The sequence below is a fragment of the Dreissena polymorpha genome, chromosome 1 (genome assembly GCF_020536995.1).
Source record: "Dreissena polymorpha isolate Duluth1 chromosome 1, UMN_Dpol_1.0, whole genome shotgun sequence".
Lineage (NCBI taxonomy): Eukaryota > Metazoa > Mollusca > Bivalvia > Myida > Dreissenidae > Dreissena > Dreissena polymorpha.
The window spans coordinates 22131571-22536570 of record NC_068355.1 but is presented as its reverse complement, the minus strand read 5'-3'; the positions used below and the strand labels follow the sequence as shown (position 1 = coordinate 22536570).

The 405000-nt window shown below is 35.6% G+C and overlaps 7 protein-coding genes and 1 long non-coding RNA gene across 16 annotated transcripts in view; 5 read left to right on the top strand and 3 right to left on the bottom strand.

Moving 5' to 3' along the window:
• Positions 1-12628: 12628 nt before the first annotated feature.
• Positions 12629-236916, top strand: LOC127874043 (uncharacterized). The gene is made up of 9 exons (XM_052418158.1): positions 12629-12703; positions 27624-27686; positions 28944-29751; positions 40482-41476; positions 229623-229984; positions 230601-230666; positions 232859-233085; positions 234025-234921; positions 236528-236916. The coding sequence occupies exons 3-5, from the start codon at positions 29411-29413 to the stop codon at positions 229973-229975; spliced, it is 1689 nt and encodes a 562-aa protein (XP_052274118.1). The 5' UTR covers positions 12629-12703; positions 27624-27686; positions 28944-29410; the 3' UTR covers positions 229976-229984; positions 230601-230666; positions 232859-233085; positions 234025-234921; positions 236528-236916.
• Positions 42333-52565, top strand: LOC127874115 (uncharacterized). Of its 4 annotated transcripts, none has more exons than XR_008046639.1 (5): positions 42333-42674; positions 43290-43355; positions 48808-48921; positions 50979-51137; positions 52030-52565. XR_008046639.1 is itself a non-coding variant. In XM_052418261.1 (5 exons), the coding sequence occupies exons 3-5, from the start codon at positions 48649-48651 to the stop codon at positions 52120-52122; spliced, it is 369 nt and encodes a 122-aa protein (XP_052274221.1). In that variant the 5' UTR covers positions 42334-42674; positions 43290-43355; positions 48619-48648; the 3' UTR covers positions 52123-52565. The 4 variants fall into 4 exon arrangements, 2 of the variants coding, with proteins under 2 accessions (XP_052274221.1, XP_052274215.1); XM_052418261.1 differs by lacking the exon at positions 48808-48921 and adding an exon at positions 48619-48768 and having other exon boundaries at positions 42334-42674; positions 52033-52565; XM_052418255.1 differs by lacking the exon at positions 48808-48921 and adding an exon at positions 48619-48768 and having other exon boundaries at positions 42344-42674.
• Positions 52576-66220, top strand: LOC127874103 (uncharacterized). 2 transcript variants are annotated; one of them, XR_008046631.1, is made up of 5 exons: positions 52576-54197; positions 56764-57280; positions 58437-58645; positions 60535-60666; positions 61227-66220. XR_008046631.1 is itself a non-coding variant. In XM_052418247.1 (2 exons), the coding sequence occupies exon 1, from the start codon at positions 53354-53356 to the stop codon at positions 53873-53875; it is 522 nt and encodes a 173-aa protein (XP_052274207.1). In that variant the 5' UTR covers positions 52576-53353; the 3' UTR covers positions 53876-54197; positions 56764-58372. The 2 variants fall into 2 exon arrangements, 1 of the variants encoding a protein (XP_052274207.1); XM_052418247.1 differs by lacking the exons at positions 58437-58645; positions 60535-60666; positions 61227-66220 and having other exon boundaries at positions 56764-58372.
• On the bottom strand, positions 144785-155247 carry LOC127874037 (uncharacterized). The gene is made up of 2 exons (XM_052418145.1): positions 154863-155247; positions 144785-147856 (listed from the first exon to the last, which is right to left on the bottom strand). Exon 2 carries the CDS (start codon positions 147853-147855, stop codon positions 145312-145314), a length of 2544 nt encoding a protein of 847 aa, XP_052274105.1. The 5' UTR covers position 147856; positions 154863-155247; the 3' UTR covers positions 144785-145311.
• Positions 236917-241553: 4637 nt separating the features above from the next.
• Positions 241554-256158, top strand: LOC127874138 (uncharacterized). Of its 3 annotated transcripts, none has more exons than XR_008046647.1 (6): positions 241554-241881; positions 247129-247202; positions 250897-251029; positions 251573-251674; positions 252375-252513; positions 253144-256158. It is a non-coding gene; the product is annotated as an uncharacterized LOC127874138 (long non-coding RNA). The 3 variants fall into 3 exon arrangements; XR_008046646.1 differs by having other exon boundaries at positions 250897-251066; XR_008046648.1 differs by lacking the exons at positions 241554-241881; positions 247129-247202 and adding an exon at positions 250036-250064 and having other exon boundaries at positions 250897-251066.
• A 28903-nt stretch (positions 256159-285061) lies between these two features.
• LOC127874091 (uncharacterized) overlaps positions 285062-405000 on the bottom strand; it is a 331818-nt gene continuing 211879 nt past the window's right edge. The window contains exons 1-5 of one of the 3 annotated variants that reach the window (XM_052418224.1): positions 291944-292078; positions 290826-290945; positions 289280-289410; positions 287535-287916; positions 285062-285863 (exon numbers count right to left, since the gene is read on the bottom strand). In XM_052418224.1, coding sequence (XP_052274184.1) covers positions 285525-285863; positions 287535-287870 — 675 coding nt within the window. In that variant the 5' untranslated portion in view covers positions 287871-287916; positions 289280-289410; positions 290826-290945; positions 291944-292078 and the 3' untranslated portion in view covers positions 285062-285524. Of the gene's footprint in view, positions 285864-287534; positions 287917-289279; positions 289411-290825; positions 290946-291943; positions 292079-405000 lie in introns of those variants that run through there. The other 2 variants (XM_052418233.1, XM_052418214.1) reach the window with 2 other exon arrangements.
• Positions 296328-300498, bottom strand: LOC127874028 (uncharacterized). The gene has a single exon (XM_052418134.1). It carries the CDS (start codon positions 299685-299687, stop codon positions 296811-296813), a length of 2877 nt encoding a protein of 958 aa, XP_052274094.1. The 5' UTR covers positions 299688-300498; the 3' UTR covers positions 296328-296810.
• The window catches only part of LOC127874053 (uncharacterized), a 44757-nt gene continuing 38787 nt past the window's right edge, over positions 399031-405000 (top strand). Inside the window, exon 1 of the mRNA XM_052418167.1 lies at positions 399031-399557. Coding sequence (XP_052274127.1) covers positions 399220-399557 — 338 coding nt within the window. The 5' untranslated portion in view covers positions 399031-399219. The remainder of the gene's footprint in view (positions 399558-405000) is intronic.

Genomic DNA, 405000 nt, shown 5'->3' with positions numbered 1-405000 from the left:
TAGTTTTAAGTTTTAAAATACGTTTGCAAAATTTAAGGTGAATTCTCTCTAGTTCTTTTGATTGTTTGAATCCCCATACCTCTGCTGAATAGTTAAGTATAGAACCAACAAATGAATCAAAGAGTTGGCACAATATCTTTGGCATCAGTTCGTACTTTTTACATTGTTGCAGTAGTATACTCAATGCCTTGATAGCTTTACCTGCTAGATATTCTTGATTCAGCTTAAAATTCCCAGTGTAGTTGAAAACAGTACCAAGATAATTAAAATCGTCTACAACCATCAATTCTTCTTGACATAATTCGTCGCTCATTGTGCACGTATTTGTAAAGCGTCTGTACTTTCAGTTTCTATTAGGAACAGAACAGAACAGAACATATGTTTTATTTTGACTTGCACAATGTACATCGTCAGTATAACAAAAACCAAATCATGATTTAGATTCATGTCACGTTACTCATATAATACATAGTTTTAGAACATACGGTATACAATAAAGTACATAACTTCATATAATATATTATTTCAGCACATACGGTGTGTAGCAAAGTACATACGGTATACCTGGTCTTTACTATAAAAATATAACATTTGAATATTTTAATCAAATAAATTGTGTTAGTTCAGAATTTTTAAGTTTCATTATTTAAGAGGATGAACTTACATTTAACAATGTGTTTCTTTTATTTAATGCGTATTTAATAAAAATATAAATTTTAATTAATTTGGTCTTGTATCAATGCCCAACATTTCCGAAAATTTAAACATCGATGGGCGTTGGTAATAGTACTTTGGTACATATTTTTTGCGAATCTCATCTAAGAATGGACATATAAGCATGAAATGATATTCATCTTCAATATCTTGTGAATTACAAAATAAACAGTAACGCTGATCCCTATCAATTCTATTTCTACCATATCTACCCGTTTGAATTCTTAGGGGGTGGACCGACAGTCTTAGTCTACAAAAGAACATTCTAAGGCTGCTTGGTAGTAAATCTAGGTATGATTCGTAGTTGAAAATGTTTTTAAAGAGGACATAATTAGTAAGAACATGGTTTGTCTGCATGCTCTGGGACCATTCCTGAATGAAATTGTCTATGACACGTTGTTTGAAAATGATGATAAAAGATTTAAAATTGACATTGTCAGTATCTTCGAAGAATCTAAGAGAAACCATAATTATTCAGCAATAACTTTACATTAGAAACCCAATTTCTAAAACCATTGTTACAATCTTCCTTGGCTTGCTCATAAACCTTTTTAATAATAATATTATTCGTATGTATAATTTTACTCCAGTATTTAATAATTTTTAGATACCTAGAAATGAACAGAGGGTACCGACCAAATTCCCCATATACGCCCGCATTAGATGTATTAGTTTTAAGTTTTAAAATACGTTTGCAAAATTTAAGGTGAATTCTCTCTAGTTCTTTTGATTGTTTAAATCCCCATACCTCTGCTGAATAGTTAAGTATAGAACCAACAAATGAATCAAAGAGTTGGCACAATATCGTTGGCATCAGTTCGTACTTTTTACAATGTTGCAGTAGTATATTCAATGCCTTAATAGCTTTACCTGCTAGATATTCTTGATTCAGCTTAAAATTCCCAGTGTAGTTGAAAACAGTACCAAGATAATTAAAATCGTCTACAACCATTAGTTTCTTCCCCATCGAAGCTCCATTTTTCATTTGCTAACAGTCTGCCCCTCTTTCTGAAAACCATAATTTTTGTTTTGTCTGTGTTTACAATAAGTCCCCATGTTTTACAATATGAGTGCAAAATATTTATATTGGTTTGTAATTCCTCAGGCGATTTCGCAAAAATTGCCATATCATCTGCAAAAAGTAAAAGCATTAACACAATATCGTCTATTAATACACCAGAATAAGGTTCATTTTGTAAATAAAGTTCAAGGTCATTAAGGTTCATGTAGAGGCGTCATTTTGAAAAATGTGGGACCCCTAGCATTGAACTCAAATTTGACTAAAGGAAGAATGCCACATTGAAAATGTATACATATATGCTTTAAAGGATGTTTTTCCTTCAAACTGCTGCCAATTTTGTACATCAACGTATCATAACATCCACAAAATCAATCAAAATACAAAGCGATTTTAACAATAAAATATACATTATTTTCAAAAATCTTAATCATGTTTATTCCACGTATTTCGGCGGAAAATTATATAACTAGTGATTAATATCGACATTGACGAGGGCAAGTTACGCTTAAATAGTAAAAAAAGTTTACATATCTAGAAATATCAAAACTTGAACACATGTCATTTCATCACCATGTGGGCAGCCATTTTTAAATTAATAAAATAGAAAGAAACATGCTAAAAACTCACTCATCGCCTAATTGACATTCCAAACTTATTGGATTGTAATCTTTCCGTTGATGTTTGCAAACTGCACGATCAGATCTCATAAACACTCAAAAGAATAACTATGTAAGAAGCATTTCACCAATGTTTACAATCGTTGTCGAATCACCTGTACTATATTATTGCGCATAAAATAGTACGCTTACAGACTGACAGAAAGATCGATACGTAACTCCGTTCAATTCATCACTCTTCTATTGATAATATATCATAATACATCGCTTTAACAATCTAAAAGTAGAAAAAAATCTTTTAAACGGAGTTTTTAATAACGAAAGTGAAAACAACGGAAGTTGGATGGATATTCTGTGAGATTCACTCCGGCTCCAGAAAAACAATACAAATAAACCAAAAAAGACGTGTGGGGACAATTTTCAGCTGGAAAATATTTGAAATAGGGTAAGTGATGATATCTCTACGTGGTTATTTCTGTTATTTAGTGCGATCTCTTGCTGATTAATGTTAATAGTTGTTTTACTTGTTGCCACCCAACTGTCAAAATAAGTATGTGTTTTCTCAGGTATGTGTATACACATACACGATTTTCTCACCACTGCACGTGGTTTCGACCGATTTGTTTTGCACGTTTTTCTACGGAGCACAGCGATGGCCACGCTTTCAAAATGGGTAGAAGGAATCGAAATATAAAATCAATCGGTTTGCCAATTTCTTTATATTCCTTTACAATTTTATATGTCGTCTGCAATCTATTTCAATTTCAGATGGTTTAAAATTTGCAATTTGGTTGAGAGGTAAATAACAAAATTGTTAAGCCTTTGAAATAGAATTGTGACTTATTATCCACCATACCTGGATTTTTTAAAAGTAGTTACGTTTTAGTTATTTTTGGAACTTTGTTTAGGAAATTTATCCAAAAAAGGCAGTTGAATAAAAACTCATTTGTTGTTTTATGACAATAATTTTCTGTGAAATGTTGCTAACTTGACCTTGTATATGTATATAGCTTTGTATTTATTCAACTTAAGGTAGTGCATATCCTTCCTAACTTTAGATTGAGATTTTGTAAATTAGTGTAAAAATGTATGGGTTTTAAACCAAAATATAAATAAAGTCACACAAATATTGAATGTCAAAAACGTGTTTATGTTATTCTATCCGTCTTAAGCTTTACAATGATATATAGTTTGACCATATTGTACCACATTGAATGAAGAAAAACCAAAGCGAAGTTTTAATGAATTTTATCCCCCCCCCATGAACCTTAACAAAGAATGAAAACAAAATCGACGAGAGTACCTCACCTTGCCTCAGGCCAACTGCATATTCAAAAAAACTCGGAATAGGTGCTACATGATTTTACACAAGATTTTACTTTCTGATACATATCTCGTATGATTCTTAACAATTTACCTTGAATTCCGGATTTGTACATTTTTAACCAAACGGCATTCCGGTAGATTGAGTCAAAGCATTTAAACATATCGACAAAAATAACATAAAGACGTTTATTTTGGTTAAGATATTTTTGAATGACCGACAAGAGTATAAAAACGGCATCAACTGTTGATCTTCCCTTCCGAAATCCGAACTGAGCGTCCGAAATACTATTATTTTCGTTACAAAAAGATTCAACGCGCTTGTTTATTACAGATGTAAATAATTTAGCCAAACAGCTTACAAGTGTTACCCCTCGGTAGTTACTAGCATTTTCCGTATCCCCCTTTTTTATGTATAGGTACAATTATCCCCTCGGTCCACTTATCGGGAAAATACCCAGAGTTTAAAATAGCATTAAATATATCACACAAATGTGATCCTATGATATCAACGCTTTCCATGAAATACTCGTTAAGCAAATTATCATATCCACATGATTTGCGCGATTTCAAAAACATAACGGCATTTACAATTTCGTCAGTGGTGATTTCAATTTCATGGTAAATACCAAGCAACCTGAAAATTTTGAATCGGTGTTAAAATTGACGCAAGTACTCAAACGGAGAGCACCGGGATTGAATTTGATTTTGAAACACTTTTTTGTTTGATTCAAACAATTCAAAAGTCTGTAAGTGATATGCGCAAAGATGTATGTGAGCACATCTTAAACACCAATCGCGGATTCAATGAGATGAAAGACATTATCCATAGTGTAAAAGTAAATAGTACAACGAATTCCCGAGGTACGGACGACACATGCGATTGTTTACAGGAAAACGTTCAAGACCTGAAGCAAACACTCGACCAATTAAATATATCTGTACAGAAAAAAATTCAATCGCTAGGAGATATACTTAAGGCAAACTCCCTACCAAGTGTTCTTTCCAAAGGTTATATGAATGGCTCTGTAGAAGCAACAAGTAAACGGATGTCCGATGATCCCGTTGAAAATGACGAATTACTAGAAACCGCACAAGTGACACTTGAGCCTAGCCCACAAGCGATCTCCGATATACAAGAAAGTACTGTGCATTTTGAAGAAGAAACCAATAAAGGCGAGCATAGATCGAACTTTACGCCACAAACGTCGAAACCGTTACCGATTGGAGATTCGATTTTGAGAGGCATAAATAAGCGAGGATTATGCAAATATGTGGACATATGCACTTTGCCAGGGAAGACAATGCTGGATATCTGTGAAAAGCTGCGAAAAATGAATATCTCTGACTTATCAAAAATAATAATATTTGCTGGTGGAAATGATGTCTCGAATGGCCAGCCAATTTCAATAATCAAAGATGTAATCTTGCAGACTTCGCAATGCATTCAAGATCAAACAAATTGTGAAATATTTATTTGTAAAATAAGTCCTCGACGTGATGTTTATGTACGCGATTTCAACTCAATGCTAGAAGATGTATCAAGCGAACTTCCGGTAAAGCTGATCGATTGTTATAATTGTTTTGTGTACGGAAACGGACACTTGGCGAATCGACTATTCAGACCTGATGGAATTCACCCAAGTAATTATGGATCAAGTTCACGTGTGGCAGCAATCAATGAAGTAGTGCATATAACTAAGAAAAGAATGCAGCAGCAACAACAACAACATCGTCAACTTGATCAAAATCAGCGGAGGCGTACTTCTAACGGTGACTTCAAAAACGGGCATCGTGAATACCGGAGCGCTAAACCGAACTTCCAATACGGGCTTCATGGCTTTAGGAACGGGCATCGTGACTTCCGGAACGGTTATCATGACTTCCGGAAAGGGAATCATGACTTCCGTAATGGGCACCATAACTTCTTCAGGCAGCATGATCTAAGGAACGCACACCTGGAAACTCGGAGTGAATATCAGGATTGTCATAATGAAAATCGTGACTTCCGGTACGTTCGTCGACACGTCAATCATGAAATCAGTCGACACTGCACGAACTGTGGACGTCAAAACCATGTTACACGTGACTGCAGACTACCCAAAAGACAATAGGTTACTGATGACAGACGTACTACATCGTTATATAGCACAAATAAATTTGACATTCTTTCGTCGGTATGTAACCAATGTGACTCGCACAAATGTAAGTGTAGTTTAATTATTGCTAATGATGATACTAATAAACATAAAACACATTGCTTAAGATTGAATAATGTTAAATGTAGCACAATTAATAATTTAGACACTGATATATCATCCCTGGATAGTGACGTTCTTATGGAATCTCACATACAATCTACTTTAAAATGTAACATAAATAATGATCATTATATTCCATTTACATATAAAGGTTTGCATATTATGCATTTGAATATCCAACATTTATTGCCTAAATTGGATGAAATTCGTGTTAACTTACACGAAAATAGTTCTTTAGATATAGTAGGCTTTTGTGAAACATTTTTAAATGATAAAACAGAGATTAATACAATATCCATTTCCGGTTACAGCATTGTAAGACGTGATAGGGCTATTTCTGCTGGAGGCGGTATAATAGTTTTTATAAAAGATAGCATCTCTTTTGTACGTAGACATGATTTAGAAAGTGACGATATTAAATCTATTTGGCTACAAATCAACATTGTAAAGTACAAACCATATCTAATTAACTGTGTTAATCGCCCACCAAATAGCCCTCAATCTTGGATTTACTCATTTGAATTACAGATAAATAAGGCAGACATGGAAGATTGTAATATGTATTTAACCGGGGATTTTAATTTTCACTGTTTAAGCCAAAACATATTTAACAATAAGAAATGGGAAAAACTTATCACTGATTTTAATTTCAAACAACACGTGTCTTTTCCAACAAGGGTTACGGAACGTTCATCATCAATATTAGACCATTTGTATTCAAAATATGACAACATTTCTGAGGTAATCATACCAAAAATAGGCATAAGTGACCATTACCCAGTAGTTTTTACATTAAGCGTCAAAGGTAAAATTGTTAAAACAGATGATCATAAAATTATTAAGTACAGATGTTTTAACAAATTTAATGAAATCAATTTTCAAAATGACTTAGCAAATGCTTATTTTGATATGGTTGAAACAATAGAGGATGCTAATGAGGCATTTGAAGTATTTTATAACATATTAAACTCAGTCCTTAATAAGAATGCCCCTATCAAATATAAAAAAGTGAAGAGATTACAACAACCTGGTTGGTACAACGAAAACGTAAAACAAGCAAGGTCTTTAAGGGATAAATATAAACGTGAATCTAATTGGCCACAATATAAGTTGTGGTGTAATAAATGTAACAGTGCAATCAAAATGGCTAAAAAATAATATTTTTCGAATGCGGTACAAAACAAAACAAGTGCGAAATCGCTCTGGAAAACTATTAAATTAGCATCAAATGAACACATAGAATCCTCTATTTTGCCAAATGTAATAAGGAAGGATGATCAGATAATATCTGGTAAAACAAATGTAGCTAATGCACTTAATGACCACTTTGTTGACATCTCGAAACTTATTAAAAAGACTAAATTTGCTGAACACGATTTCCACTCACTGAAAACATATCTAGATGCTAAGCTAGAATCTAAGCATTTCTCTGTTCAGTTTATTACTACATCAGAAGTTAGTACTTCAATTAATCAACTTCATTCAAACAAATCTGCTGGGGCTGATGGTATAGGGCCCAGCATTATTAAACTTTGCAAAGAGTTCATTATACAACCAATCACTGCTCTTATAAATAACTGTATATCACATGGAACCTTTCCCGACATGCTTAAAATTGCAAACGTAATACCTTTATACAAGGGTGGATCGGTAGAAGATCCCAATAATTATAGACCAATATCACTTTTACCTACTATATCTAAAATATTTGAAAAGCATATAGCTAAACAATTGCATATATATAACTAGAATCTACAGGTCTATTAAACAAAACTCAGTCGGGTTTTCGCAAATATCATTCTTGTCAAACAGCATTGATTAATATAGTTGATTCATGGCTTAAACAAATTGATAATGGAAATCTGGTAGGTACAATTTTCTTGGATTTTAAAAAAGCATTTGATCTTGTGGACCATAGGGTTCTTTTACACAAATTAAAACTTTATCATTTTAATGATAGGTCATGCGACCTATTTTCTTCATATCTCCGCAATCGATTTCAGTTTATCAAAGCAGAAAACACTACCTCTACTTGTAAAAGCATCATTGCTGGTGTTCCCCAAGGATCTATTTTAGGACCTCTTCTATTTCTTATTTACGTTAATGATCTTTCGCTAGATCTTACATGTGATTCTGCAATGTATGCTGATGATACAACATTGCACACTGTGGGAACAACTATTCAAACACTTCAAAATAAGCTACAAACAAATCTTTCAAGTGTTAATGATTGGTGCCAAACTAATAACATGATTATTAATCCACTAAAAACTACTTGTATGGTATTAGGGTCAAAACGGAAAGCTCAAAACATAACAGATCTAAAACTTAAAATTTCAGATACGGTGATCAAAACAGTAAATTGTCAAAAACTTCTAAGCCTTAATATTGACAATACTCTATCTTGGAAACTACACATTAACAGCGTTTGTTCAAAAATGTCATCACGAATGTTTCTTTTGCAAAAAATAAAACCATATTTAACCCTTGAAATGCGTAAGCTCTTTTATAATGGTTATATCTCACCTATATCCGACTACGCATGCGTTACCTGGAGTTCAGCGGCCAAAACGGAAATTAATAGAATAGTCAAAATACAAAAGCGTTGTGGTGCACATATTTTAAATAAAAAGTACAACACTAATTCAAAACAACTATTTAAAGATCTAAAATGGTTGACTTTCGAACAGCGTAATCACTATTTCACGTCATTTTGTATTTAAAGCATTTCACAATCAAACCCCAACATACATACGTGACCTTTTGACACCTTCACAAAATAATCACTATAACTTGCGATCTTGCGAAAAGGGGGATTTAAAGCTAGTGCGAATACCCAAAACAAACTATTTCAAACAATCGTTTGAATTTTCTAGCAAAACAATTTGGAATTCGTTACCCCAATCTATACGTCAAACAAACAATTTAATTACATTTAACAAAAAATTAAAAGCTTAACTTTCTTCCACACTTAATGAAATAAACTGAACATGCTTTATGTTGTTTTGGTAAATAACATTAGTTTAATGTTTAAATACTGTTCTTGCATAAATGGTTATTGTAGTTTTATGTCTGTCATTTGTTTTTAATTATAATATATATCATTATATGTGCATGCATATATGATTCTTTATGTTTTGTTCTTATTGCTCAAGATGAAATGTGATGTATTTGTTGTAAATTGTATCTTGTTAGATGACCTTGTTGAAAATAAGAAATGTATTATATAAATTGCATATTATGTAATTTCATCTGATGTATTTCTTAACAAGTCTATCTTCTTTAAATAAAGATTTTATTATTATTATTATTATTATTGGTTTATCAAGTTCCGGAAACGGGACATCACAGTTATTAAAATCATTTGTGCGACAAAATTGCTCAGCCTCGTCATTTGAGCATTGCGAAATATCATTACTTATTGTAGAGAAATATTGAAAGAAATCATCATTAGAAATGTTGTTACTCTTTCTACTCTTATTGTTTTTAAAATGCTTCCAAAACTCTCGAGGTTTAGCGTGCTTTAATTTCTCTAACTCGCAAAGCTTATTATTTTCAAACAACCGTTTCTTTTTATTTATTAAAGATTTATAATTTGCTTTTTGTGCGCAAAGTAAATGCCTACTCTCTGTTGTTTTGCAGAAATTAAAATTTCGCAGCGCTTGTAAATATATATTTTTAGCTTGAACACATTCATTATCGAACCAGTCAGCATGCTTAACATGTGCTGCATCATTATAAGAAACATTCTTATGCGAGGAATGGTTTAGAAACAACGGATCGGCTACTTCACGTATAATTATTGTAAAAGAGTTATGCAGGGTATTTATATACTCCCTGTTTTGTAGATTACTACTATGACTACATGTCAAGTTATTAAGTTCGGTTAGTCGACTAATAATAGCACTTCTGAATTTATCCCGTTTAGATACATCCCATTGTATTTTCACATAATTTTCACTTATCCCTTCCGGATAATCAAAATTGGCATGTAGCGAAAAACTAATTGGTGTATGGTCGCTATAAACGTTAAAGGGGCCTTTTCACAGATTTTGGCATTTTTTAACTTATTCATTAAATGCTTTATATCGATAAATGTAAACATTGGATCGTAAAAGCTCCAGTAAAAAATCAAGAATAAAATTAAAAAAAGGAAAAGAACATTGCCCGGACCAGGTTTCGAACCAGTGACCCCTGGAGTCCTGCCAGAGTCCTGAAGTAAAAACGCTTTAGCCTACTGAGCTATTCCGCCGAGTACATTTACATCAAATATTTTATACCTTATATAAGCAATCTTCGTAATTTCACAAAATTTAACGACAAAAACAGAACTCTCCAAATTATTCAATCGTTTCGCGTTGCAACGCTTTATAATTTTTAGGTTTTAAAATCGTCAAAAGATGCATATAATGGCTATATTAGACCATGGTAAATGTTCAGTATTACTGTTTCCTCACAAATATCATAACTAAAACGAAAATTTGCGAATCTGAAACAACTTTTTTCAATTTTGTCAATTTACCAAAGCGTGAAAAGATCCCTTTAAGATCTTCAACCGTAAAACTATTGATTCATGAAAAATTGCTTTCTTTTGTGAGCCGATAATCAATTAGCGACGCGCCTTGTTGCGTTATAAATGTAAACTTGTCAGTGTCGGGCAATCTACCGTTAAGAATGCGTAAATTGACAAAGATCAATAAGTTTAACACCATGACTGTTTACAATATTTTATCGGGTGAGCCCCGGTACAGTGGTTCATCTGGAATATAATCGTAATCATCAATGCAATCAGTCATTCTATCATGCATAATATAATCACATTTAGAGCCTACACGACTATTAAAATCTCCAACTATATAAACATATCCCAATGAGTCGTATAAATTAATATCTGATTCTAAAACGTCAAATATATCAACATTAAAAATATTGTACGCTGGGGAATCTTCACCCCATACGTAAACACCACAAACATAAGCATCTTTGTCCATATGAAAAACATTTTTATCCAATTTAATCCATATAACAGTGTCCAAATAGTTACGAATAATTTCCACACCATTAGAAATAGAATCTTTTATATAGATAACAGTTCCACCACTCGCGCGCTTCGCGTTTCGATGCTAGAATTTTCTGTAGAAATTAAAAGATTTATAGCCGGGTATATCAACGACACTAGAGTCGGAAGTCCACGTTTCGTATAGAAAAATTATGTCATGTTTAGCAACAATATTAATAAAATCAACGCTGTCTCGTTTCAAAGCAGTAAGTCCATGTACGTTCCATGATAGTACGCGCAGCTCATCCCCGACGCACTCCTAGTCCCGAACTGGTTTCCCGTCGACAAACAGTGTGAGGTACGCAATCCATGCTGTTTTACCTTGGCTGCGGGCTTCCTTCATTCGTGGCACCAACTTTCTGCGTTTGTCGGACACTTCCTTTGAGACTGCTCGTTCACGTAGAACGGGGTACCCTTGAGCTCGCTCCCCTGGTGTCGTACAAGCTCTCTCTCCTTAAACAGAGTAAACTTTGCCACAATACTCCTGGGTCTACTTTCACCTTCACGCTTAGGCCCCATTCTGTGCACTCTCTCCAATATTTGGTCACAGTGACCAATTTCTGGTCACAAGTGGAACGCCGCGGCTATATATAGTGACCAAATTTTGGTCTAAAAAGGTAAGATTAACATTAACAATAGTAACTTTGGTATTGAACCATTGAATTTTGAGTCATAAATAATAGCTTATACTAAGTTCTTTTAAATATGGAGTAATTGAACTATTAAATCTAACGTTAATTACCGTATTACGTTTAGAGGAGCATCATTGAATTTTTAACATCCATTGTTTTCTATTATTTGACTACGCTACTTTGTCAAGACTGTTAAATCCGATGAATATTAAGTTTTATTTAATGTATCGGAAGTATGCATTTTGTTTATCAGTACCCAGTTATAACCGTTTATTGTGAATAAACCCGTTGAACATTTCGTATCGGAATTGCGTTGTGAATTTATAGTACCCCGGAACGCACAATACTACAAAAACGAAAGAAGAGCTATATGTCTAAAAAAAACTAAATTAATTAATTGCGGAAATTATTTTTGGATGCGGTGCCGTTTGATAAAAAATACACGGTTGACTAGAAGCCGATTCGTATCATCCAGGGATGACTAGAATCCGATTCATGTCACCCTGGGTGACATAAACTTGATAAAGCCGATTCTAGTCACAAAGGGTGACTACCGTCGGCTTGAAGTCACCGCAGGGTGACATGAATCGGCTTTTAGTCACCCCCGGTTGACTTGTGGGCCTTTTCAGGTCGACAATGACACAATGAGCTCTAATAACATACATTCAATAACTGTTACATGGGTTTCGCTGTTTTGATATATTCTGTTCTAAAATTTTGATACCTCACTGTCAATGGAAAACATCTTTTTGTGTACATCATTGATTGGTTGTGAAATCATCAATTTTTTCTTCCTTTTTTACCAGTAAACAATCTAGTTTATATCAATGTGGTACGTCGGCATTATTATTTATAAATCCGCAGTGAAATCTTTGTTTGGTATATGATACATATGCCATTATTATTTGTGACCGGGTCGACTTTCTCCCGATTTGTTTAGTGCTTTATAACCCGTACTTATTATTTTAACATGATATTTTTGTGAGTGTAGTCACATGATTAAATCGGAGGATAAAGCTGGCAGCCATTTGCGTGCCTGTTCTCTAAAAAAAAACGAGTCCAAGTTCACTCTAGTGGTCAGTATTGGTTCTTGTGTTTGGATTTTATTGTATGTAATTGAAAATGGTTGCAATGCATTGTCTTCTTTGTATTTCGTTTGAGGTTTGAACCATAGGCGCTCGATGTCAATGAATGACAATGTTTTGTTAAGGTTCATGTAAACAGTAAAAGTAAAAGTTCATATAAAAGTGTAAAAAGGCTAATTTTTCACATAGGAATAGTTCAATAAATATTATGGCAAATACTTCAATTTATATGTCAATAGGCTTGTAAATACTTGTAGAACAGATCAGTAAATGTTAATAAAAAAATATGCAAAATGTTGCTTTTGAAGAAATATACAGCGCATGCATGAAATTGTCAAAATAACAAACAGAGTTAAATTGAACAAATTTCTTTGGTCAAAATATTGTATACACTTAATGTTAGGTACTACAAATGAAAAGTCCACACAACACACACCAACAATCCTAAAATATCCCAAAGAAAAACATCAAAGAATGTCAAACGTTAATAAAATAATTGGGAAACTACTTTTAGTATGGTGGACTTTCCAGTGAACCTTTATTGTCAAATTTACTTATTTACTCGCAAAACAGTACTCATTATAGTCACAAAATGACACTAATACAAAAAATAAACTATATTACCAAAAGGCATAAATGTGTATTGTTAATTTGAAATATATAAGACTCGGAAAGACGACTAATTTGCTACCTTAAAACAAATTACAACATGTTTATGTCACTGCTCGAACACCATACCTGTTCGTCAAACACGTGGGGTGTAAATCATCCGGTTTAAAGGAAGCCGACATAATAATATTTTAATAAACGATCTAGGCATAATATTTATGGGATCGAAAAATTAATTATACAAATATTGGGCACACGTTACTCCTATAAATATGAGGTCGATTTACATCGACCTCATATCGTTTAACGTTATTTTGCAATAGCATCGTTCCGACATGAATTCATGTCGGAAGCTTTAACGGCATCAAATTCATATAACAGCACAGAATAATCATGCAATAAATTATTAAACATAAAATATAAACATTATTTTACTAATTGCATTAGAAGAATGTTTATACAAACTTACAAGTAATGATAGTCCAGACCTTAAAACACTATCACTGTTCAAATTCCATATTGTTGCCATATAGCACTGTGTAAATTGAAAGTTGCATAATGTTACATGTACCTCATTGGTCGGTTATAAATATATTGTTTCTCTATATATAGTATTCGATTTAGACGAAAATAATAATTTACGTGGAATGTCATATTAGTTTACCATTAAAACTTTGATCTTGCTGTGTGAGTTTATGGACGTTATTAATTATGTTATACTTATTTTTGTATTTCATTAAGAATTAGAACGTATAGCCCTTTTTGTTAACTGTTTTTAGCAAACGATTCGCGGCTTATTAAGTTAAGACACGGAAAATAGTTAAAGCGACACTTTCATTTAAAGGTCAGAGCTCCAGATAAGGTTTTGTGAAATTCTTAAATTACTACCAGATTTTCAAAAAGAATTCTTAACTCTGTAATTTTCTTCTTAACATTACTACTAAGTTTTGGAAAATAATTCTTATTTTTTATAAATGACCATAAAAAAAAAATGGTTATTTTCATTCAAAAAAAAAATCAAAATTAACATACTAGCAACTTTATTTATACGAGTTTCAGTATAATACAATTTTATTTTTCATATACCTTCATATGTCAAAACTATTCTTGATTGCATGCCTTAGATGAATTTTTTCATATTTCACAATTAAAACGGGTCTCCCCTTCAATCGTTTCAACGATTAGACACGGGACTTGTCCCTTTCAATCGTTCAATGTTTTCTTTTTTGTGTGTTTAAGTTTGGACCCGTCGTGTCGCGTTTTTGTTTAGCTTTTCCGACTGTGTCGGAAACTGAACATACAACATCGTATAAGATCTTTTCTATTATGTCTTTCTAAATATTAAACTTCGGCTCACTTTGCGTACAATATGTTAAAAGCGTGTTTTTGGACGGTTTGCAGTTTTTTTTGGACTTTCTGGGCGCCGCCATTGTTTTTTAACAGATAGACTGTATACGCCGCTTTTATTGGAAAAAATGCGCTTTGTTAAACAAACCCGATAACCATTCTATATAAGCATCGCAAAGATCTTTAATACGCGAAAAGAACTCAATAAAAATCGATACGAACCGATGTAAAAATAATGTTCGTAACTTGATTTTGTAATTCTTAATGGTACGACAAGATTTTAAAATAAATACGTAACGGACTTAAAAATAATTCGTAATTACGAAAAAACGACCCTTATCTGGAGCTCTGAAGGTTTAATGTGAACAATATTACATGTAAATGAAACCTTTTTTGGTATTAATGTATTTTATTGACATGTTAAATTCGATACTTTAAAAAGTGTTTAGTCTTTAAAAAGATGTCGCTGATATTGTTAATTTCAATAACTGTTAATATTCTCAATGTTGTATAAGAAATTGAATAGTTTCACTGAGTTGTATTCCCGCCTAAAATCCGATATCGTAAAACGCGCAACGGTTAAGAATAAGGTCTGAATAAGTTTAAGTATTCAGATCCGAATATCAGCAGCTGTGCCAGCGGGAAGCCCTGTATGGATTTAACAACCGCAAGCGAAACAACATCCTTTTTTATGTCCCCCACTACTATATTGTTTTTGCCCTGTCTGTTGGTCTGTTTGCGCCAACTTTAACATTTTGCAATAACTTTTGCTATTTTGAAGATAGCAACTTCATATTTGGCATGCATATGTACAATGTATCTCATGAAGCTGCACATTTTGAGTGGTGAAAGGTCAAGGTCATCCTTCAAGGTCAAAGGTCAAATATATGTGGCCAAAATCACTCATTTTATGCATACTTTTGCAATATTGAAGATAGCAACTTGATATTTGGCATGCATGTGTATCTCGTGGAGCTGCACATTTTGAGTGGTGAAAGGTCAATATCATCCTTCAAGGTCAGAGGTCAAATATATGTGGCCCAAATCGCTTATTTTATAAATACTTTTGCAATATTGAAGATAGCAACTTGATATTTGGCATGCATGTGCATCTCATGGAGCTGCACATTTTGAGTGGTGAAAGGTCAAGGTCAAGGTCATCCTTCAAGGTCAGAGGTCAAATATATGTGGCCCAAATCGCTTATTTTATGAATACTTTTGCAATATTGAAGATATCAACTTGATATTTGGCATGCATGTGTATCTCATAGAGCTGCACATTTTGAGTGGTGAAAGGTCAAGGTCATTCTTCACAAGGTCAAGGTCATCCTTCAAGGTCAAACATCATATAGGGGGACATTGTGTTTCACAAACACATCTTGTTAAGTCTTGCACTTCGACTCCATGAACCTCAAAAATAACATTGAAATCCCCAAACCAAGATAATATTTGCATTTAGAGTAAGAAGTATGCACAAGAGTTAAATTGGGCGGTAGAACGAGAAAGGGTAAGTTATCTAAGGGATTTAAGTATAGTGTATGTCCATTAATACAGTGTCAGAGACTTTTTTCGCTTTTAATGAACTATTCGATTATCAGTATTATGTTTCGATGATTATTATGTCTCACTCATAATGAGCTTCTCCACCTTTATTCATGATTTAAATTTTGTTCATGTACATTAATGTATGTTTTGTTTACTTGTGAGTGTGTGCGTGTGAGCATAGGGCTGGTGCGTATTTGTGCATTTTTGTTTTCTTTTTGTTGACTTCTTATGAAAATATGTTGTTCTCGTGGGCCCCATATGGCGTATTAGATCGAAATAAACACCTATCATATATTCTTTAAAAAAATGTTTTATTAAAGGGGCATTTTCACAGATTTTTGGCGTGTTTTGAAGTTTGTCATTAAATCCTTTATATTGATAAATATAAACATTGGATCTAAAAAGCTCCAGTAAACAATCAAGAATAAAATTTTTAAAAAGGGAAAAAAAAGTAGCCCGCATCAGGGCTGAAACCAGTGACCCCCGGAGTCCTGGAGTAAAAACCAATTAGACAGCTCCGCCATCCTGCCAAGTATGTATAAGCGACCTATTTTAAACTTTATATAAGCAATCTTCGTAGTTTCACAAAATTAAACGACAAAAAAAGAATTCTCCAAATTATTCAATCAGGGTTTTTTTTCCACTTTTTGGGAAGATAGCCCATGGCTTTGGAATTGGGAATTTTATCGGCATTTTCATGAAATTGGCAAAATAAATTCATTAGCCTTTTTATCCACATGAAAAGTCCACTGATTAGGGAAATATTAAATTTGATATAACTCTTTATAATCATTCAAATTAAAAGAACAAAATCATATAATAATTTGTTAGATGTAATTGAATTGAAATTGAGATAAAATACACATTAGACTTCTTTCTAAAAAAAAAAAAAAAAAAAAAGTTTTTTTTTTTTTTTTTTTTTGGAAATTGGGAATTTTTTGCCGCATTTTGGGAAAAAAGTATACTTTTTGTGATTGGGAACATAGCCGAATTTCGGCTATAAAATCGGACCAAAAAAAACCCTGTCAATCGTTTCGCGTTGCAACGCTTTATAATTTTCAGGTTTTTAAATCGCCAAAATATGCATATAATGGCTATATTAGACCATGGTAAATGTTCAGTATAACTGTTTCCTCACAAAAAATCATAACTAAAACGAAAATTTGCGAATCTGAAACAACTTTTTTCAATTTTGTGAATTTACCAAAACGTGAAAAGATCCCTTTAAGTATTATTCCGTGTTTGCTGTCAAACACATTTTTATTAAAGAATACATTTCATAACGTTGCTCAACAATTAATGATGCATACAACTGGTAGTTTTAACACACACATATAGGTTTCATTTAATTAAAGAGTACAGAAAGCTAAAAAGTGATGTGGTTTGTTGTACAACAACAACTGGTTATGTGTAACCTATTCAAAAAATAATTTCGTTCAAGATAATTCAATGTACTTCTATAAATGACAAACACACTTCGTGTGTTGTGTATGTTTATTTTTTAAATGTACAAAAGTGGTTTAGAAGCACAATTTTTACACATTTAAGAGGTAATCGCTCACATTTATGTCTAATTAATGATAATTTTATGCATTAGCAAAGATTTTAACGAGAAAAATTGCAGTTTAAGTTGAAATCAATTTGCTATAGGAAAACGACGTTAGGCGTTTAGACTAAATCGGTAGATTACATCTAATTACAGTACACTCCACGCGTTTCCCCCAAAAAACGCGCTCCCTCTACGTTTTTTTTCTGCTAGCGAGTGTCCACGCGGCGTTGAGAGAGCGAGGTGAACTCGATAAAACGCTTGGTGTTACGCCGCGTTCGCTAATTCACGCGGCATGTATTACTTAAGCCTAGTAGGTAAATGCAGACAATTTCCGTTCTTATCAGTGACCGCTTTAGCAGTGTGCTACTAGGCATGCCAAAAAATAAAAACATTGTTATAATAAATTGTTTAAATACTGTAGTACATGTATAAAAAAGATAATTGTATAGAAAATTATTCCGTATAAAAATTATGATTTTTAATTCACAGGTACATCTACAATATGAATGAATATAAGACGTTTGACAAATTAATATTTAAATCATAACACATATAAGACAAGAATAAATGTTCCTTAAAATTTCCAAATGAGAATAATAATTAGTAATCCGAAACACACTACGATTTTTAATGTTAACACGACGTTTACAAATGCTTCCAATATACAGTCATCATGTATATTTCCCGACAAAAGCGCGCGAAAATTATGCTGCAATGTACACTGTATACTCCTGCAAAGCCTGCGTGTATTGAATTTTTTTATACAAACTTTATAGCGCAGAGAATATTGAATTTTGTTGATTTCGGTTAAAAGTTTCTTTGGTATTTTTTAACAAAATTATATCGCGAATAAGTTGATATTTCCTCCAAAATAATTTCAAATCATACACGCCGAATCTTCACCGTTACGGTATTTATACGGTAGAGTAATTATTTTAACAGTAATTGTATTGTAAACTGATTAAAGAAGACATCTGGGCGGAACTGGATTTTAAGTGTTTGACGTTTTGAAAACACGCAAAGCTTGTCTACTAACCTATTGTGTAGACTGCTGTCTGCGGTGTTTTGAACAAAGGGATTAACATGCGTGAATGTCACTCTGCCGATTTGGTCCAAGACTGGTAAACATTGTTTTGAATGTCGACGCAACAAGAATACAACTGTGAATATTAAATGCAACTATCAACTCAATAGTAACCACCTTCTTTTAGAAATCGATGGAATAACCTTACTTCAAAGAGAAAATAAATGCATTAGCGAGCAGAGAATTGACTTTGTTCCGACAATTAAAACCATTCCTTATGCATTCGTTGAACGTGTTTACTTGAGTAAGTTATGCCTTTAGACAGGAAGCGGCTTTTCTTTGATTACGTCAAACTGTCAATTCACACAGATTTGCGAGATTTTTAGGGTCCTTGGTCATTTGTTTACATGTTCAGTATAGAAAATCACCTGCTAACATGAAAACTTTGGATTAAATTATCAAAATAAAAACAATGTTGCAAACTGTGTTTATATTAATTGGTAAGTATTAATTAAAAGACGACGTTTTGTTTGTCGTAAATCAACGAGTTTTCTATACAACAACAACTACTTCTACAACCACGTTGGGATCGATCTATCTTGGTTGTTTGTTTTATTGTAAATATTATACAAAATGTCAGGGCCCTCACACTACTTTGGGGGAAGGGGTCCGCAGCCCTTAAGAGGGGGAATTTTCGCGGTGTTTCCCTTTTTGGGGGATTTTTTTACTTACTCTCTCATTATTTCATTTGTACATGTTTGCACTATATTCATTGCATTTTTCATAATTTAGTATGTTTGAAAAAAAAAATTGAAATACAGTCTTCGAAATTAGCTTTGAAAAGTTACATGCCAGTCGGGCCAGTTACTTAAGAATTTTTACATGCCAAACATATTTTGTACATGCCCGAACTTTTAAACCAAAAATATAACGAATCACAACATTTTAGCACTTAAACGCTACACATAGTAAAGCAGAACATTTGTTTCAATAGTAGTGAATACAATGACATCTAATAAGTCACTAGAATAAGGTCGGTCGTTCGTTACACCGGTTCTCTGGTGTCCTCGTACTGTTTCTTGGCAGCAATGGCTTCCTTTTTCTCTAAATCATTGTCAATTTTCTATTTTGGAAGTGCTTTACTAGGCATAGCCCTATGAACATACCTTAGATACTGCATAGCCTCTTTGTCGACTCAACAATGACATTTGTTGACATTGACGAAAACAGAAGCGTATTACTTGATTGAAATAATAAATTCAAAAAGCATCTACTCAATTAATTTCTAGAGAAACTATCAATAAGAACTGAATGTGACAGAAATGCATCGGTCAAATACAATAATGATGACAAGCGCAAGCAGGTGCGTGTTTGCATGTTAAACCAATCAAATTTCATTGTTTTACAACTTCCGGCAAGGTGTTTAATCGCAAAATTGAAAAATATATATGCAAATATTAAGAACTTACAATATTTTTTTTAGGGCTGCAACAATATACCGGTATATCGGTATATATCGCAATACGCAATCCGCATATTGTATTGCGATATGATTTTCATCATACCGGTACGAAAATTTTACAAAAATTCATTCACATTTCGTCCAGAAAAGCCATCCGAAATAATGATAAAAAGGTAAACAAAACAAAGCAGAGTAAATTATTTTTTTACGTAAAAAAAGCATTCTAAAAAGTGTATTATACGGAGTAGCGTTGTTACATGGGAGCATTCATTCGATGCTTTTGAACAGATTATCGTTGAATTAATTGCGCACAGCTGTAAATGTTTCTTCGATTCTGATTTGAGCGTTATTTGTAATCGGAATTTCGGAAACACGCTTCCAAATTTGAATGCTAACGCGACAATAAAAAATTATAGCGTCAAATAAAAAGTGCTTTATCCTTTGTCTCAATAAAAAGCGCGCGAAAATTATACAGACATGTAGAACGTCGCATGGAAAGTATGGGTGTATTTTGTGTTGTATAAAAACGGGAACATCACGTCAGCTGAATTACGCGTGTTCAGTGGGAAAAACGCCCCGGTTGGACGTTATTTCATCACATCTTTAAATAGTAACAATTGCAAAAATGTATTTGATACTTAAGAAAATTTGCGAATGTTTGTGTTTCTTATTATTCTTGAGCACATTTATAGTAAATATTTACCAGAATTTGCTTTAAAATTGGAATTTATGGGATTATTGGGTAATTGGCAAGTTATAATTTTGGTACAAGTTAGGCCACGACTTTTTTTTTTATTGGTTTACAAAAATTATTTTGAAAATGGTCCATCGGGCGGTCGAAAAAAAAAAAAAAACATTAGAAAAAAAAGTTAATGCTTATAACATCAGTACAAAGACAACATATCTTTTATAACCTTAACACAGAGACAAAAAATCAAATTATGCAATGAAACACATCTATATCTTCAAATGAAATGAGTCCTAACAGCACCTTATGTAACATCAGGCAATTTTAAACACTCCATTACATGACATGCGTTCTTCTCCCATTAAAACGAAAAACTGCGCTTCATTTCCATAATTGGATGCGCACCATTACGCAATGCGATGCCCGTTGCATAAATCTTATATAAGATAAACTACTCATACACAAATTACCCGGTATGTGTTTGCTCTTACTCGACTTATGAGATCGTACATGAAAAAAAAAATCGAGGTAGATCGATCCATGCGTCGTCGCGGTAATGTTTGTCAAAGTTGTTGTTGTCATGAAAACTCGTTGATTTACAACGCAAAACGTCTTATTTGAACTGACGCGAATTAATTTAATCATATTTGTCAACTTCGCTTTTGCTTTATTTTGATAATTTAATCCAAAGTTTAATGTTAGCAAGTGTTTTTTTTACTGGAATTGTAAACAAGGAGTCAGTTAAAGTCTTCCGAAAATGTGCAGTCTGTGTGAATTGACAGTTTGACGTCATCAAAGGAAAGCCGCTTTCTGTCGGAAGCAATAAAGCGACAAATTTCGCGCCGAAAAAATTGGCTTCCTTTGTCTAGCAATCAACATGCCGAACCAATCGTGTGTTTGGTTCTCAATTGCAATCCTCCAATTTAATAAAAGCACGTGCATAGCTCCGCCTTCGAATCTTTTGCAGAGAACGGAGGCGGAGTTTAACGGTTAATTGAGCTAGTGTTTTACACAAGTTGAGTTCCGATTTGCCGAAATTACTCGGCCCTAAGCATTGAAACGACAAATACATTTATCAATGATTTTCCGAGATATACCGATTTGTTCCGATTTCCAAACTTTCTGTACAGTTCCTATAAACTATGGCGGACGTGTTTACAAAATTCCTAAACACATATATCGTAAATAATGGCAGTGTTTTATTGGATTATTTATACTTATTATCAAATACTATCAGGTTTGTTTAATATAATTAACATGTTAAACAATATAGTTGCGTCACAGACACGGAAATAAATTTTGATGGGGTCGACATTTGACTGACGCTGATTTTCTTATTGTCTGTAATTTTTACCCGAAATAAATTTTGAGAAGTGCCCATAAAAGGACTGGTACATAATGTGTCACATTGAAAAATATCCCGATCTCTGCAATATATGTGAACCAATCGTTGATTGTACTTACTTGATTTTATTCGCAACCGTACTCAAACCGGATCGTTTTTTTCTCATTTCGCTCATTTTGAAGTGCGGTCGGGAATAAAATATTTAAAAAAAAGACGATTTTCTGATTTTATTTTTTTTCCCATTTTCCAAAAATTAGGGTCGGCGGTTTTGTAAACCAAGAAATATAAAAGTCGTGGCCTTAGCAATATATTGCGATATATTGCAATGCGGGTTTTTGAACTGACAATATATTGCAATACGGTTTTTGGCGTATTGTTGCAGCACTATTTTTTTTATAAACTGTCAATTGGCTTCAATAATTTACATGCCTGGCGGGCTACAAACGTGAATTTTTTATGTGCCCAGCAGTAATTTTACTCGCCACAGGCGATCGGGCGTGTGCTAATTTCGAAGACTGGAAATAGAATTGAGAAATAATAATCATGAGACACATCTTTCTATTAAAAAAAAAAAAAATTTTTTTTTTTTTTTTTTTAGGGGGAATTTTTCCCCCAAAAGGGGAAAAAAGTATACTTTTCAGGTGGGGGACTGCCGCCAAAATTCGGCGGCAGATTTGATAGATTGAGGGCCCTGAATGTACATGTATGTACTTGCAATAAATGTAATTTTATTTGAAAATCAGGAAGTCAAACAAAATTAAATTGATCGTTATCTCGTAAAACGCGGAGTTTCCCCCGCGTTGCCAATGCCGAGGGCCGCTGCATCGGTTTATCAGTTTTGCCGATCGTTAACCGCCGCGTCCAAAATCATGCAACGCCGCGTCTGGCGGGATTTTCTTAATCTCCCTCCAGGTCAATCACCGTGGAGTATGGAGGGAAATTGGGGGAAACGCGTGGAGTGTACTGTATTTGGACTAGGCACACGTACATATTAAACCAAGTGAACATTTACCTTTCTATAAAAGTCTTGTCATCGATAAAAAATGCATTTGTTATTGTCTTGTCATGTTTACTTGTTCAGCTAGCCATTATTTGCCGGAAGTATATTCGAAAAATATTTCTTTTCAATTCGACAATTTATAAAATATTACCGATTCATTAATTTGTTCTTAAGTTTTTATAATTTGTTTATGAGGTATTTTCAAGTTATTTAATCAAATAAACAAAATATGTAAGCAATATTTAATAAATTCGTAAATGCGGATCAATACAATTTGCTGACAGAGATGAACGACAGATGAAATTAAATCGGGAGGAGACTTAAATGTATCAAGATTCTATTGAATAAGTGAATTTCACATAAGCGTCATTGTTATGGAGATAATAGGAAAATGATATAGTTTCATGAAATATATTTCATAACATCATAACTCCTCTTGATCGCATGCTATGCAATTGGAAACTTAGACTTTTTCAAAAATCTATAAATAGCAACTCATGGTATAAACATGTTCATTTTGAAATTCGCATAGTGTCGTTGTGGGGCTTTATATAATTGACGCATTTCAATGGTAGTAGTAAGTTCCAGTGCTCCAGCTAGGCCTAAATCGAAGGGCGCCACGCCCTGCCCTCCCGAACCTCCGCCCTGCCCCCCCGAACCTCCGCCCTGCCCCCCCCCCCCCTCAAAAAAAAAAAATTTTTTTTTTTTTTTTTTTTTTTACATATGATAATTCATAAATCTCTTATTACATTGTAATTAGTTTAATCCTCATTGTAGACATTATATTTGAATGGTTTGATAATAATGGGAATAATACAATTATTTATAACATATAAATTAACATGCAATAGAAAGCATTCCAGAAACACTCGCGCGCTCGAACGTGCCCTTTTCACAAAATACTGCGCGTCAAAAGTGCCCTTTTCACAAAATACTGCGCGTCGAAAGTGCCCTTTTGACAAAAAAGCCGCCCTGCCCTTTTCAAATTCTAGCTGGAGCACTGAGTAACTTAAATATAACTGGCCAATACTGTTGGTGGTTTTATTTGGTTCATGTGTGTTCTTTTTAATGGATTTGAGAATTTGCCATATACTGGATAATTTTTGCTAATAATGACATTATTACTAAGATTTGTGATTTTTTTTCTTGAAAATGTATACATATGTAGAAATAATATATAATTTTTTAAACCATATGTAAATTTCATTTATTTATTTTGGGTATTACTGATCATTTTTATATTTTTAAATTTCTTCAATGTGGGGTCATTTTGTCACTTAACATGAACCTTAATTTATTGGTTTTTTTAGTTATAATGCATACACATGCTAAATTAATAAAATCTTGCGACAAAACGTCTTGTTAAAAAAAATATAGCTCGACTATGTATCTATAGATATTGACAAGGTAAATCACTCGCCATTTTCTAAAGCAACGGAAGTGTGTCATTATTAATAATTAAATCGCTGTCAACCTCGCTCTTTATACACAATAACAGCCACTTAACACTGGGCGCCAGATTTGATTTTTGACGTGCTGATTTTTTTTCTGGAAATCACCATGGCAAACGAATAGGTAAGGAATGATTCATGTGTATGCAGTTTACAATATATTTTGTTGATTGCCCCATTAATTATGAGAAACAATAGTTACAAGGATTTATCACTTCCTCTGTGGATGTTTCTGTTGAAACTGAAAGTAGATAAAGAAAGAGCGAGGTTCCCGGCCTGCTCGCGCATTTCAATAAGTGAGCGGGATGACAGCGATTTAATAATGCATAATGACGCACTTCCGTTGCTTTAGAAAATGGCGAGTGATTTACCTCGTCAATATCTATGTACATTTTTTAGTCAAACTGTCTTTTTTTTTAAGAAGACGTTTGTTGGAAGATTTTTATTAATTTAGTATGTGTATGCATTATAATAAACAATGGGTAATTAAAAAAAAAAAAAAACATTGTCCAGGGTTTGCCAAAACTTAAAAAATTTGTCAGTCATTCGGACTGACAGACTTGAAATTTTTGTCAGTCCGAATCAGTTTCTGTCAGTCCCACTGTCTGACTAAACTATAACAGCTAAACACAACAAAAGAGAGTACCTTTTAGATGTTTATGGGTTTTTATCACATTAAAATACAATAAAAACATGTTCAAAGTCGATATAATTAAACAATTATTCTATTAATAATAAACCAATGGCATACTTTTTAGACTTTTTTTTTGTCAAACAGTTTTTTAGCCTGCACAGCCTTACAAATCCATGTTCTTGAAAAGTTAGGGTGACCAGGGCCCTCAATCCATTTTAGGGAAAGCGGGTCGCTACCCTCACGAGGGGGAATTTTCGCTACGTTTCCCTTTTTGGGAGATTTTTTACTTACTCTCTCATTTGTACATGTTTGCACTATGTTAATTTCTTTTTTCATAATTAAGTATGTTTATCAAGATTAAATTGAAATAGAATTATGATATAATAATCATGAGAATTATCTTTAATTTTTTTTTTTTTATGCCCCCCTTCGAAGAAGAGGGGGTATATTGCTTTGCTCATGTCGGTCTGTTGGTCGGTCTGTCGGTCCGTCCACCAGGTGGTTGTCAGACGATAACTCAAGAACGCTTGGGCCTAGGATCATGAAACTTCATAGGTACATTGATCATGACTCGCAGATGACCCATATTGATTTTGAGGTCACTAGGTCAAAGGTCATGGTGACCTGTAATAGTAAAATGGATTTTGAATGATTACTCAAGAACGCATACGCCTAGGATCATGAAACTTCATGGGTAGATTGATCATGACTTGCAGATGACCCCTGTTGATTTTTAGGTCAAAGGTCAAGGTCACGGTGACCCGAAATAGTAAAATGGTTTCCGGATGATAACTCAAGAACGCATACGCCTAGGATCATGAAACTTCATGGGTAGATTGATCATGACTCGCAGATGACCTCTATTGATTTTGAGGTCACTAGGTCAAAGGTCAAGGTCACGGTAACCCGAAATAGTAAAATGGTTTTCGGATGATAACTCAAGAACGCATACGCCTAGGATCATGAAACTTCATAGGTACATTGATCATGACTTGCAGATGACCCCTATTGATTTTGAGGTCACAATATCAAAGGTCAAGGTCACGGTGACCCGAAATAGTAAAATGATTTTCGGATGATAACTCAAGAACGCTTTTGCCTAGGATCATGACACTTCATAGGTACATTGATCGTGACCCGCAGATGACCCTATTTAATTTCAGGTCACTAGGTCAAAGGTCAAGGTCACAGTGACAAAAATCGTATTCACACAATGGCTGCCACTGCAACGGACAGCCCATATGGGGGGCATGCATGTTTTACAAACAGCCCTTGTTTTTTTTTAAATTCTACAGGGAATTTTTCTCCCAAAAAGGGGAAAAAATTATACTTTTCAGGTGGGGAACGGGCCGAATTTAGGCTGCAGATTTGATAGATTTAGGGCCCTGGTGACATCCAATCAAGTTTGACTTAATTGCACACACCCATTCACACTTTGGATTACTTCAATTTCTGTTTATTAGCCAATTTCACAAGTTCTAAAACAACACCTAGCTATTGTAAAAATATTTTGTCTTAGCTGAGGTGGTTGATTTCCAGATTCAATTAAATGAATGTCTTGCACACCTATTTCTTGATAGAAAGGCCCATGATAATTACCACCATCCATTCTTGTTGTCTGAAATAACACAAAACATTTTGCTACATACTATCAACAACAAATCAACACCTAAATAACCCTATGTCCGAATTTTAAAATATCCGAAATATTGTACATCGGGTGAAAAATCTAATATTGATTTCAGAAATTGTTGGTATGTACATTAAAATATATCCTTCCCAGAACAATATAATAATGAAACTATTTAACAAAAAGCTCACAAATGCCTGTTGAAACAAGATTTCTAATCCAACTATAAACATCAAAACATCAAAATGAAGGTAAGAAAAAAAGGATTTTGACAGAAGTTGAACAAAAAGCATGTACTTTCTATTAATCCAATAGCATATTAATGATATTATACACTTTGAGTGATCTTTTTGAAATCATTTTTCATCTGATTGTGTCGGTCAGTCGGACCGATTATCTTAATTCACTTGTCGGTCCCGAGAAAAAATTGCCGGTCTGGACTGGCAGACCGATGGTTTTGGCGAACCCTGATTGTCATTGACATCCAGAGCCTATGGTTTGAACATTTTTAATGTTCAACTCACATGATTTCGCGAATGACAGCAAATTAATAAATTCACTTTTAGAAAGCTACTTATACACTGAGTTGAAACACCATAATATCTGTTTGCATGCTCGAATTTACAGCACCAGCAGGTTAAAAGAGGAGAGACTGAAGTGAAAGAGAAAGGGACTCAATTCCATAAATTGGTAAGAATTGTAGAAATTGTATCAATGTGTTGAATGATGTATTTTTAACTCATTATATACCCCCCCCTTTGAAGAAGAGGGGGTATATTGTTTTGCACATGTCAGTCCGTCTGTATGTCCGTCTGTCCACCAGATGGTTTCCGGATGATAACTCAAGAATGCTTAGGCCTAGGATCATGAAACTTCATAGGTACATTGATCATGACTCGCAGATTACCTATATTGATTTCGAGGTTATTAGGTCAAAGGTCAAGGTCACGGTGACCCGAAATAGTAAAATGGTTTCCGGATGATAACTCAAGAACGCTTACATTATGTAGCCTAGGATCATGAAACTTCATAGGTACATTGATCATGACTTGCAGATGACCCCTATTGATTTTCAGGTCACTAGGTCAAAGGTCAAGGTTACAGTGACATAACTTAGAAAAATGGTTTGCGGTGGATAACTCAAGAAAGCTTATGCCTATGATCATGAAACTTCATAGGTACATTGATCAATGATCAATGTACCTATGAAGTTTCATGATCATAGGCATGATTCATGACTCGCAGATGACCCCTATTGATTTTCAGGTCACTAGGTCAAGGTCACAGTGACCCGAAATGGTTTCTGGATGATTACTCAAGAACGCTTATGCCTAGGATCATGAAACTTCAAAGGTACATTGATCATGACTCGCAGATGATCCCTATTGATTTTCAGGTCAAAGGTCAAGGTCACAGTGACTCGACTTAGAAAAATGGTTTCCGGATGATAACTCAAGAACGCCTACGCCTAGGATCATGAAACTTCATAGGTACATTGACCATGACTCGCAGATGACCCCTATTGACTTTCAGGTCACTAGGTAAAAGGTCATGGTGACTTGACACAGTAAAATGGTTTCCGCATGATAACTCAAGAAAGCCTACGACTAGGATCATGAAACTTCATAGGTACATTGATCATGACTCGCAGATGACCCCTATTGATTTTCAGGTCACTAGGTCAAAGGTCAAGGTCACAGTGCCAAAGAACGTATGCACACAATGGCTGCCACTACAACTGACAGCCCATATGGGGGGCATGCATGTTTTACAAACATCCCTTGTTTTTAAGGTTTTTGATGCTGCGTTTGTGTATTTATGATTATTTTTGTCATTGTTGTACCTAAATCTTATATGAGTAGTTGAGTCATATAAAATAAATGTTAAGGCCACTAGAACAGAACAATTGTTTTATTGTTAAGCATTCTATTGTTTTATATATTTCAGATCCTGATTTATACTGTAGGATTAACTGCTATTTCAATTTTCGTCTGCATGTATTTCATAAAGGACTGAAAAGCATTTCTACATTATTAAAAGAAGTGAACTGTGAACTATCTTATTTATGATTTCTTGTTTATTGGGATACAACACAGCCGTAACCATATGGGTTACAGTATTATAGACTATTTTAACAGAATTATACTTCAACTACATGTACTTTAACATGTAAAACTTCATACACTTGAGTATCAAAATTGGCGACAGGTTCATTTCTAATGTTTTGAAACGTTGGCCTATGGTTGAAAAGTTTTATCGCACATCTTGTGTTTGAATTTATTTGTGTTTCAGTGTTAATTTTAACTTCTAAGGTTGATAAACTTTTGGATCTAGCTTTATTTCTTTCATATTTCACAAGAAATATACTTGAACGATTTGAACAAAAAGGTTTTAACATTATAAACAGTAACATAATGGCAACAGGTTCATTGTCTTCGGTTCCAAAACGTTTGCGTATGGTTGAAGACTTTTCTTGCACGCGTTGTTTAGAGCAGAATCTTACGGAATCTGCAGACATTTATTGTGAAAAATGTTTAAGGTTTTATTGTAAAAAATGTGTTATCCTGCATAGTCAGTTTTTTACAAAACATATGACATGTGGAAGGGAGGATATTAAGAAATGGCCAGTTTCTAAGGCGGTGGAAGATTTTCTCAGGAAGTGTGAGGTGCATGAGGATGAAACACTGACACTGACACAGTTTTGCCATGACCACAGTCAGCTGTGCTGCTCTGCATGTGTTGGAACAATTCACAGGTATCTCACACATTTATATTCCTTTAGTTATTAATAATTAACAGCGCTTTCGCTAGCTTTTAAAAGTTGGAAGTCCTGACTTCCAAACCATAAATCTTGGACGTCCCAAACATAAATTTTGAAGTCCCACTTTTATTTCATAATTTTAATAGACCCCACCGATTGTGATTTCGATGGATACAAACATGTTCCTTAAATCTGTAAATAAACATATAATATTGATAGATCTTTGCATGTTCCAACTCTATCGATTACCGGATAATCCAGTATTATTACGATTTATATTTTCAAAACCAAACTATAGCCAATGACTATGTCAAAATATTTCATAAACTCAAATGTCCGCCATTTTACACGAGTGCATTTACAAATTTATTTACGGGATGGGGGAATTCCCATTGAACATGTGTGAATCAGGTGACGCAATTTGAGAGCATCGAGGACAGTGAATTTTTTTAACCGTGAGTCCTGCGTCCTGGACTCACAAAAATATCTGGGGATGCAAAGTTTTGAGTTGTGAGTCCCAAAAATGCATAGAAGTTTAATACTTGGACTCGCAGTAGCAGCGGTTTTCAGCCTTATATATCAGGAGCCTATTAAAGGCCCCTTCCCAATTGAGAATAAAATTGTGCAGTTTTCCGAAGATCCTTACTAATACCAGCTTTTTCATTTCCCAAAGCAGTAACTTTAGGGAGAATTCTTCCCAAAATCCATAGGCTAGGGCCTCTTTCCAATGAAGCGAGGAAAACCCCTGACTCGTTTTTTCGATTCAGGGAGTCGTAGATTTGCAGGATATGGAGTCCCAGGACTCGGATAAGAAAAATTGTAAAAAATCACTTCGAGGACCGATCATGAGGGATTTCAATAGATTTTAAAAACTGGAAGTCAATGACACCTGGGCTGAAATTTTGAGGAATCAAATTGAAAAATACTAGGGGTCAATTTTGAAGCGCGTTTATTGTGTTTTTGTCTGTATTATTCATTTTTTTAAATAAAAATATGCTCTAAGAGCAACACAATATCTTAAAAAGTTACGCTGCTTTATTAAATAAAAATACCATGATAAATAACACAACATATTTTAATGAATTGGTACACAAAGATAAGGACACAATATCAATAATTTGTGGGAACAATATCGACTTTAAGTTTTTCAAAAACAAAACATGTTCATTTTACAACTTTTTAACCAGGTTTTCCTAAGGAAAAAACTGGTTATTAGAATGCGGGCGGGCTGGCTGGCGGGTGGGCGGAACAAGCTTGTCCGGGCCATAACTATGCAGCGCTTTTCCTCCTTGTTTATAAAGTACCGGTAAACGGCACTTTCCGAATGACGAAAAAAATACAAATTTCCCAATTGCTGTCCTTAAATTCCCAATTTAAGTTAAAAAGAAAAAATTTTTTTTTTTTTTTTTTTTAAAGCAACATTTAGTTAGTTTCCCTTTGCAGCTCTATAGCTTGAACCTAGGTTTATATAATATTGACAGCTTAAAAACACTTGTTTATCAATTTTAAAGTATTTGGGAGCAAAAAATCAAATACACCAATTTCCCAATTTGAGGTTTTCACGACTCGAATTTTCCCAATTTTGAGGTTTTCACGACTCGATTTTTCCCAATTGGACCGGTACGGGTACTTTTCCCAATTGGACAAGGAAAATCGCTGCTATGTCGTTCATTGTCAGATTTTAAAATCATTTGGCACATTTGTTCACCATCATTGGACGGTGTGTCGCGCAAAATAATTACGTCGATATCTCCAAGGTCAAGGTCACACTTTGAGTTCAAAGTCAAAAATGGCCTTTAATGAGCTTGTCCTGGCCATAACTATGTCATTCATTGTGAGATTTTAAAATCATTTGGCACATTTGTTCACCATCATGGGACGGTGTGTCGCACGAAAGAATCACGTCAATATCTCTAATGTCAAGGTCGCCACGACTAAAAATAGATTTTTTTTAAAAACAAACTTACAAAGGGGGTTAATTTTGTTTGTTCATTTCAAAAGTTCAGTTTGAGTTTTCTCCCTTTATCAGATTTTTTTTCACAATGAAAACCTGGTTTTGTGACAATTTTGTCCCTTGTTATTATTTCTATCACTATACTATGTTATTTGTAAAAACAATAAATGCTCATTAAAATTACTTCATCATAACTTATTAAGTCTTTAACACATTTAAGTAATTTAAGATATGTACCGGTAGCACCGTTCCATCATATATTTATCCTCATTATATTGTCATCATCCCTATGATAGCTTTTGTACAAAAACATAATCTTAATGCATGGAACATCTTGTATATCTATTACTGTTTAGCCGATTACTATACATGTCCGAAATATATACGCCTTACCAGTAGTAGTTTAACTTTAATTATCCAAATTTTCCTCGTTATCTGGTTTAACAAACCTTATCAAATGTTTGTTACATCCAGTTAATGCTTTCTCCATCATTGAATCACCATTACTTGTAATTTGAATCGCCATTTTTTAATTGAACGCGGGTTCAATGTTAATTTACAATACGTCCGCCATTTACAATGTCGAAGGTCATGACGTAGCAATTTAATTCTACTCGGATAATTTATGTATCTCGTCGAGGAAATGTGTTTTCTTAATGTTTATGTGTAGTATTATGACTTGTTAGTATAAAAAATGAACTGTGATTCCAGTTTATATAATATGGGCGTTACTCGTAATTATCGGTGGATTAGCAACTTTCAGGTCAAGGTCACGGTGACCCGAAATAGTAAAATGGTTTCTGGATGAGAACTCAAGAACGCTTATGCCTAGGATCATAGGTACATTGATTATGACAGATGGCAGATGACCCTTTTTGATTTTCAGGTCACTAGGTCAAAGGTCAAGTCAAAGTGACCTGAAGCAGTAAAATGGTTTCTAACATAATCACACAATGGCTACCACTGCAACTGACAGCCAATTTGGGGGAATGTGTGTTTTACAAACAGCCCTTGTTAGGATTTTATCAGTCAATAGTGTGTATGCCCAGCCTTGATTGATGTGTGAGGTGTATATTGATTGACCAAACCGTCCATTTGTACTTTACTTGACATTTGCCTTAGTTGGCAATTATATTTTTCACTAATGCTTATTTCTGGATTTATCGTTATTGTCATTATTCAAGCTCTTGGCATTGCATTTAAACCACTTCTGGGACATTCATCAACAATCTTTGACTAATACAACATGGTAAAATTTTAAGACATTAGTACCAAAAAAAAAAAGAACAAAGAGGCAAACATGATCAAAGTTTTAAAAAAAATAGAATAGATTAATTACAGTACAGCCAACGTGGAACAAACATATTTTGCGAACGGCGGCGGCAATGCGAAACAAGTCGATGCCGAGTCAGCCGTTGAAGCATATCAAAGCGAAGCTTCGCATCTTTCCGCCGAGACATGCCGAGGCAAGCCGCGATCTGCGACATGACGCCGAGTCCATGCGCATCTTCAAATCAAAATCTTTTTTAAATGATTAGTTACATGTAGTCAAAGAAATTTAAAAGAACAATTATAATTATATTTAAAATCATAATTAATTTAATGCGCACAGATTCAAAATAGATAAATTAGTTAATAAAAAAACATGCTGTTGTTTTGTTTTTAGTGATTGCATTCCCATTTCTAAAAAAATTGCTATCATCCGGATATAAATAATAATTATTTTAAAAGAATGCAAATAAAAAAAATCGAATTAATTAAAACAAAATACGATTATCACAGGCACGTATTAATAAGATTCCAATAATCATTTGCCATCGTCATTTATAGAATCGGCTTAAGTACTTTAAGTTACTTTGTGTGCGTTTATTGCACTGTATGATTATTGTCTTTATATTAAAACGATCAACAGACATATTTGTTTTGGGTTTAATTTTTACGACAAAGTGTATTAGCATATAAGCATATTTAATGTGGCTGGCCCCAAGTTAGTTTGTTTCCTGCCCGTAGTGTATGTATTTCACACATAAATGTCACGTAATTATGTGTAGGCTCATACGAGTGGTCAAGAATCCAGCAGTTGGTTGATTTATAATTGCTTGTTGTTTTTGCAATTATATTTTAGCTGAGACAATTAGCAGTTGAAGCCACATCAATAACCAACACTTAATTGTTGTTTTGTTAATTATCAGCTTATTATAACTATTGTTTGACTATGTGTATATAAATTAGTTTCATTTTGTTTACATTATGCAGTTGATATCGCTAATCATTACCCGATAATCCGGTATATTCCAGTTTTAAAGGAAATTCCGGTAAATTTACGATAAAAGTGCTCAAGACACACACACATTCGCAATTATTCTCAAGTATCAAGTACATTTTGGCGTTTGTTACCATTTAAAGATGTGATGAAATAACGCCCAATCGGGGCGGTTTTTTCCCAATTGAACACGCATAAATCATCTGACATGATGAATGTTTTTATACAACACAAAATACACGCAAACTTTCCATGCAACGTTGTACATGTCTGCATAATTTTCGCGTGCTTTTTATGGAGACAAAGGATATTTTAGCACTGTTTATTTGACGCTAGAATTTGTTAATGTAACATTAGCATTAAAATTCGGAAGTGTGTTGCGGATTACAAATTTAAGAAAGCTCATTTCAGAATCAAATGAAACATTAACATTGTGCGTAATTTATTCAACGATAATTTGTTAAAGCGCACTTAGTGCCATATCGCTTATTAAAATGTGAAAATAATTAATATGAAAGTAGCATAAATCTAGGTTTCTATGCTACACAAATGTACATGTAGGTGTATATCTTATCACTCAATCTGCAGCGTATGTATGCGGCGGATTTACTCCGTGAAAGTAGGCGAGGTTAAAACAGACTGCGTCGTTGCGCAGATCGATGCCAAGTGCCTCAGCAATACGCCCGTGAACACTCGACACGCCCGCCGCAAACTAAATTTTGGGCCGTGGCGTACATGTAGCCGCAGATTATGTTTGTTCCGCGTTGGCTGTAATGTAGATCAAGCATCTAAAAAAAATGAAACCACTTCTGTCATATTAACATAGTATAATTTAAAAACTGTAATTTGGAGTAGACAGATAATACTATACACAAATTGGTTTCATACATTAAAACAATTGTTTCACAAAGTACATAGCATAAAGGGATATGCTATATGGTTTTCAACACATGTCAATTGTTTAAGGATAATATTTTTTCAGGTCAGGTAAAAAAAAGCCTTCAAAGTGCTAACTGTAAAAGTTGTATGGCCATAATTGGTATATAAGTTGCGATTTAAATTTTGCTGATGACAAGTGTTATTGTGTATAATGTTTGAATGCTTTTACAAACATATTACACTACGCGTCCCGCGATTTTTGCCAAAATCACCAACACTCGGTGGTCATTATTTATTTTGGGTTAAAAATTATCGCGATCTCGCGCGTTTCATCACGCTAGGTCGAGCATGATCACCGTGTATGCATAACTATCTCCGCGGTGATTCACCGCGATTCACCCTGTTCACGGTCAACGCAGTGAAGAACGATTTTCCTACGTTACATGTACATGTCTAATCTTCACAAAGATTATAGCAATATGGGATTATTAGCATTGTTGGCAGATACAAGAGAGTAGCCTTTTAAAAATTTCAACATGTATTTCACACCCATGTCCCTGACAGGTTATTTTTTACTTTTTAAATGCTGCGTATAAAACAAAACAGTGTTCATACCTAGCTGTATGATGCCGCAACTGGAGGAGTGATAATTGCGTTATTGGTTATGCAATTAACAGTTTGAAGCCATGGAGAACTCATAACTGATTGTAATGTAATCGTCGTATTTTCTCCGAGTCTCTCGATTCCCCGATACATACGTTTCAACTGTCTCAATCACATTCATGCAACTTCTTCCGTCTTTATCCATTGCTTGATAATCCCGCATATGCTCGATTTCCATTTTAAAAGCGAATTCTGGTTAATATTGATGATAAGAGTCCTAAAGAATGTCATACACACTGTATTGTAACCGTTGCGCTGTTTCAGTTCCTTCATTATTGAAACAATTATTGTATTGTATACTGACTACACACTTAGTGTCATGTTCAGTTCATGATCTTCTTCAACGACCAATAAACAACTTAATTTATATTTGGATTAAATGCAACATGTACACATCATTTTCTGGGAATCAAGAAAGCGAGTTTATTTTGTGAAAATAAACCAATATCTGTTTATTGAATTTGTCATTTATATATATATATATATTAGCAATTCTAATGAAAATAAATATCGTTATTTTAAATGTTTTAAGCAATTTAAGTCTTTTTCTGAGAGCATATATGGGAATTAACTGTGTTAGCTACTTCAAAATGTTAACAGCTATACAATCATTGTTTTGACAGACAACGCGTGCTTATCTTAAGTTTGTTTCTGGTAATACACAGGATATTGGATGTTTGGGGCTTGATTGGATAATAAAACAAAGATGCAGTCGGCGGTTTTCAGTAGAACTTTTGTACAAACCAACTTAATCAACAGTGCACATGCTTATCTAACATTTAAGGATCATTCAACACGGGTCCAAGCAACTTGCATGGACCATAATACACAGTCCTATGGTTACATTTAGTAGCACTCGTGGTCAGAAACTAACAAGTTCGAGTAAGAAAGCAAAGAGATTATGATCTGAAAAATTGCATGGGGTCCGAAATGTAACAGAATGCCACCAAACCAAACGATTCACCGCCTAATTTTAAGTGTAACAAAATATGTTTGAAACATTTAAAATAACGATAATTCCGAATGATCACAGCCTCCATTTTCAAAAGTATAGACTGTTCAACATTGCTCGAGAAATTGTAAAGACAAATGTTTAGTAATGTTCCATTAAATGAATTTTACACGCTTCTATTTTATTAAATAGATCTAGCAGCCCAATGGCGATTGGAGAAGAGTACATCACCTGAAGCAATGTGTAAATTTAAATTTAGATGCATATGTAAGTCATTTTCTGAAAATCAGGACAAAGTGAAAGTATTAATTTTACAAATAAACCAACATTTGATTTTATTCAAATCGTCGACATTATTTATATTTGTGTCGTCTGTGTATTTGAGCAACTCTTAAGCAAATAGATATTGTTTATTTCGACGTTTAAAGCAAGTCTCGTTTCCGATATTAAACTATAAAAATTTCTTCGGTATGGTTACTGACCTACACAATCATTGACAGATGACATCCGATGGTAATTGTATGAAGTATGCAGAGAAGCTGATGAAATGTTAAAACAATCGCGTAGAAGTAAAAATATCAGGTTATTATCTGTACCTGTTTCTTTCGAAGTGAATACTCGTTGTGGCTGCGGAGAAACTTCAAGAACAAAAGAATCTGTAGCCGCGAACTTTGTTGGTTTTGCGTGAGCCGTACTGTACCATTGTTATTTCAACAAATAAAGATATTGTTTGTAAATCAGGATTCGACATTCAGCAAGTACGGTGTTTACTTTCATATTGGAATACATTTTCGCGATTTAATGTGATCGTCAATAGTGATGACATTAGTTAATAAGTAGAAATTTAAATCTAGTAGTCACTGCGAATCACAGCGATTTGCAGTGTTTTCGCAATGATTCTACAGCTGATCTTTATCGCCAGATGGTCGCAGTGAAATCACGGCGGAATCACCGTGAATCAACCACAGAGTGGATTCACCGCAATTTGCGGCGAATCACTGCGATTTGCCACGTTGGCCTAAACGCGGTGGTCTGTTATTTAGACAAAAATCGCGGGGCGCGTAGTGTACGCTTATATCTTGCTTATTTTGTGAAAACTTTCAAAATATTCTTGTCCTTAACTCTAGGACCTAGGGCTACCACATTTGGTATGTAGTGAGATACAGTAGTCCTCTACAAAGTTTGCTCAAATTATGCCCCTGGGGTTAAATTTGACCTAGCCCAGGGGGTCAAAAAAGTGTACATTTGCTTAAATAGGGCCTATATTTAAGTATTTGCACACACCGAGAATATTTTCAGCCTTTTTCAGCAGTGGAGCGATACAGGGCCATCATGGCCCTCTTGTACTTGTTTGATAACTTGCAGAAAATGCACTTTTTGGAAAAAAAAAAGAATGAATTTGCCTTTTTTCTTGGAAATTTTCAGACAGCAATTTGGAATTTCGTAGTTTTTCTTCAATTGGGAAAGTATACCTTTTACAGGTACTTTATAAAGAAGAAAAAAAATCGCTGTGTTACATGTCATAAGCCGCTTATCACAGGCTAGAGTGTTAATACTTAGACTATATTTAGAAATAGAGGACCCTTTTGTAAGAAGCAGGGTTATTTTGCTTTGCATCTGTTCTTTAGTTCGTTGGTCCGTAGACCAATTGTGTTCCACAATATATCTAGGGAAAGCTTTGACCTACAGCCAGGCAACATGTTTTATGTTAACATCGAGGAAAATTAAGAGGTCAATCCATTTTAAGGTCAATAGGTCAAAGGTCACAGAAGATTATAACATGAAATTATAAAGATTTAGTAGTCAGTTTTAGTTCCTGTTATACCCATAATAATATGATAAGCAGATTTTCAATTATGATAAAAGTTATATTACAGTACTGCCATTATTAAATGCATTTAATCATTAAATTTTAATCCATTTAAGACAACTGCATTAATGTAAAAAAATTATGAAAAAACATATGGAGTTGCACGAGTTTACCTGACAATTAAAATGTCACGGTGAATCAACTTAGAAAAATGGTTTTCGGATGATAACTCAATAACGCTTACGCCTAGGATCATGAAACTTCATGGGTACATTGATCATCACTGGCAGATGACCCCTATTGATTTTCAGGTAACTAGGTCAAAGGTCAAGGTCACAGTGACTCGAAACAGTAAAATGGTTTTCTGATGATAACTCAAGAATAATTAGGAACATTTTGAACAAACATGGAGTTGCACACGCTAACCTGACCATTCAAACATTTAACAATGGCGTCTTTACTTTTCCACAAATAGATCACAGGGGTTTCACTGGCCCAAAGAAGTTGTCGCCACTTTTTTGCGGCGTGAAAACTGTCGGTTATTCCAATCTTATTAGTAAGAACAATCATTCAAAGAAAGCTCTTTACTACATTCATGTCATTGACTATATTATCACTTTAAAAAGTATGTTATTACATAAAAGTTCCTTCATAAATCATACCTTCATAAGTCTTAATTAGCTTTTTTTGTATATAAATAACATTTTTTTCAACTTGATAAACAACACAGGTAACCAAAACAATATAATAACGTTAACATCAATGTATTTAACAGTATGCTGCATGAATATTTCAAAATTAAATATTTAAACATAGAATCACACCAATGTACATCATTTGAAAGGGAAAAAGACATATCAGCTTCTGGTGTTAAAACGTTTTCTGTAAGTGGTGGATGATTTCCAGGTTCAATTAAATGAATGTTTTTCATGCCTATTTCCTGACAATATTTAAAACTGACAGACGCTGGCTGCTAATGCTCGGTCGCTTGCTTTCGACGCGCAGTACATTTTCGGATAGGATTTTACCGATTTTTTTTTATTCGCCACTTTAAAAAAATTGGAGCCACTTTAAAAAAATTAGCGCCATTTGGCGCCAATGGCGATCGACAGCGGAACACCTGTATCACATGACAACAACAAAAGCAAAATAATCACAAGAAGTCAAATAACAACAACAAATATTGGGAGATAGTAGACCAGGTTGCATGTCATAAGTCGCTCATCACAGGCTAGACTGGACATACTGAGTTTGGGAATAGACATTAAGTATACGTCATGCTAGTTTTTTTGTGGGATGGAAGAGCATTAATGATCTTTTCTTGCATGTGTTATTATGGATAGTGTGGTCAAGGTGTACAATTACACTAAAACTGAAAACAATATAAACTACTAGAAATGTATTCTTAGTACATGGATACCTCTACAATCCAATTTGTCCCACAACTGCACAAATGTCTTTAAATTATGAACAAACATGGAGTTGCACAAGTTAACCTGACAATTACTATGTTACTGTAGAAGTATCCCTCTATTTGAGTAACGCTTCTCGCAATTGAACAAATATTATCATTTGGTTAAAGGGATTGTCACATAACTCTTCTTATGTAAAAAAAAAACTTCAAAAAAATATCAAGGTGCATAATTTCACATGGTGGGTTATACTTTAAGAATAGTTCATCCCTCTATCAGCTGTACTCTTTGAGTTACTCACAACACAATTTTAAATGTGATTTCTTTGCTAAACTGGGCCATAACTCTGGGTATGTTGAAAAAGACATATGAAACTATGCATGTGGGTAAAATTACACAATGATAAATATTTATGTAAAGTGTTAGTCCTCTTGTAGCAAGCAATACTGTTTATTTTACACTGCACATATTTTAAAATGTCATTTTTATATAAATATGAGACATTACTACAATTATGATGAAAACAACATATAGAAGTGCGCATTAGCTCACATGCCTGGTTACTGTACTTGTTAAGTTGCAGGAATACGTGTTGAGTTATATACAACAGAAAAGTCACTCAGATGGATGGAAAAGTGCATGTCTATGAACCCCCATATTAAGCCCAAGAAGTGTTAATTTATTGTCCATGTATGTTTTTATTTGACACTTTATACTTGTTTGAAGCATAACATAATATCACTGACTATTCCTTGGTACATGTATGTACATGTATTAATTGTTTATTTCAGCCAGTGCAGAGAAGTGACCCAGATTTCGGAGCTGACCAACTCGCAGCCCTCAGGCCTGGAGGGGCTGTCAGTGGAGCTGGAAACTGTCCTGGGGGAAATTAAAACCCTGCAGATCAGTCAGGAGGCCAGCATTCAGTCATTGCAGGGAACATACAAGGAACATAGGGAAATTATGATAGAGCAAATGTTTGGCAATTTAAATACTTATATAGATGAATGTGATAATAATTCTGTGGGAACATCAGGCGGAAATGAGCAATATTTAAAAGAAGAGATGTGTAAAAATGTTGTTTCTATCGTGAATGAATTCGATAATATTACTGCGAAGGAACTTAACGAGATGAAAGCTGAGGTTATAAGCATTAAAGGGTCAGTTACAAGTTCTATTCATAAATGCACCAGTGTTCACAATGACTTGTCACAATTCCATGAAATTGTTCAGAAAATTGGAGATCATAAGCAGCTCTGCCTTATAGCCAGCATAAAATGTAAGCATATAATACAGCAGGCATTAACTCTGCTAGGAAAGTCAGGCAAGGTGTTTAACGTCCAGCGGAAGTCTGTGCACAATGTGAGAATACCAAGTGATTCATATTCATGTGATATCACAGGCATATGTGCTCTCCCAGATGGACAAATCCTGGTTGCAGACAACTATAATAAGAGAGTCAAGCTTCTAGACCAGCAGTACCAGGTGGTGAGTCACTGGGTAGTAGTAGTGGATGCTAGTCCACAGGCCATATGTTTGATCACACCCAGTGAGGTTGCAGTGGCTGTGAATGACCATGATAGCAACATACAGGAGGTCCAGTTTATCACTGTCAACCAGGGAAAGCTTGTTTCTGGCAGGAAGTTTCAGTTACAACATGAATGTACATGTATTACCCATCACCAAGGAGACCTTTTTGTCACCTCTGGTCAGGAACTGTACAAATATACGCTGAATGGCAAACTGATCTGCAGACTCTACCAAGATAGATCAGCTAATTATACAGGTAAGAATCATTGTGAATCCATCCTGATAACATGTGTATTATGTACAGGGATTTGTCTAGCCATTGTGGACAAAGGAGTCTAGTCAAATTGTGTTATTTTAAATCCATACAATGACAAATTTGGGAATTTTTATTGACTAAATGAACCGAGTTGGGATTTATTTTTTTAATCAACAAATATTGACCCATTAGGCCTTTATCTTGTTATTTTGAAAAAAAAATAATATAAATTATAGTTACATACTTTGTGAGATGATAATAAAATAAAATTCAGATGTAATAGCAGAAAACCTGCTGATGTATTATAAAATATTTGTTCTATAATTCATATGTGCCCTTTGAATGCTACAGTGCATTGTAGCCAAAACAAGATTCAGAAATATTGATTTATAAACATGAGTAATGAAGTATTTTGACTGTCACTACATGGCATGTCTATAAATAGAAACTGAGTTCCTGGGAAAGAGACACTTTCTGACCCTGTCTTAATTTTGTGGTTGTTAAATGATTGTACATGTACAATATGTTTACCTGTTGATAGAACTGTGCAATTGTTTCAGTATGTGTAATTGTTTCCATCTGTGTAATTGTTTTGCTTCAATTCATATCTAACTCACCAGTCGCATTTCAACATGTCAAACGTTAACACAATAGCTCTGCTACTGAAGTTTATTGTCACGCTTAACTATTGAATTATTGAAATGTATGCATATATTTTAGATGTGTAAAGGCCTCTTTATAGCAACATATGCGTAATACAATATCACTGCATATGTTTAATAAGATTATTTAACATTTACAGTAATTCAATATCTTGATGTTACTCTGTTTTGCAGTAGACACGTGTGCTGTGAGTCCCACAGGAGACAGACTGTACATCACCAGCTACTGGCACAACAAGCTTCTCACCCTGGCCAGGGATGGCACACTCCTGGCTACATTCACAGACCCAGCACTACTGCGCCCACTTGGTCTACATGTGACCCCTGCAGGCCAGGTGCTGGTCTGTGGATACTGGCCCGACACTGTACTACAGGTGGGCTGGGAGGGAGAGAGTAAGCTTGCTAATCTTGCTACTCAGAAGGATGGAGTGTGGGGCCCACAGTCAGTCTGCTACAGCAGCACCACATCATCCATCATTGTGGGACTGTACGGGAAAGACAACATCCTGGTGTTGAGAGTGGAATAGTGTGTACATGTATGTATTAGTTGTTGTAATTAGTGATTAGTATTTCAATGACAATGTGTTGTTTAGCATACGAACATAGTAGTGTGTGATGTTACAATACAACATTAAGTGTGTAGTTAAAGATACAAATAATTTATGTGAACATATTGTTATCTAATTACACAATGTGAGGGTTTTTGTTGGAACATAAGATACAATGCATATTATGTTATGTTGTCATATCATTTGTGTCATTATGGTCCTAACATTTAGTTCTTGTAAACTGCGCATGAAAAAACAAAGCATTTCAACTGAAAATTTCATATTTGTAAATAGATGCACTTGTACATAGCAACTGAGGCTATTTTTAGACTTTCATTTCTATAAACACCATGCCATGTAAGAAATGTATATGGATGAATATTTTTTAAATAAAATATGAAATTGTTTAAGTAATCTTTTGAGGAGTATATATTGATATTTTACGCAATGTTTACAGAAAGGTAACACTTGATGTGAGATTTATTAATTTGCCATATTTTATGCTGTTGAACATTTGTTATTGATTTTCATTACATTTATATAAATTTGTGTGAGTCCTAAATATACATACAAGAAAAACATCAAGCTATTTTGCTGCTACAGTCGCTGCTGAGTCAGGACAAGGATGCTGAGGATGTGGTGGACAAGGATGACCTGAATACACAGAAGGTAACAAAGACGTTTGAATTATCAGGCCTCTTCATGGCCAATTTGGGAAAAAATGCAATTTTGGGATTTTTATTTTTTCGTGCGAAAAGTCCATTGATTTCAGAAAAACAAATTTAATATAACTATTTCTAATACTTAAAATTAAAAGAATAAAATCATATTATGCTAGTAATATACTTTTTTTTTAGATCTTATTGAAATATAATTGAGACATATTAATCATAAGGCACTTATTATGCCCCCCTTTTGAAGAAGAGGGGGTATATTGTTTTGCACATGTCGGCCTGTCAGTCTGTCGGTCCTTCTGTCCTTCAACCAGATAGTGTCCTGATGATAACTAAAGAACGCTAAGGCCTAGGATCATGAAACTTCATAGGTACATTGATCACGACTGGCAAATGACCCCTATTGATTTTCAGGTCACTAGGTCAAAGGTCAAGGTCACAGTGACTCGAAATAGTCAAATGGTTTCCGGATGATAACTACAGAATGCTTAAGCCTAGTAGGATCATGAAACTTGATAGGTATATTGATCATGACTGGCAGATGACCCCTATTGATTTTCAGGTCACTAGGTCAAAGGTCAAGGTCACAGTGACTCGAAATAGTAAAATGGTTTCCGGATGTTCACTCAAGCATGCTTACACCTAAGATTATGAAACTTCATAGGTACATTGATTATGACTGGCAGATGACTCCTTTAAATTTTCAGGTCACTAGGTGAAAGGTCAAGGTCTCAGTGACTTGAAACAGTAAAATGGTTTCCTGATGTTAACTCAAGAATAATTTGGCCTAGGATCTTGAAACTTCATAGGTATATTGATCATGACTGGCAGATGACCCCTAATGATTTTCAGGTCACTAGGTCAAAGGTCAAGGTCAAAGTGACTCGAAATAGTAAAATGGTTTTTGGATGATAACTCAAGAACACTTATGCCTAGGATCATGAAACTTCATAGGTACATTGACTTTCAGCTCACTAGGTTAAAGGTCAAGGTCATGGTGACTTGGACACAGTAAAATGGTTTCCGGATGATAACTCAAGACTGCTTACTCCTAGGATCATGAAACTTCATAGGTACATTGATCATGACTGGCAAATGATCCCTATTGATTTTCAGGTCACTAGGTCAAAGGTCAAGGTCACAGTGACAAAAAACGTATTAACACCATGGCTGCCACTACAACTGACAGCCCATATTTGGGGCATGCATGTTTTACAAACAGCCCTTGTTAAGGAAAGAAAAACGCTTTGCGTATGGGTCCGTTTCACATACCCATAAATACGCCGGGAAAAGACCTGCTTATGTATTCCCTATGTATTAAGAATGCAAAAAAGATGAGGTGGAAAAGAAAAGTATGAATTTACTTAAGATAAAATATCCTCTTTACTTGTTTGTAAAGTGTAAAATCATATATATATTCATCCGAAATTTCGTGGTCAAAAAAGACTTTTAATGACACATTAGTTTATTTTGTGGATTTCTCAGTTCAGAAAAATAGATGATGAATTTGTGTCAGTTACTTTTCTGTGTGTGATAAACTTGTGGATCAGTGAACCCTTAAAATCAACCAAAATAATGTCCCTCAAATAATAATGGTTTACAGTGTAACCTGTGTATTAAGAATGTTAAAGATGAAATTGACAAGAATGATATGATTTAACAAAACATAAAATGGCGTCTTTTATTGTGTATATCATGTTTACAGCAGGACTTGTTTTACTTGAGGATCAATAACTCAAACCCTTCTTCAGCTCGATGCTTTCCAACTTATCAAACAGGAACCTCAGTTACACAACACCCGGAGAATTTCTGTCATCCTCATAAGGCCTTGAGTTTTTATAAAGTTGTGAGATATTTAATAAAGCTTATAAATATGATTCCATGGAATGTATTTGTTCTCAATAAGAAGGACCCTGGCCTTATTCCCAGAACAGTGTAATAAGGCTTTAGAGTTAGTTTTCATGCATGCAATGGCAACAATGTAAGGTTGCATGGGAAAACAAGACTTAATGCATGTGTGTAAAGTGTTGTCCCAGATTAGCCTGTGCAGTTTGCATATTCCATATTGGTTCGCTCAACGTAACAGCTACTGCACAGCAAAGAAGACAACTGTCTGGTGAAAGGCTGGCCATATTACAGTCCAGTGATGTCGGGGGACACGGCATTCCATGGCTGGGGATTGCATTTTAGCATTTTAATTTTAAAGCGGCGCAATAGGGGGCATTCTGTTTCTGACAAACACATCTCTTGTTTAGATCTTATCGAAATATGATTGAGATATAATTATCCTGAGGATATATTTTTTTTTAAATAAACGCTTTGGGTGTGGGTCCGTTGAACAGACCCATAACTTGGCAAGGAAAATGTATGCATGTGTATTTCCTGTTTATTTCGAATGCAAAAAAAGATGAGGTGGAAAAGAACAGTATGTAGTTTCATTAATGTCATCCATGCATTTAGGGAATTTTTTTAATATAGGAAGTCTCTTCTAAACGAAATTCCGTCTAGCGGAGTAGCCTGTGTGGCTGTATGGGCTCATCTGGGAAGACACTTTACGCAATATTAATAATAAATTACTGTTTTCTCAAAAGGAGGCTCAAAGCAATTCCACCTACAGTCTGTCACAGAGTTTAACAAGATGAGCCTCGTTCTGAGAAACGAGTGCTTAATGCATTCAAAGTGTCATCCACACATTAGCCTGTTTATTGAACACACAGACTAATCATAGAGGATACTTTCTAATTGTGATGATTTTTTTTTGAAAGGGACTTTCTTCAAAACAAAAATCAAGTATTGATGGAAAGTGTTGTCTCATGTTAGCCTGTGAGGAGTAGCACAGGCTACTGTGGGACACCACTATACACATTCATTAAGCCCGGGTTTTCAGTCTGTTTAAGGGTGGTATTTATACATTCTGATGAGAAGAAATAGGGTATACAAACAATATGATTAAAATTTGGTTAATGAGACAATGACGTACATATACATGCAAATTCACAATAATTGTTAAGCAATAGTTATGTAAGCAATGGATAATGTAAATTACAGTGCTAAAATTTAATTGTTTTTGTGATATTCCTTTTCTCAAAGATTTGAAATCTCAATATATTTATAAATTACTGTAAATGGGTATTCAAAGTAAAAAACTTATTCTTATTAAATTATGGAAGCTTAATTCATTTAAATAAATAAATAATGAAAACAATTCAAAAATACAATAACAAATGTATTGATAGTACCTATTGGTGTATTTGGACTTGTTCACAGATTAGCATAATGGCAATTTTCTTAAAATTGTAATATACAATCGAAACCCGATGGCTCAAAGTCGCTTTGCATCAAAGCACGTTTGTATTGCTATATATTCATATACATTTCTGCCTGATGACTCGAATTTGCAGGGGTCGAATTATCGGATGACTCAAGCTGTTTCTGCAGTCCCAGTCACAATTTTCACACGTTCTTTTGTTCGTTTTATTTTAAAGCGGCAAGGGTCGCACAAAGCTGTTACTTGATTATAAGCATGTTATAATTTCAAACATGTCATCCAATCAATGTTTAATTGATTCGAGTAAAATATGACCTTTTGTATACAATCTGGAGTTTTTCTTTGATGCTGTAATATAATTGCTGGAACGGCTGCATCACAACATGTTCTATGTCATCTTGAAGGAATAAATTATTTTGTATCTTTACATCATGTCATTCTTAAAAAAACAACAAAAATGAATTAATACATATCGTGCTGTTTAATTTTTCGATGATGTGTATAAAATGCTTATGATTGCTTTGATTCTTAGCGTTATTCCTTACATATGATAATTTTTTTATTGTATATATAACTATTTAAAATATTGATGACTTAAAAATATGAAGTATATATTGTCTGTTCTTACTAATTCAAACAATTATTGCAAAGTTATGTTAGTAAACATACATCTATTTGAAATCAGTTTGATCGAATTCCAGATGGGTCGAACTTTTGTTGTCGGTCCCGGCGAGGTTTAGTTATTAGTTTTCGCCTGTATTGAGCAATTTATGTTTTTATCGTTATTAAACTAAGGAATACACCTCTCTAAACAAGATTTAAAATTATTGTTCTGAACAATTGTGTATCAAAATTAAAAAATAAATACAATAAAGCTTTTAAAACACTTTACTAAAAAAATGTTGAAAAAAACTCTAAATTCATTATTATTTGTTGGAAATTAATTAATGTTCATTTGGTGGGTTTACTAATCCACGAAATAAACTCAAACACATAACAAAATGACCCGGGGCTAATTCCTGTTATTACAAAATCAGGAATCCACAAATTTACGTGTCCATGTCCATCTGGAGGTGCCAACAAATATAAATCATTATCCAGTGTCAGGGGGGTAACATTCCAGTCTCCAGCTTGAATTGGTGACTAATATTTTGCTTTGTTTTATCTGTCAGGGCCTTTTTTGAAATAATAGTCTGTCAGAAAGGAGCCATGACTCAGGGTTATTTTTTCCTTCTTAGGGAATGGCATTTTTTCACGAATTTCAGAATTTTGTGACTCAAATTTTCACAATTAAAGAGGTTTGCAACTGAAATTTTCACAATGTACTCTTTTTCGCAATTTTGAAAAATTCAAGACCGAAGGATGACACAAAAATGACTCAAAACAAGTCCTGTGATTTGATTTGTGTTTGTGGACTTTTGGGTATATTTGTTCTGAAACTTTAATTTTTCCCTAAACATATCAAACAAAGTTAATGTTGCAATTTACTTTCAAAAAAAGATCGTGTCTTGGTATTGGTGAATGTGAAATTTTCTATGTTTGGGCGTCATCAAAGTACGAACGAACTAGTTTTGTCAGCATGTAGTCATTTAGGGCAAGTAGTCTGTTACATAATTTTACTCCCAGGTGTATATGAACAGCCATGTATTTTCCTATTTTTAAAGCACTCATAATAGACACTTCTGTATTTGCAAGTGGAATATTAAAATGAGCACTAACACTTAACATTGCCACAAAAACGCATGTAAAATAATATTTTGATGGCTTTTTACAATTAAGTTCCGTGCAATTAAAAAGACCCATCATTCTCATTTGAAGATTTTATGCTAGGAATTTTCCCAATAGTATTTATTATGATGCAAATTTTCCTTATTTGTGTGGTACAGATGCTTTTTTTACAAAAAATGCTGGTGTATTACTAACTTACATGTACCAGTTCAAAATACTGACTGGGCCAAAATATTTCATATTGGTCCCCTTAATGTTACAGCAATTGCTGAGCACAGCGGAAGACTGTTTAATGAAAGGCTCAGCGGTATCAAAGTCCAGCAATGTGCGGGGACGCGGCCTATCCATATCCGTATATTACATCATTTTAGCTGTCACTAACATGGGAGATAACTGTAGATCTGCGCCAGCAGTGAGTTCTTCCTCTTAAGTTGCTTTTTAATTATTTTAGCCGACACTAACAAGGAAGATAATTAAAAATCTGCACCAGCAGTGGGGTTTGCCTTTAAGTTGCTGTTTAATCAATGACACTAACAAGGGAGAGAATTGAAGATCTGTATCAGCAGTGAGTTGTAGCCCTTTAAGTTGTTTGTTTGAATATGTCTAACAACTTTATTACATGTTGATTTACTTTGGAACTGTTTTCTAGTGTGAATTTTAACAGATTTTAACAATCAAATATCTGTAAAGGCATGGTGAAATATTGTGTGTGTGTGTTTTTTGCAACTTTGCAAAGACATTAATATTTGATTATTTCCTCCCGTTTATTGAAAAATATATTAACAGTAAAACATCTGTAAAGACATTATAAAAGTAAAGAGATTAATATAATGACTACAATTAGAAAAAATCATGCTATAAAGATAAATAAACTGTGCTGTGGGGAAATGGGGCTTAATGCATGTGCTTAACTTGTTGTCACATATTAGCCTGTGCAGTCAGTACAGGCTAATGAGGGACATCAATTTGCTCTTTAATGTGGTTTTGCTGGAAAGAAGTATCTTCTTTATAATAATCCAAAGTGTCCTCCCTGATTTGCTTACTGTGAAACCATTTATTTTCGTCAGCACGAAATTTCGACCTTTTTAAAAAAATGACTATTTTGTCAGCACTTAAATTCGTCCATTTCTGGTTTTGAAAAAAAAGCGTCCGATTTGTTTGTAATGTTTGTAATACATGTAATACGCGGTTTCGAAAAATTCGTGCTGGGGAAAGAGGGGTGACACTTGGTAGTCACTTGCAGGAGGTAGGCCTTGTTTGGCATATGCCAATTAACAAGTCTGTTATTTCAGGTGATAGTAACTGCCCCTTATTATTTTATGTCATTGACACGTTCTTTGTTATGATTAGCGGATAAGTGGGACTGAATAACCGTTAACGAGTGTTTTAAACAACGAAGGTACGGGTTTTTATGTAAATGTACAAAAATAGTAGATGCAGTTAAAACCAAACAACCAAACACAAATCAATATGTTCTTTATTAATTTGTAATAAAAGCGCAGAATATATTTCAGTCTGGTGTTGATCACACATAGTCATATTTTAATTGCATTTAATAGTATTGTCTTTAATCCGGATTCACCGCGTGTTGTTGGTATAATCTGCAACACCCCTGAAAAACACAATACACACAATGGGTAATAAAGTTGTTAACAATAAGCGCAAATGAACACTATTATACCTAAACGAAGTCGACGCATTCGATACAGCCTTTTTGCATTCGCGTCTTACAGGAAATGTCAGTTGTCAGTACACTGGGTGATGTACACCCCTTTGTGTCAAAACCGGATTTAAATTTAGTGTGAATGGTCGACTGTTTCATGTTCTTTTTATCAATACCATCCGGGTATCTGTACTATAAGTATACCAGTCTACAAACAAGGTGCGCGCTTCCGCATATGGGTATTCGGACGTTCAAAAAATTGACGTACAGTGTAGCGTTCACGCCGTCGAACGCATTTAGCAATATAACTCGTTTTTTCACTATTTCTTTACTTGCAAAAAATACTAGTGGCTTATAACTTACCTTGCAATCTTTTTTTATCGCATTTTGCGAGTGTGCGAGTGTTAATTTCGAGCCCTGTGTATATGCGTGGATAACGCTGGATTTAAATGCCTCATGCCTACGGTAATTCAGTCTTATTTGTTTCAAATATGGAAAATGATTGTTCGTTAGGATCTTGAATTCGTCCATCAGTCAAAGGACGAAAAAGACAAAAATTAATATCTGACGAATAATAATGGTTTCACAGTAATTTTTACTCCAAGGGGTATGTAAAAAAAAAGCCTTTTCTTTCCATCTTTATAAAGTACACATAATAGGCACTTCCTTACCGGTATATGCAAGTGGACTAATAAAATGAGCACTGAAACTGAACATTTCAACAAAAACGCATGTCAACGAATATATTTTGATTGGATTTGTGCAATTAAGTTCCATGCAATTAAAAAGACCTATAATTCCCAAATTAAAAGATAGAATTTTCCCGATGTTTGATATTATTACGCCAATTTTCCTCATTGGTGTGGTACAAATACTTTTTTCTATTTGGCAAAAAATTGCTGGTGTATTACTAATTTACTAGTTCAAAAGACTTCATATTGGTTTTCTCAATGTTACAGCAACTGCTAAGCACAGAAGACAAAGGAGTAGTGAAAGGCTCAGCCAAATCAAAGTCCAGCGATGTGAGGGTGACACAGCCTTTCAAGTCCTCGTATTGCAACATGAAGGACATTTTAGCTGAAACTAACAAGGGAGAAAACTGTAGATCTGCACCAGCAGTGAGTTGTTGCCCTTTAGTTGTTTAATGTTTTATTTATTTTTATAATGTCTTACAACTTACATGTAAATTGACTTTAAAACTGTTTTCTAGTGTGAATTTAAACAGATTTTAACCATCAAAGATCAGTAAAGGCAAGGTAAAATAATATGTGTGTGTGTTTTTTTGCAACGTTGGTGAGACATTAATATTATTATTAAATATTAATATTGTTGCCTCCCATTTATTGAAACATATAATAACAATAAAACATATCTAATGGCATTTTAAAAGTAATGTGATTCATAGAATAAGTACAATAAAAAAATATTAAATTTTTAACCAGATGGTTTTCCTTCTTTGTGTTATGCAGCAAAAAATTGGCTAATAGATAAATAAGCTGTGATGTGGAAAAATGGGGCCTAATGCATGTGCTTAAATTGTTGTCACAGATTAGCCTGTGCAGTTCGCACAGGCTATTCACGGACAACACTTTCCTCTTAAAGGTATTTTTCATTAAACAAATAATCCTCTTTATGAAAATCCAGTCTAGTCAGAAATGACCCGCCCTTATTAGCTTATGTGAATTTCACATGCTAATCTGGGAGGACACTTTCTAACATTAGTGATCTGCATATTGGCTTATGAAAATACATTTCTGGAAACGGAGTAAAGATTATAGATATAAATTTACAGATAAGTATAGCATTAGCCAACACTTTGCTTGTTTTAATACAAAATGACTTAATTGTATTTATGTTTATGCTATTAAGGACAAGGAACCAATAAAATGCCAGATTAGAAATTCATGTTTTCGAAAACCTTCACAGCCAGTCAAGAGGCATAGTTTGTTATAGATTGTAATATACTTTGTTACAAGTTCCTATCACATACTGTGTTGTTGTTGTTTTCAGCAGAGCACCAGCATTGATATCGAGTTGGCCCAGCAACCACACCAGTCCTGCCTGCAGAAGCCCCAGTCCAGATTGACCCTCCCCCTCCATTGACTTCTAACTCCTCCCCCTTGACCTCCTGCCTCAAAAAGTCAGCATCGTTGAACAACTCTGTTCTGCAGGAAATTCTTAGGGTGATTCTGTTCTGACAAACGCAATGCCCACGTCACGTTTTCCAAACATAAGCCTGGGTAGTTTTGTTAAGCTAGAGTTCCGCGTGAGCCTGAAAGGGACGAGTGTTACAGACACGAAAAGTTATAGCAGTAGTTATGGTAACGCTAACAGTCAGTTGTTGCTGTTGGACATCACAACAAATATCATGAAGAATAAAAAGTTCAATCACTTGTTCCAATCTTTATGGGACAAACAGAAATTGAACAGGAGAGAATCAAGGAACAATAAAAGCGTGAGCTTTCCTAGTGGCATACGTCTGCTGTTGATAGTTTGGACAACAGTAGGGTTACGGACTGCCCCAGATTGTCCTCTCAGCGGCCAAAATATCACCAAGAGCGCGATACATCCATGCTGACACAGAAAGGCGGTAATAACTTGGTTTTGAAAACCCAGAGCACAATACATCCATGCAGACACAGAAAGGAAGTAATGACTTGGTTGTGAACACCCAGAGCACGATACATCCATGCTGACACAGAAAATAAGTAATGACTTGGTTGTGAACACCCAGAGCAAGATATATCCATGCTGTTACAGAAAGGCAGTAATGACTATGCTGTGAACACCCAGAGCACAATACATCCATGCTGACACAGAAAGGCAGTAATGACTTGGTTGGGAACACCCAGAGCACAATACATCCATGCTGACACAGAAAGGCAGTAATGACTTGGCTGTGAACACAGAACACGATACACCCATGCTGACACAGAAAGGCAGTAATGACTTGGCTGTGAACACAGAGCACAATACATCCATGCTGAAACAGAAAGGCAGTCATGACTATGCTGTGAACACCCAGAGCACGATATATCCATGCTGACACAGAAAGGCAGTAATGACTATGCTGTGAACACCCAGAGCAAGATATATCCATGCTGACACAGAAAGGCAGAAATGACTATGCAGTGAACACCCAGATAAAGAATTATCCATGCTGACACAGAAAGGCAGTAATGACTATGCAGTGAACACCCAGAGCAAGATATATCCATGCTGACACAGAAAGGCAGTAATGACTATTCTGTGAACACCCAAAACACAATACATCCATGCTGACACAGAAAGGAAGTAATGACTTGGTTGTGAACACCAGGAGCAAGATATATCCATGCTGACACAGAAAGGCAGTAATGACTTGGCTGTAAACACAGAACACAATACACCCATGCTGACACAGAAAGGCAGTAATGACTTGGCTGTGAACACAGAACACATTACACCCATGCTGACACAGAAAGGCAGTAATGACTTGGCTGTGAACACAGAGCTTAATACATCCATGCTGACACAGAAAGGCAGTAATGACTTGGCTGTAAACACAGAGCACAATACATCCATGCTGACACAGAAAGGTAGTTATGACTTGGCTGTAAACACAGAGCACAATACATTCATGCTGACACAGAAAGGCAGTAATGACTTGGCTGTAAACACAGAGCACAATACATCCATGCTGACACAGAAAGGCAGTTATGACTTGGTTGTGAACACAGAGCACAATACATCCTTGTTGACACAGAAGGGCAGTAGTGACTTTGCTGTGAACTCAGAGCACGATACATCCATGCTGACACAGAAAGGCAGTAAAGACTTGGTTGTAAACACCCAGAGCACAATACATCCATGCTGACACAGACAGGCAGTAAAGACTTTGTTGTAAACACTAAGAGATCCATACATCCATGGGGTGTGCCACAGCCGCAAATTACGCCCACTATTGTGAACAAGGTTCTTAAAGTGAACACGTCTGGTTTTGTTATGAGCACATAGCACTCCAAGCCCAAAAGGCCTCGCATTAAATTGATGCAAGAGAAGGCTTTGGAAAATAACAGCAGTTTTGTTGTGTGGTCCAGTACGCCCTTCGACTCGCAACCTGAAGAAAGCAGAAGTCAAACTCGTCTCTTAGCAATATCAGCAAGGCTAGCATGTCATCTCAGCTTCTGGAACTTCAGGTGAGACCTTACAGTGTTAATTATTTTGTTGAAATTTTGGGGCCGAAATTCAGCCCCATTCTTATCTCATAAAGTCTATATCCATGATTGCTGGCTAAAGTTCTCAATTCAAGATTTGACCCCAATGTTTTAATAGGTTACAAATTGAGTTTGTTTCCTTATGCAGCTCTATAAGTTGAACCTTAGCACAATTTATCTTGATAACACTTATTCTCAATTTTTAAATTATGTTTAGCAATAACTACAACCATTCTCCCAATTAAATTCAAAACACTATGATTTTTTACGAAGTGTCCCAATCCAAAAATGGTTAAAATAAACTCTGCACAGAGCTAGCCCCTAGTTATAGCACATTTTAAAGTTTTTTAACCAAAATAACTGGCTTAAATATACCCCCACAAACGTAGTTTAGGGGGGTATATAGGAGTGAACATGTCGGTCAGGCGGTCTGTCGGTCAGGCGGTCTGTCGGTCTGTCTGTCGGTCCGTATTAAGTGTCCGCTCTCTAATTCAAGTAGTTTTCATCCAATCTTCACCAAACTTGGTTAGAAGTTGTATGTACATGATGTCTAGGCCAAGTTTGAACATGGGCCTTGCCGGGTCAAAAACTAGGTCACGGGGTCACTTAGTGCGTTTTAAACATTCAGCATGTTGTCCGCTCTCTATTTCAAGTAGTTTTCGTCTGATCTTCACCAAACTTGGTCAGAAGATGTATCTAGATAATCTTAAGGCCAGGTTCGAACATGGGCCGGCCTGCTGGGTCAAAAACTAGATCACCGGGTCACTTAGTGCGTTTTTTAACATTCAGCATGGTGTACTCTTTCTTATTCAAGTAGTTTTCATCCGGTCTTCACCAAACTTGGTCAGAAGTTTTATATAGATGATCTAAAGGTCATGTTCGAACATGGGCCATGCCAGATCAAAAACTAGGTCATGGGGTCACATTGTGCGTTTTTTAACATTCAGCATGGTGTCCTCTCTCTTATTCAAATAGTTTTCATCCGATCTTCACCAAACTTGGTCAGAAGTTTTATCTAGATGATCTGAATGCCAAGTTCGAACATGGGCCATGCCAGATCAAACAATAGGTCACAGGGTCACTTCGTACGTTTTACACATTGAGCATGGTGTCGGCTCTCTATTTCAAATAGTTTAAATCCGATCTTCACCACACTTGGTCAGAAGTTGTAACTAGATGATGTGTAGGTCAAGTTCGAACATGGGCTATGCTGGGTCAAAAACTAGGTCACGGGGTCACTTAGTGTGTTTTAAACCTCACCATGTTGTCTGCTGTCTAATTCAAGTAGTTTTTATCCAATCTTTACCAAAATTTGTCAGAAGTTGTATCTTGATAATGTCTAGGTCAAGGTTGAATATGGGTTATGCCGGGTCAAAAACAAGGTCATGGGGTCACTTAGTGCGTTTTAAAGATCACAATGTTGTCTGCTCTCTAATTCAAGTAGTTTTCATCACATCTTCACCAAAATTGGTCAGAAGTTGTATCTAGATGATGTCTAGGTCAAGTTGGAATATGGGTCATGCTGGGTCAAAAACTAGGTCATGGGGTATCATAGTGCGTTTTAAACCTCACCATGTTGTCCGCTCTCTAATTGAAGTAGTTTTCATCCAATCCTCACCAAACTTGGTCACAATTTTTATCTAAATGATCTCTTGGACAAGTTTGAACATGGGCCATTCCGGGCCTAAAACTAGGTCACCAGGTCACTTTGTGCAATTTTTAACATTCAGCATGGTGTCCGCTCTCTAATTCAATTAGTTTACATCCGATCTTCACCAAACTTGGTCAGAAGTTTTATGGAGATGATCTTAAGGCAAAGTTAGAACATGGGCTTTTCTGGGTCAAAAACTAGGTCAAGAGGTCACTTAGTGCGTTTTAAAAATTGAGCATGGTGTCCGCTGTTTTTTGTTAAGACGACATGCAAAATATTATGTTTCAATGCGTAATGTGGGGGTATTTGTCACGTCTGTGACACAGCTCCAGTTTTCTTATTTAACTAAGTTTAATTACTATTTTGAACTCACGTCTATTGTTTCTTATTAAATGCCATGCAGTTGTATTGTCTCACATTTAAAGTTGTTATGTCTCAGGTATAAGTCATAAACTTTCACATTTAAAGGTGTGCAGACTCACACTTAAATATGTAGATTGTAACATTTATAGTTGTGTTGTCTCACATTTTAAGCTGCTGAGTATCACATTTAAAATTATGTAGCCTCACATTTAAAGTTCTATAGTCACACAATTAAAGGTGTGCAGTCTCACATTCTTAATTGCTCAAGTAATGCCTGTTTTTGATTTACAAAAAATAAATATAACACCTTGCTACAAACCCAAAAATTCCAATATCAAGTTGGTGCATGTAAAACATTGATACTACGTTATTCTGAGTTCTAATTGGTGAAAAATTAATTGCAATATTCTAAATATCAATTAAAGGCACGATGTTTGGCATTTAAAACACAGGTCTGTAAAGTAAGGTGTTGCAAGGCTTATTCATGTGTCACTAAACAATCCGGTTTTGGTTTACTTTCCATTTCCTTTTCAGTGAACTTTACTTGCAAACATGACTAATGTCATTGAAGTGAAAGTCGATGACAACCCCCTTCTTGCACAAATACTACAATTGCTTAAGAAATTCAGCACGGAGACGTCTTGCGTCAGACTACCAAGCCTCCTATCAATATCTTCTCCCATGTTGGCTACATCAACACTTCCAACAGCAGAGCCTTGGTGAGTTCGACTTCCGTCTCGGCATCGATGTCGCTTAGCAACAATTGGATGATTGCGTCGACAAATTAGGCCGGACAAGTTGCTCGAACTGAAACAATCTGATTCAACAGGTAGAGCAGGCGTTGCCTGACACGTCCGTTAATGTGACTGACCACGATATGTTGTTCTCGAAAAATGTGAACCTTAGGCCTGGAGAGCAGTATGCGATTGACGCCATTCAACAACAGTTGTTGTCGGCAATTCTTGGGTTTGGGGTGGCGACTTCGGCGTCGGGACTCACTCCATCTCTGTCTATGGCCCAGTCGCAGCAGCAGCAGTAACAAGAACAATAAGTAGTATCTTAGCGGTGTTCTGCGATTTGGGGATTCATGTATGTGCTTAAATTGTCATCCCAGATTAGCCTATGCAGACTGCACATACATTAAGCCCTATTAAAGTGTCATCCCAGATTAGCCTGTGCAGACTGCACATACATTAAGCCCTATTAAAGTGTCATCCCATATTAGTCTGTGCAGACTGCACATACATTAAGTCCTATTAAAGTGTCATCCCTGATTAGCCTGTGCAGACTGCACATGCATTAAGCCCTATTAAAGTGTCATCTCAGATTAGCCTGTGCAGATTGCACATACATTAAGCCCTATTAAAGTGTCATATCAGATTAGCCTGTGCAGACTGCACATACATTAAGTCCTATTAAAGTGTCATCCCAGATTAGCCCGTGCAGACTTCACATACATTAAGTCATATTAAAGTGTCATCCCTGATTAGCCTGTGCAGACTGCACATACATTAAGTCCTATTAAAGTGTCATCCCAGATTAGCCCGTGCAGACTTCACATACATTAAGTCATATTAAAGTGACATCCCAGATTAGCCTGTGCAGACTGCACCTACATTAAGTCCTATTAAAGTGTCATCCCAGATAAGCCTGTGCAGACTGCACCTACATCAAGTCCTATTAAAGTGTCATATCAGATTAGCCTGTGCAGACTGCTCATACATTAAGTCATATTAAAGTGTCATCTCAGATTAGCCTGTGCAGACTGCACATACATTAAGTCCTATAAAAGTGTCATCCCAGATTAGCCTGTGCAGACTGCACATTCATTTAGCCCTATTTTCCCAGAATGAGGCTTATATACTACACTTAACATCAGTATTTTATGTGCCTGAAAAGTTCCTAGCATCAAATGGGAATAATGTGCTTTTACATTGATCACACTTAGTAAATACAATGCAAATAGCACTTGATCTGATATCAATTTTAATCATAGAAGGTCAGGGCATTAAGTTTTGTATATTTTCGACCGACATTCAGCCCCTGAACCAAAAGTTAATCCTTGCATACAAATCTGCTTAAATATAATTTTTAAATTATATTTAATTTTAGTAAAATAATTACGTAAAAGCCTTCAGCTCATTTTAAAATTATTTTCTTCATGTATTTTCAATATTTATTTAAATTCTTGGATTTTGTTTAAATAGCCTGTTCCTACAGGAACCCATGCAATCATAGATCGGTACCTAGCTGAACAACAGGCTGCCTGGTCAGCTGGGCCCAGACGCCCAGTGACACTTCCTGGCCCAGGACCTTGGGGAAAATGCTCAACTAGTCCTACCTGCAGGGTGGAGCCACTCTGAACCTGGGGCTCCATACTTTCTTGGCCAGCGGCCAAGATTACCTTGTCAATAAGGTAGGTTGGTAATGTACATGTAATTAACCATTTATAATGTGCAGTTATTAACTCCAAATTTTAATTTAAACAGTTTGTGTTAAATATTGATAAAACTCTATCCTGGCTGCTAACTTAAACAAATCATTTATGTAAGTGTTAAATATTTATAATAGCCGCCATTTGTATTGCCTTGAAAGGGCTCAGTTGGGGGGGCGTACACATGTGTCCTTGTTTGTAATTCTTCCCGTCCTTACTTTCATCCTTATGTCCGACCCACCTTTTAGTGTTGCATGTAATTTAATAAATATTGGTTCCTGAGGGACACAAAATGTTTATATCAAGTGTACAATATATGGAAGGCTATGTTTGTATCAAGTGTTTAATGTATATCCCATTTGTATCAAGATCCTTCAAACATAATTTATTTCTTAAATATTTGTTTACTCAAACAACATTGATTGACTTCTTATATAACTGATGCCATTTCAGAATGCATTAAATAATTTTGTTTACAGGGACACATTCCTGGGATGCCCTAAGGTCTTTCTGTCTGTTCACAGAGGTCTTATACTCATAAGTTCAAGCCCAGTGAGCGATGTTCACATTATCAAACTCTGCATCTCAATAGTTAAGTCACCTTGCCGTTGCAAACGTGTTCACTGTGACAAAGCATTCAGGAGACCCAGTCGTAATAGCCTAAACCGTTTGATGCAATTAAGCTTTCACAAATACCCAATAGGTAAAACCCACTACAAACTGGGGTTTCTGCTCTTCAATTAATTGACCAGTTTATCTAATCTAAGTTTAAGGGTTCAGCCACAAACTACTGTATCTAATATAGAAATGTGAAGAAAATGCAAAACTTGCAAGCTAAACCCTCAAATTTGCATTTTAAATTTAACATCTTTAGTTACATTAAAACTCAAAACCACAACAACAATAACATGAAACAATTTATGAGCAGGTACCAACATATTTGACTCTTTAAATCTTGACAAAATCAGGTTCCATATTAACTGTATGTATGGTTTTTAAACTAACATTGAATTACGAAGAGGGATCAGTGATGTTCGTAGCTTTTAGTTTAGGGGGGGTATATAGGAGTGAACTTGTCTGTCGGTCTGTCTGTCTGTCTGTCGGTCGGTCCGTATTAAGTGTTTAAATATGGGTCATGCTGGGTCAAAACATAGGTCGCGGTGCCACTTAGTGCGTTTTAAACATTCAGCATGTTGTCAGCTCTTTAATTCAAGTAATTTTCATCCAATCTTCACCAAACTTAGGTTGACGTTTTATCTAGATGATCTCTAGACCTAGTTTGAACATGGGCCATGCCGGGCCAAAACCTAGGTCACGGGGTCACTTAGTGCATTTAATGCATTGAGCATGGTGTCTGCTCTCTGTCTCTTATTGACGAAGTTTACTTCCGATCTTCATCAAACTTGGTCAGAAGTTTAATATAGATGATATCTAGGCCATGATTGAACACTGGCCATTCTGGGGAAAACAAACTAGGTCAAGGGGTCACTTAATGCGTTTTACACATTCAGTATGGTGTCCGCTCTCTTTTTCAAGTACTTATCATCCCCTTCTCAACAAACTTGGTCGAAAACTTAATCTAGATGACCTTTAGGCCATGTTCGAACATGGGCCATTCCGGGCCATAAACTAGGTCAAGGGGTCACGGGTGCGTTTTACACATTTAGCAAGGTTTTCCCTATTTCAAGTACCTTTCATCCCCTCTTCATGTGGGGGTATTCGTCACGTCTGTGACAAAGCTCTAGTTTGTTTGTTATTAAGTTAATGAATGGCTTTTTGAGAGAGTATCAAGTGTGTTGCCAGGCTAATGAAATGCTTATAAAGTCTTAAAAAATGTTGTCTTAATTTATACATGACATACTTAATTGCAGAAACCCGGATAGCAAGGCGTTGAGTTTGTTCTTGAAGCATTTGCACCAGAAGCAGTCATCATCTTGATATTCTGGAATCTCCATGGTGAAGGACGACCTCAGTCTGTGAACAAAATGCAGAGCTAACCTCAGGTGAGTGTTCAAGTCATGTGCATGTTTTTTTTACGCCCCCAAGTTCATAGATGTGTGGGTTAATGTAGATTTACCTTTGTCCCTCCATACGTGCATCCTGCTGTTGGATTTTTATGCATAGTCTTAACTCAAAAAGTATTGTTTCTAGTGTGATTAAACTTAACATATTTTCCAAACCATACTGTGAACTTGCCTACTTGTGTATTTTGATTTCGTTTTCTTTGACATATGTGGAATTTTGAGACAAAAGCAAAATGTAGGTGAATGGTGGCAAACCCTTTCACTACTTCAAAACAAAACGTTTGATTCCGACGGCAACATGTATATTCATCAAATCACAATCCAAATGGTTTGGTAATAAAAAGAATACACTTTAATTTAATCACTTATTATTAATTATTATTTTATGAGTAGTCTCAGGACCATTATTTTCTCGATGGATTCAAATCAGATTAGTTGTATCATTCTGAAATACCAAGTGCTCCGCGTGGTCTTTTTTTCCATCGGTATCAAAGATAAAATGAAAAACTGACATTTACAGTAACAAGTCTTTTTTTCAGATGCCTTTTGACGAAATCAAACCATCCGATCATAAACACAGACTGTTGCAGCAGTTGTTACCATATTGACCGCAGTCAAACCTAAGAAGCTCAGAGATAAATACTGATTTAGTTCTGCTAGTCTCTGCATACGGCCTGGTTTGGTCAGCACTTACTCTGACTCTTTGAATATTATGACGGATGGAAATGAATGACCTTGTTCAGATCGAAATGGCAGAATGACACATCACAACAATTCAAGTGGAAAGCCAGAAAGTCATGTCAACAGCCACATTTTGTATGTCACCAGCCAAGTTGTATTCAAAGACAAACAATAGTTTATGCTCTATTGTGTATGTGACCAGCCAAGTTGTATTCAACGAAAAACAATAGTTTACGTTTTATTTTTTATGTGACCTACCAAGTTGTTTGTATAGGTCCCTGGTTTAGCAAAGCATTTAAAGTATTTTTAAAAGCACACATATTGCATGTCAATTCAATGTCTTTGCCTGTATTATGAAACTTTCACTACAGATGTTGATCCTCATGATGGTAAATAAATGGGAAATACAATGTTATCAAAGATTTGTTAAGATTGCCAAAGCTGTTTAAATGATGCTGGTAACTTGAACAAGATTGAAAAAAACATCGGAGTGTTTTCATGTTATAAGACATGTTTCAGTTGTCTGTTTTTAACCCGTTAATATAGATTAGCTAATGAAAAGTATTTGTTCAGAAAGGTGTAAAATGTTTACGCTTCAGATTTTTGTCAATCAACCTTATGAAAACAATACTAGTCAATTGGCTCATTCGGGTCGGTATTCTATCATGAATCTTTTTTAGTAGCATACTATGTATTTCATGGGAATATAAATAAATTCTGGGCAAAATTATTTAATCTACCTGAAATAATCGATTCTGTATTTACTACTAGTACTTTGTTGATTTCAATGGATAGTGTTTGTTAAATGATTAGAGTATGACTCTTGTTGAAAAGCTTTAAATGAAACTGTGAATTAAAAAATAAATATTAAATTTGTTTTACAGTTTTATGAAAAATGGCAAAATATTGTTAAGTTGTGTTGTTTTATCATATACTAACATGGTCATAAGTGTTAAAATTTGTTTTCGGACATAATAGTTTATTATGCTTTATATTTGTATATGTACATAACGATGACAAGATTGTATCCTCTTTAATCAGTGAGCAACTTAATCAAGATTTCTTGATCACTGTAGCAAGTGTATATTTTGCCATTTATACATAGAGCAACTGTAAAACAATTGTATTTTAAATGTAATGTATCCAAGTATTGTTGCCATTTTTATTAGATAAACTCACTGTTAACATTAATTTGTACAAACTATTGTTATAAAAAACATTTCTTGTTTCAATGCTAAAATATGTATTAAACTGTTAAAATAATGCACAGTAACAACTTCTGAAGAGAAAAATATACTTAAAGGCAATAGAAACACATTGTTATATGAAATGCTTTTTATTAAGAACACCTACTTAAAATTTGTTTAATTTTGTTTAACATTATCTGAAGAAAAAATAGTACCTTGTAATTTGAAATCAGTCAATGAAAAAAAAGGGAGTGTTGCCATATGCTAACAATAGTCAAGAAATGCAAATGCCTTTATGGGTAATACAACAGAGCAATACAATTTGCTTAAACTAGAGCACCGCATAAAGGGTGCCATGCTCGGCTACGGGTGCAGTTTTGAATAAATGAAAGCTTGACATAATTTATTTGAGAGGTCACAGTGACTTGACCATTGACCTAGTGACCCCAAAATGGGTGTGGTGTGTAGAACTCATCAATGTGCATCTACATATGAAGTTTGAAAGTTGTAGTTGGAAGCACTTTGATTTTAGAGCTAATGTTAAGGTTTAAGCACGACGCGGACGGTGGACGACACAACGAACTGGCTATGACAATACCTCAGGTTTTCTCCGAAAATACATGTACCCAGCTAAAAATAAAAACAAAGATGTCTGTTTTGCAAAAATTTTTAACACTTATGAATGTGCTTATATTAAACGTGAACAGTATTGAAATATTGATTACGATAAAGTTTGACATTTTATTAGTTTTGTAACAGCGTGTTTGACCTTTCAAATTGACCCTCCCACAATCCCTTATTCGCTTTCAGTGGGGCCAGTTTCTGTAAATCTTCCACTACAAGTTCAGCAAATGTTTTAGGACCAGATTTCCTCATATTTGGAAATGTTTATATTTAACTTTTATTGAATGCATGAAACATGTTTGTTTTGTTTTTGAATAGCTGAAAATAGCTTGATGTTTGTAAATTGTGTGACATGTTAGATCAAATTGATATATTGAAAAAAACAAATTTTGCATTAACTTGTATTGGTAGCTAAACAACACATGTTTCCAAATACAAATTTAAGTATTTGGTATAAATATAATTGTGCTATATTTGTCATATCGGATGAAATACAATTTTAATTATAATGTGTTTAGATGTTCGTATACTCCAAATAATCATTTTAAATAAGTTAATATAGGGTAATAATGTCTATGGAAAGTACCCTTAGGCACGTTTCAATTGCTTGTGTACCTCATATGGATCAGGGTCTTTCTAAATTATTGCATGATTGTTAATGCCTTTGTCTGATTGTGTAAATATCTTCAAAGATACTTGTTAAGAGGATTTTAATATTAAAAGATAAACTAGCATCTTAACTATAACCGGGCATCTTTTGCATTTATTTTAACGTGTTTATATTGTTTGGCTTACCGAGTTTAATATTGTCTATATTCGTGCGTATTTTTATTGTGGTTGTTTTGTTAAGACAAAGCGCATATCACTAATGCTGTTGTTTTTGTTTTATGATATATGTAAATAATTAAACATGTTTATTTTGGTGATATGTATTTCCCAATCTAAGTGTAATGTTGCATTCTCAATAAAGTACATTGTTATACACGTGGAATTATAGTATTGCTAAGTGACAATTTGTTGTCTTTACAAATAAAAACCGCAAGGATTGTCGTAGCAATTTTATTGCTTTCCCCTATTGAACTGGTGTAAAAACGTGACCGTGAGCTCATTTTGTTTAATGCTAACTGCCAATATATATATATATATATATATATATATATATATATATATATATATATATATATATAGAAAGAAATTGTTCAAACAGTGTAAAAAATGTGTATCTTATACCCTAGCGCTTTCGACTACACGTCTTCTTCAGGGGTGTATACGGATATGAGTTAACGATTCCCCAGTGCGAATGCACAATAGAGGTTAACTTATTGGCTTTCAGTCTTGTTTTTTTAGTTATATGTCGTTTTATATTTTTATCTATTTATTTATGCATATTAAAATTGTGTTATAGACTGACGCCCGTAATATAATTTATATCGATGTTATAATGAAAAATATTATAATTTGCAGTGAATGTTTTGCATTCAGTATTGTGTCATATTTATGCCCCCTTTCGAAGAAGAGGTTGTATATTGCTTTGCACATGTCGGTCTGTGGGTCCATCCACCAGGTGGTTTCGGGATGATAACTCAAGAACGCTTGTGCCTAGGATCATGAAACTTCATAGGTTCATTGATCATGACTCGCAGATGACCCCTATTGATTTTGATGTCACTAGGTCAAATGTCAAGTTCACGGTGACCCGAAATAGTAAAATGGTTTCCGGATGATAACTCAAGAACGCTTAGGCCTAGGATCATGAAACTTGATAGCTAGATTGATCATGACTCGCAGATGACCCATATTGATTTTCAGGTCTCTAGGTAAAAGGGCAAGGTCACAGTGACCCGAAATAGTAAAATGGTTTCCGGATGATAACTCAAGAACGCTTAGGCTTAGGATCATGCAACTTTATAGGTAGATTGATCATGACTCGCAAATGACCCTTATCGATTTTCAGGTCACTAGGACAAAGGTCAAGGTCACAGTGACCCGAAATAGTAAAATGGTTTCCGGATGATAACTCAAGAACGCTTATGCCTAGGATCATGAAACTTCATAGTACATTGATCATGACTCGCAGATGACCCCTATTGATTTTAAGGTCAAAGGTCAAGGTCACGGTGACTCGAAATAGTAAAATGGTTTCTAGATGATTACTCAAGAATGCGTATGCCTAGGATCATGAAATTTCATAGGTACATTGATCATGACTTGCAGATGACCCCTATTGATTTTAAGTCACAAGGTCAAAGGTCAAGGTAACGGTGACCCGAAATTGTAAAATGGTTTCCGGATCATAACTCAAGAACGCTTATGCCTAGGATCATTGAACTTGATAGGTAGATTGATCAGGACTCGCATTTGACCCCTATTGATTTTAAGGTCACTATATCAAAGGTCAAGGTCACGGTGACCGGAAATAGTAAAATGGTTTCCGGATGATTACTCAAGAATGCTAATTGCTATGATCATAAAACTTCAGAGGTACATTGATCATGACTCGCAGATGACCCCTATCGATATTGAGGTCACTTGGTCAAAGGTCAAGTTCACGGTGACCCGAAATAGTAAAATGGTTTCCAGATGATCACTGAAGAACGCTTATTCCTAGGATCATGAAAGTTGATAGGTAGATTGACCATGACTCGCAGATGACCCCTATTGATTTTCAGGTCACTAGGTTAAAGGTCAAGGTCACGTTGACCCGAAATAGTAAAATGGTTTCCGGATGATTACTCAAGAACGCTTATGGCTAGGATCATGAAACTTCAAAGGTACATTGATCATGACTGGCAGATGAGCCCTATTGATTTTCAGGTCGCTAGGTCAAAGGTCAAGGTCACAGTGACAAAACATATTCACACAATGGCTGTCACTACAACGGAGATCCCATATGGGGGTCATGCATGTTTTACAAACAGCCCTTGTTAATTTTTGTTTTATGATTATGTACATACACTTATTATAATTGTGTGTTATAAAATGGCGCTTAAAATGTTTATTATATCGATATAACATTTAAATGATTAAAATGGAGGTTAGAATTTGGCGTGAAGTTGTTTTATTTTTTATATGTCGTTTTTATTTATTCGATGGCACTGAAGAGTATTGAGTCGCCTTATATATATATATATATATATATATATATATATATATATATATATATATATATATATATATATATATATATATATATATATATATACATATATATACATACATACATATATACCCATACACAAACATGTATATAAATATATACTATAATATAATGGTCGTCGGACCATTGTGTTTTTGCTTCTATACAAAACAAAATGATATTGTCAAACGAGTGGCCAGATTCGCTGAAGTGTGCGGCAACGGGAGACTTATTGAATTTGCGAGTTTTCCAGTCGGACCTATGTAGATTAATGCGCTTGTTCAATGCCAGTTTTGTTTCGCCAACATATTGTTTCTTACATATACTGCTCGTCATCAGGTATAGGACATTTGCAGTTTTACAGTTGTGGTTACCTTTATTGGACGAAATGGCACCAGATGTGGCTTTTAATGTATTTGATGGACGCATCATATTGCATATTTGGCAACGCATGGTTTTGATTCTCCAAGAACAGCTTCTTCTGAAGTTGGTGTACTTTTGGCATGTACCAGAATGGGTCTTCTATATGCCAAAATGGGCTTTTCAGGAAATATACGTTTAACTTGCTTGATTTTTCGATTGTGGTCCAGTGGCGGTCAATGATGTCTTTTATTTTAGACAGCCCTGGATGGTAAGTGACCTCAAACGGTATACGAGTGTTTGGCGTTTTGCTTTTGTATTTGAGTAAGTTTATAAATATATATATATATATATATATATATATAAAGCCGCGCTCTTGGGAAAAGTGGTTAATGCACGTGCGTAAAGCGTCGTCCAAGATTAGCCAGTGCAGTCCACATAGGCTTATCAGGGACGACACTTTCTGCCTAAACAGGATTTTTGCTAAGAAGATACTTTATTTTAACGAAAAATATAATAAAAGCGGAAAGTGTCATCCATGATTAGCCTGTGCGGACTACACAGGCCATCTGGAACGACATTTTATTGACATGCATTAAACCCGTTTTCATAGAGCAAGGCCCATATATATTTATGATATGGGTAACAAACAAACAAGTACTTCTTCGACTGTAACAGGAAAACGAACACCGTTGACGTTATGTTGTTCATTGATTAAAGAGATATTTTTTATGTCATACCATTGTCTTCTTATTGTATAAACTTTAAAAATTACGCGATTGTTCTGCTCAATAATTAATCAAAACACAATGCGCATTCGATCCCGATCTGTCGGCTGCTAACATTCTCTCAGGTGCGCACGTGCAGAAAATGTACGACAGTTAGTCTCACACACTTTTTTTACTTCAAATACTTCCGGTCCGCGTAAAACATCTCGAAGGACGCGTGGTTTGTGTGTTTTCAAATAGGCGCTTAATTGGCGTGAATCAAGCGCCTCTAATGCAGTGACCAGAGCGACGCGCTTAATTTGTAATCCAGATTTGCAAGGCTTAATTGATTCCAAAATAAACAAACACGCGGACGGACAAAACATGGAACGCCATTGATAGTCTGTTTACGCGTGCCTCGTATGGCTTTCAAATGGAGGAATTTAAATCTGAAAATAATTTAGCAGTGATCTTTGAAAACGTGGCTTAATGCATGTGTGTAAAGTGTCGTCCCTGATAAGCCTGTGCAGTCCACCTAGGATAACAAGGACGATACTTTCCGCATTTATTGCATTTTACATTTCAAGGAAGACTACTTCACGAAATCTAATCAAGGTGTAAAGTGTCGTCCCTGATAAGCCTGTGCAGTCAGCACATGCAACGACATTCTCCTCATTAACGAAATTTTTCGTTCACAGGAAGTATTTTTTCAGCGAAAATCCAGTTCTGGCTAAAAGTGGCGTAACGTAATTATTAATGGACCTAAAGGCTAATCGGGACGACACTTTACACACATGCATTAGGCCCCGTTTTCCAAGTGCGCGGCTCAAGAGTTTTGTACCTCTTGCCGACGTCATATTTTGCAGCGGTTATTTCTGAAGTATGCTTTAAAGTATACAAGTTATTTCTGTGCTGTAATGACTTTGATTTAGAAGATGAATACCATTTAAATATGTATATGCTACTGAGTTAAGAAAAACATATATAAGCCGTTCATTTTGTATAAGCCCATATGTATATAAATTCCACAACTTACTAGTTTCATGTGACAAATCAATAATTTATAATGTTTGTAGATTTATTAAAGAAGCTTTTGTTAAAAGAAATACAATACTTAATAATACTGTTCATTAAACTTCAGTACCGCCTTGATAGAACCTAGGTGTTCTTACCATCGATTGTATTTATTGGTATTTTTATTTTCAGTAATGTTATCTTGTTATGCCTTGTTTCGAGACAGAGAATAGTATGTGTATTTAAAGCGGGTATATACGATTTTGTCAAATATGGAATGAGTGATGTATTGGACGTCATCATTGATGACGTTCAATCGAACGAATGATAAAGGGGGCTAAGTTTCGTTAAGCTGAGGCAAATCACTGCGATTTGAGTTTCTTGAAAACTGGCCGAACACGTTTGCTAAAATTTGACATGTATATGGACCAGAATGCGATCTACCTGTTGGCGTAGGCGTTATACCTGGGAAAAATCTAGTTTTCGAGTATTTTGTGTTTAAATACTTTTATGGGAAAGGGCACGCGCACAGATAAACATTGTGACGTCACTTCACAAACAGCGTTAGACATCCGCCATCTTGTAACGCGACAAAGAAACTCAGTGTTATTAATTCAATAAACACAGAAAATATGATTGTGTTTAATTATCATTAATACAAATGTCTATATTTTGTGCAGCGGATGTTTATTCAGACGGATACGACAGAATTACGTAAGTATCATTGTGTACTTTACAGTAGATTTTACTACGGAAGAAATGTATTATATCTCACTCAGTCACTGACAAAATGAGCTTGACACATAAACAACAACCGGATCGGATTTACATCCACATAATATTGTGCGAATCCGATGCAATTCAAATTACTAATGTTTGATAACGTTTGATGAATTCGTTATATCAATATGCATTAACTTTCAAGGGGAATAATTATAATTGAAATGTGCGATTCAATGACAGTGTTATATTGGGATAATTAGTCGTTTAGCCGTAACAGATAAGTATTTAGTTTGTTGTGTTTCATTTTCAACATAGTTTTACCGTTTTTTCCTTAAAGTAAAACAGTTCAGTCGTCATTATATCTTGAATTTTAAATATTGAAATACATGTCGGATATTTCATATTTTCGGACGTTGCTACGTAAGCTAGTTGTCAACAGAATTATTAAGATACATATTTACCTTTTACCATACAGTTGTGCAGCTGTTGTCTACTTAATGACGCGCTGTTTAATGTCTATAATGTTGTTCTGCCCGTGATGATAATAAGTCTTTAAATCAACAAACCCCAGCAATGTCAATGGTCTGTCAACATTAGAAAAATATTAGCTAAAGAAACTTCAGCGTACAATTTATATGGTATTGGCATACCTGTACTCTGAAGCCAACTCTGTATCGAAAGTCAACCAGAGTCGTAACATATTTATGTCACGCTATAAATCAAAGAATACTCATTTTCTTGGATACATTTCTACATATATTGGTGAATGAATATAAATTACTGCATCGAGGAATATTTTAAGGTTTAAATGTTTCAAATGCATCTAACAATAGATGAAAATAACTCTCATCAGTCTGAAATTCATAATTTTGAAGCCATTGTCGCTTTGTCCAAGACTAGTTTTCATTTGGATACTGTCGGATCATCCTTGACATCTTTTGCTGATATTGTAAACACAGGGCTCGACATTAAAGGTAGTCCGACTGTCAGGGACAACCAAATTGTTAGTCCGGACAAGTAAATAAAAAATTGTGCTAGACCGACAGGACAAGTGGTCATTATAATTGTATAACTTAGAAAAAAATGCCTTTAAAGCCATTATTTCTGTGGAGATATCAATCTACTTTTCCGAGTATATTTTGTAAACGTTTAATCTTCGAAGCCCGAGATATTCCGATATTCCGATAGAAGAATATTCTCCCTTGTAAAGAATATGCATTTTACGACACCGTTACACACCGATCTTACAGACAATAAATGTAGTGACGTCCTCCCTTTGTAAAGAATGTTTTTTTTTAAATATTAGTTAAGTACTGTATATACATCACTTTTAACATTTTCTGTTTGATGTTGGCAACACACAAGTTTTTGTCGGGTATTATGGCTTTGTATAATGTTTAAAAATCAATAATCTCGAGTTTTCCTGTTATTCTAGTCAGTTCTTTTTGTATTGAAATTGCCTACAATTATGTTTACATGTAATTTGAACGATTCAAGTCTTTATGATTTGAGCATTTTGTATTATTTCATTATTTTGCAAAGTACTGAGCAGAATAAAGATATAATGGTCAGGACAAGTTGCTTTTTGGTCAGGACAAGTGAAATATGGTCTACTTGTCCAACTGGACAAGTGGCTTCAAAAGTTAATGTCGAGCCCTGAAACATAACCTTTGTTTTCTGAAATATGTTATTTGTGACTAACAACATACGTCTGGTGGATTATAAAACTGATTTCAGTGTGAATCGGGTAGTTTTAAATATTTACTTTGAGTTTGTATTTACACTACAATTTGTTAAAAAAACAAGCCAGAATATTCTAAAATACCGGGAAATGTCATTCTGAATTTGAAAACACTTGAGCACATGGTATACAAATACAAATTTTAAGTCAGTTTGTACATAACAAGTATAACATTAACATCTACATTTTCACAACAATAACACGTATACTGAAAGCGCTTGGACAAAGCGGAAAGAATCCGGGTATTTCGGACCAGGGTATTTCCGGGACAGATTTACTCGTTATGCAAAGGAAAAATATGATATGCGTAATCGACAATTTCTATTGGGTTTCGGAACGCATGGTTTTATTTTTCTATGCGTAATCGGCAATTTTACATTGGGTATTTACACAAATGCGCACCATAATCTGTAGCTCTGTTACAGTAATCTGTGAAACAACGGCATTTATAAAACAAAAAAATATTTTTGACCACAACGGTGGCTAATAATGTTTAGGAAAAATACAAACAATATAGATTTATCTATAACATAACATGTTAGAATTTTATCATGCATTTATAATCACTCATAATGAGATTTCAATATACAGTTACATGCATAGACAGTTTTTTTTAAGCCAGTGCCTTTTGAATTCAGAAAATAAACAAGATAAACCATAAAATTGGGAAAAATAGATAGTAAACCATAAAATGGAGAAAAATGAGGCATTATTAATATGATTATAAATAACAGAATCACAATAATATTGTTTTTAAGTGCATGATTTAGTGCATTTTTAAATTTATATTATAAAATGCTGCTTGAATTTCTTTTTACCTTTCATATGTAAAAAAAAGAAATATCATCTGCTAGTGCAAAATATGACTGGTCATTTCGTAGCAAAAGAGAAGAAAATAAGTGCATTAAATAAATGAATTAATATTTTTGTATCTGGAATAGTTGTATTTTAAATCGATCCTCCACCCTATTATGGCCGAATAAGGGCTAAATTGCTTTCCAACTTGAAATGAAAAGGCATATTGGTTGATCGTGTAGCGTTTATGTGCAAAATTTGAGGGCCAATTGATAAAGCTTGTTGATGCCAAAACAGGTAATAATAATAATTTATTATCAGGTACATGTACACAAGCAAATAAGTATATTTAACCCTTTCAGTGCGGGAACCAAATTTTAAAGGCCTTTGAAAACAGTTTGGATCCAGATGAGACGCCACACAACGTGGCGTCTCATCAGGATCCAAACTGTTTGCTATTCTGATAGTATTCTTTGAAAAAAAATCGAAGAAAATGCTAATTTTAGAAATTCAGCAGACGACATTTTAGCAGACGACAAATTTCCCAGCATGCAAAGGGTTAAAGGGATCTTTTCATGCTTTGGTAAATTGACAAAATTGAAAAAAGTTGTTTCAGATTCGCAAATTTTCGTTTTAGTTATGATATTTGTGAGGACACAGTAATACTGAACATTTACCATGGTCTAATAAAGCCATTATATGCATCTTTTGACGATTTTAAAACCTAAAAATTATAAAGCGTTGCAACGCGAAACGATTGAATAATTTGGAAAGTTCTGTTTTTGTCGTTAAATTTTGTGAAACTACGAAGATTGCTTATATAAGGTATAAAATACGTAACGTGAGTGTTCTCGGCGCAATAGCTCAGTAGGCTAAAGCGTTTTGACTTAAGAACTCTGGCAGGACTCCAGGGGTCACTGGTTCGAAACCTGCTCCGGGCAATGTTCTTTTCCTTTTTTTAATTTTATTCTTGATTTTTTACTGGAGCTTTTACGATCCAATGTTTACATTTATCAATATAAAGCATTTAATGAATAAGTTAAAAAAATGCCAAAATCTGTGAAAAGGCCCCTTTAAGAAGCTTAAGGTGTGGAAGACTCATAACCAGGTTTGGTGTCCCTCAAACCCTAAGCGTCTTGTTATTTCTTATGCAGTTTGTATAGATAGTGCCACATCCTGACACGTAAAGCTTGTGCTTTGTTGGCAGCGTTAGTTGGCTGTTAACAGGTTCATTGTGGTTATCTCCACCATCAGTCTGTCCATCTGTCCTAGCCACTATCTCTTACACCATAAGCACTAGAACCTTGAAACTTAAACACATGGTAGCTATGAGCATTATGTGCGACCCTGCACTATTTGGAATTTTGATCTGACCCCTGGGTCAAAAGTTATAGGGGTTGGGGTGGGGACTGGTCAGAGATTTTCACTCATTTTTAGCTCGACTATTATATATGAAATATATATAATGGAGCTATCCTGATCACGTCGGCGTTACCGTTAGCGTGCACATGTTAACGCTTGTGTACATGTACTACCCCAAATATTTTCTTTTTACTTTACAAATTATTTATATATTTTTTTATGCCCCCCCCCCCCCCCTTCGAAGAAGAGAGGGTATATTGCTTTGCACATGTCGGTCTGTCGGTTGGTCGGTCCGTCCACCAGGTGGTTTCCGGATGATAACTCAAGAACGCTTAGGCCTAGGATCATGAAACTTCATAGGTACATTGATCATGACTCGCAGATGACCCCTATTGATTTATAGGTCACTAGGTCGAAGGTCAAGATCACTGTGTCCCGAAATAGTAAAATGGTTTCCGGATGATAATTCAAGAACGTTTATGCCTAGGTCATGAAACTTGAAAGGTAGATTGATCATGACTCGCAGATGACCCCTATAGATTTTCAGGTCACTAGGACAAAGATTAAGGTCACGGTAGCCCGAAATAGTAAAATGGTTTCCGGATGATAATTCAATAACGCTTATGCCTAGGATCATGAAACTTGATAGGTACATTGATCATGACTCGCAGATGACCCCGATTGATTTTGAGGTCACTTGTTCATACATGTTCTTCTTTACCAACATGACCCTAATCTATAAACAAGAGCAGACAACTGTATCAATCATTTTGACGGAATTATTGCCCCTTTTATACTTAGAATATGCATATTATTGATAAATCTATGTTAAAGTTTGCATACCACCTCAAATATTTTCTTTGTCCTTTGACATATTGCTTTCATATTTTGCATACTTCATAACCAACATGATCCCAATCTTTAAACAAGAGCAGACAACTGTATCAAGCATTTTGACAGAATTATTGCCCTTTTATACTTAGAATATGCATATATAATTGATAAATCTATGTTTAAATTTGCATACCACCTCAAATATGTTCTATGTCCTTTGACAAATTGCTTTCATATTTTGCATACTTCTTGACCAACATGATCCCAATCTATAAACAAGAACAGACAACTGTATCAAGCATTTGACAGAATTATTGCCCCTTTTATACTTAGATAATTTAACATTTTGCTTAAATTGCCATAACTTCTTTATTTATGATCACATTTGATTCATACTTTGACAAAGCAACACTTACCTGACATACCACAATGCACTGCACCCAAACTATCCCCCATGCCCCCCGCCCAATTTTTTTTTTATAATTATTTTTGAAAGTTCATCTTTTAAATTACCACCAACCCACATAAACCCCCCGCTCTCCATGATGGCTTACAGTAACCTGTCAAGCACTCAAAATCTCTTATGACAATACAGTCAATCTCAACCATGCATGGCCGCATTACCAACCCTTGGGGCGCCCCCTGGGTCAAACATGCGGCGTGGGAATACGCGTCGGCCTCTGCCGCACCATTTTTCACCAATTGACTTCAAATTAATACTTAAGATTTCTTATGACAACACAGTCTATCTTGACCATCCATGTTCACATTACCCACGCCAGGGCCCCGCCCACTTTGGTGGTAAAGATCCCAAGCTATTTCAGCATAATTAAAATCCAAGCCATTTTTGTGGTCAAAGACAACTCACCATAATTAAAATCCAGGCCAGTTTGGTGGCAGAGACCCCGAGCTATTTCAGCATAATTAAAATCCAAGTCAGTTTAGTGGTCAAGATCCTGGACTATTTCGGTATAATTAAAATCCAAGCCAGTTTGGTGGTAAAGACCCAGAGCTTTTTTAGCATAATAAAAATCCAAGTCAGTTTAGTGTTCAAGATCCTGAACTTTTTCGGTATAATTAAAATCCAGGCCAGTTTGGTGGTCAAGACCCCAAGCTTTTTCAGCATAATTAAAATCCTAGCCAGTTTCGTGGGGGAGACCCTGAGCTATTTCAGCATATTTAAAATCAAAGTCAGGTATACTTTGGTATAATTAATATCAAGGCCAGTTTGGTGGTCAAGAACCCGAGCTTTTTCAGCATAATTTAAACCATAGCCAGTTTCATCGCCGATACCTCGAGCTATTTCCGCATATTTAAAATCCAAGTCAGTTTAATGGTCAAGATCCTGGACTATTTCGGTATAATTAAAATCCAAGCCAGTTTGGTGGTCAAGACCCCGAGCTTTTTTAGCATAATAAAAATCCAAGTCAGTTTAGTGTTCAAGATCCTGAACTTTTTTGGTATAATTAAAATCCAGGCCAGTTTGGTGGTCATGACCCCAAGCTTTTTCAGCATAATTAAAATCCTAGCCAGTTTCGTGGGGGAGACCCTGAGCTAGTTCAGCATATTTAAAATTAAAGTCAGGTATAATTCGGTATAATTAAAATCAAGGCCAGTTTGGTGGTCAAGAACCCGAGCTTTTTCAGCATAATTGAAACCATAGCCAGTTTCATCGCCGAGACCTCGAGCTATTTCCGCATATTTAAAATCCAAGCCAGTTTGGTGGTAAAGATCCTGAACTATTTTGGCATAATTAAAATCCAAGCCAGTTTGGTGGTCAAGATCCTGAGCTATTTCAGCATAATTAAAATGCAAGCCAGTGTGGTGGTCAAGAACCCAAACTATGAGCATAATTCAAATCCAAGCCAGTTTGGTGGTAAAGATCCGGAGTTATTTCAGCATAATTAAAATCCAAGCCAGTTTGGTGATCAAGACCCCTAGCTTTTTCAGCATAATAAAAATGCAAGCCAGGTTGGTGGTCAAGATCCTGAGCTATTTCAGCATAATTTAATTCTAAGCCAGTTTGGTGGTCATGACCCCGAGTTATTTCAGCATAATTAAAATCCAAGCCGTTTTGGTGGTCAAGACCCCAAGCTATTGTAGCATATATTGTTTTCGGCATAATTTTTTCTTTCCCAATTGTTTTCGTACACACATTTTTTCTTACCCATTTTTTTCTGTTTTTTTGCCCCCTTTTATAGTTAGAAAATTGAAAATTTGGGTAAATTTTGTGTTCAGGTCTACTCTTATCCTATTTGTGTTAAGGTCTACTCTTATCCTTAAGTATCAAAGCTATATCGTCTACTTAATGTTATAAGTCATGTAAATGACATTTTTATACATTTTATTTCTTTCCCATTTTTGTGTTTTTTATATAGGTGACATACATCAACTGTTTAATAATATTAAGTCTACCTTTTTGGTAAAAATAATGTTTTTACCAAATTTTCAAAATTGACATTACTGACACATGTCATTTGCTGAATGTAAAAAGTAGCATAACTGACATTTAGTTAAATTTTCAGGAGAAGGAAAAACTGCTTTATTGAAATAAAATAGGGATACTTACACACTAAAACAAACACATGGGATATTTTCAGATTTGAAAACTGGTATTTTACGCATCTTTAGGCAGTTCTGTGTACTAAGGATAAATACAATACTTAAACATTCATGTACAATGCACAATACTAAAAACCTGAATTGTAACTGTAATGTATTTCAGATTCAGAGATGTCTGTTTTGTTTCTAAGGTCATGTGAAAAATTAAGTTTATATGTTTATAGGTTTAAAATTGCAAATTGTCCTCTTACTTGCCCTTGTATTTCAAGATAGAATACTTTCCTTCCCAGAGGAAAGAGGTCTGGGTTTGAATCCCAGTGGGGGCTTCAGAGGATGATTCATTTTAAGAAAAATGAATATATTTGCTTTACTTTGTCTCTAACTTAACCAATTAATTCTGACAATGCCTTTAAAAGTATGCAGTTTTTGATAATTCAATTATGCAAAAAAACATGTATAATTTTAGGGTAGACTAAGACAGCAAACTAAGAATGGGCATCCATTTTAGTTTTTTAAGTCAATACAACACAGGGGTTTTTCAGCACTGTCTGCGCCTCCGGACAACGGAGGCACTCCCAAAGCAAACGGACCCGATCCCAAACCGAAATTATAAAAAAAAATCCCAATTTCCAAAAAAAAAAAAAAAAAATTTTTTTTTTTTTTTTTTTTTTTTTTTAAGAATGAAATGTCTTATAACTTGTGTGACTAACCAGTGTTTGTTTTGGTCAAAAATATTTGCTATAAGGTTTTGACTGTTCAGTTCTTATCACAGAGTGTAACTGTAACTGAAAAACAAAACTGCAGTACTTGAATTAACATTGAACATGCCCAATATTGCATCTGTTTACATAAAGAAGACAAAATAACCAAATAAAAACAAATTTATTTTTTAAACCACTGAATTATTTAAGCATGATTAATTCACAGTTTGTTCCCAAATGAGCCGTTTCATCGAAGCAAAAATTCCCAAAATGACCAATTTTGTCGATAAAAAATTCCCAATTTGGTCAGACTCCTTTTCCCAAAATAGGCAGAAAAACCCCTGCAACAATAAATGCATATGGAATGAGTGCTGTATTGGACGTCATCATTGATGACGTTCAATCGAACGAATGATAAAGGGGGCTAAAATTCTTTAAGCTCCAGCGTATAGCAGCGATTTGGGAGTCTTGAAAACTGGTCTGTAACTTTTGCTGAAATTTGACATGTATATGGACCAGAACTCGATCTACACGATGGCGTATTCGTCATATCTGGGAAAAGTCCAGTTTTTGATAAAATTACGAAAAAGTGGTGTTTTTTATTGCGCAATCGCTATAAAATGAGTTCTCGCCGGAAGCGTTAATAGCGTTAATAGCAACCCAAACACAATTCAACCCAAGGAGACAATTCACGCGATAGACACTTCAAATTTGATTTTAATTAATACATATTGCGATTTTATTCCCAAATTAATAAATAAATTCATATTGCGTTTAACATACATAGCTGAACCCGTTTAGAAAATATTAACAAAACAAACAAAAACAAACAACAGTTAAATTCCATTAATGTAAATATGGTAACCTGATTACATATCCACTAGCGTACACATGAAAAATAGTTCGCAAGTAAACAACAAACAATCAAATTTAAACGCAAATAAGTTAACAAAATATATAAAATAAATCCGAGAAATTGATACTTAAAAATACAATTTCTGCACTAAAAACATTTTTGAGAGTCATTAAAACACATAATTTCGGAAGTATACAACCAACATTCAATATGGCTGCCAATGAACGTTCGAAAAGAACGCGAGAAAGTATTTACAAAATAACATCATCAAAATAATTAAAGTGAACGCTACTTCGCCGTTTTTTAGATAAGTATACGATCTATTGAAAAACACTAGCATTTGACATAAACACACCCGTGGATATGGAAATAGACATCACGCGGCTCCCGCATTTTGCGCTGTGTACGGTTGTTCAGAAAACTTGGTAAGTGTCATTGTGTTCTTGAATTTGTCCGATGAGTTGAATTTTATATACCATTACCATGCGAGAAAGTTTTCAAACACATTTATTTCTCACGAAACTTACCTTTAAAAATAAACAACACAAATATTAGTGGCACGAACTGGTATTGGCACGAAACGACAATCAACCGTTAAAGTTCAAGGGCATAATTTGAATGGAAATACATGTGTTGAATATTGGATAAATTAATCGTTTTGCCGTTAAAAGGGTAATTTTTTTTGGTTTGCTTTGCTTATTTTTTTTATCAAAACACAAGTTTTATAGTTTGATTTCTGTATAACAGTTCAGTTAACGTTATATCTTGAATTTATAAATATCGAAATAGATGTCGGAGTTTGCACATTTCGGACGTTGCTATGCAAATTGCAAGTTAGTTCTCGATAGAATATACTGTTTTACCTTTCGCATACAGTTGTGCAGCTGTTTTCCATGTAATGATGCAATGTTTTACGTCTGGAATACCCCCCTCGATGATTATAAATCATTAACTTCTCAAATTATAAGCATCGTCAACTTGACAAGGTTCTGTTTAATTAATAAATGGTAGAATATGTAAAGCTGAGTAACATTAATTCAGCACACATGACTTGATATGAAATACATATATATCTCGTGTGGCGTATTTTCATTTAAACTCTGGGTTTAATGACTACAAGTCGGCCGTGCAGTTAAATATTTTTTAAAGCATAGAAATATTCCAAAATTATTTTGGATTTTGTGTTTGTCATGCATAATTTAAATTTTCATAGGAATAAAATAACTTACAGCGACAGGATTACGGCTTTGTTATGGTAAGCATTTGATACAAATGTTATTAAGAATGAGTGTGGTTGTAAATAAATTTTGACAAAATGGAACGAAAAAAAAACACACAAAATGGAAGTGCGTGCATGTTACTGTATCTTGCAACTTTATTGTTTTAAGAATTGGATTAAAGTTTAAATTTAGGTAAGCGTGTCGCTTATACTAAATTAAGTTCTTAATATCTCCTTTGCTCTTATATGGTATGAAATGCGTATCTCGTGTAACGTAATTTCATTCAAACTCTGGATTTTAATGACGACAAGTCAGACGTGTTATTTTATTTAACAGTAAAATATTTTTAAAGCATCAAGAGATTGTAAAAAATATTTCCGATTGTATTTTTGTCATGCATAATTTAATCTTCCATAAGAATAAAATAACTCGCTGTGTCAATATTTCGGTTTCCTTAATCATGTTTTAGGTAAGAATGGTTAGCATTTGATACACAAGTTTTAAAAAAAATAGTGTGGTTTTTAATAAATTTTGAGAAAGAGACGGATGATCAGAATTGGAGGTTCAAATCTTTGTCAAGTATAAAATGTTAACCATTCTGACCTAAAACACAATACAGGAAACCATACATCCAACTTGTCGTCATTAAAGTCCAGAGTTTACATGAAATTATGTTACACGAGATATGTATTTCATACTATACAGAAGCGAAGGAGTCATAAAAAAACTCAATTTAGTATTAACAACATGCTTACATGTACATCAATTTTAACTTTAATTCTTTGCTTTGAACAATAAAGTTACAAAGATTTGAACCTCCAATTCTGGTCATATTACATTAATATTTGCATATTTTAATACCATATAAATATTGTTTAAATCTATTTGTTGATAAATTTAAAATAGCTGACTTTCCTCTTACATGCCCTTGTATTTCAAGATAGAATACTTTCCTTCACAGAGGAGAGAGGTCTGAGTTTGAATCTCAGTGGGGGCTTCAGAGGATGATTTATTTTTAGAAAAATGATTATATTTGCTCATCTTTTTAAATGACTTTGAGCCACACACCTTAAAATTAACTGCATGGCATAGTAAATTTAAGTATAAATAAGAAACATATCTTTATCTTTGCCATTTAGAATATATCTGGTGATTACAAGGTAGAAATCCGTCTTTTTTGCGCTTTAAAACTTAAAAATAATCGCGTTTGTAGAAATAGACGTAAATGTCTACAAATCCTACTTTCAGTTTAAAAGCGGTACCGTTTGAACAATAATATATTACTTTGTAACTAGGCTATAGATTTAATTTTATCTATGCCAATTAGAATATACAATGTATCTGGTGGTTACAAGGTAGAAATCCGTCTATTTTGCGCTTTAAAACTAAAAAATAATTGCCTTGGTCAAAATATGAGAATACGTATATAGAAATCCTACTTACTGTTTTTAAATAAAAAAATAATAAATTACTTTCTACCTAGGCTATAGATTAAATGACAATTTTGCACACTTTAAATTGCATCTTTATGTATTGATTAACATGTATTTCATTTCAAAGTGTGTGGCTTTAACCAAATAACTTTGAAAATTTATTTTAAAGAATATGGTTTCTGAAAATTCAATTATTGAAGAAACATTTATAATTTGAGGGTACAATAAGACAGCAAACTAAGAATAGACATCCATTTGAGTTTTTTTTTATCAATTGAATATGCTAAGAAAAATTAAATATCAGTCCGCCATTTGCAAAAAATGTAAACAGAACAATGGAAAATACCCTTTTTGCCTGAACGAACTACAGTGTGAAAGAACGTTCTATCATGTCATTTCATGCGATCTTTATAAACACGACTCAACATGAACCCACGACTCAATCAGAAACAACCTAGTCCAATTAAACGGACTCCCAGAGCCTTTGATCATTTCTGAAATCTTCAGCGTACGAAATTGCAGGTATTTAACAATATGAATGGAAATGCACAAACTCAGTAACTGGCAAACATATACATAAGTTGGTTGTTTCGTGATTTCTTAGAAAGGACTACATTATTCTTGTGGTTCAGCCAATGCAACTCAACAGAAATAAGTATTTAAAGTGTCTACACCGGACAACAAAGTGCCAACTTAATACAAGGTAAGTGGTTTACATCATTTACAATATTGCAAGCTTAGGATTCATTTGGACTTTATACAGTATTATACATTATATGAACCATAACAAACGGCAAAGGAACCAGACGTCTGAAAATAGCATTAATTGAAAAAGTGTATATTAGAATCTCTGCGATCACTTTCGTTACCATCATCAGCTGGTAATTATAATCGATTAATGTCATTGTTTTAATATTATTGTTTTCATTAATTTGAACACTCTTCCTTTCAGCATTGTACGCCTGGTTTTTAATCACCCATTTTAATCTTATGGTTGAATCAATGCACCTCTAACACGTTGAATTGACTTATTCATGAAAAATTATACACACTACATGTAGCACACTCACACCTTTGATAACTTAAATTACGGTTATAAGTATTAAAACCACATTTATTTTCATGCTAATGGTTAATTAGTATTTTTATATAAACGATGATTTTTTTTATTATAACTAACACAGGGGTGTAAAATTACGGTTGCCCGCTCGCATTTGCGACTTCATATAAGCCTCGGGCAAATTCAATTTCCAAATTACTAGCCCGATCTGGCAACTGCATTTTCATTGACATAAAAATCGCTTTCTAAACGCCCATGAATGAATCCAGTTTAATCCAGTTGTTCACCCCGTCATGGTGTCTACACCCTAATAGAGCGACAAACAAGTCGGCCGAATGCTCAACACCCTTGCATTGTAACAGTTTCATGTCATCAGCACAAAAAAAGCGTGCCACACATTAGCACCTGAGTTACATGCAGTGCTCGTGGAAGGTGTGAATACAGTGAATAATTTTGATTCAATACTGATCTTACAAATTAAACACTGTTTGCGATATAGTAGGCACTGAAATTTAGTTAACACAAGCTACGATTTTTTATACCAAAAGTAAAGATCTCAAGGTTCTCTACACTACAAAGTTTTAAAAATTATAGCAATCAATAAGCCCATGCGTTTCACGCAGACAACATGTAATTTATGGAATCAAGTTTTGTTCTTTGTTTCTTACACACAAAATATATGCATTGTTGTAACGTTCACACCAGCTTATTTTATGTAATCATGTGCCTTGTGTGTATAAAAAGTCAGAAACGCTTTTGGGACTAAAAATAGCTACATGTTTGTATATGTCATAATTAACATTCAAAATTGATTTAACTAAATAAATTTTGATAATTTAAGTTAATAACATTCATTTAATCCAGTGAGTCAATAGAGTATTTTAAATAAATTATACATGTATTCAACAAATGAGAGCTATACAAGTTACATGTATATCTATGTACATTGCAAGCTTTATCATGATCATGATCCATGGATCAGAAGTATAGTTAAGTAAACAATTGATAGCTTAAAACAAAGAATCATTATACAGAACTCATTTAATTTTTAAGAATCAAGCCAACCACAAAATCAGTATGGGCGACTTCATTTTGTACTCAGGTGGACCTGCAGGGCCACTTGTTTTTAGCAAAATTTTAAATCCCTTTTACACTGTTAGAAAGTGATGGTGTATACACCCCTCAGTGCATGTTATTTCATGGTATGAAATTACTGAGGGTGTATATTCCATACACCATCACTCACTTACTAAGGCTAGATTGGTCATTGTCAGCTCGGGTACTACTTACATGTACCCCGGGTACTCTTAAGTATACTTACATGTACCCCGGATACGGTTAATATACTTAAACGTACACGGTGATATTTGACTGGACATGAGTTGTATATCCGCCCAAAATCCCATGTCGTAAAACGCGCTACCAATTACCGTAAAATGATCACCTTAAACAAACTTATCTTTTAAAAAATCTGCATCAAAATGCTTTTTGAGAATGAGTTTCGATAATATAAAGGCCATTTAGCAGAAAATTGACATATATGTGAACAAAATGAATTTTTATAGCTGACAACAACAGATTTAGCGTTAAAATTCCCCGGTAAGTTTTAGTATATTTACCATACTCAGGATACATGTAAGTATACTTAAGAGTACCTGGGAAACATGTAAGTAGTACCCGAGCTGACAATGACCAATCGAGCCTTACTAACTGTATAATGATTATATCTCATCGACTTCCTTTACCTTGTTGTGTTTATCAACCTGAAATTTATGTAAAATCCAGCTTTCTTTACTTTTATTTTTCATTCAATTGATAACGCAATTTTTGGTGTATCTCGTGGGAAATTATTTGACTCTTTGGATTTTAATGACGACAAGCTCATGGAAGTGTCATTTTATTTTACAAATGAATCTAAAATGTATTTTAGTATTGTGTGTTTGTCATGCATAATTCAGTGTTTTCCAGAAAAATTTGCGTAGCCAGTTATATGGCTGGCAACTATGGAGTGAAACGAAAGCATTTGTGACATTTTACTTTATTTATTTGGGGATTAGCCGGCATCTAGAGTAAATGTAACCGGCAATTTCGCCGGCTGCCGGTACTTACAGAGAACACTAAATAAAATAACTCGCTGCGACAGGATTATGGCTTTGTAAACGTTTTTTGGGTTGAAATGGTTAGCATTCAATACAAATGTTATTAAAAAATATTGTGGTTTAAAATAAATGTTGAGAAAGGGATGGAAGGACAGAAAATGAAAGTGCATACCATTGTAACTGTATTGTTATAAGCATTGCATTTAAAGGGGCCTTTTCAAAGATTTTGGCATGTTTTGAAGTTTGTAATTAAATGCTTTATATTGATAAATGTAAACATTGGATTTCAAAAGCTCCAGTTAAATTTAAAGAATAAAATTTCAAAAATAAAAAAGGTAACCCTCAGCACCTGGGCTTGAACCTCTGACCCCTGGAGTTCTGGAGAAAAAAGTCTAACACTTAGACCACTTGGACATCCTTCCTAATACAAATTAAGATGTATTTTATACTTTATATAAGCAATCCTCGTAGTTTCACAAAATATAACGACAACAACAGAACTCTTATAATTATTAATTCATTTCACCTTGCAACGCTTTATAATTTTCAACTTTTTAAATTGTAAAAATATGCATATACTGCCTATTTTACAGCATGGTAAATGTTCAGTATTGCTGTTCCTCACACATATCATAAATAACGAAAATTTGCGAATCTGAAACAACTTTTTTCAATTTTGTCAATTTACCCGAAGGTGAAAAGGCCCATTTAAGTTGTGATTGGAGTAAGCTTGTTGTTTACACTATATATATACATATATATGTTTTTGACTCCTATTATAAAGCTGAAATCAGCAATTTGTTTCTTTCTTTGTAAAGTACAGGAAATTGGCACTTTCCCATTTGGGGAAAAAAAACAATTTCCCAATGGCTGTCAACAAATTCCCAACTGAAGGTTTTATAAATAAATTGCAACATTTAGTTAGTTTGTCTATGCAGCAGTACGGCTTGAACATAAGTCAATATAATATTGTCAACTTGGCAACACTAAATTATCAGTTACAAGTATTTGTGAGCAAAACAAATTGTCCCAGCGTGAAGACTACACGACACAAATTTTTTTATTTAAGGTAGCGCACACATAATGGGCACCTATCCAAATATAATTAATGTATTATTTTCTTAATCAGCATCATTCCACTGAACTACATGCACATTTTTAGGTAGGCTTTGCATGCTTTTAAAAAATTCTACTGATTTTTAGCTTGGCTGTTTTCGGAGAAAATCTGAGGTATTGTCATAGCCAGCTCGTCGTCCGCCTTCCGCGTCGTGCTAAAACCTTTACATTTTGTTAAGGTTTTGAACATTGGCTCTTAAATCAAAGTGCTTCAACCTACAACTTTGAAACTTCACATGTAGCTGCACCTTGATGAGTTATACATGCAACACCCATTTTTGGGTCACTGGGTCAAAAGTCAAGGTCACTATGACCTCTAAAAAAATAATAATCTGACAAACTTTAATTTATTAAAAACTACATCCGCAGCCGAGCGTGGCACCTGTTATGCGGTGCTCTAGTTTTTTTAAACCACCCCCACGCTCGGCTTTTATCTAGTTTATTTGCACCACTAGAGTATATTAAAGTTCCAATAATTCATGCAGATTTCCAAATATGGGCATGCTGTTGGTGTGTACAGATGCAGTAAAGGTGTTAACAGTTTAAACAAGATGAAATAAGTATCCTTTTAAAGACAATTATCTTTTTAAGTCACCGGATTGAAAGATCGGGGGTATATTGTTTATGGCCTGTCTGTCACTCAGTGTCATTCAGTCAGTCAGTCATTCATTGTGTGTGTCCCAAAACTTTAACCTTGGTCATAACTTTTGCAATATTGAAGATAGCAACTTGATATTTGGCATGCATGTATATCTCATGGAGCTGCACATTGTGAGTGGTGAAAGGTCAAGGTCATCCTTCAAGGTCAAAGGTCAAAATATGGCTTCAAAGTGGCGCAATAGGGGTTATTGTGTTTCTGACAAACTCATCTCTTCTTATAACTTGTTATCTAGGGCATAGCGCCATGAAATGTAAGTAGTTTCAGCCAAGTAGAACTTGGGTTGGTTAAAAACAAAGTTTTATAAAATTCAACATAGTATTATTTTAAGTAATATTTTGAACTTAGTTTTTAAAGATACACTATATACAGCAAAAATACCAAGAAATAGAGACATTTACCGTTTACTTTTTTAAATAAAAATGCACCATGCATGATTCGTATTTTCAGCAGTAAATCACCCAATTTAGCCATAACGGTGTTTTAATTTAAAAAAATGGAAGAATGTGCAGAACATATTTAACAATAAACTTAGCTTATATGCTATATTAAATCAAATTAGGTTAGAAAAGAAATAAAACGCGTTGCAAAAAAGTACAAAAAAACATGTTTATACCATAGAATTCACTTTGTTTGTTCTAATATTCATGAACATCGGTATGAACATTTAACTTCAAAATTAATATTGGGTATATAAATTAAGCATTTATATTTCATAAAGAACTTTCATTTTTGATGCCAATAGTTTAGTTTCTTAGGGTCTCAGGTGAGCGCCTGGGCCCTATGGCCCTCTTGTTACTAACAGAGTAAAACAAAAATATGGCATATTTTTAGATTTGAATACTGTTCGGTGTACCACTAACAAGTAAAAAAATACTTGAACATTCATACCAAACGACACAAACCATACAGCCCAGATTAGCGAAATATACTGCCCAGATTTGCAGACCATAAGGAACGCTGAATGGGTCAAGGTCCCCCTTGATACTACTTACTCATACCCCGGGTATACTAATTTTTTCATGCCCAAAATATTCGAACCCACATTTTTTTTGTACCCTAATTTTGTTCGTACCCAAAATTTGATTTCACACATTTTTTTGGTAAACAAAATTTTAGTACCAACATTTTTTTTTCTTACCCAAAATTTTCGTACCTAAATTTTTCACATATGGGTACAAAATAAAAAAAAATGGTTGCAAATTTCTTTTAATTTTGGTAAGAAAAATATGGGTACGAAAAAAATGTGGGTACTAAAATTTTGGTTACAAAAACAAAACAATTGGGGTACAAAAACAAATTTGGGTACGTAAACAAAATGGGTACGAATATTGTGAGCAAGAAAAAAATGTGGGTACAAAAAAAATTAGGTACCAAACAAAATTGGGTACAAATTTTTCTGGGTACTTCTTGCCCGTACCCCTGGTACTTTGAAGTATACTTCCCCGTACCCTGGGTGCTTTGAAGTATACTTCAAAGTACCTGGAGTAGAGAGGAGTAGTACCCAGGGGGACCTTGTACCATTCAACTTAAGTATGTCGTCGATTAATTATTCAACCAAATGACTGCTTTATACTTACTACCAGAAAGTGAAGACATGGTGGCATCATCAATTGTGTTTAATGGCCAGACTGCCACCCAGTGTGTTTTATGACACCATGTTGTTAATTAAGTCTGGACAATATCTGATTAAAAAGAGATAATCGAATTATGCAGAACAAAGGGGCAATTAAACACCGAAATACAAAGGCTTACACAATTTTATGATGCAAACAATGAAATTGCATTTAATTTAATGTTTATTTAATGTGTCAACGTGTTAGTTTTCTAGGACAAATACCATTATGGTTATTTTTTTATGTTGTTTATTTGGAATTGATGTATTTCTGGCTTGTTTTTTAATGTATTTGTTTGAGTAGAACAGCTTGCTGGCACGTTGAAAAATAAAGTCTAAATATAATCGTTCAAATATAAATGATCACGCTCTATTTGTCCCCATGTGTCTTTTTTTTTGCCTACCAATGCCATTGTGTACAATGCACAATACTAAAAACCTGAATTGTAACTGTAATGTATTTCAGATTCGGAGATGTCTGTGTTGTTTCTAAGGTCATGTGAAAAATTAAGTTTATATGTTTATAGGTTTAAAATTGCAAATTGTCCTCTTACTTGCCCTTGTATTTCAAGATAGAATACTTTCCTTCCCAGAGGAAAGAGATCTGGGTTTGAATCCCAGTGGGGGCTTCAGAGGATGATTCATTTTAAGAAAAATAAATATATTTGCTTTACTTTGTCTCTAACCTAACCAAATAACTCTGACAATGCCTTTACAAGTATGCAGTTTTTGATAATTCAATTATGCAAGAAACATGTATAATTTTAGGGTAGACTAAGACAGCAAACTAAGAATGGGCATCCATTTTAGTTTTTTAAGTCAAAACAACAATAAATGCATATAGGAACACATATTTAAATTAAAATGCAACAATCAGAGGACATAATCAATTAAATAGTAAATGACTACTTTAAATATTTTTGAGCACTGTTTGTTTTCCAGAGATTTGTGAATATGCCGTTTTATGTTCTTCTCCTTGAACTAATGCAATATGTGCTTTGGAACTGGAATCATATAGTGTTGGAAAGCTGGTGTTTCACGTCCAGAGGGTCCTTGCGTCCGGAAGCTGAAAATTGTAACATATGATCTCCCCACTCATTCCATCCCGCGAAACCCTTAAGGTGTCGCAAGTCTAGTATAGGAACACATATTTAAATTAAAAATGCAACAATCAGAGGACATAATCAATTAAATAGTAAATGACTACTTAAAATATTTTTTAGCACTGTTTGTTTTCCAGAGATTTGTGAATATGCCGTTTTATGTTCTTCTCCTTAAACTAATGCAATATGTGCTTTGGAACTGGAATCATATAGTGTTGGAAAGCTGGTGTTTCACGTCCAGAGGGTCCTTGCGTCCGGAAGCTGAAAATTGTAAAATATGATCTCCCCACTCATTCCATCCCGCGAAACCCTTAAGGTGTCGCAAGTCTAGTATTTATGGAATGAGTGATGTATTGGACGTCATCATTGATGACGTTCAATCGAACGAATGATAAGGGGGGCTAAGTTTCGTTAAGCTGAGGCAAATCACTGCGATTTGAGTTTCTTGAAAACTGGCCGAACACGTTTGCTAAAATTTGACATGTATATGGACCAGAATGCGATCTACCTGTTGGCGTAGGCGTTATACCTGGGAAAAATCAAGTTTTCGAGTATTTTGCGTTTAAATATTTTTATGGGAAAGGGCACGCGCGCGTGACGTCATGAAAAGCGCTTAGGCTAGCTTCCATCTTGCTACGAAACAAAGAAACTGACGTTACGCGTTATTAATTCAGTTAGGCGTTTAATCGATAAAAAAAGGCGTAATAATTGTGTTTGAATATCAATCGGTAGTACACATGCATGTCTTTTGTGCACATTGTGGTTTTTTAATGAACATGACATAAATCTATGTGTTATTCAACGTATTGAGTGCGACGAGTTAAAGAAAGGTTTACACGGCTAGGCTTTCCGAGATAAATGTAAGTACACACTGGTATTAGAATGGTATTCTGTTTATCCGATAATATCTTGAATATAAATGATATTCAGACAATTACATTATTAGGGTTTAATAAGTTATTATTTAATCAATAAAAAACGCAAGCAGCAAATCAATTAATTTCGTTTGTAGTGGAAACCGAAAGTAAACAAAGCAACCGTCAAAATGGCTGACGACATAGCAACGTAGGAATTAACGCTCAGAAATTATTTACAAAATAAGATCATCAGAAATGATGTAAAGTGAATGCTCATTCGCTGTTTTGTAGATAAGTATACGATCTATTGAAAAACCATAACATTTGACATAAAAACACCCGCGGATATGAAAATCTTCAGTGTAACGAAATAGCAGACATCACACGGCGTCTCTGATTCTACGCTGTTTGCCAAGGCCGATAATGAATGGAAATGCACAAACTCAGTAACTGGCAAGCATATATGCATTAGTAGGTTGTTTCGTGATTATTTAGAAACGACTACATAATTCTTTTGGTTCAGCCAGTGCAACTAAACAGAAATAAGTATAAAAAGTTTCTACACCTGACAACAATGTGCCAACTTAATACAAGGTAAGTTGTTTACATTATTTAAAATATTGCAAGCTTACAGTATACAACAATAAACAGCCGGTACAATGTAATGTCATCAGTTTAATTTTAATAAGCCCGTGGTTAATTACCCTTTTAAATCTTATGGATCAATGCATCTCTAACACCTTCAATTGACTTGTTCGTGAAAAATATACACCCTCAGTGCATGTTATCCCATACACCATCACTCACTTACTAAGGCTCGATTGATCATTCTCGGCTCGGGTACTACTTACCGGTACATGTACCCCGGGTACTCTTAATTTTACTTACATGTACCCTGGGTACGGTAAATAAACTTAAACATACCCGCAAATATTAGATTGTATCCGAGTTGTATATCCGCCAAAAATCCGATGTCGTTAAACATGCTACCGATTAACGTAAAACAATATTGTTTACCTTAAACAAACTTCTCTTTTAAAAAATCTGCATCAACATGCTTTTTAGTATGAGTGTTGAGAGGACGCCGTAGGAATAAGCAAGTAATCAAGAATACGTCTCTGTTTCTGCTTTTATTTCCTTCATGTATAATGACAATAAGGATTGACGACTAACATCGACGACAATGATCACAAGCATTTAAGACTAACACTGACAACAAGCATTGGCGACTAGATGTAACATTGACGATTCTCTACAATAAATGAAATTAACAGTAATAAATGAATAATAAGATTATAGTACAACAGATATGCTTTTCAAAGTATAATATAATAGCATACACTCATTAGAATAAGATGTTTCATAAATAACATTTTGAAACATTTTCAATAAATATAGAAATATCTTAAACAATATTTATTACACAGCATTAATTAATTGTTAAAACATAATATAAATACCGAATATGGTGTTCCCCATTTAACGGACCTTGGTAACCAAATAATGTTTCTTTAAAAAAATCTATGACGGTAAAAAGTGAACGTGCGATGTCGCGGAAAATATTATACTTGACGACGTCATACAATGACGCGACTTTAAACAATTTAAGATTTAAAATTAAATCACATTATTGATTTTAACAATGAGTTTTGATAATATAAATGCCATTTAACAGAAAATTGACATAAATGTGACCATATATTAATATTTGTACAAAATAGCCGACAACAACCGATTAAGTGTTAAAATTCCCGGGTACATTTTAGTATATTTACCGTACCCAGGGTACGAGCCTTACTAACTGTATTATTATTATATCTCACCGACTACAAGGTACCTTTACCTTGTTGTGTTTATCAACCTGGAATTTATGTAAAATCCGGCTTTGTTTACTTTTATTTTTCATTCATTTGATTAAGCAATTGTTGACGTATCTCGTGGAACATTATTTGAATCTTGGGATTTTAATGACGACAAGCTGTAAGTGTCAATTTATTTTAAAAACAAATCTAAGATTTTAAGTTTTGTGTGTTTGTCATGCATAATTCAGTGTTTTCCAAAAAAAATTGAGTAGCCAGTTATATGGCCAGCAACAATGCAGTAAAACTAAAGCATTTGTGACATTTTACTTGATATACTTGGGGAAAGTAGTTGGCGTCTAGAGTAAATGTAACCGGCGAAATGGCCCGCTGCCGGTCTTACAGAGAACACTGATAATGGTAAACTAAATAAAAAAAACTCGCTGCGACTGGATTACGGGTTTGTAAAATTGTTTTTTGGGTCATAATATGGTTAGCATTCAATACAAATGTTATTATAAAGTATTGTGGTTTAAAATTCATTTTGAGAATAGGATGGAAGAACAGAAAATGAAAGGGTATACAGGGATGACAATTAGTGGTTTCCCGTGAGCCCAGGACAAGTAGTTTTGGCCTGGGCAACTCAATTTCCAAAGTTGATAGTCCGGCCGGGCAACTTGTTTTTTTTTTAAAGCTTAAAACAATTCAGTGCAATAAAAATTGAATAACAATTGACCACCATGGATCAATACTAGTTAAATAACATTCATTATTTAGGAATAGGAAATAATTAAATTCAGGCTCATAATAAAACATCAAACATTGAGTAGTGCAATGTCAGCAAATTTATTTAATTATCTATTATTTTATTAAAAGAAAGTATAATATACACATGTACATATTTCTGGGCTCGTTATTCTTTATCTGGGCAACCAAAATACTAAAGATGGTTGCCAGTGCAGGCAACCAATAGTAATAAGTTAGTTTTAATCAATGAAATATCATTGTAACTTTATTGTTATAAGCATTGCATTAAAGTTGTGATTGAGGTAAGCTTGTTGTTAATAATATAGTATATTTACTTTTTAGCTCGACTATTATATATGAAATATATAAAGTGGAGCTATCCTACTCACCCCGGCATTGGCGTTAGCGTGCAAATGTTATAGTTTGCGTACCACCCCAAATATTTCCTATGTCCCTTGACATATTGCTTCCATATTTTGCATATTTCTTAACCAACATGACCCCAACCTAAATACAAGAGCAGACAACTGTATCACTTGCATTTTATAAGAATTATGACACTTTTTCCATGTAGAATATGCATATTATTGATAACTCTACAATGTTCGAAATTCGCACTAGCCCGAAGCTAGTTGATCTTGTTTCGGGCTACTGAATTTCAATGGGTACTAGCCCGATTGGGCTATTGATTTTTCGAACTTTTGAAATTAAAAATGCTCAAAAATATTATTTTCATCCATCGTTTGAACCATACCTTAGAGGGTTTATTTAGCTTCGTATCGCGTTTCCTCACCCTTCCGATTATGTTGACATGACGAGAGTTTGAATGACAATTTTTTTTTGATACCGTGCAAATAAAATGCGGATCTACCCAGGTTGTTAAATTTGCTGTACTTTCAGAAAACCATACAAGTCTACAAATGTTTTAAATGTCCGCCATCTTGGATTTGTAATGATCTATTGACGAATTAACGCATTGCAATATCATATTTTAATAGAATATGTCAACCAAATTATATATTGATAGCGTAGTTGCTTGGTTACTTTTTACTGGTTTTCAGTTTTGGCAGTCAAACGTTATGCATATTTTATTTCACGTGCAAGGACTTACATTGATTGTTTTTGGACAGTTGTTTCCGGATACGGTATTATCTGTCGATTTTAATTTATTTTCGACATTCTTGATAAAAAAATATCTAGAATGATGAATACACATGCGATGTTACGGATGGTCTGGTTGATAATTTTTCACATTGTACTCACCAGAATTGGACCTAGAAAGACTATAAAAAAAAACAGTAAGCTAGGGGGAGGAGACACTGCCCTCTATTCGCTTTATCATACGGCCTAAGACTTTCGGCTAAATGTTTCGGATTTCAAATTTGGGACAATTGACATCTAAAATTATTTACAGACTGGATATAAACCTTTGCATCTTGACTGCATGTAAGGTATTGATTGACGAATATCGTCATACATAAATATTATAATCGTATTGTGTCATTGAAAATGAAATATTATAATAACATTTCCAGTTAATTGGGATCAACTGTTAGTTGCAATCCTCATCAATTACACCCTACCTGCAATAAAATCTACCCAGAACCGCAAAAATATAAACTTATTTTAAAAACTTGTGATAAACAGTTCGGGTTAGTAAACTTTGGTTCGGGCTAGTGAAAAATTCCATCTGGTAGCCCGAACGGGCTAGTGGTTTCAAATGTGAAATTCGCACACTGACTCTTTGTTAAAGTGTGCGTACCACCCCAAATATTTCCTATATCCCTTGATATATTGCTTTCATATCTTGAATAATGTTAACGTGCATATTTTGTATTAACGTCTTGTTATTGTAGTGTACATATTTTTCGGATTTCGGACAGCCCATTCATTGAGTATTATTGTTGTGGTTTTGTGAGTACTCTTCATGTAAAATACTGCTGTTTAGATGTTCATTTTTAGTCGTATATATATCAGGATTCAATACCTATACCTTAGTGAAAATGGCATCGGAAGAACATTTGTTCATTGTACTAGATAAAAGTAAACATTATATCTATCCATCTTATTGTTTATTGCAGTTTCAGTAATATTCTGTCTAAAAATGATTTCAACATGATATAATTATAAATCATGGCTAGGAAATGTGTATATATGAAGCAAAAATTAAAAATAGATGGTTCATTTTTTCCCATTTACATGTATGTATATTTATCTATGTATACATCTTTTGTTGTAAACAGTTATGCGACATGTCGGGAAACGCCCAGGACAAATATATCGACGTAATGATTTTTTCACTTATGTGGGTGTATGTTGGCTCCACTTCACACGATACAGTCATTGTAGTTTAATTGAAAAATGCATCTTACAATGTGAGATGAGTTCTGGGTTCAAGCCCCAGCAGTGGCCTATCAAGTGTGAAATACGGAGCCATTATGATTAAATATACACAGTTATCTTTTTAAACAATACAATTAAATATAAGGAATAATGTTAAAGGGGAATTGCTGCTTAGCTATTTTTGACATTGAATAACAGGGTTTATATACACCCCAAGGATAAATGCTTCTAAATTTGTAAAAAAAACAAAAAACAAGTCGAAGTGTGCAGAATATTAAACATTTGCAACTTTCTGATGTCTAAAAGTCATCAAATGCCACTTAAAGTTTACTTTTTTTTTTGTACAAAATAACCCATTTTGTGCTGTCCATTATCGGTTAATGTTTTACGCTGTCAGGTCCAGAAGCGCTCATTCTGTAGCATGTTTGGACCATAATGTATAATGCGACCAAGTTTCAGCAGATTCAGCCCAGTGGTTCTGATTTTATACGCTGTGCCTAGCTTTTATTGAGTATAAGTACTATTACTCACTGATTTATGCATATGAGCTTGGCTGTTTTCGAACAAAACCTGAGGTTTTGTCATAGCAAGCTCATTGTGTCATGAAGTGTCTTTTCGCCATCCAGCGTCCGCCATGCTAAAACCTTAACATGAACCCATTGTACCCACATATTTTTTCGTACCCATTTTTTTCGTACCCAAATATTTTTCGTAATCAAATGTTTTTCGTACCCAAATTTTTTTTGTACCCATTTTTTTACTACCAAATTTTTTTTTCGTACCCATTTTTTTCGTACCCAAATTTTTTCGTACCCAATTTTTTTTTTCGTACCCATTTATTTCGTACCCAAATTTTTTTCGTACCCAATTTTTTTTCGTACCCACATGTTTTCGTACCCAAATTTTTTTTCATACCCTTTTTTTTGTACCCAAACTTTTTCGTACCCACTCTTTTTCGTACCCACTCTTTTTTTTTAACCCAAAATTTTTCGTACCCAATTTTTTTCGTACCCAAATTTTTTTCGTTCCCATTTTTTTACTACCCAAATTTTTCGTACCCAAATTTTTTCATACCCAATTATTTTTTGGTTCCCATTTTTTTCGTACCCAATTTTTTTTCGTATCCAAACGTTTTCGTACCCACATTTGTATATTCTTACCCATTTATTTTTTTCGTACCCAAATGTTTTTCGTACCCAATTTTTTGGTCGAAATAATCGGTTTTCAATTTGATTTGATCTCCCCACTCATTCCATCCCGCGAAACCCTTAAGGTGTCGCAACTCTGGTATGGAATGAGTGATGTATTGGACGTCATCATTGATGACGTTCATTCGAACGAATGATAAAGGGGGCTAAGTTTCATTAAGTTGAGGCATATAGTCGCGATTTGTGGCGCTTGAAAACTAGTCGGTTACTTTTGCTGAAATTTGACATGTATATGGAGAAGAATGCGATCTACCTGTTGGCGTAGGCGTTATACCTGGGAAAAATCAAGTTTTCGAGTATTTTGCGTTTAAATATTTTTATGGGAAAGGGCACGCGCGCGTGACGTCATGAAAAGCGCTTAGGCTAGCTTCCATCTTGCTACGAAACAAAGAAACTGACGTTACGCGTTATTAATTCAGTTAGGCGTTTAATCGATACACAAAGGCGTAATAATTGTGTTTGAATATCAATCGGTAGTACACATGCATGTCTTTTGTGCACATTGTGGTTTTTTAATGAACATGACATAAATCTATGTGTTATTCAACGTATTGAGTGCGACGAGTTAAAGAAAGGTTTACACGGCTAGGCTTTCCGAGATAAATGTAAGTACACACTGGTATTAGAATGGTATTCTATTTATCCGATAATATCTTGAATATAAATGATATTCAGACAATTACATTATTAGGGTTTAATAATTTATTATTTAATCAATAAAAAACGCAAGCAGCAAATCAATTAATTTCGTTTGTAGTGGAAACCGAAAGTAAACAAAGCAACCGTCAAAATGGCTGACGACATAGCAACGTAGGAATTAACGCTCAGAAATTATTTACAAACTAAGATCATCAGAAATGATGTAAAGTGAATGCTCATTCGCTGTTTTGTAGATAAGTATACGATCTATTGAAAAACCATAACATTTGACATAAAAACACCCGCGGATATGAAAATCTTCAGTGTAACGAAATAGCAGACATCACACGGCGTCTCTGATTCTACGCTGTTTGCCAAGGCCGATAATGAATGGAAATGCACAAACTCAGTAACTGGCAAGCATATATGCATTAGTAGGTTGTTTCGTGATTATTTAGAAACGACTACATAATTCTTTTGGTTCAGCCAGTGCAACTAAACAGAAATAAGTATAAAAAGTTTCTACACCTGACAACAATGTGCCAACTTAATACAAGGTAAGTTGTTTACATTATTTAAAATATTGCAAGCTTACAGTATACAACAATAAACAGCCGGTACAATGTAATGTCATCATTTTAATTTTAATAAGCCCGTGGTTAATTACCCTTTTAAATCTTATGGATCAATGCATCTCTAACACCTTCAATTGACTTGTTCGTGAAAAATATACACCCTCAGTGCATGTTATCCCATACACCATCACTCACTTACTAAGGCTCGATTGATCATTCTCGGCTCGGGTACTACTTACCGGTACATGTACCCCGGGTACTCTTAATTTTACTTACATGTACCCTGGGTACGGTAAATAAACTTAAACATACCCGCAAATATTAGATTGTATCCGAGTTGTATATCCGCCAAAAATCCGATGTCGTTAAACATGCTACCGATTAACGTAAAACAATATTGTTTACCTTAAACAAACTTCTCTTTTAAAAAATCTGCATCAACATGCTTTTTAGTATGAGTGTTGAGAGGACGCCGTAGGAATAAGCAAGTAATCAAGAATACGTCTCTGTTTCTGCTTTTATTTCCTTCATGTATAATGACGATAAGGATTGACGACTAACATCGACGACAATGATCACAAGCATTTAAGACTAACACTGACAACAAGCATTGGCGACTAGATGTAACATTGACGATTCTCTACAATAAATGAAATTAACAGTAATAAATGAATAATAAGATTATAGTACAACAGATATGCTTTTCAAATGAATAATATAATAGCATACACTCATTAGAATAAGATGTTTCATAAATAACATTTTGAAACATTTTCAATAAATATAGAAATATCTTAAACAATATTTATTACACAGCATTAATTAATTGTTAAAACATAATATAAATACCGAATATGGTGTTCCCCATTTAACGGACCTTGGTAACCAAATAATGTTTCTTTAAAAAAATCTATGACGGTAAAAAGTGAACGTGCGATGTCGCGGAAAATATTATACTTGACGACGTCATACAATGACGCGACTTTAAACAATTTAAGATTTAAAATTAAATCACATTATTGATTTTAACAATGAGTTTTGATAATATAAATGCCATTTAACAGAAAATTGACATAAATGTAAACATAATTAATTTTTACAAAATAGCCGACAACAACCGATTTAGTGTTAAAATTTCCGCGTACGTTTTAGTATATTTACCGTACCCAGGGTACGAGCCTTACTAACTGTATTATTATTATATCTCACCGACTACAAGGTACCTTTACCTTGTTGTGTTTATCAACCTGGAATTTATGTAAAATCCGGCTAATTAGTAACAGATGTGATACACTGAGATAAAGATATTGCCTTAGTCCTTATGTATTTGAGGCTGTTTCCATAAATAATTAAGAAGTAACTTTTAACAGCTTTAAAGATTTTTTTAAAAATAAATAACTCAGAAAAAAGTTTATCAATTACAGAATAATTATTGATTTTATATAAAATGGCTCCTTTGTAATGTTTAAATGCTACAATTTTCAATCGACCAGTAATGACCAGTATTGACCGGTTTTAACCAGGTATTGACCGCCGGCCCGGTCAATACTCAATTGACCGGTCAATATGCCAACCCTGCATTGAAGCCTAATATGCATTTATCTATTATTATTTGGGCACAAATAATTTTACTGTGTGAAGACCCTACATAAAAATGCTGATTTTTTTCTTACTTGGTACCTGGCGACACACATTTTCAAGTCTTTTTCATTAAATTTGGCATAGATATTTTAAAAAATGGCATCGTATGAACAAGTAGTCATAGTATAAGCAACATTGAAGCCTAATATGCATTCATCTACATGTATTATTATTTGGGCACAAACAATTTTACCGTGTGAAGATCCTACATAAAAATGCTGATTTTTTTCTTATTTGGTACCTGGCGACACACATTTTCAAGTCTATTTCATTAAATTTGGCATAGATATTTATAAAACTGGCATCGTATGAACCAGTAGTCATAGTATAAGCAACATTGAAGCCTAATATGCATTCATCTATTATTATTTGGGCACAAATAATTTTACCGTGTGATGACCCTACATAAAAATGCTGATTTTTTCTTACTTGGTACCTGGCGACACACATTTTCAAGTCTATTTCATTAAATTTGGCATAGATATTTGTAAAAATGGTATTGTATGAACCAGTAGTCATAGTATAAGCAACATTGAAGCCTAATATGCATTCATCTGTTAATATTTTTGGCACAAATAATTTTACCATGTGAAACCCTACATATAAATGCTGATTTTTTTCTTACTTGGTACCTGGCGACACACATTTTTAATTCTATTTCATTAAATTTGGCATAGATATTTTTAAAAATGGCATTGTATGAACATATCGTCATAGTATAAGCAACATTGAAGCCTAATATGCATTCATCTATTATTATTTGGGAACAAATAATTTTACCGTATGAAGACCCTACATAAAAATGCGTTTTTTTTTCTTACTTGGTACCTGGCGAATCACATTTTCAAGTCTATTTCATTAAATTTGGCATAGATATTTATAAAAATGGTATCGTATGAACCATAAGTCATAGTATAAGCAACATTGAAGCCTAATATGCATTTATCTATCCTTATTTGGGCACAAATAATTTTACTGTGTGAAGACCCTACATAAAAATGCTAATTTTTTTCTGACTTGGTACCTTGCGACACACATTTTCAATTCTATTTCATTAAATTTGGCATAGATATTTATGAAATTGGCATCGTATGAACCAGTAGTCATAGTATAAGCAACATTGAAGCCTAATATGCATTCATCTATTATTACTTGGGCACAAATAATTCTACTGTGTGAAGACCCTATATAAAAATGCTGATTTTTTTCTTATTTGGTACCTGGTGACACACATTTTCAAGTCTATTTCATTAGATTTGGCATAGATATTGATAAAAATGGTATCGTATGAACCAGAAGTCATACTATAAGCAACATTGAAGCCTATAATATGCATTCATCTATTATTATTTTGGGCACAAATAATTTTACTGTGTGAAGACCCTACATAAAAATGCTGATTTTTTCTTACTTCAATGGCGACACACATTTTCAAGTCTATTTCATTAAATTTGGCATAGATATTTATAAAATTGGCATCGTATGAACCAGTAGTCATAGTATAAGCAACATTGAAGCCTAATATGCATTCATCTATTATTACTTGGGCACAAATAATTTTACTGTGTGAAGACCCTACATAAAAATGCTGATTTTTTTCTTACTTGGTACCTGGCGACACACATTTTCAAGTCTTTTTCATTAAATTTGGCATAGATATTTTAAAAAATGGCATCGTATGAACCAGTAGTCATAGTATAAGCAACATTGAAGCCTAATATGCATTCATCTACATGTATTATTATTTGGGCACAAACAATTTTACCGTGTGAAGATCCTACATAAAATTGCTGATTTTTTTCTTATTTGGTACCTGGCGACACACATTTTCAAGTCGATTTCATTAAATTTGGCATAGATATTTATAAAAATGGCATCGTATGAACCATTAGTCATAGTATAAGCAACATTGAAGCCTAATATGCATTAATCTATTATTATTTGGGCACAAATAATTTTACTTTGTGAAGACCCTACATAAAATGCAGATTTTTTTCTTACTTGGTACCTGGCAACACACATTTTCAAGTCTATTTCATTAAATTTGGCATAGATATTTATAAAATTGGCATTGTATGGACCAGTAGTCATAGAATAAGCAACATTGAAGCCTAATATGCACTCATCTATTATTATTTGGGCACAAATAATTTTACTGTGTGAAGACCGTACATAAAAATGCTGATTTTTTTCTTAATTGGTACCTGGCGACACACATTTTCAAGTCTATTTCATTAAATTTGGCATAGATATTTATAAAATTGGCATCGTATGAACCAGTAGTCATAGTATAAGCAACATTGAAGCCTAATATGCATTCATCTATTTTTATTTGGCCACAAATAATTTTACAGTGTGAAGACCCTACATAAAAATGCTGATTTCATCTATTATTATTTGGCCACAAATAATTTTACAGTGTGAAGACCCTACATAAAAATGCTGATTTTTTTTCTTACTTGGTATCTGGCGACACACATTTTCAAGTCTATTTCATTAAATTTGGCATATATATTAATAAAAATGGTATCGTATGAACTAGTCGTCATAGTATATTAGCAACATTGAAGCCTAATATACATTCATCTATTATTATTTGGGCACAAATAATTTTACCGTATGAAGACCCTACATAAAAATGCTGATTTTTTCTTACTTGGTACCTGGCGACACACAATGTCATATTCATCTACACAAATGTATCACATGTGTCAGAAAACACCCAGGACAAATATATGGACGGAATGATTTTTTCACTTATGTGGGTGTCTGTTGGCTCCACTTCACACGATACAGTCATTGTAGTTTAATTGAAAAACGCATCTTACAATGTGAGATGAGTTCTGGGTTCAGGCCCCAGCAGTGGCCTATCATGTGTGATATACAGAGCCATTATGATTAAATATACACAGTTATCTTTTTAAACAATACAATTAAATATAAGGAATAATGTTAAAGGGCATTGCTGCTTAGCCATTTTTGGGATTGTATTGTGATTTTTGGCCAAAGTTGGCACTGAATAACAGGGTTTATATACATCCCAAGCATAAATGCTTCTAAATTTGTAAAAAAAAAAACAAGTCGAAGTGTGCAGAATATTAAAAATTTGCAACTTTCTGATGTCTAAAGGTCATTAAATGCCACTTAAAGTTTACATTTTTTTGTACAAAATGACCCATTTTGTGCTGTCCATTATTGGTTAATGTTTTACGCCGTCAGGTCCAAAAACGCTCATTCTGTAGCTTGTTTGGACTATAATCTATAATGTGGCCAAGTTTCAGCAGATTCGGCCCAGTGGTTCTGATTTTATACGCAGTGACTAGCTTTTATTAGTCCACTACCGGTTTCACCGGAGGGGACTTATGGTTTGTGCTCTGTGTGTCCGTCAGTCAGTCAGTTAGTCTGTCACACTTTTCTGAATCCTGCGATAACTTTAAAAGTTCTTAATATTTTTTCATGAAACTTGAAACATGGATAGATGGCAATAAGGGCATTATGCACGTAATTTCATTTTGTTCCTACGTCAAAAATTCTGGTTTCTATGGCAATAAATAAAATAAATTCTGACAATGGTGGAGCCGGTAGGGGACAAATTTGCTTGACAATAGTATTGTTGAGTATTACTCACTGACTTATGCATATGCGCTCGGCTGTTTTCGGAGAATACCTGAGGTATTGTCATAGCCAGCTCATGGTGTCGTGTCGTGTCTTTTCGCCGTCCGGCGTCCGCCATGCTAAAACCTTAACATTGACCCATTGTATCCACAATTTTCGTACCCACATTTTTTTTCGTAACCAAAATGTTCGTACCCACATTTGTTTAGTACCCAAAATTTGTGTTCCCACATTTTCTTACCCAAATTTTCGAACCCACATTTTTTTAGTTCCCACTCATTCCATCCCGCGAAACCCTTAAGGTGTCGCAACTCTAGTATTAATTTATATATGGAATGAGTGATGTATTGGACGTCATCATTGATGACGTTCATTCGAACGAATGATAAAGGGGGCTAAGTTTCGTTAAGCTGGCGCATATAGCCGCGATTTGAGTCAATTGAAAACTGGCCCAACACGTTTGCTGAAATTTGACATGTATATGAACCAGAATGCGATCTACCTGTTGGCGTTGTCGTCATATCTGGGAAAAAACAACTTTTCGAGTATTTTGTGTTTAAATATTTTTTATGGGAAACGGCACGCGCACAGATAAACATTGTGACGTCACTTCACAAACAGCGTTAGACATCCGCCATCTTGTAACGCGACAAAGAAACTCAGTGTTATTAATTCAATAAACACAGAAAATATGATTGTGTTTAATTATCATTAATACAAATGTCTATATTTTGTGCAGCGGATGTTTATTCAGACGGATACGACAGAATTACGTAAGTATCATTGTGTACTTTACAGTAGATTTTACTACGGAAGAAATTTATTATATCTCACTCAGTCACTGACAAAATGAGCTTGACACATAAACAACAACCGGATCGGATTTACATCCACATAATATTGTGCGAATCCGATGCAATTTAAATTACTAATGTTTGATAACGTTTGATGAATTCGTTATATCAATATGCATTAACTTTCAAGGGGAATAATTATAATTGAAATGTGCGATTCAATGACAGTGTAATATTGGGATAATTAGTCGTTTAGCCGTAACAGATAAGTATTTAGTTTGTTGTGTTTCATTTTCAACATAGTTTTACCGTTTTTTCCTTAAAGTAAAACAGTTCAGTCGTCATTATATCTTGAATTTTAAATATTGAAATACATGTCGGATATTTCATATTTTCGGACGTTGCTACGTAAGCTAGTTGTCAACATAATTATTAAGATACATATTTACCTTTTACCATACAGTTGTGCAGCTGTTGTCTACTTAATGACGCGCTGTTTAATGTCTATAATGTTTTTCTGCCCGTGATGATAATAAGTCTTTAAATCAACAAACCCCAGCAATGTCAATGGTCTGTCAACATTATGAAAAATATTAGCTAAACAGCGATTTTCCTTGTCCAATTGGGAAAAGTACCCGTACCGGTCCGATTGGGAAAAATTGAGTCGTGAAAACCTCAAAATTGGGAAAAATCGAGTCGTGAAATCCTGAAATTGGGAAAATCACGTCGTGAAGTTTGGGTCTTATTGAATACATCATACAGTTCATACTTAATTGAACATACCCATTTAAATAATCATTTGCAGGCATGCCTTAATGACCATTAAGTTATAAAGTTTATATAAATAACAAAATATTATAAAGAACACACCAAATCAATTACTAATTGTTTTAATCTCTTTTAAAGCAATGTCTCTCTCTTTCATTTTTGTGAAAATTTCAACAATATTTGATGTTTGATCATCACTCAGTTGCTTGCATCCCTCCCTGCACAGCATCATTATTGCTGTCAATGTGTCCTGTGATAGATGGTTCCGATTGGTTTTTTGGCATAATATTTGCTATTATGACTCATTTCAAACTACGATAAGGTTACAAACCGACGTAAAACAGTACGCTGGCTGCCTGGCAAAAGAACCGGAAACAGTAACAACTCTATTGATTGAATGCGCTGAATAATAAAACCCGAAATTAATCGAGCGCGTGGTTACACACAACTATACGATTTTCTTTGTTCGCTCGCCGAAAGTTGTTTTTTTACGAAACTTTCTATCGTTTTGAGAAAAAATTCGGACGCTGATTGGGATTTTTCCAGATGCCGATTGGGAATTTGGGAATTTTCGCTCGATTGGGAAAGTAACGTTTTGGGAATTTGGGAATTTTCGTTCGATTGGGAAAGTACCGTTTACCGGTACTTTATAAAGAAGGAGGAAAATCGCTGGCTAAAGAAACTTCAGCGTACAATTTATATGGTATTGACATACCTGTACTCTGAAGCCAACTCTGTATCGAAAGTCAACCAGAGTCGTAACATATTTATGTCACGCTATAAATCAAAGAATACTCATTTTCTTGGATACATTTCTACATATATTGGTGAATGAATATAAATTACTGCATCGAGGAATATTTTAAGGTGTCACGTAATCGGATGTACTTTAGTGAAGATAAAACAAGTCTCTGATGTCTAAAATATTTCTTTTATTTTACTCTATTCCCTAACACCAAAATTGTACTATAATAATTTCAAAGTCAAAGTAAATATCATAACGTGAATAATTCCTAAGAGAAAGCGATGTCCCGTCTGCCTATTTTGAGGGTTATTTATACTGATCCCGTTGTGTATTCGCTTAATTCGTGACCCACGCCTGTCAACAAGTAATGGACGTCAACGTGTGTATCTTGACGTATATAGACAGATGATGTATGATCCCTACAGATTTTACACCGCCTGTACTCGCGGGCCCCTATGTAATTTGACAAGCCAATTTGTATTCACAGGTGTATTCACACCTGGAACACGTATCGGAATGTCAGTCCTCCCCGCTTAATGTATTTACTAATTGTTTATATGCATTTTACGAGTCACGAATCTTATGTTTTCTGGTCCTCCCCGCTTAATGTATTTACTAATTGTTTATATGCATTTTGCGAGTCACGATTCTTATGTTTTCTGTTAGTTACATCTCGCTGAAATATTTCTATTGACTTTTCATAAAGTAATATATTCATTATAACCCATTACCTTACACATCTACATAATCAATTTTCAAATTTCATTACACCCTACCCGAAGGTTCTATTTCCTAAATTAGTTTGTTTATACAACAATAACACGACAATAACAACACAATAATGTACAATGAGGTAAACAACACAATAATGTACAATGAGATAAATTCTATTATTATATGTATTATATGTACACCCTACCCCAAATTCTATTATTATATATATTATATGTACATTACGTTACAAAGGTTTAAATGTTTCAAATGCATCTAACAATAGATGAAAATAACTCTCATCAGTCTGAAATTCACAATTTTGAAGCCATTGTCGCTTTGTCCAAGACTAGTTTTCATTTGGATACTGTCGGATCATCCTTGACATCTTTTGCTGATATTGTAAACATTACCTTTGTTTTCTGAAATCTATTATTTGTGATTAACAACATACGTCTGGTGGATTATAAAACTGATTTCAGTGTGAATCGGGTAGTTTTAAATATTTACTTTGAGTTTGTATTTACACTACAATTTGTTAACAACACAAGCCAGAATATTCTAAAATACCGGGAAATGTCATTCTGAATTTGAAAACACTTGAGCACATGGTATACAAATATACAAATACAAATTTTATTTTAAGTCAGTTTGTACATAACAAGTATGTTTACATTGGGTATTTACACAAATGCGCACCTAATCTGTAGCTCTGTTACAGTAATCTGTGAAACAACGTCATTAATAAAACAAAAAAATATGTTTGACCACAACGGTGGCTAATAATGTTTAGGAAAAATTACCAACCATATAGATTTATCTATAACATAACATGTTAGAATTTTATCATGCATTTATAATCACTCATAATGAGATTTCAATATACAGTTACATGCATAGACAGTTTTTTTAAGCCAGTGCCTTTTGAATTCAGAAAATAAGCAAGATAAACCATAAAATTGGGAAAAATAGATAGTAAACCATAAAATGGAGAAAAATGAGGCATTATTAAAGGGGCCTTTTCACAGATTTTGGCATTTTTTAACTTATTCATTAAATGCTTTATATCGATAAATGTAAACATTGGATCGTAAAAGCTCCAGTAAAAAATCAAGAATAAAATTTAAAAAAGGAAAAGAACATTGCCCGGACCAGGTTTCGAACCAGTGACCCCTGGAGTCCTGCCAGTGTCCTGAAGTAAAAACGCTTTACCCTACTGAGCTATTCCGCCGTGTACACATCTTGTATGTATTTTATACCTTATATAAGCAATCTTCGTAGTTTCACAAAATTTAACGACAAAAACAGAACTCTCCAAATTATTCAATCGTTTCGCGTTGCAACGCTTTATAATTTTTAGGTTTTAAAATCGTCAAAAGATGCATATAATGGCTATATTAGACCATGGTTAATGTTCAGTATTACTGTTTCCTCACAAATATCATATCTAAAACGAAAATTTGCGAATCTGAAACAACTTTTTTCAATTTTGTCAATTTACCAAAGCGTGAAAAGATCCCTTTAATATGTTTATAAATAACAGAATCACAATAATATTGTTTTTAAGTGCATGATTTAGTGCATTTTTAAATTTATATTATAAAATGCTGCTTGAATTTCTTTTTACCTTTCATATGTAAAAAAAAGAAATATCATCTGCTAGTGCAAAACATGACTGGTCATTTCGTAGCAAAAGAGAAGAAAATAAGTGCATTAAATAAATGAATTAATATTTTTGTATCTGGAATAGTTGTATTTTAAATCGATCCTCCACCCTATTATGGCCGAATAAGGGCTAAATTGCTTTCCAACTTGAAATGAAAAGGCATATTGGTTGATCGTGTAGCGTTTATGTGCAAAATTTGAGGGCCAATTGATAAAGCTTGTTGATGCCAAAACAGGTAATAATAATAATTTATTATCAGGTACATGTACACAAGCAAATAAGTATATTTAACCCTTTCAGTGCGGGAACCGAATTTTAAAGGCCTTTGAAAACAGTTTGGATCCAGATGAGACGCCACACAACGTGGCGTCTCATCAGGATCCAAACTGTTTGCTATTCTGATAGTATTCTTTGAAAAAAAATCGAAGAAAATGCTAATTTTAGAAATTCAGCAGACGACATTTTAGCAGACGACAAATTTCCCAGCATGCAAAGGGTTAAGATGCTTAAGGTGTGGAAGACTCATAATCAGGTTTGGTGTCCCTCAAACCCTAAGGGTCTTGTTATTTCTGATGCAGTTTGTATAGATAGTGCCACATCCTGACACGTAAAGCTTGTGCTTTGTTGGCAGCGTTAGTTGGCTGTTAACAGGTTCATTGTGGTTATCTCCACCATCAGTCTGTCCGTCTGTCCTAGCCACTATCTCTTACACCATAAGCACTAGAACCTTGAAACTTAAACACATGGTAGCTATGAGCATTATGTGCGACCCTGCACTATTTGGAATTTTGATCTGACCCCTGGGTCAAAAGTTATAGGGGTTGGGGTGGGGACGGGTCAGAGATTTTCACTCATTTTTAGCTCGACTATTATATATGAAATATATATAATGGAGCCATCCTGATCACGTCGGCGTTACCGTTAGCGTGCACATGTTAACGTTTGTGTACTACGCCAAATATTTTCTTTTTACTTTAACAAATTATTTATATATTTTTTTTATCCCCCCCCCCTTCGAAGAAGAGGGGGTATATTGCTTTGCACATGTCGGTCTGTCGGTTGGTCGGTCCGTCCACCAGGTGGTTTCCGGATGATAACTCAAGAACGCTTAGGCCTAGGGTCATGAAACTTCATAGGTACATTGATCATGACTCGCAGATGACCCCGATTGATTTTGAGGTCACTTGTTCATACATGTACTTCTTTACCAACATGACCCTAATCTATAAACAAGAGCAGACAACTGTATCAAGCATTTTGACGGAATTATTGCCCCTTTTATACTTAGAATATGCATATTATTGATAAATCTATGTTAAAGTTTGCATACCACCTCAAATATTTTCTTTGTCCTTTGACATATTGCTTTCATATTTTGCATACTTCATAACCAACATGATCCCAATCTATAAACAAGAGCAGACAACTGTATCAAGCATTTTGACAGAATTATTGCCCTTTTATACTTAGAATATGCATATATAATTGATAAATCTTTGTTTAAATTTGCATACCACCTCAAATATGATCTATGTCCTTTGACATATTGCTTTCATATTTTGCATACTTCTTGACCAACATGATCCCAATCTATAAACAAGAACAGACAACTGTATCAAGCATTTGACAGAATTATTGCCCCTTTTATACTTAGATAATTGAAAATTTTGCTTAAATTGCCATAACTTCTTTATTTATGATCACATTTGATTCATACTTTGACAAAGCAACACTTACCTGACATACCACAATGCACTGCACCCAAACTATCCCCCATGCCCCCCCCCCCCAATTTTTTTTTTATAATTATTTTTGAAAGTTCATCTTTTAAATTACCACCAACCCACATAAACCCCCCGCTCTCCATGATGGCTTACAGTAACCTGTCAAGCACTCAAAATCTCTTATGACAATACGGTCAATCTCAACCATGCATGGCCGCATTACCAACCCTTGGGGCACCCCCTGGGTCAAACATGCGGCGTGGGAATAAGTCGGCCTCTACCGCACCATTTTTCACCAATTGACTTCAAATTAATACTTAAGATTTCTTATGACAACACAGTCTATCTTGACCATCCATGTTCACATTACCCACCCCAGGGCCCCGCCCACTTTGGTGGTAAAGATCCCAAGCTATTTCAGCATAATTAAAATCCAAGCCATTTTTGTGGTCAAGACCCGAGCTTTCTCACCATAATTAAAATCCAGGCCAGTTTGGTGGCAGAGACCCCGAGCTTTTTCAGCATAATTAAAATCCAAGTCAGTTTAGTGGTCAAGATCCAGGACTATTTCGGTATAATTAAAATCCAAGCCAGTTTGGTGGTCAAGACCCCGAGCTTTTTTAGCATAATAAAAATCCAAGTCAGTTTAGTGTTCAAGATCCTGAACTTTTTCGGTATAATTAAAATCCAGGCCAGTTTGGTGGTCAAGACCCCAAGCTTTTTCAGCATAATTAAAATCCTAGCCAGTTTCGTGGGGGAGACCCTGAGCTATTTCAGCATATTTAAAATCAAAGTCAGGTATAATTCGGTATAATTAAAATCAAGGCCAGTTTGGTGGTCAAGAACCCGAGCTTTTTCAGCATAATTTAAACCATAGCCAGTTTCATCGCCGAGACCTCGAGCTATTTCCGCATATTTAAAATCCAAGTCAGTTTAATGGTCAAGATCCTGGACTATTTCGGTATAATTAAAATCCAAGCCAGTTTGGTGGTCAAGACCCCGAGCTCTTTTAGCATTATAAAAATCCAAGTCAGTTTAGTGTTCAAGATCCTGAACTTTTTCGGTATAATTAAAATCCAGGCCAGTTTGGTGGTCAAGACCCCAAGCTTTTTCAGCATAATTAAAATCCTAGCCAGTTTCGTGGGGGAGACCCTGAGCTATTTCAGCATATTTAAAATCAAAGTCAGGTATAATTCGGTATAATTAAAATCAAGGCCAGTTTGGTGGTCAAGAACCCGAGCTTTTTCAGCATAATTTAAACCATAGCCAGTTTCATCGCCGAGACCTCGAGCTATTTCCGCATATTTAAAATCCAAGCCAGTTTGGTGGTAAAGATCCTGAACTATTTTGGCATAATTAAAATCCAAGCCAGTTTGGTGGTCAAGATCCTGAGCTATTTCAGCATACTTAAAATGCAAGCCAGTGTGGTGGTCAAGAATCCAAACTATGAGCATAATTCAAATCCAAGCCAGTTTTGTGGTAAAGATCCCGAGCTATTTCAGCATAATTAAAATCCAAGCCAGTTTGGTGATCAAGACCCCTAGCTTTTTCAGCATAATAAAAATCCAAGCCAGGTTGGTGGTCAAGATCCTGAGCTATTTCAGCATAATTTAATTCTAAGCCAGTTGGGTGGTCATGACCCCGAGTTATTTCAGCATAATTAAAATCCAAGCCGTTTTGGTGGTCAAGACCCCAAGCTATTGTAGCATATATTGTTTTCGGCATAATTTTTTCTTTCCCAATTGTTTTCGTACACACATTTTTTCTTACCCATTTTTTTCTGTTTTTTGCCCCCTTTTATAGTTAGAAAATTGAAAATTTGGGTAAATTTTGTGTTCAGGTCTACTCTTATCCTATTTGTGTTAAGGTCTACTCTTATCCTTAAGTATCAAAGCTATATCGTCTACTTTATGTTATAAGTCATGTAAATGACATTTTTATACATTTTATTTCTTTCCCATTTTTGTGTTTTTTATATAGATGACATACATCAACTGTTTAATAATATTAAGTCTACCTTTTTGGTAAAAATAATGTTTTTACCAAATTTTCAAATTTGACATTACTGACACATGTCATTTGCTGAATGTAAAAAGTAGCATAACTGACATTTAGTTAAATTTTCAGGAGAAGGAAAAACTGCTTTATTGAAATAAAATAGGGATACTTACAGACTAAAACAAACACATGGGATATTTTCAGATTTGAAAACTGGTATTTTACGCATCTTTAGGCAGTTCTGTGTAGCAAGGATAAATACAATACTTAAACATTCATGTACAACGCACAATACTAAAAACCTGAATTGTAACTGTAATGTATTTCAGATTCAGAGATGTCTGTTTTGTTTCTAAGGTCATGTGAAAAATTAAGTTTATATGTTTATAGGTTTAAAATTGCAAATTGTCCTCTTACTTGCCCTTGTATTTCAAGATAGAATACTTTCCTTCCCAGAGGAAAGAGATCTGGGTTTGAATCCCAGTGGGGGCTTCAGAGGATGATTCATTTTAAGAAAAATGAATATATTTGCTTTACTTTGTCTCTAACTTAACCAATTAATTCTGACAATGCCTTTAAAAGTATGCAGTTTTTGATAATTCAATTATGCAAAAAAACATGTATAATTTTAGGGTAGACTAAGACAGCAAACTAAGAATGGGCATCCATTTTAGTTTTTTAAGTCAATACAACAATAAATGCATATAGGAACACATATTTAAATTAAAAATGCAACAATCAGAGGACATAATCAATTAAATAGTAAATGACTACTTAAAATATTTTTTAGCACTGTTTGTTTTCCAGAGATTTGTGAATATGCCGTTTTATGTTCTTCTTGAACTAATGCAATATGTGCTTTGGAACTGGAATCATATAGTGTTGGAAAGCTGGTGTTTCACGTCCAGAGGGTCCTTGCGTCCGGAAGCTGAAAATTGTAAAATGTGATCTCCCCACTCATTCCATCCCGCGAAACCCTTAAGGTGTCGCAAGTCTAGTAAACTATATAAAAAACTTATAATATATATATTTCAATATAAATTAAAATAAAAGTTAAGAAGAACATGTGCCGAAAAATGCGAAATAAGCCAGATATTTAATTCTGAAATTGAAAACGGCTGTACAGCCGAATTCGCCAGCATGTATACCATACATGTACGATGTGCATCTAAACTTAGTTTAACGGTTTATTTGAATTCCTGCAACGATATCTATTCATACGACACACGAACACTATCTCCGATCCTAATACAAAGACGAATGCTTCGGTTATTGTAGGAAAATATGTACGTCACTATCGGCTCGGGGCGCTAATTTGTCTTTGCTGCATTTTATGAAATTCGGCTTTAACGTATATTTGTTCTTGCCTATTTTGTTTTATTGTAACATATTTTATCAATATATTACAATTAAACACATATAAAAAATCGTATATACCCGCTTTAAGCATGAAGACAATGTACAATTGTATAAATCTGAATAAACTATCTTTCTGTCTATTTGTCTGTCTGCTTTCTTCAAGCCTCAATTCCTATTGGATTTTAAGGGTTTAGATGGAAATATGTTGCTTTGCTTAATTGTTTGCAACACTCTTTTAGTGCACAAACGTGTGTTAACGTTGTTGTTGTTGTCTTTTACAGCAAACAAACTCACCTTCAAGGCATCAGAGAAACGTTAAGTGCACTGGTAATCTTAAAGTCTACTGCTCTAATGAGAATTCGGCATTCGCTTTGTCATGATCATGAGAAGTACCAAATCAAGGTGTTATCATTATTAAGTCTCGTGGTATAAAGATGTATCATTATGTAAATTATATAACCTTACAGCTATAGACCTTTTTGCACACTAAGCAAAAACTGATAAGAGCGCGAAGTAACGTTACTCGCAGAATTCCAGAACGAGGCTGAACGTGTATCCATTCATAATAGGGAACTAAATAAGTTTGATAAATTTCGTTTTCTGCAACTGTTTTTTACCTCGATAGCATTTTATGACATTTTATATTAACTTTGTTGGATGTCCCTATCTTGTCGTTGGTATTGTTTAAGTGTAAAACACAAAATTGTTGAAAACTGCCAATTTTCGTTGTATGTTAAAATACGTCCTTTAAAGGGGCCTTTTCATAGATTTTGGCATGTTTTGAAGATTGTCATTAAATGCTTTATATTGAAAATTTTAACATTGTATATAAAAGCTTCACTAAAAAAATCAAGAATAAATTTTTTAAAAAGAAAAAAAGGTAACCCTTAGCAGGGCTCGAACCACTGGCCCCTGGTGTAAAAAAAATCTCCCACTTAGACCACTCGGCCATCCTTCCGAAATGACAGGTGTATTTTATACCATATATTATATAACCAATCCTCGTAGTTTCACAAAATGTAACGATAACAACAGAACTCTCCAAATTATTAATTCGTTTCGCGTTGCAACGCTTTATAATTTTCAGGTTTTTTCAACCGTCAAAGGATGCATATGATGGTTATTTTAGAGCATGGTAAATGTTCAGTATAACTGTTTCCTCACAAATACATGTGTATCATAACTAAAACGAAGATTTGCGAATCTGAAACAACTTTTTTCAATTTTGTCAATTTACCCAAACGTGAAAAGACCCCTTTAAAGTTAGGAACGTTTTTCGTGGTAAACAATATTATCATGTTCATATATTTTCATGACGCAAAAGTGAATACAAATATTTCACACCATATGATGAGGGGAAGAACATATCCCCCACGGAGGATTGTCGCCGTTTATTAAGTGAATTCGCGCAACAGACTGACCAGAGAGTACGCCAAGCCGCCAGAGGGCATTGGACCCGCAGAAAAAATATGAACGTATCAAATATGTGTGAAAATCCCATTAGCCCGTCACCGCGGTCCCCATATGAGATATGTCCTCGACGCCATGCCAATATTTACCGCTGTGAGAAACATCTATAGACGTAAATACGTCGATATTTTGTTGATAAAACCCGCCGTTTATGTAAACCTACATTAACATGACATGTTAAATAAATTCTGCGGCACATGCATATATAGCTTTGGCAATGGTGACCTTAACAAAACCGCATATCGCATAATTACTTCGTCTTTAGATAAGTTACTTTTGCAATAAACATATGCAATGTTATATTTAACAAAATCTCACAAATAACAAGTAACGACCGCATGTTGGTAAAAAATGTAAATGATATGTGTTTGTCTCATGTTAACACACATAGTATTGCTGACTGGAATATTGGGTTCAGGAGTATGTGGTTTTAACTAGTTCATTGCAGTCTTTATTTCAAATTGCAGTTATATTGTATTTCAAAGAAGATAGTCGTAACAGTTTTTAACTATTAAAATTACAAACTTTGTCTGAAATAAAAATCGGGGCTTTTACTTCGGCATAGTTAATATGAGGAGCGACATGCGAAAATGGGTCTTAACCGTATGCGGCCAGTTTATCTCAAGACCAGCCTGCGCATCCGAGCAGTCTGGTAAGGAGCTACCTTATCCGCTTACTAGGCCACGAAACCTCTCGTGGAATTAAAGGGACCTTTTCACGTTTTGGTTAATTGAAAACAAATGAAAAAATTGTTTGAGATTCGATTTTTTTGTTGTAGTGATGATATTTGTGAGGAAACAGTAATTCTGTACTTTTAACATGCTCTAAATTATCCATATTATGCATTCTTTGACAATTTTAAAACCTGAAAATTAAAAAGCGTTGCAACGCGAAACGCGTGAATAATTTGAAGAGTTCATGTTGTTGTCGTTATATTTTGTGACACTACGAGGATTGTTTATATGAAGTATAAAATACGCTTGTCATTGTATTAAATCAGCACTCATGGTATGAGCACGGATGGCCGTGTGGTCTAAGCGTTAGACTTTTACTCCAGGGATCAGTGGTTCGAGCCCAGTTATGGGTTACTTGTTTTTCTTTTTGTAATTTTATTCTTGTTTTTTTTTACAAGAGCTTTTTTAGATCCAATGTTTACATTTATCAATATAAAGCATTTAATGACAGACTTCAATGCATGCCAAAATTTGTGAACATGTCCCTTTAAGATTTTGATTACACGGCGCGAATGCTAACGCTGGTCTTGGGCTACGCTTGGCACATATCACATAATGCACAGTTTCGCATGACTCGGCTCCAATCGTAGATGATGCACATAATTTGGCCATTTAGTACGTTATTTCAAGCAAAACACAAATTGTATAACTTCATTGTCGGATTTCGAAGTTTTCTACGATGCTTTCGTTTGCAACCAGGTAGCATCACTGTTTTTTCGTGCACTTTTGTTTAGTGAAACTATATCTACTGCGATTCAGGAGGTGTCTTTATGCAAACTGTATCTTAGTATTCACTATTGAGCATCCATATCATACTTACTCATCAAATAACATCGTAATATCTTTTTAAACATCTGAATTTAGGCATTTTCATAGCTAAAAAGGGATACAAACCCAAACAAGTAAATAGTATTGCCCGGGATAGCGACGTGTCATACATATCAAGCGACGAATCTTGTGTATCTAATAAGCATTTAGGTGTCATATACATAAACAAAATCATGAAAGAAGCGAGGGTTTCATTATGAAAATAATTATCATAGTTCTTGCGGTCACTTGAATGCATCAGAACACAAGAGGAAGTCAGCAACACAGCGCCTCTGGCTTCGGCTACGCGATCGCTCGACTGATGCGATCGTATTTGCAATTTTTAATCATACCCTATGTCTCTTTTATTCTTCTGTTTTTCTTCTATAGTATGTTGGCAATTTGAACTTTTCATGGCAGCAACTGAGCGATAATTATCTGATCTCTGACATAAGCATTAACTTTTTATGAAAAAAAAGTCAAATTACACTGAAAAAACCCTGAAAGATTAAACTTGCCTGTTATTAAAATAAAATGTAAAGCATAAAGCTATGGGACATCAATCCAGCGACCTTTCGCGAATGATAGATATGCGTGATTACAAGCGCTCGAGTAAAGATTCAGTTTTCACGCGCATAGGTAGTTAACTAAAAGTTGCAAATGTGATTCTAAAGTTCAAAACTTGTTACAGAAGTGAACATATTTAGCTGAAAAGCAAATGTGACGATAATCGTGTTTACATAATTTAAAGTGGAAATGTGTGACACACAGAACACTTAAGTATTAAGCCTATAAAGGTATCCGAAACAACGGCAGCCGGACAATCGGCGCAATGCGATTTTTTGCATTACTTAACGATCGGCACCTCATAAATTTGCCGACCATACAAATGTGCAATGTAATCGTGTGCCAATGTCCTGTCTGACCCATTTGCGGGGTGCCGAATGTCCGGGAATGCCAAAAACCGGGTCACCCACTGGTCATGTTTATTATGCCATAAGTTCAATTAAGCCTGTTTCTGATAAAACAGGCTTTAATGCATGTGCGTAAAGTGCCGTCACAGATTTACCATTGCAGTCCGCGCTGGCTAATCAGGGACGACACTTTCAGCTCTGATTTTATTTTTTAGTTTAAAGGAAGTCTCTTTTTAGCGAAAATCTACTTTACATGGTAAGTGTCGTATCTGATACGTCTGTGCGGACTGCACGGCTAGACGGGAACGACACTGTACACGCACTTATTTAGCCCCGTATTTATGAATGCAGCTTGTCATATCTGCATATGAATAATGGAATGTTAATGCAACAATTCGGAAGCGATACAATCAATCGTCACGCTCGCAATTTAAACACGGGAAGTCAAGTAGTAAGTAAACAACATCACGCTTACATGTCAATGTCAGAATATGTTTATGGCGGGAAATAATATCAGACAGATGCTTTAATCTACTTTAATAAATACCGCGCAATTGATAAAGTAAGAGTAATCATTATCAGACCCGTTTACTCCGCTCGTCCTCTCTTCATCGCATTAACGTATGTACTTAAGTCTGTCGGAAACGGATAGCTAAAGTAGCAATGACATGTAAATGTATATGATATTCGTCTGATTTGTCGTTGAAATAAAAGTTGGTTTGTTTTCGTTGTCGTGTGCACACGCTTGCTCGTCATTCCTATAATGTGAAACCTATGCGACATCTCTTGGTTAATGTTGACAATTAAAACTAAGACTTCGACACTTAGTCTGTTATCAAGTATTATGCAAAATAGATGGAAATCGGTTGTTTTAAAAAAAACATGGTAAGTGTCTTAGTAATTTTGCGTTTTTATAATTGCGGAATTCAGTAATAGGTCAATAACCACATGTAAAACTTTAATGATCTACAGCCGAACACGTGTCTCGATACGTAAACTATGATTAGATCGCCATCAACTCTTTCGAAACTAGTAAATACATCATTATAACAGACAGTAAATCTTTCCCACTTTTTAAGCGTGCAATTACATAAGTTCTTATTGTCAAGTAAATAGTGAAACATATTAAACTGTCGCATGCATCAAAGATCATCATGACGCAGTTACGCTTGTATTTTCTGAACAAGCGAATCATGGAAATAAATAGTTTTTGAAAGTTGTAAGAAATCAACGTAATTTCATTGCCAACATTTCAGTGAAAAGTGACATGTTTTATTATTTTTATTGTTGAAATCAAAAGCAGTGGATGTTTAATCTAGAACGTCAGTGTGATACATCGATTTCTGTTTAATCTAGAACGTCAACGTGATACATCGATTTCAAAGAAACCAAGAAAGCAACTACCCGCAGCCAAACTTGCTAGTAAACCCTAAACATTTAACACAGCAGGGAAATAAAATACTTGAATGCAAAAGACCAATTCATGCCTCAGCCAAATGGTAGCAGTATAAACTCTTATCCGGGGCAGTCCGGTTTGCCGCAAAGTGAGCCCAAAATGTCTTGCACCCCAGCAACATCACGAGGTTACGTTAAATATTTGGATCGTTCAAGAACAAAACATGAACCCACCTTTTTGAGCATGAAATCTTAGCAAGGAACGATTATGGTGATTATCAAATCTACCCAGACAAAATAAACAACCTCAGGTACATCAACAGTTTTCAACGCCTTAACCTAAAGCTAGTGTAGCAGAAGAGAAGAAATGCTTACTAGAAGTTTGTTGAGGATGGACAGTGAGGAAAGTAGATAGAATTTAGCTATTAGACAAGTTAGGAAAAACACGGTGAAAGAAATCATGTCATACCTGTATCAGCTAGAGTTGAAGTCATTTATAGTGGATGTTGTTGCACTTAGGGAGTGTACAGAAGAAATGCAGGATGGTGCTTTTTGTATTTCAATGAAGGGTTTGGAGTTACGTGTATCAAGCCAAACCTCTATTTGTATAATGCCAAGAGCCTGTCTGTGGGAAAGAGTGGCTAAATGCATGTGTGTTAAGTGGCAGCCCACAAAGACTAATCAGGGACGATATTTTTGCCCAAACTAGATTTCTCGTTTGGAAAAGACTACATTTAAACAAAATTTCCATAAAAGCAGAGAGTTTGTTACTGATAAGGACTGCATTTTCTACCCGGCACTTTATTTTACTCACATGAATTCAGCACGGTTTTCCCAGTGACAGGCTCGTCCAATATTGAACATTTAACATTGCCATTTGAATCATTCATGCAAAGTGGCTGCTTGATCAAGCTAGCACAAAATCTTAATATTATTCATTGAGACCTTGACATATTACTGCCCGCCAGTACAAAGATGGATTGAATAGACAATAACCGGTTCAGGGCATTTGGATTGTACTACAGTAACATGTTGTTAAGTTTTTAGGTGAAAACACCTGACTTAGTATCCACTATTAAATAATTGTTGCAAACATTGTGCTACACTCATCAAAGTATTTTTTGGGGGATGTAATATAAACTGTTATAATACTAAAATGGCCAAGATGCAAATAAGATACGTCAAATTATGTTGCAAACATGCATTATTCAGAGCAAGTGTTAGAAATCATCATGTTTTACGAGGGTTTTTTTACGAATTCAATGCTTTCCACAGGCCATATAACAGTAATTTGTGAAGGGAGGGGGCTTGAATACGGAAATCAGAGTCTCCCTGATGTTTGAAATTTATGTATCCGATTAATGTCTTTTTTCAGTAACTGAAACTTGACCTTTTGGCAATCATGCACAGTTTGCAAATCCTTGCCGTCTCATGTATACATTTGTTGCTAGATTACGTAGTTTCGGATCTATATAAATAATTGTACATATAGAGTATTTTATAGAGTAATCTTTTTTAAATTCTTAGATGATACAAAAAGTTCACGTTAATGAACATTTTGTTTGAAGTTTGTTTACTTTTTTAAGGATAATGGCATATTTATTGAGGATACAACTCTGCCAAAATGTCCTTTTGTTATGTTCAGCGTTGTTTATAAATATACTTGCTAATGTGCAATGCATTGTGTACAGTAAAGTTGGCAGAAAAAGTGTTGAAATGTCTCAAATTGCAGACTTTGTAACAATATTAAATAGTAAATTTGTTCCCCAGATGTCAGAGGAATATTCTGTTAAGTTTGAAAGATAGGATACAGTCATAAGAAAGTGTATTCATTTCATGAGTAGTAGTAGTTTTATGTTTTGATGTTATGTGTAGTTGATATTAAACTTGTGTTCAATGTATTATTTCACTCATTTTGAATAATCATAGCAATAACACATACTTATAGGCGCTATACTATTTAATGATGTTACTACGCTGGTGGCTCAAGTAAGACTGTATCAGTCTCGTGGCTTGTGCTATTTCGCGTCACACTCGAGGCTCGCATCTCGTGTGATACGTCATTACACAAGTCACTCGATTGACTAGCGTAATATTCCGCATATAAATCTGTTTTGTAAATGTCAACAACTAAAGTACTTCAGCTTAGGTTTTAAATAAAAAATAAACGACACATTGTTAACTAAAATGCTATCAATTGTTTCGTCGGAAAAATACTGCATGATATTTATGTCAGGAGTACCAACACAGAAAAACAAAATCTTAACATCCTTTTTCTTGAAATGAAAAGTAACATATTTAGATTTGGAAAATAAGATGTTATTCTAATCTAAAAAGGTATTTTAAATAGGTAAGGTCTTCTCACGATGAAATATATACTTAATTTGAAATACTGGAAATAGAATTAACGTTGTGAAACATATATAGTACAATAAAGCATAGTAATTTTTAACGAAACCCATATCATAAGATTTGTATATACTCACTTCATGTTGAAGAAATGCTTATTTTTTTAGAAAAAATACCGTGTACAGTCAAATTAGTTTCTGTTGATTTTCTTTACAATTTAGTCAATGTATATACGTACTTATGTATAATACTGTAAATTTTGTATAACATTCAAAGTATCATGCTTTAACACTTAATACCACTTCTTTATGTCGGTCATTCAGCCCATCGAGCCGCATTCTGGGAAAATGTGACTTAATGCATGTTGGTTAAGTGTCGTCCCAGATTGGCAGTCCGCACATGCTAATTTAGGACGACAGTTATTGCTTTAATGTAGTTTTCATTACCAAGAAGTATCTTTTTAGCGAAATCAAGTTTCGGAAAGTGTCGTCGATGATGACCGGTAGAATGATATGATTGCACGGGCTTATCTGGGACGAGACTTTACGCACATGCATTACGTCCCTTTTTCCGACAGCACGGCTCATTTAAAAGTTGATAAAATTCAGAATGACGACAGTTCCCTTAGATATATCCTCATTAGAGATTGTATGTGGAACCAAATTATGTTAAGGCGATAAATAAATTCGGAACCCTTTTTTTCTGAGTTGTATTTACTTTGTCCAAATCTCCTTTTTCAATTATCAACGCAAAGACCAATAGCACTCTGCTGTTTTAAGTTTATTTATTGTGTCCTTGAGAGAGATATGACGAACGCTAGGCCGACACCATTCCCACTGAGTCACTGCGAAATATAAGATCATGTTTAAGGACAGTCGGACAGTACAACAAGCAGACGGACGAACAAAGATACAGACATTTAAGACAGACCGGCTAGATACATATAAATTTAGACATACGCATAGTTACTTCTGTTCTTATGTACTGATGTGTCAGTATCATATCAACAGTATTTTAAAACACATGTACACCGATCAAAAGCTCCATGCGAAAACAACATAATTTCCGATTGATGGATATGACACTTAGTCACTGAAAATTCTTTCATTTTTAAGTAGTACATTTAGTTATGTTCGTGTTTATAAGCGCTTGGTGCGAAACGAATATATATCCATTTATACGCAGGGTACGAACTCCGTGTACTTACTCGATCTACTCCAGAAGGGTCATCAACTGTCGCATGAATAGAAACAAGAAATATCAATAAACATCAGAAAAATGCTTATCGAGAGATCTTTACTCGAAACTTTGCAATTGGTAATTGTCTAGCCTTTTTTAGCTCACCTGAGCACAATGTGCTTATGATGAGCTTTTGCGATCGTCTTTAGTCCGGCGTGCGTTGTGCAGCGTCAACATTTGCCTTGTTAACACTCTAAATGGTTCCGGTTGGTTAAAAAACATGACCGCAAGGGTCCGGCGCTTTTTCCTTAGATGGTAAAAACTTGTTAGCACTCTAAAAAATACATTTATAGTTCACTTTTCATGATACTTGGTCACAACACTTGTTCTAATGCTATCTTGGGCTGCAAAGAACAGGTCAGTTCCTTTATGTCTTTGTGAGGTGAGCCAATTTGTGTCTTTCACGCCATCTTGTTATTTGATCAGCACGTGTTTTAATGTTTTGAAAACGGTATCATGTCATTAGAAGCGATTTCTGTAAAGTTTGTTTGAAGTCTGAATGGGCAGGGACTTTAACCTATTTATGGACTATTCCATCCTTCTAAATTGGATCAATTGATTTCCAAAATTAGGGATGTCTAGTATATTTATTTCCATATTTGCTTACATAAATTCCTTTAAGCAAACAGCGCAGACCGTGATGAGGCGGCGTTTCATCTGGGTCTACGCTGTTTGTCTAGCCTTTTTTCTAGAAGCCAGGCATAAATGGGTTAATATATGAGTCTCGCTCCGGGTAAACAGGGCTTAAAGGGACCTGTTCACGTGTCGGAAAATTAACAAAATTAAAACAAAATATTCAGATTCACAAATTTTCATTGTAGTTACCATATTGTGAGGGAACAGTAATACTGAACATTTACCATGCTCTAAAATATCCGTTACATGCATCTTTTGACGATTTAAAAATCTGCAAAATTATAAAGCGTTGCATTGCGAAACGATTAAATGATTTGGAGAGATCTGTTGTCGTTAGTTTTGGGACACTACGAGGGTTGCTTATATAAAGCATAAAATAAATCACTTATTGTATCAGCACGGATGGCCGAGTGGTCTAAGCAATTTAACGTCCCAGATTAGCCCGTTAGAGAGTTTCCCGCTTCTTGTGCGGAACATTCCTCAAAACGTATTGAATGGATTCACATAACTTAGAAAGTATTGACTGGATTCAAATAACTCAGAAAGTATTGAGTGGATTCACATAACAGAGAAAATATTGACTGGATTCACATAACTCAGAAAGTATTGACTGGATTCACATAACTCAGAAGTATTGACTGGATTCAAATAACTCAGAAAGTATTAACTGGATTCACATAACTCAGAGAGTATTGACTGGATTCACATAACAGAGAAAATATTGACTGGATTCACATAACTCAGAAAGTATTGACTGGATTCACATAACTCAGAAAATATTGACTGGATTCACATAACTCAGAAAGTACTGACTGGATTCACATATCTCAGAAAGTATTGAGTGGATTCACATAACTCAGAAAGTATTGAGTGGATTCACATAACTCAGAAAGTATTGACTGGATTCACATAACTCAGATAGTATTGACTGAATTCACATAACTAAGAAAGTATTGACTGGATTCACATAACTCAGAAAGTATTGACTAGATTCACATTACTCAGAAAGTATTGACTGGATTCACATAAATCAAAAGCATGAACTGGATTCAAATAACTCAGAAAGTTTTGACTGGATTCACATAACTCAGAACGTATTGACTGGATTCACATAACTCAGAAAGTATTGAGTGGATTCACATAACTCAGAAAGTATTGAGTGGATTCACATCACTCAGAAAGTATTGAGTGGATTCACATAACTCAGAACATATTGACTGGATTCACATAACTCAGAAAATATTGAGTGGATTCACATAACTCAGAAAGTATTGAGTGGATTCACATAACTCAGACAGTACTGACTGGATTCACATAACTCAGAAAGTATTGACAGGATTCACATAACTCAGAAAGCATTGACTGGATTCACATAACTCAGAAAGTATTGAGTGGATTCACATAACTCAGAAAGTATTGAGTGGATTCACATAACTCAGAAAGTATTGACTGGATTCACATAACTCAGAAAATATTGAGTGGATTCACATAACTCAGAAAGTATTGAGTGGATTCACATAACTCAGAAAGTATTGAGTGGATTCACATAACTCAGACAGTATTGACTGGATTCACATAAATCAAAAGCATGACCTGGATTCAAATAACTCAGAAAGTTTTGACTGGATTCACATAACTCAGAACGTATTGACTGGATTCACATAACTCAGAAAGTATTGAGTGGATTCACATAACTCAGAAAGTATTGACTGGATTCACATAACTCAGAAAGTATTGACTGGATTCACATAACTCAGAAAGTATTGACAGGATTCACATAACTCAGAAAGTATTGACTGGATTCACATAACTCAGAAAGCATTGACTGGATTCACATAACTCAGAAAGTTTTGACTGGATTCACATAACTCAGAACGTATTGACTGGATTCACATTACTCAGAAAGTATTGACTGGATTCACATATCTCAGAAAGTATTGACTGGATTCACATATCTCAGAAAGTATTGACTGGATTCACATATCTCAGAAAGTATTGACTGGATTCAAATAAAATTACATGATGAGCCTCTCTCTGTGAAAACTGGGTTTAATGCATGTCCGTTCAGTCCGCCTTTATGGATTCTGGGTTTAATGCATGTCCGTTAAATCCGCCTTTATGGATTTTTTCCTTTAAAGGAACTATCTTCTAAACGAAAATCCAGAAAGGCCGTCTGTGGTTCAATTGTGCAGACTGCACAGACTTATCTTGGACGACAATTTACGCACATGCACTAAACGCCGTTTTCCCAGAGTGTCATTAGACAAGCACTAATTGTTCCAAATTTGGACCGTTTCTCCCGGCGTACATCCGGTCAAATCGGTCCAAGTCAAATCGGTCCAACATTGGTGAATGTAGTTTCCGATACGAATTGTATAAATTAATTCACGTTGTATTAATTTGTTTGCATTTGTTAGTCCATGTTCAGTGCAAACGTATTATCTCTTATATTTGTTATAATTTTTGTGAAATCAAAGTTCGTCTTTTTGTTTTGACAAAAGATAGGAGACGTATAAAACTATCACTGGGTCTTTATGTCTGGGTGATGGTCGGTGGTTTGAATGAGCATGCCGTACCAGAAGTAAACTTTCTTTTTTTCTGTGCGTGATTGTATATGTTTGTTTTACTGTTTTTTTTTTTACTCGACGCTCAACGCTTGTCCGCCATTGTCTGCGGGAATTTGGTTATGAGGTTCCGACACAAACATTCAATTTTGCGAACATTTTTCTTTTTAAGCGTAATATAATTGATCACAAACATAATTTACAAAACATATTAATATATAGTGCATGCTTGTACACAAATGTCTCGTTTTCCTGTGTTGCGCGCAATTATGCAGATTTCAAACTTATACATGATAACATGGGAAAGCACTTCGCATTAATGATTTCGTAAGCGCACAACGATAGCCTCTCTTACATCAAATGTTCGCTTTTTACAAACATAAATTAATCACGAAAAACCTGACAGAGGCCAATCTATGCAAAACATCGTTGTAACTTCTTTAGATTATATAAATTGTTAAATGTTATTTTTTTTACAAAATGTTTTGAAAAAAAAATTACACAACCAGATAAAACATCAATAACACACACTGAAAACTCGACCCCAACTCGTCTTAAGCCCTTTTAACACCGTGATCTGAACGCATTCTTGGGGCATTGACTCAACCATCACAACCACCATCACTAAAACAGCCGCTAACTACGACTCCAACACCAGTTGCCACCACAACTAGCCCCATCACGTCCACCGACTCAACCACACCACCAACACACCGCAACTTCACCACCACCACAACTATAGCATCACCACTATAACCACAACAACCATCACCTACCCCACCCCTACCCGCCCAAAGCTAGAACCGCCACAAACTCAATTACCTCCCCCGCTTCTGATATCACCACAACAACTTCCACACTCCCACAACCACCACCGCATCTCAACAGCAACCACAACAACGTCCACCGCTATCGCCAAAAACCACCTCCACCATTATCACTATCACTACCACCACCCTCCCAACCACCAGCACAACCATCACCCCCCTGTTCTTATTCAAACCACCTCCAGCATCAATTTTACCACCATAGCAAAAACCACCACGACCGCACCCCGCCCCTCCCCACCTTAACGAACACCCACACCAACAACTACTTCGCGCTTTCGAGCATTGCCATAATAAAATGCATTTCTTACGAAATAAATAGTGTCCCCTTGGATTAAAACTGATGCTCTTTTCAAACGAGTTTATGTAATCTCTGAAACATTGGCCTTTTCACAGATTTTGGCATGGTACGAAGTTTGTCATTAAATGCTTTATATTGATAAAAGTAAACATTTGATATAAAATGCTCCAGTAAAAAAAATCAATAATAAAATTTAAAAAAGGTAACCGTTAGCAGGGCTCGAACCACTGACCCCTGGACTCCTGTAGTAAAAAGTCTGTGACTTAGACCATTCGGCCATCCTTCCGTATATACCATCAGATGTATTTTATACTTTATATAAGCAATCCTTAAAGTTTCCCAAAATATAACGGCAACAACAGAACTCTCCAAATTATAAATTCGTTTCGCATTGCAACGCTTTATAATTTTCGGCGCTTTAAATATTCAAAAGAAGCATATAATAGCTATTTTAGAGCATGGTAAATGTTCAGTATTACTGTTTCCTTACAAGTATCATAACTAAAACAAAACTTTGCGAATCTGAAACACCCAGGACAGAGGTTGACAAAGGTTTCCATGGAAACTGATAGCAACACCATAATAAGTGGTTCATGATGACATGTGTCAATGTGCCCTCTTTCACATAATCATCGACTTTGCGTCAACCAGAAACTGTAAAAAATCTCTGACAATTATTACGGAAAAGCGTGATTGAGAACTGTCATTGTTTTGTCAAAATTCAAACCCGATCGTCTTGATAAAGTTAAGATCGATTCTCCAGAAATTAAATTGGTGGTGGATGTACTTGCCGGAAACTCATGGCTGCAGCCTAAGCAGCGAATTGGAAACCCGTCACGTTAATTAGGGCTCCCGTCACGTTTATTAGGGCACCCGTCACGTTAATTAGGGTTCCCGTCACGTTAATAAGGGCTCCCGTCACGTTAATAAGGGCTCCCGTCAAGTGAGCGGAAGCGAATTTTTATTTATTCGAGAAAACGAAACAATGTGTGTCCACAAAAAAAGACAAAGAATAATTTCCACGAGTAAAAAACTGTCACCCGATCGAAAGTAAATGTTGAATTGGCAAATATTGTTCCTGATGGTACGATATAAATGTAGAATAAAATCATGTTGTTATTGGTCAGTAAACTAGAATATCACTTACCTTATTTTTTATTCATCAGACATATTTAAAAATGTTTCTTTTAGTCGTGTGTTTGTAAGCATTCAAACATATTTTAACATCTAATTTTAGAGGGGCCGTCCAACAGAATTTGGCATGTGTTGAATCTTGTCATTAAATGTTTTAAATGCTTTATATTGATAAATTTAAACATTTGAACTTAAAATATCCAGTAAAAAAATGCAATTTAAAACGGAAAAAAGTTATCATCAACAGGGGTCGAACCACTGACATCTGAAGTCCTGGAGTAAAAAAACTCCCGCCTAGACCACTCGACCATTAATACTCGTGCTTAAAACGGGTGAATCTTGTAGCTTCATAAGCAATCCTCGTAGATTCCACAAATATTGTTTCGCGTCGCACGACGCTTTATCTGTTGGACGGCCCCTATAAGGGCACTTGTTCACGGTTTTGTAAAATGAAGAAATTTTTGTCATGATTAAAAAAAGAACACATACAAATATATTTAAACAAGCGAAAGAATACTGATGTCTTAGAAAACTGTTTAATATAGTGTTTCATTATACTCGTGATTCGAAATCGGCAAAATAATAAAATAATAAATCGCTTGTAACGCTTTACTCGATTATTTAAAGAATGCGTGTAGTCCTAAAATACGGTTTATAATTCGGTAATGAATATAAAAGCCAGCGTATCTCAGTGGTAGCGTATTATCTTTTACTTACACTGGGTTGGGATTAGAATGCCGGGACAGAAATATTTTATGTAATCTTTGTACTAGCTGTTGTAATAAGTTATGACTATTAAAAACAGTATACACATGTAGTTTTCTAAGTACATGTTTAGTTATTGTAAACATATTACATGCCAATTTTCTAAAAGTTGTACTGTGTAACTCAAAACATTTTACCAACTGAACACGAACCAACCATATTCATTCAATTGAAAAATATGTCTCTGGCGGTCATTCTCCCATGTGTCGACGTAAAAATCCCTCAACGGAATTCGCTGTTTGCTGCATCAATTATTCTAGACTCGTTCCGTACGTAATACCGAATAATTCTCAGAATTAAATCGCTGTCTTCAGGTCGACTGGACAGCTGACATATATATAATATCCGTTATACACTAATTTAACCTTGGGACGGTTTTTTGTTAGGCTCTTTCGCAGAGACTTAAGTCCGGCGATTGTATTCAATCACGATGCAATTGAGCCTCTTTCTGGAAAAAACGGGGCTTTCTGCATGGACTTAAAGTTTTGTTGCAGTTTAATCTGTGCAGTTCGCACTTTCTTCCTATACTGGATTTTCGTTTAGAAGAGATTCCTTTCAACTAAAGTTTCCATAAAAGCGTAAAGTGGCATCCTTGGTTTGCTTGTACGAACTAAACAGGCTAATCTGGGACGAAACTTTGCGCACATGCATTAAGCCCCATTTTCTCAGATCGCGGCTCAATTGTACTTGTATAATAAACAGAACTGCTAACATGATACATAAAGTATGCATTTCATGCTGGTATATTTTCGGAAAATGTCAAACCTTGCATATAACTTACAATCGCACTTGTCCGACTACCGGGTATATATTTTAGACAACATGGGATAATGAATTCGCGAACAGAATCAATATACTTTATATCAGTAAAACAAATATATTCGCAAACATTAAAATATTGCTATAAAAGCCAAATTTTAATTATAAAACAGTTAACACAATTAAACTATAACTTCGTATGCGTGTATATTTGTATTGTAAAATAAACAAGTTATGATTGAGCCGCATTCAGTGAAAACGGAATTTAATGAATGTGCGTAAAGTGTCGTCACAGAAAAGCCTGTGTTATCCGAAACGGCTTATCAGAGGCGACACTTTGCGCTTTAAAGTATTTTGCATTTAAAGTAAGTCTCCTGCTAGTGAAAATCCAATTTATGCGGAATATTAATACGAGTCTGCTTCCAGCATTTTTCTCTTGCGCGTTTCAACCGGATATGTCAACGTCTGGCTTGTGTCATTCAAATAGAAAACGAACTTATTTCGGTTTATTATTTTAAAGCAAAGTGGTTACAACTGAGTGGCTATAATTTATGACGACACTTGTGCCAATTGAGATTTATTAAAATGTAGTTATGCTTAAAACGCTACGTTATTTTGCGAAAATTACCACACTTTTTGTATGTACTTTAACTGTTGGGGCAATTGCACTTTACCGGTACGTATAAAAGAACGGAAAAGTGTACCCTAATTCTTACCCGCAACACCTAACACATAACACCAAACGCAACAGCTAATAATCCTTTTTATCCTATATATTTCCTAACAGTAGTGTCGGGGGCTACCGCCCCCAAACTCTCGCTTTGTCGATAATGGTAAACAACTGCGTACCGGTAAAGTGCAATCTAGCCTTAACTGTTATATACTACCATACCATAATCAGAATATGCTTCACATAAATTAAATGCAAATAGATAAATTGTCGCTCATCCTAATGTTTGAAGAAAAAAAGTAATTCGTAAAACAAGTAAAACGTCGGATTTTCCGTATTTTATTTGGTTACATGCAACTATACTATGATGCAATCTTGTTCAAAGCAACTTGATATTGTCCCTGAAGGTTACCTTTAATGCAATTGCGTGAAATATCGTCCTAGATTTCTTATTTAATAGAATGTTTCGTTTAGAGGAAGTCTCTTATTATCTAAAAGCAGTTTAGGCGGAAAGTTCCGGCTTCACTGGCTCTACTGCGGACTGCACAGGCTAATCTGGAACGACACTATACGCCCACGCATTAAGCCCGGTTTTCCCAGAACGAGGATCATTCCTTAATCGATATGTAATTACAACCTCTAATATTCTTGGTAGGAGGCAGTATGGTGCCAACATTAGTATTTAACAAACAGATATTGACTGTGTATGTATTTTCTGCGCGCGATTTTGTCAGTGAGCACATTAATCAAAGGGGCAAACGTGAATATTAATTAATTAACTCGCCTTTTCCTATGATTTTCTAGATAAATCGATTCTAGCGTTTAGATAATTATTGACGCGATACGTAATGCTTAAAGAACCCGATTAAGGAATCTTATAGTATGAGTGAAATCAATAGATGTCGTGGGATATTAAATTGAATTAAACTTTGCGTTATAATATATATGGACCGTGATCAGTGAAAAGGGAGTTTAATGAAAGTGCTTAAAGTGTCGTCCCAGATCAGCCCGTGCAGACCGCACAGGCTAATCAGGAACGACACTTTCCGCTTTTATAACATGTTTCGTTTACAGGGCAAAACTTTCCGCCTAAACTGGATTTTCGCTCACAAGAGACTTTCTTTAAACGAGAAATACAATTACAGTGGAACACGTTGTCTCCTTTCAACCTGTGCGGACTATACAGGCTTATCTGGGACGGTACGTTAAGCACATCTTCTATCAGCCTGTGCGGACTTCACTGATTTATCTGGGACGGTACGTTAAGCACATGCATTAAAATCGTTTGCTCAGAGCGTGGATCAAATGTGTCTTTTTTGTAAAAACTGGGAATAATGCATGTGCGTAAAGTGTCGTCCCAGATTAGCCTGTGCAGTCCGCACAGACTAATCAGGGACGACACTTTCCGCTTAAACTAGATATTCGGTCAAAAGAGACTTCCTTTAAACAAAAAATGCCATTAAAGCGGAAAGTGTCGTCCCTGATTAGTCTGTGCGGACTGCACAGGCTAATCTGGGACGACACTTTACGCACATGCATTATGCCCATTTTTTTTTTCATATCCTTTTGAACATTGGTGGTCGTTATTATTTCTTTCTTTGGGAAAGTTGTAAACATTTGTGGTTGCTCTCATTAAGTACATGTAATTGTCCGTGAACATGTTTCGGTCGCTCTCACATTTGCGGTTTGTCGCAGGTTGGCTAGAAAAGCTTGCGACCAATATCCACGAGCCGTACGTCACTGACAGCGGCCCCAGCGTCAAGACGTACTACATAACGGCGCTGTACTTTACGTTCACCTCCCTCACCAGTATAGGGACCGGCAACGTCTCCCCAAACACCAACGCCGAGAAGATATTCTCCATTTTTGCTATGTTGCTTGGCTGTAAGATTCTATTTGATCCATATTTACCTTTGAGCCTCGTTCTGGGAATATGGGGCTTAATGGAATTTGACTGCACAGGCTGATCTGGTTACTTTTAACGCTTTCATGGCATTTTCCCTTTTAAAGGAACTGTCTTGTTTGCGAACACCCAGTTAAGTAGGACAGCGTGAATTCACTAAACCCCGTTTACGTAGAGCCTACCTCATGTTTAATACAGAGCTATTTTATTCGCATTATATCTGTAAAAAATATCATATTTTGTCACAGAATGATTCATACATATAGAGATCATTTTATTCTTATATGATATACAGTAGAACATTACATTAACTAATGTTACGTCATCTTTGTATATTGCTTTAATTCAAACCGGCTAACGTATGTGTTAGGATACAAACTCGTTGAATCACATATTTGTTACATGCCATCAACAATAGTATTGTGTAATTAACAAGTCATAAATCATACACATATTGTGTCATAATTGTCTTCAATTTTACCATTTTTTCAAAATCAACAGAATGCTAAAACTTTAAGCGTGCGTTCCGCGGCGGCCAAATTTACTTAATGACTACATCATTTTCAGTTTTAGTGCTTTTTGTAATTTATTTAGATTTAAAAAAAAAGTTCTTTTGTTAGGCACGTGTTAATCTTATTTTTATACTTTGCCCAATACGATGCCTATCTGAATCAGAACCTGCAAAAATATTAAGTGGCTTAGCTCCTTAGAAACACTATTTCTCGGAACACTATTTCCAAAAAAAAAATCTTTGAAATACTATATTTGGAAACGATATTTTTTATAAACACTATTTTTGCCTCTCATAACAGCTCTTCTAAGCGCCGCTATCTTTGGCAACGGTAGCTCGATTATGATGAGAGTGTATCTGGGATCGGACGAATACCATTATAAAACCCATAGCATCAAAGAGTTTATCAATTTTCACCATCTGCCCAAAAACCTCGCTTCGCGTCTACAAGAGAGCTTCAAGCATACGTCGGCGTATACCAATGAAATCAAAGACTTATCAATATACATATATATGTATATTGATAAGTATTTGATGAAATCGACATGAACACAGTATGTGGAGCCTACTTTTTTATTAAAAGAAATGATTTATAAGTGCAGAGAGGTCGTTTAGTTGTGTGGGGATTAGAGGGCGGAGTATTTACAATTTACCTCCGCCCACTCCGAAAAAGATGTCTTAACGTGCGAATTTTAAAACCGCCCACCCCATAATGTTAATTTAAAACTTCGAGTAAGCGGTGGTGATGTTCCTTTAAATGTCCTCATATAGGATGTCCAACCCTATTAGCCGGACGTGGTATTAACCCCTCTAAATTTGCCTCATATGTATTCTTTAGATCTTAGTGGCCCGTTTCGGCGCATTTATCTCTAAAATTGTTAAATATTTTTTGAGGATCAGAAAAATAAATGAGAATTTTAAAATTGCACTTGCAGATTGTTAAATCCTATTAACTTAAATCTTAATTGGTTGATAAGCAACGTTATGTCTATAATTTATTGTAAAATATATCTTTACTTACAGAAAGCGTGTTAAAATTCTAAACATATGGGTTTTTTTTTATAAAATATTAATTTTCGAATAACAAACAGGCAAACATATGGTTCTGTTCATACAGGTTTCAAAGAGTTTTCCGGAGTGTCTGCAGGTGGATATCTGCCTTCATCTCAATCGGAATCTGCTTAACAACTGCCCCGCCTTCCAGAGAGTCTCGGCAGGTATACATGGCGTTCTTATTCCAAGAATCTAGCCAACTTTACATTCACAAGGGTTTGCGGTTACATACCATATTGGTTACAAACTTTCCGCAGCGGTTACACCCTTTAACGCTTTAAAATTTCCTCTATTGGTTTATTCCTCCTAATTGTTTCCGGACATGTATTGAAAACTCACTTAATGTGTTAGCCACTCCTCTCAAAGCTTTCTTATCACAATTTGAATCCTTGCGTGATGATGGTGATGATGATGATGGTGGTGATGATGGTGATGATGATGATGATGATCATGATGATCATGATGATGATCATGATGATGATCATGATGATGATGATGATGATGATGATGATGATGATGATGATGATGATGATGATATTGATGATGATGCATTACATGTTTAAGCATTTTCACTTTAGAGAAAAAGTATGGACTCTCCACGAATACCATTCTAGGATCTTCGCAACATTCCGCGTCACAGCAAAATTTGGAACAAACCACAAAAGAACCAACCACATCAGCATCCGGTATGAGCTCTTTAAGCGGCAACGGGCTCTCATCATCCGGGAGCGGTCACGGCGCAAGTGCTGGAAGAGAATCTTGGGGATCTGGTTCAGGAACCGGAAGCAGTGGCGGGGGTGGTGGTCCCTGAAATGCAGCGTCGGTTGGAGACAGTGACGGGGTTCGCTTCAGTTGGCGGGATGGACGCATGAGGAGCTATTAACGTCTTCTAGTTGTTTCGGGCCGATGTGTTCGGGAAGCGGAGGTACTGTTATTTCGTTTTTTCATTTCACCTCATCAAAAAAATATGAGGCTCGTTCTTGTAAAACGGAGTTTAATGCATAAATGATATTAAAAGGAATTCGCGCATGCTAATCAGGGACGACAGTTTCCGCTTTTAAGGAATTTACTGTTTAAAAGAAGTGTCTTCTAGACGAAATTACCAGTCTTGGCGGGAAGTGTCGTCCCTGTCTTGGCGGGAAGTGTCGTCCCTGTCTTGGCGGGAAGTGTCGTCCCTGATAAGCCTATGCGGACTGCACATACTAATTTGAGACGTTTATAAAGCATATGTATTAAACCCAATATTCCAAGAACGCGGCTAATATAGTGTTCATCTTTTGGTCGAGGGGTTCCGAGTTTTATCACCGCTTTCATAATTTCCAACCATAAAGAAATAGGTTTAGCATTCAATTAATTCAATAGTGTCTTAATGCGGCAAATTTTAAAATACACTCATACGGTGTTTAAATAAAAAGACAAATAACAAATTTCCCCGTTGATGGTATTCTTATCAACGACCTCAATATGCGTTGATGGCATTTTGTACTTTATGTTATGGTATAACACATAGAAGACATTTTATACTTCATGTTATGGTATAACACATAGAAGAAATTGTGTAATTCATGTTATGGTAAACCACAAAGAGAACGCCCTTGCTTCTATTTCTATATAAGTTTTGACCTGTTAACATGTCCACGCGTAATGGGAAACATGTCCTTCCGTCCGACCACCCGTGGTTAACCGATTGAATAACATTAATGTGTAAATGAATGTAAAGAAAGGACTTACTAAGGTCTGTGTGCGACGACTTTTTGAAGAATAATCTCAATTAGTGTTTTGTAATATGTATATTAAAGCGGGACTGCACGAATTTTATATGTGTTAAATTGTAATAAATTGATACAAAATATGTTACAATAACACAAAATAGGCAAGACAAAAATTATACATTGAAGACCAATTTCATAAATTGAAGCAAAGACAGATTAGCGCCCCGAGCCGATTGGGACGAAGATATTTCGTACATATGTTCCTACAATATACAAAGCATTCGTCTTTTTATAAGAATCGGAGTTAGTGTCTGTGTGTCGTATGAATAGATATCGTTGCCGAAAATTAAAATGATCCGTAAAAATAAATTTAGATTCACATCGTACATGCATTATATGCATGCTGTCGAATTCGACTATAATACAGACATTTTCGATTTCAGAATAAAATATCTGGCTTATTTCGCATTTTTCGACACATGTTCTTCTTAACTTTATTTATATTGAAATATATGTCTTATACGTTTCTGTACACATTTTATATAAATTCACAAAGATTTGACAAAATCGTGCAGTCTCGCTTTAAGAATCACAAAACACGCACATTTAATAAATACATGTACGTAAATTATATATGCACTATTTAAAGAAAATATTACGCATCCGCAAATCGACGTAATTAAACCTTGAGTTAATCTCTTAAACTTCTATATTGCATGACCTATGTATGTTTAATTGAACATGTATTTCACTATAATAATGACTTAAACTGTGTCTATGCAGTGGCCTTATGTGGGGAAATTGATGAATTGAGGTCATTTTCGAGCGTGCGATGCCTACGAAGTGAGTTCGGATCATAAATTTCGCTTGTATCGTTTGTCCGTCCAGCTTCTTGGCGGAAAATAAATCGAAACGTGATATAGGGGTCCAAATTATACTTCATGCTATGAAAGAAGGAGCTGGATGGAGTTGCATGGAAGAATGACTCTTAATGGATAAATCCGATTTTTTAAAATGTCTCCAGGATAATGAAGATGTTGTTTTTTTTTCCATATTTTACAACAAATTTTGTTTTAAGATGCCACATGGCGCGTATATACACGAGCACTGCATTCTTCATTACAGGCGGCATCAACCCGATGTTTCCGGTAGTCAGTGGAAGCGGTAATGGCGGCTGCACGGGCCCGTTCTGTATCGGCGCCGGAAATGGCGGCAGTGGAGGAGCCAGAAGTGGCGGTGGGATGATGGGCGGACCCAGGGGAGTGAGCGGTAAATAGTGGCGTCCGTTCCTGCTGGCCGGACACGAAATTCGCCATAGGTTGTCAAACTGTGACGTCATCGAGCCACGCATTGCAGCTGGGAGAGGCATCACCGGGGAACTAATATACACATGTCCGGTTTGCTCTTCGGATAGAGGGATGTCCTCTGTTTTTTTCCGGATCTCCGCCCAACAGCACACCAAAAGTACATATACAGTGACAATAACTTAATTTCTGTAAATTGCTGCTATAATTCAGTATTCGACCAAACGTCCTTGTTTGTAGAAAGTAAATGCAGTCACGGACGCGTAAGGACCTCATACACTTTGAAATACAAATTAACTCATAAATGAACATTGGGACATTGATCCACAAACATCAACTTGATCTCCTTCACAATGCGAGTTTTTGTCGTTTCAGTTGTTGTTAAATATTTTCATATTTTTTTTGTTATACTGGCACATTTTCCGTTTTATTGTTATAAAATTTTCAACATAAAAAATTGATTCAACACAGTTCAAAAATACGACTCAACGAAAAAAGTTATACAAAATTGATTCAACACAGTTCAAAAATACGAATCAATGAAAAAGTAATTTAAAAAAAAAAAAATAATTGTCAAAAGTGTAATGTGTAAAAAGTATAATTTCTGAAACGTGTAATTTGTATAATGCATGATTTCTGAAACGTATAATCTGTGACTACTACTACTACTACTTCTTCTTCTACTACTACTTCTACTACTACTACTACTACTACTACTACTACTACTACTACTACTACTACTACTACTACTACTACTACTACTACTACTAATACTACTACTACTACTTCTTCTACTACTACTACTACTACTACTACTACTACTTCTTCTTCTACTACTACTTCTTCTTATTCTACTACTACTACTACTACTACTACTACTACTACTACTACTACTACTACTACTACTACTACTGCTGCTGCTGCTGCTGCTGCTGCTACTGCTGCTACTACTACTACTTCTACTACTACTACTACTACTTCTTCTACTACTACTACTACTACTACTACTACTACTACTACATCTACTACTACTACTACTACTACTACTACTACTACTACTACTACTACTACTACTACTACTACTACTACTACAACTACTACTACTACTACTACTACTACTACTACTACTACTACTACTACTACTGCTGCTGCTGCTGCTGCTGCTGCTGCTGCTGCTGCTGCTTCTGCTGCTACTACTACTACTTCTACTACTACTACTACTACTTCTTCTACTACTACTACTACTACTACTACTACTACTACTACTACTACTACTACTACTACTACTACTACTACTACTACTACTACTACTACAACGACTACTACTACTACTACTACTACTACTACTACTACTACTACTACTACTACTACTACTACTACTACTACTACGATCACTATTTTTCAATCTTACAACTGACGCATACTTTACAATTCAGAGATTCATTTTAAGGAATAGAAGGTTATAGTTCTTCGAAAATACCGTATGTATTGAAATACAACATGCCATGTATTCTTTGTATATGTTTATTAAGTGAATAACAAATTGTGAGTCAAATGCTGATATTTGCCTAAGTAGCTTATTTAGGTCCTTATGTTTATCACAAAATCTATTTTTAAATCATCGTAGAACAAAAGTAAGGCGCCTTACCCCTGCGTGGGGTTACAGTGATTATACATACTTCAATATAAAAATGAGTCACATAATTTTCTCTGAAACTACATGACCCCGTGGTTTTACAAGCTGAGCTGTTTATTTTCTGCCAATCGAAGGTTATGATATTAGTTTTGAAATTTAAATCCTATCTTTCTTGTGAAATTTGACAATGTTCATATTAACTACACTTCGAAACAACCTGCATGTGCATAGTGTTCATTGTTCAGGTTACAACAACAAGTGCGTGGGACCGGAGTGCTCGGTAAAAGTGGGACAAAGTATGTCGCCTGAATTTGATGTCTTCCCGAGAGTTTTGTCGCGTTTGGGCGGATTTGGGCGATTACTTCTAAAAAAGACCAACACTCGTGTGTTTGTGTTTAATCCGAAATATATCTTGACCATTAGACACTTGACAGCAAATTGTTGGTGGTCTCTTTATTTTCTTTATATTTTGAACTCATCGCAACCACTCGAACCCAACATCCTGTAAACCCGCCTCATCCTGCAAATGCGCTAATTTTAGAATTATGAAATACACGCAACCATGTTTTTGTAAATGTATACATTAATATTTATCACACATTGATTCGTTTTACTGGCTCTGTTTTGAAAATTTACTTAGTGTTGTTAATATCTTGTTTTTGTGATTTTCAGGATTTAACTGACCCTGAAGCAAAACGGGTTTGATTCAGAATAAGTGTTTGGATTGTAGTGAATTGCATAACCAGGCCAGCCAAGTTTTATTCACTGTTCAGCATTCCCATGATGTTTTATAAACTCGCATGTAAGAATTCGAAAGTCGTTAATATACTGTTATTAAACAGTTATTACCATGTATACTTCTAATAGCTGTACATTTTTACCATATTTATTTCGAACAGTTGGGTTATGTAACCCATAACCCTTTGTAAGACCCGTCCATTCTTGCATTTGTGATTTTTTTATATGTCATCACTCTTCTGAACAATTGAAAAGTACTGGGGCTTTTGGTGGTTTAATTTTAATTTGAACTATTGATATGAAATCGACATTTGACTTATATGTAATATAATTATCTGTTGAAATGTATATTATTACCTCATTGTACCCAAAAACGAATATAATGATGAAACGATACACAAATGCTTTTGTTGTTTTTAAAAAAGGAAAATAAACGAACAGAAACGACGTGTTGTGCAAAAAGATTAAATAGAGGATATTTGTTCATGTCAGTGTAAGATCGTTTGTTATTTCACGAGAGATCATATAAGATATATTTTCACGAATGGCGCAGCCATAAGTGAAAATATTATTGTTCTATGATCACGAGTGAAATTACAAACGATCTTACACTTACATGAACAGATTTTATGTTTCTTTTATGCCCCCTTTTTCAAGAAAATAATCAACAGCTGTTTCCCTTTCGCTGAAAAGTAACCTTTCTCCCGTGGCATGCATCACTACATTTCAAAACACAAAATGACGTCATAAGTGTGACGAAATGACTTTGAAACATGTGAAGAAAATTATGAATTAATTACGTTTTTATAACATGCGATACAAATTTAGACTCCAATGTACAAACACGTATACTGTACCTATACTGACTTTATCTTTATTAAATTATATGTTTATTTATCATGATTATCGATTATTGTCCGATACAGTATACTAGCAATTTGACATGTGGCCCTTAATTAACACCACGGAAAGGGACATTATACTTTTTAAGGAAAATGACAGAATTACATTTCCGTTGTGTTCGACCCTTTCCGTATCTTTTTATTGTTTAACCAGAAAAACCTTCGCACATTCATCAATAAATCATGAAGTTGGTGAAAATGTTCAGTATGAACATAATTTAAATGATTTTTTTTCTATTTTAATATTCGTTACATTTTTGTAATAGTTTATTATAAAACCCAATTGGGAATCCTCGGACAATTCCGCCATACCGGCGATGTGTAGCACACTGTCCGAAGTGTTCAGATTGTTATAAAACCCATACGTTCAATAAAAGCTCTTTCCGCGGATATGAGCGTTTTTCGTTTTTCAGTCATAACCCTAACATAAATGAAGGGAGCAAATTTTTCCTCTAATTGTGTAGATCTACATTTATGATAATATTCGGCAACTGATATTGTTAGGCACAGTTATTTTCAATGATTTGTTTTCAATACAATTTTTGATTAATCGCAACTAGACATAGCAACGACGCTGTTACTGACTTGGAGAAAGGACTTTGTTAAAAAATAACATTTTGGTTCCAAATGCGGAGGAACGAATTGTTATAAACGCTATTTTCACGACTACATAAAACATTGACACAGTAAACATCGCGGGAATATTTCGTTTGTTTATTTCCGAGGAACACACACACAACTCCATTCTGCGTGGAATGCTCGGTAAGGCCTTCAAATAATTAATTGATATTGTTTGTTTACGATATATTTCCTTATATGCCATTACCTTTTACCACAGCACGACACTATGATAATTCGTGCCACTACCAGTTCGTGCCTCTGATATTTGTGTAGGGAGGCATTGGACGTTTCGTCCCACTGATAATATATAGACTGATAGGTGTGTATAATACCGTATTAATTATTAATATGATAATAGGTGCTACCTAATTTACGGGCAAAAGCTTTTTTGATAACCATGTATATAAAATAAATGTATGGACATTATTGTGTTCAAAATATTAAAGTTGTTTCAATAATAAAGTAGTGCATCCAAATACAGTCAATCTTGTGCTTGCGACCACTTGAATTAAGCGACTTTTGTCTTATGCGACCACTTTAAATCCCGCCCGAGCGTTTTAACTATATTTTCATATTGTATTAAGCGACTTTTGTCTTACGCGACCAGCGCCCGCTGATTTTAGTGTTTTTTGATGCTCAAGTCTTGAATTAAGGACAAATCAGTGCCAATTGTTTATATAAGCAGATAACATGAATTATTACAACATTGTTTTGATTTCACACCAGCCATTTTCCTTTGTCTCGATGACCGGTCCTGACCGGTGTAAATGCTGACTGCATTTCAATTTTTGGTGTCGAATAATACAGTGAGGCATTGCTAACAGTCTACAGGTTAATGTTATAAAGAGTTTACTTTCTGGGACGTTAAGTGGCAAATTTTATCGCCGATTTTATTGCAGAAACAATGCGCCGACGCGACAGACATTTTCACAGTGTTCTCAAGAGGTGTAAAAAATAAACTATTAATCGGTAACATGTAGCAAAATCTGGTCATTAAAAAATGTAACTGTGATTATGCTAATTAGTGTGTGTTAGCAAATTTCCAATCAGGCGTGTTTATTGAGTTTTCAATCAAGGTGTTTTATTTATTTCCCTATGACCCATATTCGAGTCAGATATATATAAGCTTACATGCAGAAATTAAAATTTAAAAACGGAAAGTATTAACGTTAAATGAGAAAATTCGGGTATTGGAAGTGTCGAACAGTAAAGGTGCACGTAAATTTAATGGCGAATGAGTTTGGAATCGGAAAAACCCATTCTCCGTGCAAACCATTTACTTTGTATTTAGAATTAGAGAGAACAAATACAACTTATTTAAAGTAACAAGTTGTTTTATTCATTTTATTTACATTTAGATTCATTTTATTACAAAAGCTGAAATCGCTGTGTCAAAAGGAGATAATCCTATATCTGGATTTAAAATCAAAGGTCCGCATTCATCCCAAATGGTCTTTTTTTTAATTTTAAGACCATTTTATTAAGAGACCACTTTTGGTTACTCCCTTTAGTGGTCTCTAAATACAAGATTGGCTGTAATTCAATCTTCAAACGAGTAACATGTTCCTAGCTTTGAGTCTGAGATCTACCATCTTATAATTTTGTGTGTTGTTTAGCCGCAGGAATTTAAAGCTGGTTCGATGGCTGCGGTAAAGTGGATATGGTGTCTGCTAAGTCACTGGGAGGTCTCTGTATTGATCCCTTATGTGGGAGCGTTCTTTAGATCACCCTAAAGACACTTAAAATAAGTACTGGTCCTACCCAGGAAACAGTTTGTTTAAAAAAATGTCTCAATTAAACTTAAGCTTGCTAAAGCAGTTGATTTAAGCACACACTGATTTAACATAATCCCAATAATGTGATGTGTCAAATCAATTTTGATTGACAGAAAGTTTTTTATTATCAATGTATAAGTATGTGGAACAGAAAGACAGCATACTTGTTTTGCAATTAAAATAGTGCATTAATACAGGTATCTTGCAGGGCCCTAAGTTTCTTTTGCAAAATATTGTCGAAAAGTTTAAATTTTGTCGCCATTAAAAAAACTAGCCATTTTGTAGCAATTCATAAATCACAGTCAAAACTGCATATACTAAGTTTGTAGCTGTATAGTTACAATTTGAATGCAAATAAACATAATGTTATATCATCCTTATTTTTTTATTTAAACATTCAAATAACACATACAATAAATCATAGATTATCAATAATCATATGAGCTTATTTATTCGTCAGTCATTGTCTTTCTTGGCTTAACCGCTAGCAGAAGCATGTAAATGATGTTAGTATATATATATATATATATATTCGGTACATATATAAAAAGGTATGTAGTATTGTGTGGAGATACAAAACACTTTACATCATTTATTTGCACATAAAATAATAGTTACACAATAAGTAATACTAAAACACTGTCATCAACTTACAAGAATATTTACGTTTATGAAATTACAAAGTGATGTTATCTTTTAAAAAACTGTGGAATCAATGAAGTAACATTTTATTACCTTAGACAAAATTAACAATACTGGTTTTTAACTAGCGCACAAACATTTATCATGGAACAACAAGTAACAACAAATGTATTAATTACACAATAGAAAGGAAATCATATTAATGTCAGTATGCATTATCTAAACAAGCTATTTTCTACTGTTTAGAATAACACTATCCAGGGCTTCCCCTGGCTCAAAAATTTCTTTAGCCAACATTTTAGCCAATTGGTTTTTTTTGTAGCCAAATTTTAGAAACTGTAGCCAAAGTTTTAGCCAAGCATTTGGGATCGCCTCCTGAAAGTCTAGGGGTGTAAGAACACAAATAACTACAATATGAAGCTTAAATATATTTATTACTATAATCATCCTTTTAAAATATTGTACATAACAGAATATCAGTTTATAAAAAAAACATTTATAGATATGCATACATCTAGATATACATACATCAATGTAATAATCATACTTTTATTCTACATAACAGAATATCAGTTTATTCATACATCATAAGCACATGTTCAGTTCACATTGTTTACAAAATAAGCACATTTTCATTATATTAAAGATATTCATTCTTGAGCACATATTTTAATATTTGCAAAACATAACAGTTGATCAAGACTAAAGATGCTTTATTTTCAAAGCCTTTCACTTCATATTGTTAAACAGTTATATTTGGTCATTTGGATATGATATACATCAGCTTTGACAGCTTCTGTTGTTAAAACATTTTCTGTAGGTGGTGGATGATTTCTAGGCTCAAATAAATGAATGTTTTTAACGCATATTTCTTGACAGAAAGGCCCAGATAATTGCTACCATCCATTCTAGTTGCCTGAAATATGATAGAACATAGTTTAACAAACTATCAACAACAAACCAACACATAAATGTCCGTATCTTTAAATGTCCGAATTTTTAACATATCCGCAATATATTACTACGAGTGAATGGTATACTTTTTATTTCCGAAATTGTTGGTTTCTTAATCAAACTATACCTTTCCCAAAATATTATAATAATGAAACTATTAAACAGAAATGCTCTCAAATTCCTGTTGAAACAAGATTTCATGTGTTTTTGTGAAGAAATAGTTTTTTGTTAAATGCTTTTGCCAGGCCCGTGGTATTGACATAATGTTCGATAACACCTTTTGTTTTCACACCAGCAAGCGTTCTATACATAGATGGTGACGTCACTACCAGTACACAATGCACCAGCAAGTTTCCTTTGTTTCGATGACCGGTTCTGACCGGTGTTGCTGCAGACTGCGTATCAAATTTTCTGGTTAATAACACGATGATGTATTAATGCACAGTCGACGGTTTAAAGAGTTTACTATCTGGGATGGTACTTGACAGGCAAAAAACGTTTCGCCGAGCATTTTCGCCAACCGAGAATTTTATTCGCCGAATTTTAAAAACGTTTCGCCGAGCATCTTCGCCAACCGAGAATTTTATTCGCCGAATTTGCGAAATTTTCGCCAACAAATTAAGGTAGCGCACCTCTAATGGGCACATATCCAAATATAATCTAAATAATTATTTTCTTAATCAGCATCATTTCACTGAACTACATGCAAATTTGTAGGTAGGCTTTCCATGCTTTTTAAAAAAATATACCGATTTTTTCAAAACCACCCCCACGCTCGGCTTTTGTCCAGTTTATTTTCACCCCTGGGGTATATAAAAGTTCCATAATTCATTCAAATTTCCAAATATGGGCATGCAGTTGGTGTGTACAGATGCTGTAAAGGTGTTTAAAGTTTAAACAAGATGAAATAAGTATTCTTTTACAGACATTTATTTTTTACAAATTTTTATCTATGGAAGAGCGCCATGAAATGTAAGTGATTTCAGCCAAGTAAAAATGGGTCGGTTAAAAACAAAGTGTCATAAAATTCAAAATAGTATCATTTTAGTCATATTTTAAACTTAGTTTTTATAGAAACACTATATACAGCAAAAATACAGAGAAATAGACAGATTAACCATTTACTTTTTGAAATAAAAATAAAAATGCAACATGCATGGTTTGTATTTACAACAGTAAATCACCCAATTTCGCCATAACGTTGTTTTAATTTTAATAATTGAAGAATGTGCATAAAAATTGCAACATATTTAACCATAAATATAGCTTATAATTATGCCATATTAAATCAAATTACGTTAGAAAATAAATAAATCGCGTCGCAAAAAAGTATACGTCGTCGACAGGATTCGAACCTGCGCGGGAATATCCCAAAAGATTTCTAGTCTATCGCCTTAACCACTAGGCTACGGCACCTAATAGTAGGCTATTCAACCTTCGAAGAAATCGCGGGAAATCATTAGAGGTGCGCTACCTTAAGAAATGCAATGAAAAAAACTTCATAAACAAATTAATTTTACCTGAATTGCGGCCTACGTACATTGTCCTTTGCATGCAACCTAAAAAACACGTCGATGTTTCAACACACTACTTGCTGACATTTTCATTTTTAAATCTTGAACAGTGAAATTTTTAATATTGTTATCGACTTTAGGTGACATCACACTTAGTTCTTGTAACGACCAACGAAGCTCACTATATGTAAATATTCTTGGCTTGAGTTCTACATCACGAAATGAGGCTAATAAAATATTTCACGATATAATGTTTTTAGTTCACATTTTTATTGATAATACAAGCACACTACAAGAGCGCCAGAGCGTTGTACTTTAAGGCGGTGTTCTCATATTAAGTTATTACTACCGCATTTATAGCATTTTTAGTGTATTTTATATCATCTAAGTATTGTTGTTTCCTATTATGATATACTCTTTGGCGAAAATACTTTTGTTTTCAATTTTGACCGTTAAGCATGTAAATGTATAAAGCTTTAATCAAGCCGTCGTTCAGCAGTGGAATAGTTACCTCACTTTAATGCATTCCATTCAAAGCCGCCAGGTATCAAGGTCAGTTTGCGGTTAGTACCAGAAATGGTATGAAAACACTATCACTATTAATGATCTCATTGGTATAAAGCTTTTAATCTGCCTCAACACCTAGCTACCATTATCAACGCCGTATATATATATTTTAAAAGATAATTGTTGTTTGTAATTCCATTGTTTATTTGTATTGTATATAAAACATGATATACTTTGCATATAAAATAGTATTTTAAAAATATACAAAAAAGAGTATTTATGTTTAATATTTTCCCGATATAAGGTATGGTACATATAATCTAAAAAGACTGTGGTAAGTGTGAGTAAAATATGTTTACAATATTGTCAATATTTTTTATCACATTGTGTATGTCCATAATTAACCGTTATATATTTTGCATATAACATATTAGTTTTAAAGTACATGAAAGAGTATATCTGTTTAATTTTCCGACATTTGTTATGGTAATGACATTGACAATATGTTCATTTGTACTTAAAGGCCTCCGGCGCAAAATACAAACATATATGCAGTAATCATAACTAGTGACATTGTTTACAACACAAAGAATAGTGAGACTTGTAAAGATTAAGTAAAACAAAGAAAAACGAAACAAACAAAAGAAACATGCATAACGATATACACATGTGTATACAACATATAAGCGTAAGTCAAATGTATGTGAACAAATATCGCCGGCGGATGTTATCAAATGCTTGAGTAGAACATTAACGAATGGAACAGTTTCGCATGAAATATACACAATGTGCGAGTTTTACTTCAGTTACAGTTGAAGTAAATACTGGTAGTACTTACCTGAAATAAGCTGTATCTGTTCCCGGATCCCTCAGGCCAGGAACGTAGACACACCAACACACAAGATTAACACAGATACAAAAGTAGACGTTCGTCCAGATGTAAAGCTACAGTATGACTGACGATTATTTGCATTCGTTTCCGGTCAATCGATTAGTCTCTGCCGTACTGTTCCGGTTACACACCAGTAAATTTACCACACTCCTCCCCATTTTATCCAACGGGAAAGAGACATAGAGTCCTTTTTCAGCCTTGGTAACTTATTAATCAAAAATTTGGCCTACACTAAAGTTCCGGGCCCTAGTGATACTTTATTTTGTATTCAATTCTGCAATGCTCCATTAATTGTTCACTAGAACAGACTAGAGGAGTAAATGGTGCCCAGCATATAGTTTTTCTTTAAACTTATGATTAACAACGGAGTTTTTCCAATCTATCACTTCCATTCATTGTCTATACACTTCAGTTGTGTTTCCTTTCTGTTACAATTAGTGTCCTAAACATTAAAACTCCATATTCAAAATTCAATAATTGGCCACAAACTTTCACTTCCATTCATTGTCTATACACTTCAGTTGTGTTTCCTTTCTGTTACAATTAGTGTCCTAAACATTAAAACTCCATATTCAAAATTCAATAATTGGCCACACGAATGTCATATTACATTATGCTATTTATAGCCCAAACAGTTGCGTGGAATTCCTCAAAGTGAGCTGACACACATCCCGAACCTCACTATCCCGATATGATGCAATCACGTTGGCGACATCCCCTAAAAAGGATGGAGTGCACATCCGCGCCCCAGCTGGTCGAAAGTATGGCGAGTCAGTTTCGATCAACAGCCTGTTCGCCGGGACCCTCCGGACTGCTTGTTTCTGCGCCTCCGTGAAAAGCCGGGCTTGTCCTGAATAACTAAAGAAGCAGTTAGGGAATGCCTTGCACCAGCTGATCACAACCTCTTGCGCGCCGGTGAAACAATGCAGCACCACTTTCTGCGTCCGAGCAACATTGGGCTTTAATAATTCCAGACACTCCAGATAGAGCACTCCGGACTGCCGATCCTCCCCATCCCGGATATGAAGGATGATTGGTTGACAAGGGGATGACAATTCTAATATCCTTGTGAGAACCTCCTCCTGTAGCCCCCAAGTATCTGCTGGCTCGGTTCGATCCAACCCAACTTCTCCCAATGCCACTACTCGTTCATTCCTCAGGAGTTGTTTTAAATGACGGTAGAGCTCAGAGTTGAATCTTGCCGCTTTCCGGGGATGTAATCCCACCGCGACACCAAACCCAGCCTGAGCCGGGAAAGATGTCGGGTAGGTCTCGGGGTCACAATAAATCAGGACACCTCCTACCACATCCACTTCGACTTGGGGTCTGATCCCCACATCTGCATCCAGAAGGGTCCGGATTTCTGAGTAATACGGCATACCCAACTTCACTAGAGACCGGTCCAGGTGAAAATGAGAATCAAAGGCCGCAATCCCGGTCGTTACTGGTCGTCCTGACGCTTGGGATGTGCTCCCCCTAGCCAACGAAAGGTTTGCCTGTCCGGACACTGCCAAATACTCCCTAACAGACATGTTTAGTATGTTAGAAACAGCATGAGCCGTTCCACGTCCTACAGGGTCCGTCACTGCCACAACCGGGGGTGTCAGGGTACTTGGATGCTCCACTTCAGGGATTTGAACATGTAATCCAGCCGCAGCATGAGTCGTTCCCCGTCTCACAGGTTCCGTCACTGCCACAACCGGGGGTGTCGGGGTACTTGGACGCTCCACTTCAGGGACTTGAACATGTAACCCAGCCGTAGCCGGGACGGTACTAGAGGTACGCTGACTGTCCAGGTTGAAGAAGTACACTTGCCGATCCCTTGGAATATGTTTCAGTAGACCGACAAGGACACGCCAATGAGCAAGAAGAGCCTGCGAGTTTAGACGTTGGATGTCAAAATCCACTTCCGGCCATCCGGATTGACGAGCGAACTCGGATAACCACTGTCTATCCCCATCCGATAGAGACACCTCCGCGTTGATGCCTAAGTCATTCTTCTGGGCAAAATCTAGCAGGGTACCAAGCCGATCATCTCCGACGAGTTGTAGAGCGAGCCATCTAAGTCCTCGCAACCGAGCTACCTGCCAGGCCGGATTCGCCAAATTGCCTAGCTGGAATCGCTCAGGAAGATGCCTCTGGTAGACGTGTCTGCTTAGATGGCGGGAATCTGACGTACATCCCATTAACGGACAACGGGACGTACGTTTCTTTTTCATGGGCTCTTCCATGCGGCTACCGAGTCTAGTCCAGACTGAGGGTTTCAGGATTTTCCTCACCGGCACACACTCTGGCACGACTGGTGTCGATTCAGCTGGTGGTAGTACAGCTGGTTCCTCCCTCATCGGATAACTCCTTTTCCGTGGCTCCCTCACACCATAGGAACTATTGGTAAACACCTGGGTAGGAATTACCAATGGTGCCAAGTTCCCAGCCTCGACCGGGACCCTAGCTACCCCAGCATTAGAGACTCCAACCGAAATCGGAGTCCCCTCCACCGGAGCACGTCCTTCCTTGATCAGTGGGGTATCTTCGCACTGCCCCACATCCTCAACGACGTAGAACTCTCCCACTTCATCCAACGCCGCGAAGAAAGAAGAAGTTGATGGATCTTCTTCTGGCGCTATAACCGAAAGCACTTCGGTCTCCATGGGCAGCTCTTCGTCGTCTTCCACCTTGATTGCTCCCAGCGACACAGTTGCCGGGACCCTCAAAGCTGTGGCCGGTAGAGCCGGAAATCCGGACTGTAATCCCGAAAAAGTCTTCGGTCGTCCAGTTGTCTTCCGTACCGTACCTCCTCTTTGACGAGCATTCAGCGACACTCCTAGGCAAGTTTTCTTGGCCGCAGGTTTGCCGAACGCCTTCGTCACAAATTCTTTCGAGCAGATGACATCTGCATGGTACCGGAGCTCAGAAACAAAACGATTCTTGCGCTGCTTAACCGCAATATCATATTGCCCCTTGATGAGCTCTTGAATCTTCTCCTGTGGCAACCTTGAGGAGTGAACCTGTCCCAGGGCATGCACTAGCTCCCTTGCCGTGCCATACAGGAGTTGGCCTTCAGAGTTGGCTACCTCCACCTCCTGTATCACCCGGGCCTTCTTCTCCAAAACCTCCCTCCACCCTCGTTTGGGACTATCTGTTGCCGAGCCGGAGTCAGACATGCTAAAACAAACAACTCCATTTTACAACTAAATTTTTAATTATATCATTCACTATCGAGAGTAAGCCTTCAACAATTTGGACACTTATATTTCCTTATCCTCACACCTTCTTCCTCACTCACATTCACACATCTACCATGAAACCACTCATCACACCAATCGCACTGGATCATGAACGAACCGTCATCTGGCTGTCTACACAAACAATATATGGTCTCGTCGCTATCAACACCTAACAGTCCAGTCAGTCGGTCAATTTCTTGATTGGCCCATTTAGGAAGATTTGTTTCCTTGCATATTTTCAACCGGTCATGATTAACTGTCTTGACCACATTTTTGTGTCTTATTCGGTACAGATAAGGAGATATCTGCTGTGTCACTATTCCTGGTCCGTCCCATTTGAATGACAATTTGTAACATGTCCCTTTCTTGTGTGCGGTATCCAGCATATATACCGGATCACCCACCTTGTAAGTCTTGCTGTTAAGCCGGAGATCATAATCTCTTTTCCTTGTTTTCTGCACGGCCTTCAGTGTTTCTCTGGCTTGGTCATGCGCGTCTTTTATAGAATTCTCCAGTCGGGACACGTACTCCGATTCAGTTGTAAATTTAATCTTCTGGGAAGGGAAAACCAAATCAGCCGGGCTATACACTTCTCTCCCTAACATCATTTTATTAGGAGTAAACCCAGTACTTCGATTTACAGATGAGCGTAACGCACCTGCTATCTGCGGTAAGTTGACATCCCACGAGTCTTGACGGTTTGCTGTAAAACACCGTACTGCCTCCATTAACGTACGGTTATATCGCTCCACTTGACCGTTTGCGGAAGGGCGGTAAGGGGTCGTCCGCTTTTTATCTATTCCCAGAAGACAGCACACTTCCTTGAACAGTTTGCTTTCAAAATTTGTGCCCCTATCTGTGAATATCTCGAATGGAATGCCAAACCGGGAAAAGAATTGATTCACCATTGCTTCAGCTGTAACTTCGGCAGTAAGTGACGGTAACGGGATACACTCAACCCATTTTGTAAATTGATCTACCATCATTAAAATATATTCATTGCCGCCTTTGGTTTTCGGCAAAGGTCCCAGAAAATCCAAGTGAACTCTTTCCATCGGAACACCAGAGTGAAAAATTTGCATCTCCCATTTGGCTGTTCGATTTGGTTTCTTACTACGAGCGCATTCCGGACATTTTTCAATGTAACGTTCGATGTCCTTCACCATTCCCTTCCAGTAGTATTTCTCTTGGATCTTCCATTTTGTCCGGTCTATTCCCTGATGACCAGCTAAAGGTATATCATGATGGTAACTTAAAACCGGTGCCCGTAGATTCTTTGGCACCAGCAGCTGTTCCAGACCGCTCTCCGGATCAAGCCGATAGATTAACCCCTCTTTCATTATGAAGCATGTACGGTTAATCCAATAAAACTTTTCTGTGGCACCAGCTAAAAATAATTCCCCCTCTGATGGAGTAACATGGTACATAAGCCAGCCGTGCAACAACTTAAATTCGTATTCTTCTGCTTGAGCTTCGCAGAACTCCGTCTCCGATATTCTGCTCAATTTCTCTACCCGAACAGTGTTGATAACCTCATTCATATTGCCTATTCCTGGATCCCATACTTCCCGGGTCTTCTCCTGTTCATTCGCTAGCGATTTTGCTAATGGGATCGCGTCATCTACATCCTCCACAAAATGCCCCCAGTTTCTTTCTGCCCGTTTACAGTAGTCACACCCCCCACAAGGCAAGTGTTCCAAGCCATGACCTAGAACATACCCCTCACAATCATCCACGATGGGTCCCCTGGACAAAGCATCAGCATTGCCGTGCTTTGCCCCTGACCTATGTTGAACTTCCATGTTATACTGGCTAAGTTCCTCCAGCCATCGTGCAATCTGTCCTTGTGGTTCTTTAAAACGGAGTAACCATGTTAAGCTGCTATGATCCGTGCGCAGAGTGAAATGACGACCCAGAAGATAATGACGATATTGCCGGGTAAAGCGAACCACAGCTAAAAGTTCTTTTCGGGTCGTGCAGTACCGTTTCTGTTCTTTGGTTAAGGCATACGACCCATATGAAATAACCCTTGGTTGTCCTTCTTGTACCTGGTATAGCACCCCTCCAATGGCTACCTCGGAGGCGTCTGTGTCCAAGATGTAAGGATCCTTGTCATTTGGCAATCCCAATACCGGGGGAGTAGTTAAAGCAGACTTCAAATCCACAAAAGATAGTTCTTGCTCTGGACCCCAGCTAAAATTCTTCTTTCCGGTGATAGCATACAATGCCCTTGACCGGTCTGCATAGCCCTTGATGAACATTCGGTGATAGTTCACCAAACCTAAAAATCTTTCCACTTCTTTAGACGTCTTGGGTGTCGGCCAGTCCATCACTACTTGAATATCACTCTCTGACATAGTCAATCCATCCGGGCCTACCCATCGGCCCAGGAACTCAACTTTCCTTTGAAATAATACGCATTTCTTGGGTTTTAACTTCAATTGGTATTTTCGGAACCTTTCAAATATTGTGCGTAGTGTACCAAGGTGGTCTGTGAAGCTTTTTCCCATGGCCAAAATATCATCTAAAAAAGCCAAGATTTCGTTCCACGTCAGCCCTTGCAGCACTAGGTTTACTACCCTGGAGTATGTCGCCGGGGCATTGCATAAGCCGAATGACATTTTTGCAAACTGGAATAAGCCATACTTGGTGCTAAAAGCTGTCTTTTTCCTGTCTGTCTCTTTGATCGAAATTTGCCAGTAAGCGGAGTTAGCGTCCAGTTTCGAAAACCATTTCTGTCCGGACAGCATATCTGTACAATCCTCAATGAGGGGTAATGGATATACATCCTTCTTAGTGACATCATTCAGCCCCCTATAGTCCACACACCACCGCACTGACCCATCACGCTTACGGATCAGGACTGGACTCGCGCTCCAATCAGAGTACGATGGTTCAATAACACCAGCTTCCAGCATTTTGTTCAAGTGCCCTTCTTCCTCCGATACAAATGCCATTGGAGTTCTCCGGGGTTTTTGCTTCACTGGCCTGGCATCACCGGTGTCAATTTCATGTTCCATGGCTGTAAAATTGCCCAGGTCATATTCATCTTTAGCGAAGACATCTTGAAATTCAAGCAGCAAAGAACGCAACTGTTCCCTCTCGTCGCCGCTCAAATGTTCGCTAGATCTTTGCCAAACATCTGTCAAATGTTCCGGTAACTCCCGTGCGTTTTCCTGTTCCACCGTGTTAATCTCTCCTACACACAGATATTCTTCAGGCAACGCAGACATAACCTCCACTGTCTCCGCTGTCCCCACACACATTTTCCTCTTCAACCTAACATTGTGGTCACTTAGGTTAAAAACAGTCACATTTATTTGTGTCCCAGTATGCAACGACCGGGATATCAGTAGGTCTTTAATGTCGGTCCCTTCAAGTATGTATGTTCCAGGTTGGTCTTTAACAGTACAAGATACAGTCATTACGCATCGGGGAGGGATTTTAGTCAATCTAGAGACCGTAACCTTAGATACCCGTGGAGTATGTGTTTCCTTACAAGTCATGTAAAGAGTCTGTCCCCCTATACTAATATACATATCCGGGATATTAATGTATGCACTATACTTGGTCATAAGGTCCTTTCCCAGAAGCATGTCATTGTCAATAGGGGCCACATACACATTCTCACAAATCTCCCTAACACCCATCTTAATCAATATAGGACCAGCTACAAAACCGGTCATTTTCATGTCTTTTCCCGCTGTCCTTAAGGTCACGTGCTTTAAAATGGGTATGTCGGTACCAATTTTATCAAAAACAGTCTGCGAAATAATGGTTACTTGTGCCGCCGTGTCAATCACAGCATCAATTTCCAAATGTTGTATTGTTATTGGAATTCTGAACAGAGTGCTGGTAGTCTGAACCTCATGGACTTGTACTTCCTCTAAGGTATTCGTCTGGCCATCCACTTGTTGGATCGAAGTTAGGCCTCTGACTCCGACCCACTGCTGTTTAAATCACTGTGACTGTCTACAAAGGAAACTTGCTTGTCCTTCTTCGCAGCACGTTGCAGTTCCGGGCAATCTTTCCGCCAGTGCCCAGTGTTTTGACAGTTATAGCATCTTCTTTCACTTTCCGGAGAACGTGACCTGTATTCTCCAGCTGAAGACTGCTTGATTGGACATTCCCTTTGCAAATGACCCTTTTTATTACATTTATAACAAATCATCTCCGATGGACTTCGAGAAGGCGATGGAGAATTTCTTCGTCTGGGTATTGAGGATAATTTTTCCAGTTTCTCCGCAATCATATTAACTTTCTCTTCAAGACGACAGAATCTCTTTTCAAAGTCCTCCATTCTATCCTCTTCCCTTTTTCTGGTTATTCCTGGCGGTGACTTCGGTGCCGTGACTGCTGCAACCTGCACTTCCGCCACCACTCCTTTAGTAATTGTCTCTTGTTTGTTATATATTAGTCCGCGGGTGTATTTCGCCCACTTTACTTTGTCTATAGCCTCCTCCATGGTGGTAGGTCTCATATTCGCCACTCCTTCCCCAACATGTTTATCGACTAGGCCATGACAAAACCGTAGTATGGTTTGGCGATTCATGTGTTCATCCGGAAGATCCCGGAAAGCATGGGTCGCCAAGGTCATCACTCTATCCGCCCAATCATCCAGCAACTCGTCTTTTTGCTGACAAGCATTAGAAAACTTAATCATAGCTGTTTCAGGGAGTTCCTGACAACCAAACCGCCTTTCCATCTTCTCCATGATGGCATTGTAACTGATACCCGGTATCTTATCAGTTATCAGAGTATGGTAATCACTTGCCGTGTCAGTAAGACACAAGCACAAATAATCCTTCTTCTCCCTTTCACTCCAATCATTCACCACCACATAGCGGTTAAACTTGCTTTTAAACGACTTCCAACTACCCTTCCCACTATACACCAATGCCTTTGGTTGTTGGGTCAGCCTTTGTCGTCTGTCATCCTGTCGGTGAGTTCGACCAGCATGATTCTCTCGTTCGGGCACGATGACGCCCGTAATTGCCGGTTGAACATTGGGTTGTACAGTTGTCGCTGCAGGTAAAACATTAAGTTGTGCGCTTGTACCCGACAGTTGCACATTTGTTTGAACATTCGAGCCTGCTGGTTGAACATTTATACCTGCCGGTGCGAATCCGTGATTGGCTGCACCAGCTTGTAATCCCATCCCCTGGTACCCATCTCCATTAGTGAAAGGCTGGAACTGCATTTGAGCCGGATACCAATGTGGATAAGGATACCCCATGTATGGATATGCATTTTGTGGCGGTCCTTGCATCCATGGTGGGAACTGCATTGGTTGCCCCGGGTGTAGCTGTTGGATTTGGTAAGGTTGTGGATACGGACCCATTGGTTGCACCGGGTACTGATATGGCAAAGGTTGTTGTGGTTGAGTCTGTACAGGAGGTTGTTGCATAGCTGAAGACTGGTATGGCAGTGGTTGTTGCGGTTCCGCAACAGGTTTACTTTGTTCTTGACCCGCTTGCAATGAATATTGCCTCTGCCGATCCCTTGACTGTCGCGGAGAACCAGATGCTACAACCTTGTATCGACTATCGGGGCTTTCCTCTCGTTTGATAGCCTTCGGGCGAGTTCCCTGCATATTTGATACAGAAAGAGGAGGTCCAGATAGTTTATTAACAGCTGGTTCAATGTTTCTGATAGTAGATTGTACCCACTGCTGTTCTGTCAGTTTTCTGTCTTCAGGAGTCTGTGACCTACCCCATCGTTGCCAATACTGGTTACTTTCCAGATTTTTGTCTTCCGGAGTCTGTGTCCTCATATCGTGACTGTAAGCCTCCAGATTTTCCTTCGCCTTTCCCTCATCATACCATCTTCCATGTGCCTTTTCACTAGGTACCCCTTCGTCTTCCTCTGCATCCTTTTCTTCTGTTTCGGAGAAATCCTTCAATTGGTTCACTTTTTGCCTGGGTTGAGCGACCAGAGTTTTTTCCGGTTGCTCTGCAGATGTTTCAGAGGGTGTTTGCTCTGCCTGGGAGTCCTCATTCTCTTCCGGAGGTTGCTTTGAGAATGTTACATACCTCCAGAATTCTGTCGTTGGTCGAAAACCACTTAACGAAGACAAACGCTCTTTCGGTACATAACCAAATTCCTCCCTTAAGTTGATTATTGACTGCGCTGTTTTATCTCCAACATTAGGAAGCGTTTTCAGTTCCACAAAAGACGCAGTATCAACATCAATAATTCTACTAGCCATGATTTCCAATAGAAGCACAAGATATTAATGAAAAGAAATGATTAATACGTCTTAAATTGGTAGGTCAATGTCAAGTTGAAAATTAGGATGTCAATAATACTGTCCAGGTCAAGTCTAAATTAAAGTAAATTCAGTTATAATTGAACTGTGACACACACACACAACTTGCAATCTAAATGCAATGATCAGAAAAACTGATATTAAAAACAACAATTTATCTTAATTTTCCTTGCTCACCAAAAACTCTTACTACAATGAGCACAATCACACTCCACAATATGATCAAATAAATCTCTTTCTCCACCCAATCAAAAATGAAAGCAAATGAGCATAATAAAACAATTAAAGGCCATCACACATCAAATAATATACACTAGAAAATTTAGCACCCAGTATTTGGTACCGGGTAATTGTTCTTTAGTGATTGTGATTAATGATAGTGTCAAGTATAAATATTGTTCAATAGTTTAGCTTTAAATCACGTACAATACTAAATAGCAAATCTATTTCTCCTAAAAATGGAATTAAACGGACAAAAATGTAATAAAACAAATGGCCATAAATACCAAAAATTCATGTATCCAAAATATAACACCCAGTATTTAATGCCGGGTATTATAACCGTATATTATAGTATTGATCAAGACACAGTACGAATAGTATTTAATGATATGCAATTGTGTTAATGACTCCAGGATAATAGGCAACTATTAAAGGAAATGGATTGGGTTTATACCTATAACCTCCACTCAACCAGACACTGCCGGTAAAGTATGATGCAGGTTATGCACGATCCCCAGCGATGCCGGAGAACCGATGATCCCTCTGCTCACTAAGACTGCACGATCCCCAGCGATGCCGGAGAACCGAAAGTCCTTCTGATAACTGCTACTGCCCGACCGCACGTCTCCTCTTTACCCTCAAGGCCAGATACCTCCGGGTGCAGGAACTCGTGCACTGGCTAGGCTAGAACACAACTAATGTAAAAACAAAGACATTAAATTATTATTCTCCAAAAACAATTCATGACAAAATCTTAAATCGCAATGATAGCACTAGCTTGAAAATAAACTGAAATATTTTCAGTGTATTTGGTTTACTATACTTAATTATTTATTAATTGCTTTAGAGTAAATACGGTAGTGCTACAGGTGCGCTCTTTAGGAAGTGGAAAAGCTTTACGGTAAACCAAAATATTCTTGTAATATATCCTGTCGCTCAGAAAATTAACAGTTTCAACTATGCATACACCAGTAATGATACTATTATGTGATGAAGCACTAACGCAAGTTGAAAATAATTGTAATATTCTTACAATGAAATGAAAATGACACTATTTCCTAAGTATTTTTTTTTTCAAAAAAAATAATAAAATAAACAATACAGGTTGAAATAAACTGCAATTGCTATTGCACTCTAATATCAAATAGCGCAACTAATTACAATTATTAGTTACACTAAATATCAGTGAACACTAGATTCAATTGCTAGAATTCCAATCACCGGAAAGTAAACAATGGAACGATTTCCGTTTCCGGTTAGCTCATGGCAACAACCAATGAAAAATGGGGTATCCCGAGCTATTTATAGATGGTTGTTAAATCCGGGAAATTTAAAAACTCCCAGTGAAATACCAATTATTCTAATGAAATAACTTCTCAAAAGAATAAATCTACAAACTTTCAGATTAACCAAAGATGACTTTCACTATTGCATGAAAGTACACGTACGTTTACTGTTTAATCCTGAGTTTAGTCCAGAAACTATTCTGAAACCATGCAACTATTCCAGAATAATGAACTAAAAGTTTAATTCACAAAATTAATAGAATAAATGAACAAATGTACAATGCAATCGTCAATAATGACTGACGACATGTGCAAAAACAAGATGGCGGACAATTTTTCCGCGAAAGCCTCAATCGCAAAAAATATCACAAATATCAAAATATTGTTGCACTTTCATAAAATGCAAAATTAAATGTCCCTATTGTGCAGTTTCTGCACAATCTTGACAACAAAATGAGTCATACTACAGCAGAAAAAACAAACCACAATGGCGGGTATGTTCCCGCAAAGGTTCAATTTTTGGAACTGCGAAAGTTGCAAAAATTATTGCTCGCAGCGCCAGTGAAGTAAATACTGGTAGTACTTACCTGAAATAAGCTGTATCTGTTCCCGGATCCCTCAGGCCAGGAACGTAGACACACCAACACACAAGATTAACACAGATACAAAAGTAGACGTTCGTCCAGATGTAAAGCTACAGTATGACTGACGATTATTTGCATTCGTTTCCGGTCAATCGATTAGTCTCTGCCGTACTGTTCCGGTTACACACCAGTAAATTTACCACACAGTACAGTACACTCCACGCGTTTCCCCAAAAAACGCGCTCCCTCCGCGGGTTTTTTTCTGCTAGGGAGTGTTCACGCAGCGTTGAGAGAGCGAGGTGAACTTGATAAAACGCTCGGCGTTACGCCGCGTTCGCTAATTCCCGCGGCGTGTATTACTTTAGCCTAGTCGGTAAATGCAGACAATTTCCGTTCTTATCAGTGACCGCCGCGCAACGCCGCGTTAGCAGCGTGCTACTGGGCATGCCAAAAAATAAAAACATTGTTATAATAAATTGTTTAAATACTGTAGTACATGTATAAAAAAAGATAATTGTATAGAAAATTAATATGTATAAAAATTATGTTTTTTAATTCACAGGTACGTCTACAATATGAATGAATATAAGACATTTGACAAATTAATATTTAAATCATAACACATATAAGACAATAATAAATGTTCCGTAAAATTTCCAAATGAGAATAATAATTAGTAATCCGAAACACACTACGATTTTTAAAGTTAACACGACGTTTACAAATGCTTCCAATATACAGTCATCATGTATATTTCCCGACAAAAGCGCGCGAAAATTATGCTGCAATGTACAAGGTATACTCCTGCAAAGCGTGTGTGTGTTGATTTTTTTATACAAACTTTATAGCGCAGAGAACATTGAATTTTGTTGATTTCGGTTAAAAGTTTCTTTGGTATTTTTTAACAAAATTATATCGTGAATAAGTTGATATTTCCTCCAAAATAATTTCAAATCATACACGCCGAATCTTTATCGTTACGGTATTTTAGTAGAGTAATTATTTTAACAGTAATTGTACTGTAAACTAAGACATCTGGGCGGAACTGGATTTTAAGTGTTTGACGTTATGAAAACACGCAAAGCTTGTCTACTGACCTATTGTGTAGACTGCTGTCTGCGGTGTTTTGACAAAAGGGATTAACATGTGTGAATGTCACTCTGCCGATTTGGTCCATAATTACTGGTAAATATTGTTTTGAATGTCGACGCAACAAGAATACAACTGTGAATATTAAATGCAATTATCAACTCAATAGTTACCACCTTCTTTTAGCAATCAATGGAATAACCTAACTTCAAAGAGAAAATAAATGCATTAGCGAGCAGAGAATTGACTTTGTTCCGACAATTAAAACAATTCCTTTTGCATTCGTTGAATGTGTTTACTTGAGTAAGTTATGCCTTCAGACAGGAAGCGGCTTTTCTTTGATTACGTCAATCTCTCAATCCACACAGATTTGCGAGATTTTTAGGGTCCTTGGTCATTTGTTTACATGTTCAGTATAGAAAATCACCTGCTTACATAAAAACTTTGGATTAAATTATCAAAATAAAAACAATGTTGCAAACTGTGTTTATATTAATTGGTAAGTATTAATTAAAAGATGACGTTTTGTTTGTCGTAAATCAAGGAGTTTTCTATACAACAACAACTACTTCTACAACCACGTCGGGATCGATCTATCTTGGTTGTTTTTTTTTAATTGTAAATAATATGCTACATGTACATGTATGTACTTGTAATAAATGTAATTTTATTTGATAATCAGGAAGTCAAACAAAATTAAATTGATTGTTATCTCGTAAAACGCGGAGTTTCCCCCTGCGTTGCCTACGCCAAGGGCCGCCGCGTCGGCTTATCAGTTTTGCCGATCGTTAACCACTGCGTACAAAAATCATGCAAACGCCGCGTCTGGCGGGATTTTTTAATCTCCCTCCAGGTCAATCACCGCGGAGTATGGAGGGAAATTGGGGAAAACGCGTGGAGTGTACTGTTTGTAGAACAGCATATGTAATGTAATACATGGATTAAAACAGGTCAACCTTTACGACGTACATGTATATTTCAAATGTAAAACATTGTTTTATAATATACTTCATATGTAATGACAGTTTTGCATGATGAAATGGAACCTAGATCATTGTTATATAACATACTTCAATGGTAAGACAATTTTGCATAATGAAATTGAACTCCATTCTCGGAATCTCAAATATCAGACATAACAGCGGTCAACAACACAAAGTTGACCCATCCATTGCATCTTAACATGTTAATATATTGTAGGCCATATACATGATGGACATGTGTGTAGTACCTTCTAGATCCATAGGACATCATTTATAGTAAACATAGAGAATCAGATTTTGTATTGGACAGATTCGGCAAGCGTAGACATCGGAATCATTTGAATTATTGATCGCGGGACATAAAAGTATGGCCCGCCGTATTTTTAATTATTGGACTTCAATATAATATTATAATTATAATATATATAATTATAACCATGTAATATGTAACAAACTATAAAGCCAAAAAGGGACTCGCGCCCCTTGCCTCTAGAGCTAGCATTTGCCTCCTGTTACACCGTATGTCTCCCAGACTAACAGCATGGCGTCACAAGAGGAAAATTGCCTATTGTCTCTGCATACAAAAATTAAATCACGATGATAACACATAAAATAACAACTTTTTTATATGTAATAATATCACTTATTAATTACTTAACAATATGTTCCAATTATTGTTGCAAAACAAACATGTTTATTTAATGCTGAAATAAAGTAACAACAAGGACAGATTTTTACCCTGTCAATTTTGTTAAGATTTTTTTATTCATGTTAATCCTAAGAAACAAACATGCAGATTATAAAGTTAAGTTCAAGTTTAAACACTTCCATGTTTGTTTCTTAGAATTTAAATGAATAACAAATCTTAACAAAATTGAGCAGGTAAAAATGTGTCCTTGTGATATTGTGATATTGATCAATATTTGTCCAAATAAAGCTTATCTTCTGAGGGGAATAAAATGTCATTTCAGGATAATTTTGTAGTGTCTTTTGAGCAGAGACAGGCTTAATCATCACTGGATATTTTTGTTGGGGCTATAAGATTTAGACCTGGACATGTATCAAAAGTTGTTAGTCCTGCTGGGCAACTAGCTTTTAATTGGTGAGTTTCTCTTCTAGCAATTTGCTGTTTACAAATTGACGCGCTAACAAAGCAGGTACTAGACAATCTTGAAAGTTACGTTATGCAGAAAAGTTAAAAAAACAAGATGGCATGTCAAAGTTGAAACACAAACAGAAGATGATTTATTTCCTTAATGGCCCACAACATGATTGCCAACAATACCATGATCATTCTTTTAAAATAAAATGCAACATTAAGTAAGTTTCCCTATTCAGCTGTATGGTTTGAACCTTAATTTTCACAGTTAAAGGGTTTTTAGCACACATTTTCCCCAATTGGGCTGGTACCGTACTTTTCCCAATTGGGCAAACAAATTGCTGTGTTTATTCATGCGTTAATAAGGATTAACATAACCTTTCAATGTGGGTGTGATGCTTTGTATAAAATCTGTACGATAAATTTATATCATATAAAATTTAAATTTAAGCTTGTAATTGCTAGGAAATAGCGAATAAAAGTTGATTCTTAAAAAAAGAAAAGAAATGGCTTTGTCTACTGGGTGTTGTTAGTTTCATATGAAATCTGTGCTCTGTTTGGTCAGATAAATTGCAACAAAATATTTAACATGTTCTTATTTTGGCCTCCAATCTCAATTTGCTTTTAAGCTGCAAGAAAAACACCACTGAAATCTATTTTTAAAGAAACTTCAACGAGATTTTATGAAATATTAATTCTAAATGGATAAGGGGCATGTGTATATGGGAGCTGACTACATTTAAGAGAGGTTAATTGTTAATTGAAACTGACTGAAAAAATGACACTGTTTTCATGTTTTTCTTAAAGGAGTAGGTTTTTTTTTACCTGTTAAGCCGCTTTGCATTTATATTTCTTTTAATTGAATACTCACTTTGACCGTGTTTTTGCTTACCTTGTTTTTTTGGTTTTCAAGATCAAAGAGGTAGGACAAAAGTTATTGTGTATATCATGACCAGACTGAGAGATGCGCAGGCTGGGTGGTGTATAACTATGATGGGCGCATATTGCATAAGACTCCTTTTTGCATGATGTGGGTCTTTTTAAATCTCATTGTGAGTTGGAAATGACATATTTTAGCGCAATGCATTTCAATATAAAATTGAATTAAAAAAAACAAATACAGTAAACAGGCAAATAAGAGGAGCCTTATCAGCCTATAAAATATTCCAATGTATTCATGCATGCCTGCTTGCATTATGTAGATGTCATTAAAGGCGTAAAGCTGGGTAAAACAGCTGACACCGTGTGAGCTACTAGGGTAACAAGTAATGCATCGGCAACAAATTAAGGGTAAACAGCGCTGTCTTTATGAGTAACTAATTTGTAAGTAAAAAATACTGCTGGCAGATTTATTTTTTATTTTCTTATTCAATGTATATATATTTGAATTGGATATGGTGTCCAAAAAAGTTTTGTAAAGGGAATTTTAATCATAAAATTATATTCTTAGTGTGATACATGTAGGTATTTGATAGTTCAACAGTATTCAGTTTATATGATGGTGATTGCAAATTTTATTTTATGTTAACTGGTTTACATGATACCATTTTCATCATATTTTAATGCTTTATGAACGTAAAAAAGAGACATATTGTTGGTATTTTGCCTAAGTTCTTTATAACATAAATATGAGGATAAACAGTGCAAACACATCTCGACCTGTGTGTCAAGACACACTCTTTATAAATTTGAATTGGTTTTGTGCATGGCAAACTTGCAATATAAAAAGCATAATACCATAATTTTGAAAACTGAGTTGTGTCTAAGATTATGCAATAGCTGACAACTTCCGTGCCTTCAGGGCTTTGATAATCAATGCTTTGACCAGCTCCTATTTATGAATTCCTTTACATGTCATGGATCTGGTAGTCTCGATTTACGTATACTAATAATACAACAACACTAACAGGTTTTACTCTTTATACCGTACTGAAGGAATTATTATAACAGTAAAAGAACATTTACAGTATGTTATATTTATGTGTTTACAAATTAAAAAGTATTCAACTAAAAGTGACTTTTATTCAGAAGAAATATCTAGCAATAATGCCCCGTCTTTACTTAGTCACAAGCAAAAAACATTTGTTGTATGAAATGTTATAACTCAAATAATCAAACAAGCTGAATAACAAATCAGTAACACATAATTACATAAACCAGCCCATCGCCTGCAATTCCACCATTTATGGTATCATAAGAAAGCTCACTCGTAATTTTGGCTGGCATGTACTAATTAAGTATGAATATTTTGGGAAAATTACAATTTGTATGCCCCCGAAGAGGGCATATAGTGATCGCACTGTCCGTCTGTCTGTCTGTCTGTCTGTCCGTCCGTCCGTCATTCCGTCCGTCCATCCGTCCGTCATTCTTTTGCGTTTAGGTTTTGAAAAATGCTCATAACTTATATGTCGCTTCAGATAGCAACTTGATATTAGGGATGCATGTGTATCTCATGGAGCTGCACACTTTGAGTGGTAAAAGGTGAAGGTCAATGTCATCCTTAAAGGTCATAGGTAAAAAAAACAAATCCAAGGGAAGTAATAAGCTTTTAAGGGAGATAATTATCTGTACCTGCCAAATGACAATTTTGTATACCCCCACAAACAAAGTTTAGGGGGATATATAGGAGTGAACTTGTCGGTCGGTGTTGTATCTAGATGATGTCTAGGTCAAGTTTGAATACAGGTCGTGCGGGGTCAAAAACTGGGTAACGGGGTCACTTAGTGTGTTTTAAACATTGAGCATGGTGTCCGCTCTCTTATTCAAGTAGTTTTCATCCGATCTACACCACACTTAGTCGGAAGTTGTATCTAGATGATGTGTAGGTCAAGTTTGAACATGGGCCATGCCGGGTCAAAAACTAGGTCACCGGGTCACTTAGTGCGTTTTTAACATTGAGCATGGTGTCCGCTGTTTTCTGTGAAGACAACATGCGAAATATTCTGTGTCACTGCGGCATTTGGGGGTATTGGTCACGTCTGTGTCACTGCGGCATTTGGGAATATTGGTCACGTCTGTGTCACTGCGGCATATTGGTATGGGGTATTGGTCACGTCTGTGACAAAGGCTTAAGCTCTAGTGATTTTTAAATCAAAGTGGCGCAGTAGGGGGCATTGTGTTTTTGACAAACACATCTCTTGTTTTGTTGTTGTAATAACCAGAACTCTAGAGGTATGTCTGTATGCTGTTTTAGAAATATTTTTTTTTCTGCGGTACCATTCTTATTTTCATGTAGCACTTTAAAATGTGTTTAAACCTTTGTACTTTACCACCTCAAAACAGTGTATGTATCTGTATTGAAATAATCAGCTCCTTGTTGGTCAATACTCAGTTATTATTCCCAGTAAAAGGTGAAGGGATATAGAATTGGCATTGTGCCTCAGTCTGTCAGTCCGTCCGTCTGTCACTCACTTTTCAGGGCTAAATCTCAGAAACTAAATAAGATATCAACATGAAACTTAATGTGTGTATATATATCAATGACATGAAGTGCCATACACAAGAACCATAACCCTACACTTTCTCAAATAAGAGTAATTGCCCCTTTTTATGATGTATTTGTTCAGGGCTATATCTAACATACCATACAAGATTCCAACATGAATTTTCATGGGTGTATATATATCAATAAGGAGAAAGCCTTGTACAAGAATCATAACCCTCTTTTTATAAACAAGAGTTATTGCCCTTGTTTTTTTTGTATGATGTAACTTTGCAGGACTATATCTCGGATATGGTACAATATTTTAACATGAAACTTCATGTGTGTGTAGATATAAATGAGAAGTGCTATGCACAAGAACCATAACCCCACACTTTCTCAAATAAGATTTATTGACTTCTGCTGTTTTGGTATCATGTAACTTTTCATGGCTATATTTTAGATATGTTACAATATTTCAGCATGAAACTTCAAGGGTGTGTAGAAATGAATAAGGAGAATGGTCTTGCACGAGAACCATATTAACCTTACGTTTTCTCAAATAAGAGTTGTTGCCCTTTGTTGTTTTTGTATGATGTAACTTTTCAGGGCTTTATTTTAAACTACAAGATTTCAACATGAAACTTCATGGGTTTATATATATCAATGAGGACTATGGCAATGCATACAAACAATTACCCTACACTTCATCAGTGTGTTTAAGGATAATACTGTTCATCTATTAATTAGCACCCACCCATAAAAAAACTGTGATTTTGCGGGGATATCAATTTAACAATTTTATGTCCTTGATTGGTGCCCATTGTTAGGAGGCCGCATACGATAAAATTGATAACTTTCAACATGAAAAATACACTTAACAATAAATCAGTGCAGTTAATGGTTTATTTATCATTATGTGAAGTATGAATATAAACTGTAGAAATTTAGTTGCATAAGATAATGTATCACTTGTGACCAACTCAATAGCTTTAAATAATTTTGCAGAACAGAAATGTCCATAGAGTATATTCATTTAACTGAAGTCTGTTGGAATGTGAAAGAAATTTGTAAAAGCTGAATAACAGATCTATAATTAACATATTTCTCTTTACTATACTAATGGCAGTACACTGACATTGCTTATTTGACCTTTTGAATTGATAACACACTTGAATAATTATAATCAAAATATTATACCTTAAAATGTTCTATGGTCTAATTATGACTTTTGAAGATTATTCAGTACCCATGCTTCAATAGCTCTCACAATCAGATTACCCTACCCAGTGAATACCTGTATATTGTAATATAATAATAAGATATAACTGCTCTGCAAATCTCTTTGTGTGAATGTAGTGTGAGGCACTATGAAATAGAGCAAAAATCCATTGAAGTGCTTTCATACCATACATGTACATGCCACTATGATTTTAAAACAGGAGTCATTGGACTCATAACTTGTGAAAAGTCTATTTTACATGTTCAGTCTACATCTACTTTACCCATTGAAGAATTTTTATCAAGTTTTGCAACAAGGATTAGGTGATTGGAATAATGTACAAAAGGCAATGAGTCAGTCTTACTTTCTCAAAATTAAGGTCACCACTTAAAGGTCATAACAATCTTGGTTGACACTATTGCTGTCTTTTGGGTTGCTTTTTTATAAATATACTGTTTTCATTAGAGTTCAAGCGTGTTGTCAATGCTTACAAAAACAGAAAATGAAATCTGAATACTGTTCAGTTAATAGGAGTTATAACTTGTAAGATGTCCCATATTACGTACAATTGTTTCAATGCATTTTATATTGAAAATGACATGATGTTTTAATGGTAAAACTATCAATTTGTATTTAAATTACTTAAAATTGAAATTACAAACAGTTCTTTGTTTAAGCAAAATTGACTTAAATTTGTGATAAATAGACAATTGGTGTCCCTTCACTTACAACATGCTTTTTACATTGTTAAATTTCTGTCTATTTGTCATTATGCATTCAAACTCACCGCAATTGGTTTTAACTATTAATCTGTTTATCTGATCTTAACATGATCTACTTTTCAATTAACATGATCATCTTCTTTGCCACAATTTGAAATATAATATATTCTATACCCACGTGACTCAATACTCCCATTACAGTTTACCTATAGTTACACTGTTTACTGCTTTATATCATTTGACAGTTTATTTGGTTTCTGTTCAGTTCAAAATACTTGATTGCTTAACCATTTGAGGTTTAACTTGATTTTTGTTCTGTACAAATTTCGTGATTGCTTGACTTTTTATTAGCTCACCTGATTGCTCAGGTGAGCTTTTCTGACCGGTCTCTGTCCGTCGTATGTCCGTCCGTCCGTTAATATTTGCTCGTAAACACTTTAGAGGCCACATTTGTTGTCCCATCTTTATGAAACTTGGTTAGAAGCTTTGCCCCAATAAACTCTCGGCCGAGTTCGAAACTGGGTTGTGCCGGGTCAAAAACTAGGTCACTAGGTCAAAAAAAGGAAAACCTTGTAAACACTGTAGAATTCACATTTTATGTTCAATCTTCATGTAACTTTGTCAAAATGTTTGTCTTAATGATATCTGGATTGAGTTCAAAAGTGGTTCCGGTCTGTTGAAAAACATGGCCGCCAGTGGGCGGGGCAGTTTTCCTTATTTGGCTATAGAGAAACCTTGTAAACACTATAGAAGTCACAATTTTTGCCCATTCATCAAGAAAGGTGATCAAAACATTGATTTTATTGATATCTCGGACGAGTTCAAAAATGGTCCAGATCGGTGAAAAAACATGGCCGCCAGTGGGCGGGGCATTTTTCTCTATATGTTTATAGTGGCAGTTTTCCCTATTTGGCTATAGAGAAACCTTGTAAACACTATAGAAGTCACAATGTTTGTCCAATCATCATGAAAGTTGGTCAAAACATTGGTTTTATTGATATCTCGGACGAGTTCGAAAATGGTCCAGATCGGTGAAAAAACATGACTGCCAGTGGGCGGGGCATTTTTCTTTATATGTTTTTAGTGAAAACATGTTAACACTCTAGAAGTCACATTTTTGGCCCAAGTGTCATGAAATTTGGTCAGAACATTTGTTTCTTTTATACGAGAGTTGAGTTCAAAATTGGTTTCGGTCAAACCTTGTGATCGAACACTATGGAAATCACATTTTTATGCCCCCTTTCGAAGAAGAGGGGTATATTGTTTTGCTCATGTCGGTCCGTATGTCTGTCCACCAGATGGTTTCCGAATGATAAGTCAAGAACGCTTAGGCCTAGGATCATGAAACCTCATAGGTACATTGATCATGACTCACAGATGACCCCTATCGATTTTGAGGTCACTAGGTCAAAGGTCAAGGTCACGGTGACCTGAAATAGTAAAATGGTTTCCGGATGATAACTCAAGAACGCTTATAATAGCTAGGATCATGAAACTTCATGGGTACATTGATCATGACTGGCAGATGACTCCTATTGATTTTCAGGTCACTAGATCAAAGGTCAAGGTCACGGTGACCCGAAACATTAAAATAGGTTCAGGATGAAAGCTCAAGAACGCTTATTCCTAAGATCATGAAAGTTCATATACATTGATCATGACTTGCAGATGACCCCTATTGATTTTCAGGTCACTAGGTCATAGGTTAATGTCAAGATGACCGGAAATAGTAAAATGGTTTCCGGATGATTACTCAAGAACGCTTATGCTTAGGATCATAAAACTTCATAGGTACATTGATCATGACTTGCAGATGACCCCTATTGATTTTCAGGTCACTAGGTCAAAGGTCAAGGTCATGGTGACTCAACTTAGAAAAATGGTTTCTGGATGATAAGTCAAGTACGCTTACACCTAGGATAATGAAACTTCATAGCTACATTGAGTTGACCTAAAATAGCAAAATTGTTTTACTCAAAAACGCTTATGCCTAGGATGATGACACTTCATAGGTACATTGATCATGACTCGCAGATAACCCCTATTGATTTTCAGGTCAATAGGTCAAAGGTCAAAGTCACGGTGTGTCAACTTAGAAAAATGGTTTCCAGATGATAACTCAAGAAGGCCTATGCCTAGAATCATGAAACTTCATAGTTTCTTTGATCATGACTTGCAGATGACATGTATTGACTTTCAGGTCACTAGGTCAAGGTCACGGTTACTTGACAGAGTAAAATGTTTTTGGATGATAACTCAAGAAAGCTAACGCCTAGGATCATGAAACAATAAAATGGTCAAGTTGATAGATTTTTTTATTAAATCAATCAAAAATGGAATTTATCATGTAGATGTTTTGAACACCTTATAACTTTGTTATCCATCTGACATGTGTGCATTATAATCATTGCATCTTTTTCGCTCACCTGATTGCTCACGTGAGCTGACCGGTCTTTGTCCGTAGTCTGTCTGTCCGTCCGACCACATTTGTTCGTAAACACTCTAGAGGCCACATTAATTGTCCGACCTTCATGAAACTTGGTCAGAAGCTTTGTCCCTATGAAATCTCGGTCACTAGGTCAAAACAAAAAGAAAAAACTTGTAAACACTGTAGAAGTCACATTTCATGCCCAATCTTAATGTAACTTTGTCAAAATGTTTGTCTTAATAATATATTGGTTGAGTTCAAACGTGGTTCAGGTCCGTTGAAAAACATGGCTGCCAGTGGGCGAGGCAGTTTTCTTTATTTGGCTACAGAGAAACTTTGTAAACACTCTAGAAGTCACACTTTTTGCCCAATCATCATGAAAATTGGTCAAAACATTTGTTTTATTGATTTTTCGGACCAGTTCGAAAATGGTCCAGATCAGTGAAAAAACATGGCCGCCAGTGGGCCGGGCATTTTTCTTTATATGTATATAGTGAAAACATGTTACACTCTAAAAGTCACATTGTTGGCCCAATGTTCATGAAATTTGTTCAGAACATTTGTTTTCTTGATATGAGAGTAGAGTTGGAAATTTTTTCTTGTCAGTTCAATAACATGGCTGCCGGGGGTGGAGGCAGTTTTCCTTATTTGGCTATAGAGAAACCTTGTCAGCGATTTTTTTCTTTCTTTATAAAGTACCGGTAAACGGCACTTTCCCAATTACGAAGAAAACTAAAAAATTCCCGATTGCTGTCTAAAACATTCCAGATTTAAGGTAAAAAAATATTTATTTTTTTTGAAAATGTAACATTTAATTAGTTTCCCTATGCAGCTCTATGGCTTGAACCTAGGTAAATATAATATTGACAGCTTGAAAACTGTTATCAAAAACACCAATTTCCCATTTGACTCTATTTTTCCCAATTTTCATGTTTTCACGACTCAATTTTTCCCAATTGGACCGGTACGGGTACTTTTCCCAATTGAACAAAAAAAATCACTGCTTGTAAACACTCTAGAAGTCACATTTTTTGCCCAATCATCATGAAAGTCGGTCAAAACATTGATTTTATTGATATCTCGTACAAGTTCGAAAATGGTCTAGATCGGTGAAAAAACATGGCCGCCAGTGGGCGGGGCATTTTTCTCTATATGTATATAGTGAAAACATGTGAACACTCTAGAAGTCACATTTTTGGCCCAATTTTCATGAAATTTGGTCAAAACATTTGTTTCCTTGATATGAGAGTTGAGTTCGAAAATGGTTCCGGCTAGTTCAATAACATGGCTGCCAGAGGGGGGGGGCAGTTTTCCTTATTTGGCTGTAGAGAAACCTTGTAAACACTCTAGAAGTCACAATTTTTGCCCAATCATCATAAAAGTTGATCAAAACATTGGTTTAATTGATATCTCGGAAGAGTTTGCAAATGGTCCAGATCGGTGAAAAAACATGGCCGCCAGTGGGCGGGGAATTTTTCTCTATATGTATATAGTGAAAACATGTGAACACTCTACAAGTCACATTTTTGGCCCAATTTTCATGCAATTTGGTCAGATCATTTAATTTTTCCTTGATTTGAGAGTTGAGTTCGAAAATGGTTCCGGTCAGTTGAATAACATGGCTGCCGGGGGGGGGGGCAGTTTTCCTTATTTGGCTATAGAGAAACTTTGTAAATACTCTAGAAGTCACAATTTTTGCCCAATAATCATGAAAGTTGGTCAAAACATTGGTTTAATTGATATCTCGGAAGAGTTTGCAAATGGTCCAGATCGGTGAAAAAAACATGGCCGCCAGTGGGCGGGGTATTTTTCTCTATATGTATTTAGTGAAAACATGTGAACACTCTAGAAGTCACATTTTTGCCCAAATTTCATGAAATTTGGTAAGAAAATTTGATTCTTTGATATGAGAGTTGAGTTTGAAAATGGTTCCGGTCAGTTGAATAACATGGCCGGCGGGGGGGGGGGGGCAGTTTTCTTATATTTATATAAAAGCTTCTGAACACTCTAGAAGTCACATTTTTTGCCCAATCATCATGAAACTTGGTGAAAAGATTGGTTTTAAATATATCACATAATTAATAATGCCATAATTATTGCCCTTAGATTGTCCACATTTTCATAATATTATACAAAATCCTTGTAAACAATCTAGAGGTCACAATTTTGTTTCAGATTTTATGAATCTTGGTCATAATATTTATTTTTGTAAGCAAAGTTTGATGTTTGGTAAGGGGGTCATCTCAAAATATAGGCCACCAGGTCAAATCTTACAAAAACATAATCACTCCATATGCCAGAGTTTTGGTTCAATAATGATGAAACTTGACCAGGATGTTTGTCTGGACAATATCTAGGTCAAGTTTAACATTTCGTAAATATTAAATAAACTGACTCCTCTCAGGTGAGCGAACTAGGGCTATCTTGGCTTTCTTTTTACACAAAGATTTAATTGTGTCTTTTCTGGACTAGTTATTTGTATTCACAGAGATACTGTGAAATTAAAAATATTCCTGAACGTAAGTTGTTACGTTTTGTTTGCTTAAAAAGTCAATTATTAAAATAGCTGACTTTTCTATGTCTTCTCTTGCCATAGGCGCTGATGAAGTTAAGGATTTTATTTGTTCGTTATGCAAAGAGCAAGCAAATGCAGAATTATACTGCAAAACATGTTTGAAACTTTATTGTGGGAAATGTATTCAGTTGCATGTTAAGTGGTTTAAAAAAACATTCAGCTTATGGAAGGAATGACATGAAAGAATGGCCAGTTTAGAAACAGGTGGAGGAATTTCTATTTAAGTGTGAAGCGCACAAGAACGAACGAATTGAAAAGTTATGTGATGACCACAGTCAGCTGTTCTGCACAAAGTGTGCCTTCAATGATCAAAGGTATTTCTGAAATACTTTGCACATATAAGAGTTTTGATATCAATGTACATGTATTATGCCACAATTTTTATGAGAATTAAGACTTGTCAAGTTGTCAATTTTGATTTATTGTAATTTAAAAAAACACATTTTTTCCTGTAATTTTTGTGATAAGTTTGAAATACTACCGGTATGTAATTTTAAGACTGCACTTTCTTTCAAATTTTTGGAAATGACTTAATTAAATTAATTTGAAATTGTGTCTTTTCTGGACTAGTTATTTGTATTCACAGAAATACTGTATAATTAAATTTTTTATAAACTTCTTATTCATGGGAGTTTAATATTTCCTGTGATGGCATTAACCTGTGTCCTTAATATCCATGCATCAGAAAAACAAGAAGTTTGAAGGTGGGTTTCAATTCAAACAGTACATAACTTAATTTTAGTATCTAAGGCCAGAGTTTTTTAATTAAAAGATTTTCGGATTTTTTTCCAAAACATGTCCAGTAGGAGGACGGAAAAAAAAAAAAAAAAGATGGTGACCAAAAATGCACTATGCTAAAAATGTTATAGTATGAAGTTCTTTGTATATTTCATGACCAAAATAATAAATGTCAATGAAATTTATTATGTTCTAAACATTCTCATACAAATCTTTAGCAATAAACACATTTATTAAAGGACCTGCATTTCATTCATACGAATATAATTATAGTTGCATAATTTTCTTTTATCCGAAACAGTTTCTGTTACAAATGAAAATGCACAAACACGCAAATATGTCTTTTGCAAGTAATTCCTTTTAAGACAAAATGAACATCTGAATTAAAAAAAACTTTGGCAAAGTCAATCTTCAAATTAAAAAAATCTTAATCTGTCGTCCAATCCCCCATGTCACTGCCTAGGCACTTTAATATTCCTCTATTAAAACAACATCTTTTATATGTAATTCAAAAATGAAACACGCCAAGTGTTGCTCGAGTATTAAAAGAAAATACAAACCAAAATCTATTAGTTACAAAATTAACAAGATTAAGCTTGTGATGGTTTAATATTTAAAATTGTAAAACACAAAGCTGTACAAGTTTCCCACTACAATCTTATAGCAAAGAGGAATTATGTAGAGATAGAATAACACATTTTTAATACATTGCACCTTGAAAAAAGTGGCTACAGTATGTCCTTCAATGTTACATTTTGATGAAAAACAGATCTTTTAAAAGTCACTATAAAAGTCACATATACCACCTTGCCAAGACTATCAAAACAGATTTGTATTTTATCAATTATAAAGCAATTAACCCTTTGCATGCTTGGAAATTTGTGGTCTGCTAAAATGGCGTCTGCTGAATTGCTACAATTTATTAGCATTTTCTTTGATTTTTTTCAAAGAATACTATCAGAATAGCAAACAGTTTTGATCCTGATAAGACGCAACGTTCTGTGGCGTCTCATCTGGATCCAAACTGTTTGCAAAGGCCTTCAAAATTCGGTTCTCACACTGAAAGGGTTAATATAAAAAATAAATAAAATCATTATTTTTGGTCAGCCTGCTAATTGCAATGACAGGTTTGCCAAATAATGAATATATTGCATATATTAAATTGTAAAATTTCTTAAATAATTTACAAATGGTTTACCTGGCAGATGGAAGGTAGCAGTAATTCCTCCTCATAGCCATTAGGATATCAAATGCATTTTCTTTTATAATACTACGATCCTGTGGGGTTTGGTACTTTAAAATAGCATGTATGCATTTCAATTCGCTCTCGACCAAAACATTCACTGGCATAGATGGGTCACACTTAACCTTATCTGTGTCAATCATTGTCTTAGACGCTTCAAGTGAAGCGATTTCGTCGTGTTCATTAACATGTTTGCGCACAACATCGCCAATTGATTGGTCACTAGTGGCTTTGATAAATTGTTTTGTTGTTTTAGCATCCTGGTAAATAATAAGTCCAAACCAGTATAAAGTCATCGTGGTCTCGCCACCATTTTGCATGTTTTCAGTAAAAATGATCGATGTAACAGAAGCGCTTATGATACATTTACACGCGATATCGGTAAACGCTTTAAATAAATTACTTCTCTAAAACCCGACACGCGTTTTGTGTCTAAAACCCGGCTTTTGGCACCCGAAAAAAAAATCCGAGATTGAAATTATATAATTTTTTTTTTTTGGTTTCGTCAAAAATAAGAGTCGGCGGGTCCGAAAATCTATTTATTAAAAAACTCTGGCCTAATGCTCAGGTACGGGAGGCCTTTTAGCTTGGAGTAATCATACAATAGATTTACATTAAACCGTGGGTTCTTTGTCCAAAGTAGATCTCATGTTTGATTTCTGATTGTATTGTTTTAACTTTTAAAAGACAGTACATTCAACACAAATAATTAGCTCTGTAATCACTGTAAAACCTGTCACACTGCATAGATAATTACCCACAAGCCTTTTACAAAGGACTGCATTTAGGTGAACTAGATTTATTTTCTAGTTTTTTTTTTCAATATTCAAGACATCTCTATCCAGCTGCAATGCGAAATTAATGCTGTCAAGAAACTACGATAATCTAGATTACCTTGAAAATCGGACTGGCTGGTTTAAGGGCCCTATGAATTGTTATAAAGAATAGTACAGGTGATTGATTTAAGGGCCTGAAGGATTGTCAGTAATTTTTTTTGTTCAAAATTACCGCCGACTTTCGGCTGCTTCCCAATCGCAAAATTCCCAAACAATCTGACCAAAATTTCCCAAAGAAGCCCAATTTTTTTAAGAAAGATGTCTCTTATGACTTAGTTATGATTTCTTAACTCAAGATCTCACTCAACTTTATTTTTTAAACATCCTACAAATTATATAACTTTAATTTAGTCCTTTTTGTTGATAAATAATTCCCAAATTTGCCACTTTTATTGATAAAAAAAAAATCCCAATTTGACCAGACTCCTTTTCCCAAAATGGATAGAAAACCCCCTGAACATGCAATTAAAAACAATATTAAATACATGTTACTTATAATCATATTTATAATGCTTAAATTTTCCCAATCTCATGGTTTATCGCGCTATTTTTCCCAATTTCACTGTTAATCGCGCTAATTTTCCCAATTTAAATGGCACTGGCTGTAACAAATAAAAGCAAAAAAAATCACTGATTGTAATAAAGAGTAGTGCAGGTGATTGGTTTAAGGGCCCTATAGATTGTTATAAAGAATAGTACAGGTGATTGATTTAAGGGCCTGAAGGATTGTAATAAAGAGTAGTGCAGGTGATTGGTTTAAGGGCCCTATAGATTGTTATAAAGAATAGTGCAGGTGATTGATTTAAGGGCTCTATGGAGGGTTATAAAGAGTAATGCAGGTGATTGGTTTAGGGGCCCTATAGATTGTTATAAAGAATAGTGCAGGTGATTGATTTAAGGGCTCTATGGAGGGTTATAAAGAGTAATGCAGGTGATTGGTTTAGGGGACCTATAGATTGTTATAAAGAGTAGTGCAGGTGATTGGTTTAAGGGCTCTATGGAGGGTTATAAAGAGTAGTGCAGGTGATTGGTTTAAGGGCTCTATGGAGGGTTATAAAGAGTAATGCAGGTGATTGGTTTAGGGGACCTATAGATTGTTATAAAGAGTAGTGCAGGTGATTGATTTAAGGGCTCTATGGAGGGTTATAAAGAGTAATGCAGGTGATTGGTTTAGGGGACCTATAGATTGTTATAAAGAGTAGTGCAGGTGATTGATTTAAGGGCTCTATGGAGGGTTATAAAGAGTAATGCAGGTGATTGGTTTAGGGGACCTATAGATTGTTATAAAGAGTAGTGCAGGTGATTGATTTAAGGGCTCTATGGAGGGTTATAAAGAGTAATGCAGGTGATTGGTTTAGGGGACCTATAGATTGTTATAAAGAGTAGTGCAGGTGATTGGTTTAAGGGCTCTATGGAGGGTTATAAAGAGTAATGCAGGTGATTGGTTTAGGGGACCTATAGATTGTTATAAAGAGTAGTGCAGGTGATTGGTTTAAGGGCTCTATGGAGGGTTATAAAGAGTAGTGCAGGTGATTGGTTTAGGGGCCCTATAGATTGTTATAAAGAGTAGTGCAGGTGATTGGTTTAAGGGCTCTATGGAGGGTTATAAAGAGTAATGCAGGTGATTGGTTTAGGGGACCTATAGATTGTTATAAAGAGTAGTGCAGGTGATTGGTTTAAGGGCTCTATGGAGGGTTATAAAGAGTAATGCAGGTGATTGGTTTAGGGGACCTATAGATTGTTATAAAGAGTAGTGCAGGTGATTGATTTAAGGGCTCTATGGAGGGTTATAAAGAGTAATGCAGGTGATTGGTTTAGGGGCCCTATAGATTGTTATAAAGAGTAGTGCAGGTGATTGGTTTAAGGGCTCTATGGAGGGTTATAAAGAGTAATGCAGGTGATTGGTTTAGGGGACCTATAGATTGTTATAAAGAGTAGTGCAGGTGATTGATTTAAGGGCTCTATGGAGGGTTATAAAGAGTAATGCAGGTGATTGGTTTAGGGGACCTATAGATTGTTATAAAGAGTAGTGCAGGTGATTGGTTTAAGGGCTCTATGGAGGGTTATAAAGAGTAATGCAGGTGATTGGTTTAGGGGACCTATAGATTGTTATAAAGAGTAGTGCAGGTGATTGGTTTAAGGGCTCTATGGAGGGTTATAAAGAGTAGTGCAGGTGATTGGTTTAGGGGCCCTATAGATTGTTATAAAGAGTAGTGCAGGTGATTGGTTTAAGGGCTCTATGGAGGGTTATAAAGAGTAATGCAGGTGATTGGTTTAGGGGACCTATAGATTGTTATAAAGAGTAGTGCAGGTGATTGGTTTAAGGGCTCTATGGAGGGTTATAAAGAGTAATGCAGGTGATTGGTTTAGGGGACCTATAGATTGTTATAAAGAGTAGTGCAGGTGATTGGTTTAAGGGCTCTATGGAGGGTTATAAAGAGTAATGCAGGTGATTGGTTTAGGGGCCCTATAGATTGTTATAAAGAATAGTGCAGGTGATTGGTTTAAGGGCTCTATGGAGGGTTATAAAGAGTAATGCAGGTGATTGGTTTAGGGGACCTATAGATTGTTATAAAGAGTAGTGCAGGTGATTGATTTAAGGGCTCTATGGAGGGTTATAAAGAGTAATGCAGGTGATTGGTTTAGGGGACCTATAGATTGTTATAAAGAGTAGTGCAGGTGATTGGTTTAAGGGCTCTATGGAGGGTTATAAAGAGTAGTGCAGGTGATTGGTTTAGGGGCCCTATAGATTGTTATAAAGAGTAGTGCAGGTGATTGGTTTAAGGGCTCTATGGAGGGTTATAAAGAGTAATGCAGGTGATTGGTTTAGGGGACCTATAGATTGTTATAAAGAGTAGTGCAGGTGATTGGTTTAAGGGCTCTATGGAGGGTTATAAAGAGTAATGCAGGTGATTGGTTTAGGGGACCTATAGATTGTTATAAAGAGTAGTGCAGGTGATTGGTTTAATGGCTCTATGGAGGGTTATAAAGAGTAGTGCAGGTGATTGGTTTAGGGGCCCTATAGATTGTTATAAAGAGTAGTGCAGGTGATTGGTTTAAGGGCTCTATGGAGGGTTATAAAGAGTAATGCAGGTGATTGGTTTAGGGGACCTATAGATTGTTATAAAGAGTAGTGCAGGTGATTGGTTTAAGGGCTCTATGGAGGGTTATAAAGAGTAATGCAGGTGATTGGTTTAAGGGCCCTATAGATTGTTATAAAGAGTAGTGCAGGTGATTGGTTTAAGGGCTCTATGGAGGGTTATAAAGAGTAGTGCAGGTGATTGGTTTAGGGGACCTATAGATTGTTATAAAGAGTAGTGCAGGTGATTGGTTTAAGGGCTCTATGGAGGGTTATAAAGAGTAATGCAGGTGATTGGTTTAGGGGACCTATAGATTGTTATAAAGAGTAGTGCAGGTGATTGGTTTAAGGGCTCTATGGAGGGTTATAAAGAGTAGTGCAGGTGATTGGTTTAGGGGCCCTATAGATTGTTATATAGGGTTAGTTTTGTGTTTTGGTACACATTACTCTTTAAATTGCATAGCTATTGCTTTCACACTTGGAAAAGTCGCTTACTATCATGAGTGGACTGTACATGACAAGTTGCATAACTCTAGTTGGCATTTTGATGGAATTATGGCCCTTTTTGATTTTGAATATTTTTTTGGTCTAGATACACTGTATTTCTGAAGTATCATGGCTATTGCTTTCAAACTTTAAATATTTTCTTAATATCATAGGGTACTGTACCTGGCAAGTTGAATTTGACCTTGACCTTTGAACGACCTTGACTCCTAAGATCAAATTATTAAATTTTGCTAAAATTGCCAATACTTGTTTATTTATTATCAGATTTTATTGATACTTTGACAAACCAACACTTACCTGATATACCACAACGGACTCCACCCAAACAATCCCCCACGCCCCACCCCAGAATCCCCCCGCAATGTTTTTTTTCATTTTTATCTTACTTTGAAAATCGATTGGAATAGCAAGTCTATACTAAGGGTCTAGTCGCAGTAAATTTCTTAGGTTTTGCATTTCAACAAAATTAAGATCCCCAGTAATAAAATGACCAACTCGACTATTATTATAATTTGAACTAGAACAATTACACGATATAAGATGTGTTTTTTCTGGCTATTTGGAGAGATTTTTATTGCCTAAATTGAAAACATATATAAAAAATTATTGACACATTTATTTTAATTTTTTGTTTGCAGCCTTCAAGCAATTGTTTTATCATTCATTTAACAAAGTATATTCGCTCAGGCAGTATGAAGTATGTATTTTGCCAAAAGACCATTTTATGCATTAACAACGACATAAATACTGAATGTGTTTTTTTACCAACGATCATTTTACAACAGAAATGTCCACTGATTAATGTGAATGGACAAACCCAGGAGCATGCCTACATTTGGTTTGACTTTACACACCATGGGAGCAAAGGGCACAGTTTTGAAAACATGCGAATAAAACATGTTTAATTGGAACGTTGTATGGGCATGTTTGAGAGAATTAAATTAACAATCTATCTAAAATTTATTGTTTAAGACGTACGGCAATACACATGTATGAATTTTATTACAATGTGTTTGGTTATTTAATGTGCTTCTTTATAAATCAACTGTATAGATGAGTTTGTAACTTAATTCAATACGAATCTTAATATGGTATATATATATACATGTGAAACAAGACTATAAGAGTGAATGATTGTTTTCTTCATTCATGGAAAACAATGCTATTAATGAGATAAGGGACAAGTCTATTACCGGTTTGAAACCATTTTCGATATCCATGCGACAGCCTGTTCTTAAAACTTAAAAACTTAAAACTCTTAAATCAGCACTCATTCCTCCAAATCAGCTGTTAAGTACTGAATGATTCCATATTTATGATCTGTTTACATGAGGGAACACGAGTTTACATTGATGTTGACTATGAAACAGCAAAACAGAGCAACATTTATAATCATCTTAAAAGAAGTTTATGTAAATATTGCCAAGTATATTTTGTTTATTTATGACAAGATTTATATGCTCTTGTACATTTGTTTGGGCTCTGGAGGCCAGTTTATTGATGTTTCAAGTGTCTAAAGCAAATATTTTGGAGATTTTTTGAGTGTTTTCAAAGACATTAATGTGTTCATTTATAGCATTGATTTATTGCGTTTGTGTGATGTTATGCGAAACTCCCTTTTATCAAACATGTGGCAGGTTGTAAAAAAGTTTTATTTAAGTCACATGAAGTGCTTGCAATATATTATTAAATTCAAATGTTCAAGATTATAATATTCGTGTTTGATAAACTGATGTCTCGAATGCCAATATAATTCTCTCGGCTAGATAATTTATATGCGCCCAACGATAAACGTATGTAGTAATTTAACGAAACAATCTCCTGCATGACTCTAATCATTAAACGTGACTTATAGTGTTACATGTTCTTGATATATTTTGTGAAAATACACAATTAAGCAGACCAATGATTCACAACAAATGCCTATAGTGCATGAATTCTTTTGGAAGAATGCTTTTTTCAGAATAAGGAAAATATTAAAGTTTAAAGTTGATGAAGAATTGTTGTGAAAGCAATTGTTAGACAAGTAAATATTTATCTTATTTTGTAACTTAAAATGTATTAAACAAGTATATACCCCCAAGATTGAAGAACAAAGTCCTATATAAAGTTAAAGTCTGAGACCTTCTCAAAGATGTGTGCATGTATTGAAATTTGTCATTAAATGCTTTATATTGATAAATGTAAACATTTGATCTAAAAAGCTTTAGTAAAAAAAATGTTTTTTTTTTAAAGAATTAAAGAAGTAACGCCCAACTCCAGGGCTCGAATCACTGACCCCTGGAGTAAAAGTTTATCGCTAAGCCCACTCTGCCATCCATTCTCATAATATGGTTGTTATATTTTAAACTTCATATAAGCAATCCTCGTAGTTTTACAAAATATAACGAAAGCAGCAGAACTCTGCAAATTATTCAATTGTTTTGCGTTGCAACACTTGATAATTTCACATTTTTAAATTGTCAAAAGATGCATATAATGGATGTTTTCGAGCTCAGTAAATGTTCAGTATTACTATTTCCTCATACATATTATAACTACAATGAAAATATTGCAAAACTGAAACACTTTTTTTATTTTTGTCAATTTACCGAAACATGAAAATGTCCCTTTAAGGAAGTTTGGCTAGCATATTAGGCACAATTTTACATTCTGTATAAGTTAAGTGACTATATTGTATTGTTAAAAAGTATTCTTTACAAAGACCCATGTCAAAGTCACAATTCAAGTCAAATATTTGACCTTTGACCTTGAAGGATGACCTTGACCTTGACTTTTCACCACTCAAAATGTGCAGCTCCATGAGATACATATGCATGCCAAAAATTCAATATTGCAAAAGTTATTGCAAATGTTAAAGTTGGCGCAAACCAACCAACAGACCAACCAACCAACAGACTAACAGACAGGGCAAAAACAATATGTCCCCCACTACTATAGTGGGAGACATAAAAATCAATAAATTAAAAAAACATTGTCATTCACATCGAGCGCCTATGGTTCAAACCTCTAACGAAATACAAAGAAAACAATGCATTGCAACCGTTTTTAATTACATACTAATGTGTTTCTACACATAAAACTGAGACAATTCAAAGTCAAAATACCAATTAATTTACACGATGTACAAGATAAAAGCAATCAATGTTTCTAGCTTCGTCTCAGTCCCTCGAATGCCAATAAATATATGACACAAATTGCCCACCATAGATTTGTAAGTCTTAATATTACATCAATAGCCCACCATAGATTTGAAAAATCTTATAATGACAACAATAACCCACCTTAGATTTGTTAAGTCTCACTATGACTTTAATTGCCCACCATAGAGTTGTAAAGTCTTATGATGACATCAATAGCCCACCATAGATTTGTAAAGTCTCACTATGACTTTAATTGCCCACCATAGACTTGTAAAGTCTTATGATGAAGTCAATAGCCCACCATAGATTTGTAGTCTTGTATGGTCTCAATGGTCCACCATAAAGATTTTAAGTATCAATATGGCATAAATTGCCCACCATAAATTTGCAAAGTCTTACTATGGTATCAATGGCCCACCATAGATTTGTCAAGTCTTATATGGTTTCAATGGCCCACCATAGAGATGTTAAGTATCAATATGGCTTTAATTGCCCACCATGATTTGCAAAGTCTTACTATGGTATCAATGGCCCACCATAGATTTGTCAAGTTTTATATGGTCTCAATGGCCCACCATAGATTTGTAAACGCACAATGTACGACAGACGACGTACGACGGACAAAATGCAATCACACAGGGATTTGGAAATGCACATGGTACGACGGACGACGTACGACGGACAAAATGCGATCACACAAATATCAACAATTGCCTGTAATGGAATTGTGGCCTCTTTATGTCAATAATGGCTCGATTAAGATTCTTTCTTAATGCTTACAAAAATTAAATAAACAAGATGTGTTTGTGAAACACTATGTCCCCCTATATGATGTCTGACATTGTAGGATGACCTTGACCTTGTGAAGGATGACCTTGACCTTTCACCTCTCAAAATGTGCAGCTCCATGAGATACACATGCATGCCAAATATCAAGTTGCTATCTTCAATATTGCAAAAGTATTCATAAAATAAGCGATTTGGGCCACATATATTTGACCTCTGACCTTGAAGGATGACCTTGACCTTGACCTTTCACCACTCAAAATGTGCAGCTCCATGAGATGCACATGCATGCCAAATATCAAATTGCTATCTTCAATATTGCAAAAGTATTTATAAAATGAGCGATTTTGGCCACATATAATTGACCTCTGACCTTGAAGGATGACCTTGACCTTGACCTTTCACCACTCAAAATGTGCAGCTCCATGAGATACACATGCATGCCAAATATCAAGTTGCTATCTTCAATATTGCAAAAGTATTCATAAAATGAGCGATTTTGGCCACATATATTTGACCTCTGACCTTGAAGGATGACCTTGACCTTGACTTTTCACCACTCAAAATGTGCAGCTTCATGAGATACACATGCATGCCAAATATGAAGTTGCTATCTTCAATATAGCAAAAGTAATTGCAAAATGTTAAAGTTGGCGCAAACAGACCAACAGACCAACAGACAGACCAACAGACCAACAGACAGACAGACAGGGCAAAAACAATATGTCCCCCACTACTATAGTGGGGGACATAAAAATATTACTATATACACAGTTTGTGTCCTAACTCAGACGAAAAAACTGTCAGTAAACCAGAGAAGCCAAATTAATATTCTTAATATGGCAAAATTAACCCACAATGGAATTCAGGGGTTATAAACTAGGATGCGAAATAATCAGCTGTTTATATTCCATAAAACAATTCAATCTGATTATTTCCAACAGCAATTTACCCAAATACAGTCTGTTTAATACACCTAAATGTGTGACTGACTATTTTAAACAGAATACTCTTGTCTTATTCTATTAAAATATCATAAAGCAGGACTTTTTCAATCAAATATTACCAAAACATTGCGAATTGTCCAGACCGTAAAACTGTAATGGTAACTTGGCTGTCTGTCTGTTCGTCAACTGACAAGTACATCAATCCATAATTAAACCAAACAAAGAATTGAAATAATTACTTAAACAGAGTTTTGGTGCTACAGTACACTCCACGCGTTTCCCCCAATTTCCCTCCATACTCCGCGGGGATTGACCTGGAGGGAGATTGAGAAAATCCCGCTATACGCGGCGTTTGCATGATTTTGGACGTGGCGGGTAGCGATCGGCAAAACTGATAAGCCGACGCTGCGGCCCTCGGCGTTGGCAACGCGGGGGAAACTCCGCGTTTTACGAGATAACGATCAATTTAATTTTGTTTGACTTCCTAATTTTCAAATAAAATTACATTTATTACAAGTACATACATGTACATGTAGTATAATATTTACAATAAAAAAAAACAACCAAGATAGATCGATCCCAACGTGGTTGTAGAAGTAGTTGTTGTTGTATAGAAAACTCGTTGATTTACGACACACAAAACGTCGTCTTTTAACTAATACTTACCAATATAAACACAGTTTGCAACATTGTTTTTATTTTGATAATTTAATCCAAAGTTTTCATGTTAGCAGGTGATTTTCTATACTGAACATGTCAACAAATTACCAAGGACCCTAAAATCTTGCAAATCTGTGTGAATTGACAGTTTGACGTAATCAAAGAAAAGCCGCTTCCTGTCTTAAGGCATAACTTACTCAAGTAAACACATTCAACGAATGCATAAGGGATGGTTTTAATTGTCGGAACAAAGTCAATTCTCTGCTCGCTAATGCATTTATTTTCCCTTTGTAGGTAGGTTATTCCATTGATTGCTTAAAGAAGGTGGTAACTATTGAGTTGATAGTTGCATTTAATATTCACAGTTGTATTCTTGTTGCGTCGACATTCAAAACAATGTTTACCAGTAATTATGGACCAAATCGGCAGAGTGACATTCACACATGTTAATCCCTTTTGTCAAAACACCGCAGACAGCAGTCTACACAATAGGTCAGTAGACAGGCTTTGCGTGTTTTCATAACGTAAAACTTTTAAAATCCAGTTCCGCCCAGATGATCAGTTTACAGTACAATTACTGTTAAAATAATTACTCTACTAAAATACCGTAACAATAAAGATTCTTCGTGTTCGATTTGAAATTATTCTAGAGGAAATATCAACTTATTCGCGATATAATTTCGTTAAAAAATACCTTAGAAACTTTTAACCGAAATCAACAAAATTCAATGTTCTCTGCGCTACAAAGTTTGTATACAAAATTAAATACACGCACGCTTTGCAGGAGTATACATTGTACCTTGACCTTGTACATTGCAGCATAATTTTCGCGCGCTTTTGTCGGGAAATATACATGATGACTGTATATTGGAAGCATTTGTAAACGTCGTGTTTACAATTAAAATCGAAGTGTGTTTCGGATAACTAATTATTATTCTCATTTGCAAATTTTACGGAACATTTATTCTTGTGTTATATGTGTTATGATTTAAATATTAATTTGTCAAATGAATTATATTCATTCATATTGTAGACATACCTGTGAATTAAAAAACATAATTTTTATACGTATTAATTTTCTGTACAATTATCTTTTTTTAAACATGTACTACAGTATTTAAACAATTTATTATAACAATGTTTTTATTTTTTGGCATGTCCAGTAGCACACTGCTAACGCGGCGTTGCACGGCGGTCACTGATAAGAACGGAAATTGTCTGCATTTACCAACTAGCCTAAAGTAATACACGCCGCGGGAATTAGAGAACGCGGCGCAACGCCAAGCGTTTTATCGAGTTCACCTCCCTCTTCCAACGCCGCGTGAACACTTGCTCGCAGAAAAAGACCCGCGGAAGGAGCGCGGGTTTCTGGGGGAAAACGCGTGGAGTGTACTGTAGATCTTCCTTTATCTTTACCAATTACTGCCTTCAATCATTCAAATTGAATGAATACATGTACAGTAACGCCCGAAAGAATATTTACTTGTAAAAATCCAGGGTTTTTTTTTACTAAGAAAGTGACGCTGATATTCGGCGTCTTTACTCATAAAGTGTGATAGATATCGCTTTCATACTTGGAACACTCGCAAACTATCATGAGGGTACAGGACAAGTGTCATAACTCTGGTTGTCATTTTGATGGAATTATGGCCCTGTTTTGACTTAGTAACTTTGAATATATGGTTAAATTTTGTGTTTAGATCCACTTTACTTCTAAAGTATCAAGGCTATTGCTTTCATACTTGAAATACTTACATGCTATCATGAGGTTACTGTACCTGGCAAGTTGAATTTTACCTTTACCTTTGAATGATCTTGACTATCAAGGTCAAATTATTAAATTTTGCTAAAATTGCCATAACTTCTTTATTTATGATTAGATTTGATTGATACTTTGACATAACAACTCTTACCTGACATACCACAATAGTCTCCACCCAAACCATCCCACACGCCCCCCCACCCCAGAATCCCCCCATTTTTTTCATTTTGAGTGGTGAAAGGTGAAGATCAAGGTAATCCTTCAAGGTCAAATGTCTAGTATATGACGTCTGTCAGTCAGTCCAAAAACTTTAACATTGGCAATAACTTTTTCACTATTGAAGATAGCAACTTGATATGTGGCATGCATGTGTATTTCATGGAGCTGAACATTTTTAGTGGCAAAAGGTGAAGGTCAAGGTCATCCTTCAAGGTCAAATGTAAAACATATGGCGTCTGTCCGTCCGAAAACTTTAACATTGGCCATAACTTTTTTCAATATTGAATATAGCAACTTGATATCTGGCATGCATGTGCATCTCACAAAGCTGCACATTTTGAGTGGTGAAAGGTCAAGGTCATCCTTCAAGGTCAAATGTCTAATATATGGCGTATGTCAGTCCGTCCAAAAACTTTAACATTGGCCATAATTTTTTCACTATTGAAGATAGCAACGTGATATTTGGCATGCAAGTGTATCTCATAGAGCTGAACATTTTGAGTGGTGAAAGGTGAAGGTCAAGGTCATCCTTCAAGGTCAAATGTCAAATATATGGCGTCTATCCATCCGAAAACTTTAACATTGGCCATAGCTTTTTCAATATTGAAGATAGAAATTTGATATTTGGCATGCTTGTGTATCGCTTTTCATAGGTGCCTAAACTAAACCAATTCATGCAAATAACAAAAATATTCCCAAGAGGTACTCTGCTAAAAAAGATGACTAAATAACTAATACATGACGTATAGGGCACAGGGTAAAATTAAAGCCCTGCAAATTACACCGCCTTAATATGTGACCATGCATAGAAATTTTAAGTCAATTATAACCTTAAAGTTAATGACTACAAAGAACTTGACCTGAATACACATGCATATCGATTGATATAATGCTCACACAGTCCTCTCAAAACTTAAAGCCTTTATTTTTAAGTGAAAGTTTTGGCAAAATAATCTCTAGCAGGGCTTGCCATTAACAGTTGTTGTATTGCCCCTGACAAGTAAAAATTGGATCTGGGCAAGTTATTTTAAAATCCAACTTCCAGGTCGGGCAAATGGGAAAAAAGGGACAAATTAAGCAAAATTGTGGTTCAGTGTTAATATAGTAAATAAATCTTGATTAAATTGCTAAATGCACAACTATACGTTGGCAATTGTTGTTCATAGAATACTTACTATGCATGATGGGCATGTAGGCCTCATCTTGATTTCAAAATTCATTTTAGAAACACCATACAAAATAAAACTGAAAAATAGTTTGGGATTCCAGAGAAAGGTGTTCAAATTCTATTTTTTCAACCTTTTCAATACATTTAAGTTCGAAATAGCATTGTTAGTGTTTATAGACATAGCTTTGGTCTAAATATTTGATATTTTATCACAATCATTGTGATAATTGTCCAAAATTGAATATGCACAACCATAGTTAAAATTTCAAGCAAATTTAAAAACAAAGCCAAATACTGACATCAAATTTAATACATATTTTGATGGAAGAAAAAGCAAATTTTAACATACCTCTGGTTATGATAATTGTTCCCTCATAGTCTTCTGCGCCCCATTTCATGGAGCATTTTGATTTTTGCTTGAAAACTTCAAATGTCAAGTCTCTGAGATTTTGTCGCACACTTACAGTGTATTATCCTTTTCACAGTAAACTAGACCAAGCATCTTTAAACCATATATATTACAACGCTTTTATAATGTGATGTCTTAATTTCATAATTGTTCCAATTTATAATTTTTTGTCACAAATTTTGTGTGGTTATTGGCCTGCCTTTGTGCTGTCTTCAATCAGCTTCAAATCTTCACTTCAACCACTGGGCAGATTCAAACAAACCTTCACATAAATGATCATGTGTGATCCTCTATCAAAGTAGTCAAAACGTTCCAGTAAGATGCATGTATTGGTCTTCAGTAAGGCTGCATAGAGGAACATTCACTCTTTTTAAGAAAAAAACACACACAATTAAACAAAAGAGCAGAGCATATTAGATAACTCAAGGGAACGACTTACTAACTCGTTAGTTAGCTATTTCGTGGGAACGTCTTACTTAGTCGAGGGAACGATCGAAATAGAACAAAGAGGAGTGCACAACTAAATAAAAGAGGAGTGCAATGAAAAAAATTGATTTATGCACCCCTCCTTTATTTAATGCACTGCTCATTTTTTCATTTCACTCTACATTTATTTAGTTTTTTTTTATCTCGTTCAATCAAGTTAGTATGTCATGAGAACACGATTGAACAAAGAGGATTGCATTTAGATCGAGATATGGATATTCTTTAAATTAAACCTCAATCAAGTGTCTTAATGTCATGCCACTTGAAATAAAAGAGACCCTAGTGAACACAGTTTTGTATATGGTTTATTAAGAAAATATATTTATATGTGCTGAAACAGCAAAGTTTAAAGTCAATATGTCATTGATGTTTTACGACCTGATATATCACTTATCTATATTATACTTATTATAGCACTGATGCCACAGGGGTAAAGAAAATCTAGCCTTACCACTGTGGTCACATTGTCAATGACATCTGGTATAATAATTGCAAAATTAACTTGTTCTGTAATTATATAATTTCTGATAGGTTATGTATTTGTAATTTTCTTGGCATTACTAAAATATGTCCAGCAGCAATCATCTATGGTACTATTTAATGTATATTTTATTTGACAAAATTCAAAATGGCTGACTGACATGGAAATTAGATTCAAGTATATTAATATTTTAATCAAAAGTGATTTGGCATAATACAGGAATACAAAATTATAAAGTTAACATTGACTCGCCATTTACAATGCCAATTTAAAGTTAAAAAAACGGAATTGCAAAATATATTCAAACTTTATTTTTGAATTTGCTATGATACCATTACAATTGTATGCATTGTGCACAAACCATATACATTTACATGTACCATGTGATAACTGTACTCATGTCATGTTAATGTTTAAAGCATTCTTAAAAAATGTGTTTTTATTCGATTAAAAGCTAAAAACATTCCATACCGATTTGTTTTGATTAATCCCAAAGTGAGCGTGGTACTTTATACATGTACGTTCATGTACATCAATACGTGACATTTGCCATATAGGCGAGTGAGTCGTGTTCGAGTTCGCCATAAATAGCTCTGAATTAATTAAAAACAAATTTGATAACTAACGACACAAATACGATTGTTGTGGACACACGATTTATTATTCAAGACATAACATATTTCACAAAACATACACACACAAAAAGCAGCGTCATAAAATTATTTTCAAGACATAAATGATCTCAGAAGGTATTGTCAAAACCTACACATGCACGAAGTTCACGATTTCTTGAAGAAGTCCGAGATCACTCTTTGCTTCAGTGCATATTTCTGCTTTACAATCTTAATGCTGAAGATGCATTTAAAATTAAGCAAAGGCAATGAATGAATTTGCAGACAGATGGATTGATATTTAACGGTCATATTTCTCACAGTTTTATTTGACAAACAAACAAACAACCTCGCGAACATTTAACGAACATTGGTCCAAAATATCAATTGGTCAATTACAAAAATGGATCCACAAGCTAGAGTGCTAACTCAAATGATATGTTTCTGAACATTCTAGAAGTTATATTTTTTACCCAATCCTCATAAACACTTTACTAAAGGTATATCTGCTGAGTTTAAAAACGGTTCAGGTCTACTGAAAAATATGAGTGCCAGTGGGCTATGATGTTTTCCATATGCGTGTATTATGAAACTTTGTGAATTATATACAAGCCACATTTTATTCTATATCATCATGAAACATTTTTCAGAACAATTGCAATAATGATACTTCAGCTGAATTCAAACTTGCTTCGGTCCATTACAAAATACGACTCGTTTAGGTGAAAGTACTATAGGGAGGAAGTATAATGGTTAAGTGCTCTACACGATGCTCTGATATTGAACACGTGATTCACGCATGTTCAGTCCCAATTATTTGCAAGCGTCATCACTTGGCATAAGCTTTGATTTCCATTTCATTAAACAGCTCACACCAACTTTCTGAATCGTGTTTTTACCAATATCACAGCTTAAGTCCTTGGTAAATTATTAACCGACTTATTAATTCTGATTTAAATACAGTGGAAATAGAGTGATGTTCTTCCTTCGTCTCGTGGTCGTTTTATGCTCATCCTAGTCTGCGCAGCTATCAAGAACACTTTCGGTTTAGTCTAGTTCACGTCAGGTATCGGATCGATCGTCTAACAACGTTTCACAATATGGATTATTTTATATTATTTAACTGCTTAACAATATAGTTGCGTCATAGAATCGGTCTATGAATTTGAAACTGACGATGATTTTACTTTTTCAGGAATGATCTTTTTTAAAGACCATTTATTAAGAAAATACTAATTGCATCTAAACATAATACGGATTACAGTTATAAGCACTCATGGATTCAACTTGCATTCTTTGATCCCACACTTGAACATATGGGCCCCCATTGACCAACTGATTGTTCGACTTAAGTCTAATCAAGTAAAGAATTTTCTTAACCCTTTCCCACTAAGAAGCAAAGTTAAAATGGCTATGTGCAAACAGCATAAAACCAGAACAGACTGCGAGTAACTCACAGTCTGTTCAGGTTTTATGCTGTTTGCTGCTCATCAGTATCTAAGGTTTGGAGATGAAGCCTTTACAAGTTCAATCAAGTAAGAAAGGTCTTCAATTAAAATGTACTTTCTAAGGGACTACAAATGCGTCAAAATACGTATCTAAGGGTAAAAACAAGAATGTGCTAAAACTACATGACAGTCCCACATCTAGCATCAAATATTGTAAATTGTTGTAAATAAGAACAATATGTTTATAAAACAAGCAAATTCGTTGAATTTATATCCCCTGCAAAATAAATGTTGTTTATAGATGGGTTTAGATTACTAAAATAAAAGGTATAAGTAAAGAATGAATAAAGCGAATCACATGATTTTACATGAAGTGTGTGACGTTGACCTTAACCATAGACGTGAACCTTGACCTTAGTACCCTAGACATGAATCTTACATAAGACACACAGCAAGGAAGAAGATGCAGAAGAATTTTGGAAGGTTATTACAGACTCCACTGATGCATATTAAAACAATTGCTAAATAATAAATATTTCTACAAATGTGTGACCTTTGATGTGTGACCTTGCATTTGGTTAAAACGCATAGGTATTGCACTGCCGGATAAATGAGAACAATTACATCAGCTCAGTTTGAGAATCCATTAATTATGGTATAATCCTTACCAAATAAGGCATATTTAATCAAAATGAGTTTTTGACCTTAGAGTGTGACTTTGACCATTACCCTAGCAACCTGGATCTTTTATTTGACACTCAGATAGATAATGGAGAACGTTTGTAGACAGTTTTACAGAAACACTTAATGCAAAGTAAAGGAATGACTAAATAATGAATAATTCATCAAATGTGTGACCTTTGACCTCAATGTGTGACCTTGACCTTAGCTCCAAGGATTATTGGTGTTGTATGTGAGTAGCGGATCCGTGGTCTAGTGGTAACACACTGGCTTCACAATCCAGAGATCGCTGGTTCGATCCCCTGCTGCACCTAACCTACTAACTCGTCTTCGCATGAGACGCTAAACCGAGGTGCAGTGTACTAGGTGCTATACACCGGGCACTAAAAGACCCAGGGTCACCTCTGGAACGGGGTGTCTCCTCTATCTTGCACTATCCCCCGTTACCAACTAACACGTCTTTCTGGGGGCGATGGCCATATGGGAGACAATCCCGGTGCTATCGATAAAAAAATAATGAAGAAAGGTGTTGTATGTGAAGCATCCCCAGATAATTGAGAAGAACTATGGCATAATTTCAATTTTCACTATTTAAATCTAATAAGTCAATATGTATAATCATATGAAGTAGTTTCATGGCTCTTGCTCATGTGTTAATAGAGATAAAGCTCTAACCTAATATTAAAAGCATTTTTTTCAAAATACAAAAGGGCCATAACTCCGTTATTAACAGATGATGTACAATGCCATTTGGCCCACATCATCCTCATATCCATACATATATTCATACCAAGTTTCAATGAAATTCGCCAAAGCACTTTTAAGAAATGGCTCCAGACACAAAAGTGCCGGACTGACGGAAAGATGGACGGACAGACAACGCCAAAACAATATCCCTCCGCCTATGGCCTGTGATAATAAGCATACAAGTTAAGCTTGTATATATCTACGCTCTCGGATAATTATGTGGAGTCTAAGTCCAATTGTTTATAATTTTACTTCCTGGTTTTAACATACATGTATATTGAACCGCTTTTATTCAATTTAAGCCAATGCAAAATTTGCAAATCAATATTCTTATCTATCAGTATCATTATCATTTGTATTAATGTCTGCGTTCAACATAACGTGACATGCGATTAAATCCCAATTAGGGATATCTAAGAAGTATCTGATTGAAGTACCAATCATGTAAGAATCTTAACATTTATTGCTCACATCACATTATTAGCGGTACAACTTAATTACCAACAATAATCAAAAACTCATAAACTCTATGAGCATACATTTGAGCAGTAATTTACATGCCTAATTTTTTTCCGAGGGCAAGGAAAGTTCAGTTTTAAGTAATTATTACCAACAATTTAATCTTCCTACCGACTAAGTCTCGTTTTGATACCTCAAATTAGAGTCGCGATATTCCCTGTTTACATTTCTGCCAGATAATTCACAAGGGCAATAACTTACACATTTTTTAAAGATTTTTAGCTCCACTGGCCAAAGGCCAGTCTGGCTTATGTCATGGTCCTGTGTCCGTCGTGTGTGCGTGCGTGTGTCCGTGTGTGCGTGCGTCCGTAAACTTTAAAAATCTTCTTGTCCATAACCATTGTGCCTAGGGCTACCAAAATTTGCCATGTAGTGACATCTTATAGTCCTCTACCAAGTTTGTTCAAATTATGCCCCTGGAGTCAAATTTGACCCTGCCCCAGGGGGTCAAAAAAATGAAAATTTGCTGATATAAGGCCTATTTTGTGCAAACTTTAAAAATCTTCTTGTCCATAACCATTGGGCGTAGGGGTACCAAATTTAGTATGTAGTGACATCTTATAGTCCTCTACCAAGTTTGTTCAAATAATGCCCCTTGGGTCAAATTTGACCTTGCCCGGGGGGTTAAAAAATGGAAAATTTGCTTATAGAAGGCCTATTTTGTGCAAACTTTAAAAATTTTCTTGTCCATAACCATTGGGCCTAGGGCTACCAAATTTGCTATGTAGTGTCATCTTATAGTCCTCTACCAAGTTTGTTCAAATTATGCCCCTGGGGTCAAATTTGACCCTGCCCCTGGGGGTGAAAAAATTGAAAATTTGCTTATATAAGGCCTATTTTGTGCAAACTTTAAAAAATCTTCTTGTCCATAACCATTGGGCCTAGGGCTACCAAATTTGCTATGTAGTGACATCTTATAGTCCTCTACCAAGTTTGTTCAAATTATGCCCTTGGGGTCAAATTTGACCCTGCTCCAGGGGGTTAAACAATTGAAAATTTGCTTATATAAGGCATATTTTGTGCAAACTTTAAAAATATTCTTGTCCATACCCATTGTGCCTAGGGCTACCAAATTTGCTATGTAGTGACTTCTGATAGTCCTCTACCAAGTTTGTTCAAATTATGCCCCTGGGGTCAAATTTAACCCTGCCCCGGGGGGTCAAAAAATTGAACATTTGCTTATATAAGGCCTATTTTGTGAAAACTTTAAAAATCTAACTGTCCATAACAATTGGGCCAAGGGCTACCAAATTTGGGATGTAGTGACATCTTATAGTCCTCTACCAAGTTTGTTCAAAATATGCCCCTGGGATCAAATTTTACCCTGCCTCGGGGGGTCACAAAATTGATAATTTGCTTATATAAGGCCTGTTTTGTGAAAATTTAAAAAATCTTTACATCCATAACCATTGGGCCTAGGGCTACCAAATTTGGTATGTAGTGACATCTAATAGTCCTCTACCAAGTTTGTTCAAATTATGCCCCTGGGGTCAAATTTGACCTTGCCCTGCATAGCGCATCCTACATGTAAATACATATGAATACATTTTCGGAAAGGAAATCACTTTTTTTTTAAGATGACGCGATGTCTTTCTGAACACCGGCGTTAGCAGTACTAAACTGGACGCGTGTAACATATTTCTCCAATTTGTCAAGGAAATTTAAGAACTGGCTTCCGCCTGTGTTTTGCTCCCAGAACTGCCTTACGTCGTTAATGCATGTGGTCACACGTTGATTAGATATCATGTTCATTTATGTGTTGTCGGCCTCATCGTCGGCTTTTGACGACATTATAAAATTAACATGCTACGCGCAGGCGACAAAGGTGTAATTATCGGCTTTGACGCACAACGCGCAGACGACATAGGTGTGAAATTACGCCCAGTGTTTTGCAGTTTTGACTTCGGATTAAAGATTGATAATAAGGTGCGAGTTAGAGTGTTGGGACCGACATAATCACTTCGAATTAACGATTTCTTTGGATTAACGAAGTTCCGATTAACAATGAAATTTTACAATGAACAAAGAAGAACCACAATCGGGACCCGAAAAATACTTCGAAATAACGGTGACTTCGGATTATCGGTGTTCGAAATAACGGTGTTGAAGTGTATATATATTGTGTCACCCTGTGACATTTTATAAATTACAGCTTAAATTGTATACAATTTTAAATTTCCATTATTTTCACTTAATGAACCAATACATGTGTATTAACAAGTAATGATAAATAAATATATAATGGTTATGTTCATCAATTATTAATAATGTAACTGAAAACTGTGCAAATAGTGTGCATGAACTGGTATGTGAATGCACTCTATTCTGTACAACTTAAGTTTTGTTGCAAATGTTACATACTCCCCTGTGAGAGTTTAATGAATTGTTCATGAACCATTCACGAATCATTCTTGCATCATTCATGAACAACATTCATGAACTATTCATGCGCAATTCATGAAGGTGAAATGGCCACTTTCTGAATTAGTTCTTGAAATATAAGTTCATGAACCATTCATGAATTAATTTGTTATTGAATCATTCATGAAAAAATTTGTCCATGAATCATTCATGAACCTTAATGAACTCACATAATAATGAATATTTCATAATCACTTTATGAAGCGGCCATTTAACCTTCATGAATAGGGCATGAACAATTCATGAATTGAAACTGCATAAATTCATGAATTATTCTTGCTCTATTTATGCAATTTCAATTCATGAATTATTCTTGCTCTATTCATAAAGTTTTAATTTTGAATTATAAACTTGCTCTATTCAATGTTCTAGAACTAATAATGAACAAAGTGATGTCATGAATACTTCAAGAACAATGAATGTTAAAAGTAAATGCATACCATTAAATGTATTTGAAAGATAAGAAAAGGGAAAAGACAGAAACATATCAAGACGCACTAACCCAAAAGTGATCTAGTTTGTAAGGACCTATAAAATAATATCACATTAAATCAGCCTCTATTTCAGGAAAATAGTATTGAAGAGTATTGTTTGAAATTTACGGTTTTAAATATAATTTATTAAGTGTTATGACTCCCAAAGTAGTGTGCTATTAGTTTTCTCATCATTTATATTGAATTTGTTGCCTACAAATCACATGCTCATAGACCATCAATTTTCAAGGTTTCAAGTTTAAATGTTTTGAATATTCATGTACACTCCATAACTTGTATTCTGTAACTGATATAACATACATTTACTTTTATGACAATCATATTCTTTGGCAGCGTAATATGTAGCCTACTGTGACAAGCCTTGTTTCTTGCTGTACATTTGAACACAATATCTGCTATTTTCTCCTGGGTATCTCATAATTTACGCAAGAACACAATCTTTTTTTTAAACTTATTTTTTTTATTCAGATTATAGCCATCCACTGGTAATGTAAAATATACTTGCTTTGAGAGATCTATCCGACAGTAGATTTTAAATAGTTGGTTTAACTGAATATAAAACAAAGGCTAATATTTTTAGCTCATCTATTTTTTGAAAAAAAATTATGAGCTATTGTCATCACCTTGGCGTCGGCGTCGGCGTTGGCGTTGGCGTTGGCGTCGGCGTCCGGTTAAGTTTTGCGTTTAGGTCCACTTTTCTCAGAAAGTATCAATGCTATTGCATTCAAACTTGGTACACTTACTTACTATCATGAGGGGACTGGGCAGGCAAAGTTAGATAACTCTGGCGTGCATTTTGACAGAATTATGTGCCCTTTTTATACTTAAAAAATTGAAAATTTTGGTTAAGTTTTGCGTTTAGTTCCACTTTTCTCAGTAAGTATCAATGCTATTGCATTCAAACTTGGTACACTTACTTACTATCATGAGGGGACTGGGCAGGCAAAGTTAGATAACTCTGGCATGCATTTTGACAGAATTATGTGCCCTTTTTATACTTAGAAAATTGACAATTTTGGTTAAGTTTTGTGTTTAGGTCCATTTTATTCCTTAAGCATCAAAGCTATTGCTTTCATACTTGCAACACTTACTAACTATCATAAGGGGACTGTGCAGGCAAAGTAATGTAACTCTGACTGGCATTTTGACAGAATTATGTGCCCTTTTTATACTTAGAAAATTGAAAATTTGATTAAGTTTTGTGTTTAGGTCCACTTTATTCCTACAGTATCAAAGCTATTGCTTTCATACTTGCAAGATTTATGAACTATCATAAGGGGACGGTGCAGGCAAAGTTATGTAACTCTGACTGGCATTTGGACGGAATTATGGGCCCTTTATACTTAGAAAATTGAAAATTTGGTTAAGATTTATGTTTTGGTCCACTTTACCCCTAAAGTATCATAGATATTGCTTTCATACTTGGAACACTCACAAACTATCATAAGGGTACAGTAAAAGGACAAGTTGCATAACTCTGGTTGTCATTGTTACGGAATTATGGCCCTTTTTTGACTTAGTAACTTTTAATATATGGTTAAATTTTGTGTTTCGATCACTCGAAGTATCAAGGCTATTGCTTTCAAACTTCAAATACTTACATGCTATCATGAGGTTACTGTACCTGGCAACTTGAATTTTACTTTGACCTTTGAATGACCTTGACTCTCAAGGTCAAATTATTAAATTTTGCTAAAATTGCCATAACTTCTTTATTTATGATTAGATTTGATTGATACTTTGATGAAACTACTCTTACCTGACATACCACAATAGACTTCACCCAAACCATCCCCCGTGCCCTTCCCCCCTCCCCCCCCTCCCCCCCTCCCCCCCCTAATTTTTTTTTTTTTTTTTTTTTTTTTTAAGATCATCTCACAAATGACCACCACACCCTCACACAATACCCCCACCCCACCCCCCCCCACCCCACCCCCCCCCCCAATTTTTTTTTTGATTTTTTTTTTTTTTTTTTTTTTTTTAAGATCATCTCACAAATTATCACCACACCCCTCACACTATACCCCCCCCCATTTTTTTTTTTAAAACGGTTATGTTTGAAATACCGTCCAACCATCGCACCCAAACCCCCCCTACCTCCCCCCTACCCCCCCCCCGATTTTTTTTTTTTTTTCGCTTTTTTGGAAGATAATGTAATAAATGTCCACAACCCCACACTATACACCCCTCTTCACTCCACTCCTCCCTCCTTTGTGGTTGAAAATGAGAGTCCCTTCACCTTTAAAAAGAAAATAGATGAGCGGTCTGCACCCGCAAGGCGGTGCTCTTGTTTTTATTTTTTTTATGCTCCCCGAAATTTTTTAAAGAACATAATTATAGTTACCAGTTTGTCCTTCCTTACTTCATTACTTCCTTCTGTCACACTTTTGTTACAGTTTTTCATAGCGCCTTCACTATTTTACCGATCTCTTAAATATTTGGCATGCAGGTACTTAATGCATGGACCTCTACCTTTTGATGAGGTTTGAGGTCACTCAGCTCAAAGTCAATGTCACCGAGGTTAAAAATAGACTTTCTCAATGTCAAACAAGGGGAGCATCATTTTCAACGAATTTATTTAAACTTGATTGCATCAAAAGCCTAAGGCTTATTACTAAAGCTCTCTAGTCTTTTTCCAGAATACAATCACCACTTGTTGCCTTTATGGCTGATCGTAAGAACACTCCCACTATAGGGATCACACTCAGGACCTCCAGCTTACTAAGCAGACACAATATCCTCTGTCAACTTTCAGTGTCCAATAATATACAATCAGCACTTGTTGCCTTTGTGGCTGATCGTAAGAACACCCCAACAATAGGGATCACACTCAGGACCTCCAGCTTGCTAAGCAGACACAATATCCTCTGTCAACTTTCAGTGTCCAATTATATACAATCAGTACTTTTTGCCTTTGTGGCTGATCGTAAGAACACCCCAACAATAGGGATCACACTCAGGACCTCCAGCTTACTAAGCAGACACAATATCCTCTGTCAACTTTCAGTGTACAATTATATACAATCAGTACTTGTTACCTTTGTGGCTGATCGTAAGAACACCCCAACGATAGGGATCACACTCAGGACCTCCAGCCTGCTAAGCAGGCACCATATCCTCTGCCAACTTTCAGTTTCCAATTAAATAGACATCTTGTATTTCAACCAAATGCTCTTTATTTAATTATGTTTATATGTTTGATTCTAAAATATTTAATAAACATAGCTGGTTTTATTGGCAATTCAATTTTACAGTACTGCCCTTTTAATATTTTTATTTTTTTATTTTACAGTACTGTCCCTTTAATTATATTGGATTTTTTGACATCATTGTGTCATCTCTTCTAAATTACATCATCACACAAACTTTCACTGTTTTGGGCTACATACATAGGCCATCGGGTTTATAGTATTAAACCTTATTAATATTTTCTCTCTGACCGGCGTTTCTAGTTTGATTTGTTTTTTAGCATTCACATAAACAACCATTATATATGCAATATGGATTTTTTTCACCCATTTTTGCTGCACATTTCTGTATTTGCACCATGATGATCTGAAATGTCATCTGTATGAGGCTAAATATTTTAATATATTTCTAAAAAGAAGGGATATATTAGTAGACATGTGTTCGTAACTTCATTTCATTGTTTGTCAAAAGTTGTAACTCTGTCGCTCTGGTCTCCTTCCTACCATTGAGTAATTAAATGGTAATTAAATTGAATAGGTTTTAATTCCCTTTTATTATTGTTTAATTTGATTGCAATGCTATGAGGTTAAACTTTAATTACACGTATATAAATCATGAATATTGCCGGGCCAAGTGTGAGGTTGAGGGCTATAAAACCGGTTTCAACCCCTAATGCTTTGCATTGACCGTTCTAAGGTGGTGACCCCAGCTTTATTCTTCTATGTTGTGTATGTTGTTTCGTATTGTGCTGTTTCGTACTGTTTGGGCAATTGGTCATGTGCACTTTCCTTAAATAAAGGACCAACTAATTGTTTATAATGAGAATGTACATGTAAGTGGAGTGAGCATTGTTATCATAATATTTCGGAAGACTTTCTTAAGAAGATACCTATATGTACTGTATGACTGGAACTTTGAAGGAGAGACCTTTGATACACAAAGTTTGTTGAATATCATGATTAAGAATATGAGCATGAAATAGAATGGTGTAGTTTTTTAATAATTACTAAAGTTCTGTTGCAATTAAACATATAAAACGTGTTACTATTAGTTGTCGCATTGGTATCAAGCAATTTATTAATATATATAGTATAATATTACTACCTCAAAGTAGAAAACAGACAAATGCTGACAGGTTTTTTTACATTTAAATTTCCTCAAATCTTAAATTGTATTGTTCACTACGAACAAGTAGGCTGTGTTTAATGTGTACCTTTAAGAGCTGTTAATGATAATGGAATACAATTGACTGACTTCATCTCATTCAAGTCCCTTTATTATTCAACTTTCAAGATTCAATATCACATTAATGTAAACGTTTAGGAATTCGTTGGTATGAAATTTCGTGGTTTAATGAAAAACAACTAATTCGTTGACACGTTATTTCGTGGATTTCAAATTTTCGGGGAAGACTGACCGTCATAATAATTATACTTTTATTAAAACAACCAGAGTAATAACGAAGCATAATCTGCTAATCTGTGTTGACAGCAAGACTTGAGGTTATAATGTGCACTGAAGCATGAAAGTTGCCGATAATTGTCGATAAGAGCGATAAAGCGGCGCACTTAATGCGGGTCCCAGCTCGCTAATTGCCATCGATGTTGTTTTGACAATATTTGCACTTCTCAGCGCAATCGTTCCCCTAGTAGAAACACTTGAGTTATAAGGTCCCCAAAATACATGTGTGAAAACCGTTATGTCTCTTTTAAATTTAATTTAATATTGACATATATCATAAATCTGCAAACTGTTTATTTTAAGACGTCACGTTAAAGAAATTTGTTTTTCTTCACATTGGTAATGCTATTTATTATATTTATTTACCATGATTAATAAAACGTACATTAACGATGATGAATAAAAAAAACTGATAGATATAGTGTAATGTGACCTATTGAAGTGAAGTAACTATTACAAAAACAAATATCTCAGATAACTGACAACACAAGAAAATATCGGAAATGACATTCGGAAAAAACTAATTTTAGACAAGTTTTTCTTTAAATCAAAAGTCTACCTGATACACAGACAAGTCTGAATACATCGCTTTAAACCTTAATGACTCTCCATATTGACCAATCATTGTGTCATGTGATACAGCAGGTATAAAGATTTCAGAGCCTATCTAGAGGCAGTTTAATGTTGGAAGACATTTGTAGATTGTGCATGTTACATTGAGGTTAAAATACTTCTGTTGTTGCACTGTGGACACTAAGGCTATGAAAGTGACAACACATCTATGTTATATCATTTAGGGAGTATAGATTTATATTTAAGTCAAATACCTGTGCTCTATATTACTTTATTGAAAGTTTGTAAACAAAATGGCGACACAGTCTGATAGAGTTTTCTTCTTCGGTTGTGTATCATGCAAGAAAAACAAGAATATCGAAGAATATGCAGTGTATTACTGTGAAAAATGTCAACAGTGTTTTTGTAGTCAGTGCTGTGAGCTACATCATGACTATTTGTTTAGTGAACATGTAAAGTACGACCGACTAAATATGAGGAACTGGCCAGTCTCAAAGGAGTTGGAGGCTGTTATACTTATGTGTGAAATACACACTCATAAACAACTAGAGACGTTCTGCAAAGATCACAGTCAGCTGTGCTGCTCAAAATGTGTTTCCTTAAGTCACAGGTATTTTAACATTAAAAATCCTTAAAACAACATACTTTGAGGTATTTCTTATTTGTCAGATTAGTTATCTTTTGCTCGGGTCCATTTATTCGTCAGGAATTAATCAAAGCGCTGAAGGCACTAAAGATGTTCGCTATTGCATTATTTAACACGCAATTCATTTTTCAAAATCAATCGCAAGTTTGAAATGAACACACGTCATTCAACTTTATAAAGTGTGTGTCATAGCGCAGTGGTCAAGTTTTGTGTGCACTTTTTAGCATCCTTATTATTTCATAGAAATAACTTGGACAAAATAAAAACAACATGCTTTTTGGACGTTCTGAAAGAATAGAAAGTATGATGAAAATGGTAATGAGAACTTAATATAAAGAAAATTTGCAGTCACCATCATATTAAAGGAATATATTTTCTAATATCAAATAACTATCTCACCAAGAATATAAATTCATAATGAAAGTTCCGTGTACAAAACTTTTGATTTTTGACACCATATACAAATTCAAAATACACAATAATCTTCGTATCTTGTATATGGAGAAATAAAAGTATACAGTCAATCTTGTGGATGCGACCACTTGTATTAAGCGGCCTTTGTCTTATGCGACCATTTTGAAATCCCACAGAGCTTTTTCGCTATATAATGATATTGTATTCAGCGACTTTTGTCTTACGAACCAGCGACCGCTGATTTCTATGTATTTTGATGTCCAAATCTTGAATTAAGCGACCACTAGGAGGTAAAAGTGGTTAATGTATTGATCTTTCAGGGACTCATCCGTGTTAATTGTTTATCTAAGCTGATAAGATGTACTGTTACACCGCTGCTTTGTTTTCACACCAACCATTATGATTATGCTTTGTCTCGTTGACCGGTTCTGACCGGTATTGTTGTAGACTGCATATCAATTTATTGAGTTCAATAATAGAGGAACGTTTTACGCACAGTTTACAGCTTAAAAAGTTTACTATGTGGAACGTTAAGAGACAACGCCGATTTTTCTCGAGTATAGATAACAGGTGCAGAAACAATGCACTGTATGCGACAAACATTTCCTGAGAAGTGCGGAAAATAAACTATTAATCGGCAACATCTGTCGAAATCCGTACATTACCAATTTGTAATTATGCTAATTAGTAGATATTTGTTAGCCAATCACATTGTTATTTACTTAATGAATTTTCCAATCAGGTCTGTTTGTTTGTTTTCAATTGACGTGTTTTAATTTTTTCAGCTCATTATGTATCATAATCGAGTCAGATTTCCTTAAGCGTACATGCAGAAATTAAAATGTCAAGACGAAAAGTTTTAACGTCGAACGAGAAAATTCCGGTTTTGGAATTGTCAAAGAGTAAAAGTGCACGTAAAATTGCAGATGAGTTTGGAGTCGGTAAAACTCAAATTCAGAACATTCTTAAGCGTAAAGCCGAGGTGCTTGAAAACGTGGAAAATTATGTGTCAGGTGAGAAAAAACGCGAAAAATATTTCCTTGTCTATGTTGTTTTTGCAAATAAATATGTACACACAATTCATTTATAATATATGATAATTTATAATAAGTGAAAAAATAAAACACATTATAAGTAAAATATTGTTTATGTATTGTGTTTATATTCATTTTATTATAAAAGTTAAAATCATTGTGGACAAAAGAGATTATCCTTTATATTGATTGAAATTGAGGGTAAGCATTCTTCCAGAATGGCCTTTTTTATTTAAAGACCATTTTATTAAGAGACCACTTTTGATTACTCCCTTGAGTGGCCTCTTTATACAAGATTGACTGTATAAACATTGCTGTTTATGCTTTACTTGCTACCCGAGCAGTTCACACAGTGTCAACAACGCTGACATAAACATAGGTATAGAGCACTAATGCTCTTTTAGGTGTAGCTGTTTTACTCAGTTTTCATCTTAGTGACTTTTAAATAACGCCAACAGACACGCATGAATATTTTCGAATATTTAATAAGCTGATTCGAGATACAACCTCTAAATTTTTGTAACATCACTGCGTATGTGCTCAATTCAGTGTAAGGATTTCCGGACTACTCTCAGTATGCTCAAACGACACAAATTGTTGCCCTGTTACAATTACGCGTAACAATCCATCTTGCAGAATTTCACTTTCGCCTCCAAGATATGAAAACAATCATTAGCGAAATAGTATAGTGTCATGATAAGAGAAAATCGTTTATTTATCATACCACAATGTTTAACGTACTTGGTCAGCACGTCTGGAAATCATTCCTTAATGTGTGGATAGGCTGCCATTATTAACAAGTTTGCTATTTTGAATTCAATTTTGTATTAGAAAGCATTGTTCTTTAATGTGGCATTTTCAATTCGCAATTAGATTTGTAATGACCCTCGTCATGCGAAAATGGGTCTTATTCCATATGCGCCCATCATATAAATAGCCCACTCAGCTATCTCTCCTTCTGGTAAGGAGAAACATAACATATTGAGTGATTTTATAGTGAACAGCATCGCCTATGGCCTGCCTGTGCAAAAGCACATGTTGGGTTTAACAAACGCTTGCCGAAACGCATAAGACCCATTTTCGCATGATGGCGCTATTGACATGTGATTTAAATGTTTCGAATGAAAACTGCATTTAAATCAAATATCAACATACGATATATTTCGAAAGTGAAGAAAGATACTCATAACAAGGCGTATGAGGACACATATGAAGTGCTCTCTCGTAGTATATATATAAACCCCCTTCTAAGAAGAGGGGGTAGATTGCTTTGCACATGTCGGTCTGTCGGTCGGTCTGTCAGTCGGTCCGTCCACCAGGTGGTTTCCAGAAGATAACTCAAGAACGCTTGGGCCTAGGATCATGAAACTTCATAGGTACATTGATCATAACTCGCAGATGACCCCTATGGATTTTGAGGTCACTAGGTCAAAGGTCAAGGTCACCGTGACCCGAAATATTAAAATTGTTTTTGGATGATAACTTAAGAACGCATACGCAACCAACAGGGCGAACTCTGAACAATATAACTGAAGCAACTGGTCTGTAATCCTAAATCTATAATTATCAGTCCAATGAAACATAATCATTTGAGTAAAATAAAGTGGATCAGTAAAAATATTATCAGAATATGAGATTTTTTTTGTATATTTTGTATATTAAATATTGTGTTAATGTTTAATTTTGTTGATTAATATAAATATAAGCAGGACAGGGGAGGTAATACACTTTTATATCTTTCTTATATACAGGGGAAACAAATGTAATAAGTTTAAATTTCATGTTTAATAAATAGAGGATATTTGTTAATGTCAGTGTGAGATTATTTGTTATTTTTTCATTGTCCCTTGACATATTGCTTTTATATTTTGCATACTTGTTCACCCCCAACCTCACCCCCCATTTTTTTTTAAACGTCATTTAATAAATTACCACACCCCACATTATACCCCCTCTCACCCCCCACCCCCCTACCTCCCACCCCCCAAATTTGTTTTTTTTTAACATCTAATAAATCAATAAACCCCACATTATACCTCCCTCTCACCCCCCACCCCCCTACCCCCCACCCATCAAAAGAAAATAAACAATTTAAACATCTTATAAATTACCACACCCCCCATTTTACCCCCGCTCACCCCCAACGCCGCCTACATACACCCCCACCCCATTTTTTTTAAACATCTAATAAATTAACACACCCCACATTATACCCCCCTCTCACCCCACCCTCCTACCCTCTCATCCCCCCCCATTTTTTTTAAACATCTTATAAATAACCACACCCCACATTATACCCCCCTCTCACCCCCACCCCCCCTACCCCCACCCACCACCCCAATTTTTTTAAACATCTAATTAATTACCACAGCCCACATTATACCCCCCTCTAACTCCCCCTACCCCCCCCACCCCCTAAAATATTTTTTATAAACATCTTATAAATTACCACACCCCACATTATACCCCCCTCACTCCCCCCTACCCCCAAACACCCCCATCCCCCCCATTTTTTTTTTAAACATCTAATAAATTACTACACCCCACATTATACCCCTCTCCCCCCCCCCCCCTACACCCCCATCCCCCCCCCCCCCCAATTTTTTGTTTTTGTTTTTCGAACGTCTTATAAATTACCAAATCCCACATTATACCCCCTCTCACCCCCCTAGCCCCCCCCCCAATTTTTTTTAAACATCTAAAATTACCCCACCCCACATTATACCCCCCTCTCACTCCCCCCTACCCACCCCAGCCCCCCCAATATCTAATTAATTGCCCCACCCCACATAATATCCCCCCTCCCACCCCTATACCCCCCTACCCCCCCAATTTTTTTTTATCTTTATATTTTTTTTATTTTTGAAAGATCGTCTAATAAATTATTGAATATGAACAATTTCCCCATGATGGCTTACGTTATACTGTCAAGCACTCGAATAGTCGAGCGCGCTGTCCTCTGACAGCTCTTGTTAGGTCACAAGGTTAAAGGTCAAGGTCACAGCGATTCAAAATAGTTAAATAGTTTCCGGATGATAACTCAAGAATGCTTACGCCTAGGATCATGAAACTTCATAGGTACATTGATCATGACTGGCAGACAGGTTTTTTTTTTGGCCCGATTTTATAGCCGAAATTCGGCTATGTTCCCAATCCCAAAAAGTATACTTTTTTCCCCAAAATGTGGCAAAAAATTCCCAATTTTCAAAAAAAAAAGAAAAAAAAATTATTTTATTTTTTTTTAGAAAGAAGTCTAATGTGTATTTAATCTCAAATTCAATTACATCTAACAAAGTATTATATGATTTTGTTCTTTTAATTTGAATGATTATAAAGTGTTATATCAAATTTAGTATTTCCCTAATCAGTGGACTTTTCATGTGGAAAAAAAGGCTAATAAATTTATTTTCCCAATTTCATGAAAATGCCCAGGGGTTCCACGGGCCCAAAAAAAGTTGTCGCCTTTTTTTTTAGCGGCGCGAAAGTGTCAGTCATTCCGACCTTATTAATTATGACAATCGTCTAAGAAACCTTACAACATCAATGTCATTGACTATATTATTACTTTTAAAAGTATGTAAATACATAAATAATAATAAGTAACTTCATACGTCTTAATAAGCTTTATTTATACATAAAAACATTGGTTTGCACATGATAAACAATCACATATAACCAAACTTATCTAATAATGTTAACATCAATGGAACAGAATGCTGCATACATTTTTTATAAAAATTTATTAAAACATACAATCACACAAATGTACATCATCTGGAAGGGAAAAAAATTCAAACATCAGTAAATAAAGCCTCTCAATTAAATTGTTTAACACTTACATTTCAGAATATAAAACATCTAAATTTAATTGTTTAACAGTTACATTTGGTCATTTGGCTTATATGATGCACATAAACTGAAAGGGAAAAAAATGATACACATCTGAACGACAAACATCTCAATTTAAATTAACACCGCCTTATATATCGTTATAATCATTGATCTTTGTGCCAGTTTGTCCTAAGTGTTACATAATTGAGTGTTCTTTATCATAAAAGAACCGTTAATCCGATAATAACCCCCATAAAACTTGACAATAGCAGTAAAAACACTGACTGTAACACTTTCACGCTTCCGTGATTTCAGTGCACTCTACACTGTAGGTCGCTTACATCGTCGTAAATCAATATTTACAACTTACAAACGCTGGCCGCTTATGCTCGGTCGCGTGCTTTTTGACTCGCAGTACATTTTCGGATAGGATTTTACCGATTTTTTTAAATTCGCCACTTTAAAAAAATTGGAGCCACTTAAAAAAAATTAGCGCCTTTTGGTGCCAATGGCGATCGACAGCAGAACCCCTGAATGCCGATAAAATTCCCAATTCCAAAGCCATGGGCTATCTTCCCAAAAAGTGGGGAAAAAACCCTGCAGATGACCCCTTTTGATTTTCAGGTCACAAGGTAAAAGGTCAAGGTCACAGTGACTCGAAATAGTACAATGGTTTCCGGATGATATCTTACATTAGGTCAAAGGTCAAGGTCACAGTTACAAAAAAACGTATTCACACAATGGCTGCCACTACAACTGACAGCCCATATGGGGGGCATCCATGTTTTACAAACAGCCCTTGTTTTTATCTACTCACACTCATGTGTGATTTGACAATGCTAACACATATTCCATGCGGTGAATATGCAACTTACAAATGAAAAACACAACACAATAGTTAAACTTTTGTTGAATTGTATTTATTTATTTAGAAAAGTAAATTGCAAACTTTATTTCAAAGTCAGCATATACGCCGACTACATTTTTAAAAGATAATTATGCCCCCCTTCGAAAAAGCGAGGGTATATTGCTTTGCACATGTCGGTCTGTCGGTCCGTCCAGCAGGTGGTTTCAGGATGATAACTCAAGAAAGCTTGGGCCTAGGATCATGAAACTTCATAGGTACATTGATCATGACTCGCAGATGACCCCTATTGATTGTGAGGTATCTAGGTCAAAGGTCAAGGTCATGGTGACCCGAAATATTAAAATGGTTTCCGGAAGATAAGTCAAGAACACTTATGCCTAGGATCATGAAACCTTATAGGTACATTGATCATGACTCGCCTATGACCCGTATCGATTTTGAGGTCACTAGATCAAAGGTCAAGTTCACGGTGACCCGAAATAGTAAAATGGTTTCCGGATGATAACTGAAGAACGCTTATTCCTAGGATCATAAAACTTGATAGGTAGATTGATCTTGACTCGCAGATGACCCCTATTGATTTTCAGGTCACTAGGTCAAAGGTCAAGGTCACAGTGACCCAAAATAGTAAAATGGTTTCCGGATGATAACTCATGAACGCTTATTGCTAGGATCATGAAACTTCATAGGTACATTTATCATGACTGGCAGATGACCGCTATTATTTTTCAGGTCAAAAGGTCAAAGGTCAAGGTCACAATGACAAAAAACATATTCCCACAATGGCTGTCACTACAACTTTGAGCCCATATGGGGGGCATGCATGTTTTACAAACAGCCCTTGTTATTGTTTTAAATATATTTAATATAATATATTTAGTTGTTTTCCGTTTTAGCAATTATAAAGCATTTTCGAGGTTGCCTGTAGTAATTGATGAATTCATATCCTTGTCTATGTATTGAGAACTGTGAAAATAACAAGCTAAACCTTCTACTAACCTTCTACTATTGCGTCGCTAGCACCCGTAAATACAAAAGATCGCCGCTATCTGTTGAGAACCAAATAACGTTTTCCAGAAATACCCGTTGTAGTAGCATGAACGAGGTTACGAAACAGGTCATTCGTATTATTATTATAAATTGTTTATGATATTCGGGTTTAGCGATTATGAAACATTTTTTGTTTTTGTCTATCGTATCGCTTAAGTTATTGTTGAACTTATGTTCAAAGTTTTATTAATTGAGAATGTAAATAAGCGTTCACTTTTCCCGAATCTATTTATAGCCTCAATTAACGACCTGTACTACGTCATTGAGGTGTATGTGAGAGCGTTACCTATTGTGTTGTTATCGCCCGTGGACGTTCCTTTGTTTATCGACTATTAATAGCCTCATATTATGAATGGACTGAGCAAAAATACTACGTCATGAAGACGCTGCAGAAACTGGACAATTTTATTCATTCATAAACAATCTCCTCCGCGACATGTACAATACGATCATTGTTTATTGATTCTTTTCTATAAAAGCACTGTTCTAAACTATTGCATTGAACACGATATTAATATCATGTTTCCATTTGTGAATGAATATAATTGGAGAACTCATACCTCTTGCATAAATGAAACAACTCTTTCTTGCGCGGATACGCGTAGTAAGCGGGTATTGGGCTCCTAATAGCTAAGACGTATCGACCTGAATTTTAGACTAACCACCTTAGACGGTCGCTTAGCGACCATCAAAAAATGGTCCTATGGTTTATACAGGCGTTAATAGTTAAATAACTAACAATGTAGGGTATGTTGTATTGTGTTTACATAAACTCTGCTAATGACGCTTCTTGGTTTAAATTTGCTATGTACAGTAGTCTTATGGTTTTTATAATAGTAATAGATTTGTGGCCAGGCTTCAAATTATGACAATCAGTTCATACAACGTAGGTAGTATGGCACATTGTAGGGTGACTCTGTAGGATTATTAAAATAAAGAAGACTGAGTGTTTTTTCCAGGCCCTCATTGCGTGGCTCTTCGCCATTCCGCAATTTTGAAGGGCCACTTTGCCCTTTTTAAAGGCAAACGCCACCATGCATCCTAATAGATAACATCTTAATTGCCTCAGAGTTCAACTATGACGCTCCGACTGTGATTGATTTTATTCATAGGTGTGCACGTCTAATCGAGTATTTCAATTGAGTTAATCCATTTTTGTCTGGATTTTCTGTTTTATCTTTGTAAAGTAAAATAACTGGTTCATTAGTGACTTATCTAAAGGATCGTTATTATAGTCTATAAGAGCCAGTGGGTGAGTTGAACTTAATGAAGGAAATGTCAATTTTCAAATCATTCGTGATATAATTTTTTATTTAAATGCACACAAAAACAACATGTTTCCCATGCTCAAGACAAGACTTTATAAATGACCAACATATAAATTTTTGCTTTTTATCTTGACAAAGGACACACAAAGTAGCTTCAAAATTTAAGCTACAATTAACTTGTTACCATGGCGTTAACATATATCGCGTGTTTCCGATTACAAATTTTAGTATGCTCATTTGAGAACTCATAACAAAATACAGTTTTGTGCAATGGATTCAATTATACTTTTTATTTGCTAAATCACTTTTCGTGTCAAAATATTTGTTTTTTATGATATTATGCACAATTTTCACGAGGATAACACCCGTTGGCAATCATCAGTCTCTGAAGTAAGGGGCTGTCCATAAAGTATGTCACGCTTTTCTTTACCATTTTTAATCCCCCCCCTCACCCCATGTCACAAACTGTCACAAAATCTTGAACCCCTTCTAAAGTACGTCACATACTCACACTTTCGAATTTTTTTTAATTAATAACTTTTACAGATTTTATCTTAAACACAATTCACTATTAAACAATATTAAAATTTCACTTGGGGACTTTCACATTATTAAAATGACTTCATTACTAGAATAGTTGATTGTCAACAGTTGTCACAGTTTTTCATTGAATAACATATTAAATTCAAATATGTTCACTTTGGACATCATCCATGCATGGTGAAGTGAAGTGTTCATCCATAGTTATGACTGGCATCTATTCAATGAATATTATTTACTTATAAAATCTGTGTGGATGTTGTGCTAAGGTGCCTTTCAAAATTCGAACAACACATTCAGAAGATACACAATTCGTCTTATTTTGACAAAAAGCTAATTCAAATTCAAATTATTTTTTTTGAAAATTATTTTAAAATTCTACTTAAGAAATAATAAATATATTTTTTTAAGAAATGTGTGACATCACACATTGGCCTGACCCACCCCCTCCCCATGTCACAAACTGTCACACTTTCTAACACCCCCTCCCTCCACCTGGAGCGTGACATACTTTATGGACGACCCAAACTGGTCACGATTTTATCATGGACGATACATACCATATACATGTAGCATAGCCAACAAACCTCCACAAAATCCCTGAAATTATTGATTTTCTTTCAGAAAATGCAAAAAAGTAACACTTAACTCAGCCAAGAAGCAGGCAGCAGAAGTACAAGAACTGTTTGAGAAGCTCCTGATCAATATGAAAAAACTGAGGAAACTGCAGAGTTGCTGTGAGTCTGGAATCCAGGATCTGAAGAGTTCATACCAGGGGCAAGAACTCATGGTACACAAAATGAACGACAAAATTAAATCCACTATGGCCAAAATTGTGAGGAGAACTTTAAAGAAAATACCTAAAGTTGAGCGAAACAAAATCCATGAATTAATGCATTCCACTTTGTTTCATATAGAAAAAATTACTTTAAATGAAGCAAAAATTACACTATCAAGTCTTGAAGATTCTCTCAAGACTGGCGTTGAAACCTGCATCCGTCATCATCATGAATTAAAAGCACTCCATGAACTCCTTCTATACAGCAGGGACAACAACAACAAGAAACTCTGTATTATAGCTAGTCGAAAATGCATTGACAAAATACAACAAGTTGAATCATACCTGGATGAGAACAGTGTTAAACTTGAATGTTCGGTATTACAACAGACTATACAAGGCACTGAGCAGTACATTGTCAGATTGTCAGGTCTGGGGAGGCTGAAAGAGAGTATGAAAGCTCACACTGACATTGAACAGTACTTGTCTAAACTGACAGGTCTTGTGAGAGTTTTAGGTCCTAACTATGTGTTTACTGTCCAGGGAAAGTCTGAGCACACTGTGAGAATACCAAGTGATTCAGAATCATGCTCTATCACAGCCATCTGTGTTCTCCCAGATGGGCAAGTGCTTCTTGCAGACAGAAATAATAAGACGGTCAAGCTGCTGAACCAGCAGTACCGTGTGGTGAGCCACTTGGATGTGAGGGCTGAGTCACAGGACATTTGTCAGATCACACCCAGTGGGGTTGCAGTGGCTGTGACTTATAGAAACATACATGAGGTCCAGTTTATCACAGTCATCCAGGGCCAACTCGCTCTTGGCAAGATGTTTCAGTTACAACATGACTGTTATGGTATTGCCCACAACCAGGGTGACCTATATATCAGCTCTAAATCTGCTCTGTACAAGTACACATTGAGTGGCAAACAGGTCTGCAGACTTTATAAACATACATCAGCTTTTTATACAGGTAAGAATCATGGTGGATTCATCCTAATAACATTAGGCCAGCATTATTTTTTTTACGGGAAATTTTCAAAAAAATTGAGAGGGGGGATAAATAAATAAAATAAAAATAAAATCATGAAAAGTAAGCAGTCTACCAAAAAAATAAAAATAAAACTGTCTAAACTGATTTTTTTTTTTTTTGAAAATTTAAAATTAAGCCAATTTTTACCTCATGTATACTTGCATTAACCTTTAAGTGTTTTATATATCTTATTACACTGTTGTAGAAGCTTTTTATAATAATAGTAAACATATTTATATATATATATTTATATGTAAAAGCACCTTTCGCATGTATTATACTATATTGCTTCAATAGAGACCATTAACCACGCCAGGTGTGTAGTGTATTATTGTGATCGTTAAACTTTTGTTGAGTGTTAATTATGTATGTTTATAACAAATATAGCATGCATTTGACTTAAATAAAAAAGAATTGAAAACTTTTTAAATTGTTTAATAGCTTTAAATAACAACCAACTTTGTAACTTTCGTCCATGGGTGGAATATGCACACTAAAAATTACTATTTAATATACAACAGACTTGCTTTACATCATAATAATTTGTATCAATCATGAGAAAAAATGAGCCACATAACAGGAAATTGGACCTTAGGGTGATTGCGACTATTTTGGCTCCAAAAGAGCAGTCCAATCAGGATCCAAACTGTTCAATATAGTTGTCATTCAGTCAGTACTTCTTTTTGAAAAATTTCCGGTAAAAAAAAATAATGCTGGCCTAATGTTATCAGGATGTGTAAATCAGGGATCATATTTTCCCGCAACATCAATCGGTCCGGATATAAATGGGGATGAGTATCCGAAATCATGACAAATTACTATAAAATATATACCATTGATTTTGCTATTCATGAAGGTTGTATAATACCTGTACAAGTAAAATTCCCTTAGGCATTTTTTTAAATGGAACGAGTTTTCTCAACTGGTTTTATCATTTGGTATTTCATTGTTGTTTCGTGTGCTGTTTTATCAGACTTTTTTATCGTTGTCAATATTATTAATCTGTGTAAGTCTATACCGATGATTTAAATTGTTGTCGACTCGATAATAGCTTACAAACATGCACTGAACCAAACAAATGTCTGTGCGTAGGTTGGCTACTGACAACAACAAACCAAATAATTAAGAAATAATTTGTTGTCAAATAACCCACGGCCGATAGTTTAGATGCGTAGGGATTTAATCACGAGAGCGAAGCATTTGAAACCACGCATCTAATTTTCCGGTCGTGAGTTATTCAACAACAAAGTATAAAGTACACGAATTATTTCGATTCTAACACGGTTTTACTAAAGATTTATTCAATGTATATTATTTTTCTTGTGTACTATTTTATGTGAAGTTCCGCGCATAAAAATAACTTTCGGCTGTTCTGTCGATCAGATCCGCAACTTTCATTCATAATTATATTACCCGATTATTACGCTGGTGGAAAATGTATCAGCATGTTTTGTTTAGTTACAGCGCGTGCATTCAGACACGTCTTTTTGGATGCGTCTTTAATCCGCTGTTCACAAGATTTTGATTCTTGGCCTGACGTGCAATAAACAGGTCCTGACCGGTTTAGAGACTGCAGCAAATGGTTTATCACACCTAATCGAGATAAGAATGTCATTAGGGTGTGTTAGCATGACTACACTGTGTAATCGATTTCATGACATGGGAATTTTAATAGCAAACAGAATCGGACCGACTGTTTGGGATTTTCAATCGGTCTTTCATGACCCCAATCAGTCTAGGACCGACAAAACCGAAAATAATATGATCTCTGGTGTAAATAATGTTTTCATACTGCAAGATTTGTACTGCAAGGAATGCAAATAAATTTATTACACCTCAGGCTCTGTTGATAAATGTGCTCAGGGCCCTTGTTTGGCCGTTTTTGGGGCCGAAATTCGGCCCCATTCCAACCTTAAAATAGTATGAATAAAGCTGGGGTCAACGCCTTGGAACGGTCAATGCGAAGTATTTGACAATTGTTAATAGTTTTATTTGATCGTTTGTCAAAAAGTTGTAACTCTGTTACTCTTGTATCTTCAATGCAATTGAGTAATTAAATAGTAATTAAATTTAATGCGTTTTAATTCCCTTTTATTATTGTTTAATTTGAGTTACAATGCCATGACGTTAAATTTTATTAACACTTAAATGTATTATGAATATTGCTGGGCCAAGTGTGAGGTTGCTTTGCATTGACCGTTCCAAGGCGGTGTCCCCAGCTTTATTCATATTTTGTGTTTATGTTGGTTTGTATTGTGCTGTTTTGTACTGTTTGGGCAATCGGTCACTTGCCTTAAATAAAGGACCAACTAATTGTTTTAATGAAAATTCAATACTGCTCCAGCAGCTGGAGTTTCACTTCTTTATGTTGACGTTGAAGTGGTTTTATTATATACAAATCGAATGCAGGTCGTTAGAACATGTATGCGGCCATTTGCAATGTTCAAAAAGTGTTATCTAATGCGTGATTGGCTGTTGCTATACACATGTGTGCTGGTTTCTCTATTAAAATTGTTTTCTTATGCGTGATTGGCTGTTGCTATATATACTCATGGACTGGTTTACTACATTTAATAATTATTATCGGAAAATAACCTACCTCCAGTTGAAAAAGTGTGCCAGTCCGCAGATTAATCATAAGCTATTTATATAAACTTTCGTTTTTGATTTTCGGAAAATAGAGTAGTTTCGTTTTTTAAAAAAAATACCACGGAAATTTTACTTGTCCCCGGACAAGTCAGCTTTCAAAAACTGCTTGTCCGGAAGGGGAAATAGACGACTCAGACAACCCGGACAGCATATTTCAGAACCCTGATAAATATAAATAATATAATCATTCTCCGAAACTGCAAGGCTCTTTGGTTTGTTGCGTTGCATGCCAACCATATAGTGGTTCTTTGCTAAGTTTCCTCAAAGCATGTCTCCCTGGTCAAAACTGTTTGCGCTTCATGGGTCAACTGATTTATATAGATTAATGTCTTTGATAATCCCTAACAACACAGACACGCAAGGCTCAGGGGTTCAATATTTGGTGTGTAACATGTTAGTGTTTTCTTCTTCTAGGTGTGATCAAATCATACATTTGGAGTTAAAAATAACCGGTCCTTGTTTCACATGCTTAATATTTACTTATATAATAAAGAGTTAAACAATATTATTCTCTCAAAACGCATGGGTTAGGTGATAATTATTTTGTATGTGACATTGTATGGTGGTAATCTTCGTAGATTTTGTATCATGTCCATTAATGGCTTCACATTAGCCCTAACAAAATATTGAGGTAAAAGACACAATATACCTAGAAACCTAGATTTATTTCATTGAACATTTTCTTAAGTGAAAGCCGTATAAAGAATTAAATAGCACATGTAGCAAGGATTTAAATTGTTGTAGTAGAATTACTCTGCTGACTGTATATAACTAACTAGCAAGATTAATTATATATAGAACACAACTTTTGAACTACTGTATGTAATTGTATACTTTAAAATAGTATTTTACTTTAAAAATTTCATAAAAGACTCACAGTATTGTCAAATAAAAAGGTGTGAACTTTTGCACATATTATTTTGTTCCTCTCTTATTCACAGTTTAAGTTCAAATGAAAATTTCTATGGAATGTGTTGTCTGTATTATTTTAAGGAGAAACAGCAATAACATGTTTTGGATATATAAAAAACAGAGAGAGCTATATAAATGTGAAGATAATAATAACCCTTGGAACAAATACATAGAGCCGATTGAGCACCAGGGCCCTTGCTACACTTTGGGGGATTGGGGCCGGGGCCCTTAGAGGGGGGAATTTCACGTCGTTTTCGGCGAAAAGGGGAATTTTACAAGATCTTTTCACCAATCATTCAACACTTAATATTGCCCTATTTTAATGCAATTTACATAAATATACATTTAATCAAAGGTTTTTAGCAAGATACCAGCTGGCAACATAGGTATAAAAGTAAAAAAAATAAAAAAAAATGTTTTGGAGGGTGAAATTTTTAGGTGAAATAGGGGAAACAAGTATACTATTTTAAGGTGGGAATGGGGCCGAATTTCGGCCCCAAAAACAGCCAAACGAGGGCCCTGAGCACATTTATCAACAGAGCCTGAGGTGTGATAAATTTATTTGCATTCCTTGCAGTACAAATCTTGCAGTATGAAAACATTATTTACAGTTGATAGATCATCATATTTCGGCTAAATAATAACTCATTTTCGAAAAATAATATCAAGAAAAATAAATTAAACTTTCTTGTGACTTTGACGGACATACAAACATCGGGAGCCAATGTTATTTTCTTCAGAAGCTGTGTTGCATACTTTTTATTATAAATAAAGAAAATATATGAGTGGGTGGGGAATGGGATTATTCATGCACGTACCTGTGGTTTAGTCCTAATGTTTCTTATAAAGAAACATAAAGTACCGGTAGTACTTTTTGGACATTTTCGGGATGTTGATTTTTATCTATAAAAATATTACAGGATATGCATTTTAATAAATATGCATATTTATTAAACCTACCCAAATTGTTTAAACACACCGAAAGTAATCAATGGTGACACCTCTGAAAAAACTCTAATTATTTTTAATTTCATATCACATAATATGAGCATGATATCAACAATGGTGTTCTGAAGATTAACTTTCATAATTGAAATTGTTTCTGCTCCGTTTTTAATTAATTTGATTTTAAAATATGCTACATTTGTCTCGTTGTTAATGTCCGTCATTTCAGAAATTCAATATGAAAATCATTTGTTAATACTCACCAATTGGCTAATAGCGTGTGGTCTTGGCTGCAATAGCCAATGAAAATCGCTGACGCTTTACAAGTCAACTTGGCACAACGAAACAACCCGTAATATAAACAAATTTTGAACAACACTTTCGGTAATCTCCGCAATTTTTTTTCTAGTTTTGGATAAAATACCAGGTCGGCGGGTGAAATGTAAATAAAAAAAGAAATGACTTTTATTTGTATTTGTATTTGTCGATAAATAGGGGTCGGGCGCTCCCATAAAACAAATAATTAAAAAAATGCTGGCTTTGAAAAGGCACATAGTAGTATATCTATCTATCTATCTATCTATCTATCTATCTATCTATCTATCTATCTATCTATCTATCTATCTATCTATCTATCTATCTATCTATCTATCTATCTATCTATCTATCTATCTATCTATCTATCTATCTATCTATCTCTCTATCTCTCTCTGTCTGTCTGTCTGTCTATCTATCTATCTATCTATCTATCTATCTATCTATCTATCTATCTATCTATCTATCTATCTATCTATCTATCTATCTATCTATCTATCTATCTATCTATCTATCTATCTATCTATCTATCTATCTATCTATCTATCTATATATATATATATATATATATATATATATGAGGTAGAGCAATAACCAAGACCAGCCTTGCCAAATAAGCAACACAAAGCAAAAGATAAAGCAAAATGATAAACAACTAATAGTAATAAATAATAACTGAGAGATTTGCGCTAATCTAAACCGTAAGCTTACAAATTAATGAAGACAATTAAAGTCATAAAATAAGCATGGCAAAGAGGTTATTAAGCACATGGGAGTATACAAATATATGACAGAGCAATAACCAAGACCAGCCTAGCCAAATAAGCAGAACAAAACAAAACAAAAACATTGATCTTCATACAATGATACACTATTAATTATCAAAAATAGTTATTATTTATCTATCCAAATTGCAAACTTACGATATGTTCCCATAATAAGCTATTTCATTTGATTACACATTTAACATAAACATACACGAAACGTTCAATGTGTTTGTAGATTAACACTTGCTTTTCATCACCATTTCGGCCTTTGTTTACATTTTAGCGGAGTGATGCTATCTGCGTAAATGGGCATGAAAATTGTTCTCATAATTGTTATTAAATATCGCGATAAATTAACAATAAATGCAGTTTTTAAAGGTAATTTCTTCAAATATTATGCTTGGTGTCCTAGATATTTCCATGAAAGAGCGTAAAATAACTTCGATGTGTTTCGCCAAGATTTCTGGAATTTATTGAGCCCGCTGCAGAGATGTTGTATGTTGAGGCACGAACAAACACTCTGCTAGGAGAATATCTTTCTAGATAAAATGTTTTGTGCCTGCTAAAAAGAGTTAATTTATTAAGTGCCTTATTCGTCTGCTTGCTTTAAGATTCTGATTTCATTTCCAGTCGGTTAATATTAATGCTTTTTACTGATAATGATTTAATCACGTGAAATTAAATTGCTTGGATTATGAATAGTTTCGATGAGTGTCTCCTTTATTTTTGTTCTTCATATATATAGTTAAACCATCAATAGAGATACAATTAAAATTAGGAATAATTGTGGTAAAAGTGGAAAATTCTAAAAATGAGCAATATCTCTGTATCCCATATTTTTTAGAAATGTCTGCAAAATTATGTAATTAGATATATGCTCATTTATAATGAATCAAAAAAGTTTCCAACAGTTTTTACAGATGCCTGAAGTGTTTCATTTTGATATCAAAGAAATATATTATAAATTCATATGGGCACAGTAACAATAAAAACTACTTTCATATTATTCTTCAAGTCTTTGCTGGTTCATTATATAAACACATGGCCAATTGTTTAGTTTTATATGGCATGTGATATATGTTTTTTGAAAGTATATGTAACTGTCACATGTGACTGTACATACATGTAGCACTCAAAGAACAACAATACAATGACAAGATAAAACTCATTAAAAATTAACAAATGTTTTATTTATCAATACAGTACTTGCAATGAAGAGGTTTTTTTCATTTTGTTGCATCACAATTCAAATAATTTGTATATTATGTCATTGAAACTCATCAACAGGTCCACTTTTTTTTACGCCCTTCTCAATCTTAACAGTTTTCAGTTTTTCAGAACATAACTCATAGGCACCAAATTCAATCGATGTCAAAAACAAAGAATTAAAAATAACTAAAGTTGGGAAGTCCAATTCTGATGAAATTTCTCAGGAATGTTCCTGGGGTAAACCTCTTTCAAATTTGTTCAAAATATGCCCCTGGGGTAAAATTTGACCCTGCCCAGGGGGTCACAAAATAAAAAAAATTCTTATATAAGGCCTATTTTGTAAAAACTGTCAAAATCTACTCGTCCATAACTAGTGGGCATAGGGCTATCAAATTCAGTATGTAGAGACATATAATAGTCCTCTACCAAATTTGTTCAAATTATGCCCCTGGGGACAAAGGCAGCAGCTTTATATGCGCTATGAAATTGTAAAAAAATAAGTTTCGAAAATCATCATAAATTTAGTATATTTGTGGAGCTTAACATCTTATCTGTCTCATTCAAAAGCACTTTTGCCTTACAAATTGCGTTAAACATCTCTACAATTGACCACAAACATGTATAGTTCAGCAGAATAACCTAAATTTTGACAATTTTTGGACATTTAATGACATAATAGAATATGAAGGCAAGTTTCCCACACTTTCATATTTTAAGTTTTGATTCATATTTCGGAGTTAAATGCAATCAAAAAAAATTTTTGTGTCGGAAATATGCCTTCATATTTAATTTTGAACTTTTGTGCATTTTAATATTGGTAGATGTAAGTTACAGTGTAACCCAAATTCCTTGTTGTTTTGCACATTAAAACACAAAGTAAATTATATGTGTTTTGTTGTTGATTCATAATGTGGTTATATTTAGAACACGTTTTCCATGCACAGTGTAATGTGTCTTTTAATAAATGCGAAGATAAAATATTTGTTTGTAAATATACGAATTTTGTTAACTACTGTTAGTAAGGGCATCAACTCTTGCATGATTGTTTACATCGCTCCATGACAACATGTAGTCAACACTCAGATCGATAATTTTAAAGGAACACTAGCATTCACGTAAGTTTTAATCTTTATTTTACTTTCATAAATTTAAAATTACCATTTTAAACGTTTTATTATCGTAAAAATGGTGTTCCTTCTGTTGAAATAGTCAATAAATTGTTGACAGATCGATTCGATTATTTATGTGTATTGCGACTGCAGACGACTCCAGCAAAATTGTTGTGAAAACCGTTGTTTTCTATCGCAATTTATATATAGTTGTATAAAATTGATTGAAACAATGTTCAAGCTTTTGTAAACATGCAAGTTGGGAGAAATTACGATTTAAACAATTAAAACCAGTGAGCGTCATATTGCTCAATAATATACATCATTATCGACATGTTTAAACAATTGTCTGTGTGGTGTAATGGATGTAGTGTCATTTTTTTTTTGTTACAATAACTGCAAAAATAAAAACGTAACTTTGTAAAAAAATATTGTACCTAATTTTTTAACGTTATTTTAGTATTATATTTGTGTTAAAGAGAAACACCTAATATGATTTTTCTTTTTCTTGCAGAATGCCTCTCAAAACGTGTATTTTATGAGAAAAACGGCTCAAAATACACCAACGCCGTCCTGTAAATAAACATGTCGCAAAATATTTAAAAAAGAATTTCCTTATAGAAACAACACAAGATCAATTTATTTGTGGCAAGTGTAGTCGGCCAGCGTATTACGCTGCATCACAACAACCTTCTTGTGGAAAAAACAACCTTCTTGTGCCTCTACCAGCTCATTGCCGCCGCACAATGTTCTCCCAAACAGTCCTCCTTCAATCAAATTGAATATTAAAACATCATCAAAAAGCCATGCTTATTGTTTCATTTGCAAGAAACCTGGACCGAAATTGATTGTCGTTCCTACTTCTACAAGGACGGAAACCTTCATTCAACATAATATTTAAATAACAGCGGAAAGTAGGTGTTGTCCCGGTCATTTCAAGCAAAATGGTACATCCTTTGAAGAAAATGTAATTTCAAAATTGTCTACAATAGACAATGTTTTTTTAAACAGATCATCTCTTCTTAATCTTCTTACTGCTGTTCGAGAGTACTGCGTATGTTCAAAAAGTAAGAGGCTGTCGTTTGATGACTTAACAACTTTCAGTGAAGAAGACATGTTAAATCTTACCGGCATTTCGGTGTCAAACTTTTTAGCATTCTTGAAAGCCGTCAAATTATCAATAAGAAACACGCCTGCTAGAACTGTAGCAACTACTATTGGAATTTTCTTGTTTAAGTTAAAGTCAGGTCTATCAAATAAGGTCCTGTCAACTTTATTTGACGTTTCAAAATCAAGCGTCAGAAGAGCCATACAAACATCCAGAAAAGTACTTATGACCGACTTTGTGCCTTTTAATCTTGGCTTTTCACACATTTCACGCTAAGATGTAATAAATAAACATACGCGCAATTTGGCACAACTTCTTTTCACGGAAAATAAGGAACAAGTCATCCTCGTTCTCGACGGAACCTACATCTGCATTCAAAAAAGTGGAAACTTTCAATTTCAACGGCAAACATATAGTATGCACAAGGGAAGACCATTAGTTAAACCCATGATAATTGTAACAACATCAGGATATTTTATTTCCGTAATCGGTCCATATTTGGCCAACAGCAAAAATAACGACGCATCAATTCTGCATCATATAATTAAAAACAACATTGAAGAAATTAAAAACTGGGTCAAGGAAAACGACATATTTGTTGTCATCAGAGGCTTCCGTGATGCCACCTCTCTGCTTGAAGAGCTCGGGATCCACGCGCAGATGCCGTCATTTTTGCCGCGAGGAAGAAAACAACTACCAACTGATTTGGCAAACTCTAGTTACTAAGGTATGTTTGCTTTATTTGCACAATACACCGTCAGATAATAACGCTAAAACATGAACAGCACAATGTGGAATAACTATGTGCCATTTATAGGACCCGTGTAAGACGATTTAATAGGTACTGAAAGGGTTATACCGTGTAATGCAGATGTAACAGGTGTGTAATACTATTTGTTCGGAGAAGAAACAAAAAATCGCCTTTGTTTAACCACCAAATAAACATTGATGATGCAAATTGAAATCTCTACTTTGTATTTTTGTCTTATTATTATAATTAATTGTATTGTTATGTTGAAACGGAAATGAATATATAGTTTTATTGTTTTATCTACAAATGAGCCCATGCATGAAAGTCTTATGTCAGCATACCGATCTTAACTTAATTTCTATGCATCGGATCAATTAACTAATGTTTATAGGGGAAAACATCGAACGCTGTACGGTAGTGAGCTAATTTAAAACAAATATAAGCTGTAAAGTTGAGTTATTGACTTTAAAATATTTTACAATACCTTTTTAGGTAAGATGGGTAGTTGAAGCGGCTAACACTAGAATCAAGCGGTGGAAGTATTTGGACCACATCTTGCCAACGAATCAAGTGCCATACATAGGCGACTATATTAAAATTATTTGTTGTTTATGTAACAAGTTTCTTCCACATTTGAGTGCCAACTGTGAATCGTCTGAAGATTTTTTATGTGCGGAAAGGATGATGGCCAAACTAAAAGAAGAAAATAAATTGCAAAAATTTGTAGAAGATAATAACCTCCATCGCCGTAGTATCAGTAAATGGTCGTCTGTTAACGAATCTGTTTCCAACTTTCCTCAACTTGACGAAACTATGCTTAAACTCCTGACGCTAGGCACCTACCAGTTGAAGCTCTGTCCGTCTTACATTCAAGAATATATGGGCTCTGAATGCACAATTGATGTGTTCAGAGAAACTTGTGATCTCATTCGTGTCCGTCTTTAAAGCCGTCATATTTCATCAAAGACTTATCAGGTCTGGATTCAATATGACTCAGACCATGTTAAAGCATGGTATTGTCAATGCCGGGCAGGTGCGCGTACTGTTGGCACGTGTTCGCACGTTGCATCTGTCATTTGGTATTTGTCTGGTTTATCCGGGCCAATAAATGATTGCGGCATTCAGAACTGGGGCAAATATATTGATGACGCGTCTCATGTGCCACAAACTGTGGACACTTCCGACTCCGAGTCAGATGTCAGTACTGTTGAGGAGTAAATAAGTCTTAAGTCTTTGGAATATTTTTGACGGAATATATCGACGACTAAGGTCTTATTTACTCCTCAATATGTCGGTATTTTCTACTGGTAAAACTATCTGAATTAGCTAAAGGCGTATTTCGACTTTTAACCTGTAATTGTTTCAACAGTCGGACACATTGCATTATGCTTTTATATATTATGTAGCGGAAAGATACGTAGTAGAAGTTCTATGGTTATAAAAATGTTTAAACCTGGCAAAATATACATTTTTACAAACAGATCAGCCTTAAGTACGGAATCCGGATAGTGCCAGCCATAATATCGATCTTTCATCAAGGGCGACACATGACACACGAAGCGATACCCGATATTTTGCGCGACAGTCGCGGCGACGCAGGGTAATTTGCGCGACAGTCGCGGCGACGCAGGGTAATTTGCGCGACAGTCGCGGCGTCGCACGATTTATTCAACGCGATATATCGCATGATGGGCTACCTTCACAAGGGCTATGTATCGTGTTAAATAATATGGTGCGTCACCGCGATTGTCGCGCAAAAATTCGTGCGTCGCTTCGTGTGTCACCCTTGATGAAAAAAGGGCGAGATTATAGATGGAACTATCCGGATTCCGTACTTAATAGATACATATGTGCGTGTCACTTATAAGATTTATGTGAAACACCTGGTACATTCGCTTTTATAGTCCCTTGCCAGCTGTTGTTAAAAGCTTTCGGCTGATAAAACACGTTAATCTTTTTGGGATGATAGGAATATTTAAATGTAATATTGTATCATTTTGTTACATAACTAAAATCCGTTGTCTGTGAAGTGAAAAGTATACACTCATAGATTAGACATTTGTACGTTATTTGACGTAATTAAGGTATATGCAGGACTGCTTGTGTCAGTAACATTTTGATACGTTGATGCGTTTGTAACGCTGAAGACGTCAATTCTGGTATAAAATACTGTTGTTTATGATATGTAATACCATGAAGTGTTGTGCATTATAACAAATTGTTATAATGTGCAGGACTACTTATGTCAGTAACATTTTGATACGTTGATGCGTTTGTAACGCTGAAGACGTCAAATCTTGTATAAAATACTGTTGTTTATGATATGTTATACCATGAGGTATTGTGCATTATAACACATTGTTATCATATGCAGGACTGCTTATGTCAGTAACATTTTGATACGTTGATGCGTTTGTAACGCTGAAGACGTCAAATCTTGTATAAAATACTGTTGTTTATGATATGTAATACCATGAAGTATTGTGCATTATAACAAATTGTTATCATAATGTAATACTGGGTAACTGGTTTATTATTTTAAATTTCCAACCGGATGCTTGATATTAAGCTTGTATTTAGTATGTACATTATTTGTTTGCATTCTAATTAAAAATCCGCTACCATAGTAACATCTTAATCATCAAAGATTCTTTTTTAATTGCAGTAATTGAAAAATTGAATAATACAATAATTAAGATATATTTTTAAGTTGTTCGGTTTATGTTGTTTGCCGATCGATATTTACTTTAAAAAGTGACATATATCATATACATTTAAATTGTTTCCATGGAAACGGCAATTGTAGTTTCAGAAATTATTAATTAAAACTTACCTGCATATATTCCGATCAATTGGGTATGCATTAGGCAAAGTATCCTGTGCATGTTAAATTATACTATATATTCTTTGATTTCTTTGACAAAATATGTAGAAAAATGTCAATGTCTTACTCGTTACCATGACAACCAACAACTATTTGTTGCTTTTTTACAACATGCTGTGTGTATTCAATACTCATGTACAATTTTATAATTTTCATGATGACGTATAATGCATATATATACGTTTGCAATTGATTTTTATATACCATAACAAATATTCTCACGTATTTATCATGTTGCCATAGCAACCATAATAAAGCGATACTAATTATAAATATGTTGTTTTCCTATATACAATAGTTTGCCCTATAAGAAAAAAGTAAATTCATTTAATTCTGAAACAGGGCATATTTCAACCCTTCGTGAACCTAGCCCTTTGACCCTTCCCCAGGGGTCGCAACATTGAACATATGCTTATATAGGGTCTATTTTGTGAAAACTTTACAAATCTTCTCGTCCATAACCATTGGGCCTATAGGGCTACCAAATTCGGTATGTAGTGGCATCTTATAGTACTCAACCAAGTTTGTTCAAATTATGCCCCTGGGATCAAGTTTGACCATGCTCTGAGGGTCACAACATTGAACAAATGCTTATATAAGGCCTATTGTGGGATTTTTTTTTAATCTTCTTGTCCATAACCGTATGGCATAGGGCTACCAAATTTGGTATGTAGTGACATGTAATAGTTCTCTTCTTAGTTTGTTCCAAATGCCCCTGGGGTCAAATTTAAAACTGCCCCGGGGGTCACAAATTTGAATATATATGCTTTTAAAGGGCTTGTCCATAACCATTGGGCCTAGGGCTACCAAATTTGGTATGTAGTAACATCTTATAGTCCTCTACCAAGTTTGTTTATATTATGCCCCTCGGGTCAAATTTGACCCTGCCCTAGGGGTCACAAAATTGAACATACCCTTATATGGAGCCTATTTTGTGAAAACTTTAAAAATATTCTTGTCCATAAACACCGGGCCTAGGGCTATCAAATTTGGTATGTAGTGACATCTTATAGTTGTCTACCAAGTTTGTATAAATTTAATCCCTTGGGTCAAATTTGACCATGCCCTGGGGTCACAACGTTGAACATATGCTTATATCAGGTCTATTTTGTGAAAACTTAAAAAATCTTTATGTCCATAACCATCCGATCTAGGGCTGTCAAATTTGGTATGTAGTGACATCTAATAGTCCTCTACCAAATCTGTTCAAATCTTATCCCTGGGGCCAAATTTGATCCTGCCCCGGGGGTCACAAAATTGAACATATGCTTATATAATGCCTATTTTGTGAAAACTTATAAAAAAAAATTGTCCATAACCATTAGGCCTAGGGCTACACAATTTGGTATGTAGTGACATTGTATAGTCCTCTATTTAGCTTGTTGAAATTATGCCCCAGGGGTCAAATTTGACCCTGCCCTGGGGGCCACAAAATTGATATTATGCTTATAAAGTGCCTATTTTGTGAACACTTTGAAAATCTTCTTGTCCTTTAACCATAAGGCTGTGGCACTTCTAACTTTATGTGAATATATTAGTGTTCAAAGGTTCGTTTAAGTTGTGTTGTGTAATTTTTTGTTTTCACTTAAATGTTCCAGGTTCGTTTAACTACTCATCAGCTTGCGAAAGAAAGCAACAAGTCTTTATAAAACATATATAGTCTTTAATTCTTGTTTAAAATGTTTGTATATGTTGTTTTGTAAATGTATATTATTCTTATTTGTATTGTAAATGTATGTACTTCTTATTAAGAAATTGAACAAGATCAAAACAAGAAAGTAACACGATACTCCAACACAAATATAATCCATCCAGAAAGTAAATGTCCGTCTCTCCTGCACTTACTGTAAAGCCATTATTATAATGTTTACTGTGCGAGTTGCTATCAATAATGGCTTGATTTGTTTTAAAAATACTCTTCTTTTATACTCATGCTTATATAAATGCTTATATAAACGGTCATGTTCCAGAAAACGTGATCTCAGCAAGTAAACAAAACTTTCCATCACCCTGTCAAATTGGAGTATTTTTTCCTAACCCCAGTAAACAAGCAGTTTGTGACTGTTTTAACATCGGTCTGACCGCCAAATAACCAAGGCTTAAGAGCATCCCTACATGTATGATAGTTCGAATTGAGCTTACTAGGACAAAAGTGTTACAAGGCATAGGGCTACCAAATTCGGTATGTAGTGACATATAATAGTTCTCTACCAAGTTTGTTCAAATTATGCACCTTGGGTCAAATTTGACCCTGTGCGGGGGTCACAAAACTGACCATACACTAATGGGGCCTATTTTGTGAAACCTTTAAAAATCTTCTTGTCCATAACCATTGGGCCTAGGGCTACCAAATTTGGTATGTATAGACAATAAACTTCTACCACATTTGTTCAAATAATGCCTCTGGGTCAACTTTGACCCTGCACCTGGGGGTTTAAAAATTGAATAAATGCGTATAAAGCTCCTATTTTGTAAAATCTTTAAAAAAAATCTTCTTGTCAAAAACCATTCGGACTATTGCTACCAAATTTGGTATGCAGTAATATCATTCTTATAGTCCTCTTATACCAAGTTTGTTCAAATTATGCCCTTTGGGTCAAATTTGACCCGCCGGTTACAAAATTAAACATTTTATACGCTCATATCTTGCTTATTTTGTGAAAACTTTTAAAATATTCTTGTCCTTAACTCTAGGACCTAGGGCTACCACATTTTGTATGTAGTGAGATATAGTAGTCCTCTACAAAGTTTGCTCAAATAATGCCCCTGAGGTTAAATTTGACCCAGCCCAGGGGGTCACAAAAGTGTACATGTGCTTAAATAGGGCCTATATTTAAGTATTTGCACATGCCAAGAATATTTTTTTTCAGCCTTTTCTTCAGCAGTGGAGTGATACAGGGCTATCATGGCCCTCTTGTTTGTTATTTGTGGAGATTTCATGCTCGTCAGGAGATGCCTGCCCACCGACACTTCCAGAGCTGCCATCACCAACACTGGTGTCATCAGCATGTAACCTGGCATAAATGAAATACATAAATCTTATATACATGTATACAGTATTTATTTATATATTGTATTGTTTAATAATCTTGTTGTGGCATTGTAGATATGGTGCCTGCCTTGCCATTGGGTTTGATCCCTACTTGGGGAGAGTTCTCATGATCTTTACAAAAACACTATGTACTGGTTCTTCCCAGAAAACATACTTGAGAGTATCTCAATATGCCTAAGGCTTTGGATGCAGTCTAGCTAAAATGAGTAATTTTATTATTATACATACATTAATCTTAATGTTTATTTGAATGGTTTTCAATAAAGTTAATATTAATTGCCTAGTCCTACCACATAAAGTATGTTATGTTTTGTTCTCACAAAAACAATTCACGTCCATATTAAAAAAGTGGTTGTTAATCTTAAGAATCTTTGAACTAGAGGCATGTTACTGTTGAGTTAAAATTATATCTACATAAATATATACATGAATGCCAAACCCTATAAAGAATAAATAGCCATTTTTGGAGATGATATATATTGATATTATTACCCATGAAATTATTCAATCTGATCCCTGGAATTACTCTACCTCGGTGGACTTGAAGAGTCATCATGACTGATAAGCACTTTCAAACACCTATAAAAAAGTAATAGCAAGATATAAATGCATGTTTCTTTTATATAAATACAACTACAAACAAATATACTGATTAAATGCAAATAACAATACAATTTATATTCAAAGGAGGTACTTCATACTCCAATTCAAATAACCAAGTGCCTATAAGTGATAAGCTAGAAATAAAGGTTAGATGTTTTGAAATGTTATTGAATAATATTGCTACATACATGTATGAATATGCATGATCTGAGTGTCATATAACATACATGTTTTAACTGTTGTTGTTTTTTGCACTATTTTGTAATGAAAAGTTTTAGTTAAAATGCATGGTCTATAATTAATTAACTTTGATTGCATATATGATTATGCCCCCCTTCGAAGAAGAGGGGGTATATTGTTTTGCACATGTTGGTCTGTCTGTCTGTCCACCAGATGGTTTCCGGATGATAACTCAAGAACGCTTAGGCCTAGGATCATGAAACTTCATAGGTACATTGATCATAACTGGCAGATGACCGGTATTGATTTTTAGGTCAAAGGTCAAGGTCACAGTGACTTGAAATAGTAAAATGGTTTCCGGATGATAACTCAAGAATGCTTAGGCCTAGGATCATTACACTTCATAGGTACATCAATCATGACTGGCAGATGACCCCTATTGATTTTCAGGTCACTAGGTCAAAGGTCAAGGTCACAGTGACTTGTAATAGTAAAATGGTTTTCGGGTAAAAATTTAAGAATGCTTATGCCTAGGATCATGAAACTTCATAGGTACATCGATCATGATTGGTAGATGACCACTATTGATTTTCAGGTCACTAGGTCAAAGATCAAGGTCACAGTTACTCGAAATAGTAAAATGGTTTCCGGATGATAACTCAAGAATGCATATGCCTAGGATCATGAAACTTCATAGGTACATCGATCATGACTGGTAGATGACCAATTGTGATTTTCAGGCCACTAGGTCAAAGGTCACAGTTACTCGAAATAGTAAAATGGTTTCCGGATGATAACTCAAGAATGCTTAGGCCTATGATCATTACACTTCATAGGTACATTGAACATAACTGGCAGATGACCCGTATTGATTTTCAAGTCACTAAGTCAAAGGTTAAGGTCACAGTGACTCAGAATAGTAAAATGGTTTTTGGATGATAATCCAAGAATACTTACGCCTATGATCATGAAACTTCATGGGAACATTGATCATGGCTGGCAGATGAGCCCTATTGATTTTCAGGTCACTAGGTCAAAGGTCAAGGTCACAGTGCAGTGACTCGAAACAGTAAAATAGTGTCAGGATGATAACTCAAGAATGCTTATGCCTAGGATCATGAAACTTCACAGGTACAATGATAATGACCGGCAGATACAATCTTTGGATTTTCAGCTCACTAGGTCAAAGGTCAAGGTCACAGTGACTTGAAATAGTAAAATGGTTTCCGGATAATAACTCAAGAACACTTACCCCTAGGATCATTACACTTCATAGGTACATTGATAATGACAGGCAGATGACCCCTATTAATTTTCAGGTTACTAGGTCAAAGATCAAGGTCACAGTGACTCAGTAAAATGGTTTCCTGATGATAACTCAAGAATAATTAGGCCTAGGATCATGAAACTTCATAGGTACATTGATCATGACTGGCAGATAACCCCTATTTATTTTCAGGTCACTTAGCTCAAAGGTCAATGTCACAGCTACAAAAAACGTATTCACACAATGGCTGCCACTACAATTGACAGCCCATATGGGGGGTATGCATTTTTTTCCAAACAGCCCCTGTTTATATTATATTCACATACTGTGAACAGCATGAGATGTATAAATAATTTAAAACGGGTTGATAGGCTGAAATGGCAATTCATCACCTTTATTAGAGATTTACATGTCTTTACTTTCTAGATTGAAATGATTTTTTGCCCGTGGTATTTTGTTGGCACCTTGTTCCTGTTCTTGGAGTTTGGACTATTTCTATCCGCCAATGATTAGAGCATACCCTGGTGTATCTGTAACATCAATATACGCACAAGGGTTTAAATAAATACCTAAAAAAATAAAAAAAAATTATTAAAAGCCAGCACACCTTAAATTCACCATAGTGATAAATGAAAAATGCTAGTTTGTGTGTAACATGGCCACAAATTTAATATGTAACAGTGGGGCCGGGCATTGGTGTTGTATCTACTGTAAGTAAACCAAGCAATATAGATTGAAAAAAATAGTTCAATGTTGTATTAATAAGAACACGTTTTCATTATAAATGGCATTTAATTTTATTATAATACAATTTTGGGCATTCATGGAATAGAAGAAATGATTGGTGGTATTTACATTGGTCTGTTCTGGTAACATAAATATGCAATGACAGTCTGCTCAAATTAATCATTCAAGTTTGAGATTAGCAAAGCATGATGTAAAATGTCAACACATTAGGCCATATTAAATTTTTTTTTTTTACCGATTAATACTAAATAAAATGTTAATAATAATAATGCTTGCCATCTACATGGTGTAATATATCCTACAAATACGATATTTATGTACATTAACAAATAAGATATCAATACACTAATGATACCTACCCGTTTGGCGTCGCATCTTGCCTGCTTATAGCTCTAATTCATGCGGTTTTCGTGGCATGATTTCTAGGCATTTTGTGCAGCGTTACATGCTTGCCATATATGCCAAATTGTCCCACATCAGGCCTTTACCTTGCCAGTTTGGAAAAAAATCATATAATTTATAGTTATATACTTTGTAAGGTTATTATAAAATACAATTCATATATAATAAGCATAATTAAGACACTTCTTTCTTTAAAAAAAAAAAGACATCAATGGAAATTGGGATTTTTTTTTGTTCAATATTGGTTTGGAATCGGGTACCTTTTAGGGCAATTTTTACATAGCAAAAACCCCCTGATATAATATAAAGTAATTGTTCAATAATGTATATGTGCCATTTTATTGCTACAGTAGACAAAATAATACATATTTTCAGAATTATTGATTTATAAACATGAGAAATGAAGTATTTTGACTGTCACTACATGACATGTCTATAAATAGAAACTGAGTTCCTGGGAAAGAGACACTTTCTGACCTTGTCTTAATTTTGTGGTTGTTTAATGATTGTACATGAACACTATGTTTACCTGTTGATTGAACTGTGCAATTGTTTCAGTATATGTAATTGTTTTCATCTGTGTAATTGTTTTACTTCAATTCATATCTTACTCAACAGTCGCATTTCAACATGTCAAACGTTAACTAAATAGCTCTGCTACTGAAGTTTATTGTCATGTTTTACTATTGAATCATTGAAATGTATGCATATATTTTAGATGTGTAAAGGCCTCTTTATAGCAACATATGCGTAATACAATATCACTGCAGTATGTTTAATAAGATTATTTAGCATTTACAGTAATTCAATATCTTGATGTTACTCTGTTTTGCAGTATACAAGTGTGCTGTGAGTCCCACAGGAGACAGGCTGTACATCACCAGCTACTGGCAGCACAAGCTTCTCACCCTGGCCAGGGATGGCACACTCCTGGCTACATACACAGACCCAGCACTAGATAGCCCACGTGGTCTACATGTGACCCCTGCAGGCCAGGTGCTGGTCTGTGTAGGCTGGCCCACCACTGTACTACAGGTGGGCTGGGAGGGAAAGAGTAAGCTGGCTACTCTTACTACACGGGAAGATGGAGTGAGGAGCCCATGGTCAGTCTGCTACAGCAGCACAACATCATCAATCATTGTGGGACAGTGGCAGGACGACATCATCCTGGTGTTCAGAGTGGAATAGTGTGTACATGTATGTATTAGTTGTTGTAATAAGTGATAAGTATTTTAATTACAATGTGTTGTTTAGCATACAAACATAGTAGTGTGTGATGTTACAATACACAATTAAGTGTGTAGTGAAAGATACAAATAATTTATGTACACATATTGTTATCTGATTATACAATGTGAGGGTTTTTGTTAGAACATTAGATCTAATGTATATTATGTTATTGTTGTCATAACATTTGTGTAATTATGGTCCTAAAATTTAATTCTTGTAAACTTGACATGAAAAAAACAAAGCATTTCAACTGAAAATTTAATATTTGTACATAGATGCACATGTACATAGCAACTGAGGCTATTTTTAGACTTTCATTTCTATAAACACCATGCCATGTAAGAAATGTATATGGATGAATTTTTTTTAAATAAAATATGAAATTGTTAAGTAATCTTTGGAGGAGTATATATTGATATTTTACGCAATGTTAACAGAAAGGTAACACTTGATGTGAGATTTATTAATTTGCCATATTTAGTGCTGTTGAACATCTGTTATTGACTTTCATTACATTTATATAAATTTGTGTGAGTCCTAAATATACATACAAGAAAAACATCAAGCTATTTTGCTGCTCCAGTCGCTGCTGAGACAGGACAAGGATGCTGAGGATGTGGTGGACAAGGATGACCTGAATACACAGAAGGTAACAAAGACGTTTTAATTATCAGGCCTTTTCATGGCCAATTTGGGTAAAAATGCAATTTTAGGATTTTTATTTTTTTCGTGCGCAAAGTCCATTGATTTCAGAAAAACAAATTTAATATATCTATTTCTAATACTTAAAATTAAAAGAATAAAATCATATTATGCTAGTAATATACTTTTTTTTAGATCTAATTGAAATATAATTGAGACATATTAATCATAAGGCACTTATTATGCCCCCTTTTCGAAGAAGAGGGGGTATATTGTTTTGCACATGTCGGCCTGTCAGTCTGTCGGTCCTTCTGTCCGTCCACCAGATAGTGTCCTGATGATAACTAAAGAACGCTTAGGCCTAGGATCATGAAACTTCATAGGTACATTGATCATGACTCGCAGATAACCCCTATTAATTTTGAGGTCACTAGGTAAAAGGTCAAGGTCACAGTGACCGGAAACAGTAAAATGGATTCTGGATGATAACTCAAGATCACTTACGCCTAAGATCATGAAACTTCATAGGTACATAGATCATGACTTGCAGATGACCCCTATTTATTTTTAGGTCACTAGGCAGGCCTTGACACTAACAGTGGCCCGAGAGCCCCAAATTTTGGTGAGGTACACCAGTTTTACCCAGGTTTTTGCTGTAATTTTAATAGGCAGGGTTCCCTGTGGACACCAATCTGTAGAAGTTAGTGTCAAGCCCCGCTAGGTCAAAGGTCAAGGTCACGGTGACTCGAAACAGTAAAATGGTTTCCGGATGATAACTCAAGAACGCTTATGTCTAGGATCATGAAACTTCATAGGTACATTGATCATGACTCACAGATGACCCCTATTGACTTTCAGGTCACTAGGTTAAAGGTTAAGGTCACGGTGACTCGGACACAGTAAAATGGTTTCCGGATAATAGCTCAAGACTGCATTCTCCTAGGATCATGAAACTTCATAGGTACATTGATCATGACTCGAAGATGACCCCTACTGATTTTCAGGTCACTATGTCAAAGGTCAAAGTTACGGTGACTCGACACAGTAAAATTGTTTCCAAATGATGTCTCAAGAATACTCATAGGCCTAGGATCATCAAACTTCATAGATACATTGATCATGACTGGCAGATGACCCCTATTGATTTTCAGGTCACTAGGTCAAAGGTCAAGGTCACAGTGACAAAAAACGTATTCACACCATGGCTGCCACTACAACTGACAGCCCATATGGGGGGATTGCATGTTTTACAAACAGCCCTTGTTTTAATAGTTTCCTGTCTGGAAGGGACATGATCATTTAGAGCTTTTTTTCTTTCTTACATAATGGCTGTTTTTCACAAATTTGAGAATTTGACGACTCAAATGTTCACAATTTAAAAAAGTTTGTTACTCAAATTAATTTTTTTGACAATTTTGAAGAATTCATGACTCATTTGTTCATAATTTAAAAAAGTTTGCGACTCATTTTTTGACAATTTTGAACAGTTTGTGACTCATTTGTTCACAATTTTGAAAAGTTTGAGACTCATTTTTTCACATACTGAGGGGGCCACAGCCCCTTCACAAGGATGAGACAAAACAAGCCCTGTGATTTGATTTGTGTTTGTGGGAGTTTGGTTATTTTTTAACTGAAACATTTATTTTTCCTCAACTGAACATATCAAACCAAATTAATGTTTGCAAATTACTTGGAAAAACCGGTGCCATGGGATTAGTTACTGTGAAAATGTGGAGTTTTGGGTATCTTCACAGTATTGGGCAAACTAGTTGTGTTAGCTGGTAGTTGTTCATGTTAAGTGGCCTTTTACATAGAATTTTACTCCCAGGTGTATGTGAACAGTCATGTGTTTTCTTCCTTTTAAAGTACACGTAAAAGGCACCTTCTTATATGCTATTGGACTAATAAAATGAGCACTGAAATTGAACATTTCACTAAAAACACATGTAAAAGAATATGTTGATGGATTTGTGAAATTAAGTTCCATGAAATTAAAAAGACCCATAATTCCCAATTTGAAGATTATTTCACACTGCAAATTGTCCAATTGTCAGGTATTATCACGCTTATTATTCGCAATTGGTGTGGTTCAGGTACTTTTAGCAATTGGGAAAAAATATTGCTGGTGTATTGCTAACGCTCTAGTTCAAAAGACTAACTGGGCTTCCATATTCCATATTGGTTTGCTCAATGTTACAGCTACTGCTCAGCAAAGAATACAACTGTCTGGTGAAATGCTCGACCGTATCAAAGTCCAGTGATGTCGGGGTACGCGGCCGTTCCATGTCTGGGGATTGCATTTTAGCAGACACTAACAAGGGAGAGAAATAAAGATCTGCACCTGCAGTGAGTTGTTCCCCTTTAATTGCTGTTTAATTAATTTAACGGACAATAAAAAGGAAGAAAACTGAAGATTTGCACCAGCAGTGAGTTGTTTCCTTAAGTTGCTTTTTATTTATTTAGCCTACAATAACAAAGGAAGTAACTGAAGATTTGCATCAGCAGTGAGTTGTTTCTCTTTAGTTGCGGTCTAATTTTGTTTTCAACTTTCGTTACATATTAATTTACTTTTGAATGTTTTTTTTTGTGAATTTAATCAGACTTTAACAATCAAGGATCTGGCATGGTACAATTTTGTTTGTGTTTTTTTAACTTTGGGAAGACATTAATGTTAACTTTTTGCCTCCAATTTATTGAAACATAAATGTACAGTAAAACAGCAGTGAGGGCATTATAAAAGAAAACTTCTTACTAGAACGAGTACCATTTAAAGATATTAGAGTTTTAACAAGTTGATGTTCCCTGATATTTTTATTGTTATGCAGGAAAGAAGTGGCTAAAAAGCTAAATAAGCGGCGCTCTGAGAAAATAGGGCTAAACACATGTGCTTAAATTGTTGTCCCAGATTAGCCTGTGCAGTCTGCTCAGGATAATCAGGGACAAAACTTTCCTCTTTAAAGTTATCTTTCTTTGAAAGGAAGTCTCCTCTTTATGAAAATCCAGTCTAGTCGGACGTTGTCCTCCCTGATTATGTGGACTTGCTAATCTGGGAAAACACTATATAATATTAATGAGATGCATATTGGTTTTTAAAATTACATCTGCAATCTGCAAGTTAAAAATATTAATTATGAATTGACAGGTTAATATAGTATTGACCAACAATTTAGATGTTTGAGTACGAAATGGTTTGACTGAATAAAATGTCATGCTATTTCGGACAAAGAACCAGTGAAATGCCAGATTCAAAACTCATGAGTCTGAAGTTTTGCCGCTGAAATCCTTCACATGCTATCAAGAGGCATAGTTTGTTATAGATTGTAATATAAACCTGTTTTACTAGTCCATATTACCCATGTTTTCAGAAGAGCACCAGCCTTGATATAGAGTTGATACGGCAACGACACAAGTCGGGCCCGCTGGAGCCCCAGTCCAGCACGACCCCTCCCCTGACCCCTAGCTCCTCCCATTTGACCTCCGGCATCAAAGAGTCAGCATTGTTAAACAATTCCATCCCATAGCAATTTCTGAGAACATAGAGTGTTCACACATTTTTCTCAACAACCGCAATGTCCGTGTTGAGTGATCCGCACTTGAGCCCTGATTGGTTTGATAGACTCAAGTGCCGGAGGTGGTAGAAGTGTTACAGACATAAGAAGTTATTGCAGCAGTTATGGAAACACTAACAGTCAGCTCTCGCTGTTGGACATTACAATGGATATTACGAAAAAATACAAAGCTGGATAACTCATTCCATTCTTTTTGGGACAAACAGAACTGCAGCAAGGAACAGGAGAAAATCACGGAATGATTGAAGAGTTTAAGTCAGAAGTGTAAGCTTCCCACCGGGGATACTCCTGGATGGTCTTAACTTAAGGGACAGTCCAGGTTTGTCCTCTCAGGTGTCCAAACTGTCCAAAGAGAATGCATTTATTTTTGACGCAGTTGCTAACAAAGAAAGGCAGTACCGACTTCGTTGTGAACAGTCAAGCATAGTGCATCCCTGGGGCATGCCTCAGGCGGGAATTCCATCTGCAACAAGGTGCTAAAGGTGAACCCAATAGGGTGTGTTACTAACCACTTCAAGACCAAACAGCGTCACATTGATTTAACACTAAAAAAAAGTGTTGAAAAATGACAGCAGTTTTGATGTGTCATCTAGTTTGCTCTTCGACTCTCAATCCAACGTTAGTTAGAACGCAAATTCAGCATTAAGCGTTATCAGCGAGGCTCGAAGGTCATCTCTGCTTCTTAAGCTTCAGGTGAGACCTTACAGTGTTATTTACTTTGTAAAAGTTGGGGCCCAAATTCAGCACCATTCATAATCTCATAAAGTCTATTCCATATTTTTCTCATTATTACTGTCTTAAGTTCCCAATTGAAGATTTGCCTGAAAAAATTATTTATATTTAATAGGTTCCAACACGTTTAAGTTTAACATTGTCATAAGTGAAATTAATATTAATAGCACTTATTATAAATTAGTAAGTATTTGTTAAAAAACAGTTGTATTGTGTCACAGTGACATTTAAAGTGGTATAGTCTCACATTTAAATTTCTGAAGTTATGCCGGTTTAAAAAAAAATATATATATAATTATGACACCTTGCTACATACTGTGCTTTTCCATGTATTCCAGGTTGTTTTTTTACTAAGAAAGTGACGCCGATATTCGGCGTCTTTCCCTACCAGAATTTTTCCCCTAAAACTACCATTTCCCCTCCAAAAATATAATTTTTCACCAAAATATTATATTTTATCCTCAAAAAAATGTTTTTTTTTCTTTTGGGAAGTCGACACTTATCCAATTTGTACCATGTACAACAATCTCGCTCTCTCTCTCTCTCTTGTAGAACACTCAAATCTGGGAATCCCAGTGATTCTATATATAGCTCTTAAATTACGTCATGGAAACCGGGCAACTAATCGTATTAATCATGTGACTATTTTACTGGATTCCGGTCTTGCGCGAGAAGGGTGTTTCGTCAATTAATTACCGGAATCAAGTTGAATTTTCATCCAGGTTATGTGAAAGCCAAGATATAAACGTTAAAACAGAAAAAAGTCTCACAATTGGCGTTCATACACGAACAAAATAAAACGTTCGGACTCGGAAAATATTAATTGCGTTGACACATTTTTTAAGAATGAATCATCAAAAACCGTTGAAACCCAGCAGGATTCGGAGGTACATGTAATCAACATCGATTAATACTGTCGGATTATTGTGAAAATGAAAGTAGACAATCGGCAGCTGCCGCACCTTTCCCTTCCAATACTGTAGCAGGTCTAGATCGTCACACCATTCATCATGAAATTGAAATCACAATATTGACATCGTTCCCCGGCCCCAGTTGAAAACATTTCCCATTATTAGATCTACCCCTGCAACTTTATTTAGGACTTTGACTTTAATATCATACTTGTTCATGTGTTTAAGAACAAAAAGGTCAGAGACATGCCTCTTTTTCTAAAAAAATACCCTAAAGTCTGTAGGCGAGTTATAGACATTGAAATGAACAGTTTTTATTTCTTCCCCAAATATGTCTCTTTCGCGCTCGATTTTCCCCTTTTACCCAGCGTCCAGCGTCTTCCCCTTTTTCTAAAAAAAAACCCTGTATTCCTTGCTGTTTAAAGCCCCAAACATTTCAATTTAACAAGTGTGTGCATGTTATTCATTATTACAATGCTATTGTGAGTGCTAATTTGCATAAAAAAACACATTGCGCTATCCTAAATATCAATTATAGACGCAATTTTCAGCATTAAACAAGCAGATGTTAAGAAAGGTGTAGCAGTATTCATATTCAAGGCTTATTCATTTGTCACTAGAAACACTTTATGGTTAACGTTCCATTTTCTTTTCAGATAAAATTATAAACCAACAAGACGAACATCGTTGAATCATTTCGCACATATACTAAAACTCGCTCAAGAAATTCAGCACGTCACTTATGAACATCTCGCAAGGCGGCTACATCAACACTTCCAACAGCTGAGCCTTTGTGAGTTCCACTCCTGTCCCGATGAGTCGCTCGAGGTGAAACAATCTAATCCACAGATAGAGCAGACGCTGAGTGACTCGTCTGTTAACGTGACTGACCTCCATATGTTGCTCTCTAATAATGTGAACCTGGCGCCTGAGGAGCAGTGTTGTCCTACATTCTCTGTTCTGGGTGGTGACTTTGGCGTCGAGACTCACACAATCTCTGTCTATGGCCCTGTCGCAGCAGCAACAGCAACAAAAACAGGAAGTATTTCAGCTGCACTCTGAGAAAACAGGGCTTAATGCATGTGCCTCAAGTGTTTTACCCACAAAAGCGTGTAAAGTCTGCTCAAGCTAATTAGTGACCACACTTTCCGAAATATATCTTAACCCTTTACCACTCAGAAACGCACTTTGAGAAAATCAAATTGAATTTAAGTCATTTCTGAATATATTCAAGCTGTAAAGCTTCATTTCCAACCCTAACATATCGATGACCAGCAAACAGCATATAACCTGAACAGACTGCCAGTAAATGGCAGGAAGTTCTGGTTTTATGCTGTTTGCACATAGCCATTTCCACTTTGCTTCTGAGTGGGAAAGGGTTAAAACAAAGAATTCCATTAAAGCTGAAAGTGTCGTGGCTGATTAGTTTGTGCAGACTGCACAGGCTAATCTTGAACGACTTTACGCTTATGCATTTAGCCCAGTTTTTAAAGAGTTTAGTGTTGCTTATTAAGTTTACGTTACATCAGTTCTTTTCATACCTTTCTGAAGAAAAGTTCCTATTACCAATTAGGAATTTTGTGTTTTTAAATTAGTCAAACTGAGTAAATAAATACATATATAAGATATTTGATATCAGTTTTAATCATGAAGGGTCAGGGCATATTTTCATTCATTTTTGTTCCAAAATTCAGCCTCTAAACCAAAAGTTTTTTGTGTGTTTTCACTTGTATATTAACAAAATTCCCCTTGCATAAATTAAACAAAATACTTATTAAATGATGTTTAATTTAAATTTAATTATTATGCCCCCCTTCGAAGAAGAGGGGGTATATTGCTTTGCTCATGTCGGTCTGTCAATCGGTCCGTCCACCAGGTGGTTGTCAGACGATAACTCAAAAACGCTTTTGCCTAGGATCATAAAACTTCATAGGTACATTAATAATGACTCGCAGATTACCCCTATTGATTTTGAGGTCACTAGGTCAAAGGACAAGGTCACGGTGACCCGAAATAGTGAAATGGTTTTTGAATGATAACTCAAGAACGCATACGCCTAGGATTATGAAACTTCATGGGTAGATTGATCATGACTTGCAGATGACCCCTATTGATTTTTAGGTCACTAGGTCAAAGGTCAAGGTCACGGTGACCCGAAATAGTAAAATGGTTTCCGGATGATAACTCAAGAACGTATATCCCTAGGATCATGAAACTAAATGGGTAGATTTATCATGACTCGCAGATGATCCCTATTGATTTTGAGGTCACTAGGTCAAGGTCACGGTGACCCGAAATAGTAAAATAGTTTTTGGATGATAACTCAAGAACGCATACGCCTAGGATCATGAAACTTCATAGGTAGATTGATCATGACTCGCAGATGACCCCTATTGATTTTGAGGTCCAAAGGTCAAGGTCACGGTGACCCGAAATAATAAAATGATTTTCGGATGATAACTCAAGAACACTTTTGCCTAGGATCATGACATTTCATTGGTACATTGATCATGACTCGCAGATGACCCCTATTGATTTTCAGGTCACTTGGTCAAAGGTCAAGGTCACAGTGACAAAAATCGTATTCACACAATGGCTGCCACTACAACGGACAGCCATACATGCCATAATTATTCAGACCAATTCCGGGACATTGAGTTAAATTGTTCGGGACTTTTGCCGATTTTCCGGGACATGTATAAAATGTAGCGATATTTATAGACATATGCAATTTTGGTACGTTTTTTTTTTGTTTCGCATCGTTAATTGCAAAAGTTCGAAAGCCTATCTGAAAGACACTTGATCTTTTAACGTCAAATTAAACATTACTACTTCCGTTACTAGATACAAGCCACGTGTTTTCAGTGTAAGCGTTCTGAACATAGAGGTGACGTCACTGCGTTATTGTTATTAAGACCGGTGTGTAACGCGTAGTTGTTGTTTCGCCTTTATTCATTTATTACATTTATATAATAAAAAATACAACAATACAGTACCGTTAGATCGTCAACTCATATCAATTCACAATACATACAACCAATCAAAAACTTTGTCGGTTAAACTTGCGAACATAAACTGCTTTTAATTTTTTACTCCGCGATGTTGGACTTCAGATGTGTGAACAACTATCCTTTGCCCTTACGCAGCGGGAAATAATGACGTAGTAGATTAAAATCAATTAACAACCACATTAAACAAGCAAATTCGTAGAATTGATATCCCCCGCAACATATGCTTTGTTTGAGGATGGGTGCAAATCGGACAGATGAACATACTGACAGATGGACAGACGAAGGAGGCGGGGGATATATACTCATACCAAGTTTCAATGAAATTCACCAAAGCACTTCCAAGATATGGCTCCGGACACAAAAGTGCCTATAGTAAAAAGCATTTTTTCAAGATACAAAGGGTCATAACTCTGTTTTTAACAGATGGTGTACAATGCCATTAATGGCGTGCATCATCCTCTTATGCATATATATACTCATACCAAGTTTCAATGAAATCCGCCAAAGCACTTCCAAGATATGGCTCCGGACACAATAGTGCCTATAGTAAAAAGCATTTTTTCCAAATACAAAGGGCCATAACTCTGTTTTTAACAGATGGTATACAATGCCATTTGGCGTGCATCATCCTCTTATGCATATATATACTCATAGCAAGTTTCAATGAAATCCGCCAAAGCACTTCCAAGATATGGCTCAGGACACAAAAGTGCCTATAGTAAAAAGCATTTTTTCAAGATACAAAGGGTCATAACTCTGTTTTTAACAGATGGTGTACAATGCCATTTGGCGTGCATCATCCTCTTATGCATATATTTACTCATACCAAGTTTCAATGAAATCCACCAAAGCATTTCCAAGATATGGCTCCGGACACAAAAGTGCCTATGGTAAAAAGCATTTTTTCAAGATACAAAGGGCCATTACTCTGTTTTTAACAAATGGTGTCCAATGCCATTTGGCGTGCATCATCCTCTTATGCATATATATACTCATACGAAGTTTCAATGAAATCCGCCAAAGCTGTTCCAAGATATGGCTCCGGACACAAAAGTGCCGGACGGACAGCCGAACGGACGGACAACGCCAAAACAATATCCCTCCGCCTCTGGCGGGGGATAACAATTCCGCCTTTTCGGTTTGACCGCGAACGTGAGACAATCGATATGATAACAGAACCCCTGTTAATTGATCGATTTTGACACGTAGCGTAGTCTGCCTATTCGGGTAGGCATTGTCATGGAGACGCTGCAGATATACACAGATTCGAGGTGCTGTTAAGCCTAAGATAAGGTACATGTATATATGGATTTTGTAAATTCCGGGACATTTGACAGATTTCCGGGACAGCGGGACAAGTTCTTCATTTCCGGGACTGTCCCGGACAATCCGGGACATATGGCATGTATGGGACAGCCCATATGGGGGGCATGCATGTTTTACAAACAGCCCTTGTTTCTATGTACATTGTCATATTGCTTTTATATTTTGCATACATCTTTACCAACATGACCATAATCTATTAACAAGAGCAGACAACTATATCAAGCATTTTTTAAGAATTATGTTCCCTTTTTTTACTTAGAAAATTGAAACGTTGGTTAAGTTTTGTGTTTAGGTTCACTGTATTCCTAAAGTATCAAAGCTATTGCTTTCATACTTGCAACACTTACTACCTATCGTAAGGGGACTGTGCAGGCAAAGTTATGTAACTCTTAATGGCATTTTGACAGAATTATGGCCCCATTTATACCTAGATAATTTAACATTTGGTTAAGTTTTATGTTTTGGTCCATTTTACTCCTTAAGTATCATAGCTATTGCTTTTGGACTTGGAAAACCATCGTAAGGGGACTGTACAGGGCAAGTTGCATAATTCTGGTTGGCATTTTAACGGAATTATGGCCTTTTTTGTCTTTGTAACTTTGAATATTTTGTTAAATTTTGTATCTAGATCCACTTTACTTCTTAAGTATCAAGGCTATTGCTTTCAAACTTCAAATACTTTCTTACTAGCATGAGGGTTCTGTACCTGGCAAGTTGAATTTGACATTTACCTTTGAATGACCTTGACTCTCAAGGTCAAATTAATAAATTTTAATTAAATTGCCATAACTACTTTATTAAGAATCAGATTTGATTCATACTTTGACATAACAACACTTACCTGACATACAACAATGACTCCACCAAAACCATCCCCCACGCCCCACCCCAGAATCCACCCCCCCCCTCTAAAAAATAAATAAAAATAATATTTTTTCCTTTTTTTTATTTTTGAAAGATCATCTAATAAATGACCACACACCCACATTATACCCTCCTCTCTACCCCCACCCAACCCACCCCCACCCAAAAAGATTTTTTTTTCTTTGAAACATAGTAAAAAAAATCCACAAATATGTATTTACTTTATTTTGGAAGGATTGTCCTACCATCCCACCCAAGCTATTGCTATCAGACTTAAAATAAAATCTTATTAGTTTGTTTTATGTCTTTACAAATGTTCAAGAGATTGTGGAAAATATACCTGAACTCAGAATTGTCTATAAAGTACAACTTCTTTAAAACATAAGGGATCAATATGTTTCAATTATGGTCCGCTTCCACTTAGAATATGACTATATTACCTTGACCTTATTGAATATGAACAATTTCCCCATGATACGTTATACTGTCAAGTATTCGAATAGCCGAGCGTGCTGTCCTCTGACAGCTCTTGTTTGTGTAGAGGTCTATTGAAAACTGATAAAATTCCGGGATTTTTTAGATTTTCCGGTTCCTACAGGACCCCATACAATCACACATCTGTACACATCTGAACAACAACAGGCTCTCTGGCCAGTTGGGCCCCCACATCCAAAAACAATTCCTGGGTATAGGCGTCGAGCTTTTGGGTCAGGAATTTTGGGCAAAGCTCATACCCCTAGGGTACAGCCAGTCTAACCATGGGACTCCAAACTTCCCTGCTCAGGGGCCAAGACTACCTCATCTACAAGGTAGGTTGTTATGCGAACAGTTTCACAGTCATTCAAATAATTTTTGGTAGAGTATGGATATTAATGTCCCCACTAAATGAGGTAAGGGGGGGGGGTATAAATATTTGCCCTCATCTGTGATTTTGTCTGTCCTTCCATCCTTTCTTCCATCTCTTTCCCTTGTGTGGCCGCCCTAGCTAAAAAAAGTATTGTGCAAGAGGGATGGAAACTTTGCATTTATTTAAAAAGCATGTGACCTTGTGAACCTCCATATTTTGATTTGATATCTTTGACATAATTGAAGTGATGCATTTTGTCATATTTTTTGCTACTAGAGGCCTGAAACTGTGGATGCATTTTGGATACCATGGTATCTGCTGTCCATCCTTTTTCGATGTATTTCTGTTTGTCAACCTTTTGTCAAGGGACATTTTCTCCTGAAGCACATGAAAGAATTAAATGAAACCTCACAGGAATGTTCCTTGGGTGTTCATTTATTTCTTCGTTTTTGAAACCCATATCCAAGAGGTTTAATGTTTGGTGTGCAACAGTGTAAACACCCCCTGTATGTCGATAATCCAAACTAAGATGGATAATTCAAACTGAAGAAAAAACTGTCGGCTGAAACTGAAAGTTAGGTGATTATTTTATCATTTCTGCTAATTTAGAAACTATAAGGATGTAATTGTTCTACACATGTGATAATGAATGTCTGACACACACATAAGTTTTGAGTTGTGCAATGATTTAATAGTTTTCTAGTAAAAGACGATAAATTTGTCTTGGGAAAATGCTAATTTTCACAAAATGCGACCTATGTGTTAAATTATTTACTCGTCAATTGGCAAAAGAGCGAACGAAACTGTAACAAAGATATGCCAAATTATATCATGAATGTCCAATAAAAATTTACTTTTTAACACCTAGTGTGTTTCTGTGTTAAAATCATGTGTTTGCAGGGCGGGCATAACAGTTCATGGATAAATCCAAACTAATATGAAAATTTCTGTGGATAATAACCAAACTCAAAATGGATAATTCACAAACTGCGATGTATTGAACATGTTTTCCAAACACAGATTAGATATTACTCTTTGAAAACAACTTATTTATAACACAAAACTCACACGATGTGTATAATGGAATATAAAAAATACTTTCAACGAACATCAACATTCATTTATTTGTTATAAGTGAAATTAATTGCAACGGAACTTGCATATATATACAATTGAGATTAGAAGCAAAATAAGCATGTGAGATTTGCATTCCACGTACACAGAGATACCACAACACGTGTTCCATCTCATTTTGGATAGCATGAAAAGCATAGAAATGTAAAAATGTCCCTACTTATTATTGAATCACTTGATTTAAAGGGATTTAAGTTGAAGCTGCATCTAAATGTGGCACTTGCCCCGCTGATTCATGTATTTGTTACCATATTTGAGGTTTCGAATATTGCTTTAGGCATAACTGATCTGATTCATTATATATTATGTCAGAAAGATTGCATCAAATAGCACACAAATATTCAAGGTGCATATCGACGGCTAGTATAGCATTTTATTTTCCGAAATATATTAACACACTGAACTAAACATATTAAATGATTTCTCTACACACAGACATAGGTATTAAAAACCTTCTGTAAATTATGTATTTTAATAATAATAAAAAAGTTTTCCCCGTGACCATGTTCGCCAGCGCGGGAAATTTGAAGTAGTAGTAACATATTTACGAGTTAGTTGTACAGTATCCCCCTATTCGCATGCTCACTGACAATAAACGACTTTTAATGGTTTAGCATAGAAAGCTTGTGATAACCTAATTTGCCGGTTGTTTCTTTTAAGGTAAGTTCTCTATTTTTTATTTTTTATACGTAATGGTTCGTTGTGTATGGATAAGTATTTCTTTCATGCATTTAAAGCGAGATTATACGATTTTTATATGTGTTAAATTATAATATATTGATAAAATATGTTACAATAACACAAAATAGGCAAGACAAATTATACATTGAAGACGAATTTCATCAAATGCAGCAAAGACAAATTAGCGCCCCGAGCCGAGCCATACATATTTTCCTACAATAACCAAAGCATCGTCTTTTTAGTTAGTGTTCGTGTATCGTATGAATAGATATGGTTGCAGGAATTTACAAAGGACCGTTAAACTAAATTTAGATTCACATCATACATGCATGATTTACATGCTGGCGAATTCGACTGTACAGACATTTTCGATTTCAGAATTGAATATCTGGCTTATTTCGCATTTTAGACACATGTTTTTCTTAACTATTATTTTAATTTATATTGAAATATATGTTTAATAAGTTTTTTTACAAATTTTTACAAATTTTAATCTAAATAATAAGTATTCACAAAATCGTACAATCTCGCTTTAAAGGACTCTGTACAATAATAACATCTGTAGTTTTCCATTATATTCTGTTTTACCTGAAAAGCAAACAAAGTCATTTTGTATGATGATTGTTTAACAATGTGCTAAAATGCTTTTTTTGTCAGCAACTAAATAAATCTCTAAATATTTTACAAGAGTGGTCATTTTACATAGATCTTTACATAAAGACATCTTGTAGTTTGATCATTATCCATCGACTTCCACATATGAGTTTGTAATTATCCATACACTAGTTTGGTCATTATTCAATTTGTATATTCTTGTCCTAAACAAATAAGAATATATTGCGTTTTCGAGCATTTACGCCATTTATTTTTTTTTACATACATACATGAAAGGTTAATACATAAGCCCAAGCATTAAAACATTAAAAACATTTGATTATAATTGTTTTTGGTCTAAAACTTTCGACAGTTTCATTTACTTTTTCAAGATTTTCAAACATATTCATTTTATTTCGACGTAATTGTTTTTTAGCTCACCTGAGCGATAGCTCGGGGTGAGCTATTGTGATCACTCACCGTCCGGCGTCCGTCCGTCTGTCTATCTGTCTGTCTGTCTGTCTGTCTGTAAACAATTTGTAAACATCTTCTTCTTCTAAACCATTGAGCCAATTTCAACTAAATTTCACGTGGAGCATCCCTAGGTCATGGGACAAAAGAATTGTTAAAAAAAAATTGATCACATAACCAAGATTGCCGCCATGACCATATATGGTAAAAACCTTAAAAAATCTTCTTGTCAGAAACCGCTCATCAGATTTTCAAAAAATTTCACAGGGATGACCTTTGAAGGCTCCCCTGAAAAAGTTGTTCAAAGAACTTTGATTCGTCAAAAAACATGGCCGCAGGAGCTCTTTGAACTTTGCATGTTTATTCGTTTTTGCCTATTTTGTGAAAACTTTCAAAAATCTTCCACATTTTTTGTCCGATCCTTTCCAAATTTGCGCAGTGTCTTTATATCAATGAGGACACGAACCCTACAAAAAATGAGCATTATTGGTCCATGAAGTACAGAATTACCTCCCCTTGAATTGAGAAAATGGTGTTTATGCAATAAAGTCCAAATTTTTCATCCAATTCTTTCCAAACTTGCACAGTGTCTTCATATCAATGAAAACTCGAGCCCTGTCGAAAATGAGCAACATCGGACCATTAGGTCCAGAATTATCTCCTTGAGATGGCAGATTTAGAAATAATTATAGTGTACTCTTTTTTCCAATTAATAGTGCTATTAGAGTAAAGGATTTGCTGGCTACAGGCCAGGTTTCTCTGACACGATTCTCTTCTGATGGCTTTGCTGCAGACCACATAAACCCTTAACCCAGAACAGTTAATTCTTTCTGCAAATGTTTGTGACTGTGGAAATCATTGAAATAAAAGGAGAAATTGCTGAAATTAGCATTTTCTCCTTTCATCACAATGCTTCCTACCCTATTAAATCAGTTTCTTCTTATTCCATTATAATTTAATTTGTCGTCTGCAACCTCTTTCAATTTGGAAAAGGGTTAACTACCAGAAATCAATTAATGCTGTAGTTTTGTTGATGAGAAATTATTTTTTCTTTAAAATGGGAGGTGATTATTGCTTAGGAAATTGCTCTGATAGGGTTGAATCATTGTGGGAAATTGAGAAATTGTTCAGTCCAAAATATGTTGATTGGTAAAGGGTTAAATGGATACCATTTTTAAAATGGGAGGTGATTATTGCTTAGGAAATTGCTCTGGTAGGGTTGGATCATTGTGGGAAATTGAGAAATTGTTCAGTCCAAAATATGTTGATTGGTAAAGGGTTAAATGGATACCATTTTTTTCCAAGTTACCCTTTTCCTTATGCGAACATGGGTTGCCTGTTTAGTGGATGATATCTTGTCAATTTTGAGAAAAAAGAGGAATCTCTTCAAAACAAGCAAAAATTCCTTTTATCTCAATGTTTAAGTCCACTTTTTAGCGTACCTGAGCAGATCATATTTTCCTCCTAAACCATTGAGCCAATTTCAACCAAATTTCATGTGGAGCATCCTTACGTCACGGGAAAAAAATATTGTTAAAAAAAAATTTGGTCACATAACCCAGCTGGCCGCCATGCCCATATATGGTCAAAACCTTAAAAAATCTTCTCGTCAGAAACGGCTCGTTGGATTTTCATTTTTTTTTACAAGGATGATCCTTAAAGGCTCCCCTAAAAATTTGTTCAAGAAAATTTGTTTCTTGTCAATTACCATTGGGCCTAAGGCTATTAAATTTGTTTAGGTGAGCGATTCAGGGCCAATGTGGCCCTTGTAATTGTTATGGGTTTATTAGCGCATTGTATCCGGCAAATTATATTTTACCAAACAGAAAACGTTTATTATGTCACAACTATATCGTAAATAAACGTATTCTTACAAATAAATGACTGGAGTCTTTATTTCTGTCGACATTTTTTTCTTCAGTTTGAATTATCCTTCTAAGTTTGGATTATCGACGTACAGGGGAAGGTAAAGTGAGTCCTCTAAAAATATTACCAAATTATGTCTCTGGGGTCAATAGGCTTAGCCCTAGGATTTCCCAGTTTTACATAAACATATTTAGGGACAGAAAATCTTTGTCTGCAACTTCAAAGCCCAAGATTAGTGTTTCATATTCGGTATGGAGCATAATCTAGAGGTCCTCTACAGAGTTTGTTTGATTAATGCACCTGGCCTTAGTGGTCATAGACTGATACAGGTAAAACCTTAGAAAAAACATTTGGTTAAACCACAACGCCCCTTGGTTTCATATTTTGTCCATGTAACTGATGCCATTTCCGAATGCATTGAACATATTTCTGGATTTGTTAAGATCTTTCTATCTGTTCACAGGGACCTTATGCTCACAAGTTCAGTCCCAGAGAACCATGTTACCCAACTGCGACACAGGCAATACATCTCAACAGGTAAGTCCCAGTAACAGTTTGTTATCCCCCGCCATAGGCGGAGGGATATTGTTTTGGCGTTGTCTGTCAATCCGTCTTTCCATCCGTCTGGCGCTTTTGTGTCTGGAGCTATATCTTGGAAGTGCTTTGGTGGATTTCATTGAAACTTGGTATGAGTATGTATATGGATAAGAGGAGGATGCTAGCCAAATAGGCATTGTACACTATTTGTTATAACCCTTTGTATCTTGAAAAAATGCTTTATAATATAAGCTTAGAGCTTTATATCCTTGAACACATGAGCCAGAGCCATGAAACTTGCCATAGTTGTTGCCAATCATCTGGGGGTGCTCCACATTCAACATCCATAATCCTAGGGGCTAAGGTCAAGGTCACACAATATTTTGTCATTTCTTTACTATCTAGCTGAGTGTCAAATATAAGATCCAGGTTGCTAGGCTCGTGGTCAAAGTCACACACAAAGATCAAAATCACACATTTTGATTAAATATGCCTTATTTGGTTAGGATTCTAGCATACATTGTCCTCAAATATCAGGCAGTGCAAGACCTATGTGTTTGTGACCAAAGTCAAGGTCACACATAAAAGGTCACACATTTGTAGAAATATTTATTACTTAGCCATTTTTTTACTATGCTCAGTGGATTCTGTAATGACCTTCTATGATTCTTTTCCATCTTCTTCCTTGTTGTGTGTCGTATGTAAGATTCATGTCTAGGGTTAAGGTTAAGGTTCATGTCTAAGGTTAAGGTCAACATCACACAATATACTTCATGCAAGGGTCAAGGTTACACAAATGCTTCATGTAAGGTCCTATGCTAAAACCCTTAACTGACCAGCATTTTTTCCAGAATTATGTATACATCTTTGTACTTAGAAATTACAGGTTAGAGATTTTGTGCTCCAACAAGGGAGAGCATATTGTCGCTGACTTGTATGTCCTTCCTTCTGTCATAATTAAATCTGGATGAGGATATTGTTTTGGCGTTGTCCGTCCATCTAGAAAACTTTTGTGTCCAGAAGCATATTGTGGAACTTCTTTTGTGCATTTTAATGAAACTTGTTTGTACATAAATGCATTTCATTAATAAAATATATGCCTAAAATGTTATGTTGTAAGTTTTTGATTTTCCCCAAATACTAATAATACACACATGTTGGGCCCATGTTCAACAGCCATTCTTAGTTTCTTGTACATTTACATTAATTACTCTCCCCCCCCCCCCTAAAAGGTGGAGGGATATAGAATTGGCGTTGTCTGTCAGTCCATCCCTCTGTCACAATTTTGATATTGGTGGGGGTTATAAATTCAACGAATTTGCTTGTTTCACCACTTTTGGATTGGGGCTGGGGCCCTTTGGATTCTGAAAAACTGTGTTGTTTTAAGTAAAATGGAGAAATTGGTGTTGTGGTTGTTTTTACTAACAATTGCTTTAATATTGGGGATAAAAGTGTGTTCAATATTACATTTGCTATGTTTCAACTTGTAGAGCTGATTAGGAAAATGAACTTAATATTGGAAAAAAAAAATATTTGTTTTGGAATCCTTCAATTGTTAATTTTATTCATTTTGGAAAAATCTATATTTTGTTACATTTTAAAAGGGGCCGAATAACAGCCCCAAATAAATATATATAAAACAACTGAGGTAAGTCCCTTGCCATTGGAAAAGGGATCACTGTGGCACAGCTGTGACCACCATCCATGAGGCCCATTCATAATAAGACTAGTTCTGGGAAAACTGGTCTTAATGCACGTGCTGGTTTAAGTCTCGCCCCAGATAAGCCTGTGCAGTCTGCACAGGCTTATAATGGACTACACTTTCCACTTTTGGGGAATTTTTTGTTTAAGGATGTCTCTTCTACATGAAAATCCTGTCTTGGCCAAAAGTTGTGTCCCTAAATATCCTGTGCCGACTGCACGTGCATTAAGCCCAATATTCACAGAATGTGGCCCTTATAACTAAAAGACTTTGATGTAATCAAGCTGTAACAAATTGGTAAAATCCAAATGCAAACTCAGTTTTCTGCACTTCACTTAATTTACCATTATATCTTATTTCAATAAGTTTGAAACTATTGCATCTCATATAGAAATGTGAAGAAGATGCAACAGTTTCACGCTAAACCCGAAAATTTAAATTGACCATCAAGAGCTTTTAAAAACAACAACATACAAATTATCTATAGGCACCAAGCAAACTGACTTTTTATCTCTTTACAAAATCAAGTTCCATATAAAAGGTAATTATCGTAATAAAACTGCCATTTATATAGGAAGGGGTCACTTGTATTTTTGCCTTTGCATTAGATGGTAAGAATGTTTATCTGTACAATATCTAGGCTGATTTTGTATCGAGGTCACTTGCATCCAAAAACTATGTAACTATGTCACCAGGTCAAATCTTCAGAAACCCTTGATGCCAATATAGAGGCCACATTTATGACTAAATCTTGATTAGTTTTTGAGAGAATGCATATCTTGACAATGGCAAGTTGGAATGAGGGACATGCATCCAAAACTAGTTAATCTTTTGAAATCCTTGTTTCCACAATAGAAGTCACATACATGTCTCAATCTTGATGAAACTTTTTCAGAATGTTCATCTTGACAATATCTAAGCAAAGTTTAAAATTGAATTCCGATCTTGCACCAGGTCGAGTCATTTACCAAAGTTTAACGTTAACTCAGGTAAGCGCTTTAGGGCCATCATGAACCTCTTGTTTCAATTAACAACTTTCAGAGGATTTTCAATGCAGAACCATTTAGATTGTTTTCTACTAAGGAACTTTGAGATTGTTTTAAAAGAAAATGTTAACATTTAAGGAACATTAACAGTGCCATTGCTGAGCTCTTTCAAATGTATGAGGCTTATATCGAGACTCAACTTTGGTGAATGTTTTCTTTAATTGTTGACTGGATAATTACAATGGAGCTTTTCTCTAAAATAACGCATGTACCTAAAGTGTCGTCCACACAGGCTTATCTGGGATGACACTTTCCGCTTTAATGGTATTTTTGTGTATTTAGGTAGTCTCTTCTTTCAAAAATCTGGTTTAGGCAGAGTGTTGTCGGTGATTAGCCTGTGCAGATTGCACAGGCTTATCGAAGTGGATAACATGCAGTTAAAAGTCTTAAGATTGTATTGTATTTGATTAAACCACGTCCATATTTCTCAAGGGAATTATAATGAAACTTCAATTGTGTGAACCCCATGGAGTGTGGGTTGAGGGTTAGTTGACATTTTGTGACAACGCTCTAACTTATCATTGGACCAGTCACGACTCTCTTGCACAATAGTAATGGACTGTCTCTGTATCTCATCATACATGGGAATTCAGAGGCTGTGTAACTTATATTACAAATAAATATGCACCGCAGTCTATTGCACCGTCCGCTCTATATGGATTGTTTTAAATAAAACCTAATTGAGTTATTGAAAATATTTGTTAATTTCAATGTGAGAGCGTTATATAGCACAATATATTAACAACACTGATGCATATGCATGATAACTATTATATAAATGGCAAACATCAAAACATGTATTTCTTAACATTTTGCCTCAAACACGTTATGATGAACACATTATATTTGTTTCAAAATATATCTAAATAACATGTGTTTCAGAAAATATCTAAACATATTGATATATTTGACTTATATTTCCTATGATTTCTCTTCTCCTAACTAGGTTGAGGATCACCCAAAACCACTCGGTGCCAAGCAATGAAATTATCAGCTGCCACCTTGACCTGACTATTGTACACACCTGGGAGTCAGGTTTAAGGTCACATCAGCTTAAATGTTCACGGCAGTAAGAAAATGTAAGATCTTAAAGGGACTTGTTCACAAATTGTGTGGGTAAGTTGACAGACCTCATTTGCATACCTAAAAAAATGGCAACAATTTTAAATGAATAAACATAATTCTACAACTTATACCAATATATTGCGGTACATAGTGCATAGTATCGCAATATGCTTTTACTACCTTGAATACAAATATAAATTACCCCAGTTTGGAATCCAAATAAAGGCAGTTTTTTTTATTTTATGTCCTTAATTTTTATTATTTTAATTATTTTAGGTTATTCCATAAACTGTATTTTATTGGTTTTAATAATGTTTGTAAAAATATATTGAGAACTCGATGACCACTATATCTTAAAACAAAATGACTGCAGAACAGGTCTTAAACATTTTCCTTTAAATATGTCACTATCTTTCTCAGTAAACACAATGTCTGCAGAAAGAATAACCTCTTTCCCTTTAAAGAAATCTCAATAAGTTTTTTACTGCAAACGGATTTATTACAGAACTGGAATCTATCTTTGAACATTTTCCTGCAGTATTCTCCGTCATTTGCAGTTAACAAGATGACTGAACAACATGGCATCAATGGCAGGGAAGAAGTGATCAGGGGGGGGTAATCACGTGCAAGTCAAGATGGCGACGTCCATGCCAAGACTGGTATGGTTCGCTGTTTTATAGCCTTTACTAGTTTTATTAATTTTTAAATGCCGCTTTATTTCCAGCCATAACAGTAAGAAAGTGATTAGTATTTGTTTTGTATTAATATACCCTTATATCTCGACTTGACTCGCCACGTATTTTCTTAGCGGGAGCTGTAATTTTGTGATCCCGCTAAAAAAATTTGTTGTGAGTAAAGTAGAGATATAGAGCGAATATTAATACGAAATAGACGCTAATAAATCTGCATGGACGCGACCATCTTAACTATTAGGTGATAACCACCTCTTAGTGATTGTCCCCAACTTATGTAAATCAACTTTTTCAAAATGTGTTGTATTTGGTGAATCATCAAATATATATACCACTTTTGTCAGAAAAAGTATATTATTTGTATATAAAAACTCTTCAAAAAAAATTGGTCATAACCAACAAACAAAAAATTAAACTAATTTCTAATATTTGGCGTGATTGCATTGACTGTATGTTAAGTTTTAAGAGGCTTTCCAACTCTGGAACTTCGTGGACACAAGGCTTTAGTTAAGCCTCTTTATTTTACCTTGTTTATATGAAAGTTTATGGCTTATTAAGAAAATCACAAGTGTGGCGGGGTTGAACCAGTACTTGGGAGTCTTGAAAAAAAAATGTCCAAATCATGCTAGTATTGTCTCGTTTGACACATGATTGACTTTATTTCCAGAAAACCCTGATTGCAAAGCGTAGAGTCTGCTCGGGAAGCATTTGCACACAAGGCACAAACATCAGCTGCAATAATCGTCTCGATATTCTGTCATCGCCATGTTGCATGACCCTCAGTCTATGAACATAGAGAACCTTGGGTGAGTTTTCAAGTCATGTGCATGCTTTTTGCATGGCACCAATTAAAGCGATGGGTGGTTGAATGTAGATTTAACATAGTCCGTCCATACGTCTTTCGCATCAGCTAACGGATTTGTTTGTCTACTAAGAGTATTGCGTCTTATGTGATGAAATCAAAGATATGTTCCATCATATGAACTTACCCTCCTGTGTAACTTTTTTCACTCTCTATGACATTAGTGGAGTTTTGTGACACAAGAAAAATGTGGATGCGTCCGTGACCATGGTGACCAACTTTTGTTTCCTACTTCACAAAAGAGATATGAGTTTTCTCATAAAAACTCTTGCTCAATGCACGTGTTTTGGGCCATCAGCTTATTGTCATTATTAACTATTTTTCGAATGGCAAAAAATTATCTTTATCAAATCCCATCCCATAGTATTTGTATATTAAGAGGTTACACTTCACCTTTAATATGTATAGTCGATTGTTACTTTATCAATAGTTTCAGGACCATTATTTCCTCTCTGGATTCAAATCAGATATGTTTTAACACCCTACGGCAGGCAGTGCTTGTTAATTTTTTTCATCTGTATCAAAAATAATAATAAAAAACTGACTTTTCAGTAATGTGTCTTTCTTTTATCAGACACCCATGGAAGAAAGAAAACTGGCCAATCAGAATTACAGCCTGTTGCAGCAGTTGTTACCATATTTTCCTCAGTCAAACCTGAGAAGCTCAGAGATATATACTGTTTAAGATGTGCTAGACTCTACATACCTCCTGGTATGTTCAGCACTTACTCTGACAGGTTTTATCTTTGAATTTTGTGACGAATGGAAAATAAATGAGCTTGTTCACATCGAAATGGCAGAATGACATATCACAACAATTGAAGTGGAAAGCCAGAAAGTCATGTGGACAGCCACGTTTTGTATGTGACCATCCAAGTTGTATTCAAAGGAAAACACAAGTATATGTTTTATGGGAATTATGATACTGTCAGTCATTTTATGTTAAAAGTTTTGGTGAAATATAGTATGTACATTATTATCATAAGCACACATATAACAAGTCTATCCAATGTCTTTGTCTGTATTATGAAACTTTCACTACAGACTTTGATCCTGATAATGATAACATTTTATTTTAAGATTGTCAAAGCTGTTTAAATGATGGTGGTAAATTGGATAAAATTGAGAAAATATTTAAGTATTTTCCTGTAATGAAACATGTTCATGTTTTCTGTTTTTACCAGTAATATAGATGTGCTACTTAAACAAATTCTTCAGAAAGGCTGAGAGTTATGAAATATCGGAATTGTCTGTCTATCAATCTTTCTGAAACAATATAAGTCGATTGGCTCACCCGGGTCAGTATTCGATCAAGAATCTTGTTTAGTAGCATAATATTTCATGGGAATACATGTATAAATAAATTCTGGGAAAAATCATTTAATCTACCTAACATTATTGATTCCGTATTTACTACCAGTACTTGGTTGATTTCAATGGCTGCAGTTTGTTAAATGATTAGAGTATGACTCTTGTGTTATTGGGAAAGCTTTTTATGTAAATGAGAATTAAACAAATATGAAAGTATTTTATGAAAAATGGCAAAAGTTATGATTGTTAAATTGTGTTGTTATATCATAGACTTACATGCTGGTAAGTTTTCAAGTTTGTTTTTGGACATAACAGTTTATTATGCCATATATTTGTATATGCGCATTGAGACAACCCTCTTAAATCAGTGAGTACATCTGTATCTTAACCAAGATTTCTGATCACTGTATATAGGTATATTTTGCCATGTATACTGCGAAGCAATTGTATGTTCAGTATAAACTGTTTATTTAATGTTGCCATTTTTATAAGATAAACTCACTGTTTACATTTATTTGTACAAACAATTGTTCTAAAACAACATTTCTTGTGTAAATGCTCATATACATATTAAACTGTTTAAATAATGCAGCATGACATATTTTGAAGAGAAAAAGATAGTTAAGGCAATATAAACACCTTGTTATATGCAATGTTTTTCATTGAATGAATTTTAGCAACTATTTAAAATGTATTTTTTTTTACATAAACTAAAGAAAAAATAATACCTTGAAATTTGAAATCAGTCAATTAAAATTAAGGGAGAGTGATGTCATATGCTAACAATTGCCAAGAATTGCAATGGCCTCTATTGGCAATATAAGCGAGTACTATTATTTGCAAAAGATATCTATTTTGTTAGATAATAACTGTGTTTTACAACTCGACATAACAAGTAAATACATTTCTAATTGTTTCGCACTATATACTCGGCTATAGGTGAATGTCTAAAAGGATTTTGTGGAATAAACACTTTAGAAAATATATGCTTGTTTCAGGAAGTAATAGTTTAGGTAAAATGTGATACTTATTGTTCCATAAACACCAAGTGTAATAACAAAATGCATCAGTAATGACATTATTTGAAAAATTACATTTGCATGATCACACAATGTGTAAAGTTGTGTAAATGTGACGCTTATGACTTGTGTATATTTCAACAATAATATTATACTTGTATTTAAAGTACTTGATAAGTATTGACGTAGATCTATTGCTATTAGAGAATTGTATCATTTAACTAGTTTTGTTACAGTTTGTGTAACCTTGACCAGTCAACATAGCTGTCAGTGGAGTGAATTCACTGGGGTTCAATTTCCGTAATTCTCCTAGTTTAAAACTTCAGCATACACGTTTGTCTTAAATCCAGATTTCCCTAAAATTGTGGTTGTTTATATTGAACTTTTATTGAATGCATGTGACATGTTTGTTCTTTTGTTGAACGACTGAAAATAACTTTATATGTATAAATTGTGTGTCATGTTTAGATATTGTCATGTTTAGATAAATCAAATTGATAAATAGAAAACAAAATACAAAATTTGCAATAATTTGTATGCATGCTTAGCCCCCAAAAATGTTATCATACAAGCTTATTGGTATTGGACTATGTTTGTACTTTAAGATGAAATGTTTCAATCATGTGTGATTTTTATCATTTACGTTAAATAAACATTTTCCATTAGTAGATATAGGGTGTATAAACTCTTATGTAGACTTCTTTTTAATTGCTTTTGTAAATATCTTCAATATTTGACATAACTGTTAAGGGTATTTTTAGTTCGTTTGTTTTCGGAAAAAAAAGGAGGTATTGTCATAGCCAGCTCGTTGTGTCGTCCGACGTCGGCGTCGTGCTAAAACCTTTAAATTTGATCTAAAATTAAAGTGCTTCCACCTAAAACTTTGAAACTTCATATGTGGATGCACATTGATGAGTTCTACACGCCACACCTATTTATCGGTCACTAGGTCAAAGGTCAAGGTTGCAGTGACCTCTTAAAAAAACTAATTCGTACAAGCTTTCATTCATTCAAAACTGCACCCGCATCCGAGCGTGGCACCCCTTATTGGGTGCTCTTGTTATAGTAAACATGTACATGTTTCTCTAAACTGTAAACGGGTGTCTGTTTAAGTTATTGTGATTTGTTAATTTTGTATTGCTAATTAAATGAAATATTGTGTATAGTCTCGCATTGTTGTTGTTATAAGACAAAGCACATTCCATTACTCATGTTTATTTTCATGTTTATTTTCGTCCACTATTTCTATAACCAGTGTTTTGTCTGTACAATAGTTACAATATACTTAATATTGCAGTTGTGCAGTGCAATATGCTTTACTTTCTAAATAAATCAACACCATTTATTGGTTGACATAATTTCATGTATGGGCACTTACCATGACTTTAGGGTGGAATATTCATCTGAAAATTTGGTAGAAAAAGCATTGTTGTGTACTACAGATTCGTCTTAATGTTGGACACTCTATAATGAGACCTTAACCGTTGGTAGCATTTCTTTTAATGGAGAGTAGCTGGTTAAATGATGGATGTAAAAAACTGAACTTTTATTGCATCAAGTATTTTCTCAAATATCACATGACCTATATTTTTGGGCGGAGCTGCTTAACCACTCTGGATCAGCAGACGATTGATCGCTTGAATCTGCCTCTGGTCTAATGGTCGCCCTTTTAAACTATTTTCAATATGGCTGCATATTTACAAAAGTCAGAGAAAATGTTTAAATCCCTAGGATGCTTGGGGAAAAAAACAGTGGAAATATAGTATGTAGAACGTTTCCACAGTGTAAAAGTGTTATTTTCAACTGTGTTCAAAGCAATTGAACTGGTATTGGAATTGTTAGCGAAAATGGAATTTAGAAATATCTTATCATTTCTAATTGTGTCCAATTATCATCAGCATCATTTTTGAAGAACGAAATATTCAAAACAATAAAAAAAAATTCTTATTTATGGTGCTTTTGAAATAGTTAACTGACCTTCAGGATTGGAAAGATTCTTACATACAGGTAAAATAAATAATTGAATCTTTGCAGAATGTTTATTTCAACAAATACCGGTAGTTATTAATTTTAGATAACTTGCACTGAAAGACTGAAGCTTACTAAAACACTCAATCCTGTTTCCTCGGTAGAACCAATACTTTTTCAGTGTATAGCAGGATCATGCTTATTTGGCCTCGGCCTTAAACCTGGGTCAATTTTGGCTCCAGGATTATTAGCCCCAAATCAACAATACTTGTGTAACCCAGCCAGAAAAATCCCCGACCACCATGGGAATCGAACCCCGGACCTCCCGGTTCCAAATCAGGCAGAAACTACTGTGTCGCTTTAAAAGCTAGCTCATATGGCAAGGCAGTATAAGTTCTCCTTATACCGAACCCTTCTACATACACCTCCTCCAAGTGTGAAATTTTTCCATGAATTTCCTATTGCCATGACATCTGTGGGACGTCTGACACACATGGTGTTTTTTAGCTCACCTGAGCACAACGTGCTCATGGTGAGCTTTTGTAATCCCTTTTTGTCCATTGTGAGTCCTGCGTCGTCCACATATTGCCTTGTGAACACTCAAAGAGGCCACATTTATTGTCCGATCGTCATGAAACTTGGTCAGAACATTTGTCCCATTGATACCTCGACTGAGTTTGAACTGGGTCATGCTGGGTCAAAAACTAGGTCACTAGGTAAAAAAAAGAAAAACCTTGTGAACACTGCAGAAGCCCAATCTTCATGTAACTTTGTCAAAATGTTTGTCTAAATGATATGTTGGTCGAGTTCAAAAAGGGTTCCGGTCCGTTGGAAAACATGGCCACAAGGGGGCGGGGCAGTATTCCTTATATGGCTATAAAGAAACCTTGTGAACACTCTTGAAGTCACAATTTTTGCCCAATCATCATGAAACTTGGTCAAAACATTGGTTTCATTGATATCTCAGACAGGTTTAAAAATGGTCCAGATCAGTGAAAAAACATTACCGCCAGGGGGCGGGGCAGTTTTCTCTATATGTTTACAGTAAAAACATATGAACACTCTATAAGTCTCATTTTTGGTCCAATCTTCATGAAATTTGGTCAGAACAGTGTTTTCTGGATACGACGGTTGGGTTTGAAAAGAAAACATGGTCACCAGGGGGCGGGGCATGTTTCCTGATATGGCTTTATATGGCTTTAGTAAAACTTCGTTAACACTCTAGAGGCCACATTTATTGTCCAATCTTCATGAAATTTGGTCAGGAGATTTGTCTCAATATTATCTTGGATGAGTTTGAAAATGGTCACGTTTGCATGCAAAACATGGCTTCCAAGGGGCGGGGCATTTTTCCTTATATGGCTATATGTTTTTTGTTGGGCGCCAATGTAACCCAGCCAGAAAAATCCCCAACCAAAATGTGGTTTGAACAAGAGATCGCCCGGTTCCAAATCAGGCAGACATTCTACCACGCTGCCATAAAAGCTAGCTCATATAGAAAGGCAGCATAAGTTCTCCTAATACCAAACCCTGCTACTCTCACATGGTCCTATCTTTACTGATGCATATTCTTTAAAGGTGATTTAGCGAACTCTTACTCAGTGCCAGAAGGGATCAAACAGGGACCATTTTATAGGTAGATGGACACCATATCCAATATGCCAGCAAAACCTTTTGTATAGGTAATCAATAAGTATAATAGTTGATGATTCTGTCCAAAAAGTTTGTTTCTTATTTACTAAAACAATGTGAAACTCCTTTTCTTGCTATTTTTCTCTGCATAAAACATGATATATCTACATGCGCATCCAAACAAACACATCAGTTAAACTGTCACTTAATTTACTTAATTACAGTAACTATGTTGCATTTTTATCTTTTCACCACTTAAAGGTCTAAAAAAAATATTATCAACACATTTCACATTGTTAAGGTAAATTATAGGCTTAAATTGTAATATGACACCACTCATGTAATATGGTTTATAAACGTTATGGCAAGATGATGTAAGCCTAATATGGTCTACTTGTGATAGGCATAATGCATTTTGTATTGCTGTGCTTCAAAACTATAGCTTCCTATACAGTTCAATACAATGTTCAAATGTTGAACTGCACTGTGCGAAGTCAGAATAAGATATCAATCTTGGAATAATCTGTTCAATAATGTATAATATGCTATTTTAATTTATAAGTGTAATCAGTGCTCCAGCTAGGATTTGAAAAGGGCAGGGGGGCTTTTTTGTCAAAAGGGCACTTTCGATGCGCAGTATTTTGTCAAAAGGGCACTTTCGACGCGCAGTATTTTGTGAAAAGGGCACGTACGAGCGTGCGGGTGTTTCTGGAATGCTTCCTCTTGCATGTGAATTTATATGTTATAAATAATTGTATTATTCCCATTATTATTAAACCATTCAAATATAATGTCTACAATGAGGATTAAAGTAATTACAATGTAATAAGAGATTTATGAATAACCATAGGTAAAAAAAAAAAAAAAAAAAAAATTTTTTTTTTTTTTTTTTTTGGGGGGGGGGGAGGGGGGGCAGGGCGGAGGTTCGGGGGGCAGGGCGGAGGTTCGGGAGGGCAGGGCGCGGCGCCCTTCGATTTAGGCCTAGCTGGAGCACTGTGTAATAGACACTTGCATATAAAACCTATGCTACATCAAAATTTTATGTTTAATATGATTTTTTAATAGTCAAAAAAATGAAACCGTGTCCATGCTTGCATGAACACAGTTTTTAAATTCAGTCGAATGATAAAATTTGCCATTACAAATACTATTAATTAAAAAGTCATGGAAAATAGCTTGTTGTACTTCTTGTAATAATAGAATGACTATTACAATAATACATTCTGAATAGGAAATTAACAGTTTGGTCTGAGAAAATCAACAAAATGATGCCCATTCAAAGTTTGATCTATTAATTCAAAGTTTCATAAATTATAGTTCACAAACACACAATTACTTCAAATCCTTTCACAAAAAACTGAAAAAATGCACAATTTGTTTTTGTTATTGATTCTTCATTAATTTATACATATATCCTTATAATCTTGTTGCATCTTCAATTGAAATGTACACATGTAAATCTCTGTTTAAACACTATTAATATAAATATTTAGGCTGACTTAGTAAAATAGTAATCCATGATTTATAAAGTACTTACAGACAAGCAATTAGCTTATGCAGATATATAGATGTCTACGTCTCTAGCTAATGTGATGTAAATTTGGTTCCATAGAAAAAACTCAAATCAAACCATAGATCTATCAGTAAACTTAATTTGATTGACCATTAATAAAAATATATTATAATATATGAATATATACTTGTAAAACTAGTAATAAAAATATGTATGTTTCTACTGCATAAATTAAATTATTATTATACATACATGCCATAATTTTTCAGACCAATTCCGGGACATTGAATTAAATTGTCCGGGACTTTTGCCGATTTTCCGGGACATGTATAAAATGTAGCGATATTAATAGACATATGCATTTTGGTACGTTTTTTTGTTTCGCATCGTTAATTGCAAAAGTTCGAAAACCTATCCGAAATACACTTGATCTTTTAACGTCAAATTAAACATTACTACTTCTGTTACTTGATACAAGCCACGTGTTTTCAGTGTAAGCGTTCTAAACATAGATGGTGACGTCACTGCGTTATTGTTATTAAGACCGGTGTGTAACGCGTAGTTGTTGATACGTCTTTGTTCATTTATAACATGTATATAATACAAAATACAACACTACAGTACCGTTAGATCGTCAACTCAAATCAATTCACAATACATAAAACCAATCACAATAAAACAAATACAACAAAACAGTACCGGTATACTTCTTTGTCGGTTAAACGTGCGAACATAAACTGCTTTTTTTTTTACTCAGCGATGTTGGACTTCAGATGTGTGAATAACTATCCTTTGCCCTTACGCAGCGGGAAATAATGACGTAGTAGAGTAAAGTCCATTAACAACTACATTATACAATGCCGCCTTTTCGGTTTTACCGCGAACGTGAGACAATCGATATGATAACAGGACCCCTGTTAATTGATTAATTTTGACACGTAGCGTAGTCTGCACGTCTGCCTATTCGGGTAGGCATTGTCATGGAGACGCTGCAGATATACACAGATTCGAGGTGCAGTTAAGCATAAGATAAGGTACATGTATATATGGATTTTGTAAATTCCGGGACATTTGACAGATTTCCGGGACAGCGGGACAAGTTCTTCATTTCCGGGACTGTCCCGGACAATCCGGGACGTATGGCATAATTTAGGATTTTTTATTTAAACCCTTTCCCACTCAGAAGCAAAGTAAAAATGGCTATGTGCAAACAGCATAAAACCAGAACAGCCTGTGAGTAACTGTTCAGGTTTTATGCTGTTTGCTGCAGTATCTATTTTTTTGAAATAAAGCCTTTAAAACTTTAATCTAATAAGATCGGTCTTTAAATAAATTTATCTTTTGTAGGGACTACAAATGTGTTAAAAACCGTATCTAAGGGGTAAAGGATTAAGACACAGTATACTGAGAAGCTTAAACAGTATCAAATTGTAACAGTCAATATTGAAAATATCAACCTTTGTATTATTTTCTTTGTAAGCCAACGTCTTATTTGATATACAGTCATATTTGATATACAATGTATTTTAAACTGGAAGTGTTATTTATATTAACTGATAAAATTTCTTGGTCAGCCAGAATTGTCAAATCCAGTGGTCTTTTTACACTGTAGTTTTCTCTCTGAATGGGTTTGTGCTGAAAATGAGCCACACAAAGTGTAATTGGGGAGATGAGCAGAGGCGTAGCGAGGGAAGGACAGGGGATGGGGGCAATTTGCCCCAGACGCCATCATGAGAGGGCGCCCGAAGAGGATTCATTGTATTTGTGTTTGACTTCCACCAGTCTTCCAGATAGAGCGAATGGGGACCAGACAATGAAGAACCAGTTCTGAGCTTACCGGTGGCCTCTTTCTGGAAATACGACAGCGATGCACGCGTTCTGAGACAAAGCCAGAGAAAGACGCGCATTTTAGAGAGGTGTTTTTTCTTAGTTTTCTAAAGCAATTGTGATACATTATCTGGGCCCACGCGTAAGAAGAACAGTTGTGAGTAAGGCTCACTTGAATAAAAAGCATTGCCGAATTGTATTGTTCATGCAAAGATAGCAGATTCTAGCCACTAAAACATAAAGTTCTTTAGTATTTCTACCATCATTAGTCATCGAGGGAAATACTGATCCAAAGTTATATAACAATCCAACCAGGCGTGATGAAGTGACGTATTGAAACGAAAAAAAAAGCATTGCCGAATTGTATTGTGCATGATTGAATCATGTAAAGTTAGCAAATTTTAGCCACAAAACATACAGTTCTTTAGTATTTCTACCATCATTAGTCATCAAGTGGAATACTGATCCGAAGGTAAATAACAATTCAACCAGGCGTGACGAAGTGACGTATTGGAACGAAAATTAATGACCTTGACCTTGAATATAGAGGATGACCTTTCACAGACGAGCACGGGAATAGATAGCGACACATTGTTTAGTCAAGGGTTATAATGCTTTTATACGGTGAAATGATCATTCCGCAAATAAAGTGTTGTTTGTTTCCACTAGTTATCAACCAAACTAGTCTACCAAACTTAATTGTAGGTGCCGGTACTCGGTATTCCAGGTTAAACCGCTGTATTTTTTCAATAAAGGTTTTCATATAAAGAAATAATGTAACAAAATGATTTAAAACATCTCTGTCATTGAACAATTTTATTGAAGTCGGGACAAAAATTCCTCAAAAATAACAAAACAAAAGCCGACCTACGTACACAAATTGTTAAACGATTTAAGCCGGGGGGGGGGGGGGTAACTACCCAAATTTTAGGGTAGGGGTGTCTCACTGAGACTTCAGAAATGTGACCCATATTTATACAAGATTTTGAAAAAGCAGACCCAATTGTATACGATACTTTTGAAAAAGCCGGCCCATTTCAATACAAGAAAGTGAAGTACTGGCTAACAGAACATATAGCCCAAAGTTTCACTAAAAGGCAAATTCCTTTTTTTCCGAAAATGTTGGGAAGTTGTCACAAAGATTGAGAACGCGATCCATTGTTTCAAACGTTGTTGACTGTTCCCGTTAAGTCCAGGAAATGTTGACCAGTCAAAACTGCATCCATCTGAGGTACATTCTCCCACCACTGCCCATTCCATTAGCGACACCGTTGCCACTAGTAAATCGGGGATCACCAAACGCGGCGATTGCGACTCAAACGCAGCTATAGCCTCCCCAATCGTTACTTCAGAGAAAACCAACGGAAGCGATACAGACGGCGCGGCGAAGTCCTGCGCCCCGAAGCTTATCGACCAACCTGGGCGATCTGTACAGCCTAATAGTGAGGCCGTCTTACCGTCAACCAGCAAACTGCATTCTTCGACAGGAAATGAAAATATCCACACAATCCCGTCCGTCAAAATTGTACAAACCGATAAAAACAGTCAAGTTTCTGCATCTTTCTCGCTTCTGAAATTTACATTTTTATACCCATTTATATACAATAATGAAATTTATCATACCCATTTTGATACCGATACTTTCAAATCTATATTTTATATACAAGCAAATTTCTGATTTCAATACCCATATCTATACTTAGATGCTCAAAACCATACCCGTTTCTATAATTTTAGTCGAAAAACACACCCCATATTTTCCTACATACCCGTATATAGGAAGTTACCCCCCCCCCCCCCCCAGGCATCTTAGTGAAAACGAACACAATAACACAATATAAAAGTGTTGCCTTAAATTGTTTGATAGCGGGAACCAGTAAAAACTACATTTGATCGATGTTGCAGCGCTTCATAATTTTCAGGTTTTTAAATCTTCAAAAGATGCCTATACTGGATATTTTAGAGCATGGTAAATGTTCAGTATTTATGTTTCCTCACAAATATCATTACTACAACGAAAATGTGCGAGTCTGAAACACTTGTTTTTAATTTTGTCAATTTACCAGAACGTGAAAATGACCATTTAATAAAGTATGTTTTGTAAAGAATAAGTAGATAGGTGGTTTAGGTTCAGTTGTGTCTATTGAACGTATTATATAAAGAAGAGATTGGCGATTTAATGCGGCCGTATTTTGTAAGAATGTGCTCAATCTTCACATGAAAAATCCAAGTGTGTGTTTTATGTGTAATATTATTGCCTCTATTTAAGCCTACGGGTTAAGAAGCTCACATATTGCCGAAATAAAGGGGCGATGTTGAAATTGAAAAATAACGTAATTTATTTGATTTAGCAAATTGTTTTGGCATTGATATTGAATGCAAAGAGCTGTTCAACCAGATTGAGGACTGAACAATGTTACTTACTACGAGAGGTAATATGCCTTACCATCGACACCTTTGAAACGTATTTCTTTCATTGAGTCGTATGGTAATGATGTCTTCCCAATTTGCGCATTACTCAGCAAATTATTTTAACCATTTCAGTATCAATAGCCAGTTGTGAGCGTTCCTTTAAGCTAATTCTCTCATATCTCAGGGCATCGTTGGGACAAGATCGTCTCTGTGATATTGCACTTAAACAAAGGAAACAGTTGAACAATAGATTTTGATGCTATCATTGACAAATTTGAGGGCATGAGGCCGAGATGAAAAAAAAAATTAATAATAATCAATTATGTATGATTAATTTTTTAATGGGCACAGTTGGTGGCTGTTGAAAAAAAAGACTTACCGTTAATATCATCCTTGATGTCGTTGTAAAAGTATACATTTAATTTTCTGCAAATTATCTTCATATCGTGTCGCTTGTTTTCGCCTTTTGTCCATCGTGCGTCGTCCGTTGTGCGTCGTAAACCTTTGCATTGTTTGGTGATAGTGTTATTATGTTATTATGTTATCGACTATTGTGCTCTTATTTTTCAATGGCACCGCATGCTGTACTCCAATGATTCACGAGTAGATGGTTGGTGCGCACAATTTATAGATTGTACACGGGCGCCGAATACTGTCGCTACGCCTCTGGAGATGGGGTGTCTGTCTTTCATGATCTAGTATACCTGTAAAAGGTGAATTTGCATCTAATAATCCAGGGTAGGTAGTTATTAGCCATGCTTGTAGGGGGGTACACAAATAAAATTTTATGCATTTAGATTTATTTAGTACTGCATATGTACAGCGGTATAAATAGTTAAGGAGCACGAAAGGACGAGAACATTAATAGCCTGTATTGCATAAATAGTATATCTTCTGAAATCGTTTCGCTTCCTTAAACTGAACAAATATTTAGTGTTTACATCGCAAAACGTAATATATCCAGTTTCACTTTCGGTTTGGTTGGTTTGTAAACACCGTAAATTCATTTTCAAAAGTGGACAATATCGTTTTCAAATAAAGTTAGAAAAGTAAATCATATGGACAACACACATGAACATAGATAGTGCTCTTTATATCAAAGTAGAAAGTTTGGCTCTAGTTCAACGCGCGTCGTACACAGCCTTATGACAATAGACTGATAACCTTTTGGGTAGTTAAGTAGTAATACAAACCAAAATTTACAAAAGTAACAAAAGTTGTATAGCGACAATTATTGTTACCAGGCACGTAGCTTTATATGCACTGTATAGAAACAACTATTGTAACCATACACGTAGCTCTATATGCACTGTATACATAGCGACAACTCTTGCAACCACGTACGTAGCTCTATATGCTCTGTACCGGTATATCGACAACTATTTTAACCATGCACGTAGCGTTATATGCTCTGTTAGCGACAACTAGTGTTACCACGCACGTAGCTCTATATGCTCTGTTAGCGACAACTATTGTTACCAAACACGTAGCTCTATATGCTCTGTCTAGTGACAACTAGTGTAACCACGCACGTAGCTCTATATGCTCTGTCTAGTGACAACTACTGTAACCACGCACGTACCTCTATATGCTCTGTATAGTGACAACTATTGTAACCACGCACGTAGCTCTATATGCTCTGTATAGTAACAACTATTGTAACCACGCACGTAGCTCTATATGCTCTCAATAGCGACAACTAGTGTAACCACGCACGTAGCTCTGTATTCTCAGTTTAGTGACAACTAGTGTAACCACGCACGTAGCTCTATATGCTCTGTATAGTGACAACTATTGTAACCACGCAAGTAGCTCTATATGCTCTGTATAGTGACAACTATTTTAACCACGCACGCAGCTCTATATGCTCTGTATAGTGACAACTAGTGTAACCACGCACGCAGCTCTATATGCTCTGTATAGTGACAACTATTGTAACCACGCACGTAGCTCTATATGCTCTGTATAGCGACAACTATTGTAACCACGCACGTACCTCTATATGCTCTGTATAGTGACAACTATTGTAACCACGCACGTAGCTCTATATGCTCTGTATAGTGACAACTATTGTAACCACGTACGTAGCTCTATATGCTCTGTATAGCGACAACTATTGTAACCACGTACGTACCTCTATATGCTCTGTATAGTGACAACTATTGTAACCACGCACGTAGCTCTATATGCTCTCAATAGCGACAACTAGTGTAACCACGCACGTAGCTCTATATGCTCTCAATAGCGACAACTAGTGTAACCACGCACGTAGCTCTGTATGCTCTGTCTAGTGACAACTAGTGTAACCACGCACGTAGCTCTATATGAACTGTATAGCGACAACTATTGTTCATAGGCACGTAGCCTCAACGCGCTATGTGTAGCGACAACTATTGTAAACACGCACATAGCTCTATATGCTCTGTATATTGACATATATTTTAACCACGTACGTAGCGTTATATGCTCTGTATAGCGACAACTAGTGTAACCACGCACGCAGCACTATATGCTCTATCTAGTGACAACTTTTGTAACCACGCACGTAGCTTTATATGCTCTGCATAGTGACAACTAGTGTTACCACGCACGTAGATCTATATGCTCTGCATAGTGACAACTAGTGTAACCACGCACGTAGCCTTAACGCGCTATGTATAGCGGCAACTATTGTTACGCACGTAGCTCTATATGCTCTGTATAGTGACAACTATTGCAACCACGCACGTAGCCTTAACGCGCTATGTATAGCGACAATTAGTGTAACAACGCACGTAGCTTGATATGCTCTGTATAGCGATATGGTTACTAGGCTAACCACGCACATAGCTCTATATGCTCTGTATAGCGACAATTAGTGTAACCACGCGAGTAGCTCTATATGCTCTGTATAGTGACAACTAGTGTAACCACGCACGCAGCTCTATATGCTCTGTATAGTGACAACTACTGTAACCACGCGAGTAGCTCTATATGCTCTATATAGTGACAACTATTGTAACCACGCGAGTAGCTCTATATGCTCTGTATAGTGACAACTATTGTAACCACGCACGTACCTCTATATGCTCTGTATAGTGACAACTATTGTAACCACGCACGTAGCTCTATATGCTGTGTATAGTGACAACTATTGTAACCACGCACGTAGCTCTATATGCTCTGTATAGTGACAACTATTGTAACTACACACGTAGCTCTATATGCTCTGTATAGTGACAACTATTGTAACCACGCGAGTAGCTCTATATGCTCTGTATAGCGACAACTATTGTAACCACGCACGTAGCTCTATATGCTCTGTATAGTGACAACTATTGTAACTACGCACGTAGCTCTATATGCTCTGTATAGTGACAACTATTGTAACCACGTACGTAGCTCTATATGCTCTGTATAGTGACAACTATTGTAACCACGCGAGTAGCTCTATATGCTCTGTATAGCGACAACTATTGTAACCACGCGAGTAGCTCTATATGCTCTGTATAGTGACAACTATTGTAACCACGCACGTAGCTCTATATGCTCTGTATAGCGACAATTAGTGTAATTAAACTTGTAGCTCCGGACGCTCTTAATAGTGACAACTATGGTAACCACGCACGCTGCCTCTATATGCTCTGTATAGTGACAACTATTGTAACCACACACGTAGCTCTATATGCTCGGTATAGCGACAACTAAGCTCTAGACGCCCTTGATCGGAAACAACTTTTACCACGCTGGTTCAACCGACACTACCACTTTGTTATTAACAATGTAAAAACTAAGAACTCTATGGCACAACGTTCAATTTCACTCTATGTAAGGCAAGGAGAATGCGACAATACTATGTATATGTGTGCTCTGAGCGTAAACATGTTAAATAAAACGTTCATGGTCATATTATGTTTACGTAATCGGATTATGCTCCATTTATCATCTTTTTATTCTTCACATGGAACAAATACTTATTTTGCAACAAAAATCACCATTTAAATTTCATCCACTGATAATTTTACAAATCAATTGTAAGCTACTCAAGCTGGGTGCCCGTTTCGGAAATAAAAACATTTGAGCGATACATTAACAATTAAAAGAAGACATTTTGACATTTTGTTACTCTATTAATTTACAGACCGAGAATGGTCCTGGTAGGAACTGAGTTATTGTTAAGTCCATAATTGATCGTCTTTTGTGCTCATTAAATACACTTCAAAGAAATGTTGATTAACAATTTATATTAAAAAAATATTTTAGTAAACTTAGGTCTTTATAACAGCTGTTTAAAACAGAATGGTTTGTGTCTCCTGTAGAGATACGTCCGGTATTACATGTGCCACTGGTTAGCGCCTATGTAACCAACAGCATGGTGTATGTTGGCCTGTGATCCCCAGGGGTCACACTTATTGACTTCTGTTGTCACAGTTAATCAAGTTGTATACTAATCTCAATAAGTGCTTGTTCCAGTGATATCTGTGTATTTAACATTGCTTGCGTAAGAATACTCGGAAGGTATTTGTCTTCAAAAGAATACCTTAATTTTAAAGTATAGTAGACTCGCAATCTGGGGTAACTGGGCTGAATAAATGAGTATAAACTGCCGTCACAGATCAACCCGTGCAGTCCGCATAGGCTTAGCAGGAATGAAACTTTTCACTTTAAGGAATGTTTCGTTTAAAAAGGTCTCTTTTAAACAATAATCCACTCTAGGCAGAAAGTGTCGCCCGTGATAAGCCTTTGCGGACAGAGCATGCATTATGCCCGGTTTTACCAGAACGAGACTCATTGACACTTAACAATATGTTTTTTTATTATAGTAAGTGAAAACATCATTGATAATGACAAATAATGTCAAATCAAATTAAATAACAGAAATCAACAACTATTGTACCAGATGCAAAAACCTGTCCATATACTGATAGATCTGCGTTTACATGTTTTAATATAATACAATAATTATGTATGCATTTGGAATAGTGTACAAATAATCCAAAAACATAAGTAAATTCTAACACGCATTGCTTTCGCCGTTGAAGATCGTTCCAGATGTGTTTAATATTATCAATTTTAATTTATGATCATTCATAAACGTAACAATTCCTTTTAACAATCGAGAAGAATGCAAACATGTTTTTGATCTGCTGAACATTTTTATATTGAATAAACCTGTTCACGCTTTACAATCGCAATATGCTTAGACAAGAGTATTATTTCTTTTATGAATCATTTTGGGAAAATGGTCAGTTCGCTTCTTTGAAGAATTAAAGGGAGAGAACAGCTGCTGGAGTGACTTCCAAACATAGCCAAGTAGTCCCCCCGGCATGGTAATGCACTTACAATAAAGCTAACATCTAGAATTTGGTATCCTTACATATTCATCGAGATTGCTCTATTTGAGTATGTAAGAAGATCATTAATTTATAAAACATTTCAATAAAATGTGTACCTTTCTCATATTTTATAATTCAAATTCTAAGAAAGTAATGGAATATAGTTCATTAACATTCATAAATTATAAAGCAAATAAAGATAAACTACGGTTGCACTGTTTTACTTAAACCAATTTATTACATAACATGTAGAACCATCATCAAATAAAGCATGTAAAAAAATACTGGTTTAAAAAACATTGCAGATAATGTAAATATTCCAGGGTATATCTAAACTTGTTATTAAATAACCTTCACGTGACGTGTGTGGGTATTCCGAAAATACAAAGGTCTTTACGCAGCCGATGCTGTATTATGTGAGGACCCGGCGTATGTCCAAGCACTCAAACCCAATCAGCTTACTAGGCTTACAAAAGGCGGGGCGAATTTTGCTTAATAGCTGCAATTTCCATTTATTTAGTTGGCACTGAAAGACTTTTATTTATATGGGTGACATGTAGATCGCTGTTATCTGTCAAATTCTTCACGTAATGTTTAAGGCCGACTTTGCTGTATTTTTTTTAAATAAATCCTTTCAGTTATGCCTTTGCTTAAAACACAATTATTTCTTTATTGACTGTTTTTATTCGAAGATAATTATAAAGGTCATTTCCGTAGCCTGAAGTAAACTTTATGATTTTAGCGTTAATAATTCCGCAGATGTTAATTAGCAAAATTTTAAAGATTTATGACCGAGATATACAATTTCTTTGAAAATCAGATATCTACCTTTGAAACAGACATTATTATTTCTTTATAAAAAAAATATATAGTTCCAGATATACCCATTAAGAAAATGTATAGGATTCAATACCGAGACAGATTTTTTTATTGAATAGTACATATCTTTGTTTTCTAAAGATTCATTATTTCTTTATTATTATTTCTTTTTAAAGTATCGATTTCATGTAGAGGCAAACCATTCTTATTAAAAAGTATATGGTTTAGTCTAAAACTGTGTTGTTTTTATTAATATATTTTATGTGAAAATTGCTTTCAAACAAACATCTCTAGCCGGAAAATAATTTTGTGATTTTAAGGTGATCATTTATTAGCGAAAATGTGTAATATGTCAGAACATGGCAGTTTTTTTTATAAAAAGTGAATATCTGCTTTTGCTTTTAACTTTATTTTTATTTTATCATTTAATTACCATTCTTATGCTAGTATCAAAGTCTGTACCCTGAATTAACTCTGTTCATTTGTCTTGTTCTAAATATTTACTTAAACAATGGTTTCACACCTATGACAACAACTTTACATTACAGAAAACGTAATGGACGCCTATTCTTACACAAACAATTGAAGGTGTTAGACAACGACGGACGAACAAACACAGAATTCATAGGTTGCATATTTTGTTTATTTCACAGTTACTTTTTGTACAAGTATAAATCATGTGTGAAACATTATCTAAAGTTGTTACAAATAGATCTATAGATGCAAATGAATTGTATTCGGTGCTGTGTAGCAGTATGCGTGATTGTGCCAATACATGTTTCCCCACTAAACGTAAAAGGCGTCATTTGAAACCGTTCTGGACAAAGGAGCTCACGGAACTACATGCGCATAATTATGAGCTCGTCACGTGCCGCGTGATGCAGCGCTGGTAGACCACGGGGCGCACAGCACAAGGAATATCGTGAGTATAAAGCGGTTAAAGCACATTTCCGGAGGGCCATGCGGCGGTGCGGTGAACAATTTATGACAGAACTTGACCATAAACTCGAATATGACTCTGTACATGACAGTGTGAGTTTCTAGCGGACAGTAAACTTAAGGAAACGGGGATCCGGTGCCGACATAGGAGGTGGCATCAACTTCGATGGGAATATGTACAGAAGCCGGGAGGAAATAACGGAGCAGTGGGCGAAATACTTTTAAGACCTGTACACCCCTTCAAGCTCCCCGGACTTCGATTCACACTGGGAGTATGTTGTTAGACAGGAAGTGGAGCAGACCTGACAAACTGAAGGAAGGTGAGATTATTACACTGTTTAAAGGCGGGCGAAAGCGGCGAGACCAGCTTAATAATTACCGAGCAATTACACTATCGTCAACGCTGCTTAAGCTTTATGAATCGATTTTATTAAGCCGGTGCAAGGACGGTATACTCGCTTCTATCAGTAAGTTACAAGGTGGATTTCAGGACGGGCTTGGTTGCATAATGACTAGCTTTAGTCTTCGCAAATGTCTATACTATGCAAAGGAGCTGGGATCAAGTGTATATCTATGTTTTCTGGACGCTCGTCAGGCCTTTGACAGGGTATGGCACGATAAACTATTTCACAAACTTTTATCAATTTCCGGTGTTTATGATCCTGATCCAGTCATTGATACTAACACCCTTCTCGCACTTCGTGAAATGTATCGCAACTCAACAAGCCGCGTTCGCCATCGAGGATTGATCTCGGAACCACTATCGGGCAAGGAACCCGTCAGGGAGGCAAAAGCATGTGTTTTCCAATGTATCGACAAAAACGTTACAAACGCTATTGATTTACCTATCAAGAAACAAAACGAAATATTCATATGTTTTGTTTCGTTTGTTTAAATAGCATGAATGCTATCTTTTTCAATATACCACATTTTATTTGCTGTCTCATTTATCTGTTTACCAGTCCCATTAAGCTGGGACAAAGTCTAGAGTGTTAGATTGAGTTCATTTATCAATGTTGGTCCATGCGTTGTAAGTTTAGACCGTTAACTTTACAAGGTCATTTGTGTATGACAGGTACACACCGAAGAGCGGCGCTTCTGGTTCCGGTGGCGCTTTCGCCGCTCCCGGACGAGCACCATTGGTCTGTTGTCCCTCCGGAAGCACTCGAAACGGACCTCATGCCCGGACGCACAGCAAACGGCGCTTCCTCCCGGATATGACCGACAGTCCGGTATTCACGCTGAGCAAACCTCGCAGTCGCACTGCGATCCTCCGGCTCCGGCTGCAACGGCTCGACGTGGAACACTGTGAGAAATCATTTGAAACATTAGATGAGTAGTGCGTTTGACGATAGCGCGGAGAGGCTTGTGTCCCCCAGCTCCAGCAACTTGATATTTGGCATGCATGTGTATCTCATGGAGCTGCACATTTTGAGTGGTCAAAGGTCAAGGTTAAGGTCATCCTTCAAGGTCAAAGGTCAAATATATAGCTTCAAAGCGGCGCAGAAGGGGACATAGAGTTTCTGACAAACACATATCTTGCTCTATATAAGGTCCGTAGCTTTTCACACGCAGTCAGTAGCATTGAACAGGGTGCAAATTTAATGGGGTTTTCAGGGAGTTACACACGGTCTGGACATAATGCAAACACACCGTTAGGATTTTTTCTTTAATATCTTAAGTTATTGCAATACATTTGTAAAAATATTTCGTGCATAAAAGATTTCTTAAGGTATAAGAATAAGTCCTTGAATACGCTTGAAATCGGTAACAACATTTCAAGTTGCGTGCAGCATAACCGTGCAGTACACAACGACTTTTTTCAGGAGCACGCTTATCAAATAAAGTAATTTTTATGTTTTTCCCATTGCCATAAGCAGCATAAAATATTTATTTTAAGCACTAGTTGAAATTCTTAAGAAAACATATTTTAAAAAGTTATTTGAAAAATCACCACCGGTGTGTTTTCATTCATTAACTTTTAACTGGGAATCCATCAAAGTCACGTGATCCTGTCCCCTGTTTGAATGACGCCTTCAAAAACAATATATCTTACTTTCGTCCTGTTTTAAAGATTTTGCGGGAGAATGCAGTTGACTCGATAAGATAAATCCATTTCACGCAATTTTACTTACCCCGCACGCTGTGATACAGGAAAGTAAACGAGAGTGAATTTTACTAACCCTATTACACCGTACGCAGCGAATAAGGGGCCGTGTTACTATTAATACACGGTCAGCTTATGATCTCATATTTGCAATTAAAAACATGTATTCTGTTAGAGGTAAAATAGAATGTATCTGAGAACAACAATATGCATGAATTCATCTCTGCGTGTATTAACTATGATTTAAATTCAGGTTATATATAACCTGTTCAAACGAGATATGAAACTGCGTGCTATTGTTTTAGAACATATACATACTTATCACTTGACATTATAGTGTGGCAAGTGTAGACATTATTAATGAACACGTAACTGACTGTAATAATGTGTTTTTTTATGTTTTGTATTTATATACCAGTATATTAGATGCATAAAAATATATCCGTGGATTAACAAGTTCATACTCCTGTTGCAATGGTTATTTGTGTACACTTTCCCAACATTCAAACATGAAATTGGCCTCTTTCTCGGAAAACTGGGTTTAATGCATGTGCGTACAGTTTCGTCCCGGGTTAGCCTGTTCAGTGCATACAGGCATATCTTATTGTCGTTTCAAGGAAGTCCATTCTTAGCGAAAATCCAGGTTAGGCGGAAAATGTCGTCCCAGATTAGCCATTGCATACGAACAAGCATTAAGCCCAGTTTTCCCAGACCGAGGCTTAAATAAATACTTCCTGTGCATGTCTATTATTTTAACTGCGACTTAATGATACACCTTACGCGAAAATACTGAATATGACATATAAACAGAAGGCATAGTTATATGTTCTGTGAGAAAATCCGTTGACTACAATCGGTGGAACACTATGTAACTAGTCGACACCTGGTCACAGTCAGTTGAGACAGGAACCTTGTTGAAACATTGAGCTACGACCTGGGAAAACTGGGCTTAATGCATATGCTTAAAGTTTCGTATCGAATTAGCCTGTGTAGTCTACACAGACTTATCAGAGACGCCACTTAATGCTTTTATGCAATTTTGCATTTAAAGGCAGTCTTTTATAAAAGACAAGTTTGTGTTAGCGCAAAGTGTCGTCCCTGATAAGCCTGTGCGAACTGCACAGTCTAATTTGGGACGGCAATTAACGAACATGCATAACGGCCTTTTTTCCAGAACGAGGCTCCATTTTGTAATATACATGCAACATGTCACCTAAGTATTAATTGCAGATTATAACATGCACATGGGCAATAATCAATTAATAACCCGCGTTAATAATGATCAACGGTAAATCGTCTTTAATTTTCCATAAAGATCCGTAAATGCTGGAAATCAACGAATTTAAAGTTAAACATAACACAATCCGTGTTCCTTGTAACACTAGCAAAACTTCAATGCTAGATTTGGTCTGGTAAAATTGATTTAACGAGAAACAAAATGCTCGTTTTTATGTTTTGTGGGCCGATATACCAATTTAAATTTCCCGCGACAATATCCGAACATTTACGAGCGAATGCAAGAATGGCTATGGGAAGCTTTGAAAGCATGACGTATTTCTTGTAATAATCATTATGTAATGAAAGATACAAACATGCTAAAATCAAAGAATACTTCTTAAAATAAAGTTTAACCATAACAAATACATGATCCTAATAGTAATAACCAACATTTCAACGCTAAAAAAACTACATCATTTCAACGTTATATTTTGTCGTATAACGTTGATTTAATAAGAAACGAAATGCTCGGTTGTATTTTAAGGGGGGCGGAAAACTACAACGGGCGAGGCATGGTATGGTATTGCGCAAGGGGGGTTAGAGGGTTAGGGTTAGGGTTTGGGTTAGTGTTAGGGGTCGGGTTAGGGTTTGGGTTAGCCTAAACCCAACCCTAACCCTAACCCGACCCCTAACCGTAACCCTTACCCTAACCCTTTTTTGGGGTTATCACCCCTGACCATGCCTCGCCCGTTGTAGTTTTCCGCCTCCCGTATTTTAAACGCAGCTGAATTTCGGAATTTGATGACGGCAGTTGCAGATTTATGTACACATTAAGCAAAACGAATGATTCCGATCCAGATAAGAGATCCTCCGTAAAACGGAAGAACTTGACATTGTAATACGCTTTTTAGATCCTGAAAAGTTACATAATGTTTGCACTCTAATATTTTTACACCAATATTTCTTGTACAGGGTTTTCCTAAAGTATAGCACTTGTGGTCAGTTTGTATATAGCATAATCGTATTGAGCAGTGTGTACTGAGCTTAAATATTTCCGTCTTCGAAAAGAATTCCCAATATGGCTTACTCTCTTTCCATAGAACACAGACGATAAAAGTATTGTTACGTCACTTCAATATACGTCTTCTGAGCAATCTTTAAAGGACATATTATTATTGTGTAAATCCTATTAGTTCAGAATCATGAGCAGTGTAATGACCATCTTAAGGGATAAGTTCAATGATCGTCCTAAGCAATACCATAATCTTGAATATTAAAAGATACACATTTAAAAATGAGTGTTCTTGAAAAATAGAAACTTGACAAAAACTTTTATACAACAACATATATATAGGTTAAATAAAATAATATTAGATGCCGGTATATGAACAAAATAATTATGTGAATAACATACACGTATACAGATGAGCCGCTACTTAGTTGAGGGTAGTTGCAGGGAAGGCTACTTAGTTGAGGGTAGTTGCAAGGTAGGCTACTTAGTTGAGGGTAGTTGCAAGGAAGGCTACTTAGTTGAGGGTAGTTGCAATGAATGATACTTAGTTGAGGGTAGTTGCAAGAAAGGCTACTAAGTTGAGGGTAGTTGCAAGGAAGGCTACTTAGTTGAGGGTAGTTGCAAGGAAGGCTACTTAGTTGAGGGTAGTTGCAATGAAGGATACTTAGTTGAGGGTAGTTGCAAGGAAGGCTACTAAGTTGAGGGTATTTGCAAGGAAGGATACTTAGTTGAGGGTATTTTCAAGGAAGGATACTTAGTTGAGGGTATTTGCAAGGAAGGCTACTTAGTTGAGGGTATTTGCAAGGAAGGCTACTTAGTAGAGGGTAGATGCAAGGAAGGATACTTAGTAGAGGGTAGTTGCAAGGAAGGCTACTTAGTTGAGGGTATTTGCAAGGAAGGCTACTTAGTTGAGGGTATTTGCAAGGAATGATACTTAGTTGAGGGTATTTGCAAGGAAGGCTACTTAGTTGAGGGTATTTGCAAGGAAGGCTACTTAGTAGAGGGTAGATGCAAGGAAGGATACTTAGTAGAGGGTAGTTGCAAGGAAGGCTACTTAGTTGAGGGTATTTGCAAGGAAGGCTACTTAGTTGAGGGTATTTGCAAGGAAGGATACTTAGTTGAGGGTATTTGCAAGGAAGGCTACTTAGTTGAGGGTATTTGCAAGGAAGGTTACTTAGTTGAGGGTATTTGTAAGGAAGGCTACTTAGTTGAGGGTATTTGCACGAAAGGCTACTTAGTTGAGGGTATTTGCAAGGAAGGCTACTTAGTTGAGGGGTTTTTCAAGGAAGGCTACTTAGTTGAGGGTATTTGCAAGGAAGGCCACAATATACTAAATAGTTTCCCTATATAATTCAATGTAAAAGCGACAACTTTGAGCGAAAATAAATGCAACATTTTGCACATAGAGACCCCCATAACCATACCTTTTCTTAACGGCAATTCTAAGCGGAATCGTTTTATGCAATAAAAAAGATATGTCATGTTCAAACCAAAAAAGAACTTGACGCTAATCAAAATCGACTGTTTTTGCAATTTTTTTTTTTCGGCCGTTTCTTAGTGGAATGTAACCTTTTCAGTGCAAGGCTTTACTAAAGTCTCCAAGTTTATCATATTTCAGGGATTCGGTCGTGAACACCTATTTATGCCCTACCATTATCTCCGAAAGATAAAGCCCGAACACTAGTTTAAGATGTAAAACATGCCTTCGAGTCAACTATGATATTTTTTTAGAGAGTACAGCCCTACATGAAACGAGTATTTAGTATATTGTAACCGGAAGGCTACTTAGTTGAGGGTATTTGCCAGGAAGGCTACTTAGTTGAGGGTATTTGCAAGGAAGGCTACTTAGTTGAGGGTATTTGCAAGGAAGGCTACTTAGTTGAGGGTATTTGCAAGGAAGGCTACTTAGTAGATGTTAGATGCAAGGAAGGCTACTTAGAACAGGGTAGTTGCAAGGAAGACTACTTAGTTGAGGGTAGTTGCAAGGAAGGCTACTTAGTAGAGGATAGATGCAAGGAAGGCTACTTAGTAGAGGGTAGATGCAAGGAAGGCTACTTAGTTGAGGGTAGATGCAAGGAAGGCTACTTAGTAGAGGGTAAATGCAAGGAACTCTACTTAGTTGAGGGTATTTGCAAGGAAGGATACATAATTGAGGGTATTTGCAAGGAAGGCTAGTGTGTCAAAAAATCGATTTAATTGAGCATAGTTCTGGGAAAACCGGACTTAATGCATTGTTTAGTGTCGTCCAAGGACTGCACTGGCCTAACGCATGGTGTGTTTAGTGTCGTCCCAGGACTGCACAGGCTTATCGCATGGTGTGTTTAGTGTCGTCCCAGGACTGCACAGGCTTAATGCATGGTGTGTTTAGTGTCGTCCCTGGACTGCACAGGCTTAACGCATGGTGTGTTTAGTGTCGTCACAGGACTGCTCAGGCTTAACGCATGGTGTGTTTAGTGTCGTCCCTGGACTGCACAGGCTTAATGCATGGTGTGTTTAGTGTCGTCTCAGGACTGCACAGGCTTAACGCATGGTGTGTTTAGGGTCGTCCCAGGACTGCACTGGCTTAATGCATGGTGTGTTTAGTGTCGTCTCAGGACTGCACAGGCTTAATGCATGGTGTGTTTAGTGTCGTCCCAGGACTGCACAGGCTTAACGCATGGTGTGTTTAGGGTCGTCCCAGGACTGCACTGGCTTAATGCATGGTGTGTTTAGTGTCGTCTCAGGACTGCACAGGCTTAACGCATGGTGTGTTTAGTGTCGTCCCAGGACTGCTCAGGCTTATCGCATGGTGTGTTTAGTGTCGTCTCAGGACTGCACAGGCTTAACGCATGGTGTGTTTAGTGTCGTCCCAGGACTGCTCAGGCTTAACGCATGGTGTGTTTAGTGTCGTTCCAGGACTGCTCAGGCTTAACGCATGGTGTGTTTAGTGTCGTCCCTGGACTGCACAGGCTTAACGCATGGTGTGTTTAGTGTCGTCACAGAACTGCACAGGCTTAACGCATGGTGTGTTTAGTGTCGTCCCAGGACTGCACAGGCTTAACGCATGGTGTGTTTAGTGTCGTCACAGGACTGCACTGGCTTAACGCATGGTGTGTTTAGTGTCGTCTCAGGACTGCACAGGCTTAACGCATGGTGTGTTTAGGGTCGTCCCAGGACTGCCAGGCTTAACGCATGGTGTGTTTAGTGTCGTCCCTAGACTGCACTGGCCTAACGCATGGTGTGTTTAGTGTCGTCACAGGACTGCACAGGCTTAACGCATGGTGTGTTTAGGGTCGTCCCAGGACTGCACAGGCTTAACGCATGGTGTGTTTAGTGTCGTCCCAGGACTGCTCAGGCTTATCGCATGGTGTGTTTAGTGTCGTCTCAGGACTGCACAGGCTTAACGCATGGTGTGTTTAGTGTCGTCCCAGGACTGCTCAGGCTTAACGCATGGTGTGTTTAGTGTCGTTCCAGGACTGCTCAGGCTTAACGCATGGTGTGTTTAGTGTCGTCCCTGGACTGCACAGGCTTAACGCATGGTGTGTTTAGTGTCGTCACAGAACTGCACAGGCTTAACGCATGGTGTGTTTAGTGTCGTCCCAGGACTGCACAGGCTTAACGCATGGTGTGTTTAGTGTCGTCACAGGACTGCACTGGCTTAACGCATGGTGTGTTTAGTGTCGTCTCAGGACTGCACAGGCTTAACGCATGGTGTGTTTAGGGTCGTCCCAGGACTGCCAGGCTTAACGCATGGTGTGTTTAGTGTCGTCCCTAGACTGCACTGGCCTAACGCATGGTGTGTTTAGTGTCGTCACAGGACTGCACAGGCTTAACGCATGGTGTGTTTAGGGTCGTCCCAGGACTGCACAGGCTTAACGCATGGTGTGTTTAGGGTCGTCCCAGGACTGCACAGGCTTAACGCATGGTGTGTTCAGTGTCGTCACAGGACTGCACAGGCTTAACGCATGGTGTGTTTAGTGTCGTCACAGGACTGCACAGGCTTATCGCATGGTGTGTTTAGTGTCGTCCCTAGACTGCAAAGGCTTAACGCATGGTGTGTTTAGTGTCGTCCAAGGACTGCACTGGCCTAACGCATGGTGTGTTTAGTGTCGTCTCAGGACTGCTCAGGCTTAATGCATGGTGTGTTTAGTGTCGTCCCAGAACTGCACAGGCTTAATGCATTGTGTGTTTAGGGTCGTCCCAGGACTACACATGCTTCATGCATTGTGTGTTTAGTGTCGTCCCTAGACTGCAAAGGCTTAATGCATGGTGTGTTTAGTGTCGTCACAGGACTGCACAGGCTTAACGCATGGTGTGTTTAGTGTCGTCACAGGACTGCACAGGCTTAACGCATGGTGTGTTTAGTGTCGTCTCAGGACTGCACAGGCTTAATGCATTGTTTGTTTAGTGTCGTCACAAGACGGCACAGGTTTTTCAGGAAAGATGCTTTCTGCACGGATTATATTTTTTGTTTAAACAAAAAAAAATCATGAAAGCGGAAAATGTCATCCCTGTTAAGACTGTGCAAAGTGCACAGGCTTATTTGGGCCGACACTTAAATGCTTTTGCATTTAGCCAAATTATTCCAGAGCCCTGCTTAAGTCTCAAGCTGGATGGTGATTTCTTGCCCTTATTAAGGATATTATTTGTTGACTGATCATTGTTTTGTTTTGTATTTTGTTCACCATACCAAGCCACCGCAGGTGTTTGGCGCGTAACCGAGTCATTAAAACACTCTCAATATGTCATAAAATAACATTTTTATGACCATGACAAAAAGAAATTGTGATATATTATATATGATCGTATATATCATATTTTTGTTTGTTCATGTTGTCAAAGTGATTGATAGTGTTTTAGTGAATAGGCAATGCCCCCAACACCTGTGCGAGCGGCTAGAGACTTGCCAATATGGTTCATGAACATTCCATTTATTGCAATAGCTTGTACATATTAACATGAATCTTATATGAATTTGAAGGCAGTGTCAGTTATTCCGTAATATATGTTAAGTTTTTTTGTAAGGAAGCCTCTTAGCAAAATACTGTCTAAGGGAAAGTTTCGTCCCTAAATAGCCTGTGCGTACTGCGTAGGCTCATATGGCACGACGCTTTACACACCCATTATTACGCCTTTTCTTCCAGAGCAATATTAATATATTTATACCTAAACAGTTGATGACATGTTAATGCTTCTGCTATTTACTAATCAAGCTAGTAAGATATGTAAAGAAAATAGTTGGTTGGCTATGGTTGTTATTTCTCATTATGTCATTAAACCCAAAATATTGCCAAAAATAAATATTGTATAGAGCATTTTGAGGAATTGAAACCCACGTATATTGTTCGTCCTTTTGGCAATTATTTTTTGGAATGATAAAAGTAGATATTATCAAATGCTAAACCTTGCCGCAATTCAGTAGTTTTTACAAAATACAAATTATTCTAGCCCTGTTTGATACAAGTATAAGTATTATTTTCATCCATATATTTTTCTTTAGATTATTGCTTGGTGTGCTATTATAATAAAATTGATAAATCACATATTCAGCAATTTACCTCTTCTTAAATTAGGTAAATAAATAAACTTTCCTGTATCAATATGTGTATAATGCCCACTTTCTTCATTGCGGTAAAATATATGGGGTAACTTATATTCATAATGAATTGCATAGCTCACCATTTCCAACAAGTGTTTTGTATCTATTGCTTTTTATTTGGGAATCTTGACAAGTGAGCAACCAAAGAGTTTTACTTTATCAAATAATCACAGCTAGTGTTCTTTTCTTGTGATTGTAATTATTTGTGTTTGTTTTTTATGTACGATTTTATGAATGAAACAATGTTGAGGGACAAGTTTGAATTGTTCATTTGAGCCTGGCTCTGGGAAAAACTGGGCTTGATGCATGTACGTAAAGTGAAGTGCCAGATTATCCTGTGCAGTCCGTACAGCGTAAAGTGAAGTGTCAGATTATCCAGTGCAGTCCGTACAGCGTAAAGTGAAGTGCCAGATTATCCAGTGCAGTCCGTACAGCGTAAATTGAAGTGCCAGATTATCCAGTGCAGTCCGTACAGCGTAAAGTGAAGTGCCAGATTATCCAGTGCAGTCCGTACAGCGTAAAGTGAAGTGCCAGATTATCCAGTGCAGTCTGTACAGCGTAAAGTGAAGTGCCAGATTATCCAGTGCAGTCCGTACAGCGTAAAGTGAAGTGCCAGATTATCCAGTGTAGTCTGTACAGCGTAAAGTGAAGTGCCAGATTATCCAGTGCAGTCTGTACAGCGTAAAGTGAAGTGCCAGATTATCCAGTGCAGTCCGTACAGCGTAAAGTGAAGTGCCAGATTATCCAGTGCAGTCCGTACAGCGTAAAGTGAAGTGCCAGATTATCCAGTGCAGTCCGTACAGCGTAAAGTGAAGTGCCAGATTATCCAGTGCAGTCCGTACAGCGTAAAGTGAAGAGCCAGATTATCCAGTGCAGTCCGTACAGCGTAAAGTGAAGTGCCAGATTATCCAGTGCAGTCCGTACAGCGTAAAGTGAAGTGCCAGATTATCCTGTGCAGTCCGTACAGCGTAAAGTGAAGTGCCAGATTATCCAGTGCAGTCCGTACAGGCTAACCAGGGGCAACATTTTTAGTCTTAATTTTGATACAATTGACGCGGAAAGTATCCTGACTGGGAAACCACTTGTCACTTTCATTAAGACCTGTTTCCCCAGAGTGTGTATTTATAGTTACAGGGTTAGGTACACACGGGATATACGGTTCTGTGGAAAACCATATCGGGGCGTAGTTAAAGGGTTAGTTACACACCCAATACGGGATATACGGTTCTGTGGAAAACCATAGCGGGGCGTAGTTACAGGGTTAGGTACTGACCCGATACGGGTATGTGGAAAACCATATCGGGGTGTAGTTACAGGGTAGGTTACACACCCGATACGGGATATACGGTTCTGTGGAAAACAATATCGGGGCGTAATTACAGGGTTAGTTACACACCGGATATACGGTTCTGTGGAAAACCATATCGGGGCGGAATTACAGGGTTAGTTACGGACCCGCTACGGGATATACGGTTCTGTGGAAAACCATATAGGGGCGTAGTTACAGGGTTAGTTACACACCTGATACGGGATAAACGGTTCTGTGAAAAACCATATCGGGGCGTAGTTAAAGGGTTGGTTACTGACCTGATATGGGAAATACAGTTCTGTGGAAAACCATATCGGGGCGTAGTTACAGGGTTAGTTACACACCTGATACGGGATAAACAGTTCTGTGGAAAACCATATCGGGGCGTAGTTAAAGGGTTAGGTACTGACCCGATACATGATATACGGGTCTGTGGAAAACCATATCGGGGCGTAGATACAGGGTTAGTTACGGACCCGATACGGGATATACGGTTCTGTGGAAACCATTTCGGGGCGAGACCGAAGGTTTTCCACGGAACCGTTTATCCCGTATCGGGTCAGTTACTAACCCTGTAACAATTATATCACCCCAACTACTTTCCAAACTCATTAAATTAACAATTATGGTTATATATAACCAGTATTATTATATTTCTACTGCCCCATATAGTCAACTGACACCATATAGAATATATGGGTTCATCATGTGACGTCAAACAGCCAATGAGAGAAGAGTATTTTGTAGATGGTGTGATATATATTGTTATTTTTAGCATAGGTGCTTGCACCTATGCTTATGGTATATACCACATTTTGAAAATCCACATCGGTCGGTTACCCTTTATGAAGCCTTACCTGATCAAAAATCAGACGAAATATCTATTTAATTTAGTATATGGTAATTCTTACAATTTTTGGGGGGAAACGTTTTTCTAACGTTTTCTTCGAAGAATATTGCTGACACCGTTTTTAGTGAATTTTTCTAAGACCGTTTTATGTCAAAAAATCTTCTTATAACCTAAAACAAATTTCGTTCGTAAAACAATTCTGTTCTTGTTGATAGTGACCTCACACCTAATTTCTATGGGATCCCAATTTCTATTTCCTTCGTTTACTGTTCTGTCAGAGGTCAAATGTTTACATAACTGAATTCATACGGCCCTGGTTTAAGTATATGTAACATTTCATCGGTTAATTATAAATAGAAATTAAAACATATTCTCAGCAGGAAGTGGGGTATAAAGCACTTTTATTCTTTGAAAATGTGTAAAAAATGGCGGAGTACGATGAATGTTTTCTGATTTATGACATGGATTCTGACGTGCCTTTCTATGGATTTGATGAAGTAGAGTTTAAAAGTAATAGAGATGTGTTAATTGAAGTTAAAATGATTTACTTTGAGCCAGAAATTAACGTTACGAGTAGAGTTAACGGTTTAAATGTGGCATCGGATTTAATGGATTCGCGCGAATTCTGGACGAGTGCTGTGTCTGTAAAATATTAAATTGAAAGCTGTAAATGTATCAAGTCGGAAAAGAAAACGGATGGTTGCATAATGGTATGCGTGAAATAATGTAATTCTACGTATTTATTTTCATAGTTATGTCATTTTGTAACCATTCACATTCGTCACTATTTGGAATTCCCGTTTCTAAAAATAGAGCATTTTGTTAACAAGGGGGGCGACTCGTGATGTCAGCAATCGTTAAGGCTACAATATACTAAATAATCGAATCATGAAGGGCTGTACTTTCTAAACAAATCATCATATTTTCCTCGAAGGCATGTTATACACTTTGTTCTGGTTTTATCGTTTGGATATATTGATAGGGTAAGCATAGGTGTTCACTACTTAATCCCTGAAATAGGATAAAGTTGGAGATTAAAGTAAAAAATGGCACTGCAAAAGGTTACAATCCACTAGAAAACGGCCGAAAAAAAGGCGCAAAAACAGTCGATTTTGATTTGAGTCGAAATAGTTTTTGGTTTGAACATGACAAATCTTTTTTATTGCTTAAATCGATTCAGCTAAGAATGCCCGTCAAGAAAAGGTATGGTTATGGGGGTCTCTATGTGCAAAATGTTGTATTTATTTTCGCTCAAAGTTGTCGCTTTTACATCGAAACATATGAGGAAACTATTTAGTATATTTTGACCGTAACATTTACTTCAGCAGCAACTTCCCTCTATCTTGCAACTATGCTTTCAGCGCCATCGGCGCTCTCGTTATAGGGTGTAAACACATTGGTATGTATGGCTTATGGTTTAGATACCAAAGGAAAAGATATTATGGTACATAATTAGATATAAATATATATTTTGTACCAAAATCTCGTTTTGCAGATATACTTAACATGCTATTTTATAGTATTAATATTACATATATGTGTGTCCTGTCATGTTTGTGTATTGTATATAATGTTACAAAATCACATAAATTGTTTTGTTAGTATGGATCCAAAACCACACGACTTTGTGTTCAGAAAGGTATTCTGATATTGGTGGCTTTAGGCTAGCCCTCTGTCCATCATCGTGTCTGTCTGTCAGTTGCTACGTCCGACCACACAATTTGTCTGACCTTATTTGATAAGAAAGGGCCTTAAACTAAAATATCTGGAAATGAAAGTTATTTATATTTGTTCTAAATCTGTTTCATGTATACATGATATAATTTTGTGTTTTAAGTTGGAAATGAATCAATAAGTTATTATTATCAATACATGTATTATATTCACAGTATTCAAAACAAACAAAAACTGAAACTAAAAAAAAAGGAAGCGTATATGTGCCTTAATGTATGTGGATGGTTGAATTAAAATAGTGGTAATGAAATTATCCCTCTTGAATCTTAAGCTGACTCAAAAAATCGAGTCATTATTGGTAAGTGCTAAGGTACATATACCAAACGACACAAATTAGCATGATGACATGGTTTCAAAGTCAATTCCAATTAGCTCATATCTTCATAGTATCTTTAAGGTCGTGAGTGACGTCGACCGCTGGAAACTGCGTTTTTAAGTTTCCCGCGAACTGCGTTATCAGCAGACGCCGCTATCACTGCATGAGCGTTAACAACCTCCATGTAGTTTCTATTGGCCGCGGTTTCGCGTGTAGTGACGTCATGCGGGTAGAACACCAGCCGGTCCGTGCCCACTTGAAGCCCCGACTGTATAGCTTTTGCCATATCCGCTGTAGTACAAAATTCGACGACCCAGCGGGAGTTGACCCCGGGTCGCGCCGACCGGATATCGAGGGGATCGAACTGGATACTTCGGACATGAACGTCGAGTTGAGTCTGTATTAGGTACTGCACCTGTTCGTGGTTTGATAAGTAGTAGTTATAGATGTAGTAGAAGTAGTAATAGCAGCAAAAGCGTTAAACGCAGTAAAAGTAGTATTATAGTTGTACTGATTGTTGTTGTACAAGCATTCTTTATTTATTTTTCCTAATAATTATTAATATGAGTAATACAAGCAGTACTAGCAGAAGCAACAGTTGTAATTGCAGTTACCTAGTACATATGTAGTTTATTTATAGACATTTTTTATTTACGTAGTACGACGGAAATATTTAATCAAGGTCCGTCTTTGCAATTATAATACATGTTATGATTTGTGTCACTTGTGCTCGATTGGTAATTGTCGGCTCTGGTACTACTTAAATGTACCCCGGGTACGGTAAATAAAATAACACGTGCCCGGGAATCCTTACGCTTAATTGAGCTCGATTGGTCATTGTCGGCTCGGGTACTACTTACATGTACCCCGGGTACTCTTTAGTATACTTACATATACCCCGGGTGAGGTAAATATACTTAATCGTACCTGGTTGATATTAGACTGTACCCGAGTTGTATTCCCGCAAAAACATCCGATGTCGTAAAACGCGCTACCGATTATCTTAAACAAACTTCTCTTTAAATAAAAACTGCATCAACATGCTTTTTGAGTATGAGTTTCGATAATATAGAGGCCACTTTACAGAAAATTGACATAAATGTGAATATAATTTAATATAAAAAAAATAACCGACAACGACCGATTTAACGTCATATTTCCCGGGTACGTTTTAGTATATTTACCGTACCCGGTGTACATGTAAGTATATTTAAGAGTACCCGGGGTACATGTAAGTAGTACCCGAGCCGACAATGACCAATCGAGCCTTAATTGATCGTAGTCTGCTATTTTTTTTTAATTAATTATATTCATATTTATGTCAATATTCTGTAAAATAGCCTCTATATTATCGAAACTTCTTCCTTAAAAGCATGATAAGAAGTTTTTTTAAAGAGAATTTAGTTTCGAATCCGTAGCGCGTTTTACAACATCGAATTTTGGGCGGGAATAATACACGTGTACAGTCTAAATTGGCCAATCGAGTGTCAATTATGCTTGATTGGTCATTGTCGGCTCGGGTTCTATTTACATGTGCCCCGGGTATCTTAAGTATACTTACATGTACCCCGGGTACGGAAAATACTTAATCGTACCCGGTCGATATTAGACTGTACCCGTGTTGGATTCTCGCCCAAAATCCGATGTCGTAAAACGCGCTACCGATTATTTTAAAGGGGCCGTCCAACAGATTTTTGGGAAACTACGAGGATTGCTTATATAGGTAAAAGATACATCCGCTTTCATCATGAGCGTTGATGGTCGAGTGGTCAAGGCGGGAGACTTTTTACTCCGTGACTCCAGGGGTCAGGGTTCGAGCCCTGTTGATAATTACTTTTTTTCCTTTTTTTAAATTGTATTCTTGTTTTTTTACATGTAAGTAGTATCCGAGCCGACAATGACCAATCGAACGTCTGTTATAGTATCAGTAGCTGGTAGATACAACTTGAGTTCTTTGTATTCACTAACATCACACAACTTATAAGGTACAGTTTCTAAATAAGTTACGTTGTTTGCGAAAATAATAAAAAAAGTCGACATAGAATGTCACACAATGCGTCGTGCAAGTGGAGTCTTACAATTTTACCTCCGAGTGGGACACGTTTTCGTTGTTCCGGAAACTGAAAACTGCGGCGTTCGGCCGACTGGGTGGTGTTTGTGTCACTGCGCATGTGCAGACTAGGGGCGATCCGGTCAATGTTGTCACTGCACATGTGCAGACTTTGGGCGATCCGGTCGATGTTGTCACTGCGCGTGTGCAGACTTGGTGCGATCCGGTCGCTGTGTCACTGCGCGTGTGTAGACTTGTTGCGATCCGGTCGATGTTGTCACTGCGCATGTGCAGACTTGGGGCGATCCGGTCGATGTTGTCACTGCGCATGTGCAGACTGGGGGCGATCCGGTCGATGTTGTCACTGCGCATTACATTCGCGTCCGGGCAAGCTTGATCATCCGGCGTTGCCGCGTCACTGAAACCGGGAGGGCGGGACCGGCTTAAGGGACATAAAACAGGAAATAAAATACATATGTAACTAAATTGTTAAAGAAAAAACGGTCATACGATTTAAAGTGGCGGGCATTTATCAACATGGTGCAAACATATTAAATGGTAACGCGTGGGAAAAAAACGTGAGATTATTTCAAATACTTGCGTTAAAAGAGAAAAAATGCATTTCCTCTTTTAAGGCTCGATTGGTCACATTCGGCTCGGATACTACTTAAATGTACCCCGGGTACTCATAAGTATACCAAATGTACCCCGGCTACGGAAAATATACTAACACGTATCCGGAAAATTTAGACCAATTGAGAAAATTTATTCCCGCCCAAAATTCGATGTCGTAAAACGCGCTACAAAATACGAAAAAAAACCATCTCTTTGAACAAAACCTGCCTCAACATGCTTTTTTGAGTTGGAGTTTCGATAATATTTATGCCATTTCACAGGATATTGACATAAATATGAATATTGTTTATTTGACTAAAATAGCCGAGAACAACAAATTTAGCGTTAGAATTCAACGTTACGTTTCAGTATGTTTTCCGTACCCGGGGTACATTTAAGTATACTTAAGAGTACCCGGGGTACATTTGAGTAGTAACCGAGCCGACAATGACCACAGTTAATTTTTAAAATAATGTTACGATTAGCTCTTGTGCTCAGCTGTCAAAACATTTTCGTGCACGTGGAACTCATTTTGTTAAAAATAACGACATCAAGCATGAGTTGATAATTTATTATTAATGAAATTACAAGGCGTCATCGTTGACAGAGGTAATTTTCGTATAATAACAATGGTTTAAGGTAATTAATATTTGATACATTTGACACTCACTTGGAACTGGTTTTATTAAAACATTACATCTATTTTCTTTTGACGATTATTAATACAATTGTAAATTTTATTTTAAAAATTTCATTAAATATATTCTTTTCAGAATGTAGTTTAATTGGACTATATAACGGACTATATAACGGTTTAGAATTATTCGGTTGTTGTTGTTTTTTATGTTAAGAAATTCAATCCGCTTTAAAGGAAATTTGTGTTTAAAATGAAGTGTCATCTTAACGAAAATCGAGGTTAGGCGGATTAACATGGGGCCTAGAATTCCAAGAACGAGGCATGTTAATTTTCATCGGGGATGGGAAAAAGGGAAGTTTGTTTTTGCAGTTATATTTCCTGCCTAGCATCCGATGGATAGAAAAGTGATCTCAACATAGATCTGGCGATCACCTGATAGCGAACAAACGATACACAAACACCCCATAGAATACCGTGTGAAAGATTTATAGCGAACAGCAAACATTGACTTATGACACGTAATACTTACATCTCTGATCAACAGCGCCCCGTGCCGCGGTCCCGCTATGTGCGTCCGGTTTCTGTGGGCTCTCTCTCCGGGATCGCGGCGCATGGTGGCTGGTGGCGTCATGCACGCAGTCCGGGTCCAGCAAAAGGGTACTAGGCCGAAAACCAAGAGCGAGTAACTTTTGGTACTGGAAAGGACTGATTGGCTGCTGAAATGTCAGCTTACTTCCCCAAACATAGTTTTTATAATCACAAAATCGTGATAACAAAGTAAGGTATATTGGTGTTTGTTATACCGTCGAGTTTGCATAATAACTGGGAAGTCAAAATATACAAAACAATGAAATGTATGAACATTGCAGTATTTTATTTATTTACTTGTAATTGTCTGCACTAAACAGTATAATTTATCTGTAAGTTATTATGTTTAGTTTTATATATCGCTCAATCAATTGCGACAAATCCTACAGACTGACTGAATAAAGTAATCGCAGCGGTTATTTCCTGTTTGCTGATCGAAAGCTGCTTCGTGCTTGTCGTGTTTTTTTTTAATTGTGAGCGGTTAGAATGCATGTATATTATTTGCAATCAACAGCCTATAACGTATGTCATTAAAGTTGTCTAGAGCCGTACTTGCTGTACTTATTGAAACAAAAAATAGTTGTCAGGAAATAATAATCGATAAAAATGACGTCATCGCATGTTGTTGTTTTTTTATAAGAAAGGCAATGTTTTGAACTGAAACATGCTGGGAACCAGTGACATATCTGAATATGAACATGTCGAGATTGTCTAAATTACAAGGTATGCGCCGATTTCTGAAGGGGAACGGCGAAGCAGGCATACGACTTAATTCAGTGTTTTAATTCGAAAGCTTTGCGCAATCCAAAGATTCTTCATAACACAATTGTCAAATGTGCCCCATCAAAACGAACCAGCAAAATAAACAGAAGCACATTTATTATTAAAATTACGAAATTTCCTTAGGTGTTCAAAAGGTACCTCGGTCATGTCATATCAAATATTGTACGGACAATTACAGTGACGGCTTAATTGTATACTCACCGTTAATAGACATCAATCATAAATATTATTCTTAAATAAAGGGAATGTAAACTATTGATAGGAATTTAATAGAATTATTGAAAGAAAAGTTATCAAAGAGGTTAAGACGTGTTATTGTACTTCATCAAAAATTGCACCGTAACTAACAAGATAAAACCCGCTCGGAAAAAGGGGCTTTTTGTGCACGTCAACTCAAGTGTCGTCCAAGATAAGCATGTACAGTTCAAGCAGGCTAATCTGGGACGACACTTTCTGATTGTTTTGTTAAATGGCAGTAAAATAATTAGCGAACATCCAGCAAACTGCACAGGCTAATATGGGACGACACTTTCTGATTGTTTTGTTAAATGGCAGTAAAATAATTAGCGAACATCCAGCGAACTGCACAGGCTAATATGGGACGACACTTTACGCACATGCATTAAGGCCGGTTTTCCCAGGGCTAAAATATGTATCGTATGATGTTTTATAAGACGGGCTGTATTCAATTACCGACCATTTACCTTTGCAGAGATGGACGATCTGTCAGGCCCGGCGGTAAAGGGCCTACACCGACCGGAAGTGGGCCGGCTGTCCACTTTATCAACTTTCATGGAGGAACCAGACCCGCCCTGCGCACGCCACTTTGAGAATAGAAATTGTGCTTTAGTAAGGTAAGAGTGTTAAAGGGGCCTTTTCACAGATTTTTGGCATGTTATGACGTTTGTCATTAAATGCTTTATATTGCTAAATGTATACATTGGATCTAAAAAGCTCCAGTACAAGAAAATAATAAAATTAAAGAAAGAAAAAAGTAACCCCCAACTGGGCTCGCAACACTGGTCCCTGGCGTAAAATGCTATCGCATAGACAATTCGGCCATTCGCGCTCATACATTGGGTAGTGAATCCTCGTTGTATCACAAAATATAACGACCCCAACAAACTATTCAATTGTTTCACGTTGCAACGCTTTATAATTTTCAGGTTTTTAACGTCAAACAATGCATATAATGGATATTTTAAAGCATGGTAAATGTTCAGTATTAATGTCCGCACAAATATCATAACTACAACGAACATTTGCGAATCTGAAGCATTTTGTTTTAATTTGTCAATTTACCGAAACGTGTTAAGGCCTCATTCTAGGATTAATGCATGTGCGTAAAATGCCATTTCAGATAAGCCTGTGCAGTCCGCAAAGGCTAATAGGGACGTCACTCTCCGCATAAATTTAATTTTCGTACAGAAGAGAATTCGTTTTAACGATAAAATCCAAAATAGCGGAAAGTTTAGTCACTGATTAGCTGCGGACTGCACAAGCTTAGCTGGGATCGATTTTTATGCATAAACATAAATATCAGCTTTCCGTCTCCGAGAATTAGGCTCGTCATAATCTTGTTGTGCCCTCCCCTTTCCTCCCAAAATTAGATGTGTATATAAAAATAATACCATGTTAACATCTGTTTTCAGTATAGCTGAACATCATTGCTTTTCTTTTTAATTTTATGCATATTCGTCGATTTGTTTTACATTTGAACAAAAGTTAACTTTGGAATTTCGTTGAAATAACAACTATATGACGTCAACATGATGACGTCATTATCAAATTGCGAGTCGGGCACACTTCGTTGTTCGGTTACCTGATAAGATTTCGAGTCTGGGTCGAATGCGAGGATGCTGGTGTAACCCCTCGGTAGCGGTTGATGCTTGAAGAGCTGCGCAGACTCGCGCCCAAGGGCGTGCATAGCGTCGGGGTCCGGCATGTCTCTCCCCCGCCCACCGGCCCCTGCCTTAAGTTGTAGACGGTCACGATGCTGCAGTGGACCGGGGTACGGAACGCGTACTGGGGACCTGATCTTGGAACGAAAAGCATTAACATATTAAAATACAAGCGCAGATTGAGTGTTATTATACTGACATTAAACTGATACAATATAACACTGGATATAGTATTTAAGTTGTTAGTAGTTGTTATTAGTACGTAACGCGCATAGGGGACCCGATTTATAAACATAGCAACAGCAGCATGCAAATAAAACAGCAGCAGCAAAAGCAGCAGTAGCAGTAGTAATAGTAAAAGAAGTAGTTGATGTTACTGTTGTTGTTGTTGTGGTAGCAGAAGTTATAGTAGTAGTAGTAGTAAAAGTAGTAGTAGTAGTAGTGTTAGTAGTAGTAGTAGTAGTAGTAGTAGTAGAAGTAGTAGTACTTGTAGTAGTAGTAGTAGTAGTAGTAGTAGTTGTTGTAGTAGTAGTAGTAGTAGTAGTAGTAGTAGTAGTAGTAGTAGTAGTAGTAGTAGTAGTAGTAGTAGTAGTAGTAGTAGTAGTAGCAGCAGAAGCAGAAACAGTAGCATTAGCATTAGCAGAAGCAGTAGCAGAAATAGTAGCATTAGCATTAGAAGTAGCAGTGACAGAGGTAATAGTGGTGGTGGTGATTGTAGTGGTAACGGCAACGGCAGCGGCAGCGGTAGTAATAGTGATAGTAATTGTTGTTGTTGAAGTAGAGGTAGTATTTCGTTAATCATAATCATCATCATCATTATCATCATCATCATCACCACCACCAAAACCAACACCATCAACACTATCTCCATCATTATCCGCATCATCATCAGAATCACTTTCATTATTACCTCACACCTGTCGGCACAGAGCACTGAGATCCCGGCCAATGTCCCGACGACGTCGGTCGCACTTCATCCTCCGTCAGTACGCCTTTCTTAAGTATGAGCGCCTGGCTCGATGTCGGCATTACCTTGGTGACGGAACCGCATTTTTAAAAACCAAAAACGTTTTTTCATAACTAAAAGAAAGTCATAGATTCAAATAAATGTAGATATATTTCACTCTAGACATCGCTTCGTATATGGATAGTAGTCAATAACAATAAATAAAATGATGAAGCATTTGTAACTCTTTTCGTCGATAATTTTAAGAACAATACATTCTGCATTACTGACAGCGTTTAGTTTAAACATATGTATTTTAGCTCGATTGCGTAAACTACCCCAGGTTTATCGAAACGCTCTCGAGTCCGTTTCTTGGTTTCACTCAGTGACTTTGGGAGATGAAGACAGAACGCTCCCACAGAAGGGAGCGAACGAGTGACCTCCCGGCGTTTCAATGACAGCGTGTAGAATGTGAAATTTTAGTAGTGACTTTTAGGCCTCTGAATCGCCCTGTGCGATTGATTTACCTCACCAGAACAAAGTTTGATTCCTGATGAATGTATTTTTTTTATAAATATTCCCGTTATTATTGTAAAAATTTTAGCATATAACAAATAATTATAAAAATAAATTTTTGTAGTAGACACGTTTAATAACAGTAAACATCAATACGATAATCCTTCATTCAAGTAATGTAACCTGTATTCTAGCAATTCGTGGCTATATATTCAATTGTATTCTCGCATTTCATGGCAAAATGTTTACATATTTTCGGATAATACAATTACATGTACAAGCAAAAACTATGATCGTAAGACTTTTGGACTAAATATATTAATTAGTCATCTATTTTATTAATGATTAGTTGTAAACATTCCAAATTTCTTAAATGGTTCCGTGTCTACATTATATCATTGTGTAACGTAACAATACTTTGCGATGACGATCTATTCTGACATGCATATGTTATTATTTGATTTACAATGAAGTATAGCATTTTTTATGTGAACAAAATCGAGCTAGGTGAAAAAAAATGAGGCGCACTCTTTGAAAATGGGGACTAATGAATATGCTGCGTATAGCGTAATCCCAGATGTGGACTTCACAGGCTAATCAGGGACGACTCTTTCCGCTGTTATGCAAGTGTTCGTTAAAAAAGGAAAATCCAGTTTAAGCGGAAGGTGTTGTGTCTAATTAGCTAGTGCTGACAGTCTTATCTGGGACAACACTTTACGCACATGCATTAAGCGCCGTTTTCCTAGAGTGCTGGTCATATATTTATATTCAGTGAAAACACACACACAATAAAGGCAACCTGTTTCTATCAACAACCTTCGAGTACACTTTTTAGACTTTTCTAATACATCACTTTATCATATCAATATAGCTCCCTTATTTTTGAACGGCTTGTGTTGAAATTTCGACCATGGATAATTCTACACATATCTGATAATACCTGAAAATTAAATTGAAATTGAAAAAAATAAAATAAAACTTACCAAATTTAAAACGTTTCTTCAAAGATCAAATTCGCAAACTCGTACAACGTTAAATAATAACAATGTGAAAAGTAAAACGCATAAACTTACACGTCATAATAATTGACCGGCTTGCAACATGCCGATTAAACTGTTTCGCTCCTGAATATCCATACGAGCCATATTGTTTTTCTTTCATTACTGTTATGTTTTCCTCGTGCAAAAATTTACCTAGAATTATGATATTGAAATTAAATCGGAATAACATGTATATCGCCATTTACAACAATTGTTGATTTTTCAAACGCAATACTTTTTAAAACTAACATAGCTCAGTAATGAGTGAATATATTTATTTGAAATTTCACATGTGATCATTTGACTACAATATGTGCAAGCTAACGATAAAATCATTCATCCGTGACGATCAGACGCTTTAACAAGTGAGAAAGGTAGTCTGTAAAATACAAAGTGCGCGATTGCGCTCCTGAATATTCATACGAGCTTTATTGTTTTGTAAATTAATTTTATGTTTTCCTTATGTAAGAACCCTCCTAAAATAATTAAATTTAAATAAAAATAGAATTAAATTGCGTTTCAACATTTCCACGTGCAAAAAAATGGAACCACACCTAGCCCACGTGCTGGAAGCACGTGCATTATGTCCAGTTGTCCCAGTTTTGTATGTTTTATTTTTGTGTGTATTAAGAATCCGATTAGATTCTACATAAAGCATCAGATCGTAAACACACTAAACATAAACTTTGAACAAGAAAATGTTAACCGAACAAAATGCCAACAAACCGCATAGCAAATCGGAAAATATATCTGGATTTGGTATAGATGTGTGCTTGTAGCATATATCCTTTGTAGACTTACCTCATAATGCCGTTGCATTAAATCGGTATGTTGCGTTTTCCGCACGTCCCAAACTTTTTTGAAAACGGCCATTAGAATTGCGCCGCGCTATGGGTAAACGGGGCTTAATGCATGTGCGTAAAGTTTCGTTCTAGATAATCCCGCACAGGCTAATCACAGACCGACTGCACAGGCTAATCTGGGACGTCGCTTTACGCACTTGAATCAAGACCAGTTGTTCCAGAGCGAGGCAAAATTCAACTTACACCGATTTCAAGATGAATAGCAGGTATCACCGAACGTGAGTATCGACGATGTAATTACACAACAAATGTGGCGTAATAAAACCTACCCAGAAAAAAGAACAGATGGTTCGCAATTTTGCAGTCACCATTTAATTAAACATACCTATACATGTATTATAATATTAAGGGGCCTTTTCACGTTTTGGTAATTTGACAAATTACAAAAAATGGTTTCAGATACGCAAATGTTCGTTGAAGTTATGATATTTGTGAGGAAACGGTAAAACTGAACATTTAACATGCTCTAAAAATCCAATATTTGCATCTTTTGACGATTTACAAACCTGAAAACAATAAAGCGTTGCAACGCGAAACGATTTACTAATTTGGATAGTTCTGTTGTTGTCGTTATATTGTGTGACACTACGAGGATTGCTATATGAAGTATAAAATACATCATTCATTTTATGAGCACGGATGCCCGTGTGGTCTAAGCCTTAGACTTTTACTCCTGGTGTCAGTGGTTCGAGCCCTGTTGAGGGTTTCTTTTTTTATTATTATTCTAGTTTTTTATTGCAGCTTTTTAGATCCAATGTTTAAATTGATCAATATAAAGCATTTAATGGTGAACTTTAATACATGCCAAAATATGTGAAAAGATCCCTTCAAATCTCATTTCAGTTGAGACCGACCCAACTTGCCGTCTCGACTTAAATATTATTACTTGTTAAAGATGTAATGTATCTTTACTATTATCCAGGTAAAACTTAACACGTGCTAAAAGATATAACGATTTAATAACAATAATCACAAGCTAATTTCACTGAGTGTTCGTTCGTTAACAGTCGGACAGGCTCCCGGCGTCTCCTCTCTACGCATGCGCAACGCGCTTCCGATGGGTCAGACGCAACTCTCCAGGTCAGCCACAACACTCCCCCCGTCTTTATTGTTGGAACCGCTCCCCGGACCAGGTACCACCGCCCGAAACAATATTCTGCCATTTATCTGGTTGTGGTTTGTTGTGCCAATCCTGGATTGCCAAACTGGCGTATATTGGGGACCATCGATTTCCGAGGTAGATCTACAGGGCAACCTGCCCTGTGGAGATCGCATCAGACAGGTTGACTGCGTTTCTCGTGGTGACTTTCAGGATGTGCTGCGTTGTCACCCCCTGAAGTTCCGCCAACATCGCAGTCACATCCCCATCTTCCGTTGGCGCCGGAAATCGATGATAGGGCCTAGTGAAGTAAGGAGCGTGAATTCACTCCTGTTGTAACAAAAGTGGGTGTTGGGAAAAACTTCCAGCCAACACCCGACACGACTGAGTGAACGGCTCGCCCCCCGGATCCCACGGATATGAATCAGGCTGACTAGCCGATTCCATTCGATTGAAAACATGAGCTAACTGGCCGCTTGGATCGGCCAACTGTCTATCGTAAACTGCTGGCGCATGGACCTTTTCAAATTTAACCCCCACGCTGTCACACCCAGGGACACGACAGGTGTGGTTTCTTGTACACTTATCCACCTGGCGCTGGCTCTCCAAGCTCTTCTGGATCTGGGACAAACTGTCCCTTCTTGTGGTCGTGCGACTCCTTAAAGGACTTGTATCCTCGGACTGGTCGCCCTCGACCCCGTCTCTTCTGGTGGTCGTGCGACTCCGAACAGGACTTGTATCCTCGGACTGATCGCCCTCGACCCCTACCAAAGGTAGACATCCAACCGCCCAGGACTCGGTATGACCTTCTGCCTTCTTGTCTGAGAAGTGACACTCTTGGACCCCAACAGTAGCTTCTACCTTGTCACCGCTGGAAGAACTGACATCCATCGGGCAAACTGCCGTCGATGACTTTTTATGACCCTTTCTCGGAATTGGCGTTCCTGACAGGATATCCGGATCCGGACCTATGTCCACTGTTCGTTTGAACATGATAACTTTTGCTACCACCGGTTTATCTCTGAATGTTGTATTCAAAGGTATACTTTCGCCATTGATTAAAAGGCAGTCCGAGTGCAGATCAATCAATGCCTTGAAGTGCCGCAGCAGGTCATGTCCCAGCAACATCTCATCACTGATTGGCGCTACACATACCCCTTCCCTGGAAGACTGCTTTCCAAGCTGTACGTGTAAAGGCTGTGTCACAAATCCTTTGAGAACCGAATTCTTATCAGCAAGCTGCATGTTGATTTCCCTGACCTTGCCTGGTTTCCGCTCTAACTGGTCATAGACTGCTGAAGACAGTATAGATATATCCGCTCCAGAGTCTACCCGAGCCCTAACCTGACGGTCTCCTACCAACATATTCACATACGAAGACCCTGCCGTCACAACCATGACTGCTATGGTCTCCACTCCACTTGCTGACACGGATTTGCCCCCTTCCTTTTCAGCCGCCAATCCAGATGAAGCATCCTGCTGCACTTCAACCGGCACTAACAAATGGCCTCTTGCTACATCGGGCTGCGGTGCCTGGCCTTCGCTACCGGCCCTTTGGAGATTAGTCTTCTGTGGACTCTTTTCAGCCACTTGACCTTCAGACGTTGAATTAAGGGATTCCTGGTACACCTTACAATTCTTTTTTATATGGCCCCTGCCATTACAATGAAAACATCTGAAAGTCCTCTGTGGGAACGTCATATCCTCGTTATTTCTTGCACTGTTTGATGCTAAACTAGCTTCAAACTTACAAGTCAGCTGCTCGATCGCCTTTTCCAGTTTTTCTAATCTCACATCACACGGGGACTGAACCGCATTGACCGCTATTTCTTGATCATATTGCTTAGCCTTCTTGCCATCCACCACTTGAGTGACATACTGATGGTGTCGTACCAGATCAACAGCATGCTGAATAGATCGTGGTCGTTCAAAACAGGCGTGTTTCCCTGCTTCACTGTCAATACAACCTTGACAGAACTTTGAAACTGCCTCCCTTTGACCAAACTGATCTGGAAGGTCCTTAAAAGCAGGTATTGCCAGAGTTAACACTCTATCCGCCCAATCTTCTAACGATTCCCCCGGTTGCTGTGTAGCCTGCTGGAACTTAGCTCTACTTGTCTCAGGTAGTTCCTTTGAACCAAAGCGCCTTTCCATCTTTCGCATAATGTCACGGAAAGAAAAACTTTCTCCCATATGCGTCTCAATAGTGAAGTAATCGAGAGCCTTCCCCTCGAGGCACCAGTTCAGGTAATCACGGCATTCATGATCAGACCATTTGTAGACTTTCCGATAGCTGTTGAACTTTTGCTTGAATGACAGCCAACTGGTTCGTCCATCATATCGTAGGTTCTTTGGCTGCCTCCTTGGATCACCGTGGACTCTAGAGTGATATTCATTCTCTGATAAACTATCAGATTCTGAACTGGAACTGTAATAGAACCTTGATTGTGATGACCTTGCCCTGTGACGACCTTGTACATGACGATGCCGCCTTCTTGAAACACCGTGTCTTGACCCTGATCTTGAACTGGAGTCGCTGGAGTGATTCCTGTGCTTTGGCTTTTGTGATGGCCTACCACCAGATGGAGCATGACTGTAGCGGGAATGTTTACGAACTGACCGTCTGTTGTCGTCTTCATTTCCCGAGCCACTGTCGTCGTCTTCCTCTGATACCCTATCCTGTGACCGACGACGCCTAAAATGATCATAAGTCTTGGAGTGATTTCCCCTTTGCCTCTTTTCCACCCGCACCGCTGATTCATTGTCCGAGTCACTGCTCTCATTTCTTCTGAATTGTTTCTTCAACGGCTGTTCAACCCCCTGGCTATAAATTGAGGGCTTACAGGGCCTTTCATCTTGTCTGGACTGCTTTTTCTTATCTTTTTTAATGGGCTGCTGCTCTTCATCATCATATCTACCGCTTATGATTCCGCTTTTAATATCAGAAGCTATTTGTTTTTCAGATACATCTTCAAGGCAATTCCGGGTCTTGCATAAAACTTCTGTGTATTTATTGCATCTTACACAGTTCGGATCACTGCAGAAGTTTAAATCATCGTTATCACGTGTTGAGTGTGACTGAGCTCTTGTGGGAAGTGTCATGAATTCAAACCCACATTTTTTATTTAGGAAAAACAATAAGGCGAATATGATGAGACCGATATAGAATGAATACTCGGATAACCACGTTAAACCATTCATGATTCGTTATAACAATAGTTTTTCCTTATATGGTACACAACTGAACCGAAAGTAGAGTTTTATTGTTTTCGCCTTATTGTATTCTTATTTTCAAATAAAAATTACCTAAATAGTCCAATCGATGTATTTAAACCAAATTATGTTGAATAATATTGTTAACCAATGTTCACTTAATTAATTGCAACAATAGCCCACCATACCAACCAAACTGGTCAGAAGTATACGAACAGCCAAGTTCAACTCCCTCCGTCTTTACAACTGCAGCATAGTATCTGTTTGCAAACTGCAAAAAAACACCCTGTGTGCCCCCGAAAACTGCAAATGCGAGAAGTCCCTGTGCGCAAACTGCGACGTACCCCTGTGCGCCTCCGCAAACTGCGAAAACGGCTAGTACATGTTCACCTGTGTGCTCATAAACTCGTGACGTCACAGCAACAATTTTCTTTTCAAGAGAAACACTTCTTAAACAAATTAATACTGCCAAACTGGCTCAAATTTGTTTTAAAATACTCTGTGCTGGTCGATCTGCACCGACGAACGTACTCTAGACGATCTCAGTTGTGAAATACGATGTTTCAATAGCACGTGGTTGCCAAACTGGCAAATGCAAAAAGTTCTAAATTACCCGGAATCCCGCTGTTCTTTAAGTATTTGCCTCGTCGCCAATAATGTATCTTTACTATTATCCAGGTAAAACTTAACACGTGCTAAAAGATATAACGATTTAATAACAATAATCACAAGCTAATTTCACTGAGTGTTCGTTCGTTAACAGTCGGACAGGCTCCCGGCGTCTCCTCTCTACGCATGCGCAACGCGCTTCCGATGGGTCAGACGCAACTCTCCAGGTCAGCCACAACAGATGTAAGCAACGTTCTTCAAAAGGAGGTTAGATTTATAACCTTTTGCGGGAAATCGTCTACCAATCTAACACGAAAATAAACAGTTTCCAGATGAAAAGGTAACATTCTCTTACTTTTCTTATTGATAAAACTACTAGTGGGTTGCTTCGGTACACAAATACGCGTTCAATTGACTGACGGCTTCGTATACGTTCAATTTATGTTTGAGGTTATTTTACACTAACTCAAATGCCAATGCTGCCATAGAGACCCTAGTCCAAATAATTAGACGTAAGCTACCCCGCTTACGTCTAAACGGCTACCGTCGTTTTCCTATAGCAAATTGAGTTCAACTTAAACTTCAGTTTTTCTCGTTAAATCTTTGCTAATTCATAAAATTATCATTAATTAGACATAAATGTGAGCGATTACCTCTTAAATGTGTAAAAATTGTGCTTTTAAACCACTTATGTACATTTTTAAAAATAAACATACACAACACACGAAGTGTGTTTGTCGTTTATAGAATTACATTGAATTATCTTGAACGAAATTATTTTTTGAATAGGTTACACATAACCAATTGTTGTTGTACAACAAACCACATCACTTTTTAGCTTTCTGTACTCTTTATTAAATGAAACCTATATGTGTGTGTTAAAACTACCAGTTGTATCACAGAGTGTATATTGATAGGAGATGAATGGAGTATTTGACCCTTACTGTAGTAAATTCAATCTTATGCTAAAACTATTCATCCGATTTTATTGGTTAATTATACGTAATCTTGTTGCTTATTAATTCCTCTTTCAAAAATATACGTATATTCCCGTTGTTATTAATGGATTTATAGTGAGATGAACACAAGTAATACACATTTTATGTTTTACCACCGCGCGTTTTACCGTGTTGTGGCTATCGATCTTGTACAATTAGCGTACAGCGAAGCGCCGAGGTTATACATTTTGATGTACCCACTCACTTCTTTTGTTGAATTATAGTTTCATTTCTTGGCTGATTTTGACAAATTATATATCATTAGAAAGCTTACGTTACGTAGTAAACAGATATATAAATATATTTTAAGTTTTTCTTCTGATTTCGACAGCCCGGCGAGTTATAACTTTAATCTTTGCAAATATCATACCGTTTTGGAGTTTTAGAAACTAGATTTACGGTTGACATGTTCGTACTTAATACCAATTTGTAGCGTTCTTCTGATTTCGACAGCCCTGCGAGTTATTACTTTAACTTTTGCAAATATCATACCGTTTTGGAGTTTTAGAATCTAGATTTACGGTTGACATGTTCGTAGATAATACCAATTTGTAGCGTTTATATTTGGAGTTCAGTTTTAAAAATTACATCTTGCTTAGGAGAATAGAATTCTGTATACGATAGAAAAAAATGTTTAAAAACGAAAGTAATTAAGGAATGAAGGCGGAAGAAAGTAGCGCGCGTTCCTAACGCACTGAACTGATGCTACAGTCTTGGCGATTATGCTTTTGTTTAGAAACCGGCCATTGAATTTCCTTTGCCATGATTATTATATTTTTTATGGAATATATTGTAGTATTTTGTTCACGAAACATATCAATAAAGCTTATTATAAATAAATCTGAATAAATTAACGATTTCAGCTCTTGTTTATAACACAGAAAGGGTGTTAAATTTATGATGAAACAGCGTATATAGCGGACCCTCTCGATTTTATTCGGCTTTGCATGCATACTTGAAATAAAATGGGTGTCAAAAACATTCATCGTTTGCTGTTAATTATCAACAAGAGAATTGTGTATAATTATATAAAATGTTATTTACCTTAAATTATCAATTTATTAAAGATTCTTGAAAATCACGGTCGGTGTTACGCGGGTCATTTCGTATTTTGACATCAGGGCATCATGTCCAACTTTTCAAAATCAGATTTTTTTTTCACTGGGACGATGACGGCTTAGAATTAGACAGGCAGACAGATAGTTTATTCAGACTTATACAACAGTACATCGTCTTCAACTCAAATATATAAATTATTTTTAGACGGATTGTTAGGTGATTACACATATAGCAGTGATGATTCTGAGAATATTGCCATGTTTCTTATCCGTGTAATCTAGAGTCCGTGGTTTGAGCATTTTTATCCCAGTGTTCAATAAAAGATATCTCAATAATCTTGTTTATTGATAGATCTGTGGTTTTATTGCCCCTGTGTTCAGCACAAACCAATTATCTCGTTATGATCAGAAACTGTGCCGACCAATACTAAATAACACTATCAGGGCTCGAATTTAACTTTTTTTTCTCCTTGCAAAACATTGCGAGCAGCTTTTATACCAACTCGCAAAATCAAAAACTTTCTCGCAAATTTTGCTGGAAACATAATTTAATTTCGTTTTTTTTTATTCAACAGTTATTGTGAGTTAACTTTGCTTTATCTTTCGTATTGTTAAATCCATCTGTGGGCAAAAAGAACCTAGTTATTTTTCGCTTCGACGCCATGTCTGTTCAAGTTCAATGAACAGTACGTGTGAATTAGTTGACTGTTTAACGTTTCGTTGTACCAATACGATCCTCGTATCTGTACTATAAGTATACTAGTCTATATTCAAGCTGCGCGCTTCCGCATATGGGTATGAGGACGTTCTATGACCTATGGTTTAGCGTTCAGGAAGTCGAACGCATTTAGCAATATAACTTTTTTTCACTATTTCTTTACTCGCAAAAAATTACTAGTGGCTTAAAACTTAACTCGCAATCGGTATTTTTCACTCGCATTTTGCGAGTGTGCGAGTGTTAATTTCGAGCCCTGACTATGGTGTCATACGCCACAGCAGGGACCTGTACTTGTAATCATGGAGTCTATGTGCAAGACTTAAAAAAGTATGTTGTTTCGCTTGCGGTTGTTAAATCCAAAACGGGGCTTCCCAGCTGGCACAGCTGCTGATATTCGAATATGAATACTTAAACTTATTCAGACCTTATTCTTAACCGTTGCGCGTTTTACGATATCGGATTTTAGGCGTGAATACAACTCAGTGAAACAATTCAATTTCTTATACAACATTAAGCATATTAACAGTTATTGAAATTAACAATATCAGCGACATCTTTTTAAAGACTAAACACCTTTTCAAGTATCGAATTTAACATGTCAATAAAATATATTAATACCAAAAGAAGTTTCATTTAAAATTGTTCACATTAAACCTTTAAATGAAAGTGTCGCTTTAACTATTTTCCGTGTCTTATTAAGCCGCGAATCGTTTGCTAAAAACAGTTAACAAAAAGGGCTACACGTTCTAATTCTTAATGAAATACAAAAATAAGTATAACATAATTAATAACGTCCATAAAAACACATGGCAAGATCAAAGTTTTAATGGAAAACTAATATGACATTCCACGTAAATTATTACTATATATAGAGAAACAATGTATTTATAACCGACCAATGAGGTAACATTATGCAACTTTCAATTTACACAGTGCTATATGGCAACAATATGGAATTTGAACAGTGGTAGTTTTTTAAGGTCTGGACTATCATTACTTGTAAGTTTGTATAAACATTTTTCTAATGCAATTAGTAAAATAATGTTTATATTTTATGTTTAATAATTTATTGCATGATTATTCTGTGCTGTTATATGAATTTGATGCCGTTAAAGCTTCCGACATGAATTCATGTCGGAACGATGCTATTGCAAAATAACGTTAAACGATATGAGGTCGATGTAAATCGACCTCATATTTATAGGAGTATAGAGACCCATAATGAAACGGGCGGCATTGTTTTCCAGATAGATACGACACAAATAACAGGTACCATTAGATATTACACATCAATCAAATGAGGATTGATACAGTAATACTGTTTACAAATAATAACTTTTCCTGAGGTATGCATTTACATGTGATTTAGCATATGTCAAAGTGTTTTTGATTTGTTCAAGGCCATAAATAGCATCGCTAAAATAAATGTCGCGTGGCAAATTTTTTTGAGACGTATCCATATGTGGTATTCTCATGTAATTTTATGTCTAAATTCCCATATGTATGAACGGTCAACGCCCGCTTCACGGGCTTTTGCCCGTACTAGTGGGTTGATTCGGTACACAAATATGCGTTCAATTGACTGACGGCTTCGTATACGTTTAATTTATGTTTGAGGTTATTTTACACTAAATCAAACGCCAATGCTGCCATAGAGACCCATATAGTTGCAATAATTCAACTATCAGCTTTATAACCCAATGGGTTGCTGATAGTTGCAATGCGCTCTCTCTTGGCCATGGGTGCAAAATGTTATCAACAATTAAAGGGTTAAGGAACACTGAAACTGCAAGATCTTATCAAAGTTTACCTGTCTTAAGGTCACAATATACTAAATAGTTTCCCTATAATTCAATGTAAAAGCGAAAACTTTGAGCGAAAATGAATTCAACGTTTTGAACATAGAGACCCCCATAACCATACCTTTTCTTAAAGGCCATTCTAAGCGGAATTGATTTATGCAATAAAAAAGATATATCATGTTCAAACCAAAAAAGAACATGACGCTAATCAAAATCAACTGTTTTTGCAACTTTTTTTTGGCCGTTTCTTAGTGGAATGTAACCTTTTTCAGTGCAAGGCTTTACTTAAGTCTCCAAATTTATCATATTTCAGGGATTCGGTGGTGAACACCTATTTATGCCCTACCATTATCTCCGAAAGATAAAACCCGAACAATAGTTTAAGAAGTAAAACATGCCTTCGAGTCAACTATGATATTTTTTTAGAGAGTACAGCCCTACATGAAACGAGTATTTAGTATATTGTAACCTAAACCACAAACTCATGCGAATGGTACCATTTAAGCAAGCAATAATTGCTTTTTATTGACTTCGTCTTTCTTTCGTACTTTTTATCAACCATATTGGATCAGTTCGCAATTTTCCGAATTAAAGTGTCGCTGTTGGCTAGCGCATTACACCAATTGTTTGCACAACGGATGAACGACAACTCTGCTAGGTGCTATGGGTCCGTATTCACCGACGTTTTGGTGAAAGTCTAAATTATAAACACAAACTTAAGAAAATAAATCAATTGAAATAACGTTTAACCCATAATAATGGTCACAAAACGATCACATCAACATTTGAAAACTTTACTTCATCAATGAAAATAGCATGTTACAGCATAAAATGAATACATCTACATTGAACATTGAAACAAGTCTTACACGTCAAATGAAAAATATGCTACCATATTAATTGGTTCTTGTCCCAGCGCTATGTATCCCCAATGACAAAGTACTTTGGCAATTATAATTATAAATATCAACAATGTCATGCACAAATGTTACTACCTGCCAGTAAACAGTGAAATAAGCACTACTAGTACTATTCAGTGTAAGTGTTAATTATACTTACTAGAAAAAATCAATCGAAATAACGCTAAACCCATGATAATGGTCACAAAACAATCAACATAAAGAGAACTTCATAATAGTTTGTCCGGACACACTCCAAAACATGTACAGCTTCGTGAGCATCTGTTACAACAAATACACAACTGGCAAACACACACTTCACATGTGTCATCTTGACAACCATCGCCTTGGGCAGGAATAGGATTCATGTCTTTAGTTCTTAGCTCCTTCAGAATGGTACGTCTGACGCATTCCGTCCCATTCACCATGGTCTTCATAGCGTCATCGCAATCCGTAATGGACTGCGGGTACGCGAAAACTACAGCAAGAGCTGGATCTCCATCCCTACCGGCTCTGCCAATCTCCTGCCAGTAAGACAGGATAGAGCGCGGTGGGCCCCAGTGGAACAGGAGCCACACGTCCGGAATGTCGATCTACCATCACAAAAAATAAATGTCATTGTTGAGTATCAAGATTTACCTTTTTTTTAAATAAAAATACATACTCATGTTTTAACTTCGTAAGATATACAAGTTTAATTTATATGGTATGAACGTGATTGAGCAAAATGAATAAGAGAAACTTTATTAACTAAGTAAATAAAAGTTTTATTGAGAAAAAAATGTCGAAGTGAGTTATAATCATTGTGATAGTAACTTACTCCAAGCCCAAAGGCGACTGTTGCCACAACAACGCTAACTCTTCTTGCCCGGAAATCATTTAGAAATCCGCTCCTTCGTGGCGTCCGTTGTTGAAGATGTAAACATTTCAACAACGCGGTTGTAGCTACGGTGCTCCCCGTCGTAAGACGTGTCACCAAGTTGAATAACCAACCATGACCACACTTGATATACACACCTGTACGACCTGAAATCGCAAAAGGAAGATCTTTTTGACATACATGTAATATAAGATTTTTTTTTATAGGAACACAGACATAGAAAAGCATAGTACATTGTAGTTTACCCAATTACAAAGATCTTCACACTATTGTACATAATACATAAATTTTAAACAAACAAGCCAACATTCTGATTAAAACAGAATTGAATTGAATTAAAATTACACACTTGCAGAATATTATAGTCTTGACCAGTGTGGGTGTTATCTGAAACTGTTGCAGCAACCACACCAGCTCTTCCTCAGCGTGATCAGTCGATTTTCTAACTGCCATTCGAATATTCGGTCTGAAGATTTTATCATACAAATAGTATCATAATTATTATAGTTATAGCGTTGTATTTAATTATCTGGGCACACTTTAACTAATTTAACTACTAACGCAAATATCTGACGTACACAGGGAGTTTAATTAAATTGTATGTTATTTATTTTTCAAAGATAACTACCAATTATTATCAAACTATTAGTTAATTAAGAAGCATGGATTGTATTATAAATATGCGCACCCAATCAGAAAACGTAAGTAGCTTCTTTAAATAGTTCCCAGATAATTTTAGGGATTGCCTTTCCACTAACATAGTGACTTTCACCACCAGGGTATTAGGATGGAGTGACGAAGAATATACAGAAAACCAATCTTAGGACTTGTATTGCGAAATGTCGTTAACTTGAACACAAAATCTAAGTTAGTCTTAGTTAATGCATGACAATGTTAAAGGCATGAGTTGAAAGCACACATGGAAGGCGACATGAAAAAAAATGCCGGAGGTGAAATGGAAGTGTTTTTTTTAAGGGGTGTTGCTGCAGTTTTGATGTTTTTTTTCCATCTAATAACTTTTGCTCAAAATTTTTATTTAAGTACTACATACAAATACTAAATGAAAAATGCAATAAAAACATAGGGTCACCGGCTTTGTTTGGATTTTATTCACCATTATATAATATGTACTTTTTCATTAAAACTGAAAAATCTCTAATTTCATAATAATGATTAATAACCTATGAAATTGGAAACATGTAGAGATTATATAAGCTAATATATATCATATACCATTTAAGTAAACCACAAACAACCAAAAAAAATGGAGAACACAAGTTAAATTTTAAGAAATTTAATTTTCATAATTATTATGTCACCCAAAAAACGTCATTTTTTTACTATTTTTACCACAAAAATGGAATTTAAAAAGGTTCTATCTAATAACTTTTAGCGAAACTTCTCAAATATGTTCATCTATGTATGGTTATCATGAAACAAAAATAAAAAAAGGGGGTCACCGCACTTTTAACAGAGGTTTTTTGTTTTAACTATCCCTACCGTCTACGTCAAATTGTATAAAATACATCAATTAGGAAATACCCAAGTACCGGTACATAGATTGTAAGAAATATGCATAAACATTAGAAATTGTTTTGAATCTTAACTGGGATCACAACAGCTTACCAAAAGACATAAATAAAAAACAATATTTAATCACAAACATAATACCATACAGTATCAAACTCGACCTTAATCATTAATAATTAACATGTACTTGTTCACAGATTTTTTTCGGCTTGTTTTGAAGTTTGTGATTAAATGCTTTAAATTGATAAATTTAAACGACATGACAAAAAAGCTCCAGTATAAAACAAGAATGAAATTGAAGAAATAAAAAAGAAGTAAAAAAAGTTTACCCCACCTGGGATCGAACCACTGACAATTGATTTATAAACCAATTCGGTCATTTCTGATGATACTGATAACAAAATTATTGAGTTGTGATAATAGCACCATTGGTGTTGCTATAAATATATTCTCCTTTAAATAAACTGCCGCAACACCCCTTAAGCAACTTTCTTTAAAAAGCATTCTCTTAGTCGCGAGAAGGGCACGCTAGGAGCGGGAAATGTTAACTGTCAAGTGAACATGACTCGGATCACAGCGCACGATTGGCTGACCCGTTACACAAAATTGGGCAACTTATTGGCACAATTCCCCCCGATTGGCTGACCCGTTATGCAAAATGAGTCAACCAAAGGGCACAATTCCTATCCGCATTGCGTTTTTACATAACTTAGAACCAATTGCGATTCATAAAACCGTTTATTAGTGGATACAGTTTTATTTATACAACGTTTGCTGTTAATTGTAATTATATAAAACTTACTGCTAAGCATTTAATATTTGCTACGAGGATTGTGGTATTTTGACTCATTTACCTGTCGGGTAATACGCCGACGGATAACGCATCGTCGGACAACAGCAGACCTTGGTTTATATTCTGCTGTACCTTCTCTGTTGCTGTAGCAGTAACTGCAAGCAAGGGTACATCAGTTCTGTCAGGCTGCGCAGTTCCCCAATTTGTCGGAACTCTGGTCGGAAATCTTCGCCCCTAATAATGTTATACTGTAAATAAGTACAATTTATTTTTGTTTTGTAAAGTAGAATTCATGGAGTAATGGTACGGTAAACAAAGTTGACTTTTTTTCAACAGATGTTGACCGAATATCCGAATATTCGTTCGGAAGGATGACCAAATATTCGAATATCGAAATCGGTATTCGTTGCATTCCCTAATAAAAATATAAATAAACAAGCACATTTGTTAAATTGATACCACACACCACATGCTTGCAACGCCAAATTCTGTAAACAACTACTGCTTTAGATTCATACATGATACACTTAAATAAAGGTTCAATCAAATCCAAAAAGCAGTTAAAATACCAATATTATAAACATGTATTTTTATGTAAAAAGTGGCCATAACTCCATTATTGACCAATTGTTTGAGTGATAATTTGACCTTTACCATCCTCTTATCAATTTGTACACTCATTCCAAGTTTAAATGAAATCTGCACAAGCAGTTCCAAGATTACTCTCCAGACACAATAGTGTGATTATTTTCAAGCAAAAAAGGCCATTACTCTGTTATTTGCAAATGAATTGCAACAGCATTTTACACACATCATTATATTATGATATATACACTTATATCAAGTTTCCATGAAATCCGTTCAAGCAATTCTAAGATATTGTTCCGGACGGATAAATTGCTAAAACTATATCCGTCCACCTATGGCGGTGGATAATAACAAAAAGAAAAGAGAAGCTATTTCTTAAATTTTTTATTTATTATTATATCTTACAACAAAACAGTACTGCAAGAATGTTAAGCGAACAAACTATAATAATAACATATTAGATCAACACCATGTATAAGAGAATATGCATAATTTAAAACCCAAACATAATAAAATATAACATTTAACTGCATCATGATTCAAGATGTGAAGATATTGATACTTTATTGCATTATTATGTAAATCATAACAAAATAATCATTTATATACAAAATGAAATCCAAATGTACTGTTTTATCATTATTAAATTATAAATCTTATTGAAACTTCATCTTGTCATTATAAAGGCTACAGTATATGTGTGAATTAAAGTCAATTGTGGTCAAAAACTAGAAAACCTATTTATGTCTTCAACAATTGGTAACCAATTTTTAGCTCGACTATAATATATAAAATATATATAGTGGAGCTATCCTACTCACCCCGGCGTCGGCGTGAGCGTCTGCGTGAGTGTCTGCGTTGGCGTTAGCGTCTGCGTTAGTGTGCAAATGTGAAAGTTTTCGTACTACCCCAAATATTTTCTTTGTCCCTTGACTTATTGCTTTCATATTTTGCATACTTGTTTACCAACATGACCCCAACCTATAAACAATAGCAGACAACTTTATCAAGCATTTTGTCAAAATTATGGCCCCTTTTAGTTTAGTTTAAACCTATTTATTTTAGCTCGATTGCGTCGAAAGCCTTAGGCTTATATAAACGCTCTCGAGTCCGTTTCCTGGGCCTAGAACCAGTACTTGGTGTCTTTGGTGGAGATCTAAAGAATGCTCCCACGGTGGGGATCGAACCCGTGACCTCCCGGTCGCAGGGCGGACACCATATCCATTACACCACGGCCCCTTTTCCACTTAGAATATGCAGCAAATGTTAAAGTTTTCGTACTACCCCATTTATTTTCATTGTCCCTTGACATATTGCTTTCATATTTTGCATACTTGTTTAACAACCTCACCCCCACCTATAAACAAGAGCAGACAACTGTATCAAGCATTTTGTCATAATTATTGCCCCTTTTATACTTAGAATGCATATTATTGATAAAACTATATATTAAAGTTTGCGTACTACCCCAAATATTTCCTATATCCTTTGACATATTGCTTTTATATGTTGCATACTTGTTTACCAACATAACCACAACCTATAAACAAGAGCAGACCACTGTTTCAAGCATTTTGACATAATTATGGCCCCTTTTACTTTTAGATAATTGAACATTTTGCTTAAATTACCATAAGTTCTTTATTTATGATCACATTTTATTATTACTTTGACAAAACAACACTTACCTGAATACCACAATGGATTCCACCCAATCAAGATCCCACGCCCCTACCCAGAATCCCTCCCCCCCCCCCCCAACCTACCCCCCCCCCGCAAATTTTTATTTTTTATGTTTTTTTAAACATGATGGCATCTAATAAATTTCCACACCTCACATTATACCCCCCTCTCACCTTCACCCCCTCTACCCCCCCCCCCCCCCCCCGATGTTTTTTGAAAGATTGTCTAATAAATGACCACACCCCACATTATACCCCCTCTCAACCCTCCGCCCCCCCCCCCCCCCCCCAAAAAAAAAATTAAATATTTTTTCCTTTTTTTATTTTTGAAAGATCGTCTAATAAATTATTGAATATGAACAATTTCCCCATGATGGCTTACGTTATACTGTCAAGCACTCGAATAATGGAGCGCGCTGTCCTCTGACAGCTCTTGTTCAAATCTTATTTAATCGAGCTATACAAACATTTGAAAAAAACAAGACTCAACACAATAAGAGTTGGAACATTTTTTATCCTATGATTCATGATTTCAACGTAGTGTTTGGTATTTAATAAAGAATATAAATACAATGTAGATACAGGTATGAATTTTTGCAAAAACCTGCTTATCTTTTAGGTGCACTTTTTGCCCTAACAGGTGGTCTACTTAGTACATGTATGTAGTGAACAAAATGGATTTCTTTACAAATAATTTTACTTACAAAAAGCAGATTTTCATTATCTCATTCATTTTTGTTTCTGTATATTCACAGTTGATGTACTGGAGACAGATTGGTCAGCCAGTGAAAGATGTTCTGTGGGTATTGAGAATAAATGGAATTCTAGCCAGACACAGGACATCTACTTACCTGTTTCCTGTCCATGTGGAAGTGAGTGTAGTTGTTATAGTTTCTGTTGAGCAGCAGAATTAATAATTGAACTTAAATCAGATCTTGGAAATCTACTGACAAGATCCAGTGTCTAGGTGACATTGACTGCTTGGAATAGTAGTCTAGTGAGTAGTGGTACCAGAACTAAATCAAGACATGTACGGACCTCCATCATGTCTTGGTGGAAGTGACTGAGGTTGGAATAGTTGTCTAGTGAGTAGTGGTACCAGGACTAAATCAAGACACTAGACATGTACGGACCTCTATCATGTCTTGGTGGAAGTGACTGAGGTTGGAATAGTAGTCTAGTGAGTAGTGGTACCAGAACTAAATCAAGATACTAGACATGTACGGACCTCTATCATGTCTTGGTGGAAGTGACTGAGGTTGGAATAGTAGTCTAGTGAGTAGTGGTACCAGAACTAAATCACGACACTAGACATGTATGTACCTCTATCATGTCTTGGTGGAAGTGACTGAGGTTGGAATAGTTGTCTAGTGAGTAGTGGTTCCAGAACTAAATCAAGACACTAGACATGTACGGACCTCCATCATGTCTTGGTGGAAGTGACTTAAGTTGGAATAGTTGTCAAGTGAGCAGCAGGAATTGAACTCAAGTCAGCCACTGGACCTGTACTTACCTCCAACTTGTTGAGGTGGAAGTGATTGCGTCTGGGAAAGTTGTCAAGTCAAGAATTACAAGCCAAGTCTTGTCAGGTAAGATAAACTATATTTCAATAAAAGCCACAGCCTCAGTGGCATGCAGCCGAATCACAGATTGCGTGCTGAACTATGGTTAAAGTTCTAAGGTATGGGATATTGTGATCTGTCATTGTCTGCTGTCAAATGTGTGTTGCCTGTCACTTCAAGTACCACTTTTGGCTCTTGAAATCTTCCTTTAAAGCACAGGAAAATATGTACATGTCTTTGCAGTCTTTAAATTAATATACCCAATAGAGAAGAAATCCATATTTGATACTGTGTGTTGGAAATTTGTGTTGAACATTGAAGTTTAAGACAATTATTTATTAATTCCAGATAATAGCAAGTTGTTCTAAGCAATTCATTATCAAGCCTGTTATTTATCACCAGTATTAATGTGGTCAAATTATTTTGAATGAGTATTTCATAAATTCTATATATTTACCTCAAACATCATGTTTATGACTTTAGTTCATGTCTAAAAGTATATTCAGTATGTATTTCAGTTTAATAAAGACATTAAGAACTTCTACAATTCCATGAAGTAAAATTAAGTAATAATTCCTGGACAAACAGAGAAGTTTGGTAAAAAATTTAATTTTGAGTTATCTCCCTTGGACTGACATTACTCGTATATGTCACTCCATTATCAAATGTAGCATGATCCAACAAGGGAGGTCACATTTGGGTTGTTTACCAAAAGTGGTTCTTTATTACTTCACTTTACATGAGTCTAACTAACTTTAAGAGCTCTTTTCTAGTTGGATTAAACAGTCTGAAATCACCCACTCCAGGAAGTCGAAACACGTGCTATTGTTTGAAAATCATTTATTTATTGGTATACACAAGAAATGTCATTATGTGGTAGAATATTTGCAGAAATAAGAATTTTGAAAACATTTTTTGTGCTTGTCAACATTTTCCGATTGGTTTTGGAAGTTGCCGATCGTATTTATATACACTGTATTGATAGACATGGGCCAAAGGACAGAATATCCTTCATATTTCAAGTGTTTCGGCCTTGATATTGTCACTATTAAATAAGAAGCAAAATCATACATGTATCAACCCGTTAGTCATTAACATTAAACTATTTGGGTGCAGTCATGTGTTTTTTGTAAACCGCGACATGCTGTTTTTCGGTAATTTTCGTAACCATTGGACATTTCACATCACAAGTTTTCGTATAAATGCATATGTTTTCCTTCAAATATTCTACAACTTTCTTGGTGTATGCGAATACGTTTATGATTTAAAAGTAAAATTACCTTGATTTTGGTCAGGAAGTCTTTATATACACTACGCGACCCGTGATTTTTGCCGCGATTCTCGCATCACCGCAATCGATGCAACGTGACAAATTGCGATGATTCCGAGCGACAAGAAAATTTGGGTGATGTCTCGGCAACCGTCGCGCGATGTATCTCGCTGTTACGCAATCAGCGCGAATCACCGCAAATCACCGTGAACCGCCGTGGTTCACCTTTTTAAGAGATTTACATTAAGGGTTACACTACATTACATGTACATGTAACATATATGTATACACTTACATTATACATTGCAATAATAAAGCTTTTGTTGTTGTTGTATGTAATGGGCGTATTAGCTAAAATACTCCCGTTCCGACATGAACGTGATGAAGTAATGTCGGAAGCTTTAACGGCTCCAAATTAATGTAACAGCGCAGAAGAATGATCATGCAACAATTATTTAACATAACATGTAAACATTATTTAACTAATTGCATTAGCAGAATGTTTATTAAAACTTACAATCAATTCAATCAATTACAGGGTTTTCCCTTCCTTTTATTTGAACAGGCCAAATAAAAATTTGAACCGGCCAAGCAAGGCACTCCTGCTAGGGGGGTCCGGGGGCATGCCCCCCCCCCCCCCCCCCCCCCCCCGAAAAATTTTGAAAATCTAGACGCAAAATGGTGCATTTTGGGGGGGGGGGGTTTGGACAGAAATTTTAGAGATGAAAATTACTTGTTTTTTTGTGTATCACTTATGGAATTTTTCTAATTTTTTAAAAAATTTGTGAGGGGAGTGCCAAATAATTATACTGACTGTGCATAGTGTGCGATGAATTTTGAAACAAGTCAATAACTAAGCTACTGGTTATGCCAAAGCCATTTATTTCTCATCAAGGGGTCGGGTTTGAACACGTGTATTTGGCTAACACAGCATTGCAAACTTTATTCAACTAAAAGTATTGTTTGAATAATTTCTTTCATGCATTTTCATCAAGATTTTCATCAATACAAACCTTTCTGACGTTTTGAAGGCGCTGTCACACTGAAAAAATCTCTCAGGGTTCGTTTCATTTTGAGAAAACCATGTGGTTACGATTTTTGTAGTTATTTGCGTACTCAAAATAATCAGCCAATGAGAAGCGCCGTTTTGTAGTTATTTGCGTACCCAAATAATCAGCCAATGAGAAGCGCCGTTATAAATTATACTTGTTCGGTAAAACGTACACACGGAAGTATAAAGAACATAAACAAAACGATGTTAAATCGATGTTTTCGCTTGTTTAATTTCGTCTTTTCTTAACTTTAACAATTACATCGATCAAAGTTGCAAAACCTCTCATTATTTTTTTTTGGTACCAGCATTTGAACCGGCCAGAAAATCGATTGAACCGGTCAATTTGGCCGGCGGCCGGTTCTTAGGGAAAACTCTGCAATTATATTCCAGGCCCGAATACACTACCACTGTTCAAAGTCCATATTGTTGCAATATACATGTAGCGTAGCACTGTGTAAATTGAAAGTTGCATAGTGTTTCGTCATTGGTCGGTTATAAATACCTTGTTTCTCTACATGGTATTTGATTTCGACGAAACTAATAATTTTTGTAATTTACGAGAAATATGATCTAAGTTTTCCATTTAAACTTTGATCTTACCGTGTGTGTTTATTGACATTATTTATTATGTTAATACTTATTTTTTCATTTCATTAAGAATTATAACGTGTAGCCCTTTTATTAACAGTGTTAAGCAAAATATTCGCGCCTTAAGACACAGAAAATTGTTTAAGTAACACTTTCATTTAAAGGTTAAATGTAATCAGTAGATTACATCTAATTATTTGGACTAAAATATGCTTTACTTATTTATTTTCTGTTTCAGGCTCCAATGCGGATAACTCGTGTTACTCGCGTTACTTTCCGAGCGTTGTACATACATTCACAATGCTTGATAAGCCGGAAATCTGGAATACATTACTGTTCAATTTTTAAGTACATGTTATTATGACATCGTGGTATATAATTTGTTGTAATTACATCATTGCCTATATATTTAAGCCGTTAAACATTGTGTTTGTTTTGCTGAAAAAAAAACACGAGTATATCAACGTAGCACTTAGCGTTCGCAGAGTTCAATAAATTTATGATGATGTATAATGTACATGCATTTTTCTGGGTTTTCACGCCAAAAACAAAAAAAAACTCAACATTTGATTATTTAATGTGTATTGTCCAGCGGGTGATAGTGTTTGTTCAAGTGTCTAATTGGCACTCTTTGTACGTGTTCGAACTGAGAAATGATGTGACAATCACAGAAACAACAGGATGGCGCTGCCAATTAAGTGCGATAATGGATCAAAGGGCATTGACAAAAAATAACAGTTTGGATATGTTTTTCGGCGTTTACTCAGATGGTCTCTCACAACAACAAAAACTATACAAGTCAAGGTATTATGTTTTACTTCTATCAGTAACGATACGGATACGGCGTGTTTGATTTGAATTGACTTTAAAAGAAATATCAAATTGTTGGTGATATAACTGTTTTAAAAATACCAAAGAAACATTTAACCGAAATCAACAGAATTCAATGTTCTTTGCACTACGCAGTTTGTATAAAAAAATCAATACTTGCACACTCGTATACCTTGACCTTGTACATTGCCGCATAATTTTCGCGCTCTTTTGTCGGGAAATATACATGATGACTATATTGAAAGCATTTGCAAACGTCGTGTTAACATTAAAACATCAGAAGTGTGTTTCGGATTATAAATTTTTATTCTCATTTGGGAATTTAACGGAATATTTATACTTATGGTATATTTGTTTTGAATTGTATATTAATTTGGTACAACGCTTTATGTGTGAAAAAAATGTTTTGATAATATTATGCATTAATAGCACAATTTCCAGGAGGAAAACGTTTTTTACATGAAGGCGTATGACGCAATAAAACGTTTTTTTGTAAGATCGTATTGTATCAATCTAAATTTAAATACGCTCGTCCAATGAAAGCTGTGTCCCACATTATGCGCTGTACTCTTTACACTTCTGAAAAGTGGCGTAGTCATATGGTTGTTTTAATGAAATTCTCAAACATATTTACCAACATAAATGTTCAAGATTATTTTTAGATGTTGGATTATCGGATAATTGTGAACATTAGAAGCGTTATGTACATGTATAAAGTTATCGATGCGATTCGGTTTCTATGCATGAATTGGCGTGTCATCGTTGTCACTGCGATCACACCGAATTGCGGCGAATCGCAGCGAATCACCACAACATTGAGAGGATTTAGCGCGAAGATTATTTTGCTCTCGAGCGACGTCAGAGTGACCAGTCACGTGAAATCGCGGCGATTTTCCACCCAAAAAGTAAAATGCCCGCCTTGACTACGCAAATTAGGCAAAAATCACGGGTCGCGTAGTGTAATTGCTTAAAAAAGAAGCCCCAAATTTAGTGCATACAATATTTGAACCCCAAGGCCCTACATATTTCATGTTATTCTTTTTTCGATAGTTCCATAAATTCCTATAACTTCGACCATCCACTTATTTTGGACATTATGCCACATACATGTATCTGATTAATCTTCAGTTATTTCTTTGTATTTAAAAATGCTATCACATAATTTATTTTTTTGTTAACAAAATATTAATATTATATATAGTTTGGAAAAAAGGCATTTGTTTAAGATTTAGCTAAATTTGCTACACATGTAAAATAAAATGCCAATAATTTTTAGAATATTCACTTTAAATCAGTACGTTTTTATTTATTAGTCTAAAACATTATTAATTTATTGATTTATTAAAAAAATATTACAAACATAAAATGTTTTCCTAAAAAAATAATGACATAACAGATTGATTGGAACATAGGAACTAATCACTGGGTTGCTAGGGTGCCATCCTAGGATTGTTATGTTACTATTAGGAAGTACCTGATATGTCAATTACTTTGCCTTTATTTTGTTGTTTAGACATGGAGTGTTTAATGAAATGTTTTACTTTCCTTGAACATGTTTTTATTCAGTATAAAAAGTCAATGAACACTGCATTGTTGCTGAATATACAATGCACTTGAAAATAGGCTTTATGCTGATTGAAATTAAAAACAAAAAAACAACTTAAGCATCAGTATCTGTTCTTTCTGAGCAAAAGTGGCATTTATTGTTAGTGAAGAAGATACATTTTCAAGAATAAAAATCAGAACTATAAATGTTTTTTAGAATGTGAGCATTTTATCCAGTAATCTCATAGTACCAGTTTTTGGATAGAAATCCAATAGCATTATTTAAAAGTTTGCAATCCCTTGCTCGGAAATAAAAATCATTAACAAATATGCGGACAGGGCTTCTTTTCCTTCTTTGCAAGTGGCCCTGGAAGGACATTTCACAATTTTGATAGGGACAATTCACAAACCTAACAGGGCTGTGAATTTTTACAAAATTGGCCGTTTTTCACGATTTTAACGATTTCACGACTCGGTTTTTCACAATTGTAAGAAGTTTGCGATTCAATTTTTCACTATTTTGAATAGTTTGCGACTCAATTTTTCACAATTTTGAAAAGTTTGCAACTCATTTTATGTCACAATTTTGAAAAGTTCGCGACTAATTTTTTCACAAAGTGAGGGGGCCAGTGCCGCTTCACAAAGTCAGGAAAAAAAGCCCTTTAAACAAACAGAAAATGCATTCTGAAACCCTTAATAGGAGTCCTGCAATCATTTGTAATCAATAACTTATGTTTTAAAAAATCATTGGTTCATGCTACCAATTGTAAAATATTGCAACCAATCCCTGAATAATGTAAATATGCCATGATGTTGGAATAACATACGTCCCGATCAGACTAGAATATTAAATATACCCATCAGTGCGCCAGATAATTATTTGGGAAATAGGGTTTTCATCCATTGATTTTAAAAAATAGGGTGATTTCAGTCTTGAAATAGGGTGAAATGAGTCATAAAAATTCGTACCTTAAAATCTTTGCTGCTTTTCCCGTTGAATAAAAGCCAATCTTCCAGGTCAATAAAACTTTAAACTGTTATTATATAATAACTGTCATAAACTGATGTTTCATAACATCTTTAGTCCTTGAAACTGTGCATAGGCATAATATAAACATCAAACTTAAAAAAATCAATAACACGAATTATTTGTCACTTAATGGCTCGTGCTTTCTTGGTTCAAAAAGTGTGCGATCGATTGATATTTTGGCGCAACATAGCGGACGTCTTTCGACCTCTCTTCGACATTTTTATTTCGCATCGTTGTAGAAACTGAAACTACAGTCGCTTTACAAAATACATGCACAAAGAGCGACAGATTAAATCAGATTGAAAACGCATGTTTATCGTAAATAATTTGGTCAGATGCTGTAATTAACTATGATATCTAGTCCGCAGAGCGTTTGAATAACTTTGATTGTTTACCTGCTCCTTCATCCAGACGCTTGCTGAATTAAAGCCACGTCGCATTTAGATAATAATAGCAAAGAGGATATACCGAAAATGAGCAAAGAATTTTTTATTGAAGCTATTGTATCGTACGCATTGAATTTTAGGAATGTGTGTAAAAGTCAAAGTGGTTGCGTTTTCAATACGCATGATATTGTATTTCTTTGCGTTTTTTAAACATTTTAATAGGGTGAAAGACGCATATACGCAGCTTATCTGGGGCACTGTACCAATTGTCTGTTATAAAAAATAGTTACATAGGTTACAACTCAAATTTCTCACTTTGTTTAAACTTATTATAATTTGTAAATTATCAACTGGTAGGAGAGAAACATACAGTTTGTTCTCCCTTTCGTCTGTTTGAATCACATTCTGAAGAAGTACATGTATTTGAACTTAAGTAAACTACTTTATAATTTAAACAAAGGAAATCTAAGCAAATTTTGTCGCATAATTTTATTTTATTTTGTATACTGTCTTGCTATACCATTCGACCCTAACATATTGACTGATTATATTCATAAATGTAGCAATATTTGTATGTTTCTTATTGGCTTTTGTGGTCTTGTGCTTCATTTATATAAAACAAGCCTGTGTGGTACAATTGTGTAGTAAATTGTAACACCCTGATGCCTGTGATGTTAATCAAGATTAAAGGTAGAGGTAAATATTACTCTAAGAGGGATTTGCAGGACTGTTATACACTTAGAAGCATGATGATGATCATACATTGTTTAACCCCTTAGAAATGATCTACGTAAATTGATGTGGGGGCGCTGCATAAAACAACAATCAGGTCTTGTGTTCGCTTCATAATACAACTAAATAAGGTAAACATGTTCGCTGCAAAATACAAATACCTGTAAATGAGACCAACGTGTTCCCTGCATAAAACAACAATAAGGTCATTGTGTTTGCCAGACCTTGGCGGGACAGTCCTGCTTTTGGGGTGTTTGTCCCGATGTAACACTATTTTTCCCGACATTCGAACAAAACGATACGCTCTTTAAGTTCACAATACAATTCCATACTCAAGCTCCATCTGGCTTTAATTACCATCGCTAATCCCTTTATTGCCCCCTATAAACAAACCATATCTACTAGTCGAGTGATCCAGTGTTGTTTTTGACACATTATCAGCGATATATCGGCAAATTATTGATTTTATCGGGCATTCACACCGGGGTAGTTTTAGGATAAGGGTCGTTAATTGCTAGGAATAGATGCATCGTAGTGCTTTAAGCAGATTGCTTTTGTATTTCATGGCCCAAATCAAGTCCAAAGATACTATTATTACGCGGTTTTCAGTGTATTATCAGGGGTTCCGCTGTCGATCGCCATTGGCGCCAAATGGAGCTAAATCTTTAAATGTGGCTCCAATTTTTTAAAAGTGGCGAATTAAAAAAAATCGGTAAAATCCTATCCGAAAATGTACTGCCAGTCGAAAGCACGCGACCGAGCATTAGCGGCCAGCGTCTGTCAGTTGTAAATATTGATTTACGACGATGTAAGCGACCTACAGTGCAGAGTGCATTAGAAATCACCGAAGCGTGTAAGTGTTGCAAACGGTGTTTTTACTGCTATTGTCAAGTTTTATGGGGGTTATTATCGGATTAACGGCTCCTTTATGATATTGAGCAATAAGTTAAGTAACACGGGGACAAACTGTCACGACGATCAATAATTATAATGATTATTAGGGCCGCTATTTCTTTGTTAAAATCAAAACCATGGGGCTGGCAAAAGCATTTAATTACTACACATCAACAAATAAAAACTTGTTTCAACAGGTATTTGTGAGCATTTCTGTTTAATAGATTCATTATTGTAATGTTCTGGGAAGGATATAAATTGACTAAGATAACAACAATTTCTGAATTAAATATAAAACATTCACTCGATGTACTATATTTCGGATATGCTAAATTCAGACATTTAAAGACATTTATGTGTTGGTTTGATGTTGATAGTTTGTAAAAATATGTTTTATGTTATTTCAGGCAACTAGAATGGATTGTGGCAATTATCTGGGCCTTTCTGTCAGGAAAAATGCGTGAACAACAGTCATTTAATTGAACCTGGAAATCATCCACCACTAACAGAAAACTTGCTTACAACAGAAGCTGATGTATATCATGTCCAAATGACCAAATATAACTGTTAAACAATTTGAAGTGAGATGCTTTATTTTCTGATTCCCTTTCAAATGATGAACATTGGTGTGATTTTATGTTTAAATAATTTCGAAACATTTATGCAGCATACTGTTTAATACATTGATGTTAACATTATTATATTATTTTGGTTATCTGTGTTGTTTATCAAGTTGATTTTTTTTTATTTATATACAAATAAAGCTTATTAATACTTATGAAGGTATGACTTATGAAGGTACTTATTGTTTTTTTTTTATGAAATAACATACTTTTTAAAGTGATAATATAGTCAATGACATTAATGTAGTAAGGTTTCTTAAAATGATTGTTCTTATTAATAAGGTGGAATAACCGACAGTATTCACGCCGCGAAAAAGTGGCGACAACTTTTTTGGGGCCATTGGAACCCCTGATTATATGTCAAACAAATCGAGCGCTGTCCGATACCAGAGACATAAATTTACTTTCGTTTTCGGCTGATTTTCAGAAAATAATTTGTACATATTGCATCAATTTAGAGATAATGGATGATTGGTTGAATAAAAACAGTGCTCGATGTGCGCACATACCGTTGAACGTTGCCTTAGTCACAAATGGGTTCATCTGCATAGTGCACATGTTTGTTTACTTCTGGAAAATGGAGAACGTCTGTGTTCATGCAATTCTAAACACTTTTATCATCAATATTTGCCAGAAATTATGAGGTTTTGTAAGTAATTAGCTGATTACTGACTTCAGTAAAGGTGGCATGATTGATCGTTTTAGGTGTCCTGCTTTTTGGTCAAATGTCCCGACATATTTAATGGATTGTCCCGATTTGGACCCGAAAATTTCTGGCATGTATGGTGTTTGCTGCATAATACAACTAAATCATGGTGATCCATCCATTGACAAAGAAATTAGTTTTTACAGTAATGTATGCAATTGGTTTTGCATTCATTTGCTGTTCTTGTTGATATCAGAGTTTTTCAAATGGCAGCATTATATTTTCCCTTTGATATATTGCTCAAGAGCTAGAAGGTTACAACATTGCAGGGCATAGACTTCATTTTTGTAAGTTAATACATGTTAATTATCCAAAAACTACTTCATAAATACATTTCTACTGTATTTATTGTTTTTAACAACAAAAACATACATCTGGGCAGTTATAGGCAAAACTTTTCTCTCATACAAAATGAATATAAACTACCAATAATAAACATCCTTAAGGTAATTGTATTAACATGTGCAGACATGTTATGTTTTAGATAATTGTATAACCTTAATGTTGCCTTGCTAGGCTTTTCTTGTAAGAATTAATGATGCTGTCCCACTAATGTGTTTTCTGATAATAATTCACACTGTTTGTATTAACCCTAAGCTATGAATACAATTTTTAGCAATTATCTGATATGACTGTAAAGTGGTTTACTCTTTATCGTGTTTAATTTGATTGTAGTTGTATGCATGAACTAGGATGTACATGATTGTCATGGAAGGGAATATCCGCCAGTCCAAGCATGATGTTAAATGACATTCTCATTTTAACTACTAGCACATGCTTTCTGATACATGGTCTTTGCATTTTGCCTAGTTACATTTGCAATGCAAACACTTCATCTCATTGTCACATATTGCTAAGTTTATAATTACTTCATATATATCTTTACTTCGTGTGTGTCATTGACAACTGCAGTTAAACTTTTGGAATTAATGCTTATTCTAACCGCGTTCTTTCTTTAACTATGTGCATTTGGCTATGTTGCTATTGAATTTAACAAGCTGTTAATATCTTTGTGGATCTATATTACTTCTTAAGTCGATTGCTAGTGCGTCTCTGATTTAGAATTAGTCTTCGGTTTTGAATACACCGCCATTATAAATAGTTCACAATGCGAAAATGGGAACCAGTACTAAAAAACCTAATTCCAGCGCAAATTGCAGCGTAAATTACTATTGCCGGGAGATCACTTTAAACATCAAAATCAAAATCCCGCTATCAACCGTGATACATCGACTATCTCTGGAATCCTCCGTAAAAAAGCAGTGATAGGGTAAAAAACTAACCTGTCTACAAAATGCCTATTGTTTTGCTTGGAGGTCATAATATACTAAATAGCTTTCCTTTATAATTCAATGTAAAAGTGACAACTTTAAGCGAAAATAAATGCAACATCTTGCACATAGAGACCCCCATAACCATACCTTTTCTTAAAGGCCATTCTAAGCGGAATCTATTTACGCAATAAAAAAGATATGTCATGTTCAAACGAAGACATTCACTTCTTCATTTCCACACCGATTCACTTCAAAATTATACTGAATATATCTTATGACAATACGGTCAATCTCAACTATGCATGGCCCCATTACCAACCCTGGGGTACCCCCTGGGTCAAACATGCGGCGTGGGGATACACGTCGGCCTCTGCCGCGCCATTTCTAGTTGTTGTTGAATTCAATATGAATTGCTCTGAATGGAATAGTGAGAACTGTCTGTGCTTCTTTATTATGGTATTGTTTATCATAAATACCAGTTTAATTTATCGTCTAATGTGAATAGCTTTTACATGAAATGCCAATTGTCTTGTTTTGGAAAGATAATTGCATCTTGTTGTAAATAATGAATAAATCTTTTTTTATTTGAACAATTATGAGATTTTCAATGAATAGCAAACCACTATTTTGTCATTGGATAAATTTCTTAATTTAACGGGCATTGCTTTAACATTTGAGTGTGGCTCTGGGAAAATTGGACTCAATGCACGTGCTCCAAATGTTTTTCTCAGATTAGCCTGTACCGTCAGCACAGGCTTATCAGGGACAACACTTTCCGTTAGAGACCTTTTTATGGAAAAAATTCCATTTAGCGAAAATTTCATCACTGATTTACCCTGATTAACACTTGAGACACATGCATTAAGACCCATTTTCCCAGACCAAGGCTCAATTATGTTGTTGTTGTTTTTCTTGTAATGACTGTGGATGAAGTCATCCATCATGAAAAAGTGTGTCAAAATAATCTAAATACTGAATAACCTTTTTTACAATTTTATTAGAAAATATATGTATTACATGGCATACTGGTTAAATAAATATTAGGATGAAACACACATTACATAAACATCATCTGAAAACAAAATGATCCCTCTTGTCCTGTTGCTAGTATATCCCACACATACTGCTTATGACTAGACATATGCAACTTTACCATGATCATACAATTGTGTTCAAAACAATCTATAAACTGTTGCAATATAAGTTAAAAACCTACATATGCATGTGAATTGCACTACTGCATTCAAGGGTCCGTCTTATCAAAGATTGTACGACAATATTAACTTAAGATTGACTTTTGTTACTCTAGAATATAAGTGATTATGATCTGTATGTTTCAAATATAAAGGATATTTGACAGCTACTTCGAAAATTAAAATTAAATTAAAACATATAATTATTTCTATATAATTTTGGATTGGTGTGCTAAGATGTTGATTGTGTACATTTCTATCTGAATGTAATGCGGCTATTTTCCAACTTATGTTTTATAAGATATGTTATGTCAAAATGTCAAAATACAGTTTGTTATGGCTATCTCTTTGAAAAAGGTCAGCAGTGTTTATTTTGGACATTAATCACTGTAACACATAAACTTATGACGACATTATTTATTAATTTATGTATACAATCGTTTGCACAGAGGTTTTTGAAACATCAGAATAAAATTGTGTATGCATTCCTCTGAATGATTGTCTTGTCATAGAGCTAGGGGGGGGGTCGAAAAACAGCGTTTAAATGTTTGATGATAGGATACTTATAAACAATAAATGTCACGCAAAAACAAAAACCTTTCATCATATGTTGAGTGTTACAAACATTTGTTACGATAATAAATGTGCTTCTTCAATCTTCGTTAACAGGGCAATCAATTTCATAAAAGAAACAAAAATATTAAAGTAGATAGTCGCATGATGGTATTGTTAAGTTTAGTATGTGCTTCATACAACACTTACTTATACTTGAAGACTAAACAGTATGAATAGACCAGCCACCTAAAAACTTCCTTATTAAGGAGACCACTCATAGTTCTTTAATATGGTTCAGGCATGTGTCTCAATAGAAACACTATTATACAATCTGCAAAACTTCCTTCATTAATCCGCGGATAGTAGTTGTTTGATTGTTTAAATCGATATGTTAAAGAGACCAAACCAATAGCTTAGGCTTGCAATATTTTTAATTTACAATTAGCTTTATCGATTTAAAAACATGGTGGTATATAATTATTATAATAACGAGTATACATGATATATGCATGAATGTCTTGTCTTAGAGGGAAGTGACATTTATAAATTTTGATAACATATGTCATGAATATCATCTTGTGGGAATTGTTTTAAAGTGTTTTACACTATGTTACAATACTAGCTTATAAGTGATAACAATGTATTATCTAAAACAACTATTTAGCAGACCAAGGTTTCATAGAAAACAAAGTTCTTCCAATAATATCTCAAATTGGTGGTATTGTTTAGTTGTGTGTGTGTGCTTTAGACATCACTTAGTTTCAAGTGAACAATTCTCTTTATCAGTCGCCGAGTACTTTAAACGCTTTGATGTTTAGAAGAACAATCACAGAGGCGGTTTAAGTGCGCAGTTATTGCTCTGTATTAAATTATGTACATCATTTTTATGCCCCCCTTCGAAGAAGAGGGGGTATATTGCTTTGCTCATGTCGGTCGGTCTGTCGGTCTGTCGGTCCGTCCACCAGGTGGTTGTCAGACGATAACTCAAGAACGCTTGGGCCTAGGATCATGAAACTTCATAGGTACATTGATCATGACTCGCAGATGACCCCTATTGATTTTGAGGTCACTAGGTCAAAGGTCAAGGTCACGGTGACCCGAAATGGTAAAATGGTTTCCAGATGATAACTCAAGAACGCTTAGGCCTAGGATCATGAAACTTGATAGGTAGATTGATCAGGACTCGCAGATGACCCCTATTGATTTTCAGGTCACTAGGTCAAAGGTCAAGGTCACAGTGACCCGAAATAGTAAAATGGTTTCCGGATGATAACTCAAGAACGCTTAGGCCTAGGATCATGAAACTTGATAGGTAGATTGATCAGGACTCGCAGATAACCCCTATTGATTTTCAGGTCACTAGGTCAAAGGTCAAGGTCACGATTACCCGAAATAGTAAAATGGTTTCCGGATGATAACTGAAGAACGCTTATTCCTAGGATCATGAAACTTGATAGGTAGAATGATCATGACTCGCAGATGACCCCTATTGATTTTCAGGTCACTAGGTCAAAGGTCAAGGTCACGGTGACCCAAAATAGTAAAATGGTGTCCGGATGATAACTCAAGAATGCTTATGGCTAGGATCATGAAACTTCATAGGTACATTGATCATGACTGGCAGATGACCCCTATTGATTTTCAGGTCACTAGGTCAAAGGTCAAGGTCACAGTGACAAAAACATATTCACACAATCGCTCTCACTACAACGGAGAGCCCATATGGGGGGCATGCATGTTTTACAAACAGCCCTTGTTTTTTAAACATCTTATAAAAAATCACACCCCACATTATTACCCCCTCTCACCCCCCACCCCCCTACCCCCCCACCCCCCTACCCCCACCCCCCCCAATTTTATTTTAAAACATGTTATAAATTACCCCACCCCACATTATACCCCCTCTCACCCCCATCCCCCTACCCCCCCACCCCCTTCCCCCCACCCCCCCACCCCCCTCCCCCCCAAAAAATAAAAAATAAATAAAAAATAAACATCTAACTAATTACCACACCCCACATTATACCCCCCTCTCACTCCCCACCCCCACCCCCCAATGTTTTTTTAAACATCTTATAAATTACCACACCCCACATTATACCCCCCTCTCACTCCCCACCCCCTACCCCCCACCCCCCCCCCCATTTTTTTTTAAACATCCAATAAATTACCACACCCCACATTATACCCCCCTCTCATTCCCCCTACCCCCACCCCCCATCCCCCCCTACCCCCCATCCCCCCAACCCCCCCCCAACCCCCCCCCCAATTTTTTTATTATTTATTTATAAAAACAAATCACCGTTATGTAGTATAATGATAGATTAGAGAGATAATAACTGTTACGTAGTCAGATTTGACACTTGCTGATCTAAGTTTCTATAATTTTTTCACAGAAATATGATCTGCTTTGATCATCTAAGTACCATCTTTCTGGGAAATCTTCAGCACCACCCCCCCATTATCCTACATGTACTAACATCTTGATGTGTTTGTTCGTATGGTGTTTATGCCCGTGTATTTAACTTACATTGAGGCAAAGATTCACTTAATTTGCTTCCTGGGTTTCACCAGTACTAGGCTAGGGCTCTGCAGTCTCGCCAGAGGACACTCCAATGAAAAAAATCAGCACCGCATATGAGGATCATACCCAGGACCCCTGAGTTACAAACCGCAAACATTAACTGGGTCACTGAGCTACACATTATAGATGCAAAGAAAAACAAGATCGATCTACCATTTAAGTCTATAAAAGAAATAGAGAATACTAGGTCGGTGCCGAATAAAGCAAAGTTTATTTTGCGAGGCTTAGAAAATCTGAACCACGAGCCTTGGCGAGTGGTTCAGATTTTCGTGCCGAGCAAGATAAACTTTGCTTTATTCGGCACCGACCTAGTATTCGATTTATCCCATCAATTTTCTTAGTCGTAAATTATTTCTTTAAACATAGAATAGAAAAATCAAACTAGACGGAAAATCCCAAAGATATTTTAAGCAAACATTGTTTCATTATTTTAATCGTGTCGAGCCTAATACATTACAAAAAGATCAGTAACCAACCTGTTTTTCGTTTATCATACCTCTATGTCCCCGATTTTTAAGAAATAATGAAAAAAAGACACTAAACAACTGCATCTTTAGCGTGAAACAACATGCATTGTGTCGTATGACGTATTAATAATGACGTCACGAGTACGCGCACCTAATATTTGTAAATAATGTTTATTTGCTTTTTGAGTTGCATTATGTGTAAAAACTATATTACATCTTGGTATCAAATTGTTTGTTTTGTTAAATCTGATTCGATTTTACTAAAAATGATTACTTTATAGTTGATTCGGAGTAATATGAACATTCTTCGCCGCGCGTGACAGCTATATTTCAGCACTGCTGAAATAAAGGTAAATTTATTCCACAGTGGTTTATTTCGACAATGCACGTCTGATGATGGGATAAAAATCATTAAATGTGTCTGTTTGAAGACACTAATTAAGTAACTGTTCAATCCGTACTGTGGTCAACTCACACCCATTTTGGTCAACTTATACCTGTTTTTTGGTCAACTGGTACCTTTCCAAAGTCATCTCGAACCCAATATACAGAAATAGCTGTAAGATGGTCAACATAAATTGATTATAGTATAAAACAGTATCAGAAATATAAACATTTGAAATGAAAAAGAGAAACCATTAAATTCCAGAAAACATAATTATTTTTGTTCGTTAATGAGGTAACTGTGCATACTTGTTGAGGTAACTGTGCATACTTGTTTTATCACATTGCTTTCCATTTTAATTACCGGTAGCTCTGTAAATGGATTTCCATGCCGTATTGGGGATAAACTAGTAAAAAACAATAAAAATGAATAATTTGAATAAGATACAATTTTACCAACCTAGGTACGATTTTATTAGATAAAGACAGTGTTACGAAGATATGCGATGAAAACAGTATAAAATAAATAGTTAACTTCAAACAAGCCAATAGTTAGATGTTTTGATCATCGTAAGCCACCTTCGGTACAATGATACTATGGCCGTATGACGTGTAAATGAAAACAAGATTACGCCCATTAACTTCAAATAGACCTTAATCACAAACCAAATGACAACTCAACGTTCGAAATGGGGATTACAATCGTATGCAATTTACCTAATAAACAAGTACAATAAACACGTAACCTTTACCTGAATAAGAACAGTGGAAAATACGTTCGAAACGACGCAGTACAGTAATTCATCTGGTAGATGTATAAAACAACACCGTTGTTAATATTAACCTTTTACGAAAACTACCAAAAACTACAGAAAACTCTGGTTCTCCGTCGTATATGAATTCAGTATTACTAATGCATTCGTCTTAATGCATTCGGCATTCGGCTTACTTCATGTGAGCTGCTGCCTTGTGCTTATTCATTTCGCTTAGTAGAACTTACAAAAAATGCCCGTTTCTAGCAAAAAGTAAGTGTTGAAATGATAATAGTTCAGCAACAAAAAGATAGCCACATGAGCAATTTAACAGAAATAATTCATTTGTCATTAATTCGAAAGAATGCATGATTAACATACATCGAGTAAACATTAAAAAGAAATATGCACGCAACATTTCACTGACTGATAGAAAACAAGCATAAAAACTCAAGGAAGGCGCTGTTATTTTGTAACAAATAAAATAAAGCAAAATGCAATTGTCATTTAGCAGTATGCAATTGTCATTTAGCAATATGTAATTGTCATTTGGTAACATGAATGGACTGGCGGATATTCCCTTCCATAGATTGTAATACTTAGCTATCTATTCTCCACAGTCAACATTTAAGTATGCCCTTCTGTTTACTAGATAGGCTTGACGCTCCTCACCAGTGGTTATTTCCGTTGATCACAATAATAATAAGTGACAGCAACATGTGTCTTGTTCTAAAATTATTATATTTATGAGTAGACCAAAAATATTGTGTATGCCCCTGCATTGACTGATTTGGGAGGTACATACAGTACAGCCAAAGCGGCACAAACATAATCCGCGGCTACGCCACGGCCAGATTATTAGTCCGCGGCGGCCGAATCGTGTGTTCACGCGGCGTATCGCCGTGGCACTCGGCATCGATCCGCGCAACGACGCCGAGTCTGTATAAACCACTCGTACTTTCGCGGAGTAAATCCGCCGCATACGTACGCGGCGGATCGAGTGAAAAGATATCCACCTACATGTACATACATGTATGTGTAGCGTAGAATTAATTACGCGCAACTGTTTATGTTTCGTTCGATTAGCATTATTAAATTTGTAACACACTTCCGAATTTTAATGCTAACGCGTCCATTGGCAAATTCTAGCGTCAAATAAACAGTGCTAAAATATCCTTTGTTTCATAAAAAGCGCGCGAAAATTATGCAGACATGTAGAACGTCGTTTGGAAAGTTTGGGTGTATTTTGTTTTGTATAAATACATGAACATCACGTCAGGCGTAAATCGCGTGTTCAGTGGAGAAAAAAAACGCCCCGATTAGACGTTATTTCATCATCTCTATAAATAGTAACAAATGCCAAAATGTATTTGATACTTAAGGAAATATCGAGAATGTTTGTGTATCGTAAATATTTACCAGCATTTGCTTTAAAACTGGAATATACGGGATTATCGGGTAATTAGTAGCGATATTAACTGTATAATATGAACAAAATAAAACGTGTTTATATACGCATAATCAAACAATAGTTATAATAAGCTGATAATTAACAAAACTACAAATACGTCGTCACCGTCTTATTGATGTGGCTTCAAACTGCTAATTTTCTCAGCTAAAATATAATAGCGGAATCAACATGCAATTAATTTATAAATCCACCATATGCTGGAGCCTTGACCACTTGTATGTGCGAAAACATAATTATGTGACCTTGTGTATGTGTGAAATACATATGCTACGGGCGGGAAACAAACTTAATAATTGGCCAGACACATTAACTATGCTTACATGTATATGCTAATACAATCCGCGCACAATAAATTTATTATGATTTTAATTATTATTATAATTGTTCTTTCAAAATTTGTTAACTACATGTAACTAATAATAAAAAAAAAAATAGTTCATGATCGCATCGACTCGGCATCATGTCGCGGACCGCGGCATGCCTCGGCGGACAGATGCGAAGTTTCGCGGCGAAATGCGACTTGCCGCCGCATACTGACGCGGCTTCAACGACTGACGCGGCATCGACTCGTTTCGCCTTGCCGCCGCGGATCGCGAAATATGTTTGTTCCGCTTTGGCTGTACTGTAGTGATTGACCCATCCTTCCATCTCTACACGGTGAACACAAATCTTTCTTACTTGCATGGATTTTGTACTTGAACACTACCAACACACCCATATCAACCTTACTGCACGTTGCTGTTGACGCTCACCTACTTTTGGTTTACACTAATGCAGAGTCCAATCTATTGTAGGCTGCAGAGTCCAATCTCTTGTAGGCTAAGAGCTTATATAGGCTAAGAGCTTGTATAAGCTTTATTGCAAAATAAAAGTTGTTGTTGTTGTTGTTTATCCCTTTACCACTTAGATAAATATTTTGACGCATTTTTTATTCCCTCAGAAAGTTAAATTTAAATAAAGACCTATCTTACTAAATGCAAGTTTAAAAGGCTTCATTTCAAACTCTTAAATACTGATCAGCAGCAAACAGCATAAAACCTGAACAGCCTGCGAGTTACTCACAGGCTGTTCTGGTTTTATGCTGTTTTCACATAGCCATTTTTACATTGCTTTGAGTTGGAAAGGGTTAACTAAAATTTACGCATTCCATCTAACAACATTTTCGCTTTCTACAATGCTTAACCCTTTCCTTAACAGGTACGCGTTTCTACGACCCTATCGATTCCCTGTCAAATACGCTTATCTACGCCTGTATCAATTCCCTGTTATCTACGCATTTCTACTACCCTATGTATTACCTGATATATACGTGTTTTTACGAGGAATGATTTAATTTGCTATTTAAATGCTTAAAATGACGTTTTAAGTGTAACAGAAATGCATATACACATACGTTCATCATTTTTCTAAACTGTCGAGTAAACATCAGGTAATGTTGCTATTTAAAGTTATGATGCAATTGGCGACCAATCAAGACAAGGGTTTACCATTTGACATGCTTATATCACGTTCCGGGATGTGCACGCTTCGGGCATTTCGTAATGTCCTAAAATAACTGCTATTCTCAAACTGTATTTAATTTAGACATTTTCCGAAAACATATTAATAACTCGTTAAAAATGCCGCAAAAATAAACACGTTCCATAGGGATATAATATGATTTGGGTGTAAATCGATTTCATTCTTATTGTTGTTTGATTCCATTGTATCGTAAATATTTGTTTCCGATATCATATACGAGAATTACATCGATATGTTTAATGGCATTTACACTCAAATGTTTTAACAAGCGACACGTGCTTTTCTAAAGTTTGTGTTTCGTAATACACAGGATATTGGATTATCGGTGCTTGATTGGGCAATAAAACAAAGACGCAGTCGGCGGTCTTCAATATGCCTTTGAACTGACCAACATAATAATTAATAGCGCACGTGCTAATCTAACATTTAGGGATAAGAAACACAGGTTCTAGACACTTTGAATAAACATGTTTACCAGACGCAGCAGTAGTCTTCAGATGACGTTGGCGCGGGTGCCATGTTACCTCGGTGTTTTGTTATTTGGTACACGAATACACGGGTTTGTCAGCGACTTCTGGGTTATAAAGTAATATGTCGGCTATCAGATTATAAACTAGAGTATTTGATAATAAAGTAGCCGCCTAAAATTGGAATTTTGCAAATAAATACACGAACTGAAGACTTATTGAAGACGCCGACATTGCCGGATTTTGATCGGTAATAAAATGCAAAATGCAAATTGATTATATGAATATTCATGGCACATTATGCAACATCCAATTAAATTGTAACTGGTACCTATACATGTTTATAAATCATTTGGTGAATTAATGTAATAGAAATACCATGTATTGTAAGAATTTTATAAGAAATAATACAATTGATTTTGAAAATGAATGAAGTTAATTGAGAAACTCTGTGTTTTTCTATAGTTATTTATAAGAATTTACATGAATTTTGAGGTTTGTAGAATGAATTTATAAAATAAAAAAATCTTCAAGAAAAAAGAATTGTAGTTTGGAAAGTAAAGAAAAGAAATTAATATTCCAAAATATAATTATTTGTATTTGATTCAACACACCAACTTCTCAAAGTTTCTATATGAGCTGGAAAGAGATTTGCATTTAAACCCAGTAAAACACACAACGGTCAACTTTACATGACTATAATTGATGAATAAAATAATGTAGAAACATAAGTTTACACCACAGGAAAGGAAATTTTATTAGCTAAAACTTTCATATTAAGTGTTTTTCAATAATATTTCAACTTTTATGAGAAAATCCGGTTTAAGGGCAATGAGGGTTGCGTTTCCAAAGAGGTAGATTAGCATTGAAACGCAGTAAAACACACAACGGTCAACTTTGCATGACTATAACTGACCAATAAATTAAGGTAGAAACATACAGTTTACACCACAGGAAAGGAAATTTTATTAGCTAAAACTTTCATTTGAGTATTTTTCAATAATATTTCAATTTTTATGAGAATTTCAGGTTCAAAAGCAATGAGGGTCATAAAACAGCGTTTTTCCAATAATGCCTGTAAAGATGGGGTACTGATATTGATAAGGCCACAATTAAAATATTGTTGGTTTGCCCTTTACCGACCCTAAATTTTACAGGTGGGTAGGTAGGTAGGAAAATTATTTTATTTTATTTGAGAAATGATATTTTTAATACACTAATAGTCTATGAATATTTAAAACACTTTTATTAAAGCACTGTTGCAGTGTACGAAGCCCTATGTAGCTTAACATTATCTTGTTTGCTGTTTCTTGCATATATTAATATCAAATGCATGCTTGTGTGTTATTTATTACATCAAATATTTGTTCATTATATGATTTTAATTGCTCAAATGCATTTATAATTATTTAACAGCCAGACAGCTTTTATTTTTAACTTAAACCTTTCCCTTAAATTGGGCTTAATTAGCATGCAACAAGCATTGAAGGAGTGTAGAAAGACAGCCCAAAGCCTTAAATGGAAAAATTCAGACGTGGCGAAAGACCATTACATTTTACAGGCCAGACTTGCCTACCAGGAGAAACAATTCACAGGCCTGTTGAAGTTTTTACAGGCCTCAATTTTAAGTGTTTGACCGGTAAGTGCATAGTCTCAGCATGGAAAAGAAAATTCATAAAAGTGCAAACTGAACATTATTATAAAGCATTATTTCTTCTTGAATGCTCTGAGCGTTTATGAGTACATACGTACAGCTCAGAGGGTCAATAGCTGGGAGTTGTATTATTGCAACTAACATAAGCATAAACACTTGTTTGGGGAAATAAATTCTGGATCTGGATAGGTACGTTGCAGGACCTTTCGGTGTAGGCGCAACGGGGGAGAGGGTGGTAAGTCCCACTGTAGGACAGTGGGTGTTAGTTTCAGTTTGTGGATATACTAACGCTTTAAACATATATACTTGAGTGTTGTCGATGTATTTAGCTAAGAGACATTAATAAATTAAATAAGTTTACCTTTACATATCCATTTCACTAACATGCCATTACAGTAAACTGTTCAGTGTGGCAAACATAATAGAGCAGAATATGCACATGAATCTGATTAAACACAGATCCACTTGCATATAAATCAAATCATGTTTGTCTTTTATTTTGCATTTTCGACAAAAAAAATCCTGTAACTGTTAGATGTATTTTTCTTTGCGAGTAGACTGCATTCCAATTTTCAAACACTTCATCACTTGTTCTGTGACATTCAGTTCATACATTTGCAAAAAAAAAGAGAGTTTTATTTGTATCTAAAACCTATGCTCAATCGTAGAATGACACGCTCTTTTCATTAATCGATACTAATTATATGATGTCCGTCGTAAATTCGATAGTTATTTGTTCTCGCTGAGCATCGTTATTTCTTTTAATTGTCGGCCATCTTGGATCACGTTAACAACATGTGTACAACGAACGTAAACTCGTATATGTCCGACTACTTTTGCGAACCAATGGTTAAGTATGATGTCGTTCGGCCATTTTCACGGAACACCGCCGATCGCGATGCTGGTTATAGACGCTTGCATTACTGTCTATTCTGGGGCGTATGAAATTCCAACCATCGGAGCGACCTAGATCGGTCAGGGGCGATAATAATAGACAGGGATATAAATACGCACATGAATAAATATTGCTTTCGGCTCTTTTGTCATCGTCGAAAAAAACGAAAATAAAAAAAATAAGTTTTCAGAAATCGCAATAAAATTTTTTGGGTCGGGGGGTAAAAAGTGGGTCGGTCGGTAAAGGGCAAACAAACTCAATTTTAATTTAGGCCTAAGATGGCTATCAGCCACTGGTCAGCAGGCAGCTAGGTCTTGTGGTAACTGGAGCAGCTTTTATTGGCTAAATGGCTGTCAAGGAAAGGGTTAAACACTGACATTGATATTTTCTATGAACACTCTTAATAAACTAAAATCACCTGCTTAATCTTGACTATGACATTGAACAACTATGGGACTTAAACTCAGAAGGTCTAAAGTTTGGTTACACCAAATTTACCCATCCTTGAAATTTACCTCATTTTGTACTTAGATTTTTCACTCTGGCCTAGTTCTTGGTTAATTATAACCCACCAAACAAAGTTGAGCTTGTCTGTCGGTCGGTCTGTAGGTCGCTCCATATTAAGTTTCCGATCTCTGATAAAAGTTGTTTTCATCCGATCTTCACCAAACTTGGTCAGATGTTATATCTAGGTGATGTCTAGGTCAAGTTTGAATATGGGTCATGCCGGGTCAAAAACTGGGGTCACGGGTTCACTTAGTGCGTTTTAATTATTGAGCATGGTGTCCGCTCTCTAATTCAAGTAGTTTTCATCTGATCTTCACCACACTTAGTCAGAAGTTGTATGTAGATGATGTGTAGTTCAAGTTCAAACATGGGCAATGCTGGGTCAAAAACTAGGTCACGGGGTCACTTAGTGCGTTTTAAACATTGAGCATGGTGTTTGCTTTTTTTTTTAAGACAACATGCAAAATATTCTGTTTCACTGCGTCATGTGGGGGTATTCTTCACGTCTGTGACAAAGCTCTAGTTATAATTGTCATTATTCAAGCTCCTTGTATTGCCTTAAGTTTTATTTCAATTTGCTGTCCAGTCATTGTTTTTTGTCTGTCTGTTTGAGAGTAACCATTAAATGCAACCACTTCTGTCATTTCAAAAAAGAAGACTTAAAAGCCTGTAAACAGATGCTCAATACTAAGATTTTACAGTAAAACATTTATTTATTCTTTTGGGGATAATGATATATTTAAACATTTGGATTTCACAATAAATGATATTTAAGAACATGTGTACATTTTTTTAAATAAATAATAATTATAAATAATATTACAAAAAAAGGTTTTGTGGAGTTGTGTGGAGTTGGTCTGTGTAAAAAAAAAAGACAGATAATAATTGACATGAATTGATCTCAGCATGTTCAATAAATTATAACAGTATGTTTCCGAAAGAACATATAACACCGGCAAGTGTTATATGGTGTACAACAAATGTCTATTGTAAATGAAGATGATGATGTAGATGATGATGATGAGAATGATGAGAAGGATGATAATGATGATAATGATAATGATGATGATAATGATGATGGTGGTGGTGGTGGTGGTGGTGATGATGATGGTGATGATGATAATGATGTTGATGATGTTGAAGATGATGATGATGAGGAGGAGGAAGAGGATGATGATGATGATGATCATGATGATGATGATGCTTCTGCTGCTGCTGCTGATGATGATGATGGCGATGGTGATGGTGATGGAGTCGTCGATGATGATGATGATGATGAGGAGGATGATTATGATGATGTTGATGATGATGATGGTGATGGTGGTGGTGGTGATGATGATGATGATGACGATGATGATGGCAATGATGATGATGATGATGATGATGATGAAAACGATGATGATGATGATGATGATGATGACGATGACGATGATGATGTTGATGATGATGATGATGGTGATGGTGGTGGTGGTGATGACGATGACACTGATGATGACGATGATGATGATGATGATGATGATGATGATGATGATGATGATGATGATGATGATGGTGGTGATGATGATGTAGATGATGGTGATGATGATGATGATGATGATGATGATGATGATGATGATGATGGTGATGCTGATGATGATGATGATGATGATGATGATGGTGGTAATGATGATGGTGATGATGGTGATGGTGATGATTACCATTATAATGAAATTTATACAGATATTATGATTATTATTTGATAATGATAATGATGATTGTGATAATGATAATGATGATGAAGAAAATGATGATAATGCACTGACTCTTGTTACTCATATTTATTTATTTTTTCTTAAAATCATGGCTTAAAGGTGCTGGGTAAATTTCTTTAGAAGTTTTTGATAAAACCTTGCGAAAACCACTTGCTAAGTATTTTTTAGTTTCATGCAGTTTTAGATGAATGCCACAGAACCATTTGCGCTCTTGTGTTCTTTCTTGTATACCTCCAAGGCCAGTCAGGCCTTTGCCTGGATTAAAACAATCAGATATTGAGTCTAGTCGTTAACATTTACTTATACAATTGACATTGTATCCCAAACTGTGTATTTTTTAAGGCTAGGGACCAAGTACTGACTGTACAATACTGATCTATACATCGTATCTTACAAGCTATTTCTTGTGAAAAGTTTGCTGTCTCATCATGTGTTTTAAAAGTCCAGCTTTAGACAGAACGTCACTACCAACACCCTACCAGCTCACTCGAAAATATGTATAATAGGTGCCCAATATACATTATTATGAATCTTTATAATGACATGGCAGTGATGGGGAAAGATTTGTACTTAATATCATTCAACATGTATTTCTATGAAGTCAGTCAAGAGCCACTTATTCAGAAAACGGATGCAATTTTTATTTACTGCTATTCCTAGAAATCCACTATTTAAGTACTCACAGTCAACAAGGATGAATGTTGACCCTCTTGTTTTACTGAAGCTGTCTTATCCAGATGTTTTGGCCTAGATTTCTTACCATACTTGTATGCAGCAAGAAAATTGATGGAAGATATAATTGCGCTCATGTTTATATTCTTTGCACGTTTATGCTGTTTGCATCTGCCTTCAATGTCAACATTAGTAGATTTCACGCAAACAATCTGCCTTCCATGTAAAAAAAAGTAGATTTGACGATATCTGCAAGGAGCAGGATGTTAGTCCAAAATAAAAATTAAGGATGTTTGCGTAGCTATGAATATTTAGAATATTGAAGTAATTGAACTATGGTCGTATATAGACGTATATATATACATGTTGTATATATATATATATATTTGATATAAAGTGATAATGCTGGAACAAGGCTTACTTAATTATTTAAATAAATAATTTTATAAAATTTAATAAATATTTAATAAAATATTTATTGCAGGACCTTTGCCCCATCAGCATTCAATAATGGTTGTCAGGGACAGAAAAACATTAATAACTAAAAAAGGAACCATACTGCACTAGATAAAACATTCGCACAAAAGAGAAGGGGGGGGGGGGCGCTACGAAAAAATAACATTGAAGATTGAGGTTATTTTCACTGATGTAAATGTGGAGTGGTATTTCACTGTTGTAAATATGGGATTATATTGGGCAAAGGTCCTGCAATAAATATTTTATTAAATATTTATTAAATCTTATAAAATTAATAATTAATAATTAAATTTAACTAACAAAATTAATAATTCAATTTAACTAACAAAAGATAAATGAAAAAGCTCTTTATTACTTTATTAAAATTTTCGATTTTAGATTGGAAATGGGGCAGAAATGGGGCCCTACAGGAATGGTCGGAAAAGGCATGATCGTCCGTGAACCATGCACATTTTGCGTAACACTTCTAGTTTGAAATGTAACTTAATTAAAACTAACTTTCACAACAACAAAAACTTTGCATTTACGCAACAAATATGGGGTGGTATTTCACTGATGTAATTATGGGGTGGTAATTCACTGATGTTAATATGGGGTGGTATTTCACTGATGTAAATATGGGGTGGTATTTCATTAGGGTAAATATCGGATGATAATTCACTGATGTACATGTAAATATGGGGTGGTATTTCACTGATGTTAGTATGGGGTGGTATTTCATTTGTGTAAATATCGGATGATAATTCACTGATGTACATGTAAATATGGGGTGGTATTTCACTGATGTGAATACGGGGCGGTATTTCACTGATGTATATTTGGGGTGGTATTTCATGGAATTATTTACAGAACAGTCAGGGCCCTCAATCCATTTAAGGGGAAGCAGGTCGCTACCCATAGCAGGGGGAATTTTCGCGGCGTTTCTCTTTTTGGGGGATTTTTTACTTACTATCTAATTATTACATTTGTACATGTTTGCACTATATTCATTGCTTATTTCATAATTAAGTATGTTTGACAAGATTAAATTAAAATAGAATTGAGATATAATAATCATGAGACATCTATCTATAAAAAAAAAAAAAAAAAAAAAAAAAAAAAATTTTTTTTTTTTAGGGGGAATTTTTCCCCAATAATGGGGAAAAAAGTATACTTTTCAGGGGGGGGGGATGCGGCCGAATTTCGTCCGTGGATTTGACAGATTGAGGGCCCTGACAGTTTATTTATAATGATAGTGTTAAACTTAATGTCAAATAAAGAATGTGTGTTTTTGACCGAATAAATATAGTTTACATGGTGCAAAAATTAAGGGCCCAGAAGACAATTAACCAATCATATTTGTCCTGCTATGGTATCAGTGTTTTTTTTTGTTCAAATTTGGGTCCGGTATGGGGGCCCATTCCATATTGAAAGAAGTATATATATTTTCCCAAATGGGACCTACAAATTCCCAATTGAAATTTTTCAAACAAGTTTTTTTATTATAAGGATACAAATTTTAATTATCTCCAAATCCAGCTCTTTTAGTTGAACCTTATACAATATTATATTGCAATACTTTTATTATATGTTATAAAGTATTTGTTAGCATGAAATTAACAAGATTAATTACAAAATTTTAGTACATAAGACGTGATACTTCTCAAATCAAAGTGAACCAGCCCCATTCTAAAAATAGTGAAAAAAAAAACTGGGTATATTTAGGACAAACATCTTGTCGGTTATAATTTTATTGACAGTTGTCTCATTTAAAGACATTTACTTGTAAAATGTATTTTTAGCGAGGCTGTTTTCGGAGAAAACCCGAGCTATTGTCATAGCCAGCACGTCCGCCGTAGGCGTCGTGCTAAAACCTTAACATTGGCTCTAAAATCAAAGTGCTTCCACCTACAACTTTGAAACTTCATATGTAGATGCACCTTGATGAGTTCTACACGCCACACCCATTTTTGGGTCACTAAGTCAAAGGTCAAGGTCACTGTGACTTCTAATATCAAACTTTAACATAGGCTCTAAAATCAAAGTGCTTCCACCTACAACTTTCAAACTTCATATGTAGTTGCACCTTGATGAGTTCTACATGCCACACCCATTTATGGGTCACTAGGTCAAAGGTCAAGGTCACTGTGACCTCTAATATAAAACTTTTACATAAACCTTAACATAGGCTCTAAAATCAAAGTGCTTCCACCTACAACTTTCAAACTTCATATGTAGTTGCACCTTGATGAGTTCTACATGCCACACCCATTTATGGGTCACTAGGTCAAAGGTCAAGGTCACTGTGACCTCTAATATAAAACTTTTACATAAACCTTAACATTGGCTCTAAAATCAAAGTGCTTCCACCTACAACTTTCAAACTTCATATGTAGTTGCACCTTGATGAGTTCTACATGCCACACCCATTTATGGGTCACTAGGTCAAAGGTCAAGGTCACTGTGACCTCTAATATAAAATTTTTACATAAACCTTAACATTGGCTCTAAAATCAAAGTGCTTCCACCTACAACTTTCAAACTTCATATGTAGATACACCTTGTTGAATTCTACACGCCACACCCATTTTGGGTCACTAGGTCAAAGGTCAAGGTCACTGTGACCTCTAAAAAAAAAAAAGAAAAAAAATTCTGACAAGCTTTCGCAGCTGAGCGTGGCATCCGTAATGCGGTGCTCTTGTTTCAAAATGGCGATACCATGACATTACTGGTAATGAAACTCTTAATTATCGAATATTTCAATCCCAAATTGAATACTTGGGTTGTTTACCTAGTAATTGCTGTTAAATTAATAAAAGGACTTTTTATTTCTGTGTCCGATATCAAGAATGTGTTTTCAACTTGTGGGTGGATCATGCTGAAACTTTCACAGCTGAAATGCATTGGTGTGCAAATATTCGTAAATACATGTAAAGACATTTTGGCTGCAACCAGTTGTGGCAGAATTATGGCCCATTGTATGATTTTCAATAATATATAAGCCCAAATATTTTGTGTACTCAATTCCTCCTTAAGTTGTGCCAGATGTTTGTAAAAAACTTTCACAGCTTAATTTCTTGTTTGCTTTTGATATACCAAGATTAATACCACGTTTTTCAAGCAAGTTTTTTTAGGTACGATAAACCTGATAACTGCCGCATCCGTGCCGAGAAAGACTCACTCTTTATAAATTTGAATGACTTGTGTTAATTTCAATCTTGTGATTAATTTTGGAAAATGAATTGCATCTTATATTATGCAATTGCAAACAACTTCAGTGCCTTCAGCGCTTTGATTTTTCAATGGACTATTTAGGCCTCGAAAGTGTGTACTTAACTCGACCTCCTATACTGCTGAGACGATTTTGCTCACACTTTTATAGTAGAATGACCTTAATGTAAATATAATCATATAGAAAGGAATTTGTGCTTTGACCTGTTTTAGCAGAATTTTGTCATTTTTTATTATTTTATTGGCCCACTGAGTGGGAGGCATTTAACAATGTACTTGTCAATCAAACTGTAAGTTCGTCCTTGATAACGTCCGTCTCGAAACTTATGCTGTGTATCTCTTTTGTTTTATTGCTACTGGGTGGATCTTTTTCAAACAAACACAGTTGGATGGCTTTTATATGTATATGCTTGTAAAGAGGTTTTAACTGAAACACTTTTTGGCAGAATAATGGTCCTTGTTATCCCCCGCAAAGGCTGATGGATATAGAAATGGCCTTAGGCCAAAAAAAAAAATAGTCTTGGTTCAGGGAACATGGCCAGAAAAATGTAGGAGGGTAGGTAGGTTTTTTTTTTTTTTTTTTTTTTTTTTTTTTTTTTTTTTACCAGTCGACTGATTTCAGGGTGAAAAAGGGTCAGTTAATGCACCCATGATTGTTTAAACACTGACCAAATGATTAATATTGCACATGTGGTATTTAGTCGTATATTATTCAATATTCCTAGCTCTTTATGCACTTCTTCAGGGCTAGCTCTGGCCCAAAATTTCTTTTAGCCAACCATTTTTTCTTTGTCTGTCTGTGATAGTGTGACCTTCATATTCAAAAGTGAACAAGCCATCTTTATGAGTCTCTGGTGTTTGGGGTGTGACCTTCAGAATTTTTTTCATCATGAGACCTGACCTAGTCTCCGACAGGTGCTCAAGAGTCTGAATAGTGGCTGTCAAAAGGAGGGTAACCTCAGAATAGCACAAGTCTTTCTTCTGGTACATGTTTTGATAAAATGGCAATGGGTTTGAGCGCATCGCACAGGAAGTGAGCAGTGTACATAAATTTGAATGTTGCTATTGGTTTGTACAGGCTAAGGGCGTCACAGTACATTGATTTTGATTCATTATCAAAGCGAAGCCAATTGTTGTCAAGTTTCCATGACTCTTTGATTGTTCTAATGTTTTGTGTTTTAATTATTTTTTTTTGTTATGACTCTTTTTCGTCCAACAACGCTTTAAGGTTAAAGACGCCATGTTAGCGACTTTAGAGACAAAGTGGTTACTTCCATTTTTATAGTAGTGTAGATGAAGGACTCTTCCTATGTGTTAAAAATTTGAAATGTTAATTAAAATTAAACCGCGCGTGTTTTTCACATTTTTATTTGATTAAAATACGCTGCTGTCAGTTAGCATAGTGTGCGAGTAAAACAAACAAATTAATTAATTATCATCTTTTCATTTCGATCGGAAATTGGCAGAAAGTTGTAACATCATCGACATAGAACTAATTATTTAATTATCACTTTTAAATTCAGATCAATAGACAGCTTGGAAATAATTAAAATATTGTCACGCTTCTTTTCATTTTTAATCTATAATAATACGACATTTGCGACCGGCCGCTATTTTGTTTGCAGACGACAATATTAACTGTGTATTCAAAGTGCACAGTGTCTGCGCATGAATGACCGAATATTACTCCATAGCTCCACCCATTTTTACATTTCATTTAACAACGTCATTTCATGTGTAAGCGAGCTCAATGTTGATTGGCCAGCTAGCATGCGCACTTCAATAACAATAAGGTCAAGCGATGTCTTGTATACACGTGCAGACCGGTTATTGTTCACTGTTCAAATTGCGAACACTTTCATTGAAACAAAGAGAAAAATATAGAAAACCAATCCAGGTTTAATTGGTGGCTGTTTTCAATGAAATTTTACGAGATTTTAGCATTTTCTTCATCAGATTTTTTTCCATGGACCAAAAAAATCGTTAGGGTCGGGGGCAAAAAATAGGGTCGGTCGGGTTCCCTGAACCAAGACTATTTTTTTTTTTGGCCTTATCCGTCTGTTAGTCGGTCAGTTCGTCCATCTTTCTGTCACAAAGCTTGTTAGGGCTATATCTAAGAAACTATATAAGATATCAACATGGCACTTCATGGGTGTGTAGATATCAATAAGGAGAATTGCCATGCACAATACACATAACTCAAACTTTCTTTAATAAGAGTTATTGCCCTTTGTTTGTTTCCGTATCATGGAACATTTTAGCGCTTTATCGCAGATGCCATGCAAGATTTCAACATGAAACTTCATGGGTGTATCAATATAAATCAGGAAAAGTTCCGTGACTAAGAACCATGACCCTTCACTTTCTTAAATTAGAGTTATTGTCTTTTGTTGTTTTTGTACAATGGAATTTTTCATGGTTATATCTCAGATATGATAATTCATGGATGTGAAGAAATCAATGAAAAGAAGTTACATGAACATAACCATGACCCTGCATTTTCTTAACTCATAGTTAATGCCCTTGGCTGTTTTTGTATGATGTAATTTTTCAAGGCTATATCTCAGATACAATACCATATTTCAACATGTATATGTAAATTCATGTGTGTAAAGATATCAATGAGGAGAATTCATAAACCAATTACCATACACTTAATTATTATTTATGAGAATACCTTTATATCAACGGATTTGCACCCATCCACAACTCAATTTATGTTTCGGGGGATATGAATTCAACGAATGTACTGGTTCTTTTTTAACACACCTGAGTACAAAATGCGGTGAGCTATGGTAGTAGGGGCGTGTCGTCTGTTGTCATTTGTAAGAGGTCAGTTGTCAATTAGCTCCAAACCGCCAAGCGTATTTTCATCAAAAAGCACAGATTTAATAGTTGTTATGTCACATCATCAGTTGTCCTTTATAGTATTTTGTTCAAATCTAACCTAGCGACTACTTTAACTACCTGCTTTGACCAGCGCGCTTTCTCTGTCAGTACGATCTCAGACCAGAAAGTGGTTGACGATTGTCCGTGCTTAATAAAGGAAGAGGTGGAGGAGAGAGTGCGTAGTCTGTAGGCAGGGAAATCTGCAGGAGTGGACAACTTCTATTCGAGCTGATTAAGTACTGAAAAGAAGCCTTATGTTTAAATGATATTAAAGAAAGGAATTTTGATGTGTGGAGTGTTGCCAAAATTATGGCCTTGTGTCTGTTTTTTGCCGCTTAAGAATATATATTCTCAAAATGTGTTTTATTTTTTCCTCTTTTACTTCTGTGTGAATCTTTCCATAACTTTCATAGTTTAATTACATCATTAAAGAACGGAATTTTGACAGCCACCAATTTGTGCTGAGTTATGGCCCTTTGTGTTTTTAACCAGGTTTTCCGAAGGAAAAAAATGGTTATTAGATTGGGGATGTCGGCGGGCGGGCTGGTGGGCTGGCGGGCGGAACAAGCTTGTCGGGGCCATAACTTTGTCGTTCATTGTCAAATTTAAAAACATTTGGCACATTTGTTCACCATCATTAGACAGTGTGTCACGCGAAAGAATTACGTCGATATCTCCAAGGTCATGGTCACAATTTGAGTTTGAAGGTCAAAAATGGCCATAAATGAGCTTGTCTGAGCCATTTCTTTGTGAATCATTGTGAGATTTTAAAATCATATGGCTCATTTGTTCAACATTATTGGACGGTGTGTTGCGCTAAAGAAATATCTCCAAGGTCAAGGTCGCCACAACTAAAAATATATTGATTTTGAAACAACTATGTAACTATGAATAATCAGTAACAATGCTCATTTTGATTTTGAGTTATCTCTCTTTATCAGACTTTTTATGCTTTCGGTAGGGTGGCATATAGCAGTTGAACTGTCCGTCAGTATGTGTGTATGTCAGTCTGTCTGTCCGTCCGTCCAAAAAAAAACCTTCAAGTTTAACGTTGGCCATAACTTTTGCCTTATCGAAGATAGAAACTTGATATTTGGCATGCATGTGTATCTCATGAAGCTGCACATTTTGAGTGGTGGAAGTTCAAGGTCAAAGTCATCCTTCAAGGTCAAAGGTAAAAAATAATAATTTCAAAGTGACATTCTCATGAAGCTGCACATTTTGAGTGGTGAAAGTTCAAGGTCTAGGTCATCCTTCAAGGTCAAAGGTAAAAAATAAAATAAAAACAATAGTAAAAAAAATAAAAATTTCAAAGCGGCGTTCTCATGAAGCTGCACATTTTGATTGTTGGAAGTTCAATGTCAAGGTCATCCTTCAAGGTCAAAGGTAAAAAAATAAATATTGTTTTTTATTTATTTCAATGAGGCGCAATAGGGGGCATTGTGTTTCTGATGAACACATCTCTTGTTTTTTTTCTAATTGAAATCAAGGTCGATTTTACACAAGGGGGTTAACAATACACATTTTGAATTGTCTCCCTTTATCAGACTTTTTTCAGCTGAAAACCTGGTTTTGTGACCATTTTGACCCTTGTTTGCCATTTGTAGAATATAATAGTCGATCTGTGTGTGTCCAAACATGTACCATGGGGTCATCAGTGTCAAATGTGACGCATTTCTAGTTTCTTTGGAAGAATATGTTAATTTAAAAACATATGTTTTTTAACTCAACTTTTCTTTAAATGCTGGCAAATTTCACTCAACAGCCTAAGAAAGATCATATTTAAGTGATTTTAAAGGGAGGCATTTTTTGTGCAATCAATTATTGCAAAATTATGTCTGTCATTTTTCATGTGTTGAGATATATATATATATGCGCTACATAAAATTATGACTGTTTGTAGTATTTTGCTCAAGTATTAAGTACATTAAGAAGATTTTTTGGTTATATTTTATATTTGATTAAATTTGACTGTGTCCATGGGGGATGAGTGTCTGTGACATATCTAGTTCTGTATGAAATGGACTGAAAGCGGCACATACATATTTACATTTGTTCTCTTTTTTTGTGTAAGGATTTTTTATTATACCCCCATTAACATTGGTAATGGGAGCTATATAGGAGTCACTTTGTCGGTCTTTCGGTTGGTCTGTCGGTCGGTTGGTCTGTCGCTCTGTTGGTCTGTACCGAAACTTCATCCGATCTTCACCAAACTTGGTCACAATTTGTATGTAGATACTGTCTAGGTCATGTTTGAATATGGGTCATGCCAAGTCAAAAACTAGGTCGCGGGGACACTTAGTGAGTTTTAAACAGAAAGTTTAACCGGACCAAAACTTTGATATTTATCGTTAGATTTTATAATTACTTGGTACATTTGTTTACCCTAATGGAACGGTGTGTTGTGTGAAAAAAGTACGTTGATATCTCCAAGGTCAAGGTCACCCCTGGAGTTCAAAGGTCAAATGCTTTTCTGGGCCATAACTTTATCATTTATTTTGAGATTTTAAAATCATTTGGCAAATTTGTTCACCATCATTGGACGGTGTGTCGCGCAAAAGAATTATGTCGATATATCCAAGGGTAAGGTCACACTTTGAGTTAAAAGATAAAAAAATGGCCTTAAATGAGCTTGTCAAGGGAATTACTACACTACGCGACCCGTGATTTTTGCCGCGATTCTCGCATCACCGCAATCGATGCAATGTGACAAATTGCGGTGATTCCGAGCGACAAGAAAATTTGGGTGATGTCTAGGCGACCGTCGCGCGATGTATCTCGCTGTTACGCAATCAGCGCGAATCACCGCAAATCACCGTGAACCGTTGTGGTTCACCTTTTTAAGAGATTTACATTAAGGGTTACACTACATTACATGTACATGTAATATATATGTATACACTTACATTATACATTGCAATAATAAAGCTTTTGTTGTTGTTGCATGCAATGGGCTTATTAGCTAAAATACTCCCGTTCCGACATGAATGTGATGAAGTAATGTCGGAAGCTTTAACGGCTCAAAATTAATATAACAGCGCAGAAGAATGATCATGCCATAATTATTTAACATAACATGTAAACATTATTTAACTATATGCATTAGCAGAATGTTTATTAAAACTTACAGTCAATTATATTCCAGGCGCGAATACACTACCACTGTTCAAATTCCATATTGTTGAAATATACATGTAGCGTAGCACTGTGTAAATGCAAAGTTGCATAGTGTTTCGTCATTGGTCGGTTATAAATACCTTGTTTCTTTACATGGTATTTGATTTCGACGAAACTAATAATTTGGTAATTTACGAGAAATATGATATAAGTTTTCCATTTAAACTTTGATCTTACCATGTGTGTTTATTGACGTTATTAATTATGTTAATACTTATTTTTGCATTTCATTAAGAATTATAACGTGTAGCCCTTTTGTTAACAGTGTTTAGCAAAATATTCGCGCCTTAAGACACGGAAAATTGTTTAAGTAACACTTTCATTTAAAGGTTAAATGTAATCGGTAGATTACATCTAATTATTTGGACTAAAATATGCTTTACTTATTTATTTTCTGTTTCAGGCTCCTATGCGGATAACTCGTGTTACTCACGTTACTTTCCGAGCGTTGTACATACATTCACAATACTTGATAAGCCGGAAATCAGAAATACATAACTGTTCTATTTTTAGCTCATCTATTTTTTGAAAAAAAATTATGAGCTATTGTCATCACCTTGGCGTCGGCGTCGGCGTCGGCGTTGGCGTTGGCGTTGGCGTCGGCATCCGGTTAAGTTTTGCGTTTAGGTCCACTTTTCTCAGAAAGTATCAATGCTATTGCATTCAAACTTGGTACACTTACTTACTATCATGAGGGGACTAGGCAGGCAAAGTTAGATAACTCTGGCGTGCATTTTGACAGAATTATGTGCCCTTTTTATACTTAAAAAATTGAAAATTTTGGTTAAGTTTTGCGTTTAGTTCCACTTTTCTCAGTAAGTATCAATGCTATTGCATTCAAACTTGGTACACTTACTTACTATCATGAGGGGACTGGGCAGGCAAAGTTAGATAACTCTGGCATGCATTTTGACAGAATTATGTGCCCTTTTTATACTTAGAAAATTGACAATTTTGGTTAAGTTTTGTGTTTAGGTCCATTTTATTCCTTAAGCATCAAAGCTATTGCTTTCATACTTGCAACACTTACTAACTATCATAAGGGGACTGTGCAGGCAAAGTAATGTAACTCTGACTGGCATTTTGACAGAATTATGTGCCCTTTTTATACTTAGAAAATTGAAAATTTGATTAAGTTTTGTGTTTAGGTCCACTTTATTCCTACAGTATCAAAGCTATTGCTTTCATACTTGCAAGATTTATGAACTATCATAAGGGGACGGTGCAGGCAAAGTTATGTAACTCTGACTGGCATTTGGACGGAATTATGGGCCCTTTATACTTAGAAAATTGAAAATTTGGTTAAGATTTATGTTTTGGTCACTTTACCCCTAAAGTATCATAGATATTGCTTTCATACTTGGAACACTCACAAACTATCATAAGGGTACAGTAAAAGGACAAGTTGCATAACTCTGGTTGTCATTGTTACGGAATTATGGCCCTTTTTTGACTTAGTAACTTTTAATATATGGTTAAATTTTGTGTTTCGATCCACTCGAAGTATCAAGGCTATTGCTTTCAAACTTCAAATACTTACATGCTATCATGAGGTTACTGTACCTGGCAACTTGAATTTTACTTTGACCTTTGAATGACCTTGACTCTCAAGGTCAAATTATTAAATTTTGCTAAAATTGCCATAACTTCTTTATTTATAATTAGATTTGATTGATACTTTGATGAAACTACTCTTACCTGACATACCACAATAGACTTCACCCAAACCATCCCCCGTGCCCTCCCCCCCCCCTCCCCCCCCTCCCCCCCCCCCTAATTTTTTTTTTTTTTTTTTTTTTTATAAGATCATCTCACAAATGACCACCACACCCTCACACTATACCCCCACCCCACCCCCCCCACCCCCCCCCCCCCAAATTTTTTTTTTGATTTTTTTTTTTTTTTTTTTTTTTTTTTTTTAAGATCATCTCACAAATTATCACCACACCCTCACACTATACCCCCCCCCCCCCCCCCCCGATTTTTTTATTATTTTTTTTTTTTTTCGCTTTTTTGGAAGATAATGTAATAAATGTCCACAACCCCACACTATACACCCCTCTTCACTCCACTCCTCCCTCCTTTGTGATTGAAAATGAGAGTCCCTTCACCTTTAAAAAGAAAATAGATGAGCGGTCTGCACCCGCAAGGCGGTGCTCTTGTTAAGTAAATGTTATTATGACATCGTGGTATATAATTTGTATATAATATCATTGCCTATATATTAAAGCCGTTAAACATTGTGTTTGTTTTGCTGAAAAAAAACAACACGAGTATATCAACGTAGCACTTAGCGTTCGCAGAGTTCAATAAATTTATGATGATGTATAATTTACATGCATTTCTCTGGGTTTTCACGCCAAAAACCAAAAAACCCTCAACATTTAATTATTTAGTGTGTACTGTCCAGCGGGTGATAGTGTTTGTTCAAGTGTCTAATTCGCAATCTTTGTACGTGTTCAAACTGTGAAAAGATGTGACAATCACAGAAACAACAGGATGGCGCTGCCAATTAAGAGCGATAATGGATCAAAGGGCATTGACAAAAAATAACAGTTTGGATATATTTTTCGGCGTTTACTCAGATGGTCTCTCACAACAAAAAAACTATACAAGTCAAGGTATTATGTTTAACTTCTATCAGTAATGATACGGATACGGCGTGTTTGATTTGAATTGACTTTAAAAGAAATATCAAATTGTTGGCGATATAACTGTTTTAAAAATACCAAAGAAACATTTAACCGAAATCAACAGAATTCAATGTTCTCTGCGCTATGCAGTTTGTATAAAAAAAATCAATACTTGCACACTCGTATACCTTGACCTTGTACATTGCCGCATAATTTTCGCGCTCTTTTGTCGTGAAATATACATGATGACTATATTGAAAGCATTTGTAAACGTCGTGTTAACATTAAAACATCGGAAGTGTGTTTCGGATTATAAATTTTTATTCTCATTTGGGAATTTTAACGGAACATTTATACTTATGGTATATTTGTTTTGAATTGTATATTAATTTGTTACAACGCTTTACGTGTGAAAAAAATGTTTTGATAATATTATGAATTAATAGCACAATTTCCAGGAGGAAAACGTTTTTTTACATGAAGGCGTATGACGCAATAAAACGTTTTTTTGTAAGATCGTATTGTATCAATCTAAATTTAAATATGCTCGTCCAATGAAAGCTGTGTCCCACTCGGCTGTACTCTTTACACTTCTGAAAAATGGCGTAGTCATATGGTTGTATTAATGAAATTCTCATACATATTTACCGACATAAATGTTCAAGATTATTTTTTTGATGTTGGATTATCGGATCATTGTGAACATTAGAAGCGTTATGTACATGTATAAAGTTATCGATACGATTCGGTGTCTATGCATGAATTGGTGAGTCATCGTTGTCACTGCGATCACGGCGAATTGCGGCGAATCACAGCGAAACACCACAACATTGAGGGGATTTAGCGCGAAGATTATCTTGCTCTCGCGCGACGTTGGAGTGACGAGTCACGTGAAATCGCTGTGATTTTCCACCCAAAAAGCAAAATGCCCGCCTTGACTTCGCAAATTAGGCAAAAATCACGGGTCGCGTAGTGTATGTCGTTCATATGTCGTTCATTGTAAGATTTTAAAATCATTCGGCACAGTTACCCATCATCAACGGACGGTGTGTCGTGCAAAAGAACTACATCAATATCTCAAAGGTAAAAAATGGTCACAAAATGAGCTTGTCCGGGCCATAACTATGTCATTCATTGTGAGATTTTAAAATCATTCGGCACATTTGTTCACCATCATTGGACGGTGTGGTGGGCGAAAAAAGTATGTCGATATCTCCAAGGTCAAGGTCACACTTTGAGTTGGAAGGTAAAAAATTGCCATAAATGAGCTTGTCCGGGCCACAACTATGTGGTTTATTTTAGATTTTAAAATGACTCTGTAAATTAATTTTGTTCACAGTCATTGGAGGGCGTGTCATGTGAAATAATTCAAGAGTTCAATGGTCAAAATGGCTTTAAATGATAATTGCATAATAATTCTTCCAAATTGCCATAAATTAGATTCTCTTGTTTTGTGAAGAAAGCATGCAAAATATTATGTGTCAATGCGGCACATGAGGGTATACGTCACGTCTGTGACTAAGCTCTAGTTTTGTTTGCAGATTTCAGTCTGAAATCCAACTTTTCTTTTACAACATTTATGCTTGAAATTGTTCAATCTATAAAAAAAACACTTTTAGTTGGAAATTTTGTTATTGCCTCTTTCAAAAAGCACTTTTGATATTTAAACATTCAGACTGGAGGAGGATGTATGGTACATTGTTCTTTAGTGGTTCAATACAGAGTCAAGAATATACACTTCAGCCACTAGTTTATAACAATCAGTGTTCTCCGTAACAAGGAAGATTTTAGGCGGGCTAGTCTATTAATGAAGACAAATTTTAAACTGAAACTGAAAGACACACTCAATTAACAATGCTTTCATTGTTACTTCTTACTTGGAAAAGTATTTTTAGTATTACTAAGCATTGGTTCAAGAGGTTTGTATTTAGAAGATTCAATCCGCACTCTTATTATGCAATTTCAAACAAGCCCCACAATAAACTTTGCAAACAAATTGTAATTGACGGACATGTATATGTTAACATAAAAAATATCAATGTGCTATGTTTTCTCCTAGATCATCTATGACAGTATAGTACTTGCATATAACTGCATATACAATTGTTATCATTTATGTCAATAGTTTTCATACCTAGATACAATAAATAATGTCCCTTTTGCCTTATAATAATGTCTTGAGAAAACGTTTTGGTTCAAATTGAAGTCATAAGTGAATTTTAATGAGTTAAACATTTTACTGCAATTAACATTATAATTTCACCATTGGTAATAGGGCCTATATAGGAGTCACTTTGTCAGTCGGTCTGTCTGTCCAGAAATTTTGTCCGGACCAAAACTATGTCATTTATTGTTAGATTTTAAAATGACTTGGTACATTTGTTCACCATCAAGGGACGGTGTGGTGCGTGAAAGAATTATGTCGATATGTCCAAGGCCAAGGTCATACTTGGAGTTCAAAAGTCAAAAGCTTGTCCTGGCCATTACTTTGTTGTTCATTGTGAGATTTTAAAATAGTTTGCCATATGTGTTCACCATCAGCGGACGGTGTGTCCTGAGAAAGAATTACGTCGATATCTTAAATGTCAAGGTCATACAGTTTGAGCTCAAAGGTAAAAGATGGCCATAAATGAGCTTGTCCGGGCCATTACTATGTCGTTCATTGCGAGATTTTGAAATCATTTGGCACATTTGTTCACCATCATTGGACGGTGTGTCGCTCGAAAGAATTGTGTGGATATCTCCAAGGCCAAGGTCATATACTTTTAGTTCAAAGGTCAAAAATGGCCATAAATGATCTTGTCCGAGCCATAACTATATCAATGTTTTTTTCAATGTTTTTTTCAAAGTCATTGGACGGCGTGTCATGTGAAAGAATTCAAGAATTAAAAGTTCAAAATGGCGATAAATGAAAATGGCATAATAATTCTTAAAACTTGCCATAAGTTAGGTTCTCTTGTTTTGTGAAGACAGCATGCAAAATAGTCTGTGTCAATGCAGCATGTGGAGGTATACGTCAGGTCTGTGACAAAGCTCTAGTTAATTTTGTTTTAATTAGTCCCCTACCAGTTTCACTGGAGGGGACTTATGGTTTTGTATCCGTCCGTCTGCCAGTCCGTCACACTTTTCTGGATCCTGCGATAACTCTAAAAGTTCTTAGTATTTTTTCATGAAACTTGGAATATGGATAGATGGCAATATGGACATTATGCACATCATTTCATTTTGTTCCTACATCAAAAATTCCAGTTGCTATGACAACAAATAGACTAGAAATACTGCTTAAAATGGTGATGTTTATGTCCCCCACTATAGTAGTGGGGGACATATTGTTTTTGCCCTGTCTGTTGGTTGGTCTGTTGGTTGCTCTGTTGGTCAATGGTTGGTCTGTTGGTTGGTTTGCGCCAACTTTAACATTTGCAATAACTTTTGCAATATTGAAGATAGCAACTTGATATTTGGCATGCATATGTATCTCATGAAGCTGCACATTTTGAGTGGTGAAAGGTCAAGGTCAAGGTCATCCTTCAGGTCAAAGGTCAAATATATGGGTCAAAATCGCTCATTTAATGTACACTTTTGCAGTATTTCAATAGTCAAGATAGCAACTTGATATTTGGCATGCATGTGTATCTCATGGAGCTGCACATTTTGAGTGGTGAAAGGTCAAGGTCAAGGTCATCCTTCAAGGTCAGATGTCAAATATATGTAGCCAAAATCGCTTATTTTATGAGTAGTTTTGCAATATTGAAGATAGCAACTTGATATTTGGCATGCATGCGTATCTCATGGAGCTGCACATTTTGAGTGGGGAAAGGTCAAGGTAATCCTTCAAGGTCAGAGGTCAAATATATGTGGCCCAAATCGCTTATTTTATGAATACTTGTGCAATATTGAAGATAGCAACTTGATATTTGGCATGCATGTGTATCTTATGGAGCTGCACCTTTTGAGTGGTGAAAGTTGAAGGTCATCCTTTAAGGTCAAATATATGGGTCAAAATTGCTCATGTAGTGTCACTTCTGCAATATTGAAGCTAGCAATTTTATATTTGAAATGCATGTGTATCTCATGGAGCTGCACATTTTGAGTGGTGAAGGATCAAGGTCTAGGTCATTCTTCAAGGTCAAACCGTCTACTGAATGTAATAACTAGGATAACTGACATTTTGTGAATTGTTCAGGAATGCATATTTTCTGACATTTTCTAAAATACAGTAAGAGCACTTACGTGGTTTTTTGCATTCAAAATATTTGAGTGTTGAAATTATGGTACCGTAAAACGTTGTGTATAACGCGCATTTATGTATAACGCGCATCTACTTTTTAAAGCTAAAAAATCGGGAAAAAAAGTTTTTGAAGCAAAAAAATCGGGGGAAAAATTCCGTACCGCAGGCTAACTGAAAATCGTTATATTTACATTGCCGATCTTACTTATTCTTTTATTGCTTCAATTATAAATTATTTTTAAGACGATAACGATACAACTAGTTGGTGTTTTTTTTTAAAATCATATTATGCGTAAAAATAAATGTTTGGATTTAAATGAATTATGCATGAAATGCACACTTTCCACGAGGATACCATCAAGGTTTTCATCATATGTCTCCGAAGTAACTGTCCACGATTTTATCGTGGAGTACACATAACGGATGGATTAGTTATAACTAAGAAACTGACATTATTGATTGGTATTGTCACCTGGTTATTCATGCATGACTAATTCACAACCGCGCGTTTTATTTACAATGCCGATATCATGCGTTCTTTTCGATTGTCTAAAATTGACAGGAGACTTTAACGACTCAAACTTCTCAACACCATCACGACATTACCGGCGATAAACAAACAATGGAGGTGTGAAGCCGTTTGCCGGTTCGCATGTTTTGATAATAGCCCAGCTACACAAAACTTGACAGGTGACGCAAATTGCTCAATAATCACATCCTCAATCTTGACAAGACGTATGAAAACGTGTAAACAAATACAGCATCAATTTTATTAACACATTTGAAAAGCAAGAAAAATAATCTTAAATATATCGGGAAATACCTTGCCGACATACTATTGTAAATCGACAAGTGCCCCCAAATAAATTGTGTAACCCTAGTACAGTAGGGTATAATATTGTGGGAAAAGTAAACAATAACATTTAAATAAAAATGGCTTCCTCGTTTTTCATTCTCTTCTTCAAGTTTATTTGATTTCAATGCTCTGTACGTACCTGAAAAAGATAGAAAATATATATGTTAACTTTATAATGTTTGTTCATCTTATTCAGATCGTCAATATAACACTATAATTAACATAGTTACAGTTAAAACACCGGAAAACAGAATGATGCGAATTACCGCTACTGGGTAACTGACAGCGAAAAAATGTCTTGGCATGGCTGTAGTTGTGCATAACGCGCATCAAGTTTTTAAAATGAAATTTTGGGGTAAAAAAGTGCGCCTTATACACAACTTTTTACGGTAACTGGCCCTTTCTTAATTTTTTATTGTTTTAAAAAAGGCATATCAATTTTGGAGTTTTGTTTCGTTTTTCAAGTATAATACTTATCAGAAAGTTTGAGTACGAAAACATGTTTATTATTTTAATAAAACAGTTTTTTGCTTCTCCTGAAAATTGAACAAAATGTCAGTTACGCTACTTTTTACATTCAGAAAATGACATTTGTTCGTAATGTTAATTTCGAAAATTTGGTAAAAACACTATTTTTACCAAAAAGGTTGACTTAATATTTTAACAGTTGATGTATGTCACCTTAATAAACACAAAAATGGAAAAAAGTAAAAATGTATAAAAATGTCAGTTACATGACTAATATTACATTCAGTAGACGAAACGTCATATAGGGGGACATTGTGTTTTACAAACACATCTTGTTTCTGGATCAGCGATTTTCCTTGTCCAATTGGGAAAAGTACCCGTACCGGTCTGATTGGGAAAAATTGAGTCGTGAAAACCTCAAAATTGGGAAAAATCGAGTCGTGAAATCCTGAAATTGGGAAAATCGCGTCGTGAAGTTTGGGTCTTATTGAATACATCATACAGTTCATACTTAATTGAACATATCCATTTAAATAATCATTTGCAGGCATGCCTTAATGACCATTAAGTTATATAGTTTATATAAATAACAAAATATTATAAAGAACACACCAAATCAATTACTAGTTGTTTTAATCTCTTTTAAAGCAATGTCTCTCTCTTTCATTTTTGTGAAAATTTCAACAATCTTTGATGTTTGATCATCACTCAGTTGCTTGCATCCCTCCCTGCACAGCATCATTATTGCTGTCAATGTGTCCTGTGATAGATGGTTCCGATTGGTTTTTTGGCATAATATTTGCTATTATGACTCATTTCAAACTACGATAAGGTTACAAACCGACGTAAAACAGTACGCTGGCTGCCTGGCAAAAGAACCGGAAACAGTAACAACTCTATTGATTGAATGCGCTGAATAATAAAACCCGAAATTAATCGAGCGTGTGGTTACACACAACTATACGATTTTCTTTGTTCGCTCGCCGAAAGTTGGTTTTTTTACGAAACTTTCTATCGTTTTGAGAAAAAATTCGGACGCTGATTGGGATTTTTCCAGATGCCGATTTGGAATTTGGGAATTTTCGCTCGATTGGGAAAGTACCGTTTTGGGAATTTGGGAATTTTCATTCGATTGGGAAAGTACCGTTTACCGGTACTTTATAAAGAAGGAGGAAAATCGCTGTGGATCCTGCGATAACTCTAAAAGTTCTTCATATTTTTTCATGAAACTTGGAATACGGATAGGTGGCAATATGGACATTATGCACGTCATTTAATTTTGTTCTTATGTCTAAAATTGTGGTTGCTATGGCACCAAATAGACTAGAAATACTGCTGAAAATGGTGTTTTTTTTCTGGATCCTGCGATAACTTTAAAACTTCTGAATATTTTTCATGAAACTTGAAACATGGATAGATGACAATATGGACATTATGCACGTCATTTTATCTTGTTCCTACGTCAAAATTTCTGGTTGCTATGGCAACAAATAGACTAGAAATACTGCTGAAAATGGTGTTTTTTTCTGGATCCTGCGATAACTTTAAAAGTTCTGAATAATTTTTCATGAAACTTGGAACATGGATAGATGGCAATATGGACATTATGTGCGTCATTTCATTGTCCGGTAGGGGACTTTTATTGCTTGGCAATAGTCTTGTTAATTATCCTTCTACAAACACCCGCGACCTATTTTCTGTAGACATAGACTAAAATTCAAGGATGTTTTGCGATAAATCATGTGGTTTTACTGCAATAAATCATGGAGTTATTCTGCAATCAAAACCTATACATATTGATGGGTTTTTTACTTCTTTGAGTGTGACCTGCATGGGTCAGCCATCTCACAATTTTGATACAAGCGTTTTACAAATCGAATATATTCACAATATGTCACAAAAAACAGCCTTTCTAAACTGTTTGACATGTACTTTTAAGCTTTACACTGTCAAAAGCATACATTTGACATTAAAAAGTACAATATGTGTTGCTGTTTTTTGTTTGCATTTCTGATTTTGCAAATTGTGTTTCCCACTCAGATTACGTGTTATGCTTATTTGAATGCAAAAGGCACAGGGAAATAGCTTTGTCATTGTCCGTGCGTCAGTCATCAGTCCGCCTATCAGTCCGTCCATCTGTCTGTCTGTCACTAACGTTTAGGGCTATATCTCAGACACTATATAAGTTTCAACATGAAACTTCATAGGTGTATAGATATTAATGAGGATAATGCGGGGGGATATACAATTCAATGAAATTGCTCTTTGTTAAGAATTGAAAATGATAAAACTGGTGAAACCACTGTTGTAACATAAGATCGGCTTATAAACCACAATTACCACACCATTGCATTTGTCCATAAGTAAGTTGTATAGTCAAACTTTAAGTGCTTTTTCACAGATTTGTGCATGTACTGAAGTTTGTCACTAAATGCTTTATTGTGATACATGTAAACAACAGATCTAAAAAGTTTCAGGAAAAAAGCAAAAATTCAATTATAAACATTAAATAGTAACCCTCAACTCGAACCACTGGCCCCTGGAGTAAAAGTCTACCTCTTAAACCAATCGGCCATCTGTGCCAGGGCCCTCAATCCATTTTAGGGGAAGCGGGTCGCTACCCATAGCAGGGGGAATTTTCGCGGCGTTTCCTTTTTGGGGGGATTTTTTACTTTCTCTCTAATTATAACATTTGTACAAGTTTGCACTAAATTCATTGCTTTTTTCATAATTTAGTATGTTTGGCAAGATTATATGAAAATAGAATTGAGATATAATAATCATAAGATACATCTATCTATAAAAAAAAAAAAAAATTTTTTTTTTTTTTTAGGGGGAATTTTTCCCCAAAAAAGGAGAAAAAAGTATACTTTTGGGGGGGGGGGGGGGATTGAGGGCCCTGTGTGCTAATACAATGAGGGATGTACATGTATTTTTATACTTTATATAAGCAATCGTCATAGTTTCAAAAAATATAACCACAACAAAAGAACACTCCAAATTATTGAATCGTTTTGCATTGCAACACTTTATAATTATCAGATTTTTAAATCCTCAAAAGATGCATATATAGTGGATATTTTAGATAATGATAAATGTTAAGTAGTACTGTTTCCTCACAATTATCATTACTGCAACGAAAATTTACGAATCTGCAGGCTTGGCGAAATTGCCGGTCCGCCGGTCCTGACCGGCAGATTTCCATTTGATCCGGCAGGTTTAACAAGAGTGTCGTTCCTGGCGACCGGCAAAATGTGAAATGAATGCAAACAAATCTTTTTTTTTTCAAAGTTGAAAATTCGAAGAGCAAACCCCTTACTACAACATGAAAATGAAATCACTCATTGTTTTGATGTAAGCAATAAGTTTGTTACGTACAATTAGCAAATCCAACTGGTTACACAACACCTACTTCAAACTCGCAAAATCGGCAACTGCATTCTAACAAAAAAGACCTTGATAGCTTTGACATATTTTTCGAGTTGATAAGGACATTAAAAAAAGAATTTCTTTATGAAGCATGGCTTTAAAAGGTTGTTTATAGAAATATAAACAAGGTTCTAGTGATATCTTTATAACATGAACTCGTCATAGGTCTCCAAAAATGTCATCATTTTACATTGTACAAGTTAGTGTCAGTTAACTGCAATTTTATTAGAAAAGGAGATTGCTAAACTGTGTGACACTGAAGAAGATATGGAAATTGAAGAAGATTGTCCAGACTATCAAGACGAATTGATGAACACCGAAAAACTGTTATCTTGTTAGGATAAAGCACTGGCAGTGGTTTGTTGAGCTAAAATAAAGGGTTTATGTTAATGTACATAGTTGCGTTGTTGTTTTTTTCGGTCTGGCTAAATTTTCTCCGGACCGGCACATTTTCTGAAATGCCTGTCCGGATGACCGGCTTAGTTTTTCCAATTTCGCCAAGCCTGATCTGAAACAACTTTGTTAAATTTATTCAATTTACCAAAACATGAAAAGGCCTCTTTAAAAAAGTCAGTGTAGATTCACTTTAAAGAAATCACATAAGATTAAAGCATGCACTTTTACAACAGAAATACACTGTAACTCCAATATAACGCGCTCCGTTATAACGCTGAATCCAATACAACGCGGAGGGTGCTTGGATCCCATTTTTTCTCCAAACTTCCATTTAATTTCTGATTCAAATCCGTATTATGCAACTTCATGTATTTTCAGACAATTTAAAGATGGCGGCAATCACATGTTGATTGATTTATTCAACCGTCCGTTGAACCGATTATAATCGCCTCGAGGTTAAACAACACCGACAGCTAATTGGTGTTAATCTGTTGTGTATATGTCAATAAAGGTGTGAAAAACTCGCGTGTCAGTGTTTATTACATGTATTCCTCATCAGAGCGGTTCAGTGCGTAATTTCCATAAGTTAAAAGCAAGCGGGATAGTTATACAATTAAAGTAATTCAAAACAATTGAAACATTCTTACTTTGATATGGTTGCAGTTTGACTATATTAAATGAGCGGCTGTGAAATATACTGCGTACAGTATAAAACAACTTTTTCTGTCATTTCATTATCATTCTAGTATTATGTCATTTAATCTTTCAGTTCGTGTATAAGAAATTAAATAATGCAGACGATTTAGTTACATGCGAACGCAGTGTACCGGTAATTGTTAACAGAGTTTCACTTTCATTTTCGCGCGGTATCAGAAAGTCCCCGGGAAACACGTTTTTTGCATGCGTATGACGCAATAAAACAATTTTTGGACATGAGTCGTATTGCATTCAATCTAAATTTAAAGTCGCTCGTCCAATGAAAGCTCTGCCCCATAATGCACTGTACTCTTAACACTTCTGAAAATGGCATATATGCAAACAGTTGTGTTTACGAATTTCTTAAACATATATCGTCATTAATGTTCAAGATTATTATTTTTTAAGTGATGTTACAATTTTATTGGATTATCGGATTAATGTGCACATAAGAAAAGCGTATGTATACTGTTATCGATACGATTCGGTTTATATGCATGTATTTGCGTCAACACAGCATGGCAATATTCATGACCTATATTATAGGCTATTCTATACCTGTTTTTTTTTAAAGCGCCCTGCAGTAAATGAGCTCAAAACCTATAACGCGGATCCGTTATAACGCTGTTTTGCGGCTTGGACCCCATTGACCGCGCTATATTGGAGTTACAGTGTAGCTTGAATAAGAAAGACCATGTGGTGCAAGTGAAAACACATGAGTAATTTGGTGATGACCGATAGCCAGACAAGTGCAGCAATCTGGAGTTGATTTGTAGTCTTATCCATTTATAAGTTTAAATATTGTTTGAATCTTTCTTTCCAAATTGATTTAATTGCATTTTCGTGAAATGCGTTAAAATTTCAGACATTGTAGGGAATCCTGCGGGCATGTGACATGGAACAATTATTATTGACAAAGGGTTTAAACTTGGAAAAAAATATATGGCTAGCATTTCTCACAAGAGAACAAAAATCAATGTATTACTAATGTGTCAAACCAAGCAATAGACATAACATAGACAACATTTTAGTGTTTGTCAAAAGTATTGACTATGGATCATTGACAATACAGTTAACCTGTCAGAATAATGTTGCTCATATGATATATGATTTTATTTTTTGAACGCACAAGTGCCCAGCCAAAGAAAGTATGATAATATTGTACTATATCTATGCATAGAAACATAATTTTACAATTTCTATGTTACTATTGTTTGTAACATTTTGAAGAGATTGTGACTAAATTTTTCACAATTTTGATATTGTTGGGACTTTGTTTATGATCTTGCATAAATAAATGTGTTTTCATGACAACTCCACACCCAAACTGCAACAAAAATTGTCAAAGATGACAGTAGCCAAATGCAGATTGACGACGAACATGTTGAAGCTATTTGTACAAGTCCTATGATACTTGAGACTGTTGATGACAAAGTCTATGCACTGAGCAATGGTGCTCATGAAACAATGGAAACAGTGGGACAAGTTGAAGATGTTGTAGGCAAATTCATTTAAATACCATTCTTCAATTGGTACAATTCATAACTTGATTTTTCCCAATTGGAAGATTTCGCGACTCGTTTTTTTCCCAATTTGATGATTTCACGACGCGAAAAATTCCCAATGGGGCACAGGACCCGTTCCCAATTAGGTGAAAAAAATCACTGAAAGTAGATCACAGTTACAGTACAGATCTAGTAAAGCAAACTCTGACATTCAAATAAGGTCAAATAAAGCATATTCCAAGCGAATTCATGCACATAATTGCACTATAGAAATATTTTTTTTATCTGAACAATATTTAGGTCGAGGTAACATTGGGGTCAATTGATATAAAAAACCTGGTCATGTTAAAGGTTACGCAAACATTGTTGAAACTGTAGAAGCTACCCTTATGATTCATTGGTCCGAATTTGTATCATCGCAATATTACAATCAAAGCGCTGAAGGCACTAAAGATGTTCGCTATTGCATAATTTAACACGCAATTCATTTTTCAAAATCAATCGCAAGTTTGAAATGAACACACGCCATTCAACTTTAAAAAGTGTGTGTCATAGCGCACGGGTCGAGTTTTGTGTGCACTTTTTATCATCCTTATTATTTCATAGAAATAACTAAGACAAATAAAAACAGCATGCTTTTTTGGAAGTTCTGAAAGCAAAGAAAGTATGATGAAAATGGTAATGAGAACTTAATATAAAGAAAATTTGCAGTCACCATCATATTAAAGGAATATTTTTTCTAATATCAAATGACTATCTCACCAAGAATATAAATTCATAATGAAAGTTCCGTGTACAAAACTTTTGATTTTTGACACCATATACAAATTCAAAATATACAATAATCTTCGTATCTTGTATATGGAGGAATAAAAGTATGAAAACATTGCTGTTTATGCTTTACTTGTTACCCGAGCAGTTCACACGGTGTCAACAACGCTAACATAAACATAGGTATAGAGCACTAATGCGCTTTTAGGCGAAGCTGTTTCAGTTTTCATCTTAGTGACTTTAACATAACGCCAACAGACACGCATGAATATTTTCGAATATTTAATAAGCTGATTCGAGATATAACCTCTGAATTTTTGCTACATCACTGCGTATGTGCTCAATTCAAAGGATGTAGCACTGTTCAGTGTAAGGAATTCCGGACTACTCTCTGTATGCTCAAACGACACAAATTGTGGCCCTGTTACAATTACGCGTTACAATCCATCTCGCAGAATTTCAATTTCGCCTCCAAGATGAGAAAACAATCATTAGCGAAATAGTATAGTGTCACGATAAGAGAAAATCGTTTAATTATCATACCACAATGTTTGCCGTACTTGGTCAGCACGTCTGGAAATCATTCCTTAATGCGTCGATAGGCTGCCATTATTAACAAGTTTGCTATTTTGAATTCAATTTTGTATCAAAAAGCATTGTTTTTAAATGTGGGATTTTCAATTCGCAATGAGATTTGTAATGACCCTCGTCATGCGAAAATGGGTCTTATTCCATATGCGCCCATCATATAAATAGCCCACTCAGCTATCCCTCCTTCTGGTAAGGAGAAACATAACATATTGAGTGATTTTAAAGCGAACCGCGTCGCCTATGACCTGACTGCGCAAGAGCACATGTTGGGTTTAACAAACGCTTGCCGAAACGCATAAGACCCATTTTCGCATGACGGCGCTATTGGCGTGTGATTTAAATGTGACGAAAGAAAACTGCGTTTAAATCAAATATAAACATACGATATATTTCGATAATGAAGAAAGATACTCATAACAAGGCATATGAGGACACATATGCAGTGCTCTCCCGTAGTATTTTTTTTTTTACTCACACTAATGTGTGGTTTGACAATGCTAACACACATTTCATGCGGTGAATATGCATCTTACAAGTGAAGATGTTCGCTATTGCATAATTTAACACGCAATTCATTTTTCAAAATCAATCGCAAGTTTGAAATGAACACACGCCATTCAACTTTAAAAAGTGTGTGTCATAGCGCACGGGTCGAGTTTTGTGTGCACTTTTTATCATCCTTATTATTTCATAGAAATAACTAAGACAAAATAAAAACAGCATGCTTTTTTGGAAGTTCTGAAAGCAAAGAAAGTATGATGAAAATGGTAATGAGAACTTAATATAAAGAAAATTTGCAGTCACCATCATATTAAAGGAATATTTTTTCTAATATCAAATGACTATCTCACCAAGAATATAAATTCATAATGAAAGTTCCGTGTACAAAACTTTTGATTTTTGACACCATATACAAATTCAAAATATACAATAATCTTCGTATCTTGTATATGGAGGAATAAAAGTATGAAAACATTGCTGTTTATGCTTTACTTGTTACCCGAGCAGTTCACACGGTGTCAACAACGCTAACATAAACATAGGTATAGAGCACTAATGCGCTTTTAGGCGAAGCTGTTTCAGTTTTCATCTTAGTGACTTTAACATAACGCCAACAGACACGCATGAATATTTTCGAATATTTAATAAGCTGATTCGAGATATAACCTCTGAATTTTTGCTACATCACTGCGTATGTGCTCAATTCAAAGGATGTAGCACTGTTCAGTGTAAGGAATTCCGGACTACTCTCTGTATGCTCAAACGACACAAATTGTGGCCCTGTTACAATTACGCGTTACAATCCATCTCGCAGAATTTCAATTTCGCCTCCAAGATGAGAAAACAATCATTAGCGAAATAGTATAGTGTCACGATAAGAGAAAATCGTTTAATTATCATACCACAATGTTTGCCGTACTTGGTCAGCACGTCTGGAAATCATTCCTTAATGCGTCGATAGGCTGCCATTATTAACAAGTTTGCTATTTTGAATTCAATTTTGTATCAAAAAGCATTGTTTTTAAATGTGGGATTTTCAATTCGCAATGAGATTTGTAATGACCCTCGTCATGCGAAAATGGGTCTTATTCCATATGCGCCCATCATATAAATAGCCCACTCAGCTATCCCTCCTTCTGGTAAGGAGAAACATAACATATTGAGTGATTTTAAAGCGAACCGCGTCGCCTATGACCTGACTGCGCAAGAGCACATGTTGGGTTTAACAAACGCTTGCCGAAACGCATAAGACCCATTTTCGCATGACGGCGCTATTGGCGTGTGATTTAAATGTGACGAAAGAAAACTGCGTTTAAATCAAATATAAACATACGATATATTTCGATAATGAAGAAAGATACTCATAACAAGGCATATGAGGACACATATGCAGTGCTCTCCCGTAGTATATTATTTTTTACTCACACTAATGTGTGGTTTGACAATGCTAACACACATTTCATGCGGTGAATATGCATCTTACAAGTGAAAAACACAACACAATAGTTAAACTTTTGTTTAATTGTATTCAATTATTTAGAAAAGTAAATTGCTAACTTTATTTCAAAGTCGGCGTATACGCCGACTACATTTTTAAAATTGTTATAAATATATTTAATATAATATATTTAGTTGTTTTCGGTTTTAGCGATTATAAAGCATTTTCGAGGTTGCCTATAGTATGCCTGAGTAATTGATGAACTCATATCCAACTGTCAATGTATTGAGAACTGTGAATATAAACAAGCTAAACCTTCTACTAAGCTTCTACTATTGCGTTGCTAGCACCCGTAAATACAAAAGATCGCCGCTATGTGTTGAGAACCAAGAACGCTTTCCAGAAATACCCGATGTAGTAGCTTCAACGAGGTTATGAAACAGGTCATTCGTATTATTATTATAAATTATTTGTTATATTCGGGTTAAGCGATTATGATTTTTTTTAGTCTATCGTATCGCTGAAGTTATTGTTGAACTTATGTTCAACGTTTTATAAATTGAGAATATAAATAAGCGTCAACTTTTTCCCAAATCTCTCAATTTACGACCTGTACTACGTCATTGAGTTGTATGTGAGAGCGTAACCTATTGCGTTGTTATCGCCCGTAAACTTTCCTTTGTTTATCGACAGGCGCATCTATTAATAGCCTCATATCATGAATGCCAAAACACCCGCGAAAAAGAACAACGTGACCAAATAGGACGCTAAACGCAAATACCATGCGACTACGACTTTAATTATGTAAGAACGCTCCGCAATTCCTCTGAAGCCGGGGCCTTGTGATTGCTTTTACGTAAAGAATTGACCTCTAACTGAAGTAAGCAAAGGAAACGCAGCACCTAATTGACCCATTCCTTCTATGTGCGAAGGCAGATTGAATTTTACTAATGTATGGTTTGCCTATTATAACACACATTATATTGCGGTAAATATGCGACTAAAAGTAAAAAACACTATAATTAAACTTTTGTTTTTAATTAAGTTATTTAGAAACCAAAATTTCAAACCTTATTTCAAAACAGCAAGACTACATTTTTTAGAGAATATTCTTGTTATATTTAAATGTTTTTAACAGTTTCAGCGATAATGAATCATTTTTATGTTGTCTATCGTATCCCTGTAATAATTGTTGAACTCGTGGTCAACGTGTTATTAATTGAGACCTGTGAATATAAACAAGCGTAACCTTATACTAGTGCGTAATTCTCACCCGGACTCCCCTTTGTTTATCGCCAGCCTCAGATTTATGAATGAGATGAGCGAAAATACTACGTCACGCAGACGCAGCAGAAAGTGGACTATTTTAATCATTCATAAACAATCTCCTCCGCGACACGTGCAATACGATCATAGTTTTTTTTTTATTCTTTTCTATAAAACACCATTCGAAACTATTGCATTTAACACGATATTAATATATTGTTTCCATTTGTGAATAAACATAATTGGAGAACTCAAACCTCTTGCATAAATTATACAACTCTTTCTTCGCGCGTAGTGTAAGCGGGAATTGGGCTAATCATACCCAGGCCGTATTGACCTGAATTTTACATCAAGCACATTAGACGGTCGCTAAAGCGACCATCTAAAAACTGTCAATTCTAAGTTAAGTGTATTACAAACTTGGGTTACCATTTAAATGGAAAACTTATAGACACTATAAATGCTATATTTTGTTTAAGTCAAATGAAAGGTGGTCTGAATGGTTAAGGGGCACATGGTTTATGTAGATTTTATAAATATCAACATACTATGCACCATCAGCGCCCTCAAAATGCAAAGCTTATAGGTTTACTATTTTGTATGTTGACTAACATCCTTAATGTTAGTTATGATCCTGGAGTCTAGATTACATTCTGCACTCCATGGACCACATCCTTTTAAACACTAAAGATAGACCAAAAACTACTTATAACTTGTTATATTCTGAACAGACTTGTCACTTCGGTTTCGCAAATTTATTTCTAATGTTGTAAATGCATTAGTGCTGCAACAATACGCCAAAAACCGTATTGCAATATATTGTAAGTTCAAAAACCCGTATTGCAATATATCGCAATATATTGCTAACTTGTACCAAAATTATAACTTGCCAATTACCCAATAATCCCATAAATTCCAATTTTAAAGCAAATTCTGGTAAATATTTACTATAAATGTGCTCAAGAATAATAAGAAACACAAACATTTGCAAATTTTCTTAAGTATCAAATACATTTTTGCAATTATTATTTAAAGATGTGATGAAATAACGTCCAACCGGGGCGTTTTTCCCACTGAACACGCGTAATTCAGCTGACGTGATGTTCCCGTTTTTATACTACACAAAATACATCCATACTTTCCATGCGACGTTCTACATGTCTGTATAATTTTCGCGTGCTTTTTATTGAGACAAAGGATAAAGCACTTTTTATTTGACGCTATAATTTTTTATTGTCGCGTTAGCATTCAAATTTGGAAGCGTGTTTCCAAAATTCGGATTACAAATAATGCTGAAATCAGAATCGAACGAAACATTTACAGCTGTGCGCAATTAATTCAACGATAATCTGTTTAAAAGCATCAAATGAATGCTCCCATGTAACAACGCTACTCCGTATAATACACTTTTTAGAATGCTTTTTTTACGTAAAAAATAATTTACACTGCTTTGTTTTGTTTACCTTTTTATCATTATTTTGGATGGCTTTTCTGGACGAAATGTGAATGAATTTTTGTAAAATTTTCGTACCGGTATGATGAAAATCATATCGCAATACAATATGCGGATTGCGTATTGCGATATATACCGATATACCGGTATATTGTTGCAGCCCTAAAATGCATAGTGATTCTCTACAACAGCGGTTTAAATTTGAATGCAGTTGTATAAGCTGGTCACAAAAAGAGGTTCACACAATATGTATAACAAAATGACTGTTTAATATTCTTTGCTTTAGTATATTCCTTGCATCTTGTATTTTGGTCCTCTAAAAATAGTTTTAGCTAATGTGGTTATTGGCTTGTCAGCTAACCGATTGAAGGGATCGACTTATTTTCCGCGGGAATGTTACAAGTTAGCTATGTCGTGGGAACGGCTTACTTAGTATAGGGAAAAAATCGAGATAGAAAACAGAGGAGTGCAAAACAAAATAAAAGAGGAGTGCAGTATATTGTTTTGTGCAATCCTCCTTTATTTAAAGCACTGCTTTTATTTTCATTGCCTCTCTCATGCATTTAGTTTTGCATCCCTCTTTATTACTCGATATAATATACACCTCTTATCTACACTCATTTTCTCGACTCAGTAAGACATTCCCACGACATAGCTAATTCGTTCCATCGAGTTATTATGTCGTGGGAGCGCGATAGAAAAAGAGGATTGCATTTAAAACAAAAGAGGAGTAAATGTCACCTCTATGGCAACGTACATCAGAGATCTTGATAATATATTGTTATGTCCCCAACCACTATAATGGGGGACATATTGTTTTTGCCCTGTCTGTTGGTTTGTTTTTGACAGTGTTTGTTTGTTTGCTCCAACTTTAACATTTGCAATAACTTTTTCAATATTCAAGATAGCAACTTGATATTTGGCATGCATGTGTATCTCATGGAGCTGCTCATTTTGATCAGTGAAAGGTCAAGGTCATCCGTCAAGGTCAAAGGTCAAATATATAGATTCAAAGCGGTGCAAATGGGGACATTGTGTTTCTGACAAACACATATCTTGTTTAAACCTAAATCAAGTGTCTTAATATCATGCCACTTGAAATAAAAGTGGAAATGGCTTTTGCAACCATCATAAAACCAGAACATCCTGCGAGTAACTCGCATGCTCTTCAGGTTTTATGCTGTTTGCTGCTCATCAGTGGCTCATGGTTGGAAATGAAGCCTTTACACTTAAAACTAGTAAGAAAGGTATTGTATTAAATAAAACTTTCTAAGGGACTTCAAATGAGTCAAAATGTGCATCAAAGTGGTAAAGGGTTACTACATTCGGAAGCAATCATCTATACACAACATGTAGTACTTTTTAACATAATATATTATTTGATAAAATTCTAAATTGCTGACTGACATGTAAATTACATTTAATATAAATATATTTTAATATATTCATCAATAGTAACTTAGCATAAAACAGGGATACTACATTATGAAGTTAACATTGACTTATCAATGCCAATTTGAACACTGAACTTGTCAAATATATAGAAGCTTTTAATTGAATTTGCTATGATAACATTACAATTGTAAGAATTTAATATTCACCCCCTACATACACACTATCTACATACTGTGAAAGGAAGATTTTAATACTTAGTCATGTCAGCACACTTTAACCGCTGCTTGAAAACCATGAGTGTTCTTCTTAACAAGGAAGATTAGTGACAGCTGGTCTGTTGATAGTGAGAGGTGTTCAATCAAAAATAAGTGATGTCGGAAGCATACACAGAATAGAACAATACCCCCATTGTGAGTATGCACTAGAAAAAGTATTTTGCTTTTATGGAATGAAAGCCCCAGTTCGGTCAACAACTTTGTTTTCAGAATATTCAATGTGTACATTATTGTATTATTATGCTGAAACACTTAATAGTCAAGTTTATAGTTAATGTAAGCAGAAAAAAAAAAATTTGATTAACCAGTTTCAGTCAAACGCCTTGCAACACCAAGGACCCCAGCCTATTTACAAACTCGTTGAATAAAAACCCTGTTCACAGTGCTCTGTCAATTCTAATACAGATGTACCTAGCTTGTTTTCTTCTTAGCTAACATTAGCACAATGTGCTTACGTAGTGATTTTGTGATGACATTTATTCCCATTGTTAAACACACATTGCCCGTTATCAAAAATTACACTGTTAAAACACTAGAGATTATATTTATTTCAAATATTCACGAAACTTTGTCAGAACATTGGTCTAAATAAAAAATATGTCTATTACAATACTAGGTCCAAAAACTTGATCCCTACGTCAAATGAAAAAAAAAGTGCATTCTAGAAGTAACATGTTTACCCAATTTACCCCTTGATGGTCTTGTCTTCAACCATGGCATACCAATATTGTCATGGTTTTCCATTGTGGCTCTTTCCTGCTTACTACTCAGTACTGATTCCCGGCTCTTTCATGCTTACTACTCAGTACTGATTCCCGGCTCTTTCATGCTTACTACTCAGTACTGCTTCCCGATATTCTCATGGCTTTCCATTGTGGTTATTTCATGCTCACTACTCAGTACTGATACCCTGCTTACTACTCAGTACTGATTCCCTGCTAACTACTCAGTACTGATTCCGGGCTCTTTTCTGCTTATTACTCAGTACTGATTCCCGGCTCTTTCATGCTTACTACTCAGTACTGATTCCCGGCTCTTTAAAGTTTACTACTCAGTACTGATTCCCTGCTTACTACTCAGTACTATTTCACGGCTCTTACATGTTTACTACTCAGGTCTGATTCCCGGCTCTTTCAAGTTTACTACTCAGTACTGATTTTCGATATTCTCATGGTTTTCCATAGTGGCTCTTTCATACTTACTACTCAGTACTGATTCCCGATATTCTCATGGTTTTCCAGTGTGGTTCGTTCATGCTTACAACTCAGTACTGATTCTCTGCTCTTTCATGCTTACTACTCAGTACTGATTCCCGAAATTCTCATGGTTTTCCAATGTGTCTCTTTCATGCTTACTACTCATTACTGCTTCCCAGCTTACATCTCAGTACTGATTCCCAACTCTTTTATGCTTGCTACTCAGTACTGCTTCCCAAATGAAAAGTTATGCTGGTCCGAAAGTGCAAGTTTTTAAAATTGTACATGTTGAATATACATATATATTAATAATAAATAAAATGAACAAATATAATTGCTTAAAACACCAGCCAATAATACAGACACTCAATTAATCTGATAGATTATTAAAATATTATTTATATGATTTAATATATTATATCACATATCGTTACTATAAATAGTAACAAAATGACGTTGCGAGCGGGCCGTTATTCATATCCGGTGGGCCGATATAAATCATATCAGCCCGCTTAGCCGGGCCGATTTTTCATATCAGAAAAGAATGGGATCGCGCGGCTAATACTGAACAATATGGCGTCCACATTCAGTCTTAGCCATAAAGAAGTAAAACATCATCTACTGGTTATTGTTCTACTCACCGAAGTTGTGTTATAACCATGTTTATTTTCGTGAAATTTAATTTGCTTCCATGACGAATTAAAATCTGGACACATTTCTTCATCGCCATCCATCTTTTCCATTTAAAAGGACTGGATGTAAGCAGGCAATTCTTTGAGGATAGACATTCTTTGATCGACTGACAAAGGAAGGACGTATTCATCAAAGAAATCACCCTTTTAATTCAACCTCGATTTCCTTCAAACAGTTAAAGAACCATTCACTGACGCTTATCTTAAATTTAGACAAAATCCATCAATTGTTCAACAAAACATCGCGTTATTCGAGTCGACATTTTAACAAAATCGAAAATGCAGTCTCCCCAGTTTCATTCACGTTTTTGATCCCAACACTGTTATTCACATTCATAATATTATATTAATCCATCGTACACACATTCACTAATCGTTCGATGCTTAACAAAATATTTAACTGTTAAATAATTAATAAAACACTCCAAGTCCGTTTTGTTGTTGTCCTAAAATCCAGAGAGTCTAGGTAGTTTCGTCATTGAAATGACGTCACATGAGGTACGTCATAAACTGCGTAATCAATTGAATGAAAATAAAAGTACGGAAAGCTGTTTCTGTATAAATGTTCGTGGAGGACCAAAATAGTATGATATGTGATATAAACGATAACACACGACAGAGCTGGGCCAGGCGTCTACAATCGGCCATTGCCGAATAATGGCCCTCGGGCCGTTATGTCGGCAGCGGGCCGATTATAGACGCCCGGCCCAGCTCTGCCGTGTGTTATTGTCTAAATAGCATTGATTGAAAAATGCATTAAAATTGAAATACCTGATTTCTGTGCATGTCCCTTGTTGTATTGTTAATGTTTTTAGCTCGACTATTATATATGAAATATATATGAAATATATATAGTGGAGCTATCCTACTCACCCCAGCGTCGGCGTTTGCGTTGGCGTTTAATTGCGTGCAAATGTTTCAGTTTTCGTACTACCCCAAATATTTTCAATGTCCCTTGATATATTGCTTTCATATTTTGCATACTTATTTACCAACATGACCCCAACCTATAAACAAGAGCAGACGACTGTATCAAGCATTTTGACATAATTATTGCCCCTTTTATACTTAGAATATGCACATTTTTGATAAATCTATGTTAATGTTTGCGTACTACCCCAAATATTTCCTATGTCCCTTGACATATTGCATTTTGCATACTTTTTAACAACATGACCCCAACCTATAAACAAGAGCAGACAACTGTTTCAAGCATTTTTACAAAATTATGGCCTCTTTTATACTTAGATAATTAAACATTTTGCTTAAATTAATTGCGATAAATTCTTTATTTATGATCAGATTCTATTAATACTTTGACAAAACAACACTTACCTGAATACCACAATGGATTCCACCCAAACAATACCCCACGCCCCAACCCAGAATATCTGCCTCCCTCCCCTCACCTTCCCCCGCCCCATTTTTTTTTCCTTTTATTTTTGAAAGATTTATAAATGACCACACCCCACATTATACCCCCTTCTCAACCCCCCTACCCCCCCCCCCCCCGCCAATTTTTTAAATTTTTGAAAGATCGTCTTATAAATGACCACACCCCACATTATACCCCCTTCTCACCCCCCCTACCCCCCCAATTTTTTTTTCCTTTTTTATTTTTAAAAGATCTTCCATTATAAATTATTGAATATAAACAATTTCTCCATGATGGCTTATGTTATACTGTCAAGCACTCGAATAGTAGAGTGCCCTGTCATCTGACAGGTCTTGTTTATAATTCTGATATGTATAATTTGTGCATAATGTTTTCTTAAAAAAAAGTTAAGTACTCTACACAAATATCTCAGAAACTTGATCATGATCCCTATATGGTGAAACTGATCACAGTGTCCTGTTAGGGTGGACTTGTGCATATTGTCAGGTTTTTCCTTTACAATTTTTCTCAATGCAGATATAACTAATTGTTCTGGCACATTGATTTGCACATATATTGCCTTTTTCTGGAACTCATTCTTTAAATAAACCCATATATTAACTTAGGGCATTATTGTGGAGCATTGATAAGTTTTAATAGCTTAATTACGTTACCTGCTATCATATGCTACTCACCCCGAAGGATCGTAAATCATCCGGAATCTTTCTGTCCAAAGAATCCCACACTTTTCATAAACCCGTCGGTCAGGTCAGAACGGTCACATAGTGCCGTGTAGCCGTATGGTTTATGTCATAAGGTAAATATTTAACTCTTGAAACGGCAGGGTTCGATAATCAGAAAGATTTGTTTATTAGAAAATTTCTACCAGAACGGACGTGTCTGGATAAACGCAGGGTCACTGTACTACATTATTAATTGTGTGATGTTTTCTCAGACTTAACAACACCATTTCGAAGTTTAGAGCACAGATGATGCAAATGCTATTAAAAGTTTTAATTGAACAATTTGTATGGTCATATTACATTCTTGTAATTTAATATTTGCCCTCTAAATACTGCAGAAGGAAGTTTTTAATACCAAGTCATAACCACACACTTCAACCACTGCTTGAGAACAGTGAATGTTCTTCTTAACACGGAAGATTATAGACAGATGGTCTATTGATGGTGAAAAGTGTTTGTTGTTTTGGGATATAACTTTTCAGGGCTATATCTCAGATATGCTACAAGATTTAAACATGAAACTTCATGGCTGTGTAGAAATTAATGGGAAGATGTGCATATAATGCACAAGAACCATAACCCTGCACTTTTTTAAGAGTTATTGCCGTTTGTTGTTGTTATGTCCCTGGATCGAATGATCGGGGAATATTGTTAATGGCCTGTCTGTCTGTCATTCTGTTACTCTGTCATTATGTCACTCTGTCATCCCAAAACTTTAGTATTGGTCATAACTTTTGCAATATTGAAGATAGCAACTTGATATTGTTTGTCATACATATTTTCACATTAATCTGTGATAGTTTTATTTAATAATTCACTTTTAATTTTACTCAGAATAAAACTAAAATGTGTGTGCATAAAGTGTAACCCTGATAAGCCTATGCAGTCTGCACAGGCTAATCAAAGATGAAACTTGTCATGTTATGGTATGTTTCGTTTACAGAGAGTATTTTCTTTGCAAAAATCTAGTTGAGGCGGAAAGTGTCGTCCCTGATTAGCCTGTAGGGACTGCACAGGTTAATCTGGACCGACACTTTACGCACATGCATTAAACCCGCTTTTCACATAGCGGGGCTCATTTAAATTAATTAACAACAATCTGAGTAAAATATATCAAGCGGTTAATTCCATTAAAAGCAATACTTGTTTCTGCAAATGCATACCTATCTCACAGAATTGTCCCAGCCACCCATCCATAAAAATACTGATCTTTGCCACGGAACCAGTACACTCTCCTCTGTTTTGACATGTGCTATTGTAACATGGATCTTTAACTGAAAGACTCATATAGAAATAATCCCCTAAAACTTGGTGATCTGCGAACAAAAATGCCAATCAAAGAAACTGTTTATGCCCCGGATAGAATGATCGGGGATATATTGTTTTTGACCTGTCTGTCTGTCTGTCTGTCATTGTATGTGTCTGTCTATAATAGTATATGTCTGTCTGTCATTGTATGTGTGTGTCTGTCCCAAAACTTTAACCTTGGTCATAACTTTTGCGATTTTGATGATGGCAACTTGATGTTAGGCATGCATGTGTATCTCATGGAGCTGCACATTTTGTGTGGTGAAAGGACAAGGTCAACGTCATCCTTTAAGGCCAAATGTCAAATATATGGCTTCAAAGCAGCGCAGTAGGGGCATAGTGTTTCACAAACACAGCTCTTGTTAAGGCTATATCTCATATAGGCTATAAGATTTTAATATGAAACGTTATGGGTGTGTAGATATCAATGAGGAGAATTGCAATTCATTAACACAAATTACCCTACACGTATTACTACCTTTTAATTATTACCCTACACTTATTTATTATACTGTATATCAAGGATCGATTTGCACCAATCCATAAACAAAGTTTATCAAATCAACAACTGTGGTTGTTTTCGAAAGATTCAATGTGTCAGTGTTTTTTTCATTCAAAATCGAGTCCTGTAATCTGACTTATTCAACATGGAAAAACGTATAATCGAAGATTTCCAAAAAAGATTTTTTTTTAGATTTCAATTAAACCAACTTGCAGGTAAATATAATACTGGAACACTTGTATCCTCAGTTTTGAAGCATTTTTTAGCAAAACAACATCAACACTATTTTCCCAATTTTAGTCTAAATGCCGCTAGTTTTCCCAATCCAAAGGAACCGGGTCCATTCCCAAAACGGTGAAAAAGCACTGTGTGAATCAATCCCCACAAAATGCTATGCAAAGTAATTTAAGTTGACTAAAATGTATATTCAAGCCACATGCTTCATGGCTGTGCTGTGTTTCCTCCCCCACCTTCATGCCAAGAAGTACTTGTATATACCTGCGTACAAATTTGTGAGCATCATATGTCAAATATATGTAATATCTCGATATAAGAGTGCATTCCTCTTTTTCTTATTGAACTGGCTTAAACATTATGTTTGGTCCAAATTATAGCAGCATTTAAGTTGCTATAAAAGGTGCAGCATTCTCCTGCATATTGCTATATTATTCTAAGACATGCATTTAGCAGTTATAAGCTTAGTAAATAATTTGCACATCTCTGGTTCAATCAAATAACAAGAGCTACTGATAAATGTTTTCACTATTCAGACCTACACCATTTGTATCATAAAGCAGCTGAAATGTGGGCATCAGGTTACAATATACCAAAAGTTTTCCTACACAAATTCAATGTAAAAGCAATAACTTCAACAAAAAATAAAGTCAAACTTTTGCGCATAGAATCCCCCATAACCAGAGCAATTCCAAGCCGCAATGATTTAGACAATAAAAAAGGGGGGTCATGCGTTTTGCAAGAAAGAACTTGATGCGAATCAGCGGTCACTGTTTTACAGCCATCAATTTACCGGGTTCGTACCAGTGGATGAGGGTTTCCCGCCATCTGTCAAAGTCTCATGTAGTCTTTAACCTTCAAGCAAATGAGTGAATTTCTGTTAAACATCAATGTTTTCCCTACCACATGCACAAAGAAACATTCCAAAATAAAGTCATCTTCTTATAAATGATGTTCAGGTTTTTAAAGAGTATAGCATTGCACTCCCAAAAGATTTAGTATATTGTAACCTAAAGGAAAAATATGTTCTGCATAAAATGTGTTTTTCTTGCATATTATTATCTTCCTATTCATATTGAACCAATATATTAAGTTTGGCTGGATTATCTGTCCATTTGGCCATTTTAGATCACATTTTCACATGCGGGTGTTTTTGGTCTGAAGGAGGCGATTTAAGGCCTGTTAAAGCTTAAATGTCCCTTAAAGATTTAAAGCTGTTGTGTTCAATATCTGCAACAAGATACCAAAACAAACCATATGGACAGGCACGTGGGGCTTATGCGGGGTGGGGAAAGAATGAACTTGTTAGATATTTTCACTCCAAGCAATTTTGATAATGTCTTTTTTGTGTGTGTTTTTTTTAAATACCCCCAAAAATGTCAATTTCAAAGCAAAAAAATCCAATTTCATCCAAGACAAACAACCAATAAGCAAAAAAAAAGAGACCAAAGATACTTTGAAGTGTAGAAATCAATAAGCTTCCTATAATTTGTTGTTTCACACTAATAAAAGTGTGAAATCTTGAAAGCGCCTTGTTGCTCGGAGCCCATTTATTTACCATTCGCCAATGATATATTCTAGCATAAAATGCCATGGGTGCCTTTAAACTGCAGCAGATGGTCGATATGCACTGACAGCTATCATTCAGGGGTTCAAGAGAATACAAAATTTCATATTTTGGGCACAAAATAAGTACTTTTGACTATTTTTATGGTGGCAATCTGGTCAAAATGGGCGTTTATAACTGAGCAAACGACAAAAATGCTCATTTTTGGTGTTTATACTGAAAGGAAAGTTTAAAATGAACAAGATACATATATGTTGGAGAGCATAATAAGCTCAGAAATGAAGTTCTATTAAGTAACAGGGGCAGAAAGGCAGCTCAGATCAATGCAGGCTTCCTGAAAGAGGTTTCTAGTACATCTTCTGAGGACACAGCTTCCCGCAGAATTCTCAACACAACAAATATCATTGATCCATGTCACCTTTGTATGCAAAGACAAGCAAATAAGGTCGATACTTCCCTTAAATCACTGAATGAGAGAAGCATGTACCAAATAAAAAACTAAACTGGTTGCTGGAAGTGCCACATTTTGGCAAAAAAGATCCCTCTAAGTTAAAAGATGAAGGGGACACTTGCTACAACAATCCTATGTTTAAGTCGGACGCCACATCCTTAAGCCGGGACCATAACTGTAAGCATATTGTGAGAAAACAATACCAAACACAAGCTAATTGTAGGGTTACAAGTAGCATATCAACTCAGATGCACTGCATTCATGCTTAGGAACAAGGATAAACCTGTTAAGTGCCAACTTCTGCTGCCAACAAAGCACAAGCTTTACGTGTCAGGACGCGGAACTATCCATACAAACTGCACAGGGAATTGCTTGACGGCAAGGGTTTGAGTGACCACAAACTTGATTATGACAGTATTTCACGCCTTAAGCATTATAAATATGCTTATTTGCTTGTGTACATGATAATAATTTAGTATTATTACCTGTTTTGCCATCAACAACCCTTATCCAGTGGCCCTCGGCTTAGTCGCAGACATTCCTCTACCTGAAAAAGTCAAAATTCCCAATAAAAATAGATAAAAAATGGCAAAAAACATGCTTTTAAGTATTTTTAGTGTATTTCTATGAAAAATACGAAGAAATAAACCTTGTTATGTTCATGATTGTACTAAATATGAAGGCTGCCTCAATTAAGTGTCTGCTGCACTGTCCAAACTGTAAAAATGTCCGCCATTCCATGTCGGTGAAATGGGGCTCTGTTTGAATGTTCATGCTTTATGCACAAGCTATTGTTGCGTTACTGGATCACGGAGTCCCTGGCGTTGAATTCTGACTTCATATAGCACACTAACGCTACACGGTCAACCAATATGCCTTTGAATTCAAGTCGGAAAGCAATTTAGCCCTTATTTGGGTATATCAGGGTGGGGGGTCAACTTGAAAAACAACTATTCCAGGTCAAATTATCTGAACTCATGCATTTAAGGCACTTATTTTCTTCTCTTTTGTTAAGAAATGACCAAAAATCAGCTTTCCCAGTCATATTTTGCACTTGCAGATGATATTTCATTTTTACCTAAAGCTAGTTTAGGTTACAATATACCAAAAGATTTCCTACACAAATTCAATGTAAAAGCAATAACTTCAACAAAAAATAAAGTCAAACTTTTGCGCATAGAGACCCCCATAACCATACCTTTTCTTAAAGAGCATTCCAAGCCGCAATGATTTAGACAATAAAAAAGGGGGGTCATGCGTTTTGCAAGAAAGAACTCGATGCGAATCAGCGGTCACTGTTTTACAGCCATCAATTTACCGGGTTCGTACCAGTGGATGAGGGTTTCCCGCCATCTGTCAAAGTCTCATGTAGTCTTTAACCTTCAAGCAAATGAGTGAATTTCTGTTAAACATCAATGTTTTCCCTACCACATGCACAAAGAAACATTCCAAAATAAAGTCATGGCAAGTGCCCACACAGAAAATTGTGTCTTCTTATAAATGATGTTCAGGTTTTTAAAGAGTATAGCATTGCACTCCCAAAAGATTTAGTATATTGTAACCATCAGTTAAGGATAAAGATTTGTATAGGGTGTTTGGAAACAGGGCATAGTATCAGGCTGCTCTTATGGAAGGGGATTTCCGCCAGTGCATGCATGATGTTAAATGACATTCTTATTTTAACAACTGTCATGTGCATTCTGTAACATGGTAGTTGCATTTCGCCTAGTTACATTAGCTGCACAAGCACTTCATATACTTGTGTCATATTGATAAATTGATATTTACTTCATATAAATCTTTACTGCGTGTGTGTTATTGACAACTGCAGTTAACCTTTTGGACTTTTTGTATGAATGCTAATTCTAACGGCGTTCTTTGTTTTACTATGTGCATTTGGCTATGTTGCTACTGAATTTAACAAGCTGTTAATGTCTTTGTGAATCTATATTTCTTCTTAAGTCGATTGCTAGTGCGTCTATGGTTTAGGATTAGTTTTCGGTTTTGCATACACCGCAATTATAAATAGTTCACGTTAGGCCTAAATTAAAATTGAGTTTGTTTGCCCTTTACCGACCGACCCACTTTTTACCCCCCGACCCAAAAAATTTTATTGCGATTTCTGAAAACTTATTTTTTTTATTTTCGTTTTTTTCGACGATGACAAAAGAGCCGAAAGCAATATTTATTCATGCGCGTATTTATATCCCTGTCTATTATTATCGCCCCTGACCGATCTAGGTCGCTCCGATGGTTGGAATTTCATACGCCCCAGAATAGACAGTAATGCAAGCGTCTATAACCAGCATCGCGATCGGCGGTGTTCCGTGAAAATGGCCGAACGACATCATACTTAACCATTGGTTCGCGAAAGTAGTCGGACATATACGAGTTTACGTTCGTTGTACACATGTTGTTTACGTGATCCAAGATGGCCGACAATTAAAAGAAATAACGATGCTCAGCGAGAACAAATAACTATCGAATTTACGACGGACATCATATAATTAGTATCGATTAATGAAAAGAGCGTGTCATTCTACGATTGAGCATAGGTTTTAGATACAAATAAAACTCTCTTTTTTTTGCAAATGTATGAACTGAATGTCACAGAACAAGTGATAAAGTGTTTGAAAATTGGAATGCAGTCTACTCGCAAAGAAAAATACATCTTACAGTTACAGGATTTTTTTTGTCGAAAATGCAAAATAAAAGACAAACATGATTTGATTTATATGCAAGTGGATCTGTGTTTAATCAGATTCATGTGCATATTCTGCTTTATTATGTTTGCCACACTGAACAGTTTACTGTAATGGCATGTTAGTGAAATGGATATGTAAAGGTAAACTTATTTAATTTATTATTAATGTCTCTTAGCTAAATACATCGACAACACTCAAGTATATATGTTTAAAGCGTTAGTATATCCACAAACTGAAACTAACACCCACTGTCCTACAGTGGGACTAACCACCCTCTCCCCCGTTGCGCCTACACCGAAAGGTCCTGCAACGTACCTATCCAGATCCAGAATTTATTTCCCCAAATCAAGTTTTCATGCTTATGTTAGTTGCAATAATACAACTCCCAGCTATTGACCCTCTGAGCTGTACGTATGTACTCATAAAAGTTCAGAGCATTCAAGAAGAAATAATGCTTTATAATAATGTTCAGTTTGCACTTTTATGAATTTACTTTTCCATGCTGAGACTATGCACTAACCGGTCAAACACTTAAAATTGAGGCCTGTAAAAACTTCAACAGGCCTGTGAATTGTTTCTCCTGGTAGGCAAGTCTGGCCTGTAAAATGTGATGGTCTTTCGCCACGTCTGAATTTTTCCATTAAAGGCTTTGGGCTGTCTTTCTACACTCCTTCAATGCTTGTTGCATGCTAATTAAGCCCAATTTAAGGGAAAGGTTTAAGTTAAAAATAAAAGCTGTCTGGCTGTTAAATAATTACAAATGCATTTGAGCAATTAAAATCATATAATGAACAAATATTTGATGTAATAACACACAAGCATGCATTTGATATTAATATATGCAAGAAACAGCAAACAAGATAATGTTAAGCTACATAGGGCTTCGTACACTGCAACAGTGCTTTAATAAAAGTGTTTTAAATATTCATAGACTATTAGTGTATTAAAAACATAATTTCTCAAATAAAATAAAATAATTTTCCTACCTACCTACCCACCTGTAAAATTTAGGGTCGGTTAAGGGCAAACAAACAATATTTTAATTGTGGCCTACGAAAAGGAGAACCAGTATTCAAAAACATAATTCCAGCGCAAATTGCAGTGTAAATTACTATTCCCGGGAGATCACTCTAAACATAAAAATCAAAATCTTCGGTATCGATCGTGATATATCGACTATCTCTGGAATCCTCCGTAAATAAATGCCTCATTTAAATACAATGAATATTCATTATGTCGAAATACCGTCTTCCAATAGCCTCATTTACTAATAAGCGGTGAGTGGGTAAAAACATAGCCGTCTGCAACATGCCTAATGCTGCGTCACAAATTACTATTAGCAATTTAATGTTGATGTTTTTACTTTCATGACGCATATCAACTATTTTGTTGAGAATCTCGAACATGTTTTAAGAAATTGATAAGGAAACATTAGGCATTTTTCGTCGAAAAAAAATAAGACTATGCCTCACCCTTTGATATCATTTTTCTGACTGCGGAATGAGGACGCAAATAAAGGGTTGAAGGCGATTTCTTTGTGTAATAATGACACTTAATTGTTTCGTGTCATCGATCTTTAGTAATGTTTGTTACGGATAAGTTTTGTTCTCGTTCACTAACTACCTCTAATTGTGTATTCATATTACATGTCTGCTATTTACACTATAGCTACCTACCCCCTAACTCACATATACCGATGTACTAATTTAGTAGTTTTAAAGACCTATTTGCTAATTAATAAGTAACACCGGAACCACGAGGCTCGACATGACTTTGTGAAACAAATGACTTGAGAGGTTTATTGTTTTGTATTACTTTGTTACTACGTTAGCCCTGTCACACCGGACTGGCGTCCTTACGGCGACCTAAGATTGTGTTTCTGGAAATATCTGATTGTCGTAGTAAGGACGCCAATGACTTTTTCTGTAAAAATACTGTTTTTAGCCTTCCCGTCACACCAGCGTCCTGGTTTATGGCGTTCTGCCCATATCTTTCCCATCACACGCAACATTCATATTTGTATATGAGCTTCATTCTGGGAAAACGTGGCTTAATGCTTGTGCGTAGAGTGTCGTCCTAGATTAGCATGTGCAGAGCGCACTGGCTAATTAGGGACGACCTTTTCCGCCTAAACTATATTTTTGATTAGGAAAAAAACTAAATGAAATTCGATAGGTACTTTAAACGATACTTAATACACGCATTAATTACATTTGTAATGCACAATATTATCATATAAATTATTAAAGTAATAAACAAAAATTCCAATAATTACTTAAAAATTGAGAAGGCAACTTGTCATTCATATGACCCAGTGTATTAAAACTATTACCGAAAGTGGTTACAGCAGGCATTATAAGTATAGTCAATAATAAGCCTATACATGAGTGTCAAGCTGAATGTGTTATATGGCCAATAAAGGGATACTAAATACACATGTTAATATAAACTATAACTGGGTTACCTTTGTTTCAACTCTATTTTGTTAGTTTTATATATATTAAACTAACAAAATAGAGTTGAAACAAAGGTAACCCAGTTATAGTTTCCCTTCCTAAATTGTATTGGCAGGTTTAACGCCTGGGAATTTATGTGCGAAAATATTTTTTTAGGATGCGGTTTCAAAAATATGCTACTTGACCGAATTTTAAATATTTACAGTTTTCCAGGAAAGATTTTCGAAACCGAAAAAAAAAACGAAAGTCGTAATTTGATTGAAAATCTATCGACACGCCCTATTTCTCACAAGCGTTAAAGTGAGCCTTATTCTGGATTCACGTTCTTAAAGTGTCATCAGAGACTATGCTCTGAAGTGCGCATAGGCTAATCCGGCACAACACTTTCCGCCTTTATGGTATTTTTCCTTTAAAGAAAGTATTTTCTAAGCAAAATCCTGTAATGATTCAGCCCCTATTAGCCTGTGCGGAATGCGCCGACTAGTCTGGTTTGACACTCTAGGACTGCACAAGCTAGTCCCGCGCAACATTTCCGCTTTTATAGCACTGTTCCTTTAAAGGAAGCAAACATCCACTTTAGGCGTCCCAGATTAACCTGTGTTGCCTGAGTCGGCTAATCTTGAATAATACTCTAGGCATATGCGCTTTTGGAAAATGGGGTTTAATTAATGTGCGTAAAATGTCGTCCCATATTAGTCTGTGCAGTCCGCATATGCATATGTCCATCCGTACCTTAGGTCGTTCCTTCGTTTGTCCTTGCGCCATTTGTCCCTTATTTAGTCCGTCCGTCCGTCAATGCGTTCGTCCGTCCGTCAATTCGTTTGTCTTGAACACTATTTAAACTAAGCTTTTGGTTGTTCGTTCTGCAGTCGGATGTTTCCACTGACCGAGTTTCTTGACTGTTTTGTGCCGTGGAGTTCACAATGCCTTCGTTCATCCGTGCGTCCGTTCGTTTGTCTATTCTTTCGTCCGTCCGTTCGTTCGTCCCTTCTTCGGTTCGTCCGTCTGTTCGTTCGTTCATCCGTCTACAGTTTTCGCTAGCGGCTGACAGTTTGTTCATTTAATACAGGTTATTGTACCAAAGTTTAGTTTTCGGCAACTTTTTTGGCTACAGTTTCCACTCGCGGCTGAAAATTTGTCAAATTAAAGTAACATTACTATTCAAAATCAACGAAAATTTCGTACAATTGTTCGTACAATAAACTTAACCAATTAAAAATCAGTGTTCCTTATGGCAATTGCCGAAATTTCAACGTCAGATGTGGTCTGGTAAAATAGATGTATTTAGATACAAAATGCTCGTTTTTATTATTGTTTTGCATATCTATTCATACGACACATGGACACTAAAATGGTGTTAGTGTGTCGTATGAATTGATATATTTGTGGGAATTAATTGTGGCCACAAATAAATAAAAACGAGCATTTTGTATCTACAAAAATCTATGTTATCATACCACACATAGCGTTGAAATTTTGGCTATTGCTATAAGGAACACTGATTATTAAGGTGTTAACTTTATTTGACGCAATACTTCACAAATTTTTTGTAGATTTTGAGCGTTATAGAGACTGGAAATAGTCCACTGTGTTCTGTTTCTGGCTACCTTTTGGCTTGCGGCTTAGGTAGCCAGTACCGTCTATAGGTTTTGGCTATTCAGCCGCAACCTAGCCGCTACTGGCTGACTTTCGCTAGTTAGCCGCTACCTTTTCATTTCTGTAAGGGTGTCTTTAATGTTTCTTATTTATATGTGACAACATGCTTTTTTTTAATGTATCTAATGATTTTACCTGTATTATTTAGCATAGAACGCGTATATAAAATAATATATGGTAAATAAAACGGATTAAAAGGTTAATCAGTTCGTATTATTGTATTCAACGGGTTTTTAAAGCAGTAGCCAGGTGCCTGTGTATTGAGCTGATAAGATTGGGATCACCACAGCAGGTTGCTAATACACGGTGTAGACTTCAACTGTTTTGTGTAGATTTGGGAATATCATTATGTAAGTGGTGTGTAACCTATATGTATTAACGTAATTTTGTGAGAAAAATTACATATGGTCTCGAGTAAAGATGAAGCATAAAACAAAACAATAGTTGGGTAGATTTGGGTAGATTTGGGTAGATTTAGGTAATTCGTGTCGTCCCCGGAAAACACTACATCCAGATAATACTCGCTCAACACGACGTTTGTAACGTAAATGAAAACAAGTTTATAATCAGAGATCACGCCAATTTGCTCGAAAGCCAAATGAAAGCCTAGCGCTCGAAATGGAGAATAAAATATTATGCAATTTACGTAATAAACAATAATACTTGACCTTTTAGAATTGAAAGGTGTCCACACATTTAAAATGGCGCGATGAAGAAATTTGTCAGGGTATATATGTAACAACACCGTGCATAAAATTAACATTTTTACGTACACTACCGATAACTACCGAAAATTAATAGAAAACTCTGGTTCCCCGTCTCTTATTATGAATTTAGTATTACTAATGCGTTCGTCTTAGTGCAGTTGGCGTTCGGCTTACTTCATGATAGCTGCTGCCTTGTGCTTTAAAGTCATTTTGCTTAGTAAAACTTACAATAAATATGCATTTTCACGCATAACTTAGTATTAAAATGATGATAGTTCAGCAACATGAAGATAGGCACATGAACTTTTTAACAGAAATGATTCATTTGTCATTTACTGGCAAGAATACATGATTTGCATACATCGAGTAAACATTAAAACGAAGTATGCAAGTAATGTAACACTAACTGATACAAAAAAGCATAAACACGCAAGGAAGACGCAGTTATTTTAAAACAAATAAAACAAAGCAAAATGCAATTGTCATTTAGCAACATGCATGTAATCGCGGGGATTTGATCGTTGTGATCTTTGTTCACATGTGGTCTTTATTTGCAGGGTGGATTTAAACTTTGCAAAAATGCTAGTATAGGCCTTTAATAGGTACCTTATTTATGTATGTGCTCTATTGTTTAAATGTGTGAAAACTAATGCATGTGTAATGTAACTAATAAAGGATTGAAAACACAGTTTTGTGTTTATATAGCGTCCATAAACCACTCATGAACTAACACATTCTCTGAAGCGTAATCCGACTCACGTTTTGGGTTTTTACTTTCAGAGTTAAAGTTCCCCTCAAACTTGTCCAATATCTCACGTTTTCGCTTCAGAATGTTCTGGATTTAAGTTTTGACTACACCAAGATCACTAAATCGATGTGTGAACTGGTAAGATGTTTATCACGTGACTATCACAGCATCATCATGTGGCCATTGTTTTATACAAACAAATAATAAAAATATGAAAATTTAAACAATAATCAAGAATTGTTTATTTGTCCATTATAGAACGTTATTACAGTAATAATGCATGTGTGATTCTGTCTTTGCTCACTAACATTGTTTTTTGTGTACAGAGTAAACAGAATAGAGCTAATAATATGATTCAATACATGTGATACAAACATACCCTGCAATACCAAATACACAAATATAGACAAACATGTTTCATTGTGACTATAAACTGTTTGACACGTGATATTTGATTTGAATGTGACATTTTAAGATGCTATCCTGCTTTTAATGATATGCAAGGCACCTCCCTGGCTACTGAACACCTGATGTTATATTTTTTTATTCACCACATGACATGGCACTTAAGTTCTATTCGGCTGAAAAGAGATTATAGCAGATATGGTTACAAAATGTTAAATTTGTATATTATTATAAATGTAAATTTAGTTACCACGGGACTATCATGTTTCTTTGTATGATACATAGTGATACAGGGGACAAAAATATTTATAAATGGCACTCGTCCTGCAGGACAAGTGCATTAAAATGTTCACTTGTCCTGCAAACACATGCACTTATCCTTCAAATATGTGTGAAAGAAAGATTGCAAAGGACTGATATGACTAACAATGTTTCCTAAATCACTGCTAAAATGCTGCTTACTAAGTTATTCATGCCAGCTGATCACAGAAGAAATGTTAACTTACTTTATTTATGAGGAACACAAAATAAATAAATGAAGACAAATTTGTTTTTTCCTTTTTCTAATGCTTGCGTGCTTTCCATTTCGGATGGTTGAACATCGCTCCTGCCCCCTTTAAAGAACGCTCGTATGTCAGACATTTTTCAGATGAAATTCAGACTGGTTTAAAACCGTACTTCGCAGTAAAATAATTCTTTAAAAAAATCAATACGTACAGTGAATGAAGTCAGATGGTTCCCTGTCAACATAGACGCGCAAAGTTTACACCAAAAAGCCAATATTTACTCTGGACACAGTCTCGCATAACAACGCGCACCTGCTGTATGAAATTTACAATTACGATTTCCGGTTCATTCGCGTTCTACTTTCGGAATAGATATGCTTAAAGAAATGATTTTATTTAATGAAAGAGTCTTACTGGTCAGAAAATACATATTTTAACATCAGTTTTTTTTCACTCGTCCTGTAGGACGAGAGCTTTAGGGAAATTCACTCGTCCTTTCAAGATTTCACTCGTCAATACGAGCGGACGAGTGGAATTTTTGTCCCCTGTGATACTCAGCTTTGGAATTTGTAAATTTCATCTACATGTATCAATTGAATCGCATAGAATGAAAATGAAATGCATAACAAAATATTAAGAAGAAACAAGTGTTGTACAGAGGATAAAACCCCTTTCCATAAATTCATTAAAACAAACTATGAGCAATAATTAAGTAGAGTAATTATTACTTTGCATACAGGACTTGAACACTGAAAAGGAAAGTAAACAAACTATGTACCAAGCTATCTTTGTGACCTTGACAATATCACCATCTTTGTTTCAAAACAAACTGGCCCATCAAGCTTGTATTACTGCCAAGTTAGCATAAATGTAAAACTGTATTACATCCATTTTTGGTGGACAACTTTATGCATTGGATTAAAGCCAAACACATTGCCTCTGTCTTTGAAATGAAATACATGTTAATCAGTACATATAGATGCAATTTGAAAGTGTGCAAACTTGTCATTAAATCTATAGCCTAGTTAGCAAGTAATTTATTATTTTTCAAACGGTACCTCTTTTAAAACCAAAAGTAGGATTTCTAGACATATACGTCCATTCATTTCGACAAACGCGATTACTTTTAAGTTTTAAAGCGCACACAAGACAGATTTCTACCTAATGTAACCACCATGTTCTAATTGGCATTGATAACATAAAATCTATAGCCTTAATATTAATGTTAGCAAGTAATTTATTATTTTTCAAACGGTATATACCGCTTTTAAAAGTGAAAGTAGGATTTCTAGATGTATACGTCCATTTCAACAAACACGATTATTTTTAAGTTTTAAAGCACAAAAAGACAGATTTCTATCTTGCAACCACCAGATATATTCTAATTGGCATACATGTAGATAAAATATGTTTCTTATGTATACATAAATTTACTATGCCAAATAAGGTGTGTGGCTTTAAGGTAGTGCACCTCTAATGGGCACATATCCAAATATAATCTAATTAATTATTTTCTTAATCAGCATCATTTCACTGAACTACATGCAAATTTGTAGGTAGGCTTTCCATGCTTTTTAAAAAAATATACCGATTTTTTCAAAACCACCCCCACGCTCGGCTTTTGTCCAGTTTATTTTCACCCCTGGGGAATATAAAAGTTCCATTATTCATTCAAATTTCCAAATATGGGCATGCAGTTGGTGTGTACAGATGCTGTAAAGGTGTTTAAAGTTTAAACAAGATGAAATAAGTATTCTTTTACAGACATTTATTTTTTACAAATTTTTATCTATGGAAGAGCACCATGAAATGTAAGTGATTTCAGCCAAGTAAAAATTGGGTCGGTTAAAAACAAAGTGTCATAAAATTCAAAATAGTATCATTTAAGTCATATTTTAAACTTAGTTTTTATAGAAACACTATATACAGCAAAAATACCAAGAACTAGACAGATTTACCGTTTACTTTTTGAAATAAAAATAAAAATGCAACATGCATGGTTCGTATTTTCAACAGTAAATCACCCAATTTCGCCATAACGTTGTTTTAATTTTAATAATTGAAAAATGTGCATAATAATTGCAACATATTTAACAATAAATATAGCTTATATGCCATATTAAATCAAATTACGTAAGAAAATAAATAAAACGCGTCGCAAAAAATTATACGTCGTCGGCAGGATTCGAACCTGCGCGGGAATATCCCAAAAGATTTCTAGTCTATCGCCTTAACCACTATGCTACGGCACCTAATAGTAGGCTCTTCAACCTTCGAAGAAATCGCGGGAAATCATTAGAGGTGCACTACCTTAAGTCTGATTTTCCTCAATTCAGCCATTTCTCACAAGTGAATACAAAGAAATATGATATCAATGTACAATAAACTATAAAGCTGATGGCGATAACAACAAGTTGACATAAACATGCAATTAAAATGCAAATCACATAAACTGGTTACTTAGCTGAAATTTCATGTGGAAAGGACTTTTTTAAAAGTCACAATAACACATGATCTATCTGACATCAAAATATATCATTTCTGCAAACCTGACCAAGATACGCTGTATTTATTATTAGGGAGACATGCCTTATGCATTCCCATTTTTTAGTTAAGCTTGGCTTCAAATATGCGAGTCCCGAACTGAAAGTGTGAGTCTCAAGTATTGGAAACTTTCTTTAAATAAATGAAACCTACTCAAAATACAAATTAGTAGTAGAACCCCGGTCATTAATTTTCTGAAATAAAAAGCATGATGATCAGATATCTAATCTTGAGGAAACCAGGGAAGTTCTCATACAAGTATGACATTTTCTTTTACAAAACTCAGTTCCCAATAATAAAGAAATAACAAGAGATGTGTTTGTCAGAAACACTATGTCCCCTTCTGCGCCGCTTTGAAGCTATATATTTGACCTTTGACCTTGAAGGATGACCTTCACCTTTCACCACTTAAAATTATAATTATGTGCAGCTGCATGATAAACACATGCATGCCAAATATGAAGTTGCTTTCTTCAATATTGCAAAAGTTAAGGCAAAATGTTCAAGTTGGAGCAAACAAACAAACAAACCAACCAACAGACAGGGCAATAACAATATATCCCCCACTATAGTAGTGGGGGACATAAAAATGTAACAAAAGCTTAGACAATTCTCTTCCTAATTCACTTAAAATCGTTTATGTTGTTCCAACTGGTTATTTTTCGTTCACAACTACAATCTCTCAACCATTACAATGCTCCTCCCACTGAAAGCATCAGGTTATGTTTGACCAGTGTCCATGTTTTCATTAACATGTATTATTATTCTTATTAATTATAAAAATAAATATGGGTTATGTCGCCATTATATTTTATAAAGATGTAAATTTCATTTCTATACGACTTTCCAAGAACGAGTTCACATGCTGTCAGGTCTTTATTTTTTTAAATAAAGAAATACTACTAAATGATGAACCTTGTATTAAATTCTACCTAGTTTTAAATAAAACAATATCTCAATTCAATAAGGATACCCAAATTATGTGAAACAGGTGATTTACTTTCCAAATTGAATTATTTAATTTGACATTAACACCTTTTTGTTTAATCTCCAAAACATGCCAGCCAACATACAGGAACAAGGTGCTCATTTTTATGATGTAAATGTTAACCCCTACACCATTAACTAAAAACATTTCATTATTCCAAAGTAAATTAACCCTTAAATTTCCCACTCAGAAGCAAAGTGAAAATTGCTATGAGCAAACAGCATAAAACCAGAACAGCCTGCAAGTCACTCGCAGTCTTATCAGATTCTATGTTGTTTGCTGTTCATCAGTACCTATGGGTTGGAAATAAAGCCATAAAAACTTGAATTTAGTAATAAAGTAAATATAACTTTCAAAGGGACTATAAATGCGTCTAAATATGTATGTAAGTGGTAAAGGGTTAATTATCTATTTATAATGCACAATGCAATATTTGGGTATCTCATTTCTATCCACCCCCAAATAAGGTAAACTTGAAAACGAATGGTCTTAAAAGATAAAGTCTTGTTTTTATTACATTTTTTACAATAATTTTTGTCACTGGATTTATCTTATACATCCCGAAAACAATAATGACTAAGCAGACAATCAAATTATTGTTATAAAATGAGAAATTACTTATTATAAGTCAATAATCCTTTTGTAACAATGTTTTCGGGTTCTATATGGACATTATACTTAAAGTTCATGCCCACAAACGGCAGATATTCGATTTTTTGTAATTAAATAAATCGTCTGCCAAAATTTGCAGCAGGTAATAATGAGTTAAAGCAATGATATATTTATACAAGTGTTCCGCGGTCGGAGACATATGCACCCCCCAAATGTTGCCTTGACCATGACCTTGAGCTTTGACCTAGTTAAATCGATAGGGGTCATCTGCCAGTCATGCTCAATGTACCTATGAAGTTTCATGATCCTAGGCCTAAGCGTTCTTGAGTTATCATCCGGAAACCATTTGGTGGACGGACCGACAGACGGACTGACAGACCGACCAACATGTGCAAAACAATATACCCCCTTTTCTTCGAAAGGGGGCATAATAAGCAAAATATAGTAAAAGCATACGATTACTGGTCCACACCATAGAGATCCATTTGGAAAAATAAAACTAATTTAATAAAAAAATTAATTTCTTTTTACGTTCACCGGGCATTGTCTAATTTGTAGATACTGAAATACCCCACCCACTTTTTAACTATTGTTTGGTCAATAACTAATAATTTTACAATTTTAAGTTTGCTTAATGAACTTAAAAATGCATAATTATTGTTAAGTTTATTAATTCAAAACATAGGACACCTACAATTTCAGACTTGAAAACAAAAAAACAGACCAAGCACAATCATCAACTATGTGATTGAGTATATTTTTTTGTAATTTTCTCCTGTACTGACACTAACTACAACTGATTTTTTTTTAGTTTTCCGCTCATTAGATTCTTCTAGACTTTTGATATGTTTAAAAGTGAGGGTCGAAGTATCAAAATCAGTCATCATTATTATTATTGGGCTAAATTGACTGGACTAAATGTTTAACATATGATATCATGGGGTACCCACATTGAAAAATATTTAAAAAATCAGTTCAAATTAATTATATTGAACAGGCCTATTTGTTTTAAATACATCTATCGATACATTAAATGGCCCCATTCTAGTTCAACACAATATTTGCATGATGTTAAATATCGTATAAATATATATGTCAAACACACCTATGCACCTATGACATATGTTTAGACAGATTTAAAGAGTATCTCAACCAAAATTTAGGGCTCATGCATGTTTTGTTTAGGGTTTACATAATTAATAGCCAAGAACAAACTGTCTTATGCACCTTTGGGACATATGTTTGCATGCAGTGTTCACAAAATCAGCCAAATTAGATGTTGATAATTGTGATATATTTAAAACGTTTCTCATAAATTATAAAAATACCGTCAGTATACTGTGTCAAAACGTACTCACCGACAAAATAATTTCATAGTACTTTCCATACAGAAATCTTGTATAATCGTATACAATAAAATTGTACCAATTTAGAAATTGAATAAGAATGATTTACACGTCTAAATAAATAGAGAATACATGGCTAGTGCCCAGTTGAAGAAAGTTTATCCGGTGAGGCTTCGAAAAGGAAAATAGGGCAAGCTTTAGCGACAAATATCATAACTACAACAAAAATTAGCAAATCTGAAAAAAAAATTCAATTTTGTCAATTTACCTACACGTGAACAGGTCCCTTTAAAACTATAAGTAAAAGAGATTTGTTACATTTCAGTTACATCAGTAACATTACTGAATGAGTTTTGTGATTAGTATGGTATTATACTGTACTAGACAGGGAAGATACTGTGTTGGGAAGATTAATTGTGATCTTGTAGCTTGATTTATAAATATGTGAACACAGACATGAGGATTTGCTTTCATATTTATTTTTAACGTCGATGAAATACAGTCCATAGGCCTCTTTTCAACCATTGTAAACCCATTTTAAGTTAACGGATATGATATTATGAAACTGATGGTTATACAATAAGTATCAATTAAAATGTGTCTTATATCCATGAGATCTTAGGGTTACAACACACCGAAATGTTAATCATTATAGCCATCTGTATGGCTTATTAATTAATGAGTTCAATATTTCCCTGCTATTTATGCCCCCCTTCGATGAACGGGGGTTATATTGTTTTGCACATGTTGGTCAGTCAGTTGGCCTGTCCGTCCGTCCACCAAATGATTTCCGGATGATAACTCAAGAACGCTTAGGCCTAGGATCATGAAACTTCATAGGTACATTGATCATCACTGGCAGATGACCCCTTTTGATTTTCAGGTGACTAGGTCAAATGTCAAACTCACAGTGACTCGAAACAGTAAAATGGTTTCCGGATGATAATTCAAGAATGCTTAGGCCTAGGATCATGAAACTTTATAGGTACATTGATCATGACTCAGGGGTTTTTTTACTAAGAAAGTGACGCCAATATTCGGCGTCTTCCCCTACCAGAATTTTTCCCCTAAAAAAACCATTTCCCCTTCAAAAATATAATTTTTCACCAAAATATAATATTTTACCCTCAAAGAAATGTTTTTTTTCTTTTGGGAAGTCGACACTTATCCAATTTGTACCATGTGCAACGATCTCGCTCTCTCTCTTTCTCTCTCCCGACGAACACTCAAATCTGTGAATCCCAGTGATTCTATATATAGCTCTTAAATTACTCATGTAAACCGGGCAACTAATCGTATTAATCATGTGACTATTTTGCTGGATTCCGGTCTTGCGCGAGAAGGGTGTTTCGTCAATTAATTACCGGAAACCAGTCGAATTTTCATCCGGGTTATGTGAAAGCCAAGATATAAACGTTAAAACAGAAAAAAGTCTCACAATTGGCGTTCATACACAAACAAAATAATACGTTCGGACTCGGAAAATATTAATTGCGTTGACGCATTTTTTAAGAATGAATCATCAAAAACCGTTTAAACCCAGCAGGATTCGGAGGTATGTGTAATCAACATCGATTAATACTGACGGATTATTGTGAAAGTGAAAGTAGACAATCGGCAGCTGCCGCACCTTTCCCTTCCAATACTGTAGCAGATCTAGATCGTCAACCCATTCATCATGAAATTGAAATCGCAATATTGACATCGTTCCCTGGCCCCAGTTGAAAACATTTCCCATTATAAGATCTACCCCTGCAACTTTATTTAGGACTTTGACTTTAATATCATACTTGTTCATGTGTTTAAGAACAAAAAGGTCAGAGACATGCCTCTTTTTCAAAAAAAACACCTGAAGTCTGTAGACGAGTTATAGACATTAAAATGAACAGTTTTTATTTTTTCCCCAAATATGTCTCTTTCGCACTCGATTTTCCCCTTTTACCCAGCGTCCAGCGTCTTCCCCTTTTTCTAAAAAAAACCCTGTGACTGGCAGATGACCCCTTTTGATTTTCAGGTGACTAGGTCAAAGGTCAAGGTCACTGATCTGAAGCATTTAATTGTTTCTAACGTATTCACACAATGGCTGCCACTACAACTGACAGCCCATTTGGGGGGCATGCGTGTTTTACAAACAGCCCTTGTTATTTTTTTAGATCTATTAATCAATTATCAAACTGTGTATTTTAGAATGTTTATATAATATTAATATTTAATTGTTTTGTAAATTAAATTTGTATCAGGATATTGTATTCCTTGCCTAATAAGAATTCAATAGTCTGACGGCATGTGTTGATGATTGCATATAAATTTAATTTATTTTTAATGGTTCAAATAAAGCAATTGTCATCATACTTGCTATGCTTTCAACAAGTCTAAAAAGAGAGCAGACCTGTTTACTTCTACAGATTCGCCGTAGTTACTACGGATTATTTGGCTAAACTAAGCACTACGGATTTGTACTGAAAAACTACGGACCCATCGATCAAAATGGTCAAATTTCAGTTTTTATGTCCCCCCCTATAGTAGTGGGGGACATAGTAGTGGGGGACATATTGTTTTTGCCCTGTCTGTTGGTCTGTACGTTGGTCTGTTGGTCTGTACGTTGGTCTGTTTGCGCCAACTTTAACATTTTGCAATAACTTTTGCTATATTGAAGATAGCAACTTCATATTTGGCAAGCATGTGTATCCCATGAAGCTGCACATTTTGAGTGGTGAAAGGTCAAGGTCATTCTTCAAGGTCAGAGGTCAAATATATGTGGCCAAAATCGCTCATGTTATGAATACTTTTGCCAAATTGAAGATAGCAACTTGATATTTGGCATGCATGTGTATCTGATGGAGCTGCACATTTTGAGTGGTGAAAGGTCAAGGTCATTCTTCAAGGTCAGAGGTCAAATATATGTGGCCCAAATCGCTTATTTTATGAATACTTTTGCAATATTGAAGATAGCAACTTGATATTTGGCATGCATGTGTATCTCATGGAGCTGCACATTTTGAGTGGTGAAAGGTCAAGGTCAAGGTCATCCTTCACAAGGTCAAGGTCATCCTTCAAGGTCAAACATCATATAGGGGGACATTGTGTTTCACAAACACATCTTGTTAATCGTACTTTCGCTTATTTTCGGTCTTAAAGGGTAATTTATCAATCATAATCATTTTGGCCCTTGCGTAGTAAAAAACGTTGGAATTCAAGCCTCCCGGGGAACGAGTGCTGAAAGAGCTTGTCGAGTCGTCACCGGACGACAACTGACTTGCGTATTGGTTCGCAAATTTAGCCGAATATATACGATTTTACGTTGCTATCCAGTATACACATCTCTCTCTCTATTGCGGAGAATACCGACGATAGTCGATGTATCGGGATTGAGCACGCCTGTTTTTACACACGTCCAAGATGGCGGCAAGCAGACGAGAAATTGCGATTAACGGCGAAAATAATAAATACCATTCAAATTAACAACGGATATCATATGGTCATTATGGAATAATGTAATGCGTGTGTCAATTAATGCAACATACTACGTTTGAGATTTAACAAAACATAAACAAATATTTATCGGAAATCTGCACAGTGAATGTGCGTCACGGAAACGAGTGTTGGAAAATTGGAGTTTAGTCTACTCACAAAGTTAAAGAATTTATTATAATAAAATGAGTATCGTTCGAAAATGGAAAGAGACAAATATGATTTGATTTATATGTTAGTGGATCTGTGAATAATCAGATGCATATGCATTTTCTGCTTTATTATGTTTGTTACGCTGTACAGTTTAATGAAAAAGCATTGAACTGAGATCAAGTGCAAGATATTGAAAGGTAAACAAATAAAATATATTATTTTAACTCCATTTGATACATCATTAACACAACAAGAACACTAAAGGATGTTTGTCAATATTTGTTTATGTTTTCCCCTTATGGTATTTAATTTTTTTAAATACTGAATTAAATTAATAGCTACTCTTTAAGAGCTTATGATCAAATGGTGTATTTAAGAATCTATAGATTATTGCAAGTTTAATATGCATGTGGGTGGATATTAACTAAATATTGTCTTCATTTAAAGAAGACATTGAAACAGCACTTTATAATATAAAATTCTGTCAAACATGCACTTAAAAACACTTTTCTTTTGTTACTTATAATCATATGTATAATGCTTAATGTCTCCCTATTTATTGGTTTATCACGCTATTTTTTCCAATTTCATGGTTTATTTTCCCAATCCAAATGGCACAGGCTGTAACAAAACAAAGCAAAAAAAATCACTTTACAGATTTTATTATTAGCAAGTAAATTCATCTAATGCTTTATGTACCGATAAACTGATATGTGACCCAGTCATGGTGTTTTAATGCTCAAAATGATTGAAAAGTTAAAAACTACTGACAACAGCCCAAAACTACTGAGAGATGCTCTCCATACTACTGAGAAGCAATCGGTAGGGTAAACAGGTCTGAGAGAGATGTTGATGTTATTTGTACTAACTTTTTAAGCCCACGGTAGGGTGGCATAAGCAGTTAATTGCCCGTCAGTCGGTATGTCTGTCTGTCAGTCTGTCCGAAAACTTTAACATTGCCGACAACTTTTGCAATATTGAAGATAGCAACTTGATATTTGGTATGTATGTGTATCTCATAGAGCTGCACATTTTGATTGGTGAAAGTCAAGGTCAAGGTCATCTTAAAGGCCAAATTAAATATATTGCTATAAAGTGGTGCCGTAGGGGGCATTGTGTTTCTGACAAACACATCTTTTGTTATCTCTAAAACATTCATAGACAGTGCTCAGACATCTCGACATTTGCTTGGGATCCCCATTTTTGCAGACAACATCCCTGAAAATCGTTGACCCCAGTCATGGGTACACCAACATTTCATATGAACTCTGCCCTAGGTCAAAAGTCAAGGTCATTGTACTAGACAAAATGAAAACACTTTCTCCACAGCAATTAGATTTTCTTATTATTGGGTAGAATAAACAAGCATGGTTTGAAAGAGTATTAAGTGCAAGAACCAGGCCCCTAGGTCCGAGGTTAAGGTCACTGTTCAAGGTCATATGTAAAATATGTGAAACCAGTCCATAAAACGCTGTTCTTTAAAGAGACCTTCTCAAAGATGTGTGCATGTATTGAAATTTGTCATTAAACGCTTTATATTGATAAATGTAACCATTGGATCTAAAAAGCTCTAGTAAAAAAACTATAAAAAAATTAAAGAAATAAAAAAATTACGCTCAACTCCAGGACTCGAATCACTGACCCCTGGAGTAAAAGTTTATCGCTTAGCCCACTCTGCCATCCATGCTCATTCTATGGTTGTTATATTTTAAACTTTATGTAAGCAATCCTTGTAGTTTCACAAAATATAACGACAGCAGCAGAACTCTGCAAATTATTCAATTGTTTTGCGTTGCAACGCTTGATAATGTTCACATTTTTAAATTGTCAAAAGTTGCATATAATGGATATTTTAGAGCACGGTAAATGTTCAGTATTACTGTTTCCTCATACATATCATAACTACAACAAAAATTTGCAAAACTGAAACATTTGTGTTTAATTTTGTCTATTTACCGAACGTGAAAATGTCCCTTTAAGTAAGTTTGGCTAGCATATGAGGCAGAATTTTACATTCTGTATAAGTAGTGACTATATTGTATTGTTTAACAAGTATTCTTTACAAAGACCCATGTCAAAGTCACAATTCAAGTTCAAATGTCATAACATAGCCAATCTGGAACTAGTTTTAAATAAAATGTACCATTCTTATTAACCTGGCAGTAATTTGTACTTTATGTTTCGAAACTATCTTTATTGTAGACTTCTATGCTTTAAGGCAGTTTAAATTAGCAGTTTATGTATTCAATGCACTTCTTACAATTTCATTCCAGTAGGTTAAAAGTAAAGTGACACTCACTGTACATGTTCTCACGTGACAGTTTACATCATGACGTAGTGAGGCTGGTCACTAGTCCCACACAACTGTGTCGCAAAGAGCTTTTAGGGTTATACGTGGGACAATGTTTTACAAGTTCACATGCAATTTTCTGAGTCATGTTAAAAGTGTTAAATGATGATCAAATGTAAATAGTATAAAATATATATGTATGTATATTATGTTTCTATACTGATGCAGGTTTGTTTGTAATTATAGTGTCAGAAAGTGACTTTGTTAAAACCAGTGAATTTATAAAATGGCAACAAGTTCTCAGTCTTCAGTTGAGCTGGGTTTGCATGAAGTGAAGGACTATATTTGTAATGCCTGTGAAGACCAGAATAATGTTGCGACAAGTGCTGATTTCTATTGTAAACAGTGTGAACGGTTTTATTGTGGAACCTGTATTGATCCACATGGTAAAGCCTTGGCTAAACATACTACATTTGGAAGGGTCGAAATAGATAAATGGCCAGTTTCAAAAAAGGTGGTGGATTTTCTACAAACTTGTGATGTTCATAAGGACCATAAAATTGACCAATTCTGCAACCTGCACAAACAGCTGTGCTGCCCTCAGTGTATATCTGATCAACACAGGTATGTACTCTTCAGTTGTTCAGTTATTATTACAATATGATTAAACAAATATTATTTACAAAAAGTTAGGCTTTTAAACCCATACTCATCACGATGTAAATCCAAAGAAAGAGTCGTTAATTCAAAGTTCATGTTCATTTTCAAACCCACTAACGGGTCTTTAAATTAAGAATTATTATATATGCTTATATTGGGAGATATATTTTAATGTTGAAACTCATCATTTCAAACAGAGAAAAAAATGCGGGAAGTATTGATGACTGAACTATTTTTCTGTGAAATGATGTTTTTATGCCCTCCTTCGAAGAAGAGGGGGGTATATTGCTTTGCACATGTAGGTCTGTCGATCAGTCTGTCGGTCTGTCGGTCGGTCCGTCCACCAGGTGGTTTCCGGATGATAACTCAAGAACGCTTGGGCCTAGGATCATGAAACTTCATAGGTACATTGATCATGACTCGCAGATGATCCCTATTGATTTAGAGGTCACTAGGTCAAAGGTCAACGTCACGGTGACCTGAAATAGTAAAATAGTTTTTGGATGATAACTTAAGAACGCATACGCGGTCAACAGGGCAAACTCTGAACAATATAACTGAAGCAACTGGTCTGTAATCCAAAATCTAAAATTATCAATCCAATGAAACATCATCATTTGAGTAAAATAAAATTGATCAGTAAAAATATTATCAGAATATGAGATTTTTTTTGTATATTTTGTATAATAAATATTGTGTAAATGTTTAATTTTGTTGATTAATATAAATATAAGCTGGACAGGGGAGGTAATACACTATTATATCTTTCTCATATACAGGGGAAACATTTGCAATAAGTTTAAATTTCATGTTTAATAAATAGAGGATATGTGTTCATGTCAGTGTGAGGTCATTTTTTTTTTCATTGTCCCTTGACATATTGCTTTTATATTTTGCATACTTGTTTCCCAACATCACCCCAACCTATATTTCTCCCCCCCCCCAACCTCAACCCCCCCACATTTTTTTTAAACATCATCTAATAAATTACCACACCCCACAGTATACATCCCTCTCACCCCCATCCCCCCATCCCCCCATCCCCCCCATTTTTTTAAACATTAATAAATTACCCCCACCCCACATTATACCCCCACTCACCCCCTACACCCCCTGCCACCCACCCCCCCCCCCCTCAATTTTTTTAAACATCTTATAAATTACCACACCCAACATTATACCCCCTCTCACTCCCCCCTACCACCCTACCCCACAATTTTTTTTAAACATCTTATAAATTACCACACCCCACATTATACTCCCCTCTCACCCCCACCCCCTACCCCCTGTACCCCCCTTATTTTTTTTAAACATCTAAAAAATTACCAACCCCACATTATACCCCCCTCTCACCCCCCCTTACCCCCCCCCCCTCCCCAAAAAAAAATATTTTTTTTAAACATCTAATAAATTACCACACCCAACATTATACCCCCTATCATCCCCACCCTCCTACACCCCCACCCCCCTGAATTTTTTTAAAAACATCTAATTAATTACCACACCCCACATTATACCCCCCTCTCACCCCCACCCCCCTTACCCCCCACCCCCCCCAAAAAAAAATATTTTTTTTTAAACATCTAATAAATTACCACACCCCACATTATACAACCCTCTCAACCCCCACCCCCCCTACCCCCCATCCTCCCTCCCAAATTTTTATTTTTTTATTTTTTAAACATCTAATTAATAACCGCACCCCACATTATACCCCCCTCTCACTCCCCCTACCCCCCAACCCCCCTCCCCCCCATTTTTTTTAAACATCTAATAAATAACCACACCCCACATTATGCCCTTCTCACTCCCCCCTACCCCCCTCCCCCCCCTACCCCACACCCCCCACCCCCCCCCCTAAAAAAAATATTTTGTTTACCTCCTCTCACCCCCACCCCCCTTACCCCCCACCCCCCAAAAAAAACAACATTTTTTAAAACATCTAATAAATTACCACACCCCACATTATACACCCCTCTCAACCACCACCCCCCTACCCCCCCATCCCCCCTCCAAATTTTTTTTTTTTTTTAACATCTAATTAATAACCGAACCCCACATTATACCCCCCTCTCACTCCCCCTACCCCCCAACCCCCCTCCCCCCCCAATTTTGTTTTAAACATCTAATAAATTACTTCACTCACATTATGCCCTTCTCACTCCCCCCTACCCCCCTACCCCCCCCTACCCCACACCCCCACCCCCCTAAAAAAATATTTTGTTTAAACATCTTATAAATTACCACACCCCACATTATACTCCCCTCTCACCCCACCCCCCCTACCCCCCGTACCCCCCTTAAAAAAAAATATTTTTTTAAACATCTAATAAATTTCCACACCCAACATTATACCCCCCCTCTCACCCCCACCCCTCCTACACCTCCCCCCCGAATTTTTTTAAACATCTAATTAATTTCCACACCCCATATTATACCCCCCCTCTCACCCCCACCCCCCTTACCCCCCACCCCCCCCCCCCAAAAAAAAAAACAACATTTTTTAAAACATCTAATAAATTACCACACCCCACATTATACACCCCTCTCAACCACCACCACCCCCTACCCCCCCCATCCCCCCTCCAAATTTTTTTTTTTTTAATTTTTTTTAAACATCTAATTAATAACCGAACCCCACATTATACCCCCCTCTCACTCCCCCTCCCCCGCAACCCCCCTCCCCCCCCCCCAATTTTTTTTTAAACATCTAATAAATTACCACACCCCACATTATGCCCTTCTCACTCCCCCCTACCCCCTACCCCCCCTACCCCCCCCTACCCCACACCCCCACCCCCCCCCCCCCAAAAAAAAATATTATTTTTTTTAAACATCTAATAAATTACCACACCCCACATTATACCCCCTCATTCCCCCCTACTCCCCTTTTGACTTTCAAAATCTCATGAAAAAGTAAATGGAATTTATTTCTTAATTATTTGATCAGTTTTGTAAATCAGAAATACATTTTAATGTCTTTTTCAAAAATGAGTTATTATTAAGCCGAAATATGATGTTCTATCAACTGTACATAATGTTTTCATACTGCAGGATTGGTACTGCAAGGAATGCAAGTAAATTTATTACACCTCAGGCTTTGTTAATAAATGTGCTCAATTGGCTCTATGTATTTGTTCCAAGGGTTATTATTATCTTCACATTTATATAGCTCTCTCTGTTTATTATATAACCAAGAAAATTGCATTGCTGTTTCTCCTTAAAATAATACAGACAACACATTCCATAGAAATTTTCATTTGAACTTAAACTGTAAATAAGAGGGAAACAAAATAATGTGCAAAAGTTTACACCATTTTATTTTGACAATACTTTGAGTCTTTTACGAAATTATAAAAATAAAATACTATTTTAAAAATATACAATTACATAGTTCAAAAGTTGTTTTCTATATATAATTAATCTTGCGAGTAAGTTATATACAGTCAGCAGAGTAATTCTACTAGAACAATTTAAATCCTTGTTACATGTACTATTTAATTCTTTATACGGCTTTCACTTAAGAAAATGTTCAATGAAATAAATCTAGGTTTCTAGGTATATTGTGTCTTTTACCTCAATATTTTGTTGGGGCTAATGTGAAGCCAATGGACATGATACAAAACCTATGAAGATTACCGCCATACAATGTCACATACAAAATAATTATCACATAACCCATGCGTTTTGAGAGAATAAGATTGTTTAAGCTCTTTGTTATATAAGTAAAAATTTATCATGTGAAACAAGGACAGGTTAATTTTTACTCCAAATGTATGATTTGATCACACCTAAAAGAAGAAAACACTAACATGTTTTACACCAAATATTGAACCCCTGACCCTTGCCGTTTCTGTGTTGATAGGGATTATCAAATAGTACATTTATCTATATAAATCAGTTGACCACTGAAGCGCAAACAGTTTTGACCACGGAGACATGCTTTGAGGAAACCAGTGCTCCAGCTAGCAATAACTAGAGGGGCGCTGCGCCCCTCTTAAATTTGCCCACTTAAAAAGCGCCCCTCTATTTTTCTGTCAAATGCCCTTTTGATCTCTAAATTCCTGCTTTCAGGCCGTATAAATTGCCAGGAACATCAACATGAATACACAGATAACACCCTTACATGACTACCTGTGCTGTAATAAGTCAACACATTGTAAACAAACAAGCCCCAAGGGCATGGTTTGTTATCAGATCACTAATTTGCCTTTTGTTGCAGAAGATTATCTCTGAGGTCACGCTTTTGGTGAGGCACAATCACACTGAATGAAATCAAACTCACTATTGATTTTTTTAAACTTCTGAATTCTTTGGCTATAATTTTTTGTTTGCAAAAATAGTGATTTTTAATTCAAAATACCTATTAACATTTGAAAATTAATCATCTTTTTTTAATGCGAATATGCGGTTAAAGTCCGAAACTACGGAATGGAAACATATTTGTGTTTGGATTTTATTTCTGAACTTTAAAACACTGTCTGTCCTCAATCATGATAAATTTTAACATGAATAGAGGCAGACAGTTGTTATTTCAACAAATAAAGAACTTGTTTGAAAGGAGGATTTATCACTCTGCAAGTAAAATGTAATGTTGATATTGTCATATATTTTCGCGACCTAACAAAACTGTCAACGTTGCTGACATTAGTTGAAATAACGTGTTGTGAAATAAATATATCCTATTATTAACAATAACAATGTTTCATTTTAATCTCCAGACTGGATGCTACTTCATGGTGACATTGATCATTGTTTAGACTTTAAATTTGGCAATATAGATTTTTGTTTTAATTAATATTATTATTGTGGATAAACATTGGCTCAAAGTTATTTAAAGCAACGAATTTAGGTAGTGACAATCACAACGTTTTTTTGACCCAGTGAAACCCTTGAATTTATTTCATGTTTTCTTCATTTCATTTTCTTTTAAAAGGCCACTGATGCTGAAACTGGAACCTGAAAGATTAAGATGCAGTTCAATGATGATACGTGATAAAAAAACATCAAAATTCGCCCACAAACACACACACACACACCGGAAAGAAATATGATATCTACATATCTCTAATGCGTTTAGTCGGATGCTAGCCCAAGTCGGTTTGGAAATTGGCTACTACGTTGTTTTCCTGAGCGCCAATGTAGATAGTAATATATTTATTGTAATTTCATTACACAAAATGAGGAACAGCATACAATTGGTGAAGTAATCCAATGCACTAGTGTTTACAATTAAGTATATAGTATAACCAAAGTATATACTTAAGTATATTTATAACCAAATGCCCTATTTTCCAAAATTACGCGTGAAATGTGCCCTTTTTTGGGAAGCTCCCCTCTATTTTGAAAAGCTGGCTGGAGCACTGAGGAAACTTAGCAAAAGAACCACTATATGGTTGGCATGCAA

Bases quoted from the DNA above. Each gene is read 5' to 3' on its own strand.
- LOC127874043 (XM_052418158.1), top strand. From the start codon at position 29,411: ATGGCAACAGGTTCATTGTCTTCGGTTCCAAAACGTTTGCGTATGGTT. The intron at 29,752-40,481 runs GTATCTCACACA...TGTTTATTTCAG, and splicing joins TGTGTTGGAACAATTCACAG to CCAGTGCAGAGAAGTGACCC. The intron at 41,477-229,622 runs GTAAGAATCATT...TCTGTTTTGCAG, and splicing joins TAGATCAGCTAATTATACAG to TATACAAGTGTGCTGTGAGT.
- LOC127874115 (XM_052418255.1), top strand. From the start codon at position 48,649: ATGAAAGGCTCAGCGGTATCAAAGTCCAGCAATGTGCGGGGACGCGGC. The intron at 48,769-50,978 runs GTGAGTTCTTCC...TCAATGTTACAG, and splicing joins ACTGTAGATCTGCGCCAGCA to CAACTGCTAAGCACAGAAGA. The intron at 51,138-52,029 runs GTGAGTTGTTGC...TGTTGTTTTCAG, and splicing joins ACTGTAGATCTGCACCAGCA to CAGAGCACCAGCATTGATAT.
- LOC127874103 (XM_052418247.1), top strand. From the start codon at position 53,354: ATGCTGACACAGAAAGGCAGTAATGACTTGGCTGTAAACACAGAACAC.
- LOC127874037 (XM_052418145.1), bottom strand. From the start codon at position 147,855: ATGTCTGACTCCGGCTCGGCAACAGATAGTCCCAAACGAGGGTGGAGG.
- LOC127874028 (XM_052418134.1), bottom strand. From the start codon at position 299,687: ATGAATGGTTTAACGTGGTTATCCGAGTATTCATTCTATATCGGTCTC.